Source organism: Hemiscyllium ocellatum, chromosome 12 (assembly GCF_020745735.1).
Source record: "Hemiscyllium ocellatum isolate sHemOce1 chromosome 12, sHemOce1.pat.X.cur, whole genome shotgun sequence".
Lineage (NCBI taxonomy): Eukaryota > Metazoa > Chordata > Chondrichthyes > Orectolobiformes > Hemiscylliidae > Hemiscyllium > Hemiscyllium ocellatum.
In genome coordinates, this window is record NC_083412.1 from 70,701,007 (window position 1) to 71,277,722 (window position 576,716).

General features: G+C 40.4%; 2 protein-coding genes and 2 non-coding genes across 28 annotated transcripts; 2 read left to right on the top strand and 2 right to left on the bottom strand.

The window, feature by feature from the left end:
- Positions 1–72,898: 72,898 nt before the first annotated feature.
- On the top strand, positions 72,899–420,991 carry LOC132821115 (target of Nesh-SH3-like). 25 transcript variants are annotated; one of them, XM_060833661.1, is made up of 53 exons: positions 72,899–73,034; positions 73,619–73,763; positions 120,391–120,570; positions 128,369–128,443; positions 129,972–130,104; positions 141,785–141,972; positions 144,223–144,323; positions 191,423–191,486; positions 201,213–201,278; positions 210,713–210,793; positions 212,725–212,781; positions 219,117–219,209; positions 223,742–223,810; positions 225,081–225,155; positions 226,024–226,116; positions 227,110–227,154; positions 231,423–231,503; positions 235,147–235,236; positions 235,869–235,949; positions 238,949–239,038; positions 241,367–241,456; positions 242,010–242,102; positions 252,741–252,884; positions 254,112–254,252; positions 256,158–256,298; positions 257,203–257,346; positions 260,334–260,477; positions 268,710–268,853; positions 270,349–270,486; positions 271,304–271,447; positions 274,550–274,690; positions 275,581–275,724; positions 276,845–276,988; positions 279,983–280,123; positions 281,013–281,156; positions 282,274–282,417; positions 283,796–283,936; positions 321,751–321,831; positions 323,820–323,903; positions 328,645–328,722; positions 332,864–332,953; positions 336,491–336,580; positions 337,743–337,832; positions 338,802–338,882; positions 364,640–364,699; positions 370,302–370,370; positions 381,189–381,395; positions 383,098–383,206; positions 405,902–405,981; positions 410,477–410,506; positions 412,258–412,416; positions 417,494–417,616; positions 418,563–420,991. In XM_060833661.1, exons 2-53 carry the CDS (start codon positions 73,685–73,687, stop codon positions 418,676–418,678), a joined length of 5,610 nt encoding a protein of 1,869 aa, XP_060689644.1. In that variant the 5' UTR covers positions 72,899–73,034; positions 73,619–73,684; the 3' UTR covers positions 418,679–420,991. The 25 variants fall into 25 exon arrangements, with proteins under 25 accessions (XP_060689644.1, XP_060689651.1, XP_060689645.1 ...); XM_060833662.1 differs by lacking the exon at positions 72,899–73,034 and having other exon boundaries at positions 73,274–73,763; positions 282,277–282,417; XM_060833666.1 differs by lacking the exon at positions 72,899–73,034 and having other exon boundaries at positions 73,274–73,763; positions 281,016–281,156.
- On the bottom strand, positions 343,259–343,330 carry trnaw-cca (transfer RNA tryptophan (anticodon CCA)). The gene has a single exon. It is a non-coding gene; the product is annotated as a tRNA-Trp (tRNA).
- Positions 420,992–431,215: 10,224 nt separating the features above from the next.
- Positions 431,216–547,222, bottom strand: tfg (trafficking from ER to golgi regulator). Its single transcript, XM_060833157.1, has 8 exons — positions 547,117–547,222; positions 519,125–519,325; positions 516,245–516,328; positions 495,580–495,726; positions 491,000–491,167; positions 473,326–473,466; positions 442,268–442,354; positions 431,216–432,072 (listed from the first exon to the last, which is right to left on the bottom strand). Exons 2-8 carry the CDS (start codon positions 519,312–519,314, stop codon positions 431,693–431,695), a joined length of 1,197 nt encoding a protein of 398 aa, XP_060689140.1. The 5' UTR covers positions 519,315–519,325; positions 547,117–547,222; the 3' UTR covers positions 431,216–431,692.
- trnak-uuu (transfer RNA lysine (anticodon UUU)) lies at positions 475,615–475,687 on the top strand. Its single transcript has one exon. It is a non-coding gene; the product is annotated as a tRNA-Lys (tRNA).
- Positions 547,223–576,716: the final 29,494 nt, after the last annotated feature.

Sequence of the window (576,716 nt, forward strand, 5' to 3'; positions counted from 1 at the left end):
GCTAATTCTCTGCAGAAATACAGAACAGCCTCCGTATGCCATACTAGGGTATTGTTTCATGTTCTGTGTTTTAATGTCTTGTTCATAAACCAAAAGTAAGCATGTAAGAGATCACATGATTACCAAAATTCATAAGTGTAACACATGCATATTGCTGAAAATTCCTTCTCATAAAAAATGATTGCACTTTGCAGTTACAAGTTAATCAATATAAAGAAAATTGTCCCTCATGTTTTCATTGTAGTCAGCCTTTCTTTTGTCTGTTGCAGCTAGCGTTCTGGGAGCTGCTTCTCAGCAGGGCTTCTATTCCAATCTGAAGCGCAGCAGCCTCACAGTTACTAATAATTTTAGTAACTTTTAGACCTGACAATGCCAATGTGTTGTATGATTAAAGTGTTCTGTCAGAACCATTTTCGGACATCTTTTCAGCAGATGTCTTCATTGACTTGCTTATCATCTTTCCCCCTTAACAAGTGCATACTAAATGATCCAGCTTCTTTCAATGTGAGCACACTTGTCTCCATGTCGTTCATGGTTACTATCCTTTTGTGCAGTGTGCACTGCAATCCTTACGTCTGCATTCAGGTCATGATGTTTCTGCTGGTCTTTCTGCAAATATTTCTTCTAAGTTTCTATGCTGTTGTTGTTATTAAGCCTCAACTATCTCTTTGGATAATGCAAAGCTCTGTCCATTTTCCCAACATTACGCTTTATCTGATGACTGACTACCTCAGAGCTTCTGCATATGTCAGTAGCTTTGTTGAGAGTAAGTTTCTCCTCTCTCAGCAGGTCATAGAGTCATAGAACTGTACAGCATGGAAACAGACCCTTCAGTCCATTTATGCCAACCAGATATCTTAAATTTATCTAGTCCCATTTGCCAGCATTTGGCTCATATCCCTCTAAACCTTTCCTATTCATGTACCCATCCAGATGCATTTTAAATGTGGTAATTGTACCAGCCTCCATCACTTCCTCTGGCAGCTCATTCAATATACATAAAATCCTCTGTGTGAAAAAGTTGCCCTTTAGGTCCTTCTTAAATTGTGTTCTCATGGGAAAATCTCTTATGGCTCTGAAAATCCTATCTCTTCTGAGATCGTCATTAGAATTCAGCTAGATAAATCAGCACTATCACACTCTGATCACTACTCTCCCACTCCCCTTGAGGTTGAAGACACATGGAATGTTAGTTGAATGTTAAAAGTACATCTTCAAGACAGTCAAATATTCTGCCGTTTGGTATGTCTGCTCTGTGAGATCTAGACTGCAGTGCAGGTTGTCAAAGTCTTTCCTCAGCACTGGTAACAGTGTTGACCTTCTTATCTGTTCAGGCTTCTTATTTATTCTGTGCCACTTAAACATTCTAAACACTGAGACTGGAAGATGTTTCAATTCGGTTTCAAATTATGTTTAATTTCCAATTACCAGGCACTGAAAAATTCAAAACCATTCTGACTCACCCAGCAATTAAAAGTTGCTGACTACTGTTCTTTCTTTCTCTTCTATTTCTGGCTCTCTTACAGCTCTGAAAAATCCACATGATTGCAAACATACACTTCTGACACCATATTTCATTTGGGTTCTAATAGTTTATATTTAAACGGAAAGGAAGTATTTCAGAGGTAACCTGCTTGTAGCAAATTAGAAATATAAAATGTGCAAATGCATTCCAACAAACAGTTATTCATATAGTGTTAGCTTAATGAAGCAAAGATTAAGAACACATTAAAGTTAGCTCTAATGTATTTGTCTGCTAAAGTTCAATGGAAACAGTGCAGTCAGAAATTCAGAATGACACAAACAGAAGAAAACAAGAGGAATTAATATATTCATGATCTGAACTCCCTTCACAATCTATGAACTGGGACATGAAAATATTACACAAACTTCTGATTGAGAGACTTAGTTTAAATTGATGGAAAAGTAAGAAGTGTTAACGTAGATCGTATTATTCCAAGCTGTGGGCAAGAAGGGAATCCTGAAGGCCAGGATTTACATGTAATTGGAAAGGCAAGGAATGATTAGGGATAGTCAATATGGCTTTGTGCATGGGAAGTTATGTCTCGTGAACTTGATCAAGCTTTTTAAAGAAAGAGGATTGATGAGACCAGAGCAGTGGATGTGATACGTATGGAGTTCAGTAAGGCATTTGACAAGGTTCCTCATGGTCGACTGGCTAGCAAGGTTAGCTCACACAGAATAGAGAGAGAACTAGCTATTTGGATACAGAACTGACTCAAAAGTAGATGCCAGAAGGTAGTAGTGGAGCGGTGCTTTTCAGACTGGAGGCCTGTGACCAATAGTGTGCCAAAATGATCGGTGCTGGGTCCACTACTTTTCATCATTTATACAAATGATTTTGATTTGAACATAGGAGGTATGTTTAGTCAGTTTGCAGAAAACACCAAATTTGGAGGTGTAATGGACAGCAAAGAAATTTATCTCAGAATACAACAGAATCATAGTCAGATGGACTAATGGACCGAGGAGTGGCAGATGGAGTTTAATATAGATAAATATCAGGTGCTGTGGTTTGGAAAGGCAAATCAAGATAGGACTTAGCCACTTAATGGTAACGTCCTGGGGAGTGTTGCTGAATAAACAGACATTGGAATTTAGATTCATAATTCCTTGAAAGTGGAGTCACAGGTAGATAGGATAGTGAAGAAGGTGTTTGGCATGCTTGTCTTTATTGGTCAGTGCATTGAGTTTAAGAATTGGGAGATCATGTTGTGGCTGTGGAGGATATTGGTTAGGCCACTTTTAGAATATTGTGTGCAGCTGTGGTCTTCCTCCTATAGAAAGGATGTTGTGAAACTTGAAAGGGTTCAGAAAAGATTTAAAAGGATGTTGCCAAGGTTGGAGAGTTTGAGTTATAGAGAAATGCTGAAAAAACTGGGGCTATTTTCCCTGGAGCATTGGAGGTTGAGAGGTGACTTTATGGAAGATTTTAAAATCATGAGGGGCATGGATAGGATAAGTAGACAAGGTCTTTTCTCCGAGGTTGGGGAGTCCAAACCTAGACGGCAAATATTTACAATTACAACATTTATAAGATATCTAGATGGGTATATCAATAGGAAGGGTTGAGAGGAATATGGGGCCAAATGCTGGCAAATGGAACTAGATTAATTTAGAATATCTGGTCAGCAATAGACGAATTGGACCAAAGGGTCTGTTTCCATGCTGTATATCTGTATGAATCTGACTCTAAGAAATGATCAAAGTTAGAGCATGATCTATTTGACAATGCGTGACTGTGAAACAGTACAGACTTCTGTGTCTGAAGTACTAGAACTTCTGTGAGACTTAAACTGAAACCAAACAGTCTAAAATCTGACTGTACATCAAAACCTGTGAGAAGATCAGGAAGATCATGATTTACAGATACAGTTCAAAAAGAAAAAAATGAGAGTTATTATTTTGATAATTGCTGGATTTACAGAGATTTGTTGAGATTATATTGTTCGTGCAACTGGGGCAAGTGGCTGAATGTAATCATAAATTATGAATATGTGCTGTGTATAATGTGTAAACAAATGATGTGGCCATCTTAGTGTCAGTCTCTCTTTACAGCTTCCTCCTAATAAATAAAACAACACATAATAGATGTGCATTATTATCAGGTTTAATGAGCCTGCATTGTGCCCCTTTCACTCAAGTCAATCATAGAGCATAGACTCAGACCCTTCAGTCCAGCTCATCCACACTGACCAGACTTCTCATTTAAACTAATCTAATTTGTCAACATTTGGCCCAAATGCCTCTAAACTCTTCCTATTCATATACCCATCCAGGTGCCTTTTAAATATTGTAATTGTGCCTGTCTCCACCACTTCCTCTGGCAGCTTGTTTCATTGACACACCACTCTCTGCATGAAAAAGTTACCTCACAGGTTCATTTTAAATCTTACCCCTCTCACCTTAAACCTATGGTCTCCAGTCTTGGACTGCTTCACCCTCGGACAAAGACCTTGGTTATTCACCTAATCTACACCCCTCATGTTTTTATAAACCTCCATAATATCACCCTCAGCCTCTGACTCTCCAGGGAGAAACGTCCCAACCTATTCAGCCTCTTCCTGTAACTCAAACCCTCCAGTCCCAGTTACATTCTTGTAAATCTTTTCTGTACCCTTTCAAGTTTAACAACATCCTTCCTATTAGAAGGGTGACCAGAATTATCTGATTATTATTTATTGATGAAATCTTGGTCCAAATATAGTTTTGAACAAAGGTGGACAAAAGCTTGGAATAGGACTGGCTTTCCTTATCCTGAAAACTTTGATTCCAATTAATTTTTAGGCAAGATTAGCTATCAGGTCTGTTACATGTATAAAATCCCAATAACTATTCAAATACTCATAAGGATACCCTTAACATTTATTAAAACCTGAGCTAGAATCTCATGAATTTTCTTATGACTTTACTACTTTGTATCTGTTTTTGCTTTCACATGGAGTATCACTGCCAGATTTCAGGAACTAATAATAGAATACAATCCACCAAAGGATCTCAGATAAATTTTCCTTTAGATCATTTCTCAGACAATGGCTACACTCTGTTTGAGATAAATCTATATGCTGAACTTTGGCAAAGTGACAATGACAATATTAATAGTTGATTCAATGGTAATTGTTTTGAAACATCTGCAAAGCATTGACTCACAGGCTGTTCTCAGGAGTACAAAAGACACAGGAGGACAAATGACAACCATCACATGAGTTGATTTGGAGCCAGTAACGGAGTGAAAGTTGAGAACCTGGCACACAAGGCGACATATCAATATGCTGATCTGTGATTATAATAAGGTGCATTGTTAAGCTAAAGAGCACACTACTTTACTCTGCATCCAGTTATTTTTGACCATATATACCTATCTGGATGATGATGACAATCTGCTGCGTGTCATCCTTATTGACATTTCTGTTTACTATCTGGTCTTCTGAGCAAGCGACATCACGCTTCAACTGTGATTTTAACTGAAGGCCTGAACAGTGTAGACACTGTGGCTTTCCAGCCATGGGAAGAAAGCCAAGATGATCTGGGATCAGAAAAGATACAAACAGAGTTCAAAACCTCTTTTGTGTAACAGACCTTTACCACAAAATATTATGGCTCTTCATAAGGGCTGTTGCAACTAAGAATATATTTCACAAAATGTTTTAGTCCTTCCATCTTTTTGTAATTTTATATTCTTGTGCGTCATATACTTCATTATTAAACTAGCCAAATTACAAAGGGGAAATTCGGGAAACCAAATACATAGAATGTCAATAATAAAAACTCAGTTAATAACTGGAATTCTGATTCACATTAAATATAACAGTAGATGGGTTTCAGTCTCGCTGCTCAACTTCTCCCAGTGCTGCACACCTGCTATGAACTCTGGACATCACTAGGGATGCTTGCAGTTTGAAATTGATCATTCAGTCACACTTATCCCTTTCAGCAGTGCATGACTTTTAGTTTCAGAGTAGTACATGGAAAATAACATACACAATGGCAGCAAATTCTCAAATTTTTAATTAGGTATTAAATCCTTGCTTTCCCTTAAATTTCTCTACGGCTACATATATCATGTACTGTTCAAAAATAAAGAAGGCCGAATTCTGATGAATGTTTGCATGCCACTAAATTAGTGAATCGAAGATGCTTTTGTTTAATACAAACATAATAAATAAATACAACATGTATAAGTGAATATTTGAAAAATAAGACAAAAATAGGAACAGATTTGCAGTCAGAGATGAACAAATGACGTATCCATTCATTAAGATTATAACCATCCACAGACATTTTGTGGGCTTTTGAGAGGAAATTTACAATCATCACACATCTAATACAATACAGTGCAGTCTATTAGGATCTGCAGCCAGTATGCACAGGGCAAGTAACAAGGTGTTTCTTCAGTCAGTTAGACTGACAAATTGTTACTGAGTCTTGCAAAGCCTGAACCATGAAATATTAATTAAATATTTGATTCAATTTAAAATTATGGTTGAAAAGTGAAATACAATGAGAAAAGCAAATCTGAAGGAGTGAAACTCCAAATCTGCAACAGTAAATTTTCAGCATCAGGGAAGTTATTTGATAGCAGTTAAGTTATATTAGACTAATAAAAATTCACTTGCACACTGCCATGGACAAAATATAACTTTCTTGCAAGTTTACTGACCATGTAGTAGGTAAGTAGCACAATATCAAGCCATGCAGTTGAATACCAAGTCTACTTACAAGGTACTTCAATAGTACGCTTGTCAGGGAGGAGGGCGAATTGGAATGCAATTCCTGATGTCTATACAGATGCAAATACTGGAACTTTAATGATTAATAAAAGCAAATGCTGATAGTCTCACCATTACTCTTATAGAAAAATCCAGATTTCTAAAAATATTTAATTCTACCTCAAAGGTGTAACAACTCAAAAACATCACATGTTCATGGGGAAAAAATTGTGATTGGTTAAGTTAATTAATGGGCTACATGTGATCAATTGAAGACAAATCATTAGATCAGGAATGGTAAAAGGCACCAATCAGATATGAGTTAGCTCGATAATTTCAAGCTTGAAATAAAAACAAATTTAAATCAAATAAATTTATTGTAAAGTTAATAAAAACTCTTACTGTCATGACCCACAGGGATATTGTGCTGGAAATCAAGCCCTATAAGTTCCTGGAATTGTCACAAATACTAAAAATCTCAATAAATACACAAAATTCCTCAATTTACCTAATTGCAGACCCAGGTTGTAGAAAGCATGGATCAGGTTTCAATACTAAACAAGAAATATTATTTATTAGAAGTAATTAGATTCTAGTTACAGATAAACACTTCTAACTATCAGCACATAATGCTACAAATTAAATATCTAATCCCCTAATGAACTACTTCTCTCACACACACACACACACACACACACACAGAAAAACAAACAGACAGGATCAAATTGACCCAATAAAGACAAAATGCTGTGGATGAAGAGGCATACTAGGCTTATAATGTTAAATTTATTTCTAACTCCACAGATACTGCCAGACCTGTTGAGTTTTTCCAGCATTCTCTGTGTGCATTCAGAAGAAATAGACTGTGGGTGAAGGAAAACTGCATCTTTTCAGGGAATTCAGTGCTTCCTGTTCACAGGTTGCTGAGATTATTCTTATGCGGGTCAGAACTTTACTTTTGAATTGTCTTTCTTTAGATACTTCCACTGGTCGGCAAGCAGCACTAAGGTAGCTGATTCATTTCCAAAAGATCTTTCACTGAGCAGTTAAGAGCAACAGCTTAGAACACCAGCTAAAAGAAAGACAAAAATGTTTTCTTCACATGTAAATGGATTTTGCTTGCAGAAAACAGGGAGAAACAGCTTTTGCGCCAAGGAAGATTTAAACAGTTCTCTTTATCTTGTCCTCGGCCCCAAATTTTTCAGTTACCTTAGAACTAACTGTACAGTTGTTGGCAGGCAAAAGACTTTTGTCACTGATAATTGATCACTAGTCCATAGACCAATGAACCTCATGTTTCCATCCAGCTACATCTGTACAAAATCCCTTGGCTTTTATTTTATTACAACCAAAATGTCAATTGCTATTTGTTCAATCAACTGCTTGCATGATGTTTCCCACTAGTATCAGGTTTGTTCTTTTTCAAAACATGCAGCAATCCTTTAAAACAGTTTAAAACTGGTTTTAAAATAGCTCTTTCTGACTTCAGTCTATAATTTGAAAAAGCACAAAAATAAAATAAAACACATTATATTATAAACAAAACTGGAGATCAATTATATAATGCAAGAATGCTTGCTAACATTTTTGGTTGCCATTTAGTTTTAAAGTACATTGGTAATGCAGCCCGGGTTCAGTGAGTCTATTCTTCAAGTAGACATTAGGATTAACGAGGACATCAATCAGAAATAGTGCTACAAAGCTGGCATCTCAGTTCTGTGCATTCTCTTTGAGCACAGATGAAGGCACAAGAGTAGAAAAGGGGAAACATTGGTAAAGTTTAATGGCCTTGGCAACGAGTCCATCCATCAGCTGGTCAACTGGTGACAACAAGGCCATGGTCATTTCCAGGTACCCCTTCGGGATTAGGTCTCAAATAATCAGGCAGCTAACTACTGATGGCTTTTTCAGCCTTTGCAGGATGAAATTCCTGGTGTGTGTGGGTTGATCATCCACATCTGAGAGCTATCAGACAATCAGAGGCTGGAAGGTTTCCATATTGGCAGCACCCCTTGGAGTTTTGACTGTTGCCAGCAATGTACAAAACAAAAGACAGAAGATCATTATTGGAGACCCTAGATGGAATCTCTGAGGCTTTTAGAAGCTGGGGGATTTGGAAGGTGCAGTTAAGTTGGGTAAGCATGGAGATCCAGGAGAGAGAGGGGGTTGTGAAGAGGATGTTTTCCTTGACTTCATTGCTTAACCTCCATTGATCCTTCTCACTCCAGACTTACGTGAGGGGAGTTCAAAGAGCATTGGGATTGTCTGCCTCCCAGCCCTTTCTTCGGGAGAAGCTTTGCATTCTGAACATTGTGTGAAAATGATTGAGATTATGAGGTTACAGAGTTTTTGTGACATCGGTGAGTGAATGACAGTAACCATATTTGCGAGAGTGAGTGAGTGCACTTTTAATAACCAATCTCTTAGCTTATATAAAAACTGAAATAACTGTGGTTGCTGTAAATCAGTAACAAAAACATAAATTGCTGGAAAAGCTCAGCAGATCTAGCAGCATCGGTGGAGAGAAATCAGAGTTAATGTTTCGGTTCCAGTGACCGTTCCTCAGAATCATAGCATATGTTATTGTGGTTCAAATATCTTAAATTTGTTTTCAGAACAAATTAATAATTAGAATTAATACTTGGTTTTCATGTTGTTAATATTTTTGTGCCTGTCAATATGTCATGCGAAACTCTATTTCAAACACTACCGACAAACTGAATGCTCAATGACTTCACAGCCAATTATTCAGTTAATCAGAAAGAAATGTACCTCATTGTTGGAGTATCGAGTTTGGAAAGGGCAAGGCAATTTATGTGGTGACACTGATTATTTTTGTGCTTATTTCCAAGAAAGGAAGATAAGTATTGAAACAATTGCAAGAAAAGAGAAGCAATTTGTTCTAATTTTATCCATGTCCCTCTCCTGTTGTTACACCCAACTGCAGACATCCCTATTGTTTCCAAATTTGAGTGAATTCACTGTATTTTGACCAGCTATTCATGTGATTTGTACTTTTTAAAAATGCCTATTATTTCAGGTCCCCTTTGAGTGTTTGATGGGGTGATGAGAGGACTAACTCAGCTGACTAAATGCCTAGTATGTGGATCAGGTAAGGGAAACCCAATTACAAATTGGTTACCGTACTAAAGGATTTCATTCAGCTTGTCAAGTTTGCATTTGTTCTACAATGGAGCAATTTACCAATTGCCAAGCACCCACAATAACCCTGCATAAAGCCCTGCACATTCTTTCTTTTGAGGTAATAATCTAATTCCCTGTCTGCACCATACCTTTATGGTGTCCCACTTGTCATATTCCTCCACCAGCACTGGTGAAAGTATTAGTAACTAACGGAACCACTTGAGCTTCCTGGCCATTCTTAAAGCTGAGCCATATACCTGGCTGAACACTGATAGTCTGCAGCTGCCTTTCATGGATTATTTTACTTGCCCTGGGCATGTCAGATGGAGAATTTGCCAATGACGACCTGGAGGTCCTGCTAGACACAGGATTCATGCAGTCACTGAGATGTTCATGACTGTTGGATGATTAGAGAAGCAAGTGAGAAGCTAGGGTTAAAGTCATGGGAATTGTCACTGGATAGATTCTGTCCAATGGGTGGGAGATTGGGAACCTACATAGCAATAAAGAGAGGTTTGATGAGAATGAGGATTTTAATATATGCTAAAACATGCAAGTAGGCCTTTTGCCACTCAGACGTGAGGATCGCAACTTTTCGTTCAATACTTGGTTGGGAAATGGGAAGTTTTGTTCTCAACGGCAGAATGTTCCTCAGTCTTGCATGGTTCTCCCACATTTCTCACCATTGTCCATGTTGCTCAGTGCTTGGGAAATTCCACCCAATGAGATTTCAGGTATTTGGTTAAATATAAGCATAGTCTGGTTAAGCAGGACCAGTACCCTGGTTGTTGCGAATAGCCAAATTGATATCCTGTTTGACATGATCTGCCAATCTTTGACTTATTCAGCCTACATATCTGCCACACCAACACTGAAATTCATATGCCACATTTCTCATTTATGTGATAGGCAGAATTTGCTTCAATGGCAGCGTCCTGGTTAGTGGCAAACATCACTCTTTGCTACTGCACAGTACAAGCATGTGACAGCTAGCTTCATTGATGGACAAACATGTGATTACCTTCAGGGTAATCTGAGATAGACTGGGTACTTTTCAAAACTAAAAGTGACTGGTTTAGGACCGTTTTTCAGCAACACTTAAGTTCAGTACTACCAAATGACTATTAGCATCTATAAATATGCTATTCATCAAGTACACAGTCTCATGGTTACATCACAGTGATGCCAGCTACTGTTCAAACTTCAAAACACAGAACTCAAGCAGCTGCAACTGATAATGCTTCCTGTACTGATAGTTAGCCAGGACAAGGGAAACATTGCAGAGTTCCCACATAAGCATGGCAAGCACATGCTACAGAAGTTAGTGCAGCTCTGCCATTCATTTATCCATTAGTTCAACCTTGCTGAACTCCCTGCTACTGCTGGACTCCCCTCACCCCTACTGGTGAATATCATCCTATGGTCATAATGGTCCCAGGCTTCCTGCTAGCAGACCTTTACCCGATGGTCAGAGGCCTCTGTGAACCCCAGCAGACAGCTGCTGAAGTCACATAACTCTCAAAAGGTAGTGCTCCTCAGTGCTATGTTCCCTTCTGGCTGAGTGTCTATGTGTGCACATGGAGAGACATTGTGAGCCAGTGGGACACAGGAAAAATGGTGCCATGGGAAGCCCAACCTCTGGAATTGGGAAAGGAAGCCAAGTTTCAAGATAATCTTGGAAAATCCAAGACTGTTGGTCACTGTTACGATAGTGATAAATATGGACTCTCAATTGTCGACTTCCGTCATCTGATTTTTATACCTGAGATCTATCATAAACTAAGATGGTTTCAAAAAAATGGACAAATGCTGACCTAGGATGGCTGCCATGATCAACTGACCTCAGATTATGGCAAGTCCAGGAGACCAACGTGGAATAAATGAAACCATCTGCATTAAACTTTATATATGGCATTGAAACAAGGCAGCATGAAGCAATTTACATCTCATGTTTTAATTCGCACTTGTATGGTGGTGCAATTATTGACATCAAAGGTTGCCTGCAATTATTGGCTTGGAAATGTAGCCGGACTTGGGAATTAACAAGCCTGATTTCAGTCACTGCTTTTGAACAGAACAGAGAGAAGGAGAAGTGAATTTGTAATACCAAGAGCTGGAAGTCTCTTTCTCTCTCCTTACTTCTGTCAATGTCAGAAGACAATGTCCAGCAGAAAAGTAAGTTGAGAAAGCAACCATTCACCAGGAACTCAAAAATAATCATTCTACAACTCCCCCCAACTGCTGAGGATAGTAGTTAACAATTAAATAACTATTGTGTCAGGTTAGTTTTTTCTTTTCTCTTAGACATTCCTTCATGCTTGAGGATGATCTGCTTCAACAGAGGATTACTAAGAAGGAAATACGCAGAGAAAAAATGAGGTCCGAAGGTAAACTGGCCAAAAATATAAAGGAGGATAGTAAAAGCTTTTTTGGGTATGTGAAAGGCAAAAAAAAATGGTTAAGACTAAAATTGGGCCCTTGAAGACAGAAACAGGGGAATAGATTATGGGAAACAAAAGAATGGCAGAAGAGTTGAATTGGTACTTCAGATTTGTGTTCACTGGGGAAGACACAAGCAATCTCCCTGAGGGAACAGTAGCTGAAGGACCTGAACTTAAGGGAACTTATATTTGCCAGGAATTGGTGTTGGAGAGACTGTTAGATCTGAAGGTTGATAAGTCCCTGGGGCCTGATGGTTTACATCCTAGGGTATTGAAGGAGGTGGCTCGAGAAATCATGGATGCGTTGGTGATTATTTTCCAGCGTTCGATAGATTCAGGATCAGTTCCTGCAGATTGGAGGGTGGCTAATGTTGTACCACTTTTTAAGAAAGCTGGGAAAGAGAAAGCAGGAAATTATAGACCAGTTAGACTGACCTCAGTGGTGGGAAAGATGCTGGAGTCTATTATAAAGGATGAAATTATGACACATCTGGATTGTAGTAACAGGATAGGTCAGAGTCAGCATGAATTTATGAAGGGGAAATCATGCTTGACTAATCTTCTGGAATTTTTTGAGGTTGTAACTCTGAAGATGGATGAGGGAGATCCAGTAGATGTAGTGTACCTGAACTTTCAGAAAGCTTTTGATAAAGTCCCACATAGGAGGTTAGTGAGCAAAATTAGGGCGCATGGTATTGGGGGCAAAGTACTAACTTGGACATAAAGTTGGTTGGTTGACAGGAAACAAAGAGTAGTGATAAATGGCTCCATTTCAGAATGGCAGGCAGTGGCCAGTGGGATACTGCAGGGATCAGTGCAGGGACCGCAGCTTTTTACAATATATATTAATGATATAGAAGATGGTATTAATAATAACATTAGCAAATTTGCTGATGATACTAAGCTGGGTGGCAGGGTGAAATGTGATGAGGATGTTAGGAGATTACAGGGTGACCTGGACAGGTTAGGTGAGTGGTCAGATGCATGGCAGATGCAGATTAAAGTGGATAAATGTATGGTTATCCACTTTGATGGCAAGAACAGGAAGGCAGATTACTACCTAAATGGAATCAAATTAGGGAAAGGGGCAGTACAAAGAGATCTGGGTGTCTTGTACACCAGCCAATGAAGGTAAGCATGTAGGTACAGCAGGTAGTGAAGAAGGCTAATAGCATGCTGGCCTTCATAACAAGAGGGATTGAGTATAGAAGCAAAGAGGTTCTTCTGCAGCTGTACAGAGCTCTGGTGAGACCACACCTGGAGTATTGTGTGCAGTTCTGGTCTCCAAATTTGAGGAAAGACATTCTGGCTATTGACGGAGTGCAGCAAGTTCACAAGATCAATTCCTGGAATGGCGGGACTACCTTACGCTGAAAGACTGGAGCAACTGGGCTTGTATACCCTTGAGTTTAGAAGACTGAGAGGCGATCTGATTGAGGCATATAAGATGATTAAAGGATTTGACACTCTGGCGGCAGGAAACATGTTTCCGCTGATGGGTGAGTGCCGAACCAGAGGACACAGCTTAAAAATAGAGGGTAGACCATTTAGGACAGAGATGAGGAGAAACTTCCCCACCCAGAGAGTGGTGGCTGTGTGAAATGCTCTTCCCTAGAGGGCAGTGGAGGCCCAGTCTCTGGATTCATTTAAGAAAGAGTTGGATAGAGCTCTCAAGGATAGTGGAATCAAGGGTTATGGAGATAAGGCAGGAACAGGATACTGATTAAGGATGACCAGCCATGATCATATTGAATGATGGTGCAGGCTCGAAGGGCAGAATGGCCTATTCCTGCACCTATTGTCGATTGTCTATTCCATATTAACAATGAGTTCTCAGGTGACTGAATCCAATACATGAGCTGTAGCATCTGTCACCAGTCAGACAAATGTGGTGGGAATGGTAACTACAGTATGGGATGCCTAGGTTGACATGAGTTCCTTTCCCTCTCTTCCTGCACACTATGTAACTGTGGGGTAGCCACATCTATAATTTAAAAATTGCAGATTTCATTGCAGCCTTTTTTGCCTTGCACTCATCAGGGCAATTTCCAAGAATGCAAAAGTCTCAGAGTGTGAACGGGCTTGGAGAAGTGACCAATATGAATGAAGGTGAATAAATAAACAAATTTAAATGTAAGGCTGATTTTTCAGTTGATGCTTGACTTCAGCTTATCATCAATAGTGAGATTCAAGGTGTACAGGTCCTTCCTAGATGATTTTCCTCCACTTCGGACATCTTCAGCCGGAGTTTCTAGTTGTCAATGTGGAACATAGCACTTTCTTAAGGAAGGTTAATGGGTGTCCTTGAAGCATTTCTTTTGCCTTTCCCTGCAAGCCATGTCAAAGCTCTGAGTAGAGCATTTGTTTCAGGTATCTCATGCCAGGCATGTGGACAATGTGGCCTGCCCAGCAGAGTTGACCAAATTCAGTCAATACTTCTGAGATATTATCCTCAGCAAGGTCAGACATCTAACATTTCAATGATTCTCAGGTTGTTTAAACTGCATAGCCTTTAGTCTTTCTGTTTGCATCAGGCACCATTTTAAAACTTATTATCTGCGTTTGTGTGTGTGTTCAATGCAATGATCGTTTGGGGTGGGGGTTTAGTAGGTAATAAAATTTCTTTCTATCACCATAAAAAAACTTTTAAATTGCTCCTTAATTTTGACTAGTACTATATTTTAACTGAAGTATGATAACTGTATGCTAAAAATGAAACTACTTGTCACATTTGATGGAAAGAAGTTTAAAAAGAGGGGAGCTGATTTGTGTCTCCTCAACTGGTTGTAACAGCCATCCTATCCTCAATGTGGCTGCGGCCATTGGGAGCCTTGAGAACACTGACGCATTGATGGCAGGCAATTAGACAAGAGACAATAGACAATAGGTGCAGAAGTAGGCCATTCTGCCCTTCGAGCCTGCACCACCATTCATTATGATCATGGCTGATCACTCACAATCAGTATCCTGGTCCTGCCTTATCCCCATAACTCTTGGTTGCACTATCTTTAAGAGCTCTATCCATCCCTTTCTTGAAAGTATCCGGAGACTTGCCCTCTACTGCCTTTTTATAGTGATAGAAGGGCTTATGCCCGAAACATCGATTCCCTTGCTCTTTGGATGCTGCCTGACCTGCTGCGCTTTTTCAGCAACACATTTTCAGCTCTGATCTGATTACAAGGTCAACGTTCCCACCTACACCTGCTAATCTTCCCACCCATTCCTTCCGAAACATGTACTCACCTATTCCTTAACAATATTCAAAGATTCTGCTTCTCCCACCTAATGAAAAAGAAAGTTCCAAACATAAACAACTCTCAAAGAACTTCACTTCAGCTCTGAGTGACCTCTTATTTTTAGAAAACTTCAGCAGATACAAGCTTAACCTGTCCAAAAATTAAAACTGATAAGATAACCTGCCCATTCCAGGTATAGTAAACCTTCCCTGAATTGCTTGTGAAACATTTACATTTTTCTTTAAATATGGAGACAATTCTGTGTACAGTACTCCAATCGCTAGATATCCTGTATAACTAAAGCATACCTCTCTATATTTATATCCAATTCCCCTCACAAAGAAAAATAACATTCAGCTAGTTTCCTAATTACTTGGTGCACCTGCATACTAGTCTTTTGTGATTCATGCACTCGGACAAAAAAAATCTCTCTGCACCCCAGACCTCTGCCATTTCTCACCATTTAGATAATATTCTTCTTTTTAATTCCTCATGCCAAAGGGGACAAATGCACGTTTTCTGACATTATATTCCACTTGTCAGATCTTTGCCCACTCACTTAAACAATCTATATCCTTTTGTAGTTTCCTTATGTCCCCTTCAAAACACATTTTTAAAAACATATTTATTAATAACATAGCTTCCATCCCTCCATCCAAATAATTTATATAAATTGTAAGTCATTGAGGTCCTGCATTGATCCCTATGGCACACCACTCATATCTTACAAAACAGACAATGACCTGTTAATGCTCTCTCGATTTTTTTGTTAGTCAATCAATGCATGTGCGTGCCAAAATATTACCCCTTACACCGTAATCTTTTATTTCCCATAATTATATTTGATGTAACATGTTTCAAATTTCTTCTGAAAATATTAGTACAGTATATCCACCTCAAATTCACCAATACATACAATCTGAAGCAACTCAGCAGGTCTGGCCTCATGTGTGGAGAGAGGAACTAAGTTATTGTTTTGAGACCAGTGACTTCGTCAGAACTGAATGCAGCTGGGAAAAAGTGGTGATAGTGATGATGTTGGGGATAGAGTTGGGGAAGGTGTGGATAGAATACACAGAGTTGGCATCAAAAGAGAAAGACAAAAAAGGCAAAGCAAGCAAAGGGATTGCTGATGGTAAGCTACGAGTGAGTTAAATGCTGAGTGAGGTGCTAACAAAAAACGTGAATGGTTGAAAATGGGTTGGCCTTATTAGTAGCAACCCATATAAAATCAGATGTAGGAGTGTGGAGGTGGGTAACAGGCATGGCAGAACTGCATTCTGTCTTCTGTATTCATTGCTCACAATGTGATCTCCTTTATGCTGCTCAGACAAAATGCAGACTGGGTGACCACTTTATGGAGCAATTACAGTTTATCTGTAAACATGACCCTGAGCTTCCAGTTGCCTGTCACTTCAATGTACTATCATGTTCACATTTCCAACATTTCTTTCTCAGGATTGCTGCAGTGCTCCAGTGAAGCTCAGTCCAAGCTGCAGGAATAATGCCTCATCTTCCACCTGGGTATTTTACAACCTTCAGGATTCAACATTAAGTTTAACAATTTCTGATCATGAATACCCTCTTCTATGTTTGTTATCCTCCCCACACATCTCTAGTTTCCTGTTTTGTCTATGGGTTATTCCCAGTACAGCCACCAGGGACTCAGATCAATCTTTGCCTCACCTCCACTTGTTCATTGTTCTTTTCTGCTCCCATCATTTCATATTTTAAATAAACTCTTGTACTTATGTCCTTTGCAAACAATTCAACCTCAGCATCATTCATAGCTACTCTTCACTGAGGGTCTTAATTATTGGTAATGTGTTGCTTGGAGTTGCATGTTGCGATCATACAGAATCCAAGATGTTGCAAACTCTGCAGAAATTGCTCAGCAAACGGAAACTTCTGAAGGGCAATTCCCCTTCCCAACAGTCGATTAAAGTGAAGAATTTGGAAAGTTTCTCTTCAGTTAACAGATATCTGGGAAAAGTTAGACAATTAATAATCTTGTTGACCTTCTGGATGTTTATTAAGCTGACTCTCCAACATAACACACAACCCCAGCTACACCTTCTTCAATCCTTTCAGATCCCAGACACCTGACAATCAACTTTTCAAGCCCCTGCTCATACCTCTGTAACCCAACACGCTTCCACCAACCCTACCCTCTATCAGCAGGCTAAAGCCCAATGGCTCCAAATTCCTCTCACCCATCAGTCAGTCATGACATCATTCCCTCCTGCCACTATCAGCCCAGATAGTCCCCCTCTGCCATCATTGTCTCCAACACCATTGGATCTCCCCTGTTACCAGCCCTTACAAACCCATGCACCCCGATCCTGATCTGCTGTAAGTACTCCATCAATTTTCTGATACCTTACCCTCCTGGCACCCTGCTTACCTGGCACCCTACCCCCTTGGGACCCTAACTTCATATTCACCTTACATACTTGCGCTTTCACAACACAGCTGTCAAAGTGGCTGACTGTTCTGCTGGACATTTAAATCACATCGCACGGCACCTGACCACACCAAAAAGGGTCTGGTTTGACTTCTCCCCTATCCTTACAATGGGGAAACTGTGATGATTTTCCAAATGCTTCCTGTTTCTGAAGTTGCCAAGGTGGAATTTTCACTAGAAATATGGATTTTCGCACACTAACTGAAAAAAAAAGGACAGAGTGGTAATTTGACAGTGATTGCTATTCCTTGGAATATCTGAGCCCACATCTATGCAACCTCCTGAGCAGTATGTCCCTCCCAAATGCCCTACTCCTCTGATTCTGGCCTTTCATTCATCCTATTCCTTTTGCTCATTGTTGATAGTCAAGATTTCAGTTACCTCATTCTTACCCCCAACCTCTCCAGAGATTAATTTCCCTTTCCACTTCCATCTTTAAAAACCTCTTCTAAGCTCATTTCTCAACAAGTTTAGATCCCCTACATCTCATCCTCTCCATTTTTATGACACTAATTTATGAAGCCATTTCGACATTTTTGCTCTAAAGATATTGTATAAAGGAAGCTGTTGTGTGTTTCATGATGAATGTTTCTGTTGCTCTAAATATGACTTTTCATGAGTAATGTTCTGGATACCAACATATACATCGTTGACGTTTTGAGTAATCAAAGTACTTCCTCATATTTCATTCACATATTTATTGCCTTCTAGTTGTTTCTTGGACCTCACAGAATATGAAATTAAACTGTTATTTTCAAGGTTGTTCATCCAAGAAATAGAAAGCACCCCTGTAAATATCAGCTTAACATGTTAATTAGAACATAACTGATCAACAAATAAGAGCACCAACAAAATTAAATTTGTTTCTCTGAAGTTAATTTTGGGACCAGTACTGGTAACCAGAAAAAATGATATCATAATAGTGCCACTGTTTGACTGCAATGGGTGCAATGCATGAATGTCTACAGTAGAGTCAAAATAACAGCATCAAGTTTCCTTGTCGTCAGTACCACATACATAGAATAAATAAAGAATTATGAACGGCTTTGTGGAGTTATGGTCACCCTTGCAGCTCAAAGGGTTTCAGCAACATACACCCATAGAATTTCAAAACCAACAGCTGTAATTTAAACTTAATATTTAAAATAGACACTGAATGTAAAGGAAAGTGGCTTGTGACTCCTTTTTCCAATCCAACATGGAGAAACTGCCTTCTGCTGTACATTACTCTTATGTATACCATGCTGATTTAACCAAAAACATCCTTTTATCATTTTTATAAAGGTCAAAGCATGTTAAGTATTATAAAAAAAAACACATTAAACTTGTAGTCATGTGCAGAATACCAGGATTTTAAATGCTACCCCATGCTATCTCCCCAATAAAAAAAAAGTTCCCTGCAGTAAATTTTTCACATGAATAAATGAACTGATTCAGGTAGTTGAGAATGTGGATGGCAGAATACCAGCAACTGCTAAATCAATGGACATGTTTTCACTATCTCTATGACACAGTACAATTTTGAATAACTGGACCATGATAATTAGGAGTAAATTGCAGAATAATTCTGCGTCTGCTATAGATTTGGAAAGTTCCACAAGTACAGATAAATACTTAAAGCTGTTATAGCATTAGATGAATTGTTGTATATAATTTCTCAATCTTTCATGGGAAATTTTAAGAAAGTAATTAGGACCAAGAACCCAACTCTATCAGCATTATGATTTGATGTCGTATTCAATAAATCTATATTACCCCACACTAAGCCTGAATTCTGACTGCAGTTGGGACTGGGGTGGAGGGGAATATGGTGTGTGTGTGTGTGTGTGTGTGTGTGTGTGTGTGTGTCCGTGTGTCCCCTATTCCAAGATCTATAGAAATTCAACAAATTCTTGTGCACCAAGAATTTGCAATTGGTAAGGAGGGTTACGGTTGATTTATTCAGTTTGTTAAAGCAGAACTGTTGTTAAATCTAAAGGCTACCCATTGTCAGTGATTGTCAAAGTCAGCTTTACATTGTTCAATTCTGACTGCATTCAAGCTGCGACGGAGGAGGGTACAGCACCTGCATCTCCCAGCTGCATTGTGAAATGATCTCTGTAACAGACTAAACCAACATATTAACTTCAACATGGATTCCATTGGCAGAACGAGTGAGCTCTGAGTTTCTTTTCTTTTTTTTTAAATGGAGAGTCCTTCACCATTGATCCAGCTCCCTCAGAGCCAGCTCTCAGAATGAACAGGATGTCTGACACTTCTGTTCCTGAGGTCATGTTGCAGTTGTATAAGACTCTGGTGTGGCCTTATCTGGAGTATTGTGTGCAGTTTTTGTTGCCATACTATAGGAAGGATGTGGAGGCACTGGAACGGGTGCAGAGGAGGTTGACCAGGATGTTGCCTGGCATGGTAGGAAGATCATATGAGGAAAGGCTGAGGCACTTGGGGCTGTTCTCATTGGAGAAAAGAAGGTTTAGGGGAGATTTGATAAAGGCGTACAAGATGATTAGGGGTTTAGATAGCGTTGACAGTGAGAACCTTTTTCCGCGTATGGAGTCAGCTGTTACTAGGGGACACAGCTTTAAATTAAGGGGAGGTTGGTATAGGACAGATGTTAGGGGTAGATTCTTTACTCAGCGGATTGTGAGTTCATGGAATGCCCTGCCAGTATCAGTGGTGGACTCTCCCTCTTTATGGTCATTCAAGTGGGCATTGGATAAGCATATGGAGGTTATTGGGCTAGTGTAGGTTAGATAGGCTTCGGTTGGCGCAACATCGAGGGCCGAAGGGCCTGTACTGCGCTGTATTTTTCTATGTTCTATGTTCTTTTTTTTACAGGACGTGCGTGAGCTCTGATATTGACAACAGTGTCTGGATTCCAACATGGCCAGAACTGTTGGTTGCTGGCATCCATCAAGGCATCAGAAAATAAATTAAGAGCTTTTTGTGAAATTGGAAATCTTCTACTTTGTCTATGCTCAATTGGTGCATGATCACCGCAGAGGTGTAATGAAAATCAGTGGAAGTTGCCATGACATAATCATGGACTTTGCACTTTTTCACTTAACTTGGAACACCAGATGATGGCAGGTCAAAGACATGGGGCGTTTCCTCCACATTTGGCAGATTATACCTGTATGGAACTTCACTGTGATAAGTGTAGGTGCTCTCGGAATCTTGCCCAGAGGAATGGGTCATGAAGTTATATTTTGCTCCAATATGCACAAACAAATATTGCAAAGAAGATTACAGTTGGAAGAGGCATCAAGAAAAATTGAATGAAGTTGAGAGAGAACTGACAAGAGATATGAAAATCAATCAATGAAATAGAGCTTTCCATGGCACGCCAAATCCCCAGAAAACTGAATGAATGCTTTATGCGGGCGGTGTAGATTTAAGATTAATGAAGAAGTGATGAATATTGAGAATACTGATGACCTCTTCTAATTTTGCTTCTAAGAGCCCAAATACCACATATGCCAATACAAATACAGATGGTAGAATTAGAACTAGAATGAGGTTTTTTTTGTCATGTGTACTCAAGTACAAATGTACATGGGTCCAGTGAAAAGTCTACAAAGTTGCCATTCCCAGCACCATCTTAGGTACAAAGGTAACTAGGAACAAAATTTTAAATTGTAAGTAGAAAAAGAAAGAAATAAATTAAAAGTCCTTCTTAGTAAAAAGTGCAAAAATAATGAATTGAACTGAAAAAGCATTACAGTGCATCTTTAGCTATGCACTTGCAGAAGCTCCATGCTGGGCATTCCCTTCGATGGCTCAATCTCTTCCCACATGCTACTGCCTCACTGCCAAACATCAGCCCCGCCCGGGCTCCAGCTGTCTCACTGCCCCACTGTCTGGGCTCATCAGCCATCTCACTGTCCCACTGTCTGGGCTTCAACCGTCTCACTGTACCAAAATCTGTGCTCATCAGCCGTCTCACTGTCCCACTGTCTGGGATCATCAGCCGTCGCACTGCCTCACCGTCTGGGATCATCAGCCAAATCACTGCCCCACCATCTGGGATCATCAGCCGTCGCATTGTCCCAATGTCTGGGCTCATCAGCTGTCTCGCTGCCCCACTGTCTGGGCTCATCAGCCATCTCACTGCTCCACTGTCTGGGCTCATCAGCCATCCCACTGCTCCACTGTCTGGGGACATCAGCCGTCTCACTGCTCCACTGCCTGGGATCATCAGCCATCTCACTGCCCAACTGCCTGGACTCATCAGCCGTCTCACTGCCCCACTGTCTGGAATCATCAGCCGTCTCACTGCCCCACTGTCTGGGATCATCAGCCAAATCACTGCCCCACCATCTGGGATCATCAGCCGTCGCATTGTCCCACTGTCTGCGCTCATCAGCCGTCTCACTGCCCCACTGTCTGCGTCATCAGCCGTTTCACTGCTCCACTGTCTGGGATCATCAGCCGTCTCACTGCCCCACTGTCTGTAGTCATCTGGCGTCTCACTGCCCCACTGTCTGGGCTCATCAGCCGTCTCACTGCTACACTGTCTGGACTCATCAGCTGTCTCACTGCCCCACTGTCTGGGATCATCAGCCGTCTCACTGCCCCACTGTCTGGGCACAACAGTCGCCACACTGCCCCACTGTCTGGGATAATCAGCCGTCTCACTGCCCCACTGTCTGGGCTCATCTGCCCTCTCACTGCCCCACTGTCTGCGCTCATCAGCCGTCTCACTGCCCCACTGTCTGGGATCATCTGCCGTCTCACTGCCCTACTGTCTGGGATCATCAGCCGTCTCACTAGCCCACTGTCTGGGCTTCAGCCATCTTACTGCCCCAGTGTCTGAAGTCATCAGTCATCTCACTGCCCCACTCTCTGGGATCATCAGCTGTCTCACTGCACCACTGTCTGGGATCAAGTGCCCCACTGTCTGGGCTTCAGCCATCTCACTGCTCCACTGCCTGGGCTCATCAGCCATCTCACTGCTCCACTGTCTGGGCTCATCAGCCATCTCACTGCTCCACTGTCTGAGCTCATCAGCCGTCTCACTGCCCCACTGTCTGGATTCATCACCCGTCGCACTGCCCCACTGCTCCACTGTCCGTAAACATCAGGCATCTCACAGCTCCACTGTGTGGGCTCATCAGCCATTTCACTGCCCCACTGTCTGGTCTCATCAGCCGTCTCACTGTCCCACTGTCTGGGTTCATCAGCCGTTTTACTGCCCCACTGTCTGGGCCCATCAGCTGTCTCACTGCTCCACTGTCTGAGATCATCAGTCGTCTCACTGTCCCACTGTCTGGGGTCATCAGCCGTGCCACTGCTCCACTGTCTGTGATCATCAGCCTTCGCACTGCCCTACTGTCTGGGATCATCAGCCGTCGCACTGCCCCACTGTCTGGGATCATCAGCCGTCTCACTGTCCCGCAGTCTGGGATCATCAGCCGTTTCACTGCCCCACTGTCTGGGATCATCAGCCGGCTCACTGTCCCACTGTCTGTGATCATCAGCCGTCTCTCTGCTCCACTGTCTGGGTTCATCAGCCGTCTTACTCCTAACTACTCTGGACCTTGACAGTGCTGCAATGTTGTCGGCTGCTGGACCTCCACTGGCTCTCTGGCCTCCATCTCACCAAGAGCCAAAGTCCCGATCTGGCCACTGCCATGCTCCAGATTCCAATGCTGTCACCTCCACATCCAAGCTCTCTCCAGATGGTAAGTAAAAAAGTATCAATCACCCAAGATTGCCCATCAGAATACAAAGTGCAGTCATTTTCCACTGCATAGCAATGGAGTGACTTGGAGGCTGGGGCAGTACCCAGGAACAGGAGAAGGATCTCTGGGAAGGCACACTGCCAGGCAGCTGGAACAAAAGTGAGCATCAATGAGGATGTAAGTGCCTGTTCACCAGGGTCAGAGACTGTACAGTAAATCCCCCCTCACGCACAGACAGAGAGTGTGCATCAATGAATGTACCACCTAATAAAGAACCTGGGGTGAATGCAAAGAACAAGCCCTTGAAAATCAAAATATAGTCCCTGAAAATAAATTTTAAAATTCCTCAAGAAAATCTCGGAGGACTTCTCAAGAGTTATGACCCCTGCTATATAAGGGATAGTCAATGTGGCTTAGTGTTTGGGAAAACATGCCTCACTAACTTGATTGCATTTCTTGAAAAGGTGACAAAGGACATTGATGAAAGCAGAGTGGTAGGCATTGTCAGTATGCATTCAACCAGGTTCCATGTGATAGGCTGGTCAGTAAAGTTAGATCCTGCGGAATATAGAGGGAAAAAGGTTGTTTATTGGACTGGACGCCTGTGACCAGTGAAGTGCCACAAAGATCAGTGCTGTTTCCACTGCTTTTTGTGATTTATATAAATAATTTGGTTGTGAATTTAGGAGGTATGGTTAGTAAGTTGGCAGAAGACACCAAAATTGGAGGTGTATTAGACAATGAAGAATGTTATCTCAGAGGACATTACATGATCAGATGGGCCAAGGAGAACCAGATGGAGTTTAATTTAGGTAAATGCAAGATGTTGCGTTTTGGTAAGGACAGGATTTCCACAGTTAAAGGTGGGTCCTGGGGAGTGTTGCCAAACAAACAGTCTGAGGGGTGCAGGTGCATAGTTCTTTGAAAGTGTAATCGCAGGATGTTGATGGAGGCATTTGGCAGACTTACCTTCATCAGTCAGAGCACTGAGTATAGGAGTTGGGACATCATGTTGGGGCTGTACAGAACACCGGTGAGGCCACTTTTAGAATATTGCGTTCAATTCTGGTCTCCCTATTACAGGTAGGGTTTGAGCTAAAGGGAGAGACTGAATAGGCTGGGACTATTTCCACTGGAGCATCAGTGGCTGAGGGGTGACCTTACGGAGGTTTATAAAATCATGAGGGGCATGAATAGGATAAATAGCCATGGTCTTTTTCCCATGGTTGGGAGCCCAAAACTGGAGGGCATAGGTTTAACTGAAAGGGGAAAGATTTAAAAGGGGTCCAAGGGTCAACGTTTTCACGCAGAAATTTAGAAGGCATCCGAATGAGTACATGAATTGAAGGGTTTAGAGGGATGGGGATCAAATGCTGGAAAACGGGACAAAGTTAAATTGGAATGTCTATTCGGCATGGGCGAGTTCGACGAAAGGGTCCGTTTCCATGCTGTATAACTCTATGACTGTATTAGTCTATAACTCCTCTGTGATGGGTCTCTCTATATCATGTTGGCTTGGTGGTTAGCAGTGCTGCCTCAATGTGCCAGGAACTCGCATTCAATTACACCCCAGACGACTGGTGTTTGCACTTTCATCACATGTGTATGTGTGGGTTTCCTCCAACAGGCCAAAGATATGCAGGTTAGGCAGATTGGCTACAGGTAATGCAAGGTAGTGGTGGATCTGGGTGGGATGCTCTTCAAAGGGTTGGTGTGGACTTGACAGGCCAAATAGCCTACTTTGACATGGTAGGGATTATATGTCTCTATGAATCTTTTAGATTCAGACAGTGAACCTGTGAGTTATATTTTGCTTTCCTCAGGTGAAATAATTCAAACACCAAATCAACATTAGTAAATTATATTTTTATTTACTATTATTACTTTAGTATGCAAAGGTACTATGCCTTTAAGTGATACTATTTACAAAATAAGTCTTGCTTTCAATATTGAATAATCCCACCACTAAGCTTGGCAATGTACTTAAATTTAATGAGTGGAACCAAATGTGGTTTTCACGTGGCTCATGATTATCTAGAAGTAATTGCATAAATCTTAGATTTTTTCAGACCATTCATGCTTGGATAATTGTCCAGAAATAAATATCTGTAGAAGTCAATAATGTAGAATGTAAGTGACACGATGAAACTGGAAGAGTTATTATCCCATTCATTTAAAGCAAGGTTCATTCGGTTAAGATCTTATATTTCAGTTATTCTCCATATTTTAGGCTGGGTGTGTTGCAATCTTCTGCAATATAAAAAACACCAGGTCTGCGAAAGAGTGCTCATGATGTTTTATGGAGAAACTTCATGTTGTTCATACTAGCATGGAGCTGAATTTTTAAAGCAAGCAGTAATTTTAGAAGTACTCATTCACTCTGCAGTACTGGCTTTATGTTTTAAATAATGGAGAGAAAAAACTAACTGCTCAGTTGTCTTTTGAATAATTTGAATTTTCACTGGTGGCTGGGGGTAGAGGTGAATTGTGAGTATCTATCAGCTACAGTGGTGGCAGGGACTCCTGGTTGTTATAGGTGCAGATTGGGGACTCCTGGCTGTGATTGACCCAGAGACTGGGGACTCCTGGTTTTCGTAGGCCTGGAGTCGGGACTCCTGGCTGCGGTAGGCCAGAGTGGGGACTCTTGGCTGTGGTTGGCCTGGTGTAGGCCAGGTAGTGGTGGCATGAGAAGCCAGGGTCTCCTTGAGGCCAACCTTGTGGAGACATTGCAGAAGCCTGGAAGTGTGGTTGGAACCAGTCAATGAAGATGAACTTGTAAATACTTTCTTTTCATTCATCTTGAAACTTAAAATGCCGCAGGATTATGGTGACAATACACTTTTCACTGTATCTCTCCAGATATATGTGAGAACAAAATCATTCGTTAATTACTTTTTTTGGTTTGGTCCAAGTGGCATTGAGTTTTTTTGAGGACTTATCACCCTCTGTGCTTTCTCAGTGTATCTTACCAAACTCACCTCACTAATTCACTTCCCTATGGTGTCTCTCAGAGCTGATTTCCTCCCCTCACTTTTCTTTGAATATGATGGTATCCACTGGCATCACTTTAAAGACCGCTGTGCACCCACACAGCACTATAAGGCTAGGGCTGTCCTGCATGGTTCCTGACATTTGCCAAGGATATGGCAAGCAGTGGGTAATTGGAGTGCAGCTCTGTGTGCAGGAGGACCTGATAAATGGCATTGCCAGTGTGTGATTTCTTCCTCCATGAGGACCAGAAGTGGAGGCCAGATACCAACCATGATCCGAGGTTGCCTTCTGAGTTAACGTGGTCTCAGGTGTCAGGAGAGGTACCCAGCAATTCAAGAAGAAGGTCAATGTCCTTCTCCACTTTGTTTTTGTAAGTACTGCCATGTTCTGTCTGATACTCCATTCTACTACTGCCTGCAACATCTTCTTCTTTTGCTTTCACTCATTTAAACCCTGATGCCACTAACCCTGCAAACCCATCTGTACTGACTACTCAATGGCTCCGAACATTTCCCCACCTGCCCAGTAACAGAAGTGCCAATCACTTTTATCTCACATGTCCCTGTCTCTTTCTGATTCCATGAGTCAAACAGCCCACCATAGGGCAGAAACAGTCAAGATGGGTGTTGTGCTGCTCATCATTCAGCTTATCACCCCTTGTGATGAGAGTTATGCATGGACTGGTATCAGAAGCAACCCTTTACTTACTGAGCTGGGAACCCCTGAGTGAAGGCTATTCCTATTGACTTGGTTGAGGATGGCTGACAACTAGAACAAATTTTTCAGTTTTGCAGCTGTGCTAAGTGACACGGCAGTGATAGTTCAGCCTAATATCTCTGGCTGAGATGGCAAAACACAAAAATGCATGGCAAAGCAATACAAGGCAGAGGTGCTGTGAGCATTAGTTAGACAGAGTCAGTGAGCGCCATGAGAACAAGTGAAGAGTCTGGAGATGCAACCAGGCCCACTCAATAATCTAGTTTTATGAACAGAGTGCACAGTGTCCTTGCGGCAGCATTACAGCCCAAGTGCAGCACTGAAGTGCAGAAGCTTTCTATAAGTGGATCAGAGATAAGTCATGGGTGTTCTTAGATGCTGACAGGTTGGATGCTAATGATGGGGAATGTGGGTGTGTGTGGCAAAAGTCTATGAAACATGCTCACGATATTGGTGCTTAGTTTTCAACATGGGGGTAATTTGGGTTAAATAGCAAGTTGAAATCTGTAGCTTTTGCTCTAATTTCCAAGTTGAATATTCCTGAAATCTTGTTTGGTTGGTGAATTTGATAAAATGGTAGGCTGAGTATTAGTGAGGTGATTTGTGGCATTAACAAGACATTTAACATGTGTTAATCCCTGTCAATTGGCATCCTACCACTGCCTAGTGGGGCCCTCATAATATTGCTTGTGAAATTCATCAAAGATGGAGCGAGATGATCTCAATCTTGAGGTGGACCTCACTGCACTTGTAGCTTGATTCTTCACACATCTTACCATAGGCCACGTCACGCCGACCCCTATAAAATTCTGCCCATCAACTTTCCTGTCCAATATAGTTCCATCTCTCAGCTTTCTTGTTGTCTACCAAGGGTAATGTGATGACATGGAGGTGCAGGTGTTGGGCTGAAGTGGATAAAATTATGTATAGAAATCTTACAAGTGAAACTGCAATGATCCATTCAGTGACTTCTGTTGTTTCCTTTGCCCCATACCTACTAAGCAGCTGACCATTCAATCTCCCCTTTCTGGTACCCAGCCTAGCTAATATTATCATGCTCCCTCTTCTCAGGCATGATCTTCAATTCTTCTGAAACCACAAGCACCATTACCAGTCAAAAAAAAATGCTTAAATGCTCTGTCCTCATAAATTTCACTGCTTCCCTTTCCATTTTCATAGTTCTTATGTTTGTCAGTTTGAGTCAGGTTTTCATCCTCATTATGGTACTGAGGGTCATAACAGACATCCTTTGTGATGGCGTTGCACTTTTCCTTCTCATCATCTTCACTCTCTCTCTTATCAACTTAATGAAATTATCCTCACTTTTCACTCTTCAGCCTGATGACAGCAAGAACATCTGGGACAATGGCTTTCTCTTCTCATTCTTGCATTGTTACCTCCAGTCTCCTGAGTATCCAGCCTTTGCCCCATCTTTTTTGTTGTCCATGTGCTTCTTCCACATTTGGGCAGCTTCCATGTGTATGCCAGCAGCATCCAGGTCTACCTCTCCCACTGGCACACTTAAATACTGCCTCTGAGTTGTCAAGCTGATCATTCAACATTCTGTTTTTGATTGGCTAGAGTTCAAATTCTGATCTTCAGCCTGAATCCTGTGTCTTCAAAGCAGAGGTGATAGCCTAATGGTATCATTGCTGGATTTTAATCCAGAGACCCAGGTAATGTTCTGGGGATCTGGGTTCAAGTCCTGCCAAGGCAGATGGTGGAATTTGAATTCAAGAAAAATTTGGAATTTATTATCTAATGATCACCTATGAATCCATTGCTACTTGTTGGAAAACCCTATCTGGTCCACTAATGCCCTTTAGAGAGGGAAACTGCCATCCTTACCTGCTCTGTCCTACATGTGACTCCAACAATGTGGTTGACTCTTAACTGCCCTATGGGCAATAAATGTTGGCCTAGCTAGTGACACCCTCATCCTGTAAATGAATGAAAAAAGGTGAGAAGGAGAATGAAAATCATTCAGTGAAACAAGAATGATTTAGATTAGATTATATTCCCTATAGTGTGGAAACAGACCCGTCGGCCCATCAAGTCCACACCAACCCTCTGAAGAGTAACCCGCCCAGACCCATTTCCATCTGACTAATATACCTAGCAATTTAGCATGGCCAATTCACCTGACCTGCACATCTTTGGACTGTGGGAGGAAACCGCAGCACCTGGAGGAAACCCACGCAGACACGGGGAGAATGTGCAAACTCCACACAGACAATCACCCGAGGCTGGAATCAAACCCGGGACCCTGGCACTGTGAGGCAGCAGTGCTAACCACTGAGCCACTGTGTTTTAGTGCAGTCACGAACAGGGAAGCCATAAAAAAAGGTGGGAATTTCACCTGCAAAGGGTGTGAAAAACCCCCCTTCATCTGCAGAAGGAGATTTCCTCCTTTTTGCTGGGGAGGAGATAGGAATCCTCCATTTTAACTGCAAAACATAGAAAAACCCTTCAGTGCAGCAACAAGAAAAGCAGAACTGTTATTACTGTGAATTTAAAGTCTGCATGATATATCTGAGGTCGTGGTTTTGGGCAATGGGCCGCAGTTTGCTCATGAGCTCTTTGACCGATTTGCAGCCAGTCCTGGATTTGAACATGGTCATAAGCTCACCAGGATGCCCAAAATCGAATATGGAGACCAAGTTTGGGGTCAGGGCAATTAAGTCACCATTGAAGAAAAATATCATCCTCTGTGGATCATTACTAAATTATGAATCCACCCCATTTTGATGGGGTTTAGTACCATCAATGTTGCTGATAAGAAGAAGTTTCAACTCAACTTTCCATTTTTCCAAAGAGCGTGACTTCATATTTGTGCCTACAAGATAATGAAGACCATTATAAGGAACAATCTTACCCTACACAACAGGACACAAACAATAGGTACTGCCTTGCAAAGTATTTGTCATATTTAGACAGGGGCAACAGGTATGGATCAGCTATCTGAACATCATCCAGGGAGCTTGCAGCCCAGCAGAGGCCATACATATTTCACGCTGTGGGAGTTAAATTATGAGTTTAAAAAAACCCAAAGACCTGCAGATGGTCGAAATCAGAAACAAGAACAGAAATTTGCTGATCTAGAGGCCTGGCAGAAGCTGTGGAGAGAAAGCAGAGTTAATGTTTTTGGTCCAGTGACCCTTCTTCATAACACTCATAGATTAATTTTGCACTACTGATTGATTGGATGAGCTCAGTGGGGAATTTGATAACACAAGGACTTAGAATAAAAAAAACAGAGTTGCAGAATCATAGAATTCTTACAATGAGAAAAGAGGCCATTCAGCCCATCGGATCTGCGTCAACCCTCCAAACAGCACTTCACTCAGACCCAGTCCCCTACACCATCCTCATAACCCTACATTTACCATGGCTAATCCACCTAGCTGGCACATTCCTGGACACAATGGACAATTTATTATGTTCAATCTGTCTATTCGGCACATCTTTGAACCTAAAGACTTGATACTGTCAGGAAGAGAATCAAGATCAACAATCTTCAAACTAGCAACATTACCACTGTGCCAAACCTATAGGAAATTTGTTGCAGGAGAATAGTGGAACAACTAGATCATTTGACTTTGTATAGTTAGAGACCACTGGAGTGCCACAAGGATCAGTGCTGGGTCCACTACTTTTCATTATTTATATAAATGATTTGGATATGAGCATAAGAGGTATAGTTACTAAGTGTGCAGATGATACCAAGATTGGAGGTGTACTGGACAGCGAAGAGGGTCACCTCAGCTTACAATGGGATCTTGATCAGATGGGCCAATGGGCTGAGAAATGGCAGATGGAGTTTAATTTAGATAAATGTGAAGTGCTGCATTTTGGAAAAGCAAATCTTACCAGGACTTATTCACTTAATGGTAAGGTCCTAGGGAGTGTTGCTGAACAAAAAGACCTTGGAGTGCAGGTTCATAGCTCCTTGAAAGTGGAGTCGCAGGTAGATAGAATAGTGAAGGTGGCGTTTGGTATGCTTTCCTTTATTGGTCAGAGTATTGAGTACAGGAGTTGGGAGGTCATGTCGAGACTGTACAGGATATTAATTAGACTGCTTTTGTAATATTGTGTGCAGTTCTGGTCTCCTTCCTATTGGAAGGATGTTGTGAAACTTGAAAGGGTTTAGAAAAGATTTACAGGGATGTTGCCAGGGTTGGAGGATTTGAGTTATAGGGAGAGGTTGAATAGGCTGGGGCTGTTTTTCCTGGAATGCTGGAGGTTGAGGGGTTACCTTATAGAAGTTTATAAAATCATGAGGGGCATAGATAGGATAAATAGACAAAGTCCCTTCCCTGGGGTGGGGGAGTCCAGAACTAGAGGCATAGGTTTATGGTGAGAGGGGAAAGATATTAAACAGACCTAAGGGGCAACATTTTCACGCGGGGGGTGGTATGTGTATGGAATGAGCTGCGAGAGGAAGTGGTGGAGGTTAGTACAATTGCAATATTTCAAAGGCATTTGGATGGGTATATGAATAGGAAGGGTTTGGAGGGATACGGGCCGGGTGCTGGCAGGTGGGACTAGATGGGGTTGGGATATCTGGTCGGCATGGACAAGTTGAACCGAAAGGTCTGTTTCCATGCTGTACATCTCTATGACTCTATGACTGTAATTGGATGGAAATGGGTAATGGCATATCTAACAAAAATCTCTAATATTAATAATGATGAAACGTCTTGTGAATGATGTTGCACATGCGTCTGAAAGAACAGATACTGAATAATGCCATAAGCACTACAATTAGTTCATATGGACTTGGTTTGAAAAGCTGAGGATCTGGAAGGGACAAGACCAACTTTGGGACCTCCTCAAACTCTCTGTCACAACATCTTTCACATCAACATAATCTGTAACTGGGTGCTAAAATGCACTAAACTGCATCTTGTTAACCACAGAGCCTCTCCTAGTTAGACCACAAATTTGTTCTCCTGTACTATACTAGACCAAGCAAGCCCTGAAGTTTCCCACAACTGAAAAAAAGAGAATGGTTGTAGGATCATCATTATGACTTATCAGCTCATACATTGTTAGACTAGATTAGATTCTCTATAGTGTGGAAACAGGTCCTTTGGCCCAATAAGTCCACATCAACCACCAAAGAGTAATGCAACCAGACACATTTCCCTCTGACTAATGCACCTAACAATAAAGGCAATTTAGTATAGCCAATTCAACTGACCTGCACATCTTTGGAGTGTGGGAGGAAACCCATACAGTCACAGGGAGAATGTGCAAACTCCATACAGACAGTCGCCCCAGGCTGGAATCAAACCCAGGTCCCTGATGCTGTGAGGCAGCAGTGCTAACCACTGAGCCACCATGCTACCCCTACAACATGCATCACCACACTTTTCTCATTCCTTCAACTCACCTTAAAATTCCTCCCTCTGACTTTGGTTTTAGTCACTCCTTCTAAAAATTCCCTAGTTTAGTGTCAAATTCTTTAACACACCTCTTTGACAGAGCTCAGGACATTTTCTATGTCCGTCATACAGTTAAGTGCAAGTTTTTGTTCACTGCTTTTACATTTTCTTCCCTTACCTCAAGCACCCTAGCATCTTAAAATGTGTGAAACTGATGACAATAATTTGTCAACCCTGCCCCTCCCCTCCCAAATGATGTGTCTGTCTCCTTTATCCTTCCCAATTCCCTATCAGTCACTACGACACACCTAACTTCATGTTTAAATCCACATGAAATTTTGCCATGACAGCTCAGAGGAACAAGCAGATAAAGCACACCAGAGAACATGTTTCTGCAGATGCAGGCAATTATTTCAAGAGCAATGAACAAAGGTTTCCGGACTGGATAGCCAGAACGTCATTTTGGACTCCAACGATATAATAGAAAATTTCCAAATGCAATTGCTTCAGGCATTGAAACTGGGTTTTGGTGTTTGTATCCATTGAAAACCTTTTGTTTCCTAAGTGTTCTCAACTTTTTTTGAGCTTCCACCACAGCTTGAAATCCAAACTTTGTGAAATTGACATAAATCAAATTCAGTTTGCTCATGACAGAAACACTATTTCCATGCACTCCATTTGAAAACAAAAGTTGGGAATTAGGGAAGTAAATCAAACCGACGAGAAACATTAGTCACTTGTCCTTTAACTTCACTTGTAAAACACCTTGTAAGACATTAATATTAAGTGTAATGGTATTTGATAGCTTGAATTGCTATTTTGTCAAGTTGACAAAAAAGGAAATGGCCTTTTTGCAACAATTTCCAAATATGTGCATAATTTGACGAATATGATTATCATAGCTGTGTAAGCAATGCAATCTGGATTTCATAAACCCCTTTCATATGGAACCACAGATGGTTTAATAATTTAAATTATTTTGCAGTACAGGCATTGTATTTATTCTCTGTTCTAACAATGATAGTTAAGTAAGAATCTCTTTCGAAAACCAGACTGGACTAAATGTTCGTGCTTAGCTTCACAGGACATTGAATGAATATGCAGCAGATAGATCTATGAGTGAAAGAGCTAGGTATGTGGAAGGTACTTGCAAGGCTGTAACTCACTCAGGAACTTCTGTTGGTGTCACGCACTCATAGTTTATGAGCACTGTCCAAACCTCTGAGATTGGACTTTTGCCTGTAACTTCATTCCAGGTGTTTGTTATTATTCATACAGTGATTTCTTGCCTCCTTCATGCTAACTCTAAAGTTGAAATTGTACGTTTTGCTGGTCTTGGCTTTCCTTCAATCTGTATGTGGTTAACTGGAAATTGTATCAATGTGTGGTATGCACTGGCCTGGATGAAGAGAGAATTGAATATAGAATAATGTATGGCAACAGTAGATTATAGAAAAATCTTAGTTGATTTTGAGTTAGTTACTCTTGATCATACATATCGAAAAGTAGCTTCCGATATCTATCAATTCTGATATTTATCTATCTAGCATTTTATTTGCATGATACAGGAAATGCCCTTCTATTCTTTAATTTAGATAAATGCGAGGTGCTGCATTTTGAGAAAGCAAATCTTAGCTGGACTTATACACTTAATGGTAAGGTCCTAGGGAATGTTGCTGAATAAAGAGACCCTCAAGTGTAGGTTCATAGCTCCTTGAAAGTGGATAGTATAGTGAAGAAGGTGTTTGTTATGCTTTCGTTTATTGGTCAGAGTATTGAGTACAGGAGTTGGGAAGTCATGTTGCAGCTGTACAGGACATTGGTTAGGCCACTTTTGGAATATTGTGTGCAATTTTGGTCTCCTCCCTATGGGAAAGATGTTGTGAGACTTGAAAGGGTTCAGAAAAGATTTACAAGAACGTTGCCAGGGTTGGAGGATTTGAGCTATGGAGAGAGGTTGAATAGACTGGGGCTGTTTTCCTGGAGCATTGGAGTCTGAGGGGTGAACTTATAGATGTTAATAAAATCATGAGAGGCATAGATAGTAAATAGACAAAGTATTTTCCCTGCGGTGAAGGCATCCAGAACTAGGGGGCATAGGGTGAGAGGGGAAAGATATAAAAGAGACCAAAAGGGCAACATTTTCACGCAGAGGATGGTACATGTATGGAATGAACTGTGAGAGGAAGTGGTGGAGGCTAGTACAATTGCAACATTTAAAAGGCATCTGGATGGGTATGTGAATAGGAAGGATTTGGAGGGATATGGGCTGGGTGCTGTCAGGTGGGACTAGATTGGGTTGAGATATCTGGTCAACATTGACAAGTTGGACTGAAGGGTCTGTTTCCGTGCTGTACATCTCCAAGACTATGTGACTCTTTTTTTTTGTACTATCCTCAATTATCTTGGTTGTAAACATGGTCATGAAAGCACAACAATAGAGGAAATGGGACATCAACAATCGAAAGCAATTGGATTGGAGTGTGATAACAATGGTGAATAACCTGTTGGAAACCAGGATGCAGGCTTTAGAGAAAAGTAATCCCTGTGTTGTGAGAAAACTGCAGGTCTACAATTTTCAGAACTAAATAGAATTTAAGAATCATGTATGTTAATACACAGACTACAACATAAAGCTTGAAATGTGAAACATTGTTAGTTGATATGAAGAATTATGATGAAAATTAAGGATATAAAATTATCTGATGAAGTTTTCAATATAGATTGTTGGGTATTACTGTTAATTAAAATGAAATAAAATTCCTGGCAAATCCAGCTGTAGGAAACTTACTTTTGCAGTGGTCTTCTCACTAGAAAGGTGTTTATTTTATTAAGCATATTATTCAAAGAATATACAATGGACTCTTTGTGGTTCACCACAAAATAAGCCACTGGGTAGGTTTGGACTTCAGGTGCAAGTGAATGATGAGGTCTGGCTTAAAAAGGTTTGTTTTGGCTATGTGCCACATTTCTATCCCACAGGGGTGGAAAGTGTGCAAGTAGTTTATTTTCCATGGTGTTTCTGTAATGCCCGTGACATTACAACAATGTATTATAGTAATTTCTGCAAGTTTAATTTGCTTCCTTCAAAGCTGCCCCAGTACCCCTACCAAGAAGGTAGTAGGACATAAATGACAAACAACTTCAATATTTTGCTGTCTTGTGCTTGGCCTCCTAGTTGATGTGTTCGGCAGGCATGCATTGGTTACTTGGCAGAACCTCAGGTTCTTTGGAGTTAAGAATTCAGCATGTCTTGAGATGGTGTCATTTTTTAAACTACCTTGCATTCCTTGTACTTTATACATATTATAATTTGGGGTTTGACCTGTTTTCTTTCTGCCACTTTTAACTGCTGCTCCTATAGATCAACCTAGGACCTGAAAGCCTTGTGTCTTTTCTCTTTGTGCCATCGGCAGAGGTGCATAGTAAAGCTTCAGTTATTTTACGTTAGACTGATTGTCACATATCGCATAACTCCATGCTCTACTGACTTACATTTGAATAGCAGGTACTAAACACAGTCCAGATTGTACAGACTAAAAATTACTAACATGTTTATTTACAATTGTCTCTCATATTTAATTATGAGAACGTCGATTTCTCATTGTTTCATATGCAATGTTTGCAGTTACCAGTCTATCTGTAAACATAGAAAAATATCAATAATATATTTGTCATTGATACTTTTAATAATCAATTATCGAAAATCGAGTACAGGTTTATGATCATTTTATTCAAGTAATGCAGAGAGAGTTAAAACGAAGTGAAACTCTAAAGGAGTACAGGAAGATTAAGTATCTTACACCATTCCTTTGGTCATGTAAGCATCTCATTATCCAAATTCCAATCTCACTTCATACAAACTTAAAAATGGAAGCGTTCATTCTAGGTCACGGGTTAATGTTGTTAACGTCTCCATCACCCAGCCAGCGTACACTTAATCCTATCAGGGACGGTGTGGTTTCAGTGGCTGGCATACCCACTTCTTCTCTCCTGCCTCAAGGCCACTCAAGAATGTTCCATTATATTACCTTACATTTTTGTACAGGGAGCTAGTTAGTTCAGTTTGTGATGCACAATGATTCCGACAGTGTGGATTCAATTCTTGCACAGGCTGAGGGTATTATGAAGGGCTCCCCTCCTCATCTGCTCCCATCACCTGAGGCATGATGACCCTTAGGTTAAACTATCACCAACATTCTTTCTGCTGAAAGAACAACCCTATGGTTTGGTAGCATGACAACAACTTTACCTTAATTTCGATAATCATGCTAACATTTCCTGCTGCTGCACTATCATGAGGATGTGTAAGACTCATTACTTGAAGCCTGCTTTTTATTCTACTTTGGAAATATTCAGTTAAACTTTCCAATCTAAAGATCTAAATTCACTCCACTTGATGTAGACAATATAAGCTTGTCTAAAAGAAATCAGTGTTTCAGGCCAAATATCTGAGGTCAAGGTTTATATGGGTAGTGCTTTTGAGGAATTGACACAATTAATTTGGGCCATTAAAGACCATTGTAATGGAATAAGGTAAAAACCAACAACACTAAAGAATCTAAATTAATTCTCTAACACTTTACATATTTTATAACGTTGCGTACTATATACATCTTAAACAACATAACCTTAAAATCAAAATGAATTAAGTGCAACACCTCTTATTTGCTGGTGGAGCTTTTATTGAATGGAGGGTGCTGGCTGGGGACACTGTGATTAAATCTGTCTTGGAAAAGTTCATGAATTGCTTTCCTATCCTGCTGCCAACTGTGATCCTTGAGTAGACTATTTTTTTACGACATGGGGTAAACCCTTATGTTAATTGAACCAAACACACAGAAAAGCTCACCTTGCCTCATAATCTGTTGAAGTATGAGTGACAGAGAACTACCCAAATTCCATTATTTAAAAGAAAAAAGTAAGTTTATTCTTTACCATTAAACAACAACTTTCTAGAACTGTAAGCCTCATTTGTCTTATGATTTATTTACCTCCCACTCTGTAACAATATACTGATCCAGTAAAGCCCCTATAAAATTTACAGAAAATCAATTTTCAAAACCAGCCAGCGTGTCGATCCTCCTCTGTATCTTCCTGGATCATCTTCAGTCTTCTATTGAAAAGATGTTTCATATGAAAAAGATGTCTTTGAGAGAGAATGCTTTTGAATATCAGTTGTTTGATGGCAGAAGGTGCTCTTTCTCCAGCTAACTGCTTTTATACCCCAAAACATTAGATCATCTCATTAGTTTAATGTTGTCAAAACAGTAAAATTCAAATTTGATTGGGTTTTAGTAACTTGGGGCATAATTTAAACCGATTAGTTGAATTCAAATGGTTGTGAAAACAATTTATTATCTGATTTACAGATCAAACGTTACAACTTCCAATTATCCAGCAGACTCTGCCTGCAGTTAGTCACATGACAAGCTTGCCAGCTTTTCAACTTTCACTCCCTCTTAAAGATACAATACATGCCTTCAACTCGATAACAAATTAATGCTCACTTCAGGAACATAGCCTGTCCTTCTTGATACTGGTCTGCTTTTTGTAGACTCCAGGTTAGGGTGGAGTCCCTTGTTCAAATGCATTGAGGGCCTGATCAAGGGACTGGTCTTTGGGAAGGAGCTGCAATCCACTCCTCATTCTTGCTGGTAATCCATCTCACCCCCACTCCCTGAAAACATCAACTTTGCAACCCTTCTCCTGCCATCACTGACCTGGGTCCTCTTCAATCAAAGGTCTCGGTGATGGCAGTACTGGTAGCAGCCATTGCATTCTGGGTACACCCTTTGATTTGCTAACAGAAATTAGCAGGAGGAGTTTCCACATGCCCCAGCTTCCTTGAACTTGGGGCTCTTGCCAGCTATCACTTGTTGTAAAGGGTTGGAAAGATTTATTATTGAGGAATGCTTTAAGCATTTCATACTGTGATGATATTAGATGGAGTATTGAGCAGAAAAGCTTAGGATCTTGAAGGATTAAGGTGCAAATCCAGATCCACCTCATCAACTTTGTAATAATGTCTACTTTAACAGTGTAAACTGGGACAAGTTATTAATTTGCAATCAACTACTTCTTGTTCGTTACAATAGCCTCTGCTTTAGATCAGTAAATGGTTTTCCTCTATTACACTAGACCAAGCAGGCTTTGTAGATCCCTACACTTAAGAGGATGATGGCAGTACATGTGTCCTATAGCAAGGTTGAGTTCAACTGCACAGACAACATGGTGAGCATGACTGTTCATATAGGCAGCCAATGCTCAGGATGGCCAATGTATCCACAGGACTCCAGCCACTGTAAGAAGCACTGGACTCCACGATAGGAAAAACTTTGAGATTATAGGGAGAATATGTAGTAGGTTGCTGCTTGCCATGAGAAAATGCAAACACAAAAAGATTGCATTACATAGATTGCACTTCAAACGTACTTGATTGGCTATGGAGAATTTTGAAATGTCCAGTATTCATAAAAGATGCTGTACAAAGGCAAGTCTTTCGTTATTTGAAAAACTGTATTTTTTTTCAGACAGGGTGTTTAATGGCTATGTACTGCAGGATTATTTCAAATTCTGAAAATCTTGAACAGCTAAAATTAAATACAAGAGATTTATAACAGAGAGCAACAAAAACTTTTTACACAAAGAATTATAACTGTGGACTTTTCTTCCAGGATTAGAGTTAGGAAGAGAAAAACAATATAAATATGAACATTTTTGACTGAATTGACAGATGAAGTGAAAGGGGAACAAGACACACAAATGTTAAATGGACTGGCTGGCCCACATTGACGATTTCCATGTTGTAAGTTCTATATAATGTTATGTACAATCTTAAGGAATAATGATCCTATCCAAATAAACTTTGACTTAATTAGATGCAGATCTCAATCAGTTGTTTATGTATTCTTCTCTTATGACTCAGAAACTAATTACCTTCTCATTGCAAGTACAGCTGTCATGGCTCCATTTCTAACTTTCCAGTTCTCTTTGGATCAACTTAAAATACATTTTGAAATATAAAACATAGCAAAGTACCTTGGGCAGAATCTTCCCAGCCTGCCTGAAGCCTGGAGGCCATGGGGATCTCAATTGGACAGGAGGCAAAAATTCAAATTCTCAAAAGAGGATTAAGGTTATGCTACTAAGTTCTCAGAGCCTTTTAGGTGGGTCAGCATTTCTGACCTTTCACATTCATCAGCATACTGCGAATATTCAATCACCCCCTCACTGTTGGAATCAAGTTCACAAGCACAGTTGTATTCGGCAAAAATATGAAATGTGTGTTCATAAACCCGAGTATAGATATGAGGTGTGTACCTGGTGAGATTTGGTAGAGTTTTTCAAAATCATGAGTGGGCTGGATAGCGTAAACAGGGAAAAAGCTGTTCATGATTGTAAAAGAAAATAAGGAAAAGATGGCACAGATTTAAAGTGATGTGCAAAAGAAGCAAAGATGATGTGAGAAAAAAAATTCAAATAGTGAATTAGGGTATGGAATGTACTGCCTGGAAATATAATGGAGGCAGGTACAATTGAAGCATTCAAGTGAGCATTTTTTGATTATCAAGATGGAAATTGTATGCAGGCATATGGGAAAAGCAGAAGATTGGTACTAGTTATTAGAACTGGTGCAGGTGCAATGGTCCAAATGAGCTCTTTCTGTTTTGGAACAATTCTGCAGTGTCATACATGGACAGTTTCCCACATTGTAAGGTCAATGCTGGATCAGCCTGGCTAGGGGTGCAGCAAGTTATGCACCTGGTGATATAGACTTCTTTCTCTAAGCTCCAGTGAGTACAATCTTAATTAGCAACTTGATCCGTTCGTAAGCAAGTTCCTCCTTGACGGATATTCTGAAGGCATGGGTTCAAATTCCACCATGATAACAAATGTCATAAATCTGGAATTATAATGCTTGCCTCAGTAATGGTGACCATAAGATAATTGTTAATTGTCATAAAATGTCCACCTGTCTCACTGCTGCCCTTTAAGGAAGTAAATCTAGTGCCCTTGCCTCGTCTGCCCTACATGTGAGTCCCAGTGCACACCAATGTGATTGATTCTTAACTGCCCTCTGCAGTGAACTAACAAGCAACTCAGATCAAGGCAATCCCATGCCAGAGATACCCATAACCCACAAAGCACTAAAGAAACTTCTTAATGGAGATGCATACAGTTTTAATGGTGAAACCTCTACACATTAATCTGGTCTTGGGAAGTCTCAGTCATCTGCAGCATTGCTTATTGTTGTTAAATGCTTGCAAACTTGCAAACAAGGCAACCACACTGGCTGACCACAACAAGCAAGTCAAGTGGGGCTGAGCTCAAAAGGTGGGTCAACTCAGAAAGCCATCTTTCTGGTTGTGTCCTTGTCCAATGCAAACCTTTGTTGAAAATCTCTATCATCAGGGAGAGGGTACAGAAGCCTGAACGCACACACCAGCCAGTTTCGTAACAGTTTCTACCCTGCTGTTGTTAGAATACTGAATGGACTCACTAGCTCTTCACATTCAGCCTGTACCTGTGTTTTTGTTTTTGTTGCTGTTTACCTATTATTTTCTTATCTATGGTACTGAACTCTGTGATCTGCCTGTATTGCTCGCAAGGCAAGGCTTTTCACTGTGCCTCGGTACACGTGACAATAAATTCAATTCAATTCAATTCGTTATGTACATTCTCTTAGATATAATGAAAGGCTCATGCAGCATGTCTCAATCACTACCGACCAGGGGCCCTAACTTCGGTGGTCAAGAAGTGCTTTGAAAGGCTGGTTCTGGCATTAATCAACTCCAGCCTCCCCATTACTCTTGACCAACTCCAATTTACCTATCGGACCAACAAATCCACGTCAGATGCCATATCACTTGCCTTTCCCTCCTCCCTAGAACATCTTGACACCAAGAACAGCTATGTGAGAATCCTACTCATTGTAACCTGACACAGCACAGTATATCATTCAACCTCCTGTGGCACTGGAGCCAGGTTCTTTCGAGCTGGTTATGGCTGATGACTCCACAGCCAACCTATTTTAGACTGCCTTTGTCAGTTGGACTGACATCTTGTTGCCATTCCTGGAGAAAGTAGCTTCCTTTCTCTCCAGGGCAGAAGCTCTAGGGGGTATATTGCAATAGTGTCGTACTGTTTTTTGATTAGTCTCTGACATGCCCAGAGGTGGATGGGGCTGATGAGTGAAGGTTGAGTGATGGCATTGATTATCCACATAATTATATTCTGCTCAGGTCATCACATATTCACAAATGGTTAAAACACCAGATTTGATTGCCGATGTTCTGCCTCCCTGATAGGACTTCCAACATCAGATGCCAGGTTTAAAAGTGTAGTGATTGGAATCAGGTTGACCTCGCTGACTACAAGGCCCTTGATTAGGGTTGTTAACTTGGGCCAATCCAGAAAGCTCTGACTGACCAATGTTAACAGGAGATAATAGGTCCAGGCAGTGGACCATGGAGGGGATGGTTATGGCTGATTGCCTGCCCCTCTCCCACAGTTATGTCAGAGCCTGGGTGTCCCTGGAGAAGGCATTCCTGATGAAGGGCTCTGGCCCGAAACGTCGAATTTCCTGCTCCTTGGATGCTGCCTAACCTGCTGTGCTTTAACCAGCAAAACATTTTCAGCTCTGATCTCCAGCATCTGCAGACCTCACTTTTTACTCCCTGGAGAAGGAGCATGCAGTGCCCACCAACGCCCTCGAGATTTTCAAGGAAAGGTGGGCACCACAGGGAATGGAGTATATTACTTCCCCCTCCAACTCTATTTTGATTTAATCCCTCCTCCCCTTCACCTTTTTGATCATACAGCATTGCCCTTTGCTGTGAAGGGCACTGCTTGTCACTGACCACTTGGGTGTTTTCTTTCTTCCTGGTGGTGGAAATTGAATACCTGTTGTCATTCACTGTGTCTCACCCCTGCACACACACAACATGGAGAAGGGAAAAAAAATATTAACAGGAGATTTAGTATCTCCTCAGTTCAGGTGACTGACTACGCACTGCCTGGCCATAGCCAGTGGACTGTGCACAAGCAAATAAATGGTGAAAACCAAACGAATTGCAGATGCTATAACTCAGAAACAAAAACAGAAATTGCTGGAAAAGCTCAGCAGGTGGGACAGCACTTTTAGCGAGAAATTAGAGTTAACTGAGGAAGGATTACTTGAGCAGAAATGTTAACTCTGATTTCTCTCCACAAATGCTGCTAGATCGGCTGAGCTTTTCTAGTAATTTCTGTTTTTAATTGTAGTTGTAAATAAAGGGTGACTTGGTGACAGGATATCGGCCTCTGTACAATTATTTCAAAAAGACACCCAGATGGCACTTCACTCTCATGTGGCCTGGCCTGAGCAGAATTCCCTCTGTGTTTATGCCTGCCTCCAGACTTACTCTCAGAATAAATTCCTCCCCTATTTCCATAACAGGGTGTGGCTTATCACAACCACTTAAGCGAAACAAACATGAACATTGAATTGGCTTGAATGGAAGTATTTTATCATTCTGTGATGAGTTCAGTTCTAGAGCAATTTTATGTTATTCAATTTATTTCAATCTTGCAACAGATAGCGAAATTTCATGCACACAAGGTTAACAATTAAGCAGTGTCATCTGGGCAGCAAACTATTGGAGTTTTGAATTTAAACTTTCATCTTGCTTCTCACTCACTATTGCATTTGTGCATAAATAGCAAACAAGTGGCATTAATCTCACTGTTATTCTAACACAAAGACTTGGGCCATTGAATCATAGAATTCCTAGTGTGGAAAGAGGCCATTCCATCTGTTGGATCACACCAACCCTCTGAAGAGAATTCTACCAAGACCCCTATCCTGCCCCTGTAACCCTGCATTTCCCATGGCTAATCCACTTAGCCTGAACATCTTTGGACTGTGGGAGGAAACCAGAGCACCTGGAGAAAACCCACACAGATACGGGGAAAATGTGCAAACTTCATACAGGCAGTCACTCAAGTCTGGAATTGAACCTGGGTCACTGGAAATGTGAGGGAGCCATGCCAACCACGGAGCCACTGCGCCACTCTAAATCTGTCTATTTTAATAGAGGGTTCTGCCTGTTGACTCGTCTGGGACTGACCTTATTAATCTAAACAAGATCAGGGAGAAAATTACTTATTTCAAATAATGCCAGCAGATATTCCAAGAGCAAAATAAATAGAAGTGGGACGGAGCCATATATCCTCTCAAGCTTGCTCCAATAGGACATAGCTCTTCTTCTGCGTTCACTAACATTTCCTGCTATACCTCTATCTTGTTTATTTCTCTATTTCCAAAAGCCTATTAAATATTTCCAGCAACAACATCTCTAACCCTCTGGGGTAGAGGATTGCACCGATTCATGTGCTTCACAAATTCCATTGCCACTAAGACATGCCTGGCTCTCCCCAAAGCCCCAAATAAGGACAATGTGAGGGTGTGACTGGTAAATGAAACCCTGACGCAAGAGGTTTCCTCATAGTTTTCTGATGAGAGCAGGTCTAACACCTCACTGTCTGACAGAAGAGGTGCTCCGGCTGAAGATTCAGGCTGGAGTCGAGATTGGATTGTCAATGATGCTTAGAATTTAAAACTGTTTTTCTCGCCCAACTTGGAATGGTAGCCAATGGCGTGTTCACAGCTGCTTTTCAGGGTTTCCCTCAAAATCTCCTTCCTTTGGAGCTGGCACTGCAGCAATGAAATGTGATGACCCCCTGGGAAAGACAGGCGTGCCTTAGCTCAGCCTAACCTCTGGCTCCTCCATGCTGCCTGTGGTGGTAGGGAGCACCAGAAATCTAAAAGCTTAGGGTTATCAGCCCAGGGTCATTTCACTGTATAACCATTAAAAATTGAAGCTATGCAGCCTAGAAACTGAAATGAAAACGTAATGGGCTGGAAAAATGAAGCCTGGCTATCATTTTGACAAAAATAAGAGTTGATGCTTCATTTAGAAACCCTTTAAAAAGGAAAGGAGTGAAGCATCTTTATTTTGAATAGGTGAATACAGGATCGCACAGATATGAATTTACAAATGTCAGTAGTTGTAAATGGTTAGCAGCTTCTTTGAATCGCTTAACCACATTTGGTGAAAAGTTAAGTCTGGAGAAAGCCAAGGATGAAGGGAACATCTGGTTGTATGGAATCTATATAAATTTCCTGGAGATGTCTGCTTTAAGTAGACTCAAAATCATATTTGTATGATCTTTGAAGTCTCATAATAAATGAAGTGATGAGCAACGTGAGCATCTCCAGAATGCAACCTTGAACAAGTTAGAAGCAATTTGGGACCACTGTAGATGTATTGTGTGCAAGCTTATGGCTGAGACAACAATTTTCACCTCTAAGGATTACAAAGAATGCACAGCTAAGCATAATTGAGACTATAAGCTGCCAAAATGGGACTTTTTCTTTTTTTTGGACAATAAATCTCTAACACAAATAGCATGGGTATACTTGTTTGTCAAGTAATAATAGCATAGAAAATGCAGATGCCAAAAGAAATCGTCAACTTACAGTGCCTTAGATATGGGATCTATTAGCTCAGTTGGAATTTATTTTGGCTTCTGGATATGTCTGAGCATTGTGATTCTGCACATATCCCAGGACACTATTAGGTAGGCAGCTTATTGTTGGAATCATTTTTCTTCATTATATCAAGCTCAGGAGAAAATTAAAACTGAAAAACAGCTTCAGACATTCAAGCTGCCCAGAAATCTGATTGAACCTAGAAGTGGGAACAGCTAAGTGCAGGCAGCCACTTCACCCATTTGACCTCATGCTCATCTCTGCTCCAGACTCAGTCCATTTGCTGCTGAAATTGCTTTTCTGCACCTTTGTTATCTCCAGACTTGATTATTCTAAAGATTTAACAAAAGGTGAATACTGCATAAACTGTCCATTCTGAAACAAAAACAGAAAGGGGTGCAAATACGCTGCACATCTGACAGCATCACAGGAGAAAGAAACAAAGTTAATGCTTTCAGTTGAATGTGACTGAAGAAATCATTTTTGATTTGAAAAATTTAATGTTTTTTTTCTGTATCCACAACTGCTGCCAGACCTGCCGAGTATCTCCAGCTCTTTCTGGTTTTGTTCCAAAGAATTTCCTGGCTAACCTCCCACTTTCCACCCTCCGTAAATGTGAGCTCATCCAAAACTCTGCTGCTTATATTCTAAGTCACCCCAAGTTCTTCTCACTCTATTTTACGCACCTTGACTTTAAACTTGTGTTTAAACTTGTTTTGAGGCTCAACTCCCTTCGCCTTTCTGATCTCTTCCAGGTGTAAGTTGCTCCAGAATCCTCGAGTTTTGACCATATGTATATCGTTAATGTCCTTTCTCCCTCCATTGGTTTCCATGCTTTCAAATACTGAGGTCATGCAGCCTGTTATTTCTGCTTGAAATCCCTTTGGTTCTCCACCACTCTTCCCTCCGTTAAGCACTCCTTAAAACTTACCTGTTTGGTCACCTTTTAGTCTTCTGTTTTACTTTGAATTTAGCTCACTTTTGTCTGATTATATTTCTGTGAAATGCATTGGAACATTTAGCTACTTTAAAGGTGCCAGATAAATGCGAGTCATTGTTTATATTGTATCAGACAGCTTTTAATATTTGAGCGGCCTGCTAATTAAAGTCATGAAGGTGCGCATCAAGTGCTAGCTGATCTCCTCATTGGAGCCAAATATTAGACACCTTTGTGCCACTTCAAGGTGGCTTGTCCCTCTTAAAAGGTGAGGTGCAGTCTGCCTGCACTTAACAGGGATTCTCCAGAAGCTCACTGCAAAGAGATGAGATCAAAAGCATCCTGATTCATGTTGATTACTGGCATAGAGGACAGCACGTGGGACATTGCTGCCTCCTGTTAGGGGACATAAACCTTCCAGGACTGCACTCTGACAATTGCAGCAAGAGGTTTCAGTGAATACCGATGTGAGGAGTTTCTTGCTCAGAAGATGTCTACAATGAGGTAATATGCTCAATGCTCTCACTAGAATTGTCAGAGCCTTACTCTCTCACCTTTATTAGCCACAACATTTGGATTCAAAACACATTTCATACCAAAGCCCCTTGTACATCCTATTGCCATCTTACACCACAGCATCACAATTTACTGTTTACTTCACACTCACAATTATTTGTGCATACTCTTCCTGTCACCTTACATCCGACACACTGCTTGCTAGCCTTTCTACTGTGACAGATACAGACTCTATAATGGACATGATTCTTGCTGTCACAATCCTTTTCTTGCAGGAGATGGATACCCAAAGTTTCAGCCAGGAGACTGCCAGCAGGGCAGGGGCAAATCCACTTCACAACTGATCACAATTTTAATGGTAAGATGCGTCCATTACGGGCAAAATTAGAGTCATGACTGGGATGCCTGACAATGCTGGAGGATGCATTTTGGAGGTTCTTCACCCTTCAGTCATTTTCTCCTCCTACCTCTAAATTTACTCATGTTGGTTTTTATGCTATTTTTCCCTCACTCTGAAACCTGCCCTGTCCTTTCCCCCTACTCTGGTTTCTATACTATTGTTTCCAAAGCTCTGGTTCCCCCATTATCTTTCCCCACTCTGGGTCCTGTGCCATTCTTTTCATGAAACCATCAGACATAGGAGCAGATATTAGGCCATTCAGCCCATTGGGTCTGCTCTGCCATTCAACCATGGCTAATAAGGTTCTCAACCCCATTTTCCCACTTTCTCCCTGTAACCTTTGATCCCCTTGATACTCAAGAACCTATCTCTGTCTTAAATACACTAAACGACCTGACCTCCACAGCCTTCTGTGGCAGTGAATTCCATAGGTTCACCACTCTTTGGCTGAACAAGTTTCTCCTTATCTCTGTTCTAAAAGGTCTTCCTTTTACTCTGATGCTGTGCCCTCGGGTCCTAGTCTCTCCTATCAATGGAAACCTCTTCCCAACGTCTACTCTGTCCAGGCCATTCAGTATTCTGTAAGTTTCAATTAGATTCCACCCTCATCCTTCTCAACTCCATCCTCAAACATTCCTTATATGTTAAGCTGTTCATTCCTGGGACCATTCTCGTGAACCTCCTGTGAACACGCTCCAAAGCCATTGCATCCTTTCTGAGATGTGGGGCCCACAGCTGTGTACAATACTCCAAATGTGACCTGACTGGATTCTTATAGAGCTTCAGAAGTATATCCCTGCTTTTATATTCCAGTCTTCTCAAAATAAATGGCATCATTGTATTTGCTTTCCTAACTACTGACTCAACCTGCAAGTTGACCTTGAGAGAATCCTGGACTAGATTTCCCAAGTCTCTTTGCACTTCAGACTTCTGAATTTTCTCTCCATTTAGAAAATAATCCATGCCTCTATTCTTCCTACCAAAGTGCATGACCTCACACTTTCCCACATTGTATTCCATCTGCCACTTCTTTGCCCACTCTCCTAACCTGTCCAAATCCATCTGCAGCACCCCCACATCCTCAATGCTACTTGTCCCTCTACCTATCTTTGTATCGTCTGCAAACTTAGCCAGAATTACCTCAGTTCCTTCACCAAGATCATTAATGTATAAATTGAAAGGTTGTAGTCCCAACTCTGAGCCTTGCGGAACACCACATGTCACCTTGCCTCTAACACCATGGGCTCTTTTCTTATTCAGTAGCCTCCTGTGCAGCACCTTGTCAATGGCCTTCTTGAAGTTCAGATAGATAACATTCATTGGCTTTCATTGGTCTAACAGGCTTGTTACTTCCTCAAAGAATTCTAGCAGATTTGTCAGGCATGACCTCTTCTTGATAAAACCATGCTGACCTTGCCCTATTTTACCATCCACTTCCAAATATTCTGAAATCTCATCCTTCACAATGAATCCCAGGATCTTACCCATGACCGTGGTTAGGCTAATCAGGTCTATAATTTTCCATCTTTTGCAATATTGCCTTTCTAAACAGGGGTGTCACATTAACAATTCTTCAGTCTTCCGGGACCCTTCCTGATTCCAGCAATTCCACCACTAATGCCACCAGTATCTCTCCAGTTATCTCCCTTAGAACTCTGGGGTATAGTCCATCTAGTCCCAGTGATTTAACCACCTTCAAGCCATTCAGTTCTTTCCCCCATCTGGACCCTAAAATATTTTTCATGACAGCCACCTCTGGTTCCTACAATTTGTTTTCCTCCCACTGTAGAATCCGCACTGTTTTCTACTAGTCTGGTTCATGCACTATCCTTTTCAAATCTCTGGTTCCTGCATTATCATTTCCCTCAGCTCTGGTTCCTGCACCATCCTTTTCCCCTAGCGCTGGCTCCAACAATATCCATTCCCCAAGTTTGGTTCGAGCAATATCCTTTACCCCAGCTCTGGTCCCTGCAATGTCCTTTCCCCCTAGCACTGGCTCCAACAATATCCATTCCCCAAGTTTGGTTTGAGCAATATCCTTTACCCCAGCTCTGGTCCCTGCAATGTCCTTTCCCCCTAGCGCTGGCTCCAACAATATCCATCCCCCCAAGTTTGGTTCGAGCAATATCCTTTACCCCTGCTCTGGTCCCTGCAATGTCCTTTCCCCCTAGCGCTGGCTCCAACAATATCCTTCCCCCCAAGTTTGGTTCGAGCAATATCCTTTCACCCAGCTCTGGTTCCTGCACCATCCTTTACCCTACTCTGGTTTCTGCCCAATGTGCTTTTCCAAGACTCTGGGTGCTAGTCAGGAGTAAATGGAACTCTTCATCATATTCATACAAATAAAAATAAGCAAGTACCAAATGAGTTAAATAAGCCCTTAGCATCAGTATTTTACAACTGAGGAAGGAGATAACAGGCTCAGCATCCTAAGGGAGTTAGTATAGAATAAGGGATTATTTAATAATGACTCACCAGCTTTAATATACTCAAAATAAGAGCCATGCACAATAGTGACAAATTCCCAGGATTGAATGATTTATGTTTAGATTAGATTAGATTACTTACAGTGTGGAAACAGGCCCTTCGGCCCAACAAGTCCACTCTGACCCGCCGAAGCGCAACCCACCCATACCCCTACATTTACCCCTCACCTAACACTACAGGCAATTTAGCATGGCCAATTCACCTGACCCGCACATCTTTGGACTGTGGGAGGAAACCGGAGCACCCAGAGGAAACCCACGCAGACACGGGGAGAACGTGCAAACTCCACACAGTCAGTCGCCTGAGTCGGGAATTGAACCCGGGTCTCAGGCGCTGTGAGGCAGCAGTGCTAATCACTGTGCCACCGTGCCGCCCAAAACCATGTCCCAGGTTTTCAAAAGTAGTATGTGAGAACATTACAGATGCCTCTACTCTAATCTTGTAAAGTTCTGTTTATTTTGAGAATCATCGTTTAATTAGAAAGGAACAACTGTCAAACTTTAACTTTTCTCTGTTACTAATCATCACAATATTTCCTGTCACAAAATTTAAAAATGCGAGCAACTACAAAATGGGCATTCCTAACCAATGTTTTAAATGAAATCTTGTCATACTGCAAGAGCCAGCACACTTGTGTACTCTGTAACTGCACGTCATCCAACTCATTCATTTGAGTATTGGAGTTGGGAAGTTAGGATATTGGTGAGGCCTCTTCTGGAGTACTGTGTACAGTTTTGATTGCCCTGTTGTAGGAAGGATATTATCAAGACAGAAAGGGATTCAGAAGAGATTTACTAAGATGTTGCCAAGTATTGAAGGTTTGAGTTATAAAGAAAGGCAGGATAAGCAGGGATTTCTTTCACTGGAGCATAGAAGGTTAAGATGTGATCCTATAGAGATTTATAAAATCATGAGGGATATAGATAGGGTTAATGGTAAGTGTCTTTTCCCTATGATGGGGGTATTCAAGACTGTGGGGTACATTTTTGTGGTGAGAGGAAAGGGATTTTAAAAAAGACATAAGAGGCAGACATTTAACACAGAGGGTGGTTTGCGTCGTGAATGAATTTCCTGAGGAAGCGGTGGATGCAGGCACAGTTACAATATTTAAAAGACACTTAGGTAAGTACATGAATATGAAAGGTTTGGAGGGATATGGGCCAGGAGCAGGCAGGTGGGATTAGTTTAGTTTGGGACTATATTCGGCCTATAGACAGATTGGGCCATATGGTCTGTTTCCTTACTGTATTACTCTACGTATCTTTGACTGTCTAGTTATCATCAGCTTATGTGCTTAAAATGAAATTACTGAAGAGTTGAGCACCAAGTCAGCAATGCTACTGACAAATCAACGTTCAATGCTAATTGTCTTTAGAATCTGCCAAATAGTACATCTCTTTGGAGTTTAGAAGAATGGGATGACCTTATTGGAATAAACAAGATTCTTATGGAATTTTGAGGGTCGATGCAGAGATATTGTTTCCCCTTTTGGAAAAGTCTAGGATCAGATGACATCATCCCACATAAAAGTCATCCACTTAAGCAAGAGATGAGGAGGAATTTCTTCTCAGGAAGTAGGGAGTCCATAAAGGTATTTATTATCGAAGAAAGTAGAGTTGAGGATTACCAGATCAACCATGAACTCATTGAATGGTGAAGCAGACTCAATGGGTCAAATAACCTTTATTAGATTACTTACAGTGTGGAAACAGGCCCTTCGGCCCCACAAGTCCACTCCGACCCGCTGAAGCGCAACCCACCCATACCCCTACATTTACCCCTTACCTAACGCTACAGGCAATTTAGCATGGCCAATTCACCTGACCTGCACATCTTTGGACAGTGTGAGGAAACCGGAGCAAACCCATGCAGACATGGGGAGAACGTGCAAACTCCATACAGTCAGTCACCTGAGGTGGGAATTGAACCCAGGTCTCTGGCACTGTGAGGCAGCAGTGCTAACCACTGTGCCACCCACTATATCTGCTCCTCTGTCTTATAAGCACATCATAGAATCCCTACAATGCAGTAACAGGCTATTCGGCCCATTATGTCCGTACCGAACCTCCAAAGAGCATCCCACACTATCCCCATAACCCCCCATTAACCATGGCTATCCCACCCAGCCTGCACATCTCTGGGGTAATTTAGCATGGCCAAACCACCCAACCTGCACATCTTTGGACTGTGGGAGGAAACCAGAGCATCCAGTGGAAACCCACATGGACACGGGGCAAGTTGTAAACTTCACACAGACAGTGACCCAAGGCTGGAATTGAACCCAGGCACTTGGGAGGTAGCAGCGGTAACCACGGAGCTACCTTACCACCCTCACCAAATGCTGTCACTAAAATAGCATTTGATGCAACTGGCATCAGAAGGTTTCAGGCATGCTACAGTCAGGTTTTTGGACTCAATGGGTGCTAATTTGAAGCAATTGTGCCAAGATAGACAAATAAAATTGCATATGGATCAACACTGCATGGCAGAGAAACAGGCTGGAAGAGTCTTCTCACTAGGTCTAAACTGAAAAATATCCAAATTCTTATGATTTTGAGACTCAGGTTTTGCTGATCAAAGTTTAAAATTTTCAATTTTGGAATTGGTGTACATTTGTCCCACTGTGCCATCTCTTTCATGCCAAATTTGCTATTTTATGACCTTGTCTAAACTGCAAAGTTTACTTGATTTCAAGTTAGAAACTCATTTCTCCTCTCGGTTAAAATTATTTCATGGTTGTTATCGAACTTTAAAGGGTTCAAAAAAGATTTACAAGAATGTTGTCAGGGTTGGAGGAGTTGAGCTATAGGGAGGGGCTGAACAGGCTGGGGTTGTTTTCCCTGGAGCATCGGAAGCTGAAGGCTGAACTTATAGAGTTTATAGAATCATGAGGGGCATGGATAGGGTTAATAGACAAGGTATTTTCCATGGAGTTGGGGAGTCCAGAATTAGATCACATAGGTTTAGGGTGAGAGGGAAAAGATATAAAAGAGACCTAAGGGGCAACTTTTTCATGCAGAGGGTGGTACATGTATGGAATGAGTTGCCAGAGGAAGTTGTGGAGACTGGTAAATTTAAAAGGCATCTGGATGGGTATATGCATAGGAAATGTGTAGGGAAGTGGGACTAGATTAGTTTCGGATATCTGTCAGCATGGATGAGTTGGACCAAAGGGTCTGTTTCAATGCTGTACATCTCTATGACTCTATGAATGCTGCTTCTTTTAAACTACTTCAGCACGAATCCTGCTATCTCCCCTGGACTGATGGAGTCACTTCCAATCCTTTCCAGCTTGCCATAATGTTTTTTTAATCAGGCTTCATGGTTCCCTCCAATTCTAAGCTTCCAGCTCTCACAGAATTAAAGAATTGTTAGAGTGTAGAGGTTGGCCATTCAGCCTTTTGCGACTGCACCAGCTCTCTGAGCATTTTGGTTTTGTGCCAAACTTCTGTCTTTTCCAATGACCTTGCATGTTGTTCCTATTCATATAATCATCCAAGGCAGATTATCTGGCAATTTTCCTTGATTTGACTCAATATTTCCACACTGTGATGGTCTCTACTGATCCTTTTTTGCCTGCCTTTGTGTTTTCTCTGATGGAATCCTTAACGTCAACACTATGTTGCTTTTGATAACCTCAAATCCTCAGTGGGTGTATGCTGCAGATTTTAAACAGGGAGGCAACTCCCCTCAAGTGGTGACTAACTCTTGGTCTAATCACCAGATTCTGAAGCGAAATGTGAAAAGGAATAAAGGCTTGTGAAGCATTTGAAAGAAAAAAGATGTCAAAATTACTTGGAGTGAAGATGTCTCTGTATCTGTTAAGACTCAGTTGTTTCATTTGTTGTGCCATTCATTATAGTATGAGCAGTCAAATGGAAGAAGAGCAATCAGTTTTGGAATTCCTTTCCCCAAAGGGCAGTCGATGCAGAATCTTTATCTACCTCAGCCTTAAAAATATTTAGATAGATCTTTGATAGGAAGGAGGTCAAAGATCATCAGGGATTTGCAGGAATGTAGAGTTGAGGTTAAAACTAGGTCTTACTTAATGGCAAGCAGGCTCTTGTTCCTTGCTAGTATGTAACATTAAAGGATAAGCAAAGGCCAAGGCATAATAAAGATGGCCATCCTGTGTGCTGCCGGTCATTAGTTGAAATTGGCAATAACATCAAATACTGCACAAAATGAGGTGGCACAGTGGATCAGTGGTAAGCACTGCTGCCTCATAGTATCAGGGACTTGGGTTTAATTCCACTCTCAGAGATCTGTGTGGAGTTTGCACATTCATCTGATGTCTATGTGAGTTTCCTCCAGTGCGCTAGTTTCCTCCTACAGTTAGATGGATTGGGCATGCTAAATTGCCCATAGGGTCCAGGGATGTGCAGGTTAAGTGAATTAGCACATGCGAAATGTAAGGTGATAGGGTAGGAGGTAGGGCTGGGTGGGATGCTTTTCGGAGGCTCAGTGTGGCCTTGGTGGGTCAAATAGCCTGCTTCCACACTGTAGGGATTCTATAAAAATGGTTTGCTGCAGAAATGGTGCTTACTTGGAAAAGGGGAATGATACATGGAAAAGTGAGAGTGTGGGGAGATGATAATAAATTATGTGTGTTTAATGAATATCAACCATGCTTATTGTATGCTCGATGTTGGCAGTATCTCAGAGGGTAACAAAGCTAATAGGAATGTAGATACCATTGGATAATGATCAGGAAAATAAATTTCATGTTAATAACATAGCCTTCTATTATTTAAAATGAAAAATGACAATGCTATAAATACTCAACAGGTGTGGCACTATCTATGGTGAAAGAAACATTTCAGCCTGATGACTTGTTGTGAATGTGGAAAGATATATGTGTGGAGGTTTTATGAAACAGGAAGAGGTGAGGGAGTAGCAAGGGCAGAAGATGACTGGGATGACGGCAGGAAGGGTTAAATGACAAAGAGTTTCATGGTACAAAATCTAATGTAAATGCGGATATCTCTTGGGTATTCTAGCATTTTCAGCTTTTATTTCAGATTTCCAGAATCTGCTGTTAATTCCCTTCTATTGGGCCAGTTTAGTTCAGTTGGCTGGATAGTTGATTTGCAAAGTAGTGTGATGCCAACAGTGAGGGTTCAATTCCCATCACCAGCTGAGGTTATTGTGAAGGAGTCTCCTTGCCAAGGAATGGTTCAATCACCATCAGCTGTTTTTCTCTAATGAGAGAGCAGCCCCATGCTCTGGTAAGACCATGGCAACTTGATTGTGTTTGGAGTCCAGTCTACCTCCTTTATTACTTGGAAATCCTACACCATTTCCCCACCTGTAATTATCTTTCTGAGACATAATTGGTATCTGTCAGAACTGCTGCTTCCTGATTTTGGATAGTTGACGCTCAGCTAAATGTCTTTAAATTAGCAGGAATGCTTTTTCTGAATTCTTCCATGATCATAATTTTTCCCACAATCTCAAAATATTTCTCTAGCTTTAATGGTCTATACCATTGATTCTACAGTGTTTCATTTTCCTTCCAAATTCTATAAGTAAGGTTTACTTCTTGTAGTCCCAGATTTTAATCAGAGACAAACTAATAGGCATTGAATATTGCCTACCTGACAGTTTGATATTCTGCAGATTGTTCTTCTGACAAAGTGGCACACACAGTCATAGCTGTAGCTGTCAAAACACTTGGTAACATGAAATCCCGAATCTCTTTTGACTATGGCATCCATGCAGTTACCTTCTTAAATTAGGACATAGAACATTACAGCACAGTACAGGCCCTTCACTCCTCAATATTGCACCAACTTGTGAAACTGACCTGAAACCTATCTAACCTACACTATTCCATTTTCATCCATGTTTATCCAATGACCATTTAAATGCCATTAATGTTGGCAAGTCCACTACTGTTGCAGGCAGAGCATTCCACGTCCTTACTACTCTCTAAGTAAAGAACATACCTCTGACATCTGTCCTATATTTATCACTCTTCAATTTAAAGCTTTGTCCCGTCATGCTAGCCTTCATTATCCGAGGAGAAAGGCTCTCGCTGTCCACTCTCTCTAACTCTCTGATTATCTTGTATGTCTCTATTAAGTCACCTCTCAACCTTCTTCTTTCTAATGAAAAAATCCTCAAGTCCCTCAGCCTTTCCTCAATAGACCTTCCCTCCATACCAGGCAACAACCTGGTAAATCTCCTCTGCAACATTTATAATAATTCCACATCCTTCCTATAATGCGGCGACCAGAGAACTGTACGCAATACAATACAATACAAAAGTGCGGCTGTACCAGAGTTTTGTACAGCTGCATTATGAGCTCCTGGCTCCAAAACTCAATCAGTCTGCCAATAGATTCCAACAAACCATACACCTTCCTAACAACCCCAGGTAAAATAACTTTTGACATTCTCTTCAGTAAAATTAGGTATTAAACATGACTACTTAACTAAATAAAAAACTTCATTGCAATCAGAATTAACCTGCAGGCTATTGCCTCTTTCTTTCTTCTTTAGGGGTGGCACGGTGGCACAGTGGTTAGCACTGCTGCCTCACAGCACCAGAGACCTGGGTTCAATTCCCGACTCAGGCGACTGACTGTGTGGAGTTTGCACGTTCTCCCCGTGTCTGCGTGGGTTTCCTCCGGGTGCTCCGGTTTCCTCCCACAGTCACAAAAAGATGTGCGGATCAGGTGAATTGGCCATGCTAAATTGCCCGTAGTGTTAGGTAAGGGGTAAATGTAAGGGTATGGGTGGGTTGCGCTTCGGCGGGTCGGTGTGGACTTGTTGGGCCGAAGGGCCTGTTTCCACACTGTAAGTCTAATCTAATCTTTACTCTAAGCATTTCTTTGGCCAACTCTAAGTTGTCTAAGTTTTCAGTCTTCCTCGAGTTTGAGTTCTATTAATTCCATCTCACTAAATTTTTTGTCTTAACTCGAGTCTTTTCATTTCTGTTTCTCACTCAAAGTCAAGCTTCCTCATTTCTCTTTCTGCCTTGAAGCTAGGTCTTTTCATTTCTAACTGTATCTTAGCTAATTCCCGCTGTGATGTACCAATTTCACATTTCCCTTCTTGCAGTTCAAAATGTTGTATAAGAGCTGGAAGTATTTCATCCTTACTAAATCCTAATATTATCTCTACCTTCAATTTTTTTGAGAACTCTCTGTTTAGTTTACATGAAAGATTTCAAACGATCCACTATTATATCTTTCACTTCCAGAAAACTTTCAGCAACATTCAAATACATCTTTAAATTCCAAGCAATTAGCTAAACCGCAAGATAACAGTTTTATGTTTAGAATTACCACACACACATTATTTTTAAAAGAAGAACACAATTTCCCTCATAAATCTATTGAATTCAAATTTGGCAAGAGCTCTGCTTGTTATTATCCCAGCTATTACTTGACTAGCCAGGTTCCAGATTTAAATCTGGCTTGATAGATCATATTTTGTTTTGTTTTTACTTAATTAAATGGTCTTAAACTGAAACACAAGCATGCCATCCGGCAGATTCATTTTAACATTAAAACGGAAATTTATTATGCAAAAATAATTAAGATACAAGATAACAATCAATGCTATTTACACATGACATAATTGCAACTTTTTGAATCACGCAATAAAAATGCATATCCATTTATTCCAAACCATCTCATCAGAATTCACAATCACAGAGGAGAATTCCCTTCTATGGTACAACAATAGGTTTGACTTAACTGTTTCTTTCAATTCCCAGTCTTAAGTGTTTGCTAGCCTTATTCATGACTATTCACATGATTGAGTTTAGGCTTGCCTTAACTTTGAATAACCCATTCAGAGTTTGATCCAAATATTTCTAGTTTGGAACTGCTTTTTATTCCTTCAATAGAGGAGTGAGTCATTGTAGGGGCCAGTATTTACTGCCATCTCTAGTTCCTGAGGATGTCTTCTTGACTCGCTATGGTCTATTTGGTATAGGAAAGCTCACAATGCAATTAAGGAGCGATTTCTACCCGGCTGCAGTGAAGGAATGTCAATACATTTCCAAGTCAGGATAATGAGTGGCTTCGAGGGGGACTAGCAAATGGTGGTGTTTCCACGCATCTGCTGCCCTTATTATTTTAGATGCTAGGTTCAGAAGATGCGGTCTAAAGAACCCGAGTGAACTTCTGCAGTGCATCTTATGGATGATACACACTGCCGCTACTAAGCATCACTGATAGAGTGGATGCTTGTGAATGTGGTGCCAATCAAGCGAGCTGCTTTGTCCTGGATAGTGTCAAGCTTCTTGAGTTGTTAGAGCCAGGCAAGTGGGAAGTATTCCATTATACTCCTGACTGTAAATGTTGGACAGACTTTCGAGAGTCAGGAGGTGAGTCACTCACTGCAGGATTCCCAGTCTCTGATCAGCTGTTGTAACCACAGTAGTTGCTAATGACTAATCCAATTCAGTTTCAGTTCAATGGTAAACTCAAGGATGTTAGTAATGGGGAAATTCAATAATGGTAATGCCACTATCAAGAGGTGATGTTGGAAATGATCATTGCTTGGTTCTATGTGGCACAAATATTACTTGCCACATGTCAACTCAAACCTGGATATTGGATTTGCTGCATTTGGACATGGACTACCTCAGTTTCTGAGGATTCACTAATAATGCTGAACATTGTGCAAAATTCATCAAAACCCCCCAGTTCTGATCTTATGATGGAAGGAAGATTAACGCTAAAGCAGCTGAAAATAGTTGGGCCCAGAACTCTACCCTGAGTAATTTCTGCAGCCGTGTCATGGAACTGCTATGACTGACCTCCAGCAATCACCACCATCTTCTTTCATGCCAGGTATGACTGTAAACAGAGGAGGGGTCTGACCCTCTTTCCATTGACTTTGTTTTGTTTGGCCTCTTGTAGCTACTTGGTCAAATGTGGTCTTAATGTCAAGAGTAGTCATTTTTGGAATTCAGCTCATTTGGCTTGGTTTGAACCATGGCTGTGTCAAGGTGAATGAAGCAGGGTGGCCCTGTTGAATCTAAATTGAGTGTCAATATACACATTATTGCTAAGCAAGTGCTTCTTGGCAGCACTGATGATGACAACTTGCATCACATTACTGTTGATTGAAAGTAGACTGATGTGATGATAATTAGCCAAGTTGGATGTATTCTCCTTTTCGTATACATTTCAAGTTGGTAGAGTGGGTAGGCAGGTGGCAGATGAAGTTCAATGCAGCCAAGTGTGAGATCATGAGCTTCACTTAGAAGAACATTGACAGGCAACACAAAATAGAGGGATACAATTCTAAAGGAGGGGTACAGGATCAAAAGGATTTGGGTGTATGTGCACACATTTCCTTGAAGTAGCAGGACAGATGGGGAGAGGAGTTAGTAAGGCATACAGTGTTCTCAGCTTTATTTAGAGGAATAGAGTACAAGAGTAGGTAGGTGATGTTAAACGTGTATGCTTGTTCGATCTCATCTGGGATATTGTGTTATGGGTGCCGCATTATAGAAAGATGTGGATGCATTGGAGAGAGTGTAGTAACAATTTTCCAGGAATAGTTCCAGGAATGAGAAACTTCAGTTTTGGGGATTGATTGAAGAAGTTCAGATAGTTCTCTTTGGAAGGAAAAAGGCTGAGCAGAGATTTGGTCGAGTTTTTCAAAATCATGAGTGGGCTGGATAGCATAAACGGGTAAAAGCTGTTCATGATTGTAAAAGAAAATAAGGAAAAGGTGGCACAGATTTAAAGTGATGTGCAAAAGAAGCAAAGATGATGTGAGAAAAAAAATATTTCACATAGTGAATTAGGGTGTGGAATGCACTGCCTGGAAATATAATGGAGGCAGGTACAATTGAAGCATTCAAGTGAGCATTTTTTGATTATCAAGATGGAAATTGTATGCAGGCATATGGGAAAATGCAGAAGATTGGTACTAGTTATTAGAACTGGTGCAGGTGCAATGATCCAAAAGTGCTCTTTCTGTTTTGGAATAATTCTGCGGAGTCATACATGGACAGTTTCCCACATTGTAAGGTCAATGCTGGATCAGCCTGGCTAGGGGTGCAGCATGTTGTGGAGTACATCTCTTCAGTACTGCAGCAGGACTGTTGTCAGGGTCCATTGCCCTGGCAGTTTGCAATGTCTCCAGTTGATTTTTGTTACCACAGTGAATTGACTTGACTGAATACATCTGCAATATCTTGAGACCTCTGAAAGAGATCAAATTTTTTCAATGAGTTCTAAAGAAGTATCACTGGATCCAAAATGCTAACTCTCCATAGATGCTGTCAGCCCAGCTGAGTTTTTCCAACAATTTCTGATTTTGCTTCAAATTTTCAATGGGTTTTATTCTTAAGCAAAAAATAAATCCTAATTCTTCTAGTGGGCGGCACGGTGGCACAGTGGTTAGCACTGCTGCCTCACAGCGCCTGAGACCCGGGTTCAATTCCCGACTCAGGCGACTGACTGTGTGGAGTTTGCACGTTCTCCCCGTGTCTGCGTGGGTTTCCTCCGGGTGCTCCAGTTTCCACCCACAGTCCAAAGATGTGCGGGTCAGGTGAATTGGCCATGCTAAATTGCCTGTAGTGTTAGGTAAGGGGTAAATGTAGGGGTATGGGTGGGTTTCGCTTCGGCGGGTCGGTGTGGACTTGTTGGGCCGAAGGGCCTGTTTCCACACTGTAAGTCTAATCTAATCTAATCTAAATGAAAGAATGCAAATGCTTTTTGATATTTGCCCTGTCTACCTGCTGATAAGATTGTCCCAATGCAAACAAATTCTCATTGGCATTCCAGGAACCCTCCCTAAAAAAAAATCATACCTCCAGAAGCCTGACAAGTTAATCATTCCTGATGAAGGGCTCCTGCTCAAAATATCAATTCTCCCGCTCCTTGGATGCTGCCCGACCTGCTGTGCTTTTCCAGCACCACTCTAATCTTGACTCGGAAGTTAATCATTACACCCCTTCATGCACAAAGGTTAAAGGTCACAAGCCACTAGTTTAAACTCAAAACACTTAAATAAATTATATTGAAATGTATCAATAATTCATACACTCTACATTGCACCACCATCATGCCTGATGCAGGTTAATAAATTATTTTTATCTCACGAGTTATTACTTTTGCTCTATGTTATTGTTAGCACCATTACTCTGAGGAACTCACATACTCTATGCCAACTTTAACCATTTTCACAATGAACTTCTATTAAAGCATAAAATAAAGCTGGATGCATACCAAGCAAGTGTTCAATTACTCAAAGTTTTCAGAATTAAAATAATAAATTTACTATTAATAAAATATATATAATGCTCAAAGTTTGTGCGAAGATTTGTAGCTTGGGTGCTTGTTGTAGTGGTTCTGTTCGCCGAGCTGGAAGTTTTTGTTGCAAACGTTTCGTCCCCTGGCTAGGAGACATCATCAGTGCTCTGGAGCCTCCTGCGAAGCGCTTCTTTGATGTTTCTTCCGGCATTTATAGTGGTCTGTCCTTGCCACTTCCGGGTGTCAGTTTCAGCTATCCGCTGTAGTGATTGGTATATTGGGTCCAGGTCGATGTGTCTGTTGATGGAGTTTGTGGATGAATGCCATGCCTCTAGGAATTCCCTGGCTGTTCTCTGTCTGGCTTGCCCTATGATAGTAGTGTTTTCCCAGTCGAATTCATGTTGCTTGTTGTCTGAGTGTGTGGCTACTAGGGATAGCTGGTCATGTCGTTTCGTGGCTAGTTGATGTTCATGTATGCGGATTGTTAGCTGTCTTCCTGTTTGTCCTATATAGTGTTTTGTGCAGTCCTTGCATGGTATTTTATAAACTACATTAGTTTTGCTCATGTTGGGTATTGGCTCCTTTGTTCTAGTAAGTTGTTGTCTGAGCGTGGCTGTTGGTTTGTGTGCCGTTATGAGTCCTAGGGGTCGCAGTAGTCTGGCTGTCAGTTCTGAAACGCTCCTGATGTATGGTAGTGTGGCTAGTCCTTTTGGTTGTGGCATGTCCTCGTTCCGTGGTCTATCTCTTAGGCATCTGTTGATAAAGTTGCGCGGGTATCCGTTTTTGGCGAATACCTTGTATAGGTGTTCCTCTTCCTCTTTTCGCAGTTCTGGTGTACTGCAGTGTGTTGTAGCTCTTTTGAATAGTGTCCTGATGCAGCTTCGTTTGTGTGTGTTGGGGTGGTTACTTTCATAGTTTAGGACTTGGTCTGTCCGTTGGTTATCTTTGGTTATCTAAAAACGGACAGATAACCAAAGCGGACCTACGAAGAATGAAACCGGAAAGCAACAACACCCCCAGATTCTATGGACTACCCAAAGTACACAAACCAGACATCCCACTCAGACCCATAGTATCACTACCAGGGACACCAGCATACAAACTGGCCAAAGAACTACAACAGAAACTGAAACACCTGGTCAGCAGATCCAAACACTCCATACAATCAACACAGGAATTCTTGGATGCCATCAGGAATACACAAATGGACAAAGAAGAAACCATGATCTCATTCGACGTGACGGCACTGTTCACTTCGATTGACAAAACCCTAGCCAGAGAAACAATAGCCAACCTACTGGACATACATAACAGAAAACAGGAGGCGGAACCTATCAACAAAGACGGCATACTTAAACTACTGGACTTATGCCTCACTACACATTTTACATTCAACAATCAGATATACGAACAAATCAACGGAACACCCATGGGATCACCAATCTCGGGACTCATAGCAGAGGCAGTTATGCAAAGGTTAGAACAAACAGCCCTACCACAAATTCAACCCAAACTCTGGGTCAGATATGTCAATGACACTTTCGTGATCATCAAAAACACGGAAATAGAAAAAACACACCGGATCATCAACGCCACACTCACAGGCATCCGATTCACGACAGACGTAGAAAAGGATAGCCAACTCCCATTCCTAGACGTGATAGTACAGAGAACACCGAACGGAGAATTCACCACAAGGGTACACAGGAAATCAACACACACAGACCAAGTCCTAAACTATGAAAGTAACCACCCCAACACACACAAACGAAGCTGCATCAGGACACTATTCAAAAGAGCTACAACACACTGCAGTACACCAGAACTGCGAAAAAAGGAAGAGTAACACCTATACAAGGTATTCGCCAAAAACGGATACCCGCGCAACTTTATCAACAGATGCCTAAGAGATAGACCACGGAACGAGGACATGCCACAACCAAAAGGACTAGCCACACTACCATACATCAGGAGCGTTTCAGAACTGACAGCCAGACTACTGCGACCCCTAGGACTCATAACGGCACACAAACCAACAGCCACGCTCAGACAACAACTTACTAGAACAAAGGAGCCAATACCCAACATGAGCAAAACTAATGTAGTTTATAAAATACCATGCAAGGACTGCACAAAACACTATATAGGACAAACAGGAAGACAGCTAACAATCCGCATACATGAACATCAACTAGCCACGAAACGACACGACCAGCTATCCCTAGTAGCCACACACTCAGACAACAAGCAACATGAATTCGACTGGGAAAACACTACTATCATAGGGCAAGCCAGACAGAGAACAGCCAGGGAATTCCTAGAGGCATGGCATTCATCCACAAACTCCATCAACAGACACATCGACCTGGACCCAATATACCAATCACTACAGCGGATAGCTGAAACTGACACCCAGAAGCGGCAAGGACAGACCACTATAAATGCCAGAAGAAACATCAAAGAAGTGCTTCGCAGGAGGCTCCAGAGCACTGATGATGTCTCCTAGCCAGGGGATGAAACGTTTGCAACAAAAACTTCCAGCTCGGCGAACAGAACCACTACAATATATAATGCAGTAGCCTCTACATTCAGTAGAGGGAGCTTTTATATATTTCAATAGATATATTTACAAACCAAACTCATCCATACAAAACTATGAAGAACAGATTTTTGTTTTAAATGTATTTTTAAAAGTATATAATTGCTGGAATCCTCACAATTTAGAACTGACCAATTGCATAGTCATAGAGTCATAAAGATATACAGCATGGAAACACACTTTGGTCTAACTTGTCCATGCGGAGTAGACATCCTAGATTAATCTTCTCCCATTTTCCCTCATTTGGCAGCATTTGGCCCATATCCCACTAAACCCTTCCTATTCATATACCCATCCAGATGCCTTGTAAATATCGTAATTGTACCAGCCTCCATCACTTCCTCTGGCACTTTATGCCATACTACACCAACCTCTGCGTGAAGGGTCTGCCCCTTAGGTACCTTTTAAATCTTTCCCCTCTCACCTTAAACCTATGCCCTCTAGTTTTGAATGTTCCCACTCCAGGAAAAGACCTTGTCTATTTACCCTATCCATGCCCCTCATAATTTTATAAACTTCAATAAGGTCACCCCTCAGCTTCCAATGCTCCAGGGAAAATACCCCAGTCTATTGAGCCTCTCCCTATAGCTCAAACCCTCCAACCCTGGCAACATCCTTGTAAATCTTTTCTGAACTGTTTCAAGTTCCTCAACATCCTTCCAAAGTGGGGTGACCACAATTGCAGGCAATATTCCAGTAATGGCCTAACCAATACCATGTACAGCTGCAATATGACCTTTTAACTTCTATACTCAATGCACTGACTGATAAAGACAAGCATACCGTGTTGAAAATCAGATGCCAGAATGCAATATTTTAGAGAGAGTCTATCATCAAAAGCAGATGATTGACCAATAGTTTGTTGGATCCAGATACTTGAACAAACATTTGAAATGTCTTTAATTTTTCTCTAATTTATTACAGCCTTCTATCTGTCCATCCAAGTAATGTGAACACCTTATAAGCACCTATCAGCTTCCATGCTGTGTTCCAAAATACACATTTGTGATGTGCATATGCATCAACTAAATTAGTGTGTAATTTGTGATTTGAGAAAGAAAACCTTACATTCGGTATTTTGGAATTTCAAATGTTTATTATATGTTTTATTTCAATTTATGTCCCATCACGTTTCCTTGAGCCATATTTCATCTTCAGGTAAGATGAAGTCAAAAGGAAACAAGCCCCTTGGGATGTCTTACTCCGTCAAGGCATTATGTTACAATCCTCTCTCATTAGGTACCATTTCCAAAAAGGGCTTTGGTGACCATGGACTACTCTGTTGGCCCATGCTTATGCTCAGCAAGCTACAGCAAAGAGTTTGCCATTGCCTTCTGCAGATGGCTAAACAAGAGTCTCTCTCCCGTTCTTACCGCCTATCACTGGCATAAGTTGATACTCAAACTGTCTGGCTATTTCATGAATCATAAACCATCAAGTTGTCAAGTCTGCACTGGAGGTAAAAACAATGACTGCAGATGCTGGAAACCAGATTCTGGATTAGTGGTGTTGGAAGAGCACAGCAGTTCAGGCAGTATCCAAAGTGCAGTGAAATTGATGTTTCGGGCAAAAGCCCTTCATCAGGAATAAAGGCAGTGAGCCTGAAGCGTGGAGAGATAAGCTAGAGGAGGGTGGGGGTAGGGAAAAAGTAGCATAGAGTACAATGGGTGAGTGGGGGAGGGGATGAAGGTGATAGGTCAGGGAGGAGAGGGTGGAGTGGATAGGTGGAAAAGAAGATAGGCAGGTAGGATAAGTCATGGGGACAGTGCTGAGCTGCAAGTTTGGAACTAGGGTGAGGTGGCGGAAGGGGAAATGAGGAAACTGTTGAAATCCATATCGATGCCCTGGGGTTGAAGTGTTCCAAGGCATTGAAATCTGCACTGAAACCCAGTTATAGGGGCACTACCTCTGCACAACAATCACTGATTACAGAAAATAAGTTAAAGCTCGCACAATAACAAAGCTGTCAATCAAGAGAACAGTTGAGAATTACTTTGTAATCAGTGAAATGCAGTCAATCAAAATGCAGAAGGGGAAGACCCTACCAGACCAATTACCTTAACTTGCTTTGATTAAATGCTACCACACTTAGAATGTGGTGTAACCTAACTTGTGGTTTATATGATTTTTCCAAGATTATTTTGAAAGATCCAGACAATACTTAAGGTTAAGTAGGATCTGCCTGGAGGCAGAAGCCAAGGCATGTTGGGGACTGCTGAGTTAAACAGGCAGCTCTTTGGAGGACCAGGAAAATGACTCAGAGAAAAGGTTTGCTGCAATGCCCATACTGGTGCCGGCAAACCTCAGCTTTCACCCTCAGGCAACTGCATAAATAAAATCACCAGGCCCAGTGGTGACCATGACAACTGTGCAAAGCCTGTTTGAGTTTCGCTGAACAACTTTGAAAACTCCAAACCCAGACCGACAGCCCTCTTAACCAGATCATACTGATGTCAGAGCGCGATTAATTAGTGACAACCACATTTCCTTGGCTCCTCCTCTTCGCCGGTCCTTTAAAGATTCTTTTTTAAATTCATTCATGGGATGAATGCATCACCACCTCGGCCAGCACTTAATGCCCATTTCAGAGGGCAATTAAGAGTCAATCGTATTGCTATGGGTCTGGAGTCACATATAGGACAGACCAGGTAAGGATGGTAATTTCCTCCCCTAAAGAGCATTACTGAACCAGCTAGGTTTTTCCCAACAACTGGTTTATAGTCATCAGTAGACTCTTAAGTCCAGATTTTTATCAAATTCTACCATGGTGGGATTCAAACCTGACTCTCTGGATTAACCATCCAGCAATAATACTCCTAAGCCATCACCTCCCTGTCTGGACCAATGAATCAATGTTCTGATACTTGCATCACTGTGCATGTTTTAAACAAAGATACGAAAAAAATTAAATAGAAAATATTTGCAGAAGTAGGGATTGAAGAATTTATTATTTAAAAAAATTAGATAGTGAGCATTTCTTTTTTTTCTCAAAAAAACACTTGTTTTTAGAAGGGCTTTGGGAGATTTTTGATCTGAAAAACTAGTACCATGAAAATCCATAAATTAAATTATGTTAAAGTTCATTGGTTGCTTCAAATAAAGGAGAAAAAGCTAACGTTTTGCACATGCCTAGAGTCAAAAATCACTGCCACATCTAACTTAAAATCTGACCTTAAACATGATCCCATAAACAAAAATTAAATCTTTATAAATACTGTACTAAAGAACAGTTCAATGGTATTATAATATCTTGTAACAATTAAAACCTATTTCATCACCAAAAAATAGATTGCTGTCATTTGATATTACTCTATCCAATTGCAGAGAAGGTGATTTCCCTCAACATTCAAGCCAAACATCTGACAAAATTCTTGATTAAAATACAAGATGGGAGGAAACATTATACAGGACTAAAGTTTAACAAAACTCCACATATTCAGTATTGGCTAGAAAACAGTGCATCAGTCAACTCAAAACTAAGGCATAATTTTCCACTGACATCCAAAGTTACTATCGTGTCACTGAAAGTATGTAAAATTTGAAGAACCACCCTAGCCTCTGCAACTGATTGCTTAGGCTAGGTTCCTATTGTTAAAGGATTAAAAATAATTGAACTCCCAGGCTATGCTCTGCAGACATCTGTATGTGTCAGCCATTTTTGTCCCTTCCTATTCCAAGCGAGTTTGCACACAGAGGTGGGAGTTTCTCTGGGAACCTGTTGACAGTGTTTGATAGTCTACTGGCCTGAACTTTGCTGTAGTAATGATCATTAAATTGTCAGCATTCGCCTTAATCACTTCTCTGGAACCGTCAGCAAGCCTCCAGAGGCTGTGCATGCACAGTAAAAATGGAAAACAAGAAGTTGCTGTTAATGATTCTGTGTTTTCCAGATTGTGCTGTTCAAGTCCTCAAAGACCACAATCAGTGTATAGAGTAGAAATCACTGAACTGCTGGGAACTTGATCTCTGACTTGCTCTTGAAATGACTTAATTGGCCTGGAAGAGATCTTGGCAATTAGAGACACAGAGAATTGCCCAAGAACTCTTGCTGTGCCAGTGCAAAGCCATGCTGGGGGCTGCTGTGCCTTGTCGAGTTGAGTAAAGGACTCCTTGAAGGTCTCAGAAAGCGACTATGGACAACAAGGTTTGGAGTAATTTTCAATCCCTTTTGGATTTCACCTCAAAACACTTCAGACTCCTTGCTGATGGGGCTCCTGTGATTAAAGTGACAAAAGATGTGGGGAGAAACTGAGAACAGGGCACTGAGTTGAATGATTAGCTATATCATGTTGAATGGTAGTGCAGGCTCAAAGGCCCAAATGTCCTACTTGTGCTCCCACTTTCTATGCTTCTACTTGCAGGAAGAAACACTTGAACACCATAGCAAAACCCTTGAATGAGATCTAAATGGCATATTAAGTTTATAATTACTGCTGAAAATCCTCTGTGGACCTAGAAAGCAAATTTTATATTTTTACATTTCTCACTTAAAATTAAAAAGTTCACCCTTTTTATAACATTATGTGTTTCAAATTGTTTTCTTTATAGTATTTCATTTCCTACCCTAATATCATTCGTGTATTCCAATCACTTATTTCACTCTCTGTTAAATTTAATTAAAATTACAGGATAATCAGTGCATTTTACCAACTGATTTCTTTCACGGTAATAATGCAATGGCAATACTAATTGTCTGCTTCATGTAATTGGCAACTTGTGTTGTCCAATTATGCCTGGAGATCCTCTTGAGTTGACGCCAAATTCAACATGAATTCAAGAAAGGGGAAATCCATGCTACATCAATTGCAAAATTTTTGTGGAAAGCCTGCTTCATGGTGCATGCCATTTCTTCATTGCTGACCACAAAATCCGGTTTTTTAATGTAAAATTAGCCAAGTCCAAGAACAAAGCAACATGATAGTGGAATTATTCTCTGGGATTTCCACAAAGCTGACATTTCCAGTAAAAAAATTCTTTTTAAAGAAATTAAGTGCTCACCAACCATTCTGTTGGTCCCAGGAACAGTTTGGTTGTTTCTGTTTGACAAAATATTAACTTTTGCCTTTTTTAAAAAAAACTCTCTTCTGGATTTTTTTTTCAAATAGATAAGGATCAGATGGAAAAACAGAGACCGATTCCTAGAGGTTAGGATTCGGTGCTCTCACCGCTGCAGCCCGCGTTTGATTCCCAGTCAGGGAAGAAGCTTTTAAGGGGTGGCACAGTGGCTCAATGGTTAGCACTACTGCCCCACAGTGCCAGGGACCTGGGTTCAATTCCCACCTCGGGCAACCGTCTGTGTGGAGTTTGCGCATTCTCCCTGTGTCTGCATAGGTTTCCTCTGGGTGCTTCGGTTTCCTCCCACAGTGCAAAGATGTGCAGGTCAGGTGAATTGCCGTAGTGTCAGGTGCATTAGTCTGGGGTGAATGTAGGGGAATAGGTCTGGGTGGGTTGCTCTTTGGAGGTCAATGTGGACTTGTTGGGCTGAAGGGCCTGTTTCCACACTGTAGGTAATCTAATCTAAAAAGTAATGTCTTCTGTGGGGAAACATTTAAAATTGATCTGAGAACTTTCAGCAAAGACATAATATAAAAGGCTCAATTTGGTGTTTAAGGTCTTATTCAATATATGAATATTGCTTGATATAAATAGAGATCGTAATATACTGTGGGATGTAACATCCGATAATGGAGGAAAACTGACAGTATTTCTTGGGATGATGATGCATGTTTCTCCAACAGCAGTAACATGTATTTATAAAATGTCTTCAACTTTGTAAAACATCGCAAGGCAATTTCTAAAAATATAATTAGAGAAACATTTTTACAAAGGCAAAGTATGAGTGACTAGAACATTGGTCAAAGAAGTTGATTTAATTGCAGGCCCTAAAAGAAGAGTAGTGAGGTGAAACATTGCAAGGAGCTATAGAAGAGATTCACAAGGATAGTGTGTATTTATACAGATGAGGTCCAAGCTCTAATGTTGGAGTGAGCAATGCACATGAGGCATTCTTGGAAGGTTTTTGAACAATGGGAGATTAGAGTCATGGAGTCATAGAGATGTACAGCATGGAAACAGACCCTTCGGTCCAACCCGTCCATGCTGACCAGATGTCCCAACCCAATCTAGTCCCACCTGCCAGCACCCGGCCCATATCCCTCCAAACCCTTCCTATTCAAATGCCTTTTAAATGTTGCAATTGTACCAGCCTCCACCAGTTCCTCTGGCAGCTCATTCCACACAGATACCACTCTCTGTGTGAAAACGTTGCCCCTTAGGTCTCTTTTATATCTTTCCCCTCTCACCCTAAACCTATGCCCTCTAGTTCTGGACTCCCCAACCCCAGGGAAAGCACCTTGTCTATTTACCCTATCCATGCTCCTCATGATTTTATAAACCTCTATACGATCACCCCTCAGCCGCCAATGTTCCAGGGAAAACAGCCCCAGCTGTTCACCCTCTCCTATAACTCAATTTCTCCAACCCTGGCAACATCCTTGTAAATCTTTTCTGAATCCTTTCAAGTTTCACAATATCTTTCCAATAGGAAGGGGACCAGAATTGCAAGCAATATTCTAACAGTGGCCAAACCAACATCCTGTACAGTTGCAATATGACCCAACTTCCGTACTCAATACTCTGACCAATAAAGGAAAGCATACCAAATGCCTTCTTCACTATCCCATCTACCTGTGACTCCACTTTCAAGGAGCTATGAACCTGTACTGCAAGGTCTCATTGTTCAGCAACACTCCCTAGGACCTTACCATTAAGTGCATAAATCCTGCTAAGATTTGCTTTCCCAAAATGCAACGCCTTGCATTTATCTGAATTAAACTCCATCTGCCACTTCTCAGCCCATTGGCCCATCTGATCAAGATCCTGTTGTAATCTGAGGTAACCCTCTTCGCTGTCCACTACACATCCAATTTTGGTGTCATCTGCAAACTTACTAACTGTACCTCTTATGCTCACATCCAAACCATTTACATAAATTACGAAAAGTAGAGTACCCCGATCCTTGTGGCACTCCACTGGTCACAGCCCTCCAGTCTGAAAAACAACCCTCCACCACCACCCTCTGTCTTCTACCTTTGAGCCAATTCTGTATCTAAATGGCTAGTTCTCCCTGTATTCCATGAGATCTAACCTTGCTAATCAGTCTCCCATGGGGAACCTTGTCAAACGCCTTACTGAGTTCCATATAGATCACAACTACCGTGATGACCTCATCAATTCTCTTTGTTACTTCTTCAAAAAACTCAATCAAGTTTGTGAGACATGACTTCCCATGCAAAAAGCCACGTTGACTATCCCTAATTAGTCCTTGCCTTTCCAAATACATGTACATCCTGTCCCTCAGCATTCCCTCCAGCAACTTGCCCACCACTGACACAAGGCTCACTGGTCTATAGTTCCCTGGCTTGTCCTTACCACCCTTCTCAAACAGTGGCACCAGTCTTCCGGCACCTCACCTGTGACTATCGATGACACAAATATCTCAGCGAGAGGCCCAGCAATCACTTCTCTAGCTTCCCACAGAGTTCGAGGGTACACCTGATCATGTCCTGGGGATTTATCCACTTTTATGCATTTCAAGACATCCAGAACTTCCTCCTCTGTAATATGGACATTTTTCAAGATGTCACCATCTATTTCCCCACATTCTATATCTTCCATGTCCCTTTCCATAGTAAATACTGATGCAAAATACTAGTTTAGTATCTCCCGTATTTTCTGCAGCTCCACATAAAGGCCGCCTTTGAGGGGCCCTATTCTCTCCCTAGTTACCCTTTTGTCCTTAATGTATTTGTAAAAACCCTTTGGATTCTCCTTAATTCTATTTGCCAACGCTATCTCATGTCTCCTTTTTGCCCTCCTCATTTCTCTCTTACGTATACTCCTACTGCCTTTATACTCTTCTAAGGATTCACTTGATCTATCCAGTCTATACCTTACATATGCTTCCTTCTTTTTCTTAACCAAACGCTCAATTTCTTTAGTCATCCAGCATTTCCTATACCTACCAGCCTTTCCTTCTACCCTGACAGGAATATACTTTCTCTGGATTCTCGTTATCTCATTTCTGAAGGCTTCCCATTTTCCAGCCATCCCTTTACCTGTGAACATCTGCCCCAAATCAGCTTTTGAAAGTTCTCACTTAATACCGTCATAATTGCCCTTTTTCCAATTTAGAACTTCAACTTTTAGATCTGGTCTATCATTTTCCATCGTTATTTTAAATCTAATAGAATTATAGTCGCTGGCTCCAAAGTGTACCTAGTCTAATAGGCACATCCACATACTGAATCAGAAAATGTTATTGTTGACGCTTAACAATTTCCTCTCCATCTAAACCTTTAACACTATGGCAATCCCAGTCTATGTTTGGAAAGTTAAAATCCCCTACCATAACCACCCTATTATTCTTACAGAGAGCTGAGATCTCCTTACAAATTTGTTTCTCAATTTCCCTCTGAATATTAGGGGGTCTATAATATAATCCCAATAAGGTGATCATCCCTTTCTTATTTCCCAGTTCAACCCAAATAACTTCCCTGGATGTACTTCCGGGAATATCCTCTCTCAGCACAGCTGTAATGCTATCCCTTATCAAAAATGCCACTCTCCCTCCTCTCTTGCCTCCTTTTCTATCCATCCTCTGGCATTTGTATCCTGGAACATTCAGCTGTCCCACCAGCTCCCCCCACCACTCCCCCACCACTCCCCCACCATCCCAACCCTCCCAACCTTACTAGTTTAAATCCTCCCGAGCAGCTCTAGCAAATCTCCTTCAGTATATTAGTCCCCTTCCAATTTAAGTGCAATCCATCCTTCTTGTACAGTTCACTTCTACCCCAAAAGAGATTCCAATGATCCAAAAACGTGAATCCTTCTTCCATACACCAGCTCCTCAGCTATGCATTCATCTGCTCCATCGTCCTATTCCTGCCCTCAGTAGCTCGTAGCACCATGAGTAATCCAAATATTATTCCTCTCAAGGACCTCCTTTTTAAATTCCTGACTAACTCTCTGTAATCTCCCTTCAGAATCTCAACCTTTTCCCTTCCTATGTCATTGGTTCCAATGTGGGCAATGGCCTCTTGCTTGAGTGTGGTTTTGATGGGATTTTAATGTGGCAGCCAGCACACACGGATGGTGGCAGTGGTGGAGAATAAAAGGACAGAGTAGTGGAGTTTTGATTGAGATGAAGTTTATGGAAGATAAACACTCACTAGGAGAGCACTACCATAGTTCACTCTCAGAGGTAGAAAAGGCAAGGACGCGGGCTTCAGCAGGTTTTTGAACCCTTCAATTTTGGATGGATTTGAAAAGAAGAAATATGTTTAGTATGTCAACATTTGCACTCCCATGTACATTTGCAAACGTAACAGCCAGTACAAATCACAATGAAAAAAAATTACCCCATATGCTAATTATTTTTATGTGGTATTGAATGAAGTAGGAAAGGCATTGGAAGATACAATGTTTTTTTTTAAAATGGTGCCTTGCAATATTTAACATTAAGGTGAATGTTCAAACAGGACCTTGATTTAAAGTCTGATTTGGAACATGTTGAAAAGCATACCTCCCAGTACTGTCCTGAAATACCAACCTGGTAAATGCTCCTAGAACCTGTTGTGGTGCTTGATCTCAGGAGGTGTATTTTCTCAAAATATACTAATGTAACACAAAATGTTCATTGTAACTACATGAATAATATACGCTGAAAGTCTGTTCCTTATTGGCAACGTTCCAATAAGTAATATTTGAATGCCAGAAATGCAATAACTTACACAGGTAGAACACTATCAGAAGTAATGCACATGCAGGATCTGCATTATTTGGGACAGCCTATTTTGTTGAAAGTACGTTCGTGATATTCACAAATGAATGATCTGCCTCCAACTGCAATTTTGGATGCAGAGGCGTCCCTGATATCATCAACAGCTATTTCTCACAATTCAACAGATGCACGTCTGATAGAAGCAGAATGAACGAAATTTCGGGAAGAGTCATAGTCTGATTCTAATTTATAACAAGGTGAGTTTTCTTTCAAATGCATACAAGTTAAACACTTATTTAACACCTGGATTAAATTGCCCTGGTACAGAAGAGTGGAAATGATTCACAGGCTAATAACGGCAGCCAAGCAGTTAACTCGGCTGAATCTGAAGCAGACAGTGTTGTGTATGTGCATGCACATTGTGTATACTATCTTTCAGAATATTACAAGAGGGCAACGAGTGCACATGCAGTATTTGTGGACATATATGGACAATCTCCATTAAACAATTCAGAAATAAGTTTGCTTTTCACTAAATAAAAATCAATCTCATTAAAATGTGAATGGGAGAAAAGCTGTTTGCAAAATGTGAACCGCCAACAGGAGTTCCATTTCGACTCAGTGCAAGTCTTCGATTTCAGAGCAATACGGTCACTGCAAAACGAATTATTTTTCTCTCAGTTAGCAGGAGTTATCAAAACCTATTACAGCATGGGTTGGACAACTCGAAGTTGACTTTTACGGATTTGGAAAGATTGCCAGTTTCTCCCCCAGCTTTGTATGTGACGGCTGACGACGCGAGCTCTCCTCCCACTACAGCTGATGGTGTCTCACTTTTAAGTTTCAGGCTTCATTACTGATCCACATCTCCAAAAGAAAGCTTCACTTCTCCCGGCTCCTTCGCGACATGTCTCTCAAATTTCTTTTCGTTATATTCGGTGGGATTGTTCTAACTTTGGTGGATAATGCAAGAACATTACCAAGAGGTAAGCAGTATGTCAATTCCAGAATAATGGTGTAAATTTGAATTGCAAAACAAAAACCATCCTTTTTAAAAGCAATTGCAAACATTCAATTTTCTTTTGTTTTAATTTTGCCCCCTCAACTTTCTCTCGCCTTCTGCAACCCGGTGAGGTTCAATTCCGTTATGCATTTGGTGAATGTTGATACAAAATGTGAGCGAATGCTTTGGCTGCCAGAAACTTTATAGCTGACCCACTCTGTCTTAATTGGACTTGCTGACCCACTCTGTCTTGGACTTTCCGACCCTCTCCCCACCCGAACATGTACAAACTCTTCCATTGGAGATAAGTGGAATGAAAATAGTGACAACCAAGGGCAAGTGGGACCAATTGTAACTCCCCTACTGCAGCCACGGTGGAGGTCAACTAAACACAGACTGTCATCCCAAGCTGGGATGTAGCCAATCAGTGCTGGTTCACTTGTTGATCAATTGGGGGAGCTATATTGTAAAAATTTTATAAAAAATCTGAACAAAATGCCTCAACATTCTGTTCTTGAAGGACTATTTGATCATGTATTACCTCAAGTTTATTTTAAAATCTGTAGCACGCAGACTGAAGTCAATAGCATAGATTGCAAGTCAGCCCAGGGCAATTTCAGATGAGACTTTGACCTAGTTTTTACCTTTTTACCTTTACCAATAGCATTCCAATTCAAGTTATCCAGGAGCAGGTTCAGTTCCAGCCTTGGGTGACAGTCTGTGTGGGGTTTGCAAATTCTCCCTGTCTCTGCAAGGGTTTCCTCCCAGTGTTCTGGCTTCCTCCCCAGTCCAAAGGCGTGCAGTTCAGTGGACCGGCCATGCTAAATTGTTGGTAGTGTCCAGAGATGTGCAGGCTAGATAGGTTACAGGGATAGAGTGAGAGTCTGAGTCTGGGTGGAATGCTGTTAGAAGGGTTGTGCAGATTTTTTCAGGCCTCTTTCTGCACTGTAGGCATGCTATGATTCTATGATCTCTTAAATGCCTTGCTCACTGCACTCCAACTGCTTGACGTAGTACTGTTTTATGGAAATTCAGAATACTTGGATTCTGAAAATTATGAGAATTAGCATTTAAATTGAATAACTGGTTCAACCATTTGAATATTGGACTGTTATAAAATTGGACTAAAGCCAAATTATTAAAGCTTACGTTATCTTAATCAAGTATCAAATAGAGTTATGTCTTAACTTTGGAAGGTAGGTCTTATGGAAGTGAAGCACAGTAATGATGTGGAATGCACACTTCAACTGATATTGATTGTCACCATTGACACTCCTAGTCCAGGGATAATAAGATGTAAAATGGGATTCAATATCTTACATCAGATCCAATCTTTCAATCTTTGAATGATCTTGACAATTTAGTGTCTACTAATGTCAATTCATGGACAATATTATGTTGTGGACAAACACCATTAGTTTAAGATTGCCAACATTAGGTTAGATTCATGGCATTCTGCAACCAACAGAGGTATAACATTTTTATCCCATTCAATCTGGGCTGCGTTCAGATAAGAAAACAACTTGCTAAGTCATTCTGTATCTAGTCTTCAAAGATTTGCAAATATACAGACCACTAATTTCAATCATAAATTCTGGTCTGTTTAAACTTCATTTTATCTGTATGTTTTGGTCATTGACATCTTTCCTTGTAAAATGATGGGCGTGCAGCAAATCAAGTCTGTTGGAAGCAGGGTAGCTTCAAACAGCGCACTTTCACTGATGGCTGATGGTTGATCAGACTAATCTGTTTGGTTTGGTTGCAATGGCTAACATATAATTGCACTTAAAGGATTTTTTTTGTGGTCCCCTGTTGTCACGCCTATTCTTGACATCATAGTTTAGCAGCACTTTTGTGATATTGGTAACAGCTAGAAGTAACAAAGATGCATTTTAATTGTAATGATTGCTACAGCTTCTATCTTAATAGCTAAAGTAAAAATTGCTGTTTAGGCCTCCCAGCACTACTAGTGCTGTGGCTACGTATCCAGATTTGACATTAATGTTCTGTTGCAGCTAATGCGACTAGAAGATGCATCATACACCATGCCAATTCACATCTTTGCAATTCTAAGTAATAACCTTTGTGTCCGAATCGTAGCTTTGTCTACTCAACAAAGTTTTAAATCTAGCATTGGTAGTGTTTCTATTAGATCAATGAAAATATTAGCTTGGTTCTTAAATAAGAGTCTTTCCTTTGTGTACAGTCTGAATTCTGTGGGAAACCATCCCATGATTCAGATGGTCCTTCATCAGAATTGAATGTCTGGATATCTTGCAGCTTGACAAAAGGGGAATACTGAAAAATTTAATAATTTTCTTTGCTTTACAGTAGCTTCCTGATTTGCTGAGCATTTCTAACATTACCAGTTCTTTTTCTGGAATCCAAGACCTACAGTGATTCCTTTTTTTTGATAAGTTCATCAAGTATGCAACTCCAGTGGGAACCATGCTGTAAAAGAGCACTGGTTGGACAATTGGTGCAACATTTCTGTGGCACTGCTTGGAAGCTATGCTCTCTTAGAATGTTCTTTCCTGTTGCGAGGTCAGAATTAATTGATTTACCCTGTTGCAGTGTGCTCAAGAGAAGTTGCTGATTAGCCGCAAGGTGTGGCTATGCTGACACTGTTTTAACCTTATGCAGTAGTCTTTTATGAAAACAATTTACGTTCATTCACTTCAGAACCAACAGAAAAAACAGTGAATGTATTTTACAAATGCATATGTACTTAACAAACATTCCATTAATATTCAACATTCAAGGAAATAAAGTATTCAATGATCAAACACTATGCACAGACTCTTCTCTTTGTTTTACCATTTTACTTTTGAAAAGTTAAAAACATTTGTATGAGTATGAGGATCAAGTGCACATGCACAATAAAAAGTGTTTATTATTCATTAATCAATTGGCCAGATTTGGATGGTGTAGCATGGGTACAATCGTAGTCCAGAGAGAGGGCTCTTGTGATCGGTGGTGGTGTTGTCCCTGCCCCTGAACTTAGAAGCTTGGGTTTGAGTCCCATCTTCTTCAAAGGCGTAATAACATCTCTTAACAGATTGATTAGGACAATGTCTTTGTATGTCCAGAGACTGAGGTTCTTGTGGAATAGTTGTGTCCTACCTCTTGGTCCAAGCCCTACCTGTCGTAGCTACTTGTTATAATATGCCTGAACAGGTTGATTAAAAATATCTAGAAATCCAGAGAGATGACAGCTGAAGTGTTTAAGCACAACTTTTAAAATAAATCTGAAATTTTAAAAAAGTTAGCATTGAATGCAATGACCTTGAAACTACCAGAATATTGTAAAAATCCTTCTGATTCATTAATGTCCTTTAGAGAATAAAATTTGTTCTTCCTACTTGGTCTGAACTATACTTGATCCCAGACCCACAGAAAAGTAGTTAACTCTTGATTGCCCTTTGAAGTGCCTTAGCAAAATCACTTACCTGCATTCAAAAAGGTAGTTCACTGTCATTGTTTCAAGGGACGGTAGATCATAGCCTTGAGCGTGACTACACTATCCTGTGGAAACCTGAATAAATACGTGTTGCCAGTGGAGAGCACATTTGACCACATTGCCCTATAGATTCTTTCATTACTTTCCAAAACACCATTAAGAATGCACAATTTAAGATTATGTTGTTTGTAGAGGAAGACATTTCATTTCTTCCATGCATTAGAATGGTAGTAATTACTATGTACCCAGCAATAATGATAATTTATTGAAATATCATCATGGCAAATAGAAATCACAATGTAAACTTTCCCTATATCCCAGTTCACCTTGTCAGGTCCATGCCCCCTACCAACCCATCCTCCACAGCCCTCCTGACACCTTCCCCTGCCACTGCAAGAATGGCAAAACCTGCGCCCACACCTTCCCCCTCACCTCTGTCCAAGGCTCCAAAGGATCCTTCTACATCTGACAAAGATTTACCTGTATTCCCACACGTCATCCACTGTATACATTGCTCCCAATGTGGTCTACTCTACACTGGGGAGGCAGGACGCCAACTTGCTGATCGTTTCAGAAAACATCTCTGGGACATGTGCACCAACCAACCCCACTGCCTCATGACTGAACACTTAAACTCCCCCTTCCACGCTTCCAAACACATACAGATCCTGGGCCTCCTCCACTGCCAAACCCTAACCACCCGACACCTGGAAGAAGAACGCCTCATGTTTCACCTTGGGACCCTCCAACCAGACGGGGTCAATATGGATTTCACCAGTTTCCTCATTTCCCCTCCCACCACCTTATCCTAGATCCAACCTTCCAACTTAGCACTGCCCTCTTGACCTGTCCTACCTATCCATCTTCCTTCCCACCTATCTGCTCCACTCTCCTCTCTGACCTATATCCTTCACCCCCACCTTCCTCTACTTGGGGCATTCCCAACTACCTTCTCCCCCCCCCCCACCTCCCCCACCAGCCCCAACACTCCCAGCCTCCTTGGCCCACAAGCCTCATTCCTGATGAAGAGCTTATGCTCGAAACATTGATTCTCCTGCTGCTTGGATGCTGCCTGACTGGCTGTGCTTTTCCGACATCACACTCTTCAACTCTGATCTCCAGTATCCACAGTTATCACTTTTTCCAGGGAGTTTATTTCACATTACTTGAAAAAAAACATGCAAATGGACAGGCCAAGGAAGAGTTAATTTTGAATGAAAATGTGCGATGCTGCCGAATTATTTGTCTCTGAAGTTCTGCCAGGATTCATGTAGAAATATTGATGATGATTCCCAAGAATTCTGTTTAGGGTCTTTTCAGCATGGGCAGGAACAGCTATAGTGTTCTATTGTTAAGAAAACCTCTCTATTTAGAGATGTTGCATATTTTCTACAATGCTCCACACTATAACATTCCACATTCTAAAATCATTCATGTCTGAAATGTTTGATGCCCCATCTGAAAGATGGCACTTTTGACTGTGCATCACATTATTCTACGATGTATCAAGAAACATACACTGAGGATAATGAAAGTTGGATGCTACTGATATTCATCTACTTATTTAATGTTTATTTTGTTTTTCGCAATGTCAATATTGATGCTAGGGTAAACACTTGTATTTATATAGCAATTTTTACAATCTCAAAACCTCCAAGCACTTTCATGACCGACTAAATGGAGTCACTATTGTAGTGTAGGAAAGATGGCAGCCAATTTTTAAACATAAAAGCTCAGAAATAAAAATAAGATATTAATCAATTTTGAGTGGTGTTGGTTGAAAGATAAGCATCGGCCAAATCACTGGGGAGAATCCTCTTCTTCGTAGAATAATCCCAAGGGATATTTCATGATCATCTGAGGACAGAGGGGGTCTCAGAGCCTTTGTTTAACATTTTATCTGAAAGATGTCAGCTCTAGCAAGCATTTGCTGTCTCAATATTACCCTGTACTGATACATTACTATTTACTGTGATCTGTTTCAAATGGTCTTCCCCTTTACTTCCACCTAATTATGCTGATTTAAAGTTGGCTGTAGGGATTAGACTTAAATCAAACAATTGATGCAAGCAATCAGATTCAGACATGAGATAAACTGGTCTTGTTTAAATGAAAGCTGTTTAACTCAGCTACAGGAAGAAGCTGAATAGACTAGGGCTATTTTCCCTGGAGCAAAGGAGGCTGAGGGGTAACCTTACAGTGGTTTATAAAATCAAGAGGGGCATAGATAGGGTAAATAGACAAGGTATTTTCCCTGGAGTGGGGGAGTCCAGAACTTGAGAGCATAGGTTTAGGGTGAGAGGGGAAAGATTTAAAAGGTACCCAAGAGGCAACTTTTTCACACAGAGGATGATGCGTGAATGGAATGTGCTGCTAGATGAAGTGATGGAGGCTGGTATAATGACAACATTTAAAAGGCATCTGGATGGGTTTATGAATAGGAAGGGTTTAGAGGGATATGGACTAAGTGCTGGCAAATGGAACTAGATTAGGTTGGGATGAGTTGGACCAGAGGATCTATTTCCATGCAGTATATCTCCATGACTCTATGATTCTCAGACTTTCTTTGAACAGAGGTGAGAATATTCAGCATTAACTGTTAGATTCAGTTCATATTAATTCAACCGATTTAAACTGACAGCCCTTGTAGAAGCAACAATTATTAGTTCTCCTTTCCATTTTCTAACCTGAGTATAATATTCAACATGTTGATCCCCATCAAATTGATTTGATTCTTTGCTCAAGCCAGGCAGAACATATGTTGAAGGATATTAAATGTGACATCCACATGTGTCCAACAATACAATAGCTAGAAATGTTTAAACTAGCTTCATTTAATTCCAATGTCATTACAGAGTCATAGAGTCATACAAAGCTAACAGAGATGTGTGGCTATCAAAATAAACTAACTTACATGATGTAGACAATGCAATTGACATCTGAAATTATCATTGTAAGTTTATAACATGAATGGAACTCTTTTAAACCCCTCTTCACTCTCTTTGTCTCTCTTGCTCTCTCCCCTTCCATTTTTGTATTAACTATATAAAATTGAGCCAGGAAAAGCAAATTATTTTCAAGCCAACTCGCTCTCTCGCTTGGCTTAGAATCATAGAGGAAGAATGCAAGCCAACAGACAAGTTCTGGCATTTACTGACTTTCCTCAATTCACATTAGCAGTACATTTTGGAAATATAGCACTCTATTATTTAAGATATAGAACATAGAGTAAAGTAAGACAGGGCAAAATTTAGAAACTATTGCATTGTCTGCATTGTTAAGGAAAAAATGATCTTTGGGTGAGTTATTCCATGGATGTATGTTTAGCCTTTAAAACTTTGTTAATGTTTGATGTATATGGAAGTGATTATAACTTGCAGTGCAGTTATTATCAAAGTTGTATTTGAAGTTTTCAGTTATATTAAATTATATTTACAATTTGTCTTGGCTTGAATTATGGCCAATATAAAATTCTGAATAATTTAGACTCCTGGTTCCTGGGACCAGGATTAATGCACTGGTGGTGACTTACAGCAGGCAAAAGTTATGCATAATGTGACAGGGCCATGAGCCGGCAGAAGATTAGTTTTTATAGAAGTACCTTTCATGTCGGCCGATAAACAAAGTGTATGCTGTCATGAGGAGGAATAAATTAACTTGAGATTCTTTACCTTGATTCACATATGCAGGCATATTCATATCCCCATGCCATCCATGACACCCATGTTGCCTCCACTGCCTCTCATCCCATCTCCAGACTTCACATTGGAAATGATTGTTACAGGAGATAAATTTCTGGCAATCTAATAGGGCTGTCATTCAAATACACTTCATACTGAAAATCTCTCATTCATAAATGGCATTAAAAATACTAAAGTTCTTCAAGTACTCAGTCTGTTATAAGAATAATATACACTTTTCTCATATAACACTTAATATTTAAAAAACAAAATAAAGTAACCTCTTAAACTCATCATAGTGAGAACTCAGCCCCAAGCTAAGTAGTTTATTAGAATTTGAAACTCAGTTGAACATTCATAATGGCTCAGCTTTAACATCAATCCCTGTAAAATCTAAACAATAGGAAACGTTGAAACTGATAAATCAGATGTTCTTGTTTTCCTAAATACACCAGATGTCATTGTCAATCAAAGTAATTCAGGAGCAGGTGGCTGGTCTTGCTACCTGAGAATGTTGAAGGTTTGTTTTTCAATGTACAAGTACTCTTTGCACATGTAAATCACTTCAGCTTATTATGGCAAGAGAGGAGGGGGAGTGGCATTTTTGATAAGGGATAGCATTACAGCTGTACTGAGGGAGGATATTCCCTGAAATACATCCAGGGAAGTTATTTGGATGGAACTGAGAAATAAAAAAGGGATGACCACCTTATTGGGATTGTGTTATAGACCCCTAATACTCAGAGGGAAATTGAGAAACAAACTTTGTAAGGATAGCTCAGCTAGCTGTAAGAATAATAGAGTGGTTATTGTAGGGGATTTTAACTTTCCAAACATCAACTGGGACTGCCAGAGTGTTAAAGGTTTACATAGAGAGGAATTTCTTAAGTGTGTACAAGACAATTGTCTGATTCAGTATGTGGATGTACCTACTAGAGAAGGTGCAAAAGTTGACCTACTCTTGGGGAATAAGGCAGGGCAGGTGACTGAGGTGTCAGTGGGGGAGCATTTTGGGGCTAGCGACCATAATTCTATTAGTTTTAAAATGGTAATGGAAAATGTTAAACCAGATCTAAAAGTTGAAGTTCTAAATTGGAGAAAAGCCAATTTTGACAGTATTAGACATGAACTTTCAAAAGCTGATTAGAGGCAGATGTTCGCAGGTAAAGGGATGGCTGGAAAATGGGAAGCCTTCAGAAATGAAATAACAAGAATCCAGAGAAAGTATATTCCTATCAGGGTGAAAGGAAAGGCTGGTAGGTATAGGGAATGCTGGATGACTAAAGAAATTGAGCATTTGGTTAAGAAAAAAAGGAAGCATATGTCAGGTATAGACAGGACAGATCGAGTGAATCCTTAGAGTATAAAGGAAGTAGGAGTATACTTAAGAGGGAAATGAGGAGGGCAAAAAGGGGACATGAGATAGCTTTGGCAAATAGAATTAAGGAGAATCCAAAGGGTTTTTACAAATATATTAAGGACAAAAGAGTAACTAGGGAGAGAATAGGGCCCCTCAAAGATCAGCAAGGCGGCTTTTGTGTGGAGCCGCAGAAAATGGGGGAGATACTAAATGAGATTTTTGCATCAGTATTTATTGTGGAAAAGGACATGGAAGATATAGAAAGTGGGGAAATAGATGGTGACATCTTGCCAGATTACAAAGGAGGAAGTTCTGGATGTCTTGAAACGGGTAAAGGTAGATAAATCCCCAGGACATGATCAGGTTTACCTGAGAACTCTGTGGGAAGCTAGAGAAGTGATTGCTGGGCCTCTTGCTGAGATTTTTGTATCATCGATAGTCACAGGTGAGGTGCCAGAAGACGGGAGATTGGCAAACGTGGTGCCACTGTTTAAGAAAGGTGGTAAGGACAAGCCAGGGAACTACAGACTGGTGAGCCTGACCTCGGTGGTGGTCAAGTTGTTGGACAGAATCCTGAGAGACAGGATGTGCATGTATTTGGAAAGGCAAGGACTGATTAGGGATAGTCAACATGGCTTTGTGCGTGGGAAATCATGTCTCACAAACTTGATTGAGTTTTTTGAAGAAGTAACAAAGAGGATTGATGAGGACAGAGCAGTAGATGTGATCTATATAGACTTCAGTAAGGCGTTTGACAAGGTTCCCCTTGGGAGACTGATTAGCAAGGTTAGATCTCATGGAATACAGGGATACAAAACTGGCTCAAAAGTAGAAGACAGAGGGTGGTGATGGAGGGTTGTTTTTCAGACTGGAGGCCTATGACCAGTGGAGTGCCACAAGGATCAGTGCTGGGTCCTCTACTTCTTGTCATTTAAATAAATGATTTGGATGCAAGCAGAAGAGGTACAGTTAGTAAGCTTGCAAAATTGGAAGTGTAGTGGACAGCGAAGAGGGTTGCAACAGGATCCTAATCAGATGGGCCAATGGGCTGAGAAGTGGCAGATGGAGTTTAATTCAGATAAATGAGAGGTGCTGCATTTTGGGAAAGCAAATCTTAGCAGGACTTATACGCTTAATGGTAAGGTCTCAGGGAGTGTTGCTGAACAAAGAGACCTTGGAGTGCAGGTTTATAGGATAGTGAAGAAGGCATTTGGTATGCTTTCCTTTATTGGTCAGAGTATTGAGTACAGGAGTTGGGAGGTCATGTTGCGTCTGTTCAGGACGTTGGTTTGGCCACTGTTGGATTATTGCATGCAACTCTGGTCTCCTTCCTATTGGAAAGATGTTGTGAAACTTGAAAGGGTTCAGAAAAGATTTACAAGGATGTTGCCAGGGTTGGAGGATTTGAGCTATAGGGAGAGGCTGCACAGGCTGGGGCTGTTTTCCCTGGAGCGTCGGAGGCTGAGGGGTGACCTTATAGAGGTTAACAAAATTATGAGGGGCATGGATAAGGTAAATAGGCAAAGTCTTTTCCCTGGGGTCGGGGAGTCCAGAACTAGATGACATAGATTTAAGATGAGAGGGGAAAGATATAAAAGAGACCTAAAGGGCAACTTTTTCATGCAGAGGGTGGTACGTGTATGGAATAAGCTCCCAGAGGAAGTTGTGGAGGCTGGTACTATTACAACATTTAAGTGGCATTTGGATAGGTATATGAATAAGAAGGGTTTGGAGGGATATGGGCTGGGTACTGGCAGGTGGGACTAGATTAGGTTGAGATATCTGGTCAGCATGGACGGGTTGGACTGAAGGGTCTGTTTCTGTGCTGTACATCTCTATGACTATGACGTGAGATCAGAGGCAGTGTTTTCTCCAGTTGCAATGTATAGAACACTTTATTCAATGGGAAAATTACTCAATTACCTGCACACTTAAACAGTGCTGATCAATGTAATGGCCAACATACCTTTTCATGACAGAACACTATCATGAATCATTGCATTCAAAAAATATCATTCCAATACAGCATCTACATTTTCAGTTGTCAAACCACCTAACTCCAAAGCGTCAGAAGTTTCCTGACACCTTAGCACCCCGTAGTGGTCATAAGGTGGATTTCTTTGATGCTTCCAAAACCTACACCAGCACATGAAAATAGTGGGGTGTACAAAACCCAAATTTGTTATATGGCTTAGAATAGGGAGGCCAACTTCTGAAAAGTTGCATTTGGGTGACAACCTCCCAAATCATGAAAAGACCAAATGGAAATTGAATTTTGTTATGAGAAAATACATTTTGCCATGTAAAGCTTGAAGATTTCAGTGTTCCTTAGACCATTCTTACTTCCATTGCTAGATAAAAATACAGCCTAACCATTATGTTTAGTTGTTGAAGTTGATCTTTATTATATCAGCAATCATGATTACATTCGAATTTCTACACGTGGGTGCAACTCAGGCACAGTTGTGATAGACAATGATAAACAATGCATTCATGCCAATTTAAGACACAGTTTGTTTGATCATTGCAACTCGTATAGAAAGTAATCAACATAAAGGTTTTGTTTCAGCTCATTAATTATTTCTATCATGGCTGCATAGTGTTAGGATTATCTGACATGAAAATATACAGGAGTTTCAATGTGCTAGTGAATGTTTTAATGCAGATTTATATTTCAATGTAGTGGTTGATCTCCAAGTCATGAGCATTGACCGTTCCAGACATTAACTATGTTGAATTACCACCTGGCACACTTCTAAATATTCTGTAAAGCAAAAGTAATCACAGACTGAATTCAATGAATAATAATTTCCGTTTCCCCACTATCCAGAAACATGTCAATCACTTGTGACTAATAGCTCCCTGCAATCATAAAATTGATTCATATTGGGAATTAAAAATATTGAAAAAGTGAACAACCTAAATCTGATTTATGATCTTTTCATGTTTTAGATTAGATTTCCTACAGTATGGAAACAGGCTCTTTGGTCCAACAAGTCCACATCGATCCTCTAAAGAGTAACCCACCTAGGCCCATTCCCCTACCCTGTATTTACCCCTGACTAATGCACCTAACAGGGAGACAGTGAGTTCTGCAGATGCTGGAGATGAGAGTTGAGAGTGTATTGCTGGAAAAGCACAGCAGGTCAGGCAGCATCCAAGGAGCAGGAAAGTTGATATTTCAGGCCAGAGACTTTCATTAGGCTATGGCCTGAAACATCAATTTTACTGCTCCTCAGATGCTGCCCCACCTCTGTGCTTTTCCAGCAACACACTCTCAACAACTAATGCACCTAATACTATCGGCAATTTAACATGACCAATTCACCTAACCTGCACATCTTTGGTCTGTGGGAGGAAGCCCAAGCAGACACCGGGAAGAAGACACCAGGAGAATGTGTAAACTCCTAACAGGCAGTTGCCTGAGGCTGGAATCAAACCTGGGTCACCAGTGTTGTGAGACAGTAGTGCTAACCACTGAGCCACTGTGCTGTCCCAAGCTGTTCAAAACCAAAACTGTTAATATTGAATATTTGTTACTAAAGTGTTGCTTTTCTATATGTCTAATCTTTCTCTTTATACATGTGAGAAATGAAGTTCAGCTACATGTCAATTGGTCTTAGCCTTAGAAACATTGCTTCATTGTTGATATTGGAATTATGAAGACAACAGAGACAATAATAAAACTGATTTCTTAGCTATAAGCATTCTTTAGTCTCATGAACAAGGTATCAAAAACATCTCCCATGGATAACATTTGTTTTCTTAATTTCTTGTGGGAAGATCACCAAAATAGAAATTAGCCTTTGATTCTGGCAAACTTCAGTTTGGCACTATGTCAGAAAGCTTTACTCGTTTACAGGCTCTTGTTCTTGGGGTAAAGTCATACAAGTGAATTTAATTTCTGGACAAAACTTCCAGAAATCAAAATTCCTTTCGTACTGTTTTCAGACTGATATAGACTCTGTGTGCAGTGTGCGTCCAAGTTATGAAGCTTGACAGTGACCCAAAATTGAGACTTAATTGAGTAAGCTACCTATGCTATCCCATCTCCACAGTTTATTTGAATTAAATCAACATCAATCTACTTGCCTTGCCAGGGACAAGCCAAAAGTATATACAGGAAATGGGAGTCAGTGTTTGGGATATTGTAGAGTTACAAAGTATTTCTTTTTACAGAGGAGTTCAATATTTTTACTTAAAAATCCTGAATGAAGCCTCACCAATGGGGAAGCACTAACCTCATGGTTTTATCATTAGACTATTTATCTATTAATTATTAATTAATAAAATGTTCTGGGGCCTGGGTTTGAATCCTGCCATGGTGGAATTAGGATTCAGTTAAAAATCTGGAATTCAGAATCGAATTATGATCATGTTGATTGTTAAGAAAAATCCATCCAGTCCACTAATATCCTTCATAGGAAGGAAATCTGCCATTTTTACCTGGTCTGGCCTATCATGTCTCCAAACCCACAGCAATGCCTTCTTAACTGCCCTCTTGGTAATTAAGGATGGCAATAATTGCTAGCTTAGCCAATGATGTCCATATCTTGTGAATGAATTTTTAAAAAATCCCTGGTTGCTATAGTGCTCACTTGAAACTAGTTTCTAAAAGGTGATCTAGAATACGTATTAAACCCATTATTTCCAAAGTGGTGCTTTACATGGCTACTAGTGACATCTGCAAACCTTTACTATGGTGGGATTATATAAGGAGTGATTACCAAATTGACATAAGACATTTGAAATCACTCTAAATTATGTATGCATGTTAATGCATAGGTGCTTCACAGAGATAAGCATGCAGTGATATTATCAATAACTTTATATTTTACCAATGCCATCATTGACCCATGATGTGTTAGCAATGGTGCTGTTTGATAACTGCATCAAGAAAATATGCATGTTTAAACAAGTCACTCACAGGTTGATGTTTATACATTTTTATTCATTCTACAACCCCTTTTGAGTTCCTGGGATGCCTGACCTCCACCAACTACATAACCTTTAGTATAACAACATGGAAAGAGATCCTTCAGCCCATCGAATCTGCACAGTCACCAAGCACCTATTACTCTAACTTCATTTCCCAGCACTTGGCTCACAGCCTTATGCTATGGGTCTTCAAGCAGTCATCTAAATAATTCTTAAATGTATAAGTATACTCTAACCAACAGAGAGTTTTCCACTAGTTCCCATTGACTCCAGTTTAGCAGAGCTCCTTGATGTCACACATGGTCAAATGCAGCATGATGTTTAGGGCGGTCACTCTTACTTACCCATGGAATTCAGCTGTTTTTTCAGTGAATGAACTGAAACTGTAATGATGGGGCGGTGGGGGAGGAGGCCCAGTACCTGCATGTTCTCAGCAGAGTGGGAGGGGGAGTTGAAATGTTGGGCCACGGAGTGGTGGGGTTGATTGGTGCGGGTGTCCTGGAGATGTTTCCTAAAGTGCTCTGTGAGGAGGCGTCCAGTCTCCCTAATGTAGAGGAGACCATATCAGGAGCAACAGATACAATAAATAACATTGATTCCCTGGGGTTAAAGTGTTCCAATGTGGACTTCACCAGTTTCCTCATTTCCCCTCCACCCCGCCCCCCGCCCCACCCACCTTACCTCAGTTCCAACCTTCCAGCTCAGCACTGTCTTCATGACCTATCCTACCTGCCAATCCCACCTATCTGCTCCACCCTCTTCACTGACCTATCAGCTCCATCCCGACCCCCATTCACCTATTGTACTCTTTGCTACCTTCTCTCCACACCCCCTCTCAACTTATCTCTCCACCCTGGAGGCTCCCTACCTCCATTCCTGATGAAGGGCTTTTGCCCGAAACATTGATTTTCCTGCTCCTCAGATGCTGCCTGACCTGCTGTGCTTTTATAGCACCACTCTAATCTAAACTCTGGTTTCCAGCATCTGCAGTCCTGACATCTGCCCTGAAGTTGTAATGATGTCCAGAGCTGAGACATTGTTGCAAAAGCTTCCACATTATCTTTACTCAGGAGTCAGCCAACCTAATCAGTAACAGTGCTGCCATGACGCACTTGTTGATAGATATTGAAATTCTCCACCCAGAGTACATTCTGTGCCCCTGCTGCTGTCAGTGCTTCCTTCCAGTTATGTTCAACATGGAAAAGTATTGATTCATAACCCAAGGGAGCGTGTTGTAATGAGTGGTACGTGGTAATCAGCAGGATGTTTGCTTGCCTCTGATTTATGTAATGCCATGACACTTCATGGAGTCCTGAGTCAATCTTGAGGATTCCGGGGGCAACCCTGTCCTGACTATATACCATTGTGCTGCTGCATCTGCTGGTGGGACAGTACATCTCCAAGGATGATGGTGTTATCTGGCCTGTTGTGTGTCAGGTATAATTCTGTGAGTATGACTAGGTAGGCTTTTACTTGACTCGTCTGTGAGACAGCTCTTGTACTTTTGGCACTGGGCACCAGGGCCTTGATCAGGACAATATTACGGTGTCAACAAGTGCCTAAGTAAATGCCAGGCAGTCCATCTTATTTTCAATGCATGTCATAGAGGTGCACAGCACAGAGACAGACCCTTTTGTCCAACTCATCCATGCCAACCAGATATCTTAACCTAATCTATTCCCATTTGCCAACACTTAGCCCACATCCCCCAAAACCATTCCTATTCATATACCTATCCAAATGCCTTTTAAATGCTGTAATTGTACCAGCCTCCACCACTTCCTCTGACAGCTCATTCCATAGACCCTCTGCATGAAAACGTTGCACCTTAAGTCCCTTTTTATATCTTACCCCTCTCGCCCTAAACCTATGCCTTCTAGTTCTAGACTCCCTCATCCCAGGGAAAAGATCTTGTCTATTTATCCTATCCATGCCCTCATGATTTTATAAATCTCTGAGGTCATCCCTCAGCTTCCGAAGCTCCAGGGAAAACATCCCAGACTATTCAGCCTCTCCCTGTAGCTCAAATCCTCCAAGCCTCCTTGTAAATCTTTTCTGAACCTTTACAAGTTTCACAACATCCTTCTGATAGGAAAGAGACCACAATTGCACACAATATTCCAAAAGTGACCTAACGAATGTCCTGTACAGCCGCAACATGATCTCTGTTAGAGTATATTCCTATTATAGTTAATATTGTACCAGAATGTATCATTGACTTTAACTGAAGGGATGAGTTGCATTTCGTAGTATCAGAAATGGAAACCATACTCAAATAAATTAAGCTACTGTGAGTAGCTATAGGTAAATATAGAGGCTTTGTAGCACAGTCAGTCACTCCCTGCTTTAGAGTCAGAATTTCCAGGCTCAAGCCCCATTACAGGGAACTAATGGTCAAGGAACATGTGTGCATTATGTGACCAAATAGATTCAGTGAGAATTTGTAAATCCTTCCAACATACACTAGTGAGAGTTTCAGTGAGAATAGGAGAGCTTCATGGTCAGCCATAAAATGGAAAGAAATTGGAGGCTGTACCATCACAGTCCTTAGATCCAGGTTATTGCATGCTGAGAACAGTCAATATTTCAACTACAGCTCAGACTGCTTGCAGGGAGGGGAAAGGGGCTGTTGGCTTTTGCCTAATATGGATCAGATTTATGTCAACGACATGGGCTGTGATCTATGTTCTGGCTGGGATGCATTTGGAATTTACCTCTTTGCCCCACCTATGATGGAGTTTGCACACTGAGTTGGACATGTCCTTGAACAGACAAGATGGGAAGGTGCACATAGGTTCTAAGTTCAGTGTTAATAAAAGGTCAAGTGTGACATGTTAGAACTTATTTTTATTTAAGCTATTTTTCTAATCAACCTGTTCACGGATATTGTTACACACCTCTGGAACAGGTTGGATTTGAACCCAGGTTTGCCTCAGTCCCAGGGACACTACTACTTCACCACAAAAAGATGTACCTTTACTTTGTGCACTGCCCAGCTCAGAGACAGCTGTTACTCTGTCAGGAATTTGAACTTTGATCTTCTGAATGACAGGCAGGGATACTAACCACTATAGTGACGGAGATGTTTTGCTGTTGTTTGCTAATTGTTGTCAGATGGATGTAGTCATCTGTGCAATTGTACCCTGAGCAATAGAACAGGGCCTCATTTTCACAGACAACACAATGAACAGGATATCATCTGTGAAAAGGATGATCGGAATGGAAAGTTTTTGGAAAACACTTTCGGTTCAAGGACACAATGGAACAAATTCTGTGTGTAATGTATTCATATAAATTAAACTGTTACTTCGTGGGCTTCAAAAAGAATAATAAAATGCAAAGCATGTTTAATATAACTTATTTTGGGCCAGAAATAGCACTTGATGTTTACAATTTATCACATTTTCTATTGAAGTCATTATTTAGCTGACTATAGTTCAGTTCAGCTAGAATGAACAAAACAAAATAGCATTTGATATTATGGCTTGAATTTTCCCATTTTTTGGAAAAATGTTTTTTCGAGTGAAATATATAATGAGCAGTGTGTCGTGGCCCAAGTTGATTTTTCTCATGGAAGCTGCTGCTCTTCAGCTCATTAGTTATGCAGCTCCTCATCCTGGTCTTATGGAATCGTTGGTCTGAAGTGGACACCATTTCTGGGACTTTATAACAGTCATGCTGCTAGCACTGTATTTAAGTCCAGCTCGGCAACATGTTGGGCACCGCATGCCAGGAAGTGCCATTCACACTAGTATCCTGCACTCAAATCCCAAAGAAAATTGCACAGGAAGGCAAGTTAGCTCTTCAGTTTGCCCCTAGGTACTTGGAGGTGCTGATGGATGGAGTAGCAGAGAAGAGGGCAATGCCTTGTCCTGTAGCCTACCAAAGAAGGCTGCACCACCAGAATCAGCCAGCCCAACACAGTTCAGAGAGAAGGTTAATGATCTTCTATGCTCTACAGCCTCATCCTCACATGGCCTCCATTCCTTCTAAATCTGCTGATGTATACTCATCTCATCAAGGTTCATGGACTACACCTCTCATTATTCCATGGATCATGTCCTGTCATTAATACTCACTCAACTTTATTCTCCCAAAACCCTCCCTGTCCTCTGCTCTTCCTACTTAGTCACTGGGAGCACCTCATCTTGCTTGCTCAGGTGTCACCACTAACTGCTTTTCTATCCACTTCCCTTCCTTTGTCTCACTGAAGAAAAACTGAGCCCAGGCCCTGGACTAGAATCAGCTGAGCCTCCTGATTGAGTGTGTTCATGGTGCCCCTGCCCAACCATAAACCTCCTTGAGCCCATTGAGGGCTGGTCCCCTTTGACTTTCAGATATTGACAATTGCTGTTGCCATGCAACCTATTGGCTGTAGATGTTACATTGATATAACACAATGCTATACAGCAACCTGTCCACCCCGTGAGCTGTGGCAAGCTGCCTGCCGATCCCTTTGTGCTAAAAAAAACAATGCTTGCTACATAGGATGACAGCTTCAATAGGGTCAAGATTAGAGTACTGCTGGAAAAGCACAGCAGGTCAAGTAGCATCCAAGGAGCAGGCAAATCAACTTTTCAGGCAAAAGCCCTTCAACAGGAATCCAATGGATTCCTGACCTGCTGTGCTTTTCCAGCACCACTCTCATCTTGACACTAATCTCCAGCATCTGCAGTACCCACTTTTGCCTGACAGCTTCAATACATATGCAAAAGACACAAAAGATGCATCCTGTGTGGATGCATGAGATGTGAATTTGCAAAGCCTCCTGGCAGAAGCATGCAACTCACAAGTGTTCCTGCACTCCAGAGTGAAATCCTGAAGGGCTGAAGTGGGATATTCATCAGAAAACAGTCATAATGATGTGGTGAGGCTGGTGCTTTGGCGAGCCCTAGTTGTGTAGATAGACAACGAAAGAGGATGGTGTCTACAGAGCACGCAGGAAAATGGTGGTGAAGGTGCAGCTGTGCAAAGGCTCAGTGGAGAAAGTGGTGAGTTTATGGCCAGCCAGGTAACCACACCAACTTTCATACATTGACACTATCTAGTTTCTCAGGAAAGCAGACAAGATTTGTAAGCTACATAGAAATGAGATGAGATTAACTGATAAATGAGATGCAAACGTATGGAAATAAGGTAATGGCTGCTCATCAGTGAGATTCAGAAATTGTCATTTAAACCGTAACTGGGAAAATTGAAATTTTTCTCGTGATACTGTGAATTTGATTTTTGCATTTTTGTGGTATATTTCCAGCTTTCACACCATTGTTGACACCATTTGAGGAAATGGAAAATTTTGCTTTTTATTCGTAAAGCAGTTGAATTCAAATCCCCAAATTAATACTGAGATTATGTGGTGGTGTGAGCAGGACATGAGCATGTCTGATCTTTGGGATGTAAGGGTCAACTTAACTCCACATCTGAGAGTAAGTGCTAAGGCAAGACATGAGGCTAATCTTTGTGGGCAAAAGCAGAGGTTATAAAATAGGTCCAGGCTTCTTAACATGAAAAAAGATGCCTTCCAGAGAACCAGCTTCTTCATCCATCTTATTTCTGCTGTGTTTTATTTTACACAAATATTACATAGATGTTGACTTTCTGTGAACAATGTGCTGTACAACTAATGGAGGTTAAATAAATAGTAATACCATCACTTGGGTAAAATCAAGTTGAATTCAAGCTGCAATACATTTATAGCAAAGAGTAACTTAATAGTTTAAACACGTGTAGCTAGTTTTCAATAAATTTTCTTCTCCAGTTGAGTATACACTTAGGATCAGGGTGATGGATTATATAGCCAGTTCTACAGTAGTGCTATGTCAACTGAATCAGTGAGAGAATTAAAGTTCTACACATTACTTCAGCAACTGTTTTGCAGCTGCCATGTCTCTATGGAAACTGTTGTAGTGAGGACCTTTAAGATCATCATTAGTGAGATCATTTTCCTTGTAACATCAAATTATTTTGACATGTTCCAGTGAGAAAACAGATTTAATTTGGCTCTAGGCAGCATTAAACCATACGTTATTTTCTTAAAACAGTACAAACATTTTCACAAATGTAATGTTGCTGCTCAGTACTATCATCAGAGGCTTCATGTGAAGCTATGATAGTTTTAACATAAATCACATGATTGTCAGTTGACAACGATCTGATCCCAAAGCAAATACTGCTCTTAATTTGGCACTAAATTGATAGCTTCAGTCAAAGAGGCCACATAATAACTGGTGGGGAAATGGAAAAATAGTGCAATATGGGATGCTCTTCTGAGGTTAAGGATGAAACATACAGTTGAAGCAGAATATGGCGGGATGCTGTTTGTGAGACCAGTATTGCCTTGCACAGAGATTGAAAGTAGGAAGCCTTTCATCCCATGACATTAATGCCTGTTAAATGGTTCAGCATAAAACTCACCATAAATAAATGAAAGAAATAGCAAAATCAACACATTTTTAAAACAATTTATATGTTCTTCAGATTTAGGGGTGGCACGGTGGCTCTGTGAGTAACACTGCTACCCCACAGCACCAGGGTCCCAGGTTCGATTCCAGCCTTGGTCGACTGTTTCTGTGGAGTTTGCACATTCTCCCCCTGTCTGTGTGGATTTCCTCTGAGAGTTCTGGTTTCCTCCCACAGTCCAAAGGTGTGCAGGCCAGGTGAATCGGCCATGCTAAATTGCCCGTAGTGTTAGGTGCATTAGTCAGAGGGAAGTGAGTCTGGGTGGGTTACTCTTTGGAGGGTCGGTGTGGACTGGTTGGGATGAAGGGCCTGTTTCCACACTGTAGGGAATTGAATCTAATCTAAAAAAACTCATTTACCATTAGAACGTAGAGCAGTACAGGCCCTTTGGACCTTGATGTTGCACCGACCTGTGAAATCAATCTGAAGCCCATCTATCCTACACTATTCCATTTTTGTCCATATGTATATCCAATGACCATATAAATGCCCTTAAAATTGGCAAGTCTCCTATTGTTGCAGGCAGTGTGTTCCATGCCCCTACTATTCTCTGAGTAAAGGAACTACTGCTGATATCTGTCCTATACCTATCACACCTCAATTTAAAGCCATGCCCCCTTGTGCTAGCCATTAACATCGAAGAAAAAAGGCTCTCCCTGTCCACCCTATCTAACCCTCTAATTATCTTTATATGTCTCAATTAAGTCACCTCTCAACCTCCTTCTCTCTAATGAAAACAGCCCAAGTCCCTCAGCCTCAGGCGACTGACTGTGTGGAGTTTGCACGTTCTCCCCATGTCTGTGTGGGTTTCCTCTGGGTGCTCTGGTTTCCTCCCACAGTCCAAAGATGTGCAGGTCAGGTGAATTGGCCATGCTGAATTGCCTGTAGTGTTAGCTAAGGAGTTAATGTAGGGGTATGAGACAGTTGCGCTTCGGCGTGTCGGTGTGGACTTGTTGGGCCGAAGGGCCTGTTTCCACACTGTAAGTAATCTAATTTCCTCCATACCAGGCAACATCCTAGTAAATCATGTCTGAACCCTTTCCAAAGCTTCCACCTCCTTCCTATAATACGGTGACCAAAACTGTATGCAATACTCTAAGGACAGCTGCAGCACAGTTTTATACAGCTGCAGCATGACCTCATGGTTCCAAAACTCAATCCCTCTATTAATAAAAGCTAACACACTGTATGCATTCTTAACAACCCGATTAACCTGGTGGCAACTTTGAGGGATCCATGTACAAGGACCCCAAGATCCCTCTGTTCATTTACATTACCAGGAATTAACAGTGCTCTTTATTCCTGTTGCTCTTTCCAAAGTGAATCGCATCACACCTTTCTGCATTAAACTCCATTTGCCACCTCTCAGCCCAGCTCTGCAGCTTATCTATGTTCCTCTGTAACCTACAACATCCTTCAGCACTACCCACAACTCTTTCAACCTTAGTACCATTTACAAATTTACTAATCCATTCTTCAATGCCCTCGTCCAGGTTGTTTATAAAATTACAAGCAGCAGTGGACCCAAAACAGATCCTTGCGGTACACCAGTAGTAACTGAACTCTGTCTTCTTTCAGCCAGCCAATTTCTGATCCAAGCTGCTAAATCACCCTCATTCCCATGCCTCTGTACTTTGTACAATAGCCTACCATGGGGAAGCTAATCGAATGCCTTACTGAAATCCATATACACTACATCAACCGCTTTACCCTCATCCACCTGTTTGGTCACTTTCTCAAAGAAACCTTCTCATTAATGTAATTGCCAGATATACAAGGATTGGTCAGCTCGAATAGTTGGTTTTCATTGTAGAGTCATGCTGACAGCATAGGTTCAATTCCTGAGATAACCATAAGGGTTCTTCCTTCTCAACCTCTCCCCCTCAACCTGAGATGTGGTGATCCTCAGATTAAAATGCCATCAGTTGTTTTTCTCTGGAATGAAAGAGCAGCTGCTAGTCCACTAGAACTGTGGAAACTTTACCTTTAGATCAGATATGAACAGAAAGTCTACATTCTATCATATTCCTGATGAAGGGCTCTGGCCCGAAACGTTGATTTTCCCGCTCCTTGGATGCTGCCTGACCTGCTGTGCTTTTCCAGCAACACAGTCTTGATTCTATCACATGTGCCAACCTTTGTCATTTTGGCCAGTCAGCCCATTTGCCATCCTGACAAAAACAAATCAAGAAGTATTGGTTCTCAGCTGAATTCTACTAACATCCTTGACTATGGTTTCCAATAGCATTTCAAATATGCGTAAGCTTTGGTGTACTTGAAAGAGAGAGAAACGGGTAAACTAAGTGCCAAAAGGATACAAGCTAGGAGTGAGGTAGGAAAGAAATAATATTAACTATAATATGGTGAAAATACCAACAATGTGTGGGTTATGTTAAGAGTGCAGGAGTGTTAGCATTCAACAGTAACTTTCAAAAAGGGATTAGATATACATTTGCAATGAATAGAATTACAGGGTTGTGAGGAAACAGCAGAGATGTGGGGCTATTTAGATATTACTTTAGGACTGACATAGGCACATCGGGTGAATGGCCTTATTCCCTGCTGTGTGATTCTGCAATTAACATAGAGGATACTAAGAGTGCCATCAATAACTGTGTGAAGGTAGGAGGTGAGGAATGATTGCTGAAGGTGGATGGTGAGGAGGCAGAGAAGCAGGGATTACAAATATTTTCAAATCAACCTGTTCAGAGAAGTTAGAACATTCCTCCAGAGCAGGTGAGACTTGAACCCATGTCTTCTGGTTCAGATGTAGGGACACTAGCACTTTACCACAAGAGATGTAGAATGCATGTAACATCTGACGCTTGACCTTCCTATTGACTTCCCATCTGCTGCCTATCTGTCTGAAAGTTTACTCGGGACGAGGGAATGGGAGAGTTTTCAATCAAGCCATCTGCGTATCCTTGGGTTAATTGAGGCTCATGAGTTGCCAATTCATGGCCGATTAAGGGTATTATCGTGTTGCATCAAATGTTTTACTTGCATTTGGTGGGTCATCCCTTATTATCCCATTTAACACACCTCCTGCCTCTTGAACATGGCTTTTCTGCTACCCATCCACTATCCCCACCCCAGAGCAGAACTCAGACACCTGATTTTCTGTGGACTTTGCAGAATCGGAAGTGGCCATCACTTTTGGCGTTGCTGCTGGACTGAGCTCCCAGCCTTCTGATTGACCAGCAGCTGACTAAGGTGGGACCTCCTGCAGAGAGAGAGAGAGAGGAGCTGTTGACCCAGCTGATCCTGTTAAATTTCTGCAGGGCAACTGTTAGCATTGACTATTTAGCTAGGGTTGAAAATGTGTTGCTGGTTAAAGCACAGCAGGTTAGGCAGCATCCAAGGAACAGGAAATTCGACGTTTTGGGCCAGAGCCCTTCATCAGGAAACTATTTAGCTAGGGTGTGTGGGTCAATGATGACCACAGCAACCCACAGGATCTAGCACCATGTTTCCATTTGTTTTCACTTGCAATAGCCTCACGATCAAGTTAGGTCACTCACTACCTCTTCCTCAAGGGTATTTCAGACCTTGCCAGTGGGGCCTGGGTCAGACTTTGATGTTATAGGTTAATATTTGTTGGTTGTTTTATTGGAACAGAATTGCCCAGTGCAGGAAGAGAGTATTTAACCCATTCAGACTGTTCTAGCTCTTTGACCTGGTTCCATTACTCTATTTTATTCCCTGTAAATGTCATCTTGTTTTGTAACTTTTACCCTTCTCCAAATAGTTGCTCAAGTAAACCAATGAGGAGATGGGGACGTAATAGCTTAAAAAGACGTCCTTATGTTCTCAAAGTTGCTACAAAATTGCCCATCTACTTAATGTAGATGACATACATTTGTAGCGTAACTGGATAAGTCAAGAGCGTGCAATAACTATTCATTCAGTAGGTGGAGTGTTAACCAGTTTTCTGCAGGCTGTGGAGTCATTTCATGTTTCCACCCTTGTTGGAAAAACTGAAGTAGACTACCACAGATGATTGGATGCAAGCACGAACTGCATGGGCATTGGTATCTGTATGCAGTGCTCCGTCAGCACTGAAAGAATATGGAAATCAGGACTGGAAACCGGTCACTGAAAAGAATGGTGTCAGCTTTTCAAAATATTATTTGCACCATCTTCAACTGTGGAAGGAGTGGGATCCATTGGTTGTTAGCCCTGGTGATAGAAGCCAGGACAACTGTCTATGGATTTAGAACATGGGAATAAGTTTATGCAGGATTGTCAGGAAACTTTACCTAAATTTTCATCTAAATGGTTTGATATTGGGAGCTCAACATTTAGCAAAAGAAGCAAAATTTTAGCAAATTCATTTTGAAGCGAATTAGATACCTAGGAGTTCCGACAACGAGCCTTCGATTTTGACATCAAACTGTATTTGATATTTATTTATTTATGCTCCAGTGATAAAGCTTGGACGAGACTTTATCCTTCCCTGAGGGCAGGTTTGAAGGTGGTTTTTGGTTGGGGAGCTGTTGGGGGTGGGGGTGTGAGTGTGGAGGGGGTTGCTGGGGAATTGCAAGGTCAAATAAATGCCACTGCTGGCTTTGCTATCAGCTACCTGAGTGGTCTAAAACTTTACCAATGTCAGGGGTGGGGAGGGGTTAAGGTTTGCAGAGAAAGACTTGTACTGATTTTATTATTCTTTCGTGGGTTGTGAGGGTCACTTATGAGACCACATAAAGATCTCATCTCACCCTTGCCAGCATTTTATCTGCAGTAGGTGGGGGTTTCCATACAGGAAAGGCTGCAGCACTACATGTGTGTGCTGATGTTGAGTAAGGTGGAGGGGCAGAGTTGTTGTATAAGATAATGTTTCCCGAAGTGTTAATGTTGAAGTAACATTGACCCGCCCACCCATTCTATTGATGTAATGGTGTCTTTGAGTGAAAAATAAGTTAGTCTTGCACAAAGTCCCAACGGAGTAAAACATGGCACCTGGTAATTATATCAAACTGCTTGATTTTAATTATATTTATTGCTATCATGCAATAAACTCCATCGTGTCACATAAGGCAAGTGATCTTCTTATTTATCTTCTACCACTGATAAATGGAAATGCCCTTATACTCAGCAGGAGTCTGTCAGGGGAGCAGCACTACTGTTGTAATGAAAGAAGCAGATGAAAGGTGTCAATAAAAGGCTATCAAACAGCACTCAAGGTCTGCTTGGCAATATTCTGCTTACTGATTCCCAGGGTTTGGGTTCCACCAGGGCCATTCAGCTCCTGACCTCATTATCACCTCAATACAAGCATGGACAAAAGAAATGAATTCCAGAGGTGAGGTGAGAGTGACTGTCCTTGGCATCAAAGCCACATTTGAGCAAGTGTGACATTGAAGAGCTGGGTGCAAAATGGAGGAGCAAAACCAAAGTCCATGGGAAACCTCTCCACTGATTAGAATCATACCTGGCACAAAAAAAGGTAGTTGTCCAGAAGATGGTCAATCCAGTGATGCTTAGTAGCATCAGTATCTACTATCTAAAAGATGCACTGCGGCAGCACCTTCCACACCCATGAACACCATCTTCTAGAAGGTCATGGGCTGTATATACATGATTCTTAACCATTCATTCAGTGTTTTTGGGTCAAATTTCTGGAATTTCCTCCATAACAGCATTGTGAATTTACCTATGACACATGGAATCCCTACAATGTACATAGAGACCATTCACCCCGTCGAGTCTGCACCTGCCCTTCAAAAAGCATCCGTCCCTATTCCATAGACACCCACATATACCATAGCTAACCCAATAAGATTATACAAATCTAGACATTACAGGGCAATTTCATTTGGCCAATCCACCTGAACTGCACATTTTTTAACTGTGGGAGGAAACCAGAGCTCCCAGCAGAAACCCATACAGTCACCTGAGATTGGAATCAAACTAAGGTCATTGGTGCTGTAAGGCAAAAGTGCTAACCACTGAGCAACCATGCTGCAGTTCAAGAAGGCAGCTCAACATCACCATTTTGGAGGGCAAATGAGGGCAGGACATATACATTTAATGTTGCTGAACAAGGTCCTGGGGAGTGTTGCTGAACAAGGAGATTTTGGAGTGCAGGTTCATGGTTCCTTGAAAGTAGAGTCAAAGTTGGATCGGATAGTGAAGGAGGTGTTTGGTATGCTTTCCTTTTTTGCACAGTGTATTGAGTATAGGAATTGGGAGGTCATGTTATGGCTGTACAGGGCATTGGATAGGCCACTATTGGAATACTGGATGCAATTCTGGTCTTCTTGCTTTAGGAATGATGTTGTGAAACTTGAAAGGGTTCAGAAAAGATTTACAAGAATTTTGCCAGGATTGGAGGGTTTGAGTTACAGGAAGTGGTTGAATAGACTGAGGTAATTTTGCCTGGAGCATTGGAGCGTGGATAAACTAAATAAGCAAGGCCTTTTCGCCGGTGTGGGGAATTCCAAAACTAGAGGGCATAGGTTTAAGGTGAGAGGGGAAAGACTTAAAAGGGATGTAAGTGTCAATTTTTTTCATGCAGAAGGTTGAGTGTGTATGGAATCAGCTGGCAGAGGAAGTGGTGGTGACTGGTACAATGATAACATTTAAAGGCATCTGGATAGGTATATGAATAAGAAAGGTTTAGAGGGAGATGGGCTAAATGCTGGCAAATGGGACTAGATTTATTTAGGATATCTGGTCGGCATGGATGAGTTGGACTGAAGGATCCATTTCTGTGCTGTGTAACTCTGACTGGAACTGCGCAAGAGTAAAATTCTGTTTGAGAAGGGTATCCCACATTTTTCACAGGATTCAACAGACTTGGTATTGATTACAGCATCATGTTTAAGCAGAATATTAAATCATTATGTCTGTACACACACAAGAAAATTCCACATTTAAGTCCGGAGCAGATAGTGGTAATGATGAGAATTGTCCATCACTTCCTTGATGGCCAAACTAATCAAATGGTGTTCAGCCATGTTCTACCCAAATCCAATAGGAATATGGGTTGATGTAACTGATTGTAACAAGTAGTAACTTGTGAAAACCAAAAGAAAGAGTCTTTTGAGGACTAGTGAATTTATTTCTTTCAGAAAAATACTCCTTTAATAAGACACAGATTGTCAGTCAGCAGCAGAAAAGGACTTAACGACAGAGAGAAAGAGGCAGCAGACATGGAAACAGGAACAGAATAAGCTCAATACTCCAAAGGCATCTTCTTCAAGAATCTCACAAGAGGCACAAAAGAGTGTGGACAAGTCAAAGTGAGAAAGTCAGCCCCACTTAGACAAAGAGATCTTAGTGAAGTGGGCTGTGTAGGGAATAAGAGAAGAATCCAGGAGTGAAATTAAAGATGCCAATGGGAAAGCTTGGGAGTTGAGCGTTTTCAAGGGCAGCTAAGGATAGGCAATAAATGCTGCCAGGAATGAATGATACGAAAAGGTAGTCAAAAATGAAAAAAAAACAGTAAGGGAAAGCGCAGATGTGTAATTAAGTTGAGATTTATGAGGGAAATTTAGATAACTTCAGACAAAACTTTGTGTAAAAGAAAGATGAGTAACTTTAAACTACATATAAACTGGAAAAAAAAAATCAGTTTGGCAATAATAGCCCAGATGAAGAGTTCATAGAATACTTTCAAGGTAGCACCTTTTGGCACTAACCAGACATTTGGTTGTTTAGACATAGTATTGTGTAATTCATGATCTTAGAATTAAGGCACCCCAAGGTATCATTGATCATAGTATGACTGAATTTTACATTCAGTTTGAAAAGAACAAGACTGGGTCTGAGACTGGCATTTTAAACCTAAATAAATGCATCTGCTAGGGCAAGAAAGCTGAGCTAGCTAAAGTGAACTGGCATACTAGACTAAGGAATAGATCAATGGAGACACTGAGACGGATGTTTAACAGAATACTTCAGAATAAATATATTCCTACTCTTATAAAAAAAAGTCTAAATGGAGGAACTACCATTTGTGGTTAGCTAAAGAAGTTAGGGAAGACATCAAACTTAAGGAGAAAGCACCAAACTGTGCAGTGATAAAGATAAGATGATTAATCAGAAAATAAAAAACAGCAGCGAATGACTAAAAGGCATTTTAGATTCAATCTTTTTAGGCCATGAAACATTGCCTGTGCACTATAATCATGAGTGGAATTGATTTGTAATGTTGCACAATATAATCATGAGTGCTTAGGGCAAGGACTTGGACTACAGTCATTAGGTTACAGCCCAAGATTCACATAGCAAGTGCTGCTCATGAGGGTGTTTCCGCTTCAGTCTATGGGTATCTGTATGATGCTGTTGAAGGGCCGCATTTCATTCAAAAGTGAATCCATCCCCCCTCTTACAGATTATCCCACTCATTCTGGGTGTGGTCACACCTATTTCCATCTTCATTGTGCCACAAACAATACATGCACAATGAAAGGAAACAGCAGTTGCTCTTCAAACAGCGAGTCTCAGGCTCAGCCTCTTACCATTGGTGAACCCAATAATGTATACATAAATGTATACATGATAGCCCTCTCCATCAATTCCTGATGAAGGGCTTTTGCCTGAAACGTCGATTTCGCTGCTCCTTGGATGCTGCCTGAACTGCTGTGCTGTTCCAGCACCACTAATCCAGAATCTGGTTTCCAGCATCTGCAGTCATTGTTTTTACCTTTTAACCCTCTCCATCAACCCCACAGACTTTGAAATTCCCCAAGTCCTAACCCAACCTGTCTACCTAAATTTTCATCTCATCACTTTGCCCTGCCCAGCTCCCAGCATATCAAGTAAACATGTCAGATATAATAGCTAACTGTTCCCCTATCAATGTCGGGGTGCTGCTGACTGTTTATGAGCCCCCTTCCCTCTCATTACCTCTTTCTCTTCAATGCTTTATCATTTCTTTTTCTTAATATATAGAGTTGCCCCCCTCTTCAAGATAGTAATCCCTCTGCATCCCATCTAATTCCCACAATATAATTCCAAGCTTTTTTCCTGCAGCACCAGTTCCTGATATCTCCAACCCCCCAATTAACTTTTAGTGGATGGACACCACCTCCCCCACCCCCCCCCCCCACCCCGCCCCAGGACTGAGCCTGGCCCACTATTTGAGTGACTTAGCCTGGAACACTGAGTGAGCAGACCTCTGACTGATATTTGTACAGCTCCCCAATTGTCTCCCCTCAACACTAGATGACTCACTTTAGCCTTTGAGAAGTGGCAGCTTGCTTGAAGTCAGTGCAGTGTGTTGGACCCAGGCACAAGGTGCAGGTGTGACTTTAACATAGCACGGTGCCATACAGTAATATGTCTACTCATTTGTCTGATGACTGTTGACAATCATGATAAGCTGTGACTCTTTGCACTCTGGCTGGGGCATGTCAAAGCACAAAAAGAAAAGACAAGAGAAGACCAATCAAGGCAGGGATGCTGGGAGTATTGAGGTAAGCACAGAGTGAATGAACGCTAAGAAGGCAAGTAACAATCACTGAGATGCAATCTGTTCCAAATCATGAGCTGGGTGCTCATCCATGCACACACAGGCCCTTGCAGCAGCATTGCAATGGAAGGTGTTGGTCGGCTCCAAACTTCAGCATTGAAGTGCAGGAATGTTTAGTAAGTGGATCGCTGATATGCTGTGAATGTGTGATGACGCTGGTACATGACAGGTGCAGTGCGAATGGGGTGTATGCTGAGGTGTTGGTGCCTGGTCTCACTAACCATGGAGCCATGGTGCCTGGTATCCAAAATAGAGAGCCAGATGAACAAGCAGTGAAGCTAGAGTTGCCAGGTAACCACTCATATTGGAAATTCTCAGCATCGACTTTCGATCAAACAAGTGGGAAATTGGGAAATTGCATTTATCTCTTGGATGAGGTAAGGTTAATTAATAATGAGATGTTCATGCATGCTACAACAGATGGACAAATGGTGACCATATGGTCATTGTCAATTGTTGTAAAATCTCATTTGTTTAAAACATGTCCTTTAGGGGAGGAAATCTGCCATCTTTACCTGACCTGGCCTACATACTGCTCCAGATCTATAATGCAGTTGACCCTTAATTGCCCTCTGAAAAGGTCTATCAAATCATTCAGTTTCAGTGCAGTTATGGATGGGCAGTAATTACAAGCCTTACCTGTGATGCCCATGTCCCATGCAAAAAAAAGCTAATGCACGCCTGTAGAACCTTTCATGCATCACTGGTAAGAGTTGCATGTCACTGTTCAACAGTTGTTTAGAAAATGAGACTTGATGTTCTCAAAGCCAAAAGGCTTCTCATGAGACAACTGACAAAATTTCCTGAGTTTCTCACAGTGGTCCATATTGTTCAGGGAAGATTCTTCCCATCAAAGATTTAATTGTAAAGAAGTAATTTGTTATAATTTTAAAGGAATTTTAAGGTTTTGGAGAGGAATGTGGACGTCCTGGCCAAAATAATTCTGGGATATAAGGCTGAACCATGAAGAGACACTGCCAAAACTGGCTAAGCTCTTGTTGCGAAGAGATGCTTGAAACAACAATTGTAATGTAGAAAAGGGTCAGAGGGATTAGAAATGTAGATCAAATATGTTTAGGTTCTGAGTACAGAACTAGGACATGGGTTGCACATGAAACATTTTGCGAAAACGCAAGATACTTCAAACATCAGAGTTCTTTGTCTAATATATCTGGTCGTACCTTGTTTGACAAGCTGTGCCTCATCCTAAATTTCTGTTAGCAGCAATTATTACATTCTTGACTGTCATTAAAATGTTGTTCAAGTAACATAATGTATGAAATGTTGAGGATAGACTATTTGATTTAAAATGTATACTTGGATTGATGCCATATCTGCAAGTTGAAAGCTGATGTTGATAAATTAGAGGAATTGCCCTTTTTGGGACATGTATAAGTGCAACATCATGGTTTTGGGTTTGAGAATTTCCACTGTATTTGAGGAGTACTTGTAAAAGGTTTCAAATCTAGGAACAAGTGCATTGTGGCAAACAAGGCTTTAGAGTGATAATATAACAGACAATACTCAACAGGTGAGGCAGCATTTGTGAAGAGAAAAGCTGGATTCACAGAATTAGAGTAGACTCATTTGAGTTAAGGGTAAAATATTTATTCTTGACCTTACTTAAGGTGAATTGAAGTAAATTATTTGCACAGTATTACAATCAACTTAGTGATAAAATCATTAAAACAGATATCTTCAACTAACCGTCTCACTGACCAAGTTTCATATAGAGTCATAGTGATCTACATCACATCTGTGCCAGTCAAAAAACAACCACCTAAGTACTCGAATCCCATTTTTCCAGTATTTTCCATTGCCTCAGCACAATTGCCTGGTCCATTCTTCCTTCACTCCCAACATCCCCCCGACAGCCTCACGGCACCTTCCATTGCAACCGCAGAAGGTGCAACACCTGTCCATTTACTTCCTCCCTCCTCAGTATCCAACGACCTAAACATATCTTCCAGGTGAAGCAGCACTTCATGCAATTTACTCTACTGCATTTGCTGCTCACAATGTGGTCTCCTCTACAATGGGGAAATGAAGCGTAGACTCGATAACTGCTTTGCAGATCACCCACATTCTGTTCACGAAGAAGACCCTGAGCTTCCAATTGCATTCCACTTCAACACACTGCCCTGTTCCCTCGCCAATATCTCTGTCTTAGGTTTATTGCAGTGCTCCAGCGAAGTTCAGTGCAAGCTGGAAGAACAATGCCTCATTTTCCGCTTGGATACCCTGCAGCCTTTCGGACTCAATATTGAGTTCAATAACTTTAGGATTTGAGCTCTCCCATGTCCTTACCCCAATCCCCATAAACCATGCCTTGTTATCACATAATCCACTATTACACACCAAACATTGTTAGTCAAGGGGAGAAAGTGAGGACTGCAGATGCTGGAAATCAGAGTTGAGAGTTTGGTGCTGGAAAAGCACAGCTGGTCAGGCAGCATCCGATGATTCCCCTGCTCCTCAGATTCTCCATCAGATACTTCTGCTCCTCGGATACTGCTGACCTGCTGTGCTTTTCTAGCACCACACTCTCGACTTAGCCATTAACAGTCCCTATAAATAGCTATTCACTCTCCTAGCCAGATTGTTATCCACTCCTTGATTTGTCCAACTGTTCTTCTCTCTCTCTTTGGGCTCTATCCCCAACTATCCTTTACTCCTTACCTACTCCCACCTCCCTATCTTCTGCATATAAACCAACACTTTCATAGCTACCATCAGTTCTGAGGAAGGGTCACTTGACCCGAAACATTAACCCTTATGAGAACAGCGAGTCTGGTGAAAGGTCCCATGAAGAGATACTTCATGCTCACATAGAATTATAATTGCGTAAATAGAAAGTCTGTAAATAAAAGATTCTCATTGAAATGATCACAAGCTGCAGTTATCATTCAAAAGGCAATCAGGTCGTTTACACCCCAACAAAAAATCAAAACACTAACCATCTTGAATTCTTATGTGATTTCTCATGAAATAAGGAGAAGGACACAAGCACACTAATTGATTAAGATGTCCTTCCAATTCTGTTCCCAATGGTGAATCTAGAATGGCCATGCCAAATTGTCCATAGTGTCCAGTTATGTGAAGGCTAAGTGGACTATCCGTGGGAAATGCAGGGTTACAGGCATAGGGTGGGTGAGTGGGTCTGGATGAGACACTCTTTGGAGCGTCAATGTGGGTTCGATGGGCCAAATGCTTCCGCACTGTCGGGATTCTCTGATTCTATATGGAATACTAGTTTTGAATGGATTTCTTGCCTACTTCTGTTCACAAGATCCAGATCTCCCTGTTTGTTCCAACCAAGCATGGTAAGCTAACTCAGCTGTCTGTGGGTGAACAGAGAACATAAATTGCATCAATTACAAGAATAAGTTTGCTTTGAATTGATTCCAGAGTTAAAATGTTTACACATGATTTTGCATGTATAAAGTCATTCTAAGTGATACTTATTCAACAACAGAAAAGGATGTAATTATAATCCAGATTTTAGTTTTGCTAGTTATTGAGACCACACTCCTCATTAACAACAGCAAAACAGAAATTGCTGGAAAAGCTCAGCAGATCTGGCAGCATCTGTGGAGAGAAATCAGAGTTAACATTTCAGGTGCAGTGAGTTCTGAGGAAGGATCACTACACCCAAAATGTTAATTCTGCTTTCTCTCCATAGATGCTTCCAGACCTGCTGAGCTTAACCAGCAATTTTTGTTCTTGTTTCTGATTTCCAGCATCCTCAACTCTTTTGGTTTTTATCCAGATTTCTCATTTGCTGTTTTCACAATGTTCTCAGAGCAAAACATTTCAAATTAAATACATTTCCATGTGAGTATTGAACTTAAGCTGCACAAACTGAAGAAAATTGTTATGTAAAGGCTTTAAGAATTTGGATCAACCTTGTTGATATCACAATATTGCTCCACAATGGGTACAAATAGCACAGTATGGGCGGAGTTCATGCTCATGGAGTAAACACAGAGGGATCTTGGAGTTTAGGTACACAGTTCTCTGAAAGTGGAGTCATTGGTAGTTAGGGTAGTGAAGAAGGCTTTAGGCACACCAGCCTTCATCAGTCAAGGCATTGAGAACAGAAGTTGAGAAGTTATGTTGCAGTTATCACAGGACACTGGTGAGCCTACACTTGGAGTATTGTGTTCAGTTTTGGTCACTTTGTTACAGGAAAGATGTTCTTAAACTGGAAAGAGTGCAGAAGAAACTTACAAGGATGTTGCCTGGACTCAGTGGTCTGAGAATAAGGAGAGGTTGGACAAGCTAGGACTTTTTCCTTTAGAGTGTAGGAGACTGAGGGGGTACGTTATAGAGGTTTATAAGATCATGAGAGGCTTGGATAGGGTGAATGCACTCAGTTTTTTATTCCCCAGGATTGGGGAATCAAGACTAGAGGGTTTCAGTTTAAGGTTAGAGGGAAAAGAGTAAAAGGGAACCTGAGGAACACAGAGGGTGGTACACATATGGAATGAGCTTTCAGTGGAAGTGGTTGAGGTGGGCACATTAACAAGATTTAAAAGGCATGGATAGGAAAGGATTAGAAGGATTTGGGCCAAGTGCAAGGAAATGGGGTCAACATGGACGGACATTTTGGTCAGCATATGTGGGTCAAAAGGTCTGTTTCCTTGCTGTAGGGCTCCCTGACTCGATGATATGTATATTGTGCCAGAAGGTTCAGTGCTGGGTCCACTGATTTTTGTCATTATTTAAATGGTTTGGGTGTGAATATAGGAGGAATGGTTAGTAAGTTTGCAGATGACACCAAAATTGGTGGACAGTGAAGAAGTGGACAGAAATTATTAGATAGGACAATGGGCTGAGGAGAGGCAAGTAGAGTTTAACTTAGATAAATGTGAGGTGTTGCATTTTGGTAAGGCAAACCAGGTCAGGACTTGTACAGTTAATGACAGTGCCCTGGGAGTGTTGCTGGGCAAAGAGACCTAGGTATGCAGATGCAGAGTTCCTTGAAAGTGGAGTCACAGGTAAACAGGGTGGTGAAGAAGGTATTTGGCAGGCTTGCTTTTATTGGTCAGAACATTGCATATAGGTAGTGGGGTGTCATGATGCAGTTGTTCAGGGCATTGATGAGACGATTTTTATAATACTGCAAAAACCTTCTTAGGACAGATGAATAAGCTGGGGCTTTTTTCCCTTGCAGCGTCGGAGGCTGAGGGGTGACCTTTATAGAGGTTTATAGAATCTTGAGGAGCATGGATAAGGTGAGTTAATAAGGTCTTTTCCCTGGGGTGGTGGAGTCCAAAACAAGAAAGAACAGGTTTAAGGGAAAAGATTTAAAAAGGACTTCGGGGGTAACCTTTTCTTGCAGAGGGTGGTGCGTGTATGGAATGAGCTGCCAGAGGACGTGGTGGAGGCTGGTACAATTACAACATTTAAGAGGCATCTGGATGGGTATATGAATAGGAAGGGTTTAGAGGGATATAGCCAAATGCTGGCAAAGGAGCTAGATTTATTGAGGGTATCTGGTTGGAATGGACAAATGGACTGAAATATCTGTTTCTGTGCTGTTCATCTCTATGACTATGAGTCTATGACTCTATGAATCTAAAAAGAAACATCTAGTTGAACTAATATTAGGTGGCAAAGTTTATGAAGTTGTCTTTCAATAACATAGTCTTAATATGAAATAAAAAAGTGTTTAAGGAAGCTCATGCCTGAATGCACTTTTTGACCTTGCCTTCTCCATGATCAATATGCATTGAACACAAATTCATCAAAATGGACACATACCAATGATAAAAGACAAATGACTAGACTTTTACAAATGATTTTACTAAAGGAATCCAAAAGCAGTTCGAAAACCAGAGAGTCTGATTTCAATTAATGACATTTTTATTCTTTACAGAATATATGTCAATGATATCAGTAGTTAGCATTGCTGCCTCACAGTGCCAGGGACCCGGGTTCAATTCCAGCCTCAGTCGACTGTGTGGAGTTTGCACATTCTCCCTGTGTCTGCTTGGGTTTCGCCTGGGTACTCTGATTACCTCCCACACTCCAAAGATGTGCAGGTTAGGTGAACTGGCCATGCCCATACTATACAGGGATGTGTAGGTTAGGTCAGAAGTAAATGTAAAGTAGTAGGATAGGGGAATTGGTTTGGATGGGATACTTTTCAGAGGGTCAGTGTGGACTTGTTAGGCTGAAGGGCCTGTTTCCACATTGTAGGGATTCTATGATTCTATGGCATAGGCTGTGATTCAGTGTGGGTGATGTGAATTTCACCCAAGTCGTTTCTGTGGGGGAGACCTGACTGAACTAAGTGCCTGTCAGGCACTTAACCAGCCAGCAATGGGCCTTTCCTGGAATTTAGGACCCTGTTGCTGGAAGTCCCACATCCTGAGAGCTTCCAGCCAAACAAAAAGCAGGGAGTGGTGGCATTTCCAGGAATGCTATAAGAACTTGACCAGAGTTTGCCACTGGATCCCTGATTGCAGGTTTATCAATCATAATGGTGGTCATGCGGAGGAAATTCTGGGACAATGAGGTTGGGAGTGGGTCAGGCCTAGAGGACAGAGATTGGCTTTCAGCAGCATTGCCCCTTGCTGATTTTGGGTCTCTTCATCAGGCATTGAGAGCCTAAGGACAAATGAATCTCACTATGAAGTGACAGGAGCAGGAGGGAAGCCGTGGAAGCAGATGAGTTGTTTGGATCAACTCCTCTGGTGGGCAGCTTGACGGCGGGAGGTTATCCACCGGACTGACATGAGAACTCCCACATAATCTATTGGGCCCAACTTCCAGGTTTGCTTTTGTCACAGGTTGGATTAAGTTCTGCCCAAGGTATCATAGAATAGGACAGCAGAGAAGTACACTAAATGACCCATACAATCTCTGCTATTTCAATGCACTTTGTATACATGTTTTATCTCCCATTATACCGCATGGCCTTCCACTTTATGAACAAAACCTAATATTTGGTATTATGTTAACTGTCTTTACAAGTCCATATAAATAGTATGTCTTCATATGGATTCTTGAAATATTGTTTTTTGCAATAACCTACATTACATTAAGTAAAGGTTTGTCTTATAGGTTGGAAGTCTTATGTTTTCCAAAAAGAAGTGTGAAAAGTTAATGATTAATGGTTATTTCTTTCCTAAGTGGGCTCCTATGTCAAATTTGCTATTGGAGTGTTAAAAGCAAATCTGAAATATAATCTGGCAAAGTCACCAGTATTTTTATAGTTCTGTTTTGGAAGCAAGCAAAATATTTATGCCCAAGATGAAAGATGTCAGTGCTGGAAAATACACCAGATTTGAATCCAGTATTAATATTTCAGCAATGCTTGGATTCAGTGCATGGAAATGGAACCTCACAAATGTACCAGAACACTTCTCTCACAGGGCCACATTCCTGTTGCACCATTCTGGCAGTTTCATTTTCCACATCAGCAATTATTATGACAACATTGAATCAGGTTCTCATCTTAAAGGCAACTAATGAAAAACTATAGGAAGATTTGTCCTGCAGATTTGCACCAATTAGAAACCAGGCATAACCAATGCAGACTTTCAGAGCTGCCAGGCCGTCAGCTTGTGTTGAATTCAGAACTCAGATTTCTGAACTGAATACAGAACTTTAACCTACAAGAATATCTTTCCTTTTCTCACTTTTACATACCAACTTAAATTATATTCTTGATGTTTCTGGATCAGTCTGTTCACAGATCTTATTACACACCTTTGGAGCAGGTGAAACTTGAATCCAGTCCTCAGAAGCAAGGACAGGGACATTAACACTGCATCACAAGAGTCCTTAATACACTACATTGCATTAAGTGAAGGTTGCAACAGTCCCAGAAGGTCATTTGCTTCTCCTTCATTAGAGACAACTGGTGGTAAGTCACTAAACCAGTTGAGGAGTGTGGTGGAGAAGGCATGGCCTTCATGGTGACTTCAAACAGAATGGAAATTGAACCTGCTCTACTGGGGTCACTCATTGTTAACTAGTTATTCAACCAACTGAGCTAACCAACCCCAAGTCTAAATCATTTTCTCGCTATTTTCCAATCAACCTATGATAGATATTATTACACACTTGTGGAGGACATGGGACTTGAACCTGGGCCTCCTAATTCAGTGGTAGAGACACTACCACTGCATGACAGGAACCCACCTAAAAGTCAACATCACTAAAACAGATTATTTGGTACTTATCACCTTGCTATTTGTCTGCACTCCCTTTGTGTAAATTGGCCAACGTAGTTCCTACATAACAGTCACACACTTTATAAATATTTCATCTTGAGGTTTTGAAAAATGATGTGTAAATGCAAGTCTATTCTTTTCATATGTTTTCTCCTGTCCTGTCTCATCTTTTAAGACTTTTCTTCAAAAATCTACTTCCTTTGATCTCCCTTCTAACTTTTATTCTTTCACTCTGTGTCAATTGTTCCTCAATTGCTCTCTAGTGAAGCAAGTTGGGGTGATTTCCTATGTTAAGGATACGATATATTGCAAGTTGTTTTTGTTTTTGGAAAATTGCACATTTCAACTTGGCTTGCTGTATGTCATAGACCCAACTACCCATCACCTCTCTCCATCATAATTTCAGAATGGGAATGTTTGCCAATGATTGCACAATATTCAGCACCATTTGCAACTCTTTGGATACTGAAGCAGTCCATATTCAAATGGAGCAAGTCTTGGACAGTCTCCCGGCTTTGACTGACAATGGAAAGCAACATTTGCACCCCACAAATGCCAGGCACTGAACTGCCTCCAATGAGAGGCAATCTAATCATCACCCCTTGACATTCAATGGTGTTGTCATCATTGAATTCTCCACTACTAGCATTCTGAGAGCTTACCTTTGATCAGAAACTGAACTAGTTTTGTCATATAAATACAGCAGCTACAAAAGCAGATCAGAGGTTCGGAATACTGCAGCATGTAACTCACCTCCCAACTCCCTAGTATCTGTAAACCATCCACTAAACACAAGTCAGGAGTGTGATGGAGAACACCTCACTTACCTGGATGGGTGCAACTCCATCAACACTGAAGAAGCTTGACACCATACTGGACAAAGCAGCCCACTTGCCTGGCCCCACATCCATAAGCATCCACTCTCTCCACCATCGATGGTCAGTAGCAGCAATGTGTACTATCTCCAAGATGCACTGCAGAAATGCATCAAAGGTCTGAAACTCAGCACCTTCCAAAGCCATGACCACTTACGGATAGAAGGACAAGGGCAGCAAATACCACCTTCTACAAACTCCCCTCCAAGGCACACACCAACCTGACTTGAAAATGCATCAACATTCCTTCACTATCACTGCCTCAAAATCCTGGAATTCCATCCATAAAGGCACAATGGGTCTACCTACAGCACATAGACCACAGCGGTTCAAGAAGACAGCTCACCAGTCTCTCAAGGGTAACTAAGGATTAGAAATAAATACAGCCAGCCAGCGACACCCACATCCTGCAAATGAATTAAAGCAAAACCTTTTTGGGCAGAAAAACATTTGCACTTATCTAACTTTTCGGTTTATTTTTGGTAATGGTCCCCATGATATTTTATATTATTAAATAAAATGCTGGTACTAACAATATTTTTTTAAAGCAAGTTTTTATTGAATAATTTTTTTAATATTACAATAAATGCAAAACAATACAATTCAAAATAATACAAAGAAAGAACACAAAAAAGTAAAAAAAACCCAGCCATCCTCCTGTACAAATGTATAAATATATATCGGAAAATATATAATAAAATAAAAACCCCAACTAACTATTTAACTAAATAAATAACCAACAACAAACTAATAGATAGTAATAACGCAGCTCAGCCAAACAAGACACTCAAGCGTTCTCAGTGCCACCTTCCTGGATACTGGACTCGTAAAACACAATCATTACAGTTATATAAAAGCCCTTATTAGTGTGGCAGATAAAAACATTTAAAAGTTCAACAACGTCCAAAAGGTTTGCTTGTAATTCATATTGTTTACTACAAAAATTTATTTTGAGACAACCATGATGCTTAAATGTGGGGAAAAATGTTTGAAAACTTCAGGAATTAAACAAAACTTTGTTGAGATCAGGAGCAAAGTACAATAATAAACTCTGCTTGATTTTTCCCTCAGTTTGCTGTTTGAAAGTCTTATCATATGTTTACAATTAACTTTTCATTTGTTACAAATGTGCATGTTAGGCTACAATTTCTGCTCATAAAGCTAAACGATGCAGAATCAAAAATGTTATTGAATCAGTAAGGGATGATTACAAACATAATAAAAAGAGGCATTTAATTCCATCCATCTCAGTTAATAAATCTTTGAAAAAGCCTGTGTAATTTTTTCCCAATTTAGGCATTTCCCACTTTATCAATTTCTCTATAATGCTAAAGATCCGACGAAAGAATAGAATTCTTTATGTTCAGAGTGTCCTTGAGTGACTCAGACCTAATTAAAGGACTAGGTACTTCAAGTTGCAAGCATGAAGCAAAATTGATTTATTTTTGCCACTACCCTTTCTATACAGACTTCAAAACACTCTGAAACTCTCCTTGAAATGTGACAGCATTGACATTAATGACTGAAAGGAACTTGCTACAGTTTAAAGAGAGTTTAAGGGTTACTGCGGATTATATCTGCAATAAATGCTGTTGGTTGTGAAACTTATCAGATCGAATGGATCGGCTGGAGAGACAGTTAGAAGCAATGAGGAATTTGCAACAGCAACAATATATAATGGATGGCAGTTATAGGAAGGGGGGAAAGTGTCAGATACAGTCAAATAGATGGGCTATACCCATTTCAAACAAATATGCTGTTTTGGAAAATGTAGGGGGTAATGAATTCTCAAGGGAAGGTAGCATGAACAGTCAAGTTTCTGGTATTGAGACTGGCTCTAATGCAATGAGGGGTATGACGGGTTCCAAGAAATCAATTGTGTTAGGGGACTCTCTCGTCCGAAGTATAGACAGATGTTTTTGTGCCCAGCTGTGAAAAATCAGAATGGTGTGTTGCTTCCCTGGTGCTAGGATCAAGGATGTCTCCGAGAGGGTGCAGAAGGGTTTGGAGGAGTATGGACCGGGTGCTGGCAGGTGGGACTAGATTGGATTGGGATGTCTGGTCAGCATGGATGGGTTGGACCGAACGGTCTGTTTCCATGCTGTAGATCTCTATGACTCTATGACTCTAACTGATCAGAATGGTGTCAACTCGCCCAAAAGTGCATCATGCTTTGAATCACGTCTTAATGATGGATAGAGGTAAGGATAGGAAAGGAAGGAAATTCTACATTCTTGGCTTCACCCCATTTTACCAAAGATATGTCAAAAATAGGCTTGTTCAGTCAGATGAAGGGCCATGACATAAACTCATGACTCCAGGGAGGTGCGTTTTTGAGCTGAGGTACAACTACTGTTGTCACTGATGTAGAACAGGATGCTTCATTTCTAAAAAGTGCTCCAACAAATGTATGGGGTAGAAACTTTCAGAACTTGGTTCTCAGCTCCTCTGTTTGAATCTACAACTTTCTGATCAAGTAATAACTGCATCACGTAGCAGTCAGTACCAGAGCTAGTGAGGGTGTTATAGTAGGATATCTGCACCACATTCAAAAAATATTGTTTCAGCAAAGAAATAATGTATATGCATTCACAATTTTCTCTTCTGTGAATTCCCTCAATTCTGTTCAATTACTTTTACTTTTCTTGAAAAGAATATCGATTTTGATTTGAAAGCCAATGCAGATGGTGTTGGAACAGTTATCATTGTCAGAAAAAAGCTATTTGGCAACTCACCTTATATTTGTACATTTGTATTGATATAGATGAGGTGGAAACATATGTTATTTGTTTGTGCACTTCCATTTTACTGATTAAGACTGGTTCACTCTAACGTATATTTCCACTTATTGTAATCATTAGGGAATTGTGCAATCATTAACTATTCATTACCAGCAATAAAATGCTCATTTCTGACATTAGCAAAGTCACTGATGTAAATCAGAGAGAGACCATTAAAGTTCATAATTGCATTACACTTTAACAATCTGAGATCATGATGATAATACTTGGTGCATTACTTGTGTTTTTGTGATGTCTGTAAGTACTTTGTTATGTTAGGCCAAGGATTATATACAACTAAATGACCCTTAACTTGTAGATTTGAAACATTCCAGTCTCTTGTGCTACTGGGATGCTTTTGAATGATTACTTTGGTATTTCAATACTGGGCTAGCTGAAATGAAGAAGGTGTTTGATTGGCTGATTGCCAGCCAATGACTGCATGACTTCACAATGGACATTGTTGGTGCACAAGAAAATTCACAGTAAAATAATGAATATCAGTGTGACACAGTTCATTTTAAAGACTGACTCAAGTTATTGTCAATTAGGAAAGCTTTGGAAAATGAGATTTGTTCTACAGGTTGATTGCACATACCTTCACACTGACATCAGCAGCAAAATATATCCCTTATGAGAACTGCAGTTGTTAAATTAAGTAAATATTCCAGAGATGACAAAGTTTCAAAATGGTATAACTCTTTAGCAACTGTTTTCTTAATACATTTTTATGTGAATGACATTCATCATTTTCTGAAGCATTGTAAAACTACTGGGACATATACTAGTATGGAGATATATGAAAGAAACGTAACTTTCCAAAACACTCCTAATTTGACAATTGTTGGGCTGTAAGTTTTTAAAAAAAAGTAAATCTTTCAATTTCAGAATTAAGCATGCATACATTGAAAGAGAAGCCATACTAATACATGAGAGTGAAAATACAAAGATATGCTGACAGTTTTAGATAAGCTGGAATGAGGTAATTGGAGATGATAAACACGAGCATAACTTGTGCAATGCTTAATAGAAATCTCAGATAAAAGGTTACTTCAGTTAAGCTATGAAGAGACAGTAAATGTTTCTGGAACAATCCTGCACATGGCAAATGTCAAATAATGTGCTTTTCTGTGATTCTTCAAATGATCCATGGCATTAGTACCCCAGGTTTCCTAACTAATCAATGTGGGTAGGTGTGAATATTGACCTGAACCTGACTGTTGAAACCTCAGTTTTTAAAGCAATCCTGGCAAAGGACAAATTCTGCAACTGGTAAGTGAACAATAGCAAGGCAGAGAGTAATAGAGTTTTTACAGTGCGGAAAGAGGCCCTTCAGCCCATCATGTCTGTGCTAGTCATCAAACATCTATCAATTCTAATCCATTTTTCAGCCCATAGCCTTGTATGCTATGGTATTTCAAGTGCTCATCTAAATAGTTCTTAAATGTATTGAGACTTAAACAAGAAGGGGAGTCGGGATAACCCTGGTAATTATAGGCCAGTGAGTCTTACTTCGGTTGTGGGTAAGATGTTGGAAAAGGTTATAAGAGATAGGATTTATAATCATCTGGGAAGGAATAATTTTATTAAGGATAGTCATCACAGTTTTGTGAAGGGTAAGTTGTGCCTCACTAGCCTTTATTGAGTTTTTCGAGAAGGTGACAAAACAGGTGGATGAAGGTAAAGTGGTTGATGCGGACATAGACTTTAGTAAGCCATTTGATAAGGTTCCACATGGTAACCTATTGCACAAAGTATAGAACTTCAAGATTGAAGGTGATTTAGCGGTTTGGATCAGAAACTGGCTAGCTGAAAGAAGACAAAATCTTTCCAATAGTTTCCACCACCACTGATGCTAAACTTATTGGCTTATAGTTCTTGAATAATGGTGCCATTAGCTGTCTTCCAGTCCTTTGGCATCACTCCTGAGGCCAGAGAAGATTAAAAACTAAGGTCAGAGTCCCTGCAATTTCCTCCCTTGCCTCCCACAGGAGACTAGGATACATCTCATCTGGCGATTTATTTAGCTTAGGTTCACTAAAACTGCTAATAGCTCTTCCCTTTCAATGCTAATATGATGGTATTGTACAGACCCTTGCTCTGATTTCCATATCTGCATTATCCTTCTCAATAGTGAAATGCAAAGTGCTCGTTTGTAAAGTCTTCCATGCCTTCTGGCACAACACACAGATTGCCACTTTGGTTCCTAATGGCCTCCACTGTTTCCCAGGTCTTCTTCCTGCCTCTAATATACTTATAAAACACTTCGGATTTTCTTTGTATTAGCTGCCAGATTTTTATTTCATGCCTTGTCTTTGCTTTCTGCTAGGTCTTTTCCTATATTTAGCCTTGGTATCGACTTAAACTTCCCTTTTCTCCTTATCCAATTCTGTACATGGTTCAATATCCAGGGCTCCCTCTAGATTTTTGGTTCCACTCTTCATGTTTACAGGAAAATTTTGGCCCTGAACTTTCTACAGCTGTGATGTAGGTTTTCCAACAAGTCACTGCTCCCAGTCCACTTTGACCTGATCCTATCTTATATTAAACTCGCCTTCCCCCAGTTCAGAACCCATATTTCTGGTCCGATTTTGACCTTCTCCACAGCTAACTTAAATCTTACAGATTTACGGTCATTTTCATCTGTTATGATTCCGGCTGGTGTTATCAGCAGACAAGATCACAGACTGAAACCTGATGTGGTAGATCATATTTTAGTTTGGTTTTAGCAACAAAGTCTCTCACTGAAACATAGCACACAATACTTTAGATTTTGCTTTAATAATAAATCAGAAATTTATTAACAGAAGAAACTAAGAAAAAGTAGAATAAAACAAACTATTTTTTATCCAGATTCAAAGATTTTTAGACACAGTAAAGGTACAGTCACTTTAACCCCAACACATCAATTAAGATGGACACAATAGTTTTGAATATTTGAAATACAGTCCTTGTAAAGTATTCCAAAACACACCCCGTACAGTACACAAAACACCAACTTACAGAGTATTCACATCAGAGGTCCTGTCTCTAAAACCTCAATAAGTTTAAGTCATTTCTATTTTTAATAGTGGTTAGCACTGCTGCCTCACAGCGCCTGTAGACCCGGGTTCAATTCCCGACTCAGGTGACTGACTGTGTGGAGTTTGCACATTCTCCCCGTGTCTGCGTGGGTTTCCTCCGGGTGCTCCGGTTTCCTCCCACAGTCACAAAGATGTGCGGGTCAGGTGAATTGGCCAAGCTAAATTGCCCGTAGTGTTAGGTAAGGGTAAATGTAGGGGCATGGGTGGGTTGCGCTTCGGAGGGTCGGTGTGGACTTGTTGGGCCGAAGGGCCTGTTTCCACACTGTAAGTCTAATCAAACTTCTTTCTAGAGTGATTAGACTCCTGAATTAAAAATGCTCAGCTTTAAATAACCTCATCGAGGTTTTAGCTCAACATTTCTGTTCTAGAAATAACACCTAACATTTTATTCCAAGGTAACTTAATTTCCCTTTATCGTTCCCTTTTCATAAGCAATGGTCTATACAGCTATCTTCACTCAACAACTTCACAAGACTGCTCAAAACTCAAAGGAAAACTAAGGAAAAAACTCGCGCTCTCCTTGTGATTAAAAATGTTCTAGAAATCTCTAGCAAACCTTGATGCTTCATTATTTACCTTGCTAGGTTGCAAATTAATGTAAAGGAAACAAAAATGAATTCATGTGACTCAAAAAAATCCATTCATTCTGAAGCTAGGCCTCCAAACTTGTTTTTAAAGAAATTGCCATTGCTACAGAAATATTTACAAATTAATACTGACATCAGACACACAGAAAATCCCACGCTTATGATAAATGATATTAAAGAGTTTCTATCTCCCACCAAAATGCTCCACATTGACACTTCTGGTACTTGGCTGCCTTTGTTTCCTAACATTTGTTTATTTGTTTAATCGTTTATTTAATTGGTCAAAAGGATCGAAAGAGGCATTTATTGACACTGGTAATAGAATGAGAGGTTCTGAACTATATGTTTGTAATGTGAATACATCAAAAATTGAGTCACGTTTGACTTCTGGTCTCCTCCATCACCAACTGTGTGTAAGAAGTTTTACAAATGGCTTTGTGCAAGTTCTTTTTAACTTTAAGGACTGCCAATGAGAAAAATAGAACGGTGTGTACACTCCTTAGGCTGATCCATGACTTTCATGTCTTTGGTACTGATGTGGGAAGATAAGTGGAAACGTATCTGTCTTTTTTCACGAGAATGAGTTTTGCTTTGGATATAAATCCTGTTGTAATCATATTTCTCTTGGGCAGCAGCAGATTTAAATCCTGCGCAGTACCTAACCTTCTAGTAACCACTGTACAGCTCTTTGTCCATAAGTGACAAGTTCTGGTGGAAGAGGTTGATCATAGACTTTTTGAAGGTTAGATTGGTTCATATTTCTAACTGGCTTCCGAAGGCTTCAAATTGCAGCCGCAAACATCTGCATGTTCCTGGCCAGAGGTTCACCAAGGATAAACAAGAGGGATCTTTCCCAGGTTTTTTGCAAAATTAAATAAGGAGACTGATGCTTGCTCGAGATCCTTTTCTGAAATTTAAATTGCCTGAGGTCTCCCTCAGTGAACCCTAATATCTCTTTGACCCCATTTTCTGACTTGATCACTTAGGGGTGGCACAGTGGCTCAGTGGTTAGCACTGCAGCCTCACAGCACCAGGGACCTGGGTTTGATTCCAGCTTCGGGCGACTGTCTGTATAGAGTTTGTACATTCTCCCTGTGTCTGTGTGGGTTTCCTCCAGGTGCTCTGGTTTCCTCCCACAGACAAAGATGTGCAGGTCAGGTGAATTGACCATGCTAAATTGCCCATAGTGTTAGGTGCATTAGTCAGAGGGAAATGGGTCTGGGTGGGTTACTCTTCAGAGGGTCGGTGTGGACCTGTTGGGCCAAAGGGCCTGTTTCCACACTGTTGGGAATCTAATCTAATAAGCAAGCGCTTATTACAATGCCACCTTCAGTATAAGGAAGTCCGAGGCTCAATATCCCGGGCTGCTTGGACTTAACCATTTTTTGTGTAGGATACAATCCCGGGCTGCTTGGACCTAACCATTTCTTTGTGCAGGGTACTAATCCTACACAAGTCCCTCCTGAGTCCAACCCATGGCTGTGTTCACCTCCAGCTCCAAGGTCTCAATGGCCAGATCAAAGACAATGCCCAGAAAGATGAGGGCTGCTTCCATGCCAAGTTTTACAGGACAAGAACAATGACTTCTGACTGGTATTTAGATACCTTTAAGGTAGTAGGTGTTCTTGCTTATACACATTTGTTCTCCTGGCTCAGTAGGTTAGTTTTGTATGTTTTTCAGGTTTTAACAAATTTTATTTTGTTTTCTTGTTATTTATCCCCAGTTAAAAGACAAAGCTTAAAAGTGCGGATTACTGCTAAGGATGACAGTATTATAATAAAGTACCTTAGCTCCAACCCAGCTACTTTCAGACTTCAAGGCTACATTCTTGGATACGGTGGTCGACAATCCAAGCAGAACATCACATTGCCTGACAATGGAGATCCATTTGAGGTTGATGTTGGTAAGAACTCAAAGTCATTTGTTTCCACTTAAAGCATGAAAATTAAAACCATACGTGTAGCAGCACAATGACATTTCACAAAAGAAATGTGTGCTCATCACCTCTCCCATTATACCATCAAATTCCCCTTCCTTTTGACATCATTTGGACCAATATGTTAAAACTTTACTTGGAATTGTCATTTGATTGATGAGGACAGAATTACTTATGGGAAACTCATGATAAATCTGAGGAATGATTTCCATTTCCTTTGTTTTATATGAATCTGCATAAAACCGTGTTGGGTTTGGAACTTTGATTGTGATTCTTTGCTCACAGTAATCAAATTATCCACTGTTAAAGAAGTCTCCCTTGGTGTCTGATGCCAGTTTTTCTACTTTCTGATAAATTTTCCATTATTAGATTCAGGAAAACACTGCCATGACATAATCGCTAAATTGACAAAAAGACAAATATGTAAAAGGAAAAACAATAGATTAAGGCAGGATGAAAAGAAAAGTGAAAAAAAAATCATTTTATGTATTAGATATTTAATGCCTCCAACAGTAAAAACCTGAAGGAATGAGTCTTCATGATACTAATAGTTAAATTTCAGTACCAGAATGATTTCTTGTTGGTAATTAATATTTAACATATGCCTAAAAAAGGATTTATGGCTAATTCAGATTTAAATAAATAAATGCAGACCTCAACTGGCTCCAGGACTGTCTCCATAAGTCTTTTAGTTGGGTCCTAAATTTAGGTGGCAAGTTTAGTTCATATCATCTGTGCAAATACGGCAAGTACACAGTATATTTTTACTGGTGAGCCAGATGGCAAGACGCAATTTTTGCAAGGTTAATGGCAGAGCATGTAACTCAGCCAAAATTTTCAGATTTCTACATCCACCCTCTTCTGAAGTTGTTGTAACACTTGCACATAAGTAATGGTGATAACTATTAGCCCAGCTGCTTTCTTTTTGACAACAGATTCTGGCCAATGTTTCTCTAAACCAGATGTGCAGCAAAGTGCTCTTAGCTTTGTTTTACAAATACCACTGAATCAAGAATTCAACAGACATGATGAAGTACTGGATTATTAGTTTACAAATTTTACACATATTCATTTAATCTTCGTTTGGCAGGTGGCTATTTTTAAATGAAATACTTACCATTAAAATGCTTAAACAATGAATTGCAGCTCAAGGAATAAGCATTTTCTGATTGCACACATTAGCTCAACTCGATTCGAAAGAAGGGTCACTGGACCTGAACGTTAATTCTGGTTTCTCTCCACAGATGTTACCAAACCTGCTAAGCTTTTCCAACAATTTCTGTTTTTGTTTCTGATATCCAGCATTTGCAGTTCTTAGGTTTTGTTTTATTTAGCTCAATTTGTATGGGATCTTAAGATAAAATTCAACAACATCATCAATTATTGTCAATGCTTCATTATGCCTAAAACCATCGCTCACAAGGAATCCTTTAACATCATAAACGAAGCAACATTTAAATTGGCAGAAGACAACAGGAATAAGTTGTCAAATGCTTCTTAAAGTAGTTACTGATACACACCCACATACAAAATGCAATCACTGTAAATACATTTTCCATGGATTGGTGACGTCACAACAAAATGGGTTCATGTTAATCTCTAACTCAATCTTTGCACTTCCATTCAGAGTAAGTCACAAGGTAATTCACTTTGAGATGTGATTACACAGAAATATAAAGCTTTATGACACTGCTCAGTATTAAATTATCTACTCGACTCAGGGTTCATTATAATAGCGTGCGCTATTCCTTTGTTGAAAGGTTTCAGAATGTTCTCCCTCCTTTGTAGCCCCCTTCCTTTGAATTATGCTATATTGATACAAAATATAGTTCAATGTATACACTATAACATTTACATTTTTGCCAACAAGAAAAATAGAAACATAGGGCAGAATCTTACCAGGCTATAAGCGATGTGACCTATGGTGAGATGTATAATGGAATTGGCATGATAGTGATCTTGGCATTGAAATCATCTTGCCGCAAATACCCTGCTTTTTTGAAGTGGCATGGCAAAATTCTCACTGGGTGAGTTTCCAATGAATATCTTTGTTGCTTGTTAAAAAGCTTGCTAATGGTTCAACTCACCAAGGTTATGATCTTGCCAAACTCACCATTAAAAGTAGCTGTCGGAAAAACTTGATATGGAAACCAGAGGAGGTTTGAGCTGGTTTGACTCATCTCTTGGTCTGAAGGAGCTCCTTTTTGGACACTAGGCACCAACATCTCAGGGCACTGGCCACACATACCGTGCATCCATGGATATTGGCATCCAACATTGCCAGTCTCTATGAAAACACTTGGCATAACTCAGATCCACAGGGTGCTTCTGCACTTCAAAGCTTCTCCTTGAGCTGCACTATCATTGAGTAACTATCATTACAATGCTGCAGCAAGGATACGTGGTACTCAGGGACATGTATGCAGATAATGGACTAGACCAGGCTACACAGCTGGACTCTTTGCTCACTGTCATAATGAGTCTGCCTGGATGCTTGCAGCAACCCTGCCTTGCATTGCTTTGCCTTGCCTTTTTGTACTTTGGCCCCTCATCCAGAGATACCTAGCTTATATTACCACTGCCATTTAGCACAGACACAAAGACAGGAACCTTGCCATGGTTATCAACAGGCCTTAGTCAAGCCTTTGCTCAGGGTCCCTGAGTCAATTTCCATCTAGGCCGTGTTGGGCACATCAGGGTCAGAGTCTGGATCTTCTGCTCATAAGGAGTGTTGGCCATGTCTTGACTCTTTCTGCCCTAATTTTCTAGAGCTGTTTTCCTCTGTAATAAGAGAAAAGCAGGTATTATGGAAGACAAAAGTGGAAGGCACAGCTATCACTGTTGGTGCAAGTGGGAAGGTTTCCCAAGCGAGTGAGTAGTCAGCACAGAGAACAAGCAAGGGAGAATGGGTAAGATGTGAGTGAGAGTGGTAGAGGTGGGTACAACTGCAGCGATAGAATGAATATGAGATATTGGAGAAGTGGTGAAGGACACATGAAGTGACCAGGAATTTTGACGAGGGCAGGGCGGTAGATGTAGTCTATATAGATTTCAGTAAAGCCTTTGATAAAATTCTGCATGGTAGGCTGCTGTGGAAAGTTAGACCGCATGGAATCCAGTGCAAGCTGGAAAATTGGATACACAATTGGCTTAATGGTAGGTAGCAAGTAGAGGGTAATAGTGGAAGTATGCTGGTCAGACTGGAGGCCTCTGATTCGTGGAATGCCTTAGAGGTTGGTGCTGGACCCATTGCTTTTAGTTTTCAATATTAATGATTTGAATGACTATGTACAAGGCATGATTAGTACGTTTGCAGATGACACTAAATTAGGGGGTACTATGGACAGTGAGGAAGGTTATCAGAAATTGCAGCAGGATCTTGGTCAGCTGGGGAAGTGGGAAGAGAAATTGGCAAATGGAGTTTAATATAAATAAGTGAGAGGTTTTGTATTTTGGAAAATCAGATCAAGCTTGGAGTTTCATGGTGAATGGTAGGGCCTTAAGGAGTATCGTGGAACAGAGGAACCTTGGAGCTCAGGTGCACGTTCTCTGAAAGTGGAGTCACAGGTAGACAGAGCAATGAAGAAGGCTTTGGCACACTGGCCGTCAGCAGTCAGGGCATTTAGTATAGAAGTTGGGAAGTTATGTTGCAGTTGTAAAGGATATTGATGAGGCTGTACTTGGAGTATTGGTCAATTTTGGTCACTGTTGTGGTTCTGTTCGCTGAGCTGGAAGTTTTGTTGCAAACGTTTCGTCCCCTGGCTAGGCGACATCATCAGTGCTTTGGAGCCTCCTGCGAAGCGCTTCTTTGATGCTTCTTCCGGTAGTTATAGTGGTCTGTCCTTGCCGCTTCCGGTTGTCAGTTTCAGCTGTCTGCTGTAGTGGTTGGTATATTGGGTCCAGGTCGATGTGTTTGTTGATGGAGTTTGTGGATGAATGCCATGCCTCTAGGAATTCCCTGGCTGTTTTCTGTCAGGCTTGCCCTATGATAGTAGTGTTGTCCCAGTCGAATTCATGTTGCTTGTTGTCTGCGTGTGTGGCTACTAGGGATAGCTGGTCGTGTCGTTTCGTGGCTAGTTGATGTTCATGTATGCGGATTGTTAGCTGTCTTCCTGTTTGTCCTATATAGTGTTTTGTGCAGTTCTTGCATGGTATTTTGTATACTACATTAGTTTCGCTCATGTTGGGTATCGGGTCCTTCGTTCTAGTAAGTTGTCTGAGCGTGGCTGTTGGTTTGTGTGCCGTTATGAGTCCTAAGGGTCGCAGTAGTCTGGCTGTCAGTTCTGAAACGCTCCTGATGTATGGTAGTGTGGCTAGTCCTTTTGGTTGTGGCATGTCCTCGTTCCGTGGTCTTTCTCTTAGGCATCTGTTGATGAAGTTGCGCGGGTATCCGTTTTTGGCGAATACCTTGTATAGGTGTTCCTCTTCTTCTTTTTGCAGTTCTGGTGTGCTGCAGTGTGTTGTGGCCCTTTTGAATAGTGTCCTGATGCAGCTTCGTTTGTGTGTGTTGGGGTGGTTACTTTCATAGTTTAGGACTTGGTCTGTGTGTGTTGCTTTGCTGTATATCCTTGTGGTGAATTCTCCGTTCGGTGTTCTCTGTACTATCACGTCTAGGAATGGGAGTTGGCTATCCTTTTCTTCTTCTTTCGTGAATCGGATTCCTGTGAGTGTGGCGTTGATGACCTGGTGTGTTTTTTCTATTTCCATGTTTTTGATGATTACAAACGTGTCATCGACATATCACATCGACCTGGACCCAATATACCAACCACTACAGCGGACAGCTGAAACTGACACCCGGAAGCGGCAAGGACAGACCACTATAAATACCGGAAGAAACATCAAAGAAGCGCTTCACAGGAGGCTCCAAAGCACTGATGATGTCGCCTAGCCAGGGGACGAAACGTTTGCAACAAAAACTTCCAGCTCGGCGAACAGAACCACAACAACGAGCACCCGAGCTACAAATCTTCGCACAAACTTTGAATTTTGGTCGCCTTGTTACAGGAAGCATGTTATTAAACTAGAGAGAGTGTGTAGAAGAAATTTACAAGGATATTGCCTGGACTCAATGGTCTGAGTTATAGAGAGACATTGGACAAGCTAAGACTTTTCTTCTTTTGACTGTAGGAGACTGAGAGGTGACCTTCTAGAGGTGTAAAAGATCATGGCTAGAGTGAATGCACTCAGTTTTTTTTGCCAGGGTTGGGGAATCAATGACTAGAGGGCATCAGTTTAAGGTTAGAGGGGAAAGAATAAAAGGGAACCTGAGGGGTACAGAGGGTGGTAAGCCTTTGGAATGAGCTGCCAGCAGAAGTGGTTGCGGTTGGTACGTTATCAACATTTAAAAAGCATTTGGACAAAAACATGGATAGGAAAGGTTTTGAGGGCCAAGTGCAGGGAAATGGGGTTAGTGTGGATGGATATTTTGGTCGGCGTGGACCAACTTGGGCCAAAGGGCCTATCTCTATGCTGTAGGACTCTGTGATATTCACCTTCTTCTTTCAGGACTGGGCATTTATTCAGGTGGCTGATACTGTCTCAAAAAATATGCTGATCTGAGTGCATAATGACCTTTTGGAGATAGCCCTTGTGCCAGTGTTGTGGGCCATTCCAGGTTCGCTGGTGAGGGGTGAGTTGATCCAATAACAGAGCATAATAAGATGGGTGGAAATAGGATCTGATTCTTAAATGGCCATTAATGTAAGTTTGGTAAAGTAAGGTGAGAAAACCTGTTTAGCCAAAACTCACTTGGCCAAACATGGTAAGATTCTGCCCATAAATTCTGTTCCGACATTTGTCACAGGTTTTGCACTTTGGTGAAAAATCTTTAACATTTTCCAATCAATTTCAGTCCTTAACTCTTACCCAAGGAGTCATTGATAATGATATTTTCAGCAACATTCCTGGTATTTAATAAAATGTATGTAGAACACGGATTAGGAACTTGCGTGACAAAAGCAAAGTTCTTGTTATTATTACAAGTGTGAAAGTGTTCAAATGTCCAGATGTTCTTCACACAATGCAGTCGACAGCTGAAGCTCTTAGTATTTCCAATAAGCCACCCTCTTTCACAACTTGCTCTAGTTAAGAAATGAATTTGACATTTAAACTGGAGCTGCAGCCTAATGATGGAGTCAACATATTCATTCAGTTATCCAAGTCCTCATGTAATTTATGAGTAAGTAATGTAATCATCAATTCACAGTTCATCTGAAAAACTTGCACAATTACTTAATTCTTCTTTAACTAGTGTTAGGTTTACACAACACTCCCAATTGCAACATTAAACCACAACTCGTGTACTTAAAATTGTGTAATCAACATGAGTAACAAAAGACTATTTTGAACAAAGATGATATAAAATTGTGTATGCAGATATCACACAACAGTGAATAGAAGACTGAATAAAACTATATTTTTGATGTATTAAATGTTTTCTTCTGGGCATCCACCACTCTGTTTGCTACAGTTAATAGTTAGTCCAGAAGAACTAGTCCAACACCACCTCTAGTGCTACTTATGACATCTTTTTGGAGGTACGTAAAAGAATATTTGAGACAGCCATGTCTCCAATTTTCTGTCCGCTTCCAATATGCTACTTTTCATGACATACGGCTATTCTGTACAATTAGATGCAATTTTGCTGACAGCTTTAATTCTATGTTAGTTGACATGTTCTTGTATTCACGGTTAGTCAGTTGAAATGAGCTGTAGGTTCGAACATTGGTGCTTTATTTTGGGAACTTGAATCTGAGTCTGGCATAGTAGATATGATTAAGTGTCTCCCTGTTCATTGGAAGTGCAGAGTGTAAACAAAATAATTTTTGTCAGGGTTAATTGTACATTTTCTTATTCAGCACTAGAAATCAAACAGATGGAAGATAGAACCATAATCTGTCACAACACACATGATGGGCAATATAATGTTTGTGCCAATATTGCTTGGAACATAGCCATCTAGCCAAATCCCACTTGCCTGCTGGCTTCTCACGTCATTTAATAATCTTGTTCAAGCAATCATCTATTTCCCTTTGTTTTTGTGGAACTGAATGCCATGTCTTTAATCACTTTGAGAATTATTTTCTGGGCTTGGAGAGCATTCTGAATTGTCCTTTTCTCTGACAACAGCCATGAGGCACTGGTGAAAGAGGTAATGGAATGAGAAGTGATTACATTTTGATGCAGAAGATAGATCGCCCAACTGCATACATGGCTTGGCAGAATATACTGCATGAAGTCCATAAATATTTTATTCTGAGTTAGGGACTCTTATTGAGGATGATATTCTGAGTTATCCTTTGTAAGCAGACTCAGCATTAGCCACTGGAGAAATTTTATTCTAGGTTTTGGAGCTATATCTAAATGAGAGATCATCAGAGTGTTCTAATTATCTGACTTGCCCAAACCTCTTAGAAGTTGATCCCTTCAAATGCCCATCCAGCATCTGCAGTCCTCACTTCCCCCTTTAAATGTTCACCAAGGCTAGGGTTAATGGAAGAGTCTGCTTTGTGAGCCAATGGTAAGGAGAACAGAAAGTTTGTATAACATTGAAATATGTGACAATCAATCAAGCTTTAGCACTTTCCAATTCTGGATTACAGCTCTTGTAAGACTTTCACTTATGACATTCAGATGTAACTTTTGTAGAACGTAAACGTTCCATGGCATCTGCCTTTATTGAAAAACAATATATTCACTTGGACAATTAGTTGTTGTGACACACTTGTACTGACTTGCCTTCCTTTCCTTGTTTTGTTTTCAGAGTTCAATCCCAGATATCTCATAGCAGTTCATCCTGTGGCTGAGCAGAGCAAAACAGCCTTGAAGAAGTGCAAAGGTTTCAGAATTTTATCCCTTAATTATGCCTAAGATTAAAATAGTTACACATTCTGCTGATTTTATACAACATTTTCTTTCTTTCTTTGTCCCATCTATACAAGTTTGCATTCATACATGAAGGATCCTAGACAATGCTGGCAGAGACTAATGTCTGCAATGAATAACCACCCTTTAATTTTTAATAAATTCAGAGCAAAATAAAGATTAACTGTTAAAGATTCCAGTTTGCTTGTGTTTAAATGGTACCTGTGAATTGCATATTTAGTTTAACTTTGTTTGTCATGAACTTTTCAAAACTTTATGACCAATATGGATTTGAAATAGCAAACAAAATTCTTCATATTAGTTTTTTTTAAAGGATTGTTGCACATATTACAGAAAGAGCTTTCTGTAAAATCATTTTGGGTGTGTTTTGTGCAGCCTTCGGTCAACTGTTAATTGCCATAATGTATCTTCAATTAAAACAGAAGCTTTTGATAGACAGTATATCAGTAGTCTTTGTAATGCCTCCTGACATTCACCAGCAATTCTGGCTTAAAAACATAGCTTGTTGGGATTCATTAACTCTTTGCAGTTGTATTCAGTACAAAACTCATTTTAAATTCTAATTATTTCTTCTCCCTGTTAACCTTATTACAACGTGCACATCTTCACACTCAGCTCTTTCTCCCAAGTAACAAATTTACTGCTTGCAATATGTTCACAGTTTGTGTTGTTTATGTGAAAACACAATGATCCACATTCACTCACCACATTTGCCAGACAGAACCTTTTTTTCGTGAACTGATCCTCAATTTTCCATGCCCACTAATTTCCTATTATCAGCAATTTTAATATTTCTTTATATTCATGCCTAAAAGGCATTCCAGCAAAGTGGAACAGCATGCAATCTGGAATACCTACCACAACAATTTTTCAATATCAGTAACATTTAAAAATGGTCTAACAATTGGTAATTATGATAAGTTGAAATCCTGTTGTCTTTGAGAAATTGCTGCTGTTGGAGCTCCAAATTCCACTCTCTTCTCTTCACTGATATGTTTTATCTCCCTCGGCTTGAATCTCTAGATCCAACCCCATGCATTGTTCATCCCATCACTTGCACTTGTCAGAAAGAATTTTGACTGAGTATGGTTGTATGGATTGACTCTTTCAGTTAGAGTATTGATTCTGAAATCACAATTGCTCTTGGCTCTGCACCCCATCTGCACCTAGTCCATGGTTCTTGATACCACATGTTAAACATCATTGTATCCAATACAAAGCAGCAACACGCATGGAAATGACATATACCTATCATTGCGCATTATTTATATTTTGTGATAGATTTGGCCTCTTGTTTAAGTTTCTTTCCACATTGTGTAATTAATTTTGCTACACTTATATTAAAAGCTCAAACTTAAATAGTTTTTTTTAAACCAATTTTGAAAAATACAAGTAGTTATTTCAAGTGTTTTTGTTGTAAAGGGTAAATTATATCTTATTCAGCTTGCAGTGATAGCATGTATGTTACACTTTCGTTTCAGGTAACCTGAATCATCAAAAGCCTCCACAGATAACAATATCTACTCGAACTGCAACATCTGTGTTTCTCACGTGGACAAATGGTATCAAAGGAAATGTTTATAAACATGGTGGCCATGATTGTGGAGATGAGAGGTAATATACTTCAAGTGCCAGTATATCTATCGTTGTTGAAAAAGGTGAACAAACCCTTTGTAAGTTCCCAATCCATTAAGAAGTAATTTGTTCAGCATAGACTTGTATCTCTCATATCTTTTCAAAGTGCAAGTTATAGAATAGCTTTTAGAATAGATTTTTCTACATAGTTTGCCTTCATTGAAAAGTTCAACATACTGGAAGATAATTTGTACAAAGAGAACCTAAGCTTCCCTGAAAAGGTGAAGACTGGCTTGCCATTTAGTTCCCACTGACTTTATAATTGTATCCTTCCCAGAGTTTACTGTTCAGAGTCTGGATCACCAGCATGACGCATGCTTTGTCTTTTAATAGATGGCTTACACAGGAGCAAGATTGACACCTCAGTGCAGTACTAGGAAATATGCATACTATATATAAAGAAGCACAAATAATACTGGAAAAACTCAGCATTTCTGGCGGCATTTGTGGAAAGAGTTAACATTTTGAGTCTGGTATGGCTCTTCTTCAGAACTGTCCATTCTGAAGAATTGGCTCCAGATATGCTTCTCTTCCCTGAGATGTTTTATCTCCTTCAGCCTGCCTCTCTAGATCCACCCTTATTCATTGTTCATCCTCTCATTTGCACTTCTTCAATAGAATTTTAACTCTGTTTTGCTGCATGAATTGACTTTTTTGAGTACCAGTTAGTGTATTGAGTCTGAAACCACAATTGCTCTTAGCTGTGCACTCCATCTGTACCTAGTACATGGTTCTTATTATAGACTCATAGAGATGTACAGCATGGAAACAGACCCTTCAGTCCAACTCATCCATGCCAACCAGATATCCCAATCCAATCTAGTCCCACCTGCCAGCACCCGGCCCATATCCCTCCAAATCCTTCCTATTCATTTACCCATCCAAATGCCTCTTAAATGTTACAATTGTACCAGCCTCCACCACTTCCTCTGGCAGCTCATTCCATACATGTACCACCCTCTGTGAAAATGTTGCCCCATAGGTCTCTTTTATATCTTTCCCCTCTCACCCTAAACCTATGCCCTCTAGTTCTGGACTCCCTGACCCCAGGGAAAAGACTTTGTCTATTTATCCTATCCATGCCTCTCATGATTTTGTAAACCTCTATAAGGTCACCCCTCAGCCTCCGATGCTCCAGGGAAAACCGCCCCAGCCTGTTCAGCCTTTCCCTATAGCTCACATCCTCCAACCCTGGCAACATCTTTGTAAATCTTTTCTGAAGCCTTTCAAGTTTCACACCATCTTTCCAATAGGAAGGAGACCAGAATTGCAAGCAATATTCCAAAAGTGGCCTGACCAATGTCCTGACCAGCCGCAACATGACCTCCCAACTCCTGTATCAATACTCTGATCAATAAAGGAAAGCATACCAAATGCCTTCTTCACTATCCTATCTACCTGCAACTCCACTTTCATGGAGCTATGAACCTGCACTCCAAGGTCTCTTTGTTCAGCAACACTCCCTGGGACCTTACCATTAAGTGTATAAGTCCTACTAAGATTTGCTTTCCCAAAATGCAGCACCTCGCAGTTATCTGAATTAAACTCCATCTGCCACTTCCTCAGCCCATTTAGACACCATTGTATCCATTGCAAAGTAGCAACACATGCAGAAAAGGCATATATTTATCAATGCGCATTATGTACTTTGAGCGATAAGTTTGGGCCGTTGTTTTATTTGCTTCGTAAATTGTGCAATTAGTTTTTGTGAAGCGATGTATTTTAGGGAACTTGTAATTCTGAAGGAAAGTCATATAAGACTTGAATCATTAAATCTGTTTCTCCACAAATGCTGCCAGGCCTGCTAAGATTCTCCAGCGTTGTCTGTTTGTTTCAGATTTCCAGCATCCATGCCATTTTCCTTTATTCAAGTACCTGTACATGCTTGGTACAATATCAGCTGGCAGACCAGCCAGAGAGAGCAGTCTAACAGTGAGGTTTAGTTTAATGGGAGTCAGAGGAACAGGAATGCTTCTTTGAGCTCTGTGTAAATAGAAATTGAGCTTTTGCCTCACTCAGGTCTCATCACTTCCTGAAACCAAGCTGCATGGAATCTGAGTTGCTCTAATAGTCTGTACATTTATAATATGTAGTAGTCCTGGAGCTATGGATTGTAATGGTAGAGGCTCCAACTTTCTTTCCATTACATGACTGACCAGGAGACTCTCCTGTTCTTCCTGCTCACTATTCGCATATGTTGGAAGGATTTGAAGGTCAATCTTCATCCTGGTTATGAAAGCACCTTCTTTAGCCATTAAGTCCTGAGGTGGAGTATACCCTGCATGTGCTTGGTACAATGTCAACCGATGATCCTGGAGCTTCTGGCTCCAAGGAGGAACACTAACCATCACAAGATTTCCTTATAGGGATATAATAAACAGAGTTTTGAAATCTCAGGAAATGTTTGGGGAGTAGGTGAGAAAGAATAATTAAAACCTAATATCTGCCATTTTTCTTATTTATTCACTCATGAGATGTTGGTATCACTGGCCAGGGCCAGCATGTAATGTTCATCTTTAGTTGCCCTTGAGAAGATAATGGTGAATCATAATCTTAAACCACTACAGTCTATTTGTTGTAGATAGACCCACAATGTCATTAGGCAGGGAGTTCTAGGAACTTGACCCAGCGACCATGAAGGAACAGCAATATATTTCTAAGTCAGGATGGTGTGTGACTCGAAAGAGAACTTGCAATTGGTGGTGTTCCCTGGGATCTCTTGTCCATGTCTTTCTAAATGGAAGGGGTTGTGCATTTGGAAGGTTCTGTCTAAGATGGCAGCATGGTGGCTCTGTGGTTAGCACTGCTGCCTCACAGCGCTAAGGACCCAGGTTCAATTTCCACGTAGGGCAACTGTCTGTGTGGAGTTTGCACATTCTTCCAATGTCTGCATGGGTTTCCTCCGGGTGTGCCAATTTCGTCCCACAGTCCAAAGATGTGCATGTTAGGTCAATTGGGCATGCTAAATTGCCCATAGTGTTAGGTACATTAGTCAGAGGGGAATGGGTCTGGGTGGGTTGCTCTTCGGAGGGTCGGTGTGGACTTGTTGGGCCAAAGGGCCTGTATCCAAACTGTAGGAAATCTAATCTCTAATCATGTCTTGGCCAGTCTGCAGTGTAAGTTGTAGATGGTAGATGGTACACACTTTTGCTACTGAGCATCAATGATAGAGGAACTGAATACTTGTGATTGTTTCTGGACAAAGGTCTGGATGGCATTGGGCTTCTTGAGCATTGTTGAAGCTGCACTCATCCAGGCAAGCGGACAGTATTCCATCACATTCCTGACTTATGCCATGTAGTTGGACTGACTTTGGGGAAATCACAGGATGAATTACTTAATGCAGGATTCCTAGCCTCTGACCTGCTCTTGTAGCCAATATATTTATATGGCTAATCCAGTTTAGTTTCTGGTGAACACTATCCCAGGATGTTGATAGTGGGGGATGCAGAGATGATAACACTTGAAAGTCAAGGGGCAATGCTTCAATTTTGTCTCTTTATAGCATCGAGTGGCAGACAGGGTGTATGAACAGCAGCTCCTATTTCTTACATTCTTCTAAGTATCATGACTATTGGGTATATATATAATTCTTTTAAAGCTGCATCCAATCTTTTTCCTACGTTTCTAATGCTTGATTGCAGAAAGGAAAGTTGTTTCTAATACAACAGTTACAAGACTGCTGGGTGAAAGAAATTATTTCAAATTAGACCAGTGTGTTTCAGAGACATAAGAGGGCAGTAAAAGGAAATGATTACGATGCAAACAATACGAAAAGTAAAAGATAATATGAAGAAAATAAAAAATAAAAATTGATAGGAAATAATAGAAGAATAAAAATAATTAAATCATACAACAAGTTATGAGATTAAAAGAAACAGAATTAAAAGACCTAAGTGTCTAATTAGCAATTTTGTTTTTGTCTTAATTGGGTTATACCTTGAAGCCGACTTCAAAAATTAATCTTAGTGTAAGAATTACATCAATTAAAATTTAGTTAGAATAAACATGGCAAAGGCAAATTACCAAGAATGGAAGGAGGCTGAAAGCAGGAAATTACAGGCCAGTTATCTCGATATCTATTGTGGAGGTTAATTGGAATTGATTGTGAAAGAAGTCATAACTGAGCACTTAGCAAAGCTCATGGTAATTGGAAAAAGTCAGCATTGCTTTATAAATCTGAAAGAATGCCTGACTAACTTATTGGTGTTGTTTAAAGATGTAGTTTGGACTATGGATAAAGAGGAGCCTATTGGAATAATGTACTTGGATTTCCTAAAGGCATTTCATAATGTGCCACTTTAAAACTAATTGTGTAAACCATGAGCTCATGGTGTAGGGGATAACATACGAGCAGGGATAGAAGGTTGAGTGGCAGGGGAAGAAAAAGCAGAGAGTTTGCATAAATAGGCATTTTCCTAATTGGCAGAATGTGATGAGTATTGCATTGAATTAACTTTATTGTCACATGTACTCAAATTAGTACAACCAGAAGTTTACTATTACTGCATTACAATGCCATCTGAAGTACAAAGGTATCTAGGTACATATACTGACACGGTGGCTCAGTGGTTAGCACTACTGCCTCACAGTGCCAGGGTCCCAGGTACGATTCCAGCCTCAGGCGACATGTCTATGTGGAGTTTGCACATTCTCCCTGTGATAGGGGTTAACTTAGCATCATCAAAGTGAAGGCTGTACTGGTCATTGTAGAGATGCGATGGTAATTATGTGATTGTAGAGATATGTGATGGTCCTTGACAGGCTTTCAAAAGAGGTCATGAAAGGAAGAATTGAGTTAGAGTCTCAAGATAAAGTTAGCTTATGGTGCCCACGTGTGTGCTTTGCAGTTGGATAAGGAAAACGAAAGGGTGCAGAAATTGATAAAAGAGGCAGAGAGTAAAAATTATTGCCAATAGGAATGGATTGTAGTGAGGGAGCAGAGTGTGAAGAGGCAAGACTGGGATACTTTGAGCATCACAACAGGCACAAAGTGAGTGCATAGTGGGTATATAGTGAGCTGGAATCACCAAGTTACTGCTCTGACTTTCATGTTGGCAATTGTCACCATCTAATTTCTATCCAGTGAGTGGTAGAATTGGAAGCTGCATATTAAGGTGGTAAGAATAGGCAATAATGAGATGTTAATGCATACAAATAGGTCGATCACCACTTACAAGTGTATAGTCCCCCCTGTTCAACACGTTGTGGGAACTTGAGACTTCCAGCTCTTGATGTCAAGGACCTCCTCATGAACCATTTCACCCTACTTCCCCACCTTTCTCACCAATGTACAGACCAGTCAATGCCTGGGAGGTTTCTGCACCACATCTTGAATGCTTAGTGCAGTTTCAGTTTCCTTATTTAAAATGTGTTGGACTTGGGTGTCAGGAGGTTTGTTAGGGTAATATATAGGATGAACAGGCTGTTTATGAGGAATCTTTGGACATATTTGGTCTTGTCTTCAAAATTCCAATGAAAACATGACTAAGTGTATGTGAATCCAGAGCTAGTGAGCACGATGACAATATTAATGGCTGCCTTTTCTGGGCAGAGATAAGGAGAATTCTCTTGTCTTTAAGTGTTCGGCAAACTGTGTCTAAAGGTGGTGGGGGTCACTGAATATTTTTAAGGTGGAGGTGAATGGATTCCTGTTACAGAGGAATTTTCATTATCCGAACGAGATGGGCGGGCACTATTTCATTCAGATAATTGATTATTCGGTTAATTGATTCAATGCCTTTCCTCTGGGGCTCGGAGTTTTCTGTTAAGTCCGCCCTGTTCAGGAGACCAGGCAGCAGCACACCGCGTGGGAGCACCTGCCCCTCAAACCCGTCCAACACCGCTCCCCTGCCCCCCTGCCCCCCAACTTCATCCAAAACCACTCACCCAACCCCCCAGCCCCGCTCAATATGCCCCCAGCCTGCCCCCAATCCAGTCCAACACCGCCCCTCTCCCTGCCTGCCCTCAACTCCATCTAACACTATCCTCCCACCTGCCCCCTCATTCCCATCCAACCCCATCCAAAACCAACCCCTGCCTGCCCCCCAAACCCATCCAACATGCCCCCCTACCTGCCCGCCAACTCTGTCCAACCCACTCAACCCCACCCAACAGCACCCCCACCCCTGCCCCCAACTCTGTCCAACACCGCTCCCCCATCCGCATCATGACCCGCCCACAACCCCCCCTCCCCCCCCCCACCCCCACCCCACCCCCATTCGCCAACGCCTCCTCTCTGGGGCAGCCAGACTGGACACCAACAACAGAACTGCTGCTGCCTTTTTGGGTTGAGTCTCCAAATAGTGTGCACACAGCCACACACGCAACTTTTAACTACAACTTTTTGACAGATTCCACCTTTGCCCTGTACAGGACAATGTTGGAGAGATTATCTGGGGAAGGGGGGTGTCCAGGGTACATTCCTGTGTAGAACTCCAGGGAAAGTGTGAGGAGAGAGCAAGAGAGGGCAGAATGTCAGTCATTTGGAGACGGTGCTTGGACTCCCATCAATGTCCAGGACTGTTCTCAGCAGCATTTCTGTAAGCCGAGTTCACTTCTAACTGTAAACAAAAGATGCAATCAGTGTTGGAAACATGTCTTTGATGTAATGTTTCTATCAGGATCTTGAGATCTCCTTCGAGTAATCCAATATTCGGATAATTGAGGTTCGTCTGTATACAAGACAGACCGCACCAAGGGTTATCACAAGTAGATGGGAAAGTGGAATTTGAAACACAAACGTATCAGTCTAAATCTTATTCTATGGTGGAGAGTCAAATGGCGTACAGCTGGTCCTAATTTATATGTTTGTGTGAAATCATGCTACACTTTATTAAATATAAATAATGCTAATTTATATAACTGGTTCATTGCTGTTCCTCTGCATTATTTAATATGTAAACGTTTTGCACGTATGACTAGATATTGACAGGCATACAAACATGTAAATGGACTTATTTTTTGGAAAGAAGTATTGATCCTGCAAGATAGCATTTGTTACATGTAACCAGATTTAAATTCAATGGAATTACAATTACCAGTTGTATGTAAACCCTAAGGAGTGCATGTGATTTAGCAGAGTTTCAAAGAGGAACCAAGATTTCAATTTTTAAAATATACTTTTGAAGCTACTTCATTCTTAAGTGGAATTAAATGGTATCCTATTTCTTAGAATCAAAAATGATTACTTTCACGGCAAGAATTTTAGACTATTAAACATCAACCCTGAATTCCATGTTAAGAGGAGCGAACATTGTAGTCAAAACAAACTGGTTAGCTTCAGATGAGATCAACGAAGTCAAATGTACCTTACAAATATCGTGCTGCTCATTTGGTGCTTCAAGCACACGCTGCGTTTATTAAACCCAGTAGTTCATTTTTGGACGTCTTTTATTTGCTCAGGATGTACTTTCATCTAAATGATGCATATAATGATAAATCTGCAGGCAGACATGACGTCAATGCCCCATCCCAAAATTTCTTAAATTCTAACTCTTGCCAGATGTGGTGGATTTGTGAAGCTTTGTTTACAATGATACTTGCGATTAACTTACATCACGAGTGGATACTTTTCATTTAGGCATCATAGTGGTCAACATTGCTGCCTCATAACACCAGGGATTTTGAGATTAAGTTAATGTAGTTTTAATAAGTGTCTTATTGGAATAGCATATTGTTACAGAGTTGGAGTCAGATTGTAAGCAGTTAAGAGAAAGGGGCTTAGATTTGTGAATAGTTTTTGTTTTATGTTCACTTTTAGAGTTAGAAAATAAAATTAATGTTATTTTCTTTAAATAGTGGAATTTAGGAGTTCTCTGTCCTCGGATTTTAACAGATTACTAGGTGAGACAAGCTTTTCTGGATGTTTGGCGAACCTTTTTTGTTAATTAAACCAATGTGTCCCAACAGGGTCAACTAAAAACTTATAACCATACCTCCAATGTTCACATCCAAATCACTTATATAAATGACAAAAAACAGTGGACCCAGCAATGATCCTGGTTGCATACCACTGGTCACAGACCTCCAGTCTGTCAAACAACCCTCCACCAGCAATCTCTATCTTCTATTTCTGAGCCAGTTCTGTATCCAATTAGCTAGTTTGCCCTGTATTCCATGTGATCTAACCTTGCTAACCAATCTACTATGAGCAGCCTTGTTGAAATCCTTATTGAAGTCCATATGGATCACATCCACTGCTCATCGATCCGCTTAGTTACTTCTTCAAAAAGCTCAATCAAGTCAGTGGGACACGATTGCTCTCACACAAAGCCATGTTGACTATCCCTAATCAGTCCTTGCCTTTCCAAATACATGTAAATCCTGTCACTCAGGATTCCCTCTAATAACTTGCCTACCACTGACATCAGGCTCACAGGTCTATAGTTCCCTGGCTTTTCCTTACGATCCTTCTTAAATAGTGGCACCACATTAGCCAATCTTCAGTCTTTTGCCACCTCACCTGTGACTATTGATGATCCAAATATCACAGCAAGGGGCCCAGCAATCACTTCCCCAGCTTCCCAGAGTTCTAGGGTTCACCTGAACAGTTTCCGGGGATTTATCGACCTTTATGAATTTTGAGATCCATATTACAAAGCAGTGCAGAACATTTTTCAAGATGTTGCTGTTTATTTCCCCATGTTCTCTAGCTTCCATATCCTTCTCCCCAGTAAACATTGATGTTCAGTATCTCCCGCATCTCTTGCAGTTCCACACACAGACAGCCTTGCTGATCTTTAAGGGGCCATATTCTCTCCCTTGTTACTCTTTTGTCTTTATTGTCTTTGTACAATCCACTGGATTCTCCTTAACACCATTTGCCAAAGCTATGTCTTTTTGCCATCCAGGTTTCCTTCTTATCCCAGACAAGCGATGGCACAAGTTGCTTTTGTTTCAGTATTCACTCACATTGCTAATAAACTTAATGGCAATTGTAGAGATCCATATACCAGAAATTATGCCGGGCATCATTTTCCAGGAACTTGGGGTACATGGATCCAAGGGCATTTCAACTCTTTGGCTCTGATTTATCACTCCCCATTCAGCAGGAGCAATGTGAATGAGTGATTAAAATCAGGGACATCCATTTCTTTAATACTTTTGCAAATTGTAGGTGGGACCCCAAAAATATTTAAACTGGAGTTTAATCTGCATCTAGGCTGATTGAATGAAATCAGTGAAAACATTGTAGCGGAGCGATTCTTGAATTTTTATAGAGCCCCTACAACATGGAAATGGGCCCTTCAACCCAACAAGTCCACATCAACTCTCCAAAGAGTAACCCACCCAGACCCAAAGCTCTACATTTACCCCTGATTAATGCGCCTAACCTACACATCACTGAAAACTATAAGCAATTCACCTAACCTGCACATCTTTGGATTGTGAGAGGAACCCACACAGACACGGGAAGAATGTGCAAACTCCACACAGACAGTCCCCCAAGGCTGGAATCAAACCCATATCCCTGGTGCTGTGAGGTAGCAGTACTACCCACTGAGCCACCATGCTGCTCCTGTGCACTGTGTTCTTTTTTGGTTGATATGTTAAGGGATCAGTTATTGAACAGGCCAACTTAGATTAGGGATTATGTAATGAGAAATGAATAACTGTCAATGTAGTTCTGCTAGACCCCTTGGGGAAACATAGTATGATAGAACTCTTCAGTAAGATAGAGAGTGATGTAGTTGATTCTGAGGCTGGGATCCTGAATCTAAACAAAGGAAATTATGAGCTTGTAAGACATTAGCTAACTCTGATAAATTGGGGAATGTTATTTAAAGGGTGATGGTGGATAGGCAATGGCAAATATTTAAAGAATGTACAGAGGAACTGCAACAATTGTTTATTCCTGTCTAAAAGAGATAATGTGGTCTGACAATGGCTAACAAGGGAAATTAGGATTAATATTAGATCCAAACTGGCCAAAAAAAAAGCAGAAAACGTAATGATTGAGAGCAATTTGATTTCATCAAAGGATGACAAAGGGATTCCTTCAGTGAGAAAATAGACTATGAGGGTTGGCTTGTGAGGAACATACAATCTGATTGTAAATGCTTCTGTGGGTTTGTGAAGAGTAAAGGATAAGTGAAAATAAAGGGGGTGGTGATGGCCTCACTGGACTGTTAATCTAGAGACTGAGGTAATGTTCTGTGAACCTTGGTTCAAATCCTGCCATGGCAGATGGTAGAGTGTGAATTTAGTAAAAATCTGGAGTTAAGAGTGTCATGATGACCATGAATTTATTGCTGGTGAAAAGCTGACCTGGTTCACTAATGTCCTGTAAGGAAGAAAACTCATCCTTACATGTTCCGGCCTACATGTGACTCTAGACCCACAGCAAAGTTGTTTACACTTAACTGCTTTCTGAGCAACAAATACTGGTCTAACCAGAAACACCCTCATCATGTGAATAAATTTTTCAAAAGATCTGTTACAGTCAGAAACAGGGGGAGCTATAATGGGGAACAAGAGATGGCTGTTCAATGAAATACATTTGGTTCTGCCTTCACAAAGGAAGACACACAAGTAAATAACATCCCAAAACACATAGGGTCTATTGATAGGAAGGAAACTCGGATTAGTCGGCGAATATTGTTGGAAAATGAGAAATTGATGGGATTAAAGGCTGACATATCCCCAGGGCCCAATAACCTATATCCCAGAGTACTAAGGAGGTGGTTCTCATGATAGTGGATGCAGTGGTGATTATCTGTCAAGATTCTATAGACTCTGGAACAGTTCCAATACATTGGAGGGCAGATAATGTCAATCTACTATTTAAAAAAGGGAGGTAGAGAGAAAACAGAGAATCATATAGTGATTAGCCTGACATTGGTTGTGGGGTAATGCTACAGTCAATTATCAAAGATTTAATAGTAGAGCACATGGAAAACCATGACAGGATTGGACAGTCAGCATGGATATATGAAAAGCAAGTCATGCTTGGCAAATCTACTGGAATTTTTAAAGCATGTAACTAATGCATTTGTTAAAGAGGAATTGAATTGAATTTATTGTCACGTGTACCGAGGCCCAGTGAAAAGCTTTGTCTTGTGAGCAATACAGGCAGATCACAGAGTTAAGTAACATAGATAAATAAATAATAGGTAAACAGTGGCAAAAACAAAAACACAGGCACAGGTGAAGAATTTGAGAGACCACTCAGTATTCTAATAACAGTAGGGTAGCAACTGTTTCAAAACTGGCTAGTGCATGCATTCAGGCTTTTGTGCAAGCCAGTGGACATGGTTCACTTGGACTTCCTGAAAGTTTTCAATGAAGTCTTACATAAGAAATTAAAATGCATGCATTTGAGGCTCCAGGTATTGGCAATATGTTTTAATGACTTAAATGAGGGAACTACATGCAATGCCTCCAAGTTTAGGTCACAGGTTGAGCTGTGAGGAATTCTCTTCCACAACAAGTGATTGAGGCAGAAACATTGAATATTTTAAAAAAGGCATCAGATGTGGTTCTTCAGGCTAAAAGCGTCAAAGAATATGGGGGGAAAGCAGGAATCGAGTATGGAGTTGGATGATCATCCATGATCATGTTCAATAGCAGAGTAGGCTTGAAGGGCAGAATGGCATCCAGCTCCTATTTTCTATGCTTCTATTATCCTATGTGATTATTTTTTCATTTCTTTCTTCAGGCACTACACAGTTCGATACAGAGAAAAAGAAAGAGACAAGAAATGGCTATATCAGTGCTGTCCAACAAGTGCAACAACAATAGACAACCTTAAACCAAATACTGTTTATGAATTTGGGGTACGAGTTAGCAAAGCAAAAGAAGAGGGTACTTGGAGTGAACCCACCAACTACATTACTGCTGTGACTTGTAAGCTGCCTTTTTTGTTACGGTACAGCTGAAGATTTATTATGTGATTAGTTATGCAATTCAGTGTATTATTTCATCATGTAAATTCAATAGAAAATATGCTGTCAACATTTGCCCATTTTTAACTTGGTAGAGCAAGTTAAAATATTTGGATTTTTTTTCATAATTTACTTAATCGAGTTCAAGGATGGCCTGATCCTTAAATTTGCTGGCCATATGTTAGACATGATTATGAAATCTCAGCCAATGATTTGGGTTAGTGTCTATCACATAAATGGCTCATACCACTTTTTCAAAGGCATTTAGGATGGGCATTGAATGCAGACTTCTCCAGTGACATCAACATCGCACAAAAGATTAAAGAATTAAAAAAGGTGCAAAAGAAATTAAAAGTCTGTGTCCGGCATCTTTCACAATATCTAGCACCTTCTTTTGGCTGAGTATGGGAGCCATTGAATGGGGTGAATTTTAACGTCAAATGTTTTGCTTTCCAAATTATTTTATATGTAGAAAAATATTCATTTACAAGGATAAAAGATAAATAGTTACACACAAAATAATTAAGCAGTTAAAAAATGTGATCTTAAATTGCATTGAAAATGGACCTGTTATCCATTCTCCTTATGGAAAAATTATGGACTTCAGCTGACAGGGAGAAACTGCACATGTTTTATAGGCAGAGAAGCTAAAGGGAAGATTTAGTAGAGACACTCCAAGTTATAAAAGCTTTTGGCAGTGCAAGATTAATTTCACCAGCAGGAGAGACTTCCATTTTATATGATACTACAAAATTATATTTGGATTTATAATCAAACCTCAAAACTGAATTTAGAAAATATTTGCTGTCAAATTAATATAGTATTACACCAACCCCTCTGACTACTCTCCAAGGCCATCTCTCCCTCCCATACCATCCCTCTCCCATGGCATTCTAGTTTTTCCATGCCACCTCACTTGGATATGGATGTTCCCTGCTTTCTATGCCATAGCATTCTTCTCATGCAGTCACATCCCATGATATTCCATTCTTCTCATTACACTCTTCCTATCTCATTCTTCTTGCAATTCTGTTCCATTATCCCACGTTGTCTGCCACTTCCATGCGATCTTACTAGACCTCGCCATTTGATGGCCATCAACGTCATTGCATTTCCATGCCGTCAGCAGCACATTATACCATATCCCCATCCCATGTTGCTCCATCACCAACCTCCAGTTCTGACCGACATTCCTTCCTCAATTTCTCCAATCAGAGTAACTTTGTTATGGGACTTCCTTTTACTTCCCGTGTGCTTTATTTGCACCAACAACTCTCTCCATAACCCCATGTCATCACCAGCACCAACCACACCAGCACCAACCAGTCATAGCTGCATAGGCAACACATGCTTTAGTCCTCCATGTGACAACCAACTATTGAACAATCTCAAAAACAAGAACTGACAAGGCATGTGTATGATCATGAACAATAATAGACAGTTTCACTTCCTGGTTAACTTGACCAATTGGAGTGGGTTGTGAGGTACAGGAAGTATAGAATTGGAATGAAAGGTGAAGTGGCCCTGTGGTTCACTCAAGAATCGGAATGATCTAGGAAAACCTTCCAAGTCCTTAAGGAACCAGTATTGCCACTGTTAACAGAAATGTCTCTAGGACATGGGAAACCACCGAACAAAAACTGACAATCTTCCTGAGGCCTTGAGATGGACAGTGCCACTTGATTATTGTAGCCCATGGGCAAGATCTATACCCACAATAAGACCAATGTACATTCAGCAACACCACTCCCAGCCTCTCCATCTACCCTGCCAAGCCAATGTCACTAATCTGAATCGAAGGTGCCAATGGTGCTGCTCTTGGCTGTGCACAGACCCCGCAGTAGCCACCCATCCCCAAGTGCTGCTGGACTGAAGAGCTGTTGACCTTACAAATCGCCACCAGCTCTTGGAGGCTACATTGCTACCCTTTAAGGGAAGAGAGCATTGAAGCAAGACAGATAAATGCTTGATGGGTGCAGAATCCAATCAGGCTCCTTTGCTTTTCATAATGCCATCAGGACCCCTACTCCTTGCAATAAATTCAACCCAAAGAGAGTAATGTACAATAAAACATCTCAAAATAATTAATAATGTAAGAGTTGGAATGTAGATTAATAGACTTTGTAGAAACTCTTTTTCAGTTGAAAGAATTGATATCTGAAATACCATTTTCAAAGTATCTGCACTTAATGTGTGATTGTGTTTTGTTTAGCTTCACCACCGAGCACCGGAAATGGCCAAACTCAAAAGATATCCAAGAAACTTGCCATTAACTTCGGCAATGAAAATGGCAAGAACGCAAGGATAGCTGAGGTTTGTTTCATTGGCATGTAAGCGTGAACTGGAACTACCTTCTAAAATGTATCCAATTTCATCAAAGAAAACAGATTTTTAAAAATAAGACTGGCCATGGAAATCATCTGTTGCAGTTTTACAGCTGTTAGATGGTTTATCTTTATGATCCAAAAATGATTTCATTGCAAGTACAAGGTCCAGTCTCTGCAAATTTGTAGCTATGCAGATGGATAAGAGAGTGAAGTCTTAAACTGACAATTTGAAATTTGTTGATTTGGAAAATCCATATGTAAGCTAAAATTTTGCTAATTTAGTCAGGTCAGTGAGGAAGTTTCTTGATTGATAAATACTGCCAGTGTGTTAACACCCATAAGAAAACACTACGTCATTTTGACCACACCAAGCAGATTTCAAAACTATTAGATAATTTTACATAATAGAAAGATATAATTGAAATAGCTTTTGGATTATTTAAAAAAATCACAAGTAATTAATCTGTTCCAGATGGCATTGTAAATGACGGAAATATATCAGAGTTTTGTTCCTCACTTAAGCCAGTTTCATTTTAATGGATTATAGAACCTTCTGTTTTGCTGCCTGGCTGATTACTTTGGCCAATATTACAATATTTTTCATTTGGGTTCATATGTTCCACATTTTATTGTTTGGGTACATTCAGTGGACCATGGCTGAAAGAGAAGGAAAACGATTATTTTTCACGTAGAGTATTTCACAGGAAGAGAGAATTGGGCACAATACCTTTTGCACTCTATTGTCATGTCTCGTAAATTATCTCGGAATGGTTTCTTCATGTGTGTCTCTATTTGAAATTTTACAAGAAATTAAAATCAATCCACATAATATTTGTCCATTTTAATAAGAGATAACCTCTTCAGAATGAAAATTGGGCCATAATGAGACTCTATTGATATCTTTTTCTTGTAATTCATTCATAGGATGTGGCCATTGTTTGTTGCTCATTCCTAATTGCCTTTGGAAGAATGATAGTGAGTCATTTCTTGAATGAATGCAGTCTCTGCGCTGGAGCCACTTTGTTGAAGCTGTAGGGAGAGAATTCCAAGATTTTCTTGCACTAACAATGAAGAATGATTGATATGTTTCCAAGTCCAGATTGCATGTGACTTGGAAGGGAGATTTAATCAAGTGATGCTCCCACCTACTTGCCATTTTTGTCTTTTTAGATGGTATATATTAGAGGGTCGGAAGGTCCTGTGAAAGATGCCTTGGTGAGTTTCTGCAAGACATCTTGTGTGTGCGAGACATTGTTGCCAATGTATTTTAGTGCTTGAGGAAGTGAATGTTTATGTTAATGGATGGAGTGCCTGTCAAGCAATTTCCTTTGTCCTAGATGACATCAAGTATCTTGAGTGTTGCTGGAACTGCATCCATCCAGGACGTGGAAACATCACAACCAGACCCTTGTAATATTTTACTCATGGATAGGCTTAGTTCTGGCAGCCACAATATTTATGGAAATGGTTTGATTAAGTTTCAGCTCAGTGGTGGTCCTAGAATATTAATGGTTCATCAGTGTTAATATCATTGAATATCAAGGTTGGAGCTTGAAGGTAGATCATCTGTTGTTGGAAAGAATCACTCCTGGCCCAAGCTTCAATGTTGTCTAGGTCCTGCTGCATGCAGGCAAGATTGCTTCATTATCTGATAATCTGCAAGTGGAGGGAATGTTATTGTGGTAACAGCTGAAATGGTTATGTCTAAGACACTGTCTTGAGGAACCACTGCAGTGATGACCTTGCACTAAGATGCAACAGCCATAAAAAGTCATCCTGTCTGATTCGATTTCAAGAAATCTGTTTAGTGGCTGCCACAGCTAAAGTGAATGATCTTATGGCAAAGGTCGCATGATGATAGCAAGTCAGCCAGTATACTATCTGCAAATGTATTTCTCTAAACACTCCACTTTTAATAACAAAATCAAAAAGATTGTGTTAATATTTGCAATTACAAGTTAGCCAGGATACCCAATATACATGTTCAGCAAAGAAGTGGGCCAAGAAATGGCAAATGGAGTTTAATATAGATCAGTGTGAGTCTTGCATTTTGGAAAGTCAAATCAAGGCAAGAGTTTCATAGTGAATGGTAGGGCCTTAAGGAGTGTATTGGAACAGAGAGGCAGGAGGTCAGGTGCACGGTTCACTGAAAGTGGAGCCACAGGTAGAGAGGCTAGTGAAGAAGGCTTTTGGCACACTGGCCTTCATCAGTCAGGGCATTGAGTACAGAAGTTGGGAATTAATACTGCAGTTGTACAGGATGTTGGTGAAGCCAACCTAGGCGTATTTGTTCAGTTTTGATCACCTTGCTATGGAAAGAATGTTATTAAATTAGAAAGAGTGCAGACGAAATTTGCAAGGATGTTGCCTGGACTCAAGGGTCTGATTTATAGGGAGAGATTGGACAAACGAGGACATTTTCATTTGAGTGTAGGAGACTGAGGGGATTTCTTACAGAAGTGTATAAGATCATGAAGGCATGGATAGGGTGAATGTACTCAGTCTTTTTCCCAGGATTGGAGAATCGCAGATTAGAGGGCATCAGTTGAAGGTTTGAGGGGAAAGAATAAAAGGAAACCTGAGGGGCAACTGTTTTACACAGAGGGTGATGCGCATATGGAATGAGCTGCCAGCAGAAGAGGTTGAGGCGGGTACATTAACAACATTCAAAAGGCATTTTGACAACACATGGAAAGGAAAAGTTTAGAAGTATATGGGCCAAGTGCAGGAAATGGGGTTAGCATTGATGGACATTTTGGTCAGCATAGACCAGTTTGGGCCAAAGGGCCTGTCTCTGAGCTGTTGGACTTTATGACTCTCTTTGACTCTAAAAATGATTATTCAGTTACAAAACTCAGTACATTCTAGACTGTCCTACTTCAACAGTCTCTGCGCTGCATTTCATATATATTACCTCTAATGTATTCAGACCTTTTCATGTTCTTTGTTTTCAGCTTTTCTGATATCTGCTCATTCTTGGTAGATTTTCATTTCCTGAGCATACTCCTGTGGTGAGTGATTGATCAGAGAAAGGTACTTAGTTTACAGATTCTATATTGCTTCAGGATTGATGAGCATATTCAACAATTGTTGCTAGTTTTTTGATTCATTTGAAAGCTGCTCCTTGGTCTGTGTCTCAATACAGCAGTAAACTTGACTACTGTCTGTGTTCTGATAACAAATTAGACAAGAACCTTATTAAATAGTTCATAAATCCAACAAATTATTTCACTGCTTTTGTATTTGTTGGTCATGTATTTCTGCTTGACTCTCACTTTGCCAAGGTTCAGGTGAAGTCCTTTGACCTGCCAACACATGATTTACGTACTTGAATTCAAGCATTTTCCTTCATTCACCTTCAGGTTCATAGGGCAGTTTCTCTCTAGAATTATACTGGAATTTGATCATGGTCTGTGTTGGCTTTTGCCATTGGCTTCCACTTCCATAGATATCAGATCATCAGTTGGAAAAGATCACTGGGCATCTTGTGCTGTACACGCTTCTTTAATAGTGGAAGTAGCCAACAACATATACAACCTCCTGTATTTCCCAAACAACTTCTAGAATTTAGTTAGAACATTTCTATTTTCATCCTGCTTCACTTACCAATTGTCACTTCTTGCCTTTTTTAGTTCTTCTCTCCTGTCCTTCAGGTTGGACTTGGAGGGCAGCTAGAACTCTTCTTGGCAGATGTTGAGTTGTTCTCAAACTGTCATCTGCATTGAGATGATATTCATAAGGAATATCTTAGAATTAAAGTTGGAATTAGCTTTATTGTCACATGTACTCAAGTACAGGGATACATGAATACAGCGAAAAGTATACAAAGTTGCCATTTCTGGTGCCACCTTAGTTACAAAGGTGCCTAGGTACAAAATCCAAGGTATAAATTAGAAAAATAAAGAAATAAAAGTCCGACTAAAGCAAGAAAGAAAATAAATTAAACCTGCAACGCAGACGAGTCCGCACTGGGCTTCACCTTGAGGCCGAGAGTTCCTCATGTCCACACTGGGCCTCATTTTGAGTCTCCACTGCCTCAACTCACCATCACTGATGACATCCAAGGGCAGGAGGTAAGTAGAAAGGACAAAAAACATGAAAAGAGAATAAAAGAAGAAAAGAAACGGAAAGAGCAAAGGAGCTCCAGCTCAAATCCAACACCTCCTAAAAATATCTATGCTCTTTTAGGATCTATTGATCAATGACCTAGTGGCTTAGTGAATTGCAGATCTCTTGTGACATGTGCAGCGTTACCGGTAAAAACTTAGATTTGCTTCAGCTGAGATAACTGGATTTTTCTTAGCATCTATCACCTGGATTGAAAGATCTGCATTCTTCTCACTGCATTGGATTTTCAGCTATGTTTGTTTCTAAGGATCAATTTAGTTCCATCTTTTGGCCTGAACCTTGCCTCCTGTTATGGGTCATCATCTTGATATGCACAACAGATGATGTTGCACAGAGTATTAGCATTTATCTGGAAGTGCATGCTCACTTGATACTCTCCTTATGTGGTCATTATTTTAACAATCTAAAATCACTTATGTACACATTAGATGTTGATGGTAACTTGTTCTGTGGTGTTGAGTAATTCTTTAGAATCTCTGGTTGACATCTCTCAGGCAATCATCTTAAATGCCTACTTTGTTTCTTTACGACTAAGGACTTCAATGCAATGTGATTCAGCTTCTTAAAGGTAGAGCACTACTTTCCTTACTTTGGACATAGTTTCTTTTCTTTTGTGTAATGTCTTCTGCAATATTCACAATCTGCCCTCTGACCTTGATTTTTCTGCTGGCTCTTCCTTATAGAGTTACAGAGTCATAGAGATGTAAAACCCTTCAGTCCAATTCGTCCATGCTGACCAGATATCCTACCCTAATCTAGTCCCATTTGCCACTACTTGGCCCATATCCCTCTAAACCCTTCCTATTCACAGATGCCTTTTAAAAGCCTCCATCATTTCCTCTGGCAGTTCATTGCATACATGCACCACCCTCTGCATGAAAAAAGTTGCTCCTTAGTTCCCTTTTATAACTTTGCCCTCTAGTTTTGGACGCTCCCATCCCAGGGAAAAGACCTTGTCTTTTTATCCTATCTATGGCTCTCATGATTTTTTAAACCTCTGTAAGGTCACCCCTCAGCCTCCGATGATCCAGGGAAAACAGCCCCAGTCTACGCAGCCTCTACTTATAGCTCAAATCGTCTAACCCTGGCAACATCGTTGTTAATCTTATCTGAACCCTTTCAAATTTCACAACATCATTCCGATAGGAAATAGACTATAATTGCATGCAATATTCCAAAAGTGGCCGAACCAATGTTCTGTACAACATGACCTCCCAACTCCTATACTCAATGCTCTGATCAATAAAGGAAAGCATACCAAACACCTTCACTATCTTAACTACCTGCTATTCTACTTTCATGGAGTTATGAACCTGCACTCAAAGATCTCTTCGTTCAGCAACACTCTGTAGAACCTTACCATTAACTGTATAGCTCCTGCTCTGATTTGCTTTCCCAAAATTCAGCACTTCATTTTTACCTAAATTAAACTCCATCTGCCACTCCTTGGCCCATTGGCCCATCTGATCAAGATCCCATTGTAATCTGAGATAACCTTCATTACTGTCTACTACACCTCCAATTTTGCTGTCATCTGCAAACTTACTAACAATACCTCCTATGTTCACATCCAAATCATTTATATATATGACGAAAAGCAGTGGACCCAGCAATGATCCTTGTGGCACACCATTGGTCACAGGCCTCCAGTCTGAAAAGCAACCCTCCAGATTCACCCTCTGTCTTCTGCTTTTGAGCCAGTTCTGTATCCAAATGGTTAGTTCTTCCTGTATTCAATGAGGTCGAACCGTGCTAACCAGTCTTCCATGAGGAACCTTGTTAGATGTCTTAAAGAAATCTATTTAGGTCATATCTACTCCTCTGCCCTCATAATCCTCTTTGCTACTTCTTCAAAAACTTCAATCAAGTTCATAAGATATGATTTCCCATGCACAAAGCCATGCTGACTATCGTTAATCAGTCCTTGCCTTTCCAAATAAATAAAACTCCAGTCCCGCAGGATTCCCTTCAACAAGTTACCCACCTCTGATGTCAGGTTTGCGGGTCTATAGTTCTCTGGCTTTTCCTTCCCACCTTTCTTAGATAGTGGCACCATGTTAGCCAACCTCCAATCTTCCGTCACCTCACCTGTGACTATTGGTGATACAAATATCTCAGCAAAAGGCCCCACAATCACTTCCCTAGCTTCCCACAGAGTTCTCGGGTACACCTGATCTGGTCCTGGGGATTTATCCAATTTTATGTGTTTCAAGACATCCAGCACCACCTCCTCTGTAATATGGATATTTTTCAAGATGTCGCCATCTATTTCTGCATATTCTGTATCTTCCATGTCTTTCTCCACATTAAACACTAATGCATAATGCTCATTTAGTTACTCCCCCATCTTCTGTAGTTCCAAACACAGGCTGCTTTGCTCAGCTATCAGGGACCCTATTCTCTCCCTGGTTACCCTTTTGTCCTTAATGTATTTACAAAATCCCTTTGGATTCTCCTTAACACTATTTGCCAAAGCTATCTCATGTCACTTTTTTGCCCTCATGATTTCCCTCTTAAGTATACTCCTACTGCCTTTATACTCTTCTCAGGATTCAATCTATCTCTCCTGTCTATACCCGACATATGCTTCCTTCTTTATCTTAAGCAAAAACTCAATTTCTCCAGTCATCCAACATTCCCTACATCTACCGGCCTTTTGTTTCATCCTAACAGGAATATATTGTCTCTGGACCCTCATTATCTCATTTTGAACGATTCCCATTTTCCAGCCGTCACTTTACCTGCAAACATCTGCCGCAATCAGCTTTTGAAAGTCCTTGCCTAATGCCATCAAAATTAGCATTCCTCTAATTTAGAACTTCAACTTTTACATCCAGTCTATCCTTTTCCATCACTATTTTAAAACTAACAGAATTATGGTCGCCGGCCCCAAAGCGCTCCCCCACTGACAACTCAGTCACCTATCCTGCTTTAATTCCCAGGAGTAGGTCAAGTTTGCACCTTCTCTAGTAGGTACATTCACATACTGAATCAGAAAATTTTCTTGTACACACTTAACAAATTGCTGTCCCTCTAAACCCTTAACATTATGGCAGTCCCAATCTATGTTTGAAAATTTAAAATCCCCTACTATAACCACCCTATTATTCTTACAGATTACAGATTGAAATCTCCTTACAAATTTGTTTCTCAATTTCTCGTTGACCATTAGGGGATCTCTAGTACAATTCTAATAAGATGATCATCTCTTTCTTATTTCTCAGTTCCACCCAATAACTTCCCTAGATGTACTCCCAGGGATATTCTTTTAAGTACTGCTTGGTGTAATGTTATCCCTTGTCAAAAACTCCCCTTCCTCTCTTGCCCCCCTTTCTATCTTTCCGACAGCATTTGTATCCTGGAACATTAAGCTGCCAGTCCTGTCCATCCCTGAGCAACGTTTCTGTCATTGCTATGATATCCGAGTCCCATGTTCCTAACCATACCCTGAGTTCATCTGCCTGTCTATTAGGCCTCTTGCATTGAAATAAATGCAGTTTAATATATCAGTCCCATCTTGCTCTCTGCTATGTACCTGTCTGTCTTGACTGTTTGACTCACTCCCTTTCCCAACTATACCAGTCTCAGATTGTTCTCTTTCCTCACTATTCCCCTGGCTCTCACCACCTCTCCACCACACATAAACACACACACACACACACACACACACACCTTACTAGTTTAAATTGTCCCTAACAAATCTTCCTGCCAATATATTAGTTCTCTTCCAATTCATTTTCAGGTACAATCCATTTTCCTTGTACAGGCACTTCTATCTCAGAAAAGATTCTTCCCTGCACGAGCTCCCCACACATTCATCTGTTCTATCCATCTACTTCTACCCTCACTTGCTGGTAGCACATGGAGTAATATTACTACCCTCGTGGGCCTCCTTTTTCAATTCCTGCCTAGCTTTCTATATTCTCCGTTAATAATCTATCATTTTCCCTTCCTATATTGTTAGTTCCAATGTGTACAATGACTTCCTACTGGCCCCTCTCCCCTTTTGAGAACATTCTGCACCCTCACTGAGATATCATTGATCCTGGCACCAGGGAGGCAACACACCATTCCAATTTTTCACTGCCAGCCACAGAAACGTCTGTCTGTGCCTCTGACTAGAGAGTCCCCTATCACAATCAATTATTTGGAACCCGATGTACCCCTCATTACATTAGAGCCAGATACCATCTCGACACCAGAAACATGGCTGTTTGTGCCACATTTCCCTGAAAGTCCATCACCCCCTATATTTTCCAAAACAGCTTACTTGTTTGAAATGGAAATAGCCACAGAAGACTCCTGCATTACCTGCCTCCCTCTTTGACCTTTCCTGGAGTTAACCCATCTACCTGACAGTATCTGTGGTTATTCTCCCTTCCTGTAACTGCCATCCATTACACCCCTTCGCTCTTGTAAATTCCTCATTGCCTATAACTGCCACTCCAAACGATCTATGCAATCTGATAGAATTTGCAACCAAACATACTTCCTGCAGACATAATCATCAGTAACATGGAAACTCCCTAACTTCCCACATCCGACAGGAAGAGCATATCATTCTACTAAAGGTCATCTTTGGCTCCTTCACAATCTACAGACCCAGAAAATAGCACCAACGTTTTGCTCTAAAAAACAGTGCTCCAGGCTAACTTAGTATTTTTGGTTTATATTTTTAAAGTTTAATCAAGAGACAGTTTTCAATAAAGCATATAATCAAGAAAGAATCCACTCTATTCACTACTGTAGACTTACAGCAAGGTTACACATTGAAACTATGTACTTATCTGTTCCTATGCTGTGAGCTCACCCACACCGATTCCTCCAAGGTCAGCTGTGAATTTCGCTGTTTGTTTATTTTTCCTAGATACACTCTGATGTTGAGTGATGCATGAACTCAAATAGCAAAGGCAGTAACTGCAAATTCACTGCTGTATCAGTTAGCAGTGTGGGGTTTTTCTCTCTCTCCCTCACTAGTTTTTTCTGATTGTCAGTATGTTATCATTTTGTCTGGAATGTGTCTCAGCATAATGCAAAGCCGTGACTGATTTCTTATTAATATGGTATAATTGATGATTGACAACTTCAGAGCTCCGGAACATGTAAGTAGCTTTGTTGGAATCATAGAGATGTACAGCATGGAAACAGACCCTTCAGTCCAACTCATCCATGCTAACCTGATATCCTGAAATAATCTAGTTTCATTTGCCAGCAGCTGGTCCATATCCCTCTAAATCCTTCCTATTCATATACCCATCCAGATGCCTTTTAAATGTTGTAATTGTGCCAGTCTCCACCACTTCCTCTGGCAGCTCATTTCACACATGCATCACCCTTTGCATGAAAAAGTTACCCCTATGGTCCTTTTGAATCTTTCCCCTCTCATCTTAAACTGATGCCCTCTAGATTTGAATTCCACAACCCTGGGCAAAAGACTTTTGCCTATTCACCCTATCCATGCTCCTCATGATTTTAGAAACCTCTATAAGGTCACCCCTCAGCCTCTGACGCTCCAGGGAAAATAGCCACAGTCTATTCAGCCTCTCCCTATAGCTCAAATCCTCCAATCCTGGTAACATCCTTGTAAATCTTTTCTGAACCCTTTCAAGTTTCACAACATCCTTCCTAAAGGAGGGAAGCCAGAATTGAATGCAGTATTCGAAGAGTGGTCTCACCAATGTCCTGTACAGCCATAACATGACCTCCCAATTCCTATACTTAATGCACAAACCAAAAAAGGCTAGCATACCAAATGCCGCCTTCACAATCCTGCCTATCTGCGATTCCACTATGAATCTGCATAGTGGATCTTTTATGCCTGAGCTCATCTTTTAGTAGTCCAAACTGACAGGATTCATCAGATCTTTCAACAATGTCACATCCTGGTCACATACTGTTCAGGAGTCTCCCTTCCTTATTTGTTCTGGTGACGAACATGTATCGTTCATTAGTAACATAAATACAGCATTCAAAGTTCATCTTCAAAGTCTTCAAGTTCTCTCCTGTCTGGAGTTCTCTACTCCTTGTTGAAGTTTAGGAAGCATCATAACTTGTAGTGCAACTACATTACTAATACTGGAGTTGCAAGCTTTATTTATTCAGACTTTTTATTTCGTTTTGTAGTCATTTCATAGTTTTCCCACCGAGACTGGAACAAATGCCAATTCTGCCTCATCGTGTTTCATTTCTATAGCAGCAGGGAATGAAAACTTCACAGCCATTCTGAATTCATTCAGTTTTTCAAAACTCTGGTTTTTATTCTTCTGTTCAATTTTTGCATTCTCGGACATCTCTGAAAATTCACTTAATCTCAACTTCAAACTTCTGACATCATGTTTCAAATAATAGATTTGATGGTTGTCATAAACTAAAACTGAAAGCTCTTATGGCAGCGGTAGAGGTTTCTTAACTATGGCAAGCCAGTCAGCACATAATGTACAACTGCATTTCTCTGAATACTTAGTTTGACTCCAGCTAGTGGAAAATTACCTCACAATTCCCTTGATATCAAGTTCATTGGGTCTGCTTGATATCTCTGCTGATACCATCAACCTATCAAAGACAGTCACTCTCATCTCACCTCTAAAGGAAGCCAATATGGATCATCCATTTGGTATGTCTGATCATAAACACTTCAGCCTTATCATTGTCTATACTGGACTGTGCCATCATTGAAGATGGACATATCCATTGAGCCTCCTCCACCTGTTAAATTTTAATTATCTTCCACTCTTGATGTCTAGATATGACAAGACGACAAGGCTTGTTTACTATTGGATTGTTTACTTGTCTATTGTATTGCTGCTTCCACTTTTTTAGCATGCATGTAGTTCTATATTTTGGCTTTAATAGACTGATCCCTCACTGTCAGGCACACATGAACCCAAATTGTTCTGGTGGCTTGATTTTAATGATAGAGTGTCATACCATGAAGGTAAAAAATGTATTGGACATTGGGCATGGGGTCGTAATTCAATTTATAAAGTTTCAAACTCTCAAAACTGTTTTCAATATTCATGCTGAAAAGCAAGATGACAGAAAACGCTGTTTTATATCACATGATTTGATGCAGCGGCATCTTATTTTTGCTAGAAAGCTCTTTTAAAATGATTTGAAAGTGCCATAGTAGTATGTATCATCCTATAAATGTGGGTTTATGTGGAAATTCCTGAGGGTATACACCATTAAATTGGCATAAATGATGCAGATTGGAGCCATATTGTGAATATGCATGTTTGCCGCCAATGTGGTGTTGTAAAACCCTATACTTTTTTCCCTTGGGTGATGCACATTCTTCCATAGATGTTCATTTACTTCAGGATCAAGGTAAATCATGTGATACAACTCCTTAAAGGAGCAGGCAATTTCTTTTATCTTTTCATTGGGATATGGTTAATGTGGAAAAGTCACACATCACTAGTTAGTCTAAAGGGGTGGTTTTACTTTTGGTTATTTTTTCATATGATGTGAATATTACTGGCAAGACAAGTATTTGTTGCCCATTCCTAATTTCTCTTGTTCTAAGCGATTTGTCAGGCCTTTTTAGAGGGCAGTTAAAAATACATGGTACAATGAGGTTCCAGAAAGTAATGGCAGATGCCCTTAAGGACACTAGTGAACACAGATGGCTTTGTAAAGCAATCAATTATGAGTTCATGTGACTTAATCTGATGATTCTCTTGGTTAAATGTCAATTTTGTTGAGGTTTTTTGAAGATTTGTTGCCATAAAGACTAGCAAAATCTCTCACCATATTTTACCTAACTCACCTCTTTAGCTAACTAAAAGCAAAATACTATGGATGCTAGAAAGCCTAAATAAAATAGTACCTCCTGAAAAACTATCTAAAAATGTGTCTTATTGGACTTGAAACGTTAACTCCATTTCCCTCTCCTCAGATGTTGCCAGACCTGCTGAGTTTCTCCAGTATTTTCTGGTTTACTTTGCCTCGTTAGCTATCTAGCCTGCCCCTCTGCTGCCTCTCCTGCTCAACTTGAGCCCCATCCTGCCACATGTCATTCCTGGAATAACTTGGCATTGCTGGGCTATCCTGAAATTGACTGGCATTGTGGCATCAGTGCTAGGTTTAAAAAGCTGTATGTCAACACGGACATTTACTATAAACCGACTGACTCCCACAGCTACCTAGACTACACCTCCTCCCACCCTGCCCCCTGTAAAAACGCCATCCCATATTCCCAATTCCTTCGTCTCCGCTGCATCTGCTCCCAGGAGGACCAGTTCCAATACGTACAGCCCAGATGGCCTCCTTCTTCAAGGACCGCAGATTCTCCCCAGATGTAATCGACGATGCCCTCCACCGCATCTCCTCCACTTCCCGCTCCTCTGCCCTTGAGCCCCGCCCCTCCAACCGCCACCAGGACAGAACCCCACTGGTTCTCACCTACCACCCCACCAAGCTCCACATACAGCATATCATCAGCCGTCATTTCCGCCACCTCCAAACGGACCCCACCACCAGTGATATATTTCCCTCCCCTCCCCTATCAGCATTCCGAAAAGACCACTCCCTCCGTGACTCCCTCATCAGGTCCACACCCCCCACCAACCCAACCTCCACTCCCGGCACCTTCCCCTGCAACCGCAAGAAATGCAAAACTTGCGCCCACACCTCCTCCCTTACTTCTCTCCAAGGCCCCAAGGGATCCTTCCATTTCTGCCACAAATTCACCTGCACCTCCACACATATCATCTATTGCATCCGCTGCATCCTATGTGGCCTCCTCTATATTGAGGAGACAGGCCGCCTACTTGCGGAACGTTTCAGAGAACACCTCTGGGACACCCGGACCAACCAACCCAGCCACCCCGTGGCTCAACATTTTAACTCCCCCTCCCACTCCACCAAGGACATGCAGGTCCTTGGACTCCTCCATCGCCAGACGATAGCAACACGACGGTTGGAGGAAGAGCGCCTCATCTTCCGCCTAAGAACCCTCCAACCACAAGGGATGAACTCAGATTTCTCCCGTTTCCTCAGTTCCCCTCCCCCTACCTTGTCTCAGTCAAATCCCTCGAACTTAGCACCGCCTTCCTAACCTGCAATCTTCTTCCTGACCGCTCCGCCCCTACCCCACTCCGGCCTATCACCCTCACCTTGACCTCCTTCCACCTATCGCATCTCCATCGCCCCTCCCCCAAGTCCCTCCTCCCTACCTTTTATCTTAGCCTGCTGGACACACTTTCCTCATTCCTGAAGAAGGGCTTATGCCCGGAACGTCGATTCTCCTGCTCCTTGGATGCTGCCTGACCTGCTGCGCTTTTCCAGCAACACATTTCCATCTCTGATCTCCAGCATCTGCAGTCCTCACTTTCTCCTTAAAAAGCTATATACACCCAGAAAAGCACTGTGAACCCAGAGATTCTCTGCTGTATGGTTGAAGGGTCATAACGGGCATCAACGCAACTTCACAAGCTTCCAAATCTCCCCTCCCCCACCAGATACAACCCTCCAAATCAGAGCCTATGACCTGTCCTATCTGCGCATCTTCCTCCCCAGTGACCCATCACAATTACACTCCATTTGCATTCCCAGCTACCATCCCCCTAGCCCCACCCCTACCTCCAAATTCTCTCTCTCATCCTTCCCCACTATCCCCCACCCCCACCCCCGGCAACATTTCTGATGATGGGCTTATCCCCGAAGGGCTTTTCCAGCAACACTCTTTTCAACACAGACAATGCTAGATAAACTCACCAGGTCTGGCAGCATCTCTGGAGTGAGAAAAACAGGGTTAAGTTTTGAATTTACTCTGATTTCCATGATGAGAATTCTCAGCAACTAGTTTGCAGTTGTACAGGGTGCTGGTGAGGCCACACCTGTCGTACTGTGTGCAGTTTTGGTCTCCTTACTTGAGAAAGAATGTACTGGCACTAGAGGGGGTGCAGAGAAGGTTCTCTAGGTTGATTCCAGAGTTGAGGAGGTTGGCTTATGAGGAGAGACTGAGTAGATTGGGATTACTAGAAATTAGAAGAATGAGGGGGGATCTTATACAAACATATAAAATTATGAACAGAATAGATAAGATAGAAATAGAGAGGATGCTTCCACTGGCAGGTGAAACTAGGACAAGAGGGAATGCCTCAAGATTAGAGGAAGCAGATTTAGGATTGAATTGAGAAGGAACTTCTTCACCTGAGGGTTGTAAATCTATGGAATTCCCTGCCCAGTGAAGTAGTTGACATTAATTCAGTAAATGTTTTTAAAGCTAAGATAATGTTTTTTGAACAATAAAGGGATACAGTGAGAGAGTGGGTAGGTGGACCTGAGTCCAAAACAAAATCAGCCATGATTTTAGTGAATGGTGGAGCAGGACCGAAGGGCCAGACGGCCTAGTCCTGCTCCTGGTTCTTATGTTCATACCGGTGGTAGATTAAGAGTTATATATTAGTGAGGTGGGATATGCACATTACAAGATTATCAACAAGCATTAACTCCCTTAATAGGTAGCTAGCAACAATCTTGCCTTGACACCCAGAACTTAATTAAAAGATGCAGAAATTTGCTCCCAAAATCAAAATAGACCTTGCCAGACCTGTCAAATGATGCTGCCACATTTCTTGTCATGGCCAAGTTGTTCAGGACTCTGAGGATCGATCCACGGTTACTATTATTGACACTAGATTTCACTTTCAGATTCATTCATTTACTTCAAATTCCACGAGATACTGTGGTGAGATTTGAATACATCTCCCAGAGCATTCTTATCTGATGACATAACACTGTGCCACCATTTGCCTTTACAGCTTGAATGGAGGTGCAATCATATATTTTAGGATGTTTTCATGGAGTCCTGTAGTTAGAGTATTGGACTGGTGATTGTCTTGGATGGTATTCAGTTTCTTAAGTTGGAGCTGGGTCCTTCCAGCTGACTGAGTGAGTTTCCCATTACACATTGACTTGAAGCCTTGTAGAAAGTGGAAAGGATTTGAGGATTAAGGTCAATATAAAATCTCTCCAATGATCTCATAACTTATTTTGTTGATTTGCTTAGTCCAGTTCAATCACTAATAGTGATCGTTGTCAAAATTTTAAAGGTCAATAACTCACTTATGCAGGTGTCATTGACAATCAAGGGATGATTGCTGACCGTTGCCTTATATAAGCTTGGCATTGCCATATACTTATGTGGTATAACTGTTATCTCCTTCTGATTGACCAAGCTAGAATGTTATTCTGTTGTAGCAGGAGTTGCTCATTGAGTTGGATGGTTAGTAAACCACCTCTTTCCTGACCTTACCCAGAGGCAAAACGTCACTGATGAAAGCTCTGAAAATGAAGGTGGCAAGGATATTGTCCATAAGATTACATACCATGTGCAACTTTTCTCTCTTTTGCTTATTGCGTATCCCCTTAGAAATGCATCCATCTCTGTTACCACTTCCTGTGGCAGGTTGTTACACATTTTCAGCACTCCCTGCCTAAAGAAATTTCTTCTGAATTTCCTATCTGATTCTTTGGTGATTATGAGATAGTTTCATTCTTCCCTGTAAGTGAATACATTCTCTGTTGCCCTAGTTCGATTCTTGCTTTCCAAGTAATCAGTGACCTCCTTAGGCAGTCCTAATCTGAGATCCTTAGCAGTGTCCCAGGCCCGAAAAAGCAGCCCACTTGATTAGCACCATACCCACAAACATCCATTCCCTCTACCACAGTTGCTAAAATAGCAGCAGAGTGTAAAGCCGAAGAGATACAATGCAGGAATTTACCAGAAATTCTTTCAACCTCATGACCTCTTCAATGTAGAAGGGCAAGGGCAACAAATGCATGGGAACACCTCCACCTGCATGTTCCCCTCCAAGCCACTCACCATCCTGACATGGAATTATATCATTATTCCTTCTCTGTCACTGGATAAAAATCCTGGCATTATGGGTCAACTTGTGGGTGGCAGCGGTTTAAGAAGGCAGTTCACCACCACCTTCTGAGGGTAACTGGGGACTGGCAATAATTGCTGGCCAGCCAGTGATGTCCACATCTCATGAGTGAAGATTAAAAAACGGTAAACCCTATCCTTAAGGTTATATCTGTCAAGAAACACTTAAGCCTGTGGCATTCAAACCAATAGAATGCTCTGTGTGCGACATTGCTGAGGGTAAAATGGCTGTCTGTCTATCTGAAAGGAAATTGTAAGTACATATTTGGTTGAGAAATGCTTTTGGGACACCCCATGGAAGTGATAAGAACACTTAATCCTGAATTTGTTTCCGTCCATGGCAGATGGTGAAATTGCCAATTTGGTGCCAATACGATTCAATATTTTTAAGTTCATTCGTGGGATGTGACCATTGCTGGATGGGCCAGCATTTATTGCTCATCTCTAGTTGTCTTTGAGAAGGTGGTGATGTCCTGCCTTCTTAAACTGCTGCAGTCCATTTAGAATAGGTAAACCCACAATACCACTAGGGAGGGAGATCCAGGATTTTGATGTTAACTGTATAAAACATTGTGCACTTTTAATCTTGATCCATGAGAAATTGCTGTCAATTTTTTCATCATTCTCTTCAATTTGAAACCACTCAGATGAGTTCCACAGAGATACTTCCACAGAGAGAGTCACATGAATATATGTTTAGATGGATATCAGTTGTGAAGATGACAAAGTATACCCACATTGCTTTTGTGGTCACTAGCCTACAAATCTTCCTGTCCATTAAAATTAATGAGGGAAAATCACAAGCTGGCGAGTGCACATGGAAAGCCCTGGCACAGAGATTTATTCAGTATTCATTATGAGAAGAAATACAGCATCCACAGTGGAAACAAAGATTTCCTTGGCTAGTATGACAAGCTGGAGGAACTAGGACAGAAATTAAACTTGGCCCGAAAGTAAGGATTTCTGGAAGAGAATTGGGAAAATGTAATATCTGTTTGGAAGAAGAATTAGGGACAACCATGATGGAAACATATAATTGGCTAAGAACAGGTGGAAGAAGGTTTGTCGAGTTCAGAAGGGATGTAGGATGATGATGAGGTCAGCTTAAAAAAAAGGTCATGTTTTTATTTAAATTTACATAATTACACAGCTCCGAAGATGATTTATCATTCTTAGAAGTGAAAAGCCTGCTTTATTGTGGGATTTGTGACCTGAGTTCACAGTGGAATATAATCCCTGGAGAATAAGCCTTGCACTTAACACATCTTGAAGACATCAGATCGTTTTGTTGGCCTGTGGTAAGGCTGACATGAGCAACTTGTTGCTCTAGACTTCCCAGCAGTGGTATTTTTATGAGTCCATGCTTGATCATTAAAGTTGTGGCATTTTTTTTTATTCTGGATCAACTGCAGAAATGAACAGTCATATAACAAAAGGAACCGGGCTAGCAGTTACTCACAAATTAACAGTAAGGGGAGTAGTGTTTACTGTTACTTATAGGAGAATAGTATATCTACAACAAACATTGAACTTAGTTAAATAGATGAATGTCACTGCCAGAATGTGTAGCGGAATATCATACAAACTGCAGTGAGAGTAATGACCAGTTATTTTGCTTTGATGTCTTGGGCAAATTGCTTTGAATTACCTGGTTCTGGATTAGTGGTGCTGGAAGAGCACAGCAGGTCAGGCAGCATCCAAGGAGCAGCGAAATCGACATTTCGGGCAAAAGCCCTTCATCAGGAATAAAGGCAGAGAGCTTGAAGCATGGAGAGATAAGCTAGAGGAGGGTGGGGGGTGGGGAGAAAGTAGCATAGAGTACAATAGGTGAGTGGGGGAGGGAATGAAGGTGATAGGTCAGGGAGGAGAGAGTGGAGTGGATAGGTGGAAAAGGAGATAGGCAGGTAGGACAAGTCATGGGGACAGTGCTGAGCTGGAAGTTTGGAACTAGGGTGAGGTGGGGGAAGGGGAAATGAGGAAACTGTTGAAGTCCACATTGATGCTCTGGGGATGAAGTGTTCTGAGGTGGAAGATGAGGCATTCTTCCTCCAGGCGTCTGGTGGTGAGGGAGCAGCGGTGAAGGAAGCCCAGGACCTCCATGTCCTCGGCAGAGTGAGAGGAGGAGTTGAAATGTTGGACCACGGGGCGGTGTGGTTGATTGGTGCAGGTGTCCCGGAGATGTTCCCTAAAGCGCTCTGCTAGGAGGCGTCCAGTTTCCCCAATGTAGAGGAGACCGCATCGGGAGCAATGGATACAAAAAATGATATTAGTGGATGTGCAGGTAAAACTTTGGATGTGGAAGGCTCCTTTAGGGCCTTGGATAGAGGTGAGGGAGGAGGTGTGGGCGCAGGCTTTACAGCAGTTGCAGGGGAAAATGCCAGGATGGGAGGGTGGGTTGTAGGGGGGCGTAGACCTGACCAGGTAGTCACGGAGGGAACGGTCTTTGCGGAAGGCGGAAAGGGGTGGGGAGGGAAATATATCCCTGGTGGTGGAATCTTTTTGGAGGTGGCAGAAATGTTGGCGGATGATTTAGTTTATGTGAAGGTTGGTAGGGTGGAAGGTGAGCACCAGGGCGTGCTGTCCTTGTTACGGTTGGAGGGGTGGGGTCTGAGGGCGGAGGTGTGGGATGTAGACGAGATGCATTGGAGGGCATCTTTAACCACGTGGGAAGGGAAATTGCAGTATCTAAAGAAGGAGGCCATCTGGTGTGTTCTGTGGTGGAACTGGTCCTCCTGGGAGCAGATACGGCGGAGGAGGAGGAATTGGGAATACAGGATGGCATTTTTGCAAGAGGTAGGGTGGGAAGAGGTGTAATCCAGGTAGCTGTGGGAGTCGGTGGGTTTGTAAAAATTGTCAGTGTCAAGTTGGTCGTCATTAATAGAGATGGAGAGGTCCAGGAAGGGGAGGGAGGTGTCAGAGATGGTCCAGGTAAATTTAAGGTCAGGGTGGAATGTGTTGGTGAAGTTGATGAATTGCTCAACCTCCTCGCGGGAGCACGAGGTGGCGTCAATGCAGTCATCAATGTAAAGGAGGAAGAGGTGGGGAGTGGTGCCGGTGTAATTACCTGGTGACTACCCATATCATTAGAATGCTCCCTGGTACAACCTTCCTAAGGCTAACTCCTACTAGGTATCCTCTGCATTCAGACTCCTTTTCAGGATAACAGGTGGGTTCCTGAGGCTAGAGACCTCATCAGAGTGCACACAGCACTGGATAACCATTGGCCCCATAGGGAATGGTGGGCGCTGCTGAAGCAGAAAGGGCTCATGAGGACACCTCAACAGAGAGGCACACAGAGTTGCCTGCAGAGAAATCAACAGTAAAGATTCCTGAAATTAGGCAGGTCATTGGGGTAGATGATATTCTCTCTGCAAGATTTCTTTTTCAGATATGTTTGCTGTTGTGATTCCAGTGGCCCTGCTATAATATAAGAACATCAGAAGAGACAATTCAGCCCCTCAACCTTGCTCCACCATTTAATACAATCACGGCTGGTCTCATATCAGCATCAATTCATGCCTAGTCCCCAAAACCCCTCAATTCATTACTAATTAAAATCTGTTTCCTGCTTAAGTACATTCAGTGTCCTGAAACCCGCCACATTCTGGAGCATTCCACAGATTCACGATCTTTTGAGAAATTTTGTAACTCCTCATCTCTGTTTTAAATTTGCTATCTTTATACTAAAACTATAACCTTTCATTCTAGATAAGGAAAAATCATTTTGTGCCTTCTTTATCAATCCCCGTTAGCATCTTTATGTACCTCAGTTAGATCTCCTCTCCTTCTTCTAAATTCCAGAGTGTAGGCCTAAACCCTGCTCATACGCTCATCGTAAGATGAGCCCCTGATCTCTGTAATCAATTAGTGAACCTCCTCTCAACTGCCTCTGCAAATCAGTATCCCGTCATCCAAGTCATGCTTTATTTCCATATGGAAATTTTTTGATCCTGATCCAGCTTCCTCAGATCCAGTTTTTGGAGTGAACAGAACCTTTGACATTCCTGTTTATATCCATCAGCTAGGGCTCCTTGATCAGATCAGATTAACAGCCCTAGTCAGGAGGATGTTGTGAAACTTGCAAAGGTTCTGAAAAGATTTACAAGAATTTTGCTAGGGCTGGAAGATTTGAGCTATAGGGAGAGGCTGAATAGACTGACGTTGTTTTCCTTGGAGTATTGGAGGTAAGGAGTGAGCTCATAGAGGTTTATAAAATCATGAGGGACATAGAACATAGAAAAATACAGCGCAGTACAGGCCCTTCGGCCCTCGATATTGCGCCGACCAAAGTCTACCTAACCTACACTAGCTCAATAACCTCCATATGCTTATCCAATGCTCGCTTAAATGACCATAAAGAGGGAGAGTTCACCACTACTACTGGCAGGGCATTCCATGAACTCACAACCCGCTGAGTAAAGAATCTACCCCTAACATCTGTCCTATACCTACCACCCCTTAATTTAAAGCTGTGTCCCCTAGTAACAGCTGACTCCATTAACAGAAAAAGGTTCTCCGTGTCTACCCTATCTAAACCCCTAATCATCTTGTACACCTCTATCAAATCTCCCCAAACCTTCTTTTCTCCAATGAGAACAGCCCCAAGTGCCTCAGCCTTTCCTCATACGATCTTCCTACCATGCCAGGCAACATCCTGGTAAACCTCCTCTGCACTCGTTCCAATGCCTCCACATCCTTCCTATAGTATGGCGACCAAAACTGCACACAATACTCCAGATGAGGCCGCACCAGAGTCTTATACAACTGCAACATAACCTCAGGACTCCGGAACTCAACTCCTCTACCAATAAAGCCCAGTACACCATATGCCTTCTTCACAGCACTATTTACCTGGGTGGCAACTTTCAGAGATCTGTGTACATGGACACCAAGATCCCTCTGCTCATCCACACTACCAAGTAGCCTACCATTAGCCCAGTAATCCATCTTCTTGTTACTCCTACCAAAGTGAATGACTTCACACTTAGCTACATGGATAGGATAAACAGCCAAAGTGCTTTCCCTGTGGTGGGGGAGTCCAAAACTAGAGGGCATAGGTTTAAGATGAGAAGGAAAAGATATAAAAGGGAGTTAAGGGACAAATTTTTCATGCAGAGGATGGTCCGTGTATGGAATGAGCTGCCAGAAGACGTAGTGGAGGCTGGTACGATTATAGCGTTTAAAAGGCATCTAGAGGGGTAAGTGAAAAGGAAGGGTTTAGAAGGATTTGGATCAAGTGCTGGCAAATGGGACTAGATTAGGTTAGGACATCTGGTTGGCATGGTTGTGTTGGGCCGAAGGGTCTGTTTCCATGCTAGACATCTCTGTGACTCTAATCAGGGAATTCATAGTCTATGAGGTCCTCCTGGCTGATGTCATTACAATCACTACATCCCTCCCCCTCTGAATTCAAGCACATTAGCTGGTTCGTTGTTTGTTGCTCCTCCTGAGGCATTTCAGCACTGGGTCAGGAACCTCTAACTCTGCCTCTGATACGCTTGGTGTGTAACACAAAATAGCTTGCCTCTTGCACCTAGAGCATCTCAGAATAAATTCATGCTCCTCTCCAGGTGGTGAAGATGTCGAGATGGCAACACCTGCCATGTCCATCTCAGATTCTGAGGTATCTTCAATACTTGACAGAGAGGGAGCACCCATGGGTTCCAGCACAGTTGGAGAGAGAGTCGAGGAGCCCAACATGTTTGCTTCTGCACTGTTTGCAAGTTTGCAGCTTTCATATGGTCTACATGCTTGCTCAGGACCATTGTGCCTACCTGAACTTCGTACATCACTGGACCTGACCTCACATTGAACATGCCTCTTACCCATGCGGATCCATTCCCATGGTTGCTACATCAAACTGTGTCTTCCTGAAGCAAGCTGTCTTGCTTTGCTGAGTCTTGTATCCGATATTGGCGATCCTTGTGCTTACTGTTCCACCCAAGCTCTGAGAAGATCAGATTTAGCCTGATGCAGAGTTTTCTGCCCATGAACAACTCTGTTACAGAGTCAGAGTCATAGAGCTGTACAGCATGGAAACAGACCCTTCGGTCCAACCAGTCCATGCCGACTAGATATCCCAACCCAATCTAGTCCCGCCTCCCAGCACCCCACCCATATCCCTCCAAACCCTTCCTATTCATATACCCATCTAAATGCCTCTTAAATGTTGCAATTGTACTATCCTCCACCACATCCCCTGGCAGTGCATTCCATACACGTACCATCCTCTGCGTGAAAAAGTTGCCCCTTAGGTCTCTTTTATATCTTTCCCCTCTCACTCTAAACCTATGCCGTCTAGTTCTGGACTCCCCAACCCCAGGGAAAAGACTTTGCCTATTTATCCTATCCATGCCCCTCATAATTTTGTAAACCTCTATAAGGTCACCCCTCAGCCTCCGACGCTCCAGGGAAAACAGCCCCAGCCTGTGCAGCCTCTCCCTGTAGTTCAGATCCTCCAACCCTGGCAACATCCTTGTAAATCTTTTCTGAAGCCTTTCAAGTTTCACAACATCTTTCCGATAAGAAGGAGACCAGAATTGCACGGAATATTCCAACAGTGGCCTAACCAATGTCCTGTACAGCTGCAACATGACCTCCCAACTCCTGTACTCAGTACTCTGACGAATAAAGGAAAGCATACCAAACACCTTCTTCACTATCCTATCTACCTGTGACTCCAATTCCAGGGAGCTATGAACCTGCACTCCAAAGTCTCTTTGTTCAGCAACATTCCCTAGGACCTTACCATTAAGTGTACAAGTCCTGCTAAGATTTGCTTTCCCAAAATGCAGCACCTCACATTTATCTGAATTAAACATAATCTGCCACTTCTCAGCCCATTGGTCCATCTGATCAAGATCCTGTTGTAATCTGAGGTAACCCTCTTCGCTGTCCATTACACCTCCAATTTTGGTGTCATCTGCAAACTTACTAACTGTACCTCTTATGCTCACATCCAAATCATTTATGTAAATGACAAAAAGTAGAGGGCCCACCACCGATCCTTGTGGCACTCCACTGGTCACAGACCTCCAGTCTGAAAAACAACCCTCCACCACCACCCTCTGTCTTCTACCTTTGAGCCAGTTCAGTATCCAAATGGCTAGTTCTGCCTGTATTCCATGAGATCTAATCTTGCTAATCAGTCTCTCATGGGAAACCTTGTTGAATGCCTTACTGAAGTCCATATAGATCACATCTACTGCTCTGCCCTCATCAATCCTCTTTGTTACTTCAAAAAACTCAATCAAGTTTGTGAGACATGATTTCCCACTCACAAAGCCATGTTGACTATCCCGAATCAGTCCTAGTCTTTCCAAACACCACGGCGGCACGGTGGCACAGTGGTTAGCACTGCTGCCTCACAGCACCAGAGACCTGGGTTCAATTCCCGACTCAGGCGACTGACTGTGTGGAGTTTGCACGTTCTCCCCGTGTCTGCGTGGGTTTCCTCCGGGTGCTCCGGTTTCCTCCCACAGTCACAAAGATGTGCGGGTCAGGTGAATTGGCCATGCTAAATTGCCCGTAGTGTTAGGTAAGGGGTAAATGTAGGGGCATGGGTGGGTTGCGCTTCGGCGGGTCGGTGTGGACTTGTTGGGCCGAAGGGTCTGTTTCCACACTGTAAGTCTAATCTAAAAAAAAAAAATACATGTACATCCTGTCCCTCAGGATTCCCTCCAACAACTTGCCCACCACCGAGGTCAGGCTCACTGGTCTATAGTTCCCTGGCTTGTCCTTACCACCCTTCTTAAACAATGGCACAATGTTTGCCAACCTCCAGTCTTCCGGCACCTCACCTGTGACTATCGATGATACAAATATCTCAGCAAGAGGCCCAGCAATCACATCTCTAGCTTCCCACAGAGTTCTCGGGTACACCTGATCAGGTTCTGGGGATTTATTCACCTTTAACCGTTTCAAGACATCCAGCACTTCCTCCTTTGTAATCTGGACATTTTGCAAAATGTCACCATCTATTTCCCTACAGTCTATATCTTCCATATCCTTTTCCACAGTAAATACTGATGCAAAATATTCATTTAGTATCTCCCCCATTTTCTGTGGCTCCACACACAGGCCGCCTTGCTGATCTTTGAGGGGCCCTATTCTCTCCCTAGTTACCCTTTTGTCCTTAATATATTTGTAAAATCCCTTTGGATTCTCCTTAATTCTATTTGCCAAAGCTATCTCATGTCCCCGTTTTGCCCTCCTGATTTCCCTCTTAAGTATACTCCTACTTTCTTTATACTCTTCTAAGGATTCACTCGATTTATCCTGTCCGTACCTTGCATATACTTCCTTCTTTTACTTAACCAAACCTTCAATTTCTTTAGTCATCCAGCATTCCCAATAGTTACCAGCCTTCCCTTTCACCCTGAAAGGAATATACTTTCTCTGGATTTTTATCTCATTTCTGAAGGCATACCATTTTCCAGCCATCCCTTTACCTGCGAACATCTGCCTCCAATCAGTTTTTGAAAGTTCTTGCCTAATACCGTCAAAATGGACTTTCTCCAATTTAAAACGAATAGAATTATGATCACTGGCCCCAAAGTGCTCCCCCATTGACACCTCAGTCACCTGCCCTGCCTTATTTCCCAAGAGTAGGTCAAGTTTTGCACCTTCTCTAGTAGGTACATCCACATACTGAATCAGAAAATTGTCTTGTACACACTTAAGAAATTCCTCTCCATGTAAATCTTCAACACTCTGGCAGTCCCAGTCTACGTTTGGAAAGTTAAAATCACCTACCATAACCACCTTATTATTCTTACAGATAGCTGAGCTATCCTTATAAGTTTGTTTCTCAATTTCTCTCTGACTATTGGGGGGGTCTATAATACAATCCCAATAAGGTGATCATCCCTTCCTTATTTCTCAGTTCCACCCAAAGAACTTCCCTGGATGCATTTCCAGGAATATCCTCCATCAGCACAGCTGTAATGCTATCCTTTATCAAAAATGCCACTCCCCCTCGTCGTTTGCCTCCCTTTCTATCCTTCCTGTAGCATTTGTAACCTGGAACATTAAGCTGCCTGTCCTGCCTATCCCTGAGCCATGTTTCTGTAATTGATATGATATCCCAGTCCCATGTTCCTAACCATGCCCTGAGTTCATCTGCCTTCCCTGTTAGGCCCCTTGCATTGAAATAAATGCAGTTTAATTTATTAGTCCTACCTTGTCCCTGCCTGCCCTGACTGTTTGACTCATTTCTGTTCTCAGCTGTACCCGTCTCAGATAGATCTCTTTCCTCACTATCTCCCTGGGTCACACCCCCACCTTACTAGTTTAAATCCTCCCAAGCAGTTCTCGCAAATCTCCCTGCCAGTATATTAGTCCCCTTCCAATTTAGGTGCAATCCGTCCTTCTTGTACAGGTCACTTCTACTCCAAAAGAGATTCCAATGATCCAAAAATGTGAATCTTTCTCCCATACACCAGCTCCTCAGCCATACATCCATCTTCTCTATCCTCCTATTCCTGCCCTCACTAGCTCGTAGCACTGCGAGTAATCCAGATATTACTACCCTGGAGGATCTCCTTTTTAAAATTCTACCTAACTCTCTGTAATCTCCCTTCAGAGTCTCAGCCTTTCCCTTCCAATGTCGTTGGTTCCAATGTGGACGATGACCTCCTGCTGGCCCCTCTCCCCAGTGAGAACATTCTGCACCCTCTCTGAGACATCCTTGATCCTGGCTCCAGGGAAACAACACACCATTCTGCTTTTTCTCTGCTGGCCACAGAAACGTCTGTCTGTACCTCAGACTACAGAATCCCCTAACACAGTTGATCTCTTGGAAGCCGACATACCCCTCGTTGCATTAACGTTGCGTTAAAGCTATCCTTGTAGTTGCATGAAGGGTGGTTCTCTAACCAAATAGAAACCAAGAGAATTTGGTATCTAGTGAAGTTGTAGGCTGTTTCTTCAAGCCTGTCTTCAAAGTTTAGTCTGCACTTTCGGCTAGACCATTGGATAATTGATGGTATGGAGCTATCCTTAAATGATGAATACCATTCAACTCTTTTAAAATATTCAAATTCCCTGCTTGTAAACAATGGTCCATTATCTGTGATCAACATTTCCAGGAGTCCATGTATTTCTAAAAGTGCACAGTTTTTCTATCCTTGTCCCCATATTTGATGAGTGAATTCTATGCATGTCCAGCCATCTTGAGTGAATGTCCCTGATGACAAAGAACATTGAGCCTGTGAAAGGACCATATAGTCAATGTGTGATCGAGTCCAGGGGTTAACCAGCCATTCCCACACATTTGGGGGAGCGGCTGGTGATACCTTTTGTCCTTGTTGGCGTTCTGGGCACGGTCCCACCAACACAGCTGTCTGCATCCAGTCCAGGCAACAGACATCATTTCCTACCAACATCTTCATTTTGTAAATCTCTGGATGACCCAGGTGGAGTGCAGCGGGTATCTGACGGTGACTTTTGCTCAGTACACTCACTCTTGCTCCCCATAAAAATTTGCTTTCCTCTACTGCAATCTGGTCTCTCCACGTCTAAAGAGGTTTCAATTCTAGTTGTGACGGCCCTTTGGTTTCCCACATCACCACCAGCTGCTTCCGTTTCTCAGGACCAGATCTTTCTGTGTCCAAAATCTGATATTCTCAGCTGTGACTGGAAGTGTCCAGAAAATTTAAAACCATTATGGACTCTTCCAGTGGCAGTACCAATGCACCCACATTTTCTACTTGCCCTCTTGAGCAGTGTTTCAACTTGTCATTGTACATACTAATATTAGTTTCCACGGCTGAACTCAGCCTGAAGCCATGGCTGGCACAGTTTCTTCCCTTTAAGTAGACCTAGCTGGTGTTTGTGGACCATTATTATTACAAATTATGTCTGTTAACATATTGGCGAGACATCCTGACTCCAAATATGTCCTCCAAACCTTCCTTCTCTATCTGAGCTTATTTATGCTCTGCATTAGCCAAAGTCCTCGATGCTTCCCCTAATGGGCACTCCTCTTCATTGGGCTATGTATGAGCTAATACTAGCCCAATGCCACACAGGAAACATTGCATGTCAATACCAGATCTTGCTTGGGATCATAGTGTGCCAACACCTTAGAGGATGATAGTGTTTCTCCGCTTCCCTATGGTGTCCCAAAGCAACCATTTCCAAAACTGATCCTTTTTTAAGAGTTGATGCAAAGCTGTCAGGATGGAGGCCAGATAATGGTTTAAGGTGAGAGGGGTAAGTTTTAAAAGTGATCTAAGGGGCAACTTTTTCGCGCAGAGGGTGGCACATGTATGAAATGAGCTGCCAGAGGAAGTGGTGGAGGCTGGTGCAATTACAACATTTAAAGGGCATCTGGATGCATATATGAATAGGAAGGATTTAGAGGAATATTGGCCAACTGCTGGCAAGTGGGACTAGATTGGGTTAGGATATCTGATTGGCATGGTAGAGTTGGACTGAACGGTCTGTTTCCATGTTGTACGTCTCTATGATGCTATGACTCTAATTGCAAGTATGCATGGCTCATGTCCAACTTCATGAAGGACAGCCCCTCTTTTAGCTTTGCAAATAAATCCTCTTTGCGAGGGGTTGGGTATTTATCCAGCTGCGAAAAGCGATTTCCCATTTTTTAATAAATCCCCACAAAGGCAAACCAACCCATTGGTCTTCACAATTGGTATGATTGGTGCTGCCCATTCCTTCACTTTCCAACCATCTGATTTCTGCTTCTACTTTTGCCCACAAGGCAAATGGCACTGGGTGGACCTTGTAGAATCATGGAATTACTTCTTGGTCAACATGTAAGGTGGCCTTAGCCACTTTGATGATCCCTAGACCTTCCTGAAAAACATCTGGGAATTAAATTAGGACTTCTCTCAGGCATTTTCGAATCAAAAAATGTTGAGCCAATCAAGAGGAGTCTTTCTCAATGAACTTCACCCCATCAAGTGTGGGCCGAGCCTTTTATGACAATCACTGGTAACTGAACCAGTTGTTTCTCATATGAGACTGAAACTGAAGTTGTGCCCTTAATCGGTAAAGGTCTCCCAGTATAGATTCTCAGTCTGGACTAGGTCTTGCACCAAGATAAGGGTTGGAATCCAGAGCGAAGCTTGTTAAAGACTGGTTCTCTGACTACTGAAACGACCGCATCAATTAGAACCAGGTGACTATTTAACAAGACGTTTATTTCAATTGATTCTGATTTGGATGTTGCTAAACAATTTAACTCTTCCAAACCAGATGTAGGTGGACTTTCCAGGGTGGACACTCTCCTTGGTTCTGGCCTATGAATTCTCTTACTCAATTTAGTGGAAATCTTTTGCAGTCTCGGGTCCGCATACTGGCAGCAACAACAATGGCTTGCCAGCCTGGAGAGAGTTTAAACCATTTGCCTGAGGCTTGGCTTTGTTTTGGAGGTTGCTGTGGGCTGACCTAGAATCTCTCTGGATATGTCCTGAGTGCGAGTGTGTAATTGCCTTTTCTCAGGTTGTGGTCCCCAAGCTCAGTCATTCTGGTGAAGGTGTCCACTTCCATTGCAGTACTCTACAACTCATAAGTCCTACTTGCTGCATTTTTCAATGATAAACCTAGTTGTACTGCATGATTGAAATCCAGCTGGGCTTCAGCTGGTAGGCGCTTTTGCATGGTTACATTATTAATCCCACTTACCAAATGATGTCTCAGTATCTTATTATGGATTTGACCGAAGTCATCTTATCCAGGTCAAAAATCCCGATGCAGATTCCCCTGGTTCTCGAATTGCTGAGTAAAACTGATAACATCTCAAAATTAGAGGAGGCTAGTGGTTGTAATATTCCTTAACTAAATCTATCAACTCTTGAAAGGTTTTATTATTATCTGATGCCTTTGGGCAAGTTAGGCTCCGGATAGCTAAAGAAGCTGCAGGTCAACAAGTTATCAGGAGAGTTACTCATTGCTTTTCCTCTGCCCCAGTTTTCTTTGCCCAACAAAAATAAAACATTTTTTCCACATAATGGGCCCAGTCTTCAATGGCAGGATCAAACAAGTCAAGCCTCCTAAAGAACAGCATGATGCCAGAAATGCTTACCCCAACTTAAAGATGACAATCGTGAGTGAATTTCTTCAGGAGCGTGCTTTCCTCTGGTTGTCATTGAAGTAACACCACAGCCGCTGGTATCCCGTCACCAAATCACTCTTTATTTACACGCGGAGAGTCCTTGATACTGATCTAGCACTCAGAGCCAGCTCTGAGTGAACAGAACCTCTGACACTCCCGTTTATATCTGTCAGCCAGGACTCCCTCATTGCAGCTATTAATGTGGCCCAATCAGGGAACTCATGTCCTATGAGGTCCATTTAGCTGACCTCATTACAGCTTCAATACAACTACATCCCCTCTCAAGTAAGAGGACCAAAATTGTCGCAGTATCCAGGTACAGTCTTCTTAATGTTTTGTATAGTTACAGTCATTGTGGCATAAAGCCTCCAGCTCTACTAGTCTTTCAATAGTTTGATAGGAGGCCACCTCTAAAGAGCTGCAGACCTCCACATTCCTTACAACAGTGGGAAACTGATACTGCTGATGCAAAATAGTCTCAAAGTGGGATCTTAACTGCCCTAATTGGCAACCCACCTCAGTGGATTGGGCAGCAGCATCCAACTTCCACCCAGCTGTCTTGGATTTACCTGTGGAGTGCAGGAATGAGCTGGGAGCTGTCCAGCTATTCCCTCTTTGTTTTCACAGTCCCTTCCACCAACAATCCCATCTTTATGTGTCCAGGAAAATTCAGCTCATTGTCTAAATATGACAAACCAAATATTGGTTTAACAATACTTCCAAAATATAGCACATCTGGTAATATTTTTCTCCCTTATTACTGAAGTGGAATATTAACTTCAATTATGGCACAAGTGTTTCTATCAAAATAATGGCGAGGCTATAGAACATATTGCTAACAGTTCAGCAGCTACATACAAGGGGCACTATAAGTTGCAAATTGAGCTGCGTGGCTCTCTATTGGCTTTGTGAAAATGCTATCTGTGGCTTATGACTGAAAAGCATTAGGTGACATGAAGTTGCTGTATTATCATAATAGATATGAACTGAACACAACACAGAAAACCCAGTTTTGTTCATTCCATTTCAATAATTTTTTCAAAAAGTTGTTAAATGTTAATTTATGCCAATCAACTTCTTTGGCACTGAAAATTAACTGTTGCAAAACTGTGTCATATTACTACAGATTTTAGAAGATTTTGAAGATGTCAAATTGTTTCGCTTTTTAGGTCTATGCTTTTCTTCTCTATTTTATGATGTGGAGGTGCCAGTGTTGGATGAGGGGGTGGACAAAATTAAAAATCATATGACACTAGGTTATAGTCCAACAGGTTTATTTGGAAGCACTAGCGTTTGGAACGCTGTACCTTCATCAGCTAGCTAGCTGTCAAGTGATTTTTAATTCTCTCTATTTTAATCCAACCTTTCTTGTCCTCGTTGTTTTCTTCTTTCTGTTCCAGATATGACATTTAATTCATTCATTTTAATTTACACTTTCTTCTCAGACCTTATAGACATAACAGTAAGATCCTGGGGAGTGTTAATGAACAAACAGACCTTGGAGTCAAGTTCATATTTTCTTGAAAGTGGAGTCGTAGATAGATAGGATAGCCAAGAAGCATTTGGTATGTTTTCCTTTATTGGTCAGAGCATTGAGTATAGGAGTTGGGAGATCATGTTGTGGCTTAGGCCACTTTTGGAATATTGCATTCACTTCTGGTCACCCTCTTATCGGAAGGATGTTTTGAAATTTGAAAGGGTTCAGAAAAGATTTACAAGGATGTTGCCAGGGTTGGAGACTTTGAGCTACAGAAAGAGGCTGAATAGGCTGGGGCTACTTTCCCTGGAGCATTGAAGGCAGAGGGGTGATCTTATAGAAGTTTATAAAATTTACATGGGGCATGGATAGAGTGAATACTAAGGTCGTTTGCTGGGGTGGGAGAGTCCAAAACTAGCGGGCATAGTTTTAAGGTGAGAGGAGAAAGATTTAAAAGGGACATAAGCAACAACTTTTTTCACGCTGAGGGTGGTACGTGTATGGAATGAGCTGCCAGAGAAAGTGGTAGAGGCTGGTACAATTACACATTTAAAAGGCATCTGGATGGCTATATGAATAGAAAGGGCTTAGAGGGATATGAGTCAAATGCTGGTAAATGGGACAAGATTAATAGGATATTTGGTTGACATGGAGGAGTTGGACCGAAGGGTCTGTTTCCATGCTGCATATCTCTATGACTTTATATCTGTATTGAGCTGTAACTTTCACAACCCTTCAAACTGCTTAGTTAAGGAGATGTATTTGTTCTGTGCAGTCATGGTGCAGCCTGGGTTTCCTTGCTATGCTGTTAGCAGCATGCTTCAGCCTACCATGCAAAAAAACTGTAAAACTCTAAATATGCAAGCACAACTCAACTATCAGAGGACACTGTTAGATGACTTGCCTTTTGAGGTATTGTGTTTGTCTGATGATGGATCTGAGCCCAAAGTCTTTTAAAGCAGAAATAATCAAGTTATCAACGAAACTAAGTTGACATTATTAGGTCATCAACCTACTTTTAAAATTTGTTCACTTGAGATTTAATTGGAGAAATCTATTTCTTCAGAGGTTATGCTTTTATGAGAAGCTATTGTTCCTGTTCAGCGACATACAGCAATTATATATGTCCCAATAATCTTGGAAAAAATCAATGATAATAAGGACAGGATTGGATCACATTTCAATCATATTTATATTTCATGTTTATAATCAACTTTTTTACAAAATGAAATGCCTTGCTGGCTATCTGTTCATCCCCCTGACAAAATGACTAAGTTTGGAACTAAGTTCAAATGAGTCCAATTTGGAATCTATCTCAAAAGAAAGTCTGCTTGTTGCTCCAATTTGGATTTTTCAAATTTGGATTCTCAGTGTGCTTCTGCTATGTAGCAGTTTGCTGTTTTTGTGATGTGTTCAGCACATGTGGTACCTTTCATGGGTCTTGTAGCATCTGCTGCCAGTAATAGAAAGGATTGACTACCAAACAGGTTGTTTTTTTTTATTCGCACTTTATTCCTCCATTCAGCTAATTAACCCAATTATCACAAAGTCCAGCTAGGTTATATAAGTTCTAATAAATCTCCATGTTTTTCCCTGACAATTTTCCTAGAATCCATTTCCATAATGGTCTCACCTCAGTGATAAGGGAATAAAATTGTATTGTTGAAATGTCTTCCTAGCCTTTTACAAGGATATTTGTTTCTGACAAATTTATCTCCCTTGTAATGTATATGAAGAAAGTTAGTTCCACCAATTTATTACTATAGTTCTGTTAATTTCAGAGACCATTTATCTACATAATTGAAAATATGAATTGAACTACAGTGGGAGCAGGTTTATGTGGGACATGTTCAAAATTTGAGTGTCTTTTTCTCTTGGTGAGCTGGCTAAGCCAGGTGATCTGATTACTTACTTATAGTATGGAAACAAGCCCTTCGGCCCAACAAGTCCACACCGACCCGCAACCCACGCCTCTACATTTACCCCTTCACCTAACACTACGGGCAATTTAGCATGGCCAATTCACCTGCCTTGCACATTTTTGGACTGTGGGAGGAAACCGGAGCACCTCCAGGAAACCTACGCAGACACGGGGAGAATGTGCAAACTCCACACAGTCAGTCACCTGAGGCGGGAATTGAACACGGCTCTCTGGCGCTGTGAGGCAGCAGTGCTAACCACTGTGGCACCGTGCCACCCTTTGGCTTCTTTATTGCTCACAGGTCTTAAGTTTCCTTGTTATTTCAGCAAATCAGTCCCTGCTTGTACATAAGAACAAAAAATGCTGGAGAAACTCAACAAGTCTGCAGCAGCTGTAAAGAGTGAAATAGAATTAACATTAAGTCTAGTCTGACTCTTCAATTCTGGAGCATTCAGTCTGTTTCTCATTCCACAGATGCTGCAGAGGTGCTGAGTTTATTCTGTGATTTTTTTGTTTTTATTTCAGATTTCCAGTATACATGGTATTCTGCTTTTATTTCAGTCCCTGTTCTGTTTAATACTGATCCAATGTTCTTCTACATTGAAATCAGCAGTGAGAGCTGGAAGGTTCCATGACATCTCTGTAGATTGAAGACTCAAAATTTATTTGATAATTTGTCTCTCATCCATTCTTAAGCTCAGGCTTGAAATGGAAGCCTAGCTTTAAGTGAATGAGTTGATGATCTCTATGACTTTACAATGCTGTGTGTCCCTTACGTCACACTAGCACAACAAACTGTAGCCTATTAATTGCCAGTGTTCAGAATGAGGACACATCCGTGTAGTCTTGATATGATCTTTCTATTGAAAGAAATTATTGGTTACAGACAGCTGCTTTTCTGCAGAGATCAACAGTAGACAACTTACCATCATGCATGCAATAAACATAACCTGAGGAATGTGCAAAATGACTGGAAAACTCTCAAATGTGTGCTGATATTGGCAACAAAAGAAGCTTCTCAGAAATACTGCAATTTGTCTATGGACCAGCATGGAGGAGAAAGTGAGAACTACAGATGCTGGAGATCAGAGTCGAGAGTGTGATGCTGGAAAAGCACAGCAGGTCGGGCAGCATCCGAGGAGTAGCAGTAGCAACATTTTGAGCATAAGCCCTTATGCCAATGGAAAGACATTTCAGATCAACAAGAAGTCAGAGTAGAGCATATTAGAATACTTCAAAATCAAGGACACAGTGCATACTGCTATCAATCACATCAAATGACAGCCTATCTAAATGGATAGGAGACTAGTTCTGGAGGATACTGTAACCACCACCAACCAAATGAAGGGCAACCTAGCTCCAGAGTTGATGAAATTCCACCCAAAACCTTGACGCATGATGGTCTTGCTCTACGTTCCAAGCCGTATGAGTTTGTCATGATCTGCTGAAACAAGGCTGGATTCCACAGGATCTTTGTGATGCTATTATCATCACTTTGTACAAAATTAAGGCAGTAAATTCAGATGCTCCAACTACAGTGGGATCATCATCCTTTCTATTGCTGGGGGGGATTCTGGACAGAATATTTTGAGCAAGCTGGTACCTACTGCCATGAAACAAAACCTCTGAGAGAGCTGATGCAGTTTCAGGGCAAACAGGAGCACCATAGACATGGTATGTATATTCAGAGAAATATAAAAGAAGTGTTTCAAGGAAAACAAAGACTTATACATCTCTTTCATTGACCTTGTCAAGGCATTTGAAACTGTCAACAGAGAGGGACATTGAAAAATCCTTGAAATACTTGGGTGTCCACCCACGTTCCTGGTCATGGTGAAGCAGTTCCATGAAAATCAGTTTGGACAAATCATACACAACAGAGACCCTTCAACTCCCTTCCAACTTCACATGCACCCACTGCCCAGCATTGCCAGGGGATCAAAAAATAGTTTCCTAACACCTTGATACACTTAAAATAAATGTGGTTATAACTTCCAAGAAGGAAACACTGATGGTTTCTTCCTGAAGCACTTATACCTCTAAGCTTAAAAAAAACCTAATCTTCAAGTCCTCTTCAGGGTTTTATCCCAACACTTCAAACTGGAACTTTCAGTAACTCCTTTCTCTGAGGTAATCTATTTCACTATATTCTCACCTTCTCAAAAACAGTGTTCTATACATGCATCTCCATGAATGAAGCTCATGGAATATTCCAAAACAAAGTAAACCTGAAACAAACATTTCTCCCTCCAGTCTATGGATGTTCTCCCCTAAGCTTTAACCCCTTACCCGGCAAAGACGAGTTAACTTGTCTTCACCCAATTTGTTTTTTGCAGAGTGCAATGAGTAAACTCGTCCAAAACATATGATTTCAAAAACAGCCACAGACGAGTTTATACGTCAATTCTCAGCATTTCTGGGCCCTTCTCAACTAGAAACGAGTATACTCGGTGACTCATACGTCTGGTAGCTGTGTCTCTTCCGCCTCAGGCATTGCAAGAAGCGTCAACACACCGCTTTTGGGCACACACTGTCATTCGGTTTTTTCTGTTTTGTTTTACAAATTATGCCCAGATGTTGAGCTCAGAAGATGACAATGAATATGAACCTTCTATTAGAAGCTTGGATACATCAGATGAGAGTGCAAGCTCGTCTGATAATGGTTATTCTCTCTCAAGTGAGGAGGAGGAGGAGGAGGATGGATGAATTTAGTGTCGATATGGGGTGTTGGAAGAATGCATGCTTCCTCCACCACCACTCTTCCCATTCACTGGAAATCCTGGAATATCAATTGATCAAGACACAGCTGATATGACTCCTTTGGATTTTTTTAGTCTTTTATGTGACAACAGAATTATTGATCGAGTTGTGGACGAAACTAATTGCTTTCCTGAACAAACTGGAGAAAGAGATTGTATGTGGCACCCTGTAATAACGGCAGAAATTTGTGTGTTTTTCGCCTTGAAAATGCTTGGGGGTATTGTGAAAATGCCAGATCAAGAAATGAACTGGTCGAAAGATGAACTACTTGAAAGACCAATTTTTTTTGCCGAAAATGGTATCTTCAAAATAAAATTTCAAGTAAAATATTGGAAATAGATAAAAACAAAAGTTATTTCCATAATCAGCATTAAAAATATGATAAAAAATTCATCTGAAAATGAAACGTTTTCTCCAAAAAACGTCACCAGCGAAGGGGTTAAAAAAATCCCCCAGAATCCTTGAGGTACAATTGTCTACCTTGCTAGGTGGTAAACTCTTAACATAAACTAAAAATCACTCAGTTGCTGAAATAGCACTCAGATTCTTTTAAAATATATCACTATGGCTACATAAATACTTGTAAGTTATTAATTAACTACCAACACACAGAAATCCTATGAGTGACTAACAGAAAATTAAAAACCAAAACTAAATAAATGACATTAAAAAAATTAGAATCATAGAATCCCTATAGTGTGGAAGCAGGCCATTTGTCACATCAAGTCCGTACTGGCGGCACGGTGGCACAGTGGTTGGGGCGGCACGGTGGCACAGTGGTTAGCACTGCTGCCTCACAGCGCCAGGGACCTGGGTTCAATTCCCGCCTCAGGCGACTGACTGTGTGGAGTTTGCACGTTCTCCCCGTGTCTGCGTGGTTTTCCTCCGGGTGCTCCGGTTTCCTCCCACAGTCCAAAGATGTGCGGGTTAGGTGAATTGGCCATGCTAAATTGCCCGTAGTGTTAGGTAAGGGGTATATGTATGGGTGGGTTGCGCTTCGGCGGGTCGGTGTGGACTTGTTGGGCCGAAGGGCCTGTTTCCACACTGTAAGTAATCTAAAAAAAAATCTAACCCTTCGAAGAGCATCCCGCCTCGACCCACTCCCTTATCCCTGTATTTCCCATGGCTAATCCACCTAGCCTGCCCATCCCTAGATACTATGGGCAATTTAGCATATCCAATTCACCTAACCTGCACATCTTTGGATTGTGGGAGGAAACCAGAGCATCTAGAGGAAACCCACACAGTCACAGGGGGAATGTGCAAACTCCACACAGACAGTCGTCCGAGGATGGAATCTAACCTGGGTCGCTGGCACTGTGAGGCAGCAGTGCTAATCACTGAGCCACCATACCGCCCTACATTAACAAGTTCAAGTGTACATGTATACAACAGCAGACCAGTTAAATGGTGAAGAAACAAGTGATTGTTTGGGTAGGTTAGGGTGAAGGTTTAGGAAGTCTGAAGGGAACAAGGGTGTGATAGGAAACAATCTTCTAGGAGAAAGTGAGGACTGCAGATGCTGGAGATCAGAGCTGAAAATGTTTTGCTGGAAAAGCACAGCAGGTCAGCCAGCATCCAAGGAGCAGGAGAATCGACGTTTCGGGCATGAGCTCATGCCCGAAACATCAATTCTCCTGCTCCTTGGATGCTGCCTGACCTGCTACGTTTTTCCAGCAACACATTTTCAGCTGTGATAGGAAATACATGGTATTACAAAGTTAAAGCAATGGAGAGCACAGTGGTAGCTGAGGGAGATTGATTATGGAAGATATGAACAATCATGGATAGATAAAGTGGGAAGGAAGCTATTGAGAAATATTCTTTCCATTGAGCCCTCATAAAATTTAGTTTGAAACTATCAGTGTTTCTTTAACCCATCACCTTACACTGTGCCCTCTTTCATTGTCACTGGGACAAAAAACAGAGATTACATCTGAAAAAGACAAGAAAACAGAGAAAAAATGTTGAGGACAATCAGAAATAAAGGAGAAGATAGAAAACAAAGCAATAATACTGAGATGGTAGAAATAAGTTTTAAATTCTGCAATGATTCTGTAATCTCACCAGAAATTGTCTAATGTATACATGGACAAACCTGATGAGGACAAAATCAGAGTCAAATGTAAGTTAACTTTGTTTTCTTTAGAATGACGGTAAGCCTGTAATTCTCCAATATTGCTACTGACCTTCCCATGATGTATTCTACATCCTGCTTTAGCCTGTCATGTGCACAATCATCAACAAACTTGTTTGTAAATGGGCTTCTTAAAAATCTCCAGAAAAATGGACAACTTTGGGAAAAAGAAGTCTCATGGGAAGAAGGAGTAGACAGACAAAGGATTGTGGGCAAAATACTTCATTCCATGTAAATACTTCCTTGTTTGATCTTGAAGAATATAGAAAGTAAAATAGTGTCAAAATTGAAAACTGGAATAAAACTAGAATGTTATAGAAATAGTCAGGAGGGCAGCCAACATTGTTACAGTAGGATATAGAGCTGACAGCCAGAGTCTTCTTACCCCAAAGCTGTTGAGCTTGGAGACCTGACATGTAATTTATTAGGAGGGGCTGTGTTGTATTTATTCTCCACCACCTTTCTGCCTCCACCGGGATTAGTTTCTGGGCAGCAAGTCACATTGTTGATCTTTCCTTCCCAACACCAGTTGAGAAGGGAAGTAGCGAGTTAAGGAGCACTTAAAGGCCTCAGTCCAATGTCACTGGGATTAACCCAGCTGCAGATGGCTTTGACATTGGTCACAATAGCTGCTACTCTGTAGGCAATTTGTCAGCTTCGGGGTGGCATGGTTCCTCAAGCAAAGCTAATCAATATCTGACTGAGGGGCAGGAATGCCCACTAGGAGCCAAGACCTGCCCTTCCATCTGACATCCTGGACTTCTCTCTTTGTGACCTCAACACGATCATTACTCTCCCAAGCTCACTTACTTTTGCGCTGGATCCTCCCTGATCATAGGTCTTTATGGGTGTTCTTCTGATAGCAACTATAGCCTCCTCTGTGCTGCTGCTGCTGAGTAAGTGTAAGAGCTGCTGACCTCTATTTGGCAGATGGCTCAGGGGGTCCTTCTCTTAAAGAAGGTCTCTTTCTGGCAGAGACCTCCAGTGCCTCAATAACATTCTGCCCATGTTTTAGGTTAATGACCATTTGTCAGATTGTTTCTGATGGAAAGTCATCAAATTGAAACCTAAATCCTGTTTCTCTCTACATAGGTGTCACCTGACCCTCTGAGTATTTCCAACATGTTTTTGTTATTGAGGTTGCTCAAGATGAAGAATTTGTCAAAAATACAAAAGCTGAACTGTGTGCTTGTTCTTGTAGTTTTGGGCATCAATCACCATTATTGTCATTTGTACAGTTCTGAGACTTGAAATGGTAGTCTAAGCTGGCGTATTGTATAGAATTTAGGCTATATGTTCAGTGGTGCTGTCGTACAGATGGGAAGATAAACCAAGGCTTCACCTCTCCTTTTAGGTGGGTGTAGAAGATCCTATTGCACAATTCAAAAAATTGGTGCAGTGACCAACATTCTTTCAACCCAACTAGTGTTAACACTCGTTTTCTTGCAATCTATTCCACAGCTCTTTCTGCTGGGCAGCAGGTTTCAAAATCTCAACAAAAAATGCAGATGCTGCGAATCTGAAACAAAAACAGAATTTGTTGGAGAAACTCAGCAGGTCTGGCAGCATCTGTGGAGAGAAATCAGAGTTAACATTTTGGGTCTATTGATCCTTCTTCAGAAAGTTTCAATGTTTCCCTGCCTTCACTGAGAAAACGATTGAGGAAAACCCAAGCCAAACTCTTTCTGACTGGAGAAATGCCATAAAATGCATTGTTAACATATGTATGGGTTCTTCATTGATATACCCATAGACTCAATGGACTGCCATTGTTTGTACATGGCGATAAAATTTATTGACATCTTCTGATTCAAATGTTTTCCGTTCTCCTTCATGCTTTCCTGTTCATTGATATGACTTCCACATGGAATGAAGCCAGATTTGTAGAAATTGTTAATTGTACCACCTTAGCCATAGTTTCTTCAGTGATACTGGATAAATGCAATGTCTCTACATTACTGAAATCTGCAGAAACCCGTACTCAATTCTCTCATAAAGCTGGAACCATAAAATGTGCACTTTGACACTTAATAATTTGTACTAATCTTGGAAACCGAAGAGAGACTGGTTAGGTAAGGAAACCTGCATTTCCTGAAATTCAAAAACTTAATTTACCATCTCTGGCAAATAACTTTTAGTCGTTTTTTTTTCCGATACTGCTCCCAAGTTCTGCCATCTAGTCCTACGCTGTTTTATTTTTATTAGTAATTTAAATAATTCTTTTATTTTGGATTACAAAGCCATGTGTACTACTGCAGGCCGAATTTTTTTTTAAGAGTGATCTGAAGTTGACGATCCCAATTGAAACATAGTCTGGAATAAAGCTGCAAACTGATCTAATGAAACTCTTTTACTTACTGTTGAATTAGATATCACGTAACACTTTGCGTTGTGCAATATTATCATTTTCCTGCCTGCAATCACAAACTGTTTAGGCAGAGTTGTCCCACTCAATTTTGTCATCTGAATGTGTCTAACCAGCAGTTACTGCATTTCACTGTCTGGGGGATGGCAAACCAACTGTTTGCTGTTACAAAGCAATGATATGGTAGGGGGTAGGTAGGGGGGGAAGAGTAGCTGGAGAAATGTAACTGATTGATTTAGCCTTCATTTCCCAAAATGAAAGGTGAGGCTGCATCATTCATTTAACTTTTCTTTGCGTTCATCAAGTGTACTTATGTTTCCAGCATAACCTCTATTTTTCCTTCTTTACAAAGCCAGAGCATAGACACTGGGGAATCTCTCAAGGAAATTGAGCTACAGGAAGCTATCCAACAACACAGTTGTACAATTTTCTGAATAATTTCTTAATTCATAACATGGATTATTTTACTTGTTCCTACATTTGAGCTATCTCTGAAATACACTTCACTACATTTATCATGTTCACTGCACTTAGCTTTGGCTGCTCATCAAATATTCTTTCCACTCGTCTGGAAATTAATAGGAAAATGCTTTACAATTACATTCTTTGTGTATATGATTGAAATGTTTATACCTCAGTATACCCTTTGAGGCCTCACTTCAACAATTCACTGACAATAAGGTTAACTATAGAAGGCAAAATTAACTTTTTGTGAACCTTTATACCTAGAGCCAGATTTAATGCAGCCCTGCATGTCAGAATGCACAGACCTGATCCTATGAGAAAGGTTCCTGTGTCAGACTCTCCGAATAGGAAAATACACCTGATTAGTTCAGAGGTTAGGAAGAACTAATGCAGGATTCCCAAATTCCCAACTGCCAGTTATCACATAAGAACTTCCCTGATGCATTTCGGGTGAAAGCCCTTCATAAGGAATGAGGGTGGGGATGGAGAGAAAAATAGGAGGGGGCTGGGGCTGGGGTAAAGGTAGCTGAGAGTGCAGTAGGTGGATGGAGGTGGGGGGTGAAGGTGATAGGTCAAAGTGGAGGGTGGTGCAGATAGGTGGGAAGGAAGATTGACAGGTGAGACAGGTCATGAGGACAGTGCTGAGCTGGAAGGTTGGAACTGGGGTTAGGTGGGGGGAGAGGAAATGAGGAAACTGATGAAGTCCACATTGATTCCCTGGTGTTGAAGGGTCCCAAGGTGGAACATGAGGCGTTCTTCATCCAAGTGTCGGGTGGTGAGGGAGTGACAGTGGAGGAGGCCCAGGAGTGGGAAGGGGAGTTGAAATATTCAGCCACAGGGTGATGGGGTTGATCGGTGCAAGTGTTCCGAAGATGTTATCTGAAGCGCTCTGCGAGAAGGCAGCTGGTCTCCCCATTGTAGAGGGGACTGCATCGGGAGCAACGGATACAATAAATGACGTGTGGAAGTGCAGGTGAAACTTTGATGTATCTGGAAGGCTCATTTGGGGCCTTGGACGGAGGTGAGGGGGGATGTGTGAGCATAGGTTTTGCAATTCCTGCAGTGGCAGGGGAAAGTGCCGGGAGGGGAGGGTGGGTAGTTGGGGGTATGCATTTGACCAGGTGGTCGTGGAGGGAATGGTCGTTGTGGAAAGTGGATAGTGATGGAGAGGCAAATATATCCCCGGCGGTGGGGTCCATTTGTAGGTGGTGGAAATGTTGGTGGATGATGTGATTTATGTGGAAGTTGGTGGGGTGGCAGGTGACGACCAAGGGGGTTCTGTCCTTTTTGCGGTTGGAGGGGTGAGATTTAAGGGTGGAGGTGTGGTACATGGATGAGATGCATTGGAGGGCATCTTCAACCACATGGGAGGGGAAGTCTTCTTGGGAGCAGATGCGGGAGAGTTGGAGGCATTGGGAGTACGGAATAGCATTTTTGCAGGAGGTCAGGTGGGAGGAGATGTAATCCAGGTAACTGTGGGAGCGGGTGGGTTTGTAAAAAAATTTCAATGTTGATTCAGTCATTGTTGATGGAGATGGGGAGGTCCAGGAAGGGGAGGGAGATGTCAGAGATGGTCCAGGTGTATTTAAGGTCAGGTGGAATCTGTTGGTGAAGTTGATGAACTTTTCAACTTCCTTGTGGGAGCACGAAATGGCACCAAATGCAGTCATCAATGTAGCTGAGGAAGAGATGGGGAGTGGTGCTGGTGTAACTCTGGAAGATGGACTGTTCTATGTAGCCAACAAAGAGGCAGGCATAGCTGAGGCCCATGTGGTGCCCATAGCTACCCCTTTCACCTGGAGGAATTTGGGGTATTTCAAGGAGAAATTGTTGAGGGGAGGATCATCCTCATGACTTGTCCCACCTGTTCATCTTCCTTCCCACTTATCTGCTCCACCCTCCGCTCCGACCTATCACCTTTACCCCCACCTCCATTGCACTCTCACCTTCTCTCTAGCCCTACCTCCCTCCCATTTATCTCTCCACCCCCAAGGCTCTCAGCCACATTTCTAATGAAGGGCTTTTGCCTGAAACGTTGATTTTTTCCTGTTCCTCGGATGCTGCTTGACCTGCTGTGCTTTTTCAGCATCACTTTAATCTTGACTCTCCAGCATCTCCAGTACCCACTTCTGTGTAGATCAGCGAGGCTCCACCCTGGAGGCTTCCTGCCTCTATTCCTGATGAAGGGCTTTTGCTCGAAACGTCGTTTTTCTTGCCTTGAAGAAGTTATCTCCTCTCTCCACAAGAATCTCAGTGAGTCTCTCTCTCTCTCTCTCTCTCTCTCTCACTGCAACCCCCAGGTCTTGTACTTTTTGCTACCTTCTCCCCAGCAACCCTCCCCCATTTATCTCTCTACTCTGGAGGCTTCCTGCCTCTACTCCCGATGAAGAGCTTTTGCCTGAGACATCGATTTTCCTGCTCCTCAGATGCTGCCTGATGTGCTGTGCTTTTCCAGCACCACTGTGATCTAAACTCTGGTTTCCAGCATCTGCAGTCCTCACTTTTGCCCACTTCTGTATAGCCAGAGTAAACCTTCTTATTACTCGTGGTGTGGAGAATTCATTTTTGGAATTTATGCAACATAGCTTTCTGGAGCAATATGGTCAGGAACCAACAAGGAAATAGGCCCCTCTGAATCCAGGTCCTTGGGGCTAAACAGTTAGCATTGTGCATCTCCCATTTTCGAGATGTAGGCAGGCTTTAAATAATGCAGGATTATCCTGTTGAGGTATTTACGCACTCATCATGCGTATAGTGGGCTGTACACTACAACTAGTGTAAATGTGCAAGCAGCATGAATATTTTGTGCTGCCTGTGTCACAACCAGTGGGCCTGGTTAATTAGGATCCCCGCCTGTTTCTGGGACTGATTCAATTTTGTTGCCAATCTTCAGGAATGGTCAAAAAATATTAACCTAAATAGCACAAATATAAAACTATGACAGTAATTAACACATACAAAACAGGATATACAAAAGAGAGTACATTTCAGCTGATTTCCTAGTCTCTGGTCAAATCCAGGCAGACACCTTGCAGTAGAGAGTTTGAAAGAGGTAGAGAATTGTGTGTTATTTTAAATGACAGACTGGTGAAAAACCATTGCTGATGGCTTTTCAAAAAGGCTAAGTTAATAAAGTCAAACTCCCACGAAAAGGATCATGTCGAAGAATTAAAAATACAAGGAAAGGAAGCATATGTAACATCACACTAGATAGAAGTCTACATCAGTAATGTTTTATTTTTGACTTAACCCTTAAACCATGAGTACTTTCACAAAACGCCCAATTGCCTTAGTCAGCTGATCAATGACAGAATTGTACCAGCCTATGGTAGCAGGTTGGCAGGTATGGGGACCAATACAGTCATGGGGTCTGATTATCTCCCACGTGCAATCATACCACCTTGGGCATTTTACTGATGATCAGACAGGGTGTGGAGACACTACCTCCTACAGCCAATTTACATAATGAAAAGCCCAATTAGGGCTCAGTTGTTGTTTTGCTGATGGGACAGCTGGCCAACATCAGTGTGGGAAGGCTGCCAGATAAATGAAGTGAAGGGATAGTTTAATAAGAAGGAGCCGCAGGCAGGGCTGGTACCCATATGAATTCTGAAAAAGCATTTACAGGATAGTCAGAGTTGAAAAGGATGGTAGAGGAAAAGCATAGCAGGCCAGTTGGCATCTGAGGAGCAGGAGAGTCGATGTTTCAGGCTGGAAATGAGCCTGCTCCTCAGATACTGCCTGAGTTTCTGTGCTTTTCCAGCACCACCCTTTTTGAGGAGGTTTGACAGTCCAATTAGATTAGATTCCCTACAGTATGGAAACAGGCCCTGGCCGTGTACTCGGCAGCATCTTCCGCCAGGATCAACTGGGGCAAATGTTCCGGACTACTGGTGGGTCCGTGGCGGGTGGACTCCCTGCCGGAGGAGTTTCGGGGGTTCAGCTGGAGCACCACCCATCTCCTCTACCTGGGGTTCTACCTTAGCCCGACCGAGGAATCCTGGCCAGCCAACTGGCAGGAGCTGGAGGCCAAAGTCTCAGCTCGCCTAGGCCGCTGGATAGGACTGCTCCGAGTGCTATCTTACAGGAGCCGAGTGCTGGTCATAAACCAGCTGGTGGCCGCCATGCTGTGGTACCGGCTGGTCACTTTGGTCCCTCCTCCTGGCTTTGTCGCTGACATCCAGAGAACGTTGGTCGACTTCTTCTGGGACAAAAAGATGCACTGGGTTGCTGCACAGGTTCTGAATCTCCCTATTGAGGAGGGCGGTCAGTCGCTGGTGTGCGTCCGCACCCAGGTCGCGACCTTCCGCCTTCAGACCTTGCAGCGATACCTTTACGTCGAGCCTCCTCCTAGGTGGTGCGCCCTGGCGATGTATTTTTTCCGCCAGGTGCGTAACCTCAACTACGACACGCAGCTCCTGTTCGTCAACCGTGATGGTTTGGAGGTCACCCTCAAGGTGCTGCCTGTCTTTTAGCAGGACCTGATCACTGTCTGGAGCATGGTCGAATCGCGTCGCGCCTACCCTCCGGCAGGAGTAGCGGCTGTTGTCAGGGAGCCATTGTTCAGGAATCCGCACCTCCATGCTCGCGGGTTCGAGTGGCTGTCGGAGGGGAGGGCCGTGGCAGCGAGGGTGACCAGGGTCGGGGACGTGCTGGGTGCCGGGGGCCTGGGCTGGACGTTGCCGCAAGACATAGCGAGCGGGACAGCGGTAGACGTCCGGTACGTGGCCACCGCCATCCAACACCTTAAAATGGCGGTGCTCGGACCCGACGTAGTGCACCAGTTGGAGGACGCTCAGGTGTGCGGTGGGATCCCGTCTGCGCTCACCCCAGCCCGGACGGAATTTCACATTGGCCCCAAGGTCCCGTACTTCCCGCGGGAGCCTGTGCCCCACAACCTGAGCCGCCTCCGAAATTTTAATTTTGTCCCATTCAAGGACGTTAAAAGGCGTGCCCTGTATCGACTGCTGCTGCACACCGTCCACATCTTCTCCCTCATCCACCGCCCGGACATGCCCTGGCGTGCCCATTTGCCACCGGGAGGTGGGGATCCCCAGTGGAGGGCCCTCTACGCAGGAGTCCTCCCCCTTTCTCTCGGGGATCTGGGGTGGAGGGTGCTGCATGCAGCAGTCCCCTGCAACCGCAGATTGCGGTGGATCACGGACTCCCAACCCAACTGCTTGTTCTGTGGTGCTGTGGAGTCCGTGGACCATGTGTATATTGGGTGTGGGCGTTTGCAGTTCCTCTTTGATTTTCTGAAAAACCTTCTCCTCTGTTTTTGGTTGCACTTCAGTCCCACGCTTCTGATCTTCGGGCACCCGGTGCGAAGGAGGGAGGGCAGGTCTGAAGACCTCCTCGTGGGTCTGCTCCTGGGCCTGGCCAAACTGGCCATATAAACAGGTCCAGGCAGCGGGCTGTGGAGGGGGTCGTTAGGGCTGACTGCCTGCCCCTCTTCCGCGGTTACGTTAGGGCCCGGGTGTCCTTGGAGAAGGAGTACGCGGTGTCCACCAACACCCTGGAGTTGTTCAGGGAGAGGTGGGCGCCGCAGGGAGTGGAGTGCATCATTTCCCCCTCCAACGCTATTTTGATTTAGTCCCTGCCCTCCCCTTCACTGTTTGATCACACAGCATTGCCCTCTTTGATGTGAAGGGCACTGCTTGTCACTGGCCACTCGGGTGTTTTCCTATTTTCCTGGTGGTGGAAATTGAACAAAGATTTGTGCACTTTGTGTCTCTCACTGTGTCTCACACCTGCACACACGCACTATGGGTGCTGGGGGAAAAAAATTTTAAAAATGGAAACAGGCCCTTGGGCCCAACAAGTCCACACCGACCTTCCGAAGAGTAACCCACCCAGTTCCATTCGCCTACCCTATATTTAATTGCATATAACACTATAGGCAATTTAGCATGGCCAATTCACCTAACCTGCACATCTTTGGACTGTGGGAGGAAACTGGAGCCCCCGGAGAAAACCCACACAGACACAAGGAGAATGTGCAAACTCCACACCGACAGTCACCCGAGGCTGGAATCAAACCCGGGTCCCGGGCACTCTGAGGCAGCAGTGCTAACCACTGAGCTACTGTGCTACCCCTCCTTAGCCTGGTAAAATTTTCAAGTAATTGTTTGCTTGCCAATAGAGCTGTCAAGGTCCCCTGTAATCTACAGTAGACAGCAGCTCTCCTGATTTCTGTTATTTTTAAATTAACCTATTTTTCTAATCAGTCTGTTCAGAGATGTTATTATACACCTCTGGAGCAGATTTGATGTGCTTCTAATCCTGTGATTCGACTAGAGGCACCTGGAGACTTTTAATCCGGAGCATCATTGATTGGACAGTGGTCAACAGGTGGCTAATTAGGAGGCCCGTGGTAAATTCCTGAGCAAATCACCAGGGCAACAAGTGCAGGATCGAGATCTATGTTTACCCAATCCCCTCAAAAAATTCAACCTATGTGTTTTTGACTAATATTCCACTGATGAAAACAAATCTTACAATAAGAAACTTGCTGAAATATTCAAAGTAATTTTGATGCTGCTAAATTATAAGTTGTTTGCTTTGTCCTATTTTTAACCTGAATCATTATTTTTCACTTTTTCTCTCCATTCATATTTCAACTTTAACTTCTCTCTTCTACCTTTCTTTCTTCACTTCATTCTTTTATTTACTTTTTTCTTCTCTGCTTACAAAAACATTTTATGCACTAAATTAAACATTGAAATTTTCAATTTCCAATGTGATGCAACTGATTTTTTTCAATGTATTATTTTTATAATTTATGCATCTTGACTAAAATTGTTCGCAAGTTGAATATCGATGAATACCATTCATAAGAACTTTGTTTTCCTACAGCTACCAGGAGAGACTAATATTATAGGGATAAAAGACAAAAAGGGCCCAGTTGCATCCTATCCAGGTAAGCCTTTTGATTGTACTAAAGCTACTATTAAAAATAATACTTGTATTGCAGTTTCTGGTAATAGGGACATCTACAATTAGCACAATTAAATGACCCATTTCATCAATTTCACAAAACCAAATGTTTAACTTGTAAAACCAACTTGAAAGAAATACTGTTCCCCATTGTCTAATGTTTCAGTTAATGGCATAGTTTACCTTTAAGACATGCTGAGGCGTATTTTCTGATTGACATTATTCCTGTAAGAACACTTATACTTTTGTGAACTCTTATATGAGTTGATTCTTGTTGCCCTCAAATTTTAAGAAAATCATATTTAATTTTCAATTTACGTTGAAACTAGAAGAACATGGGAGGAGATTGTGATAAGTTTATCATTGTTCTTATTTATTGAATCCTGACTTTGTAGCTGTTTTTCGCAAGAAAATGCCAAATTACTCCAAAATGAATCAGTTAAATGTACTGACTACAGTTTAAGCAAGGTTGCTAAAGAATTGTGCCATCAGCTACTTCAAGTGGTTGGAACCTCCCTGTTGATGCCTATCTATAATATTATAATTATCTGTAATAGTCCATTAGAACTTTTGCCTGAAGCCATAGATTAACAACTATTCAACATCACAGTCACGTTCCAGACTATAGACCTCGCATTTAGCAATGCTAAGTGCTGAAAGGGATCTTTGTATCAACATACTGCACACATTGCTGAACTTTTGTTAGGTTAACACCATTCAGTCCTTGTTTTCCCCATCAGTGAGAAGTGTCATCGAGCTACAGAAGCATACAGCACAGAAATGAGCTGTTGGTCCAACACATCCATGCTGACCAGGTTACCTCAAACAGAATTAGTCCCATTTGCCTGTGTTTGGGCCATATCCCTCGAAACTTTTCTTATCCCTGTCACGTGTCCAATATCTTTTAAATGTTGAAATTGTACCCACCTCTACTATCTTCTCTGGCAGCTTGTTCCATATGCAACCACCCTCTGTGTGAAAAAAAATTGTCTCCTAGGTCCCTCCTAAAGCTTTCCCGTCACCTTAAACCTACGCCCTCTTGTTTTGGACTCCACTGCCCTGGGAGGTTAGTCATCCTTTCTATGCCTCATCAGCCCTCATGCCTGATGAACGGCTTATGCCTGAAACGTTGAATTTCCTGTTCCTTGGATGCTGCCTGACCTGCTGCGCTTTTCCAGTAACAAATTTTCAGCATCCTTTCAATGCCCCTCATTATTTTATAAATCTCTATAACGTCATCCCCTGGCCCCCTACACTCCAGAGGAAATGTTTCAGCCTGTCCAGCTTCTGCTTGTAACTCAAACTTTCCAGCCTTGGTAACATCACTTGTAAATCTTTTTGCACCCTTTCCAGTTTAATAACATTCTTCTTACAACAGGTCAGAGATTAGGCCACGTTTGGAGTACTGTGTTCATTTTTGGTTCCCTCCCAAAGAAGGATGTTGTGAAACTTGTATGGGTTCAGAAAAGACTTACCAGGATATTGCCAGGGTTGGAGGATTTGAGCTATAGGGAGAGGTTGAATAGATTGGGGCTGTTTTCCCCAGAGTGTCAGAGGCTGAGGGTGACCTTATGGAAGTTTATAAAATCATGAGGGGTATAGATAGGGTGAATGGACAAGGTCCTGGGGTGGGGGAGTCTAAATCTAGGAAGCCTAGGTTTTTGGTGAGAGGGGAAAGATTTTAAAAGGGACCTAATAGACAGTTTTTCAACAGTGTTTGTATGGAATGAGCTATCAGAGAAAGTGATGGAGACGAGTACAACTACAACATTTAAAACGCATCTGGATGGATATATGAATAGGAAGTGGTTCGAGGGATATAGGCCAAATGCTGGCAGATAGAACTAGATTAATTTAGGATTTCAGATCAGCATGGATGAGTTGGACTGAAGGGTCTCTTTCTGTGCTGTACATTTCTATGACTCTACTTATATGCAATGCTCCAAATGTGGCCTTGCGAATTGTCTTATACAGTTGTAACATAACATAACAACTCCTGTCCTCAAATGCTCTGACTGATAAAGACAACTGTTCTAAATGCCGCTTTCACTACCCTTTTTATCTGTGATGCCACTTTCAAGGAACTATGTACCTGCATCCCAAGGTCTTTCTCTTGACAACAGCCCCCTCCCATAAACTGTTTAAGTCTTGCTCTGATTTGTCTTGCCAAAATGCAACACCTCATTTATCTGAATTAACTTCCAAATACCATTCCTCTGTCCATTGGCCAGGATCAAGATCCCTCTGTATTCTTAGAATATCTTCTTTGCTACCCACTATACCACCAAGTTTGCTGTCATCCACAAAGTTACTAACCATGCCTCCTATATTTGTTTATATAAATGATGAACAACAGTGGACCGAGCCCTAATACTTGGAACACACTGCTGGTCACAGATCTCCAGTCTTAACAACAGCCTTCTACCACCACCCTCTGTCTCATAGCGTCAAGCTAATTTTGTATCCAATTGGCTAGCTTCACTATGACAGTCCCCTGGAGAATTCTCCTACTCTGTAACTGTTCTCAGAAGTAAAACTTTGTTTTGGATTTTTTTGACTATGAATGCCTGAATCCTATCTTTAATGGCTTCAATTTAAACTGCTGTTTGAACCCTTTGGCACAAATTTCTGTGGATATGCATTTCTAGCTTCCCCTATCTCTCAACATTCAAACCAATGTTATGTGGCCTCCAGCAGCAGGTGGTAACAGTGAGGGAAGCACCAAACAGTTAAGTGGGACCCTGTCTTGAGGAAAAGGAGCCTTTGTCAGAATGAGGTATCTTGAGGAGAAAGAGAGACAGGCAAAGGATTTTGTCAATGAGATATCAATTACAGACTTAATTTCATGTAAATTCTCTGTTTTCTTAGTTTAACTTTAATTTCGCTTCATAATTGTAAAGACTCGATGCCTTTAGAATAAAGAATCCATGCTACATGACTTCTAGGTTACTTATGAGCTTTTGTCTCTCATAACACTAACATTAAGCCTGACCAGCATTCTACGTGGTCAATTATAAGATTTCTTTTTCAGCACTCTCCATGCGAATCAATTTGGGACATACTGTGTTTCTTGATTCTTTGAACTTTTTGACAATTGAGAAAGTAACCAGAACTAAGGGATTCAGGCATCTGCAGTCAAAAGATAGTTAATTAAAGTTTAATGTATAAGAATAGACGCTGCTCATGAAAATTCATTAGAGGACTGGCATTCTTAGACCGATCTCTTCAGAAGTAAATAACATTTTAGATTGATGTGTTTTCAAGTAAAATTCTTTGGGAAGTAAGAATTAAAACTGACTGCTATTCATCCATCTAAGATTCACACTGCAAAGAAAAACTCTTTCAAGATCAATCCATGTAATTGAAATCAAGACTCCCCTTGGGCTCTACACATCTCCAAGACCATATAGCTTACCCTGGGTAGTTCTGAAACTGACAATTAGATTTGTTACTTCTCATTGGTAATTTCTTATTTGATCTAATCAAGTAAAACCAGTTTCATAATCCTTCTGGATTTATTGCTTATAGTTCTGAATGCCAAACCAAATATCCTTATTTGTAAGGATTGCAGTCATCCCATCCCTAGTTTAGTGTTAACTCTTAAATCAAAATGACTCCAATCTTGTTATAGACTCCAAATTTAGTTTAATTGTGTTTGACTTATTTTCTCCAGTTAAAATTTAATTTCAATATTAAATATTATAAACAAAAAACTCTGGCCTTGAATGTGGAAATCACAGTGAGATTCAGATTGGGGAACTGTGATACATAAAATTGAATTGCTGGAAAATCTCAGCAATGCAGTTTTGAGAGGACTGCAATGTCAGATGTGTCATTTTCAGATGGGATGTGAAACAGATCCTGACTGCCAGGTCAAGTAAATGTAAAGATACCATGGCACTATTTTGAAGAAGAACAGGAGAGTTAATCCAATGGCCTGGCATGTCTATCAGCCAATCAACATCATAAGAGACACACTACCATATGATTACCCATCTTTATTATAAAAGATATAACAGCAGGATATAAATGTGAGTCTATCATGCCAACGCAAGCAAAGCAGGAACAAATAGAAACAACTCTATACCCATCCCAAGGATGCTGGGTAATCCAAGATGGAGGACGGGAAAAAGATGTGGCTGTCAGAGCTGCTCCTTTTTTGAGGTATTTTATGTGTTGGAGGTGATGTTCTCAAATTCAGGGAGCAGTAGTTACTGATTTACTGTTGCATTGTTTTGGAACTTTGGGGGAAAAAGATCGAAACAATGGCAATTTTAAAAAGGTGGAAGAGAACAAAGGCAGTGACTACATGGTCAGTAAGAGAGAGAAAGAAACCCACACTGCTGTTTGGCACAGCAGTGAATCTGCACAGCCACTGCATTTGTGTTTGAGTGCATGTATTTCTGGACATCAGAATGTGTCTATGAAAAATGAACAAATAGAAAAATTCACAGCTCACCTTGGAAGAACATACATGGGAGAGCTCACAGCACAGGAGTAGATAAATGCATGGCTTTTAGGTGTAACATTGCTGTCATTTTTTAAATAGTGAGTAGAGTGGGTTATTTTTGTTATGTGTCTTCTTGTGATCTGTCTCTTGATTAAAATTTAAAAATACAAAACAAAGGTACTAAAGACATTTGGATGGGTATATGAATAGGAAGGGTTTGGAGAGATATGGACCAGGTGCTGGCAGGTGGGACTAGATTGGGTTGGGATATCTGGTCAGCATGCATGGGTTGGACTGGAGGGTCTCTGTTTCAGTGCTATACATCTCTATGACTCTATAAGTTAGCCAGGAGCACTGTTTTTTAGAGCAGTAAGACTGTGCTATTTTCTGTAGATTGTTAAGGTGCAAAGATAGCCTTTAGTAATGTGATGTGCTCTTCCTGTTGGATGTGGGAGATTAGGGGAAATTTCCATGTTCCAAATGATTCTATCTGCAATAAGTGTTTTTGGTTGTGAATCCTGTCATATCGCATGGATCGGTTGGAATGGCAGTTTGAGGCGATGAAGAATTTACAGGAGCTAGGGGGTGTGAAGGGAGAAAAACCGCAGATGCAGTCAGGCAGATGGGTTAACTTCAGGAAAGATAGGAGAGGGAGGAAAGTAATGCAGGCGTCTCCTGTGGTTATCCCCTTCTCAAACAAGTATGTTGCTTTGGAATATGTGGGGGGTGATGGACTCTCAGGGGAATGTAGCATGAACAGCCAGGTTTCTGGCATTGAAACAGCTCTAGTGTGATAAGGAGTACATTCAGGTTCCAAGCGAATGATTGTAATAGGGAACTCTCTACTCAGGGGCACAGACAGATGTTTCTGTGGCCGACAGTGAGAAATCAGAATGGTGTGTTGCCTCCCTAGTGCCAGGAGCAAGGATATCTCTGAGAGAGTGCAGAATATTCTCATAGGGGAGAGAGATGAGCAGGAGACTGTTGTACACATTGGAACTAATGACATAGGAAGGGAAAAGGATGAGATTCTGAAGGGAGAATATAGGAAATTAAGCAGGAATTCAAAAAGAAAGTCCTTAAGAGTAGTAATATCTGGATTACTGCAGATGCCATGAGCTAGTAAGGGTAGGAATAGGAAGATAGAGCAGATGAATGTGTGGCTGAGGAGCTGGTGCAAGGGAGAAGGGTTCACATTTTTGGATTCATTGGAATCTTTTCTGAGGTAGAAGTGACCGGTATAAGAAGGACAAATTGCACCTGAATTGGAAGGGGACTAATATACTGGGAGAGAGATTTGCTAGAGTTGCTTTGGAGGATTTAAATTAGTAAGGTGGGAGTGTGGGACTCAGTGAGGAAAGAGATCAGTCTGAGACTGGTACAGTTGGGAAAAGGAGCAATTCAAACAGTCAAGGCAGGCAGGGACAAAGCAGAGAATGACATAAATTAAACTGCATTTCTTTCAATGCAAGAGGACTAACAGGGAAGGCAGGTGAACTCATTACATGGTTAGGAACATGGGACAAGGATATCATAGCAATTATGGAGATGTGGCTCAGGGATGGGCAGGACTAGCGGTTTAATGTTGCAGGGTACAAATGCTATAGGAAGAATAGAGGTGGGAGGAGGAGGTGTAAAGTGAAAGAAAGGAGGCGTGTGTGGCACTTTTGATCAGGGATAACATTACTCATTACTTGGGAGGATATTCCTGGGAATATGTCAGGGAAGTTATTTGGGTGGAACTGAGAAATAATAAAGGGGTGTGCCTTATTTGGATTGTGCTATAGACCTGAAAATGTGTTGCTGGAAAAGCGCAGCAGGTCAGGCAGCATCCAAAGAGCAGGAGAATTGATGTTTTGGGCATGAGCCCTTCTTCAGGAATGAGGAGAGTGTGCCAGGCAGGCTAAGATAAAAGGTAAGGAGGAGGAACTTGGGGGAGGGGCGTTGGAAATGCGATAGGTGGAAGGAGGTCAAGGTGAGGGTGATAGGCCGGAGTGGGGGTGGGGGCGGAGAGGTCAGGAAGAAGATTGCAGTTTAGGAAGGCGGTGCTGAGTTTGAGGGATTTGACTGAGACAAGGTGGGGGGAGGAGAAATGAGGAAACTGGAGAAATCTAGGATCATCCCTTGTGGTTGGAGGGTTCCTAGGTGGAAGATGAGGCGCTCTTCCTCTAGCCGTCGTGTTGCTATGGTCTGGCGATGGAGGAGTCCAAGGACCTGCATGTCCTTGGTGGAGTGGGAGGGGGAGTTAAAATGTTGAGCCACGGGGTGGTTGGGTTGGTTGGTCCGGGTGTCCCAGAGGTGTCCCAGAGTTGTTCCCTGAAACGTTCCGCAAGTAGGCGGCCTGTCTCCCCAATATAATGGAAGCTACAGTGGATGCAGTAAATGATGTGTGTGGAGGTGCAGGTGAATTTGTGGCAGATATGGAAGGATCCCTTGGGGCCTTGGAGGGATGTAAGGGGGGAGGTATGAACGCAAGTTTTGCATTTCTTGCAAAACATCGAAACATCGATTCTCCTGCTCTTTGGATGCTGCCTGACCTGCTGCGCTTTTCCAGCAACACATTTCCAGCTCTGATCTCCAGCATCTGCAGTCCTCACTTTCTCCTTGTGCTATAGACCCCCTAATAGTCAATGGGAAATTGAGAAACTAATTTTGTAAGGAGATTTCAATTATCTGTAAGAATAATAGGGTGGCTATAGTAGGGGGTTTTAACTTACCAAACATAGACTGGGACTGCCATTATGTTAAGGATTTAAATGATTCTGTATGTACATGTACCTCTTAGAGAAGGTGCAAATAGGGAAATAAGGACAACTTGGTGACTACGTTGTCAGTGGAGAAGCACTTTGAGGCCAGCGACCATTATTCCATTAGTTTTAAAATAGTGATAGAATAGCATAGACTAGATCTAAAAGTTAAAGTCATAAATTTCAGGAAGGCCAAATTTGACAGTATTAGGCAAGAACTTTCAAATATTGATTGGGTGCAGATGTTCGCAGGTGAAATGATGGTTGGGAAGTGGGAAGCCTTCAAAAATGAGATAACCTGAGTCCAGAGACAGTATGTTCATGTTAGGGTGAAAGGCAAGGCTGGTAGGCATAGGGAATGCTGGATGGCTAGAGAAATTGAGGTGGACCATTGGGGTATCTTCTGGAGAATGTGGGAACCCAAGGGGCAGGAGGTTTGCTGGAGCTCTTCAGGGGTGTTGGAAACTGGAGCTATGGATCAGATGATGGTGTAGGTAATGTACATCTTATACAGAGTGCAGAGAGTCAGTGAGAAGGGATAGGCACGTGATAGGACAAAGGTGCAGTCAGTGTGATGGGTTGAAGTGTGTCTATTTTAATGCAAGATGTACTAGGAATAAGAGTAATGAACTTAGAGCATGGATCAGTACTTGGAACTATGATATTGTGGCCATAATGGAGATTTGGATATCATATGGGCAGGAATAGTTGTTGGATGTTCCAGGGTTTAGAAGTTTCAAAATGAATTGGGGAGGTGGGGAGTGTAAAGAGGTGGAGGAGTGATATTGCTAATCAGGGGTAGTATCATAGCCCCAGTAAAGAGTAAAGGAGGCCATTGAGGAAGGTTTGTCTACAGAGTTAGCACGGGTGGAAGTCATAAACAGCAGAAGAGCAGTCACTTTATTGGCTCGAAGGTAGAAGACAGAGGATAGTGATGGCGGGTTGCTTTTCAGTCTGGAGGCCTGTGACCAGAGGTGTGCCACAAGGATTGGTGCTGGGTCCACTGCTTCTCGTCATTTATATAAATGATTTGGATGTGAACAGAGGAGGTATAGTTAGTAAGTTTTCAGATGACGCCAAAAGTGCAGGTGTCGTGGACAGCAAAGGAGGTTACCTCAGACTACAAAAGGATCTTGGTCAAATGGGCCAATGCACCAAGGAGTGGCAGATGGAGTTTAATTTAGATAATGTGAGGTGCTGCATTTTGGAAAGGCAAATCAGGGCAGGACTTATACACTTAATGGAAATGTCCTAGGAAGTGTTGCTGAACGAAGACCTTTGAGTGCAGGTCATAGTTCCTTGAAAGTGGAGTCTAATGTAGATAGAATATTGAAGAAGGCGTTCCTTTATTGGTCAGAGCATTGAGTATATGATTTGGGAGGTCCAAATGCAGCTGTACAGGACATTGGTTAGGCCACTTTTGGAATATTGTGTGAAATTCTGGTCTCCCTGCTATACGAAAGATGTTGTGAAACTTGAAAAGGTTCAGAAAATATTTACAAGGATGTGGCAGGGTTGGAGGATTTCAGCCAAAGGGAGAGACTGAGCAGGCTGGGTCTGTTTTCCCTGCAGTGTTGGAGGTTGAGGGGTGACCTTATGGAGGTTAATAAAATCACGAGGGGCATGGATAGGATAAATAGATAAAAGTCTTTTGCCTGAGTTGGCAGAGTCCAGAACCAGAGACCATAGGTTTAAGGTGAGCAGAGAAAGATTTAAAAGGGACCTAAGGGGTATGTAAGGAATGATTTGCCAGAGGAAGTGGTGGAGGCTGGTACAATTGCAACATTTAAAAGACATCTGGATACATAAATAGGAAGGGCTTTGAGGAATATGGGCCAAATGCTGACAAATGTGAATAGATTAATTTACAATTTCTGGTCAGCAAGGGTTTGTTTCCATATCAATAACACAAGTATTCAAGATTAATTCATATCTGCTTGTTTAAATATTGGATAAGGCAAGTTTGACCTTACCTAGGAGGACATCCAAGACAGATAAACCTTCTGAAACACTGGGTTCCCAGATGAATAGTGATGAAATTGAGTGCTGTTAAAAATACATTGTTTCAGGTAGGTGAGCTGCTTGTGTATTAAACAAACTGCTTGAATCAAATATTAATAGGGTGGCTGTAAGTTTTGTACCCTTTCACCCAACCTCTCCAGATTTGAAGACCTGGTTGCTCCCTTATGATTTACGATATGAGAGAGTTGGATTTCTTGTTCAAAACCTTCCTGTGCGGCAACAAAATAGCTGAAGAAATCCTGATAAACATATGACCATCTGATAATGTTATGGCTTCTGGAATAATTGTTTCCTGAAAACCAGGGAAATCACAGACAATATTGTCTTTCAAACACAACTTGCTTTGTTACAAGTTTATATAGATTCCAAAATCAGGGACATAGAAGTGAACCAGCAATTGATTATATAATGACAATGTGTACATTAGTAATTAAAACAATATATTTGCTTCTGTGATATATTTCATGGATACTTCCCTTTATATTTCTAGCACAAAATGGAACAAATTGGATAAGATTCCCCAAAAAGCCGACTGTTAATACACATGTGGTCTTAGGTAGGTTACAAATTAAAATTATTAACCTCTTTTTAATCCACATATATTTGGCATGATGAGTTATTTGGAGAATCTGTGTAATGTGATCATAAGCTGAATGTTTCTGTATCAAAATATGTCTAAATTGTTATTAATTCTTTTGTTTGCCAAGTTGTTTAAAAATAAAATGTATATTTAGGAATAGTGGGTTTGCAGCATTGAAGTATGTGAACATTTTACCAAGGATAAAGTGGAATTTAACTTTGAATTGAAGCATTGAAAGTAACAACTATATTATCACAGAAACCATGTGATCTGAATTTTCAATGATTGCATATCATTAAGTTTATGTTTCAGGTTTACTTGCTAATTGGTATAAATTTCTGCTTAACATACAGTATGGCAAAAGTTTGCACACATCATCTGTAAATCTCTTTATTGATGGGGTAACTCTTGTCTATTCAGTCTTATTTGCATTTTTTGTCACCTAATATCTGCAGAGCTATGATCATGTGCTTGTAGTGGGGGTCCACTTTTGTTTGCATCATAGGCTAGAGAATATTGTAGACCCATCAATGACACATGCTTCCCTGCTGTGAGTGTGGAATTAAGAAATTAAGGTGGAGACTGCAGATGCAAATCCCTTTAGAATCATGAATGAACCAGAGCCCATTCTGCATAGATTCATGTAAATCAGTTTGGGCGTGTCAAGAATCCCAATGTCTTCATTGAGAACAGTAGAATGAAGATTTAGCTTGAGATTTGGCAACAATATCTAACCCTGTTGCATGACTAATGCTGCACTTGAAGTGCAGGAGATAAGATTGTAGGATATGTGATCCAGTTGAAATATCTATCCACCTTGACTGTCCATGGAAGACTTCATGTTCAAACTCATAGCTTAACTGGCCAGTATAACAGTAACTTTGAGAGATTATTAATAATAGGATTTTCTTGGGAAACCTAGTTGATTGTCCATTGAGATGACCATCCTTTGTGCCTTTAGTTTTCCACTCTTGACAGTGAGTTAAATATTAGGAGAAAGTGAGGACTGCTGATGCTGGAGATCAGAGCTGAAAATGTGTTGCTGGGAAAGCGCAGCAGGTCAGGCAGCATCCAAGGAGCAGGAGAATCGACGTTTCAGGCATGAGCCCTTCTTCAGTTAAATATTGTCAGGATATAGGCCCCCAGCAGTTATTGGTAATGCTTCTGCTGTTGCCATTGATACTTTTCTTTTTTTTTGTTTCCTTATTTGCCTCATTATTATTCCTTTTATTTTAAACTTGACAAATGGGATAATGAGTAAAAAATGAGGTCTGCAGATGCTGGAGATCACAGCTGCAAATGTGTTGCTGGTCAAAGCACAGCAGGCCAGGCAGCATCTCAGGAATAGAGAATTCGACGTTTCGAGCATAAGCCCTTCATCAGGAATAAGAGAGAGAGAGAGCCAAGCAGGCTAAGATAAAGGGTAGGGAGGAGGGACTAGGGGGAGGGGCGATGGAGGTGGGATAGGTGGAAGGAGGTCAAGGTGAGGGTGAGGAGCCTCAGTCGGTTCCCTCAACTCAGCACCGCCCTCCTAACCTGCAATCCTCTTCCTGACCTCTCCGCCCCCACCCCACTCCGGCCTATCACCCTCACCTTGACCTCCTTCCACCTATCCCACCTCCATCGCCCCTCCCCCTAGTCCCTCCTCCCTACCCTTTATCTTAGCCTGCTTGGCTCTCTCTCTCTCTTATTCCTGATGAAGGGCTTATGCTCGAAACGTCGAATTCTCTATTCCTGAGATGCTGCCTGGCCTGCTGTGCTTTGACCAGCAACACATTTGCAGCAAATGGGATAATGATACAAGGAATCACTTCTCTTTCCACTCTAACACAGACCTTCTGAAAAGAAGTGTGAGACTTGATACATTAACTCTATGTTTAGAAACAGGAAAGGAGAAGTCACCCTGTTAGGAGTTTTCTATAGGCATCCAAAAAGTTCCAGAGGTATAGAGGAAAAAATTGCAAAGATGATTCTGGATAGGAGTGAAAGTAACAGGCTAGTTGTTATGGGTCTTTAACTTTCCTAATATTGACTGGAAATGAGTTTTGAGATGATTTGTAGATCAGATTGAGGTTCTGGATGTAGGTTTGCTCACTGAGCTGCAAGGTTCATTTTCAAACATTTCATCACCATTCTAGGACAAGCCAAACAGAGACTTGCACGAGAATTCCTAGAAGCATGACATTCCAACTGAAACTCTATCAACAAACATATTGACATGGATCCCATTTACCATCCCTTTAGAAAAAGAACAGGAAATAATATCACCTCAGGAAATGACATCATCAATCCAAGGAAACCCAAACATAAAGAGAAAGTGGGCTACACCACCAGTGCTTCATCCAGAGACTCACTGAAAATGTTACCTAGTATGGTGACGAAACAGCTGAAAACCAGCCTTCCAGTTCAGCGAGCAAACCTACATCCAATGACTGGAAACGCTATTATTCAAGTACCTTAGATGGGTTAGATTTTGTCCAATGTGTGCAGGAGGGTTTCCTGACATAGTATGTAGATAGGCCAACAAGAGGCGAGGTCACATTGGATTTGGTAAAGGATAGTTATCCAGGGCAGGTGTTAGGTTTGGAACTAGCTGAGCACTTTGGTGATAGTGATCATAATTCGGTTAAGTTTCTTTTAGCGATGGAAAGGGATAGGTATATACCATAGGGCAGGACTTTTGCTGGGCAAAAGGCAATTATGATGTAATTAGGCAAGATTTAGGATGCATAGGATGGGGAAGGAAACTGCATGAGATGGACACGATTGAAATGTGGAGCGTATTCAAGGAACAGCTACTGCGTGTCTCTGATAAGTATGTACCTGTCAGACAGGGAGGAAGTGGTTGAATGAAGGAACCTTGGTTTGCTAAAGAAGTTGAATCTCTTGTCAAGAGGAAGAAGAAGACTTATGTAAAGAGGAGATATGATGGCTCAGTTAGGGAGTTTAAGAGTTACAAGTTAGCCAGGAAGAACCTAAAAAGAGAGCTAAGAAGAGCCAGGAGGGGACATGAGAAGTCTTTGGCGGATAGGATCAAGGAAAACCCTAAAGTTTTCTATAATTGTGTCAGTAATAAAAGAATGATGAGAGTAGGATTAGGTCTGTCAAGGACATAGTGGGAAGTTGTGCATGGAGTCCAAAGAGATAAGAGAGGCGCTAAATGAATATTTTTCATTGTATTTACACAGGAAAATGACAATATTGTTGAGAATGCTGACATACAGACTATTAGGCTAGACGGGATTAATGTTCATAAGGAAGAGATATTAGCAATTCTGGAAAGTGTGAAAATACTTAAGACCCCTGGACTGGTTGAGATTTATCCTAGAATTCTGTGGGAAGCCAGGGAGGAGATTGCAGAGTCTTTGGCTTTGATCTTTATGTCATCATTATCAACAGAATAGTTCCAGAAGACTGGAGGATAGCAAATGTTGTCTCCTTGTTCAAGAAGGGGGGTAGAGATAACTCTGGTAACTATGATGTTTTGACGTATTTTGGCGCATAGTTGGTGTCGTATCTCCTTGTTGGTCCCACTGGTAAGCTTAGTAGCCTTAGCTACTGAGTGACAAAACGAAGAGAAAAAGTACGAGACAGCTGTGGTCCACGCAGACCTGCTTTCAAAAAACCATGAGGTTTCCATTTTCAATGGAGCAGTCTGGCTGGGAAGCATCCCAGATGAACAACCTCCCTGCAGCCTCAACCACAACTGCAAGCTGTGTTAAATCATCAAGTTGTACATGTGCCTGCTTAACAAAACCGGCAACAAGGTCCATCTCGATTTAAACTGAGACAGCGACCTTGAGACGATGCCTCCTGCCTTACGTGGAGCTGAGCCCAGCCACCCCTCCCAGGGTGCCGGCTCGTCCAGTAATGGATGACTTAAAAAAACATCGGAAAAGGGACCGTGAGGGCGGCCCACCCTCCACACGGGATAAGCACAGCTTCCCAGACCTTCTACAACAAGAGTTATCAAACTTTGATACAGGGCACAGACTATATGGTGAGAGCGACTATAACTGAGACTGGTGATATGACAACTGGGACAACTGCCTTCATGGAAGGAGTTGTTTTTGAGCCAGTATATGACAGAACATCTGTGGAGGTAATTATCCACTACCCTGTCGCCGGGCTGTTTTACAAGGATTGCAACACCCCCTTCCCACGGTGATCCTGTTTAAGACCGATATGACTAAGATGCACAACATCAAGAACTTCTGAACAACATGTTCATGTTGCGACAAAGTAGGAGAGTATCATGCAATCTTCTGCCATTACCCAAATGCAAAGGCAAGAACAGCAACCCCCGCCCCCCCCCACCCCAACAGGGAACTTTGCATGCAGCGCATGTGACCAACAGTTTACAATTCAGCTGGTCAATGCAAGAGGCATCGACACCCTATTCTATGGAGTGAAAAACGCCTCAAAACTGCACACAAGGTCAAGGGAAAACCAGGGAGAAGTGATCGCATATGGTCACAGGAGGAGGTGGCACTGCTGAGGGAACCAGAAGTGAGATTTGCAGGATCCAAATTCATAAGTAAATCGATTGCCAGCATCCATAAAATGAAAATACTCAAGCAAATCTCAGACAAGCGCAGAATTCTTGCAAACTCCCCGGAGGCCCAAACCCTAAACGAGTCAACCTTAACTAATGACTCGCAAGATTCAGAGGTGGAGAATGTCCAGGAAATTTCTGATGATCAAAGTCTGGGCCAAAGAGACTGCCAAAGAACACTGGCCTCAATCCCTAAGCATAGGGATGTAGACGACCAGCTAACACAAGCTGAGGAGCTCTTGAGTGCGAGGAACGACCCGGACACTCTTGCCCTAAGGGTAGGACTGATGGAAAGTATAACCGACCTACTAATGAATAGTAGGGAGAGACAGAAAAAACAAAAACACCAGGCCAAAAAGTACAAAAAGACCAGTAAGAATACCGGGACTAAGAAAAGATGGGCAGCACGTAGAGCGCTGTTTAGAACGACACAGCAGCTCTACAAAACCAACTGGCACCAACTAACTCACGAGATCATGGGGACACCGATTTCATCCCTTGTCCTCTCTCAAAAGAGGAATTGGAGGCATGTTTCCGTGTGAAGCTGTCGATACCAAACCAGAAATCAAACATCAGTAAGTATGCCCCATGCACCGGGAAAGTAGACGACGGATCCTTGATGAAACCCATAGGGGTAGAAGAGGTGGAGTCAGCCATCAAGGGTATAGATGAGCCCAGTGCAACTGGACCAGACGGCCTGAAACTGAAGGACATGCAATCAATCCATGAGGAGAAGGAAACCTGTCTACCCCGCCTCTTCTCCCTGTGGCTCAGATCAAGCACGATACCCGAATTACTGGAAAAGAGTTGAACGATTCCTAAGTGTGAGGATAAAGACCGCCTGAAAAACATCGACAATTGGCAACCAATAACTATTGATCCGACGCTGTCACGACTGTTAACGAAAATAATGGCAAAACGCCTCAGTGAAACAGTCAAAATTGACACCAGGTAAAAGGGGTTCTTAGCAGCCACTCCCAGATGCAATGAACACATTTTCATCCTCGAAAAAATCATTAAGGGAGCAAAGCATAACCACAAGGACTTTGCAGTTGTCTTTGTCGATCTGGCAAAAGTGTTTGACTTGGTTGGGCACAAGCTACTACTGAAAGCTTTACAAAGTGCACAACTCCCCAAAGCCTTTGTAAGTCTGATCAAAGATTTTTCCACCGGCAACACAACCATGGTGGAAGGGAACGGTAACTGTACCACCCCAATAAATATTGAGAGGGGCGTAAAGCAGGGTGACCCGCTTTCACCAATTTTATTGAACATCGCTCTGGATCCTCTGTATGCTCTCTGGAGAAGTCCAACTCAGGGTTGCCATGCCCCTGGGCGGCAGAAGAGCCAACTGCTCGACTTTGGCCTTCACGGATGACATTGTTCTTCTGAGGGAGTCTCGCACTAGAATGGCTAGGGATCTGAAGCTGCTCTAGTCATACTGTGACCATACAATTCTCAGTATTAACATCGCAAAGATGAAGGGATTCTACTTTACATTTAAAAGGAAGACCTTCTTATACAATCACTTTGCAAACTGGAAGCTGCGAAATGAATCCATAGCCTATATACCCCCAGGTGACACAGAGAAGTACCTGGGTGCCCATATCGATCCGTGGGAAGGTGTGGCAGAAGGGGAGTGGGAGGAGAAGCTTAAGACCTGGGTTAAAGGAATACAAGCAGCATCTTTCCAACCAAGGCAATGGCTAGAAATCCTTAAAACACATGTTACCCACAAACTATATTTCCATCTGATCCTATCCGAAGCATCTCAGTGTACTCTCATAAAACTGGACCAGATCATCCATAATGCCACAAAACAATTCCTCCACCTTCCACATCATACTGCTGATATAGTCCTGTATGCCAGCAACAGGAACGGCGGTCTAAGCGTTCCAAATGTGGAGGTGCACATTACATCCGCTATTGAGATATCCAGTGATGTGATAATTCGGGTCTCCTTTCAGCATAAAGGAGAATGCAACACAGACACCGTTGTGGGACTGAGCAAGCTCAAAGTCCTTAAAGAAATTGAAAAATTCCTACCTAGCAGCCAAAATGGCAGCGAAGAGGAAATGGACCCGATGAACCACATCCAAGCCATCATGCCAGCACTCCAGGAGGAAGACCCTGGGACAGAAACCACCCAACACATATGCAGGATGGAGAGAATGGGAATTTGAAAAGTGGCGAAAGCTGGAATGTCAAGGGGCAGGCACCTAGTAGTTTAGAGATGGCAAGATCTCTAATTCATGGCTAGAAGTTGCAATTCAACAGAAATCCCCTCTGTTTATAAACAGCTTGCTCCTGTGGTGTTATCTATACCCGACAAGAACCACTCTATCTCGGGGAAGTCCAAATAGAAACAAAATTTGCCAAAGGTGTGAGACAACAATTGAGACCATTTTGCACATCTCATCATGCTGCCCATTTGTCAAAAATGCTCAGATAAAACGCCATAATATCACAGACCAGCTGCAAAACCATGTCAGTAAGTATGGCTGGACATCATACATGGAGCCCAGATTATTTGCAAAAGATGGCTCACTGTGGAAGCCTGATCTTATATTCAAGAAAGATCAAAAGATCATGGTAGTAGGTGTCACGGTGTGGTACAAGAATGACAGTAAAACACTGGAAATGGCATGGTGTGAGAAAAGCGAAAATACAAACACCTTGACGCTGAGATAATGGAATTGACGGGAGGCTCAGAACCCAAGCACTTCAACTTCACGGTGAGTGCACAAGGCAAGTGGCTGGGCCTGAATAACAGCCTGAGGAAATTCCTCGGCATTGAAAGGTTCAAAACATTCCCCACAAAGACATCCAGACTCACGATATCACTGACACTCGAATTGTTATAAGTGAGCAAACTACCCTAGCCGGCTCCGGCTGGAGACTAGGATTGGCCAATCCCCACCAAAACAAAAATAAAAATAAAAAACAGGAGCGCCGATCCACCTACACCATGATCAGTCTGACTCCAGACTAATGGAGGATCACCAATACCCAAGCTTCATATAACACCAGTATCACCGTGGCCCTTGGCCTGTGGTGATGCTAGAGAGCCCAAAACATCGACAAGCGATGTAAAGACTCAAGAAAGACACTCTTGTGAGTGTTTCAAAGTAGACCAGAGAGCCTTACTTCAGTTGTGGGTAAAGTTTTGGAATGGATTATAAAAAAGAGGATTTATAATCATCTAGAAAGGAATGGATAATAAAAAAGAGGATTTATAATCATCTAGAAAGGAATAAGTTGATTAGGGATAGTCAACCTGGTTTCGTGAAAAGTCGGTCATGCCTCACAAACCTCAGTGAATTCTTTTGAGAAGGTGACCAAGCAGGTGAATGAGGGTAAAGCGGCTGATTTGATGTATATGGATTTCAGTAAAGCATTTGATAAGGTTCCCCTCGATAGGCTATTGCACAAAATTCAGAGGCATGGGATTGAGGGTGATTTAGCAGCTTGGATCAGAAATTAGCTGAAAGAAGACAGGGGGTGGTGGTTGATGGGAAATGTTCATCCTAGAGTTCATTTACTAATGGTGTACCACAAGGATCTGTTTTGGGGTCATTGCTGTTTGTCATTTTTATAAATGACCTGGATAAAGGCATAGAAGGATAGGTTAATAAATTCATGGATGACACTAAAGTCGGTGGAGTTATGGACATTGCAGGAAGATGTTGCAGATTACAATGGGACATACAGAAGCTGCAGAGATGGGCAGAGAGGTTTCAAATGCGGAAAAGTGTGAGGTGATTCATTTTGGAAGGAGTAACAGGAATACAGAGTACTGGGCTCATGGTAAAATTTCTGGCAGTGCAGATGGACAGAAAGATCTCTGTGTCCATGTGCATAGATCCCTAAACGTTGCTACCCAGGTTGATAGTGTTGTTAAGAAGGTGTACGGTATGTTAGCTTATATTGGTAGAGTAATTGAGTTTCAGAGCCATGAGGTCATGTAGCAGCTTTTCAAAACTCTTGTGCTGCTACATTTGGAGCATAGCATACAGTTCTAGTTGCCACATTATAGGAAGGACCTGAAAGCATTGGAAAGAGTTCAGAAGAGATTTACCAGGATGTTCCCTGATATGGAGGGAAGGCTTACAAGGAAATGCTGAGGGACTTGAGGCATTAGAGAAAAGAAGGTTAAGGGGTGACTTAATTGAGACGTACATGATGGTCAGAGGATTAGATAGGGTGGACAGTGAGAGCCTTTTTCCTCAAATGAGGATAGTTAGCACAAGGGAACATAGCTTTCAACTGAGGGGTGATAGATGTAGGACAGATGTCAGAGGTAGATTCTTTACTCAGAGAGTAGTAAGGGCAAGGATCTCCAAGTAATTTAGCAGGAGTTAGAACTAGCAGCACAGAAATAGATCATTCAACCCAGTCATCTCTGCTGGTGCTTCTGTTGTTTACAAAGCTCCTCCAAACCAAATAACTTATAGTCACGGTATCAAAGCTTAGTCTTAGTTTGGTTTGCTCAAAGTGTGCAAACAATTTAAAAGTATCAAAGTACATCTTTTGTAAGTTGAACTTTTCCTTTACATTTGACTTATTTGGTACTTTGTTGATAACAAATTGATTAATTTCTAAGCTCTAAAACTTGCATTGAAGTATATGTGCACTCATTAAAAACATCTGAAGCATCATTAAATATTGACTATTTGCTTACAATGAAGTTACTAAAATTTAGTAGCCCCCTCGTCTCCAATTCCCACAAATGAAGCACATGGGACATTTTTGATATAAATGCAAGTTTGTGTGGACATGAATAGCCAGCATTCACTGATCTTTTAGAATAATTTGTGAGTTGATTTCTGATCACATTCTCCAATAACTGTTTCAGGTGGCCCATCAGCTTCTGACAGTGCCCGTGACCATTCTACCAGCAGCTCATCACCAAAACCTCACATTCCTCATCAACCAGGTATGGTGATGGACAGTGTTTCACTGAACTTCTAAACTAGAGAGCTTGTTTATTCTTTATTCTCCTATGGGATGAGTGTCACTGGAAAAGCCAGCACTTATTGGGATCCCTAATTGAGTAATTTGCTGAATCGTTTCTGTGGGTCAGGAGTCCCACAGATCTGGCAGATCTGAAATGTCAGGTGTCTCATTTGGAGAATATTGCCAATCATTTGTGATTTAGAGATGTCAGTGTTGGACTGGGATGTACAAAGTTTAAAAATCACACAACACTAAGCTATAGTCCAACAGGTTTATTTGGAAACACTAGCTTCCGGAGCACTGCTCCTTCATCAGGTAGTTGTAGGAAGCTAGTGCTTCCAAATAAACGCCATTCATTTGGATTGTTTTTGATCACATTATTTGTTGTCATTATTTGGGTAGATCTTACAACAGGGTAGTTTATAAGAAGGCAGTGAATGTCTGTTATCTGGAACCCTTTTTTTTTCGATAAGTTTAGAATTAATGGGAGGTGAGTGGGAGGGGAACAGATGGGTTAATGTGTGCAGTTTTGAAACTAAGAAAACCTGGAGCACAGACAACATATTGACTGCTTTAAGTGCTGGGTTGGGGTGAGCACCTAACTTGCTCTCAAGTGTGGACGCAGATTTTAAATATTTTATGTGCCTTTATTTTCAAAGTTTTTAGTTTACTGACTGCATGCTAGGTGTTCCATGGCATAGAAAACAAAAAAAAGTAATATTTAATTTGAATGCTGGGGTCTCGCTCACCAGCTGGAGACCCAACAAGGGCCATTTGTAGCCATCCTTGTGGGAAGTTCATTGCATAATGTGGCTGGCAGCAGGTCTTTGCTGGGATCAAGGAGTCAAGCAGTGGAAATCCTGCACCTGAGAGAGGCTAGCCAATCAAATCAAAGGCACCATTGATGAGGATGATGACTGCAGTGGACAATGCACATGGCTGAGAGACGTAAAGGTGGGATGGCAGTTGCAGGGTGGGGATCGTAAGAGAAGAACTGAGGAGAGTTGGCAGCACTGGCAGAGGGCAGGTCTCAATGGCCTCATGCCCTCTTTGCAGGTGCTAATTGTGTCAAGTGAGGGACCTTCCCAAACCATTCCCACCAGCCTGTCCCTCGGGCATTCTGCATGGCAAATTGTCTCACTGGTTGAATATCAGCAGAGATTGGATGAAATTCTTTAGCATGTAACATTTGCTCACTTAAAGGTTTCAACTGCTGTTGGGGGCAGGAAGGCCATGCATGAACCTTCTCCCCTAGATTTGATCAGAGCAGGGGTAGGAAGATGGCTGAGGCCCCATTCACCTGATTGAATGGCCCAGCTTTTAAATCTGCTTCAGAAAGGACTTAAATTCTACCCCATGAAGCTGAAGAGGGGCTGGATTTAGCAATCGAAGTTTCCTGGACCTGAGAGTTAGGGGAAAGAGAAAGCTTTCCCCTCCGTAAAATCATAGCCACTCCTCTCCTGATCAGCTGGATCTCCCTTCCAATGTAATTATCTTCCACCCGTGCCCCCGACTCTCCCAATTTGCTTCCATGATCACATGTCCAGTTTTGCACCCACTATCTCCCCCAAACCAAACATCTCTCTGAACTTTATGTTCACAATCCCTCCCTCTCCCTCTTTGTTAGCTCGCTGAGGCAGCTTTCCAACCTGATTGACAGGGAGCTTCTAAGTCTGGCTGGCTGTTGGCGAAAATGGAGAATTCCTTTAAAAGTTTTCCAGTTCTATCATCTCGACTGCCCGATTATGTGCCTGTGTAGCTTACCGAACTGCTACAATCCCTTCCTCAATGTCCATCTCCCCATAAATAATTAGACACATAGGTCCCCCAGAAATCACTTTTAATTTAAAAGCTTTCTTGCACAGTTGCAGATTTGCAGTTTGCTTATTAAGCTCATGTTGTTTACTACAGAACGCGCTCCTGATCACTTGCATGGCAAAGAAGGAAGAAATAAATTAAAAAGTAAAGGTAAGTGGAATGGAGGGAAAAGAAATTGGAGCACTGTCTTTTATGACTCTGGAACAAGTAAGTAGGTCATAATATAAGGAGTACATTTATGAGTCTGTCCTGTAATATAGAGTCTTGCCTGCCAGGAATATGTCTTGGGAATTTAGCCATGAATCCCATTCAATGTTATATTTATTATACAAATATACCAAAGCATTGAGGGGGAGAATAAGTCCAAATTTCCAATAAGTATCTCTGTTGAGATAGCAAAGTACTGAAATTGCCGTCAATATGACAGCCTCTCTTGAAGCATGTGTTTCAGAAATGGAAATGAAAATATAATTGTGGAGTAAAAGTGCAGCTAAAAGCCTGGGCTTTAGCCATGTTGCCAAGGAAGAAAATCAATATTTCATCTTACCTAGGCTATAAATAAATTTTCAGGAAGTGCTTAATGTTGTCATTACATGTAGAAGAAAAAGTTCCATTCCCTTGTTCAACCCTAACCAGTACAAGAAAAGGTAATGTTTCATTCTAAATTCAAGTGTTAGCTTGAATTACTTAAAATTGACAAAACTAAGAAAATTGTCCTGAAAATGACACTCTGCATTTGAATTTTGACGTTTTGATATTAAGTCTTGGGATAATCTCCATTCAATTCTTAAATGATGTCAGCTAGTAGCACACTTATCAGATGATTGAAATTATCAATGTTTCTTAGCTGTACAATTTTTTTAACATTGGTTAGCTCATGTCACTGTTGATTAATGAATGCTAAAGTAACTGTAAAGCAACTGGATTTTACAATGATAGTATGTAATTTATTATTATTTGTAAATTTTGAATAAAAAGTGAAGGAAGCAGAGATTTTAGTATCCTCTTCTGTGAAGGTGGCTAGTTTTTGTTAAGAAAGTGGAAGAATGCGATTTGGAACAGTGTACTCAAAACAGCCTTTCCAAGAAAGCATGTGATTTAAGTCAATTAACTTGATCAGCCATTTAGTGAGTTAATTGCTGAACATTTACAAAATTGTGCGCGGTAATCTAGAAGGAGAGAAAGGGAGGCAAGAGAGGGCGGATGTTGGCATTTTTGATAAGGGATAGCATTACAGCTGTGCTGAGGGAGGATATTCCCGGAAACACATCCAGGGAATTTATTGGGGTGGAACAGAGAAAGAAGAAAGGGATGATCACCTTATTGGGATTGTATTATAGACCCCCTAATATTGAGAGGGAAATTGAGAAACTAATTTGTAAGGAGATCTCAACTATCTATAAGAATAATAGGGTGGTTATGGTAGGGGATTTTAACTTTCCAAACATAGACTGGGACTGCCATAGTGTTAAAGGTGTAGATGGAGAGAAATTTGTTAAGTGCGTACAAGACAATTTTCTGATCCAGTATGTGTATGTACCTACTAGAGAAGGTACAAAACTTGACCTGCTCTTGGGAAATAAGGCAGGGCAGATGACTGAGGTGTCAGTGGGGGAGCACTTTGGGGCCAGCGACCATAATTCTATTAGATTTAACATAATGATGGAAAAGGATAGGCTAGGTCTGAAAGTTGAAGTTCTAAATTGGAGAAAGGCCAATTTTGATGGTATTAGGCAAAAACTTTTGAAAGCTGATTGGGAGCAGATGTTCATAGGTAAAGAGATGGCTGGAAGATGGAGAGCCTTCAGAAATGAGATAACGAGAATCCAGAGAAAGTATATTCCTGTCAGGGTGAAAGGGAAGGCTGGTAGGTACAGGGAATGCTGGATGACTAAAGAAATTGAGGGTTTGGTTAAGAAAAAGAAGGAAGCATATGTCAGGTATAGACAGGATAGATCGAGTGAATCCTTAGAAGAGTATAAAGGAAGTAGAAATATACTTAAGAAGGAAATCAAGAGGGCAAAAAGTGGACATGAGATAGCTTTGGTAAATAGAATTAGGGAGAATCCAAAGAGCTTTTACAAATACATTAAGAACTAAAGGGTAACGAGGGAGAGAGTAGGGCCCCTCAAAGATCAGCAAGGAGGCCTTTGTGTGGAGCCGCAGAAAATGGGGGAGATACTAAATGAGTATTTTGCTTCAGTATTTACTGTGGAAAAGGATATGAAAGATATAGACTGTAGAGAAATAGATGGTGACATCTTGCAGAATGTCCATGTTACAGAGGGGGAAGTGCTAGATGTCTTGAAACGGGTAAAGGTGGATAAATCCCCAGGACCTGATCAGGTGTACCCGAGAACTTTGTGAGAAGCTAGAGAAATGATTACTGGGCCTCTTGCTGAGATATTTGTATCATCAATAGTCACAGGTGAGGTGCCAAAAGACTGGAGGTTGGTTAACGTTGTGCTACTGTTTAGGAAGGGTGGTAAGGACAAACCAGGGAACTATAGACCAGTGAGCCTGACATCAGTGTTGGGCAAGTTGTTGGAGGGAATCCTGAGGGACAGGATGTACATGTATTTGGAAAGGCAAGGACTGATTAGGGATAGTCAACATGGCTTTGTGCGTGAGAAATCATGTTTCACAAACTTGATTGAGTTTTTTGAAGAAGTAACAAAGAGGATTGATGAGAGCAGAGCAGTAGATGTGATCTGTATGGACTTCAGTAAGGCATTTGACAAGGTTCCTCATGGGAGACTGATTAGCAAGGTTAGATCTCATGGAATACAGGGAGAACTAGCCATTTGGATACAGAACTGGCTCAAAGGTAGAAGACAGAGCGTGGTGGTGGAGGGTTGTTTTTCAGACTGGAGGCCTGTGACCAGTGGAATGCCACAAGGATCGGTGTTGGGTCCTCTACTTTTTGTCATTTACATAAATGATTTGGATATGAGCATAAGAGTTACAGTTAGTAAGTTTGCAGATGACACCAAAATTGGAGGTGTAATGGACAGCGAAGAGGGTTACCTCAGATTACAACAAGATTTTGACCAGATGGGCCAATGGGCTGAGAAGTGGCAGATGGAGTTTAATTCAGATAAATGTGAGGTGCTGCATTTTGGGAAAGCAAATCTTAGCAGGACTTATACTTAATGGTAAGGTCCTAGGGAGTGTTGCTGAACAAAGAGACCTTGGAGCGCAGGTTCATAGGTCTTGAAAGTGGAGTCACAGGTAGATAGGATAGTGAAGAAGGCATTTGGTATGCTTTCCTTTATTGGTCAGAGTATTGAGTACAGGAGTTGGAAGGTCATGTTGCATCTATACAGGTCGTTGGTTAGGCTACTGTTGGAATATTGCATGTAATTCTGGTCTCCTTCCTATCAGAAAGATGTTGTGAAACTTGAAAGTGTTCAGAAAAGATTTACAAGGATATTGCCAAGATTGGAGGTTTTGAGCTATAGGGAGAGGCTGAACAGGCTAGGGCTGTTTTCTCTGGAGCATCGGAGGTTGAGGAGTGACCTAATAGAGGCTTACAAAATTATGGGTGGAACGGATAGGGTAAATAGGCAAAGTCTTTTCCCTGGGTTAGGGGAGTCCAGAACTAGAGGGCATAGGTTTAGGGTGAGAAGGGAAAGATATATAGTATAAGACTATAGTATGCAGTTGTATAAGACTCTGGTGAGGCCTCATCTGGAGTATTGTGTGCAGTTTTGGTCGCCATACTATAGGAAGGATGTGGAAGCTTTAGAACGAGTGCAGAGGAGGTTTACCAGGATGTTGCCTGGAATGGTAGGAAAATCTTATGAGGAAAGGCTGAGGCACTTGGGGCTGTTCTCATTGGAGAAGAGAAGGTTTAGGGGAGATCTGATAGAAGTGTATAAGATGATTAGGGGTTTAGATAGGGTAGATACTAAGAACCTTTTACCGCTAATGGAGTCAGGTGTTACTAGGGGACATAGCTTTAAATTAAGGGGTGGTAGGTATAGGACAGATGTTAGGGGTAGATTCTTCACACAGCGGGTTGTGAGTTCATGGAATGCCCTGCCCGTATCAGTGGTGAACTCTCCTTCTTTATGGTCATTTAAGCGGGCATTGGATAGGCATTTGGAAGTTATTGGGCTAATATAGGTTAGGTAGGATTTGGTCGGCGCAACATCGAGGGCCGAAGGGCCTGTACTGCGCTGTATCCTTCTATGTTCTATGTTCTATATGAAAGATACCAACAGGGCAACTTTTTCACGCAGAGGGTGGTACGTGTATGGAATGAGCTGCCAGAAGATGTGGTGGAGGCTGGTACAATTGCAACATTTAAGAGGCATCTGGATAGATATTTGAATAGGAAGGGTTTGGAGGGATATGGGCCAGGTGCTGGCAGGTGGAACTGGATTGCGTTGGGATATCTGGTCGATATTAATGGGTTGGACCGTAGGGTCTGTTTCCATGCTGTACGTCTCTATGACTATGACTATGACTCAAGAGAAGTGGATGATTAGGGGCCACAAGCAAGTTGAGCTCTGAGGAAGAGAAGTCATTCCAGCAGAAGGGCAGAGTTTATTTTGGAGGCACTTCCAGACTGAGAGACTTAGAAAGAAATCTAAAGACTGCCAGAGCTGAAAAGAAATCTCCAGACCACCAGAGCTTCGAACAGGTCTTAAGCTATTTCAGTAGGCCAAAGAGAAAGATTCATAGAATCATAGAAAATAAAAGTAGGACTATGCCATTTGGCCCTTGGAGTTTGCTCCACTATTTAATATGATCATCTTAGATCTTAGATTAGTCACAGTGCGGAAACAGGCCCTTCGGCCCAACAAGTCCACACCGACCCTCCAAAACGCAACCCACCCAGACCCATTCCCCTACATTTACCCCTTCACCTAACACTACAGACAATTTAGCATGGCTAATTCACCTAACCTGCACATGTTTTGGACTGTGGGAGGAAACCGGAGAACCCGGAGGAAACCCACGCAGACACTGAGAGAATGTGCAAACTTCACACAGACAGATGCCTGAGGTGGGAATTGAACGGGGTCTCTGGCGCTGTCTCTCATCATCCAACTCAGTTAATTGTTCCGCATATGCTTTGACCCCTGTAGTCCTCAGAACTATATTTAATGTTGAGAACATTCAGTGTTTTGGCCTTATCTGCTTTCTGTGGCAGACAATTCCACAGGCTAAAGGAATTTCTCCTCATTTCAGTACTCAATGTCCTACCTTCTATCCTTAAACTGTGACCCCTAGTTCATTCATTGGAAAGATCCTTCCTGAATTGACCGTGTATAGTCCTGTTAGAATTTTATATGCTTCTGAGATAGCGCACCCCCACCCCCAGCCAGCGTGGGAACCATTCTTCTCAACTTCCGTGACTATAGTCGTAACCAAACTTGTCTCTCTTCATACATCAGTGTATCGAAATAAAATATAATTAGCTCTCGAAGGACGTTTTTATAGAAAATAAAAATACTTCTTTCAGATACTTTCTTGTGAGGATGCAAGTTGTGATGAAAGTTTGTAATATGTCACTATTTGGGAACTTGACTTCAAAAGTGAAAGTTAAATAGACTTTAGATTTCACTTCTGTGAACATGATTTTTTTTTAAAGAAAGGGTCAGAAAGTAATTTGAAATGGTGAACTCAAGACAACCTTTCCAAAAAATCATGCAAGGCTAAATGATGTGATCAGCTCAATGGAGAGTTAACAAGGTTGATGTACAGAAACAAATGATCAGGGCTCACTAGCATTTGGAGTTCTGAAGAAGATAAGTCATTATCAGTGGAAGGGCTGACGTTTGCTTTGTAGTAGTCTCCAGACTAAGAGAAATCTTCAAGTCATCACTGCTGAAAAGGAGTCTTAAGTTGTTTCCATAGTCGAAAGATAAATGCTGGAAAGTGCAGTGAGTAAATCTGTTTTTAAGTATCTCTGGGAGAGAACTGAGAGTATACAGACAGTGTTGAGTAAGAAATCTTAAAGTGAAGATACTTATCTGTGGTTGAGTATCTGAAAAGCTCAATGCTAGCATTAGGGTTGAATCTTTCTTCCTGCTGTTTATATCAAAATCTTTCTGAAATATATATATATGAAAGGTTCTGATGAAAGGTCACTGGACCCAAAACATTAACTCTGCTTTCTATCCACAGATATCACCACACCTGCTGTGATTCTCCAGTAATTTCTGGTTTTGTTTTAGATTTCCAGTATCTACAGATTTTTGTTTCAATTTACCTCAATTGAATCCTTCTCCAGATACTTCTGTTTTGTGTTCTAACTTTTTTTATTTTGATCTTATGTTGTTTGTGAATATGTTCAATGACTTACCACCTTGGTAACCAAATTTCAAACATAAAACTCATTATCTATCAAGTAAGGTTTCAGTCTGAGATGTGACTTGTCCCATGTTACAATCAATTAGGATCTTAGTAATGTGGTTTTCAACAATAATATTGTTGGTTTGTAATTTCTCAAATAATTATGTAATACTTTGCAGAGACTTCAAACACTGTTACTAAACCATCATTGAAAAGTGGCAAGATGAGGAACACAAAAGAAAAATCAAAAGTGAAACCATTAACAACAAAAGGTAATGTTCTGGCCTCTCAGTACTCTGATGAACATTTTGGATACACAGCTAACAGAAAAGAAGTCTGTTGTTTATCATTCATGAGTTTTTAAAATTAGATATCTTTACTCCACACTGTATTAGAATTGCTTTTGACAGATACGTGTACCTTTTATTTTCTAAAACAAAATGTATTACCTCATAATAAAGTATATATTGCAATTCATTTTCCAATTATATGCCCATTCCACAAATGTAGAACTTCAGCTCCTTTGTTAAACTCATTTGTGTAAGTGGTGCACAATAGTTTGTTAGTAATTCTCATCAATGCTTTATTTCTGGAATATAAATTACTACTCCTAACCCCCTTTTTGCTCTATTTTGTAGACAACTTGTAGTCCATTCATCTACTTGTCCCTTAACCATTTGTTCCTTGTCTATTATGTGGCAATTTATTGAAAGCCATTTGAAAATCCAAAACTACTACTCAACTGCATTTACTTGGCAAATCTTTCTATTACTGCTTCAAATAATTTGATACATTTAGTCAAGCATGCCCTTGCTTTTTGAAATTTATGCTGACTGTTGTTTGTTATATCTCCAGTTTCTCTGTATTTTGCTGCTACTTTTGAGTGAGTACCCTATTGTCTTTCCAGCACTGATGTTAACCTAATTAGATTATACTTCCTTGGAATTATTCTATTTCCATTTAAATGTAGAATTCATGTTTACTGTCTGCCAATCCTCTGGCACTAAATTCCTTGTTCTGTTTTGATAAGCTTTCATAATGATGCCACTTCCTAATTCCTTTCAATATGAATGGATGAGAAAACATGGGCTTTATATTTACTTTCTCAATAACCTCAGCAATGTTTTGAACTCCTCTTCGGTTGTCATGTGAGTCTTGTTTGCATCCTAACAAATATTTAGGTAAAGCAATTAATCTATACTTCTATCATTTCACTGCCTTTTCCTTTTTCCATTTATCTTGTAATTCCCATTGTCGCTAAAAGTACACCTTTGTAAATATTTTTCTGCTGCTGTTGTCTGCCATTGCTTGTCAATATTTATATTCCCATTTACCTTATCTAGTTTAATTGCCTTTCCTCAAAATTAATTCCACCTCCATGACTTGACTTTTTGTCTTTCTCAATCTTAATTTGAAATTTTATTACAATGTATTACCTTGGTATTCCTATATATTTACCAAATTGCTCTAGGTCATTTTCTCCCTTGACTGACTCACCACTATTAATACATATTTTACTTGGTTTAAGAAACTAGTTTTGAAAGTAATTACATTACCTTCAACCTTAATATGAAATTCTATCATGTATCATGGGCAGCACGGTGGCACAGTAGTTAGCACTGCTGCCACACAGTGCCAGAGGCCTGGGTTCAATTCCTGCCTCAGGCGACTGACTGTGTGGAGTTTGTACATTCTCCCCGTGTCTGTGTGGGTTTCCTCCGGGTGCTCCGGTTTCCTCCCGCAGTCCAAAGATGTGCAGGTCAAGTGAATTGGCCATGCTAAATTGCCTGTAGTGTTAGGTGTAGGTGTAGGGGTAGGGGTGTGGGTGGCAGATCGGTATGGACTTGTTGGGCCCAAGGGCCCGTTTCTACACTGTAAGTAATCTAATCTAATCATTGTTATTCTTTCCAAGAGGGTCCTTTACTAAAAGATTATTAATTAACATTTACACATTGCAGAATATTAGATAAAAAATAACATGTCCTATTTGCTTATCTTGCTTAAATTCTTGAAGTCTTACTGCAAATTCAATTTGGCTCGTTTCTATGACCTTGCTTATTATTTCAAATGTGCCTCTAATTTGCACATATGCACTCATCTTACAGTATTACTATTGGAAAGCTGCTTACTATTTTCAGCAATTCTGATCTTTTAAAGTCACTATTACTGCATCTGATACAGGGTGGAAAATTCCTGTGCACTTTTACTTAGAGACTGGTACAATCTGGAAATAAAGCAAATACTGTACCTGGTATAAAGGATCAAGAACACTTGAGCTCAAGATGTATTCACATTTATTCCTTGTTCTTTCACCAATCTATGGATCACTAAATGTATCTCAGTCAAGGTCTGCCTCCAGGTTAAAGAACCATACATGTGAATTTCCTCATTGGTTGGAAACAGATGTAAAATTAAGCCAAGAAAGTTTGGAGGGCAGGAAACAACTATAGATATATCTAAATATAGATGTAATTGGAAGTTATGCATGTTTGTTTGAGTGTATTTTATAGTGTCAGTAGTGCAAGTCATGCTTCTGCAATAATAAATTAAACCTGCTGCTCCTAATGACCTGGGCTGATGGGTAGATAGTTTCAATTTTATAAGCTCTGAACTTTCCTTGTTTCCATTGATTTCCAGCCATGTATCCACATTTTCAGATTTCAGTGTATCTTAGTGTAATCATAAGGAAATTTGAATCGAAATGGGCATCTACAAAATAGATCCATCAGTGGCTATAACTGTGGGTACAGCTTCCCAATTACGACTGCACAAGTAATTCGTCCCAATGTTTTGAATGGCCAATATACCTTATCCTAAAAGGCCCTATGACATCACACGTAATAAATTCTACATCTAGAACAAAGGTGAGGGCAGAGAATTACATTGACTCGACCTTCTGAGTGAGCAATTTCTCCTTTTCATAATCGTAAATGACCTGCCCCTCATTCTGAGACTGTGTATCTTGGTTCAACATCCCCATCCTGCATCCATTCTGTCAAATTTTGTAAGACTTATATATATTTGAATGAGGTTATCTCTCATTCTCCTAAACTTCAGAGAATTATGGCCCAGTCTATTTAACCTTTCCTTAAACAGAATTCCTTCCATCCCAGGAATTAGTTTGGTGAACTTTGTTGCACTCCCTCTATTGCTGACACATCTTTCCATAGATCATGAGGCCAAAACTGCACATAATATTCCAGATGTGGTCTCAATAGTAAGGGATCTATGCTGCTCTACTCATACTCTGTTATAATATAGACCGACATGTTTGCGTGCTGTGCCTGCATGTTAACCATCTGTAACTTCCATCAAGTTCCATTGAACAAATGGCTGAACCCCGTCAGGAATTCCATTCAGTGTCTTGAGTGAAGTGTAAATAAATATTCTTGTACAAACTGTCAAGAGTACAGATCAGATGAAGGATTCTTTATGTTTTTTTGTTTCATATGCCACATTATATGGGAAATAAGTGATTTTTGAAGCAGTATACAAGAATAAAGAAACATCAGTAATTGCAAAGGGGATTGGTAGTTTCCCAGTTCAGATTATAACATTTGAGACGAGCCAAAGTAGTTGATAATTTACATAACACACATATTGCTGAGTTGAATAGTGGCTTTGTTCAGTTCTGGATTTGTTTCTGAACTAATACTGATTGCCATTGCAAACATTTTCCAAAGCAAAATGTTGATGCATTATAATGGTTGCACTGCAGTGTTGAACTTTGAGAAAGGCCCTTTTCAATTTTCTTGCCAAATTTATTTGCCAGTTCTTTCCCGCCTATTTTTTGATGACCATAAACCTTTTCTAGGATATAGTCTTATGGATGCCATTTGTTCTGTTACCACTATGTAACCATTAAGTTATTGTACCAAACCTATTGCAGCTCGAGTCAGGTCCTGTCTGAACTATATATTACATATTATAAGAGCTACTAAATACAAAGGATGAATTTAAACCCTGATCACTTCCTAGCTAATTAGCTGATGCTGCATCTAGTTATTTACACAGTTGTTCCAGCTCAGTGCAATTGGCACTATAGTGTGTACTTGATTTAGCCAATTTAGCAACCCTACCTCCCTACATTCATCACTGTCCAATTTTTGGCAGGAAGTTTAAACAGTCATTGGGAACTTCATTTACACGTGTAGAGGTCCAAACTCATTTATTATGTGACCAATGAAAATCAAATTATTCAGGTACATTGTGGGTGTGGGATCTTAGTCCCTCTGTACCTGTGCTCAGAATGACAGCTGCTATCTGATCAGATTCTTGTGTACATGTACTGTGTGGATATCGATATTGATGGATTCTATCAGTGCAAAATAGCATATATGCATTCTCAAGAGCATCACGATTTGTTATTACCTGGCTGCAAATAAAGTTTAGATCAATGAATACACAGAAAATCTGTTGCATGGAATTCAATGGAATTTTGTGAAATATAGCCGATTGACTTTGGTAATTATTTTGCTTTAATGATATTTTAGGAAGTTATTGTACTTACGGAAAATATTTTTGTTATCAAGGCACTTTATTCTTACAAGTCATCTGTATATTGGTCCTGAAATTTTGTGGATGTTGTACTAGAGTTCAGTTGTAATATCCTGAGAGGACTAATTGAAACCTGGGATACCAGGTTTCCATCATTTTTTGGTGGAGGGTTGGGGGTGAGTTGTTGCAGATCTTCTGCTGGAATAGTATATCAAGACAGACTCCACAGAATTTCAAGGCTGATCTAATTTTAAGGAAGTAGCAATTTAGTTTTATTTTTAATGATGTGACCAATTATTCATTACAGAATCCAAGTTGCCATCATCAGTCAGTCCATCCTTCCCATCAAAACCTGTGCCTAAATCTGATCCAGCAGGCAAGTTCAGAAGTATTTTTCAAATAGTTGGTGCAGGGATACTTTTCATCAGGATTATTGCTGAAATTATGCTTACGTTGGTAATTTATATACGTGCATGTATAGACATGGAAGTAAATGAAATTCTGAAGAATTGCTTCCAACTATTTAGAATTGAATCAAAATATTATATAGACATTTTTTTAATTTGATAGAACCTGATCTCATAATTTAAGATTATAAATTGCTGATTGGAAGCAGTTTGAGTGATTTTCCTCACAGGTAAAAACTTCTAAAGTTTACAGAAATGTTTTAAGCACAGATCTTTGTAACAGAACAATTATTTGTTTCCCTCTTTTTACTTCTCACTATTTTTCATGTAGAATTGTACAACTTATTTGAAATTCTTAAAGGTGCATTGTAATCTAGATACTCTTAATCTTTGGCTGTCTAGCATGGAGTTCACACAAATGATTATCCAATCACTTTTGGATCTAGCTGAAAGAAATTAATCATTGTCTTGACATGAAGTTTCTTAACTTGCCAGAACATTAGGATTTATTGTTTTAATTGAACTGCTGTCATTTAAAAAGTTGACTAGAAATGTTTAAAAACCAGAATTTTGTTTGCACCTTTTCAGTATATCAAGCATATGGCAATTTGATGTTTGCATGAAGTGTATCATGTAATCAATATCCAACACTACTTGGCAAAACGTGAATGCTGTTTCTTTATTGTTATGAAACCACAACTGTTTTTTTATCTCTGTGTTCATAACGCCACCGCAAATAGCTAACAAAGAAAATATTCTCTAACCTATTCTTTCTTTGGATTCATTTTCCAATGTACTATTTTGGAAACATGCTCTGTAACTAGTCCATCAGTGATGTTTGCATGAAATGTATTTTCTGTCAATCATCAAACTTGATTTAAGCATATTATTCAGTTATAATATTCCCCACTCACTATGGGAAAAGGGAAATATAGTGTCACCTTCCAGACATTTGTATTTCTCTGTGTAACGTTGCATGGCTTTATTTAGTAACCTGGCGTGTTTGCAGTATGAATTTCTCTTTTCATTGGCAATGTGTTTCATGATTTGAGTGCCATAATTTCTTTGATAACAACCAGAGATTCTGCCTAACTTGTTATGGCCAAATAATGAGAATTTGCATCTGTTATTGTCAAGCTTAAGTTATCACACATGTGGAGGAGCCATCAGTATTCTAATAACGCGGCTTCGTTTCATGTCTTGGATAATTTTATACTTCTTTTCTGAAAACCATTGCAGAAATTCAGATACCAATTTTCCTCACTCCAAGCCCCCCTTCTCACCTTGATACCACGGATAAGCAGCAACCCACAGGTAGTTTCAATTATTGGAAAAGCCTGGGTGCGTTATTTCATTAAATATGATGTGTACTATTATGTCTATGAATGTATCATTGTTTGCTTGTTTTGCATGGCTGAAACTTTAGATGTAACATTGAATTTAGAAGTGTAAATTTTAATGTATCATACTTATTGCAACACTGAACAACTGATCAAGTCATTTCTTTTTTCAAGCTACGTTTCTGGTTCATAAAATGGTATCAACCTTATTTAGGTGCGTTATGTTTCAACTATTTTGAACTGATTCAATGTATCCTGTTTTCAACGCACGGCATGTGGCTGAGAAGATGGATGGGGTAAACTGCGTTAAGATTTTCATCAATGCTATTTGGATGCACTACAGGAAGGTTTGAAGGAATGGTCTGGTGTAGATTCTTTATCCTCCCTATGTGGGGCATCTGCCGATCCCATGCTTATCATTTCCTATGAAACACAATGCAGACCAGCTATTCAGCAGTACGGAGGATCACGTATTTAAATCCACATCCTCTGTCCCATATGATGCTTTAAAGTATTGCTATCAAAGAGACTTGGATCCAGTTCATGCAATTCTAGTTGTTCACTTGCATGAACTGCATTTGGACTCTCAAGATTGCAATCCAATTCTTGGAATTAAATTTAGAATCTTTTTAAGCATCTAGCCTGTTTAGTAAACAACAGGATGTTCTATGAATTGGCCAATATCTTATTATTACACTTGTCAGTACATAGTGTTTGTATGTTGAAATGCAAATTAGGTTCCACTTCCAGTTAATTTTATGATATTGTTTTTTCCAATGATGTCAGTTTCTCTGCTTGATCAGCAAACTGTTTCAATATATTTTCTTTAAAATGCATTACAGAACCTGTGACAACACCACCTTCTACCACTTTGCCATTCACTATATTAAGTACAACTTCTGGTCATACTGCTGTGGACAAGCAGCATCTCCCAGGTAGTTCCAATAGTAACATTCTAGAAAAGATGATTTTGTGAGTGGTGATGAATTATTTGCGATCTGTTCCAAATCAATTTGCAGCATCATGTGTGTATTTTCATTTTTTTTCATCTGGTGAAATTACATTTTGACACAATATACCTGAGCATTCTTGAAATTTTAGTGGTCTACATATTAAAGCCTTTTGGCAGGAGTTACTGTAGCCATTTTGTGAATTAGAGAGCATGAAAACCTCACAGATTAGAAGTATCTTCATTTTTATTAAGTTCCCTCTTGGGAAAAAAATACATTGTCTTTATCTGTTCTTTGACAAATTTTAGTTGATAATCATGATATGAAACTTTCTTGTAGCATGTTCTGAAATATAGTTATTTAAACATTAGTCAGTGACAACCTAATATTGGAACTGAGAGACAACAAAATGGTGATCAAGCACAAAACTTCCTATTTGCAAAGGCCAGTGACAGCTAGTCACAGTTTGACAACCATGTCCTTGATCACATGAGTGTACATATAACTCTACAGTGACAAGAACAGAAATTGCCAGAGAAACTTAGCAGGTCAATCAGCGTCTGTGGAGAGAAAGCAAAGTTAACATTTAAGGTCCAGTGACCTTCCTTCTGATCTCACTCTTCAGCTTCTGTTGTTAGGATGCTGAATGAAGAATGTAGTTAAATGTGTGGACTTGCTGTTTTGAATGCGTAATTTTTTGAGTCAAAGCATTTCCTTAAAGATGTGGTTAATTAATCATTATCAGCAGTAAGCTTTACTGCCTATTTACTAAGTTAATTGCTTAGAATATAACAAATTATTTCTGGCCAGCCTTATTTTGATAATGTGACTTATATTCATTATGTTATGATTTCTTCCTGTACTAAACTTGCTATGTTAGTTTATTTAAATAATTTATGAAAGTAATTTGTTTTCTCCTAATGTATCATGCAGAAATTCAGGTAAAATCCTCCAACAGTTAATTTTTATTTACTTCAGGCACAACATCTGCTTTAGATCCCATGGAAACCCAGAAGTTCTCAGGTAGTTGGAAAAAGAGTTAACCTGAATGTCAGATTTTTCCTAGTTGCAGCAAAATGCATGTTGTCTATTTGTTTATATACCAACAACTGTCAGTTCTAATGCTTTTGCAGCTTCTAAGGATTTGGATATTATTAACTGAGTGTTCTGGCACCTGATGTGCTGCATGTCCACTACACAATGTATAAAAAATGCTTTTACAGAGCAAGTCAATTTGTCATCATAATTGGCTGTTAAGAGTTAATTGAATGCACTGTTATGGAGCCAATAAATGGTGTGATTATCTCATGTTATTTAATCAGTGCGCTTGCATGAAGCGTATTACATGGACACTAAAATCTTGCATGTAAATGAGTCAAAGTCAACAAATTTGGTGGAATACTACAAAATACTGTATTTGCTTGGTTCATATTCACTTCCAAGATATAATTCTATCCCTCCCACTTTTAGTTAGTTGTATCTTTCTGCAGATGTCTCCATACTGTGACTGTCTCAACAAATGGGGAAAGGTGCAGTCTGTGTCCAAGCCAAAGCCAATGGTGTTTGAATTTATCCATTGATGATATAAAATGGCATATATATTAACCTGCCCTTTACTTTCTGTAGTTTCCATAAGAAAAGTCCTCTTCTCCATTATCTCTTTCTCTTCACAATATAGTTCAAGCATCGTGATGTGGAGATTCATAGTCCCTTTTATTTTCTACAAGTGTGTTTACACAATGATACTGAAACAGGAGCAAACATATCAAATACTCCGCAAGAAAAGACCAGTTGGTCCATCAAGCCTTCCCTACATTTGTAATAACTGGAAACTATGCACCAATCCACCATAAACCAAATACATTTGCAATCTTTTTGGAGAGGCAAAAACCTAGAGGAAAAAAGAAACCCAGATCAGAAAGAGAGAAAATTTAGAAAGTTTTTCTCCAATAGAATCTGATCTGGGCAATTACATTGAACAAGTGTTATCTTTCCTTACTTTCTTCATGATGTGATCTTTGCCCCATGTCAGGTACCAATATGTATATCTCTTCAAGGCCACACCAGCTTGCAATGTATCCCAGAGACTCGTTACCCCTAAGAAAGGGAGGCCACACATCATTTAGTCTATTTCTATTCTTACATACTTCAAACATGTCTTTTGGTCCTCTAGAATATAAAACTGTCATTGAGGAATTCCAGGAAAAATTGACATGACTGAGAATTCAGAACTGTCAACTTGAAACAACGACAAAATACTGTGGATACTGAAAATCAAAAATAAAAGCAGAAAGTATGAGAGAAACTCAACAAGTCTGGCAGCATTTGTGTGGAGAGAAACAGAGTTGACATTTTGAGTCCAATGTGATGTTTCTTTGGAACTGAAGTTTCTGCCAGACATACTGAGTTTTTATCTTGAAAGCAGTCTTTGTGCACTGAACAGTTGTCATTATTATCCTTCTGTATTGAAATGAGACCTGGACTGTGTTTCACATGGAAGAATACAGGAGAAATTCTTTCAGCACTGCCTCTGCGACTTTCTCCGTATTCAATGGAAGGATTGTCAAACCAATACTAAGGTCCTTCTTCAATGGACTGGTCATTGTGTGCACATGGGTAACAATCATTTTCCCTGCAAAGTCTGTCTTTCTTGATGCTCAAATGACCAATATTCCAAGGAAGAACAAAGAGGCAATGCACTGAAGCTCTTCTTGGAACCAGATAACATTAGCACTAATGATTGGGAGGAGCTTTCTACAGTCACTAATCTATCCATCAAATTGCTATACTTCAAGTCCTAATGCCTTAACAGTGATGCAGAGTGACAGAACAGGACAGGAAAAGAACAAATCTTGCACTTTGGATTTCAGTAACTCATGAGGTACCCTGCCACATGTAGACAAAGAGTCTTGGTGGGAAATCAGCCTATTGTCAAATGAAGAAACATGTGATCTTCAATAGATATCATGCTCAACTTGAGGGATAGCTGATGAAGAAATCTGCCCTACTCCATAATAGACATACAAGGTATTTAAACTTGCATCAGTATCTGAGGCTGTTTAAGCTAAGATTCATTTTTGAGGTTCTTCACTGATCTCTTTCCCAAGGTCACTGTTTCACTCATGATGTGCGGATACCAACAGTTAACACAATACTGTATATTCTCTCTGACCAGCAACCAGTATGGAGATAGAATTTGTATCTTTCGAGTTATGATGACTGGTTTAATTAATTCACCTAATATCCCTTGAGCTGTAGTATCAACATGCTGGTTGTGTACTTTCAGTGATGAGCACAATAACACTTTGATTATTTTCTCTTTCAAACGCATTCAAACAAGTTCCCTGCAAATCATAGAAACATAGGAAGCAGGAGCAGAACTAGACCATTGAGGGGCGGCACGGTGGCACAGTGGTTAGTGCTGCTGCCTCACAGCACCAGAGACCTGGATTCAGTTCCCGCCTGAGGCAACAGTCTATGTGGAGTTTGCACATTCTCCCCGTGTCTGCGTGGGTTTCCTCTGGGTGCTCCTGTTTCCTCCCACAGTCCAAAGATGCACAGGTTAGGTGAATTGAACATGCTAAATTGCCCATAGTGTTAGGTAAAGGGATAAATGTAGGGGAATGGGTCTGGGTGCGTTGCTCTTCGGAGGATCGGTGTAAACTAGTTGGGCCGAAAGGCCTGTTTCCACTCTGTAAATAAGTAATCTAAACCCCTCAAACTAGTTCTGCCATTCAACTGGATTGTGGACAATTTTCTCACTGTCATCTTCCTGCTTTATCCCTATGCCCATTGATATCTTTAATATCTGGACATCTATCATTTTAGCTTGAAGTAAGTATTGATTGAGTCTTTACTACCGTCTCGAGCAGGGAATTTCAAAGATTCAAAGGAAGTCCCCCTCTTCAGAGTCCTAGCTGACCTTCCTTTTATTCTGAGACTTTGCTCCTAGTTCTATATTCCACAGTTAGAAGAAACATCATTTCTATGTCTATCCTGTTGTACCCTATAAAGATTTGTACACTTCAGTGAGATCTCCTCTCTTCTAAATGCTAAAGAATAACAGCCTAGTCTTCTCAGTCTGTCCTTAAAGGGCACTTCCAACATGCCAGGGACTGAAACTTCATTGCTTCCCTCTGTGAGAAATATATCTGTCCTTGGGTACGGAGTCCAAAAGTGTATTCACTATTTCACATGTTCTCTTAATTATTAGACAATTTTGCACAATTGCAACAATTGTCTTTACCCCTGGAGCCAAAGCCTTTTGCAGTTGTCTCCCTTATTGCTTACTGCACCTGCATGTTAGCATTCAGTGACTTATGAATCTGGGCACCCAGATTCCTTTTGGGTATCAACAAATCCCATAATGAGAAATGTATAAGAACCAGAACAAACCTGACAAAGTATACATGGGAACGATGTTTCCTCTTTTGCTGAGTGCAGAATTAGAGAGCCCTTTTAAAATGTTGTGGTTCTGCTCGGATACCCGAGCTACAAATCTTCAATCAGATATTAAGCCCTTTTAAAAATTAGGCGTTCTCCTATTTTGGACAGAGATTTGTTTTCTATCAGAGGGTTCTGTGATGTTGGAACTCTCTGTCTCTGAGTTGGTGGAGATTGGGGGTCATTGAATATTTTTAAGAAACAGATTGACTCTTGTTAGGCAGGCACATTAAAATTTATTGGGTAAATAGGAATGTAGAATTCAAATCACCAACCGCTCAACCGTGACCTTGTTGAATGACTGAGTAGGTATGAGGGTCTAAATGGCTTGCTTCTACTCATAATCTGTGTGTTTATATTCCACTGAGGAGCTTTCATTTCTCTTTGTAATTATACCTGCACATTCCATAGCTCTATTATATCTCCTCATAACCAATGGAACAACTCCTCCCATTTACTTTCTGCAGCCGCTAACAGAGTGTGGAAAGATTTCTTCTGGGCAGCACTTTTTTTTGGCTAAAAGAAATATCAATCTTGATCCAACTGTTTTTAAGAATTATTATGCAACTTCACTTCAGGTTTTGTATGACTGGAAGCCCATTTCATGCATCCACTACTCTGCAGAACTGAAATATCTTCCTTAATCTTATTGAATGCTTGCAATGACTTGTTTTTTGTTCTTAGTCAAGATAAGCCTGCTTGTGTTGCATCAATTCACTGCCCCACAATGCTGTGCATTGCCAAGTTACTCAATGCTATTCAATTTGACTCAACCGTAAATGTCATGCATAAATTAATGTGCGTAAGTTCAGAGTGTTTATTTGCTTTCTTTTGAAAAAAACTTTCAGAACCTGAGATACCATCTTCCAGCCGTGGATCTTTCCATCCAACATCAGATCCTGATGCCATGAATAATCAGGAATTCAAAGGTAGTTCAGTGATGCATCGCTATGTAGGTTATGTCTTTCAGTGTAAATAATGCATGCATTTTCAGTGTACTGTGTACATTTATATGTTATCATTTTTACCCTGTTCATAGGTTATAAATTTCAAGGCTGGTATGAAGTGCCTATATGATGTAATTTGGTATGCAAAATGACTTCGCAAGCATTTGCACACTCGGCATTTGGTTAAAAATTCTCAAAAGAATGGTTCTGTAATACAATAAATTACAATTCTGTATAATTAGTTAAAGAAGATTGGAAACCTACATAATAGAGTTTTTTCAACAATTGACTGGTCTTTACAATTGCTTGGGTTGAATAATATTGAAAACCTGTATTGCATAGTGAATGCATTTTGTGTTACTTATTCATTGAATGGCATCTTTTTCACTTCCAAAAAGTCAAACACAAACTATAGTTTCATCCCTTTTTTTTGAAAAATATTTTTTGTTCTTTTCTTTCTCCATTGATTTATTCCTTTTCATAAAATATATAGGCAAATGGACAATTCACAGGTACTTGCTGCGGACTATTTTGAACAGGTTCCATAGGGATGTGGAAGAAAACTGGGCTGATTTTGGTTGCTTGTGGGTCAGGAACTCTAGTTCTATTTTGTTCCTACCGTATTGAAATTGGCAGCACACTATATAAGAAGCTATAAACATAGACTGTCTTTTGTCTTTTGTGCAGTGTATTACTGCAACAATGCATTGTACATGTTGCATTCTCAAGTCATTTGAAATGGTTACAATCACAGTTTTTAGGCATTGGAATGTGTTATTTGCAATGTCTATATTAAATTGTGGAATTTGGGGTTTTAATGTCTTTTATTCACAGTACAATAGCAAGCATCTTTTTCAAAGTGATTATGTGCATTTCTAGTACATTGCTTGTGCTTGTATATGCGTCTACATGTAATATATACAAAGTACATGCCAATAATGCTGATTTTAGAATGCTATGATCTTTATATATTGCACATAATCCACACTGGAAGCATTAAAGGCTAAGGATTGAAAAATACAACTTAAAAAGATCCTAGTAAAGCAATAGTATGTGGTCAAGATGAGAAAACCTCTCTTGATCTAACTTGAAGTGCTATAGTTCTTTACAGTGCAATCTCTACTTTTGGTCTTTGGGATGTATCTCCTGGTGAATTCACAATTTTAGTTCCTAACCAAAGTATGGAAAGGTGTTTTGTCCTCTGAGACTTTTACATGTGAACAAAACTATAGAAGTCAATTCTTTCAATTTTTGAAATATTCTTCCCATTTATCCTATTCTTTAGAATAATTAATCCCACAAGATATTTCATGTGGAAGTCTTAGTTTTTCTGTTGAGCTTTCTGAACATCATCTGTATGCATGCTGACTTCCTGTTCAAGCAGCCATTGATTTACAGGGCAGCTACCATATCTATCCGTCCATTCATGGTCAAAACATACTGCCACTTTTGTTTCCCCTTTTAATATCATTTCTGGCTTCAATCTCCCAACTGTTGTTATTTCTGAGGATTCTGGACTGCTACGTGTTTCCACAGGATATCTTGACATAAGATTTAACAAACAATAGAATGTAATAAAAAGAGAAGTTGCAATAGTGAGAATCGGTGGGGAGAAAAGTACAAAATAGGAAAATTAAGATGTCATACCAGCATTGGAAGGAAAGTATCAGAATAACCTGAGGGTGGGGAGAAGGCGAGGGGGCAGCTTGAACTGAGAAAGTAGGGAAAACAATGTTTTGGGATGGGGAAGGCATGAGTTGAGCATGAGCACAGAGAGTGCCACTGCAAAGCGAATGTTAGCTAGTTTTCCAGTTAACATCCATAGTAATTGAGGCCCTCGAATGTCCATTGTTGTCTGTGTCTATGTTTTCTTTTCTCTATTTGGAACAAAATAGTTCCTTAGTTTCTTTCCCAGACTGTCAAGTTTCAATAAAATCCGAAAGAACTGTGGATGTTGTAAATCAGAAACGAAAACAGAAATTGCTGGAAAAACTCAGCAGGGTAACTTTGATTTCTCTTCACAGATGCTGCCAGACCTGCTGAGCTTTTCCAGCAACTTCTGTTTTTTGTCAAGTTTAAATGTCTGTATCGCGTTGTGGCATTGCTACCTCAAAGCTGTTTTGTGTCACTCTTGTTACATAGCTTGATTATGCTCCATTCTATTCCATTGGTCTGGACAATGTCTTGATCACCAAAAAATATTACATTTGATTTTCATCATAGTGTGCATGCCAGTTTTATTTGCTTTTTTGAAAATGAATTGCAGAATATAAGGTATGATCCTTCAATATATCATTTGTCAATCCAACTTGTAAACCTGTTGCCCCAGACATGTAATTATTCACTGGTAGTTTGATAATTGCATCATAGAACTATCTTTTATAGAGAATTAGATGTGCTACCTCTAAAAATATTGGCATTCTATACTGTAGATTGGTATACTGTAATAATATGAGTAAGTCCTTGCAAATCAAATTTTATGATTAGTAGAACTTAGAAGAAACATTGCATCAATAATTTTGCATTTACCAGAAATGCAACTGTTGCTAAATGTCAAGTAGCATATCTGTAGTCAGGATATTACTTTAAAACCGTATATTACCTGAGTATTAAATTAAATCCAGGCTCATTATTTCAGCCAGGAAGGATGTTTAGCCAATATGCTGCATCTAACTGAGGAAACAGTTACTTCACATGGGAAGAATTTTTGTTTCCTATAATTGGCTGTGTCTCAGTTGGTAAATTGCAGCTATTTACTTTTGGTGGTTTGGATAGACATATTTCTGGTTCCATTATTTTAACTTATTTCTTGCATCCTCATTAAGAAATATTAAGTATTCTTTGATGAGTGTTGTTTCATGTTTATATTTTGAAATCTTATTTCTTACTTTCTGTTTCCTTTAATTGGCTCTCATTGGTTGAATTCGGTTGATTATTAGACAATAGGAAGTTTCGGGTCTAAAACCAAAAATCGCAGTTTAAGTGTATGCCTTTGCCTTAAAATCATCTTAAATGGTTTATGCAAAATGTGTTATGCATTTCAAAATCGAATGAATTTTCAGTACTCTATCCATCTCTTAGATGCTGTTTTTTAAATATTTTTGTCCTTAACCTGAAGTCTTTCCACAAGATTAAAATGCATTTGTCATAGATTTTGTCAGAGTGCAATTTATTTAGCCAAATGAAATACTATCAATTGATAGCATATTCTTATTTAATTACTTACTATCAATTTGGTGACTTTTTGTCCTTTGCTATCTCTTCTAAAAGGTAGGTACTGGAAATAATTCATGATTAGAGTGAACTTCTTGACTAATTACCATATTTGAGGGGTGGTGTTGGGGTGGGAATATGAGAAGTTGTTAGATGGGCACATTTCTGATTTGTTGCCCAAATTGCCTTGAGTTTTGGTTTAGGTGTCTTATAAGAGTTGGCTTTTTGGAGAGGTTGGAATATGTATACTGTGATACACAAGATATGATAACTGTGTGGAGCGGGATGATGGGCCAGGTCTTTTGTTGTTTACCATCATTCATACCTTCATAAAATCATTAACATAATTACTATGAACTTCTATATTATTAGCAAACAGACTTTTTTTTTGTTTCTGTGAACAACATTGCAGAACCTGAGTTTCCTTCTGCTACTAGTTCATTTTCGTCCACTTCAAATTTGGCTTCCAAACTTGATGTCACAGACGCGGAACAGTTCACAGGTAGCTGAGCAAATACAGCATGGGAAGCAATTTTGCTGTAGCTACTGTAATGAGCATATTCATTTTGCATATTATTTGCAGATATAAACATCGGTACAGTATGCTCAATGGCTTATTCACTGCTGACAGAAATGTTCATTTGTCACATATGAGCATGCACCAGCACAAAGTGCATTGTCTGCTCAATGGCTTAGCAGAGCATTTATAAGCATTGTGTTCAGTGATAAGTAAAGCCTATCTTGCATGGGTACAACATGTTATTCGAATAAGAGACAAATCATTGCTTGGAAGAAGTATGTTGTTTGTCCATGTGTCTTTTTGGCTGGTTACCTGCATCATGTAGAATATTATGTGTACCTTCTATTTCAACACCTTTTGCTTTGATCATAGACACTGTGCAAAATATGTTTATTTGTGTTGCAGCATGGATTTTATGCACTGTTGCTTAATGAGGTATATTGGTGCAGCTGCTACACAATTCCTCATCTGAAATTTAGTCTGCCGACTGTTTGCATGAATTGTGCTCCTTTGGCCAAATTAAGCTTTCCTACAGATGTTGAGTACCTTGTTCCCTCTTGAAGAAATGTTTTCAGATGTGTTAAAAGGTGTATTTTTTCCGGGAATAAAAACAGAATATGAGGAGCCATTCACCAAAGACTCATTTTCACTCACTGCTTCTGAACCTGATAAGATGGATAACCAACAATTCCCAGGTAGTGCCATTAATATATGTAAAATAGATATTTATGATTTCTTCACTGTGTCATATCATAGTTTAATATGTTCATAATTACTATGCGTTATAATGATAGCATTAATTAGAATTCCTTAATTCACTTAGACAGTAAATTTCATTTTCAATTAACAATTAACAAGAGTATTATGTAATATACATTTCTTGAGCCGTAAACTGATTTTGTTTTATCGTTGATTTTTAACAAAGTAGTTTGCTTGGAAAACATATTGTATCACATCCATTGTTATTTATTCTCATTCTATATTGAATCCTTTATAAATCTACTTAAATCAAGTATAATATGACTATTTGATTTTGATATATTACGTGAAAATATTTTGTTTTACTGGGATGTTGGCAAAGCTGACCAGTCCAGCTTTTGTTGCTCATTCCTAATTGCCTTTGAACTGAATAGTTTTCTAGATCATTTTAGTGGACAGCGGATTTTGAAAAGATTTGTAGTGCAGGTTGGGGTTCTGGATGTCAGGTTCATTTTCAGACATTTTGTCACCATACCAGGTATCTCTATCTATATGTCTCTCCTTTTACCCAAAGGGTACATTGCTTTTGATATCTGTCATTCAGCCCCTCCACGCCCAACAATCTCTGAGCAGTTTGTTTTCTTCTCATGATCTCTGCTAGCTAATGTCACAATAGCATTGGTTCTGTTGTTAGCTGTTTATACGGATTTGTCCTGATAAAACTATTGTTCATTTACTTCCTGTGAGGGAGTGGCCATCCGTTTTGAAACTGCGATCCCGAGGTCCACTGTTAGAAGGGACCAGCAGGAAAATACTGGTTTGCTTTTCCCTTCAGGCTTTTTTAAACTCTGCTTTATTTTTTGACCAGTGAATATTAGATTTAATAAATCAGATACATATCTGGCTGCACTTTGCTTGCGTGTAAAAAAAAGACATTTAAACTAAAGTTGAGGGCAGTGTACGCATAATAAATTTCTATGCATAGTTTGTTTTAAGATTTATTATATTCCAAATTTACAGTAGCAAATAACAATACAAAATTTGCTGCCTAGATCAAGTCAAAAGCTAAATTTACTATCCCAGGTTAGAGTCAGTGTGCAAATAACAAAGATTCTCAGTGTCGCCTTGGGAGGAGAGTGGACAGAGGGCAAATAGCAATAGCAATTGAGTATGAAAATTGCATTGATTGTTCAATGAATTCAGAAGCATCTGTTAAGTAACATGCTATAGTGACTCTGAGTCCTGTATCTTTAGTGGAGAAAGATGTGGGGAAAGAGCTGAAAACAAAATGCTGGAGTTCAGTGAGTAAAGCAGCATCCGTGGAGAGAGAGCACGCCAACAGTGCTCTGATGAAGAGTCATCTAGACTCAAAAAGTTAGCTTGCTCTCTCTATCTCTCTCCACCAATGCTGCCTGACCCACTGTGATTTCCAGCATTTTTTGTTTTCAGTACAAATTCCAGCATCTGCAGTAATTTGCTCCTAAGATGTGGAAAGATCTTGATTCCAGGAAGAAAACATCCATAGAGGGAAACTTAATGGATCCAATGTAGAATTTGAAAGACGTTAGTCTTATAGAGCCAAGAGTCACACAGCATAGAAACAGACACTTTTGGTCCAACTTTTCTGAGCCAACCAGACATCCCAAACTGACCTAGTCCCATTTGCCAGCATTTGGCCCATATCCCTCTAAATCCTTCCTATTCATATGCCCATCCAGGTACCTTTTAAATTGTAATTGTACCTGCCTCCTCTACTTCCTCTGGCAGCTCATTCCATGCAGGCATCCCACTCTGTGTGAAAAAGTTACACGTTAGGTCCTTTTTATATCTTTCCTCTCTCACCTTAAAACTATGCCCTCTAATTTTGGACTCCCCTAACCTGGGAAAAAGTGTTTGGCCATTCATCCTGTCCGTGCCGCACTTTATTTTACAAACCTCTCTTTTTAAGAACTTAGTCTTTACTTTGTTTTAACTTGATGTTATAGGGAATAGGATGAAATAACCTTACATGTGTTCCCCAGCTCTGTATTAAACTGTCACTAATGAGGTTATTGAAAGAAAACGTAACAGTGCATAAATTTTGGTTAAAAAGCAAACTTGAGAATTTTGTTAAATTTTGACTTTTAGTGCTGAGCTAAAGCTTCAATGTTAAGTTTGTTCAGTTATGCCTTAATTTTGCTTTTGGAATAATGTACCATAATATTTTCACACACAAAACAATACAATTTGCATTTATGTAACACTTTTTACATCATAAAGGTTTCAAAATGGTTAAAGAAAATATCATTAATCAAAATTGTATGCATTTGAAACAATTGCCTTCACTTATACTGTCAGTTAATATTCTCAGTCACAAAAATGTTGATTGCTTTGCTTCAATAATCATGGCTGTGGGATTTACTCTCAAATATAAATTACTTACAAACCATTTTAATTCACCTTTCTCTGATCTAGATGATATACATATGCCATGACTCACAAATAGCCTCAATAATTATTCTGAGTCCTGCAGTAAAAGCTGTTCATTGTTGAAGTAACGATGTTCACAACTGTAAAGGTTTATGATGACAGTATAATTACTTAGCTGATCATGTCCTGAAATACATTGACTGAACAAGGAAAGTCCAAAGGAGTTGGCATTTGTTTAGATAATATTTGTTATTGAAAGCAAATTAGATTTCAAAACTGATGTCCCAATCTCATTTTGAATTCAATTTGTGGACTTTGTGTTGAATAAGCTTATAAATCAATCATTGTAATTTATTTTTTAGAAGTCAAGTTGTGATGGTTTTGTCAAGGATGCTCACTAGTTAAATTTCACATTTAGACCAGTTTTACAGACTCGTTCTGTGGTTATTACATTACGTCTTTTTCCACTTCTGAACAATTAATCAACTGTGTTGAAATGGCAAGTATAAATGTCTTTTACTACAGTTGATGTCATTTATCCCATACGGTTAAACAACTTATTTCATTTTTCCAAACTACTTTGCAGAGTATGGGATATTAACCTCCATCATCTCAAATATTATCACTTTACGTACGACCTCTGAATCTGATGCCATGGCCAACCAAGAATTCACAGGTAGTTGTAGTAATGGGTATGATGTAGTCATGAAATTCATTGTAGAAAGCAATATTTAAATGGTTGGATGAGCTGTTTTGTAGGGTCAATATACTCTTCTTTATTAAGTATGCCAACTAAAGTTGAGCACCAGTTTTGAAGGTGTCATCCACTGTTTGTTGACATATGCTTTATTTGTTCTCATTTTGTCTCCATCGAACCTTTCATTTTAATAATTACATTTGAATGATTATATACTTCTTGCGTTTGTCTTAATCAACTTGAATTTAACGTGTGATGCTTTTTTCAGCTGGATGGATCGTTTTGTAAATTTTATAACTCCTTTCGTGTACTTTTCATTAGTTTCTTTCATGTTCTACATGAAACAATTGAGGTGAAATTTCAATCATATTGAGAGATTCTGGAGACCTGATTATAGCGAGTATTAAAGGCCTTTTGTAAACACTAAGCATTTTTATCTGGTTACTCTGTGCAGGTAAGGGTTAGAAGATAACAGGGTGACTATCAAACCCTGAATCCCTGCAGCTGTTCACTAGCAGGATGGCACACAGGACAAAATCGGACTCTCACCAAACAAACCTCTTAGTGATTGTTGCAGGAATTTTAAATTTCTTTAGCAGTCAAGTTAAAATTATAAAATAAACTTGGTATTTAGATATAATCTACTAAATAAATTAATTTGCTGTTAACAGAACAATTGACTAAAATATGTTCAGTTTTCTCCTGGTATGGAGTATTGGCACCAGGTGACCTACTTTACATATCACAGTTGTCAGTTTATTAAAATCATAAACCAATGAAATAAGGGTTAAATTTCTGCTCTTTTGTCTGCTTTTATATCATAATAGAGGATTTGAGCTATAGGGAAAGGCTGAATCGGCTGGGGCTGTTTTCTGTGGAGCGTTGGAGGCTGAGGGGTGACCTTATAGAGGTTTACAAAATAATGAGGGGCATGGATAGGGTCAATAGACAAAGTCTTTTCCCAAGGGTCGGGGAGTCCAGAACTAGAAGGTGTAGTTTTAGGGTGAGATGGGGAAAGATATAATAGAGACCTAAGGGGCAACTTTTTCATGCAGAGGGTGTTACATACATGGAATGAGCTGCCAAAAGTGGTAGGGGCTAGTACAATTGCAACATTTAACAGGCATTTGGACGGTATATGAGTAGGAAGCGTTTGGAGGGATATGGGCCAGATGCTGGCAGGTGGGACTAGATTGAGTTGGGATATCTGGTCAGCATGGATGGGTTGGACAGTGCTGCACATCTCTATGACTCTATATGAGCCCTATGTAGTTCATTCATTAAATGCATTACTTGTTCACATGCAATATAGTTCATTTCTTCTTGTTTTCACTTGCCAGTAAATTTATAATGTGAAAAATGACTCTATTTCCTGCCATTTGGCAAAGTATCAATTAGCATTTTCTCGGGTTTTGACAAAACCTCGCTTAAACATTGCTTTGGAGCAGCATGGTAGCTCAGTGGTTAGCACTACTGCCTCACAGCAGCAGGGACCTGGGTTCAATTCCGACCTTGAGTGACTGTCTGTGTGGAGTTTATATATGCTCCCTGTGTTTGCGTGAGTTTCCTTCAGGTGCTCTGGTTTCCTCCTACAATCTAAAGATGTGCAGGTCAAATGAATTGGCTATGCTAAATTGCCCACAGTGTTAGATGCATTAATAAGGTGTAAATGTCAGGGAATGGGTCTGGGTGGGTTACTCTTCAGAGGGTCGATATGGAGTTGTTGGGCTGAAGGGCCTGTTTCTATGCTGTAGATAAACTTAAAGTACGATACAGTGTCAGTTTCCTTCTGTAGGAAGAATATACTTCCCATTGTAGATGCACAGCAAAGATTAATGATTCCAAGCTGAGTGGGCAGTCTTATGAGTAGAGGAATGGACCTACATAGATTGAAGCTCAGAAGAATGAGAAATTATCATATTGAAGCATATACAGTTTTTTGAGGGCTTGACAATGCAGATGTTGTTTTACTTGATTAGTGAGCCCTTATCTCAGGATGAGAGCTCAGCCATTTAAGACTGATAAGAGGACACATTTCAGAGTTGTAACTCTTCTAAATTCTCTTCCCTAAAGGGATAACGATGCAGAATTGTTCAGTACATGCAAGTCTGCAATCTTTCATGTACTTTCATATATTAAAGGAGTCAAGGGCAATGGAAAAAGGGCAGTGAAGTGGTTTTGATGTAGGTGTTCAGATATAACTTCTTTGAAGGGAAGTGCAGATTTGTTTATGGCCTTACACTTGCTCCTATACTTTTATGTTCTTATGACAGAATTTGCTTTTGATTTTCTCTTGCTAAATTACAGAACCTGAGATTCACCCCACTGTCGATTCATCAGCTACCACATCAAAAAAAAGTGATGAATTTGATTCTACACAAAGGAAGCAGATTTCAGGTAGTACATAAAAATGAATGGATAGCATGGATTTTCACTTTGTTCGAAAATGACACATGCATCATTGGTATGCAGCTCATGTCACTTTGTCAGTATAACTAGGCTGTACACTTCCATGCCCTCGAAGGACTGAACTGTTGCAATGAGTATTGCATAGTAGTACAGAATAATAAATTAGAAAAATCTGAGTCTATTTGACTCAAAGATATGTTCAAGAACAATCGTTCTGCTGTTTTGAAGTTTCTGACAGATAGGATTCAATGGTCATGTTCACGTTAACTGTAATAGTAAGTCTAAATTTTGCATGGAAGTGAAATTGGAATGTTTTTATAATTAATTAAAATGTTTGAACTGATATAGATGGATTATTTAGGTGCGCTGCTTGGCTTGATCATTATATTCTGCAATGCTTGCCACTGCATCTGGTTTTTTTTGGCTGATAAATTAGGCACGATATTAGGCAAACTACAGTGTTTATCTTCTACCAGAGATATTATTGTGCACAGCAGTTGAGTTGATCACAGAGATGTTTTCTTTGTATTCTTTGAATAAGTTCCAGAATCTGAGGCACCATTCTCCAGCACCACACCTGTCAACAATTTAAAAACATCTAAACATGATGCCATGGACACACAACAATCCAAAGGTACTCACAATAAGATACATGAACTGACTTTGATTTTAATATATATGAAGTATGACAATTACTAATCTGTAATCACATCCTTAATTCAAAATACTCCATGCCTAGCAATGACTTCAATGAGTATATTTGCATGCAGCGGATTAGAGCCATTTGAATAGAAGTATATTACGATCATTTGTGAAACTTGTTTTCTGATTGGTAGCTTATAATACACGAAAGGAATTTAGTACAAGATTAATATTGTGTACTCGTAAGCATTGTACTTGAAATGAATATAATACTTGTCAATATCCATTGCTAAGTGTTCTTGCCATATTGAATTGACCTCATTAATTTTAGTAAAATTCCCCAGAATATTCACTGAAATAGATAGTCTTCTACTTACCATGCAGAAGAGATTGCATGGCTGTGAGTTAATGGAGAGGGTCACAGAATATGGAGGTTACACCCTGACTCTGGAGCAGGCACAATGAACTAGTTGGTTAAATGTGGGTGACTGAGGTTTGGGCATTATGCTTTCAGCAACAGTATGCTTGTGTAGAATGGCTGAACTAATTTCACATGTGCAACGTTAATTTATGAATGGGACAGATTCAACTTTTAAATTATCAAACTTTGAATAATTGGTGATGGTTTTCCAGTAAAAGCAAAGTGACATATTTTGGATTCATCTTTGAAAATGTTTTCTACTTGCGAGTTATTTGACAAGGCATTTTATCTCAGCAAGAATACTATCTTAAAATATTTCAATTGATTTAAAAATAGTAATGGCTTCCTCATTCATAAAAATGTATCTTGGGAAATATTAAAATAATCCAAGAATTACAAAGCAACGAATTATGTTTGTCCAGTGATTGTTGAGAAATGAGTAAACACCATACGTAGGATGAGTATTGGATATCTGTTGAGCATTGTCTAGAATATGGAGCTTACGGGAGAAATTTCCTCAACTGGTAAGGTCCTGAATTTTAATACGTCTGGAGAGGCTGCATGTGTCAGCAAAAATGGCAGTGGAGGGAGAAGGTCTGATGTCTGTCTTGTGAACCTGCCTCCCACTGTTCATGCAAGGGATAAGGATAAACATTGTGCATCCAAATTTCATTAATGTAACAGCATACTTTAAAGTGCAGCTGTTTTCGGGTCCACCTGATTTTTGGAAGGAGATTGGAAATATGACTTGTACACTTACAAACTGACGTGAAAAGTTCTAAATTCATTAGAATTTTATGAAGTGGTAGGGTAACCCTTTGGTCAGATGCCCTTTGGGAGTCACCAAATACCCTTTGTGATTGATAAATGTGTATCAAAAATGGATAAGCTGATTGGAACTGCCAAGCTGTGAAGATATTTAAGTCTTTAAATGTTTGAAAAATAAACTATCTGGAGTTGTTATGAAAACCTGTGCTTACTACTTCACTTTGTCTTTGTGATCAGTTTTAAGCTGTTGCAGGGACTGTCCAGAAGTTTGCAAATACCATGAAGAAATGCATCATTGCCTTTAAACCAGAATAATTCCTGTTGTAGCGTTTGTCTTTTCATAAAATTCACTTTACTTAATTTTCAGATATCCTTGCCATTGGGCTACACAGCCTTCTTGTATTTCATTTTGCGTGGAAGGATAAAGATGACTTTCTGTTATCTAATTTCTTTGTCTTTGATGAATTTGCGAAGTGACACGTGTTTGGAACCAAATAAATTAATGCACTTTCTTTCATTTTGCCTGTGCCAGCTACAAATTGTATTAAAATGGCTTAAATTGATGAATGTTTGCAACATTTTTACTAAGGAAATACCCCAAATTTGCTGTGACCAATGAAAGTGCATTGAGACACTCATTCAAAGTGAGTATGGATTATTGTAGACCAGTTGCTATTTTTCTTTAGAATAGGGAACAGAAGTTTCAGTTCAACTGTAGTTTACATTATTTTTAATGAAATGCTCAACCTTGCTACTATTACATACAATTTCTAACAACAGGTGTAAGGCATTGATGCAACCACTTCCTGAGGAGAACAATGCAACACTGCACAAATTATAAAACCTTGACCCCATGTTCTATGTGCAGTGGCCAATGCTTATAGCATGTTTAAACTCACATTAGCTTTGGGCTAGACTGAATCAGTGTACTTTGGAAAGAAGAATATATATTTTCTCTAGATCAAAGTTATAATTCTGATGTTTCCACCCTCCTCCTCACTGCCAGACCCCTCCTAGTGTAGCTGTTGACATGACATTCATCCAAAAAAGGTTCTGACTAAGTCAACAAGCTGCCTCAGGATGCCTTTTGTTTGTATTTTTGACGTGAAAGCTGAGGCCCACAATGCGATGAACTCCTGATTTAAGCATGTGTCGTAAGAGGATTCCCAACATTCTGCCAGAGCCCCAGCTTAATCTTATTTTCTCCTCCATTATTTCTTGCTCAACTTTCACTTTATTAGCTTCCAGCTATACTTTTGCAAAAATTATGGAAAATTCATGTTGCTTGACTTGTTGATTTCAAAACCATGGAATGGAAATTGGTTTAAGAATGTGAGATGTTTTGAATCAGAGATTGTATTATTTTGGGTTGGGAAGACTACTGTTAATATAACAGCTGTAAATGTCCTGGAGGAAGTTGTAAATCTTGAGTTAAAACAGCTGTATAGTTGTTAATTTTTTTTCATTTTCATCTGCCAATTCTAAATTTAGGTTGCTACCTCTCCATCTTTCAAAATCCCATTGACTCTGGAAAAGAAAAAGTAATGTCCCTTCAATAAGTCTATGCATACATCTGATATGGTACATTTGGATCAATAGGCAAGAAACTTTCTGCAAACAGTGTGTTGTTATTTTTTAGGTTATATTTCCTTCCATTGTTGATTCTTTTCCAGAATGCATCATATTTAAGATAATATCCATTTTAACAACACCAGAGAAAGCACTAAGGTGGCAAAGACTTCAAACGTTATCCTCAATAATAGCCCGATAAACCACTTCTGCTGAGTCTTAATGAACATGACTCGTAGAATGGGTCTATGGCAGGTGGGGTGAGAGAAAGCTAATAGATCTAGCCCTCACCAATCTACCTGCTGCACATACATACGTTGATGAGAGAATAGGTGAGAGTGACCTCTGCATGATTTACTGAATATTCTCTTCTTGATGTGGTGTGGCATACCACTGTGCTGAATGGGATAGATTCATAATATATCAAGCAACTCAGATCAAGCATTGTGAAGTGCTGTAAGCTATCAGCAGGAGCACATTATATTCACCCACAGTTTGTAACTTCATGACTGGCATCCTCACTATACATTACTATCCAGCTAGGGTATCAACCTTGGTTAATTGCGGTGCAAGAGGGGATAGGAGAGCCAGCATCAAGATTAGCTAAAAATGAGGTTTCAACCTGGTGCAGCTACAGCTCAAGGTTACTTTGTGCCATAGAGCAGATATGGGTGATTTTATCTACTTTTAGTACTACCAGTTTCCTATACCTCCTCTTTGGAAAAGTCCATTTCATTAGTAAACACTTGGCTTAGCAAATGTGTGTGAAAATCGACTTCAATTATAACTCTTTATATACATTCTGTAGTTGTATCAACATGTTCTATTAAATTGGCCAAAACCATCATTGCCTTATGTGTCTTTTGTTGTCCATTACAATTAAATTCTTTCCTCCACAATTTAAATCAGTGTCTGAATAAAGATTCCTGATGAAGGGCTTATGCCCGAAACGTCGAATTTCCTGTTCCTTGGATGCTGCCTGACCTGCTGCGCTTTTCCAGCAACACATTTTCAGCTCTGAATATGATATACTGACCTCTCCTTCCACAAGCATTTGTATCAAACACGTAACAGACTCGCTGCACGGTATTAACACATCTCCAATTTGCTCACAACATAATATTACACTGCAGTGCTTTACTTTAGAGCATATTTGCACTTTTTCATTTCTAGGCTGATTTAATGATACTTTGTGCACAGGTACAGGCCATCCATCTCATGGATTTTACAGGGGTAAACATAGGAATTTTCCCTTGCTCTCCTCATGTACATTGCTTGAATACTCAGCATTTCTGCCTTGCCAATTTAGCAGAGACACAATCCCAGCTTGTCATTATTGTCATAACTCTAACCTCTGACATTTGCGATGGTATCAATCCAAATTCAGTAGCTGAAATTAATAATCTAAAGGAGAAAGTTGTCACATGTATTTCTCCCATCAATATTAATCCCACAGGCTTCATTTATGACTTTGTTTTAAATGAAAAAACCTTTTTATTATAATTGCTCTTCACCTTCTAACGTGTTATGTAATAGGGTGTACTCATGATTGTGTTCATGACAGGTGCTGGTCTGCACAAATTTTCCTTCTACAGCTCTGTTTGTTTGTAGAACTTTTATTGAAAATAAGAATTAGGATCTTGCCTTAGATGTTCTCTTGTGTACAGTATTGCTGGTTGTTGATTTTAATATTCAGAGCATTGTGTACATTTCCTGCATGTCCACACAACCTAATATCTAACTTAAAGATAAAGCTGCCATTGTCCTAGAGGACCATTGGGCTGCTTTCTCATCATAGAGGGATGACTAATGGTGGTTTAACCTGAGGGTCACCTGTGCTGACACAATGGTTTTAAGAAGTGTATTTTGTCCTGTTTTGTTTAATGAAAAGAAGTAGAGACAGAGGTGGAAAGCTGCCTGTTCCAAGCCAATAAACAGCTGTGATGCCTTGGGTTTTTTTTTCAAAAGTTGGAACAATAGAAGCTGCATGAAAGAGTGCGGTCCAGCTCCTGCAGAACCAGGATTGTATTGCTAGGTCTTGAAGCTGGGCATGGAAGCTGTTATTTCTCTCTCTTTTACAGCAAAAAGCTGGGATTCTTTTCCTGCTGCTAGAATTGCATGTAAGACCATCTATTTTACTGAATTTGCCCTTGCCACGAGTGTGTTTATGGGATGTTATTATATTGGAATAATTGCTGCTCAATAGTTAAATTATCTATTATTATGTTAGATTTTCCAATAGCATTAAGCTATTCCAATTCTTCTTTATTTTGTTTGTATTTAACGAAAGCGAGTGTAAGAATAAGGTATGTTTTGGTTCAAACTTAGTAGTTTAACCAATCAAATTGCATCCAGAACACACCATTTTCCACTTGCCTTTAAAAATAAGAAAACATTGGCATCTAGGCAATCTTATTAATAAAATTTGAGGAGGTTAAGTCTGGCGCATAATACACCATGCCTCAGGTAAGAGGAGATGTTGCAAACCAGCCATCCAGCTAACTAACCCCCAATATCTAACTGCTCAATAGCAGAAAGCAGAGGTATAACAATAATATGATCTCATCTGGATATTTTCCAGTTTTGAATGTTATTTTTCATACCCTGAAGGTAAATAGGGAAAACACCACTGTAGATCATAGGGAAAGTTAGTTATTTTCTGGACTGTTGGAAATGACCACCCAAAGCCACAAAGTGTTCAGGACATAAATGAGTGGCCATCTGACTTTTTGCCAAGGTAAACACTGCCACTGAAAAAGGCTGTTCAAGTCCTGCTCAGAAACTGAGGGAGGAAATGTGAGGGGATTTATGGTGGATAGTGCATTTATTTGGTAAATAAGGTGATGACTTTGGTATACACGTTTCTGTGTGGTGCTATAAAAACTGTAAACTGGCTTTAAAAAAAAAGAGGAGAATGAGGAATGGCTATAAGAGATTTAGGAGAGACAAAGAAAGAAAGAAATGGGGAGAATGGTGATATTCATCACAAAAAAGTGATTATAATACAGGAAAGGGATGGTGTGGTTGATGAGTCCAAAACAATCTATTTGTCTTAAAACATAGAATATAGAACGTTACAGCACAGTGCAGGCCCTTCGACACTTGATGTTGCTCCGACCTTTTGAACCCATCTGAAGCTCATCTATTCCATTTTCATCCGTGACCATTTAAATGCCCTTAAAGTTGGCAAGTCTACTATTGTTGTAGGTCTTACTATGCTGAGCAAAGAAGCTACCTCTGACATCTGTCCAGTATCTATTACCCCTCAGTATAAAGTTATGTCCCCTTGTGCTAGCCATGACAATCTGAGGAAAAAGGCTCTCACTGTCGATCCTAGCTAACCCTCTGATTATCTTATATGTCTCAATTAAATCGCCTCTCAATCTTCTTCTCTCCAACAAAACCAGCCTCAAGTCCCTCAGCCTTTCCTCATAAGACCTTCTCTCCATATCAGGCAACATCCTAGCAAATCTCCTCTGAACTTTTTCCAAAGCTTCCACATCTTTCCTTAGTGTGGTGACCAGAACTGTACTCAATACTCCAAGTACAGCCACACCAGAGTTTTGTACAGCTGCAGCATTACTTCATGGCTCTAAAACTCAATCCCTCGACCAATAAAAGCTAACACAATGTCAGCCTTCTTAACAACCCTGTTAACCTGGTTGGCAACTTTCAGGGATCTATGCACATGGACACTGAGATCTCTCTGCTTATCCACACTGTCAAGCGTCTTACAATTAGCCCAGAACTCTGTATTCCTGTTGCTCCTTCCAAAGTGAGTCAACCCTCACTTTTCTGCATTAAACTCATTTGTCACCTCTCAGCCCATCTCTGCAGCTTATCTATGTTCCTCTGTAACCTGCAACATCCTTTCGCACTGTCCACAACTCCACCGACATTAGTGTTATCTGCAAAATTTCCTAACCCATTCTTCTAGACCTTCATCCAGGTTATTTATAAAAATGAAGACAGCAGTGGCCCCAAAACAAATCCTTGCGGCACACCACCAGTAACTGAACTCCAGGACGAACATTTCCCATCAACCACTGCCCTCTGTCTTCTTTTAGCTAACCAATGTCTGATCCAAACTATTAAATCACCCTCAGTCCCAAGCCTCCAAATTGTCTGCAGTAGCCTGCTGTGGGGAACCTTACTGAAATCCATACACACCACGTCAACCACTTTACCCTCATTCACCTGTTTGGTCACCTTCTCAAAAGAACTCAATAATGTTTGTGAGGCATGACCTACCCTTCACAAAACTGGGTTGACTACCTCTAATCAACGTATTCCTTTTTAGATGATTATAAATCTTATCTCACATAATTCTTTCCAATATTTTACCCACAACCAAAGTAAGGCTCACTAGTCTATAATTACCAAGGTTGTCTCTACTCCCCTTCTGGAACAAGGGAACAGCATTTGCTATCCTCCAGTCTTCTGGCACTATTCCTGTAGACAATGATGACATAAAGATCAAAGCCAAAGGCTTGGAAATCACCTCCCTGGCTTCCCAGAGAATCTGAGGATAAATCCCATCTGGCCCAGGGGACTTATCTAGTTTAATGCTTTCCAGAATTGCTAATACCTCCCGTCTAGTATAATTGTACATATGTCAACATTCTCCTCAACAACATTGTCTTTTTCCCTGTGTGAATATTGACAAAAAAAATTCAGTTAGCATCTCTCCTGTCTCTTTGGGCTCCACGCACAACTTCCCACTCCTGTCCATGACAGGCCTTACTCTTACTCTTGAACAGACAACAAGAGGAACTTTTACACTCCTGCATGTATCCTACAGATTATTTCTTTTCTGTTATTTGATTATTTGGTAAATAAAAATCAAATTTGCAGGCAAGTTATGGAAAGATGTCTGAGCCATAAGGCCTTCAAGTGATGATAATGGAGTACATAAAGGGTGGAATCCTTTAACATGGCTAATTAGTTGGAAGAACATTTCAATGGATGGGAGGTGAAATATGGAGAGCCTTACACCTTCCTATTTTGATTCCATTCAGGTTGGGGCAGGAAGGTCCATGGAGAAGTTTCCTTCCAACCACCAGTTGAGGGCTTAATTAATGACTATGTAATGATCTCATCTGCACTTGGTATTAAACCAGTACCTTGGCATTGCTTGTGGGCTTGGGGTTTAGCAAACACAATAAAATACTCATTAACTTGGACTATACTTCATCCAAGTTAAAAATATTTGATCAGTAGCTCATTAACCAATATTAATATTCAACAATAGACCTAGTTATACATTTCATGAACTGTGGCTAAATCTTGTCATATACCCAATTTAGAAGCCCATTTTGCTCTGGTTCAGGTGTAAAAGGTGGGTGGAAGGACAATCTCATTTAAAGGCGATTGGTACTTTCGATTAGGTTTGTAAAGGAAATCTTATTACAGAAGCAAAGGGCAGTTGAGTTATTGCAAGAACTTTGGATCAGCCTTCTTGAAAGAAGCTATTGCTGCCAATGTCACTCTAAATGAGAACATGGTAGATAGATTTAATTGGATAAAATTAGAGAAGTAAGCACTCAAAGGTTATGGTACTCAAAGTAGAAAAGTTGCTTGTGGTACATTGGATAACTTCTAGATTGCTGAGAAAAAGAAAGCTAGAAATTATGGAGATTCTGTCCTCATTATTCCAGCTCTCCTTTATATGTGGGCCATTCCCAAAGCTGAGAGGTTTGTATCTGTCTTACCCCTATTCAGTAAATGGAAGGGAGACAAACTTGACAATAGCAAGTCACTATTAACAGGAGTGGCTATTTTCCTTTTTGTTCAGGGACAATGTATCAGTGGGGATAAGACTGACTGACATTTGGGAAATTATGGACTAATGAAAGTCAGCATAGATTTGGTAAAAAAAGATTTGTATTTGACAAACATCATTGACTAAATTTTATACTAAATAGATCACATTTCCTCCAAAATGTCAAGATCGCATTTTAGTAAAAACGTTGCTCCATCAGTGTAAGTAATTAAAACTGTAAAAATATTCAAAAGGAGCACATCAGGTAAGATGCCTTAATGAAATTAATTGAAATTAATTTATCTAGTAAGTAAAAATGTCAATGAATAGAAAAGGAATTCATGCCTTTATATAAAGAGGATTTTATTATAATGTGATCATTGTGTACAGTTCTGGTCACCACGTTACCAGGAGGATGTGGATGTTTTGGAAAGGGTATTGAAAAGGCTTACCAGGATGTTGCCTGGTATGGAGGATTTTAATTTTGGTTGGATAGACTGGGGTTGTTTTCACTTGAAGGCAGGAGGTTGAAGGGTAACCTGATTGTGAATGTCATGGATAGAATGAAAGTGTGAGGCTTTTTCCCCCAATATGAAGGTCCTTTTTGTGTGTGTGTGTGTGTGTGCGCGTGTGTGTGTGTGGGTGTGCGCGTGCGCACGAGAGAGAGAGATATGGAATTTACTGTATTCTTATTTTGCACTTAAGCGATTTAATAGTAGTATAGGCACTGCATGATGTTACTTGTCTCATGTAATAAATAAGTCAACCCATTATAAACCTTATGGAATTGATTATATTACAAAGCTGTGTTGATTGGCTTCTAAATTGGGCATATGACAAGACTTATTCATAGTTTATGAAATGGTCATTTGTCTATTCTTGAATATTCATTTTGTTTGATGAACTACTGAGTTCACTGAGTTGAGATGTTGATTTGCAGATGTTTCATCCCCTGTCTTGGTGACATGTTAGTGTTTTGGAGCCTCCTATGAAACCTTGAGCAGCTACGGGCAAGACACACTAAGGTTCAGAAAACATTTCGCATGATTGCCTTCATTGCTCAGACGTTTGAATATAAGAGTTGGTACATCAGGTTGATGTTGTACAGGAGGTTGGTGAGGCCTGTTTTGGAGTACTGAGAGCTGTTCTGGTCACCCTGTTATAGGAAGCTGGAGTGGTTTCGGAAGAGATTTACCAGGATGTTACTGGGAATGGAGGGTTTGAGTTAAAAGGAAAGGCTTGATAAGCTGTGACGTCTTTCACTGGAGTGTAAGAGGTTGAGAGGTGACCTTATACAAGGTAATAAAACAATGAAGAGTATTGATAAGATGAATGGCAGGCGTCTTTTCCCTAGGTTGGGGGATTTCAAAACTATGGGGCATATTTTAAGGTGAGAGGAATATGGTTACAACATTCAAATGACATTTAGATAAATACAATAATAAGAAGTATTTAGAGGAATATGGGCCAAACACAGGCAGGCGGGAGTAATTTAGCTTGTGATTATAGTCTGCGTAGACTGATTATAGATTATAGACCGCGTGGACCAAAGGCTCTGTTTCTGTAGTGTATGACTCTATGATATGAGCTCAGTCCGGTTACAGAATCTAAACATTCTCCTATGAAAAGGGTACTTCCAACAATGCTGTCCTCTTCATGTGGACACTGCAATGCAGTAAATAATCAAAAGTGCATGCTCAGCTTTATGTTGTGACAGCATATTAGGGCCTATTCAGTACATTTGATACCTAAACTTTTCCTGTTAAATGTAGTGGTTGGTTTAATTGTGTATAAAGCATATTTCATAGACAACTCACTGTTTTATGTGGAATCCATTCATTATCATTATACAATAATTATAAAATATACTGCATCTATTTTGGAATGTAAGCATTTTGCTTATCTCTGGATTATTTGAACAATGTGCTTCAGTCATGAAGTTTAGATTACGTGCTTTGGCAGTAATGTGTCTGGCAATCCATTTAATGTTAACATAATGAAAGAATAAGGTCAATTCTGCAACATTGTAATAATATCCAGTAATACAAATGCTTGCAACGATGCACCTGAGAGATTAAGAATTTTGTATTTGGCTTCCTTCTTATCCCCAGCAGATCATGAAGTGCCAAACTCTGACATTTCTAAAGTGTTCAGTTTCCTCCCAGACTATGAACTGCCAGTCACTGCCTCTTCACATGTGATCAATCCAATTCCAGATTCTGAAGCTGCTAAGATAGGACAGAAAGAAGTTACAGGTATTTCCAAGAATATTTGTGCTTTGTGAACTTAGAAATGGAGTAAGTAATCATTAGTGTCTGTTGAGGTTTTTATGCATTAATTTATGGCCAGGGCAAATGCTGTAGATTTGATGCCACTTTTTTATAGTTAACATAGTGTTTAAATTACTTGCGCATAAGATAGACTTAATGCAGTTTTTTTTAGTGAAACACGTTCACTTTTGTTGCACAACAATCAATCTACTATATGATTCCTGGAACTTAAGCATTGTAAGAACTGAGGAACATAGTATTGAATAAATACATATTACATTATGCATAGTTTGGTTTACTATCAGGTGTATTAAGTGTGCATTATATGACTACATCAGAATCAATTACTTTATTAATAGAATGAATCAATTCTGCAACATTCTGATATTAATGCCCAGGAAACAAATATGTTGATCAAAAGACACAAACATTATTTTCATGAGAGATTAAGAATTTTGAGTTTGGATTTCTTCTTCTACAGCAGGCCATCAGCTACCAACCTCTGGCATTCACAATATATTCAGTTCAATCTCAGACTAACAGCTGACAGTCACTGTCTCACATTACATGTTCAGTCCAACTCCAAACCCTGAACCTGAAGCTTGATTGTAAAGTTTCTGGCAACTTAGAATGACTATGCTGTTATAATATTAATTGTTTCTTCTGTGTAAAAGACATAATTATACAAGGTTGCTGGATTGTCTTATTTATCCTGGGCTTTCCAGTGCAGGAGCTGGGGTTTCATGTGGGGTTGAAAGCTGGAATTCTGGCGTCATGATCTCGGAGGTAACAATGGTTACTGCACAGTACCAGCCTGCCTCCTACCCTCTCATTCGCTTTTCGCCCCCAAACTCATTGGCTTTCCCTTCCCACTCCACCCCATGCTCTCAAGTCTTCTTCCCAACCCAACGTTTCATGGAGGGGTTGTGATCATCTTCAAATGTGAAATGGGTTAACAATGGCATTAAAAAATGAAAAGTATGAAAAAAATTAGTTGTAACTGAATGAACAAATCTACACATGTTTGTGGCTTTTAATACTGTATGCAAAATATTGTTATTTATTAAATAGTTGTTCCTAAACCCATTTAAAAGTTATTATAAAACAAAAGCCTAATTTTACTGCACTGTAATGATGTTCAGTCTTTATCAACACGACAGAGGTGTTATTTTCACAAATCATGTAAGAATTTTATTCTTCTTATCCCTGCAGACCCTGTGGTGCCAACCTTTGACACCCCTAATGCGTTCAGTTCAAACTCAGACTATGGGTTGCTATTAACTGATTCTCCACATGCATTCAATTCCTCCCCTGATTCTGATCCTGCTAAACGAAAAGAGAAAGAAATCACAGGTACTTAAGAACATATCTGCGCCTTGGAAGGGAACTCAATAGAATAAGTAAAGTTGTGATATTGGCGTTACTATAAAAGGTAGTCCCGGGAGCACATCCAAAGGGCTACCTTATCTTTCTAACATTTGACCCCTCACATTCACTATGCCCAATTCATGTCAATCCACACAACATAATGTCCTCTTCGCATTTCCCATGGTTTTTTTATACTCCTGGACTAACATAGTGCTTGCTGTCCCTCACCAATCATACCCGCTTCATCTGCCAATTAAACTCATTGAGTATCTAGGAAGACTGCAGCTTCAGTAACTGTCGAGAAGCTTAGCATTACCCAGAACCAAGTAGTCACTTGATGAGCATCCCTCCAGACACCTTCAACACTTATTCACGACACAACTAAAGCTCAAAGGCAGCAGTGTGGCTCAACAATGAGATACAGCAACAACTTGCCAAAACACTTTAGACAGCAGTTTTCAAATCCATTGTCTTAACCACCTGGAAGGACACACAGCAAATTCATTGAATGCAGCCACCCACAAGTTCCTCTCCAATTTATACACCACTCTGACTTGAAACTATATCACTGTTCCTTCACTAATGGTGGGTCAAAATCCTGGATCTCCCTCCCTGACAGCATTATGGGTGTCCCTAGACCTCCAGTCCTTACAGATCTGCTTTTCTCAGTTTAACCTTCATATTTCAGATTCTACACAGCATGAACTCCCAAATCCCATTTTACTGGAGACAGGGAAACTCTGCATGAGTGCGAAATAGAGTCTAGATTAGAGCAATGCTGGTAAAGCACAGCAGGTCAAGCAGCATTAGAGGAGCAGAAAAATCGACGTTTCGGGCAAAAGCCCTTTATCAGGAATTAGCTTTTGCCCGAAAGGTCAATTTTCCTGCTCCTGGGATGCTGCCTGACTTGCTGTGCTTTTCCAGCACCATTCTAATCTAGACTTTGATGTCTAGCATCTGCAGTCCTCACTTTCACCCATGAGTGAAAAATAGCTCACCCAATCCTGCCTCATGAGATATCATACATAATGTTCCAGATCCTGGCACTTCTGATGGGGGAAACAGCATGTTCTTACTATACCATCTAGAACATTTGCAAATTATTTGGAATCTATGATCACTTGTCATTGACCAAACATCAAAAGAATCATTTTCTCTATGCACTAAGTGGTCACCATCTTCAAAACATCCTGATGAAGGGTGTTGGCCTGAAATGTCTTTTTTTCTGCTCCTCAGATGCTGCCTGACCTGTTGTGCTTTTCCAGCACCACTCTAATCCTCAAAATTAGTTATCTCTACAAGTGCATCATTTCATATTTCTCCACACTAATAATGGTTCTGCCCTTTTCTCCATGCTGTCTGTGTCATCTGCAACTGTCTTCAACAAGATCTATTATTTAGGCAAATTCTGTGTCATCGGTAAACTTGTTGCTCCTTGCAATTGCATGGAGGTCATTTGTAATAACTGGAAAGGGTAATGGAACAAGGTTGAATTGCTTTTGTGTTTACCAACATTCCCATCACCAATGTTAGATTGACTGGTCGGTAGTTTCCTATTTTCTCCCTAAACCTTTCTTTTATGTAACATTTGGAATCTTCCAGTCCAAGATTGTAAGACTGTGACCAGTGCCTGCACTGTTTCTACCTGTTTGCTTTTTTCAACAATCTCAGCTGCATCATGTAGAGTTTAGTTTTCTATGACATGTATTCATGGGTTTACAGTGTGTAATTACAACAGAATCTATTTAAAGAGATAATGAACAATTAAAATCAATAGTATTTTGATGCACTTATATACTACTAAATCAAAAATATCTGTCAATGAACCACTGGAATTATTTACAAAAGCGAACATGAATTTGTATCTGACTTCCTTCTTATCCCCTGCAGACCATAATGTGCCAACTCCTGCCACTCCTAATGTCTTCAGTTTAACCTCAGAATATAAACTACTGACCACTGACACCCCTAATGTATTCAAATCAATCCCAGAATCTGAACCTGCAGAGATAGCGGAGAAAGAAATGAAAGGTATTTCTGAGACTGTGTCTGTCTGGTACATGAATCCTGAATGGAGCAAATTATAATAGATGCATGTTGAGCTGGTGTGTCAATGCAAGAGAAGATTCTGACACGTGCTAAAGGTGCTATGCTACACTTTTACATTTAAATATGTGTGATAGTCAGTAAACTGTCTCGCATGCAACTCATTTCAGTGTTGTGGCACAGAGTAAATGAAATGGGTAATGCACTGAAATTTAGGCATTTTGCTTCACAATTGTATTGTTTGATAGACACCTTATTTCCCGGAGCTTTGAGGCTGTGCTTGGCGTGAGGGAGACTTTCAAACTGCACTGTCACAATGTTTGTTGGATAGTAATTAGCTTTATGGTGGAAGCAATGTTACTGCATGTGGTATCTGTTTTTGTATTACTATCATATGGTGATGTGGAAGATATTTACATTTGTTACACAAAACTTAGATTATGCGAATCACTGTGCATTTTTTTTCACATGTAGATTATTTGATCAGCATGCTATTTCCTAAGGTTTAAGGACCTTTTGTTTTAAAGTGTCTATTAATCTGTTATCATGTATTGCCATGTCTTTTGGGTGATTAGTTCATTTTTACATGAAGCAGTGATTTTTGCTGAATTGAGTGTCTGTTAGCATATTAGAATTTATATGAATTGTTTTGAAGGAAGTTAAATTAATTGCTTTATGCACTGAATATAATTTAGCACTTGGTTTAGTATTGAAAGTAATAAATTATTATGTGCAGAATTTGGTTACTTGCAATGGTTATTATAATGGTGTGACATTGCATAAGTTCTAAAGTGATGTCCACATACAAATTTACATTACGTAAAGCAATACAGGGATTATTTTCACTAGAGATTAAGAATTTTGTATCTGGCTTCCTTCTTATCCACAGCAGACCATGAGGTGCCCACTTCTGACACTCGTAATGTATTCACTTTAATCTCAGATCATGAGCTGCCGATCACTGGCTCTCCATATATGTTCAATTCAGTCTCAGAATCTGACCCTGCTAAGATAGGAGAGGATGAATTTACAGGTACTTTCGATGATACTTGTATATTTGATATGTACAAAGCAATAGGGTAAAGAATAAATTAATGTTTAAAGATTATGCTATCATTCCAGACAGTTAGTGCAAAGTCTGTAAATGCTGTTCAATATTTTTACAGTTTATACAGTGTTTGGTTTAGTCTTGTATAAAACCCTTTCATTATCGTGTAAAGTATATTTTACCTTAATATGGTAGTGCCTCATTCCTCGTAACATTCTGGTATGTCTCATTTGAAACTTTAAGATCGTTATGTCCTTTCTTAGCCTTTATAGCTCTTCTCCAGTTTCAGGCCCAGAATTGACTACAAATTGTTTAGCAACTGATTAATCAGGGCATTTTAATGCTCTGAAGTGTTCCCTTTACATTTGTATTCTATTTGTCTTTGTATAAATTTAAATAATCTAAATGCTATTTTAACAAATTTATTAGCTGGCTTTTCAGATTTAAGATTTATATGTATGGGTGGTAAGTGTTTTGCTCATTCTAGTGTTTCAAAGTTATATTATATATAGCATACAGACTTTCAAAATTGGACCAAAATATGTCATCCCTCTTCTCAACACCAATAATACATCTGCTCATTTCACCACCCTATGTCATTTTGCACCAATAATTGTTCTCAGCATGATCTATTAATTTGTCATGTTTTGTTCCATCAATAAATGTTTTAACATTACTCTTTCCGATTGTTCTAAATGAGCAATGTACCCAAAATTGACCCATAGATCATACCACTGAAAGCCACATCCCATTTACAATCACATTTTGTTTAACACCAGTTTCTATCCACATCACTTCTGCATTCTAAATTCCATTGACTTCCATCTCCATAGGCCCGTTGAATGGCACTTTCCTGAATGTTTTGGGAAAATCCAGACAAACTGTACATCTACTTCACTAACTTGGCCAATCTTTCCTGTTACTACACTGAGCAAGCAAATTAAGTCAGGTACCATTAGTCCTTAACAAAGTCATGTTGAATCTTCTTGTTTCACTGGCGCATTTCCAAACGAAAGCATATTTTGTCCTTATTAATGGCTCTCAGTAACTTTGCCACCTGATGTTAGGCTGACCGCTCAATAGTTTGCTAATATCTTACTAGTCCTTTATTGTGTATAACATTAGCAATTATACAGTCTTCTGACACTAGGCCTCTATGCAATGAGGATTGAAAGATTGTGATTAACAGCCTGAGAGATTTTTACCTTTTGCTTCGTTCAAAAAATCTTACATTCATTAGGTAGAGTTTAGTGATGTACGTAATATATTATTAGCCACAAAATGTAATTACAGTAGAATCCTATCATGGCACACTGAGGTAGTGCATTGGAAATTAAGCCCTACTGCTCAGTGAACCATCCACTGAAGGCTGCATTCCCTGCTGATGCAAAATTAAACTGGAAAACGGCTGGGACAATGTCCAGAGTGAGTGGAGCTGGTGTCAATTTGTATTGCGTTCTGCATGATCAGTACAGGCAGTGAAGCAATTTAGTAGTTGCTAAGGAACTAATGGAGCAAGTGCAGTGTCTGAAGAAAAGGACAGGGATATCGAGCAAGAGAAAACTCTCCTTGTGGATGTCAGAGCTAAGCTGAATTGGGTGTTATAAGGAGGACTGGAGTTGATTGTCACCAGGATCCAGTAGGTTAAGAGCTGGGCACAGAAGGCCATCATGGATTGTAATGGTCATACTGCAACCACTTGGTTCACTCTTGCTGGCTGTTAACACAAGTTCATTTTTGGCATTATCTGATTTGCTTGCCTCTATGGGATGCTCCCTTACTGGCCAGTGACATGATGCCAGTTTCCAGTAGACATTGGGACAGAGTAGCAGTGACTTTGGGTGTATAGTTGGGATGTAGCTAAAGACTGGTAAACTGTGTGATTGGTAGTTAAGCAGTGACAAAGATGAGAGAATAGAATGGTATTTGAGAAGCCTACGTGAGCAGAATGGCTTTATAACTGCTGTGCCATTACGTTGCCAGTGCGAGGCAATGAAGAATTTTCATTGCAGCCTTTTAAAGAAGGGTTGAGTGTGAGGGCAGCGGTTTTTTGATAGATGGTGAGTTGGGTGGGTAGGGTAGGTAGTTAATGAGGCACTTTTGATAAGATACAGCAAGAAACCTCACTATAACTCTGAAAATTTCTCCAAAAATGTCGGCATAGTTTGTGCTTAGCCAAAAAAAAGCATAAGCTTCAGCCCCAACATGTATTTAATGGAATGTATTATTATGTGTGTTTTCTTTTTAAATTTAAAGTGTATTTAATAATTATCACGCTGACAGAATATTGCAACAGAAAGTGATTGTCATTGATGACAGAAAGTGAGGACTGCAGATGCTAGAGATTGGACTCAAAACATGTGGTGCTAGAAAATCACAGCAAGTCAGGCAGCATCCGAGGAGCAGAAGAGTTGATGATTTGAGCATGAGCTCTTCATCAGAAATGTTTGGGGAGGTGGCAAGGGGGCTGACAGATAAATTGAAGAGTGGCTGGTCTAAGGGAGGTAGCTAGGAATGCGATTGGTGGATGAAGGTGGGAGTTGATAGTGATAGGTCAAAGTAGAGGCTAGAGCGGATAGGTAGGAAGGAAGATGGACAGGTAGGACATTCAAGAGGGCGGTGCCGAGTTGGAGGTTTGAATCTGGGGTAAGATGAGGGAGGGGAGATGAGGAAACTGGTAAAATCATCATTGATTCCATGTGGTTGGAGGGTCCCAAGGCAGAAGATCAGGTATTCTTCCTCCAGTCATTGGGTGGCTAAGGTTTGGTGGTAAAGGAGGCCCAGGACTTGCATGTCCTAGATGGATTGGGAAGAGAAGTTGAAGTGTTTGGCCACAGGGTGGTGGGGTTGTTTGGTGTGTGTGTCTAAGAGATGTTCTCTGATGTCCAGAAATATAACTACGTTCATCAAAAAAAGGGATTATTTTCACCAGAAATTACGATTTTTGTAAATGAATCCTTTCTTATCCTTAGAAGGCCACAAGATGCCAACCCCTGACACTGGCAATGTATTCAGTCCAGTCTCGCACAATGAGTTGCCGGTCACTGACTCTCCATATCTCATCAGTCCAATCCCAGAACCTGAACCTACTATGATAGGGAAGGATGAATTTACAGGTAAATTCTGACAATACCTACTGTGGATAAAGCAATGGAATAAACAGTATATGCATGTTGAGGGTTGTGCTGCAAAAGCCAATAGGGAGTACATTGCAGATTCTATGCCACACTTTTACAGTTAAATGAGTGGTTTAGTTCTGTAAGCAATATGCTCATTGACATTGCATAAACATATGAAGAGAGCCAACTGCCACATTTCTCATGGGTGTGATGTAATTTGATCATTTCTTCTGGATTATTTGATCAACATGCTCATTGCATGAAGTTTAGGCCCCAGATTTAAGAAGGAGAACAAGGTCTTGGGGTGAGTGGACAATGAATTCATTAGAAAGGTATCAGGGATGAAGTATTGTGGAGAGACTGGAGAAGCTGGGATGAGTTTTCTTCGAAAAAAGGTGAAAAGAGAATGGAATACTTGTATTGAAAACTCTGAGCATTTAGAGTACACGGCGAAATGTTTAAATCTGACATGAAAGTCAGTTAACAAATGACACAGATATCAGTTTTCAGCTGAAGTACAGATGACAAGAATTTTCCATGCACCTCTGTCTTATGATCTGCTTTGTTGCCTGAACCTCCCATTTAAAATTCTCAAAAGGCTTTTTGAAAATTCAGATATGCAACTCCAACACTGCGCTCCTATAATCCTTTTTGGTTACTACATCACAATATAATTCAATTAGTCAGACAAAATTAGTCTTTTAACAAGGTGATGTTGGAGTTCCTTCATTCCTCCTTTGCTTTCCAAATGGAAGTTTATCTTTTACTTATTAATGGTGTTTAGTAATTGCCATAACCAATCTTAGGCAGGCTGCTCCTGAACCTTTTCTTGAATATAACTTTAGCAAGCATGCAGTGTCCTTATGCAAATTTTTAACCATTGTAGATCATCAATGCTGTTTCATGTTTGCTTCATTCAGTTATCTTGGAAGCATTATATAGAGTTTATTATTCTATGAACTATGAATTAGACACAAAATATGTAACTACTTTGGAATCCTACAAATGATAGTAAAGTGCTTCAATATAATGATAGGGTTAAGTTTAGTGTAAATCAAATATATTCATCACTAAATCTCTAGAGGTAATTTCAAGAGACATTATAATCCCTGTTCTCCCCTGAAGACCATCATGTGACAACTCCTGACACTCCTAATGTCTTCAGTTTAATGTCAGAGTATAAACTGATACCTCTAATATATTCAAACCAATTCTAGAATCAGAGATAAGGATGGATGAATTTACAGATACTTTTAACAATTTTTTTTGATATTAGCAAAGGAATGAGGTAAACAATATAAACATCTTGAAGCTTGGTATCTGAAAAAGGGAATTGGAGCTCAATCCATAGATTCTACACAACAATTCATTTAACTGCAAAAGTATTTAAATAAGAGTATCTCTTATCACTCTATCCAACTATAAATCTTTTGGACGGCATTATTGTCAAGTCACGAAGCATAGAATGAATAAATCACCACACTTAATGGAGAACAAATATTTTGATTCTTACTGTTGAATTATTTGTCCAGCACAACAATTTTAGTGCAGCATGCTTTGCTATAAATTGTGTGTTGAACTGCCATCACTTTATTGTCACAATCATTGTATGGTAAGCTACTTTTACGTAGTGGAAGCAATATTGGTGCATTGAGTTTTTGTTGCTTTAATTCTATTATATGAATTGTTTTATCAACGTTCAATTAATTAACTTACATAGTAACTAGTGAACATGTGTTACTTGAACTTTCAGAAGGCTTTCAATAAGCTTCCATGTAAGAGATCAGTGTAAAATTGTGTGATGATTATACAATGTTCAGCACCATTCATGATACCTTAAATACTAAGCAGCCCTTGTCCACATGTAACATGGCCTCAATGGGATTCAGCGTTGGGTTAATAAATGGTGAATAATATTCATTGTCACAAGTGCCAGGGAATGGCCACTTCCAACAAGAGAGAATCTAACCATTGACCCTAGACATTCAATATCATTACCATTAGTGAATCCCTCACTATCAACATCCTTACCATTGACCAAGAGCTGAACCAGTCATCCATATAAATACTGCTGCAATAAGTGCATGTTAGAGGTTTGGAATTCTGCAGCAAATAAGTCACCTGAATCGCCAGTGCCTGTCCACCATCTACAAGGTGCTAGTTAAGAGAGTGATGAAATACCTTCCTAGTGCAGCTGCAGCAACACTTGAGTAGCTTGACACCATCCAGGATAAGGAAGTCCAGTTCACTGGCACCCCATACACCACCTTGAACATTCACTCCTTTCACCAACAATGCACAATGGCAGCAGTGTGTAATGTTGACAAAGATGCACTGAAGCAACTCATCAAGAGTTCCTTCAACTGCACCTTCCAAACCTATGACTTTTACCAGCTAGGACAAGAGTAACAAATGTGTGGGAGCAACATTACCTGCAAATTTCTCTCTAGGTTGCATATTATCCTGACTTTGAACCAGATCACTGTCACTATAAGTCAAAATCTTGGAACACAATTCCTTACAGCAATATGGGGATTCCCATGTGCCTGAACTGTAGCAGTTTAAGAAGGTAGCTTAATATCTCCTTCTCAAGAGCAGTTAGTGGTGGGCAATAAATGCTGGCCCAGCCAACAATGCATACATCCCATGAATGAATATTAATACAACAAAAAGCTAGCATAGTGAGTGTCATCCATTTACTTTTCTCTTGAATAAAGGAAAAACATTGACCCTTAATGAAGCTATTGTAAAACACATGTCAGTCGATGAAGCCCCAGTTGCCATCTCTTCCTGTTTTGTAGCACTTTGTATCCCTATCACAGCATCATTTTTAATTCCATGCATTCCACCTTATCAGGCCTCCTGTCTACCACTTTCGAGAATGATTTGAAAAATCTGAGGCCCAGGCTAATGCTCTGGAGACACTGGTTCAAAACCAAAGATAGCAGGAGGTAGAGCTCAAGTAGTTCAATTCATGCAACTCGAATATAAAGGTAGTCTCTGTAATGGTGAATGCGTTACACCTCATTGATTCTTGTCAAAACCCATCTGATTTAATAATGATGATTAGGGAAGGGAATTCACGGAATTTACCTGGTTTAGCCTACATGTGACTTCAGACCCTCTGCAATATAGTGAACTGTTATCTGTGCTCAGAAATGGCATGACAAATTCCAGAGATTGAGGGAAATTAGTGATAACCAATAAATGATGACTTCATATGCAACACACCACCCCAACACCGCCCCCCTCCCCCCCCCACCCCCCCCAAATACAATCTATACCCTTTGGACCATTGTATGCCAATTCCCGATGTTCCTAGAGTCTTCAGTTTTATTCTCCAGTTATAAACCAATGGTCACTAATACCCTAATATTCAAATGAGACAGAATGTTTGAGACTTTGGAGATCTTGGAAAAGCAACACTGACACACTGCTAGACAAACCAGGGACACAAAAACCTGACAGCAACAACTCCATTAGCAAGAAAAGCATCCTCAAACTATTGGACCTATGCCTCACAACCCACCTCTTCTTCAACGACAAGATATAACATGTACATCAATGGAACGCCTACGGGATCACCAATATCAGAACTTATAGCAGAAGCAGTTATGCAGAGGTTAGAATGAACAGCCCTCAAAATTTTTCAAATGATACTCATTATGCCAGCTTTTTGTTTTGTTAGTATTGAGCAGACCTTCCCATGATCCAGCCTAAGCTTTGGGATGTGTGTGGCACCTTTGTCACCAAGAAATGCGACAAACTAGACAAAAACCACAAACACCCCTAGAACTCTGTGTGTAGCTAGGGAAGTGATTGCTGGGCCCCTTGCTGAGATATTTGTGTCATTGATAGTTACAGATGAGGTGACAGGAGACTGGAGGTTCGCTAATGTGGTACTATTATTCAAGAAAGATGGTAAGGACAAGCCAGGGAACTATAGACCGGTGAGCCTGAAGTCGGTGGTGGGCAAGTCGTTGGAGAGAATCCGGAGGGACAGGATGTACATGTATTTGGAAAGGCAAGGAGTGATTAGGGATAGTCACCGTGGCTTGGTGTGTGGGAAATCATGTCTCACAAACTTGATAGATTTTTTAAAAAAAGTAACAAAGAGATTTGATAAGGACAGAGCAGTGGATGTGATTTATATGGACTTCAGTAAGGCATTCAACAAGGTTCGCCATGGGAGACTGGTTAGCAAGGTTAGATCTCATGGAATACAGGGAGAACTAGCCATTTGGATACAAAACTGGCTCAAAGGTAGAAGACAGAGGGTGGTGGTGGAGGGTTGCTTTTCAGACTTGAGGCCTGTGACCAGTGGAGTGCCACAAGGATCAGTGCTGGGTCCACTACTTTTCATCATTTATATAAATGATTTGGATATGAACAAAGGAGGTGTAGTTAGTAAGTTTGCAGATGACATCAAAATGCAGTGGACAGCAAATAAGGTAACCTCAGAGTAAAATGGGATCTTGGATCAGGTAGGCCAATGGGCTGAGAAATGGCAGATGGAGTTTAATTTAGATAAATGCGAGATGCTGCATTTTGGGAAAGCAAATCTTAGCAGGACTTTCACACTTAATGGTAAGGTCCGAGGAAGTGTTGCTGAACAAACAGGTCTTGGAGTACTGGTGCATACCTCCTTGCAAGTACAGGTGCAGGTAGATAGAATAGTGAAGAAGATGTTTGGTACACTTTCCTTGATTGATCAGAGTATTGAGTATAAGAGTTAGGAGGTCATGTTTGCAGATGACACCAAAATTGGAAGTGTAGTGGACACTGAAGAGGGTTACCTCAGATTACAACAGGATCTGGACCAGATGGGCCAATGGGCTGAGAAGTGGCAGATGGAGTTTAATTCAGATAAATACGAGGTGCTGCATTTTGGGAAAGGAAATCTTAGCAGGATTTATACACTTAATGGTAAGGTCCTAGGGAGAGTTCCTGAACAAAGAGACCTTGGAGTGCAGGTTCATAGCTCCTTGAAAGTGCAGTCGCAGGTAGATAGGATAGTGAAGAAGGCGTTTGGTATGCTTTCCTTTATTGATCAGAGTATTGAGTGCAGGAGTTGGGAGGTCATGTTGCGGCTGTACAGGACATTGGTTAGGCCACTGTTGGAATATTGCATGAAATTCTGGTCTCCTTCCTATCAGAAAGATGTTGTGAAACTTGAAAGGGTTCAGTAAAGATTTACAAGGATGTTGCCAGGGTTGGAGAATCTGAGCTACTGGGAGAGGCTGAACAGGCTAGGGCTGTTTTCCCTGGAGCATCAGAGGCTGAGGGGTGACCTTATAGAGGTTTACAAAATTATGAGGGGCATAGACAAAGTCTTTTCCCTGGGTTGGGGGAGTCCAGAACTAGAGGGCATAGGTTTAGGGTGAGAGGGGAAAGAAATAAATGAGACCTAAGGGGCAACTTTTTCATGCAGAGGGTGGTACGTGTATGGAATGGGCTGCCAAAGGATGTGGTGGAGGCTGGTACAATTGCAACATTTAAGAGGCATTTGGATGGGTATATGAATAGGAAGGGTTTGGAGGGATATGGGCCGGGTGCTGGCAGGTGGGACTAGATTGGGTTGGGATATCTGGTTGGCATGGTCGGGTTGGACTGAAGGGTCTGTTTCCATGCTGTACATCTCTATGACTCCATGTTGCAGGTGTACAGCACGGTGGTTAGACCGCTTTTGCTCTCCTTCTGGTCTCCTTCCTAGTGCAAGGATGTTATGAAACTTGAATGGGTTCAGAAAAGATTTACAAGGAAGTTGCCAATGTTGGAGGATTTGAGCTATAGGGAGATACTCTACAAGCTGGGGCTTGTTTCCCTGGAACATTGGAGGCTGAAGGGTGACCTTATAGAGGTTTATAAAATCATGAGGGGCATGGATTGGAAAAATAGACAAGGTCTTTTCCCTGGAGTGGGTGAGTCCAGAACAAGAGGGCATAGATTTAGGGTATGAGGGGAAAAATATGAAAGGGATCTAAAGGGCAATTTTTCACACAGAGGGTGGTGCATGTATGGAATGAGCTGCCAGAGGAAGTGGTGGAGGCTAACACCATTGCAACATTAAAAGGCATCTGGATAGGTATATGAATAGGAAGGGTTTAGAGGGATATGGGCCAAGTGCTGGCAAATGTGACTAGCTTAGTTTGGGATATCTGGTCAGCATGGACGAGTTGTACCAAAGGGTCTGTTTCTGTGCTGTACATCTCTATGACTCTATGACATAAACGACATCCTTGCTGCTATAAAGTTTATCAAAGAGGAACAGAACAACAACTTACTCACCTTCTTGGATGTCATGATAGAATGAAAAGCCAATGGAGAACTGCAGACCAACGTTTACAGGAAAGACACTCACACTGACCAGATACTCAACTACAGGAGCAATCATCCCAACGCCCACAAACCGAGCTACATTAGGACATTATTTAAACAAGCCACAACACCCTGCAGCATGCAGGAACTATGAGAAGCCGAGAAGAACACCTATACATTATATGCAGGAACAACGGGTACCCAATAAGCCTAGACGGCTGATTCCTGCACAACAGAAAGACACAACATGCCCAGAGAGTCTAGCCACTCTAACATACATCAAAGACATTTCAGAGATGACCAGACTACTCTGGCCCCTTGGCATCATGGTAGTCCGCGAACCTACCACCACACTAAAACAGCTACTGATAAATTTAAAGAACCCCGTACCCATAGACAGCAGAACGAACATTATATACAAAATACCCTGCAAGGGCTGCAACAACCATTACATTGGACAAACAAGGAGAAAACTAGCCAGCAGAATACAACCAGCCACCAAAAGACATGACCAATTATCACTGGTATCTATACACATGGTGGAAGAGGGATACCAGCTTGACTGGGGCATCCATCCTGGGACTGGCTAAATAAAGACACACAAGGGAATTCCTACAGGCCTGGCATTCAAATTGGAATTCCACTAACAAACATATAGACTTGGACCCCATTTACCAACCTCAATGAAACAGAACTGGAAACGATATCACCTGCCACAAAAAACCAAGTCACATAAATAGCAAGTGGGACAGAACACCAGCGCTTCACCAGAGGCTCACTGATGATCTTACAAAGCATGATGACAAAACGTCAGAGAACAAACCTACAACCTAAGACATAGAATCTAAACCTGATGTAGTTGAGGAAGAAGTGACCAGTCCCTCTAAGGTTATTTCTGCCTGGAACATGAACTCCTGAATGGAGCAAATAATAGTGGATGCATGTTGAGCTGGTGTGTTGATGCAAGAGAGGACTCTAGGACATGCTTTGGCACACTTGTTTAATTAAACAAATCTGGTAGTCTGTTGTCTCACATACAATTCAGTGTTGTGACACACAATAAATGAAATGAGCAGTCTATTGCCTGGGATTTATGCATTTTACATCTCTCTATTGGATTCTTTGGTCAATTACCTTATGTAATTGAGCTTTAAGACTGTGTTTGGCCAGCGACTGACTTAAAAGCTACACTATCACAAGGCTTATTTATTGATAATTATGCTTTTATGGAGAAATGTTATTGCATGGGATATCAGTTATCATATCTTTCTGATGAACCTTATGGAAGTCATTATCTGTCATCACACAATGCATATAAAATGAACAACTCACTGCATATTACATGGAAATTAAGCACTTTTGTTTGAATATTCACTCAGCAAACTAATTTGCTAAAGTGTAGAGATTGTATTTTGTATAAATTGTGTCAAACTATAGAATTACCAAGTCACTGAATATTTTATGGAAGGTAACCCATTTATTCACATAGTTAAATTATTTGCTCAATTTAGGCATATGCTTTGCTATACATTGTCGGCCACTTTGGTATAAATTGTCGACCACTTCATTGCTTCTATTGTAATAATGGAAAAAATAAATTGGATGATAAATTGCTTTTACACATTGGAAACAACTTTGCTACATTGATTATCTGGCACCAGATGGCTATCATATGAATCATACCATGGAATCCATTGCTGCAGTTAATTATTTTACTCATGGAGTATGATTTAGAATTGGATTGAATGGATTATTATGTGATGTATTCAGTTACTTTAGAGAATATATGCTTAATATTACAATGAGAGATAACTTCAGTGACCAAAAAGTACAGGTATATTCCTCTATTTAACACAGATTATTTTCACCATTGACTAAGAATCTTGTGTCTGGATTTCTTCTTATTCCCAGCAGACCATGAGGTGCCAACCTCTGACACTCGTAATGTGTTCAGTTCAATCTCAGAGTTTGAGCTACCTGTCATTGATTCTCCATATATCATCAGTTCAATCCCAGAACCTGAGCCAACTGAGATAGGGAAAGATGAACTTAAAGGTACTTCTGATTTAAAAAAGACTATGTTGTTGGTATGAGCAAAGAAACAGTATGTGCTGTGAGCTTTTGTTACTGAAACAGAGTGTTCAGGCACAACCTTTGGATCCTATTCCACACTCTTGCAGTTAAGTAAGTGTTTTTGTTATTTAGTGAAATACGTTTTTCAATGTAGCATAAAGTATATGAGGTGGGAAAGCTACCGCATTTCTAATCCATGTTATAAAATTGATTTCTTATGGGTTATTTGATCAATATGTTCAGGCCCCAGCAGAATATCAAGATATTGGAATGGGCCTGGTATAAATTCACTGGAATAGTAGCAGGGATGAAGATTTTAGTTTTTGATGATCCTGGGGAAGTTGGGAATACTAGCATAGAACAAAAAGTATTAAAGGAAATGGAATACTTCTGTTCAAAATTCTAAGTAGTATAGACAGAATGTATCGAGAAAAATGCCTATTGAGTGGTACTTTGTTGTAAACTTTGGGCAATTCCAGTTTTTCTTAACCTTTGTAATGGTTTTCCATAACCTCCATAGCACTTCAGTTTGATGTATTTCTCTGTTCTCCCTGACTCTTTCTTGTATATGCATACAAATATACAAATCAGAAAGCAGAGTAGGCCACTCAGCATCTCCATCCTGCTCTCCCATTCAGTAATATCATGGCCGATCTGATGGAAGTGTTTTGTTCATTCTCATCTGCTTTCTATATTCTGTGCAATCATCTAACCTGCTATTTGTATTTAGACTATTGTGTGATTTTAAAAAAAATACTGTCTTTAACATTTTTAGTTAGCCACAAATGGTGGGTATGTTCCTTAGAATTTTTCTTGTAGAACAGATACATTCCAATACGTATATTCTGAAATAACTTTTTGTCTGTTTCTGCATCTCTATTGACATGCCATTAACTTAATTTATCAATTATCTTTACCCAGCTCCACTATGAGATCATTCATTAACTGTATCTCTTTGTACATCGTCTGCTTCAGACTCTACTGTTCTAAGAAACTATCTTGAAAACAAGCTATGAACTCATCATCTAGGTACCTTTGCCCATCTGACTTTTCCCATCAATGTGTAGATTAAAATCTCCCATGGTTATCACTGTGCCTTTCTGACAAACTCTCACTATTTCTACTTTTATGCCCCATGCGACTGTGTGATTAATGTTATGGAGTCTGTGTATCGATATTCATCCAGTCTTCTGACACCATGAGGGTTTTACCCACTGAGGACTGAAAGAATGTTACTATTTATTTCAACCGTTGCTTCAATTTAGTGAGCTGGGATACAGTATGCAGAGTTTAATATTATATGAAATATATTATTTGAATAATATATTGCAATGGTGAAATTGCAATACAATCAATTTAAAATGATAATAGAAGAACATGAGCAATTTTATTTCAACATATTTATCAATAACCCGCTGGAGTGATTTGAAAGAGAGATTATGAATTTTGGATTCGCATTCCTTCTTATCCCCTGCAGACCATGTGCCAGCTCCTGACACCTCTAGTGTCTTCAGTTTAATCTCAGAATCTAAACCACTGGCCACTGACATCCCTAGTGTATTCAAAACAACCCTAGATTCTGAACCTGCAAGAACAGCATGGAAAAAAGTAACAGGTATTTCAGACCATATTTCTGCCTAAGCACTATAATATATATAAACAAGCGCATGTTCAGGTTTGTGTTAATGCAACACATATTTGTCTTTTGTCCTGTCGTTGCTATGCCACACTTTTGCAATTAAATAAATATATTATACTGTCTCGCATGCAATGCTTTCCGTTTCGTGGTCCACTGTGTAGGAAGCAAGCAATCCACTGCCTATCTCCTGGAATTTATGCTTTTTGTTTCTCTTTAGTGGATTCTTTGGTCACCATCCTGATTTTGTGGAGCTTTGAGGCTGTGCTTGGCTAGAAAGAAACTGTATTTTTATGATGTTTATTGAATAATAATTAGCTTTGTGTTGGGTGTGATGTTACTCCGTGGAGTATCTATTATCATACCATTCTCGTAAGAACATTTTGAAAGGAATGTAGAATTGCACAAAGCATATAAAACAAGGAAATTCTTGCACATTTCCTGGAACTTTAAGCATTTTTTAAAATACAGTTCACTTATTTGCTCAGTACGTTTTTTCCTAAAATCTAAGCACTATGCTTTGCTATAAATTGTCAACCCACCATCACTTCATTGTGATGCTTATTGTATGATAAGTTACTTTTACATTGTAGAAGCAGTGTCAGTGCATTAGTTGTCTATTGCCATGTCATGATTACATGACTTTTAAAAATAATATTGAATTAATACATTTTCACTCCGTTTAGACATGTGCTGCAGTTAATGGGCAGAAATGCAAATGTAATCCTTAAAGCAAAATAGGAATTATTTTCACTATTGATTTTAAATTTTGTATTTGGACTGCTCCTTATTCCAGCAGACCATGAGGTGCCAACCTCTGACACTCGTTCTGGGTTCAGTTCAGTCTCAACCTATGAGCTACCAGTCACTGACTATCCCTATGTGCTCCATCCAGTCCCAGGATCTGAACCTGCAAAGATAGGAAAGGATCAATTTACAGGTACTTATGACAATGATTACATTTTTGATATTAGCAAAGGAATGGAATAAATAATGTGGTTGTATTGAGATTTGTGTAACCAAAACAGAAATAGGACTCGATCTGTAGATTCTGTCGCATTTTAGAAGTTAAGTGAGTGGTTTAGTCGATAACCCCATTTGTCATTGTTATATAAAATATATGAAAAGAACAAACTGAAGTATTTCTGCTTTATTTTATGCAATTTGCTCATCGTTTGGATTATTTGATCAATGTACTTATTTTTAGAAGTTTAGGTATGTGACTTTAAGAAAGATATCAAGATCCTGAGGTGAATGGAGAATAGATTGACAGGAATGATAGCAAGGTTGAAGTCTTTAGTTTTTATGGAAAGCCTGAAGAAGCTGGGATGAGGTGCGACTGAGTTAAGGAAATTTGTCTTCATTCAAAGCGGAGTGAACTTTGTTGAATTCTGCACCAAAGAAGGCTGTGGAGGTCAAGTCATTGAATATATTCAAGGAAAGGTTTGAGTTTCAAGGAGAGTCAGAGGCTGAGGAATGCCCTTCTCGAGGTTACAAAATCATTAGAGGCTTAGGCAAGTTGAATAGTCAAGGTCTTTTCCCAAGGATAAAGAGTCCAAAACTAGAGGCTATAGGTTTAAGGTGAGAAAGAAAAGATTTAGATTAGATTCCCTACAGTATAGAAACAGGCCATTTGGCCCAACAAGTCCTCACCAACCCTCCAAAGAGTAACCCACCCAGACCCATTCCCCTATGCGATATTTACCCCTGTCTACTGCACCTAACACTTAGCGAGTTTTGAGATGATTTGTAGATCTGGATGTAGGTTTGTTTGCTGAGCTGGAAGGTTGGCATGGCATTCTAACAGGACCTCTATCAGCAAACACATCGAGTTAGACCCATCTACCATCCCCTGAGAAAAAGAACTGGAAATGACATCTCCACAGGAAATTACATCACCACATGAAATGACATCACCAACCCAAATAAACCTAAACATATAAATAGAAAGCAGGGATCATTAGCATTGCTTTGCCTGGAGGCCCACTGAAGATGTTACTTAGAAGGGTGATAAAACTTCTGGAAATGAACCTTCCAGCTCAGCGAGCAAACCTACATCCAGCACCTAACACTATGGGCAATTTAGCATAACCAATTCACCTAACCTGCATCTCTTTGGACTGTGGGAGGAAACTGGAGTACCCGGAGTAAACCCACACGGAAACATGGAGAATGTGCAAATTCCACACAGACAATCACCTCAGGCAGGAATCAAACCCAGGCCCCTGGCACTGTGAGGAAACAATGCTAACCACTGAGCCACCATGTCACCTGTATTTAAAAGGGACCTGAGGGGCAATGTTTTCACGCAGAGTGTGGTGCGTGTATGGAAAGAGCTGCCAGAGGAAGTGGTGGAGGCTGGTACAATTACAACACTTAAAAGACATTTGGACAGGTATATGAATTGGAAAGGTTTAGAACATAGAACATAGAAGAATACAGCGCAGAACAGGCCCTTCGGCCCTCGATGTTACGCCGACCTGTGAACTAATCTCATCTGACTTAATAATGTTCTTTAGAGAAGGAAATCTGCTGTTTTTTTTTCTCAATTTGCTCAACATGTGATTGCTGAACTACAGCTTTGAACTCTGAAATAGCCCAGCAAAGCACATGGTTCAAAGTCAATAGAGATAGTTGACAAGTAATAGCGTTGTCAGTGACACACACATCACATGATGAATAAAGACATGGGTGTTTTCTAAATGGGGAGAAAATTTTGAAGTCTGAAGTACAAAGAGATTTGTGGGAGTCTAGTCTGGGATTCTCAAGGTAAATTTGCAGGTTGAGTCAGTAGTTAAGAAGGCAAATGCAATGATGGTATTTATTTTGAGGAAACGTGAATATAAAAATGTGGATGTACTTCTGAGACTCTAAAAGACTCTGGTCACACACATTTGGGGTATTGTGTACAGTTTTGGGTCCCATATCTTGGGAAGGATTCACTGGACCTGGAGCATGGTTAGAGGAGGTTAACAAGAATGGTCCCAGGAATGAAAAGCTTAACATATGAGGAAGTTTGAGAACTCTAGATCTATACTGGAGTTTAGAAGGGTGAGGGGGTATCTAATTGTAACTTAGAGAACACTGAATGGCCTGGACAGAGTGATTGTTGGGAAAATGTTTCTATTGGCAGGAGAGATTGGGACCTAATGACACAGCCTCAGGGTAAAGGGAAGAACGGAGATACGGAGAAACTTCCTTAGCCAGAGAGTGTTGAGCCTCTAGATTCATGACCACAGAAGGTTGTGGAGGCTAGGTCATTAACTAGATTTATGACTGAGATAGATAGGTTCTTGATTGCCAAGGGGATCAAGGATTATGGGGAGAAAGTGAGAGAATGGGGTTGAGAAACCTATAAGCCACGATTAAATGGCGGAACAGGCTGTATGGGCTGCATGGCCTAATTTCTACTCCTGTGTCTTATGGTCTTATGTTAAAATAATGACAACAATCTTGATGAACTTCTTTACTTTGTTGTATGCCTTGGGGTTATTGCATTTACTGCATTACCTTGGCCAGTCTTCTCTGTCCATGCATCTAAGTAACCAATTACCTTATTCAGATGTAATTTGCTTTTCACAAAGTCATGCTGGCACTTCTTGATTAATTGTAGCCTTTTAACATGAAAGTTTATTTATTCTTAACAGTGGATTTTGGTAGCTACCCCAGCATTGTCATGAGGCTGACAGCTGTATAATTTGCAGATTTCTCACGAGCATGTTCTTGAATATAAGATTAGCAATTTATCTGCCTTCCAACACAAGTCCTCCATCACTGAAAATTAGAAGAATTTGCTACTTATACTTTCAGCACTTCTTGGATTCGTTTTGGATTCATTATGTAGAGTTTAGAAATGTATAAAATCTATCAGATACAAACTGTATAACTAAAATTGAATCGATTTAATGTGATAATGGAAGAATGAGACAAATGAAATTTAAATGCACTGATGTCCAGTAAATAAAATCAAAAATAGATGTCTGAAGTTTTCTTTATGACAGATCAATAGTATTGTGTGCTCCTTCCCTCTTATCCCCTGCAGACCATCATGTGCCAACTCGAGATGCTCCTAGTGTCTTCAGTTTAATCACAAAATATTACCTAAAGGTCACTGACACCCCGAAGGTATTCAAACCAATCCCAGAGTCTGAAACTACAGAGATAGCAGAGAAAGAAGTAACAGGTATTTCTGAGACTATTTCTGCCCAGAATATGAATTCCTGAATGGAGTAACTTATAATAGATGCATGTCGAGATTTGTGTTAATGCAAGAAAAGATTCTGAAACATGTTGTAGATGCTATGATACACTTGGATAACTAAATATGTTTGATAGTCAGTACACTGTCTCGCATGCAACCCATTCAGTGTTTGGGGCACACAATATATAAAATAAAGAAGTCACTGCCTATCTCTTGGAATGTGTATCTTTTACTTTTCTCTATTACATTCTTGGTCAATGTCCTTATTTTATGGAACCTTGAAGCTTTGCTTGGCAAAAGGGTGACTTTCAAGGCTGTACTTTTGTGATGTGTATTGAATGATAATTGGCTTTTTGTGATGGAAACAATGTTACTGCATGGATTAGTTGTTGTCATACTGCTCTCCTTTGAATCATTTGGAAGATGGTTTGTTATTCCTGACTGCATATAGAATATGAAAATCACTGCACATTTGATGGAAAATGAGCACACTTGATATCACCATTCGATTATTTCATCATCATACTTATTTGCTAAAGTTTAGAGACTGTGCTTTGCTATAGATTACCAATCTATCATTTCTTATTTGTGATGTTTTAAATTAATTTCAAATAGAATAAAATATTGGTGCATTGAGGGTATTTTGCCAGGTCAATATTGCATGAATCTTTTTCAATAATGTGGAGTTAATTAATTTACACACTCAGCTATAATTTAATATTGAATGGAATGCATTATTAAATGGTGACTTTGAGAGAATATTGTAAGTACTAGAGTGATGTTCACAAATACAAGTATGTTTTGCAAAATCTGAAGAAGATTATTTTCACAAAAGTTGAGCATTTTGCATTTGGATTCCTTCTTATCCCCAGCAGCCCATGAGGTGCAAACCTCTGACATTCGCAATGTGGTTAGTTCAATCTCAGACAATGAGCTGCTGGTCACTGATTCTCCCTATGCGTTCCATTCAGTTCCAGGATCTGATCCTGCAAAGATAAGGAAGAATGAATTTACAGGTATTTCTGACCATAACTCTGTTTTTTGAATGAACAAAGGAATGAATAAAAAGTATCGGCATGTTTATGTTGTGTTCCAAAATAGTTAGGGCACATTCTGCGCCATAGATTGATTAAGTGAGTGATTTAGTTGCATATGAAATGCATTCATCATTCTTGCATAAAGCATATGAGAGGAGCAAACTGCTGCATTTGTTTAAATGCAAATTGTTTATCTTTATTGGATTTTTTGATCAGCAGAACATCAAGGTCTTAGATTAAAGATTTCTGACTGGACTGTGAACTCCTGAATGGAGTCAATATAAAGAAATGCATGTTGAATTGTGTATTAGTGTCAGAGAGGATTCTGGCATAGCTGTAAGTGCTGTGCTGCACTTTTTCACAATTGCAATACATTTGTAAAATGAGCAATTCACTATCAATCTCCTGGAATTTAGGTTTTGTGCTTCATCCATTGGATTCTTTCATCAAACTTCTTGCTGCTTAGATCTTAGAGGCTTTGTTTAGTTTGACATGCCTGTCAAAACAAGGCCGAACTGTGGTAAAATTCATTGGATGATAATTAGTTTGATGTGTTGTAAACAGCGTTAGTGCATGCAGTATGCGTTATCATGCACAGGTTTGTGTGACGTTGGTAAGCGTTTGTTGTCTTTATTCAAACCATGTGAAATAAGCAAAACATTTTTTTGCTAATTAATCATTTTTGGCATCACAATTGGGTTATTTTCTTATTATACTTATTTCATAATGTTTAGAGTCTTGTGAAGAATTGACTTTCAATTGATCATTAGTATAAAGTTTATGAAATAATAATTCATTTTAACATTGTGGAAGCAATGTTACTGCATTGCTTTTCTGTTACCATCTCATTATATGAATCTTTTGCAATTATATTGAATTAATTAATTTAATGACAGAGTAGCATTTCATATTGAGTGTAGTATACTATTATATTACCTATTTGGTGATTCTGAAGAGTACATTGTCTTTTTTTGAGGGAATTTTACAAAAACAGTGCTACATTGATGACCGGAAATATAGTTATACTCCTCAAAAAAAAAATTAACATTATTTTCACAATTGATAAGAACTTTGTATCTGGCTTCCTTCTTATTCCCAGCAGACCATGAGATGTCCACCTCTAACACTCACAATGTGCTCAGTTCAAAATCAGACTATGAGCTGCCAGTCACTGAGTTACCCCATATGCTCCATCCAGTGGCAGGATCTGACCCTGTTAAAATAGGGAAGAAAGAATTTACAGGTACTCATGACAATAATTGTGTTTTTGGTCTTAGTAATGGTGTGTGACATGCATGTTGATGTTTGTACAATAGAAACAGAAAGCTAGATCTTGGAATAAGTGAAGAATAGATTCATAAGAATGGTAATCAAGAGTGTGTTGCTGGAAAACCACAGTAGGTCAGGCAGCTTCCAAGAAGCAGGAGAATCGACATTTCGTGCCAGAGCCCTTCATGTGGAATGAGACTGGGAGCCTCGGGGGTGGAGAGATAAATGGGAGGGGGGTGTGGCTGGGAAGAAGGTAACTAAGAGTGCAATAGGTGGATGGAGGTCGGGGTAATGGTGATAGGTCAGAGAGGATAGTGGAGTAGATAGGTGGGAAGGAAGATGGACAGGTGGGACAGGTCATGAAGACGGTGCTGAGCTGGAAGGTTGGAACTGGGGTAAGGTGGGGGGAAGGGAAATGAGGAAACTGGTGGTCCACATTGATGCCATGGGGTTCAAGGGTCCTGAGGTGGAAGATGAGGCGTTCTTCCTCCAGGTGTCGGGTGGTGAGGGAGTGGCGATGGAGGAGGCTCAGGACTTGCATGTTCTTGGCAGAGTGGGAGGGGGAGTTGAAATGTTAGGCCAGAGGGCGGTGGAGTTGATTGGTGCAGGTGACCCGGAGATGTTCTCTAAAGCACTCTGCGAGAAGGCATCCAGTCTTTAAAGATGTGTTTTAAAGGCGCTTTAGGGACACGTTATTTATTGTAACCGTTGGATAAACTTGAAGCATTTGTGGTTAGTTAACTTTTCTAGCAGTGGCCTTTGATTCTAACTCTTGAAGAAATAATTAAGCTGACAGGGCAGGAAGAACCTGAAATGACATCTCCACAGGAAATTACATCACCACATGAAATGACATCACCAACCCAAAGAAACCCAAACCTATAAATAGAAAGCAGGAATCATCAGCATTGCTTTGCCCGGAGGCCCACTGAAGATGTTACTTAGTAGGGTGATAAAACTTCTGGAAATGAACCTTCCAGCTCAGCGAGCAAACCTACATCCAGCACCTAACACTATGGGCAATTTAGCATAACCAATTCACCTAACCTGCATCTCTTTGGACTGTGGGAGGAAACTGGAGTACCCAGAATAAACCCACACGGAAACATGGAGAATGTGCAAATTCCACACAGACAATCATCTCAGGCAGGAATCAAACCCAGGCCCCTGGCACTGTGAGGCAACAATGCTAACCACTGAGCCACCATGTCACCTGTGTTTAAAAGGGACCTGAGGGGCAATGTTTTCACGCATAGTGTGGTGAGTGTATGGAAAGAGCTGCCAGAGGAAGTGGTGGAGGCAAGTACATTTACAACACTTAAAAAGACATTTGGACAGGTATATGAATAGGAAAGGTTTAGAACATAGAACATAGAAGAATACAGCGCAGAACAGGCCCTCGATGTTATGCCGACCTGTGAATTAATCTCATCTGATTTAATAATGTTCTTTAGAGAAAGAAATCTGCTGTTTTTTTTTCTCAATTTGCTCAACATGTGATTGCTGAACTACAGCTTTAAACTCTGAAATAGCCCAGTAAAGCACATGGTTCAAAGTCAATAGAGATAGTTGACAAGTAATAGCCTTGTCAGTGACACACACATCACATGATGAATATAGACATGGGTGTTTTCTAAATGGGGAGAAAATTTTGAAGTCTGAAGTACAAAGAGATTTGGGGAAGTCTAGTCTAGGATTCTCAAGGTAAACTTGCAGGTTGAGTCAGTAGTTAAGAAGGCAAATGCAATGATGATATTTATTTTGAGGAAACGTGAATATAAAAATGTGGATGTACTTCTGAGACTCTAAAAGACTCTGGTCACACACATTTGGGGTATTGTGTGCAGTTTTGGGTCCCATATTTGGGAAGGATTCACTGGACCTGGAGCATGGTTAGAGGAGGTTAACAAGAATGGTCCCAGGAATGAAAAGCTTAACATATGAGGAAGTTTGAGAACTCTAGATCTATACCAGAGTTTAGAAGGGTGAGGAGGTATCTAATTGTAACTTAGAGAACACTGAATGGCCTGGACAGAGTGATTGTTGGGAAAATGTTTCTTTTGGCAGGAGAGATTGGGACCTAATGACACAGCCTCAGGGTAAAGGGAAGAACGGAGATAAGGAGAAACTTCCTTAGCCAGAGAGTGTTGAACCTCTAGATTCATGACCACAGAAGGTTGTGGAGGCTAGGTCATTAACTAGATTTATGACTGAGATAGATAGGTTCTTGATTGCCAAGGGGATCAAGGATTATGGGGAGAAAGTGGGAGAATGGAGTTGAGAAACCTATAAGCCACGATTGAATGGTGGAACAGACTGTATGGGCTGCATGGCCTAATTTCTACTCCTGTGTCTTATGTTAGAATAATGACAACAATCTTGATGAACTTCTTTACTTTGTTGTATGCCTTGGGGTTATTGCATTTACTGCACTACCTTGGCCAGTCTTCTCTGTCCATGCATCTAAGTAACCAATTACCTTATTCAGATGTAATTTGCTTTTCACAAAGTCATGCTGGCACTTCTTGATTAATTGTAGCCTTTTAACATGAAAGTTTATTTATTCTTAACAGTGGATTTTGGTAGCTACCCCAGCATTGTCATGAGGCTGACAGCTGTATAATTTGCAGATTTCTCACGAGCATGTTCTTGAATATAAGATTAGCAATTGATCTGCCTTCCAACACAAGTCCTCCATCACTGAAACTTAGAAGAATTTGCTACTTATACTTTCGGCACTTCTCGGATTGGTTTTGGATTCATTATGTAGAGTTTAGAAATGTATAAAATCTATCAGATACAAACTGTATAACTAAAATTGAATCGATTTAATGTGATAATGGAAGAATGAGACAAATGAAATTTAAATGCACTGATGTCCAGTAAATAAAATCAAAAATAGATGTCTTAAGTTTTCTTCATGACAGATCAAAAGTATTGTGTGCTCCTTCCCTCTTATCCCCTGCAGACCATCATGTGCCAACTCGTGATGCTCCTAGTGTCTTCAGTTTAATCTCAAAATATTACCTAAAGGTCACTGACACCCCGAAGGTATTCAAACCAATCCCAGAGTCTGAAACTACAGAGATAGCAGAGAAAGAAGTAACAGGTATTTCTGAGACTATTTCTGCCCAGAATATGAATTCCTGAATGGAGTAACTTATAATAGATGCATGTCGAGATTTGTGTTAATTCAAGAAAAGATTTTGAAACATGTTGTAGATGCTATGATACACTTGGATAACTAAATATGTTTGATAGTCAGTACACTGTCTCGCATGCAACCATTCAGTGTTTGGGGCACACAATATATAAAATAAAGAAGTCACTGCCTATCTCTTGGAATGTGTATCTTTTACTTTTCTCTATTACATCCTTGGTCAATGTCCTTATTTTATGGAACCTTGAGGCTTTGCTTGGCAAAAGGGTGACTTTCAAGGCTGTACTTTTGTGATGTGTATTGAATGATAATTGGCTTTTTGTGATGGAAACAATGTTACTGCATGGATTAGTTGTTGTCATACTGCTCTCCTTTGAATCATTTGGAAGATGGTTTGTTATTCCTCACTGCATATAGAATATGAAAATCACTGCACATTTGATGGAAAATGAGCATTTTTGATATCACCATTCGATTATTTCATCATCATACTTATTTGCTAAAGTTTAGAGACTGTGCTTTGCTATAGATTACCAATCTATCATTTCTTATTTGTGATGTTTTAAATTAATTTCAAATAGAATGAAATATTGGTTCATTGAGGGTATTTTGCCAGGTCAATATTGCATGAATCTTTTTCAAAAATGTGGAGTTAATTAATTTACACACTCAGCTATAATTTAATATTGAATGGAATGCATTATTAAATGGTGACTTTGAGAGAATATTGTAAGTACTAGAGTGATGTTCACAAATACAAGTATGTTTTGCAAAATCTGATGAATATTATTTTCACAAAAGTTGAGCATTTTGCATTTGGATTCCTTCTTATCCCCAGCAGCCCATGAGGTGCAAACCTCTGACATTCGCAATGTGGTTAGTTCAATCTCAGACAATGAGCTGCTGGTCACTGATTCTCCCTATGCGTTCCAATCAGTTCCAGGATCTGACCATGCAAAGATAAGGAAGAATGAATTTGCAGGTATTTCTGACCATAACTCTGTTTTTTGAATGAACAAAGGAATGAATAAAAAGTATCGGCATGTTTATGTTGTGTTCCAAAATAGTTAGGGCACATTCTGCGCCATAGATTGGTTAAGTGAGTGATTTAGTTGCATATGAAATGCATTCATCATTCTTGCATAAAACATATGAGAGGAGCAAACTGCTGCATTTGTTTCAATGCAAATTGTTTATCTTTATTGGATTTTTTGATCAGCAGAACATCAAGGTCTTAGATTAAAGATTTCTGACTGGACTGTGAACTCCTGAATGGAGTCAATATAAAGAAATGCATGTTGAATTGTGTATTAGTGTCAGAGAGGATTCTGGCATAAGCTATAAGTGCTATGCTGCACTTTTTCACAATTGCAGTACATTTGTAAAATGAGCAATTAACTATCAATCTCCTGGAATTTAGGTTTTGTGCTTCATCCATTGGATTCTTTCATCAAACTTCTTGCTGCTTAGATCTTAGAGGCTTTGTTTAGTTTGACATGCCTGTCAAAACAAGGCCGAATTGTGGTAAAATTCATTGGATGATAATTAGTTTGATGTGTTGTGAACAACGCTAGTGCATGCAGTATGTGTTATCATGCACATGTTTGTGTGACGTTGGTAAGCGTTTGTTGTCTTTATTCAAACCATGTGAAATAAGCAAAACATTTTTTTGGAAATTAATCATTTTTGGCATCACTATTGGATTATTAACTCATTAGACTTATTTCATAATGTTTAGAGTCTTGTGAAGAATTGACTTTCAATTCATCATTAGTATAAAGTTTATGAAATAATAATTCATTTTAACATTGTGGAAGCAATGTTACTGCATTGCTTTTCTGTTATCATCTCTTTATATGAATCTTTTGCAATTATATTGAATTAATTAATTTAATGACAGAGTAGAATTTCATTTTGAATGTAGTATACTATTATATTATCTATTTGTTGATTCTGAAGAGTACTTTGTCTTTTTTTGAGGGAATTTTACAAAAACAGTGCTACATTGATGACCGGAAATATAGTTATACTCCTAAAAAAATTAACATTATTTTCACAATTGATAAGAACTTTGTATTTGGATTCCTTCTTATTCCCAGCAGACCATGAGATGTCCACCTCTAACACTCACAATGTGCTCAGTTCAAAATCAGACTATGAGCTGCCAGTCACTGAGTTACCCCATATGCTCCATCCAGTGGTAGGATCTGACCCTGCTAAAATAGGGAAGAAAGAATTTACAGGTATTTATGACAATAATTGTGTATTTGGTCTTAGTAATGGTATGTGACATGCATGTTGATGTTTGTGCAATAGAAACAGAAAGCTAGATCTTGGAATAAGTGAAGAATAGATTCATAAGAATGGTAATCAAGAGTGTGTTGCTGGAAAACCACAGTAGGTCAGGCAGCATCCCAGAAGCAGGAGAATCGACATTTCGGGCTGGAGCCCTTCATGTGGAATGAGACTGGGAGCCTCGGGGGTGGAGAGATAAATGGGAGGGAGGTGTAGCTGGGGAGAAGGTAACTAAGAGTGCAATAGGTGGATGGAGTTGAGAGTAATGGTGATAGGTCGGAGAGGATAGTGGAGTGGATAGGTGGGAAGGAAGATGGACAGTTGGGACAGGTCATGAAGACGGTGCTGAGCTGGAAGGTTGGAGAGTTTCCCAACAACCACTCTGCTAGTGGTTGTTGGGAAAATGTTTCTATTGGCAGGAGAGATTGGGACCTAATGACACAGCCTCAGGGTAAAGGGAAGAACGGAGATAAGGAGAAACTTCCTTAGCCAGAGAGTGTTGAACCTCTAGATTCATGACCACAGAAGGTTGTGGAGGCTAGGTCATTAACTAGATTTATGACTGAGATAGATAGGTTCTTGATTGCCAAGGGGATCAAGGATTATGGGGAGAAAGTGGGAGAATGGAGTTGAGAAACCTATAAGCCACGATTGAATGGCGGAGCAGACTGTATGGGCTGCATGGCCTAATTTCTACTCCTGTGTCTTATGTTCTTATGTTAGAATAATGACAACAATCTTGGTGGACTTCTTAACTTTGTTGTATGCCTTGGGGCTATTGCATTTACTGCATTACCTTGGCCAGTCTTCTCTGTCCATGCATCTAAGTAACCAATTACGTTATTCAGATGTAATTTGCTTTTCACAAAGTCATGCTGGCACGTCTTGATTAATTGTAGCCTTTTAACATGAACGTTTATTTATTCTTAACAGTGGATTTTGGTAGCTACCCCAGCATTGTCATGAGGCTGACAGCTGTATAATTTGCAGATTTCTCACGAGCATGTTCTTGAATATAAGATTAGCAATTGATCTGCCTTCCAACACAAGTCCTCCATCACTGAAAATTAGAAGAATTTGCTACTTATACTTTCGGCACTTCTCAGATTCATTTTGGATTCATTATGTAGAGTTTAGAATTGTATAAAATCTATCAGATACAAACTATAACTAAAATTGAATCGATTTAATGTGATAATGGAAGAATGAGACAAATGAAATTTAAATGCACTGATGTCCAGTAAATAAAATCAAATATAGATGTCTGAAGTTTTCTTCATGACAGATCAAAAGTATTGTATGCACCTTCCCTCTTATCCCCTGCAGACCATCATGTGCCAACTCGTGATGCTCCTAGTGTCTTCAGTTCAATCACAAAATATTACCTAAAGGTCACTGACACCCCGAAGGTATTCAAACCAATCCCGGAGTCTGAAACTACAGAGATAGCAGAGAAAGAAGTAACAGGTATTTCTGAGACTATTTCTGCCCAGAATATGAATTCCTGAATGGAGTAACTTATAATAGATGCATGTCGAGATTTGTGTTAATGCAAGAAAAGATTCTGAAACATGTTGTAGATGCTATGATACACTTGGATAACTAAATATGTTTGATAGTCAGTACACTGTCTCGCATGCAACCCATTCAGTGTTTGGGGTACACAATATATAAAATAAAGAAGTCACTGCCTATCTCTTGAATTGTGTATCTTTTACTTTTCTCTATTACATTCTTGGTCAATGTCCTTATTTTATGGAACCTTGAGGCTTTGCTTGGCAAAAGGGTGACTTTCAAGGCTGTACTTTTGTGATGTGTATTGAATGATGATTGGCTTTTTGTGATAGAAATTATGTTACTGCATGGATTAGTTGTTGTCATACTGCTCTCCTTTGAATCGTTTGGAAGATGGTTTGTTATTCCTGACTGCATATAGAATATGAAAATCACTGCACATTTGATGGAAAATGAGCATTTTTGATATCACCATTCGATTATTTCATCATCATACTTATTTGCTAAAGTTTAGAGACTGTGCTTTGCTATAGATTACCAATCTATCATTTCTTATTTGTGATGTTTTAAGTTAATTTCAAATAGAATGAAATATTGGTGCATTGAGTGTATTTTGCCAGGTCAATATTGCATGAATCTTTTTCAAAAATGTGGAGCTAATTAATTTATACACTCAGCTATAATTTAATATTGAATGGAATGCATTATTAAATGGTGACTTTGAAAGAATATTGTAAGTACAAGAGTGATATTCACAAATTCAAGTATGTTTTGCAAAACCTGATGAAGATTATTTTCACAAAAGTTGAGCATTTTGCATTTGGATTCCTTCTTATCCCCAGCAGCCCATGAGGTGCAAACCTCTGACATTCGCAATGTGGTTAGTTCAGTCTCAGACAATGAGCTGCTGGTCACTGATTCTCCCTATGCGTTCCAATCAGTTCCAGGATCTGACCATGCAAAGATAAGGAAGAATGAATTTGCAGGTATTTCTGACCATAACTCTGTTTTTTGAATGAACAAAGGAATGAATAAAAAGTATCGGCATGTTTATGTTGTGTTCCAAAATAGTTAGGGCACATTCTGCGCCATAGATTGGTTAAGTGAGTGATTTAGTTGCATATGAAATGCATTCATCATTCTTGCATAAAGCAAATGAGAGGAGCAAACTGCTGCATTTGTTTCAATGCAAATTGTTTATCTTTATTGGATTATTTGATCAGCAGAACATCAAGGTCTTAGATTAAAGATTTCTGACTGGAACGTGAACTCCTGAATGGAGTAAATAAAAAGAAATGCATGTTGAGTTGTGTATTAGTGTCAGAGAGGATTCTGGCATAAGCTGTAAGTGCTATGCTGCACTTTTTCACAATTGCAATACATTTGTAAAATGAGCAATTCACTATCAATCTCCTGGAATTTAGGTTTTGTGCTTCATCCATTGGATTCTTTCATCAAACTTCTTGCTGCTTAGATCTTAGAGGCTTTGTTTAGTTTGACATGCCTGTCAAAACAAGGCCGAATTGTGGTAAAATTCATTGGATGATAATTAGTTTGATGTGTTGTAAACAACGTTAGTGCATGCAGTATGTGTTATCATGCACAGGTTTGTGTGACGTTGGTAAGCATTTGTTGTCTTTATTCAAACCATGTGAAATAAGCAAAACATATATTTGAAAATTAATCATTTTTGGCATCACTATTGGATTATTTACTCATTAGACTTATTTCATAGTATTTAGAGTCTTGTGAAGAATTCTCTTTCAATTGATCATTAGTATAAAGTTTATGAAATAATAATTCATTTTAACATTGTGGAAGCAATGTTACTGCATTGCTTTTCTGTTACCATCTCATTATATGAATCTTTTGCAATTATATTGAATTAATTAATTTAATGACAGAGTAGAATTTCATATTGAGTGTAGTATACTATTATATTACCTATTTGGTAATTTTGAAGAGTACTTTGTCTTTTTTTTTGAGGGAATTTTACAAAAACAGTGCTACATTGATGACCAGAAATATAATTATACTCCTAAAAAAAATTAACATTATTTTCACAATTGATAAGAACTTTGTATCTGGCTTCCTTCTTATTCCCAGCAGACCATGAGATGTCCACCTCTAACACTCACAATGTGCTCAGTTCAAAATCAGACTATGAGCTGCCAGTCACTGAGTTACCCCATATGCTCCATCCAGTGGCAGGATCTGACCCTGCTAAAATAGGGAAGAAAGAATTTACAGGTACTTATGACAATAATTGTGTTTTTGGTCTTAGTAATGATATGTGACATGCATGTTGATGTTTGTGCAATAGAAACAGAAAGCTAGTTCTTGGAATAAGTGAAGAATAGATTCATAAGAATGGTAATCAAGAGTGTGTTGCTGGAAAACCACAGTAGGTCAGGCAGCATCCCAGAAGCAGGAGAATCGACATTTCGGGCCGGAGCCCTTCATGTGGAATGAGACTGGGAGCCTCGGGGGTGGAGAGATAAATGGGAGAGGGGTGTGGCTGGGGAGAAGGTAACTAAGAGTGCAATAGGTGGATGGAGGTGGGGGCAATGGTGATAGGTTGGAGAGGATAGTGGAGTGGATAGGTGGGAAGGAAGATGGACAGTTGGGACAGGTCATGAAGACGGTGCTGAGCTGGAAGGTTGGAACTGGGGTAAGGTGGGGAGAGATTAAATGAGGAAACTGGTGAAGTCCACATTGATGCCATGGGGTTGAAGGGTCCTGAGGTGGAAGATGAGGCGTTCTATCTCAAGGCGTCTGGTGGTGAGGGAGTGGCGATGGAGGAGGCCCAGGACTTGCATGTCCTTGGCAGAGTGGGAGGGGGAGTTGAAATGTTAGGCCAGAGGGCTGTGGGGTTGATTGGTGCAGGTGTGCTGAAGATGTTCTCTAAAGCGCTCTGCGAGAAGGCATCCAGTCTTTAAAGATCTGTTTTAAAGGCGCTTTAGGGTCACGTCATTTATTGTATCCATTGCTCCTGATGTGGTCCCCTCTACTTTAGGGAGACAGGACGCCATCTCACAGACCATTTTAGAGAACATCTCCAGGACACCTGCACCAATTAACCCTACCACCCCGTGAAGAACATTTGAAGTCCCCTCCCACTCTGCCGAGGACATGCAGGTCCTGGGCCTTCTCCACCGCTTCTCCCTAATCACCCGACACCTTGAGGAAGAATGCCTTATCTTCCGCCTTGGGACCCTTCAACCCCAGGGCATCAATGTAGACTTCAGTAGTTTCCTCATTTTTCTCCCTCCACCTTACCCCAGTTCCAACTTTCCAACTCAGCACCGTCCTCACGACCTGTCCCATCTGTCAATCTTCCTTCCCACTTATCTGCTCCACTCACGTCTCCGACCTATCACCTTTACCCTCACCTCCATCCACCTATTGCACTCTTAGCTGCCTTCTCCCCAGCCCCACTCCCCTCCCATTTATCTCTCCACCTCCGGGGTACCCAGCCTCATTCCTGATGAAGGGCTTTCAACTAAAACGTTGATTCTCCTGCTCCTTGGATGCTGCCCGACCTGCTGTGCTTTTCCAGCAACACACTCTAGACTCTGATCTCCAGCATCTACAGACCTCACTTTCTCACAAGAATGGTAGCTGTGCTGAAAGCTGGAAAGAGTTTCCTGAGAACAAAGTATGTTGAAGGGAAATGAAATAGTTGTGCTCAAAATATTGAAGAACTTAGATATTTTCCATAGGGAAAGACTTTTAATTTTAACACGAGAACCAGTTAACAAAAGGAGATAGTTTACTAATGAAACAGAGATAACATGAAAATTTCCACACCCCTGGGGCTTATGAGCAGTGTCCCTTGCATCAATTTGTTTAAAATGCATTCTGACAACAGATTCCACATGTTTTTTCTGGTAGAGCATTCTACATGCTATCGACAATCTCAGTCTCCCCGATTTCTTTATACCTCTGTTGCGAATCATTTTGAATTTGTGGTGACCATTAGTCATTGATGACATGACACAGGAAATAACCTTTTCTGTATTAAAACACATCATCATCATCTTGAAATTTCTGTTTGATCACTTCATTAACTTTCTGCTCCAACAAGATCATTCTAATGTTTCCAGTCTGTCTTCATGACAGAATGCTTCATTCCTGGTAACATTTTTCTCTATAGTATTTCTTCTTTACATTTTCTCAGACTCTTACATTTCTTTTCAATTGACATGCCCCAACATGATCGCAGTCCTTTGTAAAATACTGAATCAGTGATTTATGAAATTTTGGCAGGATATCTTTGATTAAATATTCTGTTGTGCTTTGGATAAATACAAGTAATTCAAATGCTTTTTTAACTATTTCATCAATCGTCCTTCCAGATTTAAATGTCTGTGCTGGAGGCACAGTCTTCAGCTCACCTACACTTTTCAAAGTTATGATTTGCTTTGCACAATATATTTAAAAAATGAATTTTATTTCATTTGAAAAAATAAATTGTCAATAAAGTGTATCATTTCATTCTTCCACATGTCATCATTGCATCAGCCTGTATCACCAGTTTATTTCTGTCACCTTGTGTCTATGACTCTCTTCCTTTATTTCATTGCTAGGTTTATGTCATCGCTAACATAATGTTGTTCACTTCTCCTGGGTTTGGCTAATTCGTACCAATTGAAAAGAGTCATGCACCCAAAACTGGTCGATACCACTGTAAACCACTGCTGAGTCTGTGGAATATCTGTCCATCAACACTTCCGTTTTCTATAATTTTGAATCCATATCATGCGTCATTCTTGATTCCATTGGCTTCCTTCTGATCAGGGTCTTATCTGCCACTTTGTTAAATGATCTGTAAGAGTTCTGAGACTCGAGCTGCTGCTCTGAAGACACGGGTTGCAATCCCAACATGGCAACAGGTGGTATTTAAGGAGTTCCGATAATAAATCAAGAATATAAAGCTTGTCTCAGTAATGGTGATCCTGCTAGCTGGTTATTGTAAAAATTCATCAAGTTCACTGATATGCTTTAGCGAATGGAAATCTGCTGTCCTTCCATGCTCTGGTCTACATGTGACTCCAAGTCACAGCATTGTGGTGGAAATATGACTTTTCCTGTAAGTAGACCAACAAGGCACTTGGATTGAAGTGACTGTAATTAGAGGTGGACAGCAAAAGCTGGCTCCATCAGCAACACCAGCATCTCAAAAACAAAGATGAAATTCAGCCACAAAAAGACCATAACAAAGTCCTGCTGAAACTTCTGATTCACCCTGGCCTTCTTACGTGATGTTTATTTTATACATAGTAATGGCTGACAGTAACTTTGCCAACCCATTATTACAGTGACTATAGTTCCAAGGTTCTCCCTAACCTTAACATAAAATTGTTTCCACCCTTCATATACCACTGCTCTAGCCAATGAGATTGAAAGATTGTTCCCACTGCCTTGACTGTTACTTTCTTTGCTTCTCTCAGTGACTATGTACAATTTGATATTGTATGAAATGTATTTTTAGATGCACATAGAATCCATTTAAAATAACAGTATAAGGATAAAATTGATTGTGTTTCAATGTAATGATCAGTAAATCAAATATATTTATCAATAAACCTAATTTTAGAGGAATTATGAATTTTGTTGCTGACTACCCTCTTATACTCTGCAGACCATCATGTGCCAACTCATTCTCCTAGTGTCTTCAGTTTAATCTCAGGATATAAACTGCTGGTCACTGACACTCCTTATGTATTCACACCAGTCATAGACTCTAAACCTACAGAGATAGCGGAGAAAGAAGTGACAGGTATTTCTAAGATTATTTCTGCTTGGAACATGAATAGAGTAAATAAAAATAATTGCATGTTGAGGTGTGTGTTAATACAAGAAAGGATTCTGACACATGCTGTATGTGCTTTGCCACATTTTATAAATAAATACACGTGATAGTCAGTGCACTGTCTTGCATGCAGCTCAATCAGTATTACTGTAAAAGTTCACAAAACCAGCAATACACTGTCAATCGTCTGAAATTTAGGCACTCTGCTTCTTTCTGTTAGCTTGTTTGATCAACAATCTTGCTTTGTGGAGCTTTGGAGTCTTTGCTTGGCTGGAATACATTTGTCAAATGATCAAGGTTGTACTGTTGTGGAGATTATTGGATGACAATTAGCTTTTGTTGTGGATGCAATTTAGTGCATGGTGTTCTGAGACTCAAGCTGCTGCTCTGAAGACACGGGTTGCAATCCCAACATGGCAACAGGTGATATTTAAGGGGTTCCAACAATAAATCAAGGATATAAAGCTTGTCTCAGTAATGGTGATCCTGCTAGCTGGTTATTGTAAAAATCCATCAAGTTACTGATATGCTTTAGCGAATGGAAATCTGCTGTCCTTCCATGGTCAGGTCTACATGTGACTCCAAGTCACAGCATTGTGGTGAAAATATGACTTTTCCTGTAAGTAGACCAACAAGGCACTTGGATCGAAGTGACTGTAATTAGAGGTGGACAGCAAAAGCTGGCTCCACCAGCAACACCAGCATCTCAAAAAAAAGATGAAATTCAGCCACAAAAAGACCATAACAAAGTCCTGCTGAAACGTCTTGATTCATGTTGGCCTTCTAACGTGATGTTTATTTTATACATAGTAATAGCTGACAGTAACTTTGCCAACCCATCATTACAGTGACTATAGTTTCCAAGTTTCTCCCTAACCTTTTTTTGATTATAACATCCGAACATTTCCACACTTCAGATACTACTGCTCTAGCCAATGAGATTGAAAGATTGTTCCCACTGCCTTGACTGTTACTTTCTTTGCTTCTCTCAGTAACTATGTTCAATTTGGTGTTGTATGAAATGTATTATTAGATGCACAGTAGAATCCATTTAAAATAGCAGTAAAAGGATAAGACTGATTGTGTTTCAATGTAATGATCAGTAAATCAAATATATTTATCAATAAACCTAATTTTAGAGGAATTATGAATTTTGTTGCTGACTGCCCTCTTATACTCTGCAGACCATCATGTGCCAACTCATTCTCCTAGTGTCTTCAGTTTAATCTCAGAAGATAAACTGCTGGTCACTGACACTCCTTATGTATTCACACCAGTCATAGACTCTAAACCTACAGAGATAGCGGAGAAAGAAGTGACAGGTATTTCTAAGATTATTTCTGCTTGGAACATGAATAGAGTAAATAAAAATAATTGCATGTTGAGGTGTGTGTTAATACAAGAAAGGATTCTGACACATGCTGTATGTGCTTTGCCACACTTTTATAAATAAATACACGTGATAGTCAGTGCACTGTCTTGCATGCAGCTCAATCAGTATTACTGTAAAAGTTCACAAAACCAGCAATACACTGTCAATCGTCTGAAATTTAGGCACTCTGCTTCATTTTGTTAGATTGTTTGATCAACATTCTTGCTTTGTGGAGCTTTTGAGTCTTTGCTTGGCTGGAATATATGTGTCAAATGATCAAGGCTGTACTGTTGTGGAAGTTATTGGATGACAATTAGCTTTTGTTGTGGACGCGATGTTAGTGCATGGAGTGTGTATTATCCAGCACTGTCTTGTGAAACTCTGAACAGGCACATATCGACTTTGTTCAAAACAATGTCCATTTCAAGGAAATGAAGCATTTCTGTCATTGCTGCTCACCATGCCTATTTCATAAACCCATTATCACTAGATGCTAAGTTTTTTGTATAATAAGTAACTTTTACATTATGGAAGTGATGTTAATGCATCTAGCTTCTGTTACCATATTATTATATGAATAACTTTTATCATTGAAATAAATATTTTACTTTCAGTAATGTTTCAAATTTGAATTAAATTTATTATTGTGATTTATTTGGTTATTTTAGAGTATATTTACTGGTTATTAGAACAACAGAATACTTCAACAGAACTCCATGAATGACCAGAAAAATTGATTATATTCCTCAAAACAACACTGGGATTATTTTTACAATTGATTAAGAACTTTGTATCTGGCTTCCTTCTTATCCTCAGCCGACCATGAGGTACCAGTCTCTGACACTCACAATGTGGTCAGTTCAGTCTCAACCAATGAGTTACCAGTCACTGACTCTCCCTATGTGCTCCATGCAGTCCCAGGATCTGAACCTGCTAAGATAGGGAAGGATGAATTTACAGGTACTTCTGACAATTATTGTTTTTAGTATTAAGAAAGGAATGCGGTATACAGTATGCCATGTTGAGGTTTGTGCAACAGAACCAGAGAGTTAAGACATAATCTATATATTTTATGCCACAATTCTGCAGTTACATCAGTGGTTTAGATATCTATGAAACACATTGATCATTGTTACTGAAGTATATGATTGGACCAAACTGCTGCATTTGTCCTGGATTTTATTTCATTTTTCTGCCTCTTTTGAATTATTAATCAGCAAGCTAATTTCATTAAGTTTGACCCACAGACTTTAAAAAGGACATCAAGATGTTCACATTAGAAAAGGTAGAACACAGGGTTACAGGGCTGTGAAAATTTAGAAGAAATTAACTTGGCGGAGGGAAGGAGCTTCCAGTGGATTTTAGCAGCTTTCAAAGTGAATAGACCTGCAGACTCTGATGACATGTACCAGATCTTGCTGAGGGAGGCAAGTGGGGAGATATCAGGGGCCGTAGCAGTAACTTTCAGATCCTGTCTGACCATAGGTGAGGTGCCAGTGGACTGGAGGAATGTTAGCATTGTCCTATTTTTTAAAAAGGGAGGAAGGGATAGATATTGAAATTACAGGCTTGTCAGTCTAACCTCAGGGGTGGGGAATTCATTAAAAAGAATTCTGAGGGACAGAATATGTCTTCACTTGAAGAAAGATGGATTAATCATTAATAGTCCTTGGATAAACTCCAAAGAACAAAATGCAGCACAGAGTGATTTGGGTGTTCATGTGCATGAAACACAAGAAGTTAGCATTGCAGGTGCAGCAAGTAGTTAAGAAAGCAATTTGAATTTTGGCTGTCATTGCTCAGGAGATTGGAGTTTAAAAATAAGGAAGTCTTTTTACAATTTTACAGGGTGTTCTTGCAGCTGAAGTACTGTTTGTAGTTTTGGTCCCCCAGGTTGTACTGGCATTGGAGATAGTTCAGAAAAGATTGACTAGGTTCATCCTTAGTCTGTAGGTTTGACTTACAAGCAAGACTAAACAGTTTAAACCTGTGAAAATTAGGTCAATGTCCCTCATGGCACATTGATCAAGTAATAAGAACCCATAGGATCCAAAGCAAAGGGACATGTTGGCTGAGGTGGGCAGTCATTGTTCTGTGACTGGAAATCTGCTTCCAGTAGAGTTCCACAGGGGTTGATGCTCGGGCCTGTGGGGTTTGTGGTGTACGTTAATGGTTGGACATTAATGTAGGGGCTTGATCGAGAAGTTCATAGACAACACAAAAATTGATAGTGAGGAGAATAGCCATAGGTTGAAGAAGGAAATCAATAGATTGGTCAAGTGGTTGGACCAGTGACAAATAGCAAAAGAAATAAAATAAAGGAACAGAATTATGCTATTCAGCTCATCCAGATTTCTCCACCATTTAATATGATTATAGCCGATCAAACTTTTACTTCAATAACCTTTACCCGCACTAACCTCATAACCCTTTGTGCCATTGATAGTTAAAAATTTTATTAACCTGCAAGTATACTGATATACTGAGATTCCACTGTTGTCGAGGTAGAGAATTCTAAACATTTGCCACCTTCTGGGTAAAATCTTTCACCAGACTATCCATTGTCCTTCAGAAGAGGTCTTTTCTGTGATTGATAAAGCCCCATGATCCCTTTGTGTTGATATTCTATTCTTTTTTGATTAAATGCAAATAATCCAAATGCTTTCTTAAGCATTTCATTAACCATCCTTCCAGATTTAAGGTTTTTATATATTTAAAGTCTGGTTGAAGATTTGTAGCTCGGGTGTCCGTTGTTGTGGTTCTGTTCGCCGAGCTGGAAGTTTTTGCTGCAAACGTTTCGTTCCCTGGCTAGGGAACATCATCAGTGCTATTGGAGCCTCCTGTGAAGCGCTGCTTTGCTGTTTCTTCCGGTATTTATAGTGGTTTGTTCTTGCCGTTTCCGGGTGTCAGTTTCAGCTGTAGTGGTTTGTATGTGGGGTCCAGGTCTATGTGTCTGTTAATGAAGTTTGTGGATGAATGCCATGCCTCTAGGAATTCCCTGGCTGTTCTCTGTCTGGCTTGTCCTATGATGGTCGTGTTTTCCCAGTCAAATTCATGTTCCTGGTTGTCTGAGTGTATGGCTACTAGGGATAGCTGGTCGTGTCGTTTTGTGGCTAGCTGATGTTCATGAATGCGGATTGTTAGCTTTCTTCCTGTTTGTCCTATATAGTGTTTTTATATATGGCAGCACAGTCTTCAGCTCACCTACACTTTTTAAATAATTATGCTATTTCTAGTACACTGTCTGCCTAAATTTCTTTATCCCTGCATGTATACATTCATACATCTCCTCACAAACAATATTTTAACTCATGACACTATTCTGTCTCTTTTATATTGTGCGTACAATTGTCATGAGTAATTTTATTTCTTTGTCAAGTTTGTGACCTTATGGTATGGCTCCATCTACCTGAGTCTCATTCATTTATAACAATTAAATTAGAATAATAAACCTAAAACTGACGTAGGTGATACCACTGTAAATCACCTCCCAGTCTGTGAAGTGTCGATCTGCCATCGTTCTCTGCTTTATGACACATTGCATCAATGTTACTTCCTCATTCTTAATTCTATGGCTTCCATCCTAACTGACATTTTGCATGACACTTAATTGAATGCCTTACGAATGTCCAGAGACCAAGGCTAGTGTTCTAAAGGTGGCTCAAGTCTCAAAATGGCAACTGGTGGAATTTAAAATACTTCAATTAATAAATCTGGAACATAAAACTAATCTCAGTAGTAGTGATCATGTTGGCTATCATCATTTTTTGTAAAACCATATGGTTCAGTAATGTTCTTTAGGCAAGATCTGCTAGCCTTACCTGGTCTGTCCTACATGTGACTCTAGACCCAGTGTGATTGTCTCTTAACTGTCCACTTATTGAGTGGCTTGCTCCATCATAAACAGGGGCAATTAGGGAAGGCCAACATGTTCTCTCCTGTCAATGACACCCACTTCCCATTAAGGAGTAATGGGAAAATAAAGTCAACAGGGGTCTTCAGTAGCAATTCGTTGTATGTCTTGATACAGTTTAGAATATATCTACCACATTATCTTAACCAATCATCTCTATCATCACATCAAGTAATCAAAGTAAGCTATTCAGTCACAATAACTCTGATACAATAATGCTAGATTTTATTGATTTACCTTGTCCTGTTAAATAAAAAGTTTATTTTATATTTAATAACAATCTTGAGGAACTTCCCCAACTTAGAGTCATAGAGTCATAGAAATGCACAGCATGGAAACAGACCCTTCCGTCCAACCCGTCCATGCGTGCTGTCTAGTTTCCAAGTTTCACCCTAATGTTTTTAGAAAGCTTCCATTCTTCAGATATTACTGCTCTGTCCAATGAAGGTTGAAAGATTGTGCCCAATGTCTACCATTACTTTCTTTGCTTCTTCCAAGGAGTTTGGATGCATTACACAGAACATGGTGATGTATGAAATGTATTATTAGATGAATAATGTACAAATCCAATTAATTTAAAGTGCTAATGAAGGAATATGACCAATTGTGCTTCAATGTAATGCCCAGTAAATTCAGCATTAATAAATCTTGCATTATTTTTGAGAGGTTATGACTATTGTATCCACCTTCCTTCCTATTCCCTCAGACCGTCAAGTCCCAACTCCTGACACTCCTATTGTCTTCAGTTTAATCTCCAAATATAAACTGCCGGTCACTGATGCCCCTAATTATTCAAACCAGTCATAAAATCTGAACCTGCAGCAACAGTAGAGAATGAAATGATAGGTATTTCTGAGACTATTTCTGCCTGGGACATGAACTCCTAAATGGAGTAAATAGTAAGAGATGCATGTTGAGGTGTGTGTTAGTACAAGAAGAGATTTTGACATGCTGTAGCTGCTATGCCACAGTTTTAAAATTGAAATGTGTTTGAGAGGGGCTATCTTGCATGCAGCTGATTCAGTGATGTTGCACAAAGTGTATGAAGTCAGCAACACATTGCTTATTCATTGGTATTTCTGCATTTTGCTTCTCTTTACTGGATTGTTTGAACAAGGTCCTTGTTTCATGGAGTTTTGAGGCTGTGCTTGACCAGTAATAGACTTTCAAGGCTGTACTTTGTGGTTTTTATTGGATGATAATTGGCTGTGTTTTGGAAGCATTGTTAGTGCATGAGGTATCAGTTACTGCATCATTTGCCTTTGAACCTTCTGGAAAGCATTGCTTTGCACAAAATATACAAAATGTAAAATAATCACAGCACATTTTATGAAATTTAAGCATTTTTGTTATCCCTTTAGATTATTTCCTCAGTATGCTTAGTTAATAAAGTTTAGAGACCTTGTTTTGTTCTAAAGTGTCTGGCCACCAACCATCACTATATTGTGAAATATATTGGACAAAACTGAACTTCTATATGGTGACTTCAATATTATTATATTGAGTTCTTGTAGTTACATCATTGTTAAAGGGATCTTTAGCATGACATTGACTTAATTAATCTACACAATATAATTTAGTTTCAAAGGGAATATGGTGTAATTAATTATTTTGGAATGCGTTTAATTATAAAGACAAAATATTGCACAGAGTGCTATACTGCCATCCAGAAATATAAATATACTCTCCAAAATAACACAGTATTTCTACCCAGAGATTAAGAATTTTGTATTTGAGCTCCTTCTTATCCCCAGCAGACCAGGAGGTGCCACCCTCTGACACTTGCAATGTATTCAATTCAATCCCAGACAATGGCCTGCCAGTCATTGATTCTCCATATATCATCAGTCCAATCGCAGAGAATGAATCTGATTAAGCAGGAAAAGTTGAATTTTCAGCTACTTCTAATAATAGTTGTAGCTTTTGTGTAAATTAAGGAATGGAGTAAAGTGAATTTTGGATAGACCACAGCTTTACCATTAACTCTGTATTTGGCTTATTTGTTGTCAATTCATACCCTTGCACGGCATCAATTCAATCCCTTCTATATCTGATATAATTGGTATGTTTCACTTATGTTTTGATCTTTTGGCTGTGTGCTTTTTTTTAATGAAGTATGGGCACAGTGCATCAAACAGGATATCAAGCCATTGCAAAGGATGGGGATTTGCTAACATGGAAGTCAAGAGAAGGCCTTCTGTTTTGTTGAGAGACTGGAGAAGCTTGGATGATTCTGTTTAGAGTAAAGAAGATTAAAGGGACATTGAATAACTGTGCTCAAATTCTGAGAGATTTAGACAAGGAAAGTTGCGAATGAGATGAAGGTCAGCAAGCAAAAGACATTCTTGAGGGAATCTGTAAAAGAAACAAAGGTGTCATGAGGAGAAATGTTCTTGCTCAATAAGTCATTGTGACTGGAATGCACTGCATGAATAGATAGCGCATGTGGCTCCAACAGTATCTTGCAGAAAGGACTTGGATAGATATTTGAAGAAGCAAATACAGGACAAGGAGCAAAACACAGTGGGTTGAGACTAATCTGATAACTCTTAAAGAACTGCAGCAAACATAATGGGCCTCTAGCTTCCTTCCATGCTGTCTGGTTCAGATACCGTACTTGGTTGACTTCATTGTTATTCGGCTGTGGTGTTTATTGGATGATACGTATATTTTATGTCCTGAAAATAATGTCAAACATAGAGTCAGCTTCATCAGTTTTATATTGAAATGTTGGAATATTGTTAAATTATTAATCAATATATTATCTTCTGTGGAGTTTAATATTATATCAAAAGTATTGTCTATTACATGGCTATGGCTGCATTTAAATCCAATGGAAGTGTTGCACCAAAAACTTGGTGAGGTTCCCCAAACTGTTCGTTTCAGATGGGATACCCCAAGTGAGAAAAAATGAACTGGCTTCCCTTCTTTATTCGTGTAGATGCTGTGCCCCCCACTTTTTATTAGTTAAATGAATATGGGATTTAAGTGTGTGTGTGTGTGTGAGTCCTGATGGTCAATGCATGGTTTTGCATGGAGCCCATCTATTTTTGTTGCACAAAGATATTAAACTAATGGTCCACAGCACTGTCCTAGAATTTTTACATTTTGTTCATCTCTGTTGATTTTTTTTTTGTACAGGTTTCTTGTTTGATGAAGTTTGTCCTTGAGTATACAGTGCATAGTCATCCTATCAACATTATATTTTACATAGTGGAAAGAGTGTTGCTCTACAGTATGTTTGATGACAAATCATTTACCTAAAAATCATTTTGAATAATATTGCATTAATTTATTTAAACAGAGTATAATTTAATATTATAAGCAATATATTATTGCATAGTGTAATTGTAGGTAGCATTTAATTATTATTAAAAAGAATACTACAACACTGCTATGTTAATGTCCAGGAATATAGATGTAATTCGTCAAAACAGCATGAAACATTTTTATCCAGGGATTAAGAAATTTGTATGGTTTTCCTCTTATCACCAGCAGATCATGAGGTGACAACCTCTGACACCCACAATCAATTCAATTTCATCTCAGACAATGAGATGCTGATCACTAACTCTCCTAATGTTTTGAGTCTAATCCCAGATTCTGAATCTGCTAATATCGAGGAGAAAGAAATTACAGGTACTTCTAACAATATTTGTATCTTTGATGTGAACTCAGAAATTGAATATATAATAATTCCACATTCACGCTTGTGCTACAGTGACAAATGGTTGGGACACATGCTCCAGACATTATGGGTGAAATTTAATGGAACCCAAGTGGATTTAGCCTATTAGTAGGAGAACCATTGGAAAGCCTATGTTTCTTCTGAGGTGGGTCCCAACTGGGCTAAGTCTCTGTCCCATATTTAAGAGACAAACGATAGATCTTTCATAGAATTCGGAGTTCCAGGGTTATAAATCCTGCCTGTTGAGAACTCCTGTTCAATCAGAGGCCAGCAGTTCTCTGGTGCAGGCAATGCCACTGGGAGTGGTAGTGGCTGCAGCTGGTATTGCATCCATGGAGAGACCTAAGATCACTGAGAGACCCAGGACAGAAGTAAGTGAGGGCAGACTGGGGATCACTGTGCTGTTATGGGGATGGTGTTGGTAGAGTGTTTGGAGTCAGATGTGGGAGGTGGCCATACCCATGTTCAATGCTGAGTACCTCAATTGGTCTCTAACTATCTTCAAAAGAGGACCCTGTCCAGAAATTAGTTATAGACACAATAAGGCTTTGACAAAGTTATGCTGATCGTCTTGATTCATTCTGACCTTTTTAATGTGAAAGCATTTTTTAAAACTTAATAATGGCTTTCAGTAACTTTTCCAACAGCAATTTTGGGTCACTGAATCAAAGAATCAAAGATTTAGTATGATACAGAAGGAGGCCATTCAGCCCATCATGTCTGCAGCATTTCTTTGAGCATTTTGAATTTGTATCAAACTCCTGACTTTTCCCATTAACATTATCTATTTTTGAGTAATCATCCAATTTACTCTTGAATGCCTGCCTCTACCACTCTTCCAGGCAGTGCATTCTGAACTTGGACCACTTGCTGTGTGATAAAGTTTTTTTTCTCACCTCGCATTTGCTTCTTTTGCAAAACACTCGGAATCTATGCCATCTGGTTTTCGATCCATTACCATAAGAACTGTTTCTCCTCATCGTATTCTGTCCAGAGCCTTCACGATTTTGAAAACTTTTATCAAGTGTCCCTTCAGTCTTCTCCTCTTCAAGGAAACCAATCTTAACTTCTCCAATCTGTCCTTATAACTGTAGTTTCTCATCTCTGGAACCTTTTCTTCACTCCTTTCAACACATTCATATTTTTCCTAAAGTGTGTTACCCAGAACTGGAAGCTGAGGTCTAACCTGTGTCTTTATGCAACTTCAACATAACTTCTCTGCTCTTGTACTATATGCCCCCATTAATGAAGCCGAGATTACTGTAGTTATTTTAGCAGCTCTCACTATTTATCCAGCAACTTTAATGAGTTATGCACATAAACAGCTGTTGCATACTGTTTAGAATAATGTCCTTTATTTTATATTGCCTTTCTATATTCTTTTTACCAAAGAGCATCATACTTCTCTGTATTGAATTTTGTTTACAACACTCCCCAACTATTGCATCAACTTAATGTTTTTTTTAAAAACTCTACATTGTTCTCCTTACAGTTTTTGGTTCTTCCGAGTTTTGTCATCAAACTTGAAAGTTGTCCCCACCAAGATTTAAACTTTCTTGAATAGTGGTTTAACATCATCCAGTCTCTGGTTCTACTTCTGTACCCAGTGAAAATTGAAAAGTTGTAACCAATATCTCTTCTATATTTTCCTCTGCTTCTTTTAGTGACATTAGATGCATTATTTAGAGTTTAGACTTCTATGAAATGCTTGTTAGATATATAATGTGTACTTAAACTGGAATCCATTTAAAGTGATAATGATGAATTAATAAAACCAATTGTGCTATATTGTTAAACAATAATGATTAATATCAAATGTATTACTTTAGTTATTTTGGGTGTTATTTTCATGGGAGATTAAAAATTTTGGATTCATTCTTATCCCCAGCAGACCATGAAGTGCCAACTCCCTACGCTCCTAATGTGTTCAGTTTAATCTCACAATCTGAACTTCCAGTCACTGACATCCCCAATGTATTCAAACCAATGTTAGAACCTGAACCTGCAGAGATAGCAGACAAAGAAGGTACAGGTACTTCTGGCAGTATTTTTTGATGTGATCTCAATAATGTGGTGAATAATTATAAGTGCATGTTGAGGTTTGTACTGAAACAAGACAAGGTCTTTTGATTCTATGCCACACTTGTCAGTTCAATAACTGTTCATTTATTTGTGTGTAAGGTATATTCAATATCAGTACACTCTCTTGCATGGGTGCATTCAGTGCCATGTGAATTAAATGAGAAATCTGCAAGAGAAATTTACAGTCTTCAAATTAAGCTTTTCACTTGTTGCTCATGATAAGGATAGTAACACCTTATTGTGAATATTGAAGCTTATGCTTGGCAAATGGTGCTACATTATAATGCTAATGTATTCATTAATGCAATTCTAATATTTTATTCATGAGCAATTAAGAATTTTGTATCTGACTTCCTTCTAATTCCTTCAATCCATGAGATGAGAGGCGGTGACACTTCAAATGTGTTAAATTTAATCTCACATTCTACGCTGTTGGTCGCTGACATGCCTAATTTGTTAAATTCAATCCCACAATCTTAATCTGTTAACATAAAAGAGAAAATATTTTAGTTTCAGGTATTTCTGATAATATTGATGCCTTTGGTCTGAATTTAGGAATAGAATAATTACAAAGGTTTGTGCTATCATGACAGCTGGTTGGGACACAAGCTGTCGATGCTATGCTAGAGCTTTGCAATTTTACGAGTCTTCAGTTTAACAGCATGAAAATCAGATTTGGTCATCTTTAATTCATCTTGCGTAGAACATGTTCATTTGGTGTTTCCAACGTTGTCTTTGCTTCAAATATGAACTCCGGAGTAGAATGCATTCTTACATCCATATTACGAGTAATGTTAAAGTGACAGGATATTGGATGTGCTGCAGCTGTTTGTCACAGTTTTACAGTTAAATAAATATTCAGTTTGGCTGAAATATATTTGATAGTTCACTACGTTGCAATGAATTTATTCATTACTGTTGCACAAAGTATGTGAAATTGGTAATTTATTGCACATATTCCATAATACATTTTGCTTATGTCAGTTACATTACTTGGTTAGACATTCTTGCTTGTTTCTTGAAGTTTGCAGCCAGTGAGGTCTCTGTCAATCTCTTCTGGCTATATTAGTGTTGGATAATAATTAGGTTTACTTGTTTTGAATGTGTTGATATATAATATATTTGTTGTCATATCAGTCTTGTATAAGTCATTTAAAATAATATTGAATTAATTACTTCACACAATAAGTCTAAGTTAGTATTTTAGGAAATATATTTAATAATGCACTATATTTAGTTACATTGGAGTCACTTTAAAGTAATTATAATGAAAGATGATAAATTCTGCAATAGTACTGTATTGATGTCCAGTAATATATAACATTTAGATTACTTTCACTTGAGATTAAAAAAAAGTTGTGTTTGGCTTCATTTTTATCCCCAGCAGACAGTGAGGTGCAAACACCTGACACTCGTAATGTGTTACATTTACTCCAAGACTATGAGCTGCCGGTCAGTGACCCTCCATATCTGTTCAGTTCAATCCCAGAATTTGAACCTTCCAAAATAGTAAAGAATGAAGTTACAGGTATTTCTGACTACATAATAAATACATGTTTATGTTTGTGTTAACATGACAGTTGGTTAGGTCACAGTCTTTCAATCTTATACCATGCTTTTACACTTAACTGTTTGTTTTAGTTGTGTGAACAGAGTATTTGATAGTAAATGCATGACTGCATTGTATTTAAGCATGGCACGGTGGCTCAGCGGTTAGCACTGCTGCCTCACAGCACCAGCATCGCCAGGTTTGATTCCAGCCGCGGGTGACTGTCTGTTGGGAGTTTGAACATTCTCCCCGTGTCTGCGTGGGTTTCCTCCGGATGCTCCACTTTCCTCCCATAGTGCAAAGATGTGCAGGTCAGGTGAATTGGCTATGATAAATTGCCCATAGTGTTAGGTGCATTAGTCAGGGGGAAATGGGTCTGGGCGGTGTGGACTTGTTGGGCCAAAGGGCCTGTTTCCACACTGTGGGGAATCTAATCTAAATACCTGTTGCACAACATACATGAAAAATGCAATTTCTCTGCAATTTTTAATATTTTTGTTGGATTTTGTTGGGAACCACAATTTAAGAAAGTTGCTGAGGCAGTGGAAATTGCATTGTTTGATTGAAATTAAAGATGAGGATTTAGCACTTGTTTAGAGAGTAGAGTAATTGGAATGGTTTGCCCCAGAATGAACAAGAAGAGATTTGACAGATATTTTTAAATTCTGATTGGTTTGAAGGGGTGAACAGTAGAAACTGATTTTGGTCGTTTTCGGGTTGTGATCGATGGACATTAATGATACAATATGCAGAAAAAAAATGAGTGATGAATCTTTTTTAGCAGCAAGTTGTTCTCTGGAATACACAGGATGGTGGGTGCAGCTTCTATATACAAGGGATCTAAACAAATAGGGCAAACAATACAGTACAATATTGAAAGAGCAGAGAATGAGATTAATCGAACATGTATCTGTGCCAACACTTTAAAATATAAGCATGACAGGTCTGTATTTGTACAGTATGATTCCATGATCTTGGCATTAAACTTTGCTGTAAAGTGTCTATTAACCTATCATCACTGCAATACACTGTGGTGATGCTTATTGGATAACGAATGTAGAGGGAACTGTATGGCCACATTGAGTGTCATATTAGATTTGCATAAAACATATTATTGAAGTAATTAAACAGTACATCATCTGTAGAGTTCACTATTGTATAAAAGGTAAATAAACAATTTGTGATGAGACTTGAATCTAAGTTATTGTCAAGGAGTAAAATAAATTGTGCTGTGTTGTTACAATGTAATGAGATTCTGTAAAATAAATTATTCATCTGTATAACAAAGGGATAATTTTCATGAGCAATTAAGAATTTGTATTTGGCCTCCTTCTTATTCCCGTCAGACTATATGATGCCAGTCACTGATGCCCCTAATATTGTCAGTGCAGACCCAGAATCTAAATCTGCTAACATAAGAAAGAAAGAAGTTACAGGTACTTGTGAAAATATTTATGCCTTGTGTGTGAGCTTAGGAATGGATGAAATATTCATATGCATGATAAGGTTTGTGCTAAATTGACAATGTTAGGACACGCTGCAAATGCTATGCCACGCCTTTATAATTTAAATAAGTGTTCGATTTTCTTGTGTGTGAAATGCATTTGATGGTCATTACTCTATCTTGCATGGAACCCATTCATGGTTGTTGCACAAAGATTATAAATTGAGCAATCCACTGCAAATTTCATGGAATTTAAGCATTTTTGTTCCACACTCTTGGTTTGTTTGGTCAGCTTGTTACTTTAGAGATTTGTACGTGGCTGCAAATGTCTGTCAATGTATGTTGGCTATATTATCGTGAAGTTTATTGGTGGAAGTAATATTACTGCATGGAATGTCTGATGTCATATCACTTTTTATGAATCATTTTGAGTGGTGTATTAATTAATTTACAAATTAAGCATATTGTACTATTTTATGATATCTGTACGATCTTTTTTTTAATGAAGCTATTTTTACTTTAACTGAAGAAAATTATCAGTTCTGATAGAGTGCTCGATTAAATCCGGTAATGTAAATGCTTTCATCAAAACAACATAGGGGTTATTTTCATACATTAAAAAGTTTGTGTCTGGATTCATTTTAACCCCAACAGGTCATGAGGTGCTGACCTCTGACACTCCAAGTATGTTCAATTCAGTCACAGATTATGAGCTATCAATCACTGACTCTCCGTCCATGTTGAAACCAATCCCAGAACCTGAAACTACAAAGATAGGAAAGGATAAAATTACAGGTAATTCTGACACTATTTGTGCATTTGGTGTGAAGTCATGGATGAAGTAATTAATAATTCCATGTTGAATTTCTGCATAGTGACAGATATTTAGGACACTTGCTATCAATGCTATGTACAACAATTAGGCGAAGTTTGTTTCAGTTTGGTATTTACAATTTAGTAGGAAACTTTGCATCGTTGCTGCACAATGTGGATGAAATCAACAAATCATTGTATGTCTCCTGGAGTTGAAGCATTTTGCATATCTCTATATTATTATTATTTATTCAGAGTGCTTATTTCATGAACCTTGGCCAACAGACTTCAAGAAAGTTATCAAGGCCATAGAAGGAGTAGAGAATAGATTGTTAGAGTGGCTGTAGGAATGAAACTTCAGTGCTGTGGAGACTCAAGAGAAAATGGGACTATCTTCCATGGGGCAAAAAAAGGGTATGGGGTGGGGGGGAGAATTTTAAAACTTTTGCTCAAACTTCGTAACAGTTCAAATGAGTTAAGTCGGGAGAGCTTGTTTTCCTCTTGCATGAGAGCCAGTGACAAGAGAGCAGCGGTGACTTGAGAAGAAATGGTACGATTCTGAATGCATTGAATGAAAGGGGAGAGGGTGCATTTTTTGATAGAGATTCAGAATGAATCCGGATAAATATTTTCTATGTGAACATTTGTAGGGGAGTATACATAATGAGGCAAATGAGCTTGTAGTGCAGATTGGTATGTTCAATGTGATGGGTATCACCGAGACATGGCTCAGGGCTGGGAACTAAATATCTAAGGATACGTGCACTATCACAAGGATGGGGAACAGGATTGCTGTGTTAATAAGAGATGAAATTAAATCAATAGCAAGGAATGATATAGAATTGGATGGCGTAAGAAGATAGATATCAGAAGATAGAAAAGGCATATATAAGAAATGCGTTATTACAATAATCATGGAGGACTTCAATATGCAGGTGGACTGGGAAGTAGATCCCAAGAAAAGGAACTCACGGAATGTCTGAGTGCTTGTGAGAGAGCCAGCTAGGGAACAGTCATTTCTGGATTTGGTGATGTGTAATGAGGCAGATTTGATTAAGGAGCTTAAGATGAAGGAACCCCTCTGTGTCAGTGACCATAACATGTCCAAATTCACCCTGCAGTTTGAGAGGGAGAAGTTGCAATCAGAACAAACATTATTACAATTGAGTAAAGGAAACTAAAGAGACATGAAGGGATTGCTGATCAGAACTCAATGAAAGGGGAGCCGAGCAGGGAAGATGGTGAATCAGAGCTGAAAAATGTGTTGCTGGAAAAGCACAGCAGGTCAGGCAGCATCCAAGGAGCAGGAGAATCGATGTTTCGGGCATAAGCCCTTCTTCAGGAATGGGGAGGGTGTGCCAAGCAGGCTAAGATAAAAGGTAGGGAGGAGGGACGGGGGAGGGGCGTTGGGAATGCGATAGGTGGAAGGAGGTTAAGGTGAGGGTGATAGGCCGGAGAGGGGGTGGAGGCGGAGAGGTCGGGAAAAAGATTGCAGGTCAAGAAGGCGGTGCTGAGTTTGAGGTTTGGGACTGAAATATGGTGGGGGGAGGGGGAATGAGGAAGCTGGAGAAATCTGCATTCGTCCCTTGTGGTTGGAGGGTTCAATTCCAATACTGAACAACCCAGATGGCCTCCTTCTTCAAAGACCGCAATTTCCCCTCAGACGTGGTTGACGATGCTCTCCACCACATCTCCTCCACTTCCCACTCCTCTGCCCTTGAACCCCGCCCCTCCAATCGCCACCAGGACAGAACCCCACTGGTCCCCACCTACCACCCCACCAATCTCCATCATCATTCTATCATCATATCATCCTTCGTCATTTCTGCCACACCCAAACAGTTCCCACCGCCAGGATATATTTCCCTCCCCTCCCCTATCAGCGTTCCAGAAAGATCACTCCCTCCACGACTCCCTCGTCAGGTCCACAACCCCCACCAACCCAACCTCCACTCCCGGCACCTTTCCCTGCAACCTCAAGAAATGCAAAACTTGCGCCCACAACTCCCCCCCTCACTTCCCTCCAGGGCCCCAAGGGATCCTTCCATATCTGTCACAAATTCACCTGCACCTCCACATACACCATTTACTGCATCCGCTGCACCCGATGTGGCCTGCTCTACACTGGGGAGACAGGCCGCCTAATTGCGGAATGTTTCTGAGAACACCTCTGGGACACCCACACCAAGCAACCCAACCGCCCCGTGGCTGAACATTTTAAGTCCCTCTCCCACTCCACCAAGGACATGCAGGTCCTTGGCCTCCTCCATCGCCAGACCATGGCAACACGACGCCTGGAGGAAGAGCACCTCATCTTCCGCCTAGGAACCCTCCAACCACAAGGGATGAATGCAGATTTCTCTAACTTCCTCATTTCCCCTCCCCCCACCTTATCTCAGTCCCAACCCTCGGACTCGACACCACCATCTTGACCTGCAATCTTCTTCCCGATCTCTCCGCCCCCCACCCCCTCTCTGGCCTATCACCCTCACCTTAACCTTCTTCCACCTATTGCATTCCCAACGCCTCTTCCCCCAAGTTCCTCCTCCCTACCTTTTATCTTAGCCTGTTTGGCACACCTTCCTCATTCCTGAAGAAGGGCTTATGCTCGAAACATTGATCCTTGAATGCTGCCTGACCTGTTGCGCTTTTCCAGCAACACATTTTTCAGCTCTGATCTCCAGCATCTGCAGTCCTCACTTTCTCCAAGATGGTGAATCAGTACAGGCTGGTGCTTCTGGGAGTAATTACAGATGCACAGCAGAAAATCATTCCAAGGAAGGTGAGGGCAAGCCAACTGTGGCTGATGAAGGATGTCAGGGACAGCATAAAAGCAAAAGAACAAGTATACAATGTGGTGAAGATTAGTGAGAAACCAAAGGATTTCAATGCCTTTAAAAACTAGCAGAGGATAACTAAAAAAGTTATAAGTGAGGAGAGGATGAAACATGAGGTTGAATTGAATGGAATTGAATTGAATTTATTGTCACATGTACCAAGGCTCAGTGAAAAGCTTTGTCTTGTGAGCAATACAGGCAGATCACAGAGTTAAGTAGCATAGATAGGAAATAATAGGTAAACAGTGGCAAAAACAAAAACACAGGTACAGGCGAATGTTAAGAGTTTGTGAGACCATTCAGTATTCTACCAACAGTAGGGCAGAAACTGTTTCAAAACCAGCTGGTGCATGTGTTCAGGCTTCTGTATGTTGTAGAAAAACATTGCCAGTTGGGACGGATCTTTGAGAATGCTGGCGGCCTTTCCTTGACAGTGGGCCTGGTAGATGGATTCTATAGGTGGGAGGTTGGCCTTTGTGAATGTTAAGCTAGTTAGTAATATAAAGTGAGATTGCAAGGGTGGACATTGTATCACTAGAAAAGGAGGCTGGAGAAGTAATAGTGGGGAACAAAGAAATGGTGGAGATAGACACTTTGATACTGAAAATAGATACTTTGTATAGCTTTCTCAGTGGAAGACACCAGCAACATACCAGAACCTCAAGAGAGTCAGGGGCAAAGGTGAGTATAGTGGCCATCGCTAAAAAGAAGGTACTGGGGAAGCTGAAAGGTCTCAAAGTGGATACGTCACCTGAACCAGATGGGCTCCACCCCAGTGTTCTGAAGGAGATAGCTGAAGAGATTGTTTCAGCATTGGTGACCTTTCAGGAATCCAGAGAGTTAGGGAGAGTCCCAGAGTATTGGAAAATATAAATATCTTGTTACACATTTTACAAAATAGCTTTAACTTACATACTTGCGTAGATTGTTAACAAGTTATAAACTTTTAACTCAAACAAAAAACTAGTACATTTAGCAAATAAGATTAGCAATGCTTAAACATCATATCATAACTAAATACGTGCAATTTTATTGTACTCTCAAAGCTGTCAATAAACAATAATGATAACAGATTTTTTTGTCATTAGCTTTTCATGGTTAACTAAATGTTGTGAAGATCCATCAAAGTTTTCCTTAAAAGTATCTCGACCAGCTTCTAATTCTATTTTGTACTGAGTTTCCACCTAAATGGTATACTTGCAAACCAATACTCTGGCAGCCTTCACACCTTGTTTTAAGGATGCATTTTGATCATGTAACAGGATACAAAACTACTTTTTCAAAGATTTGTGTTGACATAAATGTGCTTTCAGTGAAACTCTTTGAACTTTCCTATGGACAGCCAGCTTCAAAATGATCTTCCTGAATCACCACCTCAACGATAGATTTTGTAATTTCGGATGAATAAACCTACACTTGCACTCTTTATCCAGGCCATTGTCTACCCAAGCAATCTGCCACAAACTGCTGTATGCACACATTTTCTTTCCATTGATTCTTCAAAAGCTGAGATTTTATTTTCACCTTGTTATAATTCCCTCTCAATATTTGTTTAGTCTTCTATATTCGCAATTGATTTTCAATCTTGTTCATCGTATCATTTAGCTTCGTGACCCCTCCAGTTGGTTACATTGCCTGGCTTTCACAGTTATGTATAGAATCTTACACAAGTCTAACCATTTCACTTGGGCAATCTGTTTTTGAAAACTTTGAAACTTTTCCTCCATGGTCACTGACTCCTCCTGACACTCTTTCAATTTATTCTTAACTCTTTATTCTGTTCCTTAAAATTTTGCAAACTGTTTTTAAAATCATGCAATCATACAATTTTTACAGCATGGAAAGAGACCCTTAGCCCATCATGTCTGCACTGGGTTTCAAACATCAATCTGTCTACTTACGTTTTCCAGCACTTGGCCCGTAGCCTTGTACTATGGTGTTTCAGGTGGTCTTCCAAATTGCTATTGAATGTGTTGAGGATTCCTGCTTCTACCTTTATTTCAGGCAGCAATTTCCAGACACCCATAACCATTTGTGTGAAAAAAAAATCCTTCAACATCCTCTAAACTGCATGCTCCTTACCTTCAAACTAGACCCATCGTTATTGGCCTCTCTATTACCGTTTCAATGCCAGTCAATGCATCTCAGTGGGATCCAGCCTTTTCTGCTCTAAGAAAAATATCACCACCTAGTCTGGATCTGCTCTTCTATACCACAAATCTGATCATTTGTGTCCTCCATTTTGCATCTGAAGTTCAAAATTTCCATTACTCATTTAAGATGATAGCTTCCAATAGTTTGTCAGTCTAGATTTGTAATCCTGCATTCAAACAACTGATCCAGCAGCAATTCTGGCTGTTCAAGGTAATTTTCATGACACTTCAGAGAGACTTTTGTTACTTAGGTATATGGGAACATGAGTGGGTCATTCAGCCTTTTGAGCCTGGTCTGCCATTCAATGCCATCATGGTTAATCTGTGGTCTAACCCTGATTCATCTGCTTCTGGCCCATTTGCCTTCGCTTAACAAAACATTGACAATCTCAGATTTAAAATTCCCAACTGATCTACCATCAACTGTTGTTTGTGGGAGAGAGTTCCGAGTCTTTGCCATCCTTTGTGTGCAGAAGTGCTTTCCATCATTGCTCCTGAATGGTCTAGCCCTAATTTTTAGACTCTGTCCCCTAGTTCTAGAATTACCAAGCAATGGATAATACTACTACGCCATTGCCTCCCATTGAAATTTATGTGATACAACTGAGCAAGAGTACAATTCAGGGAACAACCAAAGTCTACCTCTGGCTTGGAGAAGCTTGTTGAAAACCTGGAGGTTTCTGATGAGTAGGTGCAGGAAGGCAGTTTCTAGAAGCTAGAGGTATGTCCCTGAAAAGGAAGAATCTGTGGAGATAGATCAGAGTTAACATTTCTGGTCTGGTGACCTTTCCTTAGAATTGATAGTAGCTAGGAAAATGTTGATTTTTATGCAGAAGACAGAGTGGGGAAGGGAGAGGAGTTGAAGAGTAAACAATAGGTGGAGATAGAGTCCACAGAGAGAGAAGAGCAGTTGGACAAAGGACTGGATAATGGTTAGCCTATGAGAATGAATAGCTTCTAATGGGGACTATTAATAGTTAACAATGGGTTGTGTGTAATAGCAGAGCATGTGATAACAAGAAACAAAAACAGAAATTGCTGAAAAACCTCAGCAGATCCAGCAGCATGTGTGGAGAGAAACCACAGTTAAGTTTCAGGTCCAGTAATCCTTCCTCAGAACTGTAGTTATAGAGTCATAGAGATCTATAGCACGGAAACAGACACTTTGGCCCAACTCTTCCAGCTGATCAGATATCCAAAATTAATTTAGTCCCATTTGCCAGGAATTGGCCCATATTCCTCTAAACCCTTCTATTCATGTACCTATCTAAGAGCATTTTAAATGTTGTAATTGAACCAGCTTCCACCCACTTCCTCCGGCAGCTCATTACATATAGACAGCACCCTTTGCATGAAAAAATTGCCCCTTATGAACTTTTTAAGTCCTTCCGCTCTCACCCTAAACCTGTCCTCTAGATCTGGACTCCCCCACCCCAGAAAAAAGACCTTGTCTATTTACCCTATCCATGCCCCTCATGATTTTATAAACCTCTATAAGATCATCTCTTAGCTTCCGATGCTCCAGGGAAAATAGCCCCAGTGTATTCAGTCTCGCCCTCTATCTCAAATCCTCCAACCCTGGCAACATCCTTGTAAATCTTTTCTCATACATTTTCAAGTTTCACAACATCCTCCCTATAGGAGGGAGAATAGAAGTGCACATCATATTCCAAAACTGTCCTAACCAATGCGCTGCCCCAACATGACCTTCCAACTCCTATACTCAATGCTCTGTCCAATAAAGGAAAACTATTCTACCTACCTGTGACTCCACTTTCAAGGAACTATAAACATGCACTCCAAGATCTCTTTGTTCAGCAACACTCCCCAGGACCTGCCCACTAAGTCTTGCCCTGAATTGCCTTTCCAAAATGCAGCACCTTACATTTATCTAAACTAAACTCTATCTGCAAAAGTGAGGACTGCAGATGCTGGAGATCAGAGTCTAAATTAGAGTGGTGCTGGAAAAGCACAGCAGGTCAGGCTCTTGATGAAGGGCTTTTGCCCGAAATGTTGATTTTCCTGCTCATTGGAAGCTGCCTGAGCTGCTGTGCTTTTTCACCACCACTCTGATCTATCTGCCACTCCTCAGCCCATTGGCCCATCTGATCAAGATCCCATTGTAGTCTGAAGTAACCTACTTCACTGTCCACTGCACCTCTAATTTTGGTGTCATCTGCAAACTTACTAACTACACCTCCTATGCACACATCCAAATCATTTATATAAATGACGAAAAGTTGTGGATCTAGCACCAATCCTTGTGGCACTCCACTGGTCACAGATCTTCAGTCTGAAAAACAACTCTCCATCACCACCTTCTGTCTTCGAGCCAGTTATGTATCCAAGTGGCTAGTTCTCCCTGTATCCCATGTGATCTAACCTTGCTAACCTGACTATCATGAGGAATCTTATCGAACGCCTTGCAGAAGTCCACAAAGAACAAGTCTACCACTCAGTCGTGTTCTTGAGATATGATTTCCCATGCACAAAGCCATGCTGATTATCCCTAATCAGTCCTTGCCTTTCCAACTACGTATACATCCTGTCCCTCAGGATTCCCTCCAACACCTTGCTCACCACCAATGTCAGGATCACTGGTCTATAGTTCCTTGATTTTTCCTTACTACCTATCTGGAAGAGTGGCATCACCTTAGTCAGCCTCCAGTCTTCCGGTCCCTCACCTGTGACTATCCATGATACAAATATCTCAGCAAAGGGCCCCACAATCACTTCCCTAACTTCCCACAGAGTTCTAGGGTACACCTGATCAGGTTCTGGGGATTTATCCACTTTTATGTGTTTTGGGACATCCAGCACTTCCTCCTCTGAATTATGGACATTTTTCAAGGTGTCACCATCTATTTCCCTACATTCTATATCATCCATACCCTTTTCCACAGTAAATACTGATGCAAAATACTTGTTTAGTATGTCCCCCATTTCCTGTTGCTCCACACATAGGTTGCCTTGCTGATCTTTGAGGGGCCCTATTCTCTCCTTAGTTGCCCTTTTGTCCTTAATGTATTTGTAAACTCCCTTTGGATTCTCCTTATCCCTATTTGCCAAAGGTATCTCATGTCCCCTTTTTGCCCTCCTGATTTCCCTGTTAAATATATTCCTACTGCTTTTATACTCTTCTAAGGATTCACTCAATCTAGGCTGTCTATACCTGACATATGCTTCCTTCTTACTCTTGACCAAAACCTCAATTTCTCTCGTTATCCAGCCTTTCCTTTCACCCTAATAGGAACATACTGTCTCTAGACGTTCATATCTCATTTTTGAAGGTTGCCCATTTTCCAACCATCTGTTTACCTGCGAACATCTGCCCCCAATCAACAAGTTCTTGCCTAATACCATCAAAATTGGCCTTCCTCCAATTTAGAACTTTAGCTTTTAGATCCTGTCTATCCGTTACCATCACTATTTTAAAGCTAATAGAATTATGGTCACTGGCCCCAATGTGCTCCCCCACTGACACCTTATTTCCCAAGAGTAGGTCAAGCTTTGCACCTTCTCTAGTAGATACGTCCACATACTGACTCAGAAAACTTTCTTGTACACGCTTAACAAATTCCTCTCCGTCTAAACTCTTAGCACAGTGGCAGTCCCAGTCTATGTTTGGAAAGTTAAATCCCCTACCATAACCACCCTATTATTCTTACAGAGAACTGAGATCTTCTTCCAAATTTATTTCTCAATTTCCCACTGACTATTGGGGGATCTACAGTTCAATCCCAATAACATAATCATCCTTTTCTTATTTCTCAGTTCCACCCAAATAATTTTCCTGGACATATTCCCAGGAATATCCTCCCCAAGTACAGCTAAGGGTGGCACAGTGGTTAGCACTGCTGCCTCACAGCGCCAGAGCCCCGGGTTCAATTCCTGCCTCAGGCAACTGTCTGTGTGGAGTTTGCACATTCTCCCCGTGTCTGCGTGGGCTTCCTCCGGGTGCTCCGGTTTCCTCCCACAGTCCAAAAATGTGCAGGTTAGGTGAATTGGCCATGCTAAATTACCCATAGTGTTAGGTGAAGGGGTAAATGCAGGGGAGTGGGTCTAGGTGGGTTGCTCTTCGGAGGGTCGGTGTGGACTTCTACACCAAGTAATCTAATCTTAAAAAAAAGCTGTAATGCTATCCCTTATCCAAAATGCCATTCCCCTTCCTCTCCTGCCCTCCCCTTTCTATGCTCCTTGTAGCATTTGTATCCTGGAATATTAACATACCAGTCCTGCCCATCCCTGAGCCATATTCCAGTTGCATGTTCCTAACCATGTCCTAACTTCACCTGTCTTCCCTGTTAGTCTGCTTGCACTGAAATAAATGCAGTTTAATTGTTCTCTGCATTGTTCCTGCCTGGCCTGACTGTTTGACTTGCTGCTTTTCCCAGTTGTACCAGTCTCAGATTGATCTCTTTCCTCACTATCTCACTGGGTCCCCCCCCCACCCTTCCCCACCCCCCAACCTTACCAGTTTAAATCCTCTCAAGCAGCTTGAGCAAATCTCCCTGCCAGTATATTAGTTCCCTTGCAATTCAGGTATAATGCATCCTTTATTACAGGTCACTTCTACCCCAGAAGAGATTGCAATGATCCAAAAATGGTAACACTTCTCCCTTGTGCCAGTTCCTCAACCACACATTCATCTGCTCGATCCTCCTATTCCTACCCTCACTAGCTCTTGGCACCACTATTTCAGTTTTTTATCATGTAATATCAAGGTCTGGAGTGTGGGGGTTGGAGTAAAGACATGGGATGTCTCAAATCCTAAAATTGTAGAACTCTATATTAAGTCCAGAAGGCTGTAGAGTTCCTAAACAGAAAATGAAGTGCTGTTCTTTCACCTTGAGCTGAGCTTTGCGCTGGAGGATCTCAGCAAGCCTGAGACAGAAACGTTGGCCAGGGAACAAGGGTGGTGTGTCAACTGTCTGTTATACTGTCTGTTTCCTAAATGTTATCAGTTCATAGAGTACTGACTTCTATACAGAGGAACCTTGATTATCAAAACGACATGAGTGGGAAGTATTTTGATCGGATAATTGAATACCGGCTAACATGGGACCTTGAGATCTTGTCTGGATATTCCGAAATTCGGAAAATCAAATGCTGGATAATCGACTTCCCTCTTTAGTACAAATTACAGATAATAAAATGGTTTAATCACACACAAATAATAAATGAGTATGCCATGTTGCTATATTGTAATGACCATTGATGACATGAATGTATTCGTCATTACAACTTGGGTGTTTTTTCCATGAGCAATTTAAGATTTTTGTATCTGGCTTCCTTCTTATCCCTGCAGATCATGAAGTGCCAACCTCAAACACACGTAACGTGTTCAGTTCAATCCCAGAATCTGAACGTGCTAAGATAGGAAAGAAAGAAGTTACAGGTACTGCTGGCAATATTTGTGCCTTGAGTATGGGCTCAGAAGTAGAATGAACACTTGTCTGCATGTTATGCACAGTGCTAATGTGACAGAATGTTAGGAACAAGCTGTGGCTGCTATGTTAAATGTGTTCAGTTTACTTGTGTGTAATGTGTCTTCAATAGTCAGTAAGCTGCCTTGCATAGAATCCGTGCATTTCTTCGTACAAAGCATACGAATTGCACATCTCCTGAAAGTTGAGTATTTTGCTTCTGTCTGGTTTAGTTCGTCAACACGCTTGCTTCATGATATTTAGAGTCTGTGCTTGTCTTTCATGCATCTATCAATCTATCATAACTGGTTGTGAAGTGTTTTGGAAGATGATTTACTTTTACACAGTGGGAAAATGGATGGAATTCTCCTGGCCTCTTGAGGTATTGGGGTTGGTTGGGGGTTCGGAGGAATTTAGACACTGTAAGTTGCATATGAGGCCAGCGCCGTGCACCATTAAAGCAGCCGAGTTACCATTAGATATTAAAATAATGGAGAGTAATGTTTCTGATGGCAATACACAGTGAATTTTTAAATTCTGTGTTCCATGGTTCATAATTGGTGCAGTGCTTTCTAGCTAGTTCATCTGCCTGGCCCATGTAACACTCCCAATGGTCTCACATTGGGACCCGCTGAACTCCCAATGAGCGGCACAGTGGTTAGCACTGTTAGTTCACAGCGCCAGAGATCGGGGTTCGATTCCATCCTTGGGTCACTGTCTGAGTGGAGTTTGTACATTCTGCTCATGCCTGCATAGGTTTCCTCCCGTGTCTAAAGATGTACAGGTTAGGTGAATTGGCCATGGTTCATGTGCGATTATGGGAATAGAATGGAGGTCTGGGTGAGATGTTCTTCGGCGGACGTGTGCATAATCGATGGGCTGAATGGCCTCCACCTGCACTATAGGGATTCTATGAGTAGGCTCCTGCCACCAGAGTCTAGGGTGTGATGCTGGAAAAGCACAGCAGGTCAGGCAGCATCTAAGGAGCAGGGGAGTCCTGCCACCAGAGCCCACCACACACCCTCCAATGCACCTCGATCCCATGAGGGTTTGGGCCGATGATCATTTTGACCCGTAAGTAGTTCAGATGTTTGCAAGATGTTATTTGATGCTACTGCATAGATTGCCTGCTGTTGTATCTCTCTGGTTGGCAAATCGATTCTGGTTGAAGTATTTCTGTGGAGAATGCACCATGCAACAACTGCAGCAATAATTAATTCATTTACATACTTTAAATTCAGCATTATTTGACGTGTTTGATTTGGTTACATTGGATTTTATTTTGTCATGAAAACATAAAATCAAATCTGCAGCAGTCATACATTTACATCCAGTGAAGCAAATCTATTCAGCAAATCATCGCACCAAAGATTGAAATCTATTTGGATTTCTCCTTGTCCTGAATGTACCATGAGGTGCCAACGTCTGACAGTCCTAATGTGTTCTGGTCAGTCTCAGACTATGAGCTGCCAGTGACTGACCACGCATGGAAAATCAATCTAATCCCAGGTTCTGAACCTGCTAAAATAGGAAAGAAAATTAATTTGCGGGTCTTTCTAACAACCTTCATGTCTTGCTGAAAGACATTAAATAATAAATGGATTACAAGCTTAGTGATAGTGGCAAGTAGTTTGGATACCTGTAGATGCTATGTCACACTCTTACAGTTTAAGACGTGTTTGTTTAATTGTGCATATAATATTTTTGGTAAGTGCATTCATGGCATAGCATATTCAAAGTTGTTGCCCAAAAAATGAAGTGAACAATCTACTGCAAATCCCCTGATCTTGACTCATTTTGCTTATCTCTTTTGGATTATTTTGTCAATGGTCTTATTTCAAGAAGAGTTAACATCAAACATCATGAAGGCAATCAAGATTTTGGAGAGAGTGGAGAATAGATTTGTTAGATTTTCAGCAACAATGAAAACTTCAGTTTTGAATTAAAGATGGCAGGACCTGGGCCGGCTCTCCTTACAACAATGGAAGTTAAAGAGAAATTGAATAGTCATGTTCAAAATTCAAAGCGGTTTAGGTAAAGTAAATGGGGAGAAACAGTTTCCTCTGTGTAGTTTGTAAAAGCATCAGAAGTAATAGATTTTGTTAATACAGTGAATTGTTATGTTTGTGAAAGGGTGGAATGCAATTTCAGTTGTAAATTACACAGGAATTAGATGAATATTGTAATGGAAAATTTGCAGGACTATGGAGAAAAGTCTGGAGAAAGTGAGAAATTTGATAGCCTTCACATATCTGACACAGGCCTAATGGGATGAACTGGCACTTCCACACTTTCGGATTCCATTCTTTAAACACTACAATTGGCTGTATGTCATTTTGGTATAGCTTTAATGTGTGCAACTTATTAGCTGAAAAGCACTTTTAATGTAGTGGAAAGAATGTAGCTGCATTTAATTTTTCTCTTTTCAAATAATATTGAGTTAATTAGTGCATTATGTGATGGAACTATAGAAGCATTGCAGCTTACAGCATTGAAGGAAACCTGGACTGGCTTATTGAAAAAATAGTTATGTTTAGTCCCACATCCCCTATTTTTGCCATAACCCTGTCAGTTGCCTATCCTCAATGACTCATCTTCCATCATTTAGGAAATCTGCTTCCACTTCATTTTATGGGTAGAAAATTTCAGATTTTAACAAGCCTTGAAGTGAAATAATTCTCATCTTTCCTTCAAATTTTTTGTCAATGATTTTGCATCTATAAGTTTTGGCTATTGACCCACATAATAGAATAGAAAGCAGTAAATTGTTTGTTCCATCAAAATTGTTATCACCTTCGAAGCTTCTCTTAGGTCCGCTCTTGACCTTGGCTGTTCCACACTGTCTTAATGTTTCTAATCTCCCTTTGTAATTAAAGTCCTTCATCCCTCGTAACATCCTGGTAAACCTTGCTAAGGTCTTGTCTCTTTCCAGAAGTATTATACCCAGAACTGATTACAATTTTCCAGCTGAAACCTACCTATTGATTGAGAAAAGTCAACACGTTTTTTTTGTTTTTACTTCTTTATTTATTAAATCTTTCTCATGATGCCCTTTCAGCTATGTCTCTCTAACTTCTGTTTGCTGTGTTTAACAGGCTTGTTGTGCTAATGGTCCTTTTACGGTTAATAATCAACTACACATACACACACCTTAAATGGAATGTTCTCTGTGTTCACCTGTTTGTTCCTTGCAGCACATTCTTGACTGTTGTGTGGCATCATGCAACTTAGAGAGAATGGTTCACCCACTTTAATAGAATTTTGTAAATGGATACTTAGACCTCTGTGCTGCCATGCTGTATCAATCAACCCAAATTCCATTTCTTCACATTTCTCTGCATTGAATTCCATCTGCAAAGCACTTCACAACCATATTTATGTTAGTTTGAAGCATTTAACTATTCTCATCCATACTCTGGTTTACCAATTTCAAACCATCCACAGATTTTATAAAGTTGATTCTCATGCATGAATGTGGATTCTTTATAAATGTTGCAAGGAACAGTTCGTGGACCCAAAAGTGACCCTTGGCAGACACCACTGCAAACATTCAGGAAAAACATCCATCCACAACACTATCCTTTGCTTTCTGTTACTTAGCCAATTTTGTATCCTTAACTCTATTTTCACTTCAATCCTATACCCTTCCATTATCTTAGCAGGTATCCCATTTGACACATTGTTCAATGTCTTTTGGAAGGTCTAAAATACAGAAATCATTACCTACATCAGCTTTCAACCTTAATTCATCAAAGAATTCAATCAGATTAGTTAGACACATTTGCTTTTAAAAATTTGTGCTCACTTTCCCTGATTTTTTAAAAAACAATTTACTCATTGCATGTGGACATCACTTGCGGGGCCAACATTTATTGCCTGACCCAACTTGTTCTTGAAAAGGTGGAAGTGAGTTGCCTCTTGCATTGCTGCAATCTACACTTCATAGGTTGACCCACAATGTCCTTGGGGAGGGAATTTCAGGACTTTGACCCAGTGACTGAAGGAACCTTGATTGACCTTTCCTTTCCAAATGCAGGCACGGTCTATGTCATGGACTTGCTTACAGTTTCCTGATTTATCTCTTATTGTACAGACTGATGCAGCATTAGCAACTATCCAATTATCTAACATTATTCCTGTGTGCAATGTGAATTTTAAAAGTGTGAACAGAATGACATTTTTTTTCTTTTTTTTTCCTTCTATCAGTTAACCTTGAATGAATCTTGTAATGTTTATTATTTTATGAAATGTGCTTTTAGCCATGCATTGCATGGCTGTCCTGGACTCTAGTAATGTCATAATAACGAAAGCATAAGACCAATTTTGCAACAGTCTTGCTTTGTAATAATTTTCAGTAAATCAGATGTTTTAATTACTACAACTCTGGAGCTTTGTTCATGAAATTTTAAGAATTTTGTACTTGGCTTCCTTCTTATTCCCAGCAGATTATGAGGTGCCAATCTCTTACACTCGTTATGGGTTCAGTTCAACCTCAGACAATGAACCGCTGGTCACTGACACCCCTAATGTATTCAATCCAATCCCACAACCTAAAACTGCTAAAATAGGAACGAATGAAGGTACAGCTACTTTGCACCATATTTCTGCCTTGGGTGTGACCTGAATAATGTAACAAATAATAATAAGTGCATGCAAGGTTTGTAGCTCAGGTTGAGGTTTAGGGTGTAGGTTTGCTCGCTGAGCTGTAGGTTTGATATCCAGACGTTTCATTACCTAGCTAGGTAACATCATCAGTGGCGACCTCCAAGTGAAGCGAAGCTGTTGTCTCCTGCTTTCTATTTATATCTTTCTCCTGGATGAGGTCCCAGGAACCCCATCCAGGAGAAAGATATAAATAGAAAGCAGGAGACAATAGTTTCATTTCACTTGGAGGTCGCCACTGATGATGTTACCTAGCCAGGTAATGAAACGTCTGGATATCAAACCTACAGCTCAGCGAGCAAACCTACACTCCATAATAAGTGCATGTTGAGATTCATGCAAAAGCCTGAAAAAGTTCAAACATATGCTGTGGGTGCTTTCACACTCGTACAGATCATTTGTGTGTAAAACATATACCTTAGTCACTCTGCTGTTTTTGCCTGCAATTCATGCTATGTTGTGGCGCAAGTTATGATCAAAGAACAATTCAGTGCACATCTCCTGGAATTTGTATGTGTTTTCCTTGTCTTTGTTGGTTCATTTGAACATTTTTAGCATGGCTAAAAGCTATCTGACAAACTGTCACAAGTGGAAGCAATGTAGCTGCATGGAATGTCTGTTGTCATATCACTGTTATACAAAGTTCATTTGAGTAATATTGAAGTACTCAGTATATAACTACAGTTTAGTATTGTATGGAAGGGATTATTTGTTATGCCATTCATATCCACATTTAAATACAGTTAATGCTATTATAATGAAAGAATAAGGCCAATTCTGCAAAGGTGCTTGATTCAAATGGAGTCTGTTAAAATAACTGTATACAATGGTATAATTCCAATGTTATTTCCTTCAGTGATCACGAATTTTGAACCTGGCTTCCTTTTTTGATGTCTTAAGGCTACCATGTACTTACTCCTGACCCTCCTGATGTGTTCAGATTAATCTCAGACTAAGTTGCCAATCTTTTGATACCACAGATGTTCTTAGTCTAATATTAGAATCTGAACTTGCTCAGATCAGAGAGAAAGAACTTGCAGTACCTCTAATAATATTTGTGCCTGAGTGTGAACTCAAAAAAAAGTGAAAATTTCTGACTGTAATGTGAATAGTAGTCAAGTAAAAGAATGATAGGATACATGCTGTGAATGGCATGCGACAGTTTTACAATTAAGTAAGTATTCACTTCATCTGTGTATTTGATAGCCAATACACTGTCTTGCATGGAATCCATTCATTCTTTGTGTGCAAGTCACTGCACATTTCACAGAATTTATGCATTGCGCTTATTGCTGTTGGGTTTTTTTACGCTGTGTGCTAATTCTATGAAGTTTAAAGACTGCTTGGTTGTAAAGTGTCTGTCAGCCTTTCATGGTTATATTGTTTTGAAGCTCATTTAATGATTAATAAATACATGTTGTGTGGTTAAAACAACACCACTGCATGGAGTGCCTGTTATCAGACTTATTCTTAGATGAATTGCTTTGAATAACTATTGAAGTAATTAATCAAAATATTGTGCCACACATTGTTTATTATTATACAAAATGTAAGTTTCAGTGTACAAGGTATGATTACGTTGCAATCCATTGTTTGCTGTCCAGCATCAAATGACATAACCAATTCTAGGATAGATTTACATTAATAACTGGTGATATAAAGTTTTTTAATGTTTTGTGGACAACTAGCCATATCTCATATGATGTTTTAAAAGTTGTTTTTAAATCTAAATCAAAAACCATTGATCTTTTCTAGTGAGCAAATTGTGCAGCACCTGGTTACACAATCTTCCACTTAGTGCAAAAACTTCAATACTTGGTTTTAATCTTACATTTACCTTATATCCTTCCTTACCTAGAATGCAATTAGATCTATACCTTGATGTAACAAGACAGCTGTACTGGGAGGATACTGCCTTGGATTAACCACTAGCATTTAACATCCTTGGCAAATCTAGTGTTGTTTTTGAAGGATGAAACAGTGCCTTTATTTGGTTCATTTATCTATTACAGATTTTGGGTTCTCAACATCTGACACTGCAATTATGCCAAGTCCAAGCCCTATATACGAGACAGGAGAAAAAGAATTAACAGGTATTCCCAAAGCTACATGTGGCATGGTTGCAAGTAATAGTATGTGATTGTTCAAAAAATGTTATTGTGTCTATGGCTTACATTGTTCATCACTTTGCATGTTTTTTCCTTCTGTCCATGGTCTGATACCCTTTTAATTATCGTTTTCATGGAGTTGCCTGTACTGTTTGTTCAGCATTTGTTTGTGACATTACTAAATGAAACTGAGACATGCTACACCATAGTATTTCAGACATATCTGGGGAGCACCAGGTCATATTGGAATTATTAACATTTGCCCTTAACAAAATAATGAATATAAAAATGCCAGATTGATACATTCAGTACACTTGAAAACTGGTGCAACAATCCATTGCAATAATAATTCAGAATTGTAAGTATCCATTTATGCATGCGACTAAGAATTTTCACCTGGGCTTTCTCAATTTTAAGGTATATGATTAAGAGTTATCAGATGCTGATGTAAATTAAAGACATCTTTTCAACAAATGATATCTCACATTCTTTTAATATCATTTGATGAATTAGTGTTTTGTCTTGGACTTTGGTGTATTGGTTACTTCAGTGTATTACTAATAGAACAAAATCAAACCACTGTTGTGAAGGGTCACAGGATCTGAAATGTTAACTTTACTACCTTTCTATAGACTCTGCCAGACCTTCTGAGCTTTTTCCAGAAATTCCTGATTTTGTTCCTGATTTCCAGCATCTGCAGTTCTTATGTTTCAAATTAAGGAAATTTCAGCCACGTCTGAATAGCAGATATCATTATATTTAACCTGCTCTTCTGAACATATTATCATTCACCTAAAGTTCTTCCTTCTTGAAATGTTCTGATCATTCTTTAGCTCTTGGCATAAGCAGGGAAGTCATGGTGAACCTCCTTCCAGGTGAAGGTACCAGAAAGAGAACCCACAATAAAATAGATCTTGACTTACCTGACATTTAAATACATTTACTTATTATCTGGTGCAAGGAAAAGCAGATGTACCATGAGGAAAGTTAAGTCCTCTATCATCTTGAAACCACCAATCTAATTATCAACTCAAATTCCGAGGAGTACTGGAAATGTCTCTTCAAATTAGGTTGGGGATTCTAGATTAGAGTGGCGCTGGAAGATCACAGCAGTTCAGACAGCATCCAAGGAGCAGGAAAATAGATGTTTTGGGCAAAAGCCCTTCATCAGGAGTACAGGTTGGGGAGGCAAGTGGCCAAGAGAGTGCGTTCTGGAGGGAGATTTGTCTGGCCTAATGACAGGGCTTGGAGATGCAAAGTGGATGGCATTTATCTCATTCACTGTCTCTCTGATTCCCTCTTTTGTGCAAAGATCTTTTTTGCCTCGAAGCAAACAGAGATTGCTAGAGAAACTAACCAGGTCTGGCAGTTCTGAAGGACAGTCGTGCCAGTTAACTCTGTTCCTCTCTCCATGGATGCTGTCAGACCTGCTGAGTTTCTCCAACGTTGTCTGTGCTTGTTTTAAATTTCCAGCAGCCACAGTATTTTGTCTTAATTCAAATGTCACGTCTAGACACTTGTTGCTGTTCTGTGGTAGTAATTTGATGAATTAATCATTAATCTATAGTGCATCTCAGAAGTATTAAGGGCTGAGCTTGTTTGAATTTTGTTGAATGCCTTAAAATTTATGATAATGTGGAGTGACAGCAATTGCATTTCCTGGTGAATATGCCTGTTTTACATGGAGCTTAAATATTGCCTGTATTCTTATCCTGTAGTCTAGTTTGTTGGATGGTTAATCAGCCTTGCATGGTTCATTGTATATTTTTTGCATACATTGCATTGCCTGACCAAGCAATTGTGCTTTATTGTTCCTTATCAAGTCTTTATTTATCTGAAGCATGTTGGCTGAATTAAAATATAAATGCAAATATCTTAACATACAAAGAAGGCAGGTTATTGACAACAATGTTATTCTGCTTAAAAAACGTAAAAGGTTTGGTTTGGTTTTTTGTTGTTGTTATCCCTTACAGGCCTTAAGCTGCCAACCTCTGAAATTTCACATGAGTTCATTCCAACTTCTGTATCTGAACTTGACCTTGACAAGAAATTCCCAGGTACTTGTAACCTACAGTGTTGTCGGTCACATGAATCTAGAATATTGTGCAGAAACTATTTGTATAATATCTTGTTATCACATTTATTCCACACTTGTGTTATTTTAAGGAATTACAGTTTAATGTTACTGTTACATCTTTGATGTGCGCTCTCATTTTAAAGATCGCCAGAACGCAGATTTTCAATTATAAATGGCACAAAAGTGATCATTTTTTTTAGTATCAACTATTTTGAGATGCTGCAAATATTTGTGTATGACTGAGTAATAGCAATCTGTGGCATAATATGAAGTCCTGTATCTTAAATGTTATGGCATGCTAATGTAACCTCTACTTACTTTTAAATAATCTCCACTTTGTGAAAATCCTAATTGGTCACTGATAGATGGTATGTTGCATAATGTCTTTTGATTTGCTGTTCTGGGAATTCATTTTTGAGCAATGCCATAATTGTGAGGTCCCTGCTTTCAGAGTATCTTACAATGCAAATCAGCTGTGGATCACATAGAGTTTAGACACTATAAGTGGAATCTTCTGTTTCTGGAGATGGTGATCTTAGTGGGAAGGGCTTTTAATTAGGCAAGGAAATGGCTTACCCAAAACCTGCTGCCCATTTTCACGGGCATTAAAATCTGTATGGTAGGCTGATGATTGACCTTCCTACCCACAGGCAATTGAGAGGCCACTTAAGGGTCTCGCCTACTGTCATTGTCCCAGTTATCTTGATAAATGCTATCATGTGGACAGCTTGTCAATGGGGTGATGCAGTCCTTCGATCAAAAGTCATTAATCAATGCACAGAACATAAAGCAGAAGGGATCTCTGATGGGAGCCATGCCTTACTCACCTTCCTATGACCCTCAACCTAAGAGACCCACCATCTTCCATATTACTCATCTTTGTCTTGGGTTCTGCACAATCCTAGGTCCCTTGGATTCCTTTCCACTAGTGGCTATGGCTTTCCTGATGGCTGAATGCAAGAGGCCAGCAGAACTTACTGCATGGGACCTTCTTCTCTAGGGTTTTGATTCAAGGGGAAGCCTTGCTGATGCTGTTGTGCGTATTGCTTAGATTGCCTTGATGTGGTAAGGTGGATGTTCCCAAAAAGTTATCCATCCAGCTGAGAAGACCCTAAAATCTCAGTAAGATTCTGTCCTGTGCTTCAATAAAAGTTTTGTCTGGCAAATATTCTGCACGTCATAATACTTAAATATTGTTGTACCATTCAGTAACTGCTATCTCCAGTTAGCTATGTTTGCATGACACATGCTGAATGGATGTATGTGCCTCTCAAGAGGTTTAGTGGATTTTGATTTGACAGCTTATTACCTAGCTGATAAACTTTGAGAGCTGAAGATATAGATCTAGTGCTGAAGGGAGAGTTTTCAGCAATCTTTTGACCCACTGGCATCACAGGGATCAACCTTTATAAGATTTTGAATTCAATATATATGTACCAGGAGCTTCCAGCTCAGATTGCGCTGCATGTGGGTGTTCCTGTCATCAGGAGTAAGCTGTAAGTAAATATAACTGAGGCTGTTAAAAGCTGCAAGTAATACTTAAAAAGGTCAAATAAAAGCAAAGTATTGTTGGGATGCTGGAGGTCAGAAAGAAAAGCAGAGAGTGCTAGAGAAACTAGGTTTGTCTGACAGCATCTGTGGAGCTATGTACAGCAATAACGATTCGAGTTCAATATGGCAGTTCATTATTGTTGAGCTGAAAAGTCCATGAGAGTGAATGTTTCTCTCTTGTTTGGGATTTCTGGCGACCAATTGTACAATGGAAGCAAAAAACCTGTTTGGCAAAATGCAGCAGAAAAGGGATTTCTCTTGATTTTTCCAAATCTTTTTTGTGGTAATTTGAAGCAGATAGAAATGGTACATTGCACCTCAAGTGAAGAAAAGCCCCCACCTTAGGTAAATATGTTGCTTCTTGGATTAATGTCATAAATTAAATTTTCCATCATGTTTTCACAACCTAATGCTGAATGCTAGGAATAGCATTACATCATAGGTGTCTAGCAATGCTAGACATAGTCGAATATTTTGATCAATCTGGCAATCGTATTCACCAAGTGGCGAGCACCCAAGCACATCTGCCTCCGTAAACCAACTTCTCTGCCTGTGCCACAGCCATCAATGAGCCAAGTGTATCAATTCCACTCTCGCAGTGATTGGGGAAAGCCCAGACATGAATTATGGCTCTCTGTGTGTAAATCATATGGTGGGCAGTTAAAAAAGTCCAAGTGAGATGTATCCTGAAGCCCCCCCCCCAAACCCCTCTCACCCCTCACTTCCCAGATTTGGTGCATTACATGCCATGACCTTACTTTAGTTACATTACCCCTTGTGTTGGGAATGTGCCAAGTGGAATGAAAATCTTTTCACAGAGTTCGCAAGTTGAAGCATGACTGCACTGTTCAGCTGAAGACCTATCTGGCAACAATCTGGGGTGAAAAAGAGCTCCCAGCAATGATGGTGATGTGATAAAAAAAATCTTGCTGCAGCAAGTACAATGTGAGACAAATACCTACTTTTTCTTAAGCAACAAATATCTGGTCGTCAAAGCAGTAGCTGTCATGTTGCAAAATAAAAACAGTGGTTTCACCAGAACAATCAAGATGTGTATGCACTGTTCCAACTAATACCATCATAAACTGTCTGTTTGCATCCAGGCATTCCTTCTACTTGTATTGATGGATGCCCATAAAATTGCCTTGAGTGTTCTCTAAACTCTAATACAAAAGCAAAATATTGCAGATGCTGGAACTCTGAAGGCAAAGAAAATTGCTAGAAATGCTCAGCAGCTCAGATAAGTCTGTGGGAGAGAAACAGTGTGAAAACTTCAGATTGGTGAATGATGTGGAGAACTTTGAAATGGACCATGTCTGTTGTTTCTTCATCTCCTGCCAACTTGTCCAAACTTCATCCCTAGATTTGGAGATCCTGCTCCTTGAAATAGATCAAAGGGAACAAGGTGACAGTCCACTTGTGGTCATTTCTTGTTAATTGCTGAATTCTGTTTTGGAAGATGTAACATATTTAGCTACTGTTAGCAACGTGAAAATCTCCAGGTCTGGAAAAATGGTGCTAGATTTTTCTGGTGCATTGATGACAGTTTGGGAGATGAGAGGGCTGGCAATGAAACCATTGTCTTTCCATAACCACATTTTACCCTAGGTGAGAAAGTTGGCATAGTCACTTAAGTAAGGCCACTTCCTGCCCTTGCTGGCATTTGCCTATGTCAGGAGGGCCTCCTGTCACTTGGGGAGATTACCAGGTAAAGTCTCATAGCGCCCCCCCACCCCCCACCATGGGTTGCATGGTTGGCGTAGTTGAGAGGAATTCATTCATGAGCGCTCTGAGGCCCACAGATCATTGAGCACCCTCTTGGTCGTTGTCATTTTTGATGCTTCCAGTCAAAGGTGATTATCAGGGCCTGCCTGGCCCTTGCTTTCACATTTACCATATTTCAAGGATCCCCCACTATTCAGGCACCTTCTCCCTGGTCATGCAGCATCAGTGATAGCATTGATAACATTGCAAGCTCTTTGGCCCAGCAACTTCTAGAGATCGACTGCTATTCTTAATTGGCTTACAGTTTACTATAGCTATATGGGATTAAATTCTATTAATGTGGGAATTTGGATAGGCGTGAACTCTTCATTTTCATGTAGGTAATAACCTATGTTCTTAGAATGTCATTCAGACTGGGTTATCTGAATCAGCCATATACCAAACTGAACAAGTCACTGGATAAAACACAACAGATACTCAGGAAAAAATATTAAAATGTGGCTTCTACAGGCTCCTGTAGAGCTGAACTGTAAGAAAGTCAACTAGTTACTGCTGCACGTGTATTTAGTTAGCAGAGACAAAGGCATCACCCATTGCCAGGTCCACCTTGTGGCTTCCACTCATGTATAGATGAGCTGTAAATGTAAGTAGACCGCATTTCAACAAAGAAATTGAAGTCCCTATGAAATTGACAAATCCCTATGAATTGAAGTTTTTTTTATGATAGTAGTCGAAATTTTCAAGTGAGTTGAAAAGACCAATAGCCTCTGCTATGAAGTGTTGTCTTGCATTTAATCCTGAAACTGACTACATATGCCTGAAAATTGTGGGTGACTATGAAATCCTACTGTCATAGTTGACAACCACCCCCATGTTTTATAATAAGGCCAGTACAGAGCTGATTTTAAACAGTTTCTGCTTCTTTAAAGTTGATTGAAAATTGAAATCATGTCTGAAACTGGGCTGTAATGAGTAAATATTATCATGGATTTCATGTTGCCTGACCAGTTTAAAGTAAGTTGATATGTATTAGAACACATGGCTTATTGGTCTTCTAAGTTTTTTTCCAATAAGTTGTTTGCAACCATAACTTATTTGCAGTAATCAATCAAACAAAAGTTGGAGAAATTATTTAAGTTCTCATCATTAATAAATGGCTGTAAATGGTAGCAATAGAAGTATTGTTCAGTACTTAGTAACTGCTGTATATTTGTGGAATCTTTCAGCTCTGTGTGAAGTTTGAACATTCACTATTATTTTGTGTGTTGCATGGCTTCTGAGGACTTTGACTGAATTCAGTTGGATAATCAATTAAAACTATTTACTGCGTCAATTTTAGAAAGAGTGCTTGTCTAAGTGAATAAACACAGAAGGCAACTTGCTGCTGCTAGTGTAATTTTGGTGAAAAACACAATGTTTGCTATTGGTTTTGTCGTCCCTTACAGACAATAAGCTGACACATCCTGATTCTTCTCACGTATTCATTCCAACCCTTGGTAACATTGAAGACACAGAATTTACAGGTATTTGCATTAACCTGTGATGTATGTGCAAATACTGTCATTTGGCATTCATAGAATATGCCAATGTATGTATTGCCTTATTTTACATTTGAATGATATTGTTCTAACTTGTGTCCTGTTCATTTATTTTACAGTAAATTGAATCTTATGAAAGTACAGACTTTGATACAGACAGGAAGCATTAAGTAAAGATGTTTGCTCTATAAACATTGCTACAGATAGTGTTGCTTTCAGGTTGTCAATACGTCAATCAAAGTCAACTTGAATAAAGAATTTACTTGATTCTTTAAGGCCCAGATTAAGAAATGGAAACTGTGTGCACCTTCTATCTGGTAAACATATGCACCACAGTTAGTAAATTCTAATTTAATTTTGAGCAGATTATATCGAATGGCAAAAACTAAGGCTTGGAACTCCTTAAACCTTTGATGTGATGGTGTATGAACAATGAATAGGACCTTTGCCAGTCACAGTTGGAGAAGGCTGACTTGGTCAGAGAATGTAGGATCAGCTAATTTTAAATAATGCTAGTGACAAACAAAATGTGGAAGGGGGCTGGAGGGCACAAGCAGAGCAAGGGTGCACAAACAGCCACCTGAGGCTGGAATTGAACCTGGGTCCCTGGCGCTGTGAGGCAGTAGTGCTAACCTCTGTGCCACTGTGAATGATCAGTTCTTTTGTTTTGCCAACATTTAGAAAGACAGTGGTTGTTATCATTACACCATGTTACCAAGCCCTCTATCTCTGTATTCTGGCTCATCATTGTTTGCTTTCCATCGTACTATGGTGGTGTAATTAACAAACCTGTAGATGGCATTCATTCATAATTTGGCTACACAGTTATGTGTGTACAGGGAGTACAGTAGGGCACAGAGAACACATCCTTGGGCGTCTCCAGTGTTGAGGTCTTTTGCGGAGGAGGTGCAATTATCTATCATCACTGATTGCGGTATCCTCCAAACCATTTACTCCCACTTTAAACTTTTATTATCTGGTCTTAAACATGACTGCCATGGGGAAAGGTCCTCACAATCTGATTTGACTTTCATAATTCTCTATATTTCAATCGATCTCTCCTCTACTCCCTAGGAAAACAAATTCAACCTATTAAATCTGTCCTCATAAAAGACTTTCCATCAAGCAATGTCATAGTGAATCAACTCTGCACCTTCTCCAGTGCAATCACATTCTTCTGATTGTGTGGAGTTCTGGTCACCACACCATGTTCCATCTGTGATCTAAACAATGTTTTATAAAGTTGTAATAAGACTTCCTTGCTCCTATATTCTATGCCCTGGCTAATGAAGCCAACTATCCTTTATGCAGCCTTCCTCACCGTGTTTACCCTTACTGACACCTTCAGGAATCTATGGACTTGGTAACATCAAGGTCCTATTTGTTCCTCAGTACTCCCTCGGGACCTACCATTCATGGTGTATATCCTGCTGTTATTAGACCTTGCAAAATGCATCACCTCTCATTTATCAGGATTAAATTCCTTCTGCCGTTGCTGTGCCCAATTTATCAGCTGATCAATGTCAGACTAGAGCCTGAAACCATTCTCCTAACCATCAACAATGCCAACTTTCATGTCATCTGCAAACTTACTTCTTATACCTTCTACATTAACATCCAAGTCATAAATGTACATAACAAACAGTGAGTGTCCCAGCACCAATCCTGTGGTACGCTGCAGATCACAGGCTTCAATCACAAAAGCATCCCTCCACCATCACTCTTTGCCTCCTACTTGCAAGCCAATTTTGAATCGAGTTTGCCAACTTGCATTGGATCCTATTGGCTCTTATCTTTTGGATCAGCCTTCCATGTGAGACCTTCTCAAAGGGCTTATTGAAGTCCATATAAACCACATCAACTACACCGAGGAGAAAGTGAGGTCTGCAGATACTGGAGATCAGAGCTGAAAATGTGTTGCTGGAAAAGCGCAGCAGGTCAACTACACCACCCACATCCATATACCTAGTGACATTTTTTTAAAAGAATTCAACTAAATTAGACAGACAGGATCTTTCTCCAGCAAATCCCTGATTAACCTCTGTCTTTCCAAGTCTGATTAATTCTGTCCCTCAGAATGTTGTCCAATAATTTCCCGACCACCAACACCAAACTAACTGGTCTGTAATTATCTGGCTTATCCATGCTGTCCTTCATATCAGAGGAACCACATTGGAGGATTGTTAATCATTTGGCATTACACCTGTGGCCAGCGAAGTAATAAATATCTCCACCAGGGCCTTAGCAATCCTCCTATAACCTGGGATACGTCTCATCAGGCTGTGAGGACTTATGCACCTTTTAGCCCAATAAAACACCTAATATCTTCTTATTAAACTTAGCATGTTCTTATATCTCACCATACCAAATGATATCCCCAGCTACAGTGTCTTTGTCCTTGTGATTTGGAGATGCCGGTGTTGGACTGGGGTGTACAAAGTTAAAAATCACACAACACCAAGTTATAGTCCAACAGGTTAAATTGGAAGAACTAGCTTCATCCACAACCACCTGATAAAGGAGCAGTGATCCAAAAGCTAGTGCTTCCAAATAAACCTGTTGGACCATAACCTGGTGTGGTGTGATTTTTAACTTTTTCCTTGTGAGTACAGATGAAACTTCACCTACATCCTCTGGCTCCACACACAGGTTGTCCCTTTGATTTCTAATAAGTCCCACTCTTTTCTTGGCAATCCCCTTGTCTTAATATATTCATGAAATACCTTGGTTTTTCTTGATCCTATCTGCCAAAGATATTTCATGGTCTCTCTTTGTCGTCCTAATTTTGTTTTTAAGCAACCATCTGCAATCTCTGTACTTTTGAAGGGCCTCCCCTGTATTTAATGCTCTGTTCCTGACATATGCTTCATTTTTGTTTATGAAACTTTCTATTTCTTGACATCAAGAGTCCCTAGACCTGCTGCCCTTGCTCTTCTCTGTTAAAGGAACATGCTGACCCCGAATTCTCACTATATGATCTTTAAAATATTCCTACTTTCCAAATGTAGGCTTAACTGCAAGTAGCTGCTCATACTCTAGGTTTGCCAGATCCTGTCCAAAGATATTGAAATTGGCCTTCCCCACACACACAACTTCTGCACTATCCTCATCCCTTTCCATAATGACTTTGAAACTTGCACAGTTACGATAACTATCTCCAAATCCTCATCTGCTGAAGCTTTAACCACTTGACCAGCTTCATTCCCTAGGATTAGGCCTAATACTGCCCATCTCTAGTAGGACTTTCTATGTACTGGCACAAAAATGCTCTCCTGGAATCACTTTAAAACTTCCACCCAACTAATCCTTTCACACCAAAGCGATCCCAGTTAATGTTCGCAAAGTTGAAATCCCTTATAATAACATCCATATTCCCACTCGCACCCCTCCATCACCTGCCAACATATCTGCTGTTCTATCTCTGTCTGACCGTTTGGAGGCCTGTAGTATAATCCCAGCAAAGTAATTGTCCCTTTTTTAATTTCTAAACTCTAACTGGATGGTAAGTGCTATAAAATGAACCACTTTGGAATCAGGTCACTTTTTCTGTGAGTGAAACCTCCAATATTCCAAGGCTCCTTTATAGCAGTGAACATTTAATTATTTCACTATGTGGCAGCAGCGAGCACAGGCAGCCTGAGGCCTCCCAGACAGCTGGCCAAAGTGGAGAAGATTGAGCCCTTGTTGAGAGTGTGAGACCAGCATGTATAAGAAAGTCTATTGAACCTTTAACTTTGTTTTTTTTTTAGCTTAAGATTTTATACCTATTTACCTTTGTACCTAAGATGGTGCTGGGACTGGTGACTTGGTCCACTTTTCACTGCAGTCATGTACTTCTGTACTTGAGTACACATGACAATAAAATCTAATTCTAATTTTAATGTCAAAAAGGTGAGACAGGTTCAACTGGATAAGTGGAAAGAAAACATAAATCAGAAAGAAATGAATGAATATTCCATGCAATGATAGTCTATCATAGGATTTTTAAAATGCTTATATGAAGCGTATTGAATTAGCGAATACAAGAATTGGCATAAACATTCCTGAAATGACAGTAATGGTAATTTGTCATTACTAGTGCCATTTTGATGAAAGCTACAAAGGATTCTATTTGGTTTCTTTCTAGTGCGTAAGTTGCCAAAATCTGATACTCCCCGCAAGTTTAGCTCCACTCCAGTATCTGAGCTCGATAATAAAGAAGATGAGGAGTTCACAGGTAAATGCCTGTAGAACCATTGCTGTCATTATAATATTAGGAAAAAATTTTGTGCAATGTCTTGCATAAAAATGTATTTTGTACATTAGTTATTGCAAGGAATAGAACTTAAATATTGCTCTTTCATGTTGTCTTGTCATTTTGATCCGTTGTAGAGCACAGTATTTTGTTCATCTTGTCTATAATATTTGCTTAGTGTTCTAGCTTATTGCAAACATGCAGCCCCTTGGCAACACCATCCATCAATTTCCACATCTATGGTGAATATACCCAGCAGTGCCTCACCATCACCTCATTTGATTCCTCTACATCTCCAAATTATCTGACTGCTTGTCTGCCAGTATTAGATGAGCAGAAAGTTCCTCTGGCCAAATATCAGGAACACTGACTCTGCCACCAACTTTGTTCCTTAGCTACCAACTCCAGTCTTCTGCTTGGCAATTGCCTGAGGCTGAACCAGAGTATTCACAAAATTTATATACTATTAGCTACAAGATGAGTTTGCAAATACATATGCATGCCATCATAAGACTTCCAATTTCTTCACCACATCATCCGACTATCTCCTTGCTTCAGCTTTACTGCCGATAAACCTTCATCTACACTGTTTCCTCCAGACATAATGATTCCAGCTCCTGGCCAACCTCTTCATAAAATTGTCATCCACAACTCTGCTGTTTCTATCTTAACTAACCAAGTTCCGTGTATCCAACACCTAATGCCTGCTGATCTATACTGACAACACTTCAATTTTGCAATTCTTCTCCTGGTTTTCAAATCTGTCTTGGCCTCAACATTCAGCATTTCTGTGACTTCCTGAGTCATGCAGTGTATTTGTATTTCACCCATTATTGCTTTTTAAGTTCCAATATTGGCAGCCACACCTTCAGCTACGAAGACCACAAGTTCTAGATTTCCATCTCAGAAGTCTCTCAAGCCTATCATCTTCCTCTGCTTTTAAAAACCTATTTAAAGTATATCTCTTTACCAAGCTTTTTTCTGTCACCTGTCCTTGTATCTCCTTTTATGGTTCCATGTCAAATTCTGACAGTATCAAGAGGTGGAGAAGTCTGACGTTTCTTCAGGAGTGGAGTTGGGGGTATGGGGAGTTGCAGATAAATATGGAGGGGGGGTGTGGGGGGAGTGAAGGGTTATGTGTGGGGAGAGGGGCGAAGTGGTGAGGTGGTGATAGGTGAATTCAGATTGTAGTTATGATCTGGTCCTCCTAGCAATCTACCAGGTTGTATCTTACATCTGAATTCACCTATCACCACCTCACCACTCTACCCCTCCCCACTTAGAACCCTTGCCCCTGCCCCATCTTTATCTGCCGCTACCCTTACCCCCACTTCCATCCCTGAAACATTGGAGTTCAACATCTCCTAATATTGCCTGGCTTGATGTGCTCTCCTAGCCTCCTGCTTGTCTACATTGGATTCCAGCATCTGCAGCTTCCATGTTTCTATTCATGCTTTGTTAGTTAGCACGCCTCTGAAATGTCTTGGGATGTCTTATTGCAGTAAAATTGCTGCATAAATGCAAATTTGTTATTGTCACAATTAGTAAATAATTGAGCTTGGAAGTCAAATGTATTTGTGTAATTTTAAGGCACTGTAAAAGTGCTGTAAATTTTCGTCTATTTAGTAAAATTTGGCACAGTGTGTCTTTGCATGGAGTATTTTTATTACTTTTTATGGAACTTACATCAAATCTTTTGAATTTCATTGGCTTGGCTGAATTATTTTGCATGGCTAATGAGTACATGATATAAAGTTGAGAATTGTGTTTATAAACATGTATATATGAGTAAATATTATGTTGTTCAGGTAACAAAGCATTAATTTTACATTTAGTGTCAAGCAGATGTGCATTGCTTATGCTAGTCTAAATCATTTCAGATGGAAAAATGCTATATTGTATGATGTTTGCGATTAATTTTCATGAAATGTATTAACTAATTAATACATTTCCAAGATTTTCCTCTCTAATGGTAGTGCTGTCAGAAGTGTGGCAGAATGGAATTTTGGATATCCCAACTAACCTAATGCCAACTTTGGGTAATGTCCCTCAATTAACATAATTTAATTTTTTTATATGATCCTTGGCAGAAGCTGCTGCAGGATTCCACAATCTGCAGCTGCATAAGAAAACAAGTCAGCATTCCTCATTGTCTCAGTCATAGAGTCTTAACAACACAGAGGAGGCTATACTGCCCACCACACCTGCTGTTGACCTTTTGAAAGACCTATTTACTTAGTCTCATTCTCCTGCTTCGTACTCAGAGGCACCCATATTTTTTCATTTTCAAATATTTATTTAACTTTGTTTTGAGCCTGTATCCAGATAATGCCTCCAAATCCTAACCTGCAAACAAATCCTGTTCATTCTAAGCTGATGACCTACATTGGTCTCCAATCACGAACTCCTCAGTTTTAATATTCTCCATATAGTTTCAAGTCACTTTGTTGACTGCCCTGTCCCACCTCTGTAATCGCCTCTAGCCTTAAGAGATATCTGTGCTCCCCTCTGCCTTCAGCAATCCTGTTTCCAAGGTCCTAAACTCTGAAATTTCTTCTCTTAAACCTCTCCTTCTTGCTATCTCACTTATTTATTAAAACTTATCTCTTTAAGTTTAGGAGTCTGCTGTCATATTTTCTTTTGTGGTTGGATGTCATATTTTGTCATATTGGGGTGCAATGTTGGGGTGATATGTTGCTGTGGTCTAGGAGTAGCAATGAACACATTAATTGCTGGAATATCTCTTTCTTAACTTAAATTGCTCCAGTCAAGAAATTGTTGCTTATATTTTGTCACTTAGGAATGGTGAAATAACTATTGGATATCAATAGGACTAATGTCTGACATTATTGATGTTTTAGGTATGGGAAGTTTGCTTGTTGCTCCAGATTTCATTGCCATCAACTAAGAACTGACAAAGACTTAATGAACTCTGTGACCTTAATTTGCCCTTTTATTGACATTATTTTGAATACTGGGATCAGCTTCAGGGTATTTCTGATGAACAGAAGCAGTTATGTCACTAAGCAGATGAAGCAACCTATCATATTGAAGGATTTTCACAGACAGTAAAACAGGAAGTAAAAGCTTCAAGAAGATTATCCTTTTTCTTGAAGTCTGGACCATGATATCACTCAGTCTTTGTCAGCTCTTAAAAATATGCATATCATCCCCAAGTTAATACTAAGGGAGGAGCATCTAGCATATTATTGAGACAATGTTAAAACACGCTCTGGGAGCGGAAATGGCATAAATCCCTCAGCAAGTACCGCTGCTGAACAGATGGAAATGCAGAGGAAAATCCTGTCAGATATTTCTTTAGTTATATTATTCCTCTTTTATTACCGAAGCAGCAGTCATCATGTCCCTTGTTAATGTTTGATTGAATCACATGAAGTTGATTAATAAAAATGCTTAAATAACTTATGTAAGTTAGAGAAAGGTCAGCTTATTAATATCAGTGTTGTTTCAGTGAAAGACAGAAGGGTATGTATCTGGCTTCTTTGTTATCCCTTACAGAGCATAAACTTCCAACCTCTGGCACTCCAGATGTGCTCATTCAAAGTCAAGAGTCCGCACTTGATAAGGTAGAGGACAAGGATTTCACAGGTATCATTCAGTGAAACTGTCTTTAATTACACATGTATTCAATAATTAAGTGTTGAAATTGATGTTTTATGTTTAAATTGTTAACTTATATTGTTGTTTGTAGACTTTGAAGGAAATTTAAGAGCTAGAACATTGAGCATAATTATGGATTGGAGGTAATATATGTGACAAAGGTCACTAAGGTTGTTCAGCATCAGCAATGTCGCCAAACTAGAGAGCTACTGCAAAGGTGACCCACACCAGGGGCAACGTTTATCGGTGAAAGTTTTAGCCATGAACATGCAATTTGTGTCATAAATGTTATTCTGTGCTTTCACTTGTAATTGGTCAACCCTAATTTCTTACATTTTGCACTTATGTTTATGACTGCATCAGACAATCAACGCACTATACACCTTGCATGTTGGCTTTTGTGCTTTGAAATATGTGAACTAATTGATTTGCGTTGTATTGCATAGCTTTTAAGGGCTGTGCTTATTCCAATGATGCCTGATCTATTTCATGAACTTAATAGATGAAGAACTATACGATAAATTATTGCCTGATCTGTATTATAAAGGTTGTCATAGAAAAATGGCCCAATGAGTATGCCATATATTCATTAACATGATTACATTAAAGTTTCCACTTATGTACTGAATGTGGGGCAACTATTAGAATTTGCATGCAGTATTTTGCTTTTGCGTGAAATATGTTTGGAAGTCAGTTCACCATCCGTTTCACCTTTTGTAAATGGTTATGTTTGCATGAGTTATTCTGGTTCTTTAATAAGTTATGCATACCCACTGATTTTGTGATTGCGCTTCTTGTAAAATGTACCACTTGACCATTCTGAGCCTTCCAGGGGTTTCACATAAAGCTTTTGCCTGTATAGCTCTAATCCAATCACTGTTGTTCTTGTGTGAAAGATATCGTGTGGTACTGTATTGTCTACTCAGCTTGTCATCTCGCATTGATTTTATAATTCTATAAAGTAATTCGTGGTCAGTAAACTGTGACTGGAATTAAACATGAACAGTGTTTTAATTGGATTTAACGGGTAACAGATTGCACCATGCGCAAATCATGTCAATGTACTACAAACACGTAGATGCTACAGCTGGTTCTGTTTGTGTATTTATCGGAGATGAAAGAAACTTGCATTATTTTTTATCATTTGCAGAATATTTGTTTCCAACTTCTGACACTCCACATGTGCGCAGTTCAACCTCTGTTCAACCTCCATTTGATAGCAATGGAAAAATGCTCACAGGTATTTCTGAAAATAGCGGCTTGGGCTTAACTGTTGCCATGTGTTTGTGGAACACTTTACATAGTCATTGTTCACAAATTGTTCAATAGTCTGCATTCATGTCGCTTCATGTTTTCAGCACATTGAATACAATCCATCTAGTCTTTTTCCTGCATTATTTGTTGAGATAAATTGTAAAAGCATTGCTTCTACAAAAGATCTGAAATAAAAGGTGGGAATTTTGGAAAAGCGGTTTCAGGGTTTGGATGTTATTTTGGACTACATTTTATTTGGATTAACAGGAATGATGTTGCAAAAAGCAATTTCTGTATTTCCCTTTGTTCTAAATGTGAAAATGTAACAACCTGTAAATTAACATCATCGAGGTTTTGCCACGTTTAACGATTGGCTGAAATGATGCCAGCCTGTTTGAGCAGATATAAATGTTGTAATGCCCTGCTATCGATAATGACGTGGAGTGCATTGCTTTCCTTTGCATTTGGGTTAAATATGTTTTAGTTGTGAATGCAGTTATTTTTGCTTGGACTTCAATGTTTGCTTTTGCTTGGAGTGTATCAAGTTATCAATGCAGTGAATATCTCCTATTTAAAGCAACTTGCCAATGTAAATTATCATGTAGGAACAATGTTTTGCATGTTTTGTGGAATTTAAACACTGATGGTTCAAGAATGCCTCCCTCATGAATTTTAACTCATTGTTCAAATATTGCATTCTATTTCAGTAATGTATTGCAACTTACATTAAGCCTAATCAGAAAGCATGTTTATACTTTTTTGATTATAAAATGTATTGCAATGTTTAAAGTTTTGCTGTTGCATGCGTATAAATAAGATATTTACATTTTTTTCCAAATTAGGATATGCTCCAAAATTTTTTTGCTCCTTTTTTAATACCACAATTAATTTAAGAGCCTTTGTTAAGTACATTTTTAACTGTCACATTTTTATCTTTGTTTGTTCTCATTCACAGAATCTGATCCTCCATCAGACAGATCCCCAATCATCACCTCCAAACGTGTGCAAAAGCCTGATATGAAACAGAAGTTTCCAGGTATTGATGAATGATGTTCTGACAGGATTATAGCTCAATTTTTAAAAAATTCATTCATGGGTAATGACTGGCAGTCACTAGCTCGGCCAGCCTTTCTTGCCAATCCCTAATTACCCAAAGAACAGTTAAATGTCAACCACATTGCCGTGGATCTGGAGGCACATGTAAATCAGACCAGGTAAGGATGGCAGATTTCCTTCCCTAAAGGACGTTAGTGAACCAGATGGGCTTTTCCTGACAATCAGCAATGATTTCATATACTCTTGTTCCCATATTATTATGGAATTCAAGTTCCACCATCTGCTGTGGCAGGATTCAAACCCAAGTGCACAGAACATTACCTAGGTCTCTGGATTAACAGGCTAGCGATAATGCCACCAGGCCATCGCCTTTCCATAGAGCTACATCTCTTTGTATCGTCTTTCTATGAATCTGATAAATGGTTAAACAAAAGACTCCTTGAACAAGTTCAACATTTTCCACACTTCCTTATCTAAATAAGGCTTGGGTTTTCTGTTTATAAGGGATTTCCGCTGTTTCAAGCTGGCTAAAAACACAAAGTGGTAAATTTGAATGCCAGCTATGGTCACTGAGAATCAAATCTTTCACTGCAATAGCACAAATTAAACATCTTATTCAGGAATATTTTGGATATTTTCCACTGGACATTTTTCGTATTTTCAATTTACTTACAATTTCCCTTTGACCTCTTGTTGTCAGACTGCGATACTGAAAGCTAGTGATTATGCAGTCCCTTGTTGGACTGGAATTTCTTCAAATAAGAGCAGGCATAGGAATGTCAACCATGAAGCTATTTCAGTAGAACTTGAATAAATCACATGTGAACTGACATGCACCCAGCAGAATTCACTCAATAGCACTAATTGATGAGAAACGTAATTATTTTCATCCCCATAATAATAAATGAAGTACAGTTGTCGGTGTGGTGTATGTACACTTCTCTCTCAATGTTAGCAAACTTTTGTCTCTGTGTACTGTACCTAAGGTGCTGGAATACATTTATCCATAGAATATGCTCATTACATTGGACAAAAAGTAATGCCCCTAGCTCCAGTCGTGGGTTTGCAGCAGAGTTCGATGTAATTGGAAGAAAGGTTAGGTACAGGCAGAAAGACCCGTAGACAGCCTAGGGCCTTACTCTACCACTGTTTTTGACTAGCCAGGAGGGCTTCTCACTCAGTGCACTCAGTGCTTAATTGCGGGACTGTGCATTGGGAAGAGAGAGGCCTGTGGAGAGCCAGTCTCCTACTTTTTCTTTGAATATCTTCCCTCTTGCAAGCCAGCCAGTGGCTGTCTCCTCATGAACATCATGGCAGAAGTGAGGACTGCAGATGTTGGAAACCAGAGTCTAGATTAGAGTGATGCTGGAAAAGCACAGCAGGTCAGGCAGCATCCGAGGAGCAAGAAAATTGACGTTTCGGGCAAAAGCCCTTCATCAGGAATGGAGGCAGGGAGCCTCCAGGGTAGAGAGATAAATGGAGGTGGGGGTTGGTCTCTCCACCCTGCCTCCATTCCTGATGAAGAGCTTTTGCCTGAAACGTTGATTTCCTGCTCCTCGGATGCTGCCTGACCTGCTGTGCTTTTCCAGCACCACTCTAACTTAGACTCTTCATGAACATCATCTCACCATCACTCTCACGTGGCCAGGATCACTTGTCAATCCTAGGCTCTAATAGGTTCATGTCCTGCTGCACCCATTAATCTTCAGGATGCTGTCGGTCACTGATTGGCCAGCGGCTCCTCAGCAAGTCGGAGTCCACTTCTCCAGGGTCCTAAAGCCTGGAAAAGCCCGCCATGTTAAATACTTAACGGCACTTAGTTGTACATTACTGACCTGACCGTGGCCCCCCCCATTCTCGAGCCAGACGGCAAGAGCTCCTCTGCCCACAAAACCAGAAATTGTTGGTGAAACTCGGTAGCCTGGCAGCAACTATGGTTAGAAAACAGAGTTAAGGTTTTGAGTTCAGTGACTCTTCAGAACTGATGCCGTTTTTCTGATTAAGGATCACCAGACTCGAAACATTAACCTTGCTTTTTTCCCCTAGATGCTGCCAGACTTGCTAAGTTTCACCAGCAATTTCTATTTTTGAGGGTAGAATTTAATGTGTGCAAAGGATCTCTGGCTGGAGAACAAGGTGACGCCAGGAATTTCTGTTTTTGTTTCTGATTTCCAGGATCTGCAGCTCCATGTTTTACATGAAATTCTATCCCACCTTCCACCACCACCACCACCAAACCAACACCACCACATCCCACACCCTCACACACCAGCCTTTAGGTTTGTTGTAGATGCTTTCTTAATCCTTCCCCAACATTTCCTGTTTAATCTATAGGATTCAGGCTGCCTCAGTACGACCCTAAGGATACAGGCTAAGGCATCAAGAATTAAAATGAGGAGAAATTTCTTCATCCACGAATGACAAGTCTGTGAAATTCTGTCATAGAAAATGCTTGTGGTCAAAATATTGAATGCTTTCAAGAAGGAATTAGATGTAGTTCTTGGGGCTAAAGGCATCAAAGGTACGGGCTGAAAGTGAGAATAAGATGCTGAATTCAGCCATGATGCTATTGAATGATGAGGCAAGCTTGAAGGGCTGAATAGCCTATTCCTGCTACTAATTTTTATGTTTCTAATCCTAATTAAGTCCTTCCAGACTGAAGCAGTTCAGTAACTGCTGGGGAAGTTGAAGAGATTAGATTTTTTTTAGAAATGCAGAGTATGCTGCCCCATACTCCTGGCCCCTAAAAAGAAATTTTTTTTGTATTCATCGGCACGGTGACTCCATGGTTAGCACTGCTGCTTCACAGCACCAGGGTCCTAGGTTCGATTCCAGCCTCTGACGCTGTCTGGAGTTTGCACATTCTCCCCATGTCTGTGTGGGTTTCCTCCAGGTGCTCTGGTTTCCTCCCACAATCCAAAGATGTGCAGGTCAGGTGAATTGGCCATGCTAAATTGCCCGTAGTGTTAGGTGCATTAGTCAGAGGGAAATGGGTCTGGGTGGGTTACTCTTCGGAGGGTCGGTGTGGACTGGTTGGGCCGAAAGGGCAGGGAATCTAATCTAATCTACTGTAGGGAATCTAATCTAGTGTCAGTGCCTTACAGAGCCCACAAGGAAAGTCACAGCCCACTAGGGTCAGAGTCAGGCTCTTTGCTCTGCTGAGAATCTCAAAATTCCATCCAGACTATTTTCTGCAGTCCGGCGGGAGACTGAGAGATTCCCTGCCGACTCCTGCTCTGCAGCATCCAGCAGCACAGAGCATTTTATTATCCAGCTCTTGCAGTTTAGGTCAGCAAGTGCATTCCAACTTCGTGCCAGATCCTGGGGTGAATAATAGCTTTCCTTTCTATGGAGCAATGGATTAAATTAGAACAGCCCCATTTCCAACTCCTTTGTTGCTGTTCTCTGATCTATAATGTTGCTGGTTTTGGTTGTGAATATGATGAATTTGGATGAGAGCCTACTACATAAATGTTCATCAGAGATTTAGGTCATCAATCAAGGCCCAACTGCATTTGCTACTGCATCCTTCCTGCCAGGCTGAAAGAAGTCAGCAGCTGGTGAGAGGAATGTAAAGGCCCTTTGGTCTGAACGTTCCTGTATATTCTTAGTTCATAGTGAGTGACTTGAACTTCCATCACACATTATCCTACTTTATGTATTTGTTTCTGCTGAGCTAGTGTAAGCTATCTGTACAGGCAAGAAGTGGTATGGATCTATTCAAGTGAATACCAATAATACATTTCATTGTGAGTAGCAGCTATTTTTGAACTTGTGCCCTTTATAAGATGAGAGTCTACTGCTGTATAAATGGAGCAGTGTTATTGCTGATTACAAAGTGTGTTGCAACTTCTTAATAAAGCAGACTTTATATTTTAACAAATGGGAAACTGCTTACAGCTTTTCAAAAATGAAATGATTGTCTCATGGTGAATCTAGATTGCTGTTGATAGTGTTAAAGCTTCTGCTTCTGTAAGATGCACCTTTATAAATGTTAATTTGATGGCCAGCTTTGGTCGCTGGAGCTAATATGATTAGATTACTTACAGTGTAGAAACAGGCCCTTCGGCCCAACAAGTCCACACCGACCCACCCCCACCCAGACCCATTCCCCTACACCTAACATTACGGGCAATTTAGCATGGCCAATCCATCTAACCTGCACATTTTTGGACTGTGGGAGGAAACCGGAGCACCCGAAGGAAACCCGTGCAGGCACGGGGAGAATGTGTAAACTCCACACAGTCAGTTGCCTGAGGCAGGAATTGAACCCAGGTCTCTGGCGCTGCGAGGCAGCAGTGCTAACCACTGTGCCACCGTGCCGCCCACTAGAAATTGTGCTCCCGTTTAGCACACTGAGCCTGACGTGAATTGAACACGCAACCTTCTGATCTGGAGTCAGACGCGCTCCCGTTGCGCCACAAGCCCACTAATCACTGTAGTGTGAAGTAGTACTTATTAGCCCAAAGGAATTTCCCAATTAATCTGCAATTTTACTTCTAATTTGCTTCCACTTTTGTCTGGTCATTCTCCTTCATTGGATAATTGGCATTTTCAAACCTGAGGTTGATAAGACTTTTGTTATGTACACGTATATTGGGATATGGAGCAAAGGGAGGCAGATAGATTTAATCTGACTGGATAGAGAAGTAGGTTCAGTGACATAGTCTTGTAATCAGCAATAACACTGCTCCATTTATACAGCAGTAGACTCTCATCTTATAAAGGGCACAAGTTCAAAAATAGTACTCCACAATTGATAGCACACCAAGACTGAATTAATGTATCAGCAAAGACATTGACTATCCAAAGTGAATGGTTTACTTTTTCAGGAAAGGTCCTTAAAGTAGTCTCTTGGACCATGATTAGACAGTGATGACATGGCAGTTCAAGTCAGTTTCTGTTTCTTAGCCCATAATATCTAATTACTTCTTTGTTTTCCTTGGTTCATGTTGAACTCTTTGCTCTCATATCTTGCTTTTCCAGTGATATTGTTTTTATTCTAACTTATTTGATTCTACGAGTCCCTGTCCATTTCATCCATATTTCCTTGCTTTCCAACTGTCTTGTTATTGTGTTAAGGCTAAAATCTCACTTTGATGAGCCCACATCTAGTTTCTAGGGGCAAAATCATGACGTTTGGAAGGGGTAGGGAAAAGCCTTTCCTTTTCACAGTCTGCTCACTGCAACACTGACTGCAGGTTGCTGTTCCCCTTCAGCTTCAATATAATGCTGACTGCAGCCCGCTATCCCAGTCTGCCTCATTACGATGCTGACTCCAGCCCACTCTTCCCAGTTTGCTTCATTACGATGCTAACTCCAGCCCACTCATCCCCACCTGCCTCATTACAATACTAACTCCAGCCTACTCATTCCCACCTGCCTCATTACAATACTAACTCCAGCCCACTTTTCCCCATCTGCCTCATTGTGATACTAACTCCAGCCCACTCATCCCAGTCTGTCTCATTGCAAAACTAACTCCAGCCCACTCTTCCCAGACTGCCTCATTGCGATGCTAACTCCAGCCCATTCTTTTCAGTCTGCCGCACTGTAATGATGACTGTAGGCCACAAAATTTACCACTTTCCATGGCTTGGTTTCTCTCCTTATTGTTTTAATACTTTATTGTGCTTTAAGAAGCTTATTTTCTACCACCTTTTTGCATCTCGCCTTTTAAAATCCTCATTCTGTACCCAGCATCAACCCACACACACTCTTACCCTCATCCTTTCCTTGTTTGATCATTTCAACTCTCTATTTCTGCCCACCTTGCCCCTCTTCTCTACCTTCAGGACTGGAGGTGGGTGGGTGGTGTGGGTGGGGGGGAGGAGTTAGGAGTGTGGGGAACTGCAGATAAAGGAGGTGGGGCCAGGAGCAGCATGGTGAGGTGGAGATAGGTGAACACAGAAGGTACAACCTGGTTGGTTCATGGGAGGAATGAATCCAGTTGGTAACTGGAAGGGAAGTTTGATCAGAGGAATGGAAGGGAGGGGGAAGGGCTGGGAAGGGAGTCAGGAGATGGGAAGAGAGATTATTTGAAATTGGAGAACTCAATGTTGATTCTTCTGGGCTGTAGGTTACCCAGGCAGAAGATGAGGTGTTGGTCCTCCAATTCACGGTCTTATTCACTGTGGCAATGGAGGAGGCCATGGATGGTCATGTTGGAAAGGGGGTCGGAAGGGAAATTAAAATGGACGGTGACTGGAAGGTTCGGCAAAATACTCCCTTAGTTTACATTTAATCTCCCTGATGTGGAGAAGAACACATTGGGAGCACCAGATACAGTAGACAATGTTGGAGAAGAGGTAAAAACAAGGACTGCAGATGCTGGAAACCAGAGTCTAGATTAGAGTGGTGCTTGAAAAGCACAGCAGGTCAGGCAGCATCCGAGGAGCAGAAAAATCAATGTTTCGGGCAAAAGCCTTTCATCAGGAATAGTTCAACTGCTGTGCTTTTCCAGCACCACTCTAATCTAGACTATGTTGGAGAAGAGGCAGGTGAACCTCTGTTTCACCTGGAAGGACTGTTTGGGGCCCTGGATGGAGGTGCTGACCAGCCCTTTCCTCCAGCCACCAACTGGATTCAATCCTCCCATCGACCAACTAGGTTATGCCCTCTACCTGTGTTCACCTATCCCCAACTCATCACCGTGCACCCCCCACTCCCCCTCCCCCTCCCAAACATTGATTTGTTTGCCTCCTGATGCTGCCTGGCTCACTGCTTTTCCATCCTCCTTCTTGTCTATCTTGGATTCCAGCATCTGCAGTTTTTTTTTGTCTCTTCTCTAACTACCAGTCCTCCCTAAACTCCTCCTCCTTCCATATGAATTCTTCTGCACATGGGTGGAATGAAACAGTCTGGACTTGCCTGTGGTGCAGCTGCATAAACAATCAAGAAGCTTGTCACCAATGGGACAAAGCAACCTATTTGATTAATGCCTCATCTCATGGCCTAAAGGTCTACAATCTGCATGTTGCGTCTACTCTCTGTAGAACTTACTGGACGTAGCCAGTTTCTTCAGCAATCTCAAGTCTGCAACTAGAAATAGATAATGAATGCCAGCCTGACTAGTGATTTCCATATTTGCAGTATGAATATATCCCATCTTCATGTCTCCCACATCAGCGAAATATCCCTATCCAAAATCAATAACACATTCTGTGTGCTATAGTACAATATTCTCCTTAAATGATTATCCATACCATAACCATAACAAATCATACCTTTCTAACATTTCCTTTCATTGTCCAGCTATGTGAGTCTTCATTTGCTTTGTTCCACTTCTTTTCTATTTATAATCAGATGATTTTCAGTTATGGACTTTACTTCAATGCTGTCGCTGTTTTTTAAGAACCCTTCAGGGATTTAATGTTGACCCGATTCTGTCCCTCACCTGTTAATGCCCTTTGAAGATATTACCTGATGATATCAGCTTCCTCTGTGCAGTTTGACCTTGCCACTACCACCTGTCAGTCTTGCCACTAACTCTGTATTGTCAGGCAGTAGTTCCATCATACAAATCCGGATGAACGATAATTTTCTCCACTTAAACACTGGGAGGACTATTGCCTTCAGCCTCCATCACAGTTTTCAGTACCTTTCCCACCAATTCCATTTCCCTTACCACCTGTGCATTCAGATCCAAATTGTATGTAGCCTTGCACACATCTCTGTCTCAGGCTTGATCCGCTGCTCCAGGAAAGCTCAGTGTAAGCTGGAAGAACAGCACCTCATTTTTCACTTTGGAACTCTACAGCCTTCTGGACTTAACATCGCGTTCAACAACTTTAGGGCTTGAACTGTTCCATGTCCTTGCCCCTTCCCCATATAGCTGAAAATGTGTTGCTGGAAAAGCGCAGCAGGTCAGGCAGTATCCAAGGAGCAGAAGAATCGACGTTTCAGGCATGAGCCCTTCTTCAGGGCTGCATTCCTGAAGAAGGGCTCATGCCCGAAACGTCGATTCTCCTGCTGCTTGGATGCTGCCTGATCTGCTGCGCTTTTCCAGCAACACATTTTCAGCTCTAATCTCCAGCATCTGCAGTCCTCACGTTCTCCTCCGCCACATACCAAGCCTTATTATCACATTGTCTGCTATTATGCACAACCCGTTTTTAGCCATTATGAGTCCCCATTAATAGCTATTCACCCTCCTAGCCTGATTATAATCCACTCCTTTGTCCAACTGTTCTTTCTCTTATTCCCACCTATCCTTTACTTCTTAGCCCCTTCCCCTCACCCTATCTTCTGCATAAAAAAACAATATTTTCATAGCTACCATCAGTTCTGAGGAAGGGTCTCTGGACCTGAAACATTAACTCTGACGTCCCTCCAGAGATGCTGCCAGGTGTGCTGAACTTTTCCAACAATTTGTTTTTATTTATGATTTCCCGAATGTGTAGTTCTTTTGGTTTTTATTTTGCATATAGCATTGTCATTTCTCAGCCAGAGCTAAGCCACTGATCCGAAATCTTGTCAACCAAAACAAATGTGTGCTTCCTTTTCTCCAATACTGCCTGTCCACACTTCCACCCATCTGCTGTAAAAGCCTATTCACAAGACAGGTCTCAGCAGAGTTTGCTTTAAGAACAATGGAGGAAATGAATTGTAATCCAAGAATCAGCTTGAGGACTTTAATGCAAGTAATGATATTAAAGAAACATTAACTTTACAACATAGGCTTTTAATGCTGTGACTGCAACTAAAGCTGTAAGTGAGGAGGCCAGGGTTCAAGTCCCATCTGCACCAGAGATGTGTAATAACATATCTGAAGTGGTTAAGTAGAAGTATCTGTAAGTGAAGATCCTTTGCTGATGAAGACCAAGGTTTTAAATGTGCCTGCAATAATTTCCGGAATAGCCTGGTCCCATGCATTTTTGAAGTTATGGTTACCTCTCTTTGCATTGTCTGGGCAAGTAAGATTATTAAATATTTTATGATGAGAATTGTTATTTTATGAGTTCTATATAGACACTGAGGGCCTGAAACATTTCCTTGCATTGTGCCTGGATCTTTTGCAAGGCTTCTCCATTCAGTAGCAAATTGAACCCTCCTCCTCCTTATTTGGGACAGCAGTACTTGTACTGCCATTCCTGAAAAGGTTGAGCTTTCATATCATGCAGCTGGCCATTGAGGTATCTTGCAAAGATCTTCAATGCAATATTCAAAATGAAACTAATGCAGTGTTTAAGGTCCTTTGTTGTAGGTGTTTAGATCTTGCAGTAGTGCATCACTTAAAATTTATGAGGTGCTTTACCAGAAGCATTGACAAGGCCAGGTGCTTACAAAGAATAGTCAAGTTAATCTCAAGCTGGAATATTTGTTCATTACTTTAGCAGAGTGGGCAGAAGTGGTATTCTTAGATTAGATTACTTACAGTGTGGAAACAGGCCCTTCGGCCCAACAAGTCTACACCGACCCGCCGAAGCGCAACCCACCCATACATCTACATTTACCCCTTTACCTAATACTACGGGCAATTTAGCATGGCCAATTCACCTGACTTGCACATCTTTGGACTGTGGGAGGAAACCGGAGCACCGGAAGGAAACCCACGCGGACACGGGGAGATTGTGCAAACTCCACACAGTCAGTCGCCTGAGTTGGGAACTGAACCCGGGTCTCTGGCGCTGTGAGGCAGCAGTGGCGTTCTTATATTGGCAATTGTGTCAAAAATCTAATCTAGATCATTAAAACAGAATTCTGAATTAATGTGTGTTGGCTTAAAATCTACCAGTGCCTGAGCATTGCTTCTGAATTATATGGCCACAATGATTTGTGGGGAAAACAAAATCAAGAAACACACATGTAGCACACCTCCCTGCTTTACTGAGCTGGACATTCATCTGAAATGAGCAGTTATAGGTTTCTAAATCTCAATTATTGGCAACAAATTGCAAACAAGAACGAGAAAATAACTTCTCACTTTTTTTATTGTCACTCATTCAATGACATTTTAACTTTTATATTTTTGGTCTGACTGTATGTATTAATGTGTTAGTGGTAAAATTGAAGACATCTGTGGAAATGGCAGACTGTTGGATTCAGAGTGCATACCAAAAATCCCATTCTCCTCAAATAATAACCAGTGATGTAATTTCTTGGCTTTTATGGTATCCTGATGGCTTTGGTGATTAAGCCTTTTGATAAACTACAGATTATGAGACAAAGTGGCCATGGCTATTAAATTCTGAACCGAGGATGTAGAGATTTTAACGTAAACTTTTCAAAGATAACTTTCTTGTGGTTATTTAAATATTCCACCACTTGTTGAGGGGGAGTTTTTAAAAGGTTTGCTGCGTGTTGTGTGATGCCGCATGGGGTGGGAATTCATCAGAGCTGAACTCGAGCCCAAAACCAATGCAACACAAATATCTAATGACCCAATGGGAGGCCAGAGGGCAGCACAGATTTGAGCATCAGGCCTCATTAACAATGTTTATGCCAGCAATCTCTGCTAGCAATCTGTGCATTTATTGACAGAGACAATTCAGGATATTTTTGTAATAGTGAGAGATGAGGAGTTGCAGATGAGGCCACAGGATTGGGATATCCATGTACACAAACCATTAAGGTGGAATTGTTAACCTTAATAACAAATGGTTTGGAATTGAATGTAATGTATCAGACCCTGCCTGGACATTCTGATTTGAACTTCAAGAAAAATGTTATCTTTGGAAGGGAGTGCAGTGCAGAAAAATGCCTTAAATTCTTAAATAATGAGATAACGAGTTTAAATAGGATTAGACTGAACTGAACTTTACCAAAGCTGATTTGATATGATAGATGTGTTAATAGAATTCAGAACAAGGTGCTATAATTTTAAAAAAACAGACAAACTACACCTCTATGACTCTGAGTGAAATCAAGAAGCAACATTGCACATACAGAATATTAGAAATTTAGAATGTGTTTGTTGAAAATGTTTGTGGTGGCTGGATTGTGAATTGAAGCAGTCAAGACTGAGACTGATAGATACTTGCCAGAAGAATATATCAAAATATATCTAACAAAGACAAATGTGGAGAGTTATGGTCAGCCAAAATCTCTGAGGCAAAACTAAATACCTCCCAAAAGAAGAATCTAGAGATGTACGAATAGCTGCCACTCTTGGGGCGGCACGGTGGCACAGTGGTTAGCACTGCTGCCTCACAGCAACAGAGACCTGGGTTCAATTCCCGACTCAGGCGACTGACTGTGTGGAGTTTGCACATTCTCCCCGTGTCTGTGTGGGTTTCCTCCGGGTGCTCCGGTTTCCTCCTACGCTCCAAAGATGTGCGGGTCAGGTGAATTGGCCATGCTAAATTGCCCGTAGTGTTAGGTAAGGGGTAAATGTTGGGGTATGGGTGGGTTGCGCTTCGGCGGGTCGGTGTGGACTTGTTGGGCCGAGGGGCCTGTTTCCACACTGTAAGTAATCTAATCTAATCTGACTTCGAAAGGTCAAGAAACAGTTTATTTCTGCTGAATTTCAGGAGCTGGGCCACCATTTTGGAGTATATTTTTATCAAGACTTTATCAGGAATAGTAATTAGCTCTGATTTAATGTCAGGATGCATTAATTACATTATCATAAATTGCATTATCATATGCAGGTAATTATTATCATTAAATTCTTGCAGTGAGGGAAATCATGATTACTCTTTGATGCAAAAGTCAAAATCATTATTTCAAACCAGTTAAATATTTTTTGTAATGTTTTTCAGAAACACAGTAATTTTCCATGGAGAAGGCTATTAGTCAAATATTAAACTCAGTTTGAAAAGGACAGAGTGTTTTATTTGTCAGAATATATTCTATTACATGCAAGTGTGAGTCAGATAACAAAACAAGTTAGAACTAGTTGCGGATTTGTTTCCAACCTAACAAGGCTAGGATAATGCAAGAAGACTAGGATAGTTTCTCAACAAATACGCAAGGCATACTATGTGGCAGAGGGCTACCTCAGATACGGAGGATCTTTGCTACCATCCAGATATGATATCACCTGGTTGTTCATGTGAACAACATACTTGTTAAACAATGTACTCAATAGAGAATTGGAAGTCAGAGGTGAAGAGCCGGGACCAGTGTTTCAATTAGTCATGACATCTGTTTTCAGTTTTTGCTCCCCACTGACATAGAACAAACTACAAACTGCATTTAGAAACAGATGTGTGAAAATCTGTCCGTACAGTCAGACAATTCATATTTGCATAACCAATTTAACATTTCAAATGAAGTTATACAGTTTAGATAGTGTGAATCTAAAAACTGAATTTCACTGCCTCACAGCGCTAGGGACCTATGATCAGGTGAATGTGTGGAGTTTGCATGTTATCCCCGTGTCTGCTTGGATTTCGTTCAGATGCTTAGATTTCCTTCCACAGTCCAAAGATGTGATCGGCTGTGCTAAATTGCCCATAGTGCAGGCCAGATGGATTAGACATGACAAATGCAGGTTTACAGGTTTGGGGGGGGGGGTTGGGGGATGTGGATTGGGTCTGGGTAAGATGCTCTTTAGATGGGTGGTGTGGACTCGATGGGCTGAACGACCTGCTTCTAAACTGTAAGCATTCTATGATTCTATGAGCTAAGGATTCAAAACTCTTGTTTCATATGCATTAATAAATCAAACATGAAGTGTTAATTCAGGAGTAAAGAGAATCTTTGGACTTCTGTTATGGGACTACTGAATTGTTATACACAAATTCTTAATTGGTTTAAATCTTATTGTGAATCAATTTTGACTGAAATTGCTAGGCAGCTGCTTTAAAATCCAACTAAAGTGACAAGGAAAACTTGTCAGAGTCTGAAGGACATTTATAAATTTGGCAAAGCTGTTATGAAGCAACAAGGCTATTGAAACTGAATTTTTAAAAAAATACTGCATATGAATGTATTGGAAAGATAATTTCTTGTTTCCTTAAAGCTTTCTGCTTTAAAAAGACCATTATTTTGATTGGGTGTTAAGGCAACATTGACTATCCATTTCTAGTTGGTGAGCTATGTAGACCTCATAGTGAATGTGCTCACACACTCGATGACGTAGAAAGTGTCAGGATTTTGTTGCAGCAATAAAATAATGAATAACAATATATGTGTAAGTCAGGGGTATGTCACTTCAATAGAGCCTCAGATATCTTAAGGCCATCAAGTTGCTACTTTTGTTTCTGTAGGTGATGGAAGTTGTTTTTTTGTGCTTCTAAAGAAACCCCAATGAGCTGCTGTAATGCATCCTGCAGATGTTAAATGGCATGCCAGTGCATGTGTAGATTATTGGATAGAGAACTTATCGAAAGGACTGCTTTGTCCAGAATAGTGTCACTTCATGTGTGTTGCTGCAACCATCTACCCATTCAACAGAATTCAGGAAAGTGAGATGATTCATCACAGTCCAGACTTGTGCCTTGTGGAGTTGAAAGACTTTGGCAAGTAAATGATAGCCACTTGCCTCAGAATACCCAGCTTCTGATCTAGTCCAGTAACAATGGCATTTAAGTGAACATTCTGATGAGTTTCTGAGTAGCGATATGCGCAGAATGTCAGTAATGGAGGACTCAGAAGTCATTAGGCTGCTGTTACAAAGATTGTTGTCACGTGCTTGCATAGTGTAAATGTTTCTTAGTAGTTGTTCTCTGGATACTGTTGACATCTTGATGCAAGTAGGTATGACTCCTTCACTATTTGAGGAATTGCGAATGAATGCATCCATCAGCAAACACCCTATTTCTGACCTTATCATGGAGAGAAGATCATTATTAAAATAGGCAGAGGTGGTTGAACCTAGGACACTGCCCAAGGAACTCTGACATCTATTCCCTGGGACTAGGATGATTGGCCTCCAACTACCACAACTATTCTGTTTGCCTTGTGACACTCACCAGGTAACAGCATGGTTTTTGAGACTTCGGATGTACACAGAGATTGTTTAGCCTTGGACTGTGAAATCCTCCACAGTTGTACTCACCTTATTTTAATCCAAGGATTACTTCTGTATTCTTTCATTATAGCCCTCTCTGAGTTACCTCAGTGTCTTCATCATTGTCAATGTGATAAATATCTACTTGGCAAAGGAAGAAGCAGAGGCCAGTCAGTCTTCCATATAGATTTATTCACAATGCCCATTAAAGCACTAGCACAGGCCATTCTTCCTTTCCACAGATCAGCACCTCGTAAGTTGAAAACAGTTGTTTTAGATATTTTCCAAACAATCAGTTCAGAGATGTTATTGCACAACTCTGGAGCAGGCAGGACTTGAACCCACACTTCCTAGCTCAGAGGTTGGGATGCTACCTTTTCAGTATTGCCCTCACTGTTTTTTTAAAATTATTTAACCTAATCAACCTATTCAGAAATACTATTACATACCTTGAGCTGGTGGGCTTTGAACCGGGTGGTCTCGGTCCACAAATAGGGACACGACTGCTGCATCTCAAGAGGATCCCGATTCACTAATTGTCATTAATACTGACACTAATTGGGCAACGTTTATATAACAACGAGAGTATGTACATGCTGTCCCTTTAGTGTTGCTGGGTCAAAATCCTGGATCTCCATCCCTAACCTACAGCATGTGGACAGCAATGCTTCATGAAGGCAGCTCACCATCAACTTTTTCAAGAACAATAGTCAGGAGCTGGGTGCAAGATACACCAGGAGATAGAAAAGGTGTGTCAGAAAGGTAAGTGTTCATGGGGGATTTCAATATGCAGGGACTGGGAAAATCAGATTTGTAATGGATCACAAGAAAAAGAATTTATGGAATTTCTGCAAGATGGCTTCTTGGAGCAACTTGTGGTGGACCCCACTAGCAAACGGGCAATACTGGATTTAGTGTTGTGCAATGAGGCAGACTTGATAAGGGAACTGAAGGTGAAGGAATCCTGAGGAAGCAGTGATCATAATATGATTTGAATTTACTCTGCAATTTGAGAGTGAGAAGATCGAATCAGAGATGACAGCATTATAGCTAAATAAAGGCAGTTACAGAGGGAGGAATTGGGTAGAATAGTCTGGGAGAGGAGCCTAGCAGGAAAGACAATGGAACAGCAATGGCAGGAGTTTCTGGGACTAATTCAGGAGATACAGCAAAAATTCATCCCTAAGAAAAAGAAGTGCAGTACAGGGAGGATGAGGCAACTATGGCTGACTAGAGAAGTCAGGGATAGCATAAAAGCAAAAGAGAAAGCATGTAATTTGGTGAAGGGCAATGGGAAATCAGAAGATTGGGAAGGTTACAAAGACTAACAGAGGGCAACAAAAAAAGATATAAGGTAGGAGAAGATTAAATATGAGGGTTAGCTAGCCAGTAATATAAAGGTAGAGTTTCTTTAAATATATAAAGGGCAAAGGAGAGGCAAAACTGGACTTTGGACTGCGGGAAAATGATGCTTGAGAGATAATAGTGGGGAACAAGGAAATGGCAGAGAATCTGAATAATTACTTTGCGTCAATTTCACGGTGAAAGACATGAGTAATATCCCAAAGATTCAAGACTGTCAGGGGGCAGAGCTGAGTTTGGTGGCCATCTCCAAGGAGAAGGTGCTAGAAAAACTAAATAGCCTGAAGGTGGATAAATCACCTAGAACAGATGGACTAGACCCCAGAGTTTTAAAGGAGACAGAGTGATTCTTTTAGGAATCACAAGAATCAGGGAGGGTCCCAGAGGACTGGAAAATCGCTAACATGATACCCCTGTTTAAAAAGGGACTAAGGAAAAGACAGAAAATTATAGGCCAATTTGCTAACTTTGGTTGTGGATAAGGTTTTGTAGGATTATGAAGGATGAGATTTCTGAATACTTGTAAGTGTATGGTAAAATAGGGCAAAATCAGTCTAGTTTCATCAAGGGGAGATCATGCCTGACAAATCTGCCAGAATTCTTTGAGGAAGTAACAAGCAGGTTAGACCAAGGAGAGCCAATGATGTTATCCACCTGGACTTCAAAAAGGCCTTTGACTAGGCGCTGCACAGAAGGTTACTGAGTGAGCCCATGGTGTTAGAGGCAAGGTGCTAGCATGGATAGAAGTTTGGCTGTCCAGCAGAAAACAGACAATGGGGATAAAAGGGTCTTTCTCAGGTTGGTAGCTGGTGACAAGTGGTGGTTCACAAGGGCCACAACTTTTCACTTTATACATTCATGAATTTGATGAACGAACTGAGGGCATTCCAGCTAAGATTGCAGACAATACTAAGATAGGTAGAGGGATAGGTAGTCTTGAGGCAGGGAGGCTGTAGAAGGATTTGGATAGGTTAGGAGAATGGGCAAAGAAAAGGCAGATAGACTACAACATGGAAAAATGTGAGGTCAGGTAGTTTGGTAAGAGGAATTGAAGCATAGACTATTTTCTAATTGAGGAGAAAATTTAGAAATCTGAAGTGCAAAGAGCATTGGGAGTTCTAGTTCCGGATTCTCACAAGGTTAACTTGCCGGCTGTGTCAGTAGATAGGAAGGTAAATGTAATGATGGCATTTATTTTGAGAGGACTTGAATATAAAGCAGGAATGTACTTCTGAGACTCTATAAGAATCTGGTCAGATGACATTTGGCATATTGTATGCAGTTTTGGGCCCCATATCTCAGGAAGGATGTACTGGCCCTGGAGCGTGTTCAGAGGAGGTTCACGGACTCTGGGTCTATACTTGATGGAGTTTAGAAGGATGAAGGAGGGTTCTAACTGAAAATTACAGAATGCTGAATGGTCTGGACAGAATGGACTTTGGGAAGATGTTTCCATTGGTAGGAGAGACTCGAACTGAAGGGCACAGCCTTTGAGTAAAGGGAAGACGTTTTAGAATAGGGATGGGTGAAACCTCTTCACCAGAGAGTGGTGAATCTGTGGAATTCACTGCCACAGAAGGTCGTGGTTATTGAGTATATTTAAGATGGAGGTAGATAGGTTCCTGATTGTAACTGGAAGAAAGCCAGAGAATGGGATTAAGAAACATTTCAGCCATGAAATGGAGCAGACTCAATAGGCTGAATGGCCTAATTTCTGCAACTATGTCTTTTAATTTTATAGTCTTAACAAATAGGAGTGTGCAATAAATGCTGGTCTAGATAGCAATGCTCACATCCTATAAGGAAATAAAACTCAACCCATTGGGTCATATTTGACACACCTCTATAACAGGTGGGCCTTGAACATGGCCCAGTCAGCGTTGCCCATGTCCCACCAGTGAATTCATAAAAGAAAGAAGAAAAAAAGTCTGATCAGGTTCATATCAGCAAATGCATTGCTCACTGACACCTCTAATGCTGCCATACCTACTTACATATTTAGCCCAATAATTAATTCTGAAGTCACTGTTTATTCAATTAATACTCAGAGACTTAATACATAATTTGGTAAACATTTAATAAGTGACTTTCAAAGCCATGAAAAAACATTATTTTTAGATATGCAATATATACAATGCAAAATCGAAACTGTGAATTAATTTTCATAGCCCTGCGGTTATTTGAAAAAGAAAAACCATAAATTAGAGTTTAACTAAGTTATTATTTAAATAGTACTGAATATCTGTGGTTGCCGCCCCTGGAGAATTAGCTGAAGGGATCCACAATTGAATATTAATCTTCAATGCTGGGAGAGAACGCTTTAGGATGTTTTAAAAAAAGATCTTTTAGCATCTTTATTGATAGGTTGTAAAAATTCTTGGATCTGGGAGACAAAGCTCATTTGATGTAGTAATGACATGTGTTCACTTATTAATTGCTGAAGGAATGCAATGTGTGATAAGGGACAATCGGGGGTACAGGGACAAGGAAGTTGATGGGAATTGTATCTAATGAAATTTCCAGAAATACCCCTAACCAGATTGTACATACCCCTCATTTTCTCAGATGTACATGCACACACACACCTAGATGCGCACATGCACGCAAACGTTCTTCCCCGTTCCAATTCCCCACATTTTTATCAAACTGATTCTTGAGATGGTAGGACTGGTGTGGGAGGAAACCTGCAGAGACACGGGAAGAACATGCAAACACCACATAGGCAGTCGCCCGAGGCTAGAATCGAGCCAGGGTCCCTGGTGCTGTGAGGTAGGCCATGCTAACCATTGAGCCACCATGCCACCCTATTGTTTTCCAATCAATTCTGTACCAACACAAAACGTTATACCAAGTACCAGGTTCATACCAACCTGATCAGTAAAATAATGATGAGCAAGATCATGACTGAGTCAGAGAGTTAACTAAAGTGGCTGAGGCATCAGGAAAGGCAGATGCTTTGAGACAAAGACAGAAGTAAACTATGTGGATAGACTCAAACAGGGAAATTCATGGGTGTCACCTTTTGAAAATGTTTCCTGGAGTATGAACAAGGACCACGCCATCCTTGATTAATGTATTTACATCCTGATCTTTGCTGACTCATGTTGACTATTTTCGTTTTAAGCTGCTCCATCCTGTTTCCATGAAGAAATCAGCCCAACTACACGTCCATAATTTGGTAAACATTTTCTTGCTTAAGGTGACCTTAAGATTGGCCAGCATGAGAAACACAGAAATAGAACTTCCACTAAAGTGTTTTTTTTCTTTTAAGGTTGGCTGTTCTGACAGCACTTCATCCACTGTAGTCTTGACCTGGGTGCATCTGTTGCTAAAAACGGCAGGCTTTCATTTCCAAGATATAAGTATCAAGATCAAAAACAACACTAAAAATACGAAACTAGCTTTAACTTAGTAGTAAATGAAGATATGATTTTCTTTTTAGGTAAATGTACCTGAAATATAAAAAAGAATTATTGTTTACGTGTCCAATAATTTCATGTACAGGTCTGTCTGTACTAAAACTTCGTTAGATTAAGACCAGAGAATTACTTTTACGCTTGTTGTTGACTTTGCTTTGATATATTGAACCCTGCAGAAATGTTAGAAATAATAATGAAGTAATATGTTACTTAGAATGTGATGTAGTTAGTTTCATAGATGTGGAGCCAAATAAATCAGGTCACTAACACAGAGTCATTTAGCTATTTCCTAGATATTTCCATTCCCGTCTGAAAGCCTGCCACTCCCTCCATTACTTCATCACACCTAAAGCCAAGCCATACAAACACTTATGGTTAGTAGTTATGTTATAGTAGGACTGAGTTCAGACTGCTGCATAGGTTTTGGATTTCCAACTTTATGTAGACACTCAGTAATATTTTGACATTAAATTCTATTAAGATCCTAACAACATTGAATTTTTAATGTTAGAATTACTGAAGTAGTGTATTGCAAAATTGAATGCCCAAAAGGTTGAGACACATCTCTTCTGTTCTTATTATTTTCTTCATCCAGTCTATCTTCCCAAGCTCTGTGGCCATCAATTACCCACTTCACAAATGTTTCCCAGAAATTAGCTTCTAATCTAGTTTTCTCAAGAAAGACACATCAATGGAAAAATCCAATCCAAAAATCAATCTATGCCACTGGATTATCCAGAGAAACATAGGACAGAAGACCTGGCATTTACAGTGGATTGGAGCCTCGCTGGATTTAAATGAAACTTAGATAACATTTCATGAAGTGAGCACTGCTCCATAAATGATTAAGGGAGTGAGGAAATTGCAAAGGTGACTAGAGTTTGAACAGTGAGAGGTAGATATGGCTGTGCAGGAATGATAGTCGGAGAGGGCAAATTGGACCAAGATATCAAGACATTTGTACCTGAGTGTGAGGATTTGAATCCAATGATTTTGATAACAGTGTTAGTAAGAGGTAGGCTCTGAGCAGTGGAGTTATAAAAGCAGTATAGTTTATGTGGAATAAAACTTTGGAGTTCAATTTATTGTTGTCACATGTAGCTAGATACAGTGAAAAGTGTTGTTTTGTGTGCTTATACAGGCAGATAGTACCTTAGAAATTGCATCAGGGTAGCGGAATGGAGTGCAGATGCAGTGTTACAGTCGCAGAAAAGATGCAGAGAGAGAGATCAACATTAACATTTGAGAGGCCCATTCAAAAGTCTGATAACAGTGGGGAAGAAGCTTTTCCTGAATCAGTTCTTACACATATTCAAACTTTTGTATCATCAGCCCGATGGAAAAAGGTGGAAGACAGTATAACCAGGATGAAAGAGGTGTTTGACTATGTTGGTTGCTTTCCTGAGGCAGTGAGAAATATAGACGTCAGTGCTTGGAAGGCTGGTTTGTGTGATGAAAATGTGTTGCTGGAAAAGCACAGCAGGTCAGGCAGCATCCAAGGAGCAGGAGAATCGACGTTTCAGGCATGAGCCCTTCTCCTGCTCCTTGGATGCTGCCTGACCTGCTGCGCTTTTCCAACAACACAATTTCAGCTCTGATCTCCAGCATCTGCAGTGCTCACTTTCTCCTGGTTTGTGTGATGGACCAGGCTGTGTTTATAACTGTAGTTTTTTGCAGTTTTGGCAAGTGCAGTTGCTATACCATGCTGTGTTCCATCCAGAAAGCAGGCTTTCTATGGTGCATCTGTAAAAATTGGTAACAGCCTGTTAGAGGAATGAATTTATAAGTTGATGAACGCCAGGAAGAGGATTTCAATGACTGGGAGGGTGAGGGAAGGATAGAAACAAATCCTGTTGAAGAGAAGGAAAATGTCAAGCTTGGTTCTTGTACTATTTTACATCACTGTGTCAGTATAAAGGTATATTTTGAGCTTATCAGGGTTGGGGATATTACATCTGAATCATTTTCAACAATTATTATTACTGTAGACGAGTGATTCCAGGGCAACTACATTAGATGCCAAAGTTTCATTTCTGTTACTGTGGCCTGTAACCTTATAAACCTGTTAAAAAATGATTACATTCATAAAAATAGCACTTCTTGATTCCTCTGTTCTACAGCCCTGTTATATCCCAGCTAAGCAAAGGTAATCTAATTGCCCTGCCACCAGGGTGTTTGTGAGAAAGGTCATACATCATCACTGCCTACAAATTTCATAAGCCCTACCTAAATTCTTTCAGCAGCAGGTTATAAAATATCGCAACATCAAATTTCGAAACATACTTGCAGTCATTTACAAGTATTATTTTCTGTAAATGACTGAAATTAAAAGTATAAGTATGAAAAGAAGGCTGAAGAAAATCCATTAGGCTCACAACTGCTGAATAGACTGATGTAACCTTATTGAATTGCCTTCCAGAAACGGATGTAGTGCTAATTACTGGGAAAGTTGAAACCAAACAGCCAGTTACAGGAAAACATAAGCTCTTTGAAAATAATTCTCAGCAATAATTCTCAAACACGGTCAATCAGCCAGAGAACACACAGTATTCTACTTCAAGGAACATTATCTTCATAGGCTCCTAACAAATAAACATAAATGGACTATGGTGACTTAATGCACTTCTTTGAAATCTGTGGACAGAATTTAATCCTGCCTCTTGTGGTGGGAAGCACAGCAACCATGCATACTGAATCACGGGAGAGGCCACACAGCAGTCTCTTGGAAATAGCACAAAACCTTCCATGATGAAACTGAGGTGGAAAAGGATCCATGTAGGGCAGTCATCCACTTGGGTTTCTTTAATGAGTCAAAGGACATCAATTAACCCGGAGTCCAATGGAATTTATTTGTGGCTTAGGGATTAAATGGGAGTCATTCAGCTCTCCCATGGCTCCCAAAAAATGTTCTTCAAATCCTGTTTGGTTGTCAGGCACTGTGTCCCCGATCAAGAGACTTGGCATGCGAAAAGGGCGAATTGCTGAACTATGTGACTTTCACCCCACCCTCTTACCCAAGTCCTGATCCAGCAATGATTCCTGGTGAAACTTTTGCAGCATTACAAGCCTTGAGGTGGTACTACTGATAGTGGAGACCATCCAGCCTATGATTGGCCAGCAGCTATTTGAAATACCTGCCGCCAGGGTCTGACACTGCCAATTACGTGCCTGAGAAGAACTTCCTTTGTTTGTGCTCCCCACCTCAGGAACAATTGGCTTTTCCATCACTTCTCCACTTGGTAGATGGCAACATTAAATTCCTCCACTAAACTTACTGAAAACAATAAATGGTGCAGTATGTAAGAAATTCCTAGAGTAGTAGGATTGATGTATTCAGTATTGTCTTTGGAGATCTTGGGTGTGAAAAATGCTATCTAATGGATTTCTTCAAAGAATTAAGAATACAAGTACCAAAGTAAAATACTTTATCCATTGTCACCTCACTTTTCAGAATGTCAGTATAGAGTTCATGTATTATAATGCTGATGAGAATAACACGAGCATAAATGCCTGTTTGTCTCTTGTCTTTTATATTCACTGAAGTTCAGTTCTCTTTAGATTGATCTTGTCCCGTTGACAGCAGTCTGTTGTTAAGTGTCTTACATTGGACAACTTTCTAGATCATAGAATGTTACAGCACATTACAGGCCCTTTGGCCCTTGATGTTGCGCCAACCTCTGGAACCAATTTGAAGCCCATCTAACCTACACTATTCCATTCTCACTCATATATCTATCCAATGACCATTTAACTTCCCCTAAAGTTGGCAAGGAGCAGGAAAATCGACGTTTCGGGCAAAAGCCTTCATCAGGAATCATTCCTGATGAAGGGCCTTTGCCCAAAACATCGATTTTCCTGTTCCTCAGATGCTGCCTGACCTGCTGTGCTTTTCCAGCACCACTCTAATCTAGACTCTGATTTCCAGCATCTGCAGTATCCACTTTTGCAAGCAGTGCATTCCATGCCCTTACTACGCTGAGTAAAGAAACTACCTCTGACATCTGACCTATATCTGTCACCCCTCAATTTAAAGCTATGTCCCCTCAAGCTTACTATCGCCATCCAAGGAGAAAGACTCTCACTGTCCAACCTATCTAAACCTCTGATTATCTTATATGTCTCAATTAGTTGCCTCTCAAACCTTCTAATTCTGCTAATTCATAACTTGAAATGATTACTGCAGGATATTTTCAAGATAAAAGCAACAAAATACTTGTCAGAAATAGTTGGCTGCAACTTAAGTTTCAAACATTATACATCCAGAATACCAGAGTTGATGAAACACTTTGATGTGATAGACATTTCTACTTGACAACCATTTTTTGCTTTTATCCTCTGCCAGGTGTGGCAGGCTATGTTTCAGCAAAGAATCAAGCCAACTACAATAACCAAAAAAAAAACAAGTTTAGGATGATTTTTCAGTAGATGCCTCACATTCACTTTTAAACAAAAAGTTATTCATAACTTTTTCATTCTTAAATACTTGTTCAGAAAATAGTCGTGTGTTAAAGTCGCCATGTTTTTGTTACTGAGTAAATTCAGCAAATTCAAGACAAGGAGAGCTCATGCTGCAAGTTGCAAATCTACCGAACATGCTAGTTGGTTTACGTTACTATTCCATTTACTTTGTATGATGGTATTTCCCCCGAGTCATTATTTTACAGAACAAGCTGGATTTACTTGATAATTGCTCAATAACATGAAGTTAATAACAACAAAGTTAAAACATGGTAACTAAGTATATAAGTACACTTTTGATGCTATGACAAATGTTAATGTAATACCAATCAATTTCTCTAGCTTGGAAATGGATTACGATAACGATTTAATCTCATTCATCACTACATTGTTCAAGATTTTTAAAGTATCAACGTGTTAAAATTTATTCTCTTCCTTAAGCCAATATTTGTGCCCTTACTTTATTTCTCTTCCTCTCTTAATTTTACATGAGTTTAAACTCCAGTTTCCTTCTTAGTCCTACCTCTGTTTATTTCAGAATCTTTAAATTGGTCCCATCATTCATGTAGGTCCTAAATGCCCAGTGCCTTTGTCACACCTTTTATCGTCTGGCACTTCTGGCAAGCAGTTTTCACTCTGAAATGATTTGGAGATGCTGGCGTTGGACTGGGGTGTACAAAGTTACAAATCACACAACACCAGGTTATAGTCCAATAGGTTTAATTGGAAGCACACTAGCTTTCGGAGCATCGCTCCTTCATCAGGTGGTAGTGGAGGGCTTAATCCTAACACAGAATTTATAGCAAAAATTTATAGTGTGAAGTAACTGAAATTATACATTAAAAATTTGCCTGCATTCCTGTAGAAACTACATGCATTCATGTAGAACTTTGAGCTCAAAAACTGCATGAATTCATGTAAAACTCTTATCTCACTTTTTAGATTAGAATCAATCTAAACATCATGGCATAGACAGAGAACACAGGGGGCCAACACCTTCAACATATTGTCTAGTTATCACCATTGTTAACAGCTAACCCGAGAATGCAACTTTTTTTAAAAAAGGTTTTGTGATTTACACATGAAAGAAGTGAAACTATCACGGTATTCTAACAGATGAAAGGTTTATCAGACAATCAATTTTTCAATGTATAATTTCAGTTACATCACACTGTGTTAGGATTCTGTGTTACGATCGAGCCCTCCACTACCACCTGATGAAGAAGCGACGCTCCGAAAGCCTAGTGTGCTTCCAATTAAACCTGTTAGAGTATAACCTGGTGTTGTGTGATTTTTAACTTTGTTCACTCTGAAAGGTTCAATAAAATGTCTGACTAATGACATATGCTCTGTGGTGCTCAGCTTCACGGAGAGTTTGACACATATTTTCAGATATTAGTCGAATTCCTTCAATTGTCAGTGGCTTATTAAGAATAGTACAGGAATGGCACCAATTGATGTATCTCAAGGCAGTTAAAGTCTAAAATAGCTGGGTTTGCTGACTATAAAGTCTATACTGAAAATAATGTTGTCATGTTCTGGATCAGTGGTGCTGGAAGAGCACAGCAGTTCAGGCAGCATCCAACGAGCAGCGAAATCGACGTTTCGGGCAAAAGCCCTTCCTGATGAAGGGCTTTTGCCCGAAACGCGATTTCGCTGCTCGTTGGATGCTGCCTGAACTGCTGTGCTCTTCCAGCACCACTGATCCAGAATCTGGTTTCCAGCATCTGCAGTCATTGTTTTTACCATAATGTTGTCATGTGCCTTTTATTAAGATTCAAGAAAAAAGAATGCCTAAGTTTTGTGATTCAAGGTTTGAGTGAATTGGGTCTGCAATTTTTAATTCCTTAATTTTGCTATCAGCACTCTTAATGATTATGAAACAAAATTGTTTCAAAATGAGTTTTAACTTAGAATAACTTTCACAATTATGTAAAACAATGCTATTTTTGTAGTTTCCTGTTGCAGATTTTATAACTGGTATCATTGCTGATGTTTTCTTTTGAATTCCTACTGACTATTTTATGTGGAAGCACAATGTGGCGCTTTGCCTTAACAATCTAATAAATGGAATAAATTTGCATTGGAATTTCTGAGAGTCCCAGAGATCAACCATAAACTGCATGAGATTAAGTATTTTAGGCATACTGCATGATTATTAAATTTTGCTGGCATTGCAATGTCAAAACATGAAAAAAGTCAAGTGCCACAAACAAGTAGACAAAATAACTTAGATGGCTTGGACAAGTAATCATTTGAATATGATTCATTTGTATTCCACATGCTTCCGATTTTTCAAATTAGATCAATTGTAATTACCTTAGATTCAGGAGATGTTTCGTAATGTAATTTTCATGTTGGTGTTCTGTACTCATATAGTACCTCAGGTTGAGGAAAGCAATGTGACATGATATGATATACTACAGAACCTGATCAATGGACATTTTTGTACTGGTTAAGTGTGAATTTTATTGATGGCAGTGTGCTTCATTAGAAATTTGCAATTATGAACATTCATACCCTTATTTCTGTATCAATTCATCTCTTCATTTAAGAATATGTGACTGTACTATCTTTGTTTTCTCTTTTTGTCTTCTACAGAACTTGAGACACAATCACCAGGTGGTCACTTATCTTCCACTGTTCCTGGCAATACTCAGGGTATGTAATGCTTTAGGGACATATCTAACAATTGTAGCTCTTCAAGGCCTTGGAAGAAGTACAGGAGGAAATGAGTAATGAGCCTTGAAGCTATGAGCTCATCAAGGTGAGTGGTGAGATTGAGCAATTCAGAATGTTTCGACGTGACATCAGTCAACATTGCTGGATCAAATATAAATGGCCAACGTCTAATCCAAAGTTCCCAGTAGCTACATGATTGATTCAAATACTGAAGAATACTATCCCCATTCTTAAAACTTTAACTTGGCAGGATTGTCAATCGTTTCCTGAATTCATAACAGTACAATCAAATTATATCCATTAAGATCTGTACTGAGATTGGCTTTGATCATTGTTAATAATTGGGGAAAGGTAAGAAACTAAGATAAAACATATGAAAAATATCTTACCTAACATTCTTAAAATGTTAGGAATATTCAATGCACTGCATTGAGAATACATTCTTTTCAAAGAAACAACCACTTTAACCACAAAGATCACAATAATTACTGATTTATGTTGAGTCATTAAGGATCATACAGCCTTTTATGCTGACTGAACATGAAATATATGAATTGTATTAATCTAATAAATACAATGGTTTCAACTAAAGATTGATTGACAGAGCACAAGATTATTCTTCTGTTCAAAAATGAAATTTGAATTAAATCTGGCTTTCAGTTGTATGTTTATTGTATAAAACTTGTACATTTGCCCCAAAAGATATTTGTTACTAAATTCAACCCTCATGATAATTACTTTAAATGTAAAATCTGAATACTGCATTAACAAAAACATAGATCAGATCCTTTCTCTACGATAGTGTTTTTATATTGTTTCCAATAAATTCTGTTGCTATTTGCTGGGGCACTAGTTACCTTAACTACCAATTTTTTTGTTTGGAGCTGATAAAAGATCTGCATGATGTTAGCTTAAGGAGGAAATCGGTTTTCTCCAATTACTAATAGAGTTCTTTGATATTTTAAAACATTTTAATAAAACATAATATGGCTGAAAAATGATGGGATTACAAGCTTCATTTTTAAATTTTGTGTGTGTGTGTGCGTGTGTGTGTGTAGTTGCTTGGAGTTTGCATCTTATTGCATGCACTTTAACCCAAATATCGTGGTGTACAACCATGCTTAGATAGATTTTCCTCAGGTTGAAGATGCGAATGTTAGCAGAGAATAGTTTTATACTTTCAGAATTGTACTGAGGTTTGCATTTGAGTTGGTGACTGGGAGAACACATATAGAATTGTGGGTAATGATGCAAGAGTGGATCAATTCTAAATTATGATATGTGATATTGGGAAACATACATTAAATGTAACATTAGTTATATGTCCTGTAGTGCAAGGAGAGGATTGACAAAGGGAAAACTATCTTCATGTAAATCACTCTCTATATCTCTTTAGATTGCTTTACAAAACCCAGTTAACACATTGAACAAAACAGAAATCGATATGCTATTTTCGGTATGACAGGTACCCACAGTAACTTAATATTAAGTCTCAGAGAGAAAAGCAGAGTCTGTCAGTGTTTGAAGTAACTTAAAAACAAATAGTAATTTTGGAAAGTTCATTGGCAGCATATATAATAGTACTTTTGTGTTCTTGTAGAAGTCAGATACAGGAATGCCAAGCCTGACGCCAAAATTCTGTCCTTGTGTTAAAGGACAACCAGAGTTAATCCACTGAACAACATGTTAGTTTAATTAGAATGGCTAGATGGTTTGTCTTATTCAATTAAAATTTCTGATGTGGAGCTTATGCAGCATGAGCTTACGTAATGTGTTATTGCATTGTCAATAAACTGCATTTTGCCCAAAATCTAATCTCAATTTTTGCCTTTCATTAGCATCATCCTCTTCCTTTCCTTTATTACAAAACAAAAAGCTACCATCTGTATTCAGTTTGAACTTTGTAACTAATGCTAAATAATGTTCTAACACTGAAAAATAACACCCAGTTTTTCTGGATATAGTTCCATGACTCAAGATAATGGTAGAGATGATAATGGTCATACTGGCATGCACAAATTAACATGCAGACTACAGCATGTGGTGACCTTAAACTGTATTAATTTATAAATTCTGAAAATTTTTGCTGTCCATGATAGAATCCAATGCATTGCAACAATAATATCATGAGATTTTGCAGGTACCTCAGCTGTTTCTTTTTGTTGGGAACCCAATTCATCCAGCTGGATTTATAAAGAAATTCAAAGCATGTAAATCCTAAACTTTTGTTTGTTTTGATTCATTGAATTCAAGTTGTCAATTCAAAGATGTGGAAATCTGAAATGAAAAACAGAAAAAGCTGAAAGGTTCAGCAGATTAATCAGCATCTGTGTAGAGAAAAGATCTCCTGTATATGCTTTATCAGAACTGCAAGCTAAAAGTTTGTTAATAAAATTGAGGCAAGGACAGAAACAAATTAGAAGCCCTGCCTCTGTGTCAGAAGACAGTGGGTTCAAGCCTCTTCATGAGAACATAATAAAAATATAAATTTAGTTTTAATCTTAGCTTTATCTATTAACTTTAACATATATTCAGTTCTAATGCAGTTCTGCATTGTCAGAGATGCATTCCTTCAGATTCAGCCTTATTGTGAGACCGGTCTGCTGTTGTGATATTTTTGGTAGGCATTAATCAGGTGCAATAGCCTGCAAATTGTTTCATGTTAGATTAAATGAAAGATTGTGACAGTTAAACAAAAGAAGGATGTATTATATTCCATATGATCATCAAGTTTTTTTTTCAAAAATTAAGCAGTTTGCTCATCATGCTTCCCTTTTAAATTCTTCATTGTGGTTAGAGTATTTGTTGGTACAATATTTGTGGTCAGGAATGGCAGAAAAATAGCACTCACCACCGACCTCCAAGAAATCTGCCCTAGTGATGTTAGTGGCATGGACTTTTGCTTTACCGATGCCAATTTGAACCTGGTGCCAAGTCAGAGGAACCTCCATGTGTTCAGTAAAACAGATACCATCAAACAGTGCTAGTGGCCACTAACATTATAGTCTTCTCAAAGGTAGCAAATTAGAAAGTAACATTTTTTTCATCTTTCATTTAATTTATACGAGGTATAATGAACGATAGTTGCAAAAATATATCATAAAAATATCATACACACCTGCCCATATTTTGCACTAGTAAATGCATCTCTGGAACTAATAGTATCTTATGGAGTCCACAAATATGCAGTTAAGTGTGGGAATTTAGAGTTCCCTAGATACAGGGGGTGACAGGACCAGGGTAACTGAACACCACCACATTTTCAGTTAATCGTGGAGAGCCAGCATGGATTCATGACAGGTAGGTCATGCCTGACAAATCTCATTGAAGTTTTTTGAAGAGGTGACTAACATATTAGGCAGGGAAATGTCTATGGTTGTTACCTATGTGGACTTCCAGAAGGCATTTGTTGAAGTCCCACATAAGAGACTATTAACCAAGATAGAACTTGGAATTGAGGGCCAGTTACTGACATGGCTGTGTAATTATTGAATGGCAGGTAACACAAAGTACAGATAATGGAGAGATACTTAGAATGGCAAGATGTGAAAATTGGTGTCCAATGATCTGTGCTAGAGCCTCAATTATTCATTTTATTCATGAACAACATGGATAATGGAATGGAATGTCATATATCCAAATTTTTGAATGGCATAAAGTTAGGTAGCATTGTAGATGGTGTAGATGATAGCATCCAATTATAAAGGGATATTGATAGACTAGGCTAGTGGGCAAAACAATGGCAGATGGAGTTCAATGTTAGAAAGCATGAGTTAATCATTTTGGACTGAATAAGAATAGATCAGGTTACTTTCTGGGTGGTATGAAGTTTAATACTGTGGATGTCCAAAGAGACTGAGGGATTCAGGTACGTAGATCTTTAAACTGCCATAGACAGGTGCAGAAAATAATCAGAAAGCTAATAGAATGCTAGCTAGGGGATTGGAGTGTGATCTAACTAAAGGTTGCAAGGTATTAACAGGCGAAGATAGGAAAGATAAAGATAAACTAGTTTCGCCATTCGGGTATTCTAGGAGGCATAGTCAAAAACAGAAAGGACCAGACTATTCAGGCGATGTGTTAGGAAGTGCTTCTACACATAGGCTGGTAGTGATTCTCATCCATAAATGGCAGATGCTGCTAAGTCTGCTGTTTAGTTTTAAATCTGAGAGTTTTTTTTTGTTAAGTGAAGGTCTTAAGAGATATAGGCAAAAGACAAGGTATATGGTATTAAGCCACAGATCAACCATGATTTATTAAATGGAGGAACAGGCTCAAGGGGCTGAATGGATTACTACTTTTCCTACGTTCCTATGTAATCAAGAAGTTTCTGTCAGTGATACTGTTTTTCCAAAGAATATGCTGTTCAGGACCCTAGAATACAAGCAATTCCAAATAATTGAACTGAAAAGAACAGCCACTGTCACACTAATAAACTCACTGTAAACCCTCTTGGAAACGATTGTAACTTAATTTACTGGGTTTTTTTTAACAGCACACAGTTATCAGAATTACTGCTAGACCCACTAACTAGCCCTCAAAAAAGTCATTTTACATCATTCATTGTGTCATTATGATAAAACAATCCTCACTTAAATAAACTTATTTTAAATAAGTTTATTTAAAAGTTTAGCTTCAACTTTGGTCTGATGTTTCAATCATTTATGTGACAGTATGTCTTAAAATAAAAGTGACAAGATTCAGTCTTTTCTTCTTGGTTCTTTTTGTCCATGAGAGTACCTCAGTGTAATCAGTGGCTAACCTGTTTGATAACTCCATTGCAGCTGGACTCCCTTGACTTGGCTCCTGGTTCAAACTGACATTGGTAAAGGGGAGCAATGTATCACAGGGGTCAATAGATCTTTGTGAGCAATTTTCTTTTGAGGTCAGCAAGTTTCCTGCCTTCATTATTAACTGTAAAACCCAGACCATTAATAAAAAAATATGAATTTTACCTGATAACAGAAAATGTGGACTTTGCACAACCGAGAAATTAATTTTTCAGGGCTAGTGAGGCTGTTCATAAGTAAATGTCAAATGAGTGCTCTTAAAATCCCATAACATGCCATTCAACATAGTGTATCATTTTAAAGGGATTTACAGTAAGACTGACAATGTAAAATGGGCAAATTCCTACCATTTCAATGATTTCTATTTACAGTCTAAAAGGAACTCAATACTGCACCCAATAGGGTAATATAGAATTACTGATGGCAACTTATGGATTTCCAGTGTTGACTGCACACACCTGGACTTTTTCAGACATTGCTGGTAGTTTTAGAAATGTAATGCAAATCCTAACAATTTCGCCAACGGTAATTACATCATAACTCCAAGCTGATTCTTTGCCAGTCCTGGTTCTCTCTTTTTACCTATCAGTGCTAAGTTTTTGGTTATCTTTAGCTTTGAAGTTCTGATGAAGTATATGAACTTACAACAGATTCTGATTGATTCACTGTATATCACCAGCAGTTTCTGTTCTTTTGCCATAGTTTCACTGTTTCTTTTCAGGTACAATGTGCACAAAACCAAAAAGTCAATTTCAGACTTTTAAAATTGCTTTCTTTTAAATTTATTACAGAAAGTTCGCCTGTCTTCAGATCAACCCCAGTATCTAATATTGATGGCCAGGGGCAAGAAAGATTTAGAGGTACAGTATTCCTGTCAGCTTGGCTCAGTTGGTAGCATTCTTGCCTCTGAGTCGGAAGGTTGTGGGTTCAAGCCCCACCCCAGGACTTGAGAACATAATCTAGGCTGGCACTTTAGTGCAGTACTGAGGGAGTGCTGCATTGTCAAAGATGCAGTCCTTCAGATTCAATACTAAATGAAGCCCCACCAGCTGCTCAGTGTGGTTTTGATAGATACTAAAAATAGCATGGTACTATTCGAGAAGAGAAGGGAGTTTACATGGTGTTCTAACCAATGTTCTTCACTTGATCAACACCGCCAAACTCACTGGCTCATCATACATACCACTGCTTTTCATGGGTCCTTGTGTGCAAAATGTCTGCTTTTGTCTGCCTGCATAAGTCTATGTAACAATGGTGACTTCCATTTGTTACATAGGAAGTACCTTAGGAAGTTTGAGTGTTACGATATGACATTATATACAATTATATACACTTAGATAAAAGGATAAACCAAAGTAGGGTGATGTTGTTCAGAAGAACTATTTTTGCTTAATCATTATTCTGACAGAGTGAAGCGATGGGAAATGCGATTGTTTCTTCTCTGGGATCCAGCTTCCAATCACGTGCAAGTTAGCGGGGTGAAGCTCTCTTCCCCTTGCTTTCATGTGAAACAAATGGAGAGCCTTTGTTGATGAGCCATGAGACTCCAGCTCTAGACTGTTCAAATTGTACTAAGTTGATGAATGTAACAAAGGAAGTATACAATTGTTTGGTGTGTAAATGATAATAATTTGCATTGGATCTTTTCGGAATTTAGGCACATTATTTTGGAGGAAAGGTGCTATTTAGCATTGGTTGAATTATGGTTGACCTCGGAATATTTGTTGCTGTCAATGAAACCTAATTCTGTGAGTATGCACCACATTTTGACATCCTGCCAGACAGCAATCTGTCCTCAAAAAAATATTCCTGGCAACCAACATTGAGATTCAGAACATTTGCCGTGATGAGCAGGAAAGTATAATTGCCAAAACATATGAAAAGAAAGACAAACAATTGTCAGATAACAAATAATTTTTTCAATCACTTCTGTGTCATTGTTTTGTATAAACAAAGTGATAATGCATTAAATCTATTCATATAAATTAACATTACTAAGAAAAATTAACATGTACCTGTTGAAAGCAATCAGAATTTCAGAAGAAAAGTGAGATTATCTAAAAACTGACTTTAAACATGATCTTGTTGACCAAAATCTTCATTCTTTCAAATGGTAAATGTTAGAAAAGTCAGAAGCCAATTTAGTTGACATGATTTCTATCCATGATTTCATAGAATGGTCATAATGCAGAAGGAGACTGTTTAACCCATTGGGTAGAATCCTATAGGGGTCTAAGCAATGTGGGCAATGGTGAGCTGTGTGGCAGATGACAAGTGCCTCAAGGCACATCAAAGCATTGCAATCATGTCATTCTATCTTTTAGATATTTTTAATCAACCTGTTTAGATATGTTATGGTTCAACTCCGTACCAGGACTCTTGACTCAAAGGTAGAAAACTGCCACTGAACTGCAAAAGCCGTTTCACTACGTCTTTTCTGCTTTCCATCAACAGCATGGCATGATTCTCACTGGGCAGCAGCAAGATGCCAATGAACAAGGATTAAAGCTTGTTAAAAGTCTTTTTAATGGCACAACTCACCAACTTAATATTCAGACTCCCTTCTTAACAAACCCGTTAAACAAGCTAGATGTTGAGAAAATAGACAAGGAAAACAAAGCAGAATACCTGGCGAATTCGGATAACCACTTACTCTGAGTCTAGGAAACATAGGTTCCTGCCACACATACTCCACATCCAAGGGCATTGACAATCAACATTGACTCTAAAAGCCTTCATGGCACACTGCCAATATACTTAACTGACACTTCTGCACTTCAGTGCTGCTCAAAGGATACTGTGTGCTCAGGGGGTCATGAGCATCAGATGAACCAGACTAAGTTACATCCCAGGTCTCTTAATTCGCTATCTTAGCATTCACTCAATTTGATGCTTCCTGGAAGCTCTTTGAAACCCTATCTTGTGTTTTCTTTCCCTTTTATGCTTTGCTCCTCAAGAGATATGAGGTTCATTTTTTTTTGCTGTCTTGCTGTGCCATAAGTGAAGGGCATCCTTTGATCGAGCTTGGGTAATCAGTCAGGATCCTCTCCTCCTAAGTGGTGAGGAACCAAATTACTGGTAGAAGACTACCAGTCTTAACTCTTTCTGTCGTATTGTGGGCTGGATGACTTCAGGAATGATAAAGAGGCAGGTATTATAGGAAATGAAAATGAATGGCCCAGCTGTTACTGTTCATGAAGGTGGGGAAGTTTGCCAAATAAGTGAGTGGGTGGTGTAAAGGGAAGGTAGGGTCAGTGGTGACAAGAGTTGAGGGGCATGGTGAGACCAATCGGGAAGATGTTGCAGGCAACATTAAAAGTATTAGACTATGAGACTGGTAGGACATGGGTACAGTAGCAGCGTGTGCAACATCAGAGAGAAGATGGTAGAACTTAGACTGGTGAATTGGAGAAGGACATGGATCCTCTTTTCATATTGCTGTGTATTCTTTCAGATGGCTGAAACTGAGTGGATGGCACTCTTGGACTGGGCTGGCATGGTCTGGTGTCATAGACTCCACTGCTGGTCCTAGGGGAGCAGGGGGGTGGGGGGATGTCCTGTCTTTGCACCATCCCATCCAGAAGGACCTTCAGGACCCTGCCGGCAAAACAAGGCACCAATTTTCCTTTGTCTCCAAGTCCAGCGCAAATATCAGCAAGCTGTCTGCGTGTACAAGGGACTTTTAAAGATGGCATGGGCTCAAGGATTGGCCAGTGAATTCCTGGATACTTGTAGAGTGGCAAGTTGTTCCCGGAGTGGTGTGTTGTAAGGTGTATTAGAAATCAGAAGTGAGAGATGCGACAGAATTAGGATAGTTAATTGATGAGAGATGTTTGGTAAGATATGTGAGAGAACTTGCTAGCCCTTGCGGTGACAAACCCTCTAAGAAACACCACGCAAGTCAGACTTAGTTTATAAAGATGTAAGATTCAGCCGTGATGCTAATTAGCTTGCACTTTTCTCAAGTATTCAATAAAATCATCATGTATCGTGAGCTCCAGAAGTTTACCCACAACAATTTCAACCTCCTTTAACCCACACTTTCTTTCATTATACAATTCTCATTTCTTAATTGGACTAATATTTTCAATGATGCAAATCTGTGGCATATTTCCTCATCCAATTTTTTTCTTTTGAAATTAAGGTGAAAGTTTTGACACAATCACTTTCAGTGCCCCAGCCTGTATACCATCCTAACCTTGTGCAAAAATGTTGTACAAAGATTCCCGTTGCTTTTTGTTTTGTTTTAAACTAAAAGTTTTACTCACCCTTATAGTAGCCCATCATCAAATAATAATTCCTAATATGTAATGTGGAAACTCAGGATTCTGTTCATTATCACTTTTTAAAAGAATTTTATGAAGAAATCAAGTTCTCAAAAATAAAGGCCAATTTCCAGACATTGAGATTAATGTCCTGATGCCTCTAACATCTGCTATTTCCTTACTGCCAATCAGAGTGTTAGAATCCATGAGCACTCATCCGCTCATATCACCAGGAGTAATTTTGAGCTAAACATTGGCAGTGGTTCAAAGCTAAGTAGAGGATGTCCAAAATGGATAGAAATAAGAGCAGAGGAGAAAACCAGATTGTAGACAGAAGCAAAAAGGATCTAAGGAATTTGTTTTAGCGATATATGAAACGAAGTACAAAAGGCCAGGTAGTTCCTCTGAGGGATAATTGGGTAGAAATATTACAGAGAATCAGGAAGTGGCAGATGTTAAATCTATTCATCACATTAGTCTTAAGAAATGAAGAGTATGGACAAAATCCAGATCCACTTATTTGGCATGGAATTCACAACACATGTAAAGATCAATGAAACATACGTTCAAAGAAATTCAGGAATTAACTGTCTGAAGGGCACCTGCATTGGATAAGATAGACCCCAGACTCATCAAGAAATCAGCCAGGAAATAGACGAGACTCTGGTAAATATTGCTAGGAATTGCATCAATAAGGGACTATACCTGAAGATTGAAGGATAACAAATGTTATCTTAATGGAATATTCAAAACAGAAGTACAGCAAACTTATTTGAGAGCCTACTGTAGAAGGTGTATTCATCTAAAGAGCAGTGACGTTGGTGCAGGTGCACCAGGTCACATTTGTTAAATTTCCTGGAAATTCTATGAAAATGTAGCAATATCTATTGATGCTTGTGAAATGAATTAGCAAGTTTAAAATTTAACATTGCATCAGAATCCGGATTAATTCATTAGACTTCTCACACCTCGTATGGAGCAAGATATTTTACTTAATTACTGAAGCTTGATTGACATGGAATTTTTCAGAGACATCTGCTGCAATCATTCAAATGTCTATCTCATTTAACAAAGGAATACCAACAGAGAATTATTTACTTGAAGACTAAGTTTAAATTCTTTTTGTTGCAGTTTATGCCAATGTGAGTTTGGTGAACTGCAGACCATTAAAAGGGAATGTGTGATGTTTCCATCTCCATTTTCCTTAATCAGTTATTAACACGAATATATGTATAGTTCTCAGGATTAGATTTTTGTGAGGTTAAAGACCCAACGGAAATGGCAGAAGTGATCTGAAATCTCAAGTCCTCCCTCTGAACGTGACACTTTGCACTTTTGTGGGTGCTGAACTGGAGTTGGTTTTGGACTTCAATCATGTGCAGTTTCTGAAGGGCAGATGTTCATTTAAATATCAGCTGTCTCCATTTAAATCCCATATTTGTAACTCCACACCAAAGATGGACCAGCCCAGATCAGAGAAAGTCTGTTCTCAGTGCATTTATTTAGGATTGCTAGTGTACTCCTTCAGAGAGCTGACATAACCCAACCAATATATGGGGAAGAGGGGTGCGTGGGGTTGGTATCTTTTGAGATTATAATCATCTTTGGCTTTGCTTTGCTGAGAGGATGACTCTCTTCCACTCTCAGGGTGAATCTGTCAGTGGCTGTACAGACTGATATGGCTGCCACAGGCTCTGTTACACTTGGACAGGTGGTGGTCATGAGAAGATGTGGATGGACCATTGACGTGGCAGTGCTGTCCTTTCACTGTATTTGCCTGGCTTCCATTTTTTCTCAGTGGCAAGTCTCGAGGTGCTTGACACCTTCCCTGAGGCTGCTCCTCCTCCGCTTTGGATGATCTTGGCCCAGTGATTCCCCATGTGTCTGTGAGAATGCTTCACTTCACCAGTAAGGCCTTGAGGGAATCACTGAAGCACATCCCCTGTCCACCTCGGGCTTGCATACCATTTTGAGGCTGGGAGTAGAGCACCCACTCAGGGAATCTTGTGTTGGTTATGCGAATGATGTGCCCAACTCATTGTAACTGATCAAGGGTGATCAGTGCCTTTGATGCTGGGATAGTGGCCTGGTTGAGAATGCTGGTGTTAGTGCATCTTTCTTCCCAGCAGGTTCACACAACCTTGCGCAGGCAGCGTTGGTGGGACTGCTGCAGCTCCTTAACGTGTCTGCTGTAGACAGTCCAAGTTTCAGCCATATAGGAGAGTGGAAACCACCACGGCTCTGTAAACCATAGTCTTGGTGTTGGATCTGATGATGTTCTCAAACATGCTATACGTCAGGAAGCCACATGCTGTGCTAGCACATTGGAGGCAGTGCTGGATCTCTTCATCAATAGTTGCTTTGGTTGACAGGACAATTCCGAGGCATTAGAAGTGGTCAACGTTCTCTAAGGCTTCCCCATGGATCTTGATGATCAGGGGTTTGCGCCACAATACCAGGCCAAGTTGATGATAAAGGATAGGTCCCTTTTTGGGGTTTCATATGGTACGGTGGCTCAGTGATTAGCACTGCTGCCTCACAGTGCCAGGGATCCTTGTTCAATTCCAACCTTCGGCATCTGTCCGTGTGGAGTTTGCACATTCTCCCCATGTCTGCGTGGGTTTCCTGCATGTGCTCTGGTTTCGTCCCACAAATCAAAGATATGCAGGTTAGGTGAATTGGCCATGTTAAATTGCCCACAGTGCAGGTTAATAGTTAGGGGTAAATATAGGGTAGGGGAATGGGTCTGGGTGGGGTACTCTTCAGAGGGTTGGTGTGGACTTGTTGGGCCGAAGGGCCTGTTTCCACACTGTAGGGATTCTAATTCAAATAAACTGCAGAGCAGTTATCAGTGAAAGATGCCGAAACCTCTTGGAACTCGAAATGTGTAAAACACCTTTCCGGATATATCAAAGTATTAGCACCTGTCAAAATGTGTTTTTATGAATGACAATTTTTTTTAAACAGATAAATATAGAATTTTAAATAATAAAACTTTTTTTTCTGCTGTGTGCTTGAGTTCCTTTGGATACTAAATCAGGTCACGTTATAGGTGAAGAGAAAAAGTTGTGTAGGAGTAGACAATAATATGACATAAGGAATATGAGATGAGTACAGGACAAGAGTAGATGACTCCCCAGGGATTGAAAGTGAGGAGTGCATGTAGCTACTTCTAAGGTCAGGTTCTCCCAGTATTGTGTGTCTGTCCCAGAAATGAACGCCAAGGCCTAAGTGATATAGGGAGATAGAAAATGAATGGCAGGTCTAAAGGATAGTGGCACTGTAACGCAACAAAATTCTGAAAGACATTGGAAAACCTCAGAAGATAATCTCACCCATTAGTAGCTGTGCTATTGAAGACAAAGGGTGAAGGACAAAGAAGAAGAGGGGAAAACTGAGGGAAAAGGAAAGCCAAAGTGCAAGCAGCAATTGACAAACTGGATAATAAGCAGCTGAGTATCAAACATGCATTTTATGGCTGCAGGGTGTTCACAACAAGAATTTTTTGTCTTTGTATCTGAATATCACTAACCTCACAAGTTAGTGTCACATTATACCTGCAAAGGGCTGCAGGCGACAAGAGCTGCCATGCCCCTTTGCTGCATGTTATCTGCGGGTTACCTTATATTACATGGGACATCGCTATTTTAGTCTCTATTTGCCCAGACTTAAAAAAGGCAGTTCCAAAATATTCCAAGGTCCTCAGAAATGATCAGGGAACTCCTGGCAAGTGTGGGCAATAAGCTACTTTGTTCTTGTTCAACCTGGCATGCCTCCTCGAATGCTGCCCACTTAGATCATGATAAACCATGATTGGGGTGCTGCCATTTACAGGAATAGTACTTTGTGGCTTTTGCAATGAAAGAAATCTGAGAGCCCATGAATTAACCCAAGGAAGAGAGGTCGCCATGTGCAATAATGATCTAGTAAAATCAGATCTGTTCACTTTGCCTGCGGATGCAGTAATATGCAAGCATCTTGTGTGGAGCCTGAATTTTCCTGCATTCCTTGGTGCTTTGTTTCTCCTAAGAAGGTCATATGAGGGCATTCCATTGGAAAACTCATTGAAAACTGGATGGAACAATATGAGCCATTAGCCAAATTGGCTCAAAGGCTTTTTTGAACCTAGATGCCAATAAGGGGAAGAGCAGCATTAAAGATGAAAAGAAAATGAAACCAGATAGCTGAAATGTTTTTTATATGATTGCATTCTCTTCATGCCATCCAGAGTACTTACTGAGATCTTGAAACATTGATACAAATGAATGTTATTTATTTATGTTATCCTCCATACCATAATAACAAGAAATAGCCTGCTTAAAGGGCAAAACTTAAAATAAATATTAAGTACTTGTCTGTTTATCATCTATGTAAATGTGAGCAACATCCGTATTTATGTGAATGCACTAATGTTACTAAGTAATAGAGTGTGGTAAGTAGTGGAAAGGAAATTGGAAATGTTTGAGAAAGATTTTGGTGAATTAATTGCATGGGCAAAAATGTTCGAATTGTATTTGCATGTATATGAAAAGAATGAAGATGGGAATAACAATAAATAACTGCTGGTGCTAGAAATCTGAAATGTAAACCAAAAATGTTGAAAATCCTGTTGGTCAAGCAGTTTTAGTAGAGAGAGAAAAACAAAGTCAAAGAGCAGGCTTTTTTTTGGCTCCATATTGGGTGCATGACTAATGGTGGGGTAGGGGCCCACAGGCTATCACTCCAAGCAGACTTTAAAGCCCCCACACCTGCCTGTAAAAGGTGTGATTGCAGGTCTCCATGTGGTAGAGATTTCCCTCCAGTATGGTAGCCTGGCTACTGAAGTTTTGTTTGGTATAAAAGTTTAAGAAGTTGGACAATGGGGTCTCACGATGGAGACAGCCTCTCTTTACATAGCGACTGCATTCTAGTTCAGTACTGGAGGATCTCCGGCTTGCCTTCCAGTTTTGATAGCTTACCTGCTGTCACTAATTGGATGAGAATCCAGCTTTCTGGATACTGGTTGGACAGTTCTTGAAAATTTCGCTGAAAATCACTACGGCTGGGTGGCTGCTTTACTGACATGGGGCCCTGGAGCCAAAACTCAAAATCTTGCCCAATGTTTTGAGTTGGTGACTTTCATCTGGTGGAAGATCACCAGCCTGGAATGTAAATTCTGTTGCTCTTTCTTTCTACAGATGTTTCAAGACCTGCTATGCATTAGGGGATCTATTTAGAGGTAGGCCATTCATTTGGACAAAACCCATCCCCACATAGACATGTCTGTTCCTCCCTTCAGATGCCTCCCTTTGAAATGAGGGGACTGTTTAAAAAAAAATTAGGGCAGTGTCTGTTGACGCACATTGACAAAATTGCAAAAGAAAATGAAAATATAATATTGGGATTAGGGACTTCAAGGAGCTAATATCATTAGGTCCTTCTATGCTCTGGTAAAACACAATAGCTTATAAATTTCTACAATATTAACAATGACACAATAAGGTAGACCATTGTGTTCTCTGATCTAGCAGTGACAAATGCACAACATTATTTGCTGAAAAATGCTGAGAAGAAATTCTTGTGAGTACTTGGAAAAGATGGATAGAAGTGCCATTGGCAATGTTCATTAATTGCAAGCTACAAACATAGACAGGCAAACCATGACATTTCATTCCATTGTTACCATGACATTCCAACCTCAAAGTGAACACTGCCTGAAATTAATCTCTCTAAAACTATGGACTGCAAGAAGAGCAAGAACTTATGACCCAAACCTGTAGTTTGACTAATGGAGGCAAAAAAAAATTGAATTGTAGCTTAAATTGCTGCTTCTGTGAAGTGTGATATGCTGGGGATATGATTATGCTCATCTTTCAATCATGCTGAAGATTTCTACTCCAGTGATCTTGAAGTCAGGAAGATCCCAGCAGTGATGGTGCTGAAATGTTGCTTGCTTGCAGGTTTGTCAGTTTAGTGATGGGATAAGATCAACTCAGCAATTAGTCAAAGATACAATCAGGTCAGCAACACTTTTAAAATTCACCTTGTCCCTACAGTAAAGAAACATCACTTAAAATGTGATCCCTTAATGTAAATAAATAATTCATTTCATTCATTTTGTAAACGGTTGAAGTTATACTCTCAAGAGGATGCCTTGTATTCTAATTAGTCAGTTTCTAAATCTTCACAAATCTGAAGAGCTGTGCATCTATGCGATTACTTCAAAACCTCAAATTGGACATATTAACTTGAACTGCTGATGGATCCTTGAAAGTATTACAAGGCACCAATGTTTTGGTTCAGTCGAAGTGTCAGTGGTGATCAAATCCACTTTAAGGTGGCAAATTGGCCACCACCACTTACGACACAGGACTCAGGTATGAAAACTTAATTCTCCATGTTTAATCTCAAGATGCAAAGACCTAGGAAATTTTGCAAATAAGGAATGTGTTGAGTAATCCTATTATACTTTATTGGAAATATTAGTAGAATATGCAACAGATGCACATAACTGTAGCTTGGGCCGCAGAAGTGAGTAAGCAAAGCTGGACTCCACCTGGATATTAGGGTTTAACCATGTAACAGTGATGCAGAAGTTTCGGTATGAAGGGGCTCACCTAAAACCTTTTAAAAAAAAATTTCAATGAATAAAGGTTTGTAAAATTACACAGTTACAGTAAGGTATAAAATTGATTGAAATGTAAGCAAAAACATTACATGGTGCTCGAATTGGGAAAGATCAATCATCAACATAACGTGGAGAAAAGTAAACTTCTTTCATTGGAAAAAAAGCTCAACTGAAATATGCCTCAGGTCTGAAGATGCTACCAGTGATGAATATAGCAAACATAAACACACTATTGAACTTGTGTGGTGATCACCCATCAAGAGAGAATCAGTGACAAAAGAAATGGAGAAGAGCTTTGTGTGCAGAGCAGTAAGTATGTGCAGAATGGTCAAACATTTATGTGTTGATTAACTCCTTGTCAATTAAATCATTAAGATCATATTAATATTGTGATTTTCATCAATTAACCTTGGAAGTTAAGGAAACCTTTCAAATAATTCTGTTTTTAGAAATGTTATGTTTGTTCAAATCCATCCTTTGGGCTGAATTCAAGGTGAGAAAATTGTACCTTTGATTGAGCTGAATGGCATTTATATTTTATATGTTTTGTGTTCATAAATGGAAAGCATTATTTTAAACATGCAACAAGAATAGGTAGCACCTAGGTTCTACTTTGGACTCTGAAGAACACAATTAATAATAATTTTATTTTTGTGCTTGAGGTGTGAAATTGGAAGGACATCTGGCATGTTACAAACCAATTGTTCAATCAACAAGAGGAACCATACATTAGCTATGTTATCCAGTACTCTATTGGATAGAGATTATTGATTGATTGATTATCCTGCTTCTCTTTTCCTTCTAAGGTACTTACGTGAAATATTTGACAAAGCAAGACAGGCCCTGCTCCATTACTGAATCACTGAAGCATTTTCCTCATGAAAACATAACAAATAATAAAGCCACAGCTCCTCCTCGATACCCTCCTTCCAACCTGACACTTGTGACTGTTGAAGGCTGCCCAACCTTTCTCATAGTAGACTGGGAGAGTAATGAAAATGACACCGCTAGTGGTAATAGCATTATAATTTATAATATTTTGTCTAGAATAAATATTTTGACTGTTTACAATTGTTGCAGTACAGTTGAGATAATATGTTCTGTTATTTTGTTAGCTTTGTTAAGTAAACAGTGGATAGACTTTTTTTCCCCACGATCACACTGGTGATGAGGAACCTGTCCTCCCATTATTGCATTTAAGAAACTACCCCATCTTTCACTAAAGAGTATCAGGTGTAAACAGAACAAACAAAATATTAGGGATTGATTTTTCCCAGCCTCTTCTACCCTAGTTCTGAACAAGAACACTGCATTTGAAATCTGTTGTTTTTGAGTAGGCGTATTCCTGTTGGGTCATTAACACTGTCTAGGTGTAACATACAATGCAAGGTCCGTCCCCTGCTATAACGAGCAGAAAGGAAAATAAATTTGCTTACTGGTATTGAGATTGAGACTTTCTAGCTCCCTGTAGAACTGTGCTATAAATTACCTAATTACTGATAGTTGTAGTTGGCTATAGTACCAGGTTTCACTGAATGCTTAGTCAAAAGTGATAAGGAAATGTGCAAGAGGCCAGGAACACAGGAAACATGCCTATCAAATAACCTTAGGCCAGGCTTTCAGCCTCTTTTTTTCTCTCTGAACTTTACTCATGGGGAAGTGATATTGTTCATGAGCAAAGGTCAGACAAATTAGCCCTTTAATACTCTATCCTGCATGAGTATTTACTTCATTACTGAATGGCCATAAATTTTATCATCAATTTTTGTCAAATTACATGTAATGCCAGGTTTTTGAAGCCAGTCCTTTCATATAAACAGTCTTCTCTTCAAGTATAAGACACTAACAGAGGTCAGGTTGGATTGACATGAACCAGGATTGTTCAAATAACATTTTATATCAATCCCAAACTATCTTACATTCCCTCCCTCGCAGTGGCTGAGGTTGTTGTAATTAGTTTCAGAGCTTTAAAGCCTGACATTTTGATAGGCCTGTGCTATTGGCAGAAGCGTAGCAGAGTGGGCCAAACATCTGCTGATGTCTGACAGCACATTCCAGATTGGGAAGGAGTTTGTATTCTCAGGACAAATGGCCACTCCTGGAAGAGTGCATCAGAGAGAGATCCATTACCTTTGGGTGAGACCTGGGATCTCATTGGAATTCGTACTGGCTGTCAGCTGGGAAATAAAAATTCCTTCAGTGATTATCAGGACAAATTAGGCCTAATTCCCAGGAATTCCTCTAGACATGCAGCTTTATTGAGAGAGTGACAGGGATGGGGGAGTGGAAGATTCTTTTTCCCTTTCCTCCTCATCTGTGGAATTTCATTGACTGAAAAAGAACAGGGCAGAATGCTGAGGAGATTACATTTTGTTCTAAATTCTGTACTTGTCTCACGTGGTGAGAGTTTCAGGCCTTTCTTCCCACAGGTTTAGCCTGATATCCATTTGATACATTAACCATTCTTCATGTGGAGGAAAACTTATTCAATCCTGCCTGCCGTCCGGAAATGGTCTGAACTATTTTACCCTGCAACTGAATTATGCTTCCCAGGATAGAATATACATCAGGAAGTAGGAAAGTGTGCAACTAATGCACGGAGGCTTTGATAATCTAATTGAAGTTAATTTTACTCATGCATGATATGAAATATGTATATCATTTGTCACTGTGCATCATATTCTCTACTGAGATCTTTACATGTTTGTCTTCCAGAGTATGAAGTAGTTTCAACAATGCAAAGCATGGACAACAAAACTGAAGAACTTATTACTGTCACTAATCAAACACACACTGCAGTGGAAAACCTTAAACCAAATACAAGGTGAAAAATGTTGTTTTATTCCCTCACCATTGCATGTGTCATATTCTGGTCCATTTTGCTGAACTTTGAGAATGTAATTAATGCCACACCTCTCTGCATCACTTGCATCAAAGATTTCTCAAATTGTTATCTCCTAGAATATAAGAGATATTTGGGAAAATATTGCATGATTGCAGATTTAAAATGCAATGGATAAAGATCCACTATCCTTTATGCCTGACTTATCAAATCAACATTCGTGGTCAGAAATGCTCTAATATAGGTATGGAATCTTGTAAAATGTACTATAGTATTATTTATAGAGAGATTGTTAAGTATCAAAGGTTAAATGCTGACAATTTTAGAGGTGTTCAAAATAGAGACATACCCAGCCTGTTCAACCATTCCCTGTAGCTCAGATCCTCCAACCTCGGCAACATCCTTGTAAATCTTTTCTGAACCCTTTCAAGTTTCACATCTTTCTGATAGGAAGGAGACCAAAGGGCAAGGAAAATGTGGTTCCCTGCAGGGTGCATAGGAATGGTAAATTTATACTCATTGCAAATGAAAACAAAGCCAGTTGTCAAATATTAAGTCTTTTTTGTGAATTTAATGAGACTTGCAAGACAGTAATGTCTAGAAAATATTCAGAAAACCATTTAAAATGCAGGAATGTTGCTATAATTCAAAGCTAATTTATCTGCAGTTACTGCACAGAACATGCTCTTGGAAATAATGATTATTTTCCTGTATCTGTGTAAACTTTGACCACTGTAGTCTGAACAATCTACAAAGCTGTAAAAAAAATCTGTCAACAGCCTTGATTCTCCTTCCATGCTTCATTCTTTTATGATCTAATTTTCTAATTAACTCGTGTAAATAAATCACCTCAGCCTAAATGACTTGTTAAATGTTTGCCTGTTGCCTTAAATTGGACAGAAGCATAGAATAAGGAAAAGTTGCCATAGCCCCAGTGAACCATAGGCCTGCTCATTCATTACTGGTGAAAGATGACAGGTACTAAGTTTAACCTGAAGGTCACTGTGCCTCAGACAAGAGTTGTGGTTAAGAAGGCTGAACCTTCATGCTGGAATGGGAATTGAACCCGTGCTGTGGCTGACACTATGCATCACAGATCAGTCAGCTGAGCTAATGGTTACAGCACAAAAGGAAGCTAGTTGTCTTGCTCATGTCTGTGCTGCCTGAACAATTCAATTAACGTGTTTGCTCATCTTTCCCCTGTAGTTTTTTGCACATTCTTCCTTTTCAGATAAGCTAGTTCCCTCTTGAAAGCCTCGATTGAAACTGGCTCCATCACAATCTTTGGCAGTGCATTCCAGATCCTAATGCTCACCGCTGTGAAAAAGTTTGTACATGGTTTCTGTACCAAAAGAAAGTGTTAAATCTAATGGACTGGTTTCTGCTTTCATTAATTATTTGTTTCAGGCTGATTGTAGCAAAACTCCCCCCACCCCCGAAAAAAGATCATTGTAATAATCTGTCACATGTAAATGCAGTCAAGGACATGTGTCTAATCCTTCTAACTCATCTACACCAAGGTTGGCCTCAAACCTGTCCAAAATCATCTCTAACAAATTATAAGTCATAGCAGGAGTTGCAGAAAGTAATCATGGGATGAATACTGCTTTGAGGCAGTATCCATCCCATGTTTGTTTGCTGCTACCAAACTATAACTTTGACTGCACCTCACTTTGGAAGGTCAGTGAGGTATTTTGCTATTATTGTTACTTAGTTTTGATCAGGTTATTGTTTTGTCTAGGGATTTTCAAATGAGAAAATCCTTGTTATAGAGGGAGTGCAGCAAAGGTTTACCAGACTGGATGGAAGGACTGACAATATGAAGAGAGGTTGAATTGGTGTACGAGGGTTCAGAAGAATGTGGGGTGAATCTCATGAAAGTTGAAAATGTGTTGCTGGTTAAAGCACAGCAGGTTAGGCAGCATCCAAGGAACAGGAAATTCGACGTTTCGGGCCAGAGCCCTTCATCAGGAATCCTGATTCCTGATGAAGGGCTCTGGCCCGAAACGTCGAATTTCCTGTTCCTTGGATGCTGCCTAACCTGCTGTGCTTTAACCAGCAACACATTTTCAACTGTGATCTCCAGCATCTATAGACCTCACTTTTTACTTGAATCTCATGAAAATCTATCAAGTTCTAACAGGGCTAGACAAGGTATATGCAGGAGGATGTTCCTGATGATGGGGGTGGGGGGGTGGGTGTGGTGTCGGGGAGGATGTCTAAGGATATAGGGTAAACCATTTAGGAGAAAGTGAGGACTGCAGATGCTGGAGATCAGAGCTGAAAATGTGTTGCTGGAAAAGCGCAGCAGGTCACGCAGCAACCAAGGAGCAGGAGAATTGATGTTTCGGACATGAGCCCTTCTTCAGCATTCTCTTGCTCCTTGGATGCTGCCTGACCTGCTGCACTTTTCCAGCAACACATTTTCAGCTCTAAACCATTTAGGACCAAGATGAGGAGAAATTTCTTCTGGAGAGGAGTGAACCTGTGGAATTCACTACCATAGAAAGCAGTCGAGGCTTAAACATTGTATGATTTCAAGAAGGATATAATTAGTTAGCTCGATGTAGCACTTAGGGCTAACAGAGTCAAAGGACAGGGGGATCAGCAGAGGAAGGCTATTGAGTTTGATGATAAGCCATGATCGTAATGAATGTTGGAGCAGGCTCAAAGGGCTGAATACCCAAGTGCTCCTGTTATCCATGTTGTATGTTTATTTTTAACAAAAGGGGAATATAATTGTGATAAATGTTAGATTTTAGACTCTTTTATTGAGACAATATGAAAAATGTCCTTTACATACATACACAAAGCATCAACAGAGTGTACAGACTAGTCTTAGCTAAAGTTTTATGGCTGTTAGTGCCTTATCAGTATATGCATTTTAATTGAAAATAATAGGGGTTGTCAACTGCTGATTGAAGACCAAACTTCTATCCACATGAGGGAAACAGCTTTGTCTGCAGCGGTCAAGCTCACTACTGCCCTGCATTTGTTTCTTTTCAAGGAACACTAAGGAATTTTGACGCATATATAAAGTAGTAGCTCACTCATTACATCAAGGAGATTACTTGTATCGAATCGAATAGAACTGCGTAATTCACTACCCTTTCAACACAGGGGACAAAGAAAAAGAGGAACAAGTAGCTGTTCTACAAACTTGTAAGAATGCACGATTGGAAGGAACAGTTCTTAGAAAATATTGCATATAAAAATCTTTTGGCACTCTTGTCAACTTTAAGTAGAACTGACATTGAGATCATTTGTGATGTCAGTCCTTTTTCCAACATAAGGTTTTTATAGCATGATTATCATGTGGTAATCCATTGCACTAACCCACATGGCTCAGAAGGAGACAGGAAGATGACTGACTGGTGATCAGTCGCAGTTCAGTATTTAGTATCTTCAGAGTAAAATATAATGAGGCCAATCTGATATAGAATGTTTCTTAGAGTACACTTTAGATATTTGACAATCGAATTTCTAGCAACTAAACAAGTGTGGTAACATTTTGTAATGCAGGACAGCAAGAGTCTTAAGGGTGATTGTAATTACTCTGTATTGCATAATACTTCAATGAAGTAAGGCTTTCCTGCCGCTAAAGGGGAAGGCAATGATGAAACATGCTGAGAGCTGGAAGCAAAGCTAATATGGACATAGTACGCATTCACTCATATGAAACTATACCTGTCATTACCTAGCACACACTCATCTTGCCCCCGTTTAACATTAGTGACACCCTAATTTCACTAGAGAGCAGAAAGAATATTAATGACTTGAGTGCACCAACTGGCATTATTGAAGATATCCTTGCAATCTTGATAAAGGCAGCACAGCCACTCAGTGGTTAGCACTGCTGCCTCACAGTGCCAGGGACCTGAGTTCAATTCCAGCATTGGGCAGTTGTCTGTGTGGAGTATACACATTCTTCCCAGGCCTGTGGGTGCTCCAGTTTCCTTCCACAGTCCAAAGATGTGCAGTTCAGGTGGATTGGCCATGCTGTACAGGGATGTGCAGGCAAGATAGATTAGCCATGGAAATGCAGGGTTTAGAGGTGGGTATGGATTCAATGGGCCAAACAGCCTGCTTCCACACTGAGGAGATTCTGATAAAATATTTTCTCAGGACAGATCTTTGGATAGTCTTGAAGGCCAGCCTTAGCTCACCCATACATTGCCTCAGAGATTTCAGAATAATTCTCATCTGCTGCATGATTTTTCAGTTTTCTGACAGCTAAACAGTCAGCCAAAATCATTGAGCATTAAGAAGATGAAAATTCCACAAAGGAATTAGTTGCATTACCATGTGTGGAGCAAGAACAATCAAGTTAGACAATATCTCAAAATGCTTTATAAAACGTGTCATAGGTAAGTCATTTCTTCAAGGCATGACAGATCTCTGATGTAACAGGTCTATACCACGTCCTGCTACACGTTTTTGCACTCAGTCATTTCAATACTGTTACTTATCATCTCATGGCTGTGCTGCTATATTGAAACCATTACAAACAACTACATAGGAAAATGTTCAAGTCAAGTTCCAGACCATTAATTTCTTTCATTGCATAGGGTGTGAATATTGGCGTTCTGAGTTGGCAATTGTTCTGCGAACTGTTTATGATTAGTTTCAGGCATGTGATGTTTAAAATGCCACTTATTCTAAGTAACTTCAGAACTTTACTGACAGGAGTTATGACTCTCTACTTCCACGGGTTGCACATTATGGAGGTCGACAAATGATACAATTCTATCTGAGAGTAATAGTGACTTACTAATTTTGGGTGCATCAAATGCTTTTTTCTGGGGGTTGGATGGGAAGAATACCATTCCCTAAAGTTTTTATCCTCTCCTTTGCAGATTACAGCAGGGATTTGCTTACATTTCCAGTCAAGGCAATTAGTTCCTGGTGATAAAGTGCTTCCTAGTTCTACAACAATTAGAAGGATAACTACCTATCCCATTGTGAGGTGCATATATAAGAACAAACTTCATCTGGGAGTCCTAATGCACATAGAAACTAGTAGTGGGCAAATCGTTGGTTCACAAACCTTTTTTCTCCCCCTACCCTCTTTCAATTTTGTCTCTTTAAATGGACAGAAAAAAGATTGTGGAACCACACTGTCCCAACCACTGTTTGCTCTGTGTCACTGGGAGGAGCTGATCAAGCGCTCAGCCTTAATGACCACATTTCATAGATTGAACCCAACAGTCATCTATAAAGCTGCCAGTTTTGACATTTGCAAAGCTTTTAATAACAGGGTTAGCTTTGGGTCAACATAATTTCTACCCTTGTATTTTTTTAACTTTTCATCAGACTTTCATCATGCACTTAAATTAAAATTAGCTGTTGGAAAAATAATACATGGGACACATCAGTCAGACTAACATTCAATCCAGCATTTCTGAAAGCTTTTCCTACTGTCTGTGTAGGTTTCCTCTGGGTGCTCGTCCCACAATCCAAAGATGTGGAGGTCAGATGAATTGGCTGTGCTAAATTGTTCATAGTTTCAGGGGAATGGGTCGGGGTGGGTTACTCTTTAGAGGATTGGTGTGGACTTGGGCTGAAGGGCCTGTTTCCATACTGTAGGTAATCTAATCTAAAAAGTCACCATCTCCCAAAGTTTAATAGTGCCTGCTTTTTTCTCAGTGCTTCCCTAAGCACCTTTAAAAAGTCCCATTGCATTGCTCCACAGTCAGGTTGTCAGCTTTCTACAGTCCAGTCCTCTGTAATCCTTCTCCATAACATATGTCATTACTCCTCTTTAGTTTAGTTAGCATAGGCTATGAAGTGTTCTCAGAACATCATATAGTTTTGCTGAAGCAAATTATTTCAGATGTTCACTGAGACTTATTTGAAACTGAACTGCCACTGAGCACTTCTGTTTGGAGTTACAGATACCACTTGACATACCTAGATATGAGGGGAAGTGAAAGTGAGGACTGCAGATGCTGGAGATTAGAGCCAAGATTAGAGTGGTGCTGGAAATGCACAGCAGGTCAGGCAGCATCCGAGGAGCAGGAAAATCGATGTTTTGGGCAAAAGCCCTTCATCAGGAATGAGGCTGGAAGCCTCTGAGGTGGAGAGATAAATGGGAGGGATGGGGCTGAGGAGAAGGTAGCTAAGAGTGCAATAGGTGGATGTAGGAAGGAGAAGGTGATAGGTCAGAGAGGAGGGTGGAGCGGATAGGTGGGGAGGAAGCTTGACAGGTGGGACAGGTCATGATGATGGTGCTGAGCTGGAAGGTTGGAATTGGGGTAAGGTGGGGAGAGGGGAAATGAAGTCCACATTGATGCGATGGTGGTGAAGGGTTCCGAAGTGGAAGATGAGGTGTTCTTCCTACAGGTGTCGGGTGGTGAGGGAGTGGCAATGGAGGAGGCCCAGGACCTGCATGTCCTTGGCAGATTGGGAGGACGAGTTGAAACATTCGGCCGAGGGTGGTGGGGTTGGTTGGTGCGGGTGTCCTGGAGATGTTCCCTGAAGTGCTGTGCGAGAATGTGTCCAGTCTCCCCAGTGTAAAGGAGACCACATCAGGAGCAACGGATACAATAAATGACATTGGTGGATGTGCAGGTGAAGCTTAAATGGATGTGGAATGCTCTCTTGGGGCCTTGGATGAAGGTGAGGGGGGAGCTGTGGGCACAGGTCTTGCAATTCCTGCAGTGGCAGGGAAAGGTGCCAGGAGGGGAGGGTGGGTTGTTGGGGAGGCGTGAACCTAACCAGGTAGTCAAGGACGAAATGGTCTTTGCAGAAAATGCATAGGGGTGGAGAGGGAAATATATCCCTGATGGTGGGGTCCATTTGTAGCAGATGATGTGGTTTATGCGGAGGTTGGTGGAGTGGAAGGTGAGGAGTGGGAGGTTCTGTCTTTGTTGCAGTTGGAGGGGTGGGATTCAGGGGCGGAGTGGCAGGAAGTAGATGAGATGCGCTGGAGGGCATCTTCAACCACATGAGAGGGGAAATTACAGTCTTTAAAGAGGAGGCCATCTGGTGTGTTCTGTGATGGAGCTGGTCCTCCTGGGAGCAGATATGGTGGGGGCGGAGAAATTGGGAATATGGGATAGCATTTTTGCAGGAGGTAGGGTGGGAGGAGGTGTAATCCAAGTAGCAGTGGGAGTCAGTGGGTTTGTAAAATAGGTCAGTGTTGAGTCAGTCATCGTTGATGGACTAGGAGAGATCTAAGAAGGGGAGGGAGGTGTCCGAGATGGTCCAGGTGAATTTAACGTCGGGTGGAATGTGTTGGTAAAATTGATGAACTGCTCAACCTCCTTGTGGGAGCACGAAGTAGTGTTGATGCAGTCATCGGTGTAGCGGAGGGAAAGGTGGGGGACGGGAGTGGTGTTCTTGTAACTATGGAAGATGGACTATTCTGTGTAGCCGACAAAGAGACAGGCATAGCTGGGGCCCATATGGGGGCCCATGGCTACCCCTTTTGTCTGGAAAATATGAGGAGTACCCATTCTCCTCCATCACCTTTTCTGATTTTTTTCTGGGCACAGAGGCCAGCTAAAGAAATTGTTTAATTCTTGAGGAGCATAATTGCCAGGATAGTTATCCCACACTGATCAGATTTGCTCCATCATTTCTTTTACATGTGAGAGCACTATTTCACTGTTATATCTGCTTGGATTTTCTCTAGGTACTCTGGTTTCCCTCATAGTCCATAGAGTCACGGAGATGTACAGCATGGAAGCAGACCATTCGGTCCAACTCATCCATGCTGACTAGATATCCCACCCCAATCTAGTCCCACCTGCCAGCATCCAGCTCATATCCCTCCAAATCCTTCCTATTCATACACCCATCCAAATGCCTCTTAAATGTTGCAATTGTACTCCCCTCCACCACTTCCTCTGGCATCTCATTCCATACACGTACGACCCTCTGCTTGAAAAAGTTGTCCCTTATGTCTCTTTTATATCTTTCCCCTCTCACCCTAAACCTATGCCCTCTAGTTCTGGACTCCCCCACCCTAGGGAAAAGACTTTGCCTACTTACCCTATCCATGCCTCTCATAATTTTGTAAACCTCTATAACGTCACCCCTCATCTCCAATCTCCCCTCAGCATGTTCAGCCTTTCCCTATAGCTCAAATCTTCCAACCCTGGCAACATCCTTGTAAATCTTTTCTGAACCCTTCTAAGTTTCACAACATCTTTCCAATAGGAAGGAGACCAGAATCTCACGCAATATTCCAACAATGGCCTAACCAATGTCCTGTACAGCTGCAACATGACCTCACAACTCCTGTACTCAGTACTCTGACCAATAAAGTAAAAAATGAGGTCTGCAGATGCTGGAGACACATTTCCAACTCTGACCAATAAAGGAAAGCATACCAAACGCCTTCTTCACTATCCTATCTACCTGTGACTCCACTTACAAGGAGCTATGAACCTGCACTCCAAGATCTCTTTGTTCAGCAACACTCCCTAGGACCGTACCATTAAGCATATAAGTCCTGCTAAGATTTGCTTTCCCAAAATACAGTACCTCGCATTTATCTGAATTAAACTCTATCTGCCACTTCTCAGCCCATTGGCCCATCTGGTCAAGATCCTGTTGTAATCTGAGATAACCTTCTTCGCTGTCCAGTGCACCTCCAATTCTGGCGTCATTTGCAAACTTACTAGCTATACCCCTTATGCTCACATCCAAATCATTTATGTAAATGACAAAAAGTAGAGGATGCAGCACCGATCCTTGTGGCACTCCACTGGTCACAGGCCTCCAGTCTGAAGAACAACCCTCCACCACCACCCTCTGTCTTCTATCTTTAAGCCAGTTCTGTATCCAAATGGCTAGTTCTCCCTGTATTCCGTGAGCTCTAAACTTGCTAACCAGTGTCCCGTGGGGAACTTTGTTGAATGCTTCAATGAAGTCCATATAGATCACATCTACCGCTCTGTCCTCATCAATCCTTTGTTACTTCTTCAAAAAACTTCCTGTAGTGTCCAGGGATGTATAGGTTAGGTGGGTTAGCCATAGGAAGTGCAGGTTTACGGAAATAGAGTAATGGGGTAGATCTGGGTGGGGTGTTCCTCAGAGTGTTGGTGCAGACTCAATAGGCCGAATGGCCTGTTTCCACAGTGTAGGAATTCTGTGACTCTGTGATTCTATTCTATGTATGCACTTTGTTCCATTAAAGCAGACTCCGTTTTTGGATTTTGAAATGAACAAGACAAAGTTGTTTTGTCAATTTTAATCTACAGTGTTTGACACTTGTAAATCTCTTCAATTTTAATGTTAATTTCACAAACCCTCCTTTGAAACCGACTTTAATTCTGATTTGAAAAATGCTAATCCGTAAGGTTCCAAAATAAACCAAACTCTGTTCCTTCCTAGTCCAAATTGCAAGAGTACAAACTGATGTTGCCCTTGGTACCTAGACAAAAACAGAACCAATCCAGTCAAATAAATCTTAGTCTGCACTGATGTCGTCCTGGGTTCTACTGAACCTTACCTACTTGGTCTCAGGAGCAACATAGGTATAATATTGATTTAATTTGAAAAACCTTGTGGCACTGCTGATCTTCAAGAGAGACCAAAATATCTTTAATGCTACGGGGAATATAAAGTAGGACAATATATTGGAAAATGAAAGCAATGTAGTCAGCAGATGTAATTTGGAAAACCTAGTACACAAAGTTATTAAATACTGGCCTTACCATGAGCTCACAGTCCAGGAAAGGTTTAAAAAGTGGAGGAAGTATATATGTGCATCATGTGAATCCTCATGTGTGGAAGGAATTATTGTGCTTATTATGGGACCTGGGTAATGTCATCCTGTCATTGTAGTAATGAGACGGCTACAGCTCTTGATGCATCGTACCCAAGTAGTGTTGGGGGAGGAGCTCACGTTGTCTCTGTTTCCAAGATCAGGTCATCTGAACATGGTTCACATATGCAATAGCCAGGCTCAAAAAATGATGATTGAAGTGCAGGAAGCCTATTTAGTATGTTGAAGGATTCTGGTAAAATTTGAAAAACACAGGGTTTCCTTATTCTTTTTGTTTACTTCTGAGGGGTATCCTTGTGCGGCAATGAACTTGCACGAAACATGTAATTCAGAGACTGTACTCCCTCCTCACAAGGTTTCATGGCAGAATAGATCCTTGCAAGATTACCACTATATTTTCTGCCACAGGATGTCTGACAATAAATGTGTGTCTACAAACCTGCAAAGGTTTAAAATTGTTTTACAGAAGCACACTCAGTTGGCCAGCCCAGTTAGCCTTTAGATTTTCATCTCCTTAGAACAGAATTTAAATATTGAAATACCAGTTCCTGCATTCTCACATCCTTAAAACTTTATCAAGGCTTCATGCTATCAAAGATTGAACTGGGATGATGGTTGCAAAGTTGTTTTTTACTTGAATAGGGGCCAAGCTGTGTGCTTTGACATGCTAAATTTCAGTCCCTAGTTGGAACGCAAAATCACATGCACCATAGTTAATAAATGGTCAATTCTTTCCCACACGAACAGACTGCATAATTTTAAGTAGAATCAGTCAGGAAATATGATTACCATCCCTCCCTGATTTTCTTGGCGCCTTCAGGTATTAAAGATTCATGTCCTGGATACTGCAGCAATAACTCCTAGGGAATTAGGTATGCACTCCTTGCAATTCCTTATACACAGTGATTGGACAGACTGGATTGCTTTGCAGATATACCCAGGCAGAATTAATCATACAGGAGCTGAAAGAATAGGTTAGCATTCCATTAGCAACCCTCACACAATTAATACTTCCTCCACAATTGCAACACCACAAAAGGACCACAGTTTCAGGTTAGTTGGACCAAAAGGTGATGTCACAATAGCAGGAGGTACATACTGTGATAATACTGTGTTTCCAACCAGAGCTTCCTAGCTAAATCCAGTCATGAGCAGGAAATACAAATATATACTGTCCATCTATATCAAATTTCTTTTGATGAAGTAAATGAAAGAATCATTTTCATACAAAAACAAGAACAGACCAGCTGGTATGTTGGGTTTGTTGTTCAGGATGAATAGAAGGCTACAATTCTGATAACTGAGCCTTAACTCAAATTTAGTCAGATCCTTACCTTAATGTTGTTGCAGAGCTTAATTTAGTATAAATTTGTTTTACATGTTTGCAAGAAATTCTGAGCAGGACCATGAAAGGATAAATACAGATTGATTAAAATTTTTGGCTTCAGTATATGCTGCTGCTACCTATTGACTTCTTTTCTGTGCAGGATGTGGAAATGTAATAATGGACGTGTTCACTCTAATGAACTATCAGATTTGCATTTTTCCATATGCCTGGCTCCAATAAAACTGTGAAGAGTTGACAGTTACTTCATACGCTTCCTTGTGATCAGCTACAGTACAGATTAGACAAAGGACTGGAAAGAAGCTCTCTATTGGAAGCAGGGCATGGGAGGGGTCAAAGTCTAAAACTTCACAAGGATCACTAACAGTTGCACAGATATAAGCTATTTACATATTTGGTTCATTATTCTATTATATTTATGAAAGATCTCAATATCATTAGCAAAACATTCTATGTGCAGGTTTTTCCCCTCAGATTCATAACATTTTAAATAAATTAATCATGAATGTTGTGACATTTGATTTCCATATAAATATTATGAACGATTAACGGCGAATTGCATTCATATTTAAGTTATTCATTTTTGGGATACAGTAATCTACATCCTGGGGTAACAACACTGCCATTTCCATTGAGCTTTACATTAAATTTAATAGAGTCACATATGGTGTGTTACTTCCCACGAATAGACCGTCATCTGATACCAGACTAAGTTTCTTATAGAAAAGTAGAAAATAGGAACAAGAGTAGGCCTTTCAGCCTGCTGCACCATTTGTTTTGATCATGGCCAATTTATCCAACTCCTGTTCTTGCTTTTCCCCCCATTTCCTTTGATCCCTTTAGCTATATCTAACTCCTTCTTGAAATAATACAATATTTCGGTCATTGACTGTTTTCTGTAGTAACAAATTCCACTTGCTCACTCCTCTCTGAGTGAAGAAATTTCTCTCCATCTCAGTCTTAAATGGTTCACCCTGTGCTCTTAGGCTGTAACCCCTGGTTCTGGACTCCCCTACCATCACGAATATTCTTCTTGCATTCACTGTCTAGTCCTGCTTGAATTTTATACTTAATATGAGATTTCCCTCCACCATCACACTCATTATTGTGAACTACGGGCGGCACGGTGGCTCAGTGGTTAGCACTGCTGCCTCACAGTGCCAGGGATCTAGGATTGATTCCCACCTCGGGTAACTGTCTGTGTGGAGTTTGCACATTCTCCCTGAGTCTGCGTGGTTTCCTCCCATGATCCAAAGATGTGCAGATCAGGTGGATTGACCATGCTAAATTGCCCATAATGTTAGGTGCATTAGTCAGGGGTAAATATAGGGCAGGGGAATGGTTCTGAGTGGGTTACTCTTCAGAGGGTCAGTCAGAAGGGCCTGCTTCCAAAATGTGGGGAATCCAATCTAATCTAATCAAACTGCAGCAAAAACAACACTAACTGATTGAACTTCATACATCAGTCCTGCCATCCCAGGAATTAGTCTGGTAAACCTTTGTTGCACTCCCGCTAGTGAGAACATCCTTCTTCAGAAAAGTAGATCAAAACTGCACATGGTACTCTAGGTGTGGTCTCTTGTAGGCCTTGTATGACTGCAGCAAGACATCCCTGCTCCTGTACTCAAATCCCCTCATTCTGAAGGCCAATGTACTGTTTTCCTTTTTTTTAACCACCTACTGCACCTGCATGCTTACCTTCAGCAAAAGTGCACCAGGATATCCAGGTTACATTGCACTTTCCTGTCAGTTTATAGCTGTTCAGATAATCTACTTTCTTGTTTTGTTCCCAAAATGGATAACCTCTCAGTTACCCATGTTGTTCTGCAACTGTTATGCATTTGCCCACTCAGCTTGTTCAATTCACACTGAAGCATCTTTGTATCCTCTTCCTAGCTCACTTTCCCATGCCTCATGTGTGATGCTCAGATTTGGATATATTACAGCTATATTCTAACATTCACATCATTAATATATAGTGAATAACTGGAATCCTAGCACTGATCCCTGCAGTACACCACTAGTCATTGTCTGCCATTCAGAAAAAAAACAATTTATTCCTATTCTTCGTTTCCTATCTGTCAACCAGTTTTCTACCCATCCCAATACACTATCCCAATTCACATGTGCTATAATTTTACACTACAGGGACTTTGTCAAAAGTCTTCTGAAAGTCCAGATAAACCACACCTACTGGCTTCCTTTCATCAACCCTAATAGTTCCATCCTTGAAGAATTTCAGTGGATTTATTGAGCATGATTTTCCTTTTGTAAATCCTTGCTGATTCTCACTGAACCTGCCACTGTTTTTTAATTGCTGAACGATTAATCCTCTAGTTGGTTCCTCAAAGTATTGCTTCATGAAACCTAGAGTAAACAGTCCAGGAATTCCTCCTCTACAGTACTGTTACTGATTTGATTTGCCCAATTTGTATGTAGATTAAAGTCACCCACACAGATGTTCCTTTATTATGGGTACCTATTAATTTTCTATATGCTGGCATTCCCAAAATTACCCCTACAGTTTTGGAGTCTATAAACAAAGTCCACTAATGTTTTGTTTTGCCCTTTGACATTTCCCAGCTCTACTCGTACATATCCTACATCATCAGAGTTAATAGCCTTCTTCACTATTGAGTTAATTTCCTCTTTAACCAGTAATGCAACTCTACCATCTTTTCCTTTCTATCTGTCCTAAATACTGAATACCTGTGTATGGATCAGTTCCCATCCTTGGTCACCTTGCAGCCATATCTCTGAGATCCTGATCATATCATAACTGTTTTCACCATTTGCACAATTCATTCATCCACTTTATTTCAAATGCTGTGTGATTAAGGCACAAAGACATAAGGCTTGTCTTTTTGAAATTACTTGTCTGATTCCCATTATTTTTTACTTTGTCCCTGTTTGATCCTGAACCATGAGTTCTCTGCCTATCACTTCTCTTATTTCCCTTTCTGTCTTCTATTCTTGTCCTTGATTCCCGTTCTTCTGACTCCTTGCATAGGTTCCCATCCCACTGCTACTTTAGTTTAAAGCCTCCTTGACCACTTAGAAAATACTCTGCCAATATATTCCCAGCATTTATTTCTCTTGTTCAGAAACTAAAACAACTAAAATATGTTTATATAGGTACAGGTTACTGACACAAAGGGTTAGATTTTGGGACTCTCCACTAGTTGTGTTTTAAGTGGAGAAGAGGGGACATGTAAATTAGGTCAGGCGACCAGCTCAACCTTAATGTACAGGTCACAACTTGAACATTTCTAGATGATCCAAAATTTAGAATCATTGTGAACTGTGAGCATGATAGTGTAGAACTTCAAAAGAACACAAACAGGTTGGTGGAGTGGGCAGATAAGTGTCAGGTTAAATTTAATGCCGGGAGAAAGTGAGCACTGCAGATGCTGAAGATCAGAGTCGAAAAGTGTGGTGCTGGAAGAGCTGGTCAGGCATCATCCCAGGAGCAGGAGAATCGATGTTTCAAGCATAAGCCCTTCATCAGGAATCAGAAGTGTGATATGTTGCTTGGAAGAATGCATGGCTGATGGCTTAAAAATCAGGAATATAAATCTAAATGGGATGCAGAAGCAGAGGGACCTGGGTATACACGTGTGTAAAACATTGTAGTGATGGGTTAGATTGTGAACATGTTTATTAAGCAGATGATATCTTATGTTATATAAATAGGGGCATAGAGGACAAGAGAAAGTATTTGTATTAAACTTTTAAAGGACACTGGTTTGACCTCACATTGGGGATTTTATATCTGGTTCTGGGTGCCACACGTTTAGGAAAAATGTGAAGGCATTAGAACAAAAAGATTCAGAGAATGAAATTCCTTATCCCTGAAAACAATCACAAAGACAGACTAGAGAATTGAAGGTTAAGAGGAGATTTGATCGAGGTACTCAAAATAATGAGAGGTTTACGTGGAGTAGATAGGGAGAAACTGTTCCCATTGTTACATGGAATAGACAGGGAGAAACTGTTCCCATTGTTAGAAAAATGGAGAAGAGGGTGCAGATTAAGGTAATTAGCAAAAAAAGCAATGGCTACATGAGGAGAGTCTATTTATTTTTCTGTAGTGACTGCTTCGGGTCTGGAATGCTGCACCTGAGAGCGTGGTGGAGGAAGGTTGAGTAGAGACTTTCACCTCAGTTGAACTGTTACCTGAAAGGAAGAATGTGCACGGCTTTGGGGAACAGGCAGAATAGTGACACTGTGGGTAAATTGCCCTAATGGAGGACCAGCACAATCACTAAATGGTTGACCTTTTGTGCAGTGATTTCTAAATTTTAGTTTGACCGTCCTTTAGCACTCCAATGCTGAAACTACTCACTCAAGCAATATTCTAGCTGACTGAACACTATTGAGTATTCATCTGCTTCATGCAAGTTGATATATCCTTTATTTAAAAAAAACTCTCTTCCCATGCCAATATTCCATTTCAATAAATGTGTTATTAATATCTTACCCCAGCACAAGGGAATCCCAAAATATGGAAGGACTTGAAAACAACTGACTGTTTGGTATAAACATATGAGTTCTATGGAAAGAAAAGGCATATAGTGCCAGCTATAAATCAAAGCCTAGTTGGAAAAACGTGGTTTCTTAGTGACTTTAAGTGGATTGCCTGAGCAGAGTTGGCTCAGAAACATGCAGAACCATTTGGCAGAATAATCTAACCTGGACGGAAATATCAACTTTTTAGTAGAATATTTGCAGCATTCTGAACCAACATTGACTGGCCATTTGACCAATCATTTTCACTGGTATTTGTGATGGAAGCTTTCAGTCCTGAGACTGTTCCCAAGTATGGTGCCTCAAGAGAACACTTCAGCTCGTCGCTCAAGTTTTGGGGTAATGACTTAGATCCTTTTCAAATTACAATAATTTTATCCTGGCAGTATGTTGGAAAAATTAAATAGACGCTTTGTGATCAGACCTGATGCTAAAACATTTATGTTGACAACATTTCCACTGACACAGCTGCTGGGTTTAATTTTCCTATGGGTAATAATTAAGAGTAGTCTTACCACATGTGGTCTCTGGCGAAAACAATCAAAAGTAGGCTAACCACTGAGTGGTTCCAGTTATTCTGATGAGGTTTAAGCCTATTTTCTATCTAGCATCTTGTGGCAAAAACAGGAAAATGAAGCGGTTCAGTTCACCAAGTTGATCACTGTGTGTGCTATTTTCCCAGGTGACTCTACTTTTTGAATTGAATTTATTGTCATATATACCGAGGCAGACTGAAAAGCTTTGTCTTGCGAGCAATACAGGCAGATCACAGAGTTAAGTAGCATAGATAAGTAAATAATAGGTAAACAGCAGCAAAAACAAAAAACACAGGTACAAGCGAATGTAACTTGTTAAGAGTATATTCAGTATTCTAACAACAGTAGGTTAGAAACTGTTATGAAACCGGCTGGTGCTGTGTTCAGGCTTCTGTACCTTCTCCCTGATGGTAGAGGTTGTAGAAAAACATTGCCAGGGTGGGATGGAACTTTAAGAATGCTGGCAGCCTTTCATTGACAGCGGGCCTGGTAGATGCATTCTGTAGATGGGAGATTGGCCTTTGTGATTGTTCGGGCCAAGTTCACCACTCTCTGTAACCATCTCCGATCTTGAATGGTGCAGTTGCCATACCAGGTAGTGATACACCCAGACAGAATGCTCTAGATGGCGTACCTATAAAAGTTGGCAAGGGTATTCACAGTCATGCCAAATTTCCTCAGCTGCCTGAGGAAGAAGAGACTTTTGTTGGGCCTTTGTAACCAGTCCACATAAAGAGTCCAAGAAAGCTTGTTGTAGATGACCACTCCCAGGAGTTGACACTCTCCACACGCTCCACCTCTGTGCTGTTAATGTATAGAGGGCATGAGTAACATCCCGCCAAAAGTTGATAATGACTTCCTTGGTTTTGCCGGCATTGAGAACTTGGTTGTTCTCAGTGCACCATCTTTCCAGGTATTCCACCTCCCGTCTGTGGTCTATTTCGTTGCCATCGGAGATTTGACCCAGTATGGTGGTGTCATCAGCGAACTTGTAAATGGCATTAGTCTGGTATTTGGCGACACAGTCATGGGTATACAGTGAGTACAGTAGGGGGCTGAGTACGCACCCCTAGGGGGCTCCAGTGTTGAGTGTTAGTGAAGATGAAATATTGTCCCCAATCTTCACTGATACTTTCCACTTCTAAAAGAGAGGAAGAGTTGTTAGAGGTAGTTTGCTACCATCAATCCTCTGTTGTCTTTGCTTTGTTGAGCATCTATCTAGTGGTAGAGGATACATTACTGTAAAATATCTACTGAAGCAGCATCCAGATAACAAGAAGGTTCATTGAATAATGTTAAGTTCAACTACATTTGGTCAGGTGTACGTATTAGGACCTTAATGAGGTAGTACAGCGCTATTTCGAAAAGCTACAGCAGAACACCTTTGTCCGCCCATAGACTCTGTGTGATGTCAGTAGAATGGGTGAATCCCATGTAACACGAACATGAACCCCTTCAGAACTACTGCCTCATACAATATTTTGTGGACTGTCAAGGTTGAAGACTGACCATTCTCTTGATTGTGTCTTAATCTATAGTCTAGCCACAGGTGGACACCATTTGAACAATGCATTATGTTTTTCTTAACAAAGTAAATCTGCTATTTCTTTCTAATTTATCTCCTTAGATAACCAGACTGCCCATTATAATCTAGCATGGGTTAAGGAAATGCTGCCATTATGCCAAATGACTTTCAAAATGTTTGAATATATTACAGCATTCTGAAAGGCAAAATTCTTAAATGGATGGTGGGTCTAACAAGTGCTGCTATTTATCAATGGGACAATTTAGTCTGATTTAATATGTTAGGAAATGCTATTTCAAACATTATTTTGCAATGTGGACATCATTAATCATCTCATTTTTCACACCAGATTTCAAATCAAACAGTGGAAGATTCTAAGAGTTGCAGTATACTCTTCATTTGAAGATTATTTCATGTCACAGTACTCCTATGTCACAGTATACTGTAACATTAATGATGTATGAGTTTTATGTGATATAGAACCTGTATTTGAATAACATTGCTGTGCCCTTGAAATGTCCCAAGCACTTTGCGAACAGCAAATTGATTAGATTAGATTACTTACAGTATGGAAACAGGCCCTTACAGTAGATTAGATTAGATTACTTACAGTATGGAAACCGGAGCACCCAAAGGAAAACCACGCAGTCACAGGGAGAACATATAACCTCCACACAGACAGTCGCCCAAGGCTGGGATTGAACCCAGGTCCCTGGCGCTGAAGCAGCAGTGCGAACCATTGAGCCACCATGCTGCCCACCGTGCTTCTAAAGTATTATGTAGCAAAAAATAAGATGTAGTAAAACCTTTCTTAATGTTATACTTTGACCAAGTATAAGAATTTGCCACTGCCAATCACACAATCAATTAGTTGCTTAAGAGAACACCTGACTGGAGGTAGGAGTTTCTCACAGAATTATGATCAAAACTGTTAGCACTAATGGACTTGCCTCACTAAGCAATACATAAGTTAATAAAGCATTCAGTATAAAAAGCTATAAATATTATTCTTAGGACTTATTTCTATCAGAACCAGACATTAAGATTCTGGCCAGCGAGGCAGGTTAGCAGCTGAACCTCTCCTGGAGTTGTATGCCTACGTTTATGCAACAAACCTTTCACAATCTACAGAAGGAGCGTCTTGGACATTGTCCTTTCAGTGTAAATAAAGAGAAACTGTTCCAGTGGACCAGAGTCACAGGGTCATAGAGATATACAGCAAAGATACAGACTATTCGGTCCAACTCATCCATGCCAACCAGATATCCTAACCTAATCTAATCTCATTTGCCAGCAATTGGCCTGTATCTCTCTAAACTTTTCCTATTCAACACCCATTCAGATTGTACCAGTCTCCACCACCTCTTCAGGCAGCTCCCACTGTGTGAAAACGTTGCTCCTTAGGTCCCTTTTAAATTTTTCCCCTCTCGCCCTGAACTTATGCCATCTACTTCTGGACTCCCTCACCTCAGGGAAAAGACCTTCTCTATTTATCCTATCCATGCCCCACATGATTTTATAAACCTCTGTATGGTCACCCCTCAGCCTCTGATGCTCCAGGGAAAATAGCCCCAGCCTACTCAGCCTCTCCCAATTGCTGAAATATTCCATCCTTGGCAATATCCTTGTAAACCTTTTCTGAACCCTTTCAAGTTTTACAACATCCTCCCAATAGAAGGGAGACCAGAATTGCATGCAATATTACATAATTGGCCTAACCAATGTCATGTACAGCCACAACATGACCTCCCAACTCCTATACCCAAAGCTCTGACCAGTCAAGGAAAACATACCAAACACCTTAGGGCGGCACGGTGGCACAGTGGTTAGCACTGCTGCCTCACAGCGCCTGTAGATCCGGGTTCAATTCCCGACTCAGGCGACTGACTGTGTGGAGTTTGCACGTTCTCCCCGTGTCTGCGTGGGTTTCCTCCGGGTGCTCCGGTTTCCTCCCACAGTCACAAAGATGTGCGGGTCAGGTGAATTGGCCAAGCTAAATTGCCCATAGCGTTAGGTAAGGGGTGGGTTGCGCTTCGGCGGGTCGGTGTGGACTTGTTGGGCCGAAGGGCCTGTTTCCACACTGTAAGTCTAATCTAAACCTTCTTCACTATCCTATCTATATACGACTCCACTTTCAAGGAATTATGAACCTGCAGTCCAAGATCTCTTTGTTCAGCAACACTCCCAAGGACCTTACTATTAAGTCCTGCTCTGATTTGCCTTTCCAAAATGCAATACTATCTAAATTAAACTCCATCTGCCATTCCTGTGCCCATTAGCTCATCTGATCAAGATCCTGTTATACTCTGAGATAACCTTCTTTGCTGTCCACTGCACCTCCAATTTTGGTGTCATCTGCAAACTTACCAACTATACCACCTATGTTCACACCCAAATCATTTATATAAATGACGAAAAGCAGTGGAGATCCAGCACCGATCCTTGTGGCACACCACTGGTCACAGACCTCCAGTCTGAAAAGGACATAAGGCTTAAGTTGATTTGCAAATTAGCTGGTGATTGCATAAGGAAAAAGTGTTATGCAATGAATTTTTAAGATCTGGAATGGACTGCCTGATAGGGTGCTGGAAACAGATTCAATATTAGCCCTTAAAAGGAAATTGGATACATATTTGAAGGAATAAAATTTTCAGGGATGTGGGCAAAGACAAAGCAATGGAACTAATTGGATTGTACTGTTTCAATTTGGGTCAGTTTTTATTTTCCATTATTTGACATTTGGCCTAATAGCTCTAACAAGCAAAAATCATAGACACTGCATTAATTGGTACACTTTAGCCAGTACTAACTCATCTCAAAACATCCCAAATTTACACATAAGAATTTGGAGAGACCATCAGTCTTACACCATGTGGAAACGAAAAAGGTGAGAATATTTGAAATCTGTTACTTTACAGCAGTAATATATGCAACCATTATGAAGAAATCCAAAGCAGTAAATCTCTATGTGCCCATACTGGTGATTTAGGCCTGTTAGTAAACACAGTATAGATTTGCAATGCTTCCTGTAGACACGCCTCATTCCAAGAATATCAGAGCAGCAGATGTTTCCTTAGAACGTTTCTGTATTGACAAACTATAACATGTTTAGTACAGCAAAATTTAGCTGTGACATTCCTATTTCAGGTATCCCTTATCAATATAAAGAAAATTCCCATTATGGGCCACACACCAGATCAAGATGCCTTTTGTGTAGCTTGTACATCAGTAGGGGAGATTTCATTATCTTTTGTTTGTAATTGGAGATTTGGGAGAAATTTGATTGAAATATTCAAAATCATGAAGTGTTTGGATAGTTCTCCTTAATTCCACTGTTTCCAGTTTCAGAAGAATTCTCTGCCAAAGGGCACAGGATTAACAGGATTGATAGAGTGAACCAAAGACAACATAAGAGAAAACATTTTTTCACAGCAAGTTGTCATATTCTGGAATGAGCTGTCTGAATAGGAGGTTAAAGTAGGTTAATTAATAACTTTCGAAAAGTAATTGGATAACGTAATTGATGAGGGGAAAAAAATTGAGGGCGATTGGAAAGGAGTGAGAATGTACTTAATGGATAATTGTTTCAAACAGCCAGTGTAGGTACAATGCCCTGAATGCCGTCCTTCTACACTTTATTATTCTGTTGTCCCATAATTTCAAAATAGTAAAGTATACTCAAGATTAGAATTCCCATGCTTGATTTTCATTGTAACCAAATATAAGTGAATTTGGAATTATGAACCTAAATCATACAGATAAACAATTCACATTTTACTGCAATAATGTGGAAGCAGAATATCATTGTTTCTGCTTGTTGTATAGTTTGCAGGACAAGACCATACAAACTGGTCTAGATTGAGAAATTCAATTACTTAAACAGGAAGCCCGGCAAATCAGCTATGTGGATTGTTTAATTAGCATAGGCATTCTTTTATTTGCTCATCATAATTTTATATTTTAGCTAAAAATGAGTGTAAAGGGCTTAACTTCTTCAGGATAAGTATCAATTGATATTTCAGCATTTTCATTGTAATGCCTCTAAGCTAATTCTCTTGATAATAATTCCTTGTGCTCAGCGATTAAAATAGAATGAACATTTGGCTGGTTCTCATTTCTGGTCCTGAATCAGAATGTGCAGTGTTTGAAATGGATAGGCTGCATCTCTAGATCCTGTTGACGTTCAGCCTGATATTCATGTCCAGACGACGTATTTGCTCCTCCCCTGCCCCAGGTAGGTACAGCAATGAAAGCAGCATTTACAATGGGGCTCCAAATCTGCAAATCCATTCAGAACTTAAGAGTATTCTCCAAAGAATACCTGGATTTGAAAAGAACAAAGTCAGCAACAAAGAAGATAGAATAAAACAAGACTACCAATAACCTGTCTCCTGGAGGAAAATATAAAACTAAGCCTTATTTTTAATTTTTTTTCAGAGATGGAATATCATAATACTGTTTTTTTTTTGTATGACAGCAGAGACCTTGAGACAGCAAAATTTCACAAAGGACATTACCAGACTGATAGTTGCATCATATGAACCTGATAGGCACAGTCAGGCTGGACCATTGTGTGTTTTTACCTGATTGTCATTGCCAATATGTAGTGCTCAGCTTATAGAGTCCAAGTCACCTAGCTTTAACTAAAGTACACTGCAGTTTTGTAAAAATTAGTCATTTTTATTCCTGCAGGTCAGGAATTATATTTATATTAATTATATTAGTATAGTGAATAATTTAATTGTCAATCCTGGATGGTTTATCTCGGTTGGATTAGATGTTTGGAATATGATGTAAACTTTGTCAGAATTCCCTACAATATTGAGTCAAGAGTGCAGATCCTGGAGTGTTCCTGCAGTCCTCACATTCTTCCAATTTGAAATATTGTCCCAGTGTTTTGCACTTCGTGTTTCAAAGGGTTACAATTGGACTGTTCTCAAGTAATAATAGGCATTTATGAGACAATTATGTATGAATAAATATACTAATCTTATTGTCTATTTAACAGCTACACATTCTCAGTGACAGCCACAAATATACATGGCAAAGGTCCATCCAGTGTGCAACGTTCTTTCGTTACAGAATCCGGTAAGTCTGAATTTCTCTTTCTTTTCAGAACGCACCACAGCTGTGAAAACAGGAATTGGAGTAAAGCATTCAACCTCTTGAGGCTGTTTTGTCATTCAGTTAAAAATCACACAACACCAGGTTATAGTCCAACAGGGTTAATTGGAAGCACTGACTTTCGGAGTGCTGCCCCTTCATCAGGTGGTTGTGAAGGAGCGGCGCTCTGAAAGCTAGTGCTTCCAGTTAAACCTGTTGGACTATAACCTGGTGTTGTGTGATTTTTTTTAACTTTGTGCACCCCAGTCCAACATCGGCATCTCCAAATCATAACTGTCATTCAGTCACATCATGGCCAATCTATAGTTTAACTCTGTCTGCTCATATTGCTTACATAGTGCACTTGCCGAGCAATAAACTGGCATTCATAGTTTTGAAATTTTAAATTGAACTTGTCCGTGTGTGTGTGTGTGTGTGTGTGTGTGTGTGTGTTTGTGTGTTTGAGAGAGATGGGGTTGGAGATGTTGGTGGTTGGGGAGAGAGTTCCATATCCCAATGTGTGGAAGACATATTTTCTGAAGTCACTCCTGAACAGTTGAGATCTATGCTCACTGTCCGCAAAATGCTTCCCCACTGATACTTTGAACACTCCCCCAGCTTCATTACCTAAAATTAAGTACAGGACCACCCCCTCTTCTGTAGGACATTCCACAGACTGGATTAAAAGCTCTTCTGGATGCATTTTAAATACTCCACACTCTCTCAACCTTTCACATTATGCATTTGATGTTGGGGAATTTGAAATTCATATCACTAATTTCAGAGAAGTGTAAAATATTTAGTGTAGTCAGAGGGAAATGGGTCTGGGTGGGTTACTCTGCAGAGGGTCGGTGTTGACTTGTTGGGCCGAAGGGCCTGTTTCCACATTGTAGGGAATCTAAATCAGCTTTTGTTTCTCTCAGACTGTTAGGAGGCCTATATTATGGTCTCAGTAATATGATTGTTCCTTTTGGTTTTTAATTTCTACCCATATGGCTTCATTTGAAGAGTCTTCCATGATATCATTCCTGCTTACTGCTGCAATTGAGTCCTTGTGACACCCCTTCCTCCTTCCCTTTCTCACCTGTAGACCTTATACCCTGGAATATACGAGTTGCCAATCATGAAACTCTCTCAACCAATGATAGCTATTTATGCCCTCAGCTCACCTGCCTTCACTCTGTAACCTTCTACATTCGAGGGAATATAAACCTGGTCTGTGCAAAATTCTCAAGATTTTACACTCTTAACCCAGATATCATTCTGTGAACCTATGCTGTTTGCAATCCAAGACCCATAAATTCTTCTTGAGGTTCAGTGCTCAGAATTAAATACAGTTACACCAGATGGGGTGTAACCAGAGCTCCGCACAGCTGTAAAATATCTTCCATTTCTTTTCTGTTCTGGTCCCCTTGAGAAAGGCCAACATTCCATAGCCTCTCAGCTTATTTTCTTTTGTACCTGTCTGCTAGCTTTTACTGATTTCTATACAATATGCTGAAATGCAGTTACAAGAGAATACCAAGTACTGTAGGGACAGCAGGATGGAGTGTTGTGAAGCAGAAAAAAGGGGAATCTCTTTAGGAGCTGAGATATACAGCAGCCAAACTAAAACCAGCTGCTATACCAATACCTCTTTCCTCCACAATTAAAAATCAACCATAAATATTTCTTGAAAATTATTCCCATCAACTGCATTTATTTTCAAGTTCCTAACTAAACAATGGCAGAAAGTAAATAAAGGAACCTCTTTGAGTTAGCTTTCCTGATCCAACATTTGCATCTGCACTTCATTTTTAGCATTAGCAAGTACTAAAATAGCTAGCATATCAATCAGGGCTGCAAATGGCAATGACTCTCTTCAAACCATGGCTGCTTTGCCACCTTTCGTCATTTCATGCAAGTGAGCCCGAGATGGAGACGTGCAGAGTTCTTGCAGGGTCATGGGGCTAGAAGGTATCACAAAGTTAGGGAGAGATGTATTGGCAGGTTATTTGACTTTGTAAACATTACAGCATCCAGTCATGTCTCATTGGATTCCACAAACATAAATGATCCAACATGAATTTAATGTGAGCAATAAGAGCAAAAGCAAAATAAGAGCAATTTAAAATGAATGCTTCAGGATCTAGACCAAAACCTGACTTGCCCATACCCCAAGGCCATAGCAATTATTTATACAACTAAATTGCTTGTTAGACCATGTTGGGTGGAATGAGGAATAAACCTCATTGTTGGACAGAAGTTGAACATGGACACGACCAGGTAAAGGTGGAAAATTCTATTCTTTGACATTAGAAAATCAAATGGGTGCTTACAAATATCGAGTGGCTTCCTTGGCCACTTTTGCACGAGTGCCACAAGTGTCAGGATGAGATTTTATTATCATGGATCCTAGTCCAGTAATGTTACTAGGATTGCATTTTTCATTCTTCACAACCCAAAAACCAGCCAAAAAAATTTGCTTAAATTTCTTGCCTTCTTTTACCCGATCTACTTGCTGCCAGACTGGAATCATGAGGGAATTCTGATGGTTTTCTCATGCAAACCTGAATTTAAAATTCCAGTCGGAGCTCAATGGCCTCGTTGGAACCCAGTCCACATTTTGTGAAGTGTGCCAAGTACCCCTGGTGGTCTCCCAGCACGTTTACTAAAAGCAGCCAATTATTGTTATATTTTTAAGGTGGAAGGGGAACCTTTCTGTCCCAATTTCTCACTTGCTTTCTGCCAGGTGTGCAAATTTAAAATTGGATCCATATTGAAATCTGGGAACATTTGCTTTTCTGAATTGTTGCTATCATCTTTGGGGTTTTAAGTACATAATCATTGGTGTTTTTGTCTAAAAGCTAGAAATCCAAATATGCAAAAGACATTTAGATGGGGAGTATTTCAAATCTTGAAGGAAGTTTGAGACAGTTAAGTCTTTTTTAAAAATAATCGTTTGGGATAACTCCAAATAAAAGATTTCTTGCTGCAATGTTTTTATAGACAGGGTGCATAGCTCCTTTGCCACTTTCTTCCATTTTGCACTGTACTTTTTCATATTCACTGTTGGACCAGTTCCAGGAAGGTGTTGTACCAGTGCCAAAACTGCTGAGTAAAAGCAACATTCATCACTAAATTAACAAAGTGATATCCAAATCTGTCTACAGTTAGAAAATATTAGGCGTTAGATTTATGATCAAATAGAACAAGACAATTGTTAATTTGAAAATGTGCAGTTGTGCTTATGTTCTATGTGGCATATATCAAAAGGTCAGACTTTACAACAAGAATGGCTGATTTGTTACTTCTATTGGGTGCCTTTTTTGGAGTTCTGTATGTCCTTAAATCTAACAAAAGAAATCAAACTTGTATGTTCAGATGCATGTAGACAGAAGTAGGCAATGAGCTAACAATTTATACTTTAACTTCATACTGAGATCATAATAATAGGGAATGCTTTTGTTGTGTTTTCTTCTTGCTGATTAATTCGAATGTCAACCATTGGCATTTAGCAGGGAGCTGTACCTACAAATAAAGACTAGTATCATCTTTAGGCACTTTGCTCAACTCTGTTGGGAATCTCTTAACTCCTGTAGCCGTGGCTTTGGTTTTTGATTTATGACTACTATCAGACAATATTGGTCAAGTTACTAAAAATAAGGCATCTTGCCAAAATGAGCAGAGGCATTGAACATCAAAGCAGCGACAGGAAGTACGTGGACTGGAGGCACGTTGATAAAGGATGCAAATTGTACTTCGACCATGACAGACAGCAAAAAGCCCAAAACAGGAATTGGGAAGACCAGATGAAAGCAGGAAGAAGAGGAACTGAAAATTAGCCATTTTTCATTATGGATCAGCTTTGCACCAGGATTTAGCTATCCTAATATTTGGACAAATATTGGAGATTATTGGAGAGGTAATGTCTGAGAATCGGGTAAGTGCAGTAAAAGAGCCAACCCCAATAATTTGAAGGAAGGGGGCTGCTGAAAAAAATCACCTACAATGCTTTGGAAAGGGAAAATGTCTCTGAATGGAAAATAGTTGAACTGGACATGACCTTTGTGAATGTATGTTATTTCTGCAAAATTACACATAAAGCACTTTATGGAAATGCATTTATAAAGCTCTAAACAGTGATAACAGATTAATCTGTAATATTCCATTGTTGTGCTTTTCGATGGAACGATAGATCAAAGTCCTGTGTTTCTATATCTTGCTAGACAATAAAGTAGTAACAATGGTAAAAACTGGACTCTAAATTCAGTACACTGGGTAAAGTCTAGAAGTGAAGTTCTCCCAATTAAATATGCTTTCCAGTGTCTTCAAAAGAAACACCAATAAACAGAAATGAATCAGTATTTGTGGACATATACCTTTGAAATACTATTACATGTTTTATTTTAAAAGCTTTATTGTAAAACTTTCATTTTCTAATGTTCCTTCTTTATTTTTCATTTTTACTTCCCTTCTCTCCCACCTCCAAACCCTGTAGCGGACCCCAGCGTAAGTGAATATGTACCAGGTGAGTGCTACAAATTTCAGTCTGGACATTTTTCTCTGATGAAAGTATGGAAGATGAATATTAATAGTATTTAAATCTGCCAAGGTTGGATTCAGCTGAACGGTGAAGCCAAACATTCAATTACAAATACTACATGCATGATTTTAGTTTAATGTGGTTTACTCAGACTGAACATTAATGTCCAAGAGCCCACTAGGAAAACTTTCTGATCTGTATTACAGGTTATTTCTATAATCCAACAATATTTACACATCACATTCAATACAGTGATGGCATGTACAGGACCAGCCCTACATGTTTCTTCAACTAAGTTATCAGTCAGTTATTGGTCAGCACACAATCAGAACACAGAACTACTTTGACATTATTTAGATAAGTTTGGGATTTTATAATAATGGGGAAAAAATCTTTACTCAAAGGGATATCTTTCTAGTTTAGTTTCTCCAATAATCTAATTAATGGTCAAGTTCTTTATTCTCACAGCATTTCATTGTAATGATACCAAGCATATAATGAACATTGGAGCCCTGTTTATAATAACTGGCTCAATCAAATACATTTTTCTTAATTATATATTCCTATAATTGTTAATGTGCTTAGTTTCCAAAAAAAAGTCTCTTTTCCATGGAAACAGAGACTGTTCGCCTATAATATAATTTACAATTGGGCTGTTATTCCCTATAATCAAGGCTGATGACAATAGTAATGATTTTTTTATATACCCAATTCCTTTGAGTTGATCAGATTTATTTTGGGAGTAGCCTCTGGAATGGAAAATCAGTGCATGTGATATTTTCTCTTCAAGTCTTAAAGTAAGCATTTTTTAAAAATTAAGACATTAAAACTCTTTTTTTTCAAAATAGTACTTGGATAAATTTATCCAATTAAAATAATAACATTCAATAACGGTCCAAATACTATGGATGATGGAAACTCAACAGGTCTAGCAGCATCTGTGGAGTGAGAGACAGAGTTAATGTTTCAAGTCCAGTGTGACTATTCTCCAGAATGGACAGCATTCAATGCTTGGTTCACATCAGAAAGAGGCTCAGGCCTTTCACGCAAATGACATGATTTCAGCTAAATGAACTTTCAACTGGTTGAACTGACTTTGATTTTCTTGTGCAAAGGTTTCTATTGTAATAAATGGGACAAGAGATAGAAAAAGGAACCAAACAGGAATAGCGGATACATGGAAATTAACATTTCTACATATTTTTATTGTTCATTCATAGGATGTGGGCATCGTGGGTTAGGCTAGCATTTATTACCCATCCTTAGTTGCCCTTGAGAAGGTAGTCCTTTGTGAACCACTAGAGATTATTTGGCTAATCCTAAAAACATCTATTAACTCAAAGGAATTGTGCATATAAAACAATTATTACTGTGTCATCAGCCTTAATTATAGGGAGTAACAGCACAATACCTTAAAGGAGGGATTTCAATATTTTTGATGCTGTGACATACTTATATTCCCTGGTCACCAATCATGAAACAGTATGAATGGTGACTTGAGAAATATCTGTTAAAAAGCCTAATGCAGTATTGATGTCAACAAAAATATGGAAGCATATAACTGGTATGTTTATTGTTGAAGATGTCAGAAGTATTATTCCTGGAAAGTATTTGTGCACCTCGATGTAAGATCACAATAGATGGTGTCATATTGACCACATTTTGAATCAGTTCATTGCAATTCTGGAAGAGAACAGCTCACCCTTTGGTCTTCATTTTCATTCTTTTTCTAATAGGGAAAGATGCCATCTGGACTCAATATTCCTTCAAATTTGATTCGTATTCAGAGTGTCAAGGCAAGCAATTTGTCAAACGTACCCGGTACCGGAAGTTTGTTGGTATCATTCTGTGTAATTCACTGAGATACAAGATTTACCTCAGTAATTCCCTATCAGGTATGATTTTTCTTTAAATGTGATATCATAATTACACCAACTAACATTTCCATCAAAGTGCTTTTAACAAAATAAAACTTTCCAAGGTACGACATAGATTAGATTAGATTACTTACAGTGTGGAAACAGGCCCTTCGGCCCAAGAAGTCCATACCGACCCGTCGAAGCGCAACCCACCCAGACCCATTCCCCTACATTTACCCCTTCATCTAACACTACAATTCACGTAACCTGCACATTTTTGGACTGTGGGAGGAAACCTACGCAGGGTTTGTGCAAAGTCCACACAGTCAGTCGTCTGAGAAAGGAATCGAATCCGGGTCTCTGGTGCTGTGAGGCAGCAGTGCTAACCACTGTGCCACCGTGCTGCCCACTGCCCACAGGGGCATGGTAAAACAAAATTTGGCACATTCTCATGTAAGAAAATAGAGGGGAGATGTTGGGTAGAGTTTTTGGGATTGTCCCCAAGGGAGAAAGAGAGGTAAACGAGATAGAGAAGTTTAGGAAGGGAATTCCTGAGCTCAGGACTTTTGCAGCTGAAGGTGTGGCCACCAATAGTGGAACAATTAAAAAATAAGCACAAATATCTGAGGGATGTGGGACTTGAGACAAGAGGAAAGAGATGAGGCCATGGAGGGTAACACAGATAAGGATTTTAAAATCAAGACATGTCTTAACCTGAAGCTAATGTAAGTTACTGAACAAAAAGCATAGTGCTGCTCAATTAAGCACTGAGCACTGGAGAGTACTCAGTTATTGGATTACTGCTGAAAAGATCTATCAACACATTGGCTCAGTGGTTAGCACTGCTGCCCCACAGTGCCATGGACCAGGCTTCAATTGCAGCCTTAGGTGACTATGTAAATTTCACACAGACATTCTCCCTAGGTCATGATAAAGGCAGGGTTATGGAGTTAGGGTAGCGGACTGGGTCTGGATGGCATGCTCTTCAGAAGTGGTGCAGACTCTTATAGACTGAATGGCCTCTTTCCATATTGTAGGAGTTCTATAATTTTGGAAGCTACAAGAAATTTCTAATCATACTATGTTAAATTTATGGCTGATGAGGTTGAGTAACCACACCCTCCCTTCCATGTGTATGTCAAGAGTGCTCTTGTCCCTTTAATGAAATGTACTGAAAAAGACAGTTTCCTTTCAGTAAAGATTTCTAGCAGCATCTTCTCTGCAATGAAGTTAAAAATGTATATTTCAAATCTGTTATTTAACTAAAATCTCAGACAATAATCAGCTGACGAGAGGGGAGTTCTGATTGAGGATATTTTAGTTGGAAAATAAGTATTTTAAATGAACACAGAAAAATAGAACAAAACCAAATGACATTTAGAAAATAAAAGATTCCTAAATATATAATTCTTCATTTAAAAACTAACTCATGATGTCAATCTTATAATTAACATTGATTGGGAAGCACAATCTGTTGTTTATTAGTGGTTCTGGGGACAAAAGAGACGCATGCACCACTTGATGAATATTGTTAGGCAGTAAACAGGAAATCCAATCTGAAAACAATTTAAGAGTAAAAGAGCAGAAAAAATGAAAATTATTTTAAGGTTAGTGTACAAACACAAAGGAGTTTATCTTTATGAAGGAAAAGAATACACTGTATCAGTTCAATTAGTTCCCCTAACCTGTGTTCAGATCTCAGGTCCAGATGAACTGTCTTAGGGGTTAGAAAAGTATGCATTTTAAGAATATGTATTCATTATGCATCCACAATGCTCATGAATGGGATTAAAGCCTAAAAATGAGACAGGCAAAACTCTAGTTTAGGATAGTTTCCAAAGGATGTTAAGAAAAGTAAATTGAACCTCGAAAAATAGCAACAATTCACGCAATTGTTGACCAGGTCATTGAAAACAGATTCTAGATTAGAGTGGTGCTGGAAAAGCACAGCAGTTCAGGCAGCAACTGAGGAGCAGGAAAATTGATGTTTCGGGCAAAAGCCCTTCATCAGGAATAGAGCTCTATTCAGGCAAAAGCCCTTCATCAAGAATAGAGCTCTGTTCCTGATGAAGCGCTTTTGCCCCAAAACGCCGATTTTCCTGCTTCCCGGATGCTGCCTGAACTGCTGTGCTTTTCCAGCACCACTCTAATCTAGAATCTGGTTTCCAGCATCTGCAGTCCTTGTTTTTACCTAGGTCATTGAAAACATTCAGGCTAAGCTATTCAAGAACATATTTGAAAATACTATAAATGCCCATCTAATGCTAAGTGGGGAAACTTCTGTGAGGGCCAAGAGTTTGCAACTATTGAAGATATTTCACCCAAATCCTTGTCAGTAACATGGTGCATGGGTGGAGTTTTGCTCAAGTGACCAGATGCTGGAAAGAAACACACAAATGAATGGTGATTGTTAATCCAAGGCTGAGTCTGGGGAAGCAATTGTGGGTGGGTATGAGCAGAATGAGGAGGAGATTGGAGAGATTAGTTCCGAGTGGGTGCAAATGGGTAGTTCAACAAAACTGAACGGGCCATTTGCTGTTCCTTTTAAAGGTTTCTCATTGAGAATTTTGAATGATTCTATTAAGAAATTCTTCGCTGCATGGCTGATAGTTATTGCAAGTGATGAGTTACACTGAGAAATTTCTGGGAAGCCACCTTTTTGATCTATAGGTTTGAAAGAAATAAGTGGTTTGCTAAGCCAGTTTAGAGCCTACAGTAATGAGGGAGGATGCCTTAGAAGGCTCTTCAAATGAGGCCTTCTGGGTAGAGTTTAGAAATAAAAAAAGGTATGATCATTTTGCTGGGATTATACTACAGGCCTCACAACCGTCAAATGGAAATAGAAGAGTAGCAATGTCAGCAAGCCACAGATGTGTGACGGGAATACGGTTATAGTTGTAGGGGATTTCAACTTTGCTAACATTAATTGAAATCACCTTTGTGTGAAAGGATCAGAAAAGGTGGAATTTTTAAAATGCATCCAGGAGAGCGTTTAGTGCTAGTACATAGATACTCCTACTGGAGATAGGGCAGTGCTAGGCCTAATCCTAGAGAGTGAAGATTCCTGAAGAAGGGCTTATGCCCGAAACGTTGAATTTCCTGTTCCTTGGATGCTGCCTGACCTGCTGCGCTTTTCCAGCAACACATTTTCAGCTCTGATCTCCAGCATCTGCAGACCTCACTTTTTCCTAGGGAGTGAAGCCAGGCAAGTGGTTGAAGTGTCAATGGGTGAAACCTTTGGGGATAGTGACCATAAGTCTGATTTCAAAATCCTTATGGAAATGGATAAGGATAGTGCAGAAGTCAATTGTCAATTAGGGGAAGGACAATTTCGATATTACGCAGATTCTGGCGAACAGACCTGCCCAAAATACCCCTTTGCTCACAGACCAAAACCCAGTGCTTCTTCATTTAAGCTGCTTAAAAGAGGTGGTAGATATGTTCTTAAATATTGAGGTGTTGAAGGTTAAAAGCACATGGAATGATAGCAGATTTGAGACCTAGGACAAGTCTTATGATTTTATAGGAGGGTGGGCAGGCTTGAGGAAATGAATGTCCTACTCTTGCTCCCATTTCTTACATTATGACTGTACTTAATCACTTCGCTGAAAACAGGCACAGGAGTCAATGCAAGCCTCTATTGCAGAACAAGACCCAAAATACTGAGCTCTTGGACTTTCAAAGTAGAATGTGAGCTAGAATGCTGAGGGATAAATATCCAAAAATGAATGCTGCTGAATTTCTGGCCAAGAGAATTATAGTTCTGTTGCTGTGGATTCAGTTTGAAAATGGATTGGAATTAATTTGCAGCATCAATAGGCAAGCCAGTGCAGAAAAATCCATTTATATAAGATTGTTTGAGTCAGTTTAATTTGGTTGATATTTGTGAAGTTAATCTATGGGCTAGAAGTATCTGGAAAATGTCGTCTCACAGAAGATTAACATAATATAAATGCAAAGTCTTTGTTAGAATAGAAAATCCTTATAGATTTATAGATGAGTATAATATGTCAGACACAACTTGCTGCAACTGGTATTCTGAATCCATAGAAATCATTAAGTATTGGTACAGGGCACAAAAAAATGATAAAATCACAACTCAGAATAATATTTTCTGTATCCCAGACTATCCTGGTAAATGTCTTGAGTAATGAACCACCTACAGTCATCTCAAACCTGGCTAACTGTTCCTAATAACATATAGAGAAAAAGTGCATCAGGGATATGGGGTGCTTGGTGTGAGTTTGAGTGTCTCCCCTTTTGCGATTTCAGTGCTATGGGCAAATTGAAACCTAGGCTAAGTAGCTGGATGCCATATGCAAACTACTTGGGCGGCACGGTGGTTAGCACTGCTGCCTCACAGCGCCAGAGACCTGGGTTCTATTCCCGCCTCAGGCGACTGACTGTGTGGAGTTTGCACGTTCTCCCATGTCGGCGTGGGTTTCCTTCGGGTGCTCCGGATTCCTCCCACAGTCAGAAAGATGTGCAGGTCAGGTGAAGAGTAATGTATGGGTGGGTTGCACTTCAGAGGGTCGGTGTGGACTTGTTGGACTGAAAAGCCTGTTTCCACACTAAGTAATTTACTAACCCATGGCAATTCAGTTCCTCCTGTTGATAATTTCAGCATACGCACATGGAAACAAAATCTGGCACAATTATTCTGTTTCCATTAAACTTATTGGCAGGTTCATCTCAATTCAATTCCCCCAACCCAACTGAAATTAGTTCAGGAATTATTCTAGTTCCATCATCCAGCTCAGTGGATGAACCTAACAAAAGTTCTATAGGCCTTTGGCAGTAAGCACTATAGATATAAGGAGAGTATCTCTCCCCATGAAAAATCCAGGAATGAATAATAAATTCAGTGTTTAAGAAGTAAATTCATGGCTTTGCGACTTTTCAGCAATTATCTTGTAAAGTGTGTGAAACCAATGTCTGCAATACAGGTGATGAATTTTCATGCAATTCAAGTCTTCAACTAACAGATCTGTACTGTACAAATATGGAATATGCAATTCACCAAAGGGAAAAAAATCACCTACAATTGAGAATCTTAAGACAATTTAGCATTGTTACTAAACCAGATACTATTCTTTATTGTCTAAAAATATAGGAATTTTCTACAACATAGGAGATTTATCTGGGCATGGGGAGGATCACTGTCAGTTTGTGGACTCATTCCTGGACGGCAGAACAGGGGAACATCTCCTTCCGGAACAATTGCCAATCAGACAAGGTGAGCAAAATATCAATAATTATAATTGCCTGATCTTGATCTGATAGTCCTAGATTGTGCTTGTGCTATGTTTTAATATATGGTCAGAAAGTAGTTATGAAAGCATTGCACTTATCTGGGATGAGTTATAGTACAGATTGAAGTTAGTGGTTCACGCTCCCTTAAAGCTAGATTGTTTCGCTGTATTGTCCAGCTCTGCTTCAAGCTTGAATTCAAACCTATGGTCAGCTTCCTCACTAGAGATGAATGTTACCAGTTAATTGTATTGTGTTACAGTTTGTTGTCTGAGGAATGCATAACTCTCAGCCATGTTTGAGTAATATTCACAAGGAGAAATTATAATATTTGACCTGGCTCAGTCTTTCATCATTTACCAGCAGATTCCTTCCATAAGCCATACAAAGGTTTGAAAACATTAGATTATTGTATATTTCTTTCCTTCCCCACTTCACTCTTTGTTCAATCTATAAATTCCAGATGTGAGCAACCTTTAGTTATCTGATGTAGGGTTCAAAACCTGGAAACTGAACAAGCCATTTATACCAAGAAAAACGTTTCTAGTCATGCAGAGACTTTTCGTACAATCTAGACTAAAGAAAAAGTCTAGACTGCAATCATTATATTTCATGTTTATCTTTACTGTGGTTTTAATATGTTGGCCAGCCAAATACTCCTTGGTATTTGCACTGAAAACATCACGTGGGTAATACAATAGTGAGAGAAATCCAATTTAACATTTTGTTCAAAAACTGATGTTTCTAAATCTTCTCCATAGTGTCAGTTGAAGGGGAAGTACCGTACATTCAAAAAGCATGTATTCTGTTAAAACTATTGATAAAGAACAGGCCACATAAACACCTGGTTAGCCAGAATTGAGATAATCATAATATTTAATACTTTCAGTATCAGGTTACTTTAAATAAGGCTGTTTTCTTGTAACTTGTAGGTTTTTACCGAAGTGTTCGCCAGGAGCCGGTTATGTTTGGTACAATAGGTGGACGAACACACATCAATTACGTCCATTGGTACGAGTGCGGTATAGCCATTCCTGGGCAATGGTGAATCTTAACAACTGCCTTATGAAAAAAACAAAGCAGCAGCAGCAAAAACCAAAGGAACTGAATCACTTTGTGTTCCATCAATATTGTTCCTTATATTCAGTGTAAGATTTAAATAGACATGTAATGTACAGGATGTTTCTCTTTTCTTTAAAGAAGCCATACAGAAATCTTCTTATAATGGGATACAGGGTGAAATGTATCCATTCCAAGGCACATAATTATTCCACAATCTAAAAAGATTTAGAACAATGCGATCACCAAACAGGGCAGTAAAAAAATAACATTAATAGAGAATATCTAGCAATTTTCTGACAAACTTGCACTTATTTTTGTCATTGGACATTGTTTTAAGTAGGTGCTGCTTTCAGAAGTTGCATTAGTGACCATTTAAAAATTTATGTGAACATCTAAATATATAAAGATAAGTTGGTGCTCACTACTCAAGTGTGGTGTAAATAAATGGTAGCATTGCCTAGTTTGTAACCGTTAACAAGTCTATCTTTGGCTAATACCTTGGTTTAAAACGTCCTATAAAATGTGTTTTATTTATCAAAAACGTACATCCAAATTTTTTTTTTAAAAAACACAAGTTTGACATTGGGAAGCTGGCTCCCTATGCCCTCAGTTCTGAATATAATAGTTTAAATGTTATTTATCAGGAATGTATTTAAAAACACAGAACATAAATTGTAACTTCTATTCACAAAGTATAGAAGGATTTTTTTTTATTTAGATTTGCTGAACAATTAGCTTCAGCAACAGAATGGAGCAATTTCTCTTGCTGGGTATCCTTAAGCAGCCTGTGATATTACAAATTGTACCCAAAATGAAATTGTGACATGTAACTACGTATATGCCTTGTTTTTTGTCCAAAAGTGTACTGAAGGTATCAGTGGACAAAAAAAACCCCTCTTGATTCTGCTTAAGTTGATCATACATTACTTTATTCAGTACTGAACTAAGCTAAATATTTACAGCCAAGATATTGTAACATTCAAAATGTTTAAAATGTCAAATTCTTTTTGGTTAGTGCATGTAAATATCCATATGATGGTGAGCATACAAGACCATACGTCCACAAATATTCCTACAAATAACTTTACAAACAAGTACCAGCAACAGCATCTATAATATATTCAACAAAAACATTCATACGCACCCACTTAAGGATGCTTGCATTTGTTGCAGTTACAATTTTTTCAGTATTTGATGTTCTTTTGCCCTTCATCGTACCACAAATGAATTTAAATCACCTAACATTTGCAATTTCCCCAAAATGGCATTGCTAATGTGAGTACAGTTCTAGATACATGGCTACAATTAATATTTTTAGATGGTTAATAGAGTTGGTGGAGCGGTTTTCATAAATTTTACAATGCCAACTCATCTGCACATGCTCATATAGAGGGTACCAAATATCTGTGCATGTACAGAGAAGACACTAATTTTTATACACCAAATTGGAGGCAATAATCACCAATGTCAGCACAAGCATAAAATCTAACCCATCAGATCTCTGTACACCTGATTTCAAATGGTCACCAATACTTCCCTACCTCCTTATCCTATATCCATGCACATAACAAGATTTATATCTAATACCTCATCGAACAAGTTACTAAACATACAATAGAAATGGCAGCACACACCAATGCTCACATGTCCCAACAGAAAAGCAAAGCTGATATCTGCTCACAATGTAGTGAGACAAATGAGCACCTCCAGTGCCAGTATCGAGAACCTAGACTAGAATATCCAAACACGTTAGTGCAGAAACACTCAGCTATCAAACATTTATTCAGGTCCAAACAGAAATCTCGTCATAGCAACTTAGCAGGCAATCATTCAGACATGGGCATACTCAAACTTGCAAGTTGCAATGTCCTCAGATGAGATCTCTAGCACCATCCTTAGGCAGTTACCAACTCTCTGCTCACACTGTTGAGCACAACAGCTAGACTGAAACATGCATTAAAACCTCCAGGCACACGAGAGGTTCAAATGCTTGCAGACATTTAGCTTTGTTGGTGTAGCAACTTATTCAGTATTTGTGGAGGTTATTGCCTAATATTCTTACCTCAACTGGATATTATAGAATAGTAATGCATACTAATATATACTTTTTCTCCCTTGTGACATTGCTAGTAACAGGAGTTTAGTTCTGAAAAGATGGCTGCAATTAGTATTTAGATTGTCAGCAGCTTTATTTGAGCAGAGTTTTTGATAAATTTTGCAAGGCTGCCCATAGCGGTCATTTATGCTGTCATAATCTTGAGAATAAAGACATAATTAAATAAAATTTATGCCAACCTTTGTTACGGGTTTGTTCTGTCATCAGTGCAATCTTAATGTAAATTATTAGCAACAAAACAGAAGACACTTTTAAACAATTATAAATGTAATATATTCTCTCTTTCTATTTTGTAAGCTGAGTTTCAAAATTCTCTCCCTTTTTTTTCAGAAAAAAAGACAGCCCATAACACCATCCAAATCCATGTCAAGAGTAATTGATACATGGGAACTCCACCAAGTTCCTCTCCATGTCACTCCCATTCTGACTTAGAATGAACACAAAGAACACAGAACAATACAGCCTGTGCTGACCAAACTTACCCTATCTCAGCTGCATGTTATATTCCCTTTATTCATGTTCACGTGTCTGTCTAAATGTTGCGATCATATCTGCTTCTGCCACCTCCCCTGGAAGCCCATACCAGGCACCTACCACCCTCTGTGTTTAAAAAAAAAGTTGCCTCGCACATCTCCTTTAAATCTTTCCCATTCACTTTAATCCTAGGCCTCCCAGTATTTGGCATTTCCAAACTGGCAGAAAGATTCCATTTTTCCATCCTGTCCATCCTTTTCAATTTTACAGACTTGGATTACGTTGATTCCTCAGTCTCTGATTCTATGTTGAAAACAATCTAAATTTATCTAATCTCTTCTTATAGCTTATTACATTTTATTCCAGGCAACATCTGGGTAAACCTCTATTACACGCTCTCCAAAGCCTCCACATCCTTCCTATAATGTGACAACCAGAACTGCGCACAATATTCCAAATATGGTCTTATGGAAGTTTTATAGAGCTACAACATGACTTGCCATCTTTTATACTCAATGCCCAGACTGAAGGTGCAAACATGTTGTACGCCTTCTTTATCACCTTATCCACTGTTTTGCCACTTTCAGAGAGCAATGGACTTCTGCTGCAAGATCTCTCTGTATACCAATGCACCTAAGGGTCCTGCTTTTATGGTGTATTTTCCTCTTGCACTGGACCTCCCAGAAGGCATCACCTCATATTGGACTGAATTCATCTCCATCTGCCACTCCTTCACCTAACTTTCCAATGATCTACATCCTTTGACAACTTTCCTCGCTATCCATAACTCCAACAATTTTTGTTATTTGCAAACTTCCTAATCAGACAAGGAACATTTTCATATAAATCATTTATACAAATTACAAACAACAAAAATCTTTGCGGAATACCACTGGTCACAAACCTCGAGTCAGAAACACCCCTCTGCCACTTCTGCTTTCTATAACCAAATAAATTTCTTTTTTAACTTACCAATTCACTGTGGCATCCATGTGACTTAATCTTCTGGGCCAGCCTTCCATGAGGGACCTTGTCAAATTTAGTAAAGCCCATGTAGACAACATCCATTGCCCTACCCTCAATCATTTTTGTCACTTCCTTGGAAAAACTCAAGCTTGTGAGACAAGCCCTCCCCAGCACAATGCTATGCTATCCCTACTAAGTCTATCTTTTCCAAATGTGAGTAAATCCTTTCCCTACCACTAATGTAAGGTTCTCTAACTTATATTTTCCTGGATTATCCCTGTTGTCCTTAAAGAAATAAATAGCCCTGGTTATTCTCCAGTTATCTGAGACCTCACCCGTGGCTAAAAAAGGATACAAAGATGTCTGTCGGGCTCCAGCAATCTCTTTCTTTGCCTCCCTCAGTATACTGTTTGGATCCCATCAGATCCAGCGACTTTATCAATCTTAATGATTTTCAAGACACCACCACCATTTCCTCAACATCAACATGTCCTAGAGTATCAATACACCCCTCCCTAATCTTATGTCCTTCTCTTTGGTAAATTAAATATGAAGTTAGTAAGTTTTGAGAAGATTTGTCACTCAGGTTAAGGTTCTGGCTGGAAGTTTGCTCACTGAACTGGAAGGTTTGTTTTCAGACGTTTTGTCACACTATCAGGTAACATCGTCGGCTGTGTTTAGGTTTACTTAGGTTGGTGATGTCATTTCCTGTTCTTTTTAGAACATAGAAAAATACAGTGCCCTCGATGTTGTGCCGACCCAAGCCCACCTAACCTACACTAGCCCACTATCCTCCATATGCCTATCCAATGCCCGTTTAAAATGCCCATAAAGAGGGAGAGTCCACCACTGCTCCTGGCAGGGCATTCCATGAACTCACGACTCGCTGAGTAAAGAGGGTGGTAAGGAAGGAAGGACACCACTTCAACTGGGACAACACATCCATCTTAGGACAACCAGCAGAGACACGCATATGAATTCCTAGAAGCATTGCATTCCAACCGGAACTCTATCAACAAACACATCGACTGGGACCCCATTTACCACCCTCTGAGAAAAAGAACAGGACCATCACCACAGGAAGTGACATCACCAACCCAAGGACACCTAAACACAAACAGAAAACAGGTCATAACACCAGTGCTTCACCAGAGGCTCACTGGAGATATATTACCTAGTATGGTGTCAAAATGTCTGAAAACTAACCTTCCAACAAACAAATTTACATCTAGAACTGATATGAAGTACTCATTCGGAACCTTACCCACTTCCTCTGGCTCCATGCATAAACCCTTACTTTATCCTTAAGTGAATCTACCTTTTCCAGCTATCCTCATGCTTCTAATATACATATTAAATGCCTTAGGATTCTCCTTAATCCTATTTGCCAGGAATGTTTCATGGCCCTTTTAGCCCTCCCAATTCCTTTATTAAGTTCTTTTCTGCTTCCCTTATATTTCTCAAGGGCCATATCTGACTTCAGTTTCTGAAATCTTACATATGCTTCCTTTTTTTTCTATTAATCTTTCAATATGTCTTGCCATCCTTATCGTTCATCTTCACAGGAATGTACTGATCCTGAAGTCTGTTCAACTGACGTTTAAAAGACGATCACACATCAGATATGGATTTACCCTCAAACAGACACCCCAATTTAATTTCTCTAATACCTGCCTAATACTGTTGTAATTAGCCTTCCCCCAATTAGCACTTTCACTCAAGGATCATTCTTATCCTTATCCATAGCTACTTCAAAACTTCTGGAATTAAGATCACTGTTCCTAAAGTGTTCCCTCACTGAAACTTCAATCACCTGGCCGGGTTCATTCCCTAATACAAGGTCTCATACAATCTCTTCCCTAGTTGGACTATCTTAATGTTGTTTCAAGAAACCATCCTGTTTGCATCTGGCAAATTCTTTCCCATCTATGGCACTCAACTTAAGAGAGTCCCAGTCAACATTGGGAAGTTGAAAGTATCCACTACAATCCTTACATCTTTCCAATGATCCCTGTATCTCCTGCCGGCCATCAGGAGGCCTTGAGTATAACTCCTGCCATACTAATTGCATCTATCTTATTCCTGAGCTGTATCCATATGGCTACTGGATGAACACTGTAAGATATCCTCTCTCAGCATAGCTGTGACATTCTCCTTAATAAGTCATACAACTTTCTTATTTGTGCATACTGACAATTGTCTCCTCTCCTCTTTTCCATCTTACAGTACTTTACTCCCAGTGCTTAATTTACCTCTTCCATTTCCAACTGCCCTATTACTTGACATGTGCATTACAATTTTTAATATTCATTTTTGGTGAATTCCTTCCAAGTTCTCTTTCTTCACATGGTCAAATGTGACCCAATGGTAAATCATATTGGAAATTGTGGAAAAAGTGAATTGTTTACAAGCAAAATGTCTCTGATGTTTCATTTTCATATTATAAAAGAGACATTTTAAATTCTTCTTTGCACTATAACCTGAAAAGGAAGTCTAACTGCAGTAATTGAATACCAGGAAATTTGTTTGCAACTTGACAAACAAGTGGTCCATGTTGTTGAGGTGTGCAATACAATGTTGCTTTTTTGAAATAGAGGGAAAAAAAATCAAAGTTAACCAACACCAAGAACCTTTTGAGTGAAGGAGGCTTCGCCCGGCAACAGTCCTCTAACAGTTGAATATCAGTGTGAAAACATCCAGTCTGTACACACCTCACATGATAGAAAAGTCCAAAAAAAGCTTGAAAGAATTCCTACAAGACCCAAGTTCACCTGATCAACCACTGAATTGAAGGATAACCATTACTGTACAGACACCAATGTCTCAGTACAGCAAAATCAAAAGGACAATGCTACAGATCCATCAACTTTCTGATCTAGACTTTTGATCTTCAGAATTTGGTTTCCCATGTTTGTGTCCTTGTTTTACTCATTAGACAGGTACTGAACTGCTTGTCATTTGTCTGGCTTGATTGTCAGAAATCTCACAACACCAGGTTATAGTCCAACAGGATTATTTGTGTGCTTCCCTCTCACTTCACTTGACCAAGGGGCTAAACTCTGAACGGTTGTGATTTCAAATAAACCTGTTGGTCTATAACCTGGTGTTGCGTGGTTTTTGACTTTATCCACCCAGTCCAAAACCAGCACCTCCACATCATGGCTTAATTGATATTGCTTGTCTGCGTGCATATTGTTTAATTTGTACAAATTGCTATTTCATTTTTGTTGTTCTTGATTATTGATGCGGTTGTCCAGTGAAGTGGATATTTTGGACCAGAACAAAGCAAGACAGGTGTGAAGTTGTGAAAAATAAAAAAGGTAAGATACCAGGTTCGCCATACTAAACTAATGAGAAGCACCGGAATCCTTCTTGCAGTTGGAAGAGCTATCCCTGACAAATTTGCAAGTTTCAAGTAAACAAAAAAAATGCAGGTAGAAATATGACAGACCAGGTACTCCAAATAGTGAGGCATCGGAGTCGGTTAAGGTTTAGTTGAACTCTGACAGAAGAATTTATAAACAACTAGCTTTTCTGAGGAGGATGAAGGTGAAAATCGAAAGTCTAAGTGTTTCCACAGCAATGAAATTGGACAATGATTCCGAATGCAAGAACTTGCACAGGAAGGCTGTAGGACTTATTGAAGGTCATGAGAATAAGTCTGAAAAGGAGCTCAAAATGAACATACCACAGGGAACAGGAGGTAAAAACTGCTGCGTGCAGGTAAGGCAAATAAAGTAAATGAGACATATGAGTGGCTGTATATCAAAAGGAAAGATAACCCCCTTTTCCTTCAAAAGATGCAACTGAATCCATAATTATATTAAAGGACTAAAGGTCTTTGGTATGATATAGTTTGCCCCCTTTACAAAGTCAAGGCACTAGTAAATGGGCAGTTGGTGAATATAGTTTATTTTCATCTTATAAAGTAAAATTTGAATGTGACTAGTTATTTCAAACAGAGGCAGCAGGAGTTGTTAATAAATCATAGATGCATTTGACTTACTCTTTAGAAATGATTAGGCTGGAGTGAAAATTATACCTTCATTTATATTCATGACAAGTTCAAATCAGGTTAAAGAGTCCTAACAGTTAAAGGGACAATTTCCAGGTATTTTCCCATATGTGTGGTGCTAAATAAAGTCCATCACAAGAGGTCAAATTAACCCCACAAACAGATGTTAGAGTATCCAAAACATTGGAGCAATACATTAAACTCGCAAAGCAATGATTACAATCTATTGTCATGAACGTCCACAGCATTGGGACAAAGAGATGGATTTCTTACGCTCTGCTACCAGAGTCCATAAATAAATCTACTGAGTTTAGTCCATTCAAAACTGACGTGTGGTCATGAGGTAAGAGCTTTATTAAAATTAATTAGATTTTTTAAAAAGGCAAATAAATGAATCCTTAGTATTGCATTACATGTTCATGTATCAGCAGACACACATGCTATAATTCAAATTGTTCAAGGAGATGAGCTATTTAGTGTTATCATCTTTACAAGGTGAACCTCTGAAAGGGAAAAAAAAAATCACACCACCAGGTTATAGTCCAACAGGTTTAATAGGAAGCACACTAGCTTTCAGAGCGTCGCTCCTTCATCAGATGGTAGTGGAGGGCTCAATCCTAACAGAATTTATAGCAAAAATTTACAGTGTGATGTAACTGAAATTACAATTGAAAATCGATTGTCTGTTAAGCCTTTCATCTGTTAGAACACCGTGATAGTTTCACTTCTTTCATGTGTAAATCACAAAACCTTTTTTTAAAAAGTTGCATTCTCGGGTTAGCTGTTAACAATGGTGATAGCTAAACAATATGTTGAAGGTGTTATCCCCTGTGTTCTCGGTCTATGCCATGATGTTTAGATTGATTCTAATCTAAAAAGTGAGATAACGGAGTTTTGCATGAATTCATGCAGTTTTTCAGCTCAGTGTTCTACATGAATGCATGCAGTTTTTGAGCAAAGTACAATGTAACTCTGCAACCCTTGTACTTTGCTCAAAAACTGCATGAATTCATGTAGAACTCCGTTACCTCACTTTTTAGATTAGAATCAATCTAAACATCATGGCATAGACCGAGAACACAGGGGATAACACCTTCAACATATTGTCTAGCTATCACCATTGTTAACAGCTAACCCGAGAATGCAACTTTTTAAAAAAAGGTTTTGTGATTTACACATGAAAGAAGTGAAACTATCACGGTGTTCTAACAGATGAAAGGCTGAACAGACAATCGATTTTCAATGTATAATTTCAGTTACATCACACTGTAAATTTTCGCTATAAATTCTGTGTTAGGATTGAGCCCTCCACTACCACCTGAAGGAGCAACGCTCCAAAAGCTAGTGTGCTTTCTATTAAACCTGTTGGACTATAACCTGGTGGTGTGCGATTTTTAACTTTGTACACAGCAGTCCAACACCGGCATCTCCAAATCATCTCTGAAAGGGAGATTCAGTGGTCCAATAAAGGTAATTAGGACAGTTATTAACTGGACTTATCTGGTAGATAATCAAGATTGCAGGTAGAAGAATCTGTAATGTTGCAAAAATGTTGAAGCAATATCATCAGAGGGAAGGCGACAAGAAAGAGCAAGTATGTCAGGAGGTAAGAGTAGTGGAGGTTGACATGGACAGCAAGAGTGACGTAGGATGAGAAGTTATGATTCACAAAACGAACCTTCTACAATTCAACTCACCAATTTACAGAAATATTGGGACATACGTATAACAAATGTTCATACTTAGCCGAAAATCAATTGGAAGGTTACTTAAAAAATTCAAAGAAATTGAGATACACCTGGATGTACTATGTTAGCCAGACATGACGTAGATTTGAGAGAATCAGACCCAATGAAATGCTATCCTTAATGGTTAAGTCCAGAAAAACAAACTCAGGTAGAAATAGCAATTCAATGCATTCTAAAAAAAAATCACCTGATTCAATCAGTTGAAATTCACAGTAGTGTTACTTTCTAACCAGAAAGGTCTACCAGTTCTGCATAGATTACAGAAAAGTAAGTGCAACAGCAAAAACGGACTTACACCCGATTCCTTGGTTGGATGATTGTATTGATAGGGTCAGCAGTGCTTCACCTAAGAGTTATAGAGATGCACAGCACGGAAACAGACCCTTCAGTCCAACTCATCCACGCAGACCAAATATCCTAACGTAATCTAGTCCCATTTGCCAGCACTTGGCCAGTTTCCCTCTAAACCCTTTCTACTCATATATCCATCCAGATGCCTTGTACCAGCCTCTACCACTTCCTCTGTCAGCTCATTCCATACATACAACCACCCTCTGCATGAAAAAGTTACCCCTTAGGTCTCTTTTATATCTTTCCCCTCTCACCCTAAACCTATACCCTCTAGTTCTGGACTCACCCATCCAGGGAAGAGACTTTGTCTATTTATCCTATCCATGCCCCTCATGAATTTATAGACCTCTCAGCCACCAACAGTCCAGGGAAAACAGCCCCAGCCTATTCTACCTCTCCCTGTAGCTCAAATCCTCCAACCCTGGCAACATCCTTGTAAATCTTCTCTGAACCCTTTCAAGTTTCACAACATCTTTCCAATAGAAGGAAGACCAGAATTTAGATGAATCTATTAAAGGGATACTGACAAGTACCACTGACATCAAAAATTCATGAAATATAGACCTTTGACATAATCTATATGATGTAACAATGTATAGTGATGCCCTCTGGTTTAAGAATGCTCTAGATGCATTTCAAAGACTGATGAATCAAATCATAGCTAAAGTGCCATACAGTACATCTTATTTAGACAGTGTTAGAAACACAAGTACCTGGGAAGAACATGTAAAGCAACTAGAAGACCTATTTAAACAACTACAGTTAGCCAGCTTAGTAATTAGCTTGCCAAGAGTGAATCTGCAAAAGCAAGTTAAACAGTAGGGCTAGGGCAAGGGCAAGTGCAAGTGTTACCAAGAACAGCAAAACTGAAGGCTTGAATATAATTCCCTGTCCCTAAAACTAAGCAGGAAATCATGAGATTTTTAAGAATATGTAGATTTTACCTGAAATTTGACCCTAACTTCAACTGACAATAACAGGCTGGTTATGAAAACAGGCAACAATGGTATAGTCAGCGGATTGCCAATCAGCCTTTGGGAAATTGAAAGCAAGTCTTCTAAATGAACAGCATGAATGGCATTAGCCACCACGACAGTATGAAATATTTTAAAATGGTTATTAATGCCAGTGACTGTAGGTGGGGGTAGGCACATTGTTATTGAGAGATGAAGAATCAGCAATAGAAAAGCCAGTTCTGATGCAACTTACTGATTCAACCACTCAATGTAAAAACTTCAATTGCAGGAAAAGATAGTGTTATAACTGATCATTATCAAGAATGTGATTATATTGAAAGAGTTTAAGAATTTGGGAAGTAAATAACAAGGAATTGTTGAAATATTGCTTCAGGAATAAATGGAGATAAATAACAAATTTTGTTGTGTTAGAAACACATCTAAATACTGAATTTCATTTTGTTTAAGGGTGGCACTATATAACACAGCACATTTTTAATGGTTTGGAATTATAAACTGAAATAGAAGTGGGATTTCTTTAACTGGATACCAGGAAATCTGTTTACAACTTGAAAAGCAAGTATTACATTTTGTTGAGGTGTACAATACAATTTTTTTTAGATACTAAAGAGGGAGAAATAAAGAATGGACAACATCTATAATTATTTTGAACCCAATCCACAAAACAGTACCTGGATCTCTGAATCAATAGTCCATGATAATACCACTCGGCCACTGCCTCCCTGTAGTTATTTTTGTAACTACTAAAACAACTTTGGTATGCTTTTGTCCTGAACAGCAGTCAGGCAAAGTTGGTTTGTGGTGCTCTCATTGGGAGTTTTACACATTTTGTCATGTCCCATTACTACACAAGTATTTCTTGTCAGTACATTATTCCCAGTTTAAGTCACGACAATAATTTGAAGTGAAGTTATTTTAGATCAATTTAAACTCCTGTGTAAATTCATCAGATGTTATAACACTTTATTATTAAATGAAGATTGAAGACTAATGCTGCTTAAAACTGAGAAAAAACATACATACATGTGAACATGCAGATTCATTCATATACACATGTAAGAACAAAACTTGAACTTTCATAAAATTAAGGTGTCCCAATGCCAATTACATCCAATTAAATATTTTTGAGCTGGAGTCACTGTTCATGTCAAGAATACATACCTCCCCTATTTTATGTACAAAAGTTGCAAAAGCATATATATTTGCATCAAAATAAACTTGACAATTACTTCAGTTTAATTGTACAAGCCAAAACAGAATTGAGTCACAGGAAGTGTAGCAGCAAAAGTACAGCAGGTGTCTCCTTGGCTTCCATAATATCCTCCATGCCAATACTGCATTTTCTGAGCATACGCCTCAAATAAATGCAAGGGAGGAAATGGAATTAAATGAAATTAAATGTTCAAAAAATGTGCAAATGCTTTGCTAGAAGCTTAAATATATTTCCAAAGAGGCTTTGGCAGTTTGATGGGTTAGGAAAGTAACACAGCACAATTATGTAGTGAAGTTTAGAACTTTAGGAAGTTGGATAAAAATTTTACAAGAAAATACTGGAAAAAGAATGACTGCATTTTGGGATTTGATCAAGAACTCTGTCAGCATTAAAGGTGCGATGACAAACAACTTCATCTTTCTGTGTGAATACAATCTGTTTCACTTTGCAGAGGAAAAAGAAAATTGTCCTGATCAAAATGGTCAAAGACTGGAGACAACTTCTCCCCAACCCGAGATCAAAGTATCAAAATTTGAAAGCACACCAATCATCAGAGAAATTCTTGTTCTTTTTCCTGAAAACTAAATAAATTAAAAAAATACAAATGTTACACTGAACACAAATTAGAGTCCAGACAACAAACATAAATAAATGTTTAAAATAAAATTATAAGTTTCAACATCTTTATTAGTTTCTAAGTGGATGTTACTTTTTTGTACATATCAACTTCTAATCTCAATTTAATCAGGATATCACTTAGTACATATCGTTATTCATTTAACAATAAAAATGAATCACATCCATGGTCTACTTCCAAACTAGAGTTAAATTTCTTTGTTCTTTCGCCAAGGCAGTCTACAAAGTCAAAATCACTTAACACATTTTTAGGTTGTGTCTCAATAAAAGTTCTTATGCTATGATGCTGATACGTTTGAAAGCAGAAAATAGGAGAAAATAAATCTATTTGGTCTCTTTCCCCAGCGAACGAAATCCATTATTCTGAAGCTACTACAAGGGCTTGCTCTGCTTTAGATTATAAATTGATTTCAATCACGTAGTTTTGGACTCTCTTTGCATGGATGGAAATTATTACCTAGCAGCTGTAAGTAGGCTTGCAGCTTTTCCAGCATCCCTAGAGTCTTACCGATAGCCTGGACCAGGTTGGGTATACCCCTGAGCGAATGGGAGACGATTCCGTGCATATGGATTAGATGCAGACGGTGGCGGTGTCACATTGCTCCCTGGGGAAGGTGTGAAACCCGGCCTTGGTTGGTAAGCCCCTTGTTGATTTGGACCTATACCAGGCTGGGAGGTAGGTGGCATTGTGTAGTTAGCAGGCTGAGAAGCTTGTGTTGTATAATTTTGTGGTGCATAGGAGCCCCCTTGGTACTGCTGAGCAGGCTGTGATGGTAATTGCTGGGCTTGAGTGGAGAATCCAGGTGCAGGAGCTTGGGATGCTTGCTGATTGTAAGCTTGGAACTGCTGAGCTTGCTGTTGGGAGGATGGTTGTTGGTTATAACCTAGAAGAAGAAAAATATAAAAATAAGTGAATGTCACCACAACTAATACACCAATAGAATAAAAAGATTCACCGAGTACAGTTTCACATACGCAATTTTATTGATCTTGAATTTGTTGGCAGGGTTAAACAAGGGCACTTGCTGCTCACCTTGATACAAACCCTGCTGAGAGATTCAGCAATTTCCCTGATGAGAATTTAAGTTTTAACACCATGGGCTATAACCAACTGTTATCTCTCTTGGAGAAACACCTGAATGAAATAAGTGCCAAATGATTCCTAGTTGTATGCCCATTAAAACCAACCACATTTAAGTCAATCTCACACTTAGAACAATTCCTTGCACAATCTTTTTCAAAATGAAAAGTGTGAACAGCAAACGCTGCTGGTTTCATAAACTGTCAGTTTGTCTTCAGAATCATACCAATTCTGAATGGCCACTGCTATGCAGTAAAGGTCTAGATTCAGTAAATTCCAGCTCAAACAATTATCAAAAAAATTGGATTTTCACTTTTATGCTATTCTATATTATTTGGAGTAGTCCTAAAAGCTCTTCAAATTAATGAGCATTTGCAATTCTGTGTATTATACTTTGGGAAAAATATTAAGGGTCAGTTAGACTCGAAATGTCAGCTCTTTTCTGTCCTTACAGATGCTGCAAGACTTGCTGAGATTTTCCAGCATTTTCTCTTTTTTGGTACACTTAATAGATGTATTCAAAATGAGGGACACGAATACAGCAGAACAAACCGTTTTTTCTGTGGCAAATTGACCAGTAACTAGAGATTACCAGAGGAGCAAGCAGGACTTCTTTGTTTAGAGATAACAAGTTTGTTCAGATCTGGAAAATGCCAACTAAAAAGGGGGATGGAAGCACATCTTTTAGAATTTGCATAAGGCAATTGGCCATACATTTGGAGGACCAACTGCAGGGTTGTAGGGAAAACACTGAGCAATAGGGTTAAATGGGACAGCTCTTTCCAAGAACTGGCACAGACAATACAACAAAATGACTTCCTGCTCTGTTATGAGATTCCATACTATTCCTTTGAAATTCAGCTAGCGTTATGCAGGCTGAGAGGGTTTTTGAGCGACAGGTCAAGGTGACCCGATGACCCACTGACCTTGAAAACGTTGCCTCAACCCTATGCTCTAAATTCAAGAGTTCAATGCGTCAAGAGTCTGAATTCAATCGGTGTTTCCAATGTAATATTCTGACATAATGAAGGCTATTCCCAAACCCCTGACTTTGTACTCACCTTCCATCACTATTTTTTGTGCTGTAATCTTCTCCATATGTGCTTAACTAATAGGAAGTACATAGGTGCAAGACATGTCTGGTTCTGAAGGTTTAGCAGGAACCCAGACAACAAATGTATCCTTTGCAAGTACTGCTGGCTTGTAAAAATGTCTTCTTTATATTGAGCTAGTTTCATGAGCCAACAAGTAAAAAGCCCTCAGCGTCCCCATAAGTGCTCACAAAATTCCAAGCAGTGATTTCCCCTCATCCATCTTGATCATTGAACAATGAGGTATCCAAGAAACATGGAGGGTAAAAAAAAACTATGTACACATAGGACAGTCAAGTGCAAGAATCCACTAACACAGAGTGAGCCAGTTGAGGAAAAGTAACTGTAATCAAGCTTTTTCTTCTCAGACCTCATAATCAATCTTCAAAATTGACATTTTTATGAAATTGAATTAATGTTACTTTTAAAGAAGGATGTATGGAGATTTTTATATCACAGGAATCCAGTCAACTGCAGATTAAACTGCATAATGTAAACAAGTTCAGGGTTACAGAAATAAATGGCATCATTGTGCTACAGCAGTATTTTAGTGCTGATATTAAAGAAACAATGCATAAACAAAACACATTTTCAGTCACTTGGTCTCCATTGACCTGAAAACAGAAGTGGAACCTAGAAACTCAAAAACAAAGGTAGAGAAGTTCTACACAGAGAACATCCTCCAAGCAAAATGTATGCGCCTGAATGACTCCACATTTCTGCTGATATTTGTCAAAGCTTTCCTAGTGAGTGACTAATTCAGAATTATTAAATTTGCCTCAGATATTTTGACAGATTACGTGAATGCAAATGAATGCATAATTTCAGAGAATGTCAGCATTTTTAGTGGATGATCATTATGATTGATCAACCCAAAAATGTTGAATGCCCACTTACAGTAGATAGGTACAAATTGCAGCTATTGCTTATAGTGTGTCATTCAATCCCATATTAAATCGGAGTTGAAATTTTCCAGCCCTAGATCTCTACTTTCAGTAAATTAGTGCAGCTTAGACAGTTAAGACTTCAGCACATCTACTCTGGCAGTGTTCACTGTTTACATAGCACAAGCACAAATAGCAGAATCATCGTTTGCAAGTATTGCAATTGCATATATCACATGCGACCATAGGAGAAAACTAGCATATAACGCAAGATACAAATAATAACTGTGCATAAGTCAATTAATATGGTTACTTTGCTAAATGTAACAGGAAATTCAGACCAATACAACGTAACCTCCATTAACAAATTCATTAAAATGGGCTTTAAAAATGCACAGAAGTTAAAATTAAAAAGTCTTTTTTTTGTTTTAGCTCTTATTATCTATTCAGGTTCTAATATGCATGGAAACATAGAAGATAGGAGCAGGAGGGGGGTCATTCAGCCCTTCCAGCCTTCTTCACCTTTCAGCACGATCATGGCTGACCATCCAACACTATAGCCTAATCCTGTTTCTCCCCATTACCTTTGATCTCATTTGCCCCAAGTGCTGTACCTAGCTGCCTCTTGAATAAATCCAATGTTTTGGCATCAACTACTTCCTGTGATAATGAATTCCACAGGCTCACTTCTCTTTGGGTGAAGAAATCCTCAGCTCCATCCTAAATGGTCCACTCCGAATCCTCAGACTATGACCCTTGGTTTTGAACGCACCCAGCACTGGGAATATCCTCCCTGCATCTACCTGTCTTATCCTGTTAGACTTTTAAGTCTATATGAGATTCCCCCTCACTCATGTGAACTCCCGCGAAAACTATGCTAAACCTAGTCAATCTCTCCTCATACGTCAGTCTCACCATACGTCAGTAAACCTTCACTGCACTTCATCAATAGCAAAGCACCCTTCCACAGAAAAGGAGTTTAAAACTGCACACAATATTCTAGGTGTGGCCTCACCAAGGCCCTGTATATCTGCAACAACACAGCCCTCCTCCTGTACTCAAAACCTCTCGCAATGAAGGCCAACGTATCATTTGCCTTGTTTATCGCCTGCTGAACCAGCATGCCTACCTTCTGTGACTGGTGCACAAGGACACCCAGGTCTTGCAGCATACTTCCCTCTCCAAATTTACTGCCATTCAGGTAGTAATCTGCCACCTTTGTTTTGTTTCCAAACTTTGCATTTCACAGTCCAATCCCTATTGCTCAACTTTGACAGATATAGTGTGTTTGAGCAAAATCTTGCAGTAGCAGCATATATATAGTGTCATCAATATAGTAAAATGCCCCGTAGTGTCTCAGACAAAAACTGATAAGTCAAAGAATTAAAAGCTTGGTCAAAAATGCACATTTTAAACAGCACATTCAAAGGAGGAGAAACCAAGTGGTTTAGGGAGAGAAGCCAAATGTTTAGAGCACATCATCCAAATGTGAGGTGAATGTAATGAGAAACAAAACAGAAGTAAGACATATTCTTTTTGTTATTATATTTATTCACAGGATGAGGATGTTACTGGCTAGGTCAGCATTTATTTCCCACCCGAATTGCTCAGAGGGCACTTAAGATTTCTCGCATTATGTAAATATAACCCCAGTTGTTAGGTACATTGTACGACTGCAAGACAAACTACAGTTAAAAAGGGAGCAAATGAAACATCTCATAATAATTCAACATTGTTCTGCCAAGCTAAATAATAAGAAAAGCCTTGGGCATTCATGAATCTAATCAGGTGGAAGAGTTGCAATGGATATTATTCCTGACATAAACGTTGAGTTATTATGAGATGAGTACGAAACTGACTGTCTTTGGTTTGAACTTTTGCTTCCTTCTGAATGTGGTACTTTAAATTTATTTGATTAGCTTAGATTCCCTGCAGTGTGGAAATAGGCCCTTCAGCCAAACAAGTCCACACCAAACCTCCAAAGAGTAACCCACCCAGACCCATTTCCCTCTGACTAATGCACTTAACACTATGGGCAATTTAGCATGGTCAATTCATCTGACCTGCACATCTTTGGACTATGGGAGGAAACTGGTGCACTCGGAGGAAACCCATGCAGACACGGCGAGAATGTGCAAACTCCACACAGTCGCCCAAGACTGGAATCGAACCTGGGCCCCTGGCACTGAGAGGCAGCAGTGCTAACTACTGAACCACAGTGCTGCCCAAGTGTACTGTTCAGATTTCACTTTTCCACTTCAAAAGAACATTTCTTCCAATGTAGTGACACAATCTCTTACCCTTGCTGAGCTTATGCACTGTTGAAATTCATCCAAAAGTCAGCTTCCTGCCTCAAATTTTACTTACCCTTCAACCATGCTCACCAACGTACAATGGCACTCCTTTCATTTTAAATTTTTCATTCCTATGCTTAAATTCCTCCATGGCTGCGACCCTCCTAACCTCTGTAACCTAATCCAGTCTTACAAGTCTCCCAGAATACGGTTCGTCCAATTCAGATCATTTGTGTATCCCCTCAGCATTCATAACCAAACTTATAGCAATTTCGGTCTGAAAAGTTTTGAATTTCTTCTTTAAATTCATCTTCCACTTTCAGGTGCTCCTTATATAACCCATTTCCCAAAGCTCTTAATTATCATTTTGTGATACAAGGCATATCTTTATATCTTAACACCAGGTGTTTTATAATTTAATTTTGGCACATAGCTTTAGACTGTTTATGAGGGAGTTTAATGAATAACATTTTAGCATTTCTGGAGTCATGTTTCTTTTTAAACAAAACAGTATGAGAAAGAAAGTTCCTGGAGTGTTAATTCATTTTTATTCAGTCACGGGTTTTTTGGCATTGCTGGTTGGACAGCATTAATTGCCTGACCCTAGCTGCCCTCAAAAAGGTGGTGGTGAGCTGCCTTCTTGAACCACTGTAGTCTCAGCGCTGTAGGTTGGCTCTTAATGCAGTTAGGGAGAGAATTCCAGGATTTTGATCCAGCGACAGTGAAGGAATAGCAATTTATGGGTAATCCAAGATGGAGGACAGGAAAACTTTCTGGCTGTAAGAGCTCCTTTTTTTGAGGTATTTTAGATGTTGAATGTTAAAACAGCAGCAGTTTTAAAAGGGAGAAGAGCAGACAAAGGAAGCACTTGTTGAGGACAGTGCAAGAGAGAGAGAGAGAGAGAGAGAGAGAGGGAGAGAGGGAGCGAGAACCTGCACAGTTTCCAGCTTTGCTGTTTGATTTTGTGTATCGCTGGACATCGGAGTACATCGGGGAAAATTAACAAACAGTGAAATTCACAACTAATCTTGGAGGAACTGTTGAGCGAAGTTCACAGCACAGAATCAGATAAGTTATTTGTTGTTTTAAGTCTGTCCGAGAGAGGCTGCAGTAGTGAGAATAGTGGATTCTTTTTTGATTAAATGTTTTTGGAGATAAGTCTCTTGATTAAAATATAAGCCATAGCTATTAATTTAACCCGGGGCAGTGTTTGTAGAGGAATAAGACGGTGTTATTTTCTGGGTCTGTAGATTGTGAAGGAGCAAAAATGGCCTTTGCAGTGATATGTACTTCTTGTCAGATGTGAGAGTTTAAAGAGAGTTTAAGGGTCACTGCGGATTATATCTGCCATAAATACTGTTGGATGCAAATCTCATCAGATCGAGTGGATCGGTTGAGAGACAGATAGAAGTGATGAGGAATTTGCAACAGCAACAGTATGTGATGGACTGCAGTTATAGGAAGGTGGGAAAGTCTCAGATACAGTCACATAGATGGGTTAATTCCAGGAAGGGTAAGAGAGGTAGGCAGCTAGTGCAGGAGTCTTTTGTGGATATACCCATTTCAAACAGGTATAGTGTTTTGGAAAATGTAGGGGTGATGGATTCTCAGGGGAACATAGCACGAAAAGCCAAGTTTCTGGTATTGAGAGTGGCTCTAATGCAACGAAGGATATGCAACTTTTTCACGCAGAGGGTGGTACGTGTATGGAATGAGCTGCCACAGGATGTGGTGGAGGCTGGTACAATTGCAACATTTAAGAGGCATTTGGAGGGGTATATGAATAGGAAGGGTTTGGAGGGATATGGGCCAGGTGCTGGCAGTTGGGATTAGATTGGGTTGGGATATCTGGCCGGCATAGATGGGTGGGACCAAAGGGTCTGTTTCCATACTGTACATCTCTATGACTATGACTATTTCCAAGTCAGGACGGTAAGTGGCTGTAAGGGAAACTTTCCAGTATCTATTGCCCTTGTCCTTCTAGATTGAAGCAGTCACAGGTTGGGAAGCCGCTGTTAAAGGATTTTTGGTGAATTTCTTCAGTGAATCTTCTAGATAATATATACTGCTGCTAATGAGCATCAATGATGGAAGAAATCGATATTTATGGAAACGGTGCCAATCAAGAAGGCTGTTTTGTCCTGGATAATGCAAGCATGTTGGAGCTGCACCCATCCTGGCAAGTAGGGAGGATTCCATCACATGCTGACTTTTGCTTTGCAGATGATGGACAGGCTCTGTGGAGTCAGGAGGTGAGGTTTAGTCACCACAGTACTCCTAGCCACTGCGTTTACATGGCAAATTCAATCGAGTTTCTGGTCAATGGTAACCTCCAGAATGTTGACAGAGAGGGATTCAGGGATGGTAACATCAACAAATTTCAAGGGGTGTTGGATGTATTGTCTATTATTGATGATGGTCAATGGCTGCATTTGAGAGGTGTGAACGTTACTAAGATACTGTCCAGACCTTGTTGCATCGAAATACGGACTGCTATATATCTGAATAGTCACAAATGGTGCTGAACAATGCACAATCATCAGCGAATAGCCCACTTCTGCCTTTATGATGGAAGGAAGATTATTGATGAAGCAGCTGAAGACAGTTGGGCTGAGGACATTATCCTGAGGAACTCCTGCAGAGATAACCTATTGCTGAGTTGACTGACCCCCAACAATCACAACCATCTTCCTATGTGCCAGGTATGACACCAAATAGCCAAACTTGCCACCTGATACCCAGTAACTCCTGTTTAACTGGGCTCCTTGATGCCACTCTTGGTCAAACGCAATCTTGATGTTAAGGGCTGTTGATCTCACCTTCTGGAATTCGGCTCATTTGTCAATGTTTGACTGAAGGCTGTAATGAGGTCAGGAGTTGAGTGTCCTTGATGGAACCCAAAGGGGACATCATTGAGTTGGTTACTGCTGAGCAGGTGTTGTTTGATACTGTTAATGACACCTTCCATCACTTTATTGATGATCAAGAGTAGACTAATGTGAAGGTAATTGGCTGGGTTGAATCTGTTCTGCTTTTTTTCAATTTTTGACATTGTCGGGTAAATGCCAGCTGTACTAGAAGAGCTTGGGCAAGGGAGCTGCAAGTTCTGAAACACAGGTCTTCAGTACTATTGCTGGAATATTGTCAGGGCCCATAGCCTTTGCAATATTCAGTGCCTCCATCCATTTCTTGATATCATGTGGAGTGTTTTGAATTGTTTGAAGACTGGAGTCCGCAATGCTGGGGAATATGGGATGACGCTGAAATAGGTAATGCTTCAGCCTTATTATTTTAATAATGTGTTGGGTTTTTCCATTCATTTGCTTATATTTTGGAATTTGGTTGTAACGACTGAACTTTATTGGCAGAACAAACATGGAAGAGCATTAAGCGGATTTCAGTTGCTCCGGGGAAATGCTCATAGCTTGGTTTCATCCTGGTTGCAGTTTGGTATGTGAAATAGTTCTCTTGGAGTAGACAGTTTAGAAAAGTTAGAAATAGATTACCTCATTGTAGGGGTTTTAGTTTTTAAATTTCAGACCAGAAGTGGTTGGTTATAACCCTGAAGGGATTATTTAAAGCTGAGAAAGACTATACTCACGTAAGATACTACTCCTCTCAAGACTGGGAATTGAAAGAAAAAATTAAGTTATACCTGTAGTGATGATAGAGAGGAGAATTCTCTTTGGTGTTTTAAGTACTGGAAAGATTTGCTGTTGGGCTCAATGGAATATTATATTTTATCATGTGCTTCTAGGTCTTTCAAGCAGCTAATATTTAAATATTCAAATTTACATATAAATTTACATTGAATTTACATATTCAAATTTACATATTCAAATATGTAAATAGCTTGGTGCACTCTATTTAATCTTTTCGTTTGCACAATAAACTTCTACTTAAATGTGAAACTACAATGTGCTGTTTCAGCGAGTGACCATGTCATTTAATTAAAAATACAAAGCATGATCTATTAAGCCAGGTTTCAGTCCAGGATCTGACTTGTCCATTAATAACATCAGTTGGGATTATAACAATCCTAATAACTGGTTCCTCAATTTGTGCTGATTTTTGTCTATTAGCTCAGTTGGCTGGAGGCCAGTTTGCAATGCAGCGTGACGCTAACAGCATGGGTTCAATTACCATATCAGCTGAGATTACTATGAAGGTCCCGCATTCTCAATACCAACTCCTTGCCTGAGGTACAGTGACCCTCAGGTTAAACTGCCACTAATTGTCTTTCTAATGAGACAGCAGCCCCATTTTCCTCTGCGACTGTAGCACAATTACTTATTTACATTTCTGGGGTGTTTCATCAAGTTAAAAGGTGCCATTTATGTGTTGTCATTTTATAGTCTTGCACATGAATAAGAAGTTCCCTTTCATCTGCCTCCTTTCAAAGACCGAAAGTGCTGCCTCATTTCCTGATGTCGATGACTTTGGAGATTTAGTTTTGCAATATAAAAACTTTTCTAAGTCTTAATAGTCATAACTGAATGGTACAAAATGTGTTCTGAGCAGAGCTTTACATAAGTGGGCAAAGCACACTTTTTACTTCATAGGTTTAGCAATATACTTCAATATTTTCCTTGCCTTTTGATTGCTAGATTGACAGATTATTTGACAAGTCCAGCAACTGGAACCTTTTGAACATTACCATCAACTCTTCAAACAGCACACAATAATTATACTTCATTTTGTCACCATGTGCTTTACACTCATCTACATTAAATTTGGTCTGTATTGTGTGCTACCCCATATGCAGTTAGAAAGCAGCCAACCCTTAAGGAAAGGGACTTACTCCATGATGGCGTCCATTCTCTGCAACATGAAGAGTTGTGAAGTTAAAACACAACCACTGATGACGAAAACAGTACTGGAAAAATTACTTGGATGGGGTCAAGGTTACACTTGTTAATGCTAGCAATATCAGCACATTCCTGGCTGATTTGGCTGTTTGCCTTTTTTTCGGAATAGTAATTTTCAATTATTTTAAAGCAACTCAATCATGTGGACAACTGGCTATCCTGACTAAAAATGCTTAACAGTAGTTTTAATAATGTATCTACTTAGAGCTTTGATTAAAAAAAGTGCTCAGAGTTCACCATACAAAAACATCAAGGAATGTCTTATGATACAAAGAGAGAGAAAAGAAACAATTCAGCTCAAATGGCCAACTGCAAAGTTCCATAGAAAGCTTTATTACTAATTATAAATAATATTAGCATAAATTCAAAGTCAGGCTTCCACACACATACATGAAACAGCACCTTAAGCTATTTTGCTTTTAAATTGGTAGTTAGTAAAAAAAAAAGTCAGTCCACAACTGATGCAGGCACAATGATTTAATACCAAAGTAAATACCTTAGCATAGGTTCTTTCTGATTGGAAAAAAACCCTGCTACATTACCTTTTATTCTGTTCAATGAGATAAGAGTTATTTTCATGTAACTGAGCCAAAATGCAACTAATCCCTTCCTTTTTATTGCACTTTGTCACACTCAACTTTTTTGTGAATGTTAGCTTAAATGTTTATTATGCCACATGTTAAATTGCTCATTTGTGCTTTTTTAAAAAAGAAATACTTAGCTAGATTTCTGTCTTATTTCATTTTTGAGCTCAATGAAACTAGGCAACAAACAGTTAACAAAAGCTCCCCATTGATAATTCCAAAGAATTTAAAACTCAGCAATGCTGACAACTTTTTTCCTTTATTGCTGTGTCCTCACCTGGGTACTGCAGTCCATACTGTGCTTGGGCCGGTGGTTGCTGTTGAGGTGCATATCCTGGTTGCTGGTACTGCTGATACATTTGACCTATTTAACAAAAAGTAATTGAAATCACACACCACCATTATGTAGTTAGAATAAGATTAGGACTAGGACTACATTTGCATTGTGACTTTAACATTAAACTGAACAGCAAACCCACACAGAACTCCACCTATCTCCACTGTGAAGGATTTTTTTAAAGATTAGATTCCCTCCAGTATGGAAACAGACCATTTGGCCCAACAAGCCCACACCGACCGAAGAGTAATTCACCCAGACCCATTCCCCTACCCGATAACCCTGACTAATGCACTTAACATTATGGACAATTGAGTGTGGCCAATTCACCTGACCTGCACATCTTTGGATTGTGGGAAGAAACAGGAGCACCCAGAAGAAATCCACAGACACAGTGAGAATTTGCAAACTCCACAGTGACAGTCATCCAAAGCTGCAATCAAATTTGTGAGGCAGCAGTGCTAACCACTGTACTGCCCCATGCCCACCTAAAAATGAGGTCGCAATCTGGTGGAACTACAATATGGGACTACATGCATGTTAAAGGGCTGGAGAAGTATGCAACAGAGCAAGGCAATCCCACAACTAACAGATCAAAGGTTTGCACCTACTACATCCAGTCATGAATACTGGTAGAATATTGAAGAACCAGGGAAATACAGAAAAAATTTTACAAGACATTTACCATATCGATATGCTGAAACTGTCAGGTGACGGAGCAATTTGCACCTGGAAAAGCTTGTGCAGGAGTTCAGAATAAGGAGCTTATTTATTAATTAACACATTAATGAATCAAATTTTAAAAACTAGGAGAAATTCTTTGAGCAGAGTGGTCAATATGTGGATCTCACTGCCATTTGGAGTAGTTAAAGCAGGTATCAATTTTACTTTTAGGGGAAAGCTCGAATAATACCCAAAGGAGAAAGGAAAACAGGGTCCTAAAGGCAGAACAGACAAAAGTTTATGAGAGAGTAAGAAAACATTACATGTTTACTGCAATTCAATTTATTTCATGAAAAGATTTCCATGATACCTGCTTATTCTTAAGATAAAATAGATTGTAAGCAACTTGAAATTCACCAAGCACATTTTGAAATGTTGAGAATGATAATTAGATAGATTGGCCCAAGAGTGTTGAACACCAAGTCCAGTGCTGATTGAAATTACTTTGTATGTAGAGCAGTGGCTGTGAGAGAATTGTTGTATTGTTAAAAAATGACAAGATAAAAATGATTGATCTGCTGAGGAATAAAGGAATGTATTTTCCATGATGAGGCTTAGGGTCCAGCATTTCTGGATCATCTCATACCCTGTGAATGCTATGATGGTTCAAAAAGGGGTCTGAAATAAATAGGCCTTGGTCCTAACAGAGGGTAACCAGCTTTAAATCTAAAGATTCAAGTTTCTTGAAGAGAGAACATGCATTTGTATAGTATTCTATGTTTCCAGACAATCCAAATTGTTTCACAACCAATTAGGTGGCTCTAAACTGCAGCCACTTTGTAACATAAAGAAATGCCAAAATCAAACTGCACAAACACAAGATCCTAAATTTAACAGCATTGGAAATCAGGAGGCTCTGCTTTCTGTGATGCTAATTGAAGACTTGCCGAGACAGAACTCCCTGATGACATTTTACAAATTGAATTTCTTTTTCCCTGTGTAACAGAAGGTTAGTTCAGGGTGTTTCAACCAAATAAAACACATCCAACAGTGCAGCACTGCCTTAGTACTGTACAGAAGCACAAGTCTAGATAAGGCATTGTGTCTCTGCAACGGGTCTTGAACATAACCAGGCAAAAGTGAGGACTACAGATGCTGGAGATTAGAGTCGAGAGTGTGGTGCTGAAAAGGCTCTTCCTGATGAAGGGCTTTTGCCCGAAATGTCGATTTTCCTGCTCCTCGGATGCTGCCTAACCTGCTGTGCTTTTCCAGCACCACACTCTCAATTTGAACATAACAATTTGACTCAAAAGATGAGTGTACTGCAAAGGCATCACTGAGACCAAAACTTACTTTAATAATTGCTGGAGTAACAGTGATATTGTGTGATGGAGATGTGCTCCCTCATTTATACTTAGAGTCATAAAGCTGCACTACATGAAAACAGATCTTTCAGTCCAATTGGTCCATGCCAACCAGATATCTTAATTTAATATAATCCCATTTGTCAGCATTTGGCCCATATCCCTCTAAATCCTTCCTATTCATATATCCATATGATTAGGAAAGGTTTAGAGGGATATGGACCAAAAGCTGGTAAATGGAACTAGATTAATGGAGAATATCTGATGGCAAGAACGAGTTTGACCGAAGGATCTGTACAGCTGTCCCTCCTGTAGAGCTCTATGACTTCAAATATAAATGCGGAAACTCATTAGACCACATCTCCATCACACAATATTACTGTTATTCCAGCAATCATTAAAGTAAGTTTTGGTCTCAGTGATGCCTAAGCTTTCACTCTTACCGTTGAGTCAAATGGTTATGTACAAGCCCTGCTGCAGAGACACAATTTCTACTGTGATCAATATGCTATTTAAATTAAGATACATTTCAGTACAAATGGTATTCTGTACTATGCAAATACAACACTGAACATTGAAAATCTTGATCAAATCAGTTAGTCCAATTAATTCATCTGGATTGAATTTATACTGTGTGGTTCATTTATCCCTTCACAGCACATCATAAACATTATGACCACACAGCTGGAAATTATAACAGCAATCGGCACCGTTTATTAAAACTGCACTGAACACTACAACATTAGTCTTAGCACTTTTGAGAATTTAAGACTCTCAAACCATAGCAGGATAATTTGGTAAGTCATAGTTTAAACATGGAGGCTGGATAGCTCAGTTGACTGGTGCCAACAATGCAGGTTTGATTTCCGGTTTATCCAAGTTAGACTTAGGATCTTCCTCCTCATTCTGACACAGAGTGGAAGGTAATGGCAAACCACCGCTGACAAAGTAAATGCCAAGAAAGCAGCTCAAGAGGAAGCAACAGCAGACAATGAGCCTGAAATCTGCCATGAGACAACACCGATTGCATACTGAGTCAATTTCAATGGTACTATTTGTTTTCTTACAAATATTAAACCCAGGTAACCAATAACTTTGAGGATGCTGCAAATTTTAATTAAGAATAGAAGGGAATCTTCCTCTCCTCTCATGAGGCAAATGCTGCACATTCACCTCTAATGTGGACCACATTGAAATGGAAAATAGGCATTATGATGCATTAATTCTCCCTGTTTCTAGCACATACACATTTTAACATCCATAGTATACTGCGCAGGCCACTGCAGAAGCAGTCAAAAGCTTGACCTTTTGGGTTTGGGTCTCCGTAGTGCTGCTACCAGCTCAAACAACCACAATTATCTTCCTTTATACAATGATGTTACTATCTTCCAGCCCTGGGGTAAATGCCAAGCTGTTGTCTCCTTGTCTGAGGAAGTATGTTTGGGATATGGAGGGATTGCACAAAGGATTACCAGACTGATTTCTGGGATGGCAGGACTGAGGTATGAAGAGAGACTGATTCAGTCAAGACTACATTCACTGGATTTAGAGGTATGGGGGATCTCACTGAAATGTATAAAATTCTAATGGAACTAGACAGGACAAAAGCAGAAGAACTTTCCCAATGGCAGGGGAGTCCACAACCAAGCATCGCAATCTAAAAGTATGAGGTAGGTCAGTTAGGACTGGGGTGAGGAGAAATTTCTTCGCCAGAGAATGGTGAGCCTATAGAATTCTTTGCCACAGAAAGTGATTCTGTCTAAAGCATCAAATGTTTTCAAATCAGGATTTAGATATAGTTCTTAGCACTAAAGAGATCAAAGGGTATGGGAAAAACCAGGAACGGGGTACTGAGTTGGATGATCAGCCATGATCATAGCGAATGGTGGGGCTGAATGGTTTGCTCCTTGGATCTGCCTTTCGATGCTTTAGCATTGATTGCATTTCCTGATCACTACGTTCCAAGTCAGAAATATATTGTTTGAAAACAACTGTCAGAATTGTTTTGAGGAGACCAAACAACTAATGGCATCAACTTAAAACAGTACTTTGGGAGCAAAAACCTAGGAGATACGGTACTGATATTTGAATCTCAAAAAATAAAATTTATAGTATTAAAATCATTTTTTATGAGTTAGGTAAATACTTATACCTGCAGTCTTTTTCTTGTTTACACTTCTGTAGTTTGTGATTTGCATACAATTCCATAACACATAATTTTACAGTCAAGATATGACTTGGCCCAAGCAATCTGTTGAAGAAGTTACAGTCTATGTCAGACAAAAACCAGATGCTCCAGATGGTGGTTAAAATAAAGCAGGGGATTCATCCATCGTATTTTCACTGGACATTTGAGATTCTAAATTGCAGGTGGCAAGAACACTCATCCAACGGTGAATTGAATCCTTTTTAAACATGAAAAGCTGACAGTATGCTAATAAACATTCATGTTGTGTCAGCCCTCTGTCCAACACCTGAAGCAGTTCCTATTCTAGAAGCCCTGCTCCTTCCCCAAAAGCAGATGAATCTATCTGAACAAGGAACAGCAAAGTGTCTCATGAATTCATAGAATAATAGAACCTTTATTGTGGAAAGAGGCCATTCGTCTCATTAAGTCTGCACTGACCGTCCAATGAGCACCTACCCAGACCCAGGTCCCCACTTTATCCCTCAAATCCCACATTTACTGTGGCTAACCCACTTGGCCTGCACATCCCTAGGCGCTACGGGGCGAAATGTTATACCTGGAACATTTTATTCTCCCCTTTCTGATGCTGCACATCTTGCGCTCTTCCAGACTCCTGCTCGTCTGCTTTGGATTCCAGTATGTGCAGCTTTTTTTGGTCTCCAACGGGACAGTTAGCAAGGCCAATCCACCTAACCTGCACATTTTTTGATTGCAGTTAACTGAACTGACTGAAGTCATAATGGCATTTCCCTTGAGTGGCAATGCTGTTGTATTGTACAGACTCCTGACTAAACTAGTGAATGGGCAAAGCTGACTCATTTTGAGACATGCTTTTAATACCTGGAGATTCAAGAGGTGCACAGATCACTTACAGGGCTTTTGCACTGCTTTCCTTTCACAAAATGGAGTTGATGGGTCATTGTTACAGACTAGAAGTGTGTGTCCAGCGAGTTCCAACAGGAGTCAATGTTAAGCCGCTTGCTGATTGAGGTTTAGCTAAATGATTTAGACTTAAATCTAGGAGATGACACAAAAACTGATGAAATGATAAATAGTGAGGAGGATAGCCTTAGATTACAGGAAGATATAGACTGGTCAGATGGGTTGATCAATGGCAAATGGAAGTCAGTTCAGATAAGTGTGAGGGGTTACACTTGGGTATGACAAATAAAGCAAGCTTAAATGATGAACAACAGAACCTGGAGAAGCACAGAGGATTACAGAGAACTTGGTGTGCATATACACCAGTCCCTTAAGAGATCAGGCAGGTGAATAATATAGTTAACACAACACAAGGGAGTCCAGAATTAGACAGCATAGGTTTAGGGTGAGAGGAGGAAAAATTTCAAAAGGACCTAAGGGGCAACTTTTTCACGCGAAGGGTGGTATGTGTATGGAGTGAGCTGCCAGAGGAAGTGGTGAAGGCTAGTATAATTGTAACATTTAAAAGGCATCTGGATGGGTATTTGAATAGGAAGGGTTTGGAGGGATATGGGCCAAGTGCTGGCAAATGTGACTAGATTAGATTAGGATATTTGGTTGGCATGGACAAGTTGGACCGAAGGGTGTTTCCATGCTAGACATCACTATGAACCTATGACTCTAGGAAATGCCTTCATTAGCCAAGGCATAGAATTTAAGCACAAGGTGGTTCTGCTGAAAAGGTATAAAACACTGGTTAGACTACAGCGAGTGTGTATGCAGTTCTGGAATGCACACTATTGGAGTGATGTGACACCATTGGACAGGGTGCCGAGGAGACTTATCATGATGGTGCCCAGATTGCAGAATATCAGTTATGAAGAAAGATTGGATAGACTAGGGTTGTTTTCTTTACAGCAGAGGAGATCAATGGCTCAATGCCAAGCTACGCCTTAGAATACCCTTTGCTTAAATGGATTCAGCTTTACATTCCTGTTTCCAAGAAGTCAATTATGCTAACTTGATATGCAGATTCTACAGCTAATTTTACATGTTGAAAAGTAATCAGCTAATGGAAGTGAGAGAAGACTGGTGTCATGGAAAAATCCCTGGCACATGATGCAAATTTATAAGCCAGAAACTGGAAGTTACATTGGCAGTTAACCAGGACCATTGATGCAGGATTTACAGCAAAAGGATCTTTTACAGAGAGGACGATGGAAAGTTATTTATTGAAACGGATTAATTTTGAACAAAATTTGCTCCATCAAAGTGACCATGCAATTTGTTTTATTAGAAACAGAAACCAAATAAATTGTGACCTAAAATATAAACTATCAAGTACATTGTCACTTGATATAAAATGTAATTGATTTAAATCAGTGTTAGCCAAATCAGATCAAACACCTTTAAGTCATCTTTTTCACACAATCCAAAATAGACAGAAATGGCAAATCAAGTGTACTATAAATCTTGGATATGAACATGATTACCCATTAGCATTCTATAAGAACTGGGGACATCATAATTTACTGAAAGCAAATACAAACAAGAGCCACTTGACCCTTCAATCCAACTCCACCATTTATTAATATCAAGGGAACTCTGATTTTAACCTCATCCCTGCATTTCTGCATGCCCTTGACAACCTTTCATTCTCTTGGAGGTCAAGAATCGATAAACCTCGGCCTTAAAAATAATCAAAGATTTTGCATCCAAAGATTACAACCCTGTGTTTACTTTTCCCCTGTCTTAAATGTGTGACCCCTTATTTTTAAACTGTGACCCCTACTTTTAGATTATCCCACAAGAAACATCCTTTTCACCTCCAACTCCACCCAGTCAAGTCTCCTCAGGATGTTTTAATTGTCACCTCTGACTCGTCTCGACTCCGGGGGATACAGGCCTAGCCTGTCTACTCTGATTTGTGCAATATTTATGTACTCTCTCTTTTAGCAAGTATATTTTGAGCTTCATGCCAACTTTCATCCACTGCTGTAGATTTACAGAGTATATCTTGACAAAGTTCCAGAAATTATTTCGACCACACAATTGCATGGCAAGTCTTAATTTTGTTTAAGGGTCCAAAGAAAACTTCAATAAACAAGTTCAGATTTTGAAAACTGTAATACAGGAAACCATATTATTAATTTAGTTTCTAAATGATTAAGAGTCAATGACCAACACGATTTGGAGACACTGGTGTTGGACTGGAGTGTACAAAGTTAAAAATCACACAACAGAGGATCCAAGAGGGCAGCGATCTGAGAAGATCACACTGCAGAGCTCCACATCGCTTAACAAGTGGGATGAACCTTTAAGCCATCCAACCCAGGCCATCGTGATATCTTGGGACTCCGGAAAGATCTTGGAGTCCCAAAAGACTTCTAAAAATTAACTTACTTGCGTTTCCAGCCATCAGATATGCCAAAAAAGGGAGGAGGTGCATCTGAGGCTGAGTCTGCAGCACAACCTGCAGGATCCTCAGAGTCGAGTACTTTACAGGCTCTGGTGAACGAGCTCTTGAAATCTCGCAAGGCGCTGGGGAAACGAAATGAAAAGAAGCTGGCTCCAATCTCTCTCATGCTGCAGAAGCATGAGCAACAACTGGGAGACCTGGAGAAGAGGATGTGGTGGAGCACAGGGTCACAGTGGTGGAAGCTGACGCCAGTTCATCCAAGGATAGGATCCAAGCCCTGGAGACGCAGATTCATAATTTGCGTGACCAAGTGGATAATCTTGAGAACAAGGGCAGAAGAAAAAAAAACATTTGGATCATCGCTCTGCCTGAGGGTAAGGAAGGTGAGCGGCCTGCGGAATTTATTGAGGATTGGCTGCCGAAATTCCTCGACTTGGAGGCTGGCACAAGAGGATTGAAGACAGAGAGGGCTCACCGGGTTGCAGCGTGGAGATCGGGTCCGGGTCAATGTCCTCGTCCTCTCCTGGTGCGGTTCCATCATTACTGAGATAAGGAGAGAGTCATGGAGGCTTCCAGAGTCCAGGGGAAGCATCCGAAGGCCCTAATTTACGAGGGCTCTAAGATCATTTGCTTCAGGACTTCTCAGCGGCGGTGATCCAGAAACGAAAATCTTTTAGACTGTGTCAAGAGAAGACTGACAGAGCTTGGGTTTCAGTACTCGGAGATATTCAGCGGTGCCTCAGATCACTTTAGATTTGGCCATACATCTCTTTGACATGTTGGAGAAGGCAAGAGACTTTGTGGACAAACTAACCTAATTTGAACAATTTTAGCATATAAATAGTGTTGTTTGGGTATGTCTTTATCGTTTTGTAAAAGAAATGGAGGAAGTCCAGTTAGAGCTTAGTCTTTCTTTTTTTCGCTATTGATAATAATTTGGTTTAAACAATGTTTGGCAGCGGTTGAGATGTACATTTTCAGTTTTTAAGTTAGGATATACCAAAGGATAGGGGTATTTATTCCCTTCTTTTTAAGAGAAAATGTTTTTATTCATGTTGGTATTCTATGGGGTGTTTATTCTTTTTTTCTTGTGTTTACAGTGCGGCTCTAGCTAGGAGAAGTGAAGGTGGTTGGGATGGCTAGATGCCTACTTATGGGCAGTTTGGGATGGATAGTTGCCCCCTCTAGACAGGGGGTGAGTTCCCCTACTCACCGTTCTTGGCTCTTTAATGTTGGTTTGTTTTTTGGATTTTGTTTTTTTTTTATTCTCAATAGTTTTGTTAAATGTAGTGGTTTTAGTTTATGTAGTTTTTCTATTTGGTGGATCATGTGACACTAAGGCTCAGCTGTTTGTGGGATATTGGAAATTTATGTTTCTTCTGCAATTCCAAAATTCATTATATAAAAAAAAACTGAACTCCATCAGTGCGTTACTGTTTCAGCCAGGAGCTGAATCAACAAGAATGCGAACTCTGTGGAGGAAATGCTAATTGGTTTGCTAAGAATGTAACAAATGGTAACCCCATTTAGAAGGGCTTCGTGATAGGATGCTGTGAAATAGCAGGATGAAGGGCAAATGGCCTGAGAGCAGGAATGAGCATGTTTTTCACAGACAAGACCGGATAAGACACGAGATAAGCAGGAGGGTCTCAGGAAGTGGAGGATGTAAACGGGGGGGAAACAATGAAATAAGAAAAAAACATATAGGAACCAAATTGTATAAATATCGAGTATTTGTTGAATTCGGTGTGTTTTTGTCCCTGCCTTGTGGACATCACACCCACTTGCAAGTGTGAAATAAAGAGCTCTGCTGTTTCAGACCTTGTCTCGGACTGAAATTATTGAAGTGTGTGAGCTTTGTTTCTCACAATTGGCGCCCAACGTGGGGCAGTCCGGGAAGTTCTTCCATCGCCGGGGGGAGTGGCTGGCCCTGGACACTGGGAAGACACGTCCCGTTCCCCATTGACGAGTGGTCTCGTGTCCCGGTTTGGTCCGCTCCCTTGGGCGACTGGTATGAATCCCACAAGAGAGACATCTGAATCAGACAGTGACAGGCAGTCAGTAGAATATATGGCAGAAAAGGGCCAGGCAACTCTGTGCACAGACCAAGGTAAGAAAACTGACTTTTAAGTATTGCCTTGGTGGCTGGGATTGAGTTTTAGTAGTTAGTAAGGGGCTAACGAAGGGACTCAATATGGGTTGTGCCGTGGGTAACGGACAAGCCTCCAGGGATATGAAAGAGGAACAAGGCAATGAAAGAGGAGGCGGGATCCTTTGCAGTATACCTCCTGAAAGTCCGTTGGGGAGGATGTTGCGTGAATGGACACGCAATACTTGTAAAAGGGTAAGGGATAAAAAGAAAATGATTAAATATTGTTGCTTTGTACGGACTAAGGAATCCATTTTTCGTCCCGCCGTCTTCTGGCCAAAGTACGGTTCGGACGAGGATTGGGTATGTCAGTATTTGGAGTTGTATGTGCATGCAAAGCAACCTTTTAGCCAAGAGGCAGCGGACTGAGTCCTGTTGGAAGGGCAGTTTGGGAATGCTGGTAGTGAAGACAAAGGATTCCCCCTCTGCCCCACCCAGTCCCTGGGATCCTCTTAGCTGTTTGCACCCCTCCCCCAACCCCGTACCATAGAATCAGATTAGGTGAAGATGGGGGAGGAGGGGAGACAGACAGACAGGGACAGGGAACAGATGACTCACAAGAGGAGGACGAAGGGGCGGTGGACGGGAATGTTGTTGTTCCTGACCTTCACTCCTCGACAGAAGAAAGAGAAGCTAAAGTAGACGTAGAGGAGGCCTCCGGAGGACCTAACTCAAAGCCTAAGGGGGAGAAACAAAAGAAAAAGGGGAAGAACGTAACGACTTGTCCCCTTTGGGAGGTACCAATAGGGGACAAAGAGATTGGGTTTGTGTGTGCCCCCCTCACCAGTGAGGAGGTCAGAACACTTAAAAAGGAAATGATGGTCCTGGTTGAGGATCCGGTAGGATTGTCTAAACAAATTGATCAATTTTTGGGGCCCAGTCTGTATACGTGGGCCGAGTTAATGTCTATTTTGAATATACTATTTACTGGGGAGGAAAGGGGGCTTATATGGGGATGCTGGACAGGGAGAGATGAAGTTTCCCCTCAGAGACCCCCAGTGGGAAAATCAAAACCCGGAGCATAGAGCAGAAATGAGGGAATTGAAAGACCTGATTGTAAAAGGAATAAGAGAGGCAGTTCCGAAGTCGCAGAATCTGACTAAAGCCTTTGAAGTTAGTCAGGAGAAAGATGAGACTCCCTCAGCTTTCTTGCAGAGATTAAGAGACTCAATGCGGAAATATTCTGGAATGAACCCTGAGGACCCAGTGGCACGGGGTCTTTTGAAAGTACATTTTGTGACAAAGGCATGGCCAGACATACAAAGAAAGATACAGAAGATAGAAGGGTGGAGTGAAAAACCATTAGATGAACTGTTAAGAGAGGCACAGAAAGTGTTTGTAAAGAGAGAGGATGAGAGACAAAAACAGAAGGCGAAAATGATGGTAGCTACAGTTGATGAGGTAATTAAGAGAGGAATGGAACCAATAGTGATCAACCGGAGCAGCGGGTGACAGCATGTAGGGCAGAGAGGAAAGGGGAGAGGAAGAGGACAAGGGGGAGCATTTGATAGAGGGTTCGAGCGACAGGGGCAGAGATGGGGGTCTCCACAGGCAGGATGCCATTATTGTGGAAAAATAGGGCATTTTAGGCGGGAGTGTCCTGATCTACAAAGGGAAGCAAGGGCCATTCCGCTTATGTATTTTGATAACGAATAGGGGTGTCAGGGGTTCCAGCCCTCGGGGACCCACCAGGAACCCTTGATAAACTTGAAGGTGGGACCCTGTAGGGAAGAGGTAGTCTTCCCAGTAGATACAGGGGCAGCACGGTCATCGCTGAATTTTAAACCGAAGAAAGTAGACATGCCGACACGGTCAATTACTGTTTCCGGGGTGAAAGTGGAGGGATTTACTGTTCCAGTATTTGAACCTATGATGATAGAAGATCCTAAGGACAGGGTCACAGGGGAATTGTTGTATATCCCCGATATAGGAAGTAACTTACTAGGGAGAGACTTAATTATCCTCTTAGGACTGGAGATTGGAATTCAGGAAAAAGAATTAGTTGTACAAATGGCAATGTTGACAGAGGATATGGAGAGAGAGATAGACCCTATGAAACAGATGCCCTTAAAAGGGAATCAGGCAGAGGAACTTTATCAACTAAATATTGAGGAGATGAGTGAGACCAAGATGGATGAAATTTCCTGAATGATGCCTGCGAATTTCAGGAGCAATGCTTAAAAGAACAAAATGCAGAAGGTAACCAATGGTAAAGAAAGAAAAAGGGGCAATTGTGGGATATAGGAAATTTATGTTTCTTCTGCAATTCCAAAATTCATTATATTAAAAAAAACTGAACTCCATCAGTGCGTTACTGTTTCAACCAGGAGCTCAGTCAACAAGAATGCGAACTTTGTGGAGGAAATTGGTTTGCTAAGAATGTAACAAACAGTAACCCTATTTAGAAGGGCTTCGTGATAGGATGCTGTGAAAAAGCAGGATGAAGGGCAAATGGCCTGAGAACAGGAATGAGCATGTTTTTCACAGACAAGACCGGATAAGACACGAGATAAGCAGGAGGGTCTCAGGAAGTGGAGGATTTAAACTGGGGGGGAAACAATGAAATAAGAAAAAAACAAATTGTATAAATATCGAGTATTTGTTGAATTCGGTGTGTTTTTGTCCCTGCCTTGTGGACATCACACCCACTTGCAAGTGTGAAATAAAGAGCTCTGCTGATTCAGATCTTGTCTCGGACTGAAATTATTGCAGTGTGTGAGCTTTGTTTCTCACAGGTTCCTCCTCTCCGGAATTTAAATGTTATTGCAGAAGATTATGGCTAATGATTTGATTAAATGGTGTACCTGGAATATCAAGGGAAGTCACTCACTGATTAAGAGGAAGAAGGTACTCTTGAGTCTGAGAAAGGAAAAGGTGAATATTGCTTTGTTACAGGAGACACATTTGGATAACAAGGAGCATTTGGAAATGCTTTGACTGAGTTTATTTTTCATCACTGAATACTAGAACTAGGGAAGTGGCTATATTGGTTAGGAAGAATCTCCCATTTAAAGACACACACAGGAGGTTTGTAATTCTTACAGCCTTGATAAATGGGGAAGAATATGGTGTTTTAAATGCTTATTGCCCTCCAGTTCATCCCCTTAAATTTTTAGTAGACGCTTTTTCTAAACTGATAACTCTTCGAGTCCTGGCACATCATTATCGGGGGAGATTTTAACTGCTTCATGGATCCCACAGTAGACAGGTTGCCCAAATATCCCGTGATACCCTCTGTTCAAACTAAACAGTTAGTGGGCCTGTGTGGGGAGTTAGGGTTGGTGGACATCTGGAGGCATCTCCACCCTACAGGTAGGGATTTTATGTTTTTCTCCAATCTGCACAGACGTCACATCAGGATTGATTTTTTTTCCTGACCCCTGCAGTAACCCTGGATTTGGTGGCATCTTGTACGATTGGTAATATTACCATCTCTGATCATGCTCCAGTGTACCTTATTGTTAAGATTAAAGGGCATTACAGTGGGTTCGAGGTACTGGCAAATGGATCCCTTTATCCTCAAGGATAATAAGTTTGTGGAGTATTTCTCTCAGGAATTTCAGGTGTTCCTAGACATCAACACAGGCTTGGTTAATAGCTCATCCATCCTCTGGGAAACTACCAAAGCCTATGCTAGGAGGTTAGTTATTTCATATTCCGCCAGTAGGAAACGGCAGAAGGGTGAGCAGCAACGTCTCCTTGAAGCACAGTTAAAGGCAGCCGAGAAGGCCTACTTTGACAGACCCGCGTTGGTCAAACTACAAAGGATTACTGCACTACGGTCTGCATTAAATTCTGTGCTCATGCAGACGGCAAAGAAGGAGCTGGCGTTTGCAAAGCAAAGGTTATATGAGCATGGTTCAAAGTCCATTTTATTCAATTATCTGGAAAAATTAAACAAAATCTTCAAAGATGGGAGGCACTTCCAGTCTCGTAGTTGGGTCGGATAACGCTTATTAAGATGAATATTCTCCCCTGTTTGCTATACCCTATATGGATACTTCCCCTGATTTTCAATAAGCAAACACTCTGGAGACTGAACAGTTGATTCAGCTCCTTTATATGGCATCATAAGTGGCCCCTCATTAAATCAGCCAAACTGCAAATGCCTCTCAGACTGGGGGGAGTGAACCTTCCAGACATTAAAAATGACCAATTAAGCTCACTTTTGTCCTACGTCAGTGATTGGGTTTGTGGAGATCCTTCTTTAATATGGCTAGGTATCGAAACCTCCCAGGCAAGGTTCCCCCTACCAGTTTGCTGTTTTTGGACAAAATGAGGACAGTTAGGGAAGACCGCCATAACTCAACAGTCATCAATACTGTTAAAACATGGAGGGCAATTCTGCAGAGGGAAGGCAATATTGTCAAAACATTTTTGTTTACACTTATAGTGGGTATGCTGGGTTTTCAACCGGGTATGATAGATTTAGGATTTAGACATTGGGCAGCTAAGGGTGCGTCTTGCATGGGTGATTTATTTGAGGGAGATGTAATGATGTCCTTCGATCAGTTAGTATGGAAGTATGAGTTATCTAACAGAGATCTCTTTCGTTTTTTTTTTCAAATTAGGGATTTTATTCAGAAAAAGACCATACTTTTGACTGATTCCTGGAAATCCGACATACAGAGGGGGTGCTAAGGATACACTTTCTGTCAGTACTTCATATCATCAATTGGGGGGGGGTGGGGGGGTGCGCCTCCTCAGATGAGTTGGATCGACTCTGCAGGATATGGGAAAGAGAGCTGGTTGTTGAAGTCTCCTAAGAGGCAAGGGAGGATATTTGGGAGAATGCAAGGAAGATATCAATTTGCAATGGGACCCATGCTTTACAGTTAAAGATTCTCCACAGGGTCCACTTGGCTCCGGACTGTTTGTCAAAATTTAAACCAGGGGTATCCTTCAGTATGCCCCAAGTGCAAGGGTCTGTACGGGTACTCTTACCCATTGTCTCTGGTCTTGCGATAGGCTTCAAACATATTGGAGTGCTGTGACGGGCGCAATGGAGAGAATTTTGGGTGTAAGGGTGGAGAAGGACCCTATCTCTCTCTTTTTCGGCCTGCCCATTGTATTTCCTGCAGACGCGCATAAGATAAAACTTTTCAATATTCTCACGTTCTGTGCAAGAAAGAATATCTTGCTAGGTTGGATATCCGAAAACCACCCCCAGGCCTCTTGGGTTGGCAGAAGATTCTTATGGAGCATATTCCCCTGGATTTTCTTACAATTATGGTACACCACAAAACTGAGAATTTTTATAAGACATGGCAGTCCTTTTTGGAATACCTTGACACAGGTTTATCTGCCACATTAACAAGCCATAACAATTGTGTTTCCCAAGTCCAATATCTAAGGAGGAGGAACTGTGAACGTATGAGCATTTTGTTTGGCTGGGCTGAGTTACTATTTATTTGCTTCTTGGTTATTTATTTATTTAGGAGAAAGTGAGGACTGCAGATGCTAGGGATCAGATTTGAAAATGTGTTGCTGCGCTTTTCCAGCAACACATTTTCAGCTATTTATTTATTTAGTTAAATAGCCTGTTTGGGTTTTTTTAAAAATTCTATATTTTTCTATATATGTTTATACATTTGTACATGAGGGTGGGGTGAGGATATTTTTGCGTTGGTTTATTTTGTACTGTTTTGAATTGTATTGTTTCGTACATTTAATATTAAAAAAAACTATTTTTCAGTAAAAGTATATATTTTTTAAAAATCAAACAACACCAGGTTATAGTCCAACAGGTTTATTCGGAAGCACTAGCTTTCGGAGCGTCGCTCCTTCATCAGGTGATTGTGGAGAATGGACTATAAGTTGGTGTTCTGTGATTTTTAACAGTGATCAACACAACATCCAAGCACAAGACACTTTGCGATCCATTGGCAGCAGAGTCCCTAAAAAGACAAAACTACGTTGACCACAATGGCTTAGGGCAAGCTGTTAGATTGGATAATGGTCACCCACCAAACAACGCACAATATGGAGAGCTTGGTGGTAGAAGTCAACCTGTTGAGCAGCCAACATTAAGGCACAAGGATTAATGCGAGTAAGATATAACTTTATGGCAGCCTGACTTAGATAGGTGGAAGTGGTCAGCACTGATATCCCTACAGGGTAAAACTGAAGTGTGACAAATTGTGCCTCCATATTGCCTCAGAAAAGTGCCGTCTCTGGAAAGAACATGCAGCAGTCAGCAGCTGCATTAGTGACAGATAACCTATAATTCCCCTACTGCAACTGACACAGTGCCTTACTTGAATTACTGCTCCCTCTTGAAGACAAGCAATGGGTATGAATCAGTGGCAACGGTAAAAGATCAAAAAACAGGTTAAATGAGTGGACAAAACTGCTTTGGCAGGAAGAATAGAGGAACTGAATATTATTTAAATGGAGAAAGACTGTAAAATCCATCATAGAGGGATTGGGATTCCTTGTGTATGAATTACAAAAAACTACCATCAAGTTCAACAGGTAATGGGTAAAGCAAACAAAATGTTGGCCTTTATTTCAAAGGGAATGGAGTATAAAAGTAGTGATGCTTCAGACCACTGCTGGAATACTGTGAATAGATTTGGCCCCTTTATCAGAGTGAAGATATCTAGCATTGAAGGCAATCCAGACAAGATTTAAACATCTATCAGGTATGGAGGGACTGATTTAGAAGATTTTGAATAGGTTGAGCCTGTTCTCACTGGAAGTTAGAAGAATGAGTGGTGATCTTATTGAAACATACAATATCTGACAGAGCAGATACAGAAAGGTTAGTTCTCCTTGTGAGAGTGTCTAAGACCAGAGAGTATAATCTCAAAATAAGAGATTACACACTTAAGATAGAGATGAGGAGGATTTTCTTCCCTGATAAGGTAATGAATTTGTGAAATTCTTTACTACAGAGCACTAAAGAGGCTGGGTCATTAAGTTATTAAAGACTGAGATAGATTTTTTAATCAGTAAGGGCTTCAAGGGCTATAGGAAAAAGGCTAGAAAGTAGAGTTGAAGATTATCAGATGTGTTTGCAGAATTACATTTTATTTTGCTCAAAAAGTGCATGAATCCATGTAAGATTCTGCAAGCCCCTTTTTTAGAAATAGAAATGAGTCTGAACAATGGGGCACAGACAGCCAGACTTTAACCTCACACCTTCAGTGAATTATCTGAGCTGACATAGCACCTATTGTTACAGTTCACTTGAGAATGTAACTTTAAAAAAAAGTTCTGGGATTTACTTAAGAACTGAAACCAATATGGCGATTAGATTAGATTCCCTACAGTGTGGAAACAGGCCCTTCAGCCAAACAAGTCCACACCAACCCTCCAAAGAGTAACCCACCCAGACCCATTTCCCTCTGACTAATGCACTTAACACTATGGGCAATTTAGCATGGTCAATTCATCTGACCTGCACACCTTTGGACTGTGAGAGGAAACTGGTGCACTCGGAGGAAACTCGCGCAGACACGGCGAGAATGTGCAAACTCCACACAGTTGCCCAAGGCTGGAATCGAACCTGGGTCCCTGGCACTGAGAGGCAGCAGTGCTAACCACTGAACCACTGCGCTGCCCAAGTGTACTGTTCAGATTTCACTTCCTCCATGGCTGTGTCCCTCCTAACCTTTGTAACCTAATCCAGTCTTACAAGTCTCCCAGAATACTGTTCGTCCAATTCAGAGCATTTGTTTATCCCCTCAGCATTCACGACCAAATTTATAGCAATTTCTGTCTGAAAATTTTTGAATTTCCTCTTTAAACTCATCCTCCATGAGAGACTTAAACAATCCAAGTCTTCTTCAATATATCAACTCCGTTGCATCACACTGTAAACTTCTGCTATAAATTCTGTGTCTTACGATCTTTTACTCCACAACCATCTGATGGAGTAGCAGCGTTCTGAAAGCTATAGCTTCCAAATAAACCTGATGGACTATAACCTAATGTTGTGTGATTTTTAACTTCATACACCCCAGTCCAATACCAGAACCTCCAAATCGGATCAGCCTTAATCTCATCAAATGATTGAGTTTGCTCTAGGAGCGGAATGGTTTTAAAAAAGACTAGCTTAAAACAGACAACAGTCTTGAAATAAAAGAAAATACATAAATCTAATGTTTAAAACAAAAGCTGAGAAATTTTATATACATGTTCCAACAGGATTCTTTAATTTTATAAGTTGACGGAACTAGTTTGGTTTTTTATAGTGTATGTGGAAGGCACACATAATAATTATTTTATGAGACAGCATTATATTGGAAATACAAAGAAAAGGGAGCGTGGATTTTTGTACATGACAAAAAAAAATTCTATTCATCGGGATTCTCAGAGTTGGTGAGGATTACAAGCAACATGCTTCATATTTTCTAGAATTGGTGTCCCTGCATTTATACTGATTTATAAATGTTCACATCCATCAAAATTCAAAACATATTTTAAGATGCACTTGCCTATAACTGGGTGGGGCATTATATGTGACTGTGACCATAGTTCTCAATCTTTCAGTTCCTTTTGTCTAGTTGACCCCACTATCATCCTGCAACAGCTTTAGCTTGATTCTACTCTTACCTAATCATACCAAAACAAATCACCTCTGACGTCTTCTTTTCTTCCACCGTTACCTATGCTATCTGCAATAGGATCTATAGTTAGCTCCCCTACTATTTCTCATTTACATGCTGCCTCTTGATGACATAACTTAAAACATAATAGTTTTCACATTATAGTGACCTCGCACAACTATAAGTTATCACTAGTTTTCTGGCTCTTCCATTATCTAGATTAACTAAAATTTCCTTGAATTAAATATCGGAAGGCCAAAGCTTCGGTTCCCACTATAAATTCCATCCCACAATCAGCTGCTGTTCTGACAAACGTGCAAGCTCAGATCTGCATTTATTTTCATTACTTCCAAAATATTTCCATTCAGAATTTGCATTCTCCAATTCAAACCTTCTAAACTACTGTACATTTTACATCTATTTAAATTTTTGACAAAGAGTTAACAAATAACAATAACTCTGAATTCTGAAGAAAGGTCAGAAACATTGTTTTCTCTCCACAGCTGCCAGACCTGCTGAGTTTCTCTGCAATTTCTGTTTTGTGTATTCCATTGGGACGATCTTGTTCACACCTTGCATTTAAGACCATAAAACATAAAAACAGAAATTATGCCATTCAGACCATTGAGTCTGTTCTGCCATTCAATCATGGCTGATAAGGTTCTCAATCCCATTCTCCCCGTAACTCTTGATGCTCAAGAACCTATCTATCTCAGTCTTAAATACACTCAATGACCTGGCCTCCACTGCCATTTGAGGCAATGAATTCCAGAGATTCGCCACTCTGTGAATTCCGTTCATCTCGTAAAAATGGGATGCATTATTATGGTAATCCACACTGCCCCTAGGATGTGTGGAAAATTTATTGTTCCAAACCTAGTCAAGCCCCCTCCCTCACCTCTTCTTCCAGCACCCCGATTAGAATATCACCAGGATTATCCGAATTAAAATGGAACTTTTAGCCTGGGAATCACTTTTTGACAAGATGCAATGTCAATTCACTCTATTTAACAAGACACCTTTGCCTGAAAGTTTATACTTACACTGAAATACTGTTGCAGTGACTTGAACATTTTGGTGGCAAATCACTATCAACTGATAATGTAGAACAAATGTGATTCTGGACTTCATTGTAAGTAACAAAACCAGGCAATTGGTTGAAGTAATTGTGGAGGAGCACTTTTCAGACAGTGATTAAAGCTCCTTAGATTCAAGATTGTTATGGAAAATGACAGGGATGGACCTGGAATCAAAATTCTAAATGGGAGGAGGAGAGGAGCGATTTTGATAACATCAGGTATGATTGGGTCAAAGTGGACTGGGAACAGGTACTTTTATGTAAATCTGTGTCACAGCAGTGGGACACATTCAAGGAGGAAGTAGGGAGACCAGGATCAACATGTTCCAATAAAGACAAAATGTGAGACCAATAAATTCTGTGAATTTTGATATCAAGGGATTGCATGAAAAGAAAAAGGGAGACTACGGCAGAAACTGAGGGCTCAAAGCAAAAGGCCTACAGGAGTGCAGAATGTACAGAGGGAAACTTAAAAAGGCAAATCAGGCAAACAAAAAAATGGCAAGAAAGAATAATGGCAGGTAAAATAAAGGATAACCCTAAGTTACTTTACAAGTACCCGAAAACTCTGTGGGAGGCTAGAGAAATTATTGCTGGGCCTCTTGCTGAGATATTTGTATCATCGATAGCCACAGGTGAGGTGCCGGAAGACTGGAGGTTGGCTAACGTGGTGCCACTGTTTAAGAAGGTGGTAAGGACAAGCCAGGGAACTATAGGCCAGTGAGCCTGACGTCGGTGGTGGGCAAGTTGTTGGAGGGAATCCTGAGGGACAGGATGTACATGTATTTGAAAAGGCAAGGACTGATTAGGGATAGTCAACATGGTTTTGTGCATGGGAAATCATGCCTCACAAACTTGATTGAGTTTTTTGAGGAAATAACAAAGCGGGTTGATGAGGGCAGAGCGGTAGGTGTGATCTATATGGACTTCAGTAAGGCGTTCAAAAAGGTTCTTTCCAATAGGAAGGAGACCAGAATTGCACGCAATATTCCAACAGTGGCCTAACCAATGTAGTGTACAGCTACAACATGAACTCCCAACTCCTGTACTCAATACTCCAAACAATAAAGGAAAGCATACCAAACACCTTCTTCACTATCCTATTTACCTGTGACTCCACTTTCAAGGAGCTATGAACCTGCACTCCAAGGTCTCTTTGTTCAGCAACACTCCCTAGGACCTTACCATTAAGAGTATAAGTCCTGCTAAGATTTGCTTTCCCAAAATGCAGCACCTATCGGAATTAAACTCCACCTGCCACTTCTCAGCCCATTGGGCCATCTGATTAAGATCCTATTGTAATCTGAGGTAACCCTCTTTGCTGTCCACTACACCTCCAATTTTGGTGTCATCTGCAAGCTGACTAACTGTACCTCTTATGCTCGCATCCAAATCATTTATGTAAATGACAAAAAGTAGAGGCCTCAGCACCGACCCTTGTGGCACTCCACTGGTCACAGACCTCCAGTCTGAAAAACAACCCTCCACCACCACCCTCTGTCTTCTACCTTTGAGCCAGTTCTGTATCCAAATGGCATGGGTTGGACCGAAGGGTCTGTTTCCATGCTGTACATCTCTATGATTCTAAGTACTTTAAATAAGGGAAAGAGGAAAGCTCACAGTGGCAATTTCTATGTGGAGCCAAAGGGTGAAGGTGAAGTTCTAATTCAATATTTTGTGTAGGCGCTCACAAGTGAGGTAGACAACTTAGGTATAGAAAACAGGGAGAAGGACTGTGATAGACTTAATGAAATTACCATAGAAAGAGAGATGGTTTTGAGCGATCTGGTAGGCTTAAAAGTAAATAAATTTCAATGGCTGGATGAAATGTATTCCAGGCTGTTAAGTGAGGGACATTAGTGATAGTTTTCGATTCCTTTGTTGTCAAAGAAGAGAGGCCAGAGGACTGGAGGACAGCTGATGAGGTACCATTATTCACGGAAGGAGTCAGGGATAAGGCAGGAAACTACAGGCCAGTCAGACTAACCTCAGTGGTGGTGACACAATTGGAAGCAACTCTGAGGGACAGAATTAACCTGCAATTGAAGAGGTAGAGATTAATCAAGAAGAGTCAACATGATTTTGCTCAAGGGTGGTCATGTCTGGTCAATTTAATTGAAATTTCTGAGGAGGTAACCAGGTGTATAGATGAGAGCAACACATTCAACATTCTGCTTGAATTTCAGCAAGGCTTTTGATAGGGCCCCGAATGGGATACTGGCAAAGAAAGTAAGAGCCCATGGGACCCAAGGAAATTCGGCTAATTTAGACTAATTAATTGTAAGGCTGATCTGTAAGTTCACAGATAACATGATAATTGGTGGGGTGGTAAATAGCAAGAAGGATTGCCTTAGATTACAAGAGGATATAGATAGACTGGTCAGAGAAAATGGAATTCAATTCAAATAAGTATGAGGTGAGGCCAACTGTTGAAAATGAAGTTAGAATAGTTTGTTTTTGACTGGCACAGAGTCAGTGGGCCATAGTTTTTTTTTTGTGCTCTATGACTCTATTACTCAGCGCATTCATAAATCAGAATGTGCTTGTTTTCAATGAGCTGAGAGTTTTGGCCAGAATAAACACCGAATTCGCCATTTGAAATCTTCCAAAGTCATGGCCAGGACATCTCAACTTAGCAATTTAACCACCCTTAGTTGACATGTACCTTTCTCAACTGTCAATTTAACATCATGCCATGAGTGCTGAGCATACATTGGCTATTCCTCAGACATGAATTAAAGTACAAACAAAGCAATAGCTGTCTTCACATGAACATTCCGTTTTTCCCCTTCTTCACATTTCCCTCTCATCATGCCTCTTTGGCTAGTAGCATTGAGTCTTTGTCTCATAAACCACGGTATAGCTGCAGGGGGATGGTATCAAGCTTCATTTTCTTTGTGGAGAAAGTGAGGACTGCAGATGCTGGAGATCAGAGCTGAAAATGTGTTGCTGGAAAAGCCCTTTTCCTGAAGAAGGGCTCATGCAAAGATTCTCCTGGTCTTTGGATGCTGCCTGACCTGCTGCACTTTTCCAGCAACACATTTTTAGTTCAATTTCTTTGTAGCAGCCAAGAGTACTGAACAGTTGTATTCTGCAATAGAGTTAATGCTCATATGAAAGTATGAAAATAAACTGGCTTCAGGACCAGGTTAAGACTATAAAAGGAACATAGCAGGTATGTTCTACACATTATCCAAATAATACATGAACAGATAGTTGAAACAGGAATAATGCAACAATATTTGCTCAGCAGCGTAAAATGAAATGTTTACCATCAATTCTATCATTATTCAGTGCTGACTGATAGGTTGATCTTCAGAGGCTTTTGAATCATTAAACACTAATGAATCCTAACGAATGGCTGAGATCTACATAGAGATATGATGGAAACATATGCCATGGAAATACACAAACCAAATTCTATTGTCCTCCTGCTTATCAAGCAGTGTAGGAAATACACTTCAGAAAGGAAATGTTAATATCTTATAGGTAGATTCTATCAGTTTGCTTCTTACTTGGCAAGGTGCTCTTATGCATTATTCTATCAGTAAATTCATATCGGAGCTTTACACCATCAAAATGAGCAACTTTGCTAACTAAGATTCAGGAGAACTTTTCTTTTGCATATGGTTGCCAGAATTCATTGCTGTTAATAGTCAGCTGCATCGCTTTGGATCTGGAGTCACATGTAGGCCAGGCCAGGTAAGAAAAGCTGATTTCATTCCCTAAAAGACACCAGTGAATCAGACTTTTTTTTTAAAATGGCAATTGATTATGTGGTGAGTTTTTATCAAGTGACTTCAAATTTCACCACCTATCATAGAGGGATTTGAACCCACGTCCCCAGAAAATTAGTCCAATATTCTGAATTGCTAGTTTAGTGACATTGCCACTAAGCCACTATGTCACCTTGAAGTTGGTTATGGTCCAGAACAGGCATCCCAGTGTTTATTTCCATTACAAAAGAACTTCGATTATCTGGCATTTGATTATCCGAATATCGGATTATCTGGCAAGATCGCAAGATACCGATTCCCGGCTAAACTATATTATCTGGCATTCAATTATCTGGAATTCGATTAACCTGATCGAAATACTGCCTGCCCGTCCTTCGGATAATCGAAGTTCCTCTGTACTTGATAATGCAGCTCGGGAGTAAGTTAACATTCTATATTAATGCCCAATAAGCCATGTACAAAAGCACAAAGTTTTAAGTCAGACAGTAGTCCAATTGCTTATGAACACAAGTTGGAACACTGGGAAAAGCATTAATAACAACCCAGCAATTTAGCTGGGTTCAATTTAGAAAACTCAGTACCAAAATTCCATCTTCCAAATTACTATCTGAACATTTCTCACGAGGCGAGGTCTGTCAAACTAGGTTTGTATCAGAAGTTCAGATGGGTAAGAAGTAACTTGATTGAATCATAAAAGATCCTGAGGGTTCTTGACTGGGTGGATGCGATAAGAATGTTTGCAAAATTACAAGGTTGATGAATTCCACTGTGTGCATCCAGCTCTGCACCAACTCCCACATGCCCTTCACTGCATCTTGCATGCTAATCTACTTTTTTTTCCCCATTAACAAGCTGCCTTCATCATCAATTTCAGGGTATTGCCACAAATGAGAAACAGATCTTAAAAAGCAGATGAGATTCAAAATGCAAGTTAATGTCTGGAGGCAGGGCAGGACTAACAATGCTTCCTTGAGTGCAAACATCCTTATAAAGAAAGCTGTCCATTCCAGGACATTCTGATGGCAGTGAGTAGCTTCAGGTTATGGTGAATAGTAGATACTTAATGAGGTAAATTTGGTAAGATATGTAAAGAAAACTTGCTAGGCCTCAGAGTTAAACCCAACAAAACTGGCACTTAGCCAAAAAAACCATCATGCCATGTTTCACCATCACTCTCATTGTCAAGCTTGCTGTCTATTTTGATGGTCATATGTATTCCTGGATTACCATTGAAATTCAATCTTGAGTTTCCCTGAAATAAAATCTATATTCAGCTGTTTTCTATAATGCTAATGATGATGCAAGAAAAGGCAAATATAAAATCCTACAATATCTTACACACAGCTGGATGAACACTCAGCTATCTCGCCTGTGTCAGCTCACCTGACCTTTTCCCAAGTCAGGACTATCTACTTGATATACTACTTGTCTATCAAGTATCTTATATTCATACATAGCATCTTTAACATTGTAAAAACTTCTTAAGACCCCCCACAAATGTCAAGTATTTTGCCAAATCCGAAGTCATATGACATCATGTTATACTGCAACAGGTTTATCTGAAATTACAAGCTTTCAGAGTGCTGCTCCTTCCTCCGCTGAAGTTAGGTGAAACACGCTTCATCTGATGAAGGAGCAGCACTCCAAAAGCTTGCAATTTTAAATAAACCTGTTGGACTATAACATGGCGTCGGGTGACTTCTGTTTTTGTCCACCTCAGTCCAACACTGGCACTGCCACATCAAATCTTTTGAAGGACAAATGTTTTTCAAGAGACCACTCAAACAGTGGAGGTAAATGTGAAGAGGTGTAAAGGTTTAAAAGTCCTTGACCAAGAAGTTTGTGCACTCTGCCACCAAGTAAGGCTGGAAGAGATTGCAGAGTAGGCTAGGAGATTTATGCATTTTTTTGGCAATGGGTGATGGATGGATAAATCAACTGAATGAACTGCAGATGAGGACAAACAATGTAGATTAGCATGCAAGAGGAAGTGTAAAGCATGTGTGAGTTGGTGCAAAACTGGATGTACACAGTGAAATTGATCAATCAAGTAATTTTACAAACATAGACCTGACATATAGATAGATACATTCTAAAGTTCAGTGGCATCAGAATCCCTGTAAGAAGTCTGAAGGTCTGTTCATGGCAGATATTTCACATTGTTCTTCATTTATGTGTTACATTACCAGATCCCTTTATTGTACAATCAGGTATAAAAAAAAACTTCATTCAGCTTACACAAGGTATGTGATTCTTTTCTGCTTTGTATGTCATGCAGACTTCAAAAAGTTTTTGTTTAAACTCAACAGATTAAGTGGCATATTTTAAAGACCTCAAAAAACTTTGTCAGTTGACTAATTTCTGGATACAAACAACTTACATTGAACAGTGCAGATTAAATTCCCGGACCGGTTGAGGTTACCATGAAGGTCCTGCCTTCTCAACCTTGCCTGCAGTGTAGTCACATATAGGTTAAACCATCACTGACTTTATCTATCTAAGGAATGAGCAACCCTATAGTCCCCTGGGACTATTGCGACTTTGTCTTTAAAATAATAATCACTATTCGTCCAAGTGGTCTTGTGAATACACGATGCTTTTATGCATCCACAAAAATCTTGTTTCTCAAATACTTTGCTGCAAAATTGTCAAGAAAAATCTGACAAAGTCGAGAGTGTGGTGCTGGAAAAGCACAGCAGGTCAGGCAGCATCAGAGGAGCAGGAAAAATTGACATTTCGGGCATAAGCCCTTCATCGGGGATATCAAGGACTTATGCCTGAAATGTCGATTCTCCTGCTCCTTGGATGCTGCCTGACCTGCTGTGCTTTTACAGCACAACTATCTCGACTCTGATCGCCAGCATCTGCAGTCCTCACTTTCTGCGAAGGAACCCTGACACACCGACAGTGGGAATTTAAAAAATATTACAGAAGGTTTGATACAATATAAATTTTGATTCCATATACCTGCGAAGTGATCAACCTTATCACCGCCCCCCTACCCACATGATACTTTCTTTTACATTTGTATGTCATTAAGCGAAGATAGGTAAACCTGTTCAAGTAAATTGCTACAATAACCATGCTGTGAATATGAAGGCATGAACCCCACATAACAAAGACGATTTCTTGCAGATCACAGAATCCAAAGTCAAATAGCAGTGTACTCCTGGAAATATGTAATCATTACAAATATTCCAATCAACAGACAAAACAGCAGGCATAAGAGGCCACTTTTAAATTCACAACATTAAGTAATTTTCTTGGAATAAAACAATCAAATGTTAACAAATAGGAGCTCAAAATGCAACATTGTCAGCACACATTGTTGTAAAATAAAAACAAATTTCGTTCCAGCCATGCTAATTTCCTAACATTAGAAGCAACTCTATGCTTTACTATTGACAGCTTTGATCAAACAGAAAAGCACAACAATTATGCTGGTGTTTGCTATAACCAATTTCGGGACTGGAACACTATATCAATTACGGAGCCAGTTTCAGGCCAGGAATTTGATGTCAAATAATATCCTTAAAAGTTGTAAAACTGTTTTCTCTACCTCAATTAAATAAATGCTTTTAAAGTGCAAGTTTTAAAAACTGAGCTATGAAAAGTAGAACATTTGACCAAACTGTATTGGTTATATTCTTACCTTCACTTTTGTTATTTAAACTTGGTCATTTCAACCGTCTCAAGTCACAGCCAGTAAATTCAACATCAGGAAAAATGATCTGCCAATGGTGGCAGGACTGACAACTTGCTGAAGTGTTGCCTCCAGCCTAGAGGAAGTGGTGACAAGGGTGGGTGTTTATAGTGGAGTCAAAGAGGAAAGCTTTGGTTTTCCCAATATTTAGCCTCAGGAAATTGTACCTTCCCAACCCTAGGTATTAAACAGGAAATAATTAAGAAAGTGACAGTGGACAAAATGAGAAATATGGCAAAAGAGTGAGTGGCACATACATAAACTCTGAATAAGCAATGCGGAAACCCTGCACAGTAAATAAAACCCAGCATAGTTCCAAAAACAAACCCTTCTTTGTCCATACAGAGTTGAAGCAACAATCTTCATTCCTCCAGCATTAAATGCAATAGTGGTAATGTTACTGGGGAGACAATCCTGAGGTGCACAGTCAGACTCCAGGGATACACGCTCAACTCCCATCATGGCAGCTGAGGAAACTTTAAGTTAAACGAATTATTATGCAAAAAGAACCATCAGTATTGATCATGGAATTATTGGACTCCACACCTCCCCCTACCTCTCCTCCCTACACAAAAAAAATCCAATTAGTTCATTTACATCCTTTACAAAATAAAATTTTACCTGGTCTGCCTTAAGTGGGAGCCCAACCGACAGAAACATAGTTTAAGTGCCCTACGAAATGACATAGCAAGTGATTCCAATGTATAAACTGTTGATGTAAAATAAAGGGACTGACCTAGGTGCCAGAAATGTCAAAGACATACTCTGTTCAGACAACACTACAAAGACCTTCTCATTAGCATGTGTTCCCAAAATTGAGACAGTAGGGCTTGTTAGGCAACAACTGAGAGTCATACTTATCCTTAATCGTACCTTAAAACCAGTATTCAATACACATACATCACCATGGTTGTGTACATTCTGTCCTAACTAAGACAAAACTACTAGAGGTGGAATGCTGTAGTTTACAGAGAGAGAGGGTGGCTCTATATGCAGAAATAACATGTGATTGATGGAGCTAAGTGATCCCACATCAGATCAGATCTAAACTCTGCAGGTCTGCCATGTTCAGTTGTGAATGGTGGTGGATAATTAAAAACAAACTAGAGGCAAAGACTTCACAAATAGCTCAGTCCTTAATGGTGGCAGCAGCCATTGCATCAGTGCAAAGAATAAGACTAATGCATTTGTAACTATATTCATTCAGAAGCAATAAATGGATAATTCATCTTGCTCTCCTCAAGATGCCCAGCATCACAGATTCATACCATGTGAAAGAAGTGGATGAAGACATCAGACTTAGTAAAGACTTTGAGCCCTGACTGTATCTCGGCTGTAATATTGAACTCTCGTGCTTGAGAACTAGCAGCATCATTAGCCAAACAATTCCCGTGATAAAACTGGTATCTATCCAACAATGCAGAAATTTTCTTAGGTCCGTTCTGTCCACAAAGGGCAGGACAACACTGATCTAGCCGAGTATCATCTCATTAGCTTACTTTCAATCAGGTGTAAAGCGAAATAGATACCATTAACAGTGCTATCAAGTGACAGCTATTCAACAACAGCCACTCATAAATACACAGTTTGAGTTGTATCAACAGCACTCAGCTTCAGAAGTCATTACAGCCTCACCCATGGGGTAAGATGGCATCAATAAGTCCTAGCAAAATTGAAGTTAATGGCATCACAAAGTAAACTCTTCAATTGTTTGAAGTCATAGCTTGCACAAAAGATTTTGGAAGCCAATCATCTCCAGAATACTGCTGCAGAAGTACCTCAGATTAGTGACCTAAGCTCAACTATCTATAGCTACATCATCAACCAAAATCACAGTTAGTGCAAAGTAATTTAGAGATTAAATATGGATTTCTAAATATTCCAAAGAGTTTCAATGTCTTATTTGTAATCCCATCTCTTGTAAACAATTCAGTTAGGGATGGGCAATAAATATTGGCCCAACCAGCAATATCCACATCCCACAAGTACTTAGATAAGAAACAATAGCTCTCAAATAGTTTAAACAAATAGTGCAGCAACATACCATTGCACAAATGCAAAGATATGCATCACAGAAGCGATTATCACCAAGACTGCTTGTTCAGGCACATAAAACCATGCACATGTAGATGGCTCTAGGCTGCAATCTTAAACATCAGTTTGTGTTGGGAATTTGGACTCAGCTTTTGAATAAAAAGTCTTTTATTATTATCAATGGATTATCTGAAAAGTGTCACATTGTTGAACAAAGATATTTTGTCAAAACATTTCGCCTTGCACTATCAGGGCAATTTGCAAGAAAACCAATTAAATAGGAAAGCCACCATGTTTACTGTACAAAACGACAGCATTGATAAGTTAGTAAGTGGACTGATCGTTATATTCTCCTTGGAAATGACTGTACCAATGCTGACAATTGACTTAACTACCAAGATGTTTTTAAGAAATTAAATCGGATAAGTCGACTCTCATTATTTAAAGCATTGCATTGAGAAATGAATTAGCAAACACCTGTTTACTATTTTGAGCTGAAAAAGGCAGTGTGTTTGTGCTATTTCTGTGGGCAAAACAAAGAATGTGTATTAATTTAGGTATCTTGCAGTTCACGCAAAAATACCTCACGACAAGCCAAAGTGACAATCTAAATTGGTGCTGAGTATAATTCTTCGCATATACAGAGGAACCTCGATTATCCGAATACCAATGATCTGAAAACTGGATTATTCAAAGAAGATCTCGAGGTCCCAATCGAAACATTACATCAAAGACGTGTTTCCAACAGTCATCGTGTCTTTTGTTTACACTGATTAAACAGGCACCGTCTTCAAATGACTGACCTCAGCCTCACTCTCTCCCCCCACACGCTTTCCCTGCAGTTCTACAGAGGGGTGTACCCTAAACCCCCCTTCCCCAGATAATCTCTCCAACATTGTCCTGTACAGGGCAAACGTGGAACCTGTCAAAAAGTTGGAGTAAAAAGTTGTGTATATGGCTGTTGCTGAGGGCGGGGGTTGGATCGGGTTAGGGAGCTGGGGGTGGGGTTGGACAGGGTTGGGGGGATGGAGGCAGGCGGGGGGGTGGTGTTGGGTGGCGAGGTTGGATGGGTTTGGGGTTCTGGGGGCAGGCGGGGGGGGCAATTTTGGACAGGGTTGAAGGGACAGGCGGGGGGGGGCGGTGTTGGGAGGCTGGTGTTGGACAGGTTTGAGGGCTGGGTTGGATGGGGTTCTGGGGGGCGCGGTGTTGGGGGTGGGGTCTCACTCGCTGTCTGCTGCTGCTAGTCTCCTGAACGGGGAACAGACTTTAAACAGAGCTCCAGAGGAATGATATTTAATCGATTAACTGAATAATCGATTATCCGAACAAAATAGTCCCCGCCAATCTCATTCAGATGATCGATGCTCCCCTGTACAGGATTATCCAGCAACTGTTGTCCAGTTTATGATTGCCAGCAACTTTCTTTTGCTCTCAAACACAAATCTCTGGATATACCAAGATTCCATCCTTGATTACATACCTTAATCTTAATTAGATGCATCATTCTAACATCTCATATAGGTATTAAGTAATTTTCAAAATTTATTATGATGACAGCCAGCTCTGCATATCTTCTACCTCCACAGCCCTCAATCCACATCCTGTGGCAACACATATATTGCTGAATTGTTTGCCTGACATTAAATCACTCAGAGTCATAAAGTCCTCCTATAAACATTATGATGATCAAATTGACCTCTGTTAGCTCTAATTTGTAACTCTGTAGCTTTGCCTGATTCTGGTTGTCCTCCTCTCTGCTCATCGAGATTGAGTCGCATGCTGTAAAACCTCAGCGTGCTTCCTCTTCCATCTAACATGCTCCCTTAGTGTTCATCTCTCATGATTAAAGCTTCCTATATATCCTCTGCTTTCACTCTGAGCAGGAGATTCAGCTAATCTGATCCTTCAAATACTTCTTTGAAGATTATTTTGTTTCTTCTTTCTTGAATTAAGGGTCATCTTAAACATCTCAACCACGAAAGCTCATTTCTCTGATTTTGCTTTGATCATTTGATGTCCTTATTTCCTCTGAAATGCATTCTGATTTTGATGACAGCATATATAAGTGCAAGCAGGACTGAAATAAAATCCTAAACAAAAATTGATTTATTTTATAATTTTAAAGTCACAAAGTTTGTGGGGTACTTTGGTATTAATTGAGATTTGTTAATAAGGGATTGGACTCTTTACCTTCCATTTGACCAGCCTGAGGTTGAACCGCTGTGTAAGATTGTTGATGTTGTGGAGCACCAGGCTGATGAGCTGCAGATGAAGAGGAGGCAATACTGTCAGGTGTTCCAGATCGTTCATCTACTGGAGCACTTGGAGGGCCTGAAAAACAATTGTTTAATGATGCTGAGCAAAAATACAGTAATCAGTAGGAAAAGCAGAATTTATATTGCAGATATTCTTCCCAAACTTCTGCATAACCGAATTTACATCAGAAAAACGTACAAATTACAACATAGAAAGAGGCTACTAAACCTGACCAGTCTTTGTTGGCAGTTGGTCTATTTGAATAGTTCCCAACTCTTTTCTTTAATCTCATTAAAGCAATTAAAAGTTAAATAACAGTCATTGTCTGATGTGAAAAAATAATAGTGTGGGTGGGTTGGATAACAACATGCAATTGGCAGGCGTTTCTTGGAAAATGGTGACACAATGTTGTTCCTTGGCATATTCAGAATTGCAAATGAGGACACGATAAAAGCTTTACTTATTAGACCGATATATTTTGATGTTGTGCCCATACTTCTTCAGCTGTCATCTTAGTTCATCAAATTACTCCTAGCAGTGCCAGTTCACTAGTATTTTAACCAATTTATTAAAGTACTCTGAATAAGTCCTTCAAAATATGGTTTTCTCTGAACACATCGATTCAATTACCTAAATAATTTTATGAACAGAGTTCTTAGTCATACAAATATTTCAAGATCAAGACAAACATTTGAGCAAGCCATTAGCAGGACCATTGTTGGCATCAATAAAGATTCATCTAATCATGTGATTCAAATCACTGCAGCCTACATTGACAGAGACCCTGGATACTTAATAGTAATGCTGGAATAATCACAGAAATAGACATGCCATTAACTAACCTCTCAATCTCCAAATGGTTTTGTAAGTAATCAATGTACATTTATGGAAATCTCAAGACTAATTTTACATTTGATTGAAATTTTCATATTTTTGTAGATGGAAATGCAATACTTCCACTGTTAACATTTTTCCAATTACCTCTTCTTAATATGAATTGCGGAAGGTGGTATTCAAACTTAAATTTCCTTCAAGATGTATGCTATCTTGCATTTCATTTAATTAACACAAAATAATTTCATGCTACTTTCTAAGATGTGCGATTGCTGAATTGGTTCACATTTAAATATACTATATTTGCACAATATTTACGAATCAAAACATCCAATTGAACAAATAATTAGTGGGAACACTAACAATGTAGGGAAAGATTTGCTTAATAATGTAATTCAAATCATTGTAACCCACAATGACACTACTAAGAACCTGAGTGCTGAAATTTAGATTAAACACAGATGCAAACATGCCATACATTAAATTCTAATTGCTATAAAGGAAAAAGATCATGCAGAGAATCATTCCATTCCAAGGAATATTTTAATAATACTAAATGAGAGACTAGGCTTTAAAAGATCCTGATTTCTTTTTTAACAAGAACCTTTACATATGATAGGTTACCAGCTGTGCACCACATCCATGTATAACAATCTTCTGACCTTGTACTTTTAGAACATTGAATTTCTATGGTTCTTAAAGTATTCTGGCAGTTATTTGGTCAAAAATTGATGGTCTAAACAGGCTGCATCTCATCACACAATCCACTGAGGCTCCAATCCAAAACTAACAAATATTAAATCTATTAGACAAAGCATCCAAATTATTGACATCTTTAAACATTGCAAGTAGGCTCCAGCAATTTTGTTAAACTGCTACTGCTTTCTACAGATCTATAAACAATGTCATGCTCCCAATGAGTATCAGGCTAATCTTTCAAAAGCCTCTCTACAATATAGGGTTCAAATGACCTTTGAAATGCCAGTCTAATTCAAATTTCAGGCCAATTTTATAAAACATTAAAGGTATTTGTTTGTTCACAGGTGGCACTAACTAGTTATGTCATAACCAAATCAAATGAACACAGGTGAAAAAATTCACAATGATTCACCATATCCAAGTTTTACCAAATACACATATTTTAAATTTGGTGCTCGTCTAATCTGTGCTATACCTGAACTTCAATTGTTTAAGGAATTGCAAATTACTGTAATATTTTTACATGATTTTAGTTCAATTTAAAAACCTGATGAGCCAAGTCAAATATGCAATTCAACATTTTGGTTTGAAGTCCAGTGGACTTGAATAATTGCTATGTCCTACTTTTTATAGCTTTCCACCTTCAAATAAATCACCAATCTAAAACACTAAAGTTTATTTGCAACAAGAGCCTGGATAGCTCAGTCGGTAGAGCATCAGACTTTTAATCTGAGGGTCCAGGGTTCAAGTCCCTGTTTGGGCGTTCACTTTGGCGGCACGGTGGCTCAGTGGTTAGCACTGCTGCCTCACAGTACCAGGGACCCAGGTTAGGTTCCAGCCTTGGGTGTCTGTCTGTGTGGAGTTTGCACATTCTCCCAGTGTCTGCATGGATTTCCTCTGGGTGCTCCGGTTTCCTCCCACATCCCAAAGATGTGCAGGTCAAATGAATTGGCCCCGGTAAATTGCCCATAGTGTTAGGTGCATTAGTTACAGAGGGAAATGGGTCTGGGTGGGTTACTCTTTGGAGGGTCGGTGTGGACTTATTGGGCCGAAGGGCCTGTTTTCACACTGTAGGAAATCTAATATAATCTAGTACATAAAAAGGGAGTTGGTTTAGCTCAGCTGGCTGGCTGACAGGCTTACAATGCTGAGTGACGCCAATAGCCTGGGTTCAATTCCCACACTGGTTGAGCTTACCATGAAGGATTCTCCTTCCCAACATCTTCCCTCACCTGACACGTGGTGGCCCCCAGATTAAACCACCACCGGTCATCTCTCTATGCTACCTTACAACATTAATGAATGGTACCTGTATAGAACATCAGAAACCCTACAAGTGAGATTATAACTTGGCACGGAGTAATCAAAACCCCAACCGGGTTAAAAAACTACCTATAGCTATTCAGAACATTTAGAATTTGATATATATTAAAACTTCAGCCTCTGGTTCCAATACAATGCAGGATTTTCTTCCAAATATTTTTTAAGAGTGCAGGAATCCAAGCAACTTTTAAAATTAGTTAACATTTAAAATATATTTGCACCATGCAAAACAGAACTGATTTTTAAAAAATCTTTGAAAGAAATGCTGCCATAGTTGATAACTAGGAAATCACCTACAATCTGTCATTATTTAAATAAAAGAGTAAAATGAAGTTATTTATAGTTGTAAAGATATTTAACAGACATTCTTCATCTCAAAGAGGCCCAAACCCTAATACCAAGGGGATGAATATGGAAAGGAATTCAGATGATGCAGTTAATGTTTCTGCCTTTATCATTACCTCTTCAAAGCCTGACAAATCAGGAAATTTATATACATTCTTAAAATGTATCACAGCTAATGATACCACATATCCAACTGTCCAAATGACTGCTGACATTCTGATTGCACAATATGGAAAGATTCGTAGAATTCAAATTGGTTAGTACAGCATTTTAGTTTGAATTTCTGAATGATACTTAAAATGAACATGCTGTGTGAATAAACATTTTGTAAATTATAGACTTCTTGAAGGGTGGTGTATGTTTGAAACTCTTCCTTACACCAGTGAATGAGATAGATATTCAAGTGACTAATTTTACAAACACAATCCCAGGGAAAGACAGTTTGTAAAACTTGCACCTAATTGGCTCTCGTTTTATCCAGTATAACTTCAATTTTTCAGAACATCCACAAGATATAGTGCGACTGCTAATAATAATTTGAATTATTTCAAATTTATATCTGCATCCAGGAGAACATATTAAATGCAAATATTGATTTCAATATAATCTTGTTTCCAGATGTATCAATTTCCTTACCATGAGAAAGTTAGCAAATCAAAGCACACAGCTTTTAACCTAAACAGTCGAAACTGTTTCTTTTAATACTCTTAGATGCACTTTGTCCTTCAAAGGAAGGTCATTTAATTGGGTTTAAAACCAAATCATGCAGATGGAACAGGAATCATGATCTTAAGAGACATTGATCGCCCAAAGAGTCCAAACAATCAAAACTATTTGCATGTCTGAGTAAAGCACCTCACACCATGATGTTTCTTCCTGGATCCTCTTGTTCTTGGATTTACCTCCAGGTCCACCTTTCTCATTAGGAAGACACAAGTTAAAAATAGCAGATCATGTTCAAATTCAGTAAGAATTTAATTGCAAGAGAAAACTAACAGAATTAGCTTTTGCTAGTCTTGAAAAGGAAGTGACGGAAGGCAGTTAGCACTTTACAACAAACAAGACTGACCAATATACTTAATCATACAATGACAACTTACACTGTCTGAGTTAAATCAGTTTGATCATAGACGCTGCTTTGGGTATCAGGAGCATCTCCCTGGTTTTAACGTCAAGGTCTTGATATGAGTGTTACTACCCTCATGTTATTCAGAAATGGCAGTACTTATGACATTTTCATCTTGTGGATGATTTGACACACTCCTTACAGGCCTGGGTGCACTCAGTACAGCCATTTCCTGATTGACTCTCAATTTGTTGTGTCGCTTTGGCAATTCTCCAATTAAAGATGCCAAACCTATATATTGCAAATTGCAAGTTAATTCCCAAATCAATGTTTAATTTCCTTTTTTTAAAAAAAGGTTTCCTTGCTCTATTTATTGACTGACATCACAGATTTCCCTTCATTGTTTTAAATGTACCAGATCTCTTCAACAAGTCACAGCAGACAACTATTCAACTGAACTCAGAACAGTCACAAGAGTACTCAGCATGTCAAAGAAATAATATAAATGAAGGGGGTGCAATATAGGTTAATGAACAGATAAAACTACTGTAAAATGGGACATCGACTGATAAAAATGTATCCTCATCTGCCAACAAAATTCCTCACCATTTTAAATTTTAAAATTATCTCAGGAAAGGGAATGATTTTTCAAAACAATTGCCACTATCCCAAATATATGCATTAAATCAACAGGTTGAAAGAAATAAGAGAGAACAGTAGGGACTGATGACAAAATAACAGTAGACAACACACACAACTAAAATAAAACTAGAAAATGTTGGAAGTCATCAATGTGTCAGGCAGCATTTGTGAAGTGAATACAGAAATCAACGTTGCCTGTGCAAACTGAATCCCAACATTCCAACCACAGATGCTGCCTGCCCGGCTGCTTCCGGAACATAATGTTATTCATTTAGATTTCCAGCATCTGCAATTTTTTTGTTTGCTTTTGTTCATACACAGCTGAAGCTGTTAGGCTAACATTTACATCTTGACCGATGTTATTATGGGTCCCTTGAGCCATCACGCTCAATAACTGTAGATAAAACTTAGGACAAGAGAAAGTTGGACAAAAGGATGTTAAAATTTCTTTGTCAACACGGACTGCAGAAAACTGTCATTGTGAAATGATTTTTCTTTCCTTTTCCGGAGTCCCTCCCCTTGCCATCCCTTGATAGCTCAACTAAAGGTGGGTGGAAGTAACATTTTTATCCTGTTTAGTAATTTGTAAACAATACATGCAAAAATTAATGGACAGATTGCAATGAAACTTAAGTCCAAAGCAACAACAGACCATTTCTGGCAAAAGTGCAATAATATTGGGATTTGGTCAAAATAACTATCTTTAAATAAAGTGTTTTGAGAATTGTTTTATTTAGAATTTATTTAGTTGTTTTAAAATGCTGTAGAATAGCTCAGTCGTTTTGGAAGAAATTGCTAAACATGCAAAAACATGAGCAAAATTTTCATAACCAATTGCTGGATAGGATGGCTGGAAGATTCTTCAGTAAGATGAACGCTCACCAAATAAAACAATGTATTTTTTGGTTTTGTAATAACAGAACAAGGTCCGGTGGCACAATGATAGCATACCTTCCTCCGAGCCAGTGGCTCCATGTTCCACTTAATGTCTTGCTAGCCATGGCAAGTGCATTCATGATGTGGCTAAGCAGTTCAATTATCAGCCTTACAATCCTTCCTATATGACTAAAGGCAAGGTATAAGAACAAAAACGTTTCCTGGTCAGCAACACAAATGTAAAACTACGACAGGATTTTGCCAAGCATAATCATGAACCAATCCATCAAAATCCATTCTAAAGGTAAGTCCTTGAACCAGGAAATTGCTAGTGCGCCTGCAAGCCTGGAAAAGCCTCATGGAAGGGCTGTACAACTGTCATAATGATCAGTTAACAAAGTGGTGGGGTAGGAGATCAACGGCATGCCCTCTTCATTTGTTTCAGTAGAGTGCAGTCCCTATAGCTCCTTGAAAGTGGAGTCGCAGGTAGATAGGATAGTGAAGGCGGCGTATGGTATGCTTTCTTTTATTGGTCAGAGTATTGAGTTCAGGAGTTGGGAGGTCATGTCGCGGCTGTACAGGACATTGGTCAGGCCACTGTTGGAATATTGCGTGAAATTCTGGTCTCATTCCTATCGGAAAGATGTTGTGGAACTTGAAAGGGTTCAGAAAAGATTTAAATGTTGCTGCCAGGGTTGGAGGATCTGAGCTATAAAGAGAGGCTGAACAGGTTGGGGCTGTTTTCCCTGGAGTGACCGTTTCCAAGCTGTACATCTGTATGACTCCATGCCCATGAAAATGGAAAATGCTCACACACAAACAGTATATGAATATCACTTGGTAATAAGATGGCAGAATTTACATATTATATTCACCCTTAGACATGTGTACACCAACAGACTGCAAAACGCTCTCATTTTTCAATGTGCAGTCCTTGAATACAACATATATATTTGTGCATCAGTTTCATGTGCAAAAAGAGATAACAGTTCCAAATTCAAATTTCAACTACTCATTGGAACTGGAAGGCATAGGTTGAACTGTATAGCAAATAATCCTGACCTCAGCAATGAAAAGCTTAAGCAAAGTTAACTCCCAAGTCTTCTATTTGCCCACAGTCAGTTGTCCTTTCAACAGGATTTAGTAACAGCAACTAGTCAAGAGGGTACATTGCGAGGTAATAGGAAGTCATCACCATTGAGCAAAGGAATATTTCCAGCACACACAAACTGCAAGGAGGCAGATTTCAGGAGAGTAAACCGGGGACTGGGGTTTAATAAGCCTAAGTTTTCTTTGTACCGCTCAAAGGAACATTCCTAATCCAACAAGAAAACAGAAGCTAACTAGAAGATTTGAAGAGCTGCCTCTTGGAGTCTTTTCTGGCCCTACCTCTGCTTGCCATTAGTTAACTTAGCATGAAAGCCAGAATAACTTTATTGTTATGGTCCATAGTTATAATAAGCCAATGACATGTCACTGGGCCCAAAGCATGATTTTCTTGCAGCCTCTCAGAAGATCAGACGAATACTCACTGTGGAAACAGCCCATCATTTTGCCCTTAATATTTTCTAAAAGTTGATTTCTGCAAAGACTATAAAAAAAACCCAGCTCTGCATAGCTATGTCGCTTAAGAATGTATAACACTGATGTCTGTTACACCCAAGATCTTTCAACGGACTGAAATGGTTTCGGAAAGCGAAAAAAGAAATATGGTTCTAGAAAGACCATAGATTGAGGAAAGATTCACACTGTGAAATAAACAAACAATCATCTTCGCTGAAATTACCATTTCTAAAGACAGCAAACAAGGCAACTGAACATCAAGAAATTTTCTTCAAATGGTTAATTCACACAGAATAATAAATTCACCTTCTGGGAGGTGAAAGGCTAGTCTGCCAGTTGGTGAGCTTGGAAAGATATAACATATTGTCTTCAGCAGAGCATTGAGAAGAACATGGATTCATAAAAGCACCTGAAAGGCGTGCTCTCTCTCTTTGCCTGGTTTTCCATCAACATGAAGAAAACAGTGCCCGACAATAAAGCAAATTGGAAAAACAACCATTCAACGAGATTCAAAAATATCTACAGAATCTGCTACTATTGCAAATGCAATTCAACAATTATTCAACTGCAGCCTCAGAGTCTAAAACCTCAGTAACTCTAAAGACTTCCAAACTGTCTTACTGCTCCATGTCTGTACCAGATACTGTGCCTTCCAAATTTAATACCCATGTTTGTGCCGATGTTTAATGTATAGCATTTTTATTTTTTCTTAAAATCAGAAAATAAAACTCCTCTTTCTCGAAATAGAATCTTGGTTACTGGCTTCTTCATTGGCTTGAATTGGAGCATGATGACTACATTTTAAATAATAAAAAATATTAATTGTGACCAACAGGTTAAAAGAGTGATCAGAATCCCCTCGTCACACGAATAGAATAGAAATACAATAGCAATGTATTGTCAAAGGTATTTTTACAAAAAAAAGTGAAACGTTTTATAAGTTGCCATACCACAGCACCTGTATTAATGACCTAAGTCATAGAAAGGAAGAAAAGAAGTAAAAATTAAGACAAAGTTGATCACAGTTAACTTCTAAATGAAATGTATGAATCGCAGATTGTTAGTGTGCAAGCACCAGAAGTAATCTGGAAAGCTAATACAACATTGCATGCTATTGCAGGATGAATTGAATGCAAGAGTCGGGAGGTTACGATTCAATTATACAGAGCATTGGTAAAACCACTTCTGAAGTACTGTGTACTATACTGGTCACCATAATTACAAAAGGATGTTATTGCAGTGGAAATAGATCAGAGAAGGTTTACTGTATTAAAACTTAGAATTAACAATTTGCCTTGTTAGCAAAGGCTAGACCCGCTAGGCCTAAATCTTCCGGAGTTTAAAAGAGTTTAGTGACTTCAGTGAAATATAAATGGTCCTGAGGGGAATTGACCAAATGCATGTGGAAATGGTACTTCCTTGTGCGAGAAAATCTGCAATGAACCAGTCAGTGGCTATGACAATATACTTAAGTCAACTGGACAGCACGTTACAGAAAAGACTAGCAGCACTAATTCAGACTGAAAAATGCAATTGCAAAAAGCAGAATCCAACCTGGTCATTCACCACCCCATTAACCTACGCTTGATCATTAAAGTGATCATCAAGGGCGCGATCTAGCAGTACTTGTTCAGTGATAACTTTTTCAATGACAGGTAGCTAGGGTCAGACACCTCCTGACCTCATTATTGTCTTGGTCCAAACATGAATTAAACAACTAAGCCCTGTAGCTAAGGTTAGAATGGCAGTGTTCAACACCAAGGCAGCATTTGAGAAAGTAATATCAAACAGGCCCAGCAACATTGAATTTAAAGGGGGAAAACTTTCTACTTGTTAAGAGTCATAGCTAGCACAGGAAAGATGGCTGTAGTTTTAGAAGTCAATTATCTCACTTCCACAACATTACTCGAGGAGATGCAGTGCCCTAGGTTCAACTATCTTCAGTGGCTTCTTCAATGACCATTGGAGGAAATGTTCAATGATGATAGCAAAATGTTCAGCACTATTTGCTAAAGGCCTAGGCTAGTAAGGGCAAGATCACTGCACCTCATAGGTGCCAAGAAAAATCCTCTCCAATAAGCGAAATCTTCCCACAATTTTCAATGGCACTACCATAACCAAGTCCCCCATTAGCAATATCCTGGGGTGACCTTGATTGGAAATAGCGTTGGACTACAAAAGCAGATCAGAGGCTATGATTTTAGTGCCGTGCAACTCACCACCAAATGCCCCATACACTCTCCAGCATCAACAAGGCACAATGCAGCAGTGTAATGGAATATTCTCTATGTCTGTTTAAGTACTAAAAGGTACGTGTGCCAAGATATCCAATAAAGTATTTGTGAAATAGCCTGACCTACATCTACTTTGCAACATGCCAATATTAAACACAACAATTCAGAATAAATCGACATACTACACACTTTAGATTCAGACTATCAAAGAAATTGAGTTGAAGCTGGGACATCCATGCTTTCATTCATTTGACTCAGCTTCTCTTTCCCCACAATGGCACCATTAATCGATATTTACGAAAATCGAAACACTCCAAAGTTCAGAACAAATGATCGATAAAGGATCTTTGTTGTGTTTCAGGAAACCTACTTTCCATTGTCACTTTTGTCTGAAAAGGACATATAGACAGCGCAAAACAAATATATATTACAAAGGTCAAAACTTGATCACTTTGTACACGTTTTCCTACAAATAAATTCAGCATATAGAAAACAATTTGAGGGCTTAAGTTGATCACTGACTGACAAAAGCCAAAATGCGACTGAAACAATTGCCTCAAACATATTCCAATCACAAAACTCTGCTAGCACATGGAAAAATTTGTTTTTTAAAAACAGACTGACACTCTTAAAACTTTGCTGAGGATTTCCAGAGTCCAAATTTGAGTCTGATGTTTATTATCCCCAAATCATGAGACAGGTTTGTAACGCTGAGCACCGCTCATCAGCAAATTCAGAATCAAACAGTGATTAGTAAATTTGCAGACGTCATGAAAATTGACAGTGTTATAGATATTGAGTAAGGTTGTTAAAGGTTACAACAAGACATAGATCAATTGGAAAGTTAGGCAGAGAAATGACAGATGGACTCTAATGCTGCAACTGGATTTGATATTTTTGTGGGTTATGCTAGCATCAGGTCTCCTTGAGTTAAATGAAGATCTGTCCAGCAACAGCTTTTGGATTATCTCTAATTTGCGGTTCATCAGACTTGAGGGTGCAATTACATTCAGACCTTCACAAGCCAGCAAAGAAGTTAGGTCTCTCTCAGCCCCTATGAATGGAAGACAACCAGCACTAAAAGATTCTGAAAAGAACAACTTCTAACCCAAGCTGCAGATCTAACCGACCGGCTGCCAATTTAGGGATCCAATGGTTCTACATCTCTTTTTGCATGGAAAATGCTTCTCGCTTCCTCACCAGTCAAAATGACAGTTCCACATTTTCTGTTTGGTCACTCCTGAAATTCACTTTGGTCTGATGATTTGACCACTTTCAGGGATTAGTCTGCCCATCAATCCTGTGTATGTTGAGTGGTCTAGAATTGAAGTAACTAGACACCTCTGTATTAGGGTCTCCAATGTACAGCTGGAGATGAGGTATATTAGGAGTGGAAGTAATCAGTCTGGGAACACGATTTTTTATGCTGTTGATTGAACGGGAGAGAGGGATTCAGCAAATGGGATGTGTTTTAGAGCGTCCCAAGCAAAAGACAAAGAGAATGATAATGGTGATAAAGGAAAGATAAAGGTGAAAAATCGATATAAATGGAAACGAGGAGAAGATTCATAAAAAAAGTATAAAACCTAGCATTTTCCAGTTTACTTCAGTTCCAGAGTCAAACTGGAATTGAAACACTAACCCTGTTTCTCTGTTCACAGGAACTGCCAAACCAGCCGAGTTTCTCCAGCACTTTTATTTCCCCCCAAATAATGCCTGATATGCCATTCATCATCTCGTCTTGCTGAGTCACATCAGGTGAGCCCCAGAAATATTTCAATCTGTGTGCCTTGGACTTGTGGGAGCAAATCTATCAAGGAGAATGACTAACATGAAAGCAAAAAGTTTAACTGTGATAAACACAAAGGTGGTGGGGAGGTGGTTGACTGAGTAGACTGGTAGCTGCAGATGCTAGATCGTTGTAAGTTTTCAAGTGAGTAATGGGGAAGATTTTCTTTCAGGAGTAGACACTGAAACAAATGTAGTTATAAGGACGATGACAGTAATGAGCAATCCAACAAAGTGATCAAATAAGACTTATTCATGATTGAGGCAGCAATAACAGAGAAATCATGCAGGTAGCAAAGTTGAGGTGATGGCAGTAATTATGAGTGGCAGCATTCATAGAGGGAAAAATTATGTAAACACAAGACAATAGTGAACTCAAAGAGGCCAAAGCAAATTCAGATGGAGATTGAAATCTACAAGTTATTTGGCGCAGAGTGAATGGGTGGAAAGCAGTAAGGATATTGCAATAAGGAACTACATTACATACTCGTGTAATAGTTGATCTCATGCAAAAGTCAACCCCCTATTTTTGGCCAAATAACCTGGAATTTTCCATAGATCTCGTGGAAAAGTCAACCGTAGTTCTTCACAGATAACAGATCAATGTTTATGAGTCAGTGTGCCGGTCTTCCAGTTCACTGGCTGTTGTGTTCCACTCCGGGTTTTCAGAATGACTACAATTAGTTTTTCCCCATTATTCTTTTACAGACCAATTGGGCTTCTGCTAATGATACAGTATAAATTTTGGGAGTCATGAATTTCAGCCCCTCAATAGTCGACCACATAAATTTAACCTTGAAAAGTATTCAAAAAAATTTGATTACTCAAGTATATATGGTAGATAAGTATCTTGGGTATACAATGCAGAAAGTTAAGACTCAACAGGAGGGGACCAAACTGAGACAGTGCCAGAGGGAGGAGGGTGGCCCACTTTGTCAGAAATTTCTTATCTTACTTTCTAATTCTAGGTACTTTGTGCTTCTCCTTCTCAGAGCCATTATTAGTAATATCAATTTAATGAAAAGAAACTTCAAAATATGTTTAAAATCATAAAATAATTCTTCTTTCCACAGATTCTGCCAGACCTGATAATTCTTTCCAACATTTTCAATTTTTACATCAGAAGTTCAACATTGCACTAATTTGCTGTGCTAAACTCTATCATTTTTCAGAGTTAAATTTAAAGCTCAAATATTCAGTCACCAATTTAACTTTTGATAACGTCAAATAAAATAAACTAACATAATAGGTAATAGAACAAGTATCAGCAAAACAGCATAAACTCCCTAAAAAAAACTAACAATTTGGCTCCCCTCATTTGCTCAGAGTTCCCAGATGCTACTTAAAAATAGCAAGAATGAAAATGATCATTATTTTTAGGTACAAAAACAGAAACTGCAAGAGAAACTCAAAGTCTAGCAGCATCTGTGGAGAAAAAGCAAAGTTAACATTACTGGTTCAGTGACCCTTCTTCAGAATGTTTGATGCTGCCAGCCCTGAGTTTCTCCAGCTATTTCTGTTTTGTTTCAGATTTTCAGCGTTCCCGAGTCTTTGTTTTATTATTGTCAGGTAACTTGCTAGCACATGGCTAACAAGTTGATGTTGTGGCCATAACGGAGACACGGATTTCCAGGGGCAGGAATGATTGCTAGATGTTCCAGGGTTTAGAACGTTTAAAAAGACCAGGGAGGGTGGAAAAAGAGGAGGGGGTGTAGCATTGCTAATCAGAGAATGCATCACAGCTACAGAAATGAAGGTTGTCAAGGACGATCTGTTTGCTGAGTATGGGTGGAAGTTAGGAACAGCAAAGGAGCAGCCACCTCATGGGGGTTTTCTACTGACCCCCTAATATCAGTAGGGAGATCGAAGAACTCATAGCCAGAAGATTTTGGAAAAATGCAGATGTAGCTGCGTTGTTGTTATGGGCAACTTTAACTTTCCCAATATTGACTGGAACCTCTTTACTGCAGATGGTTTGGATGGACCAGTTTTCGTCAGGTGTGTTCAGAAGGGTTTCCTTACTTAGTATGTAGACAGGCCGACGAGGGGAGAGGCCATTTTTGGATGTGGTGCTCTGCAACGAGCCAGGATGGTGTCAGATCTCGTGGTGGGAGAACACTTTGGTGACAGTGACCATAACTGCCTCACATTTACCATAACCCTAAGAGAGGAAAGGAGCAGTTACCACGGAAAGATATTTAACTGGGGACAAGGAAATTATGACGCTACTAAACAAGAATTGGGAAGTACAGATTGGGAGCAATTGTTCCACAGAAAGGGCACACACATGTGGAGACTGTTTAAGAAGCAAGTGATGCACAAACGTGTTCCTCGGAAACAAGCAAGAAGGGGTAAGATTAAGATGCCTTGGATGATGAGAACAGAGGTGCAAATGTGTTGCTGGTCAAAGCACAGCAGGTTAGGCAGCATCTCAGGAATAGAGAATTCGACAAAAGAACAGAGGAGCTTCTTGTCAAAACGAAGAAGGCAACTTACATAAGGTGGAAGAAGCAAGGATCTAGCACAGCTTTACAGGATTACAGGTTTACTAGAAAGGAGCTCAGAAATGGACTGAGGAGAGCCAGGAGGGGGCACGAAAAAGGCTTGGTGGGAAGGATTAGGGAGAACCCAAAGGCATTTTACTCACACATAAAGAATAAGAGAATAATCAGGGAGAAGGTAGGCCCGGTCAGGAATAGCATAGGAAACTTGTGCGTAGAATCTGAGCAGATAGGGGAAGCCCTATGAGAGTTTTTTGCTTCAATTTTCACTAAGGAAAGGGACCTTGTTGTGAATGAGAACTTTGAGAAGCTGGGAAATAGGCTTAAACAGATCAAGATTGATGAAGGTGATGTGCTGGAAATTTTGGCAAACATTAAGATTGATAAGACCCAAGGACCTGACCAGATTTTTTAAAGATTAGATTAGATTACTTATAGTATGGAAATAGGCCCTTCGGCCCAACAAGTCCACACTGACCTGCCAAAGTGCAACTCAGCCAGACCCATTCCCCTACATTTACCCCTGCATCTAACACTACGGGCAATTTAGCATGGCCAATTCATCTAACCTGCACATTTTTTGGACCGTGGGAGGAAACCGGAGCACCCAGAGGAAACCCATGCAGACACAGGGAGAATGTGCAAACTCCACACAATCAGTCAGTCGCTTGAGTTGGGAATTGAACCCAGGTCTCTGGCGCTGTGAGGCAGCAGTGCTAACCATTGCACCACCGTGCTGCCCACTAGGTTGCTCAGGGAAGCAAGAAAGGAGGTTGCTAAGCCTTTGGCGAAGATCTTTGCTTCCTCACTCTCCACAGAGGTCTTACTGGAAGATTGGAGGGAGGCAAATGTTATTCCTCTTTTCAAGACGGGGAATAGGGAAATCCCTGGCATAGTCAGTCTTACATCTGTGGTCAGCAAGGTTTTGGAAAGAATTCTGAGGGATAGGATTTATGACTATTTGGAAAAGCATAGCGTGATTAAAGGCACTCAGCTTAGCTTTGGGAGGGGCAGGTCATGATTCAGTAATCTTACTGAGTTCTTTGAGGAGGTGACGAGACAGGTTGACAAAGGTCGAGCAGTGGATGTGGTGTATATGGACTTCAGCAAGGTTCCCCATGGGAGGTTCATTCATAAAGTCAGGAGGTATGGGATACCGGGAGATTTGGCTGTCTGGATTCAGAATTGGTTGGCTGACAGAAGGCAGAGAGTGGTTTTAGATGGAAAGTATTCTGCCTGGTGGTCTGTTCTTGGGCCTCTGCTCTTTGTAGTTTTTATAAATGACTTGGATGAAGAGGTTGAGGATTGGTTTAGTAAATTTGCAAATGACACAAAGGTTGGAGGTACCGTTGATAGAATAGAGGGCTATTGCAGGCTGCAGCACAACACACAGGATGAGGAGCTGGGCTGAGAAATGGCAGATGGACCTTAACCTGGATAAATGTGAAGTGATGCATTCTGGAAGGTCGAACTGGAATGTGGAATATAAAATTAAAGACAGGATTCTTGGCAGTGTGGAAGAACAGAGGGATCTTGGTCTTCAAGTGCATAGATCCCTCAAAGTTGCCACCCAAGCAGAGAGGGTTGTTAAGAAAGCATATGGTGTTTTGGCTTTCATTAACAGGGGGATCATGTTTAACATCCGCGGGGTTTTGCTGCAACTCTACAAAACCCCGTTGAGACCACATTTGGAATATTGTGTCCAGTTCTGGTAGCCCTATCATAGGGGAGGTATGGAGGCTTGGGAGAGGGTGCAAAGAAGGTTTACCAGGATGCTGCCTGAACTGGAAGGCTTGTCTTACGAAGAGAGGTTGACTGAACTCAGACTTTTCTCTCGGGAGAGAAGAATGAAGAGAGGTGACCTGATCAAGGTATACAAGGTAATGAGAGCAAGGATTGAGTCGTTCACCAGAGACTTTTCCCCAGGGCAGGATTGACTGGCACGAGGGGTCATAGTTTTAAGGTGTTAGGAGGAAGGTATAGAGGGGACGTCAGAGATAGGTTCTTTCCACAGAGTTGCAAATGCATGGAATGCGTTGCCAGCAGTGGTGATGGAAGCAGAGTCATTAGGGACATTTAAGCGACTGCTGGACATGCACATGGACAGCAGTGAATTGAAGGTGCATAGGCTAGGTTATTTTATTTTAGATTAGGAATAATCCTCGGCACAACATCGTGGGCTGAAGGACCTGTTCTGTGCTGTAATTTTCTATGTTCTATGATCTATGGCAGTCAGATCCTTTTCATGTATCCCACATAAATTACAAAGTAAGTTGCTAAATGTTGTCTTACTCCCTCGTTTTCTTTTGGATACCTTGAAAACCTTCACACAATTGTACCTAAAACTAATCTGGTCAGTTTTGTGACTGAACTAACCATATTCTCCTACAGATCGTTTCCCACAGCAAACAATGACAGCTGTGAATCTTTTTTAACAAATGTTTCTAGACAGCACTTCAGCAAAGCCTCTGCCTGATCCCATTTCGGGGTTCGGCATAGATCCCCTCAAATAGTTTTTTGGGGCATAGCTGACAAATTTAATAATTGCACAAGACAAAGGTAGCAACAAGGGTGAGAATAAGTGAATGATTACACCAACTGATCCAAGTTTTCCACAGTGGAATTTGAGGCCACAAGATCAACTGGCCATTCAAACATCAATGCAACATAAATTTTATTGCCACAGAAATAAAAATTCCAGCACTATAAATTCAAGGACCATGTGTACTTCTCCAACACAATCTCTCCACATGTTCAATCAATAAAAACGTTCACAGTTCATAATTCTTAGGCTTTGGTTTGTTTATTTAATTTTTGTATAGTAACTAAACATATGGACAAAAAAAAGACAGTTCCAGTTGTGTAGACAATATATTGTCTGAGGGACATGGACTTGCAACTGATTTACAGGGTGCTGGCCCCTAAATAACAGAGCTAATAATGAGGTACAGAGACTTTACAAGAATAAACAGATATTTGTAGAAAGTACAGGTAGTTCTCCTCGAATGCCGTAGCTGTGGTCCAGTGAAAGCTCGCTTAATAGAAAACCGCTTATCATAAACAACTGGGCCTTTGGGAAAAGTGGGATTGGGGGCAGACCAGCAAAAAATATCACTCACAGTCGCTCAAAAATCATCCAAAAAAGTCTAAAACAAAGTACAGCACAGCCAGAATGAAGGTTGGAATCCAAATAATTAATGAAACGAAAGTAAATTTTAACACTTTACACTTAAAGAATGTAAGAAAGCCGCTACCTCTCTCAGAAAGCTGCTCCATCGGCAGCTGACATTGGTGCATGCACGGTACGGCAAGATGACCACGGTGGACATTGCACATGTGTGGTATGACACGAAGACCAGGGTTGACATCGACGTATGTGCAGAATAGCACGGACATTTCAGCACAGACATTGGCACAGGGGCAGAATGAAGCGCGTGAACCAATCCCCACTGGAATCACACTACTGCAAACAGAAGCTAGCATTCTCAAAAATACTGTTGCTCAATTCTTCAGCGACGTTCGAGTCAAATCACATTGCCTGAACATGCATGCGTTATCCAGGAACTACCTGTACATATTTTCTGTATCCAATACAATGAAAGTTACATTTGAAAATTATTTTGCAGTTTTTTTATCATTTTCTTTCGCTGGCTTAATGTTTGTAAAGCCAAAACTATGGGATTATAATGTAAATTTTGTTTTTAATCACTACCCTAAATCTAATTCAATAAACCCACCTGAAACCTGGTCTTCAGTCAGGCCAAATGATGACATTACATTCTTGTTGATTTCATCTTGATTTTTTAAAGGATCAAAGGCAGACATGCTGGCAGCACTAACAGGAACTGGTTGTTTAATTGTAGAGTCTGGTGCCAAAGGCTTTCCATCTCTTCCATCAACTGCATCTGTTACAAAGCACAAAATGTAAAGGATGCTTTGACTATTTACTTAAAAAAAACAAAGGTACTCAAATATTGAAAGACCATAGATAGTTTTCCCATCTGCCTTTGCAAAAAGACATACATTATTTAGCACTAAGGAAAATCAATAATTGGTTGTTTCGATGTCAAAGAAAGGACATGTGAACAGGTCTCTGAAAATACAAAGAAAAAACTACAGGTATGGCAAGTTACGTGAACCTTGAATGACCACGGATGTTATGACTTTGGTCAAAAAGAAAAAGGAAACATTCATAAGGTCTCGGAGGATAGGAACTGATGAAATCCTTGAAGTATAGAAGGAAAGTAGGAAAGAACTTCAGCAAGGAATTAGAAGGGCTAAAGGGGTCATGAAAAGTCATTAGTAAGCAGGATTAAGGCGAATCCCAAGGTATTTTACGCAGATATAAAAAGCAAGAGAATAGTCAGGGAAAGAGTTGGCCCAATCAAAGATAAAGGAGAGAATCTATTTATGGAGTCAGAAGAGGTAGATGAGGTCCTAAACAAATACTGTGTGTCGGTATTCACCAAAAATAAGGAATTAGTGGTGGATGAGCTCAGGGAAGGGAGTGCAGCATTTCTAAGCCAAGTTGCTATTTAAAAGGAAGAGGTGTTTTGCATCTTAAAAAGTATTAAGGTAGAAAAATCCCTGGGTTCTGATGGGATCGATCCCAGAGTATTGAGGGAGGTAAGAGAGCAAATTACTGGAGCATTGACAGACATCTTTGTATCCTCTTTGGCCACAGGTGAGGGATCAGAGGATTGGAGAATAGCCAATGTTGTTCCATTGTTTAAGAAGGGTAACAGGGATAATCCTGGAAATTACAGGACTGTGAACCTCACATTGGTGGTAGGTATATTATTGGAAAAGATTCTCAGGGACAAGATCTATATGCATTTCGAAGCAAATGGACTTATTAGCGATAGACAGCATGGTTTTGTGGTGGTGGTGTTGGGGGCAGGAGGGATATGCCCTAATAACTTAATCAAGTTTTTTTAGCAGGTGATGAAGATGATTGAACAGGGAAAAGCAGTTGATGTTGGCTTCTTGGACTTCAGTAAAACCTTTGTCAAGGTCCCTCGTGGCAGACTGGTATAAAAGATGAAGTCACATGGTATCAGGAGTGAGCTGGCAAGTTGGATACAAAACTAGCTTAGTCACAGGAGCCAGAGGATAGCAGTGGAGGGATCTTTATTGGAATGGAGGACTGTAACTAGTGGTGTTCCACAGGGATGAGTGCTGGGACCTCTATTGTTCATGATCTACATAAATGATTTGGAGGAAAATGTCGCTGGTCTAATTAGTGAGTTTGCAGATGATACAAAGATTGGTGGAGTTGCGGATAGTGAGGAGGATTGCCAGAGGATACAGCAGGATATAGATCAGTTGGAGGCATGGGCAGAAAATTGGCATTTGGAGTTAATCCAGAAAAATGTGAGGTGATATATTTTGGAACGTCAAGGGCAGGCCCATCACAGAAGGTGGCACCACAGGTAGATAAGGTAGTAAAAAAGGCCTATAGTTTGGCTTGCCTTCATTGGAAGGGACATTGAGAGTAAGAAAAGACAAGTTATACTATAGCTTTTTAAAACTTTGAGGCCACACTTGGAATATTGTGTACAATTCTGGTCACCATACTACCAGAAAGACGTGGATGCTTTGGAGAAGGTTTACCAGGATGCTGTCTGATATGGGGGATTTTAGCCATGAAAAAAAGCTTGGATAGACTGAGTTTGTTTTCATTGGTACACATGAGGTTGAGGGGTGAACTAATAGAAGTTTAAAAGACTGTGAATGGCATAGACAGAGTGGAAACTATGAAGCTTTTTCCCATAGTGGAGGGGTCAATTACTAGGGGACATAGATTCAAGGTGCGGTGGGGGGTGGGGGGTGGGAAAGACAGTTTGAAATAGATGTGCAAGGCAAGTTTCTCACACAAATGACGACTGCTTGGAATGTACTGCCAGAGGTAGTGGTGGAAGCAGAGACAATGGCAGCATTCAAGCAGCACCTGAATGAAAACACAAATAGGAAGGGAACAGGATCCTGTAAGTGAAGACAGTTTTCGTATGGAAGGGCAAAATGTGTTGGCACAGGCTTGGAGGGCTGAAGGGCCTGTTCCTGTGCTGTACTGTTCTTTGTTTTCTCCCAACAAATGTCCTGATTGTCCAATATTCTCCTAACTGCAATCATATCACTTCTTTCAACAGAGATTAATTTGAAATAGTCAGATCAATTTTATCGTCTCCCCAACTCTCATTGGATAGGTACATGCAAAGATGTTGGGTTAACGTCACATCTCTGGCTTCCCTCACAGACTTCCTCTGTTCCTCCCATCTCTCTACTTACAAATAATTTGGTCATCACTGCATATCAGATACTCATCCAAGCAATAGAAATCCCAACTAAAAGCTATGCCAGGCTTCCACCAGTACCCAATTATTTTTAATCAGTGGCTGGCACTCCACCACCATGTCTTTCTTAGGAACAACACACTGGATACACTACTAAATATGTGATTCAACCACAGCAGTGCAGAACTTAAAGCTAAAGTGCAGTACTGCTTGTGCAGTATAGCTCATCATTTGATATGGTTTGTTAAATTGGGCCTTACAGTAATTGGGTATGCTAAGTAGCTAAACTTCCTCATCCAGATTCAGTATTGTCCCTTTCCAAGAAATGCACCATTAAGGGGCACTAATAGCAGCCAGTTTTTTTTTACAAAAGTATACTACATTTTCCCAGTCAAAGATGCAATTCTTGTACTTACCTGCACTAAATTTCAGCTAGTACTCATTCTGTCTACTTACTCTATTTGGAGGTCATTGGCTGCTTTTTCAAGTTTAATTTGCTCTGTTGATTTGGTACTGGTAGGAGTGTTTCTGACTCAATGTCAGTATTATAAATTAGAAACCATAGAATTGACAATGACAACCCTGGATGCAGCATGACCCCTCATTATGACATCAACAGTAATAACAAAATATTTCTTCCCATCCTTAAGCTGATTTCTTACAGATACTTTGACATTTTAATCCTTTAAACTCAATTAGCAACCTTTTTTGTGAACTTTAGGAAAAACTTTTACAAAGGTTAGAAATGCTGTTTTGCAGCATTTTCTGCTGCACCTTTGCATTTCCTTAGAAGTATATGCTTAAGCAAATCAGTTTTTGTTGATAGGATTACGGCTTTTATTAAAGGAAATTATAATTTTCAGATTAACTGACAACTGAAACAGATTAAAAAAAAATTTGATTAATTTAAAGCTTAAAGTAACCATAAAATTATATATGCTGCTCATTCTCATTGTATTACAATGTTTGGTAAAATGCACAGCTGCACAGATGTTTTCCCTCTGCTGTGTGGGAGACAGTGAGGACTGCAGATGCTGGAGATCGAGTTGAAATGTGCAGCAGTGGAAAAGCACAGCAGGTCAGGCAATATCCGAGGAGCAGGAGAATTGACGTTTCAGGCACAAGCCCTTCATCAGGAATGAGCATAAGCTCTTTAGCATTCCTAATGAAGAGCTTATGCCTGAAACATCGATTCTCCTGCTCCTTGGATGCAGGCTGATCTGCTGTGATTTTCCACCGCCACACATTTTGACTGTTTAAAAAGTAGTCAAGTTAAATTGATTTTAGGTTCTATAATGCAGCTGTCAAACTCAATATATATTAAGAATAAGAATCGAAGAGTGTTGTTCTGAAAGGATGACTATTTTTCAAAACTGCAGAAATAGAAAAACAAATCTATTTACTCAATTTAATTGCAACAATTTCAATGATTCTTTCATTCCAAAAAGAATGCTAACACTGCAAGGACATATTTCTCAAAATACTTCTCTGAAGGTTTGTGTAGACTTGGTAAAAGTAACAGAACCAGCTATGGTGATTTGAAGGGGAAGAAACAATCTATCAAATAAAACTGACCTTATCACATATTGGAATGCCTTCTGAACATGCACAAATTTTATTTGAAAATAAAATCCTTTCTACTTCACTTGGATAACAGTTTAAACGTAAATCTAATTGTGCATCTCACAATTTTGCCGTTATTATTTTATCAGAGTATGAAGTTGTTAGTGAAGCAGTGAATGAATTCAGATATGTTGCTTGGCACTAAAACTGTATTCTTCAATTGCTATTTTATACAGTGTTAAAGTCATGATTGCGTTTGCAGATCTGAGACTCTCAATACAAAAGGTACATAAAAACCATCAAATATTTCAGATTTCCATAAGGCTTGTGTTAATGTACTCAATGAAAAGAAAAAGGAACAAAGTACTGCTTTTACAAAACACGCGATTGTCGGCTATAGATATTGACACAAAGGATATTTTCTTTAAAGAAGCACAAACAATGCAAATAATTCTACATACCAGCTTCAGGGATGTTAGCAGAAAGACCTGGTTCACCGGGTGGCTCTAAGCTATCCAGCAGCCGGTTCACCTTATTCCGAAGTTCTATTAGTTCCCGACGAAGATATTTAACTTGATTAGACTCCAATGGTCGTGGCTGTCCATTAACTATTACAAAAATAAAAAAAAACTCATTAAATTACTAATGGTGCTGCACATCATTTATTACAAAAAAGGAATATTGGTATAGTTAAATCCACCTGTTGACACCCCAGATTTTGGGATTTGAACATGATTAAGCTTCATTAAAGGAATCATGTTTCAAGATCTCAAAATTATCATTTATAAAATTGCACATGCATGCTTAGTACCAAAGCTGTGGAGGGAACCCGATTTAAGTATAGCAGACAGTATCACTCTCCCAAGGACCCCAATCCAAATCTATGTAAAACTACCAACAAACCAAAGGGAATTCATACTGGTATACCTGAAAATACTTCTTCCCCCACCCCCACCCAAAATAATTAGTTTAAAATAATAGCAATTCAACAACAACAAGAGAACATCACACATCAGGCTCAACCCACTGTGCAACCAGGTGGCACGATGGCTCAGTGGTGAGCACTGATGCCTCACAGCACCAAGGACCCAGGTTCGATTCCAACCTTGGGCAGACTGTCTGTGTGGAGTTTGCACATTCTCCCCGTGTCTACATGGGTTTCCTCCAGGTGCTCCGGTTTCCTCCCACAGTCCAAAGATGTGCAGGTCAAGTGAACTGGCCATGGTAAATTGCCCATAGTGTTAGGTGCATTAGTCAGAGGGAAATGGGTCTGGGTGGGGTACTCTTCAGAGGGTCGTTGTGGATGTGTAGGGCCTAAGGGCCTGTTTCCACACTATAGGGAATCTAATTTTGTCTCAACCCAATGTAGTACATAAGAGGGCTGATGATCTCACTCCTCCACTAGGTCCATAGCCAGCTATATGAAACCGTGCACAGCAAGCTGATTCTCTTTCATGCATTTATTATTCCATTATTTCCAATGCAAGAATTCATTCTTAACTTCACAAAAAGGTTTGAAGTTACTTTGCAATTTTTATGGCATGGATTTGGGTTCAGGGAGAAAAGATAATCCTATTTTTCACCACCACGAAAGCAGACAACTTGAAGAAATGCAACAATACATTAAACATTTTATTTCTCTTTATACGACAGTCACAGTCTCCAATCATTTTAGTCATGATTCGGCCATTTTTTGTTTATTGTCTCAAATCCTAACATGAAATTGAATTGACTACTAAATATAGAGCACAAATTGTGAGTAAATGTATCACTTTTGAATTGGAAATATAGACACAAAAATTAAACTCTTCTACTCTGGAGGTCTCTAAATTACTGATGTATTACTACATGGAAATCATCTACTATAACTATGAAAATTACATTGCAAATCAAAACGTAGAATTCTTGGAAGGGATTAATTATCACAGTCCATATGAAAACAAATGCCTTATACAGAATTTTTCACATATACAAGTTGAGGGACTTTCCACAGGAGAGAACCCAGTTAATTCTCAAGAAAAAAATGCACAATGTAAATCCACAGGTTTCTCCATAAAGCATAACTACTGAAATGTACAGAAAATAACTCATGACATAGCAAGCAGTATCAATTTTTGCAAAACAGTACAATAGCTTATCAGACTTGTGTCCAATTCTCACCTACAAACTTGAACAGATCACCATAATTCATTCGGACCTTGGAAATCCACAGACATTGAACTAAATATAAATGAGGATCTATTATAAAATTCTGATTAAAATGGGTTGTTTTTCCACGACATCGGCTGTGCAAACAATTTAAGATTGGTAATTTTTGGAATTGGAACCAACAACTAATTTTCACAATTCCCTGACAAGAAAAGTTGGTGCAGAGACATTAGTCTTGTGCACTCAACTCTAGACTGAGAAATCTGGTGAAGTAGTGGTTCTTAAGTAATGATATTTGGTGGTGACAGAATTAACTTTTCACAGAGAACAAACAAAAGTATGGTTAACATTGTGATGCTGGAAGATATGAAGACTTGCTGCACATGAGGTGGAAAAGAACTATGAACTTGAAGTCTAAGCAAAGCACATACACAATATGCACACTAGAAAGTCATCAACCTGGCTAAAGACTAGCAAAGAGGAAAGCAAAGTAAACACATGCTTCAATTCTGCACACATTTCTTAGAGTCATTGAGATGCACAACACGGAAACAGACTCTTTGATCCAACTCGTCCATGCCAACCAGATATCCCAAACTAATCTAGTCCCACTTGCTAGCATCCAGCCATATCCTTCCAAACCCTTCATATTCATCTCCCCATCCAGATGCCTTTTAAATGCTCTAATTGTATCAGCCTCCACCACTTCCTCTGGCAACTCATTCCATACACGTACCACCTTCTGTGCGAAAAGTTGCCCCTTTGGTCTTTGTTTTTCCTTTCCACTCTCACCCTAAACCTATGCCTTCTAGTTCTAGACTCCACAACCCAGGGAGAAGACTTTGTCTATTTATCCTATCCATGCCCCTCATGTTCATTGGGTTCAGAGTCAATGGTGAGGACTCTCAGGTCAGCTCTCTCTTAACCATGCTCATATGACTAGGTGATGCTATTTCTGGAGGGTCTGCCCTGTCAATGGGGATAACATATACCCAGGGATGGTAAAGGTGGCCTGTTAAGATACATTTCTGTACATATAACTTTGCTAGAATGCTTTTTTAAAAATAGTCTGTGAGGAGACGCTCCAAAATTTTGCACTAGCCCCCAGATTACAACAAGGAAAATTTCACAGTCAAAAGGGCAGGGTTGGCTATCAAAATTGCAGGTATTCATGTCAATGCTGGGAGGTCTAGCTGGTTTCATTCCTTTCAAACTTTGTAGTGAAGTAATACAACTATGTGCTTTGAGAGGTTATTTCAGAGGGTATTGAAGAGTTCATTACATTGCTGTGGTTCAGGAGTCACAATTATACCAAACCAGCGAAGAATGGAAGATTAGTGAACCAGATGGCTTCTTAAAAAACAATCGATAATGGGTTCCTGGTCATTGTGGAGATGAGCTTAATTACAATTTTATTAATTGAATTTAAATTCCACGAGCTGCCATGTTGGAATTTGAACCCCACATTCAGTGACATGAACACAGTGCTGCCTTTCCCTGTTCTTATATGTTTTTATGGATTCAGCGATTGAATGCCAAGCAGAGATAGATAGTTAGATTGTCACTTGTTGGAGATGGTCATTGCTTCACAGTGAAATCTGTCCATGTCTTGCTGCATGTGGACACAGAACTGTTTGAATATCTGAGCATTTGTGAGTGATACTGAACATTGATAATCTGCTGATGATTGCAAAGAAAACGGCAGAAGAATTGAATTGGTACTTCAGATCTGTGTTCACTGGAGAAGACACAAGCAATCTCTCTGAGGTAACAGTGGCTGAAGGACCTGAACTTAAGGGAATTTATATTTGCCAGAAATTGGGGTTGGAGAGAACATTATGTCTGAAGGTTGATAAGTCCCCGGGGCCTGATGGTCTATATCCAAGGGTACTGAAGGAGGTGGCTCGAGAAATTGTGGATGCGTTGGTGATTATTTTCCAGAGTTCGATAGATTCAGGATCAGTTCCTGTGGATTGGAGGGTGGCTAATGTTATACCACTTTTTAAGAAAGGTGGGAGAGAGAAAGCAGGAAATTATAGACCAGTTAGTCTGACCTCAGTGGTGGGAAAGATGCTGGAGTCTATTATAAAGGATGAAATTACGACAATTCTGGATAGTAGTAACAGGATAGGTCAGCATCAGCATGGATTTATGAAGGGGAAATCATGCTTGACTAATCTTCTGGAATTTTTTGAGGATGTAACTCTGAAGATGGACAAGGGAGATTCAGTAGATGTGGTGTACCTGGACTTTCAAAGCTTTTGATAAAGTCCTACATAGGCGGTTAGTGAGCAAAATTAGGGCGCATGGTATTGGGGGCAAAGTACTAACTTGGATTGAAAGTTGATTGGCTGATAGGAAACAAAGAGTAGTGATAAACAGCTCCATTTCGGAATGGCAGGCAGTGACCAGTGGGATACCGTAGGGATCAGTACTAGGACCACAGCTTTTTACAATATATGTTAATGATATAGAAGAAGGTATTAGCAACAACATTAGCAAATTTGCTGATGATACGAAGCTGGATGGCAGGATGAAATGTGATGAGGATGTTAGGAGATTACAGGGTGACCTGGAAAGTTAGGTGAGTGGTCAGATGCATGGCAGATGCAGTTTAATGTGGATAAATGTACGGTTATTCACTTTGGTGGCAAGAACAGGAAGACAGATTACTACCTAAATGGAATCAATTCAGGTAAAGGGGCCGTACAGAGGGATCAGTGTGATCTTGTACACCAGTCAATGAAGATAAGCATGCAGGTACAGCAGGTAGTGAAGAAGGCTAATAGCATGCTGGCCTTCATATCAAGAGGGATTGAGTATAGAAGCAAAGAGGTGCTTCTGCAGCTGTACAGGGCCCTGGTGAGACCACACCTGGAGTACTGTGTGCAGTTCTGGTCTCCAAATTTGAGGAAAGACATTCTGGCTATTGAGGGGATGCAGCGAAAGTTCACGAGGTCAATTCCTGGAATGGCGGGACTACCTTACACTGAAAGACTGAAGCGACTGGGCTTGTATACCCTTGAGTTTAGAAGACTGAGAGGGGATCTGATTGAAACATAAGATTATTAAAAGTTGGACACTCTGGCGGCAGGAAACATGTTTCCGCTGATGGGTGAGTGCCGAACCAGAGGACACAGCTTAAAAATACGGGGTAAACCATTTAGGACAGAGATGAGGAGAAACTTCTTAACCCAGAGTGTGTTGGCTGTGTGGAATGCTCTGTCCCAGAGGGCAGTGGAGGCCCAGTCTCTGGATTCATTTAAGAAAGAGTTGGATAGAGCTCTCAAGGATTGTGGAATCAAGGGTTATAGAGATAAGGCAGGAACAGGATACTGATTAAGGATGATCAGCCATGATCATATTGAATGGTGGCGCAGGCTCGAAGGGCAGAATGGCCTACTCGTGCACCTATTGTCTATTGACTCAAAATACAGGCCCAATTTACTTAGCTTCTCATCCAAGGCAGCAACCTAGTGAACCAGTCGAGCACTTACTCATGGAAGTCTGAGTATCCAATAGCAACGCAAGTATTTTAACAGATTTCAAAACTAAATTTCACAAACTTGAAACATTGTCAACAAAGCAAAACCTGTCTAACTTTACCAAATAAAGTTATCAAGAACTATTAACTTACAAGAGATGAGAAAGAATGGAAAAGCTGTACTAAACATTTTTGAGAATAATAGAAATAAGAGAATAAGAGAAACAAGCCAGCCATATAGAAATGAAAAGCAAAGTCCACAGCATTTAAACATTAGCAATTTTTTTGCATTCAAGGAGGCAATAATGCAGCTGTTTGGTCCTGCTCAAATAAGCTTCACCCTCTTTAACGTTTATTAGTTTCACGTTCCCACAGAAATTGACAGCTAAAATCCAAGTGCAGATTCAAAACTATAAACATTGCATTCTACATAAGCAAAATCAGAAGAAGTTTTTGTTTTAAATGGGACCCATTTTGAGCTATTCTTTGCAGCACTCATTACAAAAAAAATTGTCAAAATAGCAACAGTACTTTAAAAATGACTGACTGTCACAACGCAATGAGAATGAAGGGCATGAATAATCAGTGTAATCTTAAAAGCATACACTCACATTAAGCAAGTGCAAAAACCAGGCATCTGGAAACCAACGATGCCAAAATACATAAATTGCCAAAAATAACACATGTGATGAGAAATCATAGTTAAGGACAGACAGGTGATACTGGGGCAAATGCAAAATACTTCCAATTCTGAAAATCTTAAATAAAAACAGAAAGTGATCGAAGTAGTCCCCAGATACGTATTTGTGAAGCAATAAACTAAGCTTACATTTCAAGCCAGTGACCCTTAACAAAACCATCCCTATTTCTACAGATGCTGTCAGACCCATCAGGTATTTCCATCAAGTTTTTCTTTTGTTCAATAACCAGGGCAAGCAGCCCATTTCCAACAGACCTGAAAAGATCTAAATTAGATTTTACAGATACTTTCAAATTAACTATTTTCAGTCAGAGAATGGGAAAAGGCTATATCATCTGGCTGTCGGTGACAAAATGACATCAAATTAAAATGCTGGAAATATAGAACTCCTGCAAGGTTTGCACATCCGGAGCCCAAGAATATTTTATTTGAATTCAATAATGATTCCTAAAATCATCAGTGTGGCCTGAACCACTGACTTATGAATTTGTCAACATATTTAGAACAAATGTCAGACTAAATATGCCATCATGGGGTGTAAACATTTAGTGCTCCATGTAGATTTTTAAAGGAACAGCACTCAGTTGACTGAACCTGTGAAGTGATGGGCATTTCCTTTTGGAAGCTGAAATTTATTACGAGTAATTTTAACAAGCAATTTAATTCTTTCAATTGAATTACGATGCTGTGATACTGGTTTGAGCTTTGTCACAAAATGTTACATCTCCTCTTTATCAGTTAGTATACAGTTTATTTCTTCTGGCTTGTGTGCATGATTGCTCCCTTCTACGAAGAATGACAATTTTTAAAATCAACTTTACAATGAAACGAATGAGAGCCATATTGTTTCCGCCTGAATGTTTTCTGAAAAGGATTTACATTGAACTGTTTTCCTTGTTATGCTTACAAGCACACAAGCCAGAAAAAATAAACTGTAAACTAACTGATAAAGAGATGTAACAGTTTGTGACAAAGCTCAAACCAGTATCACAGCATCGTAATTCAATTGAAAGAATTAAATTGCTTGTTAAAATTACTCGTAATAAATTTCAGCTTCCAAAAGGAAATGCCCATCACTTCACAGGTTCAGTCAACTGAGTGCTGTTCCTTTAAAAATCTACAATGGAGCACTAAATGTTTACACCCCATGATGGCATATTTAGTCTGACATTGTAATTTGCTTGAAGGCAATGGCAGTGAGCTCTGAAGGACCAGATACAGAACTGAAACACAGCAATTTTTTTTTGTGACAATGATCAATATGAAGCAAAACAATAAAACAACAAACAGATAAACAAAATACAATTACCTACTACATTAAGTCAGAAAGAGAAGGGATGATTGTGGGCTGGAATGTCAGACCCAGGTTCAAGTCCCACCTGCTCCAATGGTGTGTAATAACAACTCTGAATAGGTTGATTCGGAAAAATATAGTTTCAGGCCAGCTTGGCCTTCTCTAGTGGCCAGGATTTAGTGCTTTCATCATCATGGCCTGGATTTGATTCTAAGTTAGGGAATAAGAGTTAATGTAAAGGACCCTCTGGGAGTACAGTCCCTACCCCTGAACAGAGAGACCCAGATTCAAGTCCCACCTGCTCCAGAGGTGTGTAATAACATTTGGAAAAAATAGATTAAATAAAAATGTTCAAGACAGCTTGGATTACAATACCATGAGATTGCTTATCTTCTAAACAAACAATTTTAATATGCTGATACTTGATGAAAGCATGCAAGCCATTCGAAGTATTTGTTTTACACATGGCCCTGTAGGGAACCATGATAAAATCAACGGCTCATATAAGGCAAGAACTGCAGATGCTGGAGATCAGAGCCAAAATGTGTGGTGCTGGAAAAGCACAGCAGGTCAGGCAGCATCCAAGGATCAGGAGAGTTGACGCTCCTGACATAAGTCCTTCATCAGGAATGCGGGGGTGGGGGGCTTGAGAGATAAATAAAAAGATGGGGTTGGATGGGGGCAAGGTAGCTGGGAAAGCGATAAGTAGATCTAGGTGAGGGTGATAACGATAGGTCGGAGGGGAGGGTGGAACAGATACGTGGGAATGAAGATGGACAGCTAGGTTGGTTCAAGATAGTGGTACCAAGTTGGAGAGTTGGATCTGGGATGAGGTGGGGGAAGAGAGAGATAAGGAAAGTAGTGAAGTCGACATTGATGCCGTGTGGTTGAAGGGTCCCAAGGTGGAAGGTGAAGTGTTCTTCTTTCAGTCGTCAGGTGGCTTAGATTTAGCAATGGTGTCGGCCCAGAACTTGCATGCCCTTGGCAGAATTGGAGGGGGAGTCGAAGTGGTCGGCCATTCGGCAGTGGGGTTGTTTGGTGCATGTCCCCCAGAGATGTTCCCTGAAATGTTCTGTGATTTAGCATCCTGTCTCCCCAATGTAGTGCGGACCACAATCGAGAGCAACAGACTCAGCAGACGAGGTGTTTGGATGTGCAGAAAAATCCCTGTCGGATGAGAAAGAGTCCTTTAGGGCCTTGGATGGAGGTGAGGGGTGAGGTGTGGGTACAGGTTTCATACCTCCTGCAGCAGCAAGAGAAGGTGTCAGGAGTGGAGGGTGGGTTGGTGAGAGGTGTGGACCTAACAAAGTTGTCATGGAGGGAATGGTCTTTGCAGAACGCAGATAGGGGTGGGGAGGGGAATATCACTCTGGTGGTGCGGTCTGATTGTAGTTGGTGAAATGGCATATGATGATGCGTTATATCTGGAATCAACCCCTATTATGTACACCTTGTGAAATTTAACAGACTCCTGGACATATCAGACAAAGAAAAGCCCAAATAATTGTGGATACTGACATAGGGTCAATGGTCTGCTTTCTCTCCACAGATGCTACCAGATTTGCTGAGTTTTGCCTACAATTTCTGTTTTTGTTCTTGTACATAGTGGCTTTACAGAGAATCACAGGAGATAATTTTCTCCTGGAACTGAGATGGTTTACCTCAATGATGACAACCAACTTCCTTTGGCATAGGTGTGACCAATGGAGTATTTATCCCTTAATTTCCAGTTATTCCAGTTTTGCTGGGGTTCCTTGCTGTTTCAATTGATCAAATGCTGCTCTGATGCCAAGTGTAGTCATTCTCAATCCCTGTTTGAGATTCACCTCTTCTGCCCATGTGTTAGCAAAGCAGCAATAAGATCAGAAGCTATGGGGGTCTGCTGGAACCAAAAGTGAGTGGCTGTGAGGTCATTGTTGACTTAAATGCAGTTTGATAACACCAGCAATAACACCATCACTTTGCTGATGTTCGAGAGTAGATCGATAGGATAGTGATTGGTTGAATTGGATTTGTTCTGCAAGTCGTTGTGTTGTAGCATCACTATGTTGATATTTCACTTTGAAGTATGCCTGGTGATACTCAGGCTGTGGTCTCTTGCACCACTTATTGATCCAAGGTTTCATCACCTAACTTAGTGGTAAAGCAGTAAACATGCAAGACCATTAAGTCGCAGACTATGGTTGAATACAATTCTGCTTCTACAGATGACCCAGCACCTCAAATACCCAGCTGAGCTGCTAGATCTGTTCAAATTCTGTTGCATTCAGCACACTAGAGTGCCACACAGCATAATGGAGGGCATTAACAATGTGAGGATGGGACTTAATCAGCAGAAGGACTGTGCAGTGGTCAATCCTATCAAAAAGGTCATAGTCACATGCAACTGCTATGGGTAGATTAGCAACATTCAAGTTCAGTGTACCTTTCTATTTTGTTGGTTTCCTAACTATTTGCCACAGACCAAGTCTAGCAAGCTACATTGGTAACAAACACTGGACTCTCTCACCCAGAGTATGTTCTATGACCTTATCACCCTCAGTGCTTACTCCAATCCATGTTCAAGTTAGATGAGCTAGATGATTCATCAGCCTCAAAGAGGTTTCCTTTCACAAGTCTAAGCTGACGTCATGAGATTTCAAGGGGTTTGAAGTTAATTCTAATAATTCTCAGGGAAAATAACACTCAGCTGTATATCACTGTGCCACCACCTTAGGTGCGTCTGTCCTGCTGACAGGACAACACATAGCCAGGGATGGTGACCTTGATGTTTGGGAAAGTGTCATTCTTATGGAATTATATCTTGCAGACAACATCAGGCTGTTGCTTAATGAGTCTGTGGGACAGCTCTATGAATTTTAGCACAAGCCCCCAGTTGTTAATAAGGAGGACTTTGAAGGGTTAATAGGGGTGGGTTTGCTGTTGTTACCAGGGCCTATGCTGATGGCAGGTAGTCCACTAATTTTCATTCTTTACTTAGATTTTGAAGCTATTCAGTACGACTGACTAGCTTGCTAGGCAATTTCAGAGGGCATGTAGGAGTCAACTATACTACTGAAATTAAATGAAAATTCAAAAGTATAGATTAAAAAATATCTCCCATTCCTATAAAAGAGATTGCAGACATTGGGTAGGATGAAATGCATTGGAGCTTTTAGGTAATAGAAAAGTGAAATAGAAGAATTAGAAAAAAAATTAGCGTAAAATAAGATTGAGAGTAAAATTTGAATGAACTGGACAGAATAGACACAGAGTTTGGGAGAATCCAAAACTACGGTTATAACCAAAACACAGTCAGTAATAAATCCAAAGGGAATTAAAGGGGAATTTTTCTTTTACTCAATGTTAGATAGTGGTACTGGTTACGGCAACAAATAGCTGAGGCAAATAGTTTGTGTTCTCAAAGAAAAACTAAGTACATGCAAGAAAAGGGAAGCGAAAGATACACTGAAAGGCTGAGATGACATTAATGGAATAATAGGAAACTCGTGAGGAATATAAACCATCAACACAGAGAAGCTGGTCTTACTAGTTTGTTTCTGTACTCTACATTGTGAGAATCACAAAGCTCATTTCACATGCATTAACAGCAATCCAGCTGCATCTCAAGGCCAATTCTCAATTAAAGGTAAATATCAGATGTCAAAAAATTGTTCTATTATTCCACAAATCAATTTTATGGTGTAGGCTTAACCAATAAGACATTATTTCTTGTAGGAGATTTAGACAGGAATAGAATACATTTCTCAGCTGTAATATACACAAATGCTGGCAGGATCTATGGGGCACCATTTTAAGGAATGAAATGGTTATCAAACAAAACTTTGGCAAGTGCTATTAGTGCTAGACAGAGAATCCAGTGTGAGCATATTCGGCAATATTTTCCAATAAATCCCCCTGCTGAGCAAAAGCAGGTCTCGTTATTCATATGCAGTACAGATGAGAGCCAAGTCACTAATGTAATTTTTATGGAAAAATGTAGATTGCTTGCAACTTTGTTATGCATTGAACATATAAAACAAGAGTTGCTCATATTTTAATTGACGTACAATTTGCCTTTAAGAAAATCTCTTTTATCCAAGGTTCCTGTCAATAAAGTCACCCGGAGACAAATATGTTTTATGTCTTGGGGTCATATTTTTAACATTAGACAAATATCCACAACGTGGTTAATGCATATACTGTCTGTACTTTATCACCTACACGCTAGCTGGCTCAGAAAATTATCCATTATCTAATTTATTGTCAATCACATAGCTCATCAATTATCCTACTTAAAATTGGAATCAACATTATTTTAATAAGCATTAGATGAATTTGAATGTTTACATGCTGGCAAAATTATATGTATACTCAAGTTTAAAGCAACATCCTCAAATTAGGTCATTCAGTAATAAACGAAGCGTCTTTTAAATTTAACACAGCAAAAATATTTACATAGATGTAAAGCACATCTAAATATAACTTAGTCAATTTTTATCTGAAACACACATGATTTTTGAACATTGAACACAATGAAGATTTACTAGGTAGTATTAATGACCCAAATAAATCTTACCTCCCAATCTTATCATGTGCCATGGAAACCCTGATTATCATTGAACATATTAATATTTTCAATATGCTACTTTGGTACAAAACTAGAATTAGATGTGAAAATGAAGTTGGCTTCATTTGTCAGCAAAATCAAACGGGCATGGTGTCAGCTGGATATTAAACGTCAGACAGTTCAGAAGAGGTTTACCAGGATATTGCCAGGTCCGAAGGTTCGAGTTATAAAGAAAGGCTCGAGAGGCTGGGACTTTTTTTTCACTGGAGTGTATGAGGTTGAGAGGTGACCTTATAGAGGTTTATAAAACCATGATAGGTATACATAGGGTTAATGGTAGGTGCCTTTCCCTAAAATAGGGGCTTTCAAGGTTGGGAGCACATTGTTAAGTTGGGAGAAGAGAGACTTAAAAAAGATATGAGAAGCGTTTTTTTTATACACAAGGATGATTCGTATCTGGAATGAAATTCCAGAGCAAGTGCTGGATGCAGGTACCATGACAACATTTAAAAGACATTTGGATAAGGACATGAATAAGAAATGTTTGAAGGGATATGAGCCAAGCTCAGAACTAGTTTAGTTTGGGATTATGGTCAGCATGGACTTGTTGGATGGAAGGGTCTGTTGCCTTACTGTATGACTGAGTATCAAGTTATGTAGAGGATCCCCAAGGTTCAACATGATTCTTCAGCAAGTGGCAAAGTCACGCTGGTCAAAAAAGATCCATAATAAAAATCCTTTGTCTGTGTAGACGTCACTGATTATAACTGATCTCAGAAGTCCTGCTTTAGAAACAGAGAAAAAAAATTGTTCAGCAACTGTATGCTATCATTTTATCCATCTAATGGGGTTGCAAGTGTGTAAAGGAGGAGGGTAGGATCCAATCCCCAACAACTGATTGACATATTGATGCCCACTATCAAGACACAAGAGCAATTGCCACTTGAAAGTGTTTACATAAAGATTTTTATGTGTATGCAATTAAAGGGATACATGTGATAAAGCATTTCATTCTGACATTATACACAATGTGTTCTACCTGACCCCATTAGTCATTTTGCTACAAATCAATGGTCTCCAAACTCTAAGCGCAAGATCTTTTTTTTTTACATTTAAATGCAACCCAGGAGCTGCCCTGAAGAAAACACAGAATGAAGAATTTCTTTTTATTATTTTGCAGATCTATAAAATCATGTTTATAAAATCATGAGGGGCATGGATAAGATAAATGGACAAAATCTTTTCCCTGGGGTCGGGAATCCAGAACTAGAGGGCATAGGTTTAGTGTGAGAAGGGAAATATATATATGAGACCTAAAGGGCAACCTTTTCACGCTGAATCTGGTACATGTACGGAATGAGCTGCCAGAGGAAGTGGTGGAGGCTGATACAATTATAGCATTTAAAAGGCATTTGAATGGATATATGAATACGAAGGATTTGGAGGGATATGGGCCAGGTGCTGGCAGGTGGGACCAGATTGGGTTGGGATATCTGGTCGGCATGAGTGAGTTGGACTGAAGGGTCTGTTTCCGTGTTGTAATTCTCTAATGACTCTAGTTGGTGGTCAGACAGTAACAAGTAAAATCAAATCTTTGTCCGACGACTTCTTTCAGCAAGCAAAGCAGGACTTGAAGGACTCTGAATACTTCTCACAGCAGTTTGATGAATCCATTGACATGACTGACACAACCCAACTGATTGTTCTTGTACACATGATTTTTAAAGACATAACAATTGAAGAGGACATTCTCCCCATTTTTCCCTTTAAAGTGAGAACAAAGGGGAGGATATCTATAATGAATTCAAAAGGTACATGTTTGAGAAAAACATTCCAGTCAAGAAACTGGTTTTCATCACAACCAACAGTGCACAAGCCATGCTTGGTGCAAATGCAGGCTTTGTTACATTCCTCAGAAATAATCCTGATTTTTCCTCTTTTGTCAGCCTTGGTTGCTTGGACATTAGAAGTGGGACACAGCAGCGTACCTGAGAATCTTTCATCATTCCTTTAATTGCTCTGCATCCTACACAGATCTATTGAATAATAAGCAAAAAATACTACAGGTCTGCAAAGAATGGGCAGAGGACTGGATTAGCTGAGTTGCTGTCGCAGAGTCCGCACGGACAGAAGACTGAATAGCCTCCTATATATATGGCATTATACTGGCTTCATACATCTAGTATATTTTTTATTCATTTGTTTGCATTGCCACCATAAAACTTACTTTGTCCTGCAACAATAGTCCATGTTGACCAAAATGAAAGACAATGAAACAAGCTTGCAAAGACTGTTAAAAACATTTACTTTTCTTTAGCCACGTAGCCTCCAGTAGTTAAAGTAAAGCAGCAGCATGGTGGATCAATGTGTGCATGGTGACAGAATGTGGCAGATGATATGATCGACTATCAGAGACACTGATGAATGGTGATCATAATCTGCATGCTAAAGACCACAGCTATAAATAAACTCGATAACAGCAAAGATACTATGGTGGAAGAGTCTCAACTAAATACTTAAGAAGAAAGACTGTAAATTGTTTAGAACAGACATTATCAGGAGAAAGGAAGATAGTATACATACAGTCCACAATTGAGATTTTTAAAAAAAGATTAACAAGGAATGGCATTTTCACCTGAATTTATTGATAGTAAGAAAGGAAAACCATCAGTAGAGCTATGCTATAAGACCAGAACTTTCCTTTCCCTTATCTGAAGTCAGTAGCTAAGTTTGTAGATTATACAAAAATAATCAAGTTAGTACATTGCAAAATGGTAGATAACAAGCTCCAGGAGGACACAATGTTCTTAGAAATTAAAACAAAAATCCCTGGAGAAACCTAGCAGGCCTGGCAACATCTGAGAAGAGAAAAAACAGATTAAACATGGAGTCTAAACACTCCTCTTCATTAATCATTTGCGCACTTATACTTCGAATACTTTGCAGAGGTCTGAATGCCACAATGCAAAACCAATACTGAAATTACTGACAAGACAGAAGTGTAACTAGAATGTTTAAAACAATGAAAAGGTTAAATGATGATTAATTAAATAAATTCAGCATACTACCTCTTCAAAAATGGGGGTTAAAAGATAATACTAATGTTATTTCCAGAATTCTATGAGTTCAGATAACATTGACATTAAAAAACTGCTTCTGCCTGTCAAAGTTCAACCAGGTGACATAGTCTTCACTGCAATGGAAAAAAAATCAAAGCTAATCTATAGCAGCATAATCTCAGTGAGCAAGTGGTAAATCTATACAGAGTCAAAGAGTGTGGCGCTGGAAAAGCACATTCTGTCAGATAGCATCGAGAAGCAGGAGAATTGACATTTCAGGCATAAGCCCTTCATTAGGGATGAAATCTATACAAACAGGTGACAGATTCATTCAAAATGTAAATATGCTTTTAGGTGACAGCATTTCAGTAGTGAGAGAAATGGCATACAGTAAAATTGGAATACCTAGAAGCAGTGGTAGGGCTGTTTTAGATTAATTGGTAAGAAATTCATTGCTAGGTTTAGTTAGCATCCCTGAGATAAATGTATTTTGAGACTGGCAAAACCAAATTGGCAATAATCTTAGCAAAAAGCTATTAGAACTCAAAATCCTTTACTTCTCATATTTTAAGGGTACCCTTATTTTGTCTTATCCAAAACTTCAGCTTTTTATTATGCAATACTACCCTCTAGTGATATGACACATAACATACATCTTGACACAAAAAAAACTACAGCATTTATTTGGAGTATTAACAAAATAATGTTTAAAGATTTATTTTTGCTGACTTCATACGCTTACTTTGATCATGTCCAGCTTCTAAAAAGCAAGTTTTCATCAGCATTCTCTGGATTACAATTTGCACAGAGATAATATATCACAAATGTGCCGAATAAGTGTATGCTTTCAGAGACAACCCAACAGTAAGATGCTCAAAGCTTCAATTCTCACATTGGACACTAATCAAACAAAACTTAGTTGATGCAATGCCAAATGAACTTGCTAAAATATACTGGATTACTAACATGTCTGGAGATTGTTAACAGATGGATGGTCCCACATTGATAATGTTAATTTTACTTCACGTTAATGCACATATCCACAAGAGATTATAAATATGCTCATTCTTTTTCTTTATTATAGAAAGAAAAAAAAAATCAGCAAAGCTGAAATGTACTGAATAATAAGACACTTCAATGTAGAAGTGTCCACATACACCAGCATATATCCCTTGCTCAGGAGCCACATATTTTAAAAATCCGTAAGTTAAAATGTATTACTAAGCTGGACAGGCATAGTTAAATTCCATTTTGAATGGGGCCATATTTGATAAACTTGGAAATGGCTTTGGCTAAGAATTATAAGGCTCCAGAAATCACCTTCATTTTAGCAAAGTGACACATACAAGTTTTACATGCCACAAATGAAGTTTTGATAAAAAGGAACATGCAAATGTGCAGTTCCATGTGGTTATAAACGTGGTTTGGATATGCCTTTAATATTGTACATTTATCATTTCCTGCCCACAAACAAGTGTAGTATTTAACAAGTGTAAGGGAATAACAGTGCTATTATACAAACATGTTTACAAGGAAAAAATGTACATTTACGTGCTGTTTCTAGTCTTTGATAAATAGCAGCAGTATAAAACAAAGGCAATGTGGCCTAGTCAAGCAGTTGTAAAATCTAAACTATCAAATCTCCTCTCAAGCTTCTCTTTTCAGATGAAACAAGTTCAGATTCCCCTAGTTATGAAGGTCACTGAATTCCCTCATCGCTGGAAGCTTTTCTGCTCAATTTGTAAAGTTTTCTTGTCTTTCCTAAGATGCATAGCCCAGAACAGGTGAGATCAAATTATCTTTGTATAATTTCCTTTTTTTTCATTCTATGCTTTCATTTAAAAGGCCCAGGATCTCACAAGTCCTATTAACTATTTTTTCACCCTGTCCAGCCACTTTCAATGTCAACATGAATATACACTCCAAGTGGAAAAGTCAAAACAATGACATGACTTTGATTTATTTTTCAGAGTAACCATTCTGCATAAAGTCCTCAAGCAATTCTCCTAATAAGTAAAATCTTTCACAATGCACATTAATAATTAATGATGATACATGATTCCATATTTTTAATTGTTTCTGCAGGCATTGCATCACTTCCAGATGCTTGTTTGCTCATTTATCAATGAATATGTTGAATTATTAATAAAGGAAAGCAACAAATTACAGACTTAACTAGTTTGGATTCCAGGGAGGAAAAGGGATGAGAGAAACAATCTGCATTACAAGATGAATGAGTGAATGCAGTTTAGAATTTGGGCAGATGTTGGTTTGTTTTGTGGATTTTGTAAAGCATTTCATTAGATTGAGTGGATTAAGCTCTTGACCATGCTGAAACATTTTGAATAGGCAACTCAAAAGACATTTGTTCATGGGGCAAAGAGGAACAAAAAGAGCAATCAAATAAGTCAGAAGAGGAGTTCAACGGTAGCGTTGTTTATCACCAGTCTTCTTCAGTCTGATTAAAACAGGATGCGACAACACAAAATTGGAGGGCAAATAATACCAATTAGATTTGCAAATGACAATGCACTTGTACCAAGCACAGAAGAATGACATGAACTAATAGTTAAGATTGCAAATAACATATAATTTTGAAAGAAAATGAAAACTGACAAAACAAGTGGTTGCATATCTCAAATATTCATAGAAGGAAAAGAAATGCAATGTAGAATATTCAAGAATTTAGGAACAAAATTGCTGCAGATGGAAAATTTCTTGAAATAAGAGTAATGAAAGCAACGGGGAAAGGTTTTATATAGGAAAGACAATAAAGATGGTAACGAGAAAGCTGATTGAGCAACTCACAAAGTAACTTGTGAAGAGCTGGTTTGATTATAAAGTTAGATCACATGGGATCCAGGGGGAGCTAGTCAAATGGATGCAAAATTGGCTTGAAGGTAAGAGACATAGAATAGTGGTAGAGGTTGTTTTTTTTGGACTGAAAGTGCGTGACCAGCAGTGTGCCACAAAGATCAGTGCTTAATCCACTACTATTTGACATTTAAATATTTGGATGCGAATACAGGAGGTATGGTCAGTAAGTTTGCAGATGGTACCAAAATAGGTGGTGTAGTGGACAGTGAAAGTGGTTATCAATACAACAGGCCCTTGATTAGCTGGACCAAGGGGGCCGAGGAGTGGCTGATGGAGTTTAATTTAAATAAACTTATATACTTAATAATAGGGCCTTGGGGAATATTGTGACAATACTAATGGCTTTAAGATGCATTTTGTCCTTTTTTTGTGAAGAAAGGTTGAGATAGAAGTACTGAGCAGTCTGCTCCAAAGCCAATAAAGTAAACAGCTTGAGGCCTTGAGCTTTTTTCTAAAAAAAGTTATAACAATAGAAGGGGTGGGGTCAAGCTCTCAGAATCAGATTTTTTAGTGTACTGCCCTTGCTAGTAAGGCCTTGGAGCTGGATCTGGAAGCTGTTTTTCTTCTGCTACAGCTAAATACTGGTGCTTCCTGCTGCTAGCATTGCATGAGAGACAATCTATTTTAGTGAATTTGCCTTTGCCAAAGCTGTGTTTATGAGATGTTACTATATTGGAACAGTTGCTGTTTAATAATTAAATAATCTATTACACTGTTAAGTCTTCAAATAGGGTTAAATTATTCAAATACTTAAGTACTCTGTGTGCTTAAATTGTTTTGCTTCAAGACCAATCAAATTGTACTTGGAATGCAACGCCTTACACCTACCTTTAAAGTAATAAAAAAATAGTTAAGGTCCAGACTATCATCTTAATATATTTTGAGGGAGCTTGGTCTGGTCGATAAGAGTGTGGCCAAACAAAGAAAACGAGGAGTACTGGTGCATTGTTTCTGACAAACGTAGTCAATGGTAGTCATGACGTGTAGATGCCGGTGTTGGACTGAGGTGGACAAAGTCAAAAGTCACATGACAACAGGTTTATTTAAATTGCAAGCTTTCAGAGTGCTGCTCCTTCATCTGATGGTGTCATGTGACATCTGACCTTGAAACTGGAGTCTCAGACAGATAGCATGCTTACCTTCAATGGTCGGTGCATTAAGCATAGGAGTTGAGAGTCATATTGCAGCTGTACAGAGCACTGGTTAGGCCACTTTAAAACTGCCTACAATTCTAGTTGCCTTTTTATAGGAAATATATTGTCAAATTTCAGGGGGTGCAGAAAAGATTTGCAAGGAAGATTTGAGCTATTAGGAGAGGCAGAATAAGCTGGTGCTTTTCTTCCTGGAGCGCCGGAGACTGAGGGGTGACCTTACAAAGTTCATAAAATCATAACAGAATGGACAAAGATAGGTAATAGCTAAAATCTTTTTCCTAGGATATCGGTTCAAAACAAGAGGTCATAAGCTTAAGGATTAGAGGGGAAAGACTTAAAAGGACCTGAGGGCTAACTTTTTCCACGGAGAGGGTGGTGCTTGTATGGAATAAGCTGCCAGAGGAACAGGTGGAGGTTTAGATTACTTACATTAGATTAGATTAGATTAAATTACTTACAGTGTGGAAACAGGCCCTTCGGCCCAACAAGTCCACACCAACCCGCTGAAGCGCAACCCACCCATGCCCCTAAATTTACCTCTTACCTAACACTATGGGCAATTTAGCATGGCCAATTCACCTGACCCCCACATCTTTGGACTGTGGGAGGAAGCCGAAGCACCCGGAGGAAACCCACACAGACACGGGGAGAACGTGCAATCTCCACACAGTCAGTTGCCTAAGGCGGGAATTGAACCCAGGTCACTCTGTGGGCACAATTACAATATTTAAAAGACATTGTATATGAATAGGGAGGGTTTACAGAGATGTGGGCCAAGTGCTAACAAATCAAATCAGATTGGGATGTCTGGTCAGTATGGATGAGTTGGAACAAAAGGTCTGTTTCTGTGATGTATGATAACTAATGTAGTTGATGCTTTTAGTAGCCAAATCAGTTAAGTTCATCTTTGGCAACCAAAATAGTTAAATAAATGTAAGAAATGTATGAGCATTTCATATGTGGATGATGATATTAAAATGATTTAAGTGCACATCCAACGAATACTCCTTGAAAGAAAATACTCAAGCATGCAAACTTTCAAAAGGAAGGCATCAGCCATGTTTTCTAACAAAAACAATATATCAAAGGATCAACATTTTGACCAATATTCATTACCTCTATAGTTAGCTCTCTGACATAGGATATGATAGGCTACTAAACAAACAAATATAGCACCTTAATGTTCGGTGACTTTATCTTTGCAATGCTTCAGTAATCCCAGCAAGCCATGAAGTTTTGAAGATATTCATCAAGCAGGACATCCAGCACAGTTGCCACAACAACCTTCTATCTATTACCTAAAATTGTTATAATTGCAGGGTTTTTTGGACAACTTATAGCTTATACATCTGTTGTTATGAGATCAGATTAGATTACTTACAGTGTGAAAACAGGCCCTTCAGCCAAACAAGTTCACACCGACCCTCTGAACAGCAACCCACCCAGACCCATTCCCCTACATTTACCCCTTCACCTAACACTACAAGCAATTTAGCATGGCCAATTCACCTGACCTGCACATTTTTGGACTGTGGGAGGAAACCGGAGCACCCGGAGGAAACCCACGCAGACACGGGAAGAATGCGCAAACTCCACACAGACAGTTGCCTGAGGGAGGAACTGAACCCTGGTCTCTGGCGCTGTGAGGCAGCTGTGTTAATCGCTTTGCCACCGTGCCACCCAATATATTTAGCTACTTCAAACATTTAGGTATATTTATGCACAGCTTTTTATTTATAGTCACCTTCAAACTTTGCCATTTGAGCAATTCACATATTAAATATTTTCAAGTTTCTGGATTACTGTAAAAAAAAATGCTTTAACCAACCTAACACGTAAAACATTATAAATATGTACTCACCAAATAATGTAAGTTTAAGTATTCTACTACACTGGATAGCAAAGGAGAGATCTGAACTATCAAATATGGTTATAAGATCACCATCTGCAAAAAGAACAAAAAAAGTTATTTAAGTATTACCAAGGACCAAATGAATGAAGCAGCACAGTCTATGCAACAAAACCAAGAAAATGCTAGACATAAATGAGTCAGTGAACATTATATTAAAAGTAGTGGGTCAACAGTTCAGATATATGTATACCTTCAGAACTGAAGGTATTGAGATCCCAAGAAGGTATTGAACAGAATTGAGACTCCAATTCATAGTGAAGAAGTTTGTTATTTGAACACCCTGCAAACCTCTTAGCAGAAATTGTCGGATGATATAAAAGGATCATCCATGAAGGGGATGGAAAGTTACTCCTTATACAAAGTGTGAGAATACTTTTTCAGTTTGTTAAATTCAGAACTGGTGTCCAAAGTCAGGGAGGGTTTAAACTAAAATGGCAGGAGAAAAGAATCCAGGGGCACATGACAAGGAAATAGGGACTAGGACAAAAGACTGAATGGAAAATTAGAAAAGTGATAGACAAAGAGTTCACCACTCCCCACCTCTTCCTCCGCTACATTGATGACTGCATTGGCGCCACCTCGTGCTCCCGCGAGGAGGTTGAGCAATTCATCAACTTCACCAACACATTCCACCCTGACCTTAAATTTACCTGGACCATCTCTGACACCTCCCTCCCCTTATTGGACCTCTCCATCTGCATTAATGATGACCAACTTGACACTGACATTTTTTACAAACCCACCGACTCCCACAGCTACCTGGATTATACCTCTTCCCACCCAACTTCTTGCAAATATGCCATCCCGTATTCCCAATTCCTCCGTCGTATCTGCTCCCAGGAGGATCAGTTCCATCATAGAACACACCACATGGCCTCCTTCTTTAGAGACCGCAATTTCCCTTCCCACGTGATTAAAGATGCCCTCCAACGCATCTCGTCCACATCCCGCACCTCCGCCCTCAGAGCCCACCCCTCCAACCGTAACAAGAACAGAACGCCCCTGGTGCTCACCTTCCACCCTACAAACCTTCACATAAACCAAAACATCCACCAACATTTCCGCCATCTCCAAAAAGACCCCACCACAAGGGATATATTCCCCTCCCCACCTTCCGCAAAGACCTTTCCCTCTGACTACCTGGTCAGGTCCACGCCCCATCCTGACACTTTCCCCTGCCACCACAGGAACTGTAAAACCTGTGCCCACACCTCCTCCTGCACATCTATCCTAAAGGAGCCTTCCACATCCAAAGTTTTACCTGCACATCCACTAATATCATTTATTGTATCCGTTGCTCCCGATGCGATTTCCTCTACATTGGGGAGACTGGGCACCTCCTAGCAGAGTGCTTTAGGGAACATCTCTGGGACACCCGCACCAATCAACCACACCGCCCCGTGGCCCAACATTTCAACTCCCCCTCCCACTCTGCCGAGGACATGGAGGTCCTGGGCCTCCTTTACCACCCTCCCTCACCACCAGACTCCTGGAGGAAGAACGTCTCATCTTCCGCCTCGGAACACTTCAACCCCAGGGCATCAATGTGGACTTCAACAGTTTCCTCATTTCCCCTTCCCCCACCTCACCCTAGTTCCAAACTTCCAGCTCAGCACTGTCCCCATGACTTGTCCGGACTTGTCCTACCTGCCTATCTTCTTTTTCACCTATCCACTCCACCCTCACCTCCCTGACCTATCACCTTCATCCCCTCCAGCCACTCACCCATTGTACTCTATGCTACTTTCTCCCCACCCCCCACCCTCCTCTAGCTTCTCTCTCCACGCTTCAGGCTCACTGCCTTTATTCCTGATGAAGGGCCTTTGCCCGAAACGTCGATTTCGCTGCACTTCGGATGCTGCCTGAACTGCTGTGCTCTTCCAGCACCACTAATCCAGAAAAGAGTTCAAGGGCTAGAATCACAAAGACCATTAAAGGAGACAGGAAACAAAACTTCCTCAAAAGGATAAAAAGCAATGCTTGAGACACAGCATCAGATGAAACACATCTAAAGGGGCAATAAATATTTTGAAAGGAACAGAAGAATGTATGTATTGTTACCCTGGTAGAGACTAAGAACCTGTGAAAGATATATATTTTAGTGAATGACTTAAAAGATTGTTCAAGATTTCATGTTTAAGGAAGCAGCATTGCTTATATGATTTTACAGGCAACCTATATTTAAATTACAGAAATGATCCGCAAGCGACTTTTAAAGCAACTGAGAATTTCATGCTAGTTATACATTACTCTGGCCCTTAACTGAGCGAGTATGTGGTTATTTACATGCTTGTTTTTTCTTTCTCAGCTGGGAAACTTGTAATCTGACTTTCAAGGCTGATTTTCATTGTGAGCATTACATTGAAGAAGCCTGACAATAAAACACCTCTCTCAATTAAAGAGAACAAAATCAAGTCTATCTCTTACTACTACATCCCTTTTAATTCATAGCATAAATAGCCCTCTATACAACTTAGTTGCTAAGTTGCTCCTTCTCTTTGAAGTGAACGCAGTCCCCATTCTTGTCCTCCAAGACTGCAAGAGCCTCATTCCTGTTGGACAAATTCAGGGACTGAGGCTCCTCCTGAGCATCTGTTAACTTGTAACTACACTTCTAGTCACGACTATGGACCATGGACTAAATATGCTCTAGCTCTCTCTCCCTCTTGCATTAAACTCAATCTCTACTAGATCTATACTTGCAAATCAGCTGCGCAATATCTATTACTGATAGTAATGAAAATAGTGCAAAGCCAACTGACTGGAAAGTACATTAGTTTAAAAAAGGGCCAAACACCCTAGATCATTTGTGATAAATAAATCACTTACCTTCATCCTTGTACTTGATTGTAACCTCATCATTGCTCTGGAGTTTCCCACGAAACACCCGCTGCATCATCAATACCAGCTCATCATACGTGATGTCCTCGTTATGGATTGGAATCCGGCGAATGTCATCACCTAATTGAGCTTTAATGATGAGTTTCCCACTCAGATCCAGTTGCCCATTCATGGTCATCTTCTCTCAACCTAGAATGCACAAATCACTATTGGGTAACATGAGATTGTTAGGAGCAGGGTATATAGAAGAATTTGTAGCTTCAGTAATCAAGACATACGGCATTTATTCCTGAAGTGTTAAGACAGACCAAAGCAGAGAGTGAGCAAAACACTGTCAGTCATTACAAGGAAGTCAATGGACAGTGTGAAAATTCAACAGACTACAAACTGGCTACTGTGGTATTTATACTAAGACTAACAAAATGGTTATAGATAAAGACTGGCAATTTTATGGATTTAATTTGCCCAATTTCTATGCAGATTAAAGTTGTCTATAATCACAGCTGGGGACAACCTTTTATTGAACAAATGTAATTGCTTTCTTCTCCCTGTGACAGCGTCCCATCATCACCCACCCAGCGAAATGTGGCTTGGTGTGCTCTTGGTCCAGCGTGATCATCTTTCAGTGGTATGTGGTGGTCTCTTAGACTGACATGGCTTCAGCGTAGTCTGCCGGGCTCGAGGTGGTTCCAGAACGTTCTCCCAGCCTCATGTACCTTGAGGTGAAGCCTGGCACGATCTGGAGTCAAAGCCCAATGCATAGGTAACAGCATAATCTGGGTTGAAAGACGGTTGTTCTGATTTTTTTTTATTGCTGCAATGCTGGTCTTTTTAGTTCTTTTTTTTTAAAAGATCTTGTAACTGAAGCTGTATCTTGGTACCACTGTACCTAAGATAGCGCTGTAAGAGGCAACTTATAAACTTTTCAGTGTACTCATTTGCGTTTGTGACAATAAAGCTAATTCAATTCAAATTAAACACACTCAATAGCCTTGAATCTATCTTTTTACATTCGTGTAATGTTAAATTTTTGTTATTATTTATTATTAGATGAAAAAATGTGGCATTAGATTAGATTAGATTAGATTCCCAATAGTATGGAAACAGGCCCTTCAGCCCAACTGACCTTCTGAAGAGTAACCACCCATTCCTCTACATTTACTCCTGCCTAATGCACATAACCTATACATCCCTGAACAGTATGGGCGATTTAGCATGGCCAATTCACCTAAGCTGCATGTCTTTGTACTGTGGGAGGAAACCAGATTACCCGGAGGAAACCTACGCAGACACAGGGAGAATGTGCAAATTCCACACAGACAGCTCGCCCGAGGTAAGAACCGAACCCAAGTTCCTGGCACTGTGAGGCAGCAATGCTAACCACTGAGCCATCATGCCATAGAAATATTTAAAATTTCTTCATTAGGTTTTAGCTTCTAATTTAATTTATCTCAAGAGGGTTAGAATATAAAAGCAGCGACGTGCTTCTGAGACTTAATAAAGCTCTAGTTAGGTTCCATTTAGAATACTGTGTCCAAATTTGGACCCCACACCTCAGGAAGGTCATACTGGCACTGGAGCATGTCCAGCAGAGGTTCATGTGGATGATCCCTGAATGGTAGGCCTAGAATATGATAATTGGCTGACGATCCTGGGATTGTATTCATTAGAGTTTAGAAGGTTATGGGGAGATCTATAGAAACTTAGACGATAATGCATGGCTTAGAAAGGGCGGACGCTGGGAAGTTGTTTCCATTAGACTAGGAGACTGGGACCCATGGACACAGCCTTAAAATTAGAGGGGGTCAATTTAGAACGGAAAAGAGGAGACATTTCTTCAGCCAGAGTGCTGGCCTGTGGAATTCATTGCCACAGAGTGCAGTGGACGCCAAGGTGTTGGGTGTCCTCAAGGCAGGGATTGATAAATTCTTGATCTCGCAAGGAATTAAGGGCTTGGGAGAGTGCGGCTAAGTGGATTTGAAACACCCATCAGCCATGATTAAATGGCAGAGTGGACTCGATGGTCTTGCTTAAACTCCTAGGTCTTATGGTCTTAACCTGTCAACTTATTTAATCAGCTTTACAAGGGAACACGGTTGCATAGTGGTAATACCACAGGTGAAGTAATCCAGAATTACAGGCTGATGTCCTGGGGAAAAGGGTTAATCGGAAAATAAAAGCAAGCGTAATGTGAACCAAATAACCGGTGCTGATTGTCATAAAACCACATCCAGTTCATTAGTGACTTTTAGGGAAAGGAAGTTTCCCATCCTTAGCTGGTCTGGCCTCCATGTGACTTTTCACTGCCTTCTGGACAACTAGAGATGAGCAACAAATATTTTGTTTCCTTGCCACAGCTAGTCAGTGCGCCCGTAAAACAAATCATGTCCCCCATGATCAAATTAAAAAGAGAATTACAAATCAAGGAATTCATGCTTTCAACATCCTGGATTGTCATATTTTCACAACAGCAATATGATTGGTCACCATGACTGCTGCAGGATGACTGGAAGATTTTTTTTTGGTATCAGACTTGAACTACTGTCAAAAAAGAAGTCCACAATATAGAAACCTTTCTCAAGGTAGCTCTCTTTTGGCTCAGCAACAAGCCACGGTGTTTCACCTAAACCAAATCCATTTATTTGGAGTTATGAAAAAAAGGATATGAAACAAAGTACTCTATGAAGTAACGGCACAAGCATCACTGCTCCAAATTTATATCAAGAACCTGGATTCAGAAACACAATGTAAATTAATAAAACTTGCAAATGAGACTAAATGCTAAAGGGAAGAGGAATGAAGTTGGCAACTTAAGAGGTTACATGATGAATCAACATGTTCGTGGACTGGAATATGATAGATGAAGTTTTATGCACACACATAGAAGGAATGGCCCAAAGATTGTTATTAACAGAAATGATCAAACAGACCGAGGAATTTAAGATCCAGACTCAACAGATCCGGTCACTGCTTGGGAGCCACAAACAGAATTCAAACTACATAACCAAAAATATAGACCATAAAAAGCCACCAAAGAAGCTGTAATCAAAATGGATAATGGCCTGGTTAGATAATAACTTGAGTACAGTATCCAATTCTGGTCACAAAGATACAGGAGACATTTGAACATAAGGTGTAATGCAAAGGGCCATAAAGCTAATACCTTATATTAAACATTCATATCAAATTTTAAATTAATGAAAAAATATAGAACATTTTTTGCTTAGCCTTGAGAATGGATAAAAGGAATGTGGGAATATGTCAGACAAAAAATGCTTCACAAACAGAAGTGGGTACAGTTCAAAAACTTCCAGACAAGGGAGGTAATCACCCAAACCTCTTCTCCGCCAAGTCACAGAGTTATAAAGATGGACAGCACGGAAGCGAACCCTTTGGTCCAACTTGTCCACGCGGACCAGATATCCCAACCTAATTTAGTCCCACTTTTCAGCACCCGGCCCATATCCCTCCCAACCCTTCCTAGTCATATACCCATCCAGATGCCTTTTAAATGCTGCAATTGTACTAGCCTCCACCACTTCCTCGGACAGCTCATCCCACACACGCACCACCCTCTGCGTGAAAACGTTGCCCCTTAGGTCTCTTTCACATCTTTCCGCTCTCACCCTAAACCTATGCCCTCTAGTTCTAGACTCCCCCACCCCACAGAAAAGACCTTGTCTATTTACTCTATCCATACCCTTCATGATTTTGTAAACTTCTATAAGATCACCCCTCAGCCTCTGACGCTCCAGGGAAAACAGCCCCAGCTTATCCAACCTCTCCCTACAGCTCAAATCCTCCAACCCTGGCAACATCTTTGTAAATCTTTTCTGAACCCTTTCAAGTTTCACAACATCCTTTTGATAGGAGGGAGACCAGAATTACACGCGATACTCTAAAAGTGGTCTAACCAATGTCCTGTACGGCCACAACATGACCTCCCAACTCCTACACTCAATACTCTCACCAATAAAGGAAGCCATACCAAACACGATTTAGAGATGCCGGTGTTAGACTGGGGTAAACAAAGTTAAAAATCACACAACACCAGATTATAGTCCAACAGGTTTAATTGGAAGCACACTAGCTTTCGGAGCACCGCTCCTTCGTCAGGTGGTTGTGGAGGGCACAATTGTCAGACAAAGAATTTATAGCAAAAGTTTACAGTGTGATGTAACTGAAATTATACATTGAATAATTCCTTAATTGTTTGTTGAGGCTTTCATCTGTTAGAATATCACGATAGTTTCACTTCTTTCATGTGTAAATCACAAAACCTTTTTTAAAAAAGTTGCTTTCTCCAATTAACTGTAATAATGGGTGTTAGCCCCCTGTGTTCCCTGTCTTTGCCATAATGTTTAGACTGATTGCAAACTAAAAAGTGAGATAACAGAGTTTTACATGAATTCACGCAGTTTTTGAACAAAGTACAATGTAACGCTGCAAGTCCAAATTCACCCCACAAACGTATATGCGTGCAGGTGTGTGTGTGTGTGTGTGTGTGTGTGTGTGTGTGTGTGTCTGTGGATTGGGGGTTTGTGAGTGTGAGAGAGAGTGTATATGTGAGTGCAGAGTGTCTTAAGTCAGTGAGGGGGTGCATTGGTGAGGGTGGGAGTGTCTCTCTCTGTAGGAGTGTGAGAGTGTGTGTGTGTGGGGTGGGGGTTGTGAGTATCCGTGAGACAGAGCGTTTGTGTGTGTGCGTGAGTGTAGAGTGGTCTAAGTCTCTGAGAGGATGCATGTGTGTCCGTGTGCGTGTCCGTGTATAGTGCAACGGTGGTCACCTATAGCGTGATATGAACCCAAGGTCCCGGTTGAGGTCCCCTCACTATAGGTAAGGAACTTAGCTATCAACCTCTGCTCGGCCACTTTTTGCTGCTGCCTGTCCTGAAGTCAGCCTTGGAGGATGGTTACCCGAAGGTCCAAGGTCGAATGTCCTGGACCACTGAAGTGTTCCCCAACTGGGAGGGAACACTCCTGTCTGTTGTTTGTTGTGCGGTACCCATTCATCCATTGCTGTAGCCTTTGCTCGGTTTCCCCAATGTACCATGCCTCAGAGCATCCTTGCTTGCAACGTATAAGATAGACAACGTTGGCTGAGTCACATGAGTACCTGCCACATACATGGTGGGATCCATGTGCACACACTCACATGTCTTGCAGCGTCTACCATGACAGGGTTCTATGGAGTTGCCCTGAAAGCCTGGCAGCTTGCTACGAACAATGATCTGTTTGAGGTTTGGCAGTTGTTTAAAGGCAAGCAGTGGAGGTGAGGGGAAGGTCTTGGCGAGGTGCTCATCCTCATTGATAATGTGTTGCAGGTCACGAAGAACATGGCGTAGTTTTTCAGCTCCTGGGAAGTATTGAACAATGAAGGGTACCCTTTCGGTTGCAGCACGTGTCTGTCTCCTGAGGAGGTCATTATGGCTCCTCACTGTGGCACTGCAGAACTGGCAGTCGAGGAGTTGAGCATCGTGTCTCGTTCTTATGAGGGCATCAGAGTACTTCCAGGAGCCCATCACGTTCCTCCTCATCTGAACAGATCCGGTGTACGCATAGGGCTTGTCGATATTGGATAGCTGTTTTAATATGTTTTGGGTGGAAGCTGGAGAAGTTTAGCATTGTGAGGTTGTCTGTGGGTTTGCGGTAGAGTGTGGTACTGAGGTGTCCATTCTTGATGGAGATGCAAGTGCCCAAGAATGAGGCAGATAGTAGAGAGCAGCCCATGATGAGTTTGATGGTGGGATGAAACTTGTTGATATCACTGACTCCTCACCATGGGTCCAGAGGAAGAAAATGTCGTCAATGTACCTGGTGTATAGTGTTGGTTGGAGATCCTGCATAGAGAAGTCTTGTTCAAACCTGTGCATGAAGATGTTGGCATATTGGGGTGCAAATTTTGTCCCCATAGCAGTTTCAGGTGTTTGGATGAAGAACTGGTTGTCAAAGGTGAAGACATTGTGATCAAGGATAAAGTGGATGAGTTGTAGAATGGCGTTTGGAGATTGGCAGTTGTTGGTGTTGAATACAGAGGCTGTTGCCGCGATGCAGTCATTGTGGGGGATGCTGGTGTAAAGTGTGGAAACGTCCATTGTGACAAGGACGTTCCTGGTTCAACTGGATCGTGTGTGCTGAGTTTCTGTAAGAAATCCGTAGTGTCGCGACAGAAGCTGGGGATCCCCTATACAATAGGTTTCAAGATGCCTTCAACATAGCCGGAGAGATTCTCACACAGGGTCCCATTGCCTGATACGATGGGACGTCCTGGTGTGTTGGCTTTGTGTACCTTTGGAAGGCAGTAGAAGTTGCCTACACGAGAAGTACATGGGATGAGGGAGCATCAGGAACTCTGAAGGACTGGATCCAAAGTCCTGATCAAAATGTTTAATTCACGGGTGTTTTCTTTGGTCGGATCAGCTGGTAGTTGCCTGTAGTGTTCCTGGTTGTTGAGTTGTCGGTACACTTCCTTGCAGTAATCTGTTCTATTCTGAATGACAATGGCTCCTCCCTTATCTGCTGATTTGATGACAATGTTGTGATTGGTTTTGAGTGCCTAAATGGCGTTGCATTGTGAACAGGTGATATTTTGCTCTACCGTGTGGCTGATGAATCTGACATTTATATATTTCCTGACGGTTTGAGCATACATGTCAAGCCCAGGCAGCGGCCTTCCAGTGGGGTCCAAGTTGACACCTTCTTTGGTCGCTACTCTACAGATCCCTGTGATGACTGTTCCAGTTCATCAGTGGGTTCATTGGGACCACTGCTGGCATCTTGAAAGAATTCCCAGAGTTTCATTCGTCTGATGAACTCCTCCGTGTTTGCTGCAAGAACTAGCGGGTCCATTTTGGTGGTGGGGCAGAACTTGAGACCCCTGCTCAGGACTACAATCTCTTCCAGTCGAAGGGTGTGGTCCGATAAACTGATAATAGACTTCCCCACAGTGATAATGTTGTCTACTGTGGTGCGAGGGTGGGATTTGCTACTACTGATGAGAATGCCAAGTTTCTCCAGTTTTTTGTTCTTGATGTGCATATAAGTGGTGTGGTTTCGTCGCCTTGTCTGTTTCGCAATGTCGCGTAATTCTATTGCTGTATCCTGACATCAAACACCTTCTTCACTATCTTATCTACCTGCAACTCTACTTTCAAGGAGCTATGAACCTTTATTCCAAGGTCTCTTTATTGAGCAACACTACCCAGGACCTTACCATTAAGTGTATAAATCCTGCTCTGACCAGCTTTTCCAAAATGCAACACCTCACATTTGCTTAAATTAAACTCCATCTGCTATTCTTCTATTCTTCAACCCATTGGCCCATCTGATCAAGATTAGATTAGATTAGATTCCCTACAGTGTGGAAACAGGCCGTTCGGCCCAACAAGTCCACATCGACCCTCTGAAGGGCAACCCACCCAGACACATTTCCCTCTGATTAATGCACCTAACACTATGGGCAAGTTAGCATGGCCAATTCACCTGACCAGCACATCTTTGGACTGTGGGAGGAAACCGGAGCACTCGGAGGAAACTCAAGCAGACACAGGGAGAATGTGCAAACTCCACACAGACAGTCACCCGAGGGTGGAATCAAACCTGGACCCTGGTGCTGTGAGACAGCAGTGCTAACCACTGAGCCATCATGCCGCCCCAAGATCCTGGAGTATTCTGAGGTAACCTTCTTTGCTGTCCACTACACCTCCAATTTTGGTGTCATCTGCAAATTTACTAACTATACCTATGTTCAAATCCAAATCATTTATATAAATTATGAAAAGTAGTGAATCCAGCACCGATCCTGTTTCAACTAGGTCATCACTCATTCTTCTAAAGTCCACCATATAGGTTCACTTGACAACAATTTCTCATAAAACAACTGCACCATCTCCAATGCAAACATATACTTCCTTAGGTCCAGTTACCAAACTGTACATAGTATTTCAGATATAGTCTCATTAAAACTGTGCAATTACATCATTCCCACCATTTCAAACCCATAAGGTGAAATAAAAGCAAACATGACTTTCATCTTTCAAGCTGCTTGCTATATCTGCCTGGAATCCACACATTTATCTAAAAATTAAATGGATACTGCAACTCAAGGGTGGAAAGGATAAAGTTTGCTCAAAGTATGGAGAAATCAAAGATAACGTATGGGTCTGGTGACCTGTCCGCAGAACTGCATTGAGTATCCAGTTCTGAGGAAGGGCACCCCGGACCCAAAAAGTTAACTTTGATTTCTCTGCACAGTTGCTACCAGATCTGCTGAACGTTTCCAGCAAACTTCTGGTTTTGGTTCTTATTTATAGCATCCACGGTTCTTTCAATTTTTGTTCAAAATGTTGTCAGTTCCAGCACTAATCTTTTGTTTAAGAGTATGTGCGTACATTATAATCAGTTACTGAGTTGTAATACAAGGAAATGACCACCATACAGCCTCAATTCAGGCACTTATTCTAATTTTTCTAAGACAAGTCAGGTCAATACTTCAGATAGAAAATTGCCAAACTCTTATTTCATAGAGTAGCAGCGATGGATGGTTAATTCAATCTCACCTTTGACCTCAAAAGAGAAAAGGAAAAACATCTTCACAAACTTGTCCCAGTCACAAATGAACTTACTTTGGGCATATTTTTTTTTCTCTTTTAAAGTCTATTTTAGACAAAGTCTTCCAGATAATACTTCAGATTCTAGCCCAAGATTGTTTTTAGTTTTTTGTTTCAAAATTTATTGTTTCTCCAGAGATTCTCCTGCCATCTTCCCATATCAACCCAACACACTTCACCCTCACACCCACATTTAAATATAATCCAGGAAACACATAAATATATATTGTTCCTCTCACTATTCCACGGATGGATTCACCAGCAAGCTAGATACCAATGAGGCTCTCTGTTAAAAGTAGCTTTCTCACACTTACCTCATGAAAGACCTACAAGAATACAAGTTTCATTACAATGGGTGTGAAAACTTGCTGAGTCACAGTAGGTACAATGGTGAATTGTTTAATGCACTGATTAAAGATCTGGACGAGACAAAAGATCAACATTCCCAAAAATGTTATCATGCTAAGTTGTGACTTAAGCCAAACTGGTTACAATATACATTCACCAATGTCCACACAGCTTTTAAAAGAAGTTACATTTTGTTAAAACATAACTTTTAAACATAATTCAACCTCACAAGCATTTATCTACTGATGAAATTCTTTTTTCAGTTTTTGCATCTTGATTAAATTGCCCCTTATTCTTCTATATTCAAAGTGAAATTAATACATGCTCACTGAATTCATCTCTGCTATCATGCTGGAAAACTGGATGTAGGTTTGCTCGTGAGCTGAAAGGTTCATTTCCAGACATTTCGACACCCTACTAGGTAACATCTTCAGTGGGCCTCAGGTGAAGCAATGTACATGATTCCTGCTCTCTATTTATATGTTTGGGTTTCTTTGGGTTAGTGATGTCATTTCCTGCGGTGATGGCATTTCCTGCAGTGATGCTGATTTAGTATTTTAGCTAATGAATTTGAAATACAGTGCAGGAACTTTAACAAACGCTACATTAGACAAACAGGCAGAAAACTAGCCACCAGCGTACATGAACATGAACTAGCCACAAAACGACATGACCCTCTCTCACTAGTATCTTTACATACAGATAAGGACGGACACCACATCGACTGGGACAACACATCCATCTTAGGACAAGCCAAACAGAGACAGGCACAAGAGTTCCTAGAAGCATGGCATTCCAACTGGAACTCTATCAACAAAACACAGAGTTAGACGCCATCTACCACCCCCTGAGAAAAAACAGGAACTGACATCACCAACCCAAAAAACCCCAAACATATAAATAGAAAGCAGGAATCATGTACACTGCTTCACCTGAGGCCCACTGAAAGATGTTACTAGTCGGGTGAGGAGACATCTGGTAATGAACCTCCCAGCTCAGCGAGCAAACCTACATCCAGAACCTCAACCTGAGCTACAAATCTTCTTAAAACTCGCTAATGCTGGAAAACATTTTAATCGACAGAACTAGGTGGAAGATAGCATTTGAATAATACTTAGACATGACATTGCTTCAGGAGAGCAGTGTAAGTTTGGGTGGACATGAGGATGAGTAAGTGGGAAAAGTCACTAATGGGAGTGGTTTACAGGACTAACAATAACCACAATGTGAGACAAGCTTTACAAGATGACATTCTGGGTGCTTGTGATAAGAAATAGAATAGAAATAGAAAATAAATAGAAATTTATTGCCACCTGCACTTTTAAATGAAAAATACAGTGAGAATGTTTGTACATTGCCCTATCACAACGTCTATATCAATCCTACAAAGTAATAAAAAAAATTAAGACCAAGTTCATCACAGTTCAGTTAACAGCTCCTAGGCCTGGGAAAGATGGTTAAGAAATGATGGAATACCTAAAACACACAGCTGGGCCAAGATCACCATGCTGCGCTGCTGGAAGCCTTTGTCGAAGTCTCCTTTGGCACAGGCTTCCAGGCCAGGCTGAGACTGCCACTCCTGAATGAGACTGCCTGCCAGAATATCTGGAAGTCTATGCTGAAGACCCCCACATGAGAATAAGACCTTCTCACTGGGTCAAGACCAATACACCAAGCAAAGACCACCACAGCAGGCCAATGGAAGCCACCCCATTGCTGGGCCAGGAGAAGCCTTTCACTCTAGTCAATTAAAAAAAGATAAATCTTGATAATTACTGTAATAATTGTCTTAGCTGGCTACTCGTGGACATGGAGGGATTGTCCAGACTCCATCTAACTCACCTCAAACTGGAACATTGTAAGACTGTAAGAAATAGTAACAGAAGTAGGCCATTCAGCCCCTCAAGCCTACTCTAGCTTCCATAGAGGATGTTAAAAATCACGGGTGATATTAATTTCCATATAAACCAGTAAAATTAGATCGCTGGTGGTAGCTTGTATGAGAAGTTCATAGAATGTTTTCAAGATAGCTTCTTAGAACAATTTTTTTGGGAACCAACAAGGGTGCGATGTGACAGTTAAGTGAGAGGACTAACTAATGACGTCAACGTTAATGTACCTCTAGGAAGCAATGACCACAATATGATTGAATTTTACATTCAGTTTGAAAGAGAAAAGACTGAAGCATAGAATGTATTTTAAATCTAAACAAGGATAAATATGTGGGCCTGAAGCTGAAGAGTACCGGCATTTATCAACTAGGTTTAACATCAGTAGAGATATTATATACTTCACTTAAGCCACCTCCACTCTAAACTCTAGTGGAAATGAGCTGCACATAATTATGGGGATATTTGAAAATATACAGAATAAATATGGAGAAAAAAATTAATTGGAGGACCACAGAGGTGAGGGATGAACATAAACCTTAGGGGAAAAAAGCATGCAACTGCACCAAGAAGAACAGTAGGTGAGATGGTTAGTTGGAAAATAAAGAACAGCAAATAATGACTAACAGATTAAATTGGAGAAGGAAATGAAAGTATGAGAGGAAGCTAGCTACAACTGTACAAAGGGATAAAAAGACTTTCTACAGGTATAGAAAAAGTGAATTTTAGTTGCCTAAAGAATGAAGATGAGGAAGTAGTAGTGAACAAAATGAACAAATAGTTAACTTGCCTTTAATAGAGAAGATAAAAAACAACATACCACTCATAGGTGTAAATCAGGCTGCGAAAGGAACTTAAAATTATGATCACAAGGGGAACTGTTCTAAGCAAACAAAGGAGCTGTGGGCTGACAAGTCTCTGAGTCTCAATAGATTTCATCAGAGGCTCTTAAAAGAGGTTGCTGGAAAATAACCATGAACATGCAATCCCTGCTACTTACAACTGTCCATTTCCTCCTCGAAAAAAGGCCTGACCTATCCCCACCCACCACCATCCTTCTCCACCTCACTCCATCCATTCTCATTTAAACAACTTCCTTTACTCCTCACTTTCTTCAGATCAATGGCGTTTACATGAGTACCCATATGACCTCAGTCATACCCTTTGTGGGGTACATGGAACGTTTTGACTCCGACCTTTCCTTCCTTGTCATCCATTTCCATATCTGGTCACTGATAACCATTACAAATCCATAAGATTATAGAAGCAGAATTAGGCATTTGGACCATTGTGTCTATTCCACCATTCAATCATGGCTGGTACATGTCTCAAATCCATTATCCTGCCCTGATTCCCCTTACCAATCCACAGTTCTTTGCATCAATATATTTCACAGATTAGCCAGATGTTGGTTGAAAAAATTCCTCCATATCTCAGTCCTGTAGGGTCGAATTGACTATACATCCTCACACCCTGCTTCCTGTAAGGAGTCCTTTCCATTCTCCCAGTTTCTCAGTTTCTGTTGCACCTATTCTGACAATATCATTTTCCACAGGAAAGCCTAAGACGTGTTCACCTTTTTCCTCAACTGAGAATTCCCTGGTACCAGTGCCCTCAGCCCTGTCTGACCCACCTCCCGCACTTCCGTCCTCACTCCTTCCCTTTTACAACAATAGTAGGATCCTCCTTGTACTCAGTTTCCATCCCACCAATCTCTCCAACCATAGGATCATAATCTGCCATTTATGCCATTTCCTGCAGGATGCCAACACCAAACACATATTTTCCTCCTTTGTCAGTGTTCCACAGGGACCATTCCCTCCAGGTCCACTCCTGCTCCACTTCTAATACCTACCCACATCCCCATGGCACCTTCCTATGCAATCACAGAGATGCAACACTTGCCTGTTAACCTTCTCCCTCCTCACCATCCAAGGTCCCAGACAGGCTGTTCAGGTGCATTCAATCTAACCCACTACTGTACATTCGCTGCTCATACGTGGTCTCCTGTACACTGGGGAGATGACAGGCAGTCCGGCTGATTGCTTTATGGAACACCGCCAGTTCCTGTCATGAAGCAGGTTGTTTTCAGTACAGCCAACTTATTTTCACCGACTCATTGTCCCTGTTATCACCTATCTTCTTCCCCGCCTTGTTATCCATAATCCCTTTGCCTGCCTTCCTTTTTCGTTCCTCTCCTTCTGCACTCTGGTTCCATCTATTCACTCACTCCATTCCCTCCCAATCTCTGTCACCAACATAATTACCAACTTTTCCCAGTTTCTAGTTCTGAAGAAGAGCCAATAGACTTGAAACTTTGACTTTGTTTTCCCTCCACAGATGTTGCCAGGACTGCTGGGTTTTGTCAGCAATTTGGTTGTTTCAGATCTGCAATATCCACTGGAGTTCAGAAGAGTGAGAGATGCCTTGTTTGAAGTATATACGATTCTGAACAGTCATAAAGATGTACAGTGCGGAAACAGACCCTTCGGTCCCAAACTAATCTAATCCCATTTGCTAGCACCTGGTTCATATCCCTTTATACCCTTCCTATTCATATACCCATCCAGGTGCCTTTTAAACGTTGCAATTGTACCTGCCTCCACCATTTCCTCTGGCAGCTTATTCCATACATGCATCACCCTCTGTGTGAAAAAGTTGCTCCTTAGGGCCCTTTTATATGTTTCTCCTCTCACCCTAAACCTATGCCCTCTAGTTCTGGACTCCCCCAGTCCAGTGAAAAAAAAAACTTTGTCTATTTATCTTGCCTTGACAAAATTGGATATGGAAAGGATAGTTCCACTTCTGGATCAGTCCAGACTAGCGAGCACAGTTCTAAAACTAGGGATCGCCCTCTCAGGAAAGAGATGATTCTGCATATTCTTGCATTGTGTAACTTTGGAAATGTAATCCTCAGAAGGCAATGGAGAGAGGGTAAAGTACTCTTTTTAAGAGGGAAACTGATAGAATCCTGCCTAAGAAGAATCTCAATGGTTATTGGGGGTAGATGGGAATTTGAATTTCAAAACACAAGCAGGTCAGCCATGATCTTATTGAATCACAGAGCAGTTTTGAGGGATCGAATGGTCCACTGTTATGATTTCAGGTGGTCATACGCAATCCTCATATACAAAACCAATGAAAAGTTTACATTTTTATTAATCTAAAGGGTGGCAGGGACCTATGTTTCATTCCTACAACATATTACGCATTTACAATCACCAGAGAGAATTCAAACAACATCAACTTGGTGTAACCAGTACCCAAGTACAGAAATATGGCAGCAATTCTTTAAAGCTATTTTGCCATTTGGAAACTAGATGGTGCAGATACTTATCATTCACTATAATAGAAAGAATTGCAGATACTGGAAATGAAACAAAAACAAAAACTGAATTTGGTTGAAAAACTCAGCAGGTCTAGCAGCATCTGTGGAGACAAAGCAGAGTCAAAATTTCAGGTTCAGTAACCTTTCTTTAGAACTGGGTGAATTCAAAACAATACTGATTCAAAACAATACTGATTCAAACAGAAATAGAGAAAAGGTGACTAAAAATAGAAATACAAGTGCAAATGATAGACAGAAATAAGCATAAGACCAAGTGTTACTGTGTCCCACAAGGTCACCATTTCTTGTACAGATTTCAGATTGTACAGACAAACTGAGTTTTTTTTTGGTGTACTACATTTTAATTCATTTTATTTATTGAACGACTAAGGATCAATGTCAAATCTTTTTCTACAAAGGCAGTTTTTCTTTGGGTAGCTGATACCACATGGAACAGTTTGTCAAGAACTTCCTGGATTATTCCTACGCTAAATTTGATTATTCCAATGCTAAATTCAAATTAACACTCGGTATTATGATCTTTCAGGAGACGAGTAATGTGTTCAGTTTCCTTAAGAATCTAAAACCCCAGGTACTTAATAAAGATTGAAGCTGCATGTTTCAACTTAAAACAAAAGCATTTCACTACATCGAAAGCAAAGAACATGAATACTAATAAAGATGCTTGATTTTAAATTGTTGGTCATGGTGTCGTTTCGTTTCTCTCTCCCCCCCCCCGGACTTCCTCAGTCGAAGCAAAACACTCAAACACAGTCCAGTTTTACCTCTTTCATCTTTATTCTGGGCCCTGGAAGGAGAGAGAATGATCACCCATTTGCAGAGACATGAGTTCTTGGTCTTCCCTGGAATAGCAGTTTATTAATGAACTATATAGTCATTTTACAGGGAGGAGCATCCAGATAAGGCAACATACATATTGATTGGGTGACTGTTACAATCAGTGAGTGTCAATAGTAAAGTTTAAGCCATCTGCTGTTACACAATGAATATGTTTTGCCTTGTTAAACTGACCTTACATACTGAGTGCTTCCAATATTGTTAAATGGATCTATATAATGAATTCTTTCCCACCTTGTTAACTCATTACCCTTGTTTCACAAAACTCAGAAATTAACTCCTTCCCTACCTGCTCATACCCAATACACATTCTCAATGTTAAGTATGTTATAAGTGCAATGAAATCAGTGACTAATAATGGAGTCATAGAGATGTACAGCACGGAAATAGACCCTTCGGTCCAACTCATTCATACCAACCAGATAACCCCACCCAATCTAGTCCCACTTGTCAGCACCTGGCTCATATCCCTCCAAACCCTTCCTAATCATATACCCATCCAAGTGCCTTTTAAATGTTGCAATTGTAGCCTCCACCACTTCCTCTAGCAGCTCACTCCATACATGTACCACCCTCTGCATGAAAAAGTTGCCACTTAAGTCTCTTTTGTATCTTTCCCCTCTCAACCTAAACCTATGCCCTCTCGTTCTGGAGTCCCCAATCCCAGGGAAAAGACTTTGCCTATTTATCCTATCCATGGGCCTCATGATTTTATAGCCCTCTATGAAGTCACCCCTCAGCCTCTGACGCTCCAAGGAAAACAGCCCTAGGCTATTCAACCTCTCCCTATAGCTCAAATCTTCTAACCCTGGCAACATCCTCGTAAATCTTTTCTGAACCCTTTCAAGTTTCACTACATCTTTCCAATAGGAAGACGACCAGAATTGCACGCAATATTCCAACAGTGGCCTAACCAATGTCCTGTACAGCCACAACATGACCTCCCAACTCCTGTACTCAATACTCTGACCAATAAAAAAAACATACCAAATGCCTTCTTCACTATCCTATCTACCTGCGACTCCACGTTCAAGGAGCTATAAACCAGCACTCCAAGGTCTCTTTGTTCAGCAACACTCCCTAGGACCTTACCATTAAGTGTATAAGTCCTGCTAAGATTTGCTTTCCCAAAATGCAGCACCTCACATTTATCTAAATTAAACTCCCTTGCCACTTCTCTGCCTGTTGCCCATCTGATCAAGATCCCGTTGTAATCTGAAATAACCTTCTTTGCTGTCCACTACACCTCCAATTTTGGTGTCATCTGCAAACCTACTAACCACACTAACTAACTAGTCAGAGGTCGACAATTTTTAAACAAGGTTGGCTCAACTTGCCCATACGGCCCAACACTCACAATTTAAACTAGTCCCATTTGTCAGTGTTTCGTCCATATCCCTCCATATCTATCTATCCCATCCACGTACCTGTGTGAATGTTTCTTGAATGACAAAATTGTACTCGCTTCCACCACTACCTGTGGCAGCCTGTTCCACACACTCACCATACTCTTAAAAAAAAAACTGCCCCTCTGGATCCTTCTGAATCTCTCCTCTCTCAATCAGGTCCCCCCTCAACCTCAGTCTTTCCAGTGAAAATAATCCTAATCTACTCAACCTCTCCTCATAGCTAGTGCCCTCCATACACCAGACAACATCCTGGTGAACCTCCTCTGCACTCTCTCCAAAGCATCCATAACCTTTTGGTAATGTGGTGACCAGAACCATATGCAGTATTCCAAACGTGACTGAACCAAAGTCTTATTCAACAGCAACATGACCTGCCAACTCATGTACCCAATACACCATCCGATGAAGGAAAGCATGCCATATGCCTTCTTGATCACTCTATTGACCAGTGTTGCCACCTTCAAGGAACAATGGACCTGAACATCCAGATCTCTCTGCACATCAATTTTCCCCAGGATTTTTCCATTTACTGTATAGTTCGCTCTTGAACTGGATCTTCCAAAATGCATCACCTCGCATTTGCCCAGATTGAGCTCATCAGCCATTTCTCTGCCCAATTTTCCAATCTATCTATATTCTGCTGTATTCTCTGACAGTCCTCTTCACTAACTGCTACTCCACCAATCTTAGTGCTAATGAGGCAACCTACGCTTTCCTCCAAATCGTTTACATATATCACAAACAACAATGATCCCAGCACGATCCCTGTGGAACACCACTGGTCACAGGTCTCCATTTTAAGAAACTCCCTTCCACCACTTCTCCCTGTCTCCTGCTGCTCAGCCAGTTCTCTACCCACCCTAGCTAGAACACCCTGGACCCCACACGACTTCACCTTCTTCATCAGCCTACCATGGGGAACCTTCTGAAATGCCTTGCTGCAAATAAATTGATGATCTCAGAGTTAAGATAGCAGCAATCATAATGTTACAGTCAAATTGTACATACGGTTTGAAAGGGAGAAGCAGGTCTAAGACAAGTATTTTAAACTCCGTAAGGGCAAATCTAGGGGTATGAAAGCTGACCTAGCAAAAATAAACTTACATTAGTCCAGGACATTGATCAGTAGAGAAGCAGCAGCACACAGTTAAAAGGATGATTCAGAATACTCAAACGAAGTACATTTTTCTGAAGAAAAATTCCAAGGTGAGCTTAACCAAAGTTGTAAAGGAAAGTATCAAAGTTAAGGAAAATGCACGCATACAGTTGCAAAACGATGAGGGGCAGGTCAAAAGATGTCAGAATACAAAGAAAGGCACAGAATGATTGAAAGGTTAATCAGGACAAATAAATTACATGAGAACCTAGCAAGAAATGGAGAAGTTTCTATAGGTATCTAAAAAGGCAAAGAGCAAGAAAAGTGAGTATTGGTCCATGAGAGGTTGAGGATGAGAGTTAATTGCAGATAATGAACAAATTGAAGATGTAATGAATAAATATTTTGTGTCTTCAATATAGAATATACAGTATACAGTAATACCTACAAATCAGGAGGTGGGAAGAACAAAGGAACTTGCTGAAATTATAATAACTAGGGAAGTATTGTGGTGCAAATGGATAGAGCTGCAGGTTTAAAAGTCTCCAGGTCCTGACAGACCTCATCTTAGCAGCTCAAAAGAAATAGTTAATGAGGTATTAGATACTCCAGTGTTAATTTTAAAAAGTTTAATATACCAGAAAAGTTCCATCAAACTTAAAAGTAGCAAATATGTCTCAAGAAGGGAAGACGACAGTGACTGGAATTATTGACCTGTTACTTTGACATCTGCTGTGGAGAAGATTTTAGAACCAATCATTAAGGAAGTTAGCAACTGGAAAAAAACTCAAGATGAAGGGAATGAAAACACAATGTCTAAATTTGCAGATGAGATAAAGATGATGGGAAAGTATGTTATGAAGATGAAATAACGAGGATACTGGGAGATACAAAGTGGTTGAATGAATGGGCAAAACTCTGGCAGATAGAATATGATGTGGGAAAATGTGAAGTTATTCACTTTGTCAGGAAGAATAAAAAAGGTAGAGTATTATTCAAGTGCAGAATTGCAGACAAACTCCAAAAGGAGTCTAGGTATTCTTGTGGATATGTCTCAATGAGTACCAGGAGGGATTAAGGATAATGGAATGCTATCCTTTGTTACAAGAAGAAATTAACATAAAAGAAAGATGCAATTGCTTCAGCTATAAACAGCTGTGGTGACAGCATATCTTGAATATCTTATGTGGTCTTAATCCCCTTATTTAAGAAAATATGTGAACTTGTTCAAAGCAGTTCAGAGAAGATTTGCTGGATGGGTACATAAGGTCTAGGCAACTGAAGACAGATGAAGCTTTGGAAGGATATAGGGAATGTAGGACCAATCTGAATGAAGGAATTAAGATGGCGAAAAGGGGTCATGAGATATCCTTAGTGAGCAAGGTTAAGGAAAGCCCAAAGCCTTTTATTCTTATATAAGGAGCAAACGGTAACTAGGGAAAGGGTTGGCCTACTCAAGGACAAAGGAGGAAAAATATGCACGGAGTCAAAGAAAATGGGGGAGATTCTTAATGAATACTTTGCATCAGTATTCACTGTGGAGAGGGACATGGTGGATGTTGAGGTTATGGATAGATCTGTGATTACTCGGAGTCAAGTCAGCTTAAGGACAGAGGATGTGTTGGGTATTCTAAAAGGCATTAAGGTAGACAAGTCCCAGGTCTGGATGGGATATATCCCAGGTTACTGAGGGAAGTGACGGGGGAAATAGCTGGACTTTAACAGATATCTTTGCAGCATACTTGAACACAAGGGAGGTCCCAGAGGACTGGAGAACTGCTAATGTTGCCCCTTGTTTAAGGAGGATAGCAGGGAAAATGCAAATAATTACAGACCTGTTTGCCTGACATCAGTGGTAAGGAAGCTGCTGGAGAAGATAATGAGGGTTACTATATATTACTAGGGGTTGGAGGGCCAAAGGGCCTGTTCTTGGGTTGTAAATATACCAACTGAGAAAATAAAATGGGCCTATCAGTGATAGACATCATGGTTTTGTGCAGGAAGGTCATGTCTTAGAAACCCAATAGAATTTTTTTTGAAGAGGTGACAAAGTTGATTGATGAGGGAAGGGGCGTAGATGTCAAATACATGGACTTCAGTAAGCAGTTGATAAGGTTTCCCACGGTAGGCTGATGGAGAAGGTGAAGTCACATGGGGTCTAAGGTGTTCTAGCTAGATGGATAGAGAACTGGCTGGGAAACAGGAGACAGAGAGTAGTAATGGAAGGGAACTTCTCAAAATGGAAACCTGTGACCAGTGGTGTCCCACAGGGATCCTTGCCAGGACCACTGTTTTGAATGATTTGGAGGAAGGTGTAGGTTGCCTGAGTAGCAAGTTTTCAAATGACACCAAGGTTGGTAGAGTAGCAGCTAGTGAAGGGGACTGTCAGAGAATACAGCAGAATATAGATAGATTGGAAAGTTGGACAGAGAAATGGCAGATTAAGTTCAATCTGGGCAAATGCAAAGTGATGCATTTTGGAAGCTCCAATTCAAGAGTGAACTATACAGTGAATGTAAAAATCCTAGGGAAAACTGAGAGAGATCTGGGTGATCAGGTCCATTGTTCCCTTTAGGTGGCAATGCAAGTCAGTAGAATGGTCAAGGCTTTCCTTCATCGGACAGGGTATTGAATACAAGAGTTGGCAGGTCATGTTACAGTTGTCTATGACTTGGTTCAGTCACATTTGGAATACTGCATACAGTTCTGGTCACCACATTATGAAAAAGATGTGGATGCTTTGGAGAGAGTGCAGAGGAGGTTCACTAGGATGGTATGGAGGATGCTAGCTCTGAGGAGAGGTTGAGTAGATTAGGATTATTTTCACTGAAAAAAACGGAGGTTACGGGTGACCTGATTGAGGCCTACAAAATCATGAGTGGTAGACTGGGTGGATATCAAGAAACTGTTTCCCAGAGTTAAGGACTCAATTACTAGGGGTCACGAGTTCAAAGTGAGAGGGGACATGTTTAGGGAGATATGTGTGGAAAGTTCTTTCCGCAGAGGATGGCAGGTGCCTGGAACGTGAAGCCAGCGTAGGCAATATGGATGGGAACGATAGCATCAATTAAGATGTATCTAGACAGATACATGAATGGGCAGGGAGCAAAGGGATACAGATCCTATGAAAATAGGCAGCAGGCTTAGATAGAGGATCTGGATCGGCACAGGTTTGAAGGTCCGAAGGGCCTGTTCCTGTGCCGTAATTTTCTTTGTCCCTTGATGCCTGGAATGAGTGGATTGAGCGATCAGGAAAGATTGGATAGTTTTGACTTCGACTTAGAGTGAGGGATCATTTGAATGAAGTATATAAAATCCTGAATGGTCTTAACAAGGTATGCACTCTTCTAGGTGAGTGTTGTAAAATTGGGAAACACCCTTTAAGATAATAATGAAGGCAATTTTAACTCTCAAAGGGTTGCTCAGCTTTTGAACTCTCCACCTCAGAAGGCACTGGATGCATGGTCACTGTATATTTTTAAAGGTGGCGGTAGTCAGGATTCTTATTAGGCAAGGAAATAACAAGGTTAATGGGAACGTGGAACGCAGAAAACAAACAGGAAAGTCATGACATTATCAAACAGCAGAGCATGCTTGAAGGACACAAATGGTCTACATGCGCTCCTAATTCATACCTTCATATGTAATGCACTGAAACGTCAGTCTTGATATCTGTGTTCAATCCCTGGAGTAGGCATTAGACCTCTGACTCAGATGAGAGTACTACCAACTGAGCCACGTCTGAGGTAGCGATCCTCCAGTTATTAAATATCGTGTATATTCAGAGGACATTCCAAGCACCGCGTAAAATGCAAGTTTGGTACTTCTCAAATAAATTACTTTTCAAAAATCATATGAAAAATAACATCTGCTGAATGTCTGGACCAACAACCTTGTAATCCCCTGAAAAAAGATGAAGACTAGAAATCCTGACTTTCATCATGGCAATTCAACATGTTCACACTATTTACTTCGGATTTCAACTTCAACCTCAATTTTTAGTCTGGAGATATATATACACACTATTAACGCTTCAGTGGCTGATGTCATAGCGACACGTTAGTTTTGAAGTTTGGTTGGAGTGGGTGAAGGATGTGCACGGAGGGAGGAGATTAAAGTAAGGCTAGAGTGTTTAAACTTTGGCTCTGAATATTGAAAAGCCAACACTTTGAAATACAGAAAACGCACACCAATTTGTGACCATTTGCTTGACTGCACTGAAAGGACTGAAATGGCAAAGGTACTAAACCGTATTTTGTTTCTTGTTTTCACAGTGGAAGATAATAATTTCTTCACAAAAACAGAGTCAGAATTTGGCAGATGGAATTTGATGTGGATGAATGCAAGGGTGTCCATTTTGGCCAGTAAAATAAAAGGGCAAATTATTATTTGAATGGGAAGTAGATACAAAGTGCATCAGTGCAGTGGGATCTAGCCGTCTTTGTGCATGAATTGCACAAAGCGGGTTTGCCGATGTAGCAATTAATAACAAAGGCAAATGGAAAGTGGTTACAATTACATAAGATGAGATCACACCTGGAATACTGTATCCAGTTTTGATCTCCTTAACTTAAGGATGGATGTGGTGGCACTGGAGGCAGTTCAGAGGAGGTTTACCAGATTGATTCCAGGGTAGAAAGGGCCGCCATATGAGGAATGGTTGAATAGCTTGGGCTTGTACTTGCTGAAGTTCAGAAGAGAGAGGGGGGTATCTGAATGAGGTAAACAATGCTAAAGGGGATTGACAAGATGAACGTTGAATAGATGTCCCCCCTGTGGGATAGTCTCGAACAAGAGGGTATAGATATAGAGTGAGAGGAGGTAAATTCAAAACTGAAATGAGCAGGAACAGTTTCTGTGAATCGGTGGAACTCACTGCCCCAGACTGCAGTGCAGGCAGAATCAATCAACAGATTCAATACAGAAATAGTCATGTTTTGATGAAAAACAAGATAAAGGATTATGGGGAGCAGGCAGGAAAGTGGAGTTGAGACCAGGATAAGATCAGCCATGATCATGTTAAATAATGAGCATGCTTGACAGGCTGAATTGCCTACTCCATCTCGTAATTCCTGTGTTCCAATGTTCCTATAACTCATCTTGCCTCACTGAGGATTAAATCCAAAATCGCCATCTGTATCAATAACTTGGCATATATGCAAAAGTAATATAAATAGGAATTTAACAGTATAAATTGTTATACTGTTAAACAATTAGACTTGATTAGACTTGGAGGTAGGTGAGCACTTCGGGGACAGTGACCACAACTCGGTGACTTTTACTTTAGTGATGGAGAGGGATAATCGTGCGCCGCAGGGCAAGAGCTATAGCTGGGGGCAGGGAAATTATGATGCAGTGAGGCATGACTTAGGATGTGTGGATTGGAAAAACAGGCTTCAAGAGAAGAACACTAATGAGATGTGGGGATTGTTCAAGGAGCAGCTACTGCGTGTCCTCGATAGGTATGTACCAGTCAGGCATGGTGTAAAGGGCCTTGTGAGGCAGCCGTGGTTTAGTAAGGAATTGGAGTCCCTTGTGAAAGGGAAGAAGGCGGCATATGTAAAGATGAGGCGTGAAGGTTCAGTTGGGGCGATTGAGAGTTATAAGGTAGCCAGGAAGGAGCTAAAGAGGGAGCTAAGAGAAGCGAGAAGGGGACATGAAAAGTCTTTAGCTGGTAGGATTAGGGAAAACCCAAAGGCTTTCTATAGGTATGTCAAGAATAAAAGGATGACTAGGGTAGGTATCGGTCCAGTCAAGGATAGTAGTGGGAAGTTGTGTGTGGAGGCGGAGGAGATTGGAGAGACATTAAATCAGTACTTTTCATCAGTATTCACTCAGGAACAGGACACTGTTGCTGATGTGAATATGGAATCACAAATAATTAGAATGGATGCCCTGGAAATATGCAGGGAAGAGGTTTTGGGAATATTGGAAAGGATGAATATAGATAAGTCTCCTGGGCCTGATGGCATTTACCCCAGGATCCTATGGGAAGCTAGGGAGGAGATAGCAGAGCCATTGGCCTGGATTTTTATGTTGTCATTGTCAACGGGAATAGTACCAGAGGACTGGAGGATAGCGAATGTGGTCCCATTGTTCAAGAAAGGGAGTAGGGATAGCCCTAGTAACTATAGGCCAGTGAGTCTGACTTCAGTGGTGGGCAAAGTCTTAGAGAGAATGGTAAGGGATAAGATTTATGAACATCTGGGTAGGAATAACGTGATCAGGGATAGCCAGCATGGTTTTGTGAAGGGCAGGTCGTGCCTCACAAACCTTATTGAGTTCTTTGAGAAGGTGACTAAGGAAGTGGATGAGGGTAAAGCAGTAGATGTTGTGTATATGGATTTTAGTAAGGCGTTCGATAAGGTTCCCCATGGTAGGCTAATGCTAAAACTTCGGAGGTATGGCATTGAGGATACATTAGAGGTTTGGATTAGGAATTGGCTGGCTGGAAGGAGACAGAGGGTAGTAGTTGATGGATTATGTTCATCTTGGAGCGCAGTTACTAGCGGTGTACCACAAGGATCTGTTTTGGGACCATTGCTTTTTGTTATCTTTATAAATGATCTAGAGGAAGGACTTGAAAGCTGGGTAAGCAAGTTTGCGGATGACACAAACGTCAGTGGAGTTGTGGATAGTGAGGAAGGAAGTGGTAGGTTACAGCGGGATATAGATAAGTTGCAGAGCTGGGCGGAAATGTGGCAAATGGAATTCAATGTAGCTAAGTGCGAAGTCGTTCACTTTGGTAGGAATAACAAGATGATGGATTACTGGGCTAATGGTAGGCTACTTGGTAGTGTGGATGAGCAGAGGGATCTTGGTGTCCATGTACACAGATCTCTGAAAGTTGCCACCCAGGTAAATAGTGCTGTGAGGAAGGCATATGGTGTACTGGGCTTTATTGGCAGAGGAATTGAGTTCCGGAGTCCTGAGGTCATGTTGCAGTTGTATAAGACTCTGGTGAGGCCTCATCTGGAGTATTGTGTGCAGTTTTGGTCGCCATACTATAGGAAGGATGTGGAAGCTTTAGAACGAGTGCAGAGGAGGTTTACCAGGATGTTGCCTGGAATGGTAGGAAAATCTTATGAGGAAAGGCTGAGGCACTTGGGGCTGTTCTCATTGGAGAAGAGAAGGTTTAGGGGAGATCTGATAGAAGTGTATAAGATGATTAGGGGTTTAGATAGGGTAGATACTAAGAACCTTTTACCGCTAATGGAGTCAGGTGTTACTAGGGGACATAGCTTTAAATTAAGGGGTGGTAGGTATAGGACAGATGTTAGGGGTAGATTCTTCACACAGCGGGTTGTGAGTTCATGGAATGCCCTGCCCGTATCAGTGGTGAACTCTCCTTCTTTATGGTCATTTAAGCGGGCATTGGATAGGCATTTGGAAGTTATTGGGCTAGTATAGGTTAGGTAGGATTCGGTCGGCGCAACATCGAGGGCCGAAGGGCCTGTACTGCGCTGTATCCTTCTATGTTCTATGTTCTAAATGGACTCCACTGTGCATGAAATACAGCCTAACAGCTTGGGTATGACAATGAACTTTTTCTGGATGGAAGAATTTTTGATATACACTGCTTATACTCATCTCATTTTTGTACAGAAAGGTACAGATTAAACATGATGGTCAGTTCTTGACAACATATGTGTCATACATCAAAAAATACTCATTTATCATCTGCGTCTGCTCTCTATTATGCTTGTACACTATGCTCATCTGTGCTAAAACATTAGATCCCAACTTCAACATCACAATTCCAAAAATAACTCAAAGTCAAGGCAATATAATCAGTTGTTGTCTGATGAACTGCTGGGCTCGGAGGCAATTATTTCTTTTTAACTATTTCAATATTGTGACCTAGATAGTACTTTTGTAATATTTCCAGAGAAAAGCTTCCTTTATTCATGCTAAATTTTTTTGTCTTCAACTTTAGCAAGATGTTAAGTATTAACACAGCTTAGGAATATCTAACAACATCATGATCAATAATTCTAGGTACAAATGGACTATTGTTAAACCAGGAATCAAGTAATAAAATGGTATGTACAAATAAACAATAGAGGATAGTGTATAAAACAAAATGAGAAACATGCCCCAAAATGTTGAGAAATATTCCAGTATTAAATTCTGAGTTTTTGGGAACACATTCTCACTTCTCATTCACCATGACATCTGTACACTCATTCCCAAAGAAAATAAATCTGTACATATAGTATGTTCAAATATACAATTACTACTATACTACTGAAGCTCTGAGTCATGTACAGCTTTTGCAAAGAGTCAAAGTGAAAGTTAGAATTGATAATTCTGGAATATTTAGTATTCTGCTCAATAGCAAACAACAAAAACATTGGACTCAAAGAACCGGGCTCACATCAACCCAAATGCACTTCAGAGGGATGCATGTGGCATGAACATCTGACACAAATTCAAACTGATTTGACCCCTCGTGCTCCTTCAATTCACGTTATCCTCCATTATCAAAGCTTCACCAAATGTCCTGAATTGTCCATCGTTTGATTTTGTTTTTAATCGGACCCATTTCTTCCAGAAGCAGTATAACCAAGGAAGTGAAATGCAATTTTATGACAATCTACGCATAAAATGTTCTCTTATACTTGCATAGTTTAAAATGTTCTCTTATACTTGCATAGTTAATAGTTTAAACAGCCTGGATGTAAGCTTGCCCGCTGAGCTGGAAGGTTTGTTTTCAGATGTTTCTTCACCATACTAGGTAATAGTGAGCCTCTGGATGAAGAACTGGTGGCGTAGCCCGGTTTCTATTTTTATGTTTGTGCTTCCTTGGGTTGATGATGTCATTTCATGTGGTAACATCATTTCCTATGGTGATGTCATCTCCTGTTCTTTTGTGTTTGTTGACAGAGTTCTGGTTGGAATGCCATGTTCCTCATCCAAACAAACAAAATACATCCAGAAGCCCTAGCCACTCTCCTCTACATCAAAGACATCTCGGAACCGACTGCCAGACTACTCAGACCTCTTGGTATCATTGCAGCCCACAAACCCACCAACACACTAAAACAGCAGCTAATGTAATTGAAAGACCCTATATAGACAACAAGCAAAACTAATGTCATTTACAAAATTCCTTGCAAGAACTGTAACAAACACTACATTGGACAAACAGGCAGAAAACTAGCCGCCAGGATACATGAATATCAACTAGCCACAAAAAGACATTACCCACTCTCACTAGTATCCTTACAAATGGATGAGGAAGGACACCACCAACTGGGACAACACATCCATCCTTGGACAAGCCAAACAGAGACATGCATGAGAATTCCTAGAAGCATGGCATTCCAACCAGAACTCTATCCACACACACATTGACTAAAATCCCATTTACCACCCTCTAAGAAAAAGAACAGGAATTGTCATCATAATGAAAAATGACATTGCCACAGGAACTGACATCACCAACCCAAGAAAACCCAAACACATAAACAGAAAGAGGGCTATACCACCAGTGCTTTATCTGGAGGCTCACTGAAGATATTACCGAGCATGGTTACAAAACATCTGAAAACAAACCTAGCGCTCAGCGAGCAAACCTACATCCAGAACTTCAAAGTGTGCTACAAATCTTTTCAAAACTCACTAAGTTCAAAGACCTTGCTGATAGAAAACCATCTCATCAGGTAGAAGTTGCTGTTACTGGAGAATCGTTATTTGACTGAAAAAAAATTTGCTTCCTCAATTACAGATACATTTATTTATTTAATGTTTTTGTTAGTCACTCAAACCTTCCCACTTAGCAGCAAGCTCCCTGTTTTCCACACAACCATTATATATCACTTTTATACCAAACTCAACCCAAAAATCATTCCTCCATAAATCACATCAAACGTCCCAAAATCATTACCGTGATAAACCCAAGTTCAGCACAAACCCTTCCACTAAGTACCAGTCCAAAAGCTTACACAGACTCATCCGTCACATCTGCGAAACTGTCTCGGAACCCACTCCATCCAATAGCCCCAACAAAAGCCCCCTCCCTCATTAGCCAACCCCCACATCCCCCTCCCCCGTCAGCCTCCCACTAACATCCCCCTCCCCCCTCTCTCTGAAGACGCCTGTGTTACTGAACCGGGACTGATTTACTTCCTGCCCGTTCGCTCGCATCCCCCCGCCCCCTCTCCCCAACCCCCTCCATAGGAAGCCACCCCCCTCAACCCGGGCTCTCTCTGGACCCGGAAAGGTGGGAACGAGCGGCTCCGACAGGGAAAGGAAGACCCGAGGGGGCCGGCAGGTTGGTTGATGGGAGCCGGCCTGGGAGTAGGCCCAGGGCCCGGGGCCTGCTCCCCACTTGGAGCGGCCTCCCCCCGACCCCTTCCACCGCTCACTCAGTGCTGCAGCTCTGCGCAATATATATATATATATATATGTGTGTGTGAGAGAGAGAGAGAGAGAGGTACAAACCTCTGGCTGTGTGTGTTTTTCTGAAGCGAGCTCGGTGCCTGCTCCTAGAGACGGGTACTCCTGCTCCTGCCGTTCCTCCTCTCCCGGGCCTGCCGTCTCTGGACGTGGCAGAACGCAGCGAGCATGCGCACCCACACACGAAGGTTGTCATTTCCCACCCTGCATTTATCACTTCACCTTTTTAACATTTCTCAGGAAGTCTGGTCATCTGAAGAATTTCTGCTCTATAAAGAAAGATTCTTTATTGAATGGGGCTAATAGAAAATAAGAGCAGGCCATTCGGCTCTTGCAGCCTGTTCTATCATTCTGGCTGATCATTCCAACTCAGGATCTTTTCCCCACTTCCTTCACATAGCCATAAGAACTACATTTCACTTCATCTTGCCAACAAATAATATTTTGGCCTCAATTGCTTTCTGTAGCAGGGAATGCCTTGCTACTCCAGCGTACAAATTTTTATCTCATCTCAATCTTAAAGGGTCTATCCTATATCCTTTAACTGTGATCTCTGATCCTGGACTCCCTAATCATCAAGAGCGTGCTGCATTTAAGAAGAAGATGTACAGCACAGAAACAGACCCTTTCATGCCGACCAGAAATCCTAAAAAGATCTACTTAAAACTCACACAACACCAGGTTATAGTCCAACAGGTTTATTTGGAAGCACTAGCTTTCGGAGTGCTGCCCCTTCATCAGGTGGTTGTGGAGAATAAGATCCTGATCACAGAATTTATAGCCAAAGGAGTCCAGTGTCATGGAGATGTGATGCATTACTTTAGATTAAATCTTTCATCTTTTAGAATGGGATATGCTGGTTTCTGTTCTTTGATATGTAAATCTCAGAACTTCTTTTCAATTACATCCTCAAGATAGCTCAGCTTTTCTAACAATAGGTGTGAAGTTTGCCTATGTTCCAATGTTGAGGCTGAGATGAGGTGAAATTGATGAATCCTGCTTGGCCAGGATTTCGTCCAGTATTTTGAGTATATTTAAGAGTGAGCTAGGCAGATATTTGAACTTTCAGGGAATCAGAGAATATAGGAATTGGGTGAAGTTGAAGATCAGTCATGATCTTGCTGATCATTAGAGTTGACTCAAGGGATTTTTTTTAGATTAGACTTACAGTGTGGAAACAGGCCCTTCGGCCCAACAAGTCCACACCGACCCGCCGAAGCGAAACCCACCCATACCCCTACATTTACCCCTTACCTAACACTACGGGCAATTTAGCATGGCCAATTCACCTGACCCGCACATCTTTGGACTGTGGGAGGAAACCGGAGCACCCGGAGGAAACCCACGCAGACACGGGGAGAACGTGCAAACTCCACACAGTCAGTCACCTGAGTCGGGAATTGAACCCGGGTCTCAGGTGCTGTGAGGCAGCAGTGCTAACCACTGTGCCACCGTGCCACCCACCTGTGCCACCGTGCCACCCACAAATCATATAGCCTGCACCAGTACCTAGGCAACTCAATTTTTCAAAAGCCAAAACTAGGACGCTTTGAAAAGCTATGAGAAGGTTCGGTACTATGAGATCATTATAGTGATGACATCTCCAGAATCTGTCCAGCCTGAGTCAGAACTCAATTCCATAGATCATTTCAAAGAGATCATCAGAAATGGAGCCATCATTGCTTTATGCAGGTATCATTACCAACATCCTTGGAGATATCTTGAGCTACGGAACACAGGTACGCTACATGCAAAGTAATGTGATGTGTTTACAGACAGAAGGACACAGTTTCTACTTCTAAGCCCAGTTTACACTTGACACAGAGGGAATAAGTGAACACTAGTCATTTGAATTTATTTTAGGAAGTTGTCAGGGCTCTAGAACATTTAATGAAAAGTCAGCAAAACCAAGATGTCCACTTGCCCAATGCTCTTATCATATTCCGACATTCGTAAGGGCATAGATAGTTTGAAATGCGACCCTGTAGATCATACAATGGAGAGACAGCCCCATAGTGCTCTTGATCTGAAAACAAACAAGTTCATCAAATGCTAAGTAGACTAGGTTAGGGTGTTTCTTCAACCTATTTCCATTAGCTGTAAAAGTCAGAAATTATTCATGAGCTAATTTGATCCATGCACAGATTTCTGGAGTAGAAAAAAATAGAATTTTTGTCAGTTTTTAGTTTAATTCTAATTAATTTATCAAAATGGAAGGAACAGTTTAACAGAATAAAAAGTGAGGTCTGCAGATGCTGGAGATCAGAGCTGAAAATGTGTTGCTGGTCAAAGCATAGCAGGTGAGGCAGCATCCAAGGAACAGGAAATTCGACGTTTCGGGCCAGAGCCCTTCATCCTGATGAAGGGCTCTGGCCCGAAACGTTGAATTTCCTGTTCCTTGGATGCTGCCTGACCTGCTGTGCTTTGACTAGCAACACATTTTCAACAGTTTAACAGATACCTCCATTACTGCAACAACATCTTTGAAGTGGGCCAACTGGTTAAACTATTATGGTATTGTCTGGGGCTGAAGTAAACCTGTCTACTATTGATTAAAACTGAAAATGTGTTGCTGGAAAACTGCAGCAGGGCAGGCAACATCCGAGGAGCAGGAGAATCGACATTTCAGGCATGAGCCCTTCTTCAGGAATGAAGAGAGTGTGCCAAGCAGGCCAAGATAAAAGGTAGGGAGGAGGGACTTGGGGGAGGGGCATTGGAAATGCGATACGTGGAAGGAGGTTAAGGTGAGGGTGATAGCCGGAGTGGGCGTGGGGCAGCGGAGAGGTCAGGAAGAAGATTGCATGTTAGGAAGGTGGTGCTGAGTTCAAGGGTTCAGACTGAGACAGGGTGGGGGGGAGGGGAAATGAGGAAACTGAAGAAATCTGAGTTCATCCCTTGTGGTTGGAGGGTTCCTAGGCGGAAGATGAGGCGCTCTTCCTCCAGACGTCGTGTAGCTATGGTGAGGCGATGGAGGAGTTCAAGGACCTGCATGTCCTTGATGGAGTGGGAGGGGGAGTTGAAGTGTTGATCCACGGGGTGGTTGGGTTGGTTGGTCCGGGTGTCCCAAAGGTGTTCTCTGAAATGTTCTGCAAGTAGGCGCCTGTCTCCCCAATATAGAGGAGGCCACATCCCAGGAGGGTTTATACATCCCTTTTCAAGAGAAACAGGGCAGGATAGAAGAGTTCAAAACTAGAGGGCATAGATTTAGGATGAGTAGGGAAAGAGACCCGAGGGGCAGCTTTTTTATGTAGACGTTGGTGCGTGTATGGAATGAGCTGCCAGAGAAAGTGGTGGAGCCTAGTACAATTGCAATATTTAAAAGGCAAATGGATGGGTTTATGAATAGGAAGAGTTTAGAGGGATATGGGCCAAATGCTGGGAAATGGGAGTAGATTAATGTAGAATATCTGGTTGGCATGGACGAGTTGAACCGAATAGTCAGTTTCCATGTTGTACATCTCTATGATTCTATATTGTCAACCGGCTTCATTTCCACATAAATCATATGTAGTCACTTAATGACCGTACAACAGTGAAGAAAATACAAAACATTTTGATGATTTCTTGAACCAAGGTCTTCTTTACCCACCCCTGTGTTTAAGTAGCATTTCAGAATTTTTTACCATGAATCTAAGAAAAGAATATTGATCAAGATTCTCCCAGTTAAAGTTAAAAGTGACAGCGTGCAAATTTTATGGCATAATTTGCCTTGGTACAGGGTTAAGTTGCCTCATGAAACTACGTGTTTCTCATTATGCATGGGGTGGCGTGATGGCTCAGTGTTTAGGACAAAGTGAGGTCTGCAGATGCTGAAGATCAGAGTTAAGAGTATGTTGCAGGAAAAGCATAGAAGGTCAGGTAGCATCCGAGGAACAAGAAAATCGACGTTTCAGGCCAGAGCCCGAAGATTCCTGATGAAGAGGTCCGGCCAGAAACATTGATTTTCCTGCTTCTCGGATGCTGCCTGACCTGCTGTGCTTTTCCAGCAACATACTCTCGGCTCAGTGGTTAGCTCTGCTGTCTCACAGCACCAGGCACCCAGATTTGATTTCACCCTTCACCCTGTGTTTGCATTGTATTCCTCCAGGTGCCCCAGTTTCCTCCCACAGTCCAAAAGTGTGCAGGTTAGGTGATTGACCATGGGAAATGCAGTGTTACAAGGATAGAACAAAAAAAGTTTACAGCCCAGGAACGGGCCCTTCAGCCCTCTAAGCCTGAGCCGATCCAAATCTACTGTCTAAACCTGTTGTCCAATTCCTAAGCATCTGTACCCCTCTGCTCCCCACCTACTCATGCATCTGTCCATCTTAAATTAATCTACCGTGCCTGCCTCTACCACCTCTGCTGGCAACGTGTTCCAGTCACCCACCATCCTCTGTGTGAAGTAGTTGTCGCCTGTAATCCCCTTAAACTTTTCACCTCTCACCTCGAAAGCGTGACCTCTCGTTGTTGAATCCTTCACTCTGGGGAAAACTTATCTCTATCCACCCTGTCTACACCCTTCATAATTTTGTAAACCTCAATCAGGTCCCCCCTCAATCTCCTTTTATCTAATGAAAACAAACCTAACCTACTCAACCTGTCTTCATAGCTAGCACCTTCCATATCAGGCAATATCCTTATAAACCTTCTCTGCACCCTCTCCAAAGTGTCCACATCCTTTGGTAATGTGGCGACCAGGACCGTACACTGTATTCTAAATGCGGCCGAACCAATGTCTTGTACAATTTTAACATGACCTACCAGCTTTTATATTCAATACCCTGTCCAATGGGGGCAAGCATACCATATGCCTTCTTGGCCACTTGTACTCCATTTGTGCAGTAACCTTCAAGGTACAATGGACCTGCACTCCCAGATCTTTCTGCTCATCAACTTTTCTCAAGGATCTTCCATTTATTGTATAATTCGCTCTAGAATTAAACTTGCTTAAATGCATCACCTCACATTTCTCTGGATTGAACTCCATCTGCCACTTTTCCGCCCAACTCTCCAGTCTATCTATATTCTCCTGTATCATCTGACAGTCCTTTATGCTTTCTGCTACTACACCAAACTTAGTGTCATCTGCAAACTTGCTGATCATACCAACAGTGCCCTCTTCCAAATCATTTATGTACAGGGGAACCTCGATTATCTGAACATGATGGGCGGGCACTATTTCGTTCGGATAATCGATCTATCGGTTAATCGATTAAATGCCTTTCCTCTGGGGCTCGGAGTTTTTAAAGTCTGCTCCTCATTCAGGAGACTAGCAGTAGCACACAGTGCGCGAGGGCTCGCCCCCAACACCGCGCCCCACCCCCATGCAAAACCTCCACCCGCCCCCAACCCCGTGCAATACTTCCACCCACCACCAACACCGCCCACTGCCCCCAACCTTGTGCAACACCTCCCCCCGCCCCCAACACCGCCCCCACCCCCAACACCTCCCCCTGCCCCCAACCCTGTGCAATACTACCCACCCGCCCCAACACCACCCACCGCCCCCAACACGGCTCCCCCGCCCCAAACCTGTGCAACACCTCCCCCTGTCCCAACACCACCCACACCCCCAACACCTCACCATGCCCCAACCCTATGCAATACCTCTGCCCACCACCAACACCACCCATCGCCCTCAACACAGCCCCCACCCCCAATTCTGTGCAACACGTCCCCCCCGCCCCAACACTGCCCTGACCCTGTGCAACATCTTCCCCGCCCCAACATAGTACCCCGCCCCAACCCCGACTAACACCGACCCCCTTCCCAACCCTGTGCAACACCTCTCCCCGCCCCCAACACTATGCAACACCTCCCCCCACCCCAAACACCGTCCCCGCCCCCAACCCTCGCAATACCTCCCCCTGCCCCCAACACCTCCCCATGCCCCCAACACCGCCCCCTGCCCCAACCTTGTGCAACACCTCACCCTGCCCCCAACACCGCCCCCCCGCCCCCAACACCAACTCCCGCCCCCAACCCTGTGCAACACCACCCCATCGCCCCCAACACCAACCCCCACCCCCAACCCTATGCAACACCTCCCCCGCCCCCAACACCACCCCAACTCCCCGAACACTGACCCCTGCCCCCAACCCTGTGCAAACCTCCCCCATGCCACCAACACCTTCCCCCGCCCCCAACACCGCTCCCTGCCCCAACCCTGTGTAACACCTCACCCCGCCCCCAACACTGCCCCCCGCCCCCAACACCACCCCAACTCCCCGAACACTGACCCCTGCCCCCAACCCTGTGCAAACCTCCCCCATGCCACCAACACCTTCCCCCGCCCCCAACACCGCTCCCTGCCCCAATCCTATGCAACACCATCCCACTGCCCCCAACCCTATGCAACACCCCCTGCCCCTAACACCACCCCAACTCCCCCAACTCCCCCAACACCAACCTCTGCCCCCAACCCTGTGCAATACCTCTGCCTGCCACAACACCACTCATCACCCCCAACACAGCCCCCCACACCCAACCCTGTGCAACACCTCCCCCTGCCCCAACACTGCCCCTGACCCTGTGCAACATCTCCCCCACCCCCAACACCGTACCCCGCTCCCAACCCCAACTAACACCGACCCCCTCCCCAACCCTGTGCAACACCACTCCCCACCCCAACACCACCCCCACCCTCAACACCGGTCACCGCGCCCAACCCCGTGCAATACCTCTGCCTGCCACCAACACCGACCACTGCTCCCAACCCTTTGCAACACCTCCCCCCGCCCGCAACACTGCCCCGCCCCAACACCTCCCCCCGCCCCATCACTGCCCCGCCCCCAACACAACCCCCACCCCAAACCTGTTGAACATCTCCCCCTGCCTCAACACAGTCCCCCACCCCCAACCCTGTGCAACACCTCCCCCCACCCCAACACTGCCCCCGCCCCCAACAACTCCCCCACCCCCAACCCTGTGCAACACCGACCCCCACCCCCAATCCTGTGCAACAACTCCCCCCACCCCCAACACCACCCCACCGCCCCCCCTGCCCCCAACCCTGGGCAACACCTCCCCTGCCCCAAACACTATGCAACACCACCCCCACCCCAAACACTGCCCCCCTCCCCCAAACCTCTGCAATACCTCCCCCTGCCCCAATATCTCCCTCTGCCCCCAACCTTGTGTAACACCTCACCCTGCCCCCAACGCCGACCCCCGTCCCCAACACCAACTCCCGCCCCCAACCCTGTGCAACACCACCCCATCGCCCCCAATACCAACCCCTTGCCCCCAACCCTGTGCAACACCCCCATCCCCAACACCACCCCCACCCCCAACCATGTGCAACACCACCTCCCGCCCCCAACACCACCCCAACTCCCCGAACACTGACCCCTGCCCCAACCTGTGCAACACGCCCCTGCCCTCAGCACCACCCTAACTCCCCCAACATCAACCCCTGCCCCGAAACCTGTGCAACACCTCCCTGCCCTCAACACCAACACAACTCCTCCAACACCGACCCCTGCCCCCAATCCTGTGCAACACCTTACTCTGCCCCCAACACCGTCCCTCGCACTCAACATCAACCCCTGCCCCCAACCCGGTGCAACACCTCCCCCGCCCCCAACACCACTCCACTGCCCCCAACACCAACCCCCGCCCCCAACCCTATGCAACACCTCACCCCGCCCCCAACACCACCCCACCGCCCCAACACTAACCCCTGCCCCCAACACCTCCTCTGCCCCCAACACCACCCACCGCCTCCAACACCACTCCACCACCCCAACACTGCCCCCTGCCCCCAACCCTGTGCAACACCACCCCACCACCCCAATACCGATCCTGCCCCCAACCCTGTGCAACACCTCCCCTCCGCCCCCAACCACACCCCACCGCCCCAACACCAACCCCTGCCCAACCCTGTGCAATCATCTCCCCACCACCACCAACAGCGCCACCTGCCCCCAACCCAATGCAACACCCCCCTCGCATCAAATCCTATCCAACAGCCCCCTCACACCAAACCCCATCCAACACCCCCCACCACAAACCTCGTCCAACACCCTCCCACCCCATGCAACACCCCCGCCGCACACCCCCCACACACCCCCCAACCCCATACACATCTGTCCCCTCTCCAGAGCAGCTGGATTGGACACTAACAGAAAGACTGCTGCAGTAGCCTTTGTGGGCTAAGTCTCCAAATAGCATGCACACACACAACCATAACTTTTTACTGCAACTTTTTGACAGGTTCCATTTTTGCCCTGTACAAGACGGTTAGAGAGATTATCTGAGGAAGTGGTGGGGCAGGGGGGAGGTTTGGGTACACCCCTCTGTAGAACTCCAGGGAAGTGTGGGGAGAGAGAGGGGGAGTAGTCAGTCATTTGGAGACGGTGCCTGTTTAATCACTGTAAACAAAAGATGCAATCACTGTTGGAAACACGTCTTTGATGTAATGTTTCCATCAGGACCTCGAGATCTCCTTCGGATATTCAGATTTTCAGATAATTGGTATTTGGATAATCAAGGCTCCTCTGTATATCACAAACAACAGTGGCCCTAGCACTGACCCCTGTGGAACACCGCTGGTCACTTTTCTCCATTTCGAGAAACTCCTTTCAACTACTACTCTCTGTCTCCTGTTGCTCAACCAGTTCTTTATCCACCTCGCTAGAACAGCCTGCACACCATGTGACTTCACTTTCTCCATTAGTTTACCATGGGGAACCTTATGAAATGCCTTACTAAAGTCCATGTTTATGACATCAACAGCCCTTCCTTCATCTATCAACTTGGTCACTTCCTCAAAGAGCTCTATTAAGTTGGTAAGGCACAATCTCCCCTGCACAAAACCATGCTGCCTATCACCGATAAGGCCATTCTTTTCTGAATATAAGTAGATCCTATCCCTCAGTAGCTTCTCCAGCAACTTCCCACCACTGACGTCAGGCTCACTGGTCTGTAGTTACCCTGAATATCCCTACTACCCTTCTTGTACAGAGGGACAACATGAGCAACCTTCCAGTCCTCCGGCACCTTACCTGTATTTAAAGATACCACAAGGATATCTGTCAGGGCCCCAGCTATTTCCTCTCTCGCCTCCCTCAGCAACCTGGGATAGATCCCATCCGGTCCTGGGGATTTGTCCACCTTAATAACTTCTAGCCTACCCAACACATTTTCCCTACTTTAGTCAACGTGATACAGACTAATCAAACTTCTGTCTCTAATCTCAACATTCATCATATTCCTCTCCTCAGTGAACACTGATGCAAAGTAATCATTCAGAATCTCACCCATTCTGTCAGGTTCGGCACAGAGCCTTCCTTTATTATCCTTTAGTGGACCAATCCTTTCTCTAGTTACCCGCTTGCTTCTTATATAGAAATAAAATGCTTTGGGATTCTCCTTAATTCTGCTCGCTAAAGCTACTTCATGACCTCTTTTAGCCCGCTTGATTCCTTGTTTAAGACCGGTCCTACTCTTCAGATATTCCTCCAGGGCCCATCTTGTGCTTAGCTGCCTGGACCTTATGTACGCTTCCCTTTTCCTCTTGGCTAGTTGTACGATTTCTCCTGTATTCCACGGTTCACGAATCTTGTCTTCCCTATCCTTTGCCTTCAACAGGACATGCCTGTCCTGTACTCTCTTTAACCTATCTTTGAAAGGATAGAGTGGGGAGGAAGGTCTGATTTGGATGGTCTTTGGAGGTTTGGTGTGGACTCAGTGGGCTGAATGGTCTGCTTTTACACTGTAGGGATTCCATGATGATGATTGCTTATGCAAGCAATCTGTTGACCATATTACATAGTAAATTTGCATAGAGTGATGTGCCTGTCCCTGTCAGGACCTTCCCATTTTCAAGAACCTGTGCTGAACTTTACAATATTTATCTAAGTATGAATTACATAAGAATTGCAAAGATTCTTCGCCACAAGGCCTAGCAAGTTTCCTCGCTGTATTTTACCAAATTCTCCTCATTAACTACCCTGTCCTGATGGCATCCTTTCATTCAATTCCAGCATGATCTAACCACTACTCAGTTGATATTCCCCATAGACTGCCATCTCTTACACCCACAGCATCTTTAAAAGGTTGCAATGTGCCTGGACAGGTGCGAACATTCCAAAGCTGCTTTTCTTGGTCAAGCATGTTTGCAGAAGATGTCAAAGAAAGGAAAGATGGCACAAAGATTCTTCAGCCTGTAGGTCCTGGTCAAGATGTGGGGCAAAGGAGAACCCTCTTTCTACAAGACCGGCAGAGGAAGCTATGCCACCTGACCACAGCAGCCTGCGCCAATGCTGCCAGCCAGATCTGTACTGTCTCCAATGTGTGGAAGAATAGCCAGCTGTGGCGTAAGAAGGTCAGTAACCAGGCCTGATCCACCTCAGTAAGTACCGCAATGTCTTTCTGAGATCTCACACTCACTCTATCTCTGCTACTGCACCAACTCCCACCAAGGCTCATGAGCTGCCACTTCCACCATTGCCTTCAATATCTTCCTTGCTTCCCCCCATCCCAATCGCCCATATTACTTACCACCGCATGCTTTCAGTGCTGACCACTCACTCCCTGAGAACATATCAGCAAAATTCCTGCATCTGCACCAGTGCTATAGCTGTGCCACCCACTTTCATCTCATACCATTCATTCCTTTTTCTCATTACATAGAAGGCAGCTAATAACAGGGCAGAGAGAGCCCATACAGGTGGGACATTAGGTTCTTCACCCCATACAAGGAGACAGTCGCTGCCCTTGTAGGAGAAGATGGAAAATGATCCTTGAGGATGCCAAAACATCCATAACCTGCCAAGCAAGTAAGTGCCACTCCTCACATTCAGGTCAGTGCCATTGCCATTCATTACATGCCAGTTCTAACTATTGACTGCAATGACTTAGTACTTTCAAGTCAAAAAAGAGCAATCAGCATATCCAGCATCTCCACAATGAAACAGCGGTCTTCCCAGAAGCCTCAGGATGGAAGGACTGAGGCCTCAGAGGAATCATTGGCAAAGCTGCTTCCTGCACCTCCAACAAGCTTGGATGCTGACACCTTGGTAAGAACATTAGGCTGAGAGAATCTGGTGAGCACCTTATTGTGGTAGCTCTGCAGCTGGCTGAGGAGGAAGCACCCAGGTCGCTGGTACTCGGACATCTGCCGGAGACCAGGCATCTAGCCCAGGCATGAGAGGACCCAGTGGTGGGGGTAATCAGAGAATTTGTCCACATGCTCAGGGAGGAACAGGAGCAACAGACAGGAATATGGAATGCAATTGCCCTCATGACCCAGAAGCTGCATCAGACAAAACAAAAGAACTGATCATTGACTTCAGAAAGAAAGGAGAACATACCCACATCTTCATCAACAGAGCAGAGGTTGAGAGGGTTGAGAGCTTTAAGTTCCTAGGAGTGACGTTTTCCCACAAGGATTGGACGGTCAAGAAGGCACATCAATACCTCTTCATCCTCAAGTGAATCAGGAAATTTGACGTGTCCATAAGGCACCTCACCAACGTTTACAGATGTACCATACGAAGCATACTGTCCAGGTGCATAATGGCCTGGTAGGGCAACTGCTCTTCCCAGGACCATAAGAAACTACAGAAGAGTCTGTGCATAGCACCGACCAGCACGGAAGCCAACCTCTCATCCTTGGACTCCATTTCCATGTCTCATTTCAGCAGAAAGTTACCCTTGAGAAGGTTCATTGTGAGCTGCCTATTTAAACTGCTGCAGTCCACCTGCTGTGGTTTGACCCACAATGCAATTAGGGAGGGAATTCCAGGATTTTGACCCAGCAACATTGAAGGAACAGTGATATATTTCCAAGTCAGGATAGTGAGGGGCTTGAAGGAGAACTTAAAGATGGTGATGGTCCCCTATTTTTGCTGCCCTTGGCTTTCTAGATGGGTGGTCATGGGTGTGGAGAGTGCTGACTGAGGATCTTTGATGAATTTCTGCAGTGCTTCTTGTAGATAGTACACACTGCTGCTACTAAGTGTCAGTGGTGGGGTGCGTGGACACTTGTAGATGCATTGCCAATCAAGCAGGCTGCTTTGTTCTGGATGGTGTTCAGCTTCCTGAGTGTTACTGAGGATGCACTCATCTGGGCATATGGGGAGTATTCTATCACACTCATTATTTGTGTTTTGTAGATGGTGGAAAGGCTTTGGGGAGTCAGGAGGTGAGTTATTCACTGCAGTATTCCTGGGCTCTGACCTGCTCTTTTAGCCACTACGTTTATATGGTGAGTCCGGTTGAATTTCTGACCAATGATAACTCCCAGGATGTTGATAGTGGGGGATTCAGTGATGGTAACACCATTGAATGTCAAGGGGTAGTAGTTAGACTGTCTCTTGACTGTCATAGCATGGTATTTGTGTGATGTGAATGTTGCTTGCCATTTGCCAGCCAAGCCTGGATATTGTCCAGATCTTATACATTTGGATATGGACTCTTTGAGTGTCTGAGGAGCTACAAATGGTGCTGAACATTGTGCAATCATCAGCGAACATTCCCACTTCTGACCTTATGATGGAGGGAAGGTCATTGATGAGACAGCTGAAGATGGTTGGGCCTAGGACATTACCCTGAGGAATTCCTGTAGCGATGTCCTGGAGCTGAGCTGACTGACCTCCAACAACCATGACTATCTTCCTATGTGTCAGGTATTACTCTAACCACCAGAGAGTTTACTCCTGATATCCATTGATTCCAGTTTTGCTATGGCTCCGTGATGCCACACTTTGTTGAATGTAGCCTTGATGTCAAGTGCTGTCACTCTGACCCCATCTCTGGAAATCACTCTGTAATGGGATCAGGAACTGAGTAGGTTAGGCAGCATCTCAGGAATAGAGAATTCGACGTTTCGAGCATAAGCCCTTCATCAGGAATAACTACTACTTATTCCTGATGAAGGGCTTATGCTCGAAACGTCGAATTCTCTATTCCTGAGATGCTGCCTAACCTGCTGTGCTTTGACCAGCAACACATTTGCAGCTGTGATCTCCAGCATCTGCAGACCTCATTTTTTACTCAGGAACTGAGTAGCCCTGGCAGAACATAAACTGGGCATTGCTGAGCAGATTATAGCTGAGCAGGTGCTGCTTGATAGCACTGTTGATGACATCTTCCACCATTTTACTGATGATTGACAGTAGACTGATGGGGCAGGAATGGGCTGGGTTGGATTAGTCCTTTTTTTTACGTAGAGGACATATTTGAGGAATTTTCCACATTGTTGGGTAGATGCCAGTGTCGTAACTTTACCGGAAAAGATTGGCTAGGGCAGGGGCAAGTTTTGGAGCAAAAATCTCAGAACTATTGCTGGAATGTTAACAGGGTCTGTAGCCTTTGCAGTATTCAGTGCTTCCAACCTTGTCTTGATATCACATGGAGTGAATTGAATTGGCTGAAGACTGGTATCTGTAATGCTGGGGTCCACTGGAGGAGGTCGAGATGGATTATCCAGTCAGCACTTCTGGCTGAAGATTGCTGAAAAATCTTCAGCTTTATCTTTTGCACTGATGTGCTGGGCGCTTCCATTATTGAGGAATATTTGTGGAGCTTCCTCCTCTAGTGATTTGTTTAATCGTCCATCACCATTCATGACTGAATGTGGCAGGACTGCGGAGCTTAGGTCTGAGTGGAGAGAAAGCAGAGTTCAAGTTTCGGGTCCAGTGGTCCTTCTTCAGAACAGCAGATCCTTAGTCCCAAGAATAACTTGCCAAATCTTCTTCCGATACTAATGGTCCCTCCTTGTTTCTCCTCTCTCTTTTTCCTTAGTTTCTATGGATGGATAAGACAGACTGACCATGGACCATCACTTTGAGCATTCTAGCTGGATTTATCCCAGACAAGAAACCCTCAAATCTCTGGCAGCTATACATCCGTCCAACTGTGAAAGCCCTAGCACAATCTCACCCACCAACTTACTATCTTCTTATCCCCTACCAACTCTTTTGCCATGTCACTACAGAGCTACATAACTGACCGGGATTCACTCCTGTACTACACGGGCACATAGCTCCTGATCAAGCAGAGGCCTGACTGCACCCAGTCCCCTTGACAGGTATTAGAGAATGCTCTTGACTTACTATGTTGGGTCCTCCATGGACTTTGATGAGGGCTAATTCTCTAAGGCTTTGAAACATGACTGCTGGCACATGGTGCAGGTACAGCAACAGCAGCAACACCACCTGTCCCCAGATGCCTGGCTGGTTACCCATGTTAAATGGTAAAGCAAGGCATGGATGCTGTGAGCATACAGATAGGCACTAAGCACAAAAAGAGCAACTGGGCAGCCTGAGATGCAACGCAGTCCAATCCATGAGCTGCATACCTATCTGTGCACCCAGTGTCCTTGCAGCAGTCTTTCAATGCCGGTTGTTGCACGGACAGCCACAGAGCAGGCTCCTTACATCCTACCAGTCAATGTTATGCCTGCACCAAAACATAATGGCAGGGAGCGGAAGAAAAAAACTCATGAAGAAATATAGGTGGCACAGATCTATATCATTATAAATAAACCATAATGTTTGTTAATATATTTTCACTTGCACTGTTACAGTGTCTGGTGCAGTATGATGTTCACAATGATACCTGGTTATTCATACTTATGTAAATGATGAGGAACCTGTTCAGGTTTCCCAAGTGTGTCGAACATTGTGATCTCGAAGTAACATTCATCTCTCCAAACAACCAAATATTTAATAGCAAATAGCCTTATATGTCAGGGATCCTCAAACCTCAAGCATGCATTTACATGTGAATGTGGAGGATTCTGAGGCTAAAGGCAGAGTCCAGGTTGTGTGCCAGGTCCTGGGCTTCTAACATTCTTCGACACTAACACCTACCTTATGGAAGAGTATCGAATTAATGATGATTCTACAGATCTCAGGAGGGAAATGTTGTTCCTATGTATCAGGGAATGTTAAGGGAATACTGTGACATTCTAGTCTGGAAGATGTACAATGGGCAATTTGCATTTTCACTGTCTCTCATAGCACAGTAGTCTGAAGGGAAAAGCTTCATAAAGCGCTCCTCTCACAGTTTAAAGACTGTCACAGAGATCTTCAAGCCCATCAAGGCAATGTTACCCTGAAGGATTGGAAGGAAATGTATGAAAGAAGAGTGAAATAAAGGAACTTTCTCAGGATTTATGCCAACTTAGTAGCTTTCCCGAGGGAGTGCACCAATGCAGTACAGTAACATATCAACTCCCTTGAAGTATCAATAACCATGATAAGATGCTTAACTTTGTATCTGTGCAGCAAGATAAGATAGAAGTATATGAGCCTTTAAAGTGTGACTGAGGATGCAAGGTGTAAAAAGGCAGGTAGGGCAAAGCAGGGACGATGGGAGTATCCAGGTAGGTCAGGCAGCATCCGGGGAGCAGGAAAATCGACGTTTCGGGCAAAAGCCCTTCATCAGGAATGAAAGGGCTTTCATTCCTGACAGAACATAGAACATAGAACATAGAAAGATACAGCGCAGTACAGGCCCTTCGGCCCTCGATGTTGCGCCGACCGAATCCTACCTAATCTACACTAGCCCAATAACTTCCAAATGCCTATCCAATGCCCGCTTAAATGACCATAAAGAAGGAGAGTTCACCACTGCTACTGGCAGGGCATTCCATGAACTCACAACCCGCTGTGTAAAGAATCTACCCCTAACATCTGTCCTATACCTACCACCCCTTAATTTAAAGCTGTGTCCCTTAGTAACACCTGACTCCATTAGCGGTAAAAGGTTCTCAGTGTCGACCCTATCTAAACCCCTAATCATCTTATACACCTCTATCAAATCTCCCCTAAACCTTCTCTTCTCCAATGAGAACAGCCCCAAGTGCCTCAGCCTTTCCTCATAAGATTTTCCTACCATTCCAGGCAACATCCTGGTAAACCTCCTCTGCACTCGTTCCAATGCCTCCACATCCTTCCTATAGTATGGCGACCAAAACTGCACACAATACTCCAGATGAGGCCGCACCAGGGTCTTATACAGTTGCAACATGACCTCAAGACTCCGGAACTCAATTCCTCTAACAATAAAGCCCAGTACACCATATGCCTTCCTCACAGCACTATTTACCTGGGTGGCAACTTTCAGAGATCTGTGTACATGGACACCAAGATCCCTCTGCTCATCCACACTACCAAGTAGCCTACCATTAGCCCAGTAATCCATCTTCTTGTTACTCCTACCAAAGTGAATGACTTCACACTTAGCTACATTGAATTCCATTTGCCACATTTCTGCCCAGCTCTGCAACTTATCTATATCCCGCTGTAACCTACCACTTCCTTCCTCACTATCCACAACTCCACCGACTTTTGTGTCATCCGCAAACTTGCTTACCCAGCTTTCAAGCCCTTCCTCTAGATCATTTATAAAGATAACAAAAAGCAATGGTCCCAAAACAGATCCTTGTGGTACACCGCTAGTAACTGCACTCCAAGATGAACATAGTCCATCAACTACTACCCTCTGTCTCCTTCCAGCCAGCCAATTCCTAATCCAAACCTCTAATGTATCCTCAATGCCATACCTCCGTAGTTTTAGCATTAGCCTACCATGGGGAACCTTATCGAACGCCTTACTAAAATCCATATACACAACATCTACTGCTTTACCCTCGTCCACTTCCTTAGTCACCTTCTCAAAGAACTCAATAAGGTTTGTGAGGCACGACCTGCCCTTCACAAAACCATGCTGGCTATCCTTGATCACGTTATTCCTATCCAGATGTTCATAAATCTTATCCCTTACCATTCTCTCTAAGACTTTGCCCACCACTGAAGTCAGACTCACTGGCCTATAGTTACTAGGGCTATCTCTACTCCCTTTCTTGAACAAGGGGACCACATTCGCTATCCTCCAGTCCTCTGGTACTATTCCCGTTGACAATGACGACATAAAAATCCAGGCCAATGGCTCTGCTATCTCCTCCCTAGCTTCCCATAGGATCCTAGGATAAATGCCATCCTAGGGTAAATGATGAAGGGCTTTTGCCAGAAATGTCAATTTTCCTGCTTCTTGGATGCTGCTGACCTGCTGTGCTTTTCCAGCACCATTCTAGTCTACACTCTGATCTCCAGCATCTGCAGTCCTCACTTTTGCCTAAAACCTGGATAACATCCAGGCTTAGATTCACAAATGGTATATAACTGTCACAATGCTTAAGTAACAAGCAATGTGAAGAAAAATGCTAAATAAAAATCAAAAGAACTGTGGTTACTGTAAATCAGAGACAAAAACAGAAATTGCTGGAAAAGCTCAGCAGGTCCAGCAGAATCTGTGGAGAGAAAGCAGAGTTAACATTTTGGATCGAGTGACCTCCTTCTTCAGAACTGGTCCAACAGGGAAGGCATTTGGAGTAAGTGGCAAGTTGAATCCATCAAGAACTTGCTCTGGTTTCCATGTCAAGTCTTCCTGAAGACCAATTTGTTTGGGAAGTTTGATAAGATCACAACCAGAATATTTACATGATGAGTTAGGCTGTTAGCAAGGTGTTTAACAAACAATGATAAGCATCAATTGTGAATTTGCTTTCGTCTAGCATAAAAGCATGCCACAGCCGCTTGAGAAAAACAGTAATGACGCAGCAAGATGATCTGGACATGTCAAGATAGCCTCCACCAAATATCTCACCAAACTGTACTACACATCTCACCATAGCCCACAGTGCTCAGACTGCTGTAATATTCTGCACTGTGTGATAAGTGATTTGCTTCCTGATCCCCAAATGCCTAGTCATCATCTACACACTTCAATTCAGGATTAAGTTAGAATGATCAGCACTCACTCAGATGGACAAAATTGTAATCATGCTCAATAAGGTGATCATCAATTAGACAATCCTGATCCATTTATCAAAACTTTAACCAATAAATTTAATAGCTACTTCTCTGCCAGCAACAGCTACTGTGTATATAATTCACTGTAAAAACGCACTCGACTTCCTTCAAAAGCATCTCCAAACCATGCAATTTCTATGACATAAAAGCAGAAGAGTATTACTGTTGTGGGCATGCTATCCCTACACACATTTCCCTCTTAAGTCTCCTACTTGGTTATTTCTTTTTGATCCTTCATGTCATTGAGTCAGAATCAATGTTCACTCTAATATTTGTTGTGCTGCATTGACCTCTGAGTAGTCTGAGTGATATATTTAAACCGGATGCTGTTTGACCTGCTAAATATTTCCAGCATTCTCTGTTATGATTATCATAAAAACTGCAATGGTTCAAGTAAAAGGTAACTTGACAATAAATATAGTCTTATTAGTGCTGTAACCATTTGGCAGAACAAATAATAACTTTTGCACTTAGACTTTGTTAATGTATTCCATTACAATATAACTCCAATGTGATTCTTCTGCCCTATTTAACCTTTGATGAGTATATCACCCAGCAGACGTGATTTCTGGTACTGTGAAGAAAGACCACATGTCCATAAGATGTAGGAGCAGAAGCAGAACCAGAATCATTCACTGCATCAAGTCTGCTGCACCATTCAATGAAAGCATGGCTGATCTGATAATCCTGCCTTTTCCCTATAACCCTTGAATCCCTTACTGATTAACCATCAATCTCAGCCTGGAATATACTTCTGAACTAGCCTGAACACCCCTCTGTGGTACAGAATTCCAGAGATTAACAACCCTCTGAAAGAAGAAATTCCTCCTCATCTCTGTCTTAAAATGGCCATCCCTTATTCTGAAATTATGCCCTGTGATCCTAGACTTCCACACAAGGTCAAAAGCCACATGACACCAGGTTATGATCCAACAGGTTTATTTGAAACCACAAGCTTTCAGGGCACTGCCTCTTCATCAGATGTTGGTAAACTTTCTAACTGAAAGAGAAACTAAGCCAGAATTTTCAAAGTTGTCTTCAGTGTGGGAGTGGGTGTCAAAACATGCGGGACATACAGTAGCACCATCAACAACGAAGCTTTTTTGGGTTATCACTTCCTGGGATAACGATGCTAGTCAAGATCTCTGCTTGGCACTGCTTACCAGATAGAGGTTGGCAGCCACTGAGAGTAGGTGCACTGCTATCAACATGGAGGTGACTGGCTACACAGCTGTACCAATATCGTTGAACAAGGTAAGTGGCTTTTCATGGGAATTGTGGGATGGGGTATGAATAGAGGGGGATTCAGGAAGCTCAGTGGCAAGGGCACAGGATTTTATTTTAGCAACAACCACCACCCCCCCCCCCCCCCCCCCCCCCCCCCCAAACCTGGCAGGCAGGCAATGAACTGGGAACAGTTTTAATCCAGGCTGTGGTGTGAACAGTCCCTGAAGTGTTTGTTAATTGACCATTTTAGACCCATAAAATTAGGTCAAGACAAGGCAATCGACCATGGGTCTCACTTACCTGGAACTAAATTTTTGAGGTGGCAGGTCATTGCCAGTGCCAATCCCCCAATTTTCTGCCCTTCCTGCCACCATCTTCTACCATTAGACTTTCTAGGACTGGCTGTGACTTCATGGTGCTGGGGAAATTGAAGACGAAAGATGGAGCCTTGAAATGATATTTCCAGTTGTATGCAAGGCAGGACAGGCTATTCAGAAAAGTCCGTCATGGCAAAATGGTTAGAAATATGGGCATAACTGGGAAAGTATCTGGAAAATCCACCTTTGGGAGGAAAGTAGACCTGTGGAGTTCAAGTGGAGTAAAGCTGCTGTTGGAAGATGACTACAGCCTCAAAATAAAAGAACTGTACATATTGAATGGAGATAGTGTTTTGAAGGAATTTGTGGCAGAATATGGTGCAACATCTTTCAAAGGAACTGCCAGTTTCTATTGATAACACTAAAATGGTCAACTAAGATGGCAGAGAGACCCCCTCCCTCCCCCAACCCTTCATCCCCAATGGTGGCATTGGCAATATGTAGAACTGCCAATAATCCATGTGATCTACCATTGTTTTAACAGCCAGTACAATTCAGTTAATTTTTATTAAATACAGTTTAGCTGTAAGGTCATGCTGTAATTATGTTGCTTTTGGTTTCATTGTTCAAGTAAATGATAAAAGTAAAATGTTATGCATTGATTTCCTCCATTTGGGTTGTTCGGTATGTTTTTTTAAAATTTATTGGTTTTCACAGGGAATCGAAAGACTACATTTATATACTTTTTCAATACAGTGCCTCAATTTCTTCTTCCACACTGAAACTAAATTTTCTTTAAGCAGCTGCACATAACTTACAATCTTAGGATTTGCCATCAGCCACACTTTATTCATTATTCTGTCAAAAGTGGAAATATTTTATATTTGTCCAATATCATTACCAGCATCAGCATCTTGTGGTTGATGATTCTGGAAGAAAAATTTACAAACCTGACTGGCATTAAGAGCAGAAATACAGCTTGTGTTTCATCATGCTCTATAAGCATCAAATAACCTAGACTCCGTGTTAAACACAGCACAACAGCTACTGATAAGGATCCCACCATTTTCTTTGCTGACGTAGCCTGTTTCGCACTATAAAAGAACACAGTAATTAATGAAGTATCAATTTTAAAGTGTGAGAATTCTTAATAAAATAATTAATATATAATAATTTGTAAACATTTATAATAAATTTGGAATCAAATGAAGGGTGTATTTGACTTGGAAGCAATTAACTGTTTACCATAACTAAACAAACATTACTGGTTACCAAAATTCATGGACAGATTACGATGCAATACTTCTACGTTCTCTGCTATTGACTGAAAGATCTACATTCCATACGATGAATCAGTGATCAGCTGAATTTTAAAGTGCATAGGCCAAAGAAGGATCTTAAAAAGCAGTTAAATATCAACTCAGAATCTCTGAGTCACTAAATGATGCTTTTAATACTGACAGAAGTGAGCTAATATGTTCAATCTTTTTGATCAGAGAGGATTGTTTGAATGTGGAATGCATTGTTGGGTTTGGAAAAATTGAATTTCATATCAGTTCAAAGCAAGTTAATATATAATGTCTTGCATTGCCTGCAAGTACCATGGTCTTTGTTGAACAGCACCAACATTGTCACTAGAGCAAACATGACAAAATTAAATAGTAGCAATATTGCAATTGGAAGAAGAAATCCCCACAGCATTGGCTTTGACAGTTCCAGGTTCCCATGAAGATCAAAACCAGAGAGCGAGCAGCTGAAAAACAGAAACAACAGCACAGTTTGATGCATAAAGGACACTGAACAGACAACAAAGGGAGACTCGCTCGCTTGTTTGTAAAATCCAAATGCATGGTAAATGAATGTAAAACACCCTTGTCTAAAATATTTTGCTTAGGTGGTATGAAATACAGTGAAAAATATCATGTGCGCTTATTAGCCTATATCAATGTTTATGTTCCTCCCAACCCCTTTCCCATCCTTTTAACTATATCAAAGTGGCTTCCCATTTCGTTCAGGTAGAGGCTTTCCCCGGGTTACGAATGACCGACTTACAAACACCCGTACTTATCGAACTGACCTCCGTAAAACCTATTATTCTAAAAGAAGGGTTACATACAATGGTTCGTACTAATGAAATAACGGATTACTTTGTGCGACGCTCAAGACACTGCATGTTTTCAGTGGTTTGTCAGCCCGAGGGAGAACAACGTCACGCTGTCGTTTGGAACAGATTGTGTCCCCAATTCGCAGATGGTTTTAAAGAGTTCACACCTGAGGGCATCACCGAAGCCAGGCAAGCTGTGGCTGATATTGGTAATAATCAACTGCAGTTAGACATTAATGAAGATGATGTCGTAGACTTGCTTGAATCCCATGCCAAAGAACTGACCAATGAGGACCTTATGGAGTTGGAGCAGCAGATGATAGCATTTGAGGAAGAAGGCCGGGTCCTAGAAACTCTAGAACCCAATAGGTATTTGACAAAGGAGTTAGCTGAAGCCTTTGATCTCATTGAAACAGGGATGGCAAAGTTAGAGGAGCAAGATCCTAATGCAGAGAGGTTCACCAAAATTTATCGGATATTTACCAATGGTCTCAGCTGCTGCAAGGCCATTTATAATGAGAAAAAGAAAAGCTCTGTTCAAGCCACTCTTAATGTTTACTTTAAGAAATTGACTTCAGAAATAAACCTCCACTCTCCAGCAGCAGAATCAGACCCTGACTCTTCAGTAACAGTATCAATCCCTGACTCAGCACCAGGCCCATCCTCTCCAGCACCAGGCCCATCATCCAATTAATAAAGTAATCTTAATTATTAATTAACGCTCCCTATGGTATGCAAGACATTGATTGGAAAAAGAATGTGTTAACCTTTAATGATTTTATTTTCTATCTAAACAGTTTAAGAAATGTTTCTTCAATGTTTTTATATGCATGTACACACCACATTTTCTTTCTCTCTCTCTCAATTGTAAATATTGTACTGTACTGTAGTTACATTCATTATTTTTACTGTATTATTATATTTAAGATGTTAAAATATATACTATATACTAAGACAAACATTTGATTAATTGACGCTAGATGTGAACCATACATAACTTCTGGCTCCTGGGGTGGGTTGCCAGAACTAGAGGTTATAGGTTTAGGGTGAAAGGGGAAAGATATAAAAGAGACCCAAGGGGCAACGTTTTCATACAAAGGGTGGTATGTGTATGGAATGAGCTGCCAGAGGAAGTGGTGGAGGCCAGTACAATTGCAACATTTAAAAAGCATCTAGATAGGTATATGAATAGGAAGGGTTTACAGGGATATGGGCCGGGTGCTGGCAAGTGAGACTAGATTAGGTTGGGATAACTAGTCGGCATAGACGAGTTGGACCAAAGTGTCTGTTTCCGTGCTGTACATCTCTATGACTCTATGATTTACATACAAATTCGACTTACAAACAGACTTAAAAACAGAACTCATTCATAACCCAGGGATTTCCTGTAATCATCTAGCTTTCCCTAAATGTATTAATGTCACTTGCCTCAACTATGCATTCTAGCTACTCACTGGGTAAACAAACTCCTGGATTCTCTGTTGCTTGTGGACAAAGGGCGTATTATTTTACCGGACACGAGCATATCACGTGGATCACAATAAATTAGTCTATTATTGATATGCAAATCTGTGTGTTAACTGTCCTGAGTCAATCAGGCTAGATTTTTTATTAATTTTAGATTTAAAATAAGTGATTCTGAAGACCATTTAGAGGTCACAAGCAGAATGATGATTTTCTGCAGATTACAAATAATCAACTTTATTTTTCTTAGTAAAATAATTCTGTCCAGTGGAATTCATGAGGTTTGATTAACAAAATGAAAGATGAGGTGTTGGGCTATAGAACCAGCACAGGGTTACACAGCCTGAGTGAAAAGTTGCAAATGTCCTTTCCAGAGACTGTAAGACAAGAACTTTATTTTGCAATTTAACTTATAGAAAATAAATGGTTCATCATTTTAGATTAGATTCCCTACAGTGTGAAAACAGGCCCTTTGGCCCACCAAGTCCACACCGACCCTCTGAAGAGTAACCCACCCAAATCCATTTCCCTCTGACTAATGCACCTAACGCTATGGGCAATTTAGCATGGCCAATTCAGCTGACCTGCACATCTTTTGTGATTGTGGAAGGAAACCGGAGCACCCGGAGGAAATCCACGCAGATGCAGGGAGAACGTGCAAACTCCACACAGACACCCGAGGTTGGAATCGAACCCAGGTGCTAACCATGAGCCACCGTGCTGCCCCTTTTCTTGGTGAATAATTAAACAGATATCACAGTTACTAAAATAATCATGTTTACATGACTTATGTGTTTTATAAAAGGAAAACACAGATGCTCTAAACATTTAAAATATAGTAAAAAGAATAAAGATTTAACTCTCTGCATTTATCTCTCATGTTGTAAATTACTTACTTCTAGTTCTGAAGTAAAATAAGCTCTTGAAAGTAAGTTTCCTGTTCATGCTTCAAATAGTTTTCAGATTATTTTTAAAATATCAGTTACTTTTGTAACCTAGAAATGTACATGCTTCAATGTGTTCTTCAATCAGTTGACAAAATTATACCAATGCACATAGGAATATTCTCAGGCCTTGATGTGGAGATATTTGCATGTTGGGAATTGAAAGCCTGGGTGTGGTTGTTATTTGCCTTCACCTGACAGAGTAACATATCCAGAATGAATATCAACTCAAAGCTAAGACTTTGAGAAAGATGGAAGATTCTAAGTAAAACATATTGAAAGTAATTAAGAAGACAGAAAATAATTTTACAGATATAATTAATTATAAAGTGTGAAATATGTCATTTTGATGTCTCTATGAAACCAGAAATATTATATCCATCCATTCACAGTTGAATGAAGAAAATATAACAACCAAAACCTATTGGCTGGATTTTACCAAAATCAGCAAATTGTCAGTCTCACAAAGTTTCTCTCTGTGAGCTTTAGTGAGTTTTCTCATGTCATTCCCCATTGCTCACCTTGTTATGTATTCACCACCAGCACTACAGCGCTGCACTCATTCTGTTGTGTGCACATCAGAAGTACTTGCCACTGTCAGGAACTTCCGGGATATCTGGCACAAGTGCTATATTTAAAGATCAGCTATGCATCAGGTACAATCCACGACTAGCTCTTTACAAGGCATGTGTGGGAGTGAAGTGAAAAAGACTAGCTACTGAGTGCACACAGGTGACACCAGTGACTCTTTGTTGCAAATAGAAACTCACATTAATAAATATATGATTACTTTACATCATCATCTGTCTGATCCACTGTAATTGCAACTAGCTACAATATTCATGACTACACAGATTACTTGTGCTTAGAACCGTACCATGTTAACAACCTGTCCAAGGGAATGCTACTATTTCTGTAACATCCAGTGAAGAATAATGGCTTTCCATTGTTCAATGTGCATGTGTCACAGGCTGGAAAGCTTTCAAATGATTGAAAATATTCACTTTTATTGAACAATAAAAAAAGCAAAATAAAACATGAACATAAAAAGCTGCATTGGGAATAAACACGATTCCGTTGCCTTTCAAGCAATGACAGTTTTACAGTCAATGAAGGACCAATGTGAAGGACCAATGCAACCAACTCATATCTACTGCACTGGGAGTCGATTAAGTCTGAGCTTGTAGCGTCCAGTGTGGCACTATTCTATCATGGTAAAGACAATGTTCCTCCTGCTCAATGTCTTCATCCGCCTCCTCCTCAGAAGATCACTGCCACTCTCCCAGTTCTTTAGCCTCCATCACATCTCCTCTTTGCCTGTTTCAATTGTGCAGAGCATAGCATGGTGGAATTATGTGACTCACAATGTGGCATAGCAAGTCAATGAACATGTCTAATCAGAGACAATCTAACCACCAACCTTTGACATTCTGTAATGTTACCAACACAGAATTCTCACACTTTCAACATCTTGGGAGTTACCATTGACCAGGAACTCAACTGGATTCACCACAGAAAAATAGTGGCAACAACAGCAGATCAGTGGCTTGGAACTCACATTGTGATTCCCCAAAGCATCTACATTATCTACAAGGCTTGTCAGAAGTGGGAAGGAATACTCCTCACTTGCCTGGATGGGTGTACCTCCAACAATATTCAAGAAACTTGACACATCCAGGACAAAGCAATCCATTTGATTGGCACCACATCCACAAGTATCCAATCCCCCTATCACTCACACTCAGTAGCACCCACACTTAGTAACAGCAATGCATACTATCCACAAGGTACACTGCAGAAATTCACCAAAGATCCTTAGATACCACTCTCATCTAGGACGAGAACAGCAGACACGTAGGAAATCCACCACCAGTAAGTTCCCTTCTTAGCCCCTCACCATTCTGACTTGTCAACATATCACTGTCTTTCCTTCACTGTCACTGGATAAAAATCCTGAAATTCCCTTCCTAAAGACATTGTGGGTTAAATTATAGCATAGGTACTGCAGCAGCTCAAGAAGGCAGCTCACTACCACCTTCTCAAGTGCAACTAGTGATTGGCATTGATGCTGGCCAGCCAGCAACACCCACATCCCACAAGTGAATAAGTTAAAAAAAATCCTTAAACCAGCCAGTTGCAAATCATTTAGCTCAGCTGTCACCTTGACAGCCACTTGGAAGATGATGGTCATCCATCCATACAGGTCACAAGTCCTGCTCTAACAGATGACAGAGTCACCTAGGATATCCTCTTTCCATGGTGGCTATCTGCCTCAGTTAACTACAGGAGGTGGTATCCAGAATGATACAATCTTGACCTCCTGTGCATCCTGAGGGAACCTTCAGCTGTGACCTCTTTATGTGGAGTCGGTTCAGTAGCTGGGGGTTGTTGCTAGTCCTGAGCTTGCTGACACCTTTGTTTCACATCATTTTCTCTGCATCTTTGTGCATAAAGGCCTCAGTGACAATAATCTCTGCTGTGGCTGAATCCATTGGTCATGGTTCCAGTGAACCTGTGCAGAGAATATCAGAAATAAAACAATGAACTGCAGAAGTGAAGTTCTGAAATGAAACTTTAACTCTAATTTTTCTTTACAGATCTGCCACATGCTGAGCTTCTCCAGCAATGTCTGCTTTTGGGAATATCAGAAACTACAGGCCCATTGTAATGTGAGCAGTCAGCATTCATGTCACAACTATGACAGTTTAGCAGAATCCTCTTCGAAGGAGAAATGGACGACTGCATCAACAAGGGTGATGGATTGCCTCTATCCAGACTTTGACACAGTGGACTTTATTCTGATGAATTCAGCACAAGTATGTCAGATAAATACAGTATTTGTCATAGGATTACTGAGACTTTGTCCCCACGCCTACCTCCATTCGCCTCCTCCTCCCCCCTCCCCCGTCCCCGCCACCCACATCATCATAGTAGAGTATATTGTCAAACAGTTACTCTTCAAGGTAAGAGAAAATGTGCTCCACACAGTTGTGCAGCATCTGAGCCCTTGGATTGTCTTTGTGAATTGTACCCTGCAGGTGACAATTTTAAGATTATCTGTGATTATTTCCAATTATAGAAATAATTATGATCAATCCGTAATGGCTAATGATCTGGTCAGGTTTGCTTGTGACCAGGATTTATATCCCACATAGTTGGACACTGTATATGTTTCACATGCAGGATTCCATCAACACAGATGTCCTGCACTGTGTAAGTACATGTGACCTTAAAGGGCCACAAATTGCTCTCAAAAAGAGCCTGCAGGCTCAGATAGACAAAAACAACTTTCTCACCCATTCTCAGTGTGGTGGTACCGATTTTTCATTTCCATTGTGTATTTATGATTTGAGTAAGGATGGAAGGCAACACTTTGCAGAGTCAGATGTAGACTCAGCCTGGTAACCTAACACACTCCCCATACCCACAGCCAAACCACCATGTGCCTTTCTTACTTGCACTCCCTGTCAACCACATCAGTTCTGAGGTCACCCACATTCTCATCCAACATTTTCATGTCAGACTTCACATTCTCTCATTATCCCCGAGCCTCAAGCCTACAGCTTGGCTATGCCGACAATTGCCATGTAATGCCCTCCACATCAAAGCCAGTTGTTTGTTATTGTTGATGACCATACTCCCCAACTCAGTAACCCATGTCCTCCAATGCACTACTGTCTCTCAGTCTTATATGTTGACCTGTGTCACAATTGTTGCCCCCTCTGATGTCCAGCATGCTGCATCCAGTCCACAAAATTGACTCCCCTGATATCCTTACCACAGAAATGGCCCTTGATAAAAACTGAAAGAACTGTGGATGCTGTAAATCAGAAACAAAACCAGCAGGTGCTGGAAAAGTTAAGCAGGTCTGACAGCATCACATTTTGGGTCCAGTAATTCTTCCTCAGATATCCTTGATTTCCATCTTGATTTCCAGCGAATTAATGCCGAGAGATGACCCTGGCTCATCCCCTCACCAGTTTGAAACATGAGCCCCAGCTGGTGAGTGACCAAGCCCTAATCAATTTCTATGTAGCTCCCTGACTCTCTTACCAGTAATCCCCTGACTGGTTGCACTAGTCTGCAGGACTGACTGAGCACCACTCCGTGGACTGTAAGCTATTGAACCCCTGATTCTAACTAATCCAAGTAGCCATGTGACTGCTTCCAAACCCCTAGACTGAATTTAGATGCTGCCTTGTGGTGATATCCTTGACTGATAGTAATCTTGATACTTGCTGGTGGAATTCTTGTCTCGTCATTCAAACTTAGATTCAAAGTCTGACATTTTTTTCTGGACATTGAAAATCTCAGTTTTTCAATCTTGCCATATTTTCCCAACTGGCTCATCCAATGTCCATGTTCAGAGACTGAGAGAATTCTGTCCATAACGTTTTGTTCTCAGTGATAGTAATACTAGACGAGGGAGGTACCAGAATGATAGCCCTTTTCTAAATTATTCATTTGTGGAATGTAGGCATTGCTAGCTGGTCAGCCACTTTTGGCCCATCCTAGTTGACTTTGAGAACATGATGGTGAGCATTCTTCTCGAACTGCTGTGGTCCATTTGCTGTTCGTTGTCCCACTATGCTCTTATGGAGAGAATTCCAGGATGTTGACTTGGTGACGTTAAAGGAACAATGATATATTTTCAAGTCAGGATGGTGAGTAGCTTGGAAGGGAACTTGCAGGTGATGGCGTTCCCATGTATCCATTGCCTTGTCCTTCTAGATGGAAAGGGTAGTGTTTGGAAGTTGCTGTCTAAGGATTATTGGTGGACTATTTGTTTACCATAGTGATCAGTCACTGGATATTTTCACAAGAGGCTACCAAAGTACTTTTAACAAAAGAACATGGAAGTTTTTTACACACAAAAGGAAAAATGATAGCTTTATTGAAATGTACAAGAACAATTTGAAAGCCTTACTGCAAATATTAGATCCAATCCTTATACCCTCAACAATATTCTTACAGATACTCAATGTTAATGCATGATCACTCTGTCTCCACTTTACGTTTTCTTGTTCAGTTGGCATGAATGTAATTGGTTTCTTTCCAGCAAAGCTCTGCACTCACCTGAAGCAGTTTCCCTTAGTTAAAGCCCCTTTCTGAGACCCTTAGAAACGTTTCCAGCATCGCCCCCTAGTTTACATGCATTCCTTACACTTATGCCTTCAACAGTCGTGTAGGACATCTTTCTCTTTGACACCTTAAAGCATTCTGTTTCTGGATCTTTTCTCTTTTGAGCTTCAAAGCTGGTCAGGACATCTGTTTTGTCCTGACTGTTTTAGAGACTGCGAAATTGCATGGCTGCTCTGACATGCTTTTTCTCTTGAATTACCTGGTTCTGTCGGAATGAAATGTGGTGCGGATTTTCTAATCAAACTTCTTTCTTTCTCTGTATCATAGGACACTTGTCATGACAACACTCCTTTGTTTTGTCACTTTTAGCTTTGTTTCTAATGTAATGACCATTCACTTCACGATTTTTCAAAAACTCATTTAAATACATGTCAACAAACTCCAGACAACACTGTAGCACTCTCAGGACTCAATATAAAACCAAAACTATGTCCCTTCTTAACATGCACAATATAAAAATACAAGTCAAACTTAAAGCTATACGTAATTTCTCCATTTTAGAACCCACATTCACAATTCATAATATTTAATTAACCTTCATCACAATATCAATAAAAATAGTTTCCCCAACAACATAAACACATTGCAAATTACACATCTTGCAATTTCATGTTCAAACTTCATTTTATTTTGAACATTG

What these genes read in the sequence shown, in the direction of transcription:
- LOC132821115 (XM_060833661.1), top strand. Translation starts at nt 73,685, where the DNA reads ATGTCTCTCAAATTTCTTTTCGTTATATTCGGTGGGATTGTTCTAACT. An exon ending in AGCCTTGAAGAAGTGCAAAG is followed by an intron (nt 128,444 to 129,971) that starts GTTTCAGAATTT and finishes CTTTCGTTTCAG; the next exon opens with GTAACCTGAATCATCAAAAG. An exon ending in GGACAAGCAGCATCTCCCAG is followed by an intron (nt 226,117 to 227,109) that starts GTAGTTCCAATA and finishes TATTTACTTCAG; the next exon opens with GCACAACATCTGCTTTAGAT.
- tfg (XM_060833157.1), bottom strand. Translation starts at nt 519,314, where the DNA reads ATGACCATGAATGGGCAACTGGATCTGAGTGGGAAACTCATCATTAAA. An exon ending in GACTGAAGACCAGGTTTCAG is followed by an intron (nt 473,467 to 490,999) that starts GTGGGTTTATTG and finishes ATTGTTTTTCAG; the next exon opens with GCCCTCCAAGTGCTCCAGTA. An exon ending in GTATGGACTGCAGTACCCAG is followed by an intron (nt 432,073 to 442,267) that starts GTGAGGACACAG and finishes TTCTTCTTCTAG; the next exon opens with GTTATAACCAACAACCATCC.